Raw genomic sequence first — 568,928 nt, forward strand, 5'->3', positions numbered from 1 at the left:
GTTTTGCTTTGTGCAGCAGCACTGGGCTGTCCAAAGGCCGGATCCTGCCCAGGTCTGTCCTCTGTGACCCCTTGCACGGGGCTGTAAATAATGTAACAGATCCTGATGCTAACATAAACCCGTGCACTACAATCACTGCCCCTTGTTCCACAATAGCTGCTCCTGCTCAGGCCCTGCCAGGACTCACTGAGCTCTGACTGGAAGCGGGGCAGTGACCTTGCACTGATTTCATATTAACCGAGTAAGAAGGTGCTCAGCAGCGCCTTAATTAGAGCATCGTCTTCATTACTCATTAGCAGACCCAGGAAGGTAATTACAATAGGCCCAGCATTGCCACAAGACCTCCACTGCTTCGCACTGCGGTTGCAAGGCACATGTTTTAGCCTTGTGCTCTCTAGGATAAATGGGAGGAAGCCCCAGCACTGCTGCACCGTAGGATCATAGAATGGCCTGGGTTGAAAAGGACCACAGTGATCACCCAGTTCCAACCCCCTGCTGTGTGCAGGGTCACCAACCAGCAGACCAGGCTGCACAGAGCCACATCCAGCCTGGCTTTGCCCCGGCAGCACTGTGTGTGCATCACTCTGTGCATCACTCTGTGCATCACTCTGTGCACCCCTGCTGCTCTTCAGCAGACATCTAGGAAAGGGATGGATGCTGAACTTCGTTCCAATGCAGGGTGAAGGATTTCAGCTGAGGCTCCACACGCTGCAATGCACTGAAACAGAGCTTAAAAGCCCCCCGTCCTGACACCAGCGTAAGAAAAAAGTGTACATTGCAATTATTATCTGGTTGCAGATTAGCAGCCGTGCTGGTGAAATCCTTTATTGCAGACAGCCCCACGTCGGGATTTTATTCCCCCTCAGACTTCTCCCAAGCCGGGCCCTGAGCTGATGATTCATGTATTAATATGTGGTTATTAGATGACTCTTCTACCTCCACGGCTGCTATCTGTCTTTGGCAATGGAGGAAGGAAATGAATTCTTAAAAGCTCAGGAACAAATGGTACACACACGGAGATCAATCCTGCTCCCACTGACGTCAATGGAAAAATTTCCATCGGCCTCAATTGGAGCAGAATTAGCCACATATATCAGAGCTTCGTGTCATTTACAACCCCACAAACATCCAGAGAGCCGAAGGGGGAAAGTTGTGTCTGATAAAAATAGCTTGTGGGAATTAAGTGACAGTCCATGATGTTTCAGTTCCATGGGGACAGAGGGGTGCTGGGCTGGCCATTGGACACACGGCAATGCTGGCCATGGTGATGCTGATGGCACATCTGTGGGTCCAGTGTCCCCTCTGCATGTGGTGGTGGCGTGGCTGGATGGGATCTACTGCTGGAGCCCCTGCATGTAGGTAGGGAGCCCCATAGCACCATGCCCAGGACATGTGGGGCTGAGCTGAGGGGACACACACAGCAGTCACCCCTCCATGCTGCCCAGCCAGCACAAAGTGATGTTGCATCAATGGAACGGGGAGGAAGGAGGAAGAAAAGCCCCGGGTATCCTTTTCTCATGGCAGCACTTAGGCACAGGAGCTGCTGAGAGCCCAGCCCCTGTGCAGCTGTGTGACACCCTGGCCCACAACGTCTCCATCCAACCCCACCAGGAAATGAAACTGAGCACCCACAAATGACCACTGGCCCTGGTTCCACTAATTAGAAGGCACCAGCTAACGAGATGCCATCCGAGCCAAAGATTAGGAGCTGCATAATAATTACATCAGTGAAATCAACAACAATTTAACAGCAAAGGTTAATTGCGTTTGTACAAAAACCTGATAGACAAAACGATGCTCAAACAGTTGGGCAGACTAATTGAAAGCTAATGTTGCTCCTAAATTGAATTTCAAATGTATTTCACATCCATAGCTCATTTTGCTAATTTCATTCCCCGTATCCTGTAATTTGTTGGCAGTGATTGATTACTTAAGTGAATAATATCTATGTACAAGGGCTGCTTGGTGATGGAATGCCGTGGCTGCTGAGAAACCCAGTTCCCTGCTCCAAGGCAGAGCCCAATGGACATCCCCCCATTGCCTGCAATGGAGCCGGCGCCTCGGCGTCTCCGGAGCATCCGCTGCTGCGAGATGAAGGCAATGACATCTCAATAAAAGAATTGAATCTGGGGAATGATGCATTTCTTTGCATCCAACCAACAATTAGTGGTTGCTACGCTACGGCTGGAGCGTAATCGTTGTAATGAAGGCAGCCAAGGGAAGGCATTAATCAGAGCGATGCGATTAGCCCACCTCCAGCCCTACCCGGAGCCTCCTGTTGCTTTTCTGGTACAGATTCTGGGCTCTGGATTTGGGGAACATCCCAAACTATGGGCTCAGCATCACTTGCAAGCATCGGTTTTGGGGTGTGCGTGGCCAGCAGTGTGGAACCCCGCATCCCTCGGCCAGCAGGGCCACGCACACCCCAAAGGATAAAGGATGCTGTCAGCTCCAGCTCCTGCCCATCAAATCCACTCCTAGGCACAGCTGCCAAAGAAGCAGCAGGGCTGGGTTCCTGGGGGCAGCGAGCAGAGTCTCCCCCCTCCCCTCCCTCCCCGGTTACCCAGCTCCTCGCAGCCCGGACCCGGAGGATGTCCGTTCCCGTTACCGGGGCTGCAGTGCCCTCATGTGGCACCGCTCCTCCACCCGCCGCCCCGACAGCAGCACCTCCGGCCGTCCCCAAATGCTCTGAAAAACCACTTCTTACCTCCCAAAAACCCTATAAGGATGCTCCGGGACACCCACCTCCTCTGTCCCATCTCCAAATGCTCCATATCCCACAAAACCCTACAGAGACATGCAGAGGGCTGCAGGACCCCATCCCTTCCCCCCACCCCACCCCATCTCCCCACCCTGACGCCGTACTGCAGTGCCGTGGCACACAGAGGTGGCACAGGAGATGCCACACATCGCAGCAGTGCCACCAGCCCCGAGCTCAGCCCCTTCCCAGCAGGTTGGGTCACCCTGCAGCGAGGATGGTGACAGTCTTTAGAAGTTCTCCTTGAAGAAGCGGAAGCTGAAGCGCTCGCAGTGCGCTCTGACCACTTTGGCCAATGCTGGTGAGCCACAAAAGAACACGTTCACCTTGCCCTTCCTCTCCTCCGCCACCCTGCCCAGCACCTGCATGGTAAGGGGAAGGTGCTGGGTCTGTGCTGCTGCTGCTGGTGCCCAACACGGCCCTGCTCCTCACCTGGCTCCAGTCAGGGTGGCCGGGCTGTGTGCGGGTGCGCAGCCCGGTGATGGAGTCCTTCTGCTCCTTGGCAGCCAGCAGGTCCAGGGCCAGCTGCAGCCCCACTGCCTTCACATCACTCCTGCCCAGCGCTGATGTCATGTACAGGTGCAGCTCCAGGAAGCGCCCTGGGAAAGGCATGGGGATCTGGCTGTGCCTCAGGATGGATTTGGGATGCCCTGGGCTGATTTGGGGTTTGGGATGCTCCACATCCCGCTCACCTCCCGGCTCCTGCTCTTCCTGCTGCAGCTCCAGAGCAGCCAGCAGTTCAAGGAACCACTCAAAGTGCTGCTGGTCCCGGTTGATCCAGATGAAATCAACCTGCGAGGATGCAGCCTCTGTGTCAAGGCAGGCTGGCAGCATGTGGGACACATCCAGCTGCCATGGGATGGGATGGGAGCCTGCATCTCCTGTGGGATGAGATCCTACATCCCCCCCCCCCTGCAAACCCCATGGTCTGCTCCCACCTTTCTGAGTGCCATGTCCTCATCCCGCAGGGTCTCACAGCCAGGACAGCTCTGCTTCCTCTGGCGGTACCTGCATGGGTGGATGCAGCCCTTGTCTGTACCCCTTGCACCCTGAGCAGCCACACAGACCCCAAACCTCCTTTCTCCACCAGCCCCGCAGTGAAAGCCCTGCCTGAAATCCCCTGGTTGAAGGTTAACCCCAAAGGCAACACAGTGTAGGGTCCTGTGACCGCTTGCCCCACGTTTAGCAATAAGGAACAGCAGCCCTGAGCAGGTGGCACAGCCCCAACCTGTACATGATGCTCTGCAGGATGGAGGCGAAGGGTGTGATGCCGATGCCAGCACCGATGAGCACAGCATGCTCTGAGGTGAAGATCCGGCGTGTTGGGGTCCCATAAGGGCCATCAATGTAGCACTAGGAAAGATAAAGGACGAGCACCCAGAAACAGGGCAACAAACCCAACACCAAAGCTCAGCCCTGGGCTGGTTCTCCAGCATGTGAGACAGAGCCCCCTCCCAGCTCCCATCCTGCTGCGCCCACCCTGAGCTCACCTTGATGCTGCACAGCTGCTGGCCCTCACCCAGCCCTGCAGAAACCTGCAGATGAGGAGCATCCATCAGCAGCAGCGGGTGGCCACCTCCTCCCTGATCCCACAGCCCAGCTCCCTGCTGTGCCCATCAGATCCTGGAGCTGAGCCCAGTGGGATCCATGGCTGATGGACTCCAACCTCAATCCCAAAGCCATTGGGGTAGCAAGCACCACACAACAGTGAGGATGGTTTCCCTTCCCCCCGGGGATATCTGAGTGGTTTGGAGGCTGTGCTGGCACCAACCGCCTGCAGGGACGTGTCCCAGTCCCTGTCCCCATCCTCGGTCCCTTGGGTGGTGGTCGGTGCCCCGCTGTGTCGGTACGATGTCAGTTCAATGGCTGCATCCCCAGTGCTGGGCACAGAACCCCCTGATGTGCCTGAATTAGTGCAGGGAGTGACCTGTAAGGGAAGGGAAAATGGGGGAGAGATGAGAAAAGGGGGGAAAAGGGGGAAAGGGAAGAAAGGGAGAAAAAGGGGGAAAATGAGATGGGAAAGAGAGCAAAGGAGGAAAAGGGAAGGGAAGGGGAAAGAAAAGGTGGGGAAAAGGACCATCTGTCACCAATTTTTCTTTCTTTCTTGGAAAAGCCCAGCCTGTGCTGTGTGCTGCTGGAGCGCTGTGACCACAGGCACTGCCCTCACCCTGCTGTGTGGGCAGCACACTGCAGGGTTTAACCTTTGCTCTTGCAGGAAGCAGAGCCCTGCATCACCAACCTGCACCCGCTGCCACCAGCTCTTCCTCTCCAGGTTCCCGTGGAGCTGCAGGGGTTCTGGCTGCCTAAAGAACTCATACAGCCGTGTGGTCCACTGCCCCAGAGAGCGGATGTGCAGCCAGATGGTGTCTGTAGGATGGGGACATCACAGTGGCACAAGGGCTGGAGCACAGCACGGCCCAGGCACCGGCACCCCTGCACCACAGCATGGGGGGGGGATGGTGGCGAGATGCTTGTGGGATGCAGGACATCCTGGTGATGCCAAAGAGGAGCCCCGGTTTGGGGTGCCCCACACACACACCTTGCTGCTCAGGAGCGCTGCTGATGCTGAACGGGTGCCATTCATAGGCAGCAATGGCCGGGATGTTCAGGTAGATGTAGTCCCCAGGCTCATAGTGGAAGGAGCGCGGCCGCTGGATCACCAGGTGGGTGACCTGGGGCAGGAGGAGCAGAAAGCATCCAGGCTGTCGTTTACCAAAGAAATGGAGGTCTCACCTGCTGCTGCAAACATCCACCAAGGTGTTGCCGATCCCTGAATGCTGCCAAGTGACCTCAAAACGCATCTCTGTACAAACAGTTGAATCTGAAGACTTTACCCAACCTTACTGAAGCCAAAGGAAGGAGCAGTGCTGTGATGCAGGGGAGGGGATGTAAAGCCCTGTGCCCCTCGTGCAGGGCTGGAGGAGCACGACTCCAACCCACAGGGCCCTTCATGCACACCACAGTTTGGGACGTGCACCTGGGAGGGCAGCAGGTGGACCTCCACGATGCGCAGCCCCATGGCACGAGACACAGCTGTGCCCACCACCTTCTCCAGCACAAAGAGGCCCCCGGGAACCAAAAACCACTTCCAGAAGTTGGGAGCATGGAAGAAGAGCAGAGCCCAGACAAAGATATAGGAGAGGTGGCTCCAGTAGAAGAGCTGCGGACAGGGGACAAGGGTCAGTAGGGGTGGGTGGTGCAGGGCTCAGTGTGCCCCGTGCCATAGGATGGGGCACTTTTCTGGTGTCCATGTGCATTTATGTACCTCGAAGTGCCCACCACGGCGGACACAGGGGCTGGAGAAGGCGACCATGGCAAACAGCAGCACCTGCAGGGCCAGCCCGGTCTGTGGGGCTGTGCCGCCGAGCCCCCCACCATCAGGACGCGCCATCAGCAGGAACTCGGAGAGGGCACCGTGCCCATTGCACGCCAACCTGCCTGCAGGCAGAGCAACGGTGAGCGGGGCTGAGCGGCTGCGTGTGAAGGTACAGCCCGGGTCTGCTCAGATATATTGAAAATGAAACTTTTGTCCTTGTGCACGATGCCACGCGAGGGCCGTAGGAAACCCCAGACACCCGAACTCCTGCTGTGGGGAAGGGGGGGAAGGAGTGGGAAAGGTCTGCAGGCCCCGCTGCGGTGCTGCGCGCCTGGGAGAGCCACTAGGGGGGGGTAGCGGGAAGCGCACGCAGCGAGCATCCCCAGCCCCAATCCCAGCCCCAACCCCAACCCCAACCCCAACCCCAATCCCAGCCCCAACCCCAATCCCAGCCCCAACCCCAATCCCAGCCCCAACCCCAATCCCAGCCCCAACCCCAATCCCAGCCCCAACCCCAATCCCAGCCCCAACCCCAATCCCAGCCCCAACCCCAATCCCACACCCTGCCCGCTCACCGAAGTTGGCCACGTGCGCTCCGGTGTGCAGCACGGCCAGCGCCAGCACCGCGCTCCCCACCAGCTGGTGTAGGGCCACGCAGTGCTCCAGCGGCAGCGCTCTGCCCGTGGGGGTGGCACGCAGCCGGGTCAGGCACCGCCGCAGCATCGGGACCTGCGGGGCAGGAGCGGTTCGGGGGCTGTAGGGACGCCCAGCAGCAACACCCCGCCGTCTCGTCCCCCCTCCCCACACTCACGGCGATGAAGACGCAGTTGAAGTTGAGGCACTGCCCGCAGCCCCTGGCTACTGCCACCCACCCGCTGCGGCCAACGTGCTGCAAGGCAGCCAGGATGAAAAGCAGCAGGTTGAAGCTGATGTAGCCCCCCAGGAAGGCGAGCTGGCCGCGGTGGTTGTGCCAGTACCACGAAGTCAGGCAGTGAGGCCGCTGGCTCTGCCGTGTCGGTGCTGGGGGCTTCAACCAGCTGGCAGCACTGCCAAGGCAACGCATAGATCCTGCATCCAACCCTGCACCCACCCAGGCACTGACCCTCCATGCAGCCCTGCTGGAGAGCAGCCCTGAGCTGCTCCTGGTGTGAGCCTGAGAGCCTCCACAGAGCACAAAACCCAACAGCACAGCAGGAGGGAAGAGACTCTCATATAGGGAAGAATACCCCACAGTTCGGCCGTCCCTACCTGATGGTCAGGCTCTCCATCAGCCCCGGGAAGGCCTCCAGCTGCTGCTGCAGCTCCTGGAAGGTGATGGAGCCATTTCCATCCTTGTCGGCCGCCTCGAGCAGCACCCTGGCCATGTCGTGCAGGCGCTGTGGTGGCAGTGAGATCTTGCTCTCACGTAGGCAGGCCTGCAGCACCAGGAGCAGCTCGGCCACATCAATGGAGCCACTGCCTGTCGGGAGAGCAGCACCACCTCACAGCCCGGCCTCAAACTCCTCCAGCGCGGTGCCATCCCCTCCTGCCTGAAGGGAAAGCTGTGCCCACCCCCAGCAGTGCCATGGCTTCTCCACCAGCATATTGGCTTTGGGAATTGGAGACAATTCTGGTCTAAAAATCATTCCCATTCCGATGCTGCCACGGGGCTTCTCCCCATGACCAAGGGCAGCAGGGAACACAATGCACGGCTGCCTCTCCACAACCAAAGCTCACAAGACTGGTGCGTTTGCTGCCTTACAGGTGGATGCTACTCCCATCCCAACAGGACAAAAGCACGTTATTCAGAGCTGGGTGCACTGAGCCACCCCCTCTCACCATCGACATCGTAGACCTGGAAGAGGAAGCGCAGCTTGTCAGCAGCAGTGCCGTGCAGCAGCAGTCTCAGGGCGCTGTGCAGCTCCCCCAGGCTGATGGTACCGCTGCCATCCACGTCAAACAGCGCGAAGAAACGCTCAGCAAAGAAGGTCTGTGGAGGAGGGATGTGCTGGGGCGGCTGTGGGATGCAAAGTGAGCTCCCACTGCCAGCAATACTCAGCCCCACAGCTGCCACTGCTGCTTGCTGCAGAGCTTTTGGGTTTCTCTGCCCCCCTCTCATGCTTATATCCCTTTAGATACAGTCACTGCACCACAGAATTGTTGGGCTGGAAAGTGACCCAAGTGCAGATCAGTGCAGGGTCCGGCACTCACCTCCTGTACCTGGAGGGCCGCCTTGAACTCCTCCAGGCTGATCTCCTCATCCTGCCCTGCGATGCTCTGGAACCGCTCCGTCACCCAGCGCAGCCACGCTGCATCCTCAGCTGTGCTCATGGTGCCAGGAGCCTGCGGGGTGAGCAGTGGGATGGGGAGAGCTGGGAGCACTGGGGTCCTTGGGGGCTCCCAGCCATCCTGTTGAGCCTCAGAGCACAGCGGATGGCACCTGGCACTGCCAAGCACTGCAATCCGCCCACCTGTACTGGCTGAGCTGCTTTGCTGTCGACACAGCTGCAGAGCTACAACCCACAGAGGCCCAAACCCACACCGCTCACCTCCGGTCAGATGTTGGCTGCAGTTCTCATGCCCAGCACTCCTCAGCAGCCACTGCTCAGCACAGCGCTCTCCCCGAGGAGCTGCAGACCCTTCACACCCTTTTAAAGGTTTATGTTAATTCGGTCCTGCTGAAGCTTTTCATGTCAAATTAAAACAAAAATGGATTTCAACAGAACCATTAAGGAGCATCTGGCTGTGACATTCCCTTAATTACCTCCTATTTTAGAACTGCTCTGACACCGCCTTATGGATCCCCATCAAAATACTCTGAGAAATAAAAGGGCACGTTTGGCTCACTGAAGGCAGGGATCCAATTGTTGGCACAAGGCACTGCAGACCATTGGTTCTGTATCCAAAATGCATTCACAGTTCCGTGCTTTCCTGTTCTGCAGCCTTGGTGACCCAGTGCAGGAACATGGATTGCTAACTTGCATTGGGAGGAAGGAGAGAAAGGCAACATTTGAACCAACTACACCAAACTTTAAACATAACTACTGTATGAATCCATTCTAATGGGGGAAAAAAGGCTGAGTTTCAAGGAAGAGCAAAAGCTGACAGAAGCTCTCCAGGAGCTGCACTGAAAGCTCCATAAACCTGGCTAATAGCAGCAGGAAAGAATGGCAGCACCAGTAAAAACTTGCTTTCCGATGCTCCAAAACAAAAATACGCCCACCTGAAAGTAAGGAGAACTTGCTGGAGCCAATTTATTATCATCACATTAACACAGAACACTGAGTATAGCTGATAATGCTCCGCATGCGACTGCCTTGGCTGGCCATCTCCTGCACACCCATAGGAACCACTGCAGTTTGGAGAAGCCTGCTGAGCTTTACTGGTGCAACCTCCATCATTTTGCAGTAGGTTTGGAGTTTCGGAGCTTAAATGTGATTTTCAGCACGGCTTCTTCAAGAGCACTTCTTAAAGACGTCGCTGAATCCATTCTTTAACTGATCAAGAACGTCGTTCTCCCTTTTGGCACCCCCAGTGTGGAAGGCTGATGCCAGCTCTGCCATGGCTGCTGCCAGCTGTGCAGACTCAAACCCACACAAAGCAACAGAAACAGCAGGCTGGGGCACAGGGGATGACATTGCTGGCAGAGCAGGTTTCCTCATCACCGTGCCCCTCACCAGTTCCTTTTGCTTTCCAGCACGCCTCCTGCACGCTGCTATCCAAGGAGAAGAGCTGGTATTGCTGGGGGTTGCTGCTCTTGCTGAGTGCTGAGCTCCTCGTGCAGCCTGGTGCAGAACAGTCAGCAGCTTCCCAAGGGTTTCATCCTTTGCTGCTACTCCTGGCCTGGATGGGGATGTCCAAGATGCTGTAAGAGAATTCAACGGCTTTTACATCCTGCAGTTGTGCAAATGGTGTGTGCGTATTTGCTTTGCTCACCCCCAACCAGCACTGCAGGTAACAAACTTCAGTGCAAATGCATTTGTGCAAGAATTACTGTCCCCTTCCCATTCGTAGCAGACACAGCAGTGCTGCCATGCAGGGTGGTACGCTTTCCTGAACGGATGAATAATCCAAGATGCACAAAGGGGAGCACATCAAAGGCAACAGCCATCATACAGTAACTGCTCCACCTAAAACCCTTCACGTTATCTCCTAATTCTGCCTCTTCCTGAGATACCGATGATGGCAGATCACAGAACGGATTGGCTTGAAAGGGACCTTGATGACCACCCAGTTCCGACCCCCTGCTGCAGGCAGGGCCGCCTCCCACCAGACCAGGTTGCTCACAGACCCATCCAGCCTGGCCTCGAATTTGTACAGGAAAGGAGCATCCACAACCTCTGGGCAACCTGTGCCAGCATCTCACTGCCCTCACAGTAAGATTTTCCTCCTGATATCCGGTCTAAACAGACCCTCTTCCAGTTTAAAGCCATTTCCCCTCCTCCTGTCGCTACCTGCCCTCATGAGAAGTCCCTCCCCTGCTGCCCTGCAGGAGCCACAAGCCAGTAACGGAGCTGCAAACAAAACCAAGAGCTCCGACAGCAAACGCTACCCCTAACGAACAGCACTGGGCTGTGTAACACCGCCGCAGCCCCTACAAAAACGGCCCTTCCTCTGCACGGCCGGGCTGCCCCTCACCGCCGGGCGGCAGCAGCGGCAGCAGCAGCAGCAGCATCCGCATCCCCAACGCCATGGCTGGGGGAGGTGCGTTGCGATGCGGGGCGGTGCTGCCCGTTGTGCCACGCACCGGGGAACGGAGCACGCGCACGGCAGCTGCAAGGCACGGCGGTGGGAGGCTCCGTGCGGCTGGGAGTTATCTGCAGTGGGCACTGAGATGTCAGTGGTGTGATGGACCTAAGTTTGGTCCAGAGGAACTGGTATATGTGAGAACGGCCACTGACCAACAACAACAGCTTGCAGAGAATGCCAGGTCTGTGTTGCCTGAGGAAAAACGGCCTGTGAGCATTTATATTTAAAGAACAGTGGGAATAAAATCAGGGAGATGTTAGCAGGAACTGACAGGAAAAGAAAAGCAGCCCGTGGGTGCTGGAAAAAGCAGTCTGTGCTGAAACCCAGCTGTGCAGACACAGCGAGCTAATGCTCTGCTGCTCCCATTGCGTGGCCACTGCTGGGCTCAGGAGGAGATCCTCTAGAGGGAGTCAAAACTGTTTAAAGGATTTTCTTCTCCCTTTCAGTCTGATGGTATCAAAAAGACCAAGAGAGCATGAGGCATTCCACAAAGAAAAACAGTAATTAAAGAACTTCATTAAAGGAGGAATGTTTAAAGCACAGTAGAGAGACCAGGCTCAGAGCAAACAAACACTTGGCAAGGTGGGTGCTGGTGCAGCAAACTGCAGACCAAAGGGGAATCTGCCTCTCTGAGGGACTTCAAAGTAAGCCATCTTCACCTGTCAAGAGACTGTTGGAGATCCAGGCAAGCCAAGGAGATCCAAGGAGCTTTGGGGCTGGAGGCACAGCAGGCAACAGGCCAAGGTCAGCAGCAGCACAGCTGTAGGACTTGCCATGCTGGGCTGCCTGCATCAGCACTTGGGGTTCCTGGGGCAGCCCCAGATATACAGGCACTGTATTTCACTGCACAGCAGTACAGCCCAGTGTAACACCACTAATTGTTTGTGGAAGGATTCCGAGTAATTTCACTTTCCCACTCAAATCGATGCCCCTTAAGAAATGCTCCCACTAAACGTCACAGGGGAAGCATCACACCTTCTTTCCCCAGAAGTTATCAGCCATTTCATTACAACCACAATTCACCACCTGCGCTCTGACTGGATGCTTTTAACCTGTTACAGACTTGCAGCTGTGAGCTCAGTATCACCCTGTGGCTGTTTAACCTCACCTGAGCAGCCCCATGAAAATCAAATGGAAACACCTGCATCAGAACAGGAATTCTGTTCCAGGTGAGTTCCAAGTGGGATCCTGCTACCAGCAAAGCAGCTGGAGGGAAGGTGGCAGAGCAAAGACAGGGCTTTAAAAATGCATTCTTCTTAAGACAAAAGTTGTCTCTGTTGAGAGTTGGTAGCACATGCTTTGGCCTACCTGAACCTTCCCTGTTCAGTTACATTAAAACACAGCTAATTACTCCTTCAGGACAAGCAGCAGAGTTGGATCAGGCCCAACACCACAGCCAGGTGGTAGCAGCACAGCGAGTGCATACAGCTGTACAGCACAGGGTTGATTGGAAAATAGATGCAAAAGGCCAACTTTGACACTTGATGCTGGCAATGCAGCTACAAGGCACACATGAAACAATCTCTGAACAGCTGCCAAGCGCGCTTCTTCCTCAACATCCAGAGCCCTCTGCTCTCCCAGCCCAAACAAGAATATCCAGAGCACCTCAAAACCTCTCTGCTCCCCTTTTCTCCTGTAGTAACTCACACCATCTCTTCAGTTTCCTCTTGGTTAAGGAAAGCAGTGCAACGATACACCTTGCAGAGCACATCCCACCTTCGTAACAGCATACAAGTAACAAAAGGTTTGTGCACGGGCTTTGTACTGGCACAGCTAAGTTCATGTGAAAACAAACCCAGTTCACTCATTAAACTTGCCTGTCTCGGTGTCATTACCTTTGTACGAACACTGGCAGCTCATGAAACCACAACTACTATGCTGAAATGCACAGACAACTGTGCACGTTTTCCTAAATAGCACGTTAGGCCTACAGAAGATTTTGAAATCTTTGGACACCGCAGACAGCCCACAGAACAGACAGCAGACACAAGGAGCTCTGCTCAAAGAAAACATCAGATTCGTTCCTTTATCTTAGGAGGAAGGGATTAAAAGACTCCCAAGTGTGCTACGTACCTGCTTTCCCACCCATAGGTCTTTCCTTGCTCTCCTCCCACTCTGAGATCTGCATCTGAGCCAACCAAAAGCAACGCAGCAGACAATTAGACCCAGAGAAGCGAGGCTATGAGAGCATCTGAAGGGAAATTAGGCAAATAACCACTTTGAATTCAGAAGCCTAGCTCAACTTTAATACTGAAGGACTATGACTTAGTTCCAGTCCCACCAGTTTTCCCAGAACCTCCGCCCCATTAAACCTGCCCAGCAAGGTAACGACTGACAATACACCTCCCCAGTGAAATGCAAGGTAAAAAACCAAAATCACTTTACCATCTGCATATTCATTGGCAGAACATTCTTGAGAGGGATGTCCCAGCCTGCTGAGGAGCCCAGGAGCTGATCAGTGCCTCTCTGGGTCACACAGATGCCTCTTCAGGGGACAAGGAGCCTCTTCAGGACACAAGACAGGCCTGGAGAAACCTCAGCATGCACCAGCACTCAGACTGCTCCTTCTCTTTGCTCCTTCTTTCTGCTCACAGCTGAGTGCTACACCAGGTGCCCCTCAATTCCCAGACCTGGAACGGCAAAGATAGAGAAAGTGGTACTATTGCTACCTATCACTGCCTCTGCAGTCTCTAACTAGAGCTGGTTTCTTGTGCTGAGGAAATGCATGTGCAAATCATGGCGTGCTGCTCAAGAGAAATTGCAGAGCAGAAATCCCAGCAACATAACTTTCAAACATTATTTCATCTAAATGAGACAGACTGAAAAGCCTTTCTTCCATCCAAACTTCACAGCACTCAAATACTTCCTGGTCCAAGCTGGTGCATGCTAAGAATTTCACCTTATTCTCAATCATTCCAACTTGTTAAAATCAAATACAGTAAGCAAAACTTATGCTGTGCTCCAGAGTCCCCAGGGATACAAAATGAAGCCTGTTTGTCAATATATATATTTACTAAATTCATGGAAAACCAACAAATCTGGTTTCTAGAAATTCAGAGATGCAGAATTCCAGAGCCAGAAACAGAAGATAAGATCCTGGAAACAGCAGTGGATATGCTAACAAAGTGCTGCCACAACATGTGTTTGTTGGGCAACAAGTTGAAAGCACTTTAACGTCAGTGACGTTCCCCATACAGTCATCTACACAAAGACGAGAGCATTCTGTTGTTGGTTTTGGACTATCTGACTATGCATGTTAGGCAACAGTTCCATTTCAGGGCTCAGTTGCAGCCACATTAACAGCCGAGTCACACCTACTTACCTTAAAACAGGAATAAATATGGATAAATCACAATGTGACACTTAATGCAGACCAAATACACACTTAGTGTTTGCTATTCTACCTTAAAAGGATAAGACACGTACCCATCCCTATTAGTGACCAAATTAAGTAGCAGGTATGATTATCACTACACCAAAAGAAGAAATGCTCTACAACACAAGGCAGTGCTGGGTTAACCCCAAAGCGGTTCTTCCCATCCGTATCACTAGCCAAACATCCAGCTTGTATCTGCTATTACAAGGCATTGCCTGCTAGTCCAACAATGAAATAAACAGCCAGCAGGTGGTTGGATCTGCCTCCCTTGTTTGACTGTTTGCCCAGCATTTACCTCACAACTGCAGCACGTGTTTTCCTGACCTTGGGTTTGGTTTGAGCAAACAATAGACTGGGGAGGGTGGGCAGCAACACAAGAGGATGACAGGACCCTACTCAGCCCCTCTGGAGCACCACAACTCCATAGGACTACAGTTACACTCAGATGATTTTACTTTGCCTGCTCAGTAGTGCAGGCCTTTCATTGCTGTCAGAGGTTCTGAATAGGATGATGCTCTCGTTAATTCAAATCCTTCTGTATCTCCTTTTATTGACTTTCCTCTTCTTTGTTGGAGTCCATGTAGTCATACAGGATGCTCTATGATTCTAGGATGGATTTGTGATAGAAGCCCATTGCAGAAATGCATGTATTACCCAAGCAGCACCTTGCTTTGCTTAAACTCATTTCCCACTCGTAGCTGTAAGTCGCACTTGTGCTTCCTTTGCAGTCAGAGATCAAGGGAAAGACAAGTATTTACAGAAGGAAGTGGAAGGCTGCCATGAGCTGAAGATGAAATCAAGGGGGAAAAGGTTTTGTTGGCATTTGTGAGAACTATTAGCTGCTGAGCCACTGTCTTCACTGTAGAGGAACAAAAACCCCCTTCAGGTATTCACCCAAGGTAGTAAACATCATATTAGAATCCTTTTTTATCCTAACCTCACAGAATTAAAAGTGATTAATTTCTATCACAATAACAAGTACTTTCCTTGTACCAACTTTCCCCCTACACCAGACCTTACCTTCAGTAACCTGTATGCAGAAAAGCATTTCTTGTTGTTCCTTTTTAAAGCTCATAGACATACTACTGAATACAAATAGAATGCAAACAGTCCAGCCATTTTTCTTCTCCTTTGTATAATCACTTATCCTGAACTTCTGAGCAGGTTCAGACACAGTAAAACAAGGCCAGCACATGCAGCAGCTCCGTTTGCCTGGTCACTGTGAGGACGCACACCGGAATGCAGTCCCACATACCTGCACATGCTAACTCAGCCTTTTTGTATTTCAGAACCTGATCCTGCCCAGGTGAACACCCACCTTCCTTTACAAACACACACTCTCATCCACACTTGCTACACTTTCTAGTTAAGATATCCCAAAGCTGCCAACAGATGATTTTGCATCTACTTCCACTCACATTAACTGTCAGTTTTGAACACCTACTTGACTCCTAAAGCTGCCCTGAGGAAACAGAGTGGCCACAGCACTTGCATACACAGCATTTCAAAACGCAACTCTTACCTGTTTTGCCCATACTGTCCTATTTCCCAGAGCTCTTAACTAGCAGAAGTTGAAGTGTTAATAAACACAAACATTCGCTTCCTATGCGTTTCCATTCATAAGGCCATCTGAGATAGGAAAGCAAATATTTAAGGAACAATGACAGAAACGGAATGTTTTTAAGACGACTGTGAAAAGAGCAGAAAAGGATGTAAGAAAACAAACAAGGTTCCAGCATTTGTGGTTTTCAAGAAAGGAGCCATTCATGAAGTATGGAGGAAAAGAAAAATGCATTTCATTCCCCTCCTTGTGGGGGTTTTAAATACACATCATATATTGCAAGCTCTGGGAATTGTCAGAAAGAGAAACGCAGCACATGAGCAGTAACAACACTGGAAGGCTCTGAATATTTCCCTAGCTCATCTCTCACCATCCATCCCATGTAAAGATCTGTGCTTTGCTCTTCATTCGGAAGACACACAGCATGCTCAGGCACTTCGTATAGCTGCTGCCTGAAACATCTGAGCCCTATAAAAGAAAGCTCAATTATCAAAACTTTATTCCAGCATTGTATGCTCAACAGTGTGAGCAGATCTGACTAAGCAGCCAATTTGCTGCTAGGTAAGCAAAGAATTTCTGATCCTGTTTGTACAGTGCTGAACTCCGGCATGCAAGAGGGTGAACTGTGAATTTTGTGGAACTCCATTGATTCAATCACTGACTGTTATTAGTAATAGCATTTCTGTTAAGAGGAAGTGCTTCCATTTACTACTCGACTGTTTATCTAGCTTAAACTGCAGTGGGAATACAGATACTGCATGGAGAAAAACATACATGGCCCAGCCAGCCTGCTTCTTTTGGAAAGAAGTCTTTTTATGTTTATCCTTTTGCAATATTCAATATTTAATAACTGCTACTTAATCCTAGGCTTGCTTTTGTCATATTTAAAAGGAAAGGAAAATAACATGTCATTTTGCAAGGCCTGGAATAGCAGTACTGCACTCGGCACAGATAGTGATTAATAACAAGAAATTCTTCTATTCAGATCTTTTTCCATTTCCTCCAGTGTTGTTTTTTTATCAGTCTGAGAATCCTGGTGAGGTTTTGCTCGATCTGGTGCTGGCAGAACGTGCTCCCCACCTACCCCAGCACTCACAGTTGTGTGGATGGGAAGGACAGATTTTGAGGCCTGCAGGTTCCTCAATGCATCTGACACAGTTACACTCATCTATGCTGCCCCTAAAATACAAGACTCAGCAATTAACTGGGACCCTCACATCACGAACGAGGCTCAGGATGAGACAGTTAGGACAGATGAGTAAATATCTGATTATTCTTACTAGCAAGGAACAAGAAGAACAAGAAGTTACCTTCATAATGGATGTCATCACACACATCGGTGCTTCACTTTTGCTCAGGTTCACAAAAGTGGAAATTGAAAAAGGACAGAACTCCTCCTCCTACCACCTTCAATACCTGAGGGACAAATGTCAGAGAAGTGAAGGACCTGAGGAATTACAGGTGTGCATGAGTCAGCAGTGGATATCTTTTCAGTTTGACAGCAGCACCACACTCTGTGGGGAATGAAGACGAACATGAGCTAGATCTCACTGCAGTACAGCACCCAGCTTTGAATGCTGTGCCCTAAGTGTGCCTCACACAGGCTACAGCCAGAAAGCCCATCAGAGCAACCGCCTGTTCAGAAAACAACATGCAGGGAGGGAATGGAGAAACAGAGGTGGCCGCCCTGACATGAAAACCTGTACGTGCTTTCAGCTAAATATTATCAATACCAAAAGGAAATGCCTTCCTCCTCCCCCCCCCTTCCCCATTCATTGCCCATACAAAAAGAAATGGAAGATTCAGGTCAGGCGACAGGGACAGCAGGGTAATGGAACACATCATTGAGGAGCAGAAATTCCATTATCAGGTACCTCCAAGAGCAGCCCACACAAACATCTGCTCAGAACACTGTGGCTGACCTGAATGGAATTATAGACTAGCTCACCCTCCACACTTGCCAGTCAAGGTCTGATTTTTTTTTCTCATGTTCCATCATTATTTGTTTCACTATCATATCTATCAAGTCTAACCTCTGACTCACGCCAGGTCCTGGAGCAGAATAAACATGTGAGAGGTATTCCACAAGAGGCACAGAAATGTAACAGAAGAGATAACTGCGGAACAGACAGGTAGGAAGATCCAAGGAAACAGCAAGACAGCACTGAGGGTCCCAGCTGCATGGAAGCAGATAACAAAGGACTTTTGCGATCCTTACAGTACAGGAAGGGTTTCTTAGGAGAAGGGGCTGTTTATGGAATATTCTTCCTCATGTGAAAAGAATGATCTTAAATGCAACAAGCAGACAACAGAGGCTGGCACACTGCAATCCGTGACAAAAAAGGGCTGCAATATCAAACCACTACCCTGCAAAACACCACTCTGAATGGAGTAAACACGTCATGTTAGGGAAAACAATATTGGAAGGAGTGATTAATTAGACAGTGAAGCACTGCAGTTTTACATGTGCAGATGGCCAAGGAACTCATCTCTAAAGTCTCACCTAGAAATATGGAAGTCTAGACAACCCTAGTAAGGATTAGAGAGAATCTCATTTCAGACGATGCCTGATTTGAATTTGCATGATAAGCAAATAAGGCTGTTTCATCTGCTGCGCCTGAGACAGTGATGAGGGAGGACTGGCAGAGGACGATGAGAATCTCTGCTTTAATTGTGTGATGCACGAGCTGATGCTTCATTTACACAGACAACATGACAGAAAGCAGAGCTAGGTAACACCAGACCTGCTGGTTAAGACCATTGGTTTCATGCTCAGGCAAAAATGAGGGACATGAGATGAACAAATCTGGCCTCCCATCACCTATAGAAAACCTCAGGAGGGACAGACATGATGACATGGTCAAAAACGATGTAGGAAGGTGCAGAAAAAAAACCTGGTGGCAACCAGTCACAATACCATTGGAAAGCAGGTCTAAGAACATGGTTACCTGTGGCAGATGCAAGATGACTAAGGAAATTTGTGCATCTTGGCTCTCATACTGAGGAGTAAATTTTTTTCCTTGGCTTTACATTCTATTGTACATTGCAGACCGACAGGTGTAGATTCAAGAAAAGCAGAAGCATAACCCTTCCTGCTTGAGAGGAAGTACATTTTTTGACTTGAATATCACTACAGTCGAGCTGTGAATCACAACCTCAAATGATTCATCAGAAACATCATCTGCAAATGGATATTACAAGATCATCTGCCTCAAGACAGAATAGATGGCCAAACGGATTCACCAAATTCAGCAATACGTTACATGTTAGTGCCCAACATCCAGCAGGCTTGCCCACAGGAAACACACTTCCTTGTATTCCATTGCATTGTGTTCACCTCCCATTTTATAAGGGGCTGAGGCACCACAGAAGCATTAAGTAGAAAATGGGGTGCGTGCCAGTAAGTTTTAAAATGCAACCCATCCTTCTGGAGGGCTGAGGACAAGACAATCCTATCAGCATTTATATATTCCTACACAATTACGGCAAAATCTTTTGTTCAGATTGCAGAACTCAGCTGTGTCAATTGAATCGCTCTGATTGAACTAATTGAATTTCAATTGCTCAAGTCTGGTTTTGAACAGTTTTGTATGACATTCAAAAGACTGAAGACTTCATTTATAAATGGAAGTGCGTGTGGGGAGGGATACCGAATGATTTGGCTGTTACCCAAAAACTAACAAATGTGTAATATACTTCACTGGAGAAGCATACTGAGGTTTAATCTTTCTGTGAAGGCCTCCATTTCAGTGCTGCATGAAGTGCTCCCTGGGTTAGGGTGCCTTCCCACAGGGAAGGAGTTTGGGACCCTCACCCTTACTGAAGTAAAACTGCATGCTACTTGCCCAACCCTGTAGCTAGCACTGTTTTAGCAGACTTGAAACAGCTGAACGACAGCTTTAGAGGACACAGAGTGCCGACTACTTGTAGAACTCCTGCTTTGGCTGATCACAGACCCCACGTGCACCTAGAAAGGAAAATGCCATAGAGCAACCACCAAGAATTCTCCAATATTTCCAGAGAAACATACGTTTAATTAGGCTTTATTTAAATGCCAGCCCAGATCCCATGGCTGCTGTCTACCAGCAGCTTCTGTGCAGATTTGTTCATTGTTCTTTATCCTTACTGCAAAAATGGAACTGTAAATGGCTCACAAGCCAAAAATCAAAGCGTTCATGAAGCCAATAGCAACAATTCCATCAACACAAGCCAGGCCACCACACCTGGTACCTGCTCAGCCACCTCCTCTGCACCAATTTATTCTACTTATTCCAGTACAATACTTCCCTTTAAAAGCATTTGTGGTGCAGATCCATAAGAATCCTGCCCTGTGAGATGCTAAAAATGCCCTTCCACTTGATCTTTAAAATTAACCCAGTTCTGCTAACTTCCAGGCTAAAGAGTTTACTTCCTTCCCTTTCACTCTGCCTTCGAACACAGACAACACCCACATATTCCAGAACAAGCCTTCAATTGGTTCAATTGTCATTTTCTTCCCGAATGTCTTAAGAGCAGCTGCGTCTATTTCCGTAACTGGGCATGAAAATGGCAGAAGGCACACAGCATATGCAAAGACCAGCCTGCACGTCCAAGCAGCACCAAGCGCTTTCAGATGGATAGGAAGTTTGTGGTCTGTTCAGATTGGTTAAGTATTGTGAAGCTTCCCACATGATGTGCAGATCACTTACCTCATCTCCATTTACTCATCTTTAAAGCAGACTCAGTTCTTCCTCCTACTTTGTACATCTCACAGGTGTTACTCAGTTACCAATCCATTGGCTGGATTTCCCTCTCCCTCAACGGCATTTTGAACCAGGATTTGCAGAATCCTGTCTCAGGGAGCCGGATAAAACAAGAGTTTCACATCCCATCACCACCTGTGATTTACCCCGGAGTTTAACCATTGAATTATTTATTTAGCTGGGCAAAAAAAAAAAGCAGTGGGCACACATCACACTACTCAACACATTAGCCAAAAGATACCCAACCAAACACTAAATGACACTCAAAACCTGCCTTCACTTTTGGTCAGCTCCAAGGTGGTCATGCAGGTAGATGTGATTACCTTTGTAGGCTCCTTCCAATTGATCTAGTCTATTTGCTAACCTCCTTTGGAGACTGTGAATACCTAATTGTTAAGGAGAGGGGAAAAAGGTCAGCTCTGAGGTGAACACACCTTTTATAACACCTAAAATAGTATTTTTCATTTTAAAACTAGAGTTACTTTTACTTCATGGGCTTTAAACAGAGATTATTTTAACTTCTACAACATAATCAGTTTTTGCCACGATTACCAAAAAAAAGGCCCAAAGATGCCATGGGAAAAGGACTACCTACCTACCATTTTCAGGTTGGAGGTTTTTGTTATTAAAACCAAAAAACAACCACAACCTTCAAGCAAGCTGAGAATCTTAATATTTAATGGCATTTTCAAAAGTGCCATGTGACTGTCATTCCATAAACTAACAGCCACCTATGACAAAGACAATATGCAATACAACTTCCATACAAGGTGACTTTATTAGGGCTGAGCCCCAGTGTACACATATATACAAGCTGGACATATAAGTCACAGAACTGCACTACTTACTGTCACTCAGGTTGCAGTCAGCAGGTGCTTGGGATGAGCACAGAGCCTCTTGCTGCACAAGGAGAAACTCTGCAGTGTTATTTTAGGACTCATCTTGAGCCTGAATTTAAGCCTGTAGAACTCATATCATCAGTCAACAGGGACAACAATGAGGAATGATTACAGAATGTTTTCATAAATTAGCTAACAATATTCTGCTACCTTTGGATGCAGGAAATCACAATTCCCTCGTTAATCTCTTTCTTGAATCAAGCCGCAAACACCGTTGCTGAGAAATGCCAAACAACCTGAGGGAGGCACATTATTAAGAACAGGAGATGGAAACGACAGAAATGAAATCACAAGTAAATAAAGGGTTGAAATAGAGCAAGATCTGTAAACTTTGAAGAGGATAAGGGAGGCTGAAATTAGGAACGCTGCATGTGTATGCATTTATGGTTTACATTTAGAACAGCTAGGAAGGAAGCCGAATGTTCTCTTAAATAGGACCAAAAGATTATTTCTACTGCACAGGTGAAACGTTATGAGCTGCTCATGCAGATGTTGTGGCTATGCAGTTAAACAGATTGCTCTGACTGAAAGGGGCAGAGTCCTGAATTCTAGGAAATTCTGCAGCCTTTGATGTGAGGCTGATGTAAGACTTTTGGCAATCCACTTCCATTTTAAATGCAAATTGCATTTGTCAAGAGCTAGAGAAGTGACTTTTGATGATGCACATTAGTGACAGAAAATAACATTTTGTGGTTAGTATTTCAAAATTCCCCTCGGTCTCCAGTGAAAGCTTTTCCTCTCTTGGTCTAGCCATTTACATGGGAAAGAAGCCTGGGTCCAGCAGAACACTCCTTCCCACTCTTCTGTCCCAATGCTTCAAGAGCTCCTCGCTCCAAATTCCATTCTGGATCAAGTCTGAGACGTGTCACTTGGCTTAAATGGAAACAAACACCAAACCACAGGTCAGATGCTTCAGATATTACAGAATGACAGTTAGAAAGTTCTATCACAACAAAAAGCTTAGAACCTTATTTAATAGAATACTGAAACAAATGGGTTTATTACAGAAATAAAACTTCACATGCAGAAAATGTTAAAATTGAAGGTGTTCAAGTCTTTGGTTTTCCTTGCCTGAATCTGACAGGTTTTACTCATTATCAGATTAATTAAATCCCTCCGTATCACTGCTCTTTTACTGTTCTTCACAGAAAACACAAAACAAAACTTTGCCACCTCCAATTCCAGAGGAATTTCAGGAAATCCTGTGAAGTTTAACGTCAATTTTAAACCCAGCAGAAACTGCTCCGCTCACACACAGTCTGGAGTTGGCACTGCTGCTGCCATCATTATCACTTACACTGCGACCAGCAGAGCACGGGCCATGACAGGCTTTTTTAGCACTGGCAGAAGTTACTACAGCAGCTGCACTGCTAATTACACCAGTCACTATGCCCCATGAATCACATTCCTCTTCAAGTCCCCTGCCCAAGAACTGTCCTCACTTTCATCTTCACTACTTAAACTGTCAGACTCAAAAGCTCTCACATCCACTGGAGCAAGTTTTGCACAGTACTCTCTTTCTACCGTGGGTGCTTCTTATTTTTACTATAAGAAAGAAATCCGCTATGTTAGTCTGGAATACTTCTGCTAAATTAAACCCTAATCATTCTGTAAAGCATAAAAACTGCAAGTACATTTCCTTTTTTCTTCCCAATGAATAGAGTAGAACTTGCCAAACACTCCTGAAGTTTTCACAGAGCCCCAGCAGAACAGCAGGGCTACTCTAGCACCAATTGCACCCACAGCCTTGGTGTGCAGGCCTCATCAATACCAGCATCGTGATCTTCATGCTTTAGGTTACCCAGACAGCTGTTGTAAAAATATGGAGCAAAAACTTTCTATTTACTCTGAAATACACAGATAAAGTCTTAGGTAAAAAAATGGATCTTCTATTTTCAGTAGAATTCTCCAGGTTTCGTCATCTTCAGGAACTTTCCTGTAAACTCCTTGATAAGCTTCAGTGTATAGTTTCACTTTGTTTTCTACTTAAGTTAAAAATGTATTTTACTTGAATGTTTATACTTCCATTTCTTTAACACTTTGTAACAGGAGTTCCCATTTTTCCCCCACCTCTGATTTTGTTTGATCCCACCACACTACAGCTGAGTTCAATGGGTTTTGAAAAGGAGTTTTGTCACGGTTTTGCAAGAATCTCTGAGGCTCGTTTCCTGCTTCTGTGTTAATCCACACACAGTTCTATGACGGGCTAGAAATAAACATTCTCTATTCCTCCTCACACAGGTCCAACAAGTTACTGCATTTTGACTTTTCACAGGCCTCAGGAGAGCTGCACAGCCTGCTCATTTGACTCAGAGCCGTGCTCCTCCTTCAGTTCATATGCACTTCCTTTACCCTTCCAAATAATTCTGAAAGTCTATCTAACGTTTTTAGTTTACAACATTGACCCGATTCCTGAGATTTTACAAGAGTTGTGAAGTCGGTCACACACAGGACAGCTTTTAAAAGGAAGACCAACAGCTAAACAATGGCTGAATACTTATTAACAAAATCGGTAGCATGTGCACAGAAAGTGGAACCTGTTCTCAACAATTAACTGTTGAACCCTGTTGCACAGGGATCTTTCCCTGTTGCACAGGGATCTTTCTCACAGCAAAGCTAAGCATCAAAGCCATGAACAAAACCACTCATCTGTAACAATATCAGCCTACCTTGGTAACAAAATGTTCACAGCTTCAGAAAATAAATAAACAAAGAATAGCTTGGTCACCTGTCAAGTGCCAAAGGATACACTTAAATCCTCTTAAACACTGTCACAAGGAAAAGGACAGTGTGCGGTAATCTACTGTTAAGTATGCCTCTGAAGCTCAGCTAAGTCCTCTCTTACAAGCACAGCAGTAACAACCAGTTTGTGCAAGAAGAAAAAAAAAAAAACCCACATATTTGGCAACAAGAAACTGGGGACAAACGGCTGCACAAAGTGGTTTTACAAACTAGTGTCAGAGTTACGGAAGGTGGCAGGCTGATGGGTAAATGCTGATCAGGCTATCGCTGCCAACAGCAAAAATGTGCGACTCCTGATTTCTTTCCTCGTTTTGCTAAACATGATGAAGTTCCAGGCTCTGCTGGTATGCCAGATACCGTGCAAATAAATGGGAGATAACGCTCTATGCTGAATGCTTGGGGAACAAAACAAGTCCTGAGACATGCCAGTACTCATTTCTTCTCAGCTGGGCACCTTAAAACAACTGCTTCACATTAAACACATCTTTAAATTATCTTTTAATAGTTTTTCCTATCTTACTTGAAACAATGTTAGAAAACAAAGTTTTGACACAAACATGCAGCACTTGCAAATGTAAGTGCAGAAATCACCAGGAATCACTCACGTGCCACACATGAGGAGTTGCACAGTCACAGAAGTCAGCACTGAAAGATACTTTGCTTTAATGTCATTCTCCTTTGAGTTAGGCAAGCTAGGAAAAAAAAAATAAGGCAAATAAAAGGAGACAAAAACCCTTCTGGGTTTAGGCTTCACTCTGCTTGCACCTCACTAAGGGCTACTAGGAGAGATGTAAATAACTGAGCAAGTAACAGAAGGCACAAAATCAACACCCAAGCCTCTTACAATGGCAGTTAGCTTTGATGTTTCTTCAAACACCTTGAGGTCTTCATTTACTTTTCCTACCTACAGCATCCCCATGCTAAGGGTCTCAAGATATAAATCTGTTCTCAGAACACACAGCTTGTTTTCCACTGCTCAACTTTGCCCTTTTCCCCCCAGAATTCCTCGATACCAGTGATCAATATTGTTCTCACTTCCTGCTCACGACCAACCTTCCAGCTACACTGGAGGGGTGGAGAAGTGAGAGCAGGAAGAGGGACAATTCACAAACAGAATTTTCTCTTTCCAGTTTCTGCATTTACACACACAGAAACGACTGAGGAAGATGTTACACAAAACATGAAGGAACGCATTGTATAGACGCAGCGGGGACAAGCCAGATACCAGGAGATCTACAAAGGAGTATTATAAGACAGAAAACAATCGGCAGCTCATTTCAGCAAATGCTCAACTACCCAGTAAGTTTACAGCCATGGGAAATGCTCCTGCATACTCTTAAAGTATAGCTGCTTTTCATATAAAACTTATGTTAAAGTAAAGCTGTAGCACTTCACATTAAAAAAAGAAAAGGGGGAAGAGATGTGCATAGCAAAATAAAAACTGGGGATGAAATCACCTAACTGCAGTTACAATAAATAGCTTTGCAATGTTAGATTGGAAAATATCTAAAAGACAATCATAAAGAAGCTTGTAAAAACATGACTCAATAAAGCTTCAGCATCTTCCACAGTGAGTGCCTTTAGCATTTCCAATTTGGGCCAAAGATCCTGACACATGATGAGCTTCTACGTGCAAACCTGTACTTAGAATTTGTTGGTCACATAATTAACAACAGATGACTTTCAGCACTGAAGGAACTGGATAAATATGTGAACCACATCCAAAACCAAACATTAACTGCAGTGATTACTTACAACATCAACTTCTTTGTACTCGAACATTAAAAAACAGGAGGTACAGATAAGAACAGAGTATCTTCATCTTCCAACAGGAGACTGACCATGGGTCCAAACGACTACTTCCCATCATGGTGAGCTGAGCTCAGACCACCACTGCGGCTCTCTTCTGTTAAGGACTCTGACAAGACAGGACTCCGTAGGTTTGTCAGTGCACAGCATTTCCAGTCAGTGACACCTACAACAGGTAGAGGCAACCATTTCCATCATTGAAATGCACAATAAAAATTCCCCAATTAAGACTTAGCATTCCTGCACCAAGATAGATCTAACAGATTTCTCCTCTACTGCAAAAACAGCAAACCTGAATCTTTATATTGATATCTAAGCTAGTTAATTTTTCTTATGCCCTAAATGTTAAGTCAAACCAGTTAGCAAGTACTGTTAAACTGTACCCTACACTTACTCAAAATGCATGTACTATTGTGAGAGGACACTTCAATATCTGACCCCCAGAATATTTCCATGTGTTTTTAGTTCTCTCAACAACTTTCGAGTCCTCTAAAATCATTACAACACGTAGCATATCACATAGCATATGCCTGCATGGGGCAGAACCAATATTTAAACTCCCTTGGTTTTGAACTTCAAATTAATTCGCCCCCATCCTGGAGAAGAGCAGATCATAATTTTAAAGAACACATTCTTATTCTGTAAGGAAGCAAAAAAAAAAACCAAACCTCTAGATTTTCAGAAACTGTTTTTTTTTCCCCACGGTGATAGCTGATACCTACTGTTACAATCAGAAAGGTCAGCGTGGTGGATCAGCAATACAGGAGGGAAACAGCAAAGGGATCAGAGCAGACAGAATGGATTCACACAGAAAAAGCGCTCACCAAGATGTAGGCTTGCAGGAAAGACTCCACAAGGGAGGAATCTCCTACCAGAGATCCTTCTTCTGTGGCAGTCAGTCCTTAGTCTAAGAGAGGTGCAGCCAGGCTCCACCCCTTCCGTTTCACAGTTAAACTGCCTTCACCTGTGCTCCCAGGGCTGACCAGTCCTTTCCCCAGGGGATCAATCAATGAGACAGGCCGGGGCTCAATGGTTACCATACACGTATAGATGCTCTACTTTTCCAAAGTTCTTCACCTGTGCTCTTAAACCACATTCCAGACCGAGACATCCTTGGTGAAACTTCAACCTAGGGGTCACCTTCATTCACACCTGTAAAGGAGAATTTAAAACAGAGGTAAAATAAAATTCACCTTGAGCCAGAAGTTAGAAACCTTTGCCAAGTTTACATCCTAAAACACTGCTTTAGCACACTGAAACCAATATTATCAAACAGTAAATAAAACAACTCATCCAATGGCTCTAACAGCTACACTATAGAGAGACTCATAGTGTAAAACCATAGAAAGGCCTAGGTTGAAAAAGCCCACAGTGCTCATCCCATTCCAACCCCCTGCTGTGTGCAGGGTCGGCAACCCACAGACCAGGCTGCCCAGAGCCACATCCAGCCTGGCCTTGAATGCCTGCAGGAATGGGACACACACAACTCTGCTCAACCCGCGCCAGCCTGACCTCAGCACCCTCTGAGAGAATTTCTTCCCAACAACTAACTTAAGCCTCCCCTCTTTGAGTGTAAAGCCGTTTCTCCTTATCCTATCACTGTTTAAATAGTTACACCCCCTCCTGCTTACAAGCTCCCTTCAAGTACTTGAGGGCTGCAATAAAATCTCCCCACAGCCATCATCACAAAAACCTTAAGCTGCTGCAAATAAAAGAGAGCTGTAGAATTAAGGTTATTTATTTGTTTATTTACCTTACACTGGATCCTGTTCCATCTCTGCCAGCCCGCTCACTCCCACTGCACCCACTGCAGCTCATCCAGATGATGCGGGTAAGATATATACCCTATAAATCAAAGTACTACGGTAGGCAGCCTGGCAGCAATTCTCACCTTCTATTAACAAACACCAACGTCTCAAACCGCTCTCACAGCCTTCAGGCTGCCTCCTGTGCCCGCTGAACGCACAGGGAACCCCACCAAGGGCCGCGTGGTGCTCACCTCTGCGTGCTGCCGGCCTCCAGCACCGCAAGAACAGGCCAGCCCTGGTGCAGACAGCGAGCCCTGCCGGGACATTTTTAGCACCTCGTTTCAGCAGCCCCACCTGGCCAAAGATACAGGAGAACGCACCTTATTGGCAACGCGGGCCCGAAAGGCCGCACGGAGCCGGGCTTCAGGTGACACCTCCGTTCACTGCTCAGCACCTCCGCAGCGCCTTTACACGGAGGAAACCGCCGGGCCTTCCCAGCACCGCCGCCTCGACCGGACGTCCCCCTCACCACCCGCACATAACCCGCACCGCACGGAGCCCCCCGCGCTCCCCCCCTCAGCGGCGCCTCCTCCTCCCCCCCCAGGCCGCCCCCTCCCCCGCCGGCCCCGCCCCGCGCTCTTCCCGCCCATTCCCCCCCCACCCTCCGTCGGCCCGCGCGCCATTCCCCTCAGCCGCCCCTCCGCCGCCCCGTTCCGCACCTTTCCCTCCCTCCTGGCTGCTCGCCCCTTCCCCGGGCGGCTCCGGCTGTAAGCGCCGCTCCCCGCCCCTCGGCGCCTCCCCCAGGATCCGGCAGAGCGGCGGGGGGAGAGCGCTGAGAGGGGGAGCACAGCGCGCCCCAGCCCCACCGCGGAGCCGCGCCGCTCCTTCCCCATCAGCCACCAGCACGGAATGATCCTCCGCTCCCAGCCGGGCTGTCCCCCTGGCCGGCTGTGCCGCTCCCCTATTGGCTCCCACCGCGCCTCGCTCTTTCCTATTGGCTGCGGCCGAGCGGCGAGGCGAGGCGATTGGCTGGGCCGTCCGTCCGTCAATCCGGAGCCCCCACCTCCGCAGTTATCAGGTTAGTGTTCGCCGCGGCGCTGGGGCTCGGGATTCCGAGCGGCGCTGGTTGAGCCCTCAAAGTCCCTCATTACCGCGCGGGCTGAGGGGGGGTCTGCGGCGGTGTCACCACACGGAGCGGAGCCGGGGACAGCGAGCGCCTCCCGCCAGCCGCGGCCATGGACATGAAGAAAAGGATCCACTTAGAGCTGCGGAACAGGACGCCCTCAGATGTAAGCAAAAAAAAAAAAAAAAAAAAAAAAAACCGAAAAAAAAAAAAAAAAAAAAAGGCAGCTCATCTATCTATTTTTTTTTTTAATTATTTATTTATTACGATCATTTTATTTATTTATTTATTTTTAAAAAGGGAGGTTGTGGGGGGGGAGCCGCCGCCGCCGCCGCCTTCAAAGCTGTGTGTGCCCGAGATGAGGGCCGCGGGCCGGGCGCTGCCTCCTGCGTGGGGCGGTGAGGGGGGGGGGGGGAAGGGGGTCGGTCCTCACCTCACGCCTCGCACCCCCCCCCCCACCCGGGGGGCGACCCCAGCGCGGGGCCGGAGGGGGGGAACGACCGAGTTGTGGCGCCGGGGGGGTCCGGAGCGCGGCGGGTGTGTGCGCGGCGGGCGGGCGCGGAGGCTGGGGAGCCATATTTGTAACTTTGTGGTGCTCATGAACGCGCCCTTTCTCTCTCCTCCTCTTTCCCTCCCGATGCTGAGGGGGGAGAAAGGGAAAAGGGTTCGGGGGAGCGCTCGCGTGGCGATGGGGGAGCGGGGGATTGAGAAAGGAAGCGATAAGAAAAACAACGATCGCGAGGAAGAGAATGCGCTCCGCACCTCTCCATCCCCGCACGCACAGAAGGGCCGGCTGCGTGTGTGTGTGTGTGTGTATATATGCGTGTTTTCCTCTTTTTTAAGGATTATTTTTAACCCCCATCCCCGCAGCTCGGGGCCGCCGTTCAGCCTCTCCCCGAGCGAAAGCGGCCGAGAAACTTTGTCAGGACGAAAATAGTCGGAGCCCGGGGGGTGCCCCGAGGCGGGCGGGCCCCCACCCCGAGCCCCGCTCCGAGGGTGGCGGCGGCGGCGGGCTTCGAACCCGCGGCCCCGAGCGAGAGGCGCCCCCGCGGAGGCTGAGGGTGGCGGTGGGGTCCGCGCCGAGGGCGGAACGGGGGGAGCGCGGCTGAATGGAACGTACCTCTCGGGGAGGAGGGCGGAGGCGGATGGATGGATGGATGGATGGATGGATGGAAGCTGCTCTTTAAACTTTAAAAAGTCCTGGGCCGGGAGGAGGGCACGCGGCGCGGCCGTCCCGCGGGGCTCATTGTCCCCTCTGCGGGGGCACAAAGCGGGCGGAGAGCCGAACCGCTCCCCGCGCCGCTCCCGGGGCCGTCTCCAGGCGCGGGCAGCGCAAGTAGGACGCGGCGCCATGTTTTTTTCCCCTCCCGAGCTCTGAGGGAGGAGGAGGAGGAGAAGGAGGAGGAGGGCGGTTGGGCCCTCCCCGCCGCTCCGCGCTCCCCTCCGAGCCGGGCGGGGGTTCCCCCTCTGCTTCGGAGCCCTTAACGCTGCTCGGCGGTGGCGGCGGGTTCGTGCGGGGGTCTGGGCGCGCCATAGCGGAGCGCGGCCCTCCCCTCCCCTCGGGGGGCGCGGCGGGGGCGGCCGGGGCGCGGAGGGGCTCCTCCATGACGGACCGCCGCCGCCGTCTGCCATTTTGTCGCCGCTGTCGCCGGGCGGGAGGAGGTTCCTGGCGGCGAGACTCGGCGGCGGGACGAGCGGAGGGTAAAGCGCGGCCTGCTCCTCTCCCACACCCCCTTCCCCTCCGGCCTTACCGTTTGGATCGGTTTTTTTGCCCTCGGTCCCTCTGGGGCAGTGTTGGGGAGGGCGGGGGATGGGCTTTGCGCAGGGCCCGGCTTTGTTGTTGTTACTGTTATTATCGTTATCCTGGAAGTATCTTTTTTTTTTTGTCTTTATTTTGTGGATTTTTTTATTTTTATTTATTTATATTTTTTTTTTTTTCGCGTTTATTTGGTTTAGTTTTTGCCTCTCGTGCTGCTGGAACCCGAGATAAAGCATTCTATGCGGACTCAGCCTCAATCCCAAGTGTGCTGGGTGCAGGCTGGGCTCTCCCCGTCATTCATATCTGGTTCAACTTCTGATCTGACTTAGAGAAAGTTCCCATCGCCCCCATTGAGCGGTGGTTCACTGCTCTGGGAGTCCCGATCTGTTGGTGTTTCACTGCTCTGGGAGCTCAGTGCTGTTTCACTGCTCGGAGAAGCCCCAGTTTGGTGCTGTTTCATTGCATAGAGAACCCCAACTCACTGCTGTATTGTTGCCCCTCGGCAGTTCAGAAATCCACACTGCTGTAAAACAATGCTTGTTTGACCCGACATGTCTTTTTTTTTAACCTCTTAACCTTTAATTCTGTCACTGTGTTCCACTTCCCGAGGTAACAAATGGGATCATAATCCGTTCTGTAGGTAAACAGTTGCGCCTGCATACAAAGGGGAGCTGCCCTTTGGGAGTGCTGCTCTGTTTACAGTCGTTCCTGCAAAACCGTTGCTGACAGCTGCTTCCACCTGCTCTTGTGTTGTGGGGAGCTAAGGGTGCAGTTTGAACTCTGTTGCTCTAAAGTAGCTGTTAGAAGAAAATGCAGCTAAATCCAGCCAGTGCTCCAGAGGAGATGTTTGAAGCTGAGTTTTAGTGTAAATATAATGCCAGGTATCATTGATTGGTGGATTATAGTAAGATGTGGGGCATGAACAAGATGGTTCTGGACACTGTGTTAATCTCTGCCCTGATAGGCAGCTGGTGTTTCTTGTGTTTTCAAAGCATTTTAAATGTAATGCAGGTAAATCTTGGTGAAAACAAGGGCACAAATGGAAGTGTATTCACTTCTTCTTGGGGCTGCTATTGTATGTGTGCTTAAGTTTGCAGTGCCTCTCACATTCGATCTGTTCTGTTATCAGAGCTTGCAGAATCAAAACTTTCTGTAAATCAAGCTTTGATAAGGGAATGCTGATAAGGTGTTTAAGCTCAGGAAGCCCCTATTGCTATCTTATGCTGTGGGCTAATACAGTTGTGTTAGATACTATGTAACACTGTACAGCTAGCTACTTCAGCTGCTCAGTTACATAACCCTGCAAGGTTACATGTTAGCCAATAAAATGTAATATAAATGTCTCAAAGAGGATTGTATAGTAGCTATTTCCTTCTCAGACTCCGCTGCTGTTTTATATGAAGTCAATGCTGGTGAGCAGCCTGGGGTTGCAGTGCCTGAAATTTGGTGGGTTTCGTGTTTGTGTGTTGGTGGGAAATCTATTTGTGGTGCCTGCAATGTGTTCTTCGTACGGCCCGAGCTGAGCTCTGACATCTGCCTTGTAGGTATTGCTGCTTTCTGTAACCCATTATGTTCGATGGTCACTTATGGCAGTGCACGTGCTGTGGCCTTTGATGCTTTGCCGATCTTATCGCTATCATCTTCTATGATATTGCATAAAAGTGCCTACTAGAAATTGGTGTCTGCATGAGGAGCTACGAGATATGGTTTAGTGGCTTCTGCTAGCAACGGTAATGGGAGGACAGCTGGACTGGATGGTCTTGTAGGTCCTTTCCAACCTTGTGATCCTATGACTCTGTGGTGAGATCCAACCGTTTGACATGGGTTTTCTCCAGGCCATCAGTTTGTAGTGATGTAACTACTGACCACAGGGGGCTGGGTGTGTTTGTGGGTGTTGCTGCTCATTCCTATTGTCTGTAACCCAGCTCATCTGCTCACACAGGCTGTGCAGTGAGGTCAGTGTGAAGGGGGACTTCTCAGCCATAGGGCACAGAGGCAGTGTATGGAAGTTATGCACGAAGCTCATCTCTGATGGCATAGTGCCACCATACCGGCTCACTTAGTCTGAGGATTTAGTGCTGCTTTTGAGAGGAGCTTTATCAGCGCAGATTTATGACAGTGATAAAGTGCTGCCTGCAACATTGGGTATCTCTTACAGTTTGTCTGACTTTCTCTTTCACTTTAAAACTTGCTTGGATTGTGATTTCCCTCTAGTTTACTGCAGGTTTTAACGTTGAAGGGAATTACAGTGCGAGCATCTATGTGGAGTGTTCTCTCGTATGAAGAATATAAAAAAAAGAGCTCTTTTCTCTAGTTATTTGGTGTGATGCTCACAATAACAGTAAAGACTTTAAAGTGATACACACCGCTTCAAAGACCTGCATTTGAATAAGTTTGGGTACTGGTATTTGGTAAGTGGGTCAGGATACACACGTTTACTCATCCCCTGCTGAATAGCATACAAATGGAACAGGTGTAGGTTAGCAGCAGTGGGACAAGTTGGTTGCACTGTAATGTGCAGCGGCGTGCAACCAGCGTGAGGAAACTCTGCTAAACGTACAGCTTAGCATGGATTTTTTTGCGGACTCGAATCACTTAACCACTTATGTAGCTGACAGCAGGGTGTGAACGTAACAAAGAAGTAGCTGAGGGTTTTTTTTGCCAGCTTCCTGGGTTTGTATAATAGCTGCTTTTCGGGGCTCTGAATTTTCAGATGCAAACCTCTGAAACCTGGGTGGACGGATGGGTGTTTGTCTTGGAGAAGCACAGAAGTCAGGCTTGCAGGACAGGTGTGATGTGTGTGAGCTGTCCTCACTGAAATGTAGGCTAGCTTCTCAGCTGACAAGTGGCAAATCCTCTTAACATGGACCAAGTTTAAGCGTGTGAGAGGAACTATGAATATAAAATCAAAAAAGCAAACCAAAACAACCACCTGATGGTATATAAACCTGATGGGAAGTTTCTCTGCATCAATCTCCTGTGGTGTAGGTGCTGTGGCCGAGTTAACTGTAACTATTTTATCTGTTCTTGCAGAAAAAAAGTTGTGCATTCTATATCAGTGGATTGAATCAGTGATGTGTTTTATGTTCATTCAAATGGTGTCGTAAATCCAGTCCAGAAGGCTGGTGCTGAGTGCTTCTTCCCATTCTGTTCCTTCTGTGGAGAGCTCTTTCCTCCTCACCATCCTCCTGACCTCAGGGCACGGGTATTGTTCACTCAGAGAAGCCTAAAAAGAACTGAACCTGCAAAATCTGAGTAGGTTCTCTGTACTGAATGTTTTTAAATGAAGGAAAGGTAGAGCAGGGCTGGTGCCCTAAAGAGCCAGGGATGGCAGCGTGGTGTGCTGGGCTGCACTCAGCAGCATCCACAGGCTGACAGCTCATCTGGATGGGCCCAGCACTGCTTCAGCTCTCAGAGGGGAGTGGGGGGCAGTTGTGTTTGTTGTGCTCAGAGTGATGGATGCTTCTCAGCTATTTGTATGACACCACTGGACCTGTGCATGTGATTTTTTTTGTCTCTGCTTGCTCTGCCACCCTTCAGACAAAATAGCTAGTACACACACAGCTTGTGGGTTTTATCACTAGGTTGCCAAAATCAGTCATGGAGCCCTTGTATGTGTAAGGATGATGTTTTGAAATAAAACAGTCCTCAGTGTTTCCCTTCACATCACTGTGTGTGATTTGTGTTCTCTATGGGGGTACTTGTTTGTCCATTAACTTGGTCTGTTGAACACTTCCCCTCTAAAGCCATAAAAATGCTAAGGAAAAGCTTATCTTCTGTAAGTGTGATTTGCTAATGCGTTCTGTAGCAGCTGACATCTTTAGAGACTGCTTTCTGTATAAACTATGCAGCTCTTGAAATTAGTATTAATTTAAATAGAGCGCTTCTTTTTTTATGTACATCAGTCATTTGTTGCTGAGGGCAGTTCGATGCAGCTGAACAAAGTGAAGCAGTTCAGCTAAACGCTTTCAACTTTCTAACTGCAGAGTTCTCAGATTCAGGTTGTGATGTGATCTACCTTTTGGTTCTGCTTTATTTCCTAGTAGCTGGCAGTAACCAAAGAGCACCTTGGATGTGTTGTCAGGCATGGTGGCTCTCATACAGGGAAGCTGGGACATGGAGCTGATGTGCCCCCTGTGAAGTCACCTGCCCCAGCCAGGAGCAGAAAGTGACGTCAGTGTGAATTTTAGAAAGCATTTAACACAAAGATTGAGCAATTTAATCACTTACAGGTTTGAAACAGTCACTGTCTACATAAATACTTGGAGTCTTATTTTTAGAGTTTTGCTGCTTATGCTAGAAATGAAAATGAAAACTAGCTCTGCGCTTCTGAATGAAGCAGCTTTCTGTGTCCCCGACGCGTGTTCTCAGATTATTAATTAGTGTGCTGCTAATGCATATGGCTACACTGACCTTGTAAATGTGTGAAAGTATCTTCATGTGACCTGTGGGGATTCATGCTGGGGTGCTGTTTCTTGAGGAAGGCAGCAGTAGATTATTATCTTTTTTTCTGGAGGTTTTTTGATTCTGGAGTTGCTTCCTAATTAGATACAGAGGTGTCTTACGTATTCCCTCTGCTCCATTAGGTTTCTCTCAGGTGCAGTGTGAAGGGGCTTAAAGTTGGCTGGAGCCAAATGTGTTGCTCTCGGGTCCTCTAACTGTGGTATGTAAAATGTTAGAGGGTAGAAAAAGTAAAGATCTCTGAGCTATGCAAGCAGACTTAGACTGCCTCAGAAAAGAGAGTAGCTTCTATAACAGATACATCAAAAGAGAAAACTAGAGTGTTTTCTTACCTCTCTTCTGCTCCTTCCCTTTTCCTGGTGTAGCAGTGATGCAGAGTCCTGGTACATTCAGTTTCTGAAAAAGAGATGCAGAAGATGAATTCAAATATGAAAGTTTGGGGTTGCATCATTAGGAGGAAGCCTAGATGAATTTCAAAGCCCAGTAGTAGTTTCACATGACCTTGTTGCAAGACTTTGCAGTTCCAGCTCAGCTGAACACATACAAAATGGGCAGAATTAGCAGACGTGGAATGGGTTGCCATTGGACCAGCCTGCACAGGGCACTGTTGTGCTCACCATCTGCAGACTGTGTTGTTTCAGAAGGGCCAGTTGGAGAGTGCTGGTGGAAGGGACAGCTATGATTGGGAGTGCGGAGTTCCCAACAAAACAAGCTGCAGCCTCAGCTGCTCTGGAGCTCCAACATGCACCAAGTGTTTGGCAAGGGTGAGCTCTGCTGTTTGGCAGGGTACCTGCTGTCCACAATGATCCCCGGTGCTCACAGTGACAAGGGCCACACATTAATTCTATCCCATCTCTTCCCAGCTGTCACTCACTGCTCTTCCTGCTGTATGTTCTGCTGCATCTCAGGGGCAGTGGTTTGTGTTCTGTGGCCTTTTTTTGAGCAGTGTTTCTTCTTGCTCCAGGCTTTGCAGATTTCTGCCCAACGCAGTGATGACCAGAGCCTGTGCAAGGTAAATACTTTTCATTGTGTAAGACAATTCAAGCAAGTAAAATCTATTCCTTTATTGCATCTCAGCTGCTCATAGTGAAACTTTGAGGAGATGCATCAAAATCCAGTGTCAGAAGTTGTTCTGGTAGGGGGAAAAACAACTTTGCTACTGTCACCTGCAGTCGATGCCTGTTAGCTCTGTTCTGGCTGTCTTCGTGTGTAAGTTGGCGGGCAGGTTGGAAGCTGTTGACACTGCTAGAATTTTCCCTTCCCTGTTGAATTGATGGTAGGGAAAAAAAGGTACTTGTGGCTCAATCATCGTCCCTGAGCATCCCAAGCACAATCTTTGTCAGACTGGTTACAACAGCCAGCAAAGGTCTCTCTTTGTCTTTATTGCAGAGAGGTGCAGGGCTTTGCACAGACTGTGCATGCTTCTGAGAGCAAAAAGTCCCAAAGACACGAAGCCAAGTGCCTTGAAGAAATGTCTGTGCAACTAGGAGAGAAAAAACTCTCTGCTTTCACAAGTAATTTGTGCACGGCTTCCACTTACCACAGCTGGCTTCCCTTGCTTTCCCCTCCCTACTTTCAACTCTCAGCCCTCTTCCAGATGAAGTTTCCTGTGGGTTAATAGGTGTGAAGGATTTATCTCAATATTCTCCTGGTATTGGGCTGGGAACAGAGCAAGACAGAGTTAACACCCTCATCTTTTCCTGTTTCTGGGGGGTTAAAATGCCACACATTGAGATATCCCTATCCTAGGGGCACTGGAGCAAACACTTCAAAAGCATCTGATCCATTGTGCTGAAAATGAGATGTTACAGTCTTAGTAGTTCTGCTTGTGAAGCCACAGAATGGTACTTGTACTTGTAAATTTGCCTTTTATCTTTTAAAAACTGTATTCACAGCTGTGTCCTTCTGTCGCATTGTTAAGCCTTCAATCACAGACCTGGATTCAGAAGCTTAGTCCCACTTCTGGGTCTCTCTGCCCAGGGGCTGTAGAGAAAGTCTCTACTTCAGAAAGCCTTTTTTACATGCTCTTATGGAAATGCAGATTAAGGGTTAAGGTGATACCTTGTGCTGCGTAGTAGCTGTCTGTAACTATATTGCATTGATTGTGCATTTAGAGTATGGTGACAGGAAAAGGAGTGAGTGAGCTGGGGATCTTCTTGCTAGGGCTGCCATGAAATTCAGTCACTGCTTATGCGTGACTGCCTGTACTTGGCCTAGGAATAGGTTGAAGTCTTGCAGTGTACATAGCTATGTTAAGAATACCATGCAGCTGGGCATACAGCTTAATGTGGTAACCGTACTAGGAAAGAGATAAGACTCCCTGCTTATCAAGAAGGCAGTAGTGCAGAGCGTGATGTCATGAAAGTCCTAAAGAGATACAGAGGATGCTGTAATCTGCAGCCAGCAGCGCAGCGTGTGTTAACAGCAGCATGATGTCATCCTCTGAAAGCCTCTGAGCCGTCACAAATAGACACTGGCATGGCCACAGGAGAAGAGGTCCAAGGCACGCTGTCTCATGATTAGTTGAAGAAGCTGCAGTCTGCTTATGTGCATGCATATGAAAACCATGGACTGGCACCAGCAAACCACAGCGCAGTGCTGCAGTGGTAATGCACAGATGAGCAGGAAGCACCTGCTCGAGCAGCTGGCACCCACTGGACAGAGCTAGGAGGTGCAGGGCTGAATGTGAGCTGAACAAGGAGAAGGCAGAGCAGCTGGCTGGCCAAGGAGCTCTGGGCAGATGAAGCTGTAGAGCATCCCTACTCAAGTAGGTGAAGGTGCCTTACCATGGGTGCTGTTGAAGACATGGTTGTTTGCTTCAGGACCTAACCTAGCTACATGCGTGTTAGCTTTTCTGCTAGACACTCATCTGTGGGTGCCTTCTTGGCTGTTTAGGCAAGTATCACAGTGTCATCTGCAGTTGTTGGTTGCCTATGGCATGTTGCTCTCCTGCTGTTTCTTGCTACATAGCAGGACTCTGGGGAGAGAGAGGAAATGACAAGCAAAGGTCTGTCTTGTGTTAGCACTTCCCAATTGGTCCTCACTCCAATTAGTGAGTTGAGTAGCTTGCACATTGTGATGCCTACAATAATAGGGCTGACCACATGCAACTTCTGCAAGTTGGGTCTTCCTGTCTTTGTGGCTAAACACAAGCTAGCTCAGGGCACTTATTACACTTATTACCTTCTGTCTCTCCAAACAGGTTCATGTTATTGCCCTTAGTTCCAACCGTTCATCTACATCTATGCTATTATGCAGACCGCAGTGTGACACAGCCAGATTGGTTCAGACCAGTTGAAGCCTACTCACCTGGCTCAGGCTTATAGCAAGGCTCAGGAAGGGTGCTTACATCATCAAAGGCTGATTCTGTGTTTTGGTGACACGGTATGAGGAAAGAGACAGGTAAAATTAGTCCTGCTGTGTGCTGGGTGTTCCTGGGAAGTTGGGGAGATGTTTGGAGAGTGACTGGGAGTGGGAATTTTCATTTCAGATTTTGAAGGCTTCTGAAAACAAAGAGAGGTGTAAACTTTCTCTAGTGGAAGTGAGCTGTTCTGTGTGGAATGTACCTTTCCTGAGGTCACCTTTTGCTTCTCTCCTGCATACCAGGTGCAGCAAGGAGAAGAGTGTTGCAGTTCTGAATCAAAACCAAGGTTTTCTGAATGACAGGAAACAGCAGTCCTGCTATGAAAGGGGCTGACTGGAAATAGAATCCAGTTGGCCACCATACTAGAATGGTCACCAGTTTTATGCCACCGTACTGAGGAGTTTTTCTTTTACATACATGACTATTTCCAGCTCCCCTTCCTATCTCTCTATGCTGGAGGAAGCTTTGCCCTGTTTCCCATTTGCCATTTATCCATCCTGCCCTTAGGTGGGATGAAGGGATGTTCATCCTTTACAAGGCGAGGACAAATGGTGCTTTTCCCTTTTGGGGCTCAGGTACTGCTTCACTTCACTTGGTGCTTTGGCGTGCATAGCTTAGAGCTGTGGCTGACACTGAGTGCAGTGCCGTGCTGGCTGCAGCCCTTCATGCACTCCCTCCTGCTTTGCTTCCTTGTTCTCCTTGTGCTCTCAACAACTTCCTCTTCTGGCCTTTTGCAAAGAGGATAAAACACCAAAAAGACCCTGCATGGGCAGCAGCCTCAAAGGGGGAGGGAGGATTGTTGTTCTTGTGCATGGATGAGCGCTGACCCGCAAAGATAGCGGGGCAGGCAAAGGGCTCTGCAGGCTGCTGAGCAAGGACACGGGCAGATAGGCATGGGGTGCAGCTGCTGGGGCTGGGGTGGAGCCTTTCACTTTGCTTTTTTCTTTGGTTCTTTTGGGTGTTTTTAAACTTTTTGGCGGGAGCTCTGTGTGCCTGCGAAACAGATGGCTGAGACAACAGAGCGTGTGTGCACCTGAAACGGTCTCACTGTAGGACCCTGATAGTTACATACTGTTACAGTGAAAAGATACGCATATGTGCCTTTCAAACTGCTTTCCTGCTGTCTGTATTTTAAAGAAAGTGGTTGTTTTCTTTCTTTCTGATTGTTGGTATGTTTTGGTGCAGTGGATGCAGGGAGGATCTGGAGCGTTTGACTTCTTTGTTTAGTTTCTTCTAACCAGCCTAAAATCCTTTTGGAAGAGCTTGATGTGGCCATTCCCTGTCATCATTCTTCTAGGAAAATTGTGGAGTCTTGGAAAACGTATTTCCTGTCTAACTCTGATCCTCCTACTCAATGAATCACTTGTACTCATGTTGCTTTGGGCTCACTTCCCTGTTGACTTCAGTGCCTGGGATTGAATTAGAAATCTAGGGATGTTATTTGGAGCTATAAAACTACATAGGATTCTTCTCTGTGCAGCAGGACTACAGTAATTAAAATATGTATATATATTTGTGTGTTAACTGTCCTCAGTGTGAACTGAATAGCTGCTTTACGTTTCCATGTACGCCCTGTTGGCAAACTTCCCTTTAAACCATCTTCCCAGCAAGCAGCAGCACTCCATCCTTTTACAAAGCTCTAAACAAGCCCCAGAGCTGGAGGCCTCTCTGTCTGCCTGGTGCAGGAGGGCTCTGCAGGGCACACAGAGAGGTGTGCTGATCTGCTGCTCCGGGTGTTTGTGTGTGGGGGCAAAGTAACCCCCAGAAATTCTTGATTGGTATGAAAATGTCTGAATGTTCTCCCAGTGGGTGGGACCTTCCTGTGGTGTTACAGACACAGAGAGCCCAGAAAAGCCCATTTCATGTTTGCTGCTAATGGTCTTGAGTCTTGTAAGGCTGCCCTGGCACTAGGGTGAAAAACAGCAGCCTTGTTCAGGGTGGGGCACGTTCAGCTTCTTTTTTGCACGAATGCTGCTGTTCAGTGTCTGTTGGAGATAGCACCTGCAAAAAGAGCCAGGATCAGTTTTTCAGACAAAAGCAAACAAAACAACCCTTTAGCAGGCAGTCCTGTGCTGCTCAGGACTGTGGGACATTATGTCCACCCCTCCCATTGAGCTACTTGCTGCATCAGGGCAGGGGAGATAAGAGACAAAGAGGCTGCAGGAGCAGCAGTGCTCACTAAACCTCCCCTTCCAGCATCACCTGCAGCATACCTTGCAATTTCCCAGGATTCAGGTGTCACCATGGAGCAGATCTTTCCCCAAAGCAGCCAGAGGGAGAAGGGATGATGGTGAGCTCTGACTGTCTGGGTTCAGATTGCCAGAGCCCACCTTTAGGTTTTCAGAACAGGCACCGAGCTCTCCATGCTTCTTCAATAACCCTTACATGTAGAAAGAAGCTGTTTTAATAAACAATGACACATTATTGTAGCACACTGTATATAGTGTCAGGGTGGTAGGTTTGTTTAAAAATAGTATTGTTTAAAAATATTCATTTATATATGTGTATATATATATACTTACAATGATTATTGCTTACATTTGCCAAAAATAGTTTTAACAACCAAATCTTTCAAGTCAGGATGAATGTTTTTGAACTGGTTATGCTTTATACAGAACAATAGAAAGGTGAACAGTTGAAGCAAAGCTGATTATCTGTGTTTTTGAAACACTGCTTAGCTGGCATGCTAACGAAATGAGGGATCAGGCACAGAAAATAACCTTTTGCATACTTGCCAACCTGATGGAATAACTTTCACTTTTGCCTGAGCTGTGTTGTCCTTTGCTTGTGAGTGAACTCTTAATCCCCCTTACATTGCTTCTTATGTGCATTTTGCATTGCTCTTTTTCCAGGTTAAAGAACTTGTTCTTGACAACTGTAGGTCATACGAAGGCAAAATTGAAGGCCTTACAGATGAGTTTGAAGAGCTGGAGTTCTTGAGTACAATCAACGTAGGCTTAACCTCAGTTGCAAACTTACCAAAGTTAAACAAACTTAAGAAGGTAAATATATCCTTTCTCTTCCTCTTTGCAATATGCTGAGTGTATAATATGCTGATTGTTTGCATAAAAATGTGATTAATGACTGACCAACTTGCTTTGTGATGCATGTTTGAGCTAGAAACTCAAGATGTTTTTGTGCCTTTTAGCTCGAACTAAGTGATAACAGAGTCTCAGGAGGACTGGAAGTGTTGGCAGAGAAGTGTCCAAACCTCACGCATCTAAATCTAAGTGGAAACAAAATAAAAGATCTTGGTACAATAGAACCTCTGGTAAGTCGGTGGGTAGAGCAAAATAGAAACTAATTTTGTGAAGAGGAGGGGCAAAGCAATGGCTTGGCAGAGACAGCGCTCTGGGTTTTGACATTCTGAATCCACTTTCAATTGAATGTCTTTCGCCCCGGTGCTTATCTCTGCAGCCCGGTGGCCCTTGCATGCCGGTGCCATCCGAGCAGCCGGAGCCGGGCGTCCCCGCGGGGAGCGTGAGCCGCTGCCCCCCCCTAGCGGCCAGCGGTCCGCTCGGAGCCGCCCGGGGCCTGTCCCGGCTGCGGGCAGTGTGGGTCAGCCCCACGCCTGGGATGGTTTCACCTACGGGGTGTCTTGTGAAGCAAAGCAGTGCTGCACCGTGATGACTCGAGAGGAAGGGAGTGAGCAAGAGTCAGTTCTTCGGGCTGAATTTCCAGCTCCTTCCTGCTGGTTTCCATCATTGTCTCTTGCTCACTGCTGATATATATGCTCCTTATTTCAGTGCTGTGTTCAGGTTTATGAGGTTGCTATTCCAAAAACCATTCAACTATGAATTCTAATAGTGCTTTCTAAGCCAAAAATTAGGAAGTAGTACTGTGTGCCCTTTATTGTTCAGAAATGAAGGTTTTCAAACTCATGCCCACTTCCCAAATACTTGCTCCTGAATGTCTCCTGAAGAGCATTTTTCAAATGAGTCCTTGGCTCTCCTTCCCTCCAGCAAAAGGGGAAAGCAAAACAGTAAACTCATATAGCAAACAGATGAGAGAAAGGATTGTAACTATTCCCAGTTTCAGACTAAACTCTGGAAGAGGGATATTTCATAAGACTTGATACAAATCCTTAACTGCTTTGCTTGCACTTTTATTGTTGGTACTCTGGAGTGCTGCTGGCAATGCAGACCTCTTATCCAAAACAAAACCAAAAAAAGATCCTTTTTTCATTCTTCCAAAATCAAAGCTACAATCATCCCGATTCTAAAAAATCTCTTCCAGCAAAGTTCTTGTGTCTAAAGAATAGTTTGTTTCCTTTTCCATTGTAAATAGTAGTCGCTCTAGGATAACTCCCTGGTCTGCTAGTTATTCTTAACTTGGTTCCTCACAACACGTGTGATTTTTGTACCATTGGGGTACCTCTTTCCAAATCTCAGTCTTCCACTTGCAAGGTGCTTAACTTAGGAGAGAGTTTTTTCTACTCACAGACACTGCAGCAGCACTGCCCAGATATTGCAGGTTTCTGTTCTGCCCCAATTCGGTAGGCACAGGCTGAAACGACTCCTTTGATCACGAGAAGTTCTTGAACACATTAACCAGCTTTTGTTAAACTGTCTGTCCTGTAGAGGTTTATTGAAACACCAAACTTCAGAGACTTTTCTTTCCTTGCAGAAAAAGTTAGAAAACCTGAAGAGTTTAGATCTTTTCAATTGCGAGGTAACCAACTTGAATGATTATAGAGAAAACGTATTCAAGCTCCTCCCACAACTCACATACCTCGATGGCTACGATCGGGATGACAAAGAAGCACCAGACTCTGATGCAGAGGGCTACGTGGAGGGCTTAGACGATGAGGAGGAAGATGAAGATGGTATGTGAATTGTGCTACTTAGTGTGTGTAAGTTAAAAGAGCAATATGCTGCCTAGTACATATTGCTTCCAGCTCTGACTTGTTGGCAAGAGAAGGGTGTTCTCAGCAGCTTCTTCCTGACTGATGTAAAGGAAAAGTACCTCAGTGTCCTCTGAAGGAGCAAGGGGAAAGGAGGTGGTCAGGGCCTGAAAGAACAACTTTCTCAGTCTTATCTCTAGTGAAAGATCGGGATGACAAAGAAGCACCGGACTCTGATGCAGAGGGCTACGTGGAGGGCTTAGACGACGAGGAGGAAGATGAAGACGGTATGTGAATTGTGCTGCTTGGTATACATAATTGGAAGATTGATATGCTGTGTAGTATGTTTTGCGTCCAGCTCTGGCTTATTGGCAAGAGAAGGGTGTTCTCAGCACCTCCTAGCTGACTGATGTAAAGGAGAAGCACTTCAGTCCTAGCAAGGGGAATGGAGATGGGCAGGGCCTGAAAGAGTTTTTTTCCCTCAAGCTTATTTCGGCTGAAAGATGGGGAGTAAAAGGCCGTACACTAAAGGGGCCAAAAGGAAGAAGACAAACAGTAAGGACACCAGAACAGTTAAGGGAACAGTAAACATCATGGGATGAGTATGTTAGGGTGAAACATAAGAAAGGATGGGATGCACACCCAGCAGTTTTCCTGGAACCATACAATCAGGGAAGTATGTGTGGTTGCGTAGACCCTGACAGAGAAGGGGCAGGGCAGGAAACCAGAGTGCGCCTGGAAAAGAGTAGCTGAGTCAAGGGATCAAGTAGAGAAGTTAAGGCATTGCTGGGAGGTTATAGCTTGTCTTTGAGAACAAACTGAACTGATTGGGATTGGGCAAAAGAGAGGAGAATGTATTTATTGAAGCTTGCCTGGGGCAAGCTCCGTGAAAGGCACTAATGAAGCAGCAAGGAACTTTTTTAATGATAGGAAAATGACCTGTGGGTTCCACTGTGCTGTAGGTGCCATTCTGCCTCCCTGGCAGACTGCACTCGGAGGCATCAGCGTGCCGGTTGGATGAGTATCAGACTGACTTTGGGGAATTTGCTAGACTCTTCAAACCCAGCTGCACAGCAAAAGCAGAATAGCTGGACTTGCACTTTTCCCTTGAGTGCTGAATGTGAGCCCTGGTGAAAGGGGTGAGAGCTGCAGCAATGCCAGGCAGGCTGGTGCATTCATCCAGCAGCACAAAGGTTCAGCAAGGACAGGTTCTCTTCATCAGTGCACAAGTCTGAGCCTGTGTTGAAATGCATGAAAAAGCTCCCAAAGCGCCATTCCTGCAGCATGAGAAACATTCCTGTCTTGTTGCTTGGGCTGGTTGCATTTAAGTACTTTCCTCTCAAAAACAAATTGCAGTTCCGTATGGTGGATTGTGACCCTTTTTGTACTGCTGTTATAGCGTGAAGGCAAATTACTTCCCCTAGGGAGAGGTCCCACTGTATGGTTGGCTTGTAAAAAGTTCAATCTCATTCCTGTTGGAAAAAGATGGACGCTTGCAGTTGAAAAGCTGCAGTGTTCCACAAGCTTTAAAGCATGCTTCAGTAGTGGGAACTGGAACAGCTGAAGCAGTCCTGAGGCTGTCAAAGGTCCTGCAGCCCTGGAGCGGCTCCATCTATGGAGACAGCTGCCACGCTACCCTGTTGCTTGGTGAAAGAGGAACAGAACTGTGCCTTTCCTTGTCAGCAGCAGGAGAGCTGCTTTTGATTCTATATGGCATTTAAGCAATGCTTTGTTTGCTCCTTGTGTCAGTTAGAGGTCCTGTATTTCATGGCAATGTTGAAAAAATTAACTTTAAATGTCTGAGTAACTAATCTTGTTTAACTGTATAGAAGAGGAGTACGACGATGATGCTCAGGTAGTAGAAGATGAAGAGGATGAGGAGGAAGAAGAGGAAGGAGAAGAGGAGGACGTAAGCGGAGAGGAAGAGGTAAGAATTTATGCGCTTAATAGTGGGTATGAAGTGAACATTCCATAACTGGGAATAGCTGGGCAAGAAATGGACAGAAGGTTGCAGGCTTTTTCCATACAGCAATCACGTGCTTTCTGTTTTCACCTGAGAAGCATCGCAGTGAGGGTGTCTTTGAGGACTGCCTGTCTGTGAGCCAGCTGCCATCTAGTGACCGCTGACACAAAATCATTCTGGTTTTGCTGATGTCAAAAGTACTATCAGAAATGTCTGCAGACCTAGCAGCTGGGGCCTCTGAAGGGCTGGGTTCACAGACAGGAGTGGGGCATGAGTTATTGACCCTGTAGTCTTAGTCCGAGGTTCTTCTCTGTATGTGTGCCTTGAGATTCTTGAATTCTTAGCATAGTCCTGCTGCTGTCTGTAGGGTGTGACAAGATGGTCACGTTCTGCTGAGACTTCAGAACAGAACCACTGGGAACGGGGCTGAAATTTGTCTGTGGGAGGCCAGCTACTCAGAACCTGCAGGCGTCTGTCCGTGTTGTAACTCTCCTCACCTACTGAACATGTGCCTTCTCCTACTGAGCGATCATAAGTAGCAGTCATCAAGTTCTACTAAACTCAGGGCATCATAACAAAGTTTGCAGCTACTTATCATCTGAAGTATGAAACCACTTATTTGCTGAAGAGTTGAAGCTAGAAGTGGTTCTATGGTTTTCTGCAATGAAACTTGGGCCAGCGTCCAGTTATGCTGCAGCAAAAAACTTCCAACAACTGCACTTATATAAGTGTGTGGGAGGTGTCTGCCTTTTCTTTGGTTTTTAAGATGCTTCAAGGACTTTCTGTCTGGATATCGCCAGATTGTGAGAGGTTCTGAGCTGAAACCAACTTTCTTACCTATTTTTGCTGTTGTTTTTTCTTTCTTTCTCTAAATCCAGGAGGATGAGGAAGGCTATAACGATGGTGACGTAGATGATGATGAAGATGAAGAAGAACCCGGTACGGCAGTAATCCACTTTTCCCTTGTGATTAAAATATGTATATATGTAAACTTTCTAAAAAGCAGGCTCGTGTTTTCATTCCTGCTCCTTTGACCAATTGCCAGCAGAGCAGAACTTACTGAAGTTGTCCAGCATGTCAGTGAAAGCTCTCTTATCGCTCAAGCTGTGTTTTGTTTTTTAGATGAAGAACGGGGACAGAAGAGGAAACGAGAACCCGAAGACGAAGGGGATGAAGATGACTAAACTGAATAACCTATTTTGAAAATTTCCTATTGTGATTTGACTGTTTTTACCCTGTATTTCCCTCCCCACACCCCCAACCTTTTTTCTTTTTTTTTTTTTTTTTTTTTTTTCCTTTTTTTTTTTCTCCTGATTGTAATGTTGCTGTGGGAATGAGAGGGAGAAGCAGACTGGGTGGGCAAGGGAATAAAATACTATTTTTACTGCCACTCCTCCTCCTATTCATTTAATATATATATATTTTTCTTTTTGTCCCTCTCTTAGTCCCTGTAACTGCAATAGTAAGTATAAACCAAGTGGTAATTTGTTTCTTATTATTGGAGTGGATAGTTTGACATCCCTAAAGGAAAAAAAAAGAAGTTTTAAGATCAGTGGATGATACCCCAAATACACATGCTTTGTTCTGAGACAGCTGAATATATCCTTGGTTGTTGGAGTTTTCCACCTCTGCCGGTCACAAAATACATTTGTAAGCGTTTCTGGGGGGTGCTCCAAATCTAGGCAAAGCATCCCTCCGCAGCAACAGGTGTGAGAATGGCATATTGATAAAGTGATTTCTTTGTTGCCTGTCCGTGAATGACTGCCATTTTCAGCCATTGCTTTCCCTGCTTTTGTAGGTACCTTTTCTTTTGCTGTTTGTAAATAGTGACCAAATGTTTCTGGGGGGGTTTTTTGGGGGTGTTCCTTTGGATCTGGTTTGTGGGGTGGATTTGCAGTCCCCTCCCTCCCCCTGTGTGTTATGTTCCTTTTTTTCCTTTCTGTTTTTCGGTTGGGTTTTGTTGGTTTGTTTTGTTTTCTTTTTTTGGTTTCTTTTTGGCTAGGGTACAGCCAATCCACTGAAAATGGCAGGCATTTAAATATATATATATAAATATATATAAAAAGTGTTCCTAATTCCTGAGTTACTAGTGAAATGACTTTGACAATTGTAATAAAAAACGTTTCAACCCTTTTAAATAAGGCGTGTACTATTTTGGTCTGTAATATATAACACCTGGTCAATTTGAAGTGATGAGAAACTACTTCCACTTGTGCTATATACTTGGCCAATTTTTACAAACCCGAATACAGGAGGCAGTACAGCACGTAGGGTAGAACGTTTCTTTTCATACACTCAAGCACGAGATACTAATACGAAATTGTATTTTCTTACCTAGTGGAAGTCAGTAAAATGACTGAAAATACCTAGTGAATGTACAGTTTTACTTTCATATCCCTCTTTAAAATAGCTTTAGAAGTGACTTGTATTTCCTAGTCAATATTTCATCTGTATAAATACATTTGCAACAGGTTGTTGTTTTTTGTTGGTTTTTTTTTTTGGTTGTATTTTTTTCTCCCCCCTTTCCTCCCCTCCCGGAAGAGCCAAACTTTGAGTTTTATGTCTGTTTGTCATTGATGAATTTCAATAAATCTTTTTATACAATTTTTTTTTTTTTTTCCTTTTCTGTGGCTTATTGAAGTAAAACGTGCCACTGGGAATGAATCGCATACCTTTTTCAACAGGCATTCAGTAGGTTATGCTGGTAAATGCCCTGATATTTTTAGTAGCTTGATGATGTGTTTTGCTCTACAGAACTGTTAGCCACGGTTGGGTGAAACCAAGGGAGAGGTTCTGACTTGACTGTAAATAATAGCGTGCCATTTTTCTTTCAGAACGAGCGGGTTTTTTCAGTGTGAGCAACGTGATTAGTACAGCCCGGCGTGTTCGTTTCTGCTGTCTGTTAATCCTACCCCTGTTTATTCCGGCCCAGAAGAAAGAACTCTTGGTTTCCTTCATCCAAGTGAGGCTCTGTGTGAGCCCCAGGTTAGTGTATCTGGGGCCTGAGGAACATCACTGGTTCTTATCCAGAGCCATCCCACTGTTCCTCACAGCCAGTCCTCAGCTAAGCCTCTGCATTTTGAGTGAGTTGTTTGAGAGGTGAACGACAGAGCAGGCAGAGCAGGCTGTGTGTCTTGAGCTCTTCGACATGCCTTTATGTGCCATGCCAAGAGGAGAGTGAGGAGCTGTGGAAGATCTGCTCTTCCTTCATTGGATCTCTTTGCAAAAATCTTTTCACTGTAATAGGCAGGCTGCTGCTGCTGGTGGTGGTGGTGGTGTGTTGGGTTGGGACTTTGTTTGTGGCCTTTCTTTGGCTGTTTGTTTTTGAGAATCAGGAAGACTTGCTCCCACCCCAGCCGGCGTCTGCTGCTGCAAAGCCAAAGCCATAGCCTGGCCAGGCAGGGTCATAGTCCTGCAAAGCAAACAGCAGAAACCAGTAGCAAAGACAAACTGAAGAGCTCAGACGATCCAACCCAAACAGAGCCTCTGTGTCACTGAACCAGCTTAAAATTCAAAGGTTTCAGGTGAGCTTTGTACTGGCAAGCTTGTCCACTAAGCGGTTTACCCAAAGATGGAAGTTTTCACTCAAGCAATTCAGAGGATTCAGCAGCAGCTGGACCTGACCCTTCCTCCAGAATGAGCCAGAGACTTGGAAATGAGCACACTGCATCCCTGTGCCCCTTTGCATGCAGGAGATGTGGCAACACAGCTTTACGTGGTAGTGCTGAAGTGACATTTGTTTTAACCTTTGTCACCCATGGGCTCCAGCGAGCCACCAACACTGCCTTGCAAAGCAGCTCTTCCTCTCATCTGGGAAACAGTGCTGACACCCCTAAGCTCTTCCCTCTCATAAGCAGTGAATGAGCCAGGTGTCATTTAAGTGATGCTTCTCTTTGTACTGCTGATTGTCTCAGGGCTTACTTTGGAATTAATGAGGCTTCCCAAAGAGAAGTGCAGCGGTGAGCCTGCTGCTACCCAGGGCCGCTGTTTGCCGCCTGCCTGCTGAAGCAGAGCCCCATGCATGGTTTAGCACTGCTGAGACACTGACTGCAGGTAGGAAGCAAGATTTTGGTTGCACCTTTGTGCTGGGAGGAGGATGCTGTGAAGCTTTGCTGCCATCGCTGAGAACAAAACTGAGCTTTGCTTAATGTGGCTGATTTCCTAATTATTTTTCTAAGTGCGGCACTGACATGCTGCGTGCCAAGGGCTTGTTTCCCAAGTGACTAAAGACACCAACTTGCAGCCTCCTCATGGGGGGGAATAAAACTGCCCAGAGGCTGGCATTTGGTACCAGATCAGCAGGAAAGCCCAAGAAAAAAGTAGAAATAAATAACAGACGAGTTCAGCTCATCCAAATGCCTGTTTTCCTCAGCTTGGCTGTTCCCATTTTCTCCTCTGAGTGTTTGGGCCGGAGAATGGTACCGTGCTCCTTTTCTGCTATCAGTTGTTTGTTGACACTGCTGCTTTCGCTCCTTCCCAGAGCCAACAAAAACCTGGTGGAGAATTTCTGGCACGGCTTTAATAATCTTCTGTTTGGAGTTTCTGTTTTTCTGTTATGATTGGATGCTGTAGCAGTGCAAAACGCACACAGAGGATGGAAGCATTGGCAGAGGGAGGACCAGCCAAGCTCTTTGAACCCGAACATCCCTCCAGTGAGAAAACCACCACCTTCACTTCTAACACCTTCCTAGAGCACCTTTGCTATCATAGTAATTCTGCTGTGATGCAGCCCGAGCTGTGCTCAGAAGCTCAGTGCTGCCGGGCAATATTGCAGGGGATGGAATGTTCCCATGCTGAGCCCTGGCCGTGTTTGAAAGCCTCCTCACATGGGATCTTGCTTTGGGTCAAAAAGCAGCAGTGCATCGTTTTAAAAATGTGAGTTTTGTTGGATTATTTATTTTATTTTATTTTATTTTATTTTATTGCTTTTTAGCCATGAGAAACCCGAGCTCCCAAGGGCAGCCCTGAGCGTGTGGCTGAAACCACGGAGCCTCGGGGTGGTGGGGAAGGGAGGGCCAGCAGCACCCTCAGCTCGTTGATGGGAAATTCCACCGAGCTAACTGACAGACAAAAACACAGGGGCTCTTCTTTATTTGCTTGATTTTTGCTTTGAAAAAGCAGTTCTTATATTGTCTATAAGTTAACAGGGTTTCACCACTGGAGATCCTTTCCAGCAGGCGCTCGCTCTGAAGACGCTGGAACCAATAATGCAAAGGATGGGAAGTACCATGTGGCCAAGCCAAGCGTTTGCCTCCGACAGAGCACAACCTCCAGGAAGCAGAAAGTAGGTCAGGGTGATAAGGCTGAACACGGATGGGGAAAGCAGAGCAGGAAAGGAAACATCCCTGGCTAGAGCTGCTCTGGGAGGGGGCTGTCTGCTGCTGCTGCTGCTGGTAGCTGAGATCTGTAATCCTTTCTCCTTCAAACCCACTGTCCCTGAAGCTGTGCCATCAGCAGCGTAAATGAAGGGCGAGCCCTCTGCCTGGATTTGTGCGGGGACAGCCTGGAAAATCCTGCAGCTAAATCAGGTGTTTTGGAATTGCTGATGTTGCAAAAGGTCCTGGAGGTGCTGTGCATCCCAGGAAGTAAGGGAGGCACCTTCAGGCTTTAGGTAGATTGTAATGCTTGCAAAATAAATGGAAAAAGGAATAGCTGGGAGCTTTGTGTCATGGGTCTAATTGAGACCCTGGTAAAACACTGCAGACTGCCCAGAAGCACTGAAACACCCCCCACCCCCCAAAGCAGCACAGAGCAAGCAGCTGGGATACAGCCCAGTGCAGAAGCGGTCTTACGGACCCAAACTGCAGGGACAAGGGGAGATTGGGGTGGTCCTTATGGTGAGCCATAAGGTTGGAGCAGCACAGGGAGCTCGGTGCTAAAACTGGATGGCTTGAGTTCCCCAAAATGGGCCTTTCTGCTTTAAATAGCACCCAGATGGTGCGAGAGGAGATGTCAAGAAGAACTCAAGCTGTTACTGAAAGGAGGGAGATGGAGGAAAAGGTGCAAGCACAGGAGCAGCAATATCCTCACCCAGGGTTTGCCCTAGAAACTGCAGCCCTGGGACTGGGGCTTGTCTGTCTGTGGGGCTTTAATGGGGCTGAGAGGATCAGTGCAGGAGGGGACAGGGTGGGAACCCACATCCCCCTCCTCAGTGCAGGCACCAAACCTGCTGGGTTTGTGCTGATGTATGCGGATATGCTGATGGCCTCATTAATCATCCCCACCTGCAGCCATAATTGGGCTCATTTCACGTGGATTCCAGGGGCTTGGGAGAAACAATCCATCTTCCCATGCAAAAGGTGATTTAAAGAAATACTAGCACAGACATGGATAACCCTGCGCAGAACCAGGAAGGTGCTGGGGAAGGGATGGGTTGAATTTCTCATCCCTACAAAGCAAAGCCCTTAGGGATCCACGCCCAGGGCTTTTGGTCGCTTGTGATTTGAAGAAAGAAACAGCCAGCAAGGTTTTGCTATCTTGAAAACATTTTATTTTGTCACTAGTCTGTGATAGCATAAATAATAGGCAATGACAGCACATGGAACGTAAAGACGGGGAAGCATCGGGTATGGGGCACAACGTAAATTAACAGGAGAAACCATTGCACAGGTAGTGCTAGGCTGCTCAGCGACTTGATGTAGTGAAAAGAGAGAAACTAGCAGTATTTGGTGTCTTTCTGTGCGCTAAAGGCCTAATTCACAACCTGTGATTGTACACGTGTGTGCTGTGCCCTCACACCCCTGCCCGGGCACCTGCACTTGTCTGGGGGCAAAGGAGGAGGTCGGGTCTCTTTGTGGAGGGAGAGGAGCAAAAATCCCTCTCTGGTTAAGACATCCAGCCATGCTGCTCTCAACATCTTTATTTCTTTTAAAGGAAACGCTGCATGGCCACGCGCACAAATACCATTTGCAGCTCCCGCACTGCACTAACCCAGTTCCAGTTTAGCAGCCGTGGGAATCTCTGTCACATTTTGCATAGGAAAAAAAATTAATAGCAAGGAGCCACGGTGTCCTCCTGCCAGCTCCGGGGCAACCGGTGCACCCAGCTCCCCTTTGTGCTGGAGCTGCAGTGCGGCCACGTTGAGCGCAGACGAGGCGACGAGGACGTGTTTCCAGTTAGCAGTGGGCTCTTGGCAGGTCACTTGACTTCTGGCTCGTATTCTGTGTAAGTGGATACAATAAAATTAAAGAGCGAGTATAAACAAAGAGAGTTTATTTATAAAACGTCCCTGGAAGTTAATTGTTCTTCGGGCTGTTGCGTAAATTCTTCAGCTCCAGCTGTAACTGACGGATCCGAATGTCTTTCTGTGAGAGCTCATCCTTCAGCCGCCGGATCTCGTCCTGCTGCCGGAAGAACATCCGAAGGAGCTGCAAGGAGATGGGAGTGGAGCTGCAGCGGGTCTGCTGCATAAGCTCCTGCTTTGCAACCCTTCTGTTTTGCAACACTGCTGCTCCTGCAACGTGACTGCAGCAACGTGCTTCCTCCTTGCTAGGATTGGATTTCCCTACCCTGTGCATGCGCTCTACAAGAAAGCCAGCTTCCTCTATGTTTCCCCGGCATTTCCCAGTGTTGCTCCAGGAGGATTTAATTAAAAGAAAAATGAGGAGCATCACGCTGCTGCTTTGGGTGCACCCAGCAGGTGTAAAGCAGGGTGCTCCAGGCTGCACAGATTGCACGGTTGTTTTGGGACTTGGAGCAGGGAGCCAGAGCACAGCAGCTGGTTGGGCAGCAGACAAATCTTACACCTCAGAATGCCCTGGAAGGACCCAAGGGACCACCCTGGGGCCATGCTAACAGCGCAGTGCTCCCCACCTCGTTCTCAGTGCGGGGTGGCACATTCTCCAGCAGGTCGATGCCATTCACCACCACACTCTTCTTCTCTCTCACCGGCGCCTTGAAGACGATTTTGGATGTTTTCTTGTAGCCCTCCTTCAGCGACATCAGGATGGGATCTGGGGACAAGGCAGGGGCTGAGCAGGAGTTGCCTTTGGGGCTCCCCCCACAGCCAGGACTGAGCCACAGATGCCCGCAGGCCTGTGAGTCATGGCTTTACCTCTGTTCACCCCACTCAGCCACTCGTCTGGTGTGAGGGCCGGCTCCGTGCCCGGGGTCATGGGGTAAATGTCCTCTTGGTACGTCTCTGACTACAGAACAGGGAAATAAAAGCACCGAGCTCCATAAAGGATCCCATCCTTACACTGCAATTGCTCCCTCCCCCTGTCAGCGTGCAATAATGCAGCCACGTGGCAGCATCCAGGAAAAACAACAAACTGACGTTTACTGCGCTGAGTCAAACCAGAAAGAAAGCATCCCAGGGCTGTGCACTGAGCTTGTGCTCTGCAAGGCAGCGATCCCAGGGCTGTGCAGGGCTCTACAGGACTTTCACCTTTGTCCCTGCCCAGTGCCACCCCATGGAGGCCACAGGATGCATTTGATCCACAGCAGGCAGAATAAATAAATGTCACCCATCAGGATGACAGCAGCTGGAAAGTTCCCAAAGGGCTCTGAGCTCTGCTCCAGGCTACAGCACTCTGCTGAGGGCTGATGGATGCTGAGCATCTGCACAGCATAAAGCAGCAGCCAAGGGCAGAAGTGTGCAGAAATGGACCTTCTGAAGTTGCCCATCTTACCCACAGGTCAAAATCCACCCACCAGGAACTGTGTGTGTTGGAAATGTTCCCATTGGAAGGTCTAAGGCTGGACCAAAGGAAACGCACCTGCTAAATGGGATGCCCACCCCCAGGGCACTCACCCTCCTTGGCACAATCATGGAGATGGGCTCGATGAGCCCCTTCAGGGTGACCAGCTTGTAGAAGCGGAAGACCTCACAGGCAGACACGTCCAGCCCATGCTTCGGCATCACCCCTGCAAATGGTGAGTGAAATAACTCCCCCAGTAATAACCCCCAGTGTTATCATCACAAGACCCAAATGTAGCTGAATGCATCCCAATGGGGCAGAGTAGGGTCAGTGAGAAAGAGACAAGCAGCTTTGATTGAGGAGCAAGTGAGTGAGTGGTCCTGGCAGGGACCCAGGCTCAGCATCAGTGGAAGGAGACACAGAGATGGGACACTTTGGATTAACCCTCCAGTGCCATCCAACCCACCCTCATGTCTGCACATCTACCAGCATCACTTCATTAAGCACTCTTGCTGTTGACCTTTGCACATGGAGGCTCAGCAGAGCAGGGCAAGCTGCCATCCTTACCTAGTCCTTTCTGTGGGGCCGGGGAGCGGAACTCCATCAGGTAGCTCAGGTAGGGCTTCTCTGAGCCAATCTCATAGTACCGAATGTTGCCGTCACCCTGGAGTGAGAAAAGTGGGATTAGTGCTGCGCTGAGCACAGACCATGCTAACATCCCCTGGCCCCATCCTGGAGGGGATTTGTTCTGGTGTTTGCAGCACCAGCTCCCTGCATTGCCGTGCCGGCACCAAGCCCACAAACCTTGCCAGCTAAATACAGCATGTGAGTGTCTGCGTCGTAGAAAGGGAAGAGCAGCCCCGAGAGCCCATCAATTTCCTCCTCAATGAGGGGCATGGAGAGATCTTCCTGCACAATGGGAAAAATCGCTTTTAACTGCACAGCGATGGAGATGTCACAGGGTTTGCACTGCCCTGGGATAAGCCCATTGCCTTCCAACATGGTGTTGGAGGTTGGAGGTGCACTGGCTCCCACCCAGGGCTGCAGAGTGGTGTCCCCACTGAGGTTTGCCATGGGCAGGGCTCTCCCAGCCCCCCGATATGGGCATTTTGGGGACACATTTTGCTGTGGTACCCTGAGGAGTCCCAGCCACCGACCTGGTCCCAGAGCGCGATCTGCCGTGTGTTCCAGCGTGAGACCCCAGTGGTGAGCAGCCGCTTCGTGCTGCCCAGGAAGACCACGCGGTTGACACGGTGGTTCTTGCAGCTGGCTTCCTGCAGGACAGGGCAGGAGCTGAGCACCACCAGGAAACCACTGCCTTCCCCCACACCATGCACCTTCCTACCTCCATTCCTATTGCTACCTGCTCTTAGCTTCTATTGCATCCCAAAGGGCTGTGATGTGACTCTGGGGATCCCTGCTGTGCTCTCATTCACAGACCCCTCCCAGACCCCTCACCTGCAGCACCCGGCCGGAGCGTGGCTCCACCACCCGCAGCTTCTTGTCCTTGCAAGAGGTGGCCAGCAGGCTGCCATCTGTGTTGAAGGACATGCAGAGGATGACGTCCGTGTGGCAGTCGATCATCTTGACGGGCTCCCCAATGTCCAAGTTCCAGATGAGGACCTGTGAAGGGGATGAAGCTGCGTTTTGGGCCATCCTAAAATTCATCTGGTGCTGAAACTGTTTGCTCATCACTTCCAGAGCCCTTAGCCCACCTTTATGGAGTCACCACTTGTGCAAAACCAAACTAACACCTACAGGAGGGTGCAGGGTATGTTGCATGGTTGCATGTTGGACACCAAGCTGCCTGCATGCTGTTCCCTGGGCTCACCTTGTAATCGTAACCAGCGCTGAAGAGGATGTTGTTGGTGGTGGGGTGCCACTCAACCAAGCCAACGCGCCGGCTGTGCCCATACAGCTCCAACACCGCCTCCGTCATGTTCCTCTTCAGACCCCCCTCTGGGATTTCCCATATCCGCACCTGCACAGGACACATATTGCATGGTTGTGACCCCAGCAGGAGGGCAATAACCCCATAGCAGTGTATAGAAGTTATCATCCGAGGTGGGAGACAGCTCTCCATGATTCATGGCCATGATCTGCATTTCTTCCCCATTGAAAAACTTCCTTGACCAGCTCTCTGTTACCAGGAAATACCAGTATATGGAGCTGAAGGAGAGGACGAGTCATTGGGTGACAGCATTCAGTGAAATGCAGTGTCTTTGTGAGCTGCCAAAAACTGGGTCACCCCAAAACCCAGCTTCTGCCGTGCAGAATGGGCCATGCTCTGCCCAGATGCCTTGTAGAGCCTTTTTCCTTCCCAATACACTCTTTGGGATGGGCTTGTGTGCATCTAGCAAATAAGGGGGAGGCAGATGTCAGCTGATACAGATGACCTGATTCAGTGTCCCCTCAGTGGCAGAGCTGCCCTTGGCTCACGCTGCTGCATGCACCAGGACACGAGTGCAGCCGCAGCCCTGCGGTCTCCACTAGCAGGAAGGATTAATAATAGCACTGCTGTTGGGCTTGCAAAAAGCCATCACTGTGCACAGCTGTGCAGGGACACAGAAAGAGCAGCACTCAATGCCACATGGCACAGGGGACAGCAGAGGGGCTGATCAACAACAGAAGCCCTTACACCGATGGCACATGAGCTGCAGACGTGCACAGTTTGCCATACAGCTGTGGATTTACAGTTTTCCTATTGCCCACTCTTTGCTTGCTGAACCATCAGTAGGGCAGTGCACCACTCACCGAGGTGTCCTCAGAGCACGAGGCAATGATGTTCTCAATGAAGGGGTTCCACTTGATGTCGAGCACATTGCCCTGGTGGCCGCAGACTTTGGGGTAGTTTGGCTCGATCCGGCCTGTCTGTGATTAAAAACAGGATATAGAGAGATAAAATTGAGTAAAACAGCTCTGTCTTTTTCAGGCTGGAGCTCTAGCAGGAGGCAGCCCCGAGCTCACCAGGATGTTCTTTCCCTGAGGAGGCTCAGCCTGCAGGGTAAGAGGTTTTTGCAAATACAGGGCTGTTCCATATGAGCTCCTGCACCTCCAGCAGGGGGTTTTGGTAAGAAATCTCTGTATGACAACTTGAAACCACAGGCAAATAGCTGGGACTGGAGAGGCAGCAACCTCAACCCTGAGTAGGTCAACCATGGGGAGAATTAGGAAACAGATGGTATTTTTCTCCTAAACTTTGCAAGTAATCTCAACCACGGTCCACGTGTCCATGTGCATATTCCAGTTGTCAAGTCTCCGGTGACTTTAGGAACATGAACTCCCTTGCTTAATGATGCTAATAATGCAACAGCTACCCTGGGCCAGTAGATGTGCTCCTTTCACATGACTGGAAACCCTTCAAGACCTTTTGAATGGTCAACACTCAGCTGAGTGAGGGAAGCTGCAGCAGAAAACAGCACACAGCTCCTGGTACAGCCTGATGCTGGTTCCCATTGCAGGCTGGTCCTACAAACCCCATGCACCATTGCCAGAATCAGTCATAGAACCATAAAGTCAGAGAGCCGAAGTCATAAGACCATAAAATCATAGGGTCATAGTCATAGAACTGTAGAACTATAGAGTTGTAGAACCATTGAGTCAAAGAGTCAGTGAGTCATAGAACTACAGAACCATAGAATCATAGAGCCAAAGAACCATAGAGCCAAATAATCATAGAACCATAGAATCATAGAGTCATAGTCATAGAAACAAAGAATAATAGAGTCTAAGGGAAAATGAGTCATAGAAACATACAATCATAGAGCCCTAGAACTATAGAGCCACAGAATCACTGAGCCAAAGAATCACAGAAACAAAGACTCACAGAACCATAGAATCATAGAGCCAAAGAACGACAGATTCACAGAATCAAGTGCCCCTGAAACTGCACCAGGACCCCACAGTCCCTCCACATCCCATTCTGGCCCTTTCTGCACCCCTGGCACCCAGGAGGTGGTGGTGAGCTTCGCAGTGTGCAGGATAAGTAGGTCAGCACGACACAGCCACTAAATATTTCATAGCCCTCCCAGCTCTGACCTTTCAGAGTATCGAGCTCCTGGCTTCATTTAACAGGAACAAAGGAGCGCAGGCAGGATAACATGCTGCATTTTAAGGACCCACAGCTCGGGGCCATGGCCAGGAGTGCTCTGAGCAGCTGGATCGGGCCCAGCGGCTCACTCTTGCACCGTTGCTGCCAGGAGGATTTATTTGAATTAATTTGCTCTTAGGAAGACACAGCCTGCTAATTGCAAGGCAAAGCAAGGCTGCTCACAGGGCCCAGTGCTTGCTTTCCATCTACTAGTGGTACTGCCTACTTGCAGCACGGTGCTGCAGAAAACCATTGCACACACAGCAGCAACCCACAGGAAAAGCTTCACCTACACATTACAAAGTTCTGTTGTACTCAGTGGTAAAACCAGGCAGCGGGGCACTGCCCACCACGTCAGAACTGCAGGGGGGACCTGGGACCCCCCAGACATCAGGGAACCCCCTGGGCTCTCCGCACCCAGCCAGCAGATGAGTTGGAGCACAGGGGTGGAGGGGATGCAGCCATGGCCGTGCTCCATTAGCACTGAGCCTGCAGCCCCCTCCCTCCTGCCATCTCCTGGGAATTAATGGGATGCACAGCGCTGCTTTATGGGTTCTTACATGGACTGCAACAGCAGACAGCACCTCCCCTCACAGCTCACATTATCCAGCTTCCCCCCATTTCCCTATTTGCAGGACGTGATTAACGCGGTGTCTGGAGCAGGGATGCATGCAGCAGCTGCCGAATTCCAGGACGGAGCTTTTAGTTAATATGCAATCCCTTTAATTCTGAGCAACCAGCTGAGTAATTTCCTTTGCAAAGTAGATTTGATGGGTTTTTGTCAGAGTACATTAAGCTTCCAGGAGGATGGAGCAGGGTTGGTTGCTGCTGATGGTTTCTGTGCAAGGAGTCAGGAGTTTTAATTAAGACCAATTGAATACATGGAGCAGCGATGGGCCGGTTCCCATGCCCAGGGCACCTCAGAGAGGGGAAGGAGCCTGGGGGGGAGTGGAAGCAGCAATAACAGTGACAAAAAGAGAACAATAATTATAAAATCAGGGATTCAGGGCAGAGCTTCCTGGGCAGCCTCTCCTGAAGGCACCTTGTCAGTGCTAAACCACAGTGAATCCTAATCCTGCTCCGAGGCTGCATGGATCCCTGGCCCCACACTGCCCAAAGCTCAGTGACCCAAATAGCAGCTCCTTAATACCGGGCTCTGCCTCCAGGCTTCAGCACTTTGGTGTTTATCGCAGCAGGGGTTGGAAGGAGCCTTGCACGGCTGCTGCGGCAACTGGGCAGGAGCGCATTGCGTGGAGAAGTGTTCATGTGATGCTCATGGAAAGAAGGGGCAATAAACAATTCCTGCTTCCAGGAACGGCTCGGATGGACCAGGGGCACACAGAGCTCTGAGAGGGATGGACACATGGCACCAGGACCAACACAAATGCCCCAAGATGGACACAGAATCCCAGGATGGACACACGACCCCAGGATGGACACACAGCTCCAGGATGGACACACAGCTCCAGGATGGACACACAGCTCCAGGACAGGGATGATCCTGATGAGAAAAATCCTTCCTCCTTGTTGAGGCTCTGCTTCCAGCCCCAGGACAAGGGGAATTTTCCCCTCTCCATTGCCTCCCCCCACACTCCCCGCTCTTGTGCTGCTTTGGGGGATCAGGGAGGGCTGCCTGAGCCACAGGGATTTGCAGGGTTTCCTCGGAAATCCTTGAGTACACATAAGTCTCTAGTGGCTGAGATTAAGAGTAAATACATTTGCTGCTGTCTTCTTTAGAGGAGGTCTCTCCTCCTTGAGAACCAAAGGAGAAAATCACACAGATTTTGCTGACCCGGGGCTGATTTCAGTATGTGTAAAGGTCACTGCAGCTGACCCGAATTTCATTAGGAACCAGTTCCACCTGAGCCAGCACAAGCAAGGCAGAAATGGGACAAATCCTTGGCAGAGACCCAGAACAACCATGGGAAGCAGTGCACTGCCAGCACCAGAGCTGGGGGCTTGGGGAGCTGCAGGCACTGCAGGGCAGCACATCTACAGTGGGGGGTCATCAGGGCAAGGAGAGGACCGGTTGCTGTGCAGCTTGGGCTCTGCTGGTGATGGCACTGCACTGAGAGGCAGTGACTGTGCTGAGCGTTTGCACAGATCATTTCCCCACAGGCCATTCCCATGCACGCATGGAGGGATGGATGCCACTCTCGGAGATGTTTCTGTCCAGCAGCTGGATGAACACAGATGCCTGCAGGCTTTCCCTTCTCCCTTCTGCTGCCTGCGCCTCCAACAGCTGTGCACCAGCAGCCGGGTCCCAGCATGATCATGGCCATGGAAATCAGCACTGCTCAGGGTCCATCCTCCTCCATTTCCCCCCATCCTCACTGCAGGTTCCAGGTGCTCAGCAGCCCTAGAACCACTCAGGGCTGCTGGCTCCTTTTATTTGCAGCCAAGCCTTGCAAAGTGGAGCAGGAAGAGAAACCAGCACTGCTGCTTAGCACTTTTGCCAGGATGAAGGCTGAAATATCAGTCACTCCCCCTCTGTGGATATAAATACTTTTATGGGCTATAAACGTCCATCTCCTGCCCGGTCTCACTGCAGCACATCCATAATCCATATTTTGGGCAACAACTCCTCCAGACACAGCAGACCCAGAGCCCTGTGATCTAAAGGCCAAAGTAGGGCATACAGGAGCTCTGACAGCACTTTGCTGCAGCGGTGTTCACCTGCACCATAAAAGCAGCAGCTGGAATCGAGCTTGTTTAATTAGAGAGGCAAAAGCCCGTATAGTGATCCCTTTAGATGGGATGACGGGCACTAAAACCAGACCCGTGTTTGCTGGGCACCCAGGACGGGGTTTCTGTTTCAACCGGCAGAGGGTGCAGGCAGTTGTGTGCAGGTCGGCTCCCCGCCCCGCTCCCCCCGCCGCTCTCTGGGCAGTGCGCGCAGCAATGCTGGGACGTCGCTGCCACCCTCCCGTGCTACTGCCTTCCTTCCTTTCCCATCTCGAGGTTAGAAGGAGATGCCTCCTTCAGACCAAAATCAGGTCTGGAAAAAATCAACAGAAAACCAACGAATGGTACAAACCAGACGAGAGTTTCAAGTCCTGAGCTTTTAGGTAGAAAAAGCCCTCGGGGAACTGCTTCATGTTGGAAGAGAAATACAGAGAATCATGCATTTTTTTCTCTGCAAAAAAGCCCCAAGGAGCAAGCAGAGCATCCTCGTGCTGAGTATCTCCTTCCCTGCCTGGCCACCATGAGCGGCTGTCCCCACGGCAATGCCATTGGCACGCAGCTGAGCAGATGCCATCAGGTCCCCAAGCCAACAAAGGGCAGAGTGTGGGTGGATGGCTGCCCTGGGCACACTGCCTGCTGCTCTGCTCAACAGCTGCCACTGTGGTTAGGGATAGGATGGGAATGGGATGAGGGATACAGCAGGTCTGCTCCCAGGGGCTGCAGGAATGGTCCACCCACAGAGCTCTTCCTTACAGTTTGGGTTATGGGCGCTGCAGAAGCATCTTGGGGTGCTATGGGGCTATTCAGAGCTCAGCACGAGGGATGGGTGCCCACGGGCAGTGGGGACACAGCTAAAGGCACAGCGCAGACTGCAAGCAGCAGCCCTGCCATGAGCAGCAGCCCTGGATTCTGGCTCCCTGCATGTAAACAAAGCCTCCTCCTATTGTGTGAGCTTCGATTCCAAACCCAGAAGATGCAAAACGGCTCTCAGCTCTTTAAGCCCATCCTCCACCAGATGGAGGAAAAGAAGGAAAAGAAGAAGAAGAGGAAGAAGAGGAAGGAAAAGAGGATGAAGGAGAGGGAAAAGAAGAAGGTAGACACACCACTTCCAGTGTTTCTGGGGTTTTTGTACACCCAAATATCCCATTTATTTTTGCTATGGCTCTGTGGCTCCCTCTCACCCACCAGCCAAGGATCTCATCCCTCTCAGGATGAAGGAGGAAGGTGCTCCCAGAAAAAGACATGGGATGCCTTTCCCAGTTCCTCAACTTCAGCTTCTCTGAGCCCCAGGTCAGGCTTGGGAATGGCCCAGGGCTCTGCACATTGTTTGCTCCCAAGGAGGGTTTGGCTCCCGCTGAGCACCCAAAGGCTTTCAGTTGCAAGGAGCTGAATTTCTGGTGCGCAGAGGAACATATGGCCCAGCGTGTGCAAACACATTGGCGCTCACAGCACAAAGCAGAGCATTTTTCTGAGGAAGATTTCTGGCGAGAACAGAGGGCAGAAATGTAAAAATAAAACTTATTTAAAAGAAGAAGAAGGAAAGATGGCAGCAAATCAGACCCCGAGTAGCTGCGCAGTATCTAGGTTACCTTAATTAAGTTCGGCTAAATATGGATGCCAATTAATTAGATGGCTGCTGATTTCCAAAGAAAATTAGTTTACTCTTAATGAGCTAATCAGCTCCTATTTAAGAAAAATAATGAAATTATTAGGTTGTACAAAGGAGCGTGCAGCCCAGCTGACACCAAGAGCCAAAGGTGCTCCGGTGGGGACCATCCAGCAACAGCAGTGCACCGCGGTGCTGGGTTTCTCTATGGGCCAACCATCCCTTCAGAACAGGTTGGAAATGGCAGCCTGGCACTGTGCTCCGTTTGCCAGGGAAGAAATAAAAGTGAAAAAGAAGGGTAAATTGCTGGTAAATTAGGGCTATGGCTCAGGATTTGGTATGGCCACATGGGCCGTGGATGGGTGAGCTCTGAGCTCAGGGCACAGGCAGGAGGCAGCGATGCAGCTTCACCAAGGCTCCTTGTTTGCAGAATATTAATAAGAGTCAAGCTGTGCGCCGCAATTAAAATGCTGATTATGATTTCTTCCATCTGTAGCCGATGCTACCCGGGAAATTAAATAAAAAGGAAGGAGAGATGTGGATGTTACTTGGGGAAACGTCTGGGAGAGAAGCAGCCGCTGCCTGCAGCTCCGCATCCTGCACTGTGCTCCCAGAAGGCAATTTTGGGGAATCAGCTGAATTCCCAAGGGTTTCAAACTGCGTGAACGGGGGATGTGCAGATTAGTGTGGGCACTCATGCAAGGAGTGGTGGGAAGCTTCAGAAAGCACAGTGCTGCAGGGGGAAGGAGTACGTGCTCCGATTGTGTCCATAGCACAGAAGCGTGTCCTCGCCCCAGTGGCATGGAGAGCCAATGTGAATGGAGGAGTGCTGATGTATTGGTGTATTTTTGTTCCTCCTCATCCTCCCCTAGCTGGCTCTTAACAATGAGATGACGTCAGAAATGGCATTTCTGGAGCTGTCAGGTTGCTGCTGCAGATGAGTCACAGCCAGGACCTGGGCAGACACAGGCTCAGCTCTGCTGTGCCGGCTGAGGGAGCAGAGCTGAGCTCATCTGCAGGCCTTGAATAGGGATTTTGCAGCAGAAAACCTAGGTGCAGAGCTGTGCTCCTCCTGTCTGGCTGCCCATAGCACCAAGCTGGGGGGTGGATCCCATAGGTGTGGAATGGGATGGGATGGGATGGGATGGGATGGGATGGGATGGGATGGGATGGGATGGGATGGGATGGGGTGAATAGAATAGAACAGAGTGGAGTAGGGTAGGGTAGAGTAGAGTAGAGTGGAATGGAATGAAATGGAATGGATAGAATGGAATGGGATGGAATTGAATGGAATGGATGGAATGGAATGGAATGGAATGGAATGGAATGGAATGGAATGGAATGGAATAGAATAGAATAGAATAGAATAGAATAGAATAGAATAGAATAGAATAGAATAGAATAGAATAGAATAGAGTTGAGTAGAGTAGAGTAGAGTAGAGAAGAGTAGAGTAGGGTAGGGTAGAACAGAATAGAATAGAATAGAATATTTTCAGTTGGAAGAGACCTACAAAGAGCATGGAGCCCAAATGCTGCATTTTCTTCCTGAAGAACAAACCCAGTTCCCTCAGGCAACCATAAATTGTGACTTTGCCGCAGAAGAAGCCCCACTAAGGAGATCAGAGCCGGGCACATGCTGCAGGAGGACAGCTGGGATGCCCCGAGCAGGATCAAGGCACTCACCTGCTCGAGTGGGATGACAAGGAAGGAGCCGCCGCCGGCGCTCTCGGTGACGATGGCGAGGAAGCGGGCATTGACAGCGCAGAAATGATTGTCGTGCACGTTCTTGGTGATGGGGATGCCATCGAAGCAGTGCTCCCGGCTCGCCACCTTCCCGTAGACGTTGCGGAACTTGGAGCTGCGGTACTGCGGGCGCCATGACATCTGCGGGGCAAACAGCGCCGTCAGCATCGCTGCCACCAAAGCCCCCCCTGTGCTGCTGTTCTCCAGCCCCTGTTGGGCAGCACAGGCTGCACCAGAGCTGCTGCTCATAGAAGCATGGCTGGGCAGAGCTGCAAGCACAGCACCCCAGAAAAATATTGGGGGTGTCCTCACTGCAAGATGCAACTCCCAAAGGGCATGGAAGTGCTCGGAGCTGCTGCAGAACTGCAGGCGATCGCCTTTACAACATGCACCGCTCATCGAGGAGACAGCACTACCTCTTCATGTGCGTATGACAAAGGAATTAAGGCTTTTAATGCAATGACTTGGAAATGGATTAGGCCGAACCACATGAAAGCATGCATCGGTGCAGAAGGAGAGCACACAGAGGGGAACGAGCAGCAGAGAGCCGTGGGGCTGCACCCCGCTGCCCCACTCCTTTTGCACAGCTCTCCCCTTGCACCCTCACTCGCCCTGCTCCCTGCAGCAAGGTGCACACACAGACAGGAGGGCACTACTGCTTTTGCAGACTGCTTTGCTTTTTGTAGGTAAAAAGAAAGCCGCTTTCAGCTCCATCCAAACACTCGGAGCAGCGTTCTCGTAGCTACTGATAAAGGCATGTGAGCACACATTTAAATGCTGGGTCACCCGCAGCTCTCAGCAAGGGGCAACCCCAGCAAACATCCCAGCCACCGCAGGGGCTTCCCCCAAGCATAGTACTGTGGATGCACAATCCAGAGCATGACGTGCAGGAGCAGAATCTCCCAAACAGGATGGGGAAATGCTTTAAAGTGTAGGCAGTAGTGTTTCCATCTCTAACTCGTACAACAGGCTCGTTACCAGGCTTAATGCACAACAAGAGGCACGGGGCAGTAAATCTCCACCTGCATGCCCTATGCATGGGAGGACCAACAGCAGGAGGGATGCAGCAGTGAATCCTGCACCCATCCATCACACCAGGATCTGTATTTCTCAGCCCTGCAGCACCAGGAGCATCCTTTGGAGGATGCATGGCCAGGGCTGAGCATCAGCTCTGAACCTGTGCAAAGTCAGCACCGGGAGGTGGGCACACAGGTTGGCCGGGTTTGCACCCCGCAGCGTTAGAGGCAGTGCTGCAAGGGAAGGGGATGCAGATCCTCGGGGATTTACCCCACAATGAGAGCAGATGGACTCTTTATTTCAGGATGGAAATGTTTCTGCTGGGGAAAAAAATGCAGACTCACATCCAACAGAGCGCTGTGAATCGGTGCCAGATCTGCCTGAGCGGTCGGAGCACGGCAGGCGAGGAGGAACCCCAGCACAGCCCAGGCTGCTTCTTTCAAGAGTTCCACTACATTTTATCCTTCCCTTTTGCTGAATAGATGAGTTCCCATTTGAAGCTAAAGTTAACGTCTTTATATGTAAAGTTTAAAAAGCACACAAAATGTCTTTTAATAGCTTTCAAACTCTCAGCTCGCTCCCTGGGTGAGGCTTTGCTCCCATTCCTGCCATTCATGCCACTCTATTCCTATTGCAAAAGAATGACAAATCCCACCCAAAAGCCATTTGCTCCTTATTTCTCTGCCCAACACAGCCGACTCTTAACATCTCCCAGTGCGGAAGGATGCCCTGGTTGTGGAAAGAGGGGCTCTCGATCCCCCTGCATCAAGCTCAACTCAACGAGCTGCTGCCAAATGAAGCATCACACCCCTGAGCTCCGAGGTGCAGACCCCTGCCCTCCTGGTACAAACACACCCCACGCCACCCGCCCCCTGCAACAATGCATCTTTCAGGACTTCAGCATTTTTCCTTCGCTCTCATCTCTTTGTTCTTTCGCCCCAATCTGGGCATGCCTCCATCCCACCCTGGGAGGAAGCAATCGGCTCGAGAGCGCTTTGCTGGCCAGATCCCCAGAGCCGTTCCTTTACCCTCAGTATTTCCTGCAAACAGCAGCCAGCAGCCCCGGGGCTGCAGACAGCCCGGAAACAGCAGCAGAATGTCGGGAAATGTCTGGGGGCTGCCCGGTGCCCCGTTTCCTGCACATCCATTGTTCTGGCAGCCAGCGAGGCTTCCCTGCTATAGCAATAGATCTTCATGCTGCGGGGGTGATGCTGAGTTCCCCACGCTGTTGTGCTGTGGGGATGCGGATACAGGAGGGATGCGGTGACTTGGGGTACCCTGGAGCAGCAGGGAATTGCAGCTGGTGGGAGGATCCCATGCCAGTGGAGCCTTATGGATTGGAAAATAAAAATGCCAGCATCTTTTGCCACACTCCAATGGCCTGGGTCAATAGAGGTGCTCCCAGTGGGGACACAAAGCTGTTCCTCATGGGGATGTGGGAGGATTTTCCTGCAAAAATGAGCCACAGAGTTTTTCTGGACAAGAAAAAAGGAGCTTTTTTCCCATTGCCCTTCCTATCTGCTAGGCAGGGAAGCAGCAGCAAGGACAGGGATGAGTGGGTGGACCCACAGTGTGAGACCCCCAGCCAGCACCGAGTCCCTCAAGGCTTTAGGTCACACACCTCTTGCTGGAACATGGCAGCCAAGGGGCTGCAAGCAGGGGTGTATTCCCATCAAAATAGGCACTTGCACAAGAAACATTTTGCTATGGAAAATTGTTGCCAAGTGGTTCGATTTCCCCATCAGGACAAGGACAAACTCCTACCCCACAGTCTGCACAATGGGGAGGAAAGCAGCCCCTGACCCGAAGGGTTTCAACTCAACAGAGACAAAGGGAGAGGAAATGCTGGGAAAACCTCGCAGCCCCTCTGCTTCCTCCCAGGGTGGTGGGAGCTTTGCTCAGCATGGAGCACAGAACGCCTTGTGTCCCACTGGACGTGGGTGCTCCGGCATCAGTACAGCAGTGAGCGCTGGGGAAACCCCCCCAAACTCACACTGAAATACACCCCGCTTCCTTCCTTCCCCTGGACTTTCAGCCCTGGCTTGATGCCATTTTAGGCAGCCGATGCTCAGAGCCAGACAACCCCACTAAATTTAGCTGCCACGTGCAGCATGCCCTGGCCATCACCTGCGCTAAGCCGCAGCGTCCCCAGAGCCCTGCAGCAGCTCCTGGCCCTTCACAGAGCTCTGCAGAGCCAGGAGCACTGCTGGGAGCTGCTACCCAGAGCGGCTGCAACCTGACAATGTATAATCCTTAGGAAACCATCCCTTGGAGTGATTCTATACATTCTGCTGAGGTGAATGGGCTTTTGATTTTTCCATCTCGATAGCAGGGAGGCGTTACAAGAATGCTGCTGGTGTTTTGGAGTCGTTTCCACCCATCTCCCAAATCAGAGCAACGTGCCACCATTCCCAAGGTTTGCTCCAGCTCTGTGTTGTTCTTGGACTCGGATGCTTCCTTTCATTGCAGACTCCCCCCTCCTTTACCCCCCCCCCTCGCTTCAGGTTGAGCAGAACTTCCATGAAAAACACTACGGAGCACTTTGAAGAGAGGCAATGAAATAAACCTCATCCCCATCCACGCTGCTCTGCGTTGCCTTTAAACTTCACGGAAAGTTGGGAATCTCTCCACTCTGCTCCAGCATTTGTCAGATCGTGGCAATGTTTTACTTCTTGAAGTACTTGAGGGGAAGAACACGTCCCAAAATCCCACTCTGGAAGGAGGAAACCTCTTTCACAACAACAGTTAAAGCAGGAACCAGGTGCTGCTGGAGCAGATTTGGGAAGGTTTTGGTGGCTCCCATGGCATTCCCTAAGATAAACCCTGCCTTGTTTGGGGCATTTGGTGGTGCATCATTTTTGTGCCAATCCTCAGGAGCAGAGAGCTGGGAAGCACACCCAGGACCGTATCACAGCTGCCATTAGCATCTCAACCCACCACCGCCCCACTACACAGATCTGTGCAGAGGATGAACAGCAGCACGAAATGTAGGTCAGTCAGGGAGGGATTTTCCATACACAGAAGGGCTGGATGGAGGCACAGACATGGAGGAACCATCAGTAGCAGCAAGCAGGGAAAGGACAGGCAGCTTCCTCTCCCACAGCATCGCCTGGTAGATGCTTTGGGGCTTACAGAGATGCCCCTATCCTGGAGATGCCCCTATCCTGGAGCTGCACCATGTGTTGTGGGGCTGTTGGGAACAAGGAAAGGATGCATCTGTGCAGGAACAAAAAGTGCAGGGAGCATCTCCAGAAGCAGTTGCATTAAAAATAAACCAAAGCAGCACACAAAGAGCCTTTCTGTTTTCCAAGCTTTTCTGTTTTCCAGGATGAAAAGCTCTTCTGGAGATGCTGTGCCAGGCTCCCCTGCAGCCCCACGTCAGCTGGCGGAGCGCAGCACACAAAAGCCCATCGCCCTGGGAACAGCTTGCTGGGTAATGGGAACAAGGAGCAAGGCCCAGCCCCTGCCTGGGCACCCATCTGAGCTCCTGGCAGCCCCAGCCTTTGCCTACCAGCAGCAGCAGGGCCCAGCTCTTGTCTCCATGGGTTTATTTTTAAATGCATCTTTTCAGGCATTGGGAGTCTTGGCAACAGTGACTGAGGAGCAGAGCTCGTGCAAAAGAGCTCGAATGCTGCAGTGGGCAGTCACAAAGCAAAGCCTGCCGTCACCCCTTAGAGAGCTGTGTGTCCTCTGTGCTGCTCGGCCTGCCTGCATGATGAGGGCTCTCAGGGGAAGCAATCAAAGAACCACGGAACCATTAAGGTTGGAAAAGGCCTCTGAGATCCCCAGCCCCATCCCACCATACCCGCTGTGTTCCTCAATGCCACTTCACTGTGGTTCTGGAACACCTGCAGGGATGATGACCCCACCACAACCTGGGCAGCTGTGCCCCAAGTGTACATCCTGGCCATGGATGGAGGCTGGAAAGCCCTAGGATAAGCCAGTGGATTTCTTCCATTTGGAGGGGAAAACACAGGAGAAGGAGGGGCCTGGGTGGGATGGGATGGTGTGTCCACCATGCCCTGAGCTGGCTGCAGAGCTCCATGGTCTTGGAATCCACTCTGTGCAGAAGAGCTCAGAATTACACAGCACTGTGCTGATAAGATCCCAGCGCTGCCTACGTTACTCATCAAATGCTTATTGTTCCTTGCACATTAGATTAGAGCCAAACAAACGCTGATCTTAATCTCTTCAGTTCCCCGATGCTTCTCAATTCAACCTTGAAAACGGCTTTTGTGCACATTAATGGCTTTCATGCTAACGAGGCTCAGCGAGATTTAACATTTCGCCACATCCGCTCCTCATTTTCATGACAATCCCGACACGGAAAGCAGCGCGCATTGCAGGCCTGATGTCAGCCAGCCCCGAGCACACCAATGTCACCCAGCCCGGTGGGGAGAAATGCCAGGAATGGAGCACAAATGGAGCACATCTTCGTGCAAAGGGCCCTTCCGAGCCGCTGGTGCTGCGACCGGGCTGCCCTCGGTGTGCTGCCATTTGGATGCATCTCCGTCACAGCCTTCTCCAAATGCCCCGCGCGGGACACTCACCAGGCTGCCGTGCTTGCTCCCCAGCACGCTAGACTTGTGCAGGTCCCTCATTGACTCGACAAGAGTTCTGTGCAGAGAGGGAAAGCAAAAATCATTCAATTCGCCGTCCCGGGGTGGGGGGAGCTCCTGTCAGCAAACCCCACACAACCCCTGCACGCCCCGGAGGACTGAGAGTGGGCATCCCCTGCTGCTCTGCCCCAGCACACTGTGGGGTCAGTGCCCTCTGCCCTCGGTGAGCTTAGTTTGGGCACCAGACCTGAGCATCCCCGGCGATGCGGCCACAGATGTGGGGATGCTGGAGTAGAAGTGTGCATTGCTACCTACTTTCTGCTAAGGAACAAAGCGACCCCAGCACAGAGGTAGCTTCAGCTCTGCACCCAGCCCTGGAAACACCTGTGAGCTGCAAGAAACACTGCAATGTGTGCACTGAGCAGGGCCCTGAGGCAGCGCACACTGCTATAAAACAGGCTCACAGCAGCAGCTCAGGGTGCAGGCTGCACCTGCAGAGCACATCATGGCTGAAGGTTGCATCCTTATCCATGGCTGGCATCCTTATGGCACCAAGCCCAAAGGTGAGATGAGAGTGCTGGAGGAAAAGTGGCCCGTGCTGGGGTCCCAGCACACAGCTGGGACTGCTCTGCCCTGGCCATACACTTCCATGTGCATCAGCATCCCCATGCATGGCAGCATCCCTGTGCACAACAGCACAGATCACCATCCACCTCCAAGCACACCTCCATCCCTGTGCCCCAGCAAACAAGGGTAGCAATATCAGAGCTGCCCCAAAATGCTGTTTCCAAAGTTGTGCCGCAGAAAGGGATGTGCATGCAGCAGCTGCCGGATCAACCTCACCCAGTGCCCCCAGCACCAGCAGGTACGGCCAGAAAGCCTCCCCAGCAGCGCCCTGAGCCAGCATAGTGCTGTTTGTATGCCATGTTGCAATGATATCAGTGCTGGGGCAGGCAGAGGAGAGTCCGGGGAGATTCATCTTGCAGACATGAAGGATTTATCCCATTAACACAGCCTAAGCAAAGCACAAAATGAACATTTCTGAAGCAGTATTTGCCAGATGAGGTTTTTTTTTCCAGCCTGGAAGGAAGTGCCTGGGATTTCCCTTGAGTTCAACTCGTCAACGAGTTCTTCAATCCAGAGACCACTGCCTGCATGGGAATGGTCTCCACACTGCTGGGAAAGGCTGTCCCCTCCGCCCCCATCCCTCCTCCTGCACTTCCCACGTGGCTCCAGCCTGCGGCCCCACTGGGGCTCCATGAAGTTGATCCATTTGCTACAACCCTGGCACCCCCATGGCGCCCAGCTCAAGATCAGCATCTTGCCAAGGCCCCCGAGCTGCCCATGCTGGGCTGTGTCCCCACATCGTGAGGGTGAGCCCAGGGCCACTGCAGAGGGACAGTGAGGAGGGACAGCTGTGCAATCAAAGGATGCAATGGAGCCAACTCAAAAGCACGCTGACGGCAACGCTGCTACAGACCTCAGGGCACCCCCAGGGGGTCACCCCACATGGCAGACCCCAAAGCATCACAGCGGGGCTGTGCCCCCTCAGGAAGCTCTCTGGGCCCCATGCTGGGAAGGAACAGCAGCCCCACACTCGCTGCTGGTTGATGTAAACAAGCACAGCTTTCCTCCCACTCTGTTTCCCAACTCCTTCCCACCAGGCGAAGGCAGCGGAAATGTTTTGATGCAGAACAAAGGGACGGGGATGAGGGCAGCACCCCGGGTCACTGCTGTCCATGGGACTTTGCCCTCCTCTTCCCAAGCTCACAGCTCCTTGCAGTAGGGAAAACACAGCGTGCTCATTCCCAACCTGAGAGCTTTTAAAGACATCCAAAGAGACAAAAAGCTCTTTCCGTGTAATGAGGACAGCTTTCACATCAGCGCCAGCAAATCATGTCACACATTACCCAACACAGAGCCAGGAGCCTCTGTTACAGCACTTCTTCCATATTCAAGGAGAATGAGTGGGGCCACCGCTGCGCCAAGAGGAACCCTCCAGTGGGAGGGAGCCATAAATCCATCCCCTGCTCCGCTCACTGCTTCTTGGTTAGACAGAGCTGGAAAGTCACATGCATTGGTGGGAAGGTGAGAGAAGGGTGGCTTGGAGGGATTGCTTGGGAAGATGAGGGTGAAAAACTGGGATAAAAGGGAACAGCTGGGAACTCTGACATCAGTACCTTCGTGGCTTCTTGCTGAGCCCCAACTTTGTGAGGGAAATAAGCCCAGAAGGTTATTTATGCTGCAAACGGGGCTTTACTACAGCAGGAAGGTGCAATGGGGTGAGCAGCACAGGCCCAGAGACCCCACTGCACTGATGTCCCCGTACCCCCACCCCGTGGTCCTGGTCAGCTGCGCTGCTTCTTCAGAAGTTTCCCCCAGCAGAGGGGCAACATTTATCCAACACAAACAAACCAACAGGAGGAATAGAAAGAAAGAAAAACAAACTGTATCTTCTGAATGCTTCATGCTGCAGAAATGTCCCGGCCGTGCAGGGAAGTGCCAGCAAGAGCAGGGCTGTGGGAGGCAGCTCAGCCCCCCCCACTGCCAGCCCAGACAATCCCAGCCTTGTGCGTGGGGATGGGGGGGACGTCCCCAGCAGCAGAATGGAGCTGCCTTGCTTGGGGCAAACAAGGAGCCCTCACCACTGAGCTCTCAGCATCCCCACCCTGTGCTTTTTGCTTGCTGTTCCAGAGCCCCAGCTCTCATTCCTGCCATTGAGCAGACGATGCTGCAGCGTTGGGTTTCGCTACAATCAATACAACAGCGGCAGCAGCCAAAGCTCTTTGCTCTCAGGGAATCGATCCGCAGCCGCGCAGCCCCCGAAAGGCGCCGGCATCCATCAGGCTCTGCCCACAGGGATGCTCAGCACACACACCATCCTGCTCCATCAGCAAGACCTTCTGGCTGTTTCCACCCTGTCCGATCCCTTCCCCCCCCCCCCATAGGGCACACAGCTCCTCACCTGAGCTGCTGGGCTCCGTGGGCTCCTGGGGCACCTCCTGCCACCTGGGGCTGGCGCGGGGCTCAGGGGGTCACGGGCACTCCTTGATCCTGGAGGAAGGGAAATATCAGTTATAGCAGCGCCCGCAGCCTGCAGGCCCCTCCCAGCTTCCCATTTGCAATCACTGCAAAGCATGAGACAACCCTGCAGCTTGCAGCCTCTCCCCACCAGAAGGCCAAAGCAAAAGATGCCCATTGACCCTGGAGGTAAAAGCACATGGTTGTCCGCTTGCCTGCATAGGGCAACACTGCACATGGCCTGAGCACAGCAAGGTAGGCCTGGGGAGATCTGAAGAGGTGGACACTGTTAGGTGCCAGTGTTGGGGTGCACCTGCAGGGGTACTCTGTGTGCCTGGAGCAGCACCTGCAGGCATGGAGAGCAGGGAGCAGAGCAGTGCTGCTCCATCCAAACACCCCTAGAGCTGCAGAGGGACATCCCTGCAGCCCAAAGGGCTTGGGGTTTGGTGACCATCCCCATCCTTCACTCCCAGGGTCCAGTTCCCCATCCCATCCAATGGCCATCTGACCTGACAACCAGCCTTCAGATCCAGCCCATCAGCAAACCCTGGCAGCACTCACTCTAATAGGAATATTAATGGGGCTGACAGCCTCAGCTCGGTGCAGGAGGGGCCAGACACCTCCATACGGGCTGACAGCTTGCCTGGGGATTGGCACAGCGGGGTGGCAGGGGGAGAAACCACCCTGTGCCAAGGGGAAAACCCCACAATGGGGGCTGTGGTGGCAGGGACCACATGTCCCAGTGATGGGCAGCCCCCTGCCTCCAAACAGGGGCCCTGCTGTCCTTGTCACCTGCCTGCACGGGACCCAAATCTGGGCTCCCCGCTTTCTGCATTTCAAGCACCACCTCAGGTCCCAGCCACACTCCGTGCTCGGTGACAAACAAAGGAGGGAAGGAGCTGTGGGAGCTGAGCTGCACGCTGGGGCCCTTCCAGGCTGTGAGCGATGCGGTGCAGATTGGTGGGGGCTCCAGCAGCTGGCTGAGGCACGGAGCTCCTGCCTGCTGCCAGATTGCTGTAATTGCACACTGACTCGAGAGATAGGAATCCAGGATCCGGCTACTCCATGCTCTGTGCTCGCTGCGTAATGAATCCAACTATTCATCATTTGATAAAATTGCCATGAAAAGAAGAAGGGGGGGGGGGGAGGTGGGGGCTGTGACCCCGCATTGCGTTCTGCATGGTATGAATTACAGCCCCCAGCGAGCCTGCTGGCTGCAGCCAGGCCATGGCACAGCCCCGGATTAATGCTGCATTGAATCACAATTAAAACTCATTAAGAAGCCATGGGACAGAGGAGTTGCCTTTGATGAAAGTCATGCTTCTAGAAATGGGGAGCTGCCATTTTTAGACTCAAAGCAGTCCCTTATGTGTGCTCCTGGCCCCCAGAAATCCCAGCGGCACCGAAGATGAGTGAACAGGACACTGAGAAAGGAGCGCGTTGTGCTCCATGCAGTACTGCTGCCCGTGCCCCGGCCCCAGCTGGGAGCAATGTCATCCCATCCTTCCTTCCAATGGCCCTACACATGGTGACAGGACTTCCCCCAGTTTCCTCCAGCGCTCCCCAGCACCTGTTCCCTTTGAGATGAGCACTGGTAATGTTACTGGTGCTGTTCCTCAAAGCTCAGATGGTACTGCGTTAAATGTGTCTGCAGAAAACCTCCCGGCTGCTTCTCCAGAAACAACGCCATGCTGTGCTGCCCAAAGCCCATTTCTAACACAGCCGTTCTGCCCCATAGCACAGCCCGGTGCCTGTAATCAAATGCTGCAACAATTGAACCAGCTTCAACTCTGCCACAGGATCAGCATTTGCCCCAGGCACTAAGGCTGCCCTTATTGATGGAGCAGAGGACAGTGCCACTTACCACAAGGGATGGCACTACCATACTCCTGGTCTCCAAATTAAGGCCTTTGTGTTAATTACTGCTTGACCATGTTCAGTCGCATCGCTCACTCACTATCTTGGATCACGACAGATTGTGGATGCAATTTCCTCCCTGGGTTTTTGGTTTTGGCTTCATCTGCTCATGAACTAAGAGGATAAGCTGTTATCTAAGCAGCGTAGCTTGATGACTAATACCAATTAATAGATAATAAAGCCAGAGGAGAGCATAGGATAACTACATCTAATGCATGCCACAGGACCTCCCAGACTGCATCCTATTTAAACGGTGCCCTTTAGAAAAACCTCCAGTCATTTTAAAGCTATCTTTCCCAAATAAACGCTCCCTCGGGCCCTCATTAATTTGTGTTCACGGTTAATTGTACTCCGGCCTTTTGAAACAGCTTCTGACAGAGGGTAGGAGCTGGGAGCATCACACCAAGCCGGCCCCAGCCATGCAGGGTGTGGGGTTACCCAGTTCCAGCTGAGCATGACCGTCCAGCAGTGCCCGACTTACAGCAAAAGCAATGCTCAGCCAGCAAAGTTCTCACTTCTTTTTAGGTGAGCTTTGCTCCTTCATAAGCACAGGGTCACGTCGCTGTGCATCCCCATTATCAGCTCCATCAAGCAAACATGCAGCTGTGGGAAAAACACTGGAGAAGTGTGGCAAAATCTGCGCTCTGCAATTCTTTCTCTCCTTCATCTTTCTGCTGGTGGGTCTGCTTCAAGCAGCCCCATGTCTGATGGATGCTGCTGCCCATGGTATCCACAGGCTGAGTCCTGGGGCACAGCAGGTCTTGGGAAAAGGAGACAGATGTTGGGCTGCAGCTCTGTGTGCTCCTTCTGCAAGCAGACGTGGTTAGCTCTCCAGCAAGGGCCCTGCCCTTCATGCATAATGGATGCAGACTGTTTTTCTGCTTGCACACAACAGATCCCAAACCCAAACCCCAGACTTCCCTTAGGACAGCTGATCTACAGCAGGGATGAATTTGCCCAATTCCTAAAGCACTTCTCACACTGCTGGTTCTTACTGCAGAGCCTGGAGAGAGCAGAGCTGGCCTGAGGGAGCACGGCACAGCATGCAATGCAACACAGTGCAATGCAACACAACAAGACAACACAATGCAATGCAATGCAACACAACGCAAGACAACACAGTGCAACTCAATGCAAGATTCCCGGCATTTGGACAGATCCCCAAGCAGGAGATGTGGGTTCTTCCTACACTTGAATCCATCGTTCTCCATCCTATTTATAACCTGACTAAACTCTCCTGGGTAGAACACTCACATTCCTCACCGTGGGAGGGAAGGGGGTGGCTCAGGATGCAGATGAAACCAGCTCATTCCACATCCTGACAATGCACGCCTCGCCCCCTCCTCGCCTTCCCCTGCCCACCCCCGTGCTCAGAAGGGCCTTTTGTGCCTCTCCGTGCTGGGCTGGCCCTGAGGTCGCTCCACCTGCACAGGGCACCTGGACCTGCTCAGCAAACAGATTTTCCTCTAGACGTGAATTGCAAAGTTTGTCCAACGTTTCTCATTGCCATCATTCCCAGCAGCTCCTGGGAAGCAGCTCCAGCATGGGAGGAGCTGCTGCAGGAAAATCCCCCCAGCACTGGGACTCATCGGACACCTGCACAGGGCAGGATGCAGGGAGCCCTTTGCTTTCCTCCCCACAGGGACACAAACACAATCCCCAATCTCTAAACACTCCTGAGCTGCCCCCACATCACCTTGATGGCAACTCCCTGCAAGCAGCCTGGAGCAAACAAACAGCAGCCTCCTCTCCCACGGGTGCTTGAGTCTTTTGCTTTCCCTCCATCCACACACCCAGGGATGAGCTTCACAAATGGTCCCATTTATCACTGCAGTGCTGGGTCTGTGCCCTGACCTACTGAAAGCTCCTGGCACCAATGGCACGGCAGCTCCACAGCTCTTTGTCTGCATCAGGACCATCCATTCTGCAGGAAGCAACACCCATGGGGTGCACTGGAGCTTCAAGGTGCTTTGGTGGAGGCACACATTGTGCACTCAGTGTGGATCTTCCCAGCATACACCTCTGCTCCCTGCAAACCACCAGCGCATCCCCCGCTGTACTACTGAGCACGCTCTCCTTACAGCCCGGCCTTTCAATGAGTCTGTTTGCACTTTGGAAATCAATGAATTAAAAAACTGTTAACGAGCACTACAACAAATTAATCAGCTCTCCTGGACGTGCCGCTCCTTAACTCAGCACCCACAAGAGCTGGGAACACTTCTTTTCCTTCGGCACAAGTGCTGCTGGTTTTGTCCAGCTGGCAGTGAGCGCAGGACGGCAACAGCGCGGTGTGCATGGCAATGGCCAGCAACAAATGCTGGTGCCAGCCCAACAAAAGCAAAGCAGCGAAACACAAGTTATTTGTTAAAGGCTGAGATGCAGGGTGGGGGGTTTCCTCCCCTGCTGTCTCTTCACCAGCATCAGCTTGGAGCTGCTGCGGGCTCTTTGGCCGTGAGCAATGTCCCCATCACTCTTGTGCCAGCGTGCGTGGCCCCACCACGTCCCCTCCCCACAGGAGGCCCTCACATGGGATGAGAGGTAGCAAGAAGGGCACAGCTGCTGTATCTTCTCCCTGGGTCCATCCCACATGGGGGGTTCATCAGGTGACCCCCACCCTGTTTGCTTCCACTTGCCACGTGAGGTTTCTTAGCTCAGCACTGCACCACTCCTTGTGGCAATGGGTGATGGACGAAGCTTTGTCTGGGCCTGAAACAGAGCCCAGAAACAGGGCCGTAGTGCTGCACAGGGCTGAGAGCCCACAGCCCAGCACTGAGGCTCCAGCCTGGACCCCTTTGCTCCCAACCATGCAACACAGCCCCAATCCCCCAGCACACAAATCACAGCACTGCAGTGGGACGCTGCCCGGACCCCCAGCAGCAGCACCCAGCACAGCTCCCTGAGCCCACCACGGGATGGGCTGAGCAGTGACCACTGCTGCAGGGGCATAGGGAAATCACGGGAAAGAAAGACCTTCCTCCTCTGCAGCAATGTGGGGAAGCACCTGGGGCTGCTGCAGCAGTTAAGGGGCAGATCTGGGGACCGAATCCCCGCATCACTTCCCTGAGCACCGGGAAGCTTTGCTCAGGATGGGTTCCCACCACCATCTCTGAGCCCCCTGCGGCCCGCAGCCCCCCCCAGCCGCTCCCCGACCCCCCCTCAGCCCCCCCTTCAGCCCCTTTCTACCCCCCCTCCCCATCCCGCAGCCACCTGTAGAGATCCGGGCAGCAGCTGCCGAGCAAAGCGGCTTAACGGGGCCGCGTCGGGGGGATGGATGCTGCTCGCTGCCACCCCCGGCCACCGCCTTCCCTCCCTTAAAGGGTTAAAACTGCAGCACCGCCGCCAGGGGCCGAGCGGAGCGACCGGGAACGGCCGGGCCCCGGAGAGCCGAAGTGGGAGAGGGGAGCTGGGGGAGCATCCGCGGGGTGAGGCGGCTGCGGGAAAGGCGGCTCCTTACCTTTGTGACAGTCATGCAGAGCCGAGAGGAAGGGTGAGCGAGCTGTCCGAGGGGGGGGAACGGGGGGGGGAGGGGATAACGAAAAAAGAAATAGAAAAGGGGAAAGCAAAGCAGAAAAAAAAAAGGGGGGGGGGGGGGGGGGGAGGGAGGGGGATAAAGGACGGATAAAGCCCCGGTTGTGTCCGGGCTGCTGCTTGCTTTTTTTTTTTTTTTCGGATTTTTTTTTTTCTTTTTTTTTTTTTTTTTCGGCTTTTTTTTTTCCCTCCCCTGAGCGAAGCGCGGCTGTTTTTCCCCGCAGAGCACTCGGCGTCAGCGGCTGCGGGCGGCGGCCCGGCCAACCCCTCCTCCTCCTCCTCCTTCTCCTCCTCTTCCTCCGCCCGGCCGGGCGATGCGGGCGGCGGTCCCGGGGGCGGCTCCGAGCACCCCGAGCCGGGACACCCCACGGATGGGACACCCCAGCGGCGAGGGGACGGGGCCGTTCTGATATGACGCTTGGATTTAACGCATTGCACGCCGAACCGCCCAGCGCTGCCTGCAGGCACCTGCTGCACACCGTCCCCCTCCCCCCCTCTTCCTCCGCGTACTGAAATACACGCGTGGGGATCGCAGCTCAGCCCCCGGGGGATTAAAGGCAGCGCTGCGTTCTTGCTTACCCACCCGTCGCACAGCGCTGTGCTCTGCGGGTCCCCCCGCATCGTGCCCCGCTTACCGGCAGCGCGCGGTGCCCAGCGGTGTGCATGGGGTGGGATGTGATGGCTTTCCCCTCTCCGAAGCAATAAGAGTAAATGCCGCTCCTCTGAGCGCCGGGCTGCGCTTGGAGCTTCTGCGGGAGGATTTTAAGCACGTCTAGTATCTCACTGTCCGAGCTCTGTTGGAGGAGCAGGGGATGGGCTGCAAGGCTTGCACCGTGCTCCGGGTCACCCCACCCCCACCCCCCTCTCCCTGCTGGTTCCTATAGGGAGAACATCGCTCCTGTGATGGAGCAGAGCAGTGTGAGCGGAGCTGCTTGCTGTGCCAAGCAGCAGCCAGGATTGAGTGCCTGTCCCAACGCCCGCTGCCTCGCACTCATGGCTCTGCAAAGCCAGGCTGCTCCGTGGGACATCGTGGGGCTGCGCTGGGGTGAGCTGTTGGGGTCCTGTACCATCCACAGCTTTGGATGCAAAGCAAAGCCTGCCTGACTGCACTCTTGAGGGCTCAGTGGAACCCCTAAAAGCAGGGCAGCCCCTTCACACTGCTGTGCAGGCTCAAAACAAAGGGAACCTGAGCACGAGTCAATGCCAAAGACTGGTGTTTTGTCCCAGAGCTCTCATTCCCCTTTTCTATGAACATGGCACTTGGATGCACAGGGTCACTCGCGACGCAGGTGTCCCACTGAATCCCACTGGGCTGGGTGCCCTGGGACGTCCCTGGGCTGGGAACACTCCTGCTACAAGGTCACTGCTGTGGGAACAGACCTAAGAAGCACATTTTCTCTCATGTAATGCCTCCAGCACAGAGCAAAGCGAGCTGACCATGCTGAGCCCCACAGCACCCCCAGCACCAGGGCCTCCATTGCCCAGCCTTACACACTTACACACACCATTGCACACGTGGTGAAGCATTGTGCCCCTTTCCTAAAGTTCCCCATCAATGCAGGGGGAGGCATCGTTTGGAAAAGCAGCATTTTAACCACTTTTTAGCTCATTTTTTTTGCATTTCAGCCCTTTGTCTGGTGGCGAGGAGGGAACAAACCCAGCAGGCTGCAAACCAGGCACAGAATTGGCCGGCCATTGGATTAGGCATCACACCCACTTGTTTTGCTGTTGCTGAATTAGAAATACTTGAGAGCAAAAAACAAACGCATTTCCAATTCCCCTTAAAGAAAAGCACTCTGCCAATAAACAAAGGATTTCCTTCTCGTAAGGAGATTATACAGCCAAGAGTCTGATGAAAGATTACTGAGTTTTATTCTCTTGCTGAGCCTCCCCACGAAATATCAGTGGATACCATAACAAGCGAATACCGAGTTGTAAAAACACCCATCCCGCGCCGTTCTTCTAAATAACAACCCTGTTTGCAGAGATAAACCACGAGCTGGGAGCTGGGAACTGTGAGAAAGGTTAATGCAGTTAACGTGGAGCTAATGACATTAGCCAGCAGAACAAGCCCCTAATTCCCGAGCCACCCGGCAGTGACCTCTCCCAACAAAAACCCCATTTTTCCCCATTGGTGACCAAAGCAGGAGGCTCAGGGTGGATGGATGGTGCTTAAAACCAAACAGCATTGGGGATGCGGTTGGGGCAGAAGGCGCCGAGGCCCAAATTGTCCAACTGGGGATCAAATGGGCTCCTGCAAAGCCTTGGAGATGCTGCAGGGAAAACTTGCTGTCTGTGGTGGACATTGGAAAATCCTGATTGAATGTAGTCCTGCTCCTGTGTGGAGCTGTGCTCAGCTGGAGCTGCTGGGATTAATTAGCACCAATTAGCTGATGGATACATGCAGCCCGCATGGTGCTGCAAACTGGGGCGGCTGGGGAAGGGAGGGCAAAAGGAATCAGATCTGATCACGTGGGTCTGGTGGTGCTGCAGGACACGATACATGGTCTGTGGGGGTCTCAGCAGTGACAGCACCAATGGGTGTGCAGAGGGCAGCAATGGGCCGTGGGCTCTGCCCCGTGGCCAGGAAAACAGCAGCTCCAAACCCAAACCATCAGGCTTCAGAGCAAACTGGAAAGGATTTGGTTGCATTCATCCTCCATGTGGGAAGGGCTGCTCAGTCCCAGTGCTGCAGGCACTGCTCACTATGAGGGTGCTGGGGTGCTCATGTAGGGCTGGGCTGGAGCACACTGCACAAACCTGGCCTTTGCTGCTAAGAGTTGTTGAGCAGGGCCATTGCTGAGAGGGACCCTAAATCTTGCACCCAAAAGGACGCTCCCAACTCAGTGTGTCCCCAGGGACATGTGCAGAAATGGGGCAGAATCCTGCAGTGCCACTAAGTCCCCTTGTCCCGGCCCTGATGTTATTTGCAGACTGAGTGTGAAGCAGGATGTAGTCAGGGTCCCGGATGAGATGTGAAGCAGGATGCAGGCACAATCCCACAAGCTGCAGGGCCCCCAGCCCCAGGATGTGTTCACCAGCCCAGCCTCCAGCCCGTTCCTTGCTGGGATAAAGTGCCATTGGGCAATGGCCACACAAGCCCTGAGCCCACTGTAGCAGATGGCATGGGGGTGGAAAGGGGGGCTCACGCAGTCAGGCACCAGGGGACCCTGAGATCACGTTCCTTGTGGGTAGCAAACCCACATCCATTGCTATTGCAAGACACTCCCACCCTGCTGGCACTCGGGAGCTGGGCTAATGAATGGGAGCCCCTATTCCCTCATCTTGCTGCATCTGGAGTCTAACAGAGCACTGCACTTCTGCCCTCCCCACTGCTCTGCTCCCCCTCCCCTCCTTGTATCTGTGGGCTTCATTTGCTGTTGCTGCTGAGTGGTAGGAAGGAGAAGCTGCCTCAGTGCATACAAGCAATTACAGCACGTCGTTGTGGGGATGGGAGCTGCACAGCTTGGGCACGTCATTACATCTGCCTCCAGTGCAATGCATCACTTGCTCAAGGGAAAGTCTGCAGAGAAACACTGTGGAACCCATCCCAACTGTAAGGCTGGAGAGGCTCCACTGTGCCATTACTCAGCGCTTGGCAGGCTCCGTGCTGGGGCCAGCTGTGAGGTTACAGCTCTGCCTTCCAAATGATGACACCCATGGAAGGACACAGCACACAGCACCAGGTTGTGCGTGGGGATGTGTGAGGCAGAGCTGCAAGGACAGATGCACCCAGAGATTCCTTGCCCTGCTGGTAATGAATGACAGCTCGCCCAGGGCGCTGGGCCAGCCAACAGCCAGCGCTGGATAAGGTAGGTTGAAATTAATATAGCACGGATACGACACACAGCCTGAGCATGGCAAATTGTCCCAGATTATCCCTGGAGTTACTGCAGCTGTGGGTGAATTATACGGAGGTTAATGTTTGGGTTTCAGGCCAGATAATTTATGGCGAAGTCCAGGGATGGGCTTTTATCTGCTGCTGAAAGTTCATCTGGAATAACAACACTTGGGAGAACCCAGCGCTTGGATGCACGGAAATCCCAGGCCCTTCTGCCTGAAAGCAAAGATGTTTCCATTTAAAAGCACTGTTAGAAAGAACAAACATCTCCCTATTACTGACTGAGTGCTCCTCTGCTCCGCTGCCCTCATCTGGTTTGGATTAGGGCTGGATAAGGTCCCGCTCTGCCACGGCAGTGAGGAGGGGAGCTCGGAGCTTGTCTACTCACCCCAAGTCTGAAGTGAATGTGGCACACAACTGCAGGCAAAAGGGGCTCCGAGGGGCACAGGGCAATGGGAGACAGGGCAGCTCCTCCCCCTGGGGCCCCCTTCTCACAGCACAGTGCCATCCCAAACCATGGGAAACCACCACGATGGGCAGCAATGACCCTCAGCACAGGGATGCTGTGGGGTTTGGGGGATTCCTGCTACTAGGGAAGCCCGGGAACAGGGAGCCTCTGGATCCAGCTCCAGTGCTGCTTGTGCTTAGTGCTGATGCAGCTCCTGCCATAGCTGCTAATGTGATAACGTGATAAACTGGAAACACTTTGCAGAAGGAGACAGGGGGAAAACCAGAGAACTTGTCCTGTCAGCAGTGACGTTCAAGCAGCGTCTCAAGGAGACAGATTCTGCCAGGAATATTCATCCCCACCTTAGGTGCTGCTTCACCCCACCCCCCTGCCTGCAGGTTCACCTGGCGGCTCATCACAGTCCCACATGCCAGGCAGAGCATCCCTGTGTTTTTCTGCTCCGCTCTCAGACAAAGGGCAAGGATCCCTTCTTGAGATGTCTGCTGGCGTCTTGGAGGGAAGGGGCTGCCAAGTGTTGAGCAGGAAGAGATTGTTGGTAGGAAAGAATCTAATTCAGAAAACTCAAGGCATACAAGCAACAGAGGGAGATCAGGTTAAAGCCACGCACTGAGCTCCAGCCTCTGCCTCCCAGCCCTTGGGTGCGTCTCAAGAGTTTCCTGGGTCTCAGTATTGCCCCCATGAGCTCGTTCTCTGCCGTTCATCTGTCTGCATCCTCCTGGCTGAGCTCAAGCAAATGCCTGATGGTGGTTTGGGTTTGAACTGAGTGTGGATTTAAGGCTGCTCTGAGCCCCCTCCTGTTGGGAAAAAGTGTGTGCTGCATTTGGACAGGCAGAAGATCTGTGTCAGAGAGGAAAGCGGCAGGACTTGGGAGCTCACCCCACAGCAAGGGGTGTGGAAATAGGACTCCATCTTAAGCAGAGAACCCTGGCGTGAGTCCTGCCTGTGGGAAGCCAGCCCAGGCAATGGAAGAAGGGCTTTCCATAGCTCTGTTGTTCAGTGAACTCGTTGGGCAGTTGCATCCAATATGCATTATAAAGGGAAACCCAAAACGCATGGCCCATTTGCACTGCAGCATCCCTACGATCCCTGTGCTGTGGGGCAGGAGGAGGGAGATGGGGACGGCCCATCCTGCCCAGGGCTGTTCAGAGCCGGGGGTGCAGCACTGACAAGCCCTGCCAGGGAGCCCCAGCTGCCCCCCACCCCATGAGCTGAGCATAGCCCTGATTCCAGGTGGTGTTGATGTGTCACCTCCCTACAGCCCTTCGGTGGGGCAGAGCAGCCAATGCGTGCCAGAGTGGGGCTGGACCGGGGCATGCTGCAGCATCTTTGTGGGGCTGAGCAGGAGGAGAAAACAGGAGAACGCGGCATTTTGGATGCGGAGCCCACACACTTCTCATTTTTTGTGTCCCAGCCAGCGGCACCGAAGCACCGTTAGAACCAGAGCCTGAGATGCACCTGAGCATTCTCCAAGGGCTTGAACGTGGGGGACAGCAGCGCTATGGGGAGGGGCTGAGCTCTGCATCCCAGCGCCCAGCCCGAATCCCCGCAGCATCCGCGGCCGCGTTTGCCCCCTAGCGCCGGCGGCCGCCCCGCACAGCCCCGCGCTGCGGAAATGGGCCGGGGCTGGGGCTGAGCCCACAGACACCGCTGTTCGAACGTGCCTCAGTTTACCCGGACAGACAAAAGGAGCTGCTGCCTTCCGGCACTGAATCGGGGCAGACATGGGGTTTCTGCGGTGCTTCGGGCACGTTGCTAAATGAGAGGCAAGGTTTATTGCTGTTATCTGCAGCCCTCAGCAGCAGTCGGTGATGCTGGTACCCAACGCATGGTCAAAATGCATCAGCTGCTGTCTCTACGAGCCGTTTGGAGGCTGCTTGACCCCTCTCCTGCATCAGAGGTGCTCCTATGCGTGGTATGCGTATTTCGTGCAGCTCCAAAGATACGTAGTCACATCATTCTGGAAAAACCCAATGAGATCCTGCTGGAAACGTGGATTTGAGGTGATGGTGCAAAGCACATTGCCGTGGGGTGATTCACGCTCCCCTCTGGCTTAGGGCAGCTCTGTCTCCCCCTGTCCTCATCCCCAAGGCTGTAGAGGGAGCTCCTGGATGCTGGGTGTGACAGCAGTGCGGTGCCAGCTGAGAGAGAAACAGCTCGTTAGGCTGAAGGTGTTAATTGGCAGCTAATTGCTTCTAAAGGGCTGGTGTAAGGGAAGTGCTTTGGTGTTGCGTGGAGCTGTGCTGCCGTGGGGGTGAGTACCTGAGGTCTGCTGTTTGGAAGGTCCTTGGGTGCTGTAGAGGTGACTTCCTTTCTGTACAGCATCTCCCAGCCTTGCGGTCTGTGCTGGGGGGAGGGGTAGGAGCGAACTGCTGGCTCTGGCTGCTCGGGGTTGGAGGGTGCAGCTCGTGGGGCTGCAGATGATGTGATGGTGGGTTCACCCCCATCTCTGCACCACGTGTGTCCTTATGCTCTGCAGGCTCCTTGTGGGGGTGAAAAGGTGCTGCTGGCCCTTATGGTGATGCCAGGCCAATGCAAGTATGCTATCTGTAGGGAATACTTTTTTCATTTTCCTGTGTGGAACCTCTATCCCTCATCCTTTCTGGCTCTGAATTAGCATAAAGCTCTGCTTTTCTGCCCCAGGCACTGCCTGTGAAGCAACCTCAGCCTGATGCTTGTTGTGCTGTGCCCCCACCAGGGTGCCATAGCTGTATGGATGAGTAGGGTTGGGATCTCTGAGCAGGGGCTGTATCCCAACTGTGTTGTGTTCGTGCATCTGCTCCACAACTGGAGGCACTGAATGGCCCAGGGGTTGGCATCCTGTGGTCAGCATCCCCTCCTTTCAGCTGAGTTCTGCTCCAAAGGGTTTTGGGATAGGAAGAGGGGCAGCACTGCTGTGGCCCTGCAGCTGTTTGGAGGGTGGCTCTATGCTGCTTTCCCCCCCCCCCTCCCCCCTGGTGTGCTGGGAAGAGCTGCCTGCAGGCAGCGGGGGGGGGGGGGGGGGGCTGGCATCCTCATTTTTTAAGTCTTATTCACTTTCCTGTGAATAAACTTGGGAGGTTTAATAATGAAGTTGTTTGTGTGAGCCTGTGGATGTGCGCTGCATGCGTAAGGGGAGTGCAGCTGTAATGACGGAGTAAGGAGCAGCCTCCCAAATGTTTGGAACTGCTGTAGAAGAGCTTCTTTTTGGGGGGCTTCCAGCTTTGCTCTCAATTTTCCCTTCAAGGGACTTTGGAAGCTCCTCTCACCCTTGGATCAAAGGTGTTCATAGCTGGGGCCGATTCACTTACTGCTTGGAAGAGTGATGAGGGGGGAGCTGTAAAGGGAAAAATGCTATGAGAGATTCCTCCCTGACTGCACCCCAATGAGATGGGGCCTGGGGTGGGCTGCCAAGTGCTGCTGAGGAGAATCCTTGCTCTGGTTTGATGCTTCTAGCAGGCCCTGGCTGGTATGGCAGCTGCGGGGTAATTGAGAGCTCCCCAGAATAGCTTTCAGGTGTGGGTAGGCAGCGTAACGGGGGCTATAACATGAGATGAAAGGAACAGCTTTGCTTCTGTAAATGGATAACCTGTATGTTGTGCTTAAGGGAAATAAAGACTTAGACACATAAACTGAGATTCCTATATGATAGGATTGTGGAAAAAGTAGCTGATGGAGTAATCTTACACCTGAGCGGTCCTGTGGTGATGGGGATAGCAGGGGTTCAGCATGGAGAGCCCAGAGATTGAGTGGAGCTGGGGCGCTCTGATGTGTGCAGGGTGGGCTGTGGCACTCATGGGCAGTGATTTATTGGCACCTGAGTGTATCAATTTACTACGTCTCCATTCTGGAGTCCTGTGAACCTCTGGTGTTGGGGGAGAGATGACTTCAGAGGGTTGGGTGAGTCCCATTGCCCTTCTCAAGCACTACAAGTACTGTCCAGACATCACCTGATGCCTTTCCTCTTCCCAAACTACAAGCAGAGCTGCATGCCCCTGAGCTGCCCACCTGCTACAGCACATGTGGCACATGTTCTCCCATTGGTGAAGGACAGCTGCAAAATGTTGTGCTCTTCTCTCTGCAGTCTGCAAAACTGTGTTTGCTTCCCTTCCCCCCAAGAGCTAAGTACAGCTAACTGGAGCCAAGAGTGGGATGGGTTCTGTTCAGGGCATGAGGAAAAGGTTCAGGGGGGTCAGCATGTGGCTGTGCTGCTCACGGGGCAGAGAAAAGAGGAACTCTGCTGTAATATGGGGAGTGCTGGCAGGGGCAGAAGTGCCCTTTGCTGGCCTGCAGGTCAGGGCAATTTCTCTATTGGGTTGATACCTCTGCGCACCAATCTGTGGCCCATGTGCTCCTAGGACTCCCAGCAGTCCCAGCGTGATTTTGTAAGTGCTCCATGTACAGCTGCTACAAATGTGGCCCACAGATGGCACGTAAGTGTGCTTCTCTACCAAGAGGAAAACCTTTAAACCTGCTTTGGGGCAGGTCTGCTCACCTTGGGAAGGCGCTTTTGTTATTGCAGTGCTGCACTCGGTGTAAATATCTCTTATGAGTAGAGCTGTCTGTACTTTCCAAGCTGTGATGTGAATAGATACAGTGGGTGATGTGCAGCACCGTCTGCTGGAGGAGAGATGCTGGCGCTTGGGTTCGACTAGCAAAAACAAACCATCCCTGCTCTGCCCTCCCCAGGCAGCACTGATCAGGGCCAGCCCATGCTGGCACAGCCCTGCAGCATGCCGGCCGCGGGCAGCTCGGGCAGCACAACATCTTGTTCTCATTACGCCAGGGCAGGTTTCTTGCTGATGCTGCATCCTCCCCGTGAGCCGGCATTTCCGTGCCACTGAGTCATCCCCGGTGCTGGAATGTGGCCATGTGTGCACCGCCCATCCAGCCCCTGCTCTCCTGGCTGTGCCCTGTGAGGAACGTAGGAAATAAGAAATGTTAATATGGTAATTTCGAAGGTGGTGGCTGAAATCATGTTGGGGGGTTTGGGGGTGAACTGGAATAGAAAGCAGCTCTGGAGCTTCTGTTATCAGTACAATGGGGTGTGAGTACAGACCACGTGGCTGCAGGCACTGTAGCAAACAGGTGACTCTTTACCATCTCAGTTTGCACCGATTGCCATGGGAAAAGGTGAAACCAAAGTAAAGATGAAATCTTCACTCTTCCATGGCTTTAAGCGTGCAGTGGGACTGAATTGAATTCCTGAACAGGAGCAACCAGCTCCAGCTTGGAGTCGTGCTTAGTGGTGTCACAGCAGCCCTGTGCTGGGACGTTGGAGTTTGTATGCTGGGCAGTGGGAAGAGAAGCCACTGGTTCAGCCAGGCATTGAGCACCTCAGCCCCAAATATTCCTTGTCTACCCCCACGATCCACAGTGAGTGTGTTCAGATGTTGAAACAGTGTTTCAATGCGAGCCGGGCAGACGGGCTGTGTTCAGAGCCTTTGCATTTTCCTTCTTCCAGTCTTCCTCTGTTCTCCTAATTGGAGGCCTTGGGCTGGCATTTCCTGCCCTGCAGACCATGCTGCATGGCACAGCTGTGCCAGGGCAGGTGGCCAGGAGATGGCTCAGCACTGCAGTGAGCAGTGGGTCAGCATTCCCTGCTAGAGCTGCCTTCCTGCTGGGTGCATCCAACCTTCCTTCCCTCCCATAAAAACTCAAATAATCTGAGAACATGTTGGCATTCAGCTCTGTAATAAAGTCGTAGATTTCATTAACAAAGAAAGCACCATATTTGGGCTGTTTCTTACTTAAACATTAGGCTTGTGAATTCCTTGGCAGAAGCAGGGAACTTTGCACTAACACAATCTGTGCTGCTTATAGGTGTGACAATAGAGGCTGCCTGCCTGTCTGTGCCTTTCCCTGCTGTGCTTGTGTGCTGCATCTCCACCATCCCCAGCATTGTTAATGTTGAAAATCTGCATTCTCAATATCAGGGCATGTAGGTTCTGTTGATTCCTCTGTTTTCTAATCCATGTTATTCCCAGCAGAGCCCATTGGTTCTCAAAGCAATGGCTGAAGGGTCAGCAAATGCAGCTTAGCTGGCTTGTCTGTGCTTCAGGCTTCTTATGGCAGGAAAAAATGGGGCCACTGGGGTGACCCAAGGTGGATGGGAAAGAGAAAACTTTAAAAGCCTGTAGCAGAGTGTGCGCTGTGATGTTTGCTCTGTACTTATTATCAGCCGTGGAATGGGAAGAGCTGAGCGCCTTGCCCCCAGCTTTTGCTTTCCAAATAGGACACTGGATGCTCTCTCAAAGAGCTGACGGGTTTACACTTTGCTGAGTGCCCTCTGTGTTTGTGTTAATGCAGGTGATGGCCCATGGGGTAACCAGGAGCTGATGCCTCCAGCACAGGGATGTGAGGTCCTGGCCATTGCTGCCTGCAGGGCAGAGATTGAGATGTTTGCATTTCTTCAGCTCTGGGCCAGTAATGGCCTTAGCAGAGCACAGCTGGCAGAGCCCAGAGCTCTCCAGACACCTGGAATGTGTCACATCTTTCTCCAGTGTCTAAAAATGGCTCATCTCCTGATCCTTCACAGAGGGCTGTCTGCAGGGCTCCAGCTCTGCTCTTGGACCCAGGTGAATGGGCAACAGCAGATCCAATCTGTTGGCTTGTCTGGTTTGGAAAAAAGCATTCAAGACAATTGGATGATACACTTTGGGAAAGCATGAGAGCTGGTTGAGCTGATAGAACTGCCTCTTGGGGGCGGGCAATGCGCTTATTTCCTATGGTGAAGTGACTCAGATTCTCCAATCCATCTCTCCAGGTCCATCAGAGCAGTGTGAGGATGCAGTTCCTATTTCACCCACAGTGACTTGCACCCCAGCACTGCTCCTGGCTCCCACTGAGCCTCAGATTGGTTCTATTTCCCTTTGCTGAAGCTCCTGAATCCCCTTAGAGCTCACTTTAAAGGAGGCTGTTGTGTGATTTTTTTCCTTTTGGAGGGGGAAAAAAAAAAAGCACATTTTTTTTTGTTTCAAAGTGGAAAAAATTTACATCTCTTGCTCTTTTTTGTGGCTTTGGGTTGGGAGGAACTGGAGCATCACTCCCCAAAATCTGCCCTGCTCTGCGCTTTGCCAGTGGTTGGTACCCATTGTTCCATCCCTTGGGTGCATCGGGGATGTGCACAGCACCCTTCTGCCTCCTCATTTCACAGCAGCAAAGAGGAAAAAGGTTGGGAGTCTGTTTCTTAATTCCTTCTTTGCAAACAACTCCGTGCCCGGAGTCACTTTCCTGTTGCATATTTTCCCCTCCAGTACGTTCAGCAGCATATTAATCAAGAGCTCCTCATGATGTTGTGATTTTTATGGGCTGCCAACTGCACAAAGCCAGTTTGGCATCCTCTCCAATGAATCAGTTTGAATGGCTTTACCGTTTGGATTTCAGGCTTAACTGTGTGTCACTTCGGTAGAATTAAAGTGGAGGGGAGGGAGGAGAAATGAACTCCAGAACTCGCATTGCACAGCAGCTCTTTCCAGACTGAGAGGAATTGCTGCACTGTGGGCAAATGGAGGCAGCAGAAGTGTGCAGCTGTAAATAGAACTTCTGTGGAGCGGGAGATAATATTAATAATAAATAGTTGAGTGTTATGCAAGAGGGTTTTTTTCCTGCTGTGGAAAACTTCCCAGGGGAAATATTCTGGGTTTATTGGCGAGATGTTTGAATACTTTCAATTAAGTAGATGAGGGACTGATGGAGCATCATCCTCTGTGGAGGGCCGTGGGATGCAGTGCTGTATGCCGGCCCCATGGCTGAGTGCTCGGCTCTGGTCCTGGTTGGGGTGATGGGGTTTACAGTGACTCCATGTAGGTCAGTGCAAAAGTGCAGTGCTTGGCCTTCAGTGGGTTTGTGGTGGATGGAGTGCTTGGGGACTCATTCATCTGGAGTGAGAAATAAGCAGGGAGAGACTAAATAAATGGGGGAAAATAATGCTAGGTAAGCAAACAAAGAAATTCCTCAGTAGCAAACTGTACCTTTTTTTTATTGAGGCTAATGCTCTGTAAATGCAGTGTTGGAACTGCCTGAGCTGTGGAGTCACTGGGACAGCACCTGTGGAGGGTCAGCACAGGCTCCAGCTGGGGTGAGTGGGCTTAACCCATGTCGGGAAGTTGTGCAGCAGTCTGCTGGGAGGTGGATGTTTACAGCTGGGGGCCAAGAGAGCTCTGAAACGCCCAGCAGTGAGCACCCTGGCTGCTGGGGCTCTGCAGGATATATTCCAATCACATTGTTTAGGAGGGGTTTGTGCAGATTGACCTGGCACCCTCCTAAACCCAGGTATGGAAGTGCATCTGAGCTGGGAGAGCCTTGGTGCTCACTGTGGGAGTGCTTGGCTGGAGTGTGAGCCTGGTGGCACAGAGAGGAGCCTTCTGGCCAGGGTTGATAAATACAGCAATGCTGATGGAGTGCTGAGGGCAGAGTTCTTCCAAACACTGCACTGCTTCCAAGCTGCTTTCCAGAGGTGAAGTTATTTCCTTGCATTACACTGAGCCCTGAGAACCAGAAGGATCCTCTCCCCATTCACCCACCCCAGCTGTGCCCAGGGTGCTCACAGCTGTTGTGCTGGGTACCAGAAGCTATGGGATCCCTGTGTTGGGACCCCAAGGTCACTCCCCGAGCTGTGCTGCAGGGAATGCTTTGGTTAGAAAGGCAATGGGGTGAGGAGCTGAGTGCTTGGAGCCCTCCGGATGGCTCCCTGGAGCTTTTAGCCTGTCTGCCTGAGATCTTCCTCCTTGCCTCCTGCTTTCATTTCCAGCCTCGTGCTCTCAGACGACGTAAGGTTTCCTGGCCTCGTGCAGAGCTGCTAATCCCTGGAAGAGCGTGGCTTTGTGTTTACATCAGCCTTTGTTTTGGACAACCAACTCTCCAGGGCTCTGAGCTCAGCAGGCCTCGTGACAGTCAGGCGTGGCAGCACCACGTGCCCCTCATCCCCCCCATCCCCAGGTGACGATTCCCTGCCCACCCCTGAGACCCCCAAGAGGGGAATGGGGGGGGGGGGGGGTGTCTGGCTTTGCACTGAGCACCCCTTGCCCTTATCCCTCCCCAGAGCACAGGGGAGGAGCAGCCTTGGGTACCACATTGCTCTCATCCCAGGGATGGGGCAGCTAACCGTGGAACACGCCATGTGACCCCATCAGCCCTTCCTCTGTTTGGATTTGGGAACTGGGGGGTTTATTTTCATTCCTGACCTCTGTTTACATTCCTTGTATCATAGTTTAGTCCTGCATCTCGTGGAGTGGCTGCGTCCAGTGCATGACACCCTCCTGAAGGTCAGGAGTTGGGGGGGGGAGGAGGCTGAATTTAGGAAAAAACTGAGCATGTGTGGGGAAATGTATTGGGAATGTGTGGGATGAGCTGTAAACACAGGGGAAGTAAGTTCAGGTTGTCAGCATACAAGGCTGTGTTTCTAGCTCTGGAAGCATTGGGGTGGGAGCTTCAGCAGAGACCCAGCTGGGATGCAGGGATGGCAGCTGAAGTTTATTTGCAGGATTTTCCTTGTGAGAGGTGCACAAAGCCTTGCTCGATTCAGGATAGAACCTGGGGTCATCCAGCACTGCCTCCTGGCTCTTAGCAAGGGCACAGTCAGCACAGCTTTCTACTGTCCAGATTTCTTAAGAAGCCCATCCAAGATTGTTAATGTGGAGAAGACATGAGATCTTCCCTTTGGGAACGGCTGAGAAACAGCTCGTGTCACTCCCTGCAGAGCTTTGTAGCCAAGTGAGCTTGCTGCCTGGGTAGAGACTGCCCTGCTTGCTCTATCCTTGCTTCCAACCAGCCCGCAGCAGCAGTGGGTGAGGTCCTGCTCTGTGCAGGAGAGGTTGAAGGAAGCAGAACGCTGCTCAGGTGCAGGTTCAGCTCCAGGGTTTGCTTCCTCTGCTAGAGGGATGGGTTGGTTTAACCACAGGAATGTCTGGATGCAGAACAGTGATGGTCTATAGAGTGCATGGGTCTTGGTTTGGACTTTGTCACGTGTTGGCCCTGCAGATACAGCATGAGACTTTGGGCTGCAATCTTGTGGCACCTGAGCCATGTGTTTTCATGGGGCTGAAGTTGAGAGCTGCCCTCCCCCACCAAAAGCTTTTGCTTTGCTCTGATTTCAAGGGAAATTTTTCCTCTCTCACTTTCTCCATCCATTTGTTCCTGGCTGCTGGTGAGCCCTGAGGACTTCATACCACTCATGTGGGGGTGGGTTTGGTTTTGCAGCACAGTGCAATGCCTGAGCAACCAGCAGGAGAGGTGCTGTGTGCACCTGCAGGTGCAGCATCCCTGCCCAGAGCATCCCCTGCCCCCAGGAGAACCCAAAGTGAAGAACCCCATCGCTGGGGCTTGCTGAGAGCCAGGCACAGATCTCAGCACATCTTTTCCTAGTGCTTTGCCAAGCGGCTGTGCGGGGCTGGGGAGGGCTGTTTGTTTCTAGCCTCACCGGTCTCTATTGGAGATGGCTGCTGTGCCGTCCCCAGAATGCTCCCACTGCTGCTGGGCTCATTGCAGCTGGGGTGGAAAAGATGTCAGAAATAAAACGATAGCTATGAAAAATAACCCCCATCAGCTGCTCGGGGCTGTGCTCTGCCCCAGGGCATTGTGTGGGTCCCCCCTTCTCCTGCAGGCTGGGTTTTTGGAAAGCATTGCCTGGGTTGGATAAACCAGTGCTCAAACTGCACTGGGATCCAAGAAAAAGAAAGGGAGAACAGCATTTAATGTGAGCCCAGCTTTCTGCTTTTTACTTTCTGCAGGATTCGTATCATATGATGAATGGATGAGATTTATCTGCTGTAGGCTTTCTGGATGTTAAAGAGCCCTGCTGCTGAGCTTGCAGCTGGAATATCATGGGATGTCCTGTAATAACTTCGCTTTCCTCAAATAACTTTTTTGCATGGGGGTGAAATGCCATTATTTCCCTGTTTCCTTGTTTGTGTTTTCCCATCTAGGCCTTCCCCAGACAGCTGTTTACATTTTTGGGAGCATGACATCAGTTATAGCACAGCTCCTCTCCTTGAACCCTCCACACTTGTGCTGGGGATGCAGCGCTGAGACACAGTGATGTGCTGCAAATGGCTTCAACTCAAGTTACTGAGAGACCCCAGGAGATGTGCAAGCTGCTGGTGGACAGCTGATGGATCAGAGTAGGGCTGAAGGAGAAAGCTTCCCCAGCTTAATGCAGGTTGGAGGGGAAAATCCTGGGTACAGCTCTGTAGCCATGCTTTGGGGATGAGCAGCAGTGCTGCTGGGTGAGGAGCTGCTGCCGCATTGCAAGTGCTGGGCTGCATATCCTGGGGCATCCATTGTGCTGTGTGAAACATGAGGCTTGTGAGCAGGGAGATGTCCTGTGCTGTTTCTGATGCCCTGGAGAACGACATTTGTGCCTGGGAGAAGCAGGGGTTGCTCCCTCTGTGCTTGTGTTGTAAATCTCTGCTGATTGATGGAGATTTTTAGCTACCTAAGAACTCTTAACTCTCCCCAAACCAAGTCTGCACTCTGCTCCCTTCACCTCTTGCTGCCCCCGAAATTCTGATATATATATATTTTTCCTTTCAGAGTAAGGTATGGGAGGAACAGCTGGCAAGCAGTTGAGAGCTGAAAGCATTTGATTTTGTCCAACAGCATTTTGCTGGGGGAAGGGGAGCAATGCAAACAAACTCCAGAGCATTTGCATCTCTGAGACAGTTTGGATCCCACTGCTGCTCTGATCTCTGTTCCAGACATGTGTCCTCTCCCCCTGGTGTCCCAGAATGTATATATATGTGGGATGGAAGGGGGAGTAGGAAAAGGAACTGCTTCTCCTGTCTGCTCCCTTGCTTCTAGAGGAGTATCTTGAGCAAACTTCTGCAGCCCCTGATCTGCCTGGCAGAGAGTTGGCAGATAGGAATGCTGCTGGTTGGAGCTGTTTTAGGTCTTCTCTATCAGCTGGCTGGGAAGAAGCGCAGCAGTGTTAGGCACACCTTGGTCTGTTGTAGCGTGGTCTGTGCAGGCAGCAACTCCCTTGTGCACAAAGAGATTGAAGGAAAGGTTTGGAAGGGCTACTGAGGTCTGAAATGAAACCTGTAGCAGTGGATGCATCCTCTGCATGTTGCTTCCAGATTTGGGGAGGGAGGAAAAATCATTCTGCAGATGCTGCATAGTATGTTTGGGGCTGTTCAGCCCACCCGGAGGTGACAGGGCTGTCAATGATGATTCTCAGGGAAGTCAACCCAAGGATGGTGCAGAGTCAAAGTATCCCATAGTGCCTGGGAGCAGCCCAGAAGGTGCTCCTTGGTGCGCTACTGCTTTGCTGCTGCTTCCCAGTTTGTGCAGTGCCTGAGCTGAGGTTATATAGCACAGCAGCGGTGACACCACTATCAACAGTGCGGTGCCCTGTGCAGACTTATTGCCACCAGTCCCATTGAGGCACGGGGACCACAGCAGGGTTCCATGGGGATGGAGCTGCATCCCATCCAGTGCAGAGCCGATCCCTAAAGGGTGCCGTGGCCGCGTGCAGGCTGTCCCCTCTCCTGCTGTACCTCCTCCAAGCCTCACTCGTCCCTCCCACTCCCTCCCAATGCTCGCCTGCTGTCAGGGAGCAGGGGAAGGCTGGGGATAAGGAAAGGGCTTTCCGAGCGGGGCTACCACTCTGGCTGTGTGCCTCCGGCAGATGCTCGGGGCCGGGGAGCCCCCGGCGCTCCCATGGACCTTCCCCGCGGGATGCTCCTCGCCTGCTCCCTCTGCCTCCTGCCCGGTAAGCGCCTGCTCACCACTGTACCTAGGAAAGAATATTCCTGCTGGCTTAGGCAGAGGGAGGGAAGGTGTTTGGGAAAGCCCAGGTTTGGTGGGGCTGTTGGAGCAGGAGGGAGGGAGCTGGGCGCCTCGGAGGCAGGCAGAGTTAGTTGAAAAGGATGGAGTGCTTCCCCGTTCAGGCATGAGTGGGGTTAGTTAAGCAGCTTTCTGGAGTATAGAACAGAGGAGAAATAAGTCTTATAAACAACAGGACCGTTAACTTTGGGTTAATTTTTGGATCCTTCATCTAGCTTATAATGTTACTTACCCTGTTGCATGTGAAGTTGCTGTGCAAAAGAGAAGTGCCTGGGGATTCAACAAGTGAGGAAGGTCTTCAGGTCTGTGTCTTGCTTATGGATGTGCTCCTGCAGCCCTGTTCAGCTGGACGGGGCAGAGCTCAGCCCATTGCTGCCTGCTTGCAGGAGGCTCCGTCCCGCTGTGTTTGCAGCTGGCAGCCTCCTGCACAACACAGCTCGGGCTGCTCAGCTTCAAAGTGAAGAAACGAGCTCATTTCCACTACCAGGAGCACCGCCGGCAGCTGCGCATCCCCAGCAGCACCGAGAGCTGATGCCACTATAAACATTTCTAAACATCCCAATGGAAAGCAAGCCAACACTTTCTTTTTTGTTTTCCTTTTGTTTTTTCTCCTTGCTAATAGCGCTGTTGCTGGATGGTTTCAAGCCAGCCGCGGCGGAGCTGCTTTTCTGTGCCTAATGGGGACCATGTGTGCAGGGCTCGCATGGCGGCGGGCGCGGGGCTGCCTGCGTGGAGCTGCGGGGCAGAGCGCTGCGGCCGCCCCGACCATGATTACGTGGGCAACCGAGTCCCCTAGTGAACTCCTCTTAAAGAGCTGCTGCTCGTAGAGCTATTACAGAGTGTGCTCAGGGCTGTGCTAAATCTGTGTTTCTGCTTTGGGCTGAATAAAAATCCTCAGGCTGAGCGTTTCTGCCTGTGGATATCATTGTCTGTATGGTGCCTGAGGGTGATGACAGGGACAAAGAAAGGGTTAACGCTGCTTCCAGCACTATGTGGTGGTCTCAGCCCAGCCAGACCCAGTGCTTTGTGGCTGTATTTCAGTGTATTGTGCAGAGGACTGACTAACTCAAAGCAAGTTTGTGCCGTGTGTAGGCACTGAGCTGGGGTGTGCATTGCTGGGAACTGTCCCTTTGCTGTGCAGGCAACCACTGAGTAGCTTCCTGCTGGTCTGCAAGGCACTCAGCTGGGCTGGGAGTTCCTGAGGCACCACCATGTCCCCAGTGCTGGTGGGCATGGGGCATCCTCCGGGAATTACTGCAGAGGTTACTCAGTACTGGGGACATCGTGGTGCCTGGGGGCTAGCAGTGCTACACAGCCTATGGACAAATGCCTGAAATCCAGGCCAAGGGCTTGCTGCAGTAAACCCCTCCAGGTACTGTGTTGGGTAGTGGATTGCAAGAGAGGTGAACCCTACACCATGGGGACTGGGTGTCTGAACTGAAATGAAGATAGTTTTCTTTGGGAAGTCATTCTTAGATGCAGTAACTTCTGTCATTTCACAGTGTGCATTTGCTTTCTTGTGTTAGTTTCCTTGTTCAGAGAAGACAAATCAGGTCATTCCATCACCAAATGGTCACCCTCGTGCTTGCCTTGTGGGACATGTTTGGGATGGTCCAGGTGGGGTCACAAAGAACCTCCAGCAGTTGTGCCTAAGGTTTTGCTGATGGGAATTAAATGCTGTGTGGATGCAGAATCCAAAGATCAGGGCTGGAATGTCTCACACCTCGAGTCCTCCATTTAACAGCCAAGGTTTGGCCATTGGTGGTCAGTGGGAAACTTGAGTGTAGGAAGTCCACCTCCATCCCAGAGCCTTATGATGAGCCTCCCGTTGCTCCCTTGGCAACTCCCCTGGGAAAGGAGCATTTAGAGAGCAGCTGATATTCATCCCCCATTGCTGGTTGTGTTATTCCTGGTGAACACATTGCAAATGAATAATCAACGCCTTCCTCAATGCTGTTAAACATGGTCTGCTGCAATTAACGTGGTCACGCAGCTCCTCCCCTGCTTTTGGGGGGCCAGAAAGCTGAACTGTGGAAGCACAAGGTACTGCTGTAGCTACTGCCCAAGGCTGTTTGTTAGATGTTTTGTGGGTAACCAGGAATGTTACAACACATGCATCCACGATGACTGATCTTCTGTTCATCTCCAGTATTCCCTGGCTCTCTATCTGCAGCTGTGGCAGCCACCGAGCCCCATTTGTATCCTAATAGCTGATGACAAATGCTGGCTTTGAGATAGTGACCTGGAGAGAAATGTGGTGCTTTCAACGTTTCATTCTGCAGAGTCTGGTAGAGGCTGAGGCTGGAGGGAGGCACAAGAGCATCTGGTCTGCCCTGTTCCTCCTTGGAGCCTGCTAGCTTTTGCCCAAATACTCCATATCAACCTCAAAGGCTTCTCTAAGCCGCTCCTAAACATAAAAGTAAACAGTATGTGTGACAGATGGATTGCAGAGTAGTGTCCAATGCCGCTGAAGCCCTTGTGGCAACGGGGATCCATCATGGGAGCCAGGCTGGCTGCCCTGGATGCACTGGGGTGGTGTGGGTCACAGCAGTGTGGTGGTTCAGTGGCAGTGCTTTGGATGTGCTGTCCCACTCTATGGAGGTTGTCTCTCCTGTGTGGGTTTGAGCAATAAGAAAGCGAATGATGTAAAGACAGCTCTTGGGCTAAAGATGTTGTGTTTCACCCTATGCTTCCACCTTGTCCTAAGCCATAACAGCACTAGCTTTGGGGGTGCCCTCAGTAAGAATGAATTTATCCTAGCATCTCTACTGCCCAGCTCAGATCTCCTCAAATCAACAGTCTGCAGCAAAACAGTGAGCAGAAGCCACCAGCTTCTTAGCTTGGGGCAACATGGCAGAACCTTAACCCACCCCATGAGGACCATAGAGAGATGGGATGATGGTTGGACTCGGTGATCTTGGTGTTCTTTTCCAGTGGTGTTTATGATTCTGTGACTCAGCTGGGGGCACAGGACTGGATTTGGGCAGGAGGAAAACACAGGGACCCTGAGAGCATCCCAGGCGCAGGGGTAGCTTAGGGCTGCGCAGGGAGGACTTACTTTTATTCTTTTTGGCAGTAAAGGTGCCTTTTCATCCCAGTATTGTTCCTCAAATGTGCTTTATTTTTCCCCTTTTCAATATTTGACCTGACAAGAATCAAAAGTTTGGACTCAATGGAAGTTCCAGTTCGGAAAGGAGGTATTTGAGGCTTCCTGCCTTGGCGTGATCACAAGCAAAACATGTGGGTTTTGGTCACATATTTATGACAGTGATGTCACTTCTGACAAGAAAATGAGGCTGAGCTCCCTGGGTTGCTAAATCTCCTTGACAACCTTTCAGAGAAACTTCCATTAATTTAAGCCGGCTTAAAATCTTGACACGTTTATTTTCTTTCTTTCTACCTCGAATGCACCCACATCTGTCTGCTTTCCTAAATTCCTTCCCTCCTGTGTCCACAGACCAGCAGTGTTGCCATCCACTGTCTGGAGGCTTTCTTCCTGACTGCTTTGTTTTTCTGCCTGGTACCTGCTGTAAGCATGGGGTGTGCTGGCCAGCAGAGCCCATGCCCATCTCTCTGTAGCTTTGGGAGTCAGTGGGTTTACACTATGGGATTGGGTCAAGGTTAGCTGCAGCCCCCCATGTCTACACAAGCATTATTTATAGTTTAAAGGAGGAAAAAAAAGAGCTTTTGGGTACTTTTAAAGAGGAGGAGCAGCAGATTGGAGCCCAAGCAGTGCTGCAGAATGGGGGCTTGGGGTCCTTGGGTGGGTGGTGGCTTTTGCAGAGCTCCATTGTTGTGGTCTCTTTCTTTCTGTCCCTGCTGTGGGACTCTGTGGAGGTGTTTGAAGGTGGGGAGAAGACGACCCCAAACCGCTGAGTTGTGATACCTCAATCACTGGGGAGACATCCCAGAAAAATGTGAGCATTTGAGAGCAGCAATGCTGCACCCCTCCCAAGGATTTCAAGGGGATCAGTAAGGAAGGGAGGGAATGTTTTTACCATGCTTCTCCTTTTTTTCCCCTCTTTTCTAACCCTGAATAGAATCTAACCAAGCTCAGCTCCCAGTCTGGCTTTCCCCCTTTGCACTGTGCCTATCCTTTGGGGGAGCAAACCCCATGGGAAACTGCTTTTCACCTTCACACTCTTCACACGTGCATTAATTGGTCCACCTCACGTTTCTCCCTGCTTCTCCCTGTTTAGAGACCTTTGCACTCTGTTAAACGCTTGCACTCTTGGTGTTCTTTTTCTTCTCCAAGCTGCCTCTTGCAAACAGCTCAATTGTTCTTTCTTGCTCCAGGAGCTGCCCAATGCATTAAAGAGCCATAGGATGGGTGTCCCCAATTGTCCCAGCACTCCTGCTCCCCATAGCCATCTGCTTTCATGCTAGCTGCACTGACAGAGGAAAACGCTCCTTCACTGCAAATTTAGAGGACATTCTCACCCCCCCATGCACCCTTCTCTCCCTCTGCCACACTCCATGCCTGCTGCTCGACTCCTCCATGTCTCCATCGGGCAATGGTTAACTCGAAGGAGGTTTGGATTTGTTTTGCAATGTTAAATCAGGTCAAACTACCACAAAATGTGCTGGCTCTCATTCTCCCCGCTCTCCTTTTTTTTTCCTTCCCCTGCTTTCTAGAATTTCTGTTTGTAGGATTATAAAGCTTCTTACCTCAGCTCTCCTTTGGCGAGGCTGCAGTTCTTTGTTTATCAAGCCAATATTGCCAATTTGTCACTATGACTGCAAAAGAAAATCAGGTTCACTCCTAACATTCCTACCTACAAAAGCAGTTTCCATCCTAAATTTTCTGCCAAGGAAGCAGCATTCCCAGCCTCTCCTGTCTACAACCCCTTTGTATCCCTCTGAGTACTGAACATGACCCTTCTGCTGCCTCTAAAGCTGCCTTACGGGCATTGCTGGGATCCTTTATTTGCAGTAGACTGAGCAGCCCAGCAGTTACTTGCTGCCTGCAGGCAAACAAGCTGGGATGTGCTGGATGCCCTACATCCTTTCCTGCAGTGCAGCAACCCCAGCTGTGGAAAGGGGAGGTTTAGATGGGGTATAAGGAAAGGAAAGGTTGCTCAGAGAGGTGATGAATGCCCTGTACCTGCAGACACCCACGGTCAGGCTGGAGGGACTCTGAGCACCTGATGAAGCTGTGGGTGTCCCTGTTCATTGCAGGGGAGAGGGGCCAAATGGGCTTTACAGGTCCTTTCCACCTCAAGTTCCTATAAGGTTGTTCTCCATGGCAATGCCCCATGACACCAGCTTCTGCTTGCATGTGAGATGTGAATCCAACTGTTGACTCTTTGGTGCTGCAAAGCCCCTGGAGAAGGCAGGAGGTGGGCAATGGGGGTGGCTGGGTGCTGGGCTCAAGAATGCAGCTTCACATCTCCTATGTTCTTCAGTGACTGCAGGAAGGGTGGGTGCATTTGGGGTCTCAGCCTCTCCTCCATTGTAGGTTATCGAGGTGGTGCTGTGCCTCTGAGCTGCAGTGATGGGATGAAACCAGCTTTGTGCCATGGTGGACCATGGTGTTGGGGTTGGAGGCAATTCTGGAGAGGATCTGGGCCAGCCCATGTGTTAACTGGGGCGGGCTGTGTGGGATATCTCCATGGATGGGGCTCCACACAGCTCTGGGTGACCTCTTCAGGGTCTGGCCACCCTTGCTGTGACAAGTGCTTTCTCCCTCCATCTCCATATTGTGTTTAATGGGATCCTTCTCTCCACAGAGTTCAGCGACACCTTCAACATCGACACCAAGAGGCCCAAAATCATCGTTGGCTCCAAGGATGCGTATTTTGGCTACACAGTGCAGCAGCATGATATTGGGGGCAAGAAATGGTGAGTGAGCTCTGAGAGGAGGGGTCTACAACACCCTATAGGAATGTGCCCATCTCCTGCTCTTCCCAACCTCCTGGTACGGGGCAGGCATTACCCAGGCTCCGTAGGGTAACAAGGGTGCTGGTAAATGCAAAACTTAAGCAAGTTTTGAGGGTGGAAAATGCAAGGTTTAAGTGAGGTTTGGTGCTGGATCCAAGTTCTGTGCACAGAGCAAGGATTGCAGGTGCTGCAGGGGATCTCGTCCCACTCCAGGCAGGTTCACAGCTCCCCAGGGCTGCTCAGCCTCCAGCACTTGTTGGAAACCCATCTGGGCCATCTGGGTCAGGGCCATCCCATCTATAAAATGTTATAGACTTTCCACTGAAGAAGTGATGTCTGCAGAAATGATCAGAGCTGCCTGCAGCAGTCAGGAGTGTGGGGTGACACGGCAATCAGTTTTGCTCAGGATTTGGCTCAGGTATTGGAGGATGGGGTAGAAAAGGAGATGGTGCAGTCCAGGAGGCCACATCATCCCCATGGCAGAGTTGGGTCCTGAGCACATGTTGTAGTTCCCAGGGAGTTTGTGGCTGGGTCTCCTCCAAAATACAGTCATGCCTACCACTGGAGCATTCCCATTGCTACGCCCCAGTGGTCCATGAGCAGGTTTGCATGTGGCACTGGTGACACTGGAGATGATCCTTTCCATCCTCATTGTCCGTGAACCTAAACCATGGGATGCTTTCCCCACTGTCCAGCTTACACTTAGTAAACCAGAAATTCCTTCACCCTTTCTGTGCTTGGGAACGTGGCTATTTACCCAAAGCAAGGCTTTCTCAGAAGGATGAGGAATTTGGGGTAGCCTGCCAGCAGGGACTACTCATGGCTAAAGCCACCGGAGCAGGGAGTGAACGCAGCCGTGAGGCAGCTCCTATAAACAAAGGATGCTCCAGCAGTTCCTTCTGTGCACAGCCTGGGAGCAACTCACTGCAGCAGTGCTGCTGCTTTGCTGGGAAGATCTCATGCATGAGACCATGCATGAGCTTCACGTGATGCTGGAGCATGTGCCCCTGCAGCGCAGCTGCTCTGAGCCCAAATGGATTGCTCTTTTTGCCCATTTTCTTGCCCCAAACTCTCACAGTCTTTCTGCATTCAGGCTGCAACCCAAGCAGAAGCTTTCCTGGGGTGTGGAGGTGCAGCAGAGGGCTCTCGCCACTCCAGCAGTGCCAGGAAGGAGGCAGAATCTTGCCAAAAATGTGCGGTTGGGGCTAAGCCTGGGAAAGAGCTGCTCAGAGACTGCAGTTCTTTGATGCAGATAAGGAGCAGGAACAAAGTGTCTCTGCCATCACATTCCTACCTCTGCTGCTCTATTTCTATTTTTCCTTTAATCCTTCAAGTGCCAAAACCTCAGTGGGGAGCAGTAACCAGTGAGGATGGTATGTGGGCTCAGGTGCCGCTATGTTCCTCGAGTGACAAAGTGACATCCATTTGTGCAACCTATTGTTGGGGCCCTGCATTGGCATGAGGTTGGACTGGGTGGTCTCCATGGGTCCTTTCCATCCCCTCCAGTTTTGTGAGAGTGGCAGCAGGGAGCCATCCCAGCTCAGATAGTTTTCTCCCCCATCTTCCATGCCAACATCTGCCAGCACTGAGCTGTTGTTTTCATAGAATACAGTATGAGTGTTGGAAGGGACCCATAAGGATCGCTGAGTCCAACTCCTGGCTCCACAAATGACAAAGTTTTTCTCCACCGCATGAAGAAATGGATGTTCTCTGCCCTGAGTAAGCGTAGGCATATACATAAATACAGTGTGTATTAGAATGGGCAATTACATAGTATAAAATGTCTATTAAATGTGTACATCATTAAAAATGAAGCCACCGTGACTCATTCTGGTTAAAGGATAAATGACTGAACAAACAAAAATGTCTATAGTATAAACCAAGGACATAAAGAACCATGTGATAATCATCGTGCAGAGCCTCAGCCAGGCTGGAGAGCTGCCAGGGGCAGAAGGAATGGGATTAATATGGCAGAACTGTGGCTAGTGGAAGACAGGAGCCAGGCAAGCAGCACCCAGGAGCTTGGAGGAGTGAAATGGCTGTGTCTGAAATGTAGCTCCTCCAGGAGCAGCAGTTCTGACAGCGCTCAGCCATACAGCTGCCAAATACTGAGTGTGGAATCTGAGGAGTTTGGCACCTCTGCTCCAGTCTGAACTGTTTTAATGCTGCTTTTGGCCAGAGTGGATGGCTGCAGGAGGATTGCAAAGCAGCTTATATATGTGTGAGTGAGAGTATAGGAATATTTGTGTGTGTACACAAATGTAATTCTGCAGGTGTATTTGGAATCGTGGCACTTTCCCTTGCAGTAGCAGCCAGACAGCTTGCACGTGGGGCTATGATGGCAGCCCTGATAGTGGAAAACCTGGGAGGAAAGAATCCCAGTTATTAAACTCCGGGGGAAGAAAGCAGTTGGAAATACACTGCTCCAGGAGCTCTCTGCTCTGTGGGGTCGTGTTCCCTGCTGGCAGGCAGCAATGCCTCCTAGACCTCCCTCTTGCTGCTTCTCTCCCTTTTTCACCAAGCTGGAGGTGTGAGCTGTGTTCTCTCCATGCGTGCCAATGGAAAAAAATGACAGCAGGTTCCTGAAACTCATCCCAACGTGCACAGACCAAACTCTGCCTGGGGCTGGTAGGTCTGAGCATCACATGGACCTGTGCTGGTGCCACAGGTGGTGCTGTGATGCCTGTGGGGGTCAATGCTTCTCCATCAGACATAGGCAGATATGGGGGTTAAAAGAGATGGAGGTGCTTTAGGGGTTGGGTGATGGCGATGTCCCAAAGAGGTGAGCTGCTCCTCTTGCTCTGCTCCTTGCAGTTTAGGAGTACGTAAGGTGTGGATCGCATGAATCCAGACAGGCTTGTTGCTGTAGATGATTTATTTGGGAAAAATAAGGATGTTCAAGCATGGAAACGGGGAGCTGAGCATTGGCGCAGGCAGTTCAGGACAGTGGTGGAGACATTTTCCCTGGAGGTGTCCAAGAACTGTGGAGATGTGGCACTTGGGGACGTGGTCAGTGGGATGAGTTGGGGTTGGGCTTGCAGATCTGAGAGGTCACTTCTAACCTTTATGATCCTATGAAACCCATCCCCAGCAGGCACATGTATATCAAAGATCAGAACTGTGTGGAGTTCAGAGGGAAATGCTCTTGGAGATCCCTCTCCCAAGTACTTCTCTCAGCTCTCCATCACCTCAGCATCTTTAGAGCAGTAGCTTTCCAAGGCAGCAGGGCCCAGCCCCGCCACCAGATGTTCTGGATTACCCCTAGCTGGCTCTAGCTGGATGGGGGACATGGGGTTGGGTGGGACAAGGGCTGCAGCCACACAAAGCCCACCCTGATGAGATTAGCACCACGCTCCCGAACCAGACGGGACTTTCCATTTCACTACCTGGGAGGGATTTATAGGGAATGGCTGAAGGCAGGTGTCTGCAGCAGTGTGTGTGAGTGGAGAGATGTGAGCGGGCTGGGGGCACTCCGTGTGTCATCTGAGTGCACTCCCAGCCAGAAGCCCCAGCTGCTGCCCTTGGCTTTCCACCACAATATTCCAGACGCCCACATCCTTTTCCCCATCTAAATAAAAACTGTGAGGATGGGAGGAGGTGGCTGTGCCATGGGGCAGCAGGAGCAGCGCTGCTTGCGTGCTGAGCATTCTAACTATCCAAAAAAATGAGGCATGGGTAGAACTGGCTGTAGAAGTGAATAAACATCCATTAGCCTTCTGAAGCCATAACAATAATAAATGCAGCATTTTCAAGTAGGCTGGGAGCAGAGCTTTGCTGATGATGCTGGTGAGGTGGTATTATCCTGAGAGCATCACTGGCTGCTGCAGCTCGTGCTGGCCCAACTACTGCACGACATGCAGTGCTGCAAAGCTCTGCTCTGCTGTGGGGTTTGGCCATACAGCAGCAGAAGGGCTCCTGGGAATGAAGACCCCCCCCCTCAGTGCCCATAGAGCAGCCCCAGAGACAGACGTGACGTTTCCAGTCTGAGCACTCGTGAGGGAAAAAGGAGGAGGGAGAGGAGAGAAAAATCTGCTCAGTGGATTTAAAGCTATAATTGTGCTGATCTGGAAAAACAGTTAAAGGTTTTGCTATTTCCCTACTACTGTGAGGCTTTCTTGGCTGCAACTCTCCTGTGGTTTGGCCAGTGCTCGAGTGCTGGGATTATTTTGGTGAAAGGGTACATAGCTGCAGAGCATTCCTTCGGTGCAGAGAAACGTCTGCTCCCAGCGCTCCCTCCCACCATGCTGGGGATGGGGGGATGCACTGCAGCCCCAGTCTACCCTCCTGTGTTCAGGGCCCATCCCTGGTTCTGTGTAATTTTGTGTGTGATTCAGTGGGCTTTAGCTGTGAGAACCCCAGGGCTCTGTTAGTAGCATCACCTGGCTCCTCAGGGCTGTCTCAGTGCTCTATGGAGGACATGGGACATTAGACATCCTTGGTGAAGATCTTCCAGCTGGTTCTCACCAGCTCCAGGGCTGGATGGCATCAGCCACAAGCTTAGATCCTACCATTTGTATTTCTTAGAATTATTTTTTTTAGAAAGCCTTTGGTTCACTTGGAAAACTGTCCTGTGCTCCTCATGGCAGGTCTTAAAGAAGAGAGGAGCAGGTCCTCCTGCAGAGCTGATGGGTGCATTCTTTCAGCCTACCTCAAATCCGGGAGGAAAATTGAAGCTATAGATACCGTGTAGCAGATCTTTATGAATGGAGATGGTGTTACTCCTTCCTATCCCATATTGCTGGACCATAAAAAGGCCTTTGTGGTCGTTTCTTTGCTATTTAGGGTTGGGTGGTCTCAGAGTACCGCACAGCTGCAGGATGGAGCTGGTGATCTAATGGTGGTATGGGAACCCCCAGGAGCAATATTTTCTGATGATAATGGGCAATTTGGGAAAGCGAGAGGCAGCCAGTGAGAGCCGGTGTCAGAGATCAGGGTTTGCTTTGGAAGCTTCCAGTAGAAATCAGCTCTGGGGTCAGAATGGACGTGGTGCCTGATGCCCCAACCAGCCGCCCAAACATCATGGTGGAAACCCACAGCCCCGGGGCCCTGCCTGTAAACACTCCTGGGTTGCCATAACCCTACGTAAAAGGAAAAAATTACACCAGGAAAAACAAGAAAGTATCATTATTTCTGACCACAGTATTCTGCGAGTTCCTCAGCCGTGTTCTGCAACACACCCGTCATGCACTATTTTAGGGAGAGCTCCAGTCATTTTGCTTCTTGCAATGTCTATGGGATTGTTATGGCAGAAAGGGCAGCTGCATGGCTTGGTCTTTGGTCCCATGTCCTGTTGGAGGCCCCTTCCCATTACAAGGCTGCAATGGGTGGAGGTGGCACAGCCATGGCATGCACACAGAGCAGCACTGTGTAATTAGGAGCACCCCCTCCCGGCTCGACCTGAGCAGCTGGTTGGGCTGCAGATGTGTTTATGTTTCATTTTGCAATGAGAGGGTTTGTTATGCAGTGGGGAAAACACCAATCAACCCTTAGGAAAAGAAGCAGTGAGGGTGTCTGTGCTCATCGAAGGCAGCAGGACAGCTTCCTGTGGGCTGTTCCCTTGCAGATGGGTACTAGGAGGAGACAGGGATGGAGCTTATGCCCAGGAGCACAAGGGCTGAACTCTGCCATGTTTCTCCAACGCCATCTAAAGCAAGGTGGGCAATTCTTCCCTGGGACGGAACATTGGAACAATGCTTCTGGACCCACCGTGATCTCCTTGAAGTCTCCCCCTGATGTTTTTCTCCACCCTTGCCAGCATAGAGAGAAATACCTTGAAGTCCATTCCCCTCCTGTGTCCAGTCCAAGCAGCCACAAACCAACTTAAAGTTTTCCACTGCTCAACTCTCCCTTTCCTGAACCCCCTTAATAACTTCTTCATCCAGTCCCATCTTGAATAAATTAACTCCAAGTGAATTTGCCTTGCAGGAGATTAAGTGTCCCATTGATTGAAAAATCCTGCGAAAAGCATAGTTTCTTCTCCATTCCTCCCTAATCCCTGCATTCCCAGATCACCAGCGAGACATACCTTCTTTTCCCAACTTCTTTCCATTTAATCAAAACATCTTGGGACTCAGAACGAGCTTTGCAACCTCTCCATGGCGTGCAGGGAGCCGCTCCCTTTAGTCAGAAGGTCATAAGGGGCTCCCAGGCATCCTAAATTTGGGGTGCAATGCACCAGCAGTGATCACACCTCTCTTTTGCATGGGGAGAGGGGAAAGGGGTAAGCTCTGCAACACGTTCCTCATTGAAATAATGGGTTCTCCAACTCTCAGCACCTTCAAATCACATCTGGATGGTTTTGGGGAAGGTGTGCTCCAGCCAAGCATCGCTTCCCGGGTTCATTACTGAGATAACCTGCATGAATTAGCAGGGAATTACACCAGATAGTTTGGCTAAGGGGAGAAAAAAGTGAAGTGTTGTTTGGTACCAAGCAGCCAGGATTCCAGCTATTCCAGACACCGCAGTACTGTTGTCTTTCAGGTTTTGTGCTGCCACCCATGTTTCCATGCAGTGAAAGCATTGCAAACAGTGCAAAAATATATACATATACCACCATGAATTCCCAGATTTGCATTGTTTTGTTCAGTGTGGGCCTTGCATAGTCTGCAGCCATGGACGCAGCCATGGCTCATGCAGGATCATGAAGCAGGACAGAGCGTGGGTTTAGTGGTCCAACAGAAGCAAATCCAGCAAGTCGGTTCTTACTGCATCAGGCGAGAAGACACAACGTGGGCATTTCCATCAACATCCCTGTTTTCAGCTTTTTTCCCAGGGAAGAATGTTACAAATATGTCCTCAGTCATGTTGCTCTGAGCAGTCTATGTGCTTCACATTAAATTCCTTTCTTTTCTTTTTTTTTTTTTTTCTTTTGTTTTCCCCATAAGGACCGCATGAAAAGGAAAGCAAGGGAGGGCTTGTTTGGTTCTTATTTGCTCTTAAATCTTCCTTTATTAGCCAAAGCATGATGCAAGGCCACTGCTCTGCGCTTTGCAGGGGACTTTGCTTGCTCTGGACCACTGGGAGTGCAAGGGGAGGATTTGGGGTTACCCAGGATGGCATGGCAAGGGATAGCAGGATGCTCTCATGGGATTTGGGTCATCTGAGATAGGGCATTCTAGGAAGTTTTGTAACAATTTAGAGCATAAGTTTACAAAGCACAAGGAGGGGTTGATAACCCATAAGCTGGCATCGCTGCCTTGGGGGGATGTTCCCCTGATCCCACAGGCTGCACCTTCACCTTCCCAACAGCTGCAAAAGCCTCCTCCTGAGCTGCCAATTTTCCACGGGAATTGGACATCTTCAGCTAATTAATCACTTCTATTTAACCCAAGAGGAAAAACAATACTATTGTCTTTGGAAAGCAAAAAATCCATCTTTGTGAGCTTCTCAACCCCTTCGTGCATTTCCGCTGCATTTATGGCAGTGGCTGTAAATATCTGGACTTTCTTTGAGCCTCCAGGCATGATGTAGGGCTGGGGAATGGGTGGGATGGGCTGTTCTGCTGTCACCACTGTCTCTTGCTTTACACATTGCTGTTGAATGCTGGTAACTATTAATTAATGGATAGCGTGATAATGGTGGTATTGGAGTATTAATTAGTAGGAGATTCCCAGGTTGGATTTTCCCATGGGGTGGGTAATTCCTGAGCTGGGGAGCACGTATCCTGCAGCCCCAGAGGGATCCTGGACACAGTGCGTTGGGGGCCACCAAGGTGAAGGTGCTCCAAGTTCCTGTTAAATCCCATCTGTGTTCCATTCTTGGGGAATGAGGAGGGAACAAATGAGGACATCCTCCTTCGAGATGCCTCAACCTTCATTTCTTCTCATCTCCAAGTTCTTTTTCTGACTTCCACCCCAACATCTTTTCACCTCTCACGTCTGTTGCCTTCTTTTTTTTCTGACCGTAATCATCTGTGTGGTAGAAGCAGAAAGCTGTGAGCAAACTCCTTGTGCACATCCAGAAGAAGGTACCAGAACCTCTGGATGCCATTGAACATGGTTCCAGATGGTTGCTATTTTATCCTAATTAATCTCCTCGTTAGCAGTGAGGCGGTAAGACAGGAAGTATTTCCACGGGAGTCTTTAAATACTTCTTAGGTTTTGAAGGTTTTCTGTTGGTGAGCAATCCCTTTTAGTAGCGATGGGATACAAGAACGAGCGCTTTCTGTCTTTGTAGAAGCAGTGTTTAAAAAAATTACCAATTCTGTCCTAACTGGGAACATCTGTGCTGAAAACAGTGGCTTTGCCAGCTGTTGTGTAGGGCAGCCCAGAACAAAAGAGGTCCTGTGTGTTCAGCAATCCGGATGGGGATGGCTGCATCCACCAATGGGTTCTTAAAGCAAAATGCAGTGGACTAGATTTATTTTGGGCTAACACGTTGGGAGCAGAAGGTGCCAGAAACCCGTGGTTCAGGTTATTTTTGAACAGGCCTGGAAGAAAGGGCCAAATTCCTCAGGTCCTGCTCTTCTCCTCCTTTGGTTTGCTGCTTTGTTCCAGTCTGGTCAAGTCCACAAGAAAGTGAGAAAAATGCTTGCAATGTGCCAGACGCATCCCACAGCCTTTCTGGCTCTACATGCTTCTATCAGCTGATAAACCTCTGATCTTTTCAATGTACAGATGGATGCCCAGCATCCTTGCCTGCCTCTGAGCTGGTTACCACCGGACCACTCTGTGCTGGTCATAAGTGAGTAACCCCAGGGTGGAGCAAATCTCCTGACAATTCATTTATTTATTTTTTTATCTTTTTAGTGAAGAATATTCAGGGCTGATGAAAAGTCAGCCCTGGGACACTGACAGATGCCTTTTCTTTCAGGCTGGTGGTGGGGGCCCCCTATGAGACCAACGGACAGCAGAAGACAGGAGACGTCTACAAGTGCCCGGTGACCAGCGACACTCACAGCAACTGCACCAAGCTCAACCTAGGTACTGCATCCCAGGGCACAGATGGGGCTGGGTCGTTATTTCAGGTGTTTGTGTGATACCTGGAGCTGAGTTTTAAGCATCACTGGGATAAAATGAAGCAAGTCAGGATGGAATTAAAAAGCTATTTAGTTAATAGAGCTGAAATTGCTTGATTCTTTCATTCAGGACAAAGTCAGCAGTGGGTAACGACCGCCTCAATCTCATCACACACCAGCCATGCAAAGAGTGGGATGTCCCAGGCTGGGGGATGAGTTCCCCACATTGTCCCGTGTCAGTGGGAATGTGAGAGCCTGAGACTTTCCCAGGGTCTTGAGAAACATCTCTGTGGCTTAGGGGCAAAGTCTCGGGTGGTTTCACAGCAGAGCAGAAGTTTGCACTTTATTTATCATCATCATTCATCTGAACTGTTATGGGTTCCTACCAGAGATGATAAGAGAGAAGGATCTTTGGCTCATCCACAGCGTTTGATTGATTGGAAGCGAATATGGTTTAGTTTGAAAACACTGTGGTTTCTTCTTATTACTATTATTTGTTTTGTTTTGTTTTATGAGAACTTCAAGATTTTTCCAGTGAATAAACCTCTCATGTAAATTTGAGTTTTGCTAAGAAGTTCTCTTTCTCCATTGGAAACAAGTTTCGAATGAAAAAAGAAAACAAAAAACAAAAACAGTTCAGAGAGCACACTCTGTTTTTACTTTTCTTATCTTGTCTACTTAGCATTGAGGCTACGTGAGTAAAAACAAGCCCAGGGCTGACCTGCAGTGACCCCAGGCATTTCTGCATGGCCAAGGTGTGCAGAGCAGGACAACAGTTGACTGCCACAGGAGCCAGCAAGGCTGGCAGGGACATTGTCCCATTGCCTCCATCATCCCCATCATTCCTGTTGTCTCTATTATCTCCATCAGCCCCATGGGCCCCACCTGGATTCCCAGCCCAGCTCAGTGGGCATCAGTGATGGTTAAATAACCTCAGCTTGAGTGGAGGGAGCTTGGATGCGCTCGTGAAGCTGCACTGGGGGAATGAAAGGGTTAGACAGTGTTTTTGTCAAAGCTAAATGCTATTCATGTTAACCAAAATAAAGGGTTGCCCCATGGGCCGTTCCTGGTTTCTGGACTGTAACATGGGAAATGAAAGAAAGGCACAAATATAAATGCATGCTGGCCCAACATTAAAGGACGACGTGCTAGAGCTGCTCAGAGGGGTTTCTCTCCTAAGGACTTCCTACGTAAGAGTCTGTGACTCACAGTTTCATTCCCAGAAGGCATTTCTCTTTGTTTGTTGTGGCCAAAGAAAAAAAGAAAGAAAGGGGAAAAAAAAAAGCCTTATCTTGAGAATCTGCTTCAAAAACAAAAGGGAAAGCACAAACTGCAGCTCTGTGTGCCCCGGCTCTCGTGGCAGGGATGCCCCATGCAGGCAAGCAGCAGCTAACCGTGTCCTCTCTCCAAAGGAAGAGTCACTCTGTCCAACGTGTCTGAGCGCAAGGACAACATGCGCCTGGGACTGAGCCTGGCCACCAACCCCAAGGACAGCAGCTTCCTGGTGAGAGTGGGGGGACCCTCAGCTCTGCTCGTGTATGAATGCATGCAGACACGCTTGAGCACATATTTTTATTCATGTTTATAAAGATGCACATGTGCAAATGCTTTCCCAGCTCTCAGCATGCCCCATTGGCGGTTCAGGATCTGGGTGGTGGGCAGCTGCCAGCTCTGCATGGTGGTGAAGGTGGTGGTGGTGGTGATGGTGACACTCCAAGCGATGCTTTGAGCTCTTGCTTCCCCACACAATGAAAAGCTGCCATTCCCAGGACCATCCCTGATGCTGTCTCCCATTCCCCCAGGCCTGCAGCCCTCTCTGGTCCCATGAGTGTGGCAGCTCCTACTACACCACCGGGATGTGCTCCCGTGTCAACGCCAACTTCCGATTCGCCAAGACGGTGGCCCCAGCTTTGCAAAGTAGGAGAGACTCTCTCATGCCCTCTAACCCTCACCCTGTGGGGTTGGGACTTGATGTTCTGCACAGGTCCCTTCCAACCCCTACAAGTCTGTGATTCTATGCTTGGAGCTGGCATAAGTTTCTGCTCCCTGAGCACTTCAATACTGTTAAGAAAACAAAGCTCTGTCGGTGCTTGCGAGAAGGAGAGATAGCAAAGGAAATTATTGCAGGGCAGTGATTCAAAGGGGGTTACGAGCACAGACATCTGGTAAACATTTTCCTTCTGACTGACACCCGAGGAAGACAAAAATACCTCATTCTTCCAAAAGCAGAATGAAAAAGCATCCAGAATATTTTATCAGTGCAGCTCAGAAGGCAAAATAGGGAAAGAATTCAGGACTTGGCCACATAAAACAAAGAGCTCATTGACTGGAAGCTAAATATCCTGGCCCCAATTTGTAGATCTGGGGGCACGATTTGATTTTGAGATATTAAACAAGCTTCCTGGCTTTCCTGTGGGTGGTGGGAAATTACAGAGGGCTGTCCCAGGGTCTCAGCTCTGCCAACACTCCTTCTTCTCAGCCTGGCATAGGAAGGAAAGGGGAGGTTTGGGTGGCAGAGGCAGTGGGACAGACCCCAGCACCAAATTTCAGGTGTTGCTTCCCTCGTTATGATCAGATGCCTCTTGCTCTCGTTGCAAATTGATGTTTTATAAAGAGGGCCGTATGAGACAGGATGGAGGGTTGAATCTGAATTAGAAAATCCACTGCAGGGTGCTGTTCTTAGCTATTCAGACTGCTCTTGGCAGGGAGGATGCACGTGGCTTCTTTCTGCCCTGCTGGAGTGAATACACCCAGAAGGGCTTTATGAAGGATTGAAGTAAGATGTTTTTTTTCCAATCAAATCATCAGAGCGAGTACCTGATGGCAAGGAAGGGGGCCATAAATCCCCACTTCTCAAGGGCTGCCAAGGCCTTTCAGTACCGCGCCGCGTATCTTTCGCAGGATGCCAGACATACATGGACATAATCATCGTCCTGGACGGATCAAACAGCATTTATCCCTGGGTTGAAGTTCAGCACTTCCTGATCAACATCTTGAAAAAGTTTTACATCGGGCCCGGCCAGATCCAAGTAAGGCCTCAGGTGCTGCCGTGTGGTGGCTTTGTGCAAGGTCTCTGTTTGGACAGAATGCCGTAATCTGGCACCGTGCGTCCTCAGTGTGAGCATTGGATGCATGTATCGTGATGCTGAGCCCGTGGAAATAATGCTCACATTAATGTCTCTAAATGAGCTATGGGGAGCACAGCAACCCACACCCCGACCACGCATGGGGAGGATGAAATCATATGGAAATGTAGGAGCATTGCCCTGGGCAGACATAATTGTGCACTTATTTGTGCAGGGATTTTGCACGGCTCTGTGATGAGGAAAGGGAGGAGGGAGGTGTTATGGCCACTGCTGATTCCTCAGCACTTTGCACAGATAACCCCCAGTGGGTCCTAAAGGAGGTGGTGCAGTTCTGCACTGGATCACAGCACGGCTGCATCATCCCACACCTATATATCCAGAGTGGGCAATAGCAGGCAGAAAATGGAAACAAAATTGTACATTATCTATGGTCCCACAGAGGGAAAACTGGAGCAAATAGAGATGCTGAGGGTAGCTGCAGGCTGCTGGGGAGGTCGGGTCCCAGCAGGGCTGGGGATGCTCAGGTGCTGCCTCTGCTAATGGAGCACAATGAGCTCTGAATTGCTGTGTCACTGCTCTGAATGGCTTTCTCTTCAGTAGGTGAGCACAGCTCCAGACAGTCTCAGATCCAGCATTTCGGTTGTCACAGCTAGCCCCAAACCCTGGCAAAATACCCCTTGATTTGTCTTTTACTACTTTTCTTTTCCCTTTTGGATTGGCCCAACTTTTGCTTGGGTTGTTGTTCCCAGCCTATACAATACATCCATGCCATAGATCTGCCACTTTGCAGGGCTGGAAAAGCTTCCCTTCCAGTTGGTGTGCCCCACTATGCAGCAGGTTTTGTTGTGACGTGTCTGTGCTCCCTAGGTCGGAGTTGTTCAGTATGGAGAAGACGTGGTCCACGAGTTCCATTTAAATGACTACAGGTCTGTAAAAGACGTGGTAGCAGCTGCCAGCCACATAGAACAAAGAGGAGGGACAGAGACCAGGACTGCCTACGGGATAGAGTTTGCTCGGTAAAAATCCCTCACGTTCACCTTCATCCCCATAAGTTTAAACTCAGTGCCTTCTTCCCTTCTCTCCTTCATCGCACTCCATCCCTCCCTGCAGTCTGCAAAGCGTGGGCACAGGGATGCAGCTGGGATGCAGGGCACCGCCTTGGGGACACATCGGGGTGGCTGTGACCCCTGCGGTGACTCTGAGCAGCCCAGGGCATCTCTTCAATTGCAGCTCGGAAGCGTTTCAGAAAGGTGGCCGGAAAGGGGCAAAGAGAGTAATGATTGTAATCACAGATGGAGAGTCGCACGACAGCCCAGACCTGGAGAAGGTGATTGAGGACAGCGAGAAGGACAACGTCACCAGATACGCGGTGGCAGTGAGTAGCGGGGTGCTTCGGGACAGTTCTGTCCATGGCATGAAAACACCTGACCTCCTCATCCCTTCCTCCACCCCAGGTGTTGGGTTATTATAACAGAAGAGGAATCAATCCCGAAGCCTTTCTGAATGAAATTAAATTCATAGCGAGTGACCCCGATGACAAACATTTCTTCAATGTCACGGATGAAGCGGCACTTAAAGACATCGTGGATGCTCTTGGGGAAAGGATTTTCAGCCTGGAAGGTGAGTAATGCCTTCCCTGCCCTCCCCAGATTCCAACCCAGCCAATGGGAGCTGTGATAGCCACAGAGCACAGATGCCTATGCCTCCATTTGATGCTCACACCCTAGGATGGCCTAGGCTGAGCAAACAGGGGGTGAGCTTTTGGTTTTCACTGCTGAATTATCTCCATTTCGTAAGGAAAGTGCATACTGGGACAAAGCATTGAAACCGAAGATGGAAGGCTTTCACTGAACATAAAAGAAAGAAGATTTGGGGGAATTTTGGTTAATCCAGCTCCTAACCTCCCCATCAGCTACCTCAGCCGGCCCAGTACTTCTCCATGGTACAATATCTCACTGGTTGAGGAATTTCATCCAATGCAATGAAACAAAACCCTTTGAATCCACATTTTTTAAAAATTTTTTTAACGTGACCCTGCAATTTGCAGCTAGGAAACAAGGCAGCTGCGCAGAGGCAGCGCTCACACTATTTAGTCTGTATTTATTCAATGGCTCATTAGCAGCACAAATGTGTGTAATTGTGGTAACTGCGAGGTATTTGTGCCAGCTGACGTCATTTGTGCTCAGCAGGGTGGAGGTGCTCTCATCCCATTCAAACCAATGTCATCCCCTACAGGAGAATTTTGCATTAAATCCCTTCTTATCCTTTTTAAGGAACCAACAAGAATGAAATTTCCTTTGGATTGGAGATGTCCCAGACTGGATTCTCATCACACATTGTGGAGGTAAGAGGGTAAAACTGCTTCGTTCAACCCCAAAGGGGGTGTGAAGTGTGTGCTGCTTTGGCACAAGGAGTGCTGGGGTCACTGTCCCTGGGGGTGTTCCAGAGCTGTGGGGATGTGGGCAGTAGGCATGGTGGGATGGGCTGGGGATCTTGGAGGTCTTTTTCAGCCTTAATGCTTCTATGATAGCCTAGAATCTGGGTGTTTAGGGATCCCACAAAGCCAGCCTCTTAGGCTGTGAGGTCCTCACTCAGGAGTCACCTTCACCCATACAAGCAAAAAGTGGGAGAATCATCTCTGATGAGCAAGAAATAGCAGGAAAAGAAGCTTTAAAAATAAAAGGGAACCAAATGAGATGCAATGTGAATGTCCTGGATGTTGTGCTGACCATGCCATCTCTGCAGGATGGGATCCTGCTGGGCGCTGTGGGTGCCTATGACTGGAATGGGGCTGTGCTGAAGGAGACCAGCAGTGGGAAGGTGATCCCACTACGTGAGTCTTACCTGCAGGAGTTCCCTGAGGAGCTGAAGAATCACGGCGCGTACCTCGGTGAGGCAGCTTGGCTGGGCTCTGCAGCTGGGATTTGGTGCTCAGTAATAGGAAGCACAAAATGCTACCCGAGTTGGGAAGAGCTGCTAATGTCAGGGGTAATGCCCATACTGCTGGTAACCTCAGTGCCAAGGGAGAGCCCCGCAGCAACTGCATCACGCAGCACAAATGTGATTTTGGTGCAGGAGGAGCTTGAGCCCAGGTCATCCCCAATGCTTACTGGAACAGCTTAAAAAACACTGATGAAATTTCATGCCCGGGGAGGAAATACCTGCTGTGCTAATCTGTTCCATGTGTGGGAGTCCTGCAGTGAGGATCCTGGGCTGGTTTGCAAAATGAAGCCTCTACCCAGGCTGTGTGTGCTGAGATTGGGGGCTGCTCACCCACCAGGACACCAAGAGCCCCAGGCTCTCCTCTCCTTACTGGAAGCAGTGGGAAAGACAGAAACAGCAAGAAAGCCCCAGTGTGCCCTGCCCTGGGGTCTGAGTGCTTCAAGGTTGATGCTCTGCTTAGAAATATCCTCCCAGGAGGGGAATATGCAGAGAAGACAGAGACTAAGGCAGGGTCAGTGCCCAAGGAAAAGGGTACTGTGAGCCCCTACAGCCCCTGGGCACTCACAGCTCAGCTCAGTGTGACCCTGGGAGATCTGAGCCAGCCTTGGAGCCAGCTGTGCTTTGAGGCTCTAAAATAATTTGTAGGAACCCAGAGCAGGCTGCAAGTTTGAAAAGTGGGGTTTGTCAGACCCATTGTTATATTTCTGTGTAAGCAATATAACTGCAGCCACCAGCAAAAGCCACAGCCTGGTGTGCAGAAATGCCAGGGTCAGAAATGGGGATCGCTTGGGGTTGTTAGTTTGGCAGGGTTATTCCCATACACATTTCTGAGCAGTGTTTGGGGTGGGTTCATGGCTTTTATTGCACTGTGAATTTTCACTCTGAGCATCAGCAAAATCTTTCGCACAAGCAAATTGCTTTGGACGTGGGTCTGGAAAAGCAATGTAGTGGCTCTGCAGCAAGATCAGCACATGCATCCTTCTAGGGTTTGCTTTCCTTCAAGCAAGCCATGAGATACAAGGCTGTGAAATGGCCTCACTGTCACTGAGAGATGGGTCTTGCACAGGGTTTGCTGGCTGCCTCAATGGATGCCAAAGCCCTGGAGCTGGCTGTGCTCTAAGTGATGTCGGAGAAGCCTTGGTCACAGTTTACCAGCAGGTGGAGGTGACTCTGTGCAGGATACAGGATGGGACAGGCAGGAGGCAGATCTTGCTCATTCCATACCCACCCCGCAGGTTACACTGTCTCCTCTGTTGTGTCCACTGCACGCGAGCGGCTCTACGTTGCAGGAGCACCCAGGTTCAACCACACAGGGAAGGTCATCATCTTCACCATGCACAGCAACCGCAACCTGACCATCCACCAGGCACTGAAAGGAGAGCAGGTAAAGTGAGACATGGCTGCAACGCCACCTTCTGCTCCTTCTCTCCCTGCATGCAGCATGGATTTGCCCGGCTGTTGTGCACTCCCATATTGATGTTCCTCATTCATTTTGTATCATAACATATGAATAGCTGAGGATCTCCAGGCTGTTGCTGCACATGCAGCCCCAGAAGGCGTAGGAGAGGAGGGGACTGGGGCTGTTCTTTCAGGCAGGGTCACCATCCACCTCTTGTCTCCACCAGATCGGCTCCTACTATGGAAGTGAGATCAACTCTCTGGATGTGAATGGCGATGGTGTCACAGACGTTCTGCTGGTGGGAGCCCCCATGTACTTCAGTGAAGGCAGGGAGAGAGGCAAAGTCTACATCTACACCCTGCAAGAGGTACAAGCATGTCAGTGCCACCACAGAGCTCAGCAGCGTGGCTCATTATGGTGCCCATGTGCCACAAACCTGTTATTTTGTAGGACTTACCTCTGTTTCCCCTTTAGGGTTTGTCTGTTTCCCCGTTAGGGTTTCCCAGGCTTTCTGCTGATGCCATTTCCCACTTTCTCCTTGCAGAACCGCTTTGTCTCCAGCGGGGCCCTCGAGGACCTGCAGAGCTACCAGAACTCACGCTTTGGCTCCTGCATTGCTGCTGTGCCTGACCTCAACCAGGACTCCTACAATGACATTGTCATAGGGGCGCCATTGGAAGATGACCACCAAGGAGCCATCTACATCTTCCTTGGCTTCGAGAAGACCATCCTGAAGAAATACAAGCAGGTACAGCACCCAGGGCTTTGGGCTCCATTCTTCATCAACTGTATTCATGGACACTGATGGCCATTGGCTTCACCACACCCAGTCTGAAGTCAACGTCCATCAATGTCCCATTGGGCCCAAGGCAAAACAAATGCATGGTATGGAGAACATGTTCAGAGCATTCAGTGCAGCAGTTTGCTTTAGATAAAATATTAAAAATACTCATGAGGAACAATAAATGTCAGCAGAAATCTTTCAGATTGTGACTCCAAAGGGAAACCTCTCACATCCTCTGACAAACTGAGTTTGATGAATACTTGGAAATAGGCATCCTCAGTAACCTGGGGAGCTGCCGCGGCAAACCTTGGTGCACCCATACTCATGTGAACACCCAAACTTCACAGATGCTGACTTTGCAGGCAGAGGTACAAGCCAGACTCAATCCTTCCCCTCTTGCTTTACAGCGGATAGCAGCTGCAGACCTCAGACCAGGCCTGATGTATTTTGGATGCAGTGTTCATGGACAGCTGGACCTGAATGAGGACGGGCTCATAGACTTGGCTGTCGGCTCCCTGGGGAACGCTGTGGTGCTGTGGTTAGTCCCTCTCATTTGGCACTGTCCTCTGTCCAAAATCCATTGCAGTGTGCTCATGTTTTCAGAGGAAAATAATCTCCTAAAATCCTGACCCATCTTTTCAGAATAACACCCGTTGTCTGGTGGGGCTGTGGGGTTCCAGATGCGTTTGAGTCCTAGTAGAACATCAAGGATGTTTTACATGGAATATCATCATTGTTTCCCTGGGTCTTTCAAAGCAGTGTATTCACCTGTGATATTGCCCAGACTCTTTGTACTCTTATTAAATAAGACAACGATAAGTGTTAATCAATGTTTAAAATTGGGAGGTTCCTTGGGGCTCTTAGGATGCAGGTAGCTGCCTCAGTGGAAATGCTCTACTCCCTGAGGCTGCAGAAGCACTAGTGTGCATGCAAGGCACCAAGTCCTGCTCTCAGCAGTGAGCTTCTCCAGTGTCATAACCAGGGGGCAAATACATAGAGGAGACCCTGTGTTTCCAAAGCTACACAGCTGAGCTGAGAGCAGGTCTGCATGCTGCCTTTGGTCTTCTCCATGTTGAGAAAAAAGTGTGAAAAGGGTGAATCTAGAGATCTGGGGCTTTCTGTAGGATGCTGTGGTCACGAACAGGTGCTCCATGCTGCAGCAATTCGCTCACCCCTCAGGTCCCGCAGCGTTGTCCAGATCAATGCCAGTATCCGCTTCGAGCCACCCAAGATTAACATCTTCACCAAGGACTGTAAGCGCAATGGGAAGGATGCCACTTGCATGACAGCCTTCGTCTGCTTCACTGCCATCTTCCTCTCAGCCCACTTCCAGACAGCCAGTGTGGGTAAGTGGCAGAACCCCCATGTGCTCCTTAGGGGGCTCCCAGCCCTGCAGGTTGCTCACCTCTGCCCCAAGACACAGCTGTCCCAGTGCCTTGCAGCCATCAGGACAACAGGACGTGCACAGTCCCGCAGAGCTCCCCTTGCCCTGTGCTGCAGCAGCAGGATACATCTGCACTCCAGATGTGCACATTTCTGATCAGCTCAGAGCAGCTTTACTGTCAGACTGCTCTGCTTTGAAAGCACTGTGAGCTGCTGCTGTGACCCCACATCCACCCCAGTGCCTGGGACTCAGTGAGGATGAGGGCAGCTCAGCCCCAGTGCTGGCAGCAAATGCTTTCACAGGGTGCTCCAGATGGGGAAAAAGCTGATCCTGAGCAAAGCTCAAGAGCCACCAACCCTTTGCTTCCCCACACACTGGCTGCAAGGTTGTCCTGCTTGGAACCACTTGAGGACCCTCAGTTGCTTTGCTGTAGTGCACCTGGGAGAGCACAGCACACCTGGGGAGCAGCACCTCCAGAGCAGTTACAGGTCAATGTATGAGCTAAATATTTGCATATCCTGCACATAACTCAACATTTTCTTTGCAGCTCTGCAATACGAGGCGGCCATCGATGAGCGGCGGTACGCACCGCGAGCACTGCTGGATGAGAGTGGTGAGAGGCATGCACAACAAGCACTGGTGCTGCCAGCAGGGCAGGAGCACTGCGAGACACTGCGCTTCCATGTGCTGGTGAGTGGGGCTGTGCTGAGATCCCGCTGCTGCAGGACTGCATCTGCAGGAGGGAGGATGCTCTCCCCTTTGTGCAGAGCAGAGATGCAGCAGCTTGCATCCGTAAGGTGATGGCTGAGGGCTGTGTGGCTGGGAAGGAGCCTGGTTGATGAGCATGGATTTATTTGCTCGGGGTTTGATGTTGTCAAGGATGGGCCTCGGTCATGGAGCCGCACTGCATTCCAGCTTGCTCTGTGCACGTCTTGGGGATAGAACTCACTCCGTGCCTGGATCAGGGTGGTTCTTTGACTCTAAAGTCAATGCGAATTCACTTTTTCCCATTGGAAGCCATTCAGCCCCTGCTGCTCCTATCTGCTGCATCCCAAAACTCATGGTCCCCTCCCCAGGCACGGGAGCCGACAATATCCTTGATGTCATGTGTGGGGGAAAGCTGATGCACAAATCTGGCCAAACTCAAACATTCCCAGCAAATGATGAGAATTCTTTGGAGGCCAACGAAGCTGCCAGACTGGCCAGGCCTCAAACCCCAGACTGAACTGCCATGAACTTCTGGGAAATTTTTGGTTCTGAAAATGGAGCTTAGAGATGGAGTTTGGGATTTAGCTCCAGAAGCATCGTGCTTTGAAGCAGCCTCCTGCACATCGTGTGTTTGGGGCATGACAGACATAGAGAATTTCTGGAGCAACGTGTGTGCTATGCTGTTACCACCTGCATGAGCTCCAGGGATGGACCCCAGGGCAGCTCTGGTGTGTAAGGTGCCCAGGAGCAGCCTCCACCTGCACCACTGGATGTGCTCATGTGTGGGTGCTGCTCAGCACCGCAGGGCTTGCAGTGTCCCTGTCCTTTGGTAAAGGTTAGCCAGAGAGGGAGGATGATCACACACAAAGGATACTGCGTTGTAAATTCTTGTTTCATAAAATAACAGCCAGCAGTGGCCCTGTCCTCCCCAACGCTGCTTTCTGCCTGCTGCAGGACACAGCTGACTATGTGAAACCGGTGACTTTCTCCATTGACTACAAGCTGGAGCACCCCGAGAGCGGCCCCGTGCTGGATGATGGCTGGCCCACCTCGCTTCGGGTCTCAGTATGTGAGGCACCCTCACTCAGGGCATCACATAGTGGGGTGGCTGCAATGGTGTGAGCAAGGAATCCCTGCTGTCCTCTGTGACGTGTCCCTGTTTCTTGCAGGGCAGTTGGACTAGATGGCCTTTAAAGGTTCCTTCTAGTTCAAGTGCTTTTATGATTCTATGAGAATTCACCCAGCAGTGGCAACCCAGCAAAGCACCAGATGCTGAGTGTTTCTATTACTTATTCCTAAGGAATTTTGCCATGGGATTTGGGAGTTCTGGCTGGAGATGCTGCACTATGGGGGTGCACATCCACAGTAGCCCAGGTTTTAAGCAGACATTAACCATGGGAGCTTAGCTGCAGACGGGTGGGTGCACACCAGGCATGATTACTGTTGCCCAGCAGTACTGGGAGCTGGGTGGGACCGGTGACTGTCAAGGACAGTTTAGAGATCAGTGTGGTAAGTGGGCTTATCCCCAAAGGAAGCATCTGCTACCTTACCCTGGGGCTGCCACCCCCATCCCTCCTGTAAGCAGCACAGCCTGATGTTCTCCAGGACAAAACCATCACTGCTCTGCTCTTGTTGTCCCCACCAGGTCCCTTTCTGGAACGGTTGCAACGAGGATGAGCACTGTGTCCCTGACCTGGTCCTGGATGCCCGAAGCGATGTGCCCAGTGCTATGTGAGTTGGCTACAACTGGGGCTGGCTCCCCAACTCAACCCCAGCAGCAGTGCAGGTCCCGCACTGAGAACTTGGATGCTCCCATTATGGGTGGCATGGGGCTGGCAGAGCACAGAGCAGTCCTGAGCATCCCCAGTCCCAACTGGGAACGGGTCGGTGTATTTCTAAATGAGTCCTATCCGATGCCGTGGTGCTGGGGCCCCAGAGACAAATCAGAAAATAACAGGGGGATAAACGCCAGGCTTGACTCACACAGCAGAAATAATTATATGCTATGTCTGATCCCTTAAAGAGCTTTGAAAGGTCATCTCAGGGGGCCTGGGCCTCTGCTCGCGTTGGTGGCAGTGGGTTCTGCGCTGAGCTCATGGTGGTAAAGAGGTGACATCTGCTGAGGAAATCACTTCAGAGGTTGTGTGTTGGAACAGACGCGTTCCTTCACGTCCCCCATTGAGGCTGCAGGGCTTTGCTTGCTCCTGGAAAAAAGAAAAGCAACACCCAGGGATGTGACAAACTGATGCCGTGGGATTTTACATCCTGCCCTTGTCCTGCAGGGAGTTCTGCAGCAGAGCCCTGCGCCGTGCGGCACCCGCCTGCTCTGCCTTCAGCCTCTCCTTCGACGCTTCTGTCTTCATCATTGAGAGCACCCGCAGGAGGGTGGCTGTGGAAGCAGTGCTGGAGAACCGCGGCGAGAACGCCTACAGCACTGTGCTCAACATCTCCTTCTCCAGGAACCTGCAGTTCGCCAGCCTCATCCCCAAGGTGCGGTGCTGGGAACCCTGGTGGTTGGGAGAAAGGTGTCCTACACCTTGTGTGTTTAGCTCCTTGCTATCTGCTGCCTCTTCAGCTCCTTATCTTGGAAATACAAGTGTTTTTCATTTCAAGTGAGGTTATCAAATGGTTGCTCTGTTCACGGGCACCTGGCTGCCATGGCTCAGAAGTAGGCAGGTTGCTGACAGAGGTGTGGGGGCTGTTTGAGGCTTGGGGCTTCCCAAATTGCTGGAGGTGTTTGGGCAGCAGGGACCCAATCCTCAAGCTGAGCTAATTAACCATTACTCCTCATCTGGTCAGCGTGCAGAACAGTATCTCCCAATGATCAGAGCTCACGGGGAAGCATAGAAAAATCATCTTGAATAAGGATCCAAGAACAATCAGTTTCATTCGTTCAGTGCTGTAGTTAAGCTTTGAAAGAGGATTTAGATGGGAAAGCTGGAAGGGGCTTGTTGGAAATGCAGCTCTCCGGGAGCTGTGTGGAGGGGCTGCCCCTGCAGTGATACATGGGAAGGGTTTTCTTTGCTTGTTCTTGTGAGGGATGTTTGCCCACCTCATGAGGAGCGTGGCCATAAAGTGGTGCCCACAGCCAAACCCAGTGTCACAGCTGCTCTGCATCCCATTTCAGGATGACACAGACATCAATATTGACTGTGCGACTGAAGAGAAGCACCCCAACAAGAGGGTCTGCAATGTGAGCTACCCCTTCTTCCGTGCCAAAGCCAAGGTAATGCCATCCCCTCAAGAAACCCTTGGTTCATGGGGCCGGGTGTGCCCAACCCCAGAGCCAGCCGTGGGCTCTGCAGCCCAACCACAGTCGAGATTCCATTTCCGAGACAAGGAGCCAACTTTCCCACCTTTACTTTCCACCACACATTTTCCTGACTCAAATTAACCAAGACCAAGCAGCTCCCTGCACACCCCCACAGCAACACCTCGCTGAGCCACCCACCATTTCTAGGCCCCAGATCTGGCCAAAGCTGCACCGTGTCAAAGCCTGGAAGCGATAGGAGAAGCCCAGGCACCCTGACAGCTCCTAAAAGGGCATTTTGGATGGTTGTGGCTGTGAGCGAGTAGGGAGCAGCTCCCCGTGACCTCCAAGGGCTGAGAATGCATCTGCATGGCATCAGGTAGCCCCAGTCCTGCCAAGACAAAGACAAAGCAGGAGATGGAAATTTGGCCGGTGAGCAGCGAGAGCTTTAATATCATAATCAGCTGTGCAGTCCCAGACAGCCTGAGGTCATCGCCACGGCACTCACAGATGTGACACACATCCCTTGTTATTGCCATTGGCCTCCGGCCCCACCAGCTGACCCTGTGCTGCAGGTGTGCACTGCAGCCCTGTGCTGCTCCCCCCAGGAGTGTCCTTTCCTGAGGGGCTGCTTTGTTCTCCAGCCTCGGAGTGAAAAATGCAGCACATCAGGGGACGGGAGCAAAGCCTGCATGTCCCCACATCGGCCTCTTTCCCCACTGAGAAGGCTGGGCTGTGTGGTGCCCTGCAGCATCTCTCCACTGGTGCAGGAGGTTTTTCCCTCATAACGCTTTCTCCCAACCCCCCCACAGGTGGCTTTTCGCCTGGATTTTGAGTTCAGCAAGTCAGTTTTCCTGCAAAGCATGGAGATCTACCTGGTTGCCAACAGGTTAATGCTAGCTGCACCCTCTTGCTGTCTGCAGCATCGCTCCCCCTCTGCCTGCAGCTGTCTGCTGGGGGGGGGGGAGGGGTTGGTGGGGAGGGACCTTGCTGTGCTTTGCTCAGTGCTGTGTTTGCTGTGTCCAGGTGGGGAAGAACCGCATGGAAACACCACCAGTGCTGTGGGTTCCCCTGCTCAGTGCCCATGGGGCCGCTCCACTGCTGTCCGTGCTCAACCTTCCACCAAACACCTCACAGTTATGGCCTCAGGCTGATGAAAGCTCTGCAGTAGAATTGCTTCTCTCTGTGCTCTGGCTGTAAAGCAGAAGTGGACCCTTTCCTATTGCACTCCTGCACCCCCACACTACAACAAAAGTACCTAGGAGCTGCTCATGCTGTACTTTGCTGCTCTTTCAGTGACAGTGAGGAGAAGGAGAGCACCAAGGAGGACAACGTTGCCCACCTCAACTTCCAGCTGAAGTACGAGGCCGACCTGCTGTTCACCAGGTGCGGGGTCACAGAGCAGGGCCTCTGCACTGCTGCTTGGTGCCATGCTTGGAAAATCAGCAGTGAGAAGCATGGAGGGAGCTGTGTCGTGTTAAATGCATGAATGGCAATTACTCATGGGGGAAAAAACAGCTTTCTATAGGTAATAATGTTCCTAGCAGATGTCTGCAGGCAGTGCTGGGGCTGTAAAGCTGCACCTGGACTGGCAGCTGTGTGGCTTGCAGTCACCTCTCCAAGCAGAAGAGTGTGCATGGAGGGCTTTGGACATCTGCTAGAGCAGAGCGTGTCCTTTGTACAAAGTAAGGAGGGAGTGAAGGCACAGCTGATAATTTATTAACCTGATTGCTAGCAGAAATGTGGTCTTGAGCAGCACAGCCCCTGGCACTGCTTGCTGTGATTCCAGGAAGGTTTTCTAGACCTTCAGCCACTCTTTTGTTGTTGTTGGGCTTTTTGTAACACTCGAGGATGTGGGGCAGAGAAAATAAAGCCACATTACCAACAATTTACAGGAGCATTCTGTCCCTCTCTGTCACCACAGGGCATCCAGCCTCGACTACTATGAGATCAGATCCAACAGCTCCCTGGAGAGATACGACAGCATCGGTCCCCCCTTCCACTGCATCTTCAAGGTAAAGAATTGGCTGCATCCCACCCCCACGTCACCGCCCTGTTCTCCTGCCATCCCTCATCCCTGCCCTTTGTCCCTGCAGCTGCAGAACCTGGGCTTCTTCCCCGTGGAGGGAGTAGCCATCAAACTCACCATCCCTGTGGCCACCAGGGCTGGCAACCGCCTCCTGCTCCTCACCGAGTTCCTGGTGGACCAGGTAGGGAGGGATCCATCCTTGGCGTTGGGTTTGGAGGTGGAATGGAGGCGGCCCATCGTGGATGACCCCACATCGTGCATCATATCGTGGTCACTCTGATGTCCCCAGTGCAGGCCGTGGTGTAGCAGTGACAGCTCTGAGAGACAGGGCAGTGTCAGGTCCCCTGTTCACACCTGGATGCAATGAGGTGGCACCAGCACAGCTCCATCCCCATCTGCTTTTCCTACAGGAGAACACAACCTGCAACATCTGGGGGAACACCACCGACTACCGCCACACACCGACGGAGGAGGACCTGTCCCGCACCCCCCTCCTGGTAGGCACTGAGCCCTGCAGGGGAACCCCGTGATGGGGAACCCCATGATGGGGAACCCTGGGGCCTGTCCCTGCTCGGTGACACAGCTGGGGCACAGAGCATATAGAGCTGATGCTCCCAATCCACCAATTCCCCCTTTGCAGAACCACAGCAACTCCGACATCATTTCCATTGACTGCAATGTGAAATTGGCCCCCAATGAGGAGATGAACCTCCACCTGCGTGGCAATCTGTGGATGAAGTCACTGAAAGCAGTAAGTCCTCCAAAAGGCAAAGCTGTGGGGCAGCAGGGGTTGCCCTTGGGGATGCAGTTCCTCATCCCACAGCTGGTGCTGAGCTCCAGCCTCTCTTTGTGCAGCTGAAGTTCAAGTCACTGAAGCTGAGCACCAATGCTGCCCTCCAGCGACACTTTGGGAGCCCCTTTGTCTTCCGTGAGGAGGACCCCAGCCGCCAGGTGAGCCCCGGGCTGAGAAACCCATGGGGGTGGGACAGCCTCATGCAGCCCTATGGCTTTGGGGGTTTTCTGGCCTTGCTGGAATAGTGTGGCTGGTGGCTGGCAGAAGGGCTGGAGCAACCCATGCCAGGCACACAACAGCTCCAGACAACCCATGTTGGGTGCCCAATGGCTCAAGCATCACCTCCATTCTTGGCTCTTGCACCCCAAACCAACACATCTATCTCCATGCTCTTTGCCTTCCAGATAACGTTTGAAATCTCCAAGCCAGAGGAGTCGCAGATCCCCATCTGGATCATCCTGGGCAGCACGCTGGGGGGGCTCCTGCTGCTGGCACTACTGGTGCTGGTGCTCTGGAAGGTGAGCAGTGCCCTGGGGGGGGGGGGACCCCTGTCTGCCCACAGCTCCCACCTCTCACGTGGCTGCTGGGGGAAAATAAACACAGCTTCAGAGCAAGGGGCATCTATTGGGCATCACAACAGCATCTCTCCTTTTTTTCCACATCCGTTGTGTTCACATTTCAGGCTTCAACCGCCTGACGACATCCCTTTAAAAGAGAGGCGTTCCCACGCAGCCAGCCCGAGTGATGCTGGGCTTTTTCTCTTCTCTCTGATCCCTACAGCTCGGCTTTTTTCAGAGCGGCAGCCGCCGGCGGGAGGCGGAGGAGCAGCAGAGCGCAGCTGTGCTGGAGTGATGCTGGCGGATGGGGCCTCTCGCTGCCCCCTGGGCTCACAGCCCACCGTCCCTCTCGGTGCTGGGAGAGCCGGGGATGCATCGGGACGAGGATGCGCGCTGTGGGGAGGGAGGTGGGGGGTGAAATCGCCTCGACAGCTCCAAAAAACCCCAAAGAAAACACAAAGATACGTGGCAGAGAAGCCGTACACCCACCCCCCATTTGGTGGCCCTATGCCACGGGAGCACAGCGAGAGGAACTTAAGACTGCTTTGGGGACAGCTCGGCATTGCAGCAGCAGCAACGGGACAAGCAGGAGCGAACCCAGCACACAACGTGGGGCTGCAGCACCTCCACGGGCGCCACCTCTATCAAATTCCTTCCTTTTATGATCCATATACCTTCTAATCGCCATCACGGAGCCGTGCCAAACCCCAGGGCACACCTGGCCCCATCTCCCTCAAAAAAGGGGCAATAGGACCCAAGTTTGGCTCCGTCCGCAGGGCAGCGCTGGGGCAGACACAGGGTTGGAGTTGCCTTCTCCTTCATGCACTGAACACAAACAGTCACAGAGCGAAGCACCTTAGGGCAGAACGGTGGCTGGCCGTGCTCAGCACCCAGCGGAGGGTCGGAGCTGTTCGACAACAGTCTTTCTTTATGGCGTAGCAGAATTATTTATGCTGATATTAATGTTAGCGGATGGGAAGGAAGCTACGTCCGCCCAACGTGTAACGGCGGTTGGTAAAGTTGGTTTTGGGGTGGGAGGGGGGAGTTTGCTGTTGTTTTTAAAGGATTAAAAGTATGGTATTTGAAAACTGAAGGGCCTCCTGTCCCACTCTGTGCCACTGGGGGGAGGAAGCAGGGGGCTCCTCCACACAGACAGGGGACTCAAATATACATATGCATGCACATATATACATGTATATGTATACACACACTCTCATATACATACACATGAATCCCTATATGTGCACACATACATACACACCCATATATATAAATGTATGCACACACATCCCATGCATATATATGCACACAAATATACACCCCAGATGTATATACACATATACACACACACCCCATATACACACACACCCCATATACACACACACCCCATATACACACACACCCCATATACACATCCCATATATATACACATACACACATATATATACCCTATTTATATATACACACACCCTATATGTCTCTATAAATATACACGCATACATATATATGTATATACACATGTATAACACATATACATACAAGCACAATACTGCCTCACCAAAATAAACAGCAATAACAGCAATAATAAAAAGGATATATGTATACACATACACAAAACAAGGATATATGTAATAAGGAGATATGTAATGTATGTGTGTATACATACGGGTCTGCAGCTATGATGTGAGCAGGTATTTGTGTGTAGGTTAAGGTTGTGCAGGCCTTGTGTACACCCTCCAGCAGAGCAAAGATGGCATTATGAGAAGCCAATGTATTTCTAAAGCACTTCCCTTGGAGGACTCACAACCCCCAATGCCAGTGATATCACCCTCCCTCAGCCCTACTCTTCTTCCTGGTGTGGCACAAAAAAGCCAGCTGCAAACCAATCCCACATTCAGTGTTTATTTATCTGTCATACAAATAGAAACGTGTGCCATAACCTCACCTTGAAGTTCTACCCCGAGAGTTGGTTAAAAAAAAAAACAAAACAAAACCCCAAAACCAACCGACAGAACATTCTTTCATCATCCGAGGGTTAAAAAGCTGCTTTTAAAATGACAGAGTTCCCAAGAGGTGGTGTGAGAGCAGCAACGCAGTGCTGCCACAGCACCTGCAGCTCCCAGCCAGGACAAGCGCTGTCTGGAGCAGCAGTTCCACTGTACAATCAGCTGCTTATCATAGAAGACCTTATGATAGGCCAGTTCTTTGTAAAAATCAGTTTTAAGAGAGATCTCCATCACGAAAGGAGTAAAAATGATGAAAAAAATTCTCACAAAGTCCTATTTGGGGAGGCACAGACTCCAGGCTCGTTGGAGGAAGCAGTTTCAAGCAGAATCACTCTCCGAAGGAAGACTCTCTTTGGCGACGACGACCCCGTTAGGAAGATACAGCATTTGGAATCCGAGAGTGCAGTTCTACACACTTCTTCGAGTCCAAGAAAGGTGCGTGTTGAGCATCGAAACAAGTGGAAAGCGGTTTGAAATGCTGGGACACACACAGACACAAATACCCTATACATTTCCTAGGTATCCATGCATGGTCTTTATATGTGGGGGACTGAGCTACACAAAAGGAAACCATGGCAATGGTTCACTGCAACCAACGGAGCGAGTTCGTTCTTCAGAAGCTACTCAATACTTACCACAGTATTGTCAATGAAGAGCTCGGAACATTAACTGTCATGGGAGGAACAGATCACATCTGAATTTGAACCTGTATTTCCTAACAGGGCATCCCTTATTTCCATAGCTGTTGATAACTGCTGTTCAAAAAGTCATTAAAAATGAATGGAAATTAAAAGCTTTTAAGATGTTACCAACATCTTCAGCATGAACTGAAAGGCATTACAAGACTTGTGAGGTATAAGAGCAACGGGCTGCCCTGTGCTGAGACATTAACCAGGTAACTACTGGGGAATTCCGTTCCCTACCTCACTTGGAGACGTTTTGAAACCTCAGGAGCAGTTTGAACGGGGCATTCGGGTGCCTCTGTACGGAACCACTCCGAGCATTCAACTGCCATCACCAGCGGAGAGATAGATTTGAACCACAATATTCTGCACCACTTCCATGGGGAACCTTTTTTGTTTGTTTGTTTCTGAAAACGAGGGAGGAAACATTATGATCGTTTTTTAATTAAAAACAAAATCTCAAACACCAGATTTGACTACAAGGAAAAATCATGTGGCTTTTATCCCCCCCCCCCCCAGGAGCCGCATGAGAACTGAGGCTGCAGACCGAATCCAAAGGAACCAGAACGAAAGAAGAGAGAAACGCAACTCCATGTACACACACGTTCTGTTGCCTGCAATGGATGGGATAGCACCACCACGAAAGACTTTATGTAGCCTAGTGAAACTTCACAAACTCCTCCAGAGTTCTGGGGATCTGGTTCTGATAGCTGATGTTGTAGATCCGCACCGCACGGGCAGCCAGGCACTTGAGACTCAGCTTCATTTGAGTTTTAAGGAGTATTTCAGACACCCCCGTGGTACTTTTATCCAGAGGAGTTTTCTTCTGCTTATTCGTCATGTCTGTGTGGGCGCCGGCCTCCACCAGGCTGATGATGATGGAATGCAACGTCAAGAAGTCACTGATGGGCCTGTGGTACTGGACAATGAGGTGGAGAGGACTGTTCCCTTCGTTGTCCACGGCGTTCACATCGGCACCGCAGTCCAGCAGCAGCTTTGTGACGAGAGCGTTCGGGAAGCTGCAGACATCGTTCGTGTGGAAGTCGTCCACGGGAGTGCTGGAATTGACGGCGTGATGCAGCAGACTGGAGCCATCCCGCGTCCTGGGGTCCAGATGAATCAGGTTGTAGATCTGCTTGTTGATGCGCGACTGATCCTCCTCGCTGCACTGAGTCTTTGTGGAGATGCAGACTAAGTAAAGGAAGGTAAAAATATTGCATTCGTAGTTGTCCATGGCTGTGTGGATGTCAGCATCCTGGGTGGTTTTGATGCGGGACATGCCTTGTTCTATTTCCAAGACGCTGCACCTCAGAACACTCTCAATGTCCTTGGCTTTAACCGGCTCATTCAAGTGTATCATCTGAGAAAAGACCTGGGCAAACCTCAGGAGATCCTTATGAGTATTCCTGTTGCCTTTTTGCCTCAGATGCAAGGCGTGGAGCCACAGCTTGATACACTGTTCAAACTCCATGTTATCCGCATAAACAGCCCCGCGGTAAATAATGGGGTGAGAGACATCGATATTGTCCGAGCCCAGAATTCTTTCACGCACAATGAGGCCTTCCATGTGAAGGGCATCTCTGTCCTGCCTGATGGACTCTAATTCCTGAGGAGTTCTGCATTCTGTCCTGTTTCCATAAGCTTCGATGGGTGGAAGGACCTCTTTCTCGATTATATTCTCACTGTCTCTGTACCTCTCCAGCATGGCTAAATACAGGTAGTGGTAAGTCTTCATGATATCATAGTTCTCCCTGTCGTTTGCAAACGAGGCACCCAGCAGCTCCAGCGCCTCGATCCGACTTCTCCTGTTGCAGCCGGCGTGTGCCAGCAGCAGCTCCACCACGTCCGCCTTGCAGCTCTCAGCTGCTACTTTCAGAGGAGTCATCCCGTGGCCGTTGACCATCATTGCTGCCTTCCACTTGACCAGCTCCCTCACTATCTCCAAGTGGCCGGCCTCAGCCGCGAAGTGCAAAGCCGTGGCACCGCAGTGGGCCTTGGCATTGGGGTCTGCATGCTGCTCGAGGAGATACCTTACCACATCCGTGTGGCCCTTGTAGGCTGCGATCATAAGGCAAGTATTGTCGTACTTGTTGGCGATGCTGATGTTGGCATTGTTTTCTACCAGGTACTTGACAATGTCCAACCTGCCGTCGAAGCAGGCGGCCCTCAGGGGAGTCGAGTTGGTCACCGTTGTGTGATTCACATTAGCGCCGTGACTGACCAGCAACTTGACCACCTCAAAGTGCCCCGCTCCTGCCGCGCACCACAGGGCTGTGGCCCCATCAATGACAAAGCTGAAAAGAGAAAGCAACAAGCAGTTAAATGGTTGGCTGCTCTTTCAAGGGAGAGCTGGATCTTTTAAAGGCAGCATGAAAAAAAAAACCAACACCACACCTAGCCATCAGAAGACACTTTATAGCCACCTTGTTTCTAAAGGCAGAGAGACTTACCGGGATAGCCAAAGTAAAAGAACAAGAGACCTACCAAGCATGGAGACCTCCTGCAGGAAGAAGCACTGGAAGAGGAAACTTCAAAGCAGCTGAGGGTGGAGCCACGTTTGGCAGCAGCACTTCCTGGACTGCTTTGAAGATCCTACCTGCAAGCTGCAGCCCCGGCCTGCGGAGGTCTCCAGAAGAACAGAGACAGGAATTCCTTCTCCTTTCATCCCTGGTGCCAGAAAATCATTAAAGAAACAGATGAAGTTTTATCTTTAAGTTTACATACTTAAAAGAAAAACAAAAGCAACCCAACTCTCTGAATTCAGACCCGAATGACAGTAACTACAGCATACATTTGGCATACCCTAACCCTGACAGACAGCAGGGCTGCTCTCTGCCACCCCTTCTGCTGTGCCGAATCCTTGAGACCAGAATGCAAAGCAGAACAGCAATCGGGTTAAACAGAAAACGACTTTGAGGAATAGAATAACATTTTTAAAAGAGGAAGCTGTTCTAAGCCAGAGTGCTTCGGAGCTCTGCTTTGCATTACAGCCTTGCAGCCCGCTTGCTGGCACTCGTAAACATGGGGACAGTTAACTCCAGTAAAGCCTCACAGTTCCTTAAGCCATTTTTATTCCTAAATCTTCAGCACTTTCAGCACAAATACAAGGGCTGATGTCCCTTCCATCCCCTCAGATCTCTGAAGCAGCCCTTAAACACAGCTCACCCTGCAGGTAATACACGTTTGAGGCACAGCCCGGATCACAGAGGAGGGACAAACACTGTTTCCATATGGCCACGCAGTCACGTTTTTCAGAATGAAGCCATCAAGAGACAGCGGCTCCTTTCAGCTTCAGCAGCGATTTTCAGCATTTTACAAAGCTCCACAGAAACAGCTGGTTGCCTGTTCGTAAATCCAGCATCTCCAGACAACACTTCAGAGGCCACTTAAGAGCCCTGGCATGCAGAGATGTCTATATAAGAGACGTGGCTACCTTTGTTCCCAGTAAGAAGTTCCTTATTTTGCACATACATAACTACACCAAAGAACTTTTCTATTCAAACAGAAGTAAATCAGGATCTCGGCTCTATGAGTGAACACAAGGTAACTTCCTAATGCACTACAGGTCTATATTTACAAGTCAAGAGCTCGGAGCCCAACCAAGGGGGGTGTCTGGGCCACCTTATCACAGAAATGAAAGTAACGCCAAGCATGATCCGGGATCACATGCTGCCTTTCTTCTCACCAGGCTGCAACTCCTACTGAGGCCAAGGGAGAGGTGATGGCACACTGTGCCCATTGTAAGTCAAACAACACCTCCTTTAATCTGCATCAGGCAGAGGCTCTGGCAAGCAGATCAGCATCCCGTCAATGCACAGCATGAGAGAAAATCCAGCAGCAGAGGGGAGACAACAGCCCTTCTATCACTTTCTGTCAACACAGGCCCTTCTTTTATCTAAAACAAGGGCAGACACACTGGTAGGTATTCTCAACTAGTTTGTACTTGTGAAAAGAGGGCTGAAAGAGGAGTAAAAAAACCACACACACAGGGAAGTCAGTTCCTTCCCTTTCATTCAGCGTGCAAGAAGCAAGTCAGCCTTCCCCTGGGTTAGGTAGAGCTGCACAGACATCATTGCAGCTCATCAGGCAGGAGCCAGATGAGAGATACAGGGGGACCGTGACGATCCCTCTCAGTATCTGATGGGAGCCCTCCTTTCTGTGCCAGCACACAGCCAGCTACCTGCCAAACCCAAAGCTGTTCAAAGGGTAAATGGACCTTCGGGATTAGTCAGCCTTGGCTTTGAGAATGACATATGGGCAAGTACCTGACAAGAGTTGCAAGAGCCTTTAAAAACAAGAGAGGTAACTCAGCTCATGACAGCAAAGCAAAGGAACGTGGCAGCACAACAGCCTGCAGGTTTAACATGAGGACTGGCAGCATCTAACAGAACTGATGTACTGCTCACTTGCTGCTAAGAGAGCCCTAAAAGAGACTAAAACCTATTCAGAAACAGACATTCTGCAGCAGGCTGGCCACGTCTCCCCAGACTGGGAGCAAACCACAAGCGTTCACCCTGCCTGTCACACAGCACCACGAACACCAGCTCCTTGGCAATGCCCACGTTCCTCACCACAGTTCCTGTCCTAAACCATCACGTTTTCCTCTCTGCCACCCCGTACAGCCCCCAGCAGTGAGGAAGCTGCTTCTTTTCCAAGCTGGAATGGAAAAAGCCTCACTTGGAGCAAGCAGGTGGCACCACCCCACTCTCATCCTACTCATGGTCTGTCACAGAATGCCTGATGTCACAGAAAAGCTGCTTTGGTGCAGAACGCATATGGGGTCACCTGCCCACCAGGCTAACAAAATCCTGCCTGCAATCTCAGCTTCAAGTGGTGAAGGTGCATCAAGTGGTGACACCCCTGGGACAGCAGTGCCATGCCCATCAACAGCCCAGCCACCAGCTGAGCAATGCCAAGCAGGCAGCTACAGCCTGGTACACAACATTATAGGCCCCAGACACACCGTGACAAGGCACAGAGCAGGTCCTGCACACAACACGACATGCCCAGGGCAGAACATCACCACAGAATCATAGAATTGGGAGTTGGAAGGAACCTTTAAAGGCCATCTGCTGCTACTCCCCTGTAATGCACAGAGACACCCACAGCCTCCTGGGTGCCTCTCTAGTCTTATTGTAACAAGTTTTTTTTCCTTAGACCCAGCCAAAATCTCCTTTTAGTTTGAAACCATTTCCCCTCGTCCTGTCTCACAGGATGCACAGTCTGCATCCTTCTTTCTCAGATGTCAAAAGGCTGCTCTCAGCTCTCCCTTCTGTTCCCCAGACTGAGCAGCCCCAGCTCTTCTCTCTTAGTGGAGGTGTCCCATCCCTTGGGTCATTTCCGTGGCCCCAAAGTGCTCCAACAGGCACACGTGAGGCCCAGGATACCTTATGACAAAGCCACGGCAGGCCATACACACACCTTACACACACCACACACACACCATACACACACCATAACCGGGCCCAGCACCCAGCCCACATACCCCGTGCCCAGAAGCAGCACAGGCCCCATCACGTACCCGTCGAAGCGCACGGTGCCGGTCTGCTGTGTCTGCACGCGGTAGTGCTCGAGGAGCAGCCGGACCACTTTGGTGTGGCCGTTTCGGGCGGCGATGATGAGCGGCGTGGAGCGCTGCCCGCCGTGCTGGCTGACGTAGCCCAGCAGGTACTTGATGTCGCTCTCGGAGCGGTTGAGGAGCAGCGCGGCCAAGGTCAGCACTCTCCCCTCGCTCGCGGCCTTATAAACGTACCCCGCCAGCCCCTCCATCGCCGCCTCCTCCTCCTCCCGGCTGCGGCCCCGCCGGCCCGGCCGGCCCCGCTCGGACCTGCCCGCGGCCGCCGGGGCCGCTTCTCCGTCCACCTCCCGCTCCGTCCTGCCTCGGGGCCCGGCGGGGGGCACATGCGGCCCTCTCGGGGCCAGCCGCCCCCCGGGCCCGGCGGCGAGGCGGGGCAGCCCCAGCGCCCACCTCCTCCTCCTCCTCCTCCTCCTCGTCACCCGCGGCCCATCCCGGCGCCGCCGCTCCCGGCCGGGACGCGAACCCGCAGGCCCAGCGGCGCGGGTCGGGCTGGGAGGGGGCGCGGGGGGGGCACAGCTACGGGGCGCCGGAAGGGCCGGACGGGGCGAAGAACTCTGGCGGCCGCTCCGCCCCCGATCCCGGAAGCGAAACCGGAAGTGAGCCGTGCGCCTGCCTTTCGCTGCCCCCCGGGAAACAAGGAGCCTCGCGCGAACGTTCCGCGCCCTCAGCAAAGCGCCTCTGAATCCCCCTGTCTCCCCCTGCGGCCTGCGGTCCGCGAGGGGCACGAGCGCGCTGACAGACAGCCCGTGGCAATACGCAGCCCATCTGCTGCTCCCCATTGTGCCGCAGGGGATCCGGTAGCAGCCCAATAAAGAATTAATGGCCAGCCGTGCAACCGGAGCCGTGCTCTGTGCAGCGTGCATTATGCATGGCGGCACGGCACTGCGGGCGGCTATGGAAGGAGCCCCGAGGAGAAGGGTCGGGCTGTGCAGTCAATGGGGATCGGCTGCACGCGGCCCCAGCGGTGCCCGACACGCTGAGTTCACGCCGTGTTTAAGCGCTGTCCTTCTCCGTTACCATCCATCCCCTCTGCCCTGCAGGCTGTTCACATGCCCGAGCAAAGCTGTGCTCCTCAATGCGGGAGCGATGAAGGCGAGACGTCTCACTGTTACACCCTCAGGCCTCGTGCCCCTCAGCTCCTTCCCACCTCCAAATCCCGTTTCCTCGGCCAGGTGGAGGCACACAGCAGCGCGTTGCTGCCGCTTTGGGACCAGCGGGGTTTTATTGCTGAAGAGCACTGAGGGAGTTCAACATCACCTTTCTCTCCTTCCCCTGTTGCAAAAATAGCACGGATTATCCCAGCGCACTTTGGACACGGAAATAAAACAAGCTGAGCGCATTTTCTATGTGGGATACAGGGGACGATCGCGGGCTTGGAGGGTTTTCTGTGTGTCATCTTCCCACTCTGAGAGCTGGAGGAGGCAGCAGAGCAGAGCTGTGCCCACAGAGCGGTGCCTGCTCCCCGTTTTGGGGCTGTATGGGTGGATTTCAGCGCTCATCCTGCAGGGCAGCATCGCGTGCAGAGGCAGCAGCAACGCGCTGGCTGGCTGCTCCCCATAGCAGGGTGCATGAAGGGGGGGGGCCTGGGGGGGGGATCATGGGGTCGGTAACGATCACCGTTTGAAACGGATCATTAAAAACAATCGCGACAAAAGCGATACAAACGACAACGAACGGACCAACAACGCCAATAACCGGGATACAGACACGCAGACCCGCAATAACGAAGCCGGTAACAGCCGCTCCGACGACCCGCAGCCCCGCTTCCCCCCGCCCGCTCCCCCCGCCCGCAGCCGCGCAGCCGCCCGCCCGCCCCCAGCACCTAGGCGGGGCCCGGGCGGAGCAGCACCGCGCCGTGCTGGGCTGAGCCGAGCCGAGCCGAGCCGAGCCGAGCCGAGCCGAGCCGAGCCGAGCCGAGCCGAGCCGAGCCGAGCCGGGCCGAGCCGAGCCGAGCCGAGCCGAGCCGGGCCGGGCCGGGCTGGGCGCATGCAGAGCTCGGCGCGGCGGCGGCCGTTCCCGGCGGCGGCTCCGGGCTCCCCGCAGCCCTCCGGGCCGCTCTACGCGGGCAGGTGAGCGGCGGGGAAGGGTGCGGGGGGGGTGGGCTGGTATTCGGGTACAGGGGCGGCCCGTCGTGCCCACAGCACCCGGCACCATCCCTGGAATCCCCGCAGCGTCGCCCGGAGCGCCCCTGCCCGCATCTAACTGACCCCCCGCCCCAGCTCATTCTGGCTGTATCGGATGCCCGGCTCCACGCAGCTCCCCCCCTGCACACATCATTCTGGCCGCCCCCAGGATCCTTACGGACCCCATCAGCCCCTCGCAGACCCCCTCCCCACTCCTCTCCTCCTGTGCTCCCCGGTTACCACCGCCCCACGCTGCAGTGCCCCGGGGCATCCCGGGCGGTTTGGTGTCCCCGACTTTATGGCAACTTCTGAAGGGAACCACAGCTCTCAGGCTCATCCCAACCCTCCACGGTACCACCGCGCATCCCACAGCTCCGTGCTCAGCTCGGGGCTCTGCTCTCAGCGCCCCAAAAGAGCACGTGGCACCTTGACCCTAAAGCAGCTCTTTCTTTTGCCGTAGGGAGGTGAAGACTGGGGAGGTGGGGGGGCTGCCTGGAGGAATGGGCTCAGTGGGGCGGCTCTGTAGGGGCAGGGCACGGGATGAGCCTGAGAGCAAAGGATAAAGATGATGCCGTGGCCGGGCCATCCGTGTGCTGGAGCATCGCAGGGCAGGGATACTTTCTTGTGTTCGATACTTTTTTACATGGGGTTGAAAACACATAGCATTCTTTTCTTTTTATGAAGCGCTGGAAGCGTGGTGGGAGCTTTGTTTTGTCGCACAGAAGTTAAAAACAGTTGCACTTAATTCAGCATTCGGGCTTTGCATCCTGCTTTTGTGGTCCCACTTCAGCCAGGAAGAGCCTTCAGAAGGGACGTGTGGGTTTTTATTCCTGATGCTTTACCTTTCCGTGCTGCCTCCTCCTTTGCTCAGAGCCCCAGCTCTGTACATACACCACGGATCCCAACCCACCCAGCAGCAAAGCCCATTCTCTGGCTGGGCATGTAGCCCTAGAACCTTCTCCTGCCCTCCCCGTCCCCACGGGGCTGATCTCTCCTTCCATCCCTACCAGGCATGGGGCAGCAAAGAACGAGGACACCTCCAAGACCTCCCCGTTCCACCTCGACCTCTGGTTCTACTTCACACTGCAGAACTGGGTGCTGGACTTCGGCCGTCCCATCGCCATGGTGAGCTGGGGGTGGCAGAGCCGTGCCCAGAGCATCGCCAGCCCCATAGGTTTACTTTTGTATAACACCTGTCATGTTTCTGTTGCTCATCCCTGTTCCTTTGCCTGCATGTCCTGAGCGCGGGGCTCTTGCACACCATATAGCACGTGACAGGAGTTATTTTAGTGCTGGCACCTGAATGGGATGGCACGTTAGCACAGATCTGCTGCTGTTGGGTTCCTCAGTGCTTCCTCAGCACTGCAGGGGTGCACAGCTGAGATTCAACCCCACTGTTCCTTTAGCTCCTGTGTCCCAATGGTGCCAGCAGGGATGCTCCCTGCAAGGAGAGCTCCCCAGTGTCACCATTAACAGCAAGGTGAAGCACCGCAGAGCTGGTGCCATAGCAGCCATAGCCCCAAACCAAGCTCTGCTCTATTCCCATCCCAAAGCAGGTGTGGGGCTGGGAGTGCTCAAAGCAAGGTGTGGTAATGGCAAGCTGGGCCATGGGGGTGCACTGATGCCTCTTTTCCCCCCTCTCCTCAGATAATCCTGCCGCTGGAGTGGTTTCCCCTGAACAAGCCGAGTGCCGGAGATTATTTCCACATGGCTTACAATGTTATAACACCGTTTCTTCTGCTAAAGGTAAACCATTCTTAACGCTGCCAGCTGCAAAAGCAGGGCAAGTGGCACTTCTCCTCAGGTGAAACCACTCACCAACCACCACTGAGCCCTCCTGCAGGAGGGACTGAGGATGCTGGCTGCTCAGGACTGAGGCAGTGCCCACCTCTGTGCAGCCCACGACCACCTCCCCACCTTTCTGCACTCTGGGAGTTATTTTCAGCCTTGCCAGCGATTCCCCAGCTGATGGCTGTAAGCACAGATGGGGCTTTGGAGGCTTTTTCTCCTGCTTTGAGGCAGTTTGGTGGCTGTGAACTCATGGGAGTCAGGCTGCTTTCCTGTCTGTGTGCCATCAGCTGGAACAAACCCGGTCTGACCGCATTCTGTACCCACATGGCTCAGCCTCTGACAGAAGCTGTGATTCAAGGGGAAGGCCGCAGAAGTTGGAGCCTGGGAGGAATTCCTTTGCTTGTTCACGTGCTCCCTGCATGTAAAAGCATGTCGCTTCACCCTTGAGCTCCACGCTCAGAGCCAAAGCTCTTCACCCCAAAGTGCAGTGTTAAGACAAAACCCACCCAGACCTTGTGGGGCAGCTGGAGCTGCAGCAGGTCTCCTAAGTCGTTCAGTGCTGAACTACACTTACTGTTCAGCAGCAGAGTTGCGTCTGTAACTCGAATTTATCCAGCGCCAGCTGCCAGCCACCAGATCCTGCAGCCACGTTTTCAGGTTAAGGACTGCCTTATCACTGGGAATCTTTTCCTATGGAACGCTTGGCAGCCAGGAGACACAGGAAAGCAATTAGAAATATATCTTAACCTTCGTTAGCCAGGAATTGAATTGTGTCCTGAGATGGAAATGGTTCTCTCCTGAGTTTGGGAGTGATTGAACTCCATTGAGGCTGGAAAGGAACACACAGCCCCGGTCCTGAGTGGCACAGGCAGCTTCTGGGAGCTCAGTGCTCCATAGGTCACAGTTTGCTGCTGTGGTCACCCCGTGTCTCCCTGAAGGACATCTCTGCCCTTCTTCCTGCACCAGATGGGAGCTCCCTCTCCCCAAACCTTCTGGCAGCGGCAGTGTTTAGAGAGAGGGAAAGTTAAGCCTCAGAATTAAATACAAATAAGGAGCTTTTCTGTGTGCAGACAAAGGGCTGCAAAGCCGCTTTGGCAGCGCAGGGCTTGCTGGGTCCCAGTGCTGCCATACCATCTCCCACTGGTGGGCTCTGAGACCTTCCCCATCCCCAGGCTATCAGAGACAGCAAGGGCTCCACTTCAGGAGCAGAAAGAGAAGGAGGGATCCACTTCCGTTAGGCAGAAAAGGGACCAAATAACCCAGCAGAGCCTCTGCACAGGGATGGGTGCGCGGCGCAGGGGAGCGGTGCGGGAGGTGGCTCTGACCGCTGGAGGGCACAGAGGGGCTGCTCGAAGCACGAGGGGAGGAGAGCCGGCAGCTGCTACTTTGTGGCTGGTGGACGAAGCTTTCGGTCACGTCTGGGGAAGGAATTGCTGGATGTCCTGACTGGGAGTCTTGGCTGGGAGTCGTGGCTCAGTGTGAGCGGTGACTCGGGTGTGAGTGCCCCAAAATGTGACTTGTTGTCCCCAAAAGGTACAAGAGGGATGAATCTGTCACAGCATCACTTTGTCCCTCCTCACCGCTCAACGTCTCCCTTGTCAGCTCATCGAGCGCTCCCCAAAGACGCTGCCGCGATCCATGGTCTACGTCAGCATCATCACGTTCGTTATGGGCGCCAGCATCCACCTGGTGGGCGACTCTGTCAACCACCGCCTGATCTTCAGCGGGTATCAGCACCACCTGTCCGTCAGGGAGAACCCCATCATCAGGAACCTGAAGCCAGAGACGCTGGTAATGCCATTTCTTTGTACTGAGGCTTAAAAATCATCATCATCACCATCATCGTTGCATGTTGTTATTTGGGAGCGTGCCGTGCCCCCTCTGCCCTTTTAAATCTGTTCCGTTGCATTGCAGATTGATTCCTTTGAGCTGCTGTATTACTACGATGAGTATTTGGGTCACTCGATGTGGTAAGCGGTTTGCAGTGTCAATCTGGAGGGCTCAGAATGATGCACGGAGGGGCAGAGCTGCTCAGTGCACTCCGCTGGGGTGCTTGCAGGGGGATCCCCCTCCAAATGCTGCCCATTCCTGCCAGCTTTTTTTTGATCCCTGGCATTCTGGGGACGTGCAGCCACAGGGAGCAGCAGAGCAGCGCTGCTCAATCCTCCTCTTTGCAGATTCACTGACAGTTCTGCTCCAAAAATGGGAAACAACCACCACCACCACCCCGCTCATTTGTTCAGATGATCACACTAATGAATGGTCACACCGGGGGGGAGGTTGGGGAGGGGGCGACACGGGGCTCTGAGCCCCAAACTCACCCCAGGCTGCCTCTGCCCTCAGGTACATCCCCTTCTTCCTGATCCTCTTCATATACTTCACCGGCTGCTTCACACCCGACGAGGATGAGAGCAGGATGCCAATGTCTGCACTGCTGCTGACAGGGCCGAGCAGCCTCTATTACTGGTGAGTGCCCCACTGGGGCTCTGCTGGTGCCAGGGCAGAGCTGCAGCTCGTGTGCCAGCCTGGGAAATCCAACCCAATCTCCCTTCAATGGGGCCTCTGAGAGCTGCAGCCACTTCAGCACCGTGTGTCCCTGTCCCTGTTTGGGGTGTCTGGTCACCCACTGTGCTGCTCCCCCCACTGGTACAGCTGACCCAGCCCCACTTGGCACCCCGTGCTTTTCCTGCTCCTCCGTTCCTTAGGAATCCCAGCACGGGGTCCACACAGCCGCAGCCTGAGCTCCCAACCCACTGTGTTGTAGGCAGACAGATCTGCATGGCGTTGAGGTGCTCCTGGTGACGCTCTCCCTGCAGCACAGGGATGTACAGCACCACGTCCTGCAGGGCTGAATGGCCTTTTGAGAGAGGTCTTATTTATTTCCCATTTTCATTAGCCTCCTCTTCCCTGACGGCAGCCAAACAACTTCCCATTCATTGGCAGTGACTGTGCCTGTGGCTTTGACCCCCGCTGAGGCTGTTCTCGTACAGTAAATTAATTTTTGATTGTCAAAATCATCAGGATGATTTGGTCAGTTCCCACTTACCCGCTGCTCTGCCTTTAAATACATCAGCTGTGCCCGTGCCATTCCAAGGAAAGCAATTTAAGATGCACTGAGCACAGTTCCACCCACCAGCACCCGACCAATCCTCAGCACGGCTCCCTACAAGGAGGCATCCATGGGTACCCCGACCCCATGGGCTCCTGGGTACCCAAAGCAATATCTGGCCTCTGACACTCCCTGTGAGTTTGCTGCCTCTCTGTGCTCACCCAAACGAGTGCAGCACCCTGATTTACACTCCTGGTTCTGCGTGGTGTGGGAGAAAACAAACAGGTAACAAACTGCGGGTAGCAGCTCCTCAGCTTTCCCACGGGCAGGAGCCAAATCCTCACTATTTACTGACAAGAACCAAATCCTCCCCATTTCCTATAGACAGAAACCAGAGCCAGGGAGGTGCGAGAGCTCTGCTGCCCCCCACCAACCTTTGCTTTAAGCTTTCAGGACTCACCACAGCTATTTATTTGCTCCAAAGCGTGGAGAAATGGATTTCTAGGCTCCCGTATGGAGCCAAGCAGGGAGAACAGCAACCCAAACAGCTGCTTTAATGGGGGAAAAACATTGCAGGGTGCTTGCAATGGGCTCCGACTGTCAGTACAAACCTTCTGGATGACACCAGTGGCTGGGGTGGGTTTTGGGGTGCTTTGCTTTGCAGGTACCTCGTGACCGAGGGGCAGATCTTCATCCTCTACATCTTCACTTTCTTCGCCATGATGGCTTTGGTGATGCACCAGAAGCGTAAAGGTCTGGTGCTGGACAGCAACGGGCTCTTCCTCTTCTACTCGTTCATCATCACGCTGGTGCTGATTGCTGTGTGGGTGGTGTGGCTGTGGAACGACAAAACCCTCAGGAAGAAATACCCCGGGGTGATCTACATCCCCGAGCCGTGGGCTTTTTACACCCTGCACATGAGCAACATCCACACGGCGAAGGAGAGTTTGTAGGTTTTGATATTACGAAGAGGAGAAAAAAAACCAAACAAAAACAAAACCCGACACCCAATAATAATAAAATCTAGTTTTTCTAATGTAGACGTATTTCAAATAAATCCTTTGCCTGACATCGGCTGCTGAATGCTGTCAGCTGGGGGGCTTCGCTGGGAGCCCACTGCAAGATTCAGCTGATGGAGGTGGGGCTGCAGGGGGGGATGCGGCCCTGCTGGAGAGGGGCTGGAGGTGGAGACTTGTTCGGGACCTGTTTCGCTACGTTCCTATGCGGGAATAACGAGTTAGGGTGGAGCTGTAACGGCCCTTCAGTATTTGTATGGAACACCCACAACTCCACCAAAAAGGAAAAGAAAAAGGAAGAGAAGAAAGGGGGGAAAATGAGGGAAAAAGGGGAAAATGAAGGAGGAAAAAGAGGAGGAGAAAAGGAAGGAAAAAGGAGGAAAATGAAAGAGAAAAAAAAAAAGAGAGAAAAATAATAGAGGGAAAAGGGGGGAAGGAGGAAAAAAGGGGGGGGGGGGGAAGGGAGAAAAGGGAAACAAAAAAAAGGAAGAAAAAATAAGGGGGGGAAAAAAAGGAGGAAAAAAGAGAAAGAAAGAAGTGAAAGAAGAGGAAAGAAGAGCAGAAAGCCCGGCACAACCACCCGCCCCCCCCACCCCCCCGCGCCGCTCCGGCTGTTATTTCAGCCCTCCCCGCCCCGCCCGGCGGACTTCGGCCCTTCGGCGCCGCGCGGTGCGACCCGCGGAGCTCCAACATGGTGAGGTTTGGGGGGTTGGAGGGGGGGGCACCGCGAGGCGTCCCGGAACGATGTGCAAGTTTTGGTTCTTTTCTGTTTTTCTCCTCGCCCCCCCCGCAGGCCAAGTTTCTGTCCCAGGATCAAATTAATGGTATGTATTTATTATTGCTATTATTACTGCTTCCCAGCACCAGACCCTCGCAGCAGGAGGTGTTGACCCCTTCTTTTTCTCCGAGCAATCTCCTCTCCCCCCGCAGTACCACGGCTCCCCTTCCCATCCCCCTCCCACGGGGTGTGCAGGGTCTGGGTTGGCCACCATAGGCAGAAAGGTTTCAGCTGCGGTGGGAGCAAAGAGACAAACCCGGCTGCCAAACGTGGAGGGGTAACCGGGGACCCCCTACCCCGCCGAAGGGACCCCGGAGAGGGGGTTGGGGGCGGGGGGAAGGGTGTGCACCGCAGCGCTGCAATGCAATAAGAGTATTATGGCCAATCTGCTCAGCGGGATCGCGGCGGGGGGAGCCGGGGCCGCGGCCCCACCAGGATCCAATGCCTGTGGGAGGGCGGGGAGGGGGGCCGGGGGGGGGGGGATCCCCACCACCCCCACCACCCCATCCCTGACTTCAGTCCTTCCCCTCCCCGCACCGCAGGGTAAGGAGACACCCAGCAGAGCCACCCGATCCCCTCCTTTGCCATAACAGAAACTTCTGGCTTTTAATTAGAGTTCAAGGAGTGCTTTTCACTCTACGACAAGAACCACAAAGGGAAGATCAGGGCTGCAGACCTGTTGGCTGTGATGCGCTGTCTGGGGGTCAGCCCCACTCCGGCCGAGGCGCAGCGGCATCTGCACCTGCACAAGATCGGTGAGCCCCAAACACACCCCCCAAAATCAGTCCTGAACACACGTCCCAAAATGGGTCCGGGGGGGGCACAGGGAGCGCAGCTGGTTGATGCTGGCAGGGGGGGCTGGGGGCACGTTTTGGTCAAAACATCGATATTCTGGGGGTGGGAGATGATGGTGAAGGAGGAGGGGGCTGTGCGTCACCGTGCGCCCCAGGAGCCAACTCATAGTGGGGGGAGCTTCAGGCTGGGCAAGAACAGCTGTATGTGGGCTGTAAGAGCCACCAGCAGTGCTCCCCTGTCAGACAAAAGCCAGGAGGAGCCCCAAGAAGAGAAGATGGGGGACGTGGGAGGTGATAGAGCTGGGATGCAGGAGGTGATAGAGCTGCCCTCGGCCCCAGTGCTGAACCCTTCTTACGTGCTCTCCTTCTGCCAGAGCGCAATGCAGAGCTGGACTTCTCCACCTTCCTCAACATCATGTACAGGCAGATGAAGCAGGAGGAGCCTGAGAAGGAGATCCTGACGGCGCTGGCCATGATCGACCGGGAGAACCGAGGGCTGATCTCCGCCGCTGAGCTGCGGGCAAAGCTGACACGACTGGGGGAGAAACTGTCCGAGGAGGAGGGTACGGCAGCTCCAGGGCTCCACTCCTCCCCTTCCGCATCCCCCTGTCCATAGCCTCATTAGCGTGCTGCCCCCAATTACACACCCATCAGTACAGGCTCACCATGCTGCTGCCACCCCTCGGCCACCAGCACTGGGACCTCGTCCTGGTTTGGAGCCGTTTGCTAAGCAATGGCGTTCCCTGGACAGCAGTTAAAAGCACCTGATGCTGAACTGACCCCATCCCACCTCAGCTGCACTGTAACTCAATGCGCTCTGACCCAACGAGGATGAACCTTTTCTCCCCCTCCCGTATTACTTTGAAGCACTCCGAGAATCATTCATTATTTTTCTGTTAAGGAATTCCTTACACCGGCAGGATATTCTCTTTGAGAGGAGGAGCAGAGGGCTTCAGCCTGCTCACAAGAGCTCACTGAGGTCCAGTAACCACAGACCTGACGGCACCTCCAACAGACCCTGACCACCTCAAAAACCCACATCCCTCGTTCCTCTTCCTTCAGGCAGCACAGCACCACTGATCCGCACCCGATCTCAAATTCAGCCTTGTGTTTCCTTTTGCTTCCTTGCAGTCGATGACCTGCTGAAAGAAGCCAAAATCGGACCAAATGGAACCATCAGATATGAAGAGTTCACCCGCACCATTTGTCTCCCTGCAGTCGATTACTGACAGCAGGCAGGGTTTGTGAGCAGCAAGACCTGCAACTTCACTCCATCTTTCCTCATCGCCTCCTGGACTCAGGAACCATCATTTGCCATTGGGAACCCAGGGGCTGCCTTGGCTGCACTTCTCCAGCACCTCCCACTATCCCCCCAGAGAAATAAACTCTCAAAATGTGAGCTGATATTGAAATAAATGAGGTGTGACGTTCCCTTGTGGCGAAAGCATCGTGCTTCACAACACTTCTCATACAGCAAACCTACAGCCACGTCCTGCTGTGCCCGCACTGCAAGGCCCCGCAGCCTGACCCAGCAGCAGAGCTCCCAGCCAGATGCTGCCATCACAGTGCTGCACATAGAAGGGATGCAGGCTCTGCTGGGCACGATGCCTGTTGGCTGCAGGGGACGTTGCCAGCCTCAAAGAGTGTCAATTCTCCTCCCCTCCTGCAGCACACCACATCCCTGCAGCGCTGCACGCTGCTCAGGTGCAGCAGCACACAGGGTCGGCTCATGGTGCCATTCAGTTGCTCCTGTGTTCAAACAGCACTGCAGACACAGCACAAGGGAAATGGGTCTGCCACCGAGTGCTGGGCTGGCTGCTGGGACACGCTGCTCCTGGAGGTGTAGCAAAAAAACAAAAACCAAACCTAAATACAAAGCCAAGCAAAAACCCAGCTCCAGCCTGCCTAGAGCTGATGTGACCCAGAGCAGTCGGTACTCATCCCACCCACAGCATGGCAGCCATAGCTGAGGACTGAGGGCAGCACGCAGCAGAGCCCTGAAGCCCAAGGAGGGACGGCTCTGTGCACATCTCTGCTGCCCGCTGCAGCAACCAACGCACTCCCTGCTCCATTGGTGAGAGCCAGCAGGGAAACCCTCACAGCAACAGTCGGTGCTGTGACTTTAGACCCTGTAAAGGCACCCAGCGCAGCTCCAACACCATCACGCAACCCCCGAGGTGGGGCAGGAGCTCAACCAGCACACAGCTGGTTAGAAAGCAAAGCGTGAGCACATCCCTTCCACCTGCCAAGCAGCACAGTCAGAGCTGCAAGGCACCAGCATGAAACGCTCCACATGAGCAGCAGCAAAGCATTCCTGCTCACAGGGTCCTGGGCCATCAAAGACCCCCAAGCCCCCCACAGCCCCCCGCCTTGCTGTGTGCGGCTATAGGAAACACAACGTAGCCGAATGCTTTTTATTACATCTAAAGATTTCTACATAAACAGGTAACATTCAATAGGTAAACCATTCGTTTGTTGGTTTGTTTTTTCCAATGCATATAATAAATATTTTCACTTGGTACTTTTATACAAACTGACATCAGTCTACTATACATCTTTAAAAGCCATGTACTGGTTTGGCATGCCGTATGGAAACCATGAGAAAGTTTTAAGGCAATGAATGACAGATCTGAGTTAATGGTCATTTTAATATTCTGCTTATATACATGTTTTGTTTTTGTTTTTCCCTTTGTTAATTAAAACAATTAACAGCAGCACTTCGGGGGACCACCAGCAATTTTCCCTTGTTAGAAATCTAAGCTCTGTTAAAAAATAAAATAAAAATAAAAAGGAGAAAATCCCCCCCAAACAATTACACTGACAAAACAAAACCCTTTCGGAATATATTTAAAATGTGCTTAAAACCCTGAAATGTGAACCTGCAGCGAGGAATTCCCATCCCACTGCTCTCCCCACAGAGCTGTCTATGGGGATGCTCCATCAGCCCTGCGTCCATTCGGGCACCCTGCATGGGGGGCAACGGGCCTGGAGCCGCTACCACCCCTATAACAGAGTTCAGTGTGGTGGCTTATTCCCTTACAATGCAGCAGTAATGCCCACCAGGCCCCAAAGCCACATCCAGCCCACGCTGTGTGCGCACCCTGACCCCATACAGAGCGCCCACCCCCGTCCCTCCCCTGCAGGAACTCAGGGACACGAACCACCACTGAAGGCTGCCCCACATCAGCAGGCACACGCTGCAGTGCGTGGCAGCAGCTCTTCTCATCAGCAACCCGATGGGGGAGACCAGAGTTCCATTTGTAGGGAACTTTGAGAACTCAGACTGAGACTTCTACCAAGTCACGTTAACTGTGGTCAGAGGCACAGAGATTATGGACTATACAGCACATCCCGGCGTGAAACATGAATACTCCAAGCAGATGGGATTCACACCGCAAAGAGTTTCGGGAACGTTTCTCTCCCTTCTTTGCAGAGCAATGAGGTTGGTAGACGGCAGCAGCAAACTGAGCAGCCTTCCTTCCCTTTGGGGCAAGGCGGGAGGAGTGGAAGACATCACCATGCAGCCTCACTCTCCGTGCGCGGGCAGCAAGATGCCAGATCCCGTCTTACCACACGCTTGCCGCGACTGGTTTTATATGTGAATTAGAAAGACTGAAATACCGTGGTGGAAACGGGCTGCTCCTCAGCTCCTCTTCAGTACAGTCAGTGGGAACGCACTGCACGCCTCGCTCAGCTCTGCAAACGTCCCTGGCTGCTCCGCTTTACAAAAGGACACGGCGCGGCTGCTCTGCGGGTACCGGGTCAGTACTCACGACTAAAATGTATGAGACATATTCCTCATGTAGGTTTAATCACTTTGAAATCAGACTGAGTTTAAAAAATAAGTATTTCCCATTTTCTATCCTTTTATTTTATTTTTTTTTTTTAACTGACATTTAATAAATTATAAAATTGGTGTATGGTGAAATATATATATATATATATATCAGCCAGATATGTATGAAATACACATGCATGGGAAAAACTATTTAACTCACTTTTAACTCACACACACAGATCTATAAATACATATATACACACACATATACATATAAACACAAACATTTGTTTCCAAAATTCAAGTCAACTATTTAGTGGCAGAGGGATGCTGTAAAAACACTAGAAACAATTTTGATGCCACATAATCGTGTGAACCTTTCAAAGAACCATACAACTGATCATACAGCAATACCTAATGCTACTTGGATTAACGTGTTTTTGCTTTTTTTTTGTCATTTTTTCTTTTTTTTTTTTCTTTTTTTTTTCTTTTTTTTTTTTTTTTCTTTTTTGTAATTAATGCAATATTTTGAGACAACTTCATAGGCAAAAGGTGGCCCTCGTCAATGCTCAAAGCAACTATAGCTGCAATCAACAGCTTGGGACATTAAAAACTCAGACAAGCATCTGCTAACCTCTGTATTCCTCACTCTCTTTCCTGATAAACCTGTTATCTGCACTTCCAACCAGTTACAAAAATAGCTTTCACACCAGAGGAAATCATTTCTCTCTGACGCGGACTTTGGGACGCAACAGAATCACCTCCTCCCCTCCCCCTGCTCTCACTTTAAAGAATCTCCTGAAAAACTGCATTCCAGCTATTTACACGTTTCTCTGTAACAAGAACGGATCAGCCCAAATGATCCACCAGCTCTTAAAAAAAGGTTTTCCTATGTCACACACAGCTGAAAAAGTGAAGAAAGAAACTAAACGAAACCAGGAAGCAAACGTGGCTCCAAGTGTGATGGAAGGGAACTGAAAGGAACAGGGAATCAAAATAACTGCCAAGCCATAAAGAGAAAACTGAAAGGGAACCCCACAACCCTAAGAGACTTCAACAGGCAGAGATTCATTTAAGTGCAGGGAAGGGTGCTGGGCTTTTTTTTGGCTTAACAGACTCACATTAAACATTTAATACCAACTTAACTTGGGTGAAGAACTCAGAAGACAGCGTACCAAGACCATTATCGGCTGCACCAACCATGCAATAGAGCGTTGGCATTTGTATTTTCTTCCTTTTGCTGACAAGTTCACTTTGAAGCAGAAATTGGATCTACTGCAGCTAAAAGGAGGTTTTCCCAGCCAGAAGACAGGCCCAACCCAGTGGGCCAGTCCTACACGCGTGGCTGATCTTAAAGCACAAGCAGCTCCACACATTTCAAACTGACACATGCTGAATATTGTGATTAGGATCTTAAGTTATCTTAAAAGGATTTCGTAGTAAGTTGTTAGAAACAAAAACCCGCAGTCAGATGTGTCGATGTTTTTCTCTGGGGCTAGATTCTATATGAATTTGGTCTTGTCCCACATAACACAGCCAAACAACTTCTCAGCCTGACATTTTATTGAGTCTGGCCCTCCAGAATAATTGGTGCACTGACAAGCTCGCAACATGCTTGATTAAAGCATGGAATTAAAAAGAAAGTCAGCCAAACAGAGGGTCACATAGAACAAGAAATGACAAATAAACACTCCTGAAAGGCTATGTATTGCAAACAGAGGGAACGGTGCGGAACAGGCTGGGTAGGGTTTATTCCACATCAAGCACAATAAAATCTGCACTAAAATGGGATGGGGGAATTGCATTCCACCACCAAACACAGGTGTCTCCAAGAGGCAAAAGAAAAGAAAAAAAACAACCTAGAAGTTTGAACTTCAGAAGTTCCTTTTCCCATTTCTGTTACTGTGAAGAAAATAATGCCATTTGTGTCCAAACTAAGGGCAAAAAAAAATAAGTAACTCACATGACAAATGCACAGGTGTAGAATCTTCAGCATCCATTAAATCCAAGTTCCTTGTTTTTGTGGGTTTTTGTGTGTGTGTTCTGCTTTGTGTTGTGGTTTGTTGGTTTTTTTTTTTGTTATTTTTTTTTTTAATCAGTGAGGCCATCTTAGGTTTATATACAAAAGTAAAACTGAAAATATAGTTTTGTTCTCTGTACATGTAAATTTTTTTCCCTAAAAAAGGAAAAAAACCTGTCTATGTTTCTAACATAAAGTAAAACCAAGCACAAAGACTTCCTCTGACAAGTTCGTTTTCTCCAAAAATCAGTCCAACGAAATAATGTCTGATATGATACCAAAGATAGACGCCGTGTCCGCGCCGCTCCTACTTGCAACTGGATGACCATGATTCTCTCGCAGGCTGTTGGAGGAAACAAGACTGCTGTTACTGCCACTATTGCTACCGTTTGTGGCTGGCAGAGAACTGCTTCCTCCTGCATTTAGCTGATCGAGAAACATCTGAGATGAAGTGTATGGGAAAAAACGAGAGTGTAAGAGTTCTTGATCATCTGATGCGGAAACTGCCGCAGCTGCAGCGGCAAGAAGGGATGTGTTGTAATGCTGGGGGGGGAAAAACAACATTTGCAAGTTACATTTCAGACACCATTGTTTTGATTCAGACCAGCAAAAAAAAAAAAAAGAATATATTTGTAAGCTACAGCTCTGACAGCTTCTGGGTTTCACACCAGCTCGCCCACTCAACCTTTCTGTAAGGTAAGCGGATTGACGCAGTGATCTTTTACCTCTGCAGCCCCTGACTTCCAGAGCCAAAAGGAATGGGAAATACTGGCAATTAGGAATTAAAAACACTAGAAGGGCAGTGGCATTGCAAGACAGCCAGTGAGAAATGGCGAGCAGAAGCACTTGTACCTCTCCATACAACTCCTTGGTGGAAAAATTCCCCAAAATTCAAAGAATCATTTTGCCACCCCTCCGCTCATTAGTCATCAACTACAGCTGGTAAAACTACGGGCTAATCGCTGCTGGTGGAGTGAGAAACAGTTCTTCCCTGTGAAAAACACATTTAGAAATATGGGAAGTATGTTTAGGCCCATCAGAAGGCAGCAAGGGCCGTCTGAAGTGACACTCTTTGCCCCCAAAAGGCAAGAACTTCAATTACCAAGGTTGGATTTGAAATGCTATTTATCTGTATGGTACTTCTGCTCTTTATATTTGTTTTCACTACAAGGAAACATCCACACAGGCCATTTAGCCTTGTTTCCTGATACTCAAGCACTGGTACAATTATGCCATGCCAGTGCAACGCCAGACATTGGCAATACTCATTTCAGAATTATTCTCATGTCTGTCCTTTTACTGATTATGAAGAAAGCTTCTCTGAATCCAAGTTCTGTTAAGCAGGCTCCGGACTTTGCAATGACATGGAAATCCTCTTGTTTTTAGTCCCGTTCTCCTACCTGAGACTGCTGAACAGGAATGGAGGGAAGAAAGGTGGGTGAACCACCCCAACCCTCTTCTTTGCTTGGAAGCACTGGAGGAGCAGTGACCAAGTGGGAGGGCTCGCTAACCCTTTTTAGTTCCCTGAACTGCAGAAGCCAGCACCAAATCTAGCTCATTTCAGTAAGCACTTACAGGAAAGCAGCAAACAGTGTGAGCAGGCACACAGCCTCAGGGGAAGGGGAAAAAAAAAAGGAGCTGCCCTGACTCACAAAATTGCATAGAGCACTGTCAAGAGACCCACTGGTGGGGCCTAACATGGTCAGATGGAGAAAGATCACACAGACTTAAAGTCTGTAAAAGCTCAGGAGGTGGCTGGTGCATTTTCAGCCACTGCCAAGGGTCATCCCGCAATATACCTGCAGCTAACTAGCTTGAAGCCCTTGGAGAGAAGTCTTTATCTGTTGTTACGCCTTATTATGCATCTGTACTTAGGACAATGCTTATGTTTGGTTACATCCTGTGTGCACAAAAGAGGTACAGTCTGCCTGAACTCACACCTGTGTTACAGATCTGCTCTTTCCTCGCCTATACATCCAAGTCAGCAAGTCCTTCTCAGAAAAGCAATCTGCCAGATGATTTGATTTTCCTTAACTTACCTGATTGTCTCCTGACAGGAAAGGGAAGAAATCTAAACCTGAAAAGAGCCAAAGAAAAAGAGTCAAGCTTCTCAAAACAAAAAAGTACCTCCCAATTTTTCCCACCGAATTTTGAAATGAAATAAATTGAATCAGCATAAAACTAATGACACTTCAGACTCTCATTACCACCAGACCTTGGGAGAAATCAGACTTTTAACACCTTAAGACACTAACCTAAACCTTCTTTCTCTTACAATACCCCCTTGTCTTCCATGGTTGTAAAAATATTATTTTGCACAACTGGATTGTGAAACAACTGTCTGTTTGAATCCTTCTGTAATAGTCACAATAGCTCAGAGAGTTGTACCTACAGCTACAAACAGCCAGAAGCTTACCTTGCAAGTCATAAGGCATAGGTGTCATATGGAATGGATGCCTGTAGTCTTGGATAAGCGATGTGTTGATGTAACTGGTGTCAACAGCAGGAAGGCTTGGTGTTCTTGACACAGGAGATGCTTGATGGGGTAAATTCAAAATGCTAGCAAAAGCAAAAGGTTTAAAGAGTAAAATTTAACCTTAAAGCCAAGACTATAAGTACATCATTTAAAGATCCCTGTGTTTCTACTGATGTCCACGCAGGGTGTGCCTATTCTCAAATTTAACTATCTCAGTACACACCATGACCAACGTGACAGGCATATAACAGCTCCCCTGCTAAGTTTCAGAGCATCACTAGAAAGCACTGAGACGTTGCTATACATCAGCAAGTCTTGCAGGGGAAAGAGGTTGAGCATCACATGCTCCCCAAGCTTTTTTTCTTGCAATTAAGTTTCTAAATCAGAAAACTGGTTCTGTTCCAGACTGCCAACGAGCTGAAGTTCAGCAAAATTACAGCAAAGAAAATCTCAGTCTTAACAGAAGAAACTGACAGGACTAACTCACTACAAATGGTACAGGGATCTCCACTCGAAAGGTTCTACCTATACTCCTAAGCTGGGGCAAGACAACCCTAAGGCATTTTGTATCCTAAAAGGAGGTACAGATCTGCCTAACTGCACAACAGTTGAGCTCTACCAGGCAATTAACAATGGAACACAGCCAAAAAGGCCTTGAAGAGTTTTAAGTGATCACCGAGTGGTTTATATCACTGGAGTAGTAATCAGTTCAACGCAGGATCCCATAGGTTTAGCTTCAGTCTTCATCCCTACATGTTTATGTAAACAGGGTGCTATTAACAGCTTGGCTACTTAGGTGTGATCAGGTTATTCTGGCATTCTTTATTACTACGCTACTGGCAGCAGTTACTGACAAAACCCACATGCTCCCATACCACACCCAAGTATGTTTCTCACTGCTCGCTCTCCATATGTACTGCTTTTATATTTCTCTATGGCAGGAAAGCACTTCCAAAGCCACAAAAACATACCTCTAAGCCAGAACCTCTAACATGATTTTATACTCATTCTCACAAATGCAATTAAAAACCTGCATCGTGTTACACTCTTAACGATGTTAATTTTGCAAAGCTATGAAAGCATGTATATATGCAACTTCATTTATGGGCTGTATATCCTTCACAGTGTTATGTTATATCCTGTTATATAAAACACACATATCTACCATTTCTGTACTCCAATCTTCTCAGGCTTCGTAAGCCAAGATTGAATTCACTTGTGATCAACTGCTAACTTGGGGTATAATTTAGGTACACTTCATCTTCGAATTTGTCAGCATTTTGTTGCAAATACACTCTCCCTGCATTGGCCCGCATTTTTAACTCTCACCCCTTATTATTCATGGGTGATGCCGGAGATATGGAAGGACAGCTTCTCTTTGCAGACGGTTCCTCCTCCTCTTCATCTGACGAGCTATCAATGGTTAAGTCGATCACTTCTACCTTCTTATTTTTGTTTGATTGCTGGTGAGAAGACACCTGATGTTCTAAGGAAGAGCTTATGCATCCTGTACAAGGTAAGACAATGGTAGCTGTAGTTTGCAACACTACAATCATCATAACATCACAGCTTACTATACTGCCTCCAGGACTAACCAAGAGACAGCAAACTGACGTAACATTACTTATTCCTTAAAAAGTACTATTGGCCCCAGGCAGGAATTATTTAAGCAATCTTTCCTGCAGACGTGGACCAAGAGCTACCACATGCAACTATATGTATATCAAATTTAAAGGGGCATTGACTCCACAGTCCAACAGTATGACATTCAGCCCACCCATCCCAAAACATGACTTACCATCAACTCCATTGTAAGATGTGGTTACTTCCTGCACCTCCTTCTTTGATCTCATCGGAGCCCACGAGCCATCCTCCTTGAACTGAATTTCATCACAGTCTGTACAATACTTCAGGATTTCCATGAACAACCTGTCAATCAAAATCTTTTAGTATCCATCCTCAAAAAGAGCTTACCTCATTTCTAACTCAGCATCTTTGTTATCAGTCGGTCTAAGTTTGAAAAGTGTTGCACAAGGACTGGTAACTCCTGCCATTTTATCCTTCCCTCATCCACTGCCTTATTAAAATGGAGTTACAGTTTGTTGTGTTTTTTAAAAGCTACTTAAAATACAGACCTGCACATTCACTTTAAAGATGTGTTTAGAACAGACCACAGATCTCACAACACAGAACTCTGTATTTCCCAAAACAACAGAAGAATGTAAACAAACACGAAAATAAACATGGGTAAGGAAGAGATTTTTCAACAGCATTTAAGTGAGAAATTCATATCTTAAAGCAATCCCTACAGCTGAGTATTTCAGGGCCAGTATTTTCAGAAAGCTCTTTTTGCTTTTTAAGTGAAAGCTTCCTAACAAAGGCTGAGCATGGGAATCTAAACTCACATACTCTTCTCCTATCTGAGTCTCCTAAAGCATTGAAAATCCTGGCACCACATCACTCCCAGTGTGAATTCCAGCTTTTGACCAAGACTATTCATGTGGTTCTGCTTATGAAAGAGCTTTGCTTTAATTAGTGAGAAAGTTTGCCCTTTCCCAGGTTAAAGCATCTCTAGAAATAGCCTTTTCTCTGGGATACTACTGTTTTGTCACCTAATCTCCAACATCTATGCCTGACAACACAAGGGTAATAAGGATGATACACTGTTTTAATTATTTACTAACTCTTGGTCTTCACTGCTAGAGGCTGAAACTGTTAGTCTTTACTGCTGTATAGGAGCAAGAAGCCTCATAGTTCTTCAGTCCAAAGCAGAAGATCCATAAATCCAAGGGTCCCCGATTCCAAAGCTGCCTGTAGAAGACCTGAGGGTCTCCAAAAGGGCTTGAGAGTGGTTTTCTGTAGCTCTAGTTTTGTTTTTACCATAAAGTACGTATTCCTCCAAGAAACTCTACTTGCTGTTCTCCTTTGTCACACTCTGGAAAGATAGCTCCTATCTAAGAAATTAAACTGATAATTCAGGAATTCGTATTTAGCATTTCCTCATGGAGACCAACACTTGCCTTCCTAATGCTCTGTAGGTAGGCAGAGTAGGGAATTGATCTCAGTCACTTTCTATGTACAGCAACTCTCCAAGTGTGAAATCAAACGTGCACGTAAGGGGTGAAGTGGCAGCACTTATTCGACCTGACACAAATGTCTTATCAATTATGCCAGATTTGTGCAGTTGCTCTATTTTGGCGGGGGTGGGGGGGAAGTCAGTACGTGCTATTTTCAACTAGGAATCCATCACTATGGAATATGTGAAAGAACAGAAAACTCTGAGGCACAGGAGTAAAACATTTGTCTGAGACTGGAAGGAATACCTCCCGTTATTATAAGCCTTCAGTCTGATCACCTCAGTTCATCCAGAGCACTGACAGAAGATGCACCTGATAAGTAGCTCTTAACAGTGGGGAAATTCAAAGATGTGGCCACTTAGAACAGCTCATAACCAGATAACCAAGACTGTAACGCAAAGTATTCTGTACTGCACAAACACAGTAACAGAAAGTAGAAGTTACATCCTTCACTTTGAGTCAAGTTGTACTTACCCATCAATAATGAGATGTTCATAGGGAGCCTTCTTGTCACAGACAGGGCAAACCCAAGTTGGTTTCTTTTCATTCATCTGAATGTATAAAGTGGCATCAAAACACTGCAGGTGTGAACAAGTCAGAGCCCTGCATGGTATAGTTAGCCGCATTTTACCAAGCTGTAGGGAAAAGAAGGATTGCATCACCTTGTTATTAGATGAACAGACAGGGCTCTTCTGTCTAAAAATGAGTCTGGGACAGGCTGAATTCTACTCCAGAATACTTCCCCAAATCCAAGCTTCAGTTAACACACATGCCACAATACATTGCTCCCTCCCTTACTCATTTCTAGATTTGAATGGCAACACAATTGTTACCAAGGTCACATTTTCAGCCACATTTGTTCAAGGAAACTGAGGACTACACCTCTCTCTATGCTGGTAACAACATACAGAGCCTACCAACCACCCGCAGCACACCAGTGCCCTGGACAGGTCATGAAAAATAATTCTTCATGCTCATTAGTATTTAAAATCCAATGACTGTGGGTCAGACCTCTCATTCACTCACAGTTGATGAAGTGTGTCTCAAACTGCTGTCCATATTCCAGCCATCAGGGCTTTACTGGAACAACCTGGTTAATTTCCACACTCAGGAGCAAGCACTCAGAAGCACATTTGCAGGGCTTGTTTCCTCAAGATCTTTGTTATTTTCACCACTTTCTCTAAAAAACTGTTAGAAAGTAGCTACTCATGAAATAAACCATACCTATTAACCATTAAGAAACCACAATATACTCATTCTGCTGGACTAAACACCACTGTTATGCACACAGTTGAGTTACCCTGAAACTCTTTTGCCTTCTTAAACAAAATGCAAATAGTTGACCATCCCCTATTATACATTACACCTTTTCAACACCATAAGGGGCTTGCAAGAAAGTAAGTGCTAACATAAGCTTTAAGAGGGGAACAGCCTTTCCTTCCTGCTTGCAGTTTCTGAGGGCAGCGCAAAGCTTCCACATGCTTGGTACAAACAACACAACGTGTGCCTGAGCAGAGCAGGCAGACACAGGGGTGCAGCAGGGGCACAGCCTGAACTTGACAACAGGAACAGCCTGATTTGGATTAGATAGATTAACAATAACTCAAGCCATAAAATATCAGCACGCAGTTACAATGAATGCAACACTGATTGGGCAGTGATGGGCATTTCATATTTGTCTGAGATGAAAAGTTCCTTCAACAGGCAGTTGTTTCTGGAGAAGCTGCACTCTAGGAGGGACTGACTACTCTAAAAAGTAATAAAGTCTAAAGGAGACTCCTCCCAACATGAAAAAACCCACAATGATTTATTGAGAAGCGCTGAAGCCACCTATTTTGAAGATAGATAACTGACTGAAATATATGTTGTGACTTCACTTGAAGCCTCCAGCCGATTCCAGCAGTGGCTGGGAAGAGGAACTGTTTTTAGTACAGCTTAAGCAAGCAATGTGGTCGTGCATACTGATTGCAAGCAATACAAGATGGGTGCCACAGGATGGCACTCAATCTCAGAATATCACAAAAGTAAAAACAATATCAAGAACAAAGGCTCTACTCACAGTCCACTACTTCCTCCATGATGCTTTTTTTTTCCCCTCTCCCTTTCTTTTGGATCCCCACAAGCAAAAATCCCCCCCATCGCAGCAAATTCAGCTCGATTACAGGACCCTGCTCGTTTCTGTCCCCTCTGGCTGTCCGTCATTGTCACAGACCTCACCACCAGATGGATGAAAGCAGGGACCTCCCTGGGGAGCCTGCAGTAATGGTGCTGGAGCTGGGGCAGCAGAAGGTGCTGCATGTGCCATGTGTCTGGCACCCCTCCCTTAAAATCCATGACCAAACACATTATTTCTATACCATAATCAGCCCCCCAACAAAGGAAGGACCCCTGACCCACGTCTATTATGAATCCTTATCTCCCAGATGGCAGTCAATGGCTCATTTGTCTTTTGGGCACAGTGAATCTCCTAGCTCAGCAAGGATCGAGAGAAAGAGTGCTGGAGATGAAACTGGGTGCTTCTACATGATGCCAAAGGAAAACAAGACAGGTCAAACACATGCTGCAGGAAGAACTTAAATACCCCCATGTCCCAAACCACAAAGATTTCAACCAGAAACATTTCTGCAAGCTCTTGGTATAGAAATTGTGCCCGGATCTCTCAGAAGCCATAGGCACGCAGACAAACAGCACACACAGTGTTAACAGGAAAGGTCTCCTTTCCCCATTTTTGGCACCGAATGCCTGGATCAGCTTTGCCACGCAGGCCAAGCTGTGTCAGAACTGACAAAAGGAGAGGTCATAAAAGAAGGGATGCTTCCCAACTTCTGAAAAACTCCCAGCACTGTTACTGGTTCCTGCCTGCTGTCAGCAAAAGAAATGCTGCATTCATTTCTCTCACAGGCTTACAAAACGTGGCTATCTTTTCATGCTAAAAGAACGTACTCAAAACAGGAGTTTTGGACTTGTAAACAAAGCTGCTAAACCTACGGCGAAATGCTAGATATAGAATTTTTCTTCAGCTAAATATTTGGTCCTGCTGCAGAGCCTGAGGATTTATTTTTATTCTGAGGGCGGGAGGAGGGAGGAAAAAAAACCCAAAAAACACAAATTCATGTGCCTTCCTGAAGCACAGATTCAGCCCAGCCTCTGCCTGCTGCATCTGAGGCAGATCCAGCCAATGGTTAAGGGCAGCTTTTTCTCTGTACTGTATGGTCTCCGAGGGAGAGCAGGCCTCTGTGCTAAAAAAAGCTCAGCAGCAATCCAAAACACAGCCACAGTAAGCTGCCTAGCTCCACCTTTTGTTCCCCCTTTTTTAATTATTACTTTTTGAGGGCAAAATAAAGGTTATTAAGTCTAAACCTGCCACCCTTCTCCAGACATGCAATCCCATTTATTTCACTCAAGTACATGCACGATAGAACCACACATAAGGAATGAGACAGGAGGATCAGCATCCTCACATCGACAGACCTGAAGACGCACCGATCTTTCAGGTTTGGTTTTGCTGCTGGAAACTAAATAAGCATTTTCAATGTGTACTCTCAAATCATTCACCTTGCACTCTCGCATTAGAAAGCCAGCACAAAATACAGACAAAAATATCTCCCTAAGCCAAACGTTTACAAATCTGCAAGTAAAAACAAGGAGCTTCCAACAGAATGGCATTCAGAGCCGAGGACAGCCTGAATCCTGCTAGTCACCCTTCTTTCCCCAGGACAGCTTGAGAGGAGCAGTCCTTGTCCTGCAGAGCTTTTGCAATGATGGATTACTCCAAGAGCTACAGTGAGATCAGACAGCACTGAGTGAAGAACATGTTGGAAAAAAGTCTATGTTTCGTAGGCAGTATTAAAATGACACAGATAAATACGTGGCTACAGACTCCATTTTGTATGCTACTCAGAAAAGAACCAAGAGGAAACAGTGAGAAAAGCAAGGCTCCTGATGAGCTCCAACCTAACGTTTAGCTGGTGTCTTGTTTCCATCCCTAACAGAACTATGAGAAAGCTATGTAGAATTTGACATCTTCATGTATTTGTAAAATTGCAATCCTAAAAGCAACCTTGTACCTTCCTGCTCTAACACTAACTCATCCCAATCACTGACAGCAAGAAAAAATACTCTTCAAAATGTCCAAGCTGAAGAACTCTAATCACTAATAGACACAATTAGGACAAACAAGTGTGTCAGAAATCTGTGAAGAAACCCAACTACCCCAAGTGGCAGTTCTGACAAATCAACCATGGCTGAAGCAATAAAATACTTCCAGAAGATGCATGAGGATTAATTCAAGATATGGAAAACATGGGCACTTCTAAACTCCTACTGTCATTTAATTCTACTAACCGATTTATTATTCTTGTCTCTATTGGAAACTAAGAACGTGGTTAAAACATCTTGTCTAAAGAACAACAGAGAAAGCAATAGCATTGTCAGTGTGCTTTCCAGAATAACACAATGCAAGTAGCACAGCACAAGTTCAACTGAAGCACCTCCATGCACAGAGTGATACGTTTCAGCACTCCCAGTCTGCAGCAGTTTCGGTGCAGTGTGCTGGTTATTGTGTTTCTGTGATTACAGGTTATTATTAATTCTGATCTATAAAAATAATCCCTGGATCTTATGTACAAGCAAATCCTATTTGTCTATAAATATGTTATTATTGACAGTTCTCCATCCCAATATCGATGGTGAAACCTTAAGGAAGATTGTGAAAACACCACACAAAGATGCACAATAGTCTTTAAAAAGAACCCAAGAGTGTAACCACTGTGCTTTTAGAGACAAAAGCTTTGCTTTGTAGAAAGTTTCTTGACGTTGATAGTGTTGAAATAGATGTTTAATAACTATTGAAATAAACCTCAACTTCCAAAGAATAAAGTGAACTCTCCTTCCATTTTAAAACCAAGAATTTCATGTCAAGTTCAAGCAGATTGAGCCAAACCCGGAAAACAGACTGATCCTCAATCTTGAGGACAGGTTAAAAAGTTACACTGCAATAAAGATACTGTGTCAACCAAGACAAGGAGCAATCAAGTATTTTGAAGGTGTCTGATATGTGAAAGAAGAGCGCTACATCCCAAAGACTTTAAAAGTACACATAATGTTAATACCGTGCAGTTCAGCCAATGATAACAAAGCCAGGTATGAACTATTGCTAAACCCCACATGTTCTTGGTTAAAAAAACAATAGGTCAAGATACAGCAAGTCTGTTACTTCCACATTCATTGGAACTGTGCTCCCCCACTTCACCTTTGGTACAAGTCTTATTTGAATGTTCTCTAGATCACCGCTTTTTTTTCCTCTAAGACTGAAATATTCAACACATACAAATACATATAATCACCTTCAGAGCTGTTTTTAACAGACAGAACAGCTGCCTTACTGCTGAGAGTGGTGTTACCACAACCAAATGCTAGGAACCCAATTGGCAAACACGTATGACCCAGTGATAGATTTAAATGTACACTTCCATCTAATTCTGAATAGCATCTTCAAGTTAATGGAACACTCACCTGCTTGGGGGCAAGTTACACACTTAATTTCAGTACTGGATCTTACACACATGAAGCTGGCACACAAACCAACCTCTACCAAAAGCTCGGCCCTCAACAGCCACAGGTTTGTTTTCTTTTTTTCAGCCTTTTTTTTTTTTTTAATCACAATAATTTTTAAGGGAGTTAAAAACACTTACCGGACAAAGAAGAGAAACTCTTAAGCTTGTCGTCGCTATTTCACTGTCGGGATCTGCAGTCAGTTTCTCTTTGACTGTTGTTTGAAAGAAAGTAAGTTAGTTTTACAGTTGATTTAAAACAAATTTGTTAAGAGAAGGAAAATAATTCTAAAACAGTGTGCAAGACTTTGCTGTCTCTGTTGGAGGCAAGCAGTAGTAACCATTGCTTCTAACTTGCACAGTGAAGGTGTACTGTAAGCCATCTTTACCACTAGAAAGATCGTAAGTGACAATGCAAGAAAGCTAAAAGCAGGAAAAGATCTTCTTAAACCAAGATACCTAGAAAAAATATTTATATACAAATAGCTTTTTCCCCACGCAAGCAACAGTTCAAAGTTATTTACAAGCCGCCACCACAACGAGCAACAGTAACACTACTGTTAACTTCAACTGTTTTTAAGAGAGGCTTCAGTATCTCTCACATGGAGGGTCTGTGCAAGCCTCTGAAATGTTCGTCAAGAAAACCTCCAATTCAAGACTGAAAATCAAACTGAGAAGTAGGAAATCGCAGCAGAAGTAGCCTGACAAAACTGGAGCTTTAAATAACTGCAGTGAAACATTAACACTAGTGAATACACTAGTTTTCAGTCTCCACCCAGCCTCTATTTTTATCCAGAAGGACTGCTATAAGCAGCCATTGTTTAAGTAACGAGTCAGTTCGATGTTCTTCCTGCTCCATGAACCATACCTACACCCTCACTGCCCTCTTGCACACAAAAAGTGGTAGCCACCTGGGAAAGCCGGATTTCTGTGCACCATAAGCTACTGCTCACTATTATACACCACCAGCTTTGTGGCCCTGCAGTTACTGGTGGGCTGGTTTCCTCCCTTTCCTGTGGACAATACGCATTATCTGAGCACCTCCCAAAGGAGCATGAAGGAGCACAACTGCAACAGCTGGCAGGTGGTGGTCTTTTCATACTTTCCCCTTGAAAAAAAGGTGCATAGCAGATTTTGTTTGCATTTTTCTTCTACCACCGCACACTTGTCAGAAAATTACAAAGCAGTGAAGCTCACACCAAGTTTGCAAAGGAGCGGGGAGGGAGCGGAGGGAATTTTGTGCCAGACTCTCTGGGAGCTCACTCCACAACAGTGAGCCAAAGGAACAAAGAGCGTGTTGATGAAGACCTTCCTCCAGCACTTCAGCATCAAGGTTCAGTCTCTGCCATTTAGTTCAGCTTGCTGAGGTACTGAATTACCAGTTAACTATGTAAATACAGTTGTTGTATTCTGAAGAAACAAAACCAGCATGACTGAACTGAAAGAGATTCTCTTGCATTTTTCTCTTCACTGTGTCAACAGGGTTCCTGGACTGGCTCCTAACACAAACAAAAGCCTCGGAGTCTTTGAATTGGAACTGAATACAAAGAACACCACTATCAGATTCTCGAAACCCAGAGAATTGTAGGAAGTCCAAGCCTCGGTTAGCACGGCCCTGTTTCAAACCTCCATTTACAAAAGCTACTTTTTGTAAAGAGCAGTACATCAGACATACTTAATGCTCTCGAGTGATCGGGGTTCCGTATTCCTTTCGCTCGTAACCTCTGCAGTAGCACCGTAGAGGACAGCTGCTTTACGAGATAGACTGCCATGGAATAGTTCTGGAAAACAGAACAGCAGTTCATTTCTAAAAATGGGATATCATACCATGCAATCGCCAGCAACACCACCACCACCCCCACTGCCCAGGAAAATAACGGAAAGGACAGGACATGCGTCCCATTAAGGCGCATCAATTACTTTTTGATATAGAGCATCCTCCAGACTCGCAGATACACACTTGAAACAGAAAAATGAAAGGCTGACCCCCAGCAATTATCACGTACGTTTCCACTAGCAAAACAAACCAGAACAAGCCAGACAATTGTGACATCTGCCACTCCACGCAGGATGCAACCAGAACCCAGAGAGGGGATTTCAGTAATATATCTTAGCATAAAATTACACAAATTGAAATAGCAGCAGAAGCACGTTTTAAATCTTTCATTCTTACAATGAATGCATCTCACATCGTTAAAAACCACTACTGCTCCAACTTATTTGTTTAACGCCTCAATTAGTATAGGAGTTAGAAAAAAAGCTAATTAACATTGTGAAATTATTTACAGACAGCTTGAATCTACAAAGCTAGGAACTTGCCCAAGGCATCTTGTACAGAAGGCTCTTGAAACAGATTGTGTAAAAATCACAATTACGACTTCAGGAAAGGTAGAGTACACACACTAGTTGAGACGTGCAACTGACACCGGGGAAGGTGGGGAGAGGAATTCAGCTTTCGTACTACGCAGGCACATCTGAAAATAGAGCAGTTCCTCACATTTAACTGTCCAGGGCTCAGTCACATTAGGAAGCATTCTATCTAACGAGAGGGGAAGTTCTGACTGGTACATAACTCCCATGAGGCATGCTAAGAATTTGCCCCTATCTTCAGTTTCATATTGTAAGTTGGAAGTTAGCCAGTATATTCTTTTATAACTGGTATCTACAAAGGCTAAGGAAACTGCCAGGTCACTGAGAAGTAGCTTAGAGGCCACACGCTTGTGACATTTCTTTTCCCTAAATCCTCATTTGTATTCTTCAGAAAAAGCACAGCATTGGATTGAAAGCGGTACCAGCAGCGTGTACGGGCACTTCTGCAACAGAAACCAAACTGGATTTAAAAACAGATGCTTATTTCTGATACCTGTGGTTCTCATTACATAAAAGATGACTTTGAAAAAAAATAAATAAATCATTCAGCCATCATTTATTCTGTAATCTGAATGGAGATTGTTTTACGCTCTGCAAGAAATCCATCATGACAGAGAGGGAATGAAATACCATCGTGATGTTTTACAACTGCCTATTGTGCATGGCTGGGCTGTAAGCATTCTTCCACTTCGGTTCAGGAATCCTGGGCTTTGCACTCAGACAAATGTTTGGACCAAGTTTCCCCCCAGGACAGTTCTCAAGACCTCAAAAAACAGGGTGGTTGCAGTGGCAAAGCCACAGGTTTTTTTTTGAGCTCGTATCAACTCTATAACGCATAACCAGTGGATATTTGTCATCACTGAAAGTAAGGCACTAATTCAGAGACTAACTTATTCAATTATGCTTTTGCACCACGTTCCAGATTTAATTAGTGCAGTGGAACATCAGCAATTTAATAGCACCAATTGTAACATTCTGACACTCCCCCTACAGAGAAGAAAAAGCCATAAAATCATGACTTTTTAAATATTAAATAGAAGGACAGCATTTGTGAGAACAGAAATGTTTGAGAAATTAAACGTGAACCCTACTGAGCTGCTATGCTTTGTGCCTACGTTTACAAGGCTATAAGCCACCATTCTGTACACAAAGCCACATTTGTTTCTCAAGTGCTCCAAACCAGGAAGAGCGTAATGCCTGAAGTTATGAGAAGCAAATTGTCTGGGTCCTGACTCACAGAGACAGCTGGGTGAGAGGTAAGGAGGGACGGCTCACACCAATAAAAAAACTGAGGACTGCTGATCTAAGGGAGCACATCTTACCAGCCCAGCCTGAAGTAACAGAGTAACACAGTCAATATAAGGAAGAATCCACTGAGAAACCATTAAGCATTTCCTGCACAATTAATCTTGCTTTTCTTTCAAATCCTTCATGCAGATGCCAGGGCAGACATTAGTAAGCTTTAGACAACATTATGCACCAAAGTTACTTACTCTTCCAATTTCTGCAGTCCACGAAACAACGATTGTGTTTGGTACCGTCGTAGACAATCTGACGAGTGAGGTAATGTTGATTGGTCTGCTAGGTCGCTTTGGTTCAACACCATTTTTGGTTGGTGGAAGATAGCCCTAGAAATCAAAGGACTTTCTCCCTCAGCAAAAGAGGAGTGATTTTGCCTTCTCCCTCCCCACATCCCCGCCACAAATACCTGCTGGGTCCCACCTGGATCAGGCTTCCTCTTCAGTTCAAGAAGTACGAACATCAGACAACAAAACATCATGTGCTTCCCAAGTCCTCCTTCCATACACCTAGCTTCACACTTTGCAAATCTGAACCCTATCCACCGGAATATTAGAAGGCAGCTCTGACACTTCTTTCCCGGCACTCTCATTGCATGTGCCCAGCTAACACCACCCAGCTCAACCCCATGCTCTGCCCCAGTCCTCCAAGTCTGTGCCTTATTCTTCAGCCCTGTTGGTCAGCAACGCTCCACTCCCAGCACGTGTGAACTCTGAAGCAGAGCCCCACGTTAGCCAGACTCACAGGATGTTTATCAAACAAAAACTTACTGTCAAGCTTTCAGAATATCAGTCTCCTTGATCTGCTGGCTGCTCTCCTGAGAAACAATTTAGTTAACTATCTTTTTCATTCCTCTATCTATCTTCATTCAAATGCTCCAAAATGTGAAAACAAAGGTTAGGATAAACTCTTAGGCAAATTTCTGACAGACAGCTCTTAACAATGCTATCCAATTAGGTATGTCAAAATAACATCTTACTTACTGGAAGGCTGCATGGTTTCCCATTTACTTTCACGCACAGATTGGGTGGGAAGTGATCTTCTTGTGGACAACTGGTTTCTGACAAACAAAACCTAAAAGCAAAGAGCTTCCATCACCTTTCACTAATAAAATGATTTCAAAGCAACCTCTTCCCAGAAGGACTATTTTTCCCCCCACTGAATTGTGAAAACATGCCAAATCTTGCTAAATACAGTCCCCAAACTATCTGTATGGATCATTAAGCAGGAAATCCCCCCCAAATTACAGGTTTAGGTTAAGATGGCAGTAGGTTCCTCCTCAGATTTCTTAAATTCCTCCGGCTGGGTCTGCCTAACAATGGACCCATTCAGATACGCAGGTTCTTGTTACAAAAGATAGATCATCCAAGTTTCTTTCCTACCATTTCTCCAGCCTGACCTCAATAACAGACCAGGGACAGCACTTACAGTCTCTTCCACTGCTCTTACTCCAATTTCAGTAGACACAATCAGACACCATCCTGATGCCCATGACAGGCCCTCTAGTTAAGTTCAGACGGTTTCTGATCGTCCTACATTAAGGGCTTATTTGCAGCTGGAACCCAAACAGAAGAGCGGACCAGAGGCTTCATTAGGGCAGGTCAAGAGGAGCCTCTTCAACCTGATGTAGCACCAGTCAGGGTACGGCTACTAAATGCAGCTGAGCCCAGCAGGCTGCTGGCCTCAGGAAGGAGCCGCCTGCTGTTCCCATCTTCTCCAGACCCAGCACAAGAAAGAATTGAGCATCACCAAGACCATCAGGCAAGGGGCAAGACAGGCATTTTTGAGAATAAGCTGTGAAGTTACCTCTGCCCACAGCCTTGCACACCATTACAAATTAACACCTCTAGAATAACTGACAGGTCAAGACCAAATCTGGTCATTCCCAAAGTCTTGCCTCCTACTCCCTCAAGATCAGTCGCCTTGGTCTGCCATGCCCAGAAAATGCCACATTTGACATTTCTGAGAAAAATAAGAGATTATGAAGGTCCGTGCACCTTGAATCTGGCAGTTGTGAAGTTAAAGAAAGGAGCCTATGCCCAACTGAAAAAAAAAAATAAACTGAAGAAAATGAGCTGGTTACAGCAAAGTACATGCAGTATTTTTGACATGCCAGATATTTGGCCACCAGGAGCTATGGAAATGTTGCATGTAACAGAATCAAGGTTAGGCCTGCCCCTCGCAAAGCAGCCAACAGTAATCTTTTTTCATGAAAACAGCAGGATGAAACGCTTCTCCATATACAGTCCCCTGCTCTCCTTTATACTTGTTTTCAAAAAGGAAGTAATAAAAATAATTTAATAAAAAAAAAAACATCACAGTATTGAGAACAGGCCATACAAATACATACCTTAGCTGGACCTGTACTGTGAAGTCGCATTTGGTCCCAGAAATATCCCTAACAAAGAGAGAAAACGGGTTAAGACACACTGTTTGTACAATAGGTTTGTCAGTGTTTTGTCAGACATTGCTTTAAGTCAGACCTCTGCAAAGCCCTTTACGCACCACACTTCCCCTGTGGTCAGTCAAAACACAACTCCCAAGATACAGACTACTTTTTATTTTACAAAGGAATGAACCAATTACAGCCTCACCTGACCTCTACCATTTCCTTTTCTTTGGTATAGCACTGAGAAAATTCTAATGGTAGCTGTGAGGAACATCTTCATACTGAATAAACATAGAACTCGACAAAGGATCTGACTCGTGATGAAAAAGGGCTGCAAGTAGGAGAGTTCTGTATTTGTACAGCCCTTACTGCAAGAGAAACCACAGCACAGCAGAGGTATTTCATTCCACACCCCTTTCTCCTCCATCAGTTTACACACAACGAAGAAAAGAGTTCCCCACACGAGCACCCTGTGAGCATTATGCACACTGAAGATTGCAATTTAAAAGGCAAACCGTTGTAAGCTGAGCGTGGGGTATTTTCAAGGACTCTGTAATATTTAAATACTGTATTACTGGTCAAACTCACATTGAACTGCTGATTTGCTGCACTTGCTGTGGCGTCAGTGCAAATGCAAAGCAGGTTTCTCGAAATCGCTGACTGTTATCTGATGCTGGAAGAAAACAAGAGATCATTGCCTTAAAGCAGTAAATACAGAATAATTAACAGCAGTCTCCTTTCGTTAAAGCCTGTACGTATATATATACACAACACATTTATAGCCCAATAATCTGATACACATCTGCTTTTGTAAGCAATTTTGGAGCCAAGATAGAATTTGTCATTTAATCCCTCCTGTAAATAAAAACAATAAGCAACTGTTATATTTATATATAAGTATACATTAAAAAAAGCGATGCAGGTAATAGCAAAGCTGAGATAAATCAGCTTAAGGCTTTATCAGCCACAGTAGCAACATTAAGCATTTGATATTAAGTGAAAAAAAATTAAGGAATTCTCAATCACTTCATTTCCTTTAACACACAAGATCATGGGTTACCTCATAAAAGCACACGGAGGGACTGAAAAGGACAACTATGCAACTACTCATGGTTCCATAAGCTATTTTATAGGGTTAGATGCACCAAATATATACGATGCAAGCAATCATGAAACACACAGCAGTGAAGTCAGGCTTTGAAGTCCTCCAGCTCCTCACTACATACTCCACAACAACACAAACAGTGTTTAAGAATTAATGCACCTGCTGAAATAAATCAAAGAAACGTTAAGCATCTCCAAAACAGTGCTTCCAAGGCACTCCCCCCCCGGGGCGGGGGGCACTGATACAAAGCCTGACTGTATTCAAAGAACGACCTGAAACAAACAAACAGGAGCCCACATCACTTCCCTGTAGGAATGTCCAACGGGTTACAGCTTTCATACCAAGGCACAGGCTGTTGAGTCCATTTGGTTCTGCTCTTAATAATGGCATTACGAACAGCTCTGGTTCTGAGCACTCACACGTGTCATTTCCGATTTACTTTTAATAAGTGTCCTGACTCATCCTTGAGTGACAGATGAGTGACAGCTTCAGGACGATACCTCAGATACTTCCTTGAAGCCAGCATGTGGTAGGCTGGGGCCAGCAGCAGAATAGTGGCTAACTTGGTGTAAATACTAACAGCAGCAATATCACTACGTGACATTTGTACTTTCTCTGTACAACAGTGCTGCAAGCCCTATGCATTTTCCTGCACTCCATGCAACAGCCACATCCTGCTCAGGGATCAGTCACTCCAAAGCTGGTGGACAAGTATAGGTAGTACATGCCGCACAAGAATTTTTGTAAAAGTATTAACTGTTTTTATAAGCATTAAGTTATCTGAAGAAGCACTTACATGTAGGGCATTTCTAACATTGCCAACTGAGGCTCACAGCAAAAGAAGGCATTCAGCACCTCCGCCTGGGCTGGCTATCACCCTCACACGCACTCATCTCAATAACTGGAAGCAGAAGTCTATGAGCTGATGGATCGATGGTCCCCAGTGGGCAGAGGTGCACTCCATCACGTGCTGCTCAACCCTCCCCAGCTGTAAAGCAGCGCTAATACCCACTTGCAGTGTTTTCAGGACACTGCTTCTGTGTACAAGCGATCAGACAGGAGCACGGCCAGATTGCCAAGAAGGAAGAAGCAACTTGTTAATTACAGAGACAATGCAAAAACCAACCTTCAAAGGATGCAAAACTCTTGACAGATTGAGCAATGCAAGCAGAGGGAAGACATCCCAGCACTCAAGGTCCAAATCCAGGCCCTGAGCCACAGGACACAGTCCCACCCCAGCTACCAGCTGGGAAAAGGGCAAGATTATACACCCATCGTGTATTTATTTTGGCCGCCTCACATGCCACTGAAAAGCAAAACTAAGATTTGGTGGGGTTTTTTTTTGGTCATTTCTTTGTTAAAGGGGAATGCAGGAGTGTCAAGACTGCAGGGGCAGAAGCAGGGAGGAGGATGGAAGGATGCATTCTCATCCCCTTGCCTAGGAGGAAAGTGGGGGCTGCAAACTGAACTGAAGCATCTTCTGGGAGGGAAATGAGAAACGTTTTTCTTCTTTGTGGTTTTCTCTGATCTCCCATATGTTTTCTCATATCTTTTTATACCCTTATCTATTATTTCTAGATCTACTTATCCTACAAACGATGCATGAAAATTTCAACAAAACAAATCAAAGGGAGCTAATTTAGCAGCCCCACGTCTAAGCGCTAAGGCTCCCAGGCTCATCTGTGACAACACAAACTCCCTCGTTCCTAAGGAGTTCACGTTTCTCGTGGAAGTGATTTTGGAAGCCAGGAAATTAAGAGCACAAAAAAGCCAGCAGCCTCATCCCAGTTCATCCGGCAGATCCGCTGGGTTTAGGAGAGCCAAACAGACCCTGACGAGATAAACATGTTGTTTATTTTCAGGGTTCCGGAGTTCAATTACAACTAGAAATATGCAAATATAGTTTTACATAAGAAAATCATTTTTATGGCAAAAAACATCCAACCACGCCTTGCAAATAGCTATTATTTAACAGAGGGAGGCAGAAAGATCTCCAGCTGACAACCGAGCAGATTAAAATAGAACTTATAATCTGATAAAGCTGGAACACAGCCAAGCCAGTTAATACACAAATTCTAACAAAAGTTGCCAGAAACACATTTTCCCCCCCTCACAATTATAAATTATTAAGCTTTATAACCTTTTCTTTCACACATTTTGAATGGCAGAGCTCTGAGGATTACTTTGTAGGCCATTTTCCTTCACATCTCAGAAAAGAGGTACCAAGCACAAATGCCTACTGGATGTTTTTTGCTCCACATTCACATGATAATGTCAAGGAATGCCACGCATGGCAAGTATTACTGCTAACGGGTCACGTGAATTATTCAGACATTGGAAAAGGTACACGTTTGAACTTGGATAACAAATCTTTCCAAGTAATTAAATGGATGTCAACAAGAAGAGCTTCAGACAAGCCACATGGAAACCCACTTACTTCTCTTCCAGCAATCTGTTTTTGAGGAGGTGTTGGAACCAGCTATTCACTGCCACTTAACTGACCCATATTAAAGTCCAGAGAAGGCAATGAGCAAAATGCAGGTTCTCTTTTGAACACACCTGACACTGACCAGCAATCAGCACACCTGGGCTCTGATGCCTAAAACACTGCAGTGCAGCATTTCTTCTTCAAAGTGGTTCCTCTTAGCAATTCACCACTAGCACAGCCTCCTGAATTATCTCGTGTTCTTCACTCCAGTACTGATCCAAACAGCAGAGGGGATCGGTATGCATTGAGAGTGCCCCGATGATGCCTTCCTTGTTGCATTTTTATTGACTGTTTCACATGAGTAATGAGTTTTCAAAGTTGGAGCAAAAATCATCTTAATACTTTGGAGTACCACTCACGGGACTGAAACACTTAGAATTCTATCTAAATATTTATATTAAAAGGATAACGAGCATAGCTAATCATTATGGCATGTAGAAAACGTTTCCTACCGGATCTAGTCTATTTAGAAAGAAGAAGTCCATAGCATTAGAGTGAAAGAAGGCAGCTCGAGTGGCTGCGTTTTCTACAGCTCTAAAAATATTCTGTTCCACCTCACCAGTACCCAGGGCTAAAAATAGCCACACAGTCTTTCTGCAGTAAAATACCTCTTGCTGCCTCGAGAAAAAGCTGCTCGAAGTTTCCATTCAAAACCAGACACCTTCAAACCTTTAATGAACCTCAGGTCATCACGCTGTCAGCATGGGGATGCTTCCCGATGCAACAGCAGCCGGCCATCGTGCTGTCAGTGTGCTAAGGTTAGTGCTCACCCAGCTGAGTACATAGGGAACACACTATTTGCTAATGCAGAAACATACTCAGACTAAAATTAAGCTTACATTTTATACTCTACCTTAGCTGAAGACAAGAAAAGCCATCAGCAAATTGGCCTTTGACCAGTCATTTGCAATAGTAGTGTGTTTATTGCTGAAAGCAGAATAGTTAAGCAAGAAGATCAGGACTACAGCAAATTTTTGCTCGGTGCTGTAAGCCGAACAAGAGGTGTTAATTGGGCATTCACTAAGCTAATTGTCATCATCTTCATCAGTTACATTTGTCAAAATATTGACCAGTAAAACCTAAACACTACAGAAGATGTCAACCCAACACATAAATATTTATGCGTCTTCCCTAAACACATAAGATACTTCATTTTGTAGCAAGACAGACATTTTGCTGCTTTATTCTTTTCAGCTACAGAAGGCATTGTATCAGTTTATGCTCAATCTCCTCTCAAGTAGCACCACTGGAAATGTAATTCGCCGGCTCCAAGCTAAGATGAAAATTGCTGCATTCAGATTAAGGCACAGAAAACATTTACCTTTTAAAAAGGTAAAATTCAGACAGGCTTTCAATCACACTCATTGCAGTGGAAGCTGGGGAACTTGTAACACACAGCACCCATCTTCCTCATAGCAGAATCTGCCCAAATCCCCTCACACCAATCCAGAAAGGGGCTCATTTACACGTGCAGTGCTTTTAATAAAGCAGAAAGCATGCTGCTGCATGGGACAGGAACCATGAGAGGCTATTCCTTGTCTGGGGGATCCGCAGTATCTCAGGATACATCACTGCCCTTTTAAAAGCACCACAATTTATGAAGCTCCTGGGTAATACAAGCATTTAGACACAAACACTTCCCTTCTATTAACCACAGCCCTTTAGCACCGAGTCCCCGCCACCAGCCAGGGCTGAGCAGCAATGCTGTGAATCCAGCACTCTCCTCAGCTCCTGCTGTCCACTATCCACAGCCATCCTATGCCCAGAGCCACATGCAACCTGGCTCAGCCCACCCGTGGGAATGAGGTGTGCACAGCTTCCCTGGGCAGCCTCCCCCCTATTTCCCCATCCTCACTGAGAAGAGCATCCAACCTAAACCTCCTGCTGATGATCACAGCCAAGTCAACCCCAGCTGAAGAAGGACCCTGGGCCAGACACCAGGGAGCACATCCAAGCCCTTCAGAAGGATGTATTTTTGTAGAGACACAAGTCATTCATCCCCTGACAGCAGTACTCAGCTCCTTGTCCACTCCCACGGGTTACAACTGCACTCGAGAACACGTGGCATTACTGTGAGATGGCAGTACTGAGTTCTTATGCTTACAACCCATGAAAAACTGACCTCAGGTTCTGGTCACTATGCTGCATTTCTCCCTTCAGATCATTTCCAGATTCCACTTGGCTTAAGTCACTGCTTTTAATAGTTAAGCTCTCTTTACTCCCTGCCTTTCCCACTCCCAATGGAGCTACGCCGATTGCTTCTGAGCATTATTTGAAACAGTGCCTAAACATACGTATACAAAAATAGCCTGAAAATACTCCAAAGGCTACAATTAATTCATAAATACCACTTATTTTATAGCACCTCATTATATATTGTATGAAAAGAATAGATCAGCTGGAACCTCCATGCAATTGAACAGATACTGAGACATTATTATTTTTTAATCAGCCATGTATTACAGCATCTCTGAGCAACGCAGACTTCTGCAGACCTTCAAGGCCAATCCAGTGCTGACCACCATCAGAACTCTCCCCTTCCCATCCTACCTCTCACCGCTGCTCTTGCTGGGCCCACAGATCTCCTCTGCAGACCTCTTCCATCATTTTGCTAAAGGGAAGGAACATCACTGGAACCTCCGCACCCTGTTTAAGTCCATTGACTTACACACCTAAATACGGACCCCAGAACTCACCTTCTGCCATTCAGGCTGGAAAAACTTAGCTTCTGCCCCTAAGAGCAGCAGCAGCAGTGGAGCACTCCAAGCAAGCTGCCAGCACTGCCTATCCCAATTCTAATGTATTTTTGGTCTCAGCAAGACAGCATTGAGTTTTATAGTCCTAATAAGAAAGGCAAAAAATAAGTTCAACATTTATGATCAGATAAGAGCCCCTACTAGGTTCTCTCCTACAATTAGAGCAACCCACATCACCTTCTTCAGAAAGTCATCGCAAAGGGAGATTAAAGCATCTCTAAGATTCCAAGTTAACGAAGCTGTTCAAGACACAGAAGCTGGAAATGCTGCTGGGAAGCGACACCCATGTCTTAGCTGCAAGTGGAAATCTGAAAAATACATATGTCAGTAGCACAGCTTCCTCTCACGATACCTGAGCAACACATCCGAGCCTCAAAGCGTCTCAGTGGGATGCCACCCCAAGGTTTATTCACTGAATATTAATGGATTACTCAGACTTTGAATCAACAGTGTGGTTTGCCATAATTCCTTCCACTAAAAGCTTTAATTATCAAAAAGATATCCTAATTTGATCTTGGGAAGTGAAGTAGCTTCCTAGGTCCATCCACATTAGAGCTGTAGCATCGGAAAGCACTCACATCCCGCAGGGTCCTGGGACTGGGGTGATCTCAGCTCCGTGTGTGAGGAGCCGATGCTCACCTGCTGAGGTGAACAGTAAGCAATTACACTCCCCCTCTTGCAGCACAAGAGCCGCACAGCTGTGCAAAAGTTGAAAACTTTAAGAGAAACCACGAGAAGAGTCTTCAGATACGAACCTGAAGAACGCCACATGCAAATAAAACTGGAGCCCAAAAAAGAAACCTCAGTGTGCCGTAGCTCTGGCTCTGCCGCAGCACACAAACAAGAGTTCAGATTCCAGCTCCTCCTTGCGCAACCCAAAGCTGCAGAGCCGGAAGTCGGAGAGCGCAGCCCGGGCTGAGAATGCAGTGTTTTGCTGAACTTCCTCCCACAAAGAACATTTGAAAAAATAACAAACACAGAAGACAGTAAAAGCGTGACTTTCATATAAACCATGATTCTGATTGCACAGAGCAGCAGATCAGCTTGCTGATATATGGAAGGGTGAAACACTTGCCAAACAAAACCCTTCTAGTTTCCAACCTAGATTTCTAGCTGCTTTGATTTGTTTAATTGTTTAATAGCTGTAACTTGAACTACAGCCACAGTAAAGATTTTGGTCAGACCAGATGCGAGCTCTGCCTTCAGGAATGCTCCATGTCCAAATAACCACGGTCAATCACACGTGAAAGAAGTTTCAATGTAAACACAATCTGGGAGTGTGACTGCCAGACAGTGAGCACCAAGTCAGGGCAGGCACCAGGACCTCCCGGAGAAGCCCTGTTATATTGATGAAGAAATTCCACCAGGACCAACACAAACCTAAGCATTGCCACAGAAGCTCTTTCTGCCCAACAGAGACGGCCCCCGGGTGCTGGCAGGCAGGAGATGGTGCTTTGTGGGGGTGATGCCCAGAACACCTCACTGCTGTCTCCTCCTTCCAAAAGGCTGAGTGGGCCAAAACTCCCATTTCCATGGCTCGGTGCTTTAAACATCACTTAGCATGGAAACAGAGCAAACAAATCGCTGGACCGTCACCCACACGGAGGTCAGACAGCTTCATAAAAACAGAATGGCACAGCCCATAGCCTCCTTAATCCTTCAAATTGAAAAGAAAAAGTTAATCTTCCACTACACCACACAGGTAAACAAAGACCCGTAGCCTAGTTACAATGTTTTTTGGAACAACTACATAGCTAAAGCAATTAGGGATGACATATGCTGCAACAAGAAGTATTTTTAAGATGTTGTTTTACAACCTAACATCCCCTCTATAATAAGCTGGCAGAATTTGGGTACTCGTTACTCATCTCATAGTAAACATTTTACCACACAGGAGATCTTATCAGTGTGATACAAGTTACTTTTACAAAAAAGGCCCTATTCTTGAAAAACAACCAATTAGTCGCGTATGTACACCCAGCGAAGGCTGAAAATAAAATGAAGTGAAAGCTGTAGCTTCTCTTCAGAAACTAACAAGCAAGATTCTCGAACTTGAAGGAATTCCTATTAAAAAGTCAGAATAATAAGCAGTTTTCATACATTCATCAAGGCCAAATGGGATCTCCTTCTCCAAAATGTCCTCATATAATCACATGAAATGGCTGTTCAGCACAAGGCAGAGCACTCACACTTCTCATTAGCGCAGCAAAAGCTCAGGGTGCACATCCATCCACCACCATACACCTTCAGAACAAGCAATGAGTATTCTGAATTGGCTCATACACAAAAATATCCAATGCGGGCTCTTTCTCAGTGTTGTGAGGATGATGACTAACAAAAGATGGATAAATTCCACAGCTCTGCTGCCATTTGGAGTGATGTGTTCCTTTCAGCTAAACAAGGCCACAGAAATGCTGTCACCTCCAGCAGCCCAAGCAGCAGAACCACAACCAGCAGCACTAGCCACAAGACTCCAAAAAGCTACATAGGAGTTACGTAGTTGGAACACTCGGAAGCAAAACAAGGCACCGAAGTGAGCAGAGCAGCAGGAGCTGTCCCACCACCACCTGGATCTAGGTGTTACTCTCAGCTGTTCAGAGACAAGCAGGTTGAAGTAGCATGGGCTGTGCTTACACGTTCAACTTGTTAGGCAACTCTGCAAGCATCCTACTCACTGCTGGAGGTTTTATGGGTTGCTGCAAAGAAAACAGAAATAGCCAACTGCCTTCTAACCTTAGCTTGACACAGCCATTTCAGCCAGCCATGCTAAAGATGAGACCCTCAGCACCTGCTGCTGGTGAGGAGGAGGGGAACTGATAAAGCACTGAGTTTTCTTCCCTGTTGTGAATGAATCCTGCCCAGCTAGCTGTCAGCATGCAGACTTCATTGCAGTTCAGAGCCACACTTTAAGGAAGCAAGTATAAGAAGGTAACATCCATTTCCTGCTTTTGTTCTCGACATTAAAAATAATAGTTAGCAAATTTAATTTCCTTATCTGTTATTCACATTAGCTTGCATACTGCCTACCTACACAGAATATTTGGGTACAAAATGCATACTCAGGTGCCCTGCTGTGCGACTCCCTTCCCCCAAGCTTTGTCAAATTATCATTTTCCAAATTAATAATTACTTCTTGCTAGCACCAAAGACTACTACAAGCAATCCTTCAAGCAGCCCCACATTGAATAGGGAAAGACCAGGGGAGAATCAGATCCAAAGATGTGATCCATTGAATTTCTATGTAATGACTTCCTTCAGAAGAATCAAAAAATCCTCGAACCAATGGAGTCTGCACTCAATGCCATGTCCTTTGACCATTCCGACAGGTTTGATTTTAATAACAGACACTCATTCAAAACTCTTCAGCAGCTCATCTCTTAGTCCTCACGGCGCAAGGAAATGAAGAAAAATCAGTTTCTTATAAGCATCCCATAATGAATCTGCCAGGAAAAAGCAAGCAGGAGATCCCAAAATACTGGCCAAATGACAAAGAGAAGTTTTGAAGGTTCACAGCATGCATCCCCCATTTGAAAACAAAACCTGAGAGCCTAGAAATTTGATAGGTGAGGAAAGCCAAGCATTGCCAAAGTGAAAAGAATTTCCAAACCATTTAGGGCAGGGATTAAAAAAAATTTAAAAATCACTTGAAACTCTTTTCCATTTGAGTATTTGTAAATGTACAAATGGAGAAGATGAAACATAGGGGCTCTGAGTTGTTTTGCCCTGGATATGGCCCTGGGCACCCTGATCTGTGTACCCCTACCTGGGTAAGGGTCGGACCAGGAGGACCCAGAGGTCCCTTCCCACCTCAACCATCCCGCAGTTCTCCAATAGTGCACAGAAGTGCACATCCCTGGTTATTAATCCAATCGTTGTTTTTCTCCAATCAACAGACACTAACATATCTACTACTTTAAAACATCCTCAGGACATGTAGAGTTGGCAACCTCACAATCCGCAGAAGCATTGCTTTCCACTACAAAAGGAAACAAACATTTCTCACACGCATCGACACTGAAACGTTCTTCCCAAAAAGCACAGGAAGAAACAGCTTTTTTAACAGCACTGCCTCAGATAAACAGCACAGGATGCACACGCTAAACAAAAGCCCGGAACAAGCCCTTACACCAGCTGAAAGGAGCAGAGATTACTTCAACTGTTTGGTTGGAGCTTCACCCACTCGCATTTTCTTACCCTGGCATTCAGTGTCCGCAAAGGGGAAAAAACATTTTACTGTACATGAACTCCTCAAGCAATAAGAAATGACAGAGCGTGAATTACCATCTCCTAATTCAGGGCTGGCTTGTCAGGCACAGCACTGACAGAAAAGTGTTCTTACCACATCCAGGAATAAAAGCAAACCGTAACTCCTGCATCGGAATGTCTTACTGAAATTACAGTATTATTTTTAAGCATTCACAACGTAGAAGTGATGAGACACATTCTGAGCACCTAATTGTCCTGTACCACCAGCACCGCTGGGAATGCATATCAGTCTATCAGACTTCAGACTAGAGCTAAAAAGATACAGTATACCTTAGAGAAGAATACCTGAACCAGAATCTGAGGTTATCAAAAGCTGTAGATTTTTTCTCGCAAAGTCTCAGATTCAACAGCTAAAACAAAACACACACCAGTGTGCAACGTGCTGCAGAAGTCTGCAGACAACCACCACTCACTCACACAGCAGACTGCTGTCAGCCCTGCGGCAGTGCAGGCTACAAACATGCACTACCTGCTCACTTTTGCTTACAAGGCATCTCTTTGGAAAGGACAATCTTCTCACCCCTCGCCACCTCCCATCTCCCTCCCTCACATCTCCCCCTCCCACTGGTTCTTTTTGCTGTGAGTCTCCACCAGGACTTCAAGACAGCACAAGGTTCCAACACACAAGCAGCCTCTCCAAGAATCAGTAGGTCTGTTGCAATGAAGTAGTATTAAAAGTTAGTCATGTTCACAAATGCAGGGTGGAGTCAGAGCCAGAAAAAACCCACATCATTATATAACACTCTGTAAGCATCATCTGGTGCTCAGCAGCTACCCAACTGATTTATACCTTGGTACAAAAACTGACCAAGAAGCCCCAACAGATGAAGAACCACAAGTCTTCCCAAATGCGGATGTTCAGCCCATAGGGGATCATGGCAAACAGCACAGCATTCCCTCCCAGCAGAGATGAGAAGACCTTTGTTGGCCTTGCGAACTCCAGGATGTTGGAGTATTTCTTTATTAATGTTTTGGAGGGGTGGTTGTTGTTGTTTTTGTTTAAGTTAAACAGTTGTGGAGTTTGTTTGCTTTTTTAAAGTTCCTTTTTCTAAGGTTCAATTGTCTCTTTTCAAACTCACCCCTTAAACATAACGGAACTTTGAACCATATTTAATGGCTCAGCTAAAGCAACTAATGAGCATTACGTAACATGTCTCTCTGCATAGAACAATCTGTTCCCAAAGTTGCCAAAAATAGCAATTCTCTAAACACTGCTGTGATGCAATATTTAACCAGTTACTGCATTAGCAGCTTAATTCGTCCATTACTATTAAAATGTCCATCTTCAACCATTATTACAACACATGCTTTGCAAGCTTACCTAGGCTGGTAGGTTTTATCAGCTCATCCAACAAGTCATAAAAGGGTAACTTCTGAAGTTTGATGTCGGGATGGACAGGGTGGAGCGCAGATGTGAGGTGGGGGAGTTCCAGTTCATGTTTAGGTCCCAGAAGCGAAACGGGGAGCAACGGTGACGTGGCGGGGTGGCCATCGTAACTGAGCTGTGGAATGGTAGATGGAGACAAAGTTGCTGGCATGGAGCTTGAGTGTACGCTGGAGAGAGATAAGTCTGCGGGCGTCATGATTTTCTGGGGGAACCTTCGCCTATAGAGTTCTTTGATTTTCATTTGTACAGCAGGACTGCAGCCAGCCTTTAACAAATGCAGTGCTTTCGTGAGAAGTTCGTGTTTCCGTCCGTGCTTGTTCCTCCCTGCGTAGCCCAGAAGTACTTGCAGCTCAGAAACTCTAAGGCTCATAACCATTTGCTTAAAAGAAACAAAAAACAAGAATTAGTATTCGAGTTTCATCATCTTAAGCACTAACATTAGAACAAAGCTCAATCTTGTTAAGCAGAACATTCTTCAAGGCACATGACCGCTGCTCTTCTCCCATTAATGACCTGAAATATAATGAGAACAAGACTAGATAGGTGCACCTACTTCGAGAGTCTGTAACGAGCAATTTTTAAAGGGATTTCCACTTGCCATAGGCAATTCAGGATAGCAACACTGGGGAAAAACTGAGACAAGGACAGCTTGCCAGAACAAGAAATAATGTTGGGACGCATAACTATTTTCTAATCAGTATTCAGCTAACATCTACAACATTAACAACTTTTCTGACTCGCAGCGAGAGGCATTAGAAGTCACACACTGCCAATATCCAAGTCTCCACTACTTGCACTTGAAAGCTGTGTCAGCTCTTAACTCCAGGGCCCTACTTCACTTTTAAGTCCCGCTCTCACTTTAGCCATGCAGCTTAACTATTCCACGCAGGTTCAAAGGAAAGGAGAGAAATGACTGATGCTTAAAGAAACAGAAAGAGGGCAATTATAATTTGAGTTACCTAGCCCCACACGATCATTACCGAGTTAAAGGAAACTTCTCAAGCTTCAATTTCCTCACTTATCCTCAATCTGTTCTCTCATCAGAGCTGCACGTTCTGTTTTGGTTCACAGAGCCCAGTGTGCCTTCTATCAAACTGCGACTCTATTTAAGCAATTTTTCACCGTCCCCCCAATAGTTAATGAATCAGACCAGCAGGACTTCTAAACTGTTTCACTTCTCCAGGAACTGAGAAATGCACTACGCAAAGCAGAGCAACCAGCAATCGCCTGCACACAACAAGTGCTTCTCCACTTCAGGGAGCAGCCAGAAAGCCAACTTACGGGTCTGCATTCTATTTCAGAACTTCTTTCAGTGCTTGACAATGGCTTATTCACCATAACACAGCCCATGACACAAACTGAAACGATATCCCTGCAGAATGTTGGATTTGCAAGAAATTTCATGAAAGCAAAATGCCTAAAGCCCATCGCTACCAGCAGCTACTTGGATCTCCCATATGAAGAACAGGGGTTTCTTGGAAGAACAAGGCATTTCAGTTACACTCTGAGGCACTGACAGCTGAAAGGAAAGTGAAACAGATCTGAAACGTGAAAAAACACTGTAATGCTCAACAAACGTTTCTTCATCAGAATGAGGAGTCACAGCTGAAGGGCTCTGGCTGTGACCATCACCATTTACAAACACCACTTCCTCAGCAGCGGTCTCTCAGTGTCCCTGTCTTCTTGCTCTGCTAGAAACTTGCAGGCCCAGCTCGCAAATAAATAAATAAAGAATGCAAAGGAGTAAGAACTAATTGAGCTAAATGAGAAACTCCTGCTAAATTTTGGATGCCCTCCATCTCTCAACTTATGGAGAAGTTAGAAATAAGCACACAGACAGCGGGGCCCATCGTGCAGCCAGACTCCTCAACCAAAACAAATAAAATTCCTCAGATTTTCCCCACCCTGAAACATTCCTTAAAAAGAAGGACACAAAAATCACTGTTTGCTACATTAAGGGCGCTAGCAGATGCACCAACTGGAAATAGCTAATGAAGAAATGGTACCAGGAGTTTGGAGCAGGGAGCTGCCCCTACCTCTGGCTCTTTACAAATACAAAGTGCTTGTTTAGTTCTTCCTAACACAGAAGCAAGTAGCAGGTAAAAATATAAATCAAAATGGAGGGAGGTTCAAGTTAAACACAGATATCAAAGACTGGAGACTAGTTTGCAAACTGCAATGACAGGTAACCTGGTGTTCCAGCCTAGAGCACAGGTAAATGCACGTTCCTCCCAACTTCACACTAGTGCACAGAAGCAGCTGCTGTTTAGTTCAGAAGAGGTCAAGCTGCTCACTCGTTGTGGAACTGCAACGTGAGGCACCAACATGACCACAAGCTGCTTCCATGCGTGACGAACCCCACTACCAAACCAACGGGGTGCTCTGATGGTACTGTGTGCTTTGGACCTGTCATACCAAGGTAACAACTAAAGTCCAAGGAAGACAGCAGAATAATTGTTCCAAGTGTAGCAGAGTAAAAAACAGCTCTACAGAAACACGACTTAATCGCAGTCCAACCGAGCTCTCAGTTTTGACTTGCTGTGAAGCACTTGACAGAGCTCAGAAGGTAACTCTAATCTATAAACACCCATCTGACATTTCCTGCTCAACAGCACAACACGAGCACGTGCTCCTGCACGGAAGCTGCGTGAGTCACGAGAGCTGCCTGCCTGGCAGCATGCACTCCACCACCCATGCGCCCTCCCCCAACACTTGGGTGCCACTTCCCTTCCTCACTACAGGTCACCCAACTGCACAGGTTGGGCAGGAGGCCCACAGAAGCACTGCATGAGGCCACCTCTCTCCCACCTCCCAGTTGCTTGTTTCCAAATCTGGGCCGCAGCTCTGGCAGCCAGATGGCAGGAGCGCAGCCATTCGATCCCACTCTCACTGCACCACTGCTGCTGACTGAGGAAACACAAGGACGTGTCTTTCCCAGACCTACTTCAGGTAACCAGTACGGTCTGAAAGAAAACAGCTTAAGGATGCTAAAGCAAACCGTGGGTATCACCCTACGGCACCCACCAACTTCCCTCCTACCTCTGTTGATTAGAAAGGACGTTCTACCCACAGCTCTTTTTCAAGAGCTGCTACATTTCTAAAGGCTGTATCAACGTATCAGATACGAAAACTGTTCAAGTTACCCAAACAAAACATCCGGACACATCTCGGGCAAACAGGAACACTTTTCTCTTCTTTAAACCTGAGACATCCACTGTAGGGCTATGAAACAAAAAGCAATGGGCCGCTTAGTGCACACCGCAGTGTCAGTGCGTGTTCTGCAGCTCCTCACCCACTACAATATCTCCATCAACAAACATGCCACTTAGGAGAAGTGCACCTATGTCACAAAACAGAACCCTTTTATTTCACAAATGCTATTTAGGCAGAATAACCACTTTCCCAGGAACCTTAACTTCTAGGGAACAAATGTGTACGCAACTAACGGAGCCATCAACATGAAGTGCCATTTACTGCGATTTCTGTCCAAAAGAAAACAGCAGAGAGAAGTCTTGACAGAATCTTTGTTTTCTGCTCCCTCCTCTGCTGCGTTGGGGGAAGGACTTACCTAGGAGGAAAGACACCTTGACCTGACAGCTAAAAGCAAGCATCAGTAAGCTGGGTTTTTTTATTACCTTTCTTTTAATTAAATTAAGCAGCATCAGCAGGGAAGCACAACATTGAGAACCAGTTGCAAACAGCTGTTGAAAGATACTGTCTACAAAGCAGAGCCCAACCACCCTCAGCAGCAGCACGAGGAGCCCCAACAAGCATACAGTGCCTTCTACAAAGGGTTACTGCTCCACTAATCAGCCCAGGATCTATCTGGAGAATTTAACAGGTTATTTCCGGATGCCTGTGATAACTAGAAGCTGTGAACAAGCTCCAAAACACATCCAAGAGATCTGCCAGGACAACAGGCAGCGTTTGGCTGGGTACCACACCACACGGCATGCCTTGAGCTATGCAACAGGTCCTCCTCAGCTCCCTAACCATCAACATGAATGCTGAAAGGGGGGGGGGGGGGGGAGTGGAAATAGAACACATCACCCTAGTCTAATGATGAGAGAAGAAGAAAGATTCCGATTCTTTTTCCCTGAATAAAAGCAACTAGGAAGCATTAGATTAGTATGGAAATGGTCTTGGAATTAATCTCAGTATGCCTCCGACATCCAGCTGTAAAAATAGAGGAGAGTTCCTGCGTGCTACAAGCGGCCTGTTTAACCCCATATAAATCTTCTTGAAAAGAAAGAGCTACACAAGCCCTCAGCACAGACTGAGCTCTTGGGTTTCTACACACCTACAGTTTGCGAAAATGACAGATCCTGAAAGATAGGCATACTTTTACCCCTGTGAAGGCACGTTCCTGGATCCTAAATTCTATCTGCAAGACGTACACAAGGAAACTAACAGGACTCAACTGCATCAAATGAAACCAGTCTACCGAAAACCTACAGGAGGGAGTGAAATGGCCAATTCATGGGAGCTGAAGCCTCCACGACAGGCTGTAACTTCCTGCATTTGTCCAACGCAACCAAAATACTAAAAGGTTGAAGTCACAGTAATTCAAAAGGGAAGGGAGGCAAAAGCACAGAAGAATGGTCATAAATATGCAACATGCTGCAACCTTTAAGGAGGCAATTGGTTTTCATAATGAGAAACTCAGCTGTCTCCCGGTGTGATACGTACACTGTTTTGGCAAGTAGGGCAGCTCTAAAAGAATAGGTACAAACCAATGGCAGGTACACTATTATTTGCCTTTTATTGCACACACAAGGGGATTGGGTTTCTTTGGATTAAGAGATACTCTATGTTTGCTCAGTTTATCCGTGCTGATAAAGAACATTTCACAGCCGTATGACCAGAACTACATAATCACCTCCCTGGCAATTAAAAACAATTCCAGTCTACAAAAAAAAATGCATCAAAATGGCACTGACTGCAAAGGCCAAAAGCAGCCTGGGTTGACCTACTGTTAGCATCTCTGTGGCTGTGGGCTTAAGGTCAGACACTGAATTCATGATTCTCCCATGCTAGCAGAGAAAGCACCCTGCCAAGCTGAAGTCACCCGGTGTTACTTATTTCAGTGTGCTGATAAACAATGTGCTTCCCTGCTACTAATGTTATGGCTGAGTATCTTTTAACATAAACATTCCAACCCTTGAAAGAACCCACCTCAGCTCCAAGCACCTTCCAAGAGCAGGAACCCTTTCCGGTATGGAAGAGATCACCTGAAAGTGTGTTACTTTGCAAGAGCTTCCGGCCAGCAGGTCCTGCAATTTGCTGCTGTACTTCTGCTTTCAGCTCATGTGAAAGCTGAGTGCACCAAACCGTTCAGCTCTGCTCCAAACTCCGCAGACCAAGCAGTGCAAAGAACACCAGCAGAATCACCCAGGTTGGAAGGATGTTCCACAAGGTCAAGCTCAACCACCAACTTGCCCAACCCAATGCCATCACTAAGTGTCACATTTACACACCTAAAAGCCTACAGGGACTCCACCAGTCCTGGGCTGCCCACATCAGTGCCTGCCCACTCTCTCCAGGAGGGAATTCTTCCTGGAATCCAATCCGATCCTCCCCTGGTGCAACCTGAGACCATTTCCTCACATCCTATCACTTGTCACCTGAGAAGAGAGACAGACACCTCCTCAGCTGTAGCCTCCTGGCTGCCAGTAACAACAAGCAATCCAAGCAGACAATTTTTAGTATAATACCCTCATATTAAAAGTTCTGTTTTGTTGTTTGTTTGTTTTTTTACTTCGACTTTGGAGTTTTGGAGTGTTTGTATTTTGCATGAATGCTCCCTCAGTGGAGGAAAGGCAAGAACCTGCTAGTGCAGCAAAGGGGAGATTTGCTGCAAGAAGGCAGCCACAGCCCTCCATCATGTCTATGCTGGGTTTGATTTAAAGGCACTCACATTTTTATCTTAATCCATAACAAAAGTTTTACTGCTCTCAAGAGATCGTACCCACTAGGTGAGCTATATTAGGACTTCTGCTATTAAATAAGGCTGCTGACAATAGTAATCTTCATTCCAGTTCTTGGAGACTTGAGGGTTTTTTTCAGCCACACTCAGACTTAATTGTCCCCGGTGTATTTATCCTTGCAGTTGGGAATTACTTTTACAGAGCTACGCACTAGCATAATTTTCATGACAAGTAATTGCAGAAATACTAGTTTAGACGATCCCTGGATACAAAACAATATGCCTCAAGACTAACAGCTTACACCTAGGGCTAAAAAGGAAGACAATTACTTTCAGCTATTTGGGAGAGGGTCACTGCCAGACAAATTTCCTTTTTATTAACAGCGTTCTTATCCTTAACTAAAGCCTTTCAGCTGGCAGACAAGAGAGAATTCCTATTCCATACACTTCACTGGAGCCCACGCCGGCTGCAAACACAGCTGTCCCAAGAGCTGGTAAACACACCATGTCCTATTACAGTCCCTAGCTGGTTACAGCACAAGGCTACATCAGTAAAAATCAAAACATAACTTGTACAGCATTCAGTAATAGTCTGAAAGATTGTCTGTTGGTTTCAAAAGCATCGAGACATCACAACTTTTGGAAGCATCATCACTGAGCAATCATTTATTCCTACGCCCAGCAATCTTCAGTTTAGAAAAAAGAAAAGAACACATGCATTTTTACATTTGCAATTAAAACACAAAAGCAATGGTGACATAAACAATGTGACTGATTTGAGATTTACAGACAGGGAGTCCGCTAAACAAGAGCATTTAACCCTCATTTTTCAGCTGAACACCAGAGAATACAGCTCTGGTTACTTTCTTAATATCTTCATTATCTGCCTGAAGCACACGTAGTTTTGGCAAGTCACTCCAGAAGGGCGGCTGGAGAAGAATGTACCTGGAATTCAATGAATGTACTCACACTGCAGTGAGGATGAAGAGGCGGCTTCCATGAGAAGCTTAGAGAAGCTCTGAGCAGCAAAGCACACAACAATTCCAAGACTTACATTCTCACTTTTAGTTCTGATGTTTGCTTGCAGCAGTTATTTAAATCTCTACTGCATCAGCAGATGTCGGTTCTTCACATGCGATAGCTAACTTAAGCATCACTTGATTAAAACAAATTAATGCCATAATACATGCCTGCTTTCCTCCAAGGTTTGTAAAAAAAAAAACAACCAACTTTCCTATTCCTTTACATTACAAAACTGCAAAGTGCTCTATTCTGCTCTATTCTGCACATGCTGTAAATTAGCACCAAGTACAGACAAGTTAGTTGTCCACTGTGAATAAATGAAGTTTTTCTACTTAGCTTGCTTGATATAAAACTTCAGGATATGAAATTATACAAACAGATGCTCAAAACGTTCTCCAATAGACTGCTGTTTTGTTTGAGTCTATTTCCCCTCAATGTGCTCATTTTCCTAGGATGCAATGCAAGATACAGGCTGAGTCATCGCTGGCATCACTGACATCCAGAAAAGTCTTAACGATCATATTAAACTTGGGTAACAATTTGACAGCTATGGAACAGCAGGCTGAAGCCAGCATCTAATTGATCCTCCCTTCCCTTGGAAGTAACCAATTATGCCCTCAGAGAAGGAAAACTGAACAGCTGGAATAATCTGTCCACAATTCTCATTAACGTAAAAAACAAAGAAAAAAGCTAAGATAGCATCTTCTGTTAGACTTTACAGCAGCCCTCCTTAGGAAGCTCCATCCTGAAAAACACATTGTGAACGGCACTGAGGAAGAGCTGCAGGACCCGCACACAGCTATGGGCAGCAGCTGCAAGTCTTGCTCAGGTGGGGCCACAGCCACCCCAGCCCTGGCATTGTGAACCACACACCAGTATCACCAGTAGCTCTCCGGATGCATGGAAGCGTTTGGTACTGCTTTCATCTGTAACCACCTGAGTATAAAAAACGACAACAGTCAATAAATCCAACTAGAGGAAAAAGTAGAAAGGAAGGAAGTGCTGCAGGAAGGAAGAATGGAGGGAAGGGTGAAGAACAGGAAAATTAAGAGATCAGATTAAACATTACGTATGGGAAACACTTGTGATTTATCATTAGAATATCACCCTTGCCCAAAGGGGAAATAGAACCCAAATGAAATAAATCTCCTCACAACAAATACCTATGAAATACGCAGGCCAAATACTCTATTCCCTTGTAATAGTGGTCCACTGAGAATAATGATTTATCACTGCTAACAAGTATTCTTAATTGTTATGGCAGAAATGAGCATGTGTCAATAAGCAGAAAAGCAAACAGTCCATCAAGCCATCACACTGCCATCCTTGTCGTTTGGGGTTGGTTTTTTCCTCCCTTTCACATCACCATTCCTCCAAGCACCAGGTAAGATGCATCACACAACAGGAACCATCCCACCAGACCTGCAGAGTCCACCTCACACAGCAGGAAGCCTCCAGTTTATACATCAGCGTTCTCAGAGCACAGATTAATGTAAATTCACCTCTACTTTAACAAAGCGCTGATTTCAAGCACGTCTGACTGAGGGGAAGAAGGCAGAAATTGGGGAACAGTTCAGTGGGATGCGACTACTTATGCTCACCATAGGAACACACAGGGCTATGCAAGAAACTAAATCGGTAAGACCCTGAGTAAAACCTCTCTTACCTATCCTAGCTCATTTTTTTGTTGAGACAAGAGATCTAGAATAATGATAAACAACATACCGACAAAGTGCCAGCAAGAAAGCCATGCCTGAACCAGGTGTGGGTACCCAGTAAGCCAAGAGAAGAGAATTTACCAAACTCTGGTGAGGTATTGACTGACCAACACAGCACAGCGTGGAATACAAATCACGGGTCTGACTACTTAACTGTACTCTAAAATCTAATGCATTCCTAAATGCACAGGTGCATTACATAAGGAATTATTTATAACATGCAACAACATGATATGGAATTTATATTTACATCAGATATTGAGACACCTCTATTTTAAAGTGTCATTTATTATTGGAGATGAGAAGTCAGTACCTGGGTAAAAAATACCAATGTGAAAGGTGGGTCAACATGCAGCCAACAGCCACAAGGAGAGGAAGCAGACCTTCCTGCTTTTCTTCAGCACTCAAAAGCAGATAAAGACATCAGTTCCAATGACACCAGCAGGTGACAGCATATAGAGATGTATCCAGGCTGCCACAAAGTGATCCTAAAACCACATTCCTGCTACACCCCTGAGACTTAGGACTGCTTGGTTTTCCCAACCCTTCCAGTGTTGCCTACAATGGACAAACATATTTTCACATCTATTAACTGCATCATGCTACCTGCAGGCTCAAAGACAAGCAGGCAGTGCTTAAGAACGCATTAGTTAGCAATGATTAATCCCAGGACAAAACACTCAGCAATGTTAGAAAGCTAAGAATACATCCTCTATGCAATATTTTCCTGGCCCACATACAGCACAGACAGAAACACCCTTTCCAAAGCCAGCCTAAGGATACACACTGAGGAACCTTACTTGGTGCAAAGGGACATTTCATGCCATGTGCCACCAGCACCCTCCGCTGCCACCGGATTCTTCTCAGAGTCAAAATAATGCTGGATTAGTTTAATCTATTCACACAATAACCCCCTGCCCCGCATGGAAACAAACTGCCTGATGGAATGAAGGGTTTTTTTTTGTTGTTTTTTTCTTTCTTTCCTTTTTTTTTTTTTTTTTAAACAAGCCAAATTTTAGCCACACCTATGATTTAAAATACATTGTAACTCTGCAAGTAAACTCCAGAAACATACTGCGTTTGACTTGGCTTTCTCCATAAAAGAGCTGCCTAAGAAAACTTCGATAGCACAGTTCAAACTTCCATGGAAACCCTGACCAAGTGAGAACAGAGACACTGCCTTTCTGCAGCAGTGCCCACAGACAGCTCTCCTTGCTCCCCATGGAGCACAGGGGGCAATGCTGCAGCCACTGCCCCATTTATTTAATCTTCGGTGGCCGAACCACTGCCCCACCTCATTAACAGCACTCATCCAAATCCCGCTCTCAAGAGGAATTTGCATATATACAAGCCTTCTGTAGCTCATTAATGTCATCCGCATGACTCTCACTTGCTCATGAATTTATACTCTGTTTGTCCCTTTTCACATACACAGACCAAAGGCATTAAGGGAAAAAAAGATTTAGGATCTCCTGACAAAGGCAGGATTTTCTGGGTTTCAGCCCAGCACTTTACAATGAAGTGTCTTCATCTCTCTGTCTCCTGGTAGGCTCACTAAATAACACGTAGCTTCTTCCCAGGTAAGGATGCTGTAAGCTGCACATTATTTCCCCAACCTGGCTCAGTCTGGATCCCAAAAGCACCAAAAGCCCTCTTTCAAGAAAAAAGAAATACAACCAGGGGCACTGAGGAGCAAAGCAGCCCATGCAGTTAATCCACTAACGCAGAGCTCAAGTCCTTTACTAAGCTATGAGAATGTAGGCTGAAAAACAAAGCTGCCTTAAAAAAAAAAAAAAAAAAAAAAAAAAAAAGCTGTTCTAATTAACTGAACATAGGCAACAAGTTTCAACACATCTCTGCTTCCCCTTCAAACAGCTGGGCACCTCCTCCGTTGTACGTATGGTTAAAAACAACTGAGTAGCACAGGTCGAAAGAAACCCTGAAAACCCAGTCCACACACACAAGCTGGGTATTCTTACAGCTTTTTCGTGTTTTTAAACAGGCCAGAGATTCCTAGCTTGCTATTCAAAGTTCTATTACGATCCCATCCAAGTTAAAACAATAGAGGAAGGTCATGCATGGAGTTCTGCAGGGGCCCACACTGGCACACACAGCTTAACCTGCCTGTTAGTGACCTAGAAAACAAAGTGATCAGCTGTGACAAAGTTGCTGACAATAGGACTTGGTCTTAAGGAAGAAGGCACACTGAGGAAACACCAAAAGACCTCAGGAGACTGAGTGCCAGAGCAATTCAACGCATGTAAACGTAAGGTGATGCCTATGGAGACAGATGGACTGAGCTCGGCATAAGCAGCAATAGGCTCTGAACGACCTTTCCCACCCCCAGAGCTGCTTCTGGCCCCTCGATAAACAGACACGTGGAAACATCGGCTCAGTTGCAGTCAAACATGAAATTATTTAAAAAGAAATAGAGAATATGATAAACCATGACTTGCTACATTAATCCCTGGTTCACCCAGATATCAAAGTGTAGATGGCTTCGGTTGTCTCATCTTCAAAACACACAAACGTTAGAAGTGACAAGGTTCACAAAAGGGTGACAGAAGTCATTTGGCAAAAGCTAAGACTTTTCAGCCTTGAAAACAGAGAATGGACACAACAGCAGCCCATAGAACCATACACAGCATGAGCAGAGTGGACAGGGATCAGCTGTTCAGTGTCTTTAGTGACACAGAAGAGCGACCAGTGCATGAAGCTGGACAGAACCAGACTCCAAACAAAATGAGAAGGGCCTCCGTGCAGCAAGCAGCAGAACAACAGAAATTCCCATCACAACGCTGGGAGCAGAAGCACAACAGGCATGCTCAGGAGCAACCTGCGTGAGCACTTGGAAGGACTCATTCCAGCTCACCCAGCAGGGTCAGAGGGCTGAGCTGAAAAGAGCTCTGCAGGGAGGTGGGACTTATCTCTCATATCTGCCCCCTTGTTGGTCTTCCCCATACATTCACTTCTGGAAGCTGGAAGGAAACGCAACTGAGCTAAACGTACCCTCAGTCTCATGCTCTTCAACACGCGTTTGGAGCACATCTCTATTTTTAGCCATTTCCTCAGAACTCCAAGTGACATTGTCAAGAGCTCTCATAAAAACGTTACCTCTCAACTGAAAGGGTCGGACCCTAACAGCAAAGAGGGAAAAGTGGAAATTACGGACTGCATGAAAACCTGGGCGCACTCCCTTTAGAAAAACATTATCTGAAGCACTTGTAATTCAAACTGACAACGGTTCTGATTCTTGATTAAAAAAATTTGAAGCCCTGCCATCAAGTGGCCTCGGCAGATTCCCTGCTGAGATACTGCTAAGTCAACATGGAACCTAAGGAAAAGAACAGCTTTGTTTCCGTACCGCTGCTGAAGTTCCTACATGTTGCATTTCGGGGCGATGTATTTATAGGTGTGCCAACAACTCCATAGATAGTCTGAGCACAGCCGCCCCTCACTGATTTTTCAATAAGCTGAAAACCTACACAAATACTTGGCCTCTTTGAAAGGCTCTTATTTTGCACCAGGGAAACAAGATACAACATCTGCACAGAAGTGAGATCATTTTGTCAAGGGAGTCTCAAGAAACAGCATAAGGAATGGATGTACCAGAAACCATTCCCATCCACGCAGCATTTTTACAACCCACTTTTGCAGCTCAGATTCCAGATCTTTACCTGTACCAAAGGCATTCTATCACTACCGGATCTCACTTCTGCTTAGGTGTTTAAAAACAAACAAATAAAGAGCTGCACCCCTGCTGAATTGCCAAGCAAGATCAGGTTTGCTGCTGTTCCCATCCTACCTTCTACTCTGCCTGCTAACTGGTGATGTTTCCAGTTGAAAAGCTGAACGGCTGCCTTATTAAGCACAAACTCTGGTGTACCTGCCTATGAATACCATCCCTCTGTCGTCACCTATGCCTGCAGTCTGTGACTCAGCTCCAGCCCAGCATGGATTCTGAGACCATTTACCATGTGTCTGCACATTTGGGTTACAGCCATAAGGGATGCACCTCCGTAAAGTGAGGGAGCAGTAAGGAGAAGGTGCTCAGCTTTCAGCCAGCTTTATAACCATGTATTTAATTGGAGTGGGTTTGGTGGAAAGAGCGGGGGAGCTTCATATAGCAACTTTCACAATAGACAAGAACCTTCCTGAGCCTGCTGGTGAAGAGATGCCCAGCTCCTGCCAGCCACCTGCCACCACCTGCAACAGAAGACTGGCTGCTTTTGAAGTCCAGCTCTTTGAAGCAACTCTCATCTTTTCCACAAGTACCAATGGACGGTCTCAGCATTCAGCTGTGCATGTTTCTGAGGCTGGTAATGATCCGGTCCTACATTTCCACTACACGCACAAGAGGACAGGGCCAGGCTCGTCAAAGGGGTGCACAGCAGGGTGCAAGACAAAGAGAACAAGCTGAGACAAAAGGTTAGGACTGGATATTAAGAAAAACTGTTTCCACCACAGGATGGTTAAGCAGTGAAAGAGACTGCCCACAGAGGTTACACATCTCCATCTCCAAGGGTTTAAAGGCTAGATGGGATAAAGCACTACCTAACCTGTTCTGACCTCACAGCTGAACACACTCTGAGCAGGAGATGGACTGGGGACTTCTGGGCAGCCACTCAACCTGAAGTACCATACAACCTACAGCTGGGATCAAGGAAGCAAGTAAGTGTCAAACTGAAAGAAACACTTAAGAAAAGCTAACAGGAGAATCCTTCTGAACTCCCAACTTGATGAATTTAGTATGACAGATCAGACCCACGCTGGAAACTAGGAATGAGCACTCTTTGTGTACACTAAAAACATGTAAAACATGGTGAAGGAAACATCTACAAAGATAAAGAGCTGCTTCACGGCTTACTGCTCTGGAAAAGCAGCTGGTTGCGTATCAGCCCCAAAGCAGGGTAAAGACTAAAACTCTCCTTTTCTTACTCTGTCTTGCTGTTAAAACAGACCTGTAGGATGCAATCTGGCAACTGAAGCACTGCCTGCAGTCTGTGTAGCTCAGGTGGAAGTAGAACTCATACACACTAATAGCATACATCCAAGAAGCTCATTACCATTTCCTAAACAAAACCAGGGAACTTCGCTACAGAGCAACCTTCAGTGATGCGCATAAATGAGTAACACCATCTCTGCATGCTAAGCAAACTCTAGCATATCCACAGAGTCTTTGCCACAGAGCTTCATGCTCTATCTGCGTCAAGTAGGGGTTTTAAGATGCTCCTTTTCTATTACTTATCATGTCACTTCCTGTATAAGCCTCTCATATATTGTTTCCTATAAAGGTCAAGCTTAGGATGACTCTTGGGTAGTTACATACTAGCATTCCACTTCACTCATGCTAGACAAGCCCTGCAATACTCGCCTTCTGCTAGTTCCCACTCTCCTTTAATTCTGGGATACAGCACTTGCCTATGGAGTGCTCTGGTATCCTTTCAGTACATGCTAACATAACAGCAGGGAAGCAGCAACCCTATACATCAGGAGACTAAGATTAAGCAAAAAGCTGAGACATTCCTAAATCAGAAATCATCAAAAGAAGAAGAGAAATGACAACAGAAAGCCCTGTACCACAGTGCACAAACAACAGCATAGCCTTACCTGCTAGGGAACATTCTGCAAGATTACAATAAAGCTGGCTAAGTCGGTATGGCCCATCCTATGCATCCCTAACTCCATATACCCTCATCTTCAAAGGCTCAAGATCCTTTACTTTCTGTTGTAGCCCTAAAGTTTCTCATTTACTCCAAAACAGCCATATTTTTGGCAATGACTTACAGCTGTTCAAAATAGCTTTGACAGCACCAAGTTAAGTTACAGAAATAAACACCCTTCTGTAAGCTACTAGAGGTTCCTTTCTTCTCCTCACACCCCCCACCATTTTTACTAGCAAAAGAATCTGCTCTTAAGAAGCGCATTTAATTTCACTAACAGACAACCACTGAAGGTACTACCTGCAATTTTTGCGTCGTAAAATCTCCAATTACTCTCATTTCAAAAAGCCCAAACCAACACTCTGAGCGCGTCCTACCTTACACAGAGCTGGAATAGCGACACAGCAACGGGACAAGCAGTACCTGGGCTGGACTGAGAGGACTCCAAAGCTGCCAAGCACGTGCCCCAGCAGTCACCCAAACAATGTTTTCCTTTTTCACTCCCACTAAGAACAGGACAAACTTTCCTCCTTTCTATGCTACCCAGAGGTGAAGTTCCTGCTTACCAAGGACAGAATGAGCTAACAGCAGAACGCACACAGTACGTATCGACAGCTTTTTAAATACAGAACCACATTTGCATTCTTCGCTCCTGGCTTTCTAAAGATTCTAATTTACTTTTACTGAAGGCCATAAAGCCGGGTCTCCCACTAGAAAGAAGCACCTGTAGCATCTCACATCTAAGCAGAATTTTCTCAAGTGGAAGCACAACAGCAAAAGTAAACAGTCAGTGCTGAGACAACTCAATGCTGCAAGCAGAAAGAGGCCAAAGGGCCAAACACCAACATCACCCTGTAAGAGAAAAGCTGCAAGTGGTCCATCCATTTCCCAGCCACGAACCCTTTGGGACAACAGATAATACAAAAGTTCATAAGCTGCCTGTTGAAAACACTGAGTCACAGCAAGGCAGGGACAGTTACCCCAAATTCAGCTGTTTCAGATGAGACCTCTGTGCCAATGGAGCCCACAGCCCTGGGGCTCAGCCCCCACCCGAGCATCCCCACCAGCACAAGGTTACAAACGTGGCTCCAGGGCCATGCAGCAGCAAGGTGCTGGCAGCCATGCAGAGGGCTGGGTACCTCCAAACAGTTACAGGCAGCACTCGAGCCTCAAGTATTTACAAGTTCTGTTTTGTTTTCCACTGTAACAGTACTAAAGAGAAAAATTATTAGATGCCGACTTCTACAGGAACAGATTACAGCAAATAAAACCCACCATGCCAAACACATTAGTGACAAGTCCGCACTTATCTCAGCGCTCTGCATAAGCACAGGTCAGACTATAAACCATATCCATCATCTCCATCCCCATAAATAATTTTGCTATCTGAAGAAATCTTAACTGCTCCAATCCAGCTCCAAGGGATGCTTTTAAGTATCCCTCGTGCACCTGATCCATAGTTGTTCCCATCAGCCGCCCTGAGCGCTCCCCTGCCCAGCTGATGCTTGGCTTGATGCTCCTGGAGAATACAGCTACATTAGGTGCTTCTGCCCCCACCCATCTCTTCCCATCTGAGTTTTTTAACTGCAATTGCTAAATCTCTAGTAACCAAAACAGAGATACTTGGAGCAACTGGCCGTTATCCTCTCCCCCTTCGCACAAGTGGCAATAAATACAAACTTCATTTGCACAGCCCACAAACACTTCCAGGATGGCCCCTGGCGTCTGGGAGGGGTTTTTACTGGAAATGTGCTGACACTGTATTTACGTGTACACAACAAGCAGCCTGTCCTTATCGGCAATAAAGAAGTGCTACGGATTGGGATTCTGACAGCTCAACAGTGATGCTCAGCTGCCAATTCTATCCATCTGATGTCTGCAATGCCAATGCTGGAGAGAAAAGGCTGAGCAGTGATACCTAGACCAGAGTACAGTTAAAAAGACAGCGATACTGACACACACCAATTTATTGGCATGAAAATAACGTAATCCAGGACTCACTTCACAATGAAAAGTGGATTATATTGCCTTTAATCACAGAAACACGCAACCCCAGCAACTTATAAAAGGATTAAGCAAAAATAGCTCATAATACAGAGGAGTAAAATTCTAATTGAATACCAGAATAGGTAGCTTATGCTTATTAGCATCGACAACGCAACTTAACAACCGCATTTCCACACCAGAGATCCATTTGTCACTGATAGCACCGCCACCTGAAAGCCGTGCTGCCAGCCTCTCCCCCCCCCCTCAGAAATCTGCCTCCCCGTATTTAGGGGAGGGGTATTTCCCCACTGCGTGCTTTTTAATGGCTTGTTTTCATCACCATTGTGTGGAAATGCTATTATGAATTTTCATTCAAACTCTTGGCTCACTTTTTTTTTTTTTTTTATAATGGTATAAATTGTGTCTAACAAGAAACACACCAGGGATCTCTTCAATCCCCAAAGGCACTTTCTTAAAAGGAGAGAGAACAAAGGAGAAAACCTCCCAGCATGTGCTTACCAAACCAGCTTCTTAGGACAGTATCAAGAATGACAATACTAGAACATAAGCTTTTCTTTTTCATTCTTTGATCCATGTATAATTGAATTGATTATTGCAAATTGTGTAATGATTTCCAAAAGGCCCGAGTAGAAGGCAAAGATCACAACAATCTAATAACCAATTTCAAGAGATGTAAGAAATATTGAAGGAAAGATTTAATCACTCAAGTATACTCCTTCCAATTAGAAAGAGCTTTAAATAGCTTACCTTGAGATAAATTACAGTCTGTATGCAATTATACAGGAATAGTAATTAAGATGGGGAAAATTCACGTATGTCTCAACCTCCAGAGTTAGGGAGGTAATCTGCCAAGCAGACTTCCCAGTTACCTTGTTTCACCAACAGAAATGAAAACATATTGCTTCAATTCATCCAGAACTCGGAGAGTACCAAAGAATTCAGTAACCTTACAAGGCTACGATCTGCAAAGTAAGTTTGATCTTATCTGATTATTTTTCTTTCAATAGGACAAACATTCTCTAATGGGGCACAAGACTGAAATACTCTTGATGGTGGTAAGAAAATACATCACAGGAAACGTTATTTCATGACTTAACATTAAGTGAAAAATTACAGCAAGCAAGATCCGTTGTTTCTCTTAAGGAAGCGAGACCTTTTATTTTACCTGGGGCATCTGGCAATACCCCACACTGTATCACATTCCCCAGTTTAAATGCATGTATGTTCCCCATATATAACCCCACGGTTCTTTGCACAGGAAGGCAAAAAAGATTTAGAGCAAGAAAAACTCTGACAAACTTTGCCGTGCACGGGCAAGCCAGATAGTGCGAATTATTACATTTGATTTTAGCATTAAAGGTCACTAGATCTGAAATCAATGACACTTCCTAATTAATCAGAGGAGAAACGTGAAAAAATTCCACCTAAGAAAAATAAAATAATGAAAAGAACTCTGTGTTCATTCCCCAAATAGCAGAGTCTCGGTCACAAACCCTGCCTTAGTTTCCTTTGAACTTTACAAAACCAGCAAACAGAAAAGCTTGCTTTCTGGGGGTGTGCATCCACATGAAAACATTCCCTGCGCCAAACCTGGCAGAGCCTCTTTCTGTTCACCTCCCTTTTTCATGGACCACTCACCTTGTCCAATACCCAACAACAGAGCCAGACTGCTCCTGGAAAGCCCAGGATGTGACAGACATGACCCTGAGCAGAACTTTCATGCTTCTGAGTTTCCCTCTCCCTCCCAGAGAGGGGCATCCACCCACCCCTTATTTCTGTATGGCCTAGAGGAAAAAAAGCAGTCAAGCCTCTCCATCTCAAAGCATGAACGTATGGAGTTACTGGGTTTTTCTTCCACAAACTGCCAAAACCTCACAGCACCCCCAGCCAGCTTCTCACAGCCGGCAGAGTTTCCATCTCACGGTCCCATCCTACAAGTACCACTAAATATCCCTGTATGGGAGATTGGTAATCACAGCCTGAACCTCTGATTAATCAGCTGAGGCAAGTATGGGGTCAGCTGTGGGAGCACAGGTGAGAGTGATGTAGCTGTGCTCCCGGGAGGGGTGGAGCTTGACTCCATCCCCTCTGAGACCTCATTTAAGGGCTGACTCCCACTGGAGCAGTATCTCTTGGAGATCGCTCACCAGGGAGGACTGCCTCAGCTGCTTCAGTCAAGGCACCACCATTGGTGAGTTTTTCCTTTACTTATTCACTTATATACCTTCTGTACATTTTGTTTCCATCTGTACATTTAAAACCAATACAATCCCGAGCAGAAAAGTGAAATGAAAAATAAACCAGTCGGATTGACATTTACCCTTCAGGTCCCTGAGGTAGCAACAGTGCTTTAAAGAAAAAGGAAAAAAAATAATCATAATTTCTCAGCACTGGTTCTCAAGGAGCAGCTTGCAGACAGAGATCGATGAAGAAGTCAGGGATGACAAGTGGGCACAAATACAGTTCCGTATGAGCTGAGGCTGTAACACTGCAGGCACCAGGACAGGGTGTTCGGCGGGCAGATCTCAAAGCTCTCGGGATCAACACATGGCCAGTTTTCATAGGGAAAACACACCTTTCAGTGCTGTCTCTAGACCACCGCCCTGCCATCTCAATACACATCATACACACCTTAACTCCCTCCCTGCACTCAATCAGATGCTTATGAAGGCATCACCACGTGCACCCAGCCCAGCACCAACAGATCCAGAGCCAAGTGCCAGCACGCACTTGCCACACCGAGATTAACAAAAGTTTTCACACTGGAATCAAACCTCAATCCTTCAACTCACTGCATGGAAAGATAATTTGGGGGGAAATAAACAACCTTGAGGGCAACACAGCTCAAGCAAGACGGCTCGAAAACAAAGGAGAGTGGGGGAACTGAAGGGAATGGGGGTCTGGCAGGCACAGAGCCCAGACTGTGGGGCACACACACAGTGCTGGCACTGTCGGCCCCTAAAAATGAAAGCACAGGAAACTGCTGTGTGCAGAGAACTGAGGGCTGCTCGGAAAGACGAGTTTCCCTGGTCACGCTCTGTAATTCTCAAGTTTATGTCATATTGGATGCACTTCTGATTCGTGCGGCTCTCGTGATGTGAAGTGCAAAGCGTGGAAGTGAAGCCCTCCTGCTAAGCGCCCTGTGACAGCCGCAGCCAAACTCTCAAACTTTCCAGCTCGCTGCCACACACAGCCCGCACCCCCAGCTCGACAACGCGAAACGATCACAAAGTGCCGTCGCTTTTTTGCTTTAATTTCTCAGCATGGACTCCCTGACACCCCCCTCCCCCCCCCCCAGCCACTGACGGCCGCATCCCGCTGGGCCTCAGCTCAGCACCACACCGCAGCCCGGCGAGGTCCCTGAGGAGTTAAGGGAGAAATAACTTCGTTGACAGGGGGGAGGGCCGGGGCTGGGGGGGGTCGTGGGGGGGCTGCCAACGCCTCGCAACGGCCCCCGTGGCCGAGCGGGGGGGGGCCCGGCCGCCTGTCAGCCCCGGACAGAGCCGTGTCACCGGGCTCGGCCCCGGCCCCGAGCCGAGCGCTCCGTCCCCGCCCCGAAGATCTCAGGGCGGCTCGACCGCTGCCCCCACCCCCCCTCCCTCCCCGTGCTGCTCCCTACGCCTGGGGGGGCACTGCCCGGCGGGGAGAGCTCCGCTCCGCTGCCCGCCCCGCTCCGTCCCCCAGCCCCCAGAGGAAGGCGGCCCCGCGGAGTCACCGCGCAGCGCCTCGCTTCGCCCCGTAGCGCCGAGCGGAGCGCGGCCCCGAGCGGCGTCGCGGAGGGAATTGGAGCTGCGCTTTACCTTTAGTTCCGCACTGTCCGCCATCTTGCAACTCCGGGCGCAGGCGCAGTGAACCCCGCCGGGACACCGCCCCCCCCGCCGCCCCCTCCCGCCCGCACGCAGCGCGCAGCGTTTGAATCGCGGCGCCATTTTGTCCCTCCCCTGCGCTCCCTCGGGGCCGTCTCTCCCTCCGCTCGCAGGGCTGGGGGATCCCGCACTTCTTTCTCCGCCCGCACGCAGAGCTGCGGGATCGTTCCCGAGCCCTGAGCACGAAAAGTTTCCCGCTGTGACGACGCGGCCCGCTCCCATCGCTCCGCAAAGGGAACGGGGCGCTGGGGGAGCCGTTCTGCTCGGCGGGGCTGTGAGGGGGGGAACGCGGGGCCCTCCCGGGGGGCAGCGCCGGGGGAAGCTGCGGACACGCATTGCTGCAGCAATAAGTTGGTTAAAAGCTGGAATTTGTGACTCTGCTTCTTATTCTTAATAATCACCGATCACTGTCACACTTCTTTTTCCACTTGGCCTTTACCTCCTGCGCGCGGGGTGGAAAAATGGTCTTGGGCAGAAGGTCAATGCTGTACATCCTTTTAAGTGAGACCAAATCTGCCCGTTTTCCGCAGCTTCCATAAAATTAATCATCATACATTCAGAAAGCACTTGCATTATCTGTGTTGCGAGATATAAAAGCATTAATGCCTCCACTCTGCAGATGGAGGAAAGCATGCTTGAGGCCACGCGGGGAATCGATGGTAAAGAGATTACTACTCGTGATTATTTCTGAATGATAATTTATGTCTCCCATCTGACCTGGATAGTTAGCCACAATTTAAAATTAGGCACTTTCCATTGAGGGGAAAATGTGACAGCGGTATCAAATATCTCCTACTAAGTAGCATTTTGATACCATCCTGTTAGCGGTGAGAATATACATGAAGCCCTGTTTTCTGAACGATGGAAAGCAACCCCCGTCCTTTACACGCATTTTGTTTCCAGGTGTTTCAGCCAGAAGCATTCCCCAGCTCGGTCTCAAGACCAGCATGGCAGATAACCTGAGGAGCATCTTTTGACTCCCCTGCGGCACCTCGCTCCATCCTCCAGCTCATGGGCACATCCCGTTTCTCCTGCAGGTACACCAAACGTCCGCTGCTCTCATTGATTTCTCTTACCATTTGGCACCGGCGTATCAGAAAATGAGCAATTAAAGAAGGCTGATAAGTAGCAGGTACTCTGGCTTAATACTGCGTGCAGTGAAGAGTCTGAAGGCTGGTTTGGGGAGGGGGCAGGGTGCTAGGCAAGATGTCTAAAAAAGCAAAAGTCAGATGACTACCCCGTACACCCACACGTACCATAATTAGCCGATCTATTTCAGCCGTCTGTACCAGCCCATGTTAGAATATTTCATTTTGACTGATTGAATGTGTTTAATAAACATAATCTTCACGTGATCTATTGGTTTGTGTCTCACGTAAAGAATTTGACAAAAAGATGGATGATCACATGAAGGCAAATCCTCATTTGCTTCCCCCCCCCCCCGAAAGAAGCTTGCTGCGCAGCAAACAGTTTTTCCTCTACTTCTTCACTTCCTACCAAATTCAGTGGGATGTGGACATGTGCTTAAGTGCTTTGCTAAATCATGCTGTAGTGCTATCAAACCTGACACGTGGCCATAAACCACAGTGTCCTCTTTCAAAACTTGCTCTAAATAAAATAGACTGGGTATGTCTTCGGATACATTAAAATAAAGAAGTGAGCTAAATGAAAGGATACTGACAATTCCATTCAACGCGGTTCTCCCTAAGCACTATTTTTTACAGTTCTAACACAGACCCTCCATTTTTCAGCTTAGACTTTTGATAATCACTTTGTGTTTCTTTTTAACGTGCTATATACTTTAGCTTGAGGGAGGAACTTAACACGAAAAACAATCTGTGCTTCTATTTTTAGCCAATTATTTACATGTAATGAAATTTTGCTCCTCTCTGCTCCTGAGCCTTAAATGAGGGTTTCTTTGCCAAGAAATGACTTTGTCGACAGGCAGCAATTTTGGGAGCTGCTCCCAGTTGCTCCAGTCCTGCTGCAGTTCTGTGGGTGATAGCAGCGCTCAGATCCCTCACAGTCCTGTGGCCTCAGAAGGGCTCAGCCCCCTAGCAGTGCACCTGGGCTGTGCCAGAGCAGGCGAGAGCACCTCCAGAACAGCCTCCCAGCTGTCAGTAAGCTCTTTGGCTAAGCAAAACACTGCACTATTTTTGTTTCTCTTAACCCTTCCCCCAAACAAAGGAGGAGAAGAGATTAAAAATGAAGATCGAGGGTTTTCCTTAAACTTTCAAAGCTTTGGTATTTTCAATTCCCTCTTTTTTTGGCCAGATTGCAATAAAGTCAATGACTGCCAGAATCCACCTTATACCCCAATTTCTTCCCTTTTCCTGTAACCTCCCACAAAACTTACCATATCAAATCACTCACTTTCTGAGCACCGTGTTCCAGCGCAATAACGTTTTTATACTGATCGGCAGTTTTTCTCCGGACATGTTGTTTTCATTAGCCTGAGTCTCCAAGACCTTCCTCTTTTTCTAACAGTGCAAGCTTGCTCTCTGCTCCAAGTCGTGGAGGTTGCATTTTTGTCCTGAATTTTTAGTCACTGAAAGAGAGTCGTCTAAATGTCTCTCTTTCTTGATATTAAAAGATGATCAGAGCATTAAAAACATCTTTTATTCCCAAGGTCGTTGGAGGTGGAGGAACCACTTCGATGTGTCACTGCAATGGACGTTTCCAACAGAAGGAAAAAAAATAGCAGAAATACAACTTAGTGGAAATTACTCGATTACATGCAGAGAACACTTTGGAATGGAGTAGCCGGCACAGCGAATGATGAATTCTTTCAGTTCTTTCTCTGCAATGTACATGGAACCACTCCACATGCTGTACAGTAAGTTCAGCAATGGAAAGTAAAATCTGAACCGTTCTGTGAAGGTTAACCTGTTTTACGTCCTTAGGCCTGCTGATAGAACAATGTTATTGCAGGATGGAAAGCACATGTAAATGAGTTACTATCATCTTTAATTACATATGCAGCGTTACAGTGTGACACATACAAGCCTCATCTGCATATTTCCTGTTTTTTCAGTTCCTAAATATCAACTTGCCTTCTTACTGTACTCATACAAGTGCGTTTTACAACGCTGAGCCCTCAAAGTCTGCCATGGCCACTACGCAAACTCTTTTTTTCCTTTGCAATGTTGTGTTTAATCTTTCAAAATTTCCAATTGTCCTCTCTGATACTTGCATGCCCTGTATATTGTCTTCCCAGGCTGGAGTTACGGATGCCAAGCCAAGCTTGGCTCCCGGTGTGCTTTGCTGCCATACAAAGCACTGCAGCTGCAGGACAATGGCAATAGGCACACAATTAGCCCATTCTTTAAAACTATTTGCTTAACCTTTTCCACCCTACCATCAATGGGCAATATCTGCTGGCTCATAGCGCCCTGCTCACGTTCGTAAGGCCTGCCCTTTGGAATTAAGCTAGTCTGTATATGGACTGTGTCAAAATTAAGCATTGGTGATGCCAAATAGAGGTGGTTTCCAGTGAGGATGGACAGGACAAGGCCTTCCTACAGTTCCCCAGGAGAGGAGGATCCTTCCTGCCCCAACCCTTTAGGTCTGACACCTTCACAAAGCAAGGTGTGTGAAGAAAAATAGAGGCTGGATGACCACTGCTGCAGTGTTCACATGAAAACACGTTTGTCCAGCCTTGCTGATACTTTAGAACAGGCTGCCCAGGGAGCTGGTGGGTTCATCATCCCTGGAGGTGTTCAAGAACTGTGTGGACGTGGCACTGTGGGACGTGGTTAGCAGGCACGGTGGGGATGAGCTGACAGCTGGACTACGTGATCTTAGAGGTATTTTCCAACCTTACTGATTCTGTGATTCAAAACTCGATGGCACTGGATGATGATGTGCCATAGGAGAACTGTTTCCTGTATGAGATGAAGTGCACACATTACTTGCTGTCCTAGCTAAGGAGGCAGCTGCATCCTACTTTCCTACCAAATCCTGCCAGCAGTGCTTTAACGTACCCGAAGGTAACTCCTGTGAGCTTCATCTCAGAAACAACTGTCCCCAAGGAATGAATCTGTTTCTGTGTGTACGTTCACTCACCTTTCCCTGGTGAGAAAAAGTACGTGAATGTTCATCTTCTTTTTTCCTTTCTTCCCTTTGCCTTTTGCTCTTCTTTTTTTCCCCAAGAAAGCTAGAAGAAATGGTCAGTCTTGAGATATTCATCTACACTTGCAAAAGCATTTCCTTTGGCTGAGCTGAATTCAGATTTTGTCAACAAAATTCCACCTCGCTGAGTCACAATTGTGATTTTTTTTCCCCATTAGCACCCATTTTCACAGCAGGCAGATGAGGAACAAGGAGCAGAAAGCACTGCGGCCAGTTCACCTTGAGCGTGCAGTGCTGTGCCACAGCCAAGTCCTCCCCAGGCCAAGGGCAACCCAAGCCCAAAGACAGGAAGCTGCAGAAAGTTACTTCTGCTTCCAAATACCTTCAGAGAGGTGAGGCAGCTTTGTAATAAACCACGTGGACTTACAACACCAACAAAACCAAGTCATTCATGTTGGACAAACTCTTCCATTTTGATTGCAAGTGATTTGAAGTCAGACTGCAAGGCCTCATCACTCGAGAGGTTGTGTTCTACAGATACCAAATAATTCCTAATAAGGAAAGTTCTGGGGCAGAGGAAAAAAAAATGAATAAGTTCAAGGTAATACATTTTCCAGAACCGCACGTGTGAATGCAGCACTTCCACACCGTCCTGTTTTGTAGCAATTTTGCACAGGGCATCGGTCACAGGCAGCGATCTGGAACAAGATAGAGGCGTGCTGCAGTCTGAGCTTCTTTGCTCCCCGCATCACACCACTTTCCAGTTCTATTGCCCCCATAAGACCACGCAGGGAACTAACACAGATAGCACAGGAGCAGATTTTGCTCCTTCACCGCAGTCCTTCAGCTCTGATGCCGTCTAATGAGGCTGGGGCAGAGCTGGATGAAATGCTGACGGAGACGCCAGCAGCCAGCCTCCACCCACAGCACGGAGATGCTATCTCATACCAAGCACTCGTGTCTTTACTTTTTTACCTCATCTCGATTATTTAAAGGATCGCTTCAGCCCTGGGAACACTGTAAATAAAGCTGAGCTCGAGCAGCAAGCACAGTCCATTTCAGCTGGCTCTTAGGAAAACAAGAGGGCTAATTATACTATAGTAATTACCTGAAAATTATATGTATGTTGTTTTTCCACCAGTCGATACTGCTATTTTTGAACTTTGCATTGTTCTCATGGATTGCTGGAGTCATGCTGTCTCTAAACGGTCTTCATGTCTCATCATTAGCTTAGCCTCTGGTTTGGAGAGGGTTTTAAGGAGTTCAGCAGCAGCACATGCTCTTTTGCCCAGGTCTTTTGTGCTCTCCCCCTCAGCACATCCTCAGCTGTGTTATATCTGAGAAAACATTTCCATTTTAACAGCCTTTTGAGAATGGATTCTGAGATTCTGCCTCCACAGTAAGGTTTCAGTTTGCTTCATCTCCTGCCCTGGGTGTGGCACCTTATTGTTGTCTATTTTTTGTTTCAAGGGCAGCCCATAAAAGCACCTGATGAGCGAAGGCACCGCACAGGTGAGTGTCACACCACACTCCCACAAAGGGAATGCTGTCGAGCAGCAAGGAGAGGAGAATGGGAATCTGGAATTCTTGGATCATTCCCAAATAGATTCCTGCCATACTGCCTGTCTTCGACCACGTCATGGAGTAAAAGGCTCTGCTTTATGCAATGGGGATGATGATAATAGGAGATATCTCCCCAGACTGCTGGAAGGAAATTTATTAGTGTTTGGAAAGTACTTTGAGATTCTCGGATGAAAGATGGTGGAGCTGGAATGCTGGCAACACTAAAATAAGTTGGAGTCATCTTAATATTTATTGCATCCAGTGCTTTCATCTTCAAAGCTCTTTACTAGCGTCAGTGAATTAACAAAGAAAAATATTAATGAAGATCATATTTACCCATAAAATTATTCTCCCAAAGCATATATAAATAGAAAAATTTAAGCATCGGCTCCAGTATAGCGCATTAAATCCCCACTGGTGCTGTCCATAGCAAGCCTACTTAGAACCGTGAATTATTGGTCTGTGCTTTTAATGAGCATAATTGGACCCTAGGCCTAATCCAGCAGCACTGGAGTCACTGGGAGTTTATCACTGATTTCCAGGGGCCAAAATCGAGGCCGCTAAAGAAGAGGGAGAGCTGTGGATAGAGAACAGCTCTGCTGTGCTGGGGTGTGCGTGTAGGGCTGCAGTGAGCGAGGGGTGGCATCTCATGCTGCCCGACATAGTTTGTGTTAAAATAGGGTTTGTTGGGCCTTCAGAATGGGCTGCAGAGAGCTCAGAAGCACGTTGTACCGCCAGGAGCGAGACACAGCAGCCCTAGATATGCACTCCTTGGTATATAAAACTGAGGGCATCCCAGACTAAACTACCCAAATTTGGCTTGCAAGGAATCATGGACTTTTCTTTTCCCCCAGGTATATTCTTACTGGCAAAGACATCACCATCACATCACTGTGAAACACAGCCCGGCAGTTGACTGAAAACCAATAAACAAGGCAGTCCTTCCAAGTGCATTATCTACATTGATTTCAATCCAGTGCTCAAAGAACAGCCAGGGCCGTTCCCCCTGCGTTTACATTTCCCAGCCACCTTCCCCACCTCAGCTTCTTCAGCTGTAGAGACAAATAAAACCAGAGAAGTGTTCTGCTCTTACTCTGTCCCTGTCTCGTTTGAGTCGAGCACATTTCCACGGGTCTCCTTCAGGAAGCACAGAGTCCCTGCGATGATGAACTCGGATCCAGCCCAGAACATAATGGGCTATCATTGATCTTTTATAAATCCATGGTGCTCTCCGTAGGCTCTGGAGGTCATTTTAGGCAGCCCATCAGCGTTCAATAGCAATCTTTCTGTTCGGAGTGTTTTCTGCACGCCGATAAGAAATACGCAGTTGCCAGATGTGCTTCCCACAAAACCAAAGCAGTTCTGTTCTCTCCCCGTTTAGTGTGAAAAATCCACATGATGTGTGAAGTGTTCTGCAGCCCAGCCACCTCCAGGCTCTACTGCTGTTCCTTCAGAGCTGGCTGAAGGCTTCACAGCCATTCACAGATTGTATTGTCCCAGTTAATCTGCTACACAACGACTTACAGGCAAAGCTTCAAATATGTCCAGCTCTGGATAGAAATCAAATGCTACCTTTGGGAAATATGCTTATTATTAGCGTCAGGCACAGCTCTTGGTTTACCTCCAATAACTCTGCTGAATTATCTGGGGTTTGTTACCATTGCTTTGTGTGTGTGTCCATGTAAGCACGGACACTTTTTCAGCAGTTACTGTTTCTGACACTGCCAGAAGAATCTATAAGAACTCATTATTTCGCACAGCACCTAACACGCAGCTAAGGGCCAGCTAAAGGCCTCTCCTGCTGTGAGCCAGCGAGGTCACACACAGGTAGCAGTGTCTGCAGGACAGAAAGACACCGGTGCAGGAGGCAGGATTTCTATGCACAAACTGCATTTTAATGACAGGTAGGACTGACACCCAGACAAACAGCCGAGGCCTTTTCCTTACCATGTGATCTTTCCATAATCTTCAGTTTCTCTTTTAGATCAGCAGGTTCCTCTTTATTTGTCATTGTCAGCCCCAGCACAAAGGGCCTTTTGTCTACAGCTCTGACCCAAACACAGGACGTTTTGTCCGTTCTTGGCCATACGCTTTCTGATGGACTGATGGGTTTCCAAGCTACAGAGCAGAACCTTGACCCCAGAATGGGAGATGCCTGTATTCTGACATCGTAACTTATCCCATGCAGCCCTACTGACACCAAAGCACTCCAAGCAGGAACAACCCAAAACAGCTAAAACACGTAGCACCAGCACCCCTGTGACAAAGGCAGCACACACTGCATTAGGAACCGGGCAAGCCACAAAGCTCAGAGTCCCACCACAGCTCTGCTCCCTCTGCCTTGGCACAGACAGACTGCAGTAGAACGCCATGTTGTGGCCATGCATGAAGGGCACCGCTGAGAAACAAGCAGCATTAAAGCAAAAGGTAGTTTTCTCAGTTTGCTGCAGCACATCCCCATGTTGCTCCCAGCCCACCTGATGAAGCAGGGTGAGGGATGAATCTTGCTGCTAACATTCTGCAGCTGAACGCAGGATGAAAGGAGCCCGTGCCTTTTGGCTGGCACTTGCTCCAACTGTCACAGAAACCCTTTTGTTTTCCACTGAGAGCAATGTGGAGCCACATTCCTACCTGTCTCCCTCAGGGTGTGCCTGTGCCCACTCCTCTGCATCAATAATATGGGTTTTGCTCAAGGTAAAGCTATTCCAAAGCTCTAAGGGCATCCTCTTGAGAGACACAGTGGGTGCTGGTTGAAGGGATCCCACCCTCTTCTAAGTATGCTTTAATTCTTTTCCCCATATCATTTTTTCCCCCAGACATTTGTACATGGATGCCCACCCCAGACGGGTGCATGAGACCCGTTCCATCTGGGAGCCACTTCTCCACACACTTAGCAGAGCTCATGGGGTTCTGAGAGCTGAGCCTTAGCATGTAGGAGCAGCAGGGCAGGGAGGGGTGGCTGAGAGCCCCTTATCTCCCCATCCCTTATCAGAGCCCCCAGCTGTGCCACTACAGCAGCAGAGACGAGGGGAGGAGGGGAGACAGAACTCAAAAGCAGACAAATATCAGGATGTGACCCTGCGAGGCGCTGTGTGCTTCCAGCCACAACAGAGATGGGTCTTTTTCCTAGCATTCCTCAGTGATTTCCCTACGGTAAGGAACGAACGCATGGATTTAGCATGAGACCTAAAAAGCAGAGTTGCACAAGATCCTTTCAGTTTGATCCTCCACCCGAACTCTTTCAAAACAGTCACTTCCCTCTTCCTGTTGAAATTTCCTTTTTTCAGGTCAGAAGCCTTTAGCTGGAAGCCCCTTTTGTCTATTAAAAAAATAAATCAGCTGCTTCTACCATTTTTTTTCCTATTTTCACACAAAACATCCTGCTTTCTTCCACCCAAGAACAAAAATTCTTCAGACAATACCAAGAGCTAATGGCACATCTCAGCCAGCCGGAGTTAAGGGCCATCCCAGAGCAGAGCTGGGAATTGGGAAGCATGGATATTATGGAGCTGTTGTCTCAATGGACCCAAATCGTGAGCTGGTGTAGAAAACCAACTATATGCAATGCTAATAGCCAAAAAGCAGAAAGAGGGTTACAGAAAATATAACAAGCAACCAACCCCCAGCCACAACCATGGTCTTCTTGCTTGTTGTATTGGTTGTGAATATACAGATGGTAGCAGATGTACAGAAGGAATAAGCAAAGGGAAACTCACCAGTGGTGGTGCCTTGGCTGAAGAAGCTGGGGCAGTCCTCACTGGGGAGCCATCTCCAAGAGATGCTGCCTCAGTGGGATCAGCCCTTAAATGAGGTCTCAGAGGGGATGGAGTCGAGCTCCACCCCTTCCGGGAGCACAGCTACATCACTCTCACCTGTGCTCCCACAGCTGACCCCACACTTGCCTCAGCTGATTAATCAGAGGTTCAGGCTGTGATTACCAATCTCCCATACACTTGTGCAGCAGCAACAGAGCATTGCTTTGCTGTCCAAAGCTCTGGGCCTGGTTTTAGCAGTAGCTTGCCCATATTCAGGGCACAGCAAACTGGAGTCCATCATTTGAGCCTGCTGCTTTTATCAGGAGCCACAGTGTACACAGATGCAGCTCTGATTAGAGCCTGCAGCCCCACAGCCCGGGACCTTGTGGGAAACCCACGGGGCTGGCAATAGGTTGGAGATCAGGAGCTGGGCTCCACTCAACACTGGTGCTGTGGGGACACCAAGTCTTGCCTTGTGATGCTTCAGGGCTTCACACAAACAGCAGCTCAGTGAGGGACCATCCATTCCCAAAAAATACAGAGACCTGGGCAAGCTCAGACTCACTGAGCTGCTCTGTCACCAGGGACACAGCTCAGGGTCGTGCCCCACACAGCAGCACAGCCCCACAGGCAGGGCTGGGCCCCCCATTTCCCTCACCCCTCGCTGGAGCTCACAGCTCTCCATACAAGCCTCCATTTGCTCTTGGAGCTTGTTTGCTTTTCTTTCAAATACTTCCCTGCCTGTGGACATTTTGAAGAAAGAAAATTAAATAAGATGAATTTAAATCAACTCCATTGTTTTCACTAAACCCAACTACAGAAAGGGATCAGACCGGGGCTGCAATTTGCCACATCTGTTCTTTTTATGCATTGTTTTATCGCCAAGAATTTCATAAAAGGTGTTACGTAACTTCACATTGTATCACATACTTGGTGTGTTTCCACAATTAGGAGCCCATGTGAGCACTTTGGCCGTGATCTTGCTCTGAGTTTTCCCATCCATCTTTTGGCCCAGTCACAAAGATGGGCTGTGGTCGGGTTTTCCTCCCTTCTCCTACAACACTTAATGGCCAGCCTCCACTGTGACCTGTGCAGCACGGATCACTTCTGCATTTGCTCTCAGAGCAAGCGTTGTTTGTTTGCATCCTCCACACTGTTCAGCAGGACAAGGAGGTTATATGGATGGCCATCGTTATGTATAACCAGACCATCTGAACTCAAGACAATAATGGATCCATTGTCTGCAAAACACTGCAAGACGAGCATTAAAAAACACATTTGCATTGAAAGCTGATGATGGACGGTTGGATCCAGGGGCGGAAATAATGCTAGAAAGCAATTTCAGTGCTTATAAAGTGATTATAAAGCTGCCTTACAACACTCCTCCAGCACAGAGTGTGACCCATCCACCTGCGAGCAGGAGCTCAGGGCTGGAAGAGCTGTGCACGGAGGGGACGTGGTCTGCACTGCAGTGCAGGTGAACCACTGAGCACATAGGAAATTTCCAGCCTGGCACTGCTTCCCATGCACAGCTCCATCCCGTCCTCCTGGGTCGGATATTCTGCACGCAGATCCTAATTTGGACCACGGCTCTGGAAAACTTGATTAGAGCTGTGAAAATGGAATTTTTATTAGGGAGAGCTGAGCTTTCGCCAAGGTTTATTTTTCAAGGGAGTAGGACCTAATCCTCGAAGTCGTTCCAGGGCTGTGCTATTCTGGATGCCCTCGTGATGGTTTATGGCAATTACGCAGCCAGACCTGGCCCGACGGGTAATGTTTGCTTTGGACAAGTTGCTGCAGATGGCAAGCGACTGCAAATGTACTTTTCAGCCCAGCTCGGGCATCACCGAAAATGCAATTTTTCCTGAGCTGTTTCTTTTTCTCTTCATTTTACACATTACAGCTGCGTTGCCAAATCCACACTACCTGAAAAGCATTTAAAGAGAACACAGAGCAACGGATGGGTGCTGGGACAGAAGCCCGCTGGGTGCAATCATTGCATAGATAAGCGATGCCAGGAGAGAAATTTCTGCCCAATCAAACCTGAACCCCTGTTTAGGTGATGCTTTTCAGGGAACCCACAAGGCTCAGAGCAGCCCTCCAGAGGGGCTTCACCCCTCCCAGCGAGCAGCAGCCAGACGATACCAAGCTGTAAATCCAGGAATGCATGGGAAAGGAGCAAATTAAGACGTGCTATACTTGGCAGGCTGCTTTGTGAGCATAGCACTTGGGAAAGGTGACATTAACGGCCCCAGCTGCTGAAGGCTGCCTGCTTCCAGAGCCAGGGCAGCAGAAGCAAAGGATTCCCAGAAAGCATTCCTTCCTCTCCTTACTCCTCAGGTGTAGGAGCTGCGGTGGTGCAGCCCATTGCTCACTGGTAGCAACTAGCACTGATTCATAGCAATGGCAGAGGGGCAGCTCTGGGCAGTCGGACTGCAGACAGACGCATCGCTGCTGCCCCAGCACTGAGGCTGCAGAGCATCTCTCTGCCAAACGCCCGCACGGTGGCAACAGTGGCTCAGTTCCGCAGGAAAATAATGAGAGTTCATTTGTTAGTGTCAAATTCCACCACTGGATGTGCGTGCCCAGCTCATAAGGCCCCAGTGAGAGCCCTGCTTTGAAGCGGGGCCGGTGGCACCAGGTGCAAAATATTCAGGAGGAGAGCTCACGTGCATGCAGAGCTGGGGCCACAGCTTCATTAGGAGCCGGGAGGAGATCAAAGGAAGGAGTTTGGAGCATAAAAAAAGATGATAGTGAAGGGGGAGAGGATGGGAGATGAAAGCTGCAGCGTTCACTTCGCTACACGAGTGTAAATGCAGGATTTATGCAACTGCACACCGTCCTCTCAGCCATGCCATACAGAAAGCCTCGTTAGCACCCAGACCTCCATCAGCCTAATTAAAGCCAGAGCTGACTGCATACAGACACTGCAGCTGCCCACCTTCAGCTCGCTGCCTTCCCTGACCCACCTGAGTGAACCCTGAACAGAGCAGCCCCACATTGCACCGCACCAATAACCCAAACACTCAGGGTGAGGGCAGCAGGGCCTCCTTTCTCACTCTTCACAGCCAGGCAACAATCACATTTGGGGAATTTCCCTCCCCCCCCACCAAAAAAAAAGGCTGTTGAGGTGCAAAGGAAGGGCTGGGCTGTCTCACTGCTGCTGCTCATACCACATGGGATGCACAGAAAGGAAGGAGCCCACAGCAGCACCCAGAGCCAGGCAAATTTTGGGGCCCCTCCCAACCCAAAGGCTCTCTGCAGCTTGTCCTACAGCTCTCCCCCGCAGCCAAACACAGCTGTGACCCAACAGACAGAAGAGGGGCTTATTTTTCCTCCTTGTCACCGACAGCAAATAGAAGCTGAAAATCCAAGAGCCAGATAAAATGAAAATGGCTACTTTTTAGGCACTTAGGGGTGAGTTGTGGGTACATAATGCTCTGACCTTCTGACAAACGTGTCCTCTGCTTGTTGGGGAAACCTAAATAATGCTCAGAGAGCATTTCCTCACTTCTAACTCGACTTAGAGAGCAGCGCTGCTTCTCAGACACCGCTCCATCAGTCTGATGATGCCCAAGACGTTTGCTAAAGCAGATCCTGTCCTTGCATTAGGACAGAGCATCTCTAATTATCTGTAACGCTGCCACCGGGGAGCCCCCAGCACAGGGTCAGCAACCTGCTCCCACCTGACATCACCATTTCAAGGCAAACTATTCCAACTCATTCAGCTCCCTCTGCTCAGAGCTGTGGGATCAGAGGACACAGGACAGTGAGCCCCCACATCCCCCATTGCTCTCCTGCCCCCAAATCTCAAACATCAGCACAGACAAGGCATGTTGGTGCCCCAAACTGCGTCCCTGAGGGGTAATTTGGGAGTTTCCATGGGGGTTGCACAGCTGAAGCCCGTCTGGGCACGGGGACGCCATCTCCTGGCATCCTGCAGAGCTGACCCCACTGCGCTCAGGAGCTGCACGCTGCTGCTGCAGATCCACGTGCCATTGCATCCAACTTCAGCACGACACCTTGGAGCACATCTCAGGGCCAGCAGCAGAGCTCCAACCAGCCGCTGCCGTTTTGAGGTGTTCTGGGGGTGTCTGACGATTGCATTCCAACAAAAGCAGCTTCACAAAACAACTTCCAACCAAGAGGTGACACAGCAGCAAAGCCCAGAGCAGACAGCGCGCCATCACCACCCCAAACAAGGCCTGCAAGCAGCCCTATGTGCAAGAGGAAGCAGCATATGGGGAGAAGCACTGGCCATGCTGGAGGTCTGCTGCTCAGCTCCTCGGAGCTGCTCTGCCACTGGCCTGAAAGAACAACTCCATCAGCTGCAGCACGCAGACCTTCTGCTTCTCCCCATTCAAATTCATCACAGGCTCAAGTACAGGCACTCCAGGCTTTTTCCTGCTTTAATTATTTAAAAATCCTCACTCTGCCCGTTTATTTTGGTGGCCTATTACTGCTTTCAACTATTTTAAGACTAGGGGGAAAAAAAATAATAATAAAAATGTGAAGCCTCTCCCTCATTGTGCTGCTGCTGAAGTTTAATTCACTCTAATTATTTCATATTACTTGGACTATAATAGTTTCATAATTTCTAGTATATTAAGCACTTAATACGTTGTGTCATTTGATGTCGCATATTAAATTCAGCAAAGTACATTTTAATGAGAGCTAAGTAGTGTGCAAATATTAATACAAGACAAGGAGTGGGTTTTGCGCCCACGCTGCTGGGAGACGTGTGGGGCAGGTGAGCACTGGTGCAGTCCCCAGCCTGCTATGGGGAGAGCAGAGGCTGGGAGGGGTGGGCACAGTGATGGGGTGGCAGTTGGGTCCCCTCTGGGTTGTAGGAGCTCTTTGGGGTGCGATGGCACTGCACAGAGTGCTGCCAGCAATGCCCTGTGCTTCCCCACAGAGGCAGAGGCCCGGGTCAGGTTCCTCCATAGGGTCACTTTGTGCCACATCCCAAGTGACCCACAGCAACCCAGCCAGAGAGAGGAGAAAGAAAGTGTGCCATGCAAGATGCTGCAATCTGCAGAGAGGCCCAACTGCTTCACCCCCACAAACTGACAGCCTGCAAAGCCCCATCCTGACTTCTTACCTGTTTCTCTTTCAAAGTTCCTCTAATCTCTGCATCCCTTCCGTGTCCCAGCAAGAAAACCCCTCCCCAATAGTCTCACCTGCACACATGAGATGCGATTAAGGTCAAGCACTGCAACTCAACTGCTGTCCCCAAAGAAACCACGGGAGATCTCCGCAGAGCAAAAGCAAAGCTCCAAGGACAGAGGGGAGCCCAGGGAAGGGGCTGTTCTGCCACCTGTTGGTTTTAACGCCCTTTCCCTGCCCCAGGTGCTGGCGATCAGCTCCCGCTGCCCAACCCGCACAGCTGAGCCCAACCCCGGGGTGCCGAACCCACCTGGAGCCGTGCGGGGCTCGGGCCGCTCCGCCCCGATGGGTAGTTGGGGGTAGAGCTGCACCTCCGGCTGCGCCCACGCGGTGGCGGCCGAGGCCGCGGAACTGCCCCGCTTCTCGCACTGATGTGCGCCGCAGTCAGCGCGGCCGCTCCGCGCTCGGGGGTGCGCGCCCCGCCGGGACGGGCATTACGCGGCTCCCCCCGGGCCGTCGGGGCATCCCCCGTGCCCAGCGCTGTACCCGCAGCCCGGAGATCCCTCTGTCCGAGGCGCGGCCCCGTCCCAAACTCTCCTGCCCTGCTCCAGCTCCGCAGCTCCCCCGGGCCGCCCCCGCCGCGCTGCAGTCGGGTGTCCCGCAGAGGTGCGGCGCTGGGGATGGGAGCTGGAATTTCGGGCTATAAGGTGCGCAAACCCCCTCCCAGCCCGCTCCCGGAGCTCATTAATGTGATACTTTCATGTGTGAAACGAGCATATAAATGGGCATTAATGAGCTCCCGGCTGCGGTGCGGGGGAGGAGAAGGGAGCGGGGAACTGCGCGGGGTGCGAGCGGCTGCAGCGAGGGCACTTCGGGCTGTGCGCCCCGAGGGGGCGGCCCGCAGCGACCAACCCCCCCTACCCCCACCCCCTTCCTTTCCCGCATGGAGCAGGCGGTGCTTAAAGTCGGCTTTTATTAAAGAACCAAAATCCCGTACAGAGGTGGTGCCCCCCCGGAGTCGCGAACCGCCCGTTAAAGTGCTGTCACATCCAGAAATGTACGGGGGGGGGGGGGGGGGGGGGGGGAGGGTGAGGCAGGATGGGACCCGAGGGAAGAGGGGGGGGGGGGAAATAAATATACATCATAAATAAATAAAAATCCAACAAATACTGTACCAAGAGAATCACAGTACATTTATATCCATTGCACATAGCCACGTTTGTTTCCAGTCTGGACGAGGGCGGAAGAAGCGGACACACAGGGAGGGGGGGAAGGGGAGGACGCGGAGCGGGGTGGGGGGCCCGGGGGGGTCCCGCCCTATTGCCAGTCCGAGAGGGCCGAGCTCCGAGTCCCCTTATATGTACACGTGGCTCCTCGTGGAAATGGCTTTGCGTGGGCTCTGCCCTGGGCTGCGGCGCGCCGCGGGGCTCATGGCTTCGGGGAGGGAATGGGGAGGGTCCGGGGGGGTCACTGGGGCAGCAGAGGCGGTTTGAAGGAGCAGTTTCCCGTGCAGTGCCGCGGGGTCAGCATCTTGCAGGAGAAGTGGTGCAGCGCGTCGTGAGCCTCTGCAAAACGACACCGGCGTCAGCCCCGGCCCCACCGACGGGGAGTTGGGGGGGGGGAGGTTGGTCCTGACCCCGCGTTAGACGGCCGAGCCCCCCCAACCCTCCTGCTTCGGTACCTTTCAGTTTCTGTTGGATGGCGTAGCGCGCTTTGCGCTCCTGGTCCAGCTCGTTGCACAGCGTGTCTGGAGAGGAAGGGGGAGCAACAAAATGAGTCGGGGCGAGGGGGGAGCGGGGAGCGGGTAAAGGGGAAGGGGGGGACTGGGGAGGAACGTCACTCCTCGGCCGGGGGTTTAACGGGGTGGAAGGGGCAGCGCCTGCGGGTGGCTCGGGGTGCCCAGCGGGAAGGAGCCAGAGTATGGAGTAAAAGTACAATGAAATAATGCGAGGAAATAATAAAACGCGATCAGACCAATAAAAGAATAAAAAGAATAAGAGAATAAAAAAAGAATAAAAGAAAAAAAAAGAATTAAAGAATCAAAAATAATGAAATAATAATAATAATAAAACCAGTGGGGATAAAAATAATAATAAAAGACGTTAAAAGAAATAAACCAGTGAAATGAAACGGGACGCGGCGGGGTCGCACCTCGGACGATCTGCAGCTGCTGCACCATCTCCTCGCGGTACGCCAGCTCCCTCTTCATCTGGTCCTGGAAGTTATCTGCGGGCACAGCGCAGTCAGTGCCGCCCCCCCGGCCCCGGCCGCAGGGAGGGGCTCCCCCGGTACCTTTCAGGCTCTGGAAGTCCCTCTCCAATTTCTTCCTCAGCTCCATTTGCTCCAGGACGAGTTTTTGCAGTTCGTCTGTTGAAAAACACGCGGCGGGGTTTTGGGGGGAAGCGCGAGCTTTTCCATATGGAGCGGCTCAGCGCGGCGCTAATCGCATTACATTGCATTAATCACAGGAGTTAATCACTCCTGCGGAAAGCACGAAGACCTCGAGCCGCGATGAGGGGCCGGGTTGGGGGGGGGGGGTGGTCCCTTTCCGTCGGGTCCCGCAGCGGCCGCCCGCTCCACCCCACGGGGCCGCCCCTTCTCACCTCGGGCCAAGTTCTCGATGTCCTTTTCCACCAACTGCGTCGCCGCCACCTCCATGCCGAGCTCTTCTCCTGCGTTGGTTTATTGTTGGTGGTTTTATTTCGGAGAGGGGCGCAGAGCTTCGTCCGCGCCGTCGGGGAAAAGGGGGGGGGGGAGGGTGGAAGGGTGTTGGGTGGCCGCGCAGCGCCCCGCGGTGAGGACTTACCTCTGTCAGTATTTACAGGGCTGGGATGCGAGACGCTCCTTTGGTCCTGATAGGATTTTCTGGTCTCTAAATCCTCTGCTGTCGAGTGATTGTCTTCTTTATCTTGCTCTTAAAGTTAATAAACCGATTTTCAACCGTAAGCAATGAAAGTATGGTCCTGATATATCCTTAATTACATAATTAAGGACAAAGCCCTCGTTAAAACCTTCTTAGAGGACATCCTAATCGCTTTGCCGTTGGAAAGTAGCTTGCTGGCAGCTTTGCCCCTTCGGGCGGCCCCCTCCCGCTCCCCGAGCCCTCCCGACGGCCGCTCCGGGGGCATCCCCGGGCCCTGCGGGATCCTCGTCCCGTTCCCTCTCCAAAATCCGTTCGCTGTCTTTTTTTCTCCCGAAAGCCGCCAAACGAAAGCGGAGCTCCGGAGGCCCCGCCGGGTCTGTGCGGTGCCCGATCCTCACCCCCCTCACCCCCGCGGTGCGATTTACCCTTCGCTTCGGGGGTGCAGAGGAAAGCGGCTCCCAGGGACGCGGCGGCTTTCAGCGGCTGCAGGTGCTCCCCCCGCTCCGGCGCGTACACCTACAAAACAGCGGGTCAGGGCTCGGGTCCGATCCCGAGGCTTTCCCCGGCTCCGGCCCCGCACCTCGTAGGCTCCGCCGCTGCTGCTCCGCTCGGGGCTGCCGTCGGGGCCGCGGCTCCCCTCCTCCGCCGACACCTCGACCCCTTTCTCCTCCGGCCCCTCCGCAGCGGGGAGCGGCTCCTCGGGCGCGGGCAGCAGTCGGGGCGGCGGCGGCTCCCGCTCCTCCGCGGGGGCGGCGGTCTCTTCCTCGTCGTCCTCGGGGAAACGGTTGGACTCCACGTCCACCTCGGGCTCCTCGGCCGTGTCACCCCCGGGGGACAGAGAGCGGTAGCTGGAGCTGCCCTCGCTGAGAAAGTCCGGCGAGAGGTAGCCGGGCGCTCGGGCCGCAGCCCCGCCGTACGCCTCGCGGGTGCCATAGAGCTTGGCGATGCTCTCGGTGTCCTTCACCACCGGGCGGAAGGCGGACAGGTAGCTGCCCTTCCTGGGCAGGGGCAGCGGGCCCAGCAGGGCCTCGTCCCCGGAGCGCTCCTCCTCGCCGGCCGCCCTGGACAGCGCGCTGGGACAGCGCTCTCCGTCCGCCCCGGAGCCTTCTTGGGGCGTCGCGCTGCTCCGCCCGCTGCCTGACGGTTCCGAGCCCTCCAGCTCGCCGTGCCGCCCCGACGGCTCCGCCGCCGCCGCCGCCGCCGCCGCCGCCGCCGCCACCACCACGGCCGTGGCCGCCGCTTTGGCCTGGCTCTGCGCCGGGTAGGGCGGCACGGGGAGGCTGCCGGCCGCCGGCCAGAACATGGGGAACGAGGGGTACACGGCCGCGTCCTTGGCGGCGCCGGGCTGGTGGGGCGGCTGGGCCGGCTGCGGGGGGTGCGGGTGCGGGGGTCCCCAGAACATCCCCGACGGCAGCGCGCCGCCTTTCCCCGCCTCGCCGCCCCCCGCCCCGCCCAGCGCGTCCTCCTGCTTCTTGGGGCAGAGTCCGAAGGCCGCGGCCGGGAAGCCGTAGGGATGCGGGAAGAGCGGCGGCGGCAGCTTCTGCAGCATCCCGAAGCCTTTGCTGGGCACCGGGATCACCGGGTAGCTCCGCACCGCGCCGGCCCCGCCGTGCCCCCCCGCGGCCCCGCCGTGCCCCGACGGCAGCCCCAGCGCTCCCCGCTCCCCCGGCGCCTCCTGCCCGCCGCAGCGGAGGCTCTTGTGCGCGGGGGGCAGCTCGGGGCCGGCGGGAGGCGGGGGGTGCAGCGGGGCCTTGGCGGCCGGAGAGCCCCCCCCGGGGCCGCCCCCGGCCGCGCCCTGCAGGGAGAAGGTCCGCTTGCGGGTGCCGCCGTTGAACATGGCCTTGACATCCTCCCAGGCGTGCGACAGCTCCTCGGTGGCCGTCTTGTCGCTGAGCTTGAGGTGGCGGCGCCACGAGTTGAAGTTGGCGGCGTCGGGCTGCGTGTATTTGGAGTCCGGGGTGCGGTGCGAGTGGAAGATGAACTTGTTGGGGGAGAAGTACATGCTGCAGTAGCTGCACTTGATGCACTTGGCGCGGGAGCTGTTGTAGCGGGCGGGGATGAAGCTGCCCCGCGAGCCCCAGGCGCACTCGTGCACGACGTCGAAGGCGAAGTTCTCGGGCAGCTTGGGCGGCTTGTGCTCGCCCAGGAAGGACTTGCAGAGCCGCTCGGCCTCCCGCTTGGTGATCATGCCGCAGCGGCGCGACGAGATGGGCATGGCGCCGGCCCTCCGCAGGATCTCCAGCTGCACGGGCGTGCACTGCACGCAGGTGATGCCCAGGGCCACGCGCCGGTTGTGGATCTCATTGTAGCTGTAGTTCTTGAGCAGAGTGTTGGAGATCTGCGCCAGGCACAGCCGCTCCTGCCCGTCGATGACCAGGGACACGATGGGCACTCCGTACAGAGAGGTCTCACCCACTTGGTTGGGCTTCAGGGTATTGGAGCCCTGGTACGGCTGCAGCTCTTGCTTTGAATTTGGGGAGGAGCTTGCATCTCTCCCGTTTCCCAGCTGACTGCCGATCGCCTCCATTCCCCCCGAAAACGCCCCTGCAAAACAAAATAGCGGCGAAAGGCGTCGGTGAGGAGCGCTCCGGGGGCCGCTCCGGTCCTCCCCCCGCTCCCCGGCCCTCAGCGCCGAGCGCAGCCGCGGGGACGTTCCCGGCTGCGGCCCCGGAGGGCTCCGCGCAGCCCCGCACCGCCGCTCCGCAGCTGCGGCCAAGGGCGTCCGAACCGGAGATGGGATGGGGATCAGGGGCGGGGATGGGGATGGAGATGGGGACGGGGAGGGGGCGCACCGGTCTCTTTGTGCCATACCCCAACGCACCGCACCGCAGGGAGCGCGGAGCGGCTCCGGCCGGGCCGAAACTTGGAGCCGGGGCCCTGCAGCCGCGAGTCCCCGGGAGGCGATTAGGGGCGGGGAGGGGGATTATAGGGGCCGGGGAGGGCAGCCCCCGCCGCACGTAGCAGCAGGGAGGAGAGGGAGGCAAATTGGCTTAGCGAGGAGGGCTGTAAGCGGCTTCCGCGCTCGGCGCACGAAAGAACGGGGGAACCGCTCCCCGAATCGCTCCCCGCACCGCCCCGCGCCGCCCCGCACCGTCATCACTTACCGCGGCGCGGAGCCGGGATGGACGTGCGAGCGGCCCGCGCTCCTCGGGGTTAAGGGCCGCCGCTCATCCGCCGCCCCGGGGCCGCTCATCCGCCGCCGGGAGCGGTGCGGGCCCCCCCGGCCCCCTCCTCCCTGCGGGGACGGGCGGTGCGGTGCGGGCGTTCAGCGGTGCTGCGGGGCGGCCGCTTCCTCCGTGTCCGCCCGGGCGCGATGCAACAAGAGCGAGTGGGCAACCGCGCCGCCGAGGGAGGATCCGGATCCGTACTTGGAGCCGCCGCACATTGATCCGGTGACAGCTAAAATAACGGGAAGACACACCCACTTAGCACCAGCATATTTACATTAACTGCCTCCGGGACCCCGCGGCCGTCAATCACCGACGCGCTCCGCTCAATCACGGCGCGGCTTTAAGGCACGGCGGAGCGGGGCGGGGGGGCTCGGGGGGCCGCCAGCGAGCGGGGACCCGCCCGGGTCTGCCCGAGGTAAGAGCGGGGATCCGCAGCTCTCCGCGCATCTCTTCGCCCCTCCGCGCATTTCCGAGCGTCCCTCCGCGTTTCGGCCCGCGCCGCCCCCCGGGGTTCGTTGTAACGTACCGGTGGGAGCGGGATGCAACGAAAACCCTCCTTCCCGGGGGGGTCGCCGATAGGGCCCCAACGAATCTTCCCCTTCCTTCTCACCGCCGTTCCCCCCTTTTCCTCCGTAGCCGGGATGAGAGCTCCGCCCGGGGGGGGTGAGGATGCGCGGATGGGGGACAGAGGGGCGGTAACGAAATCGCCGGGAGGAGGCGGAGGGGGGGGCGACGGCCGCGGTTTTTCGTTGGCTCCGGGGGTCCCCTCCACGGCGGCGGGACCGGAGGCCGTAGGAATGGGGTAGGAATGGGGGGTACCGCTCCGGTGGCCTTCGGTCCCGCCGGCGTGGAAGGCCCCCACCCCCCCCGGATCCTCACCCCCGCCCTGGGTGGGTTGGTCACGGCCACGTTAATTAAACTGTAATTAATCATCATGTCCGGCCGCGATCGGCGCAATTACACTGATCAAACAGAAGTTAATAACGGCGCGCATCGCCCCCGGCTATGGCTTTTCTAGATATATATTTATCTCTCTATATTGTTGTTTATTATTTATGATTATTTTATCCCGCTGCCGAGGGGATGCGGTGCGGAGAGAAACGCGGCCCTGGAGCCGATCCCGGCGCTGTGTCCCCGCTCTGGGGCCGCTCCGCACAGCCCGAAGGCGGCTGCGAGTCCCCGCAATTCGGGTGCGGGACGCCCCGTCGGGGCGGGGAGGGGAGAGAAGCCAAAGGCTGGGAGCTGCGGGCTCGGCCTTCCCGCAATGACCGCAACCCGAGCCGCTAATTATCCCTCTATTTCTTTTCTTTTTTTACATTATTTATCTCCGCTCCTCCTCCAGCCGGCGGTGAGTTGAAACCCTTCGGAGCTGCCGCATCTCTCACCGCTTATTTTCGTGTTTGCGGGGTGGACCCACGGGTGGGGGGTTAAACACTCGGGGTACCCGCGGAGCCGCTCCGCTTCGCTGTGCCACGGCCGGCCGCAGCCCGGCGCCCCATCCCCACCGGGGAGAGCTCACGTCGGGGGGTCCCGAGGGGCTCAAAGCCGCGGCTCCACCTCGTCCCCCTCCGCCGTCCCCGCTCCCGCTTCCCGCAGCACCGCACCGCCCCGACAGCGCGGAACGGCCGCGGCCCCTCCGCTCCTCGCCGCCTCCGTTATCTTCGAACAGTTGAATTGACTGCAGTTTTTGTCAGTTAATTAGGTTTAATTTACATAATTAGTACAGTATAAAGAGTATTGGGGATAATCAGGAGGTACGTCTCGCTTACTGTGTAAACACGGATTCGGAATTAAAAATCAGATGTAATTAAGGCGTGTGCGCGCGGCTTTTAATTGTAATGAATTTCTAATTAACGCTCAACGATCGCCGCACGCGGGAGCGGGGAAGTTTGCGGGGCTCCCCCGACCCCCCTCCCATCCCAACCCCCGGGGCTGCGCGGTGCGGGGCGGTGCGGGGCGCCCCGACGGGACCCGCGGGCCGTTCCGCTCCCGGCTGAGCCCGGCGGATAATTTCGGTTAAAACTTATGGAGCCGTGGCGGGGGGGGGGGATAAATAAATAACCGCCCGGAGACGGCCGCGGAAGGGCCCTCTCTGCCTCTCCCTTTCCCTCCTGGAGGGCTGTGCCGAGATTGCCACATAAATCACGGCGGTCTAATTCAGTGGAAGTTTAATAAACGCCTCCTATTGGAAATGAATGTTCCCCATTTAACAGTTGTATCAGCACCATATAAAACCATGACCCCAATAAATTTAATTTTAGAGGCCGATCAATCCGGGCTTCTCTCCATCGATCCGCAGCGGCTCTGCGTTTACGGCCCCTTCCGCGGCCCTTCGCGGGGAGCGGGGGGGCCGGGGAGGGGGGGGGAAGGAGCGCTTCGATCACACTCTTTATTAGGAAAAGATTGCTCCGAGAGGCCTGAAAATTAAACGGTGACATTTTAATTACTGGACATTGACAAAGGAAGCGGGCGGCGGCTCCCTGCGGGCCGGCAGAGCTGCGCCCGCCCCGACGTGCGGAGCGCCCGCGGGTGCGCAGAGCTACGCAGAGGGGTGAACGGAGCTCCGAGGCCTTTTCCCGGTGCCTGTCTGTGCCCCCCCCCCCCTCCCCGGCTGTGTCTCCCGGATGCCCCTTCTGTGCTCCCAAGCGCCCGTTCCATGTATCCCCACTCTGTTCCTCCCTTCTCATCCCACCTATCACCCCTCCACCCTCGTTACCTCCCAGCCCAATTCAGCCCCATCCCGCCCGGCCTGGGGTAGGAGGTGCGGGGACTGCGGAGGAACGCAGCGCTCACGATCGATGTCCACAATTTATCGATGGGGTTAAAGCAGCGCCGTGCGCCCGGGGCAGCAATTAGAGGCTCTTCGGCCCCGAGCAAGGCCGAGCCGAACCGAGCCGTGCCGAACCTGCAGCACCGCAACTGCGCGGGGCCCGACCCGCAGCTCTGCCCCCACCGCGAGTCGATCTCCTCCCGCCATCCATTGCCCGTAACATCTCCCGGGCCGACAAACCTCGACCTCCCCGCAGGACGAGGCTTCGGCGGAGCGGCAGCGCTGCGGGAGCGGGGAAAGCGGAGCCCGTCCGTCCGTTCCCAGCTGCGGGTCAGCGCAGCTCCGCGCACTGCGGCTTTCGGCGGGGATCGGCGCTCACCTTCGAGCTTTTTATTTGTGCTTTGTTTCTATTTCCGCGCGCCCAAAATATCTGACCGCATCGAGCGGCTTTTTCTATTTCTGTGTTTATTTAGTTCTTATCAGTTCGATTTTTTTCTGTTCCCCAGACCTCGCTCCCTGCAGCCCAGAACCGCAGCACCGCCAGCAGCGCTCGGCTCAGCCCACTGAGTTGGTGCCCCGCGGGGGCCGCGGTCCCGGGCTGAGGGTCCCCACCGAAGGAGGAGGATGGGGGTCCCCAGAACAACCGCTGTGACTCCGGACCCCTCTGTGACGGGGTGCAGCACTGCTGCTCTGCGGGCGCTGTGCTGTTTGGGGTTCAGGTCGGTCCTGCCCGAGGGGGAGCTGTGTGGGATGGAAGGACAAGGAGGAGCGGGCAGAAGTTAGCTGTAGGGATGTGGATGGCGGTCGCGAGCCGCCTGCAAACAGCCCCGCACAGCTTAAGAAGCTTCTGAGCGCCTTCCTAAAAAGGGGGTCCTTGAGCGCCTTACTTTGCAGCTCCCAGATTGCTGGGGCAGCTCGCGGGGTTGGCATCACCCCCAGTACCACCTCCCTGCATCAGAGCCAGAGAGAGCTCCCCGTGCCCAGCCCCCTCCCTTGGCAGCCCTCAGTCCCACCTTCCCTGCGGGACCGCAGAGCTCCCGCGCTGCTCGCAGGGTCGGTGCCGGCTCCCGGATGGCGGAGCAGCACACGGAGCCCGTCGGAGCCGCTCCACGACTCGGTGGGGCCGTGCGGTCGGTGGCCGCTCTCTGTCCCTGTCCGGCAGAGGGGACACGTTGGGACCGAGCAGCCCTCCAAGCCGCCTCCTGCTGCAGGTCCCACTTTCTGCTTTGATTTTTTGCCAGATGTCTGCACACACACACACACACACACACACACACACACACACACACACACACATACACACACACACACACACGCACACACACACACAGAGCTTTCCAGGCTGTTAGCCAGAAAACAAAGAGTGACACTTCGCCTTTGGAAAGCTGACAGCGGGATGCACACGGACACGGGACGCGAGAAACTCAAGGCGTTCTGCGTTGTCCCGGGCTCGTGGGACGAGCAAAGGTCACGGGCCGAGGAAAGCCGAACGCATTCCGAGTCCTGCGCAGGCTTCACACAGCTCCTGTGCGTTACCCACATCCACGCGGGGCGTTAACCCGCACTCAGGTGTTCATCACGCACCGCTCCACGCTGCGGGCTGAGCGGGACGCGGCCGCAGGGTGTAACAGCGCCGCGTTTTCTTCCAGCATTCCGGCCGAGGAACGCCCCGATTCCGGCAGCAGAAAGCTGCGGCAGGGAGGAGCAGCCCCAGCCCCTGGAGCACGGATGCACCCCATCCCTGCGGTGCGCTTCGGGGAGCAGCGATCTCAATCGGATCCCAGCCATGCCATGGCTCCCCCCCAGGGCACAGCATTGCTTCTACCGACTTCTTACCTGAACCCGAGGGAGAGGCTTTTTATCTAGAGAAAGCCGATACGAACCGCAGGAGATGAACAAACAGGCGAGCTGCCCGCGGTCCGCATGGCTCCAAGGGAAGAAATTTGTCTCACTTTAGAAAAAGGACCTGAAGCCACGGCTGCTGTTGACTCATTCATTGCTCTGTTATCTGCCGGGGAGGCGGTGACATCAGAGCAATTAAGATAAACTTTTAGTCTATAAGTTCATGCCTGCAACCCCTATGCTTCAAAAGAAGACGAATGATCCCTCCAAGGAAGGAAACAAAGTCTTTTCCGAAGGACCATTTACGATTTGCAGGGACTGGGGAGGAATTTTTCACTGCTTTTTTTCCTTAAAGCTGCCGGTATAGAATCCAATACCTGAGCTTTTCTTTTAGCAAAAGTTTATTTCTAATGCAAAAAATGAGCAAACAAAACGCCCACCCTCCCTCCCTGCCCAAGCCGCAGCGGTGCCCAGTTTGCTGAGCAGACCCTCAGCTCCCACTCTGCCTTCTGCCCTCCGCTCCTCTGCTTTGGCAGTGCCTTAACATAAGGACTGATTGTGCACCAACCCGTTGTGAGAACCGTACACAGTGACGGCAGGGACAGCAAAAACACACTGCAGATGCTGGAAGTGCTCCTGCTCCATTGGGAGCACAGCCAGGTGCTCTGCATGATGGCAGTGAGTGGTGTGCCCCATCTCTCCCCATCCATGGGGATTGGGGCAGGGACACCTTGGTGCAGCGCTTCCCCCTGTCTCACACCATGCCCCATGTCAGTGGCACTGCTGCTGTGTGCAAGGGGCTGCTGTGTGCTCCCAGCCATGGGGAGATGAGCGAGGGAGGCAGAGAGGAGGGAGCCACAAACTGTGACTATCAGTGCAACCCACAGCCTGAGGGCAAGCAGCACTGCAGCACTGTCCCTCAGCACAGGCTCTGTCCCTGCAATGGGATGCACCCTGGTATGGCAGCAGCACTGTGACACCACTTGCCATCCAAGGACACCACAGCCAATGCCCCTGGAATGCTTGTATTGCAGAGGGGCAATCTTGTCTTCCCATGACAAGAAACTCCACACTCTTCCTTCCTCTTCTTCTTTTTTTTCCTTACAAATCCCAAACCCATTTCAAACAGGCATTCGTGGATGTCCACACTCCCCAGGCAGCCAACAGCTCCTCCTCCAGCCCTCAGAACAGTCTGCTGGTCAGCTGTACAATAGCAAAACTAACAGTTCAAAAATACTCTGGAGCCACGAAATATACAATACATTCAATAACACAAAAATAGAGATATAAAATACTCGCTTTAAGGCTGTGTACAGTTTAACTGAAGATTAATTTGAGGACGTTAAACGAGAGAAACGTGTGAAGGGAATTCCTTAACGTGTCTGCGTGGGAGGGAGGAAGGTAACAACAAACATCCCAAAAGATTTGGTTGATTTTTAGCACAATATGACCCAGATGGGTGGGAGCCCAAAGCTCTGTCCCACGACCCAGCAGCTCACGGTGCGCCCTGGGCTGAGCGCCGCTCCTCCAACGTCCTGCACACCCACATGGACACCACCTCTGCATGGCCGTCGTCGTACTGCACGATGAAGGGGTGGCCCTGCAAATGGGACAGGAAGGGTTAGCCAACAGACACAGCTCTCCCTGCAGGAACTGAGAGAGTTTATCTCATTTGTGTTTTAGAAGAAACTCACTGGAACATTCTGTGGTTGCAATGAAAAAGGGATTCCAATCAGTGAACTTTCAGTTGGTTGCATATTATCCATGTTCACCATTTAAATAGAAAGGAGGAGGTTGGGGGGACACAAAACTCTTCACTGAGGCCACTGACCCACAGGTTTGTAAAGGTCCACAAACAGCTCCTCAACATAACATCACAACCCAACCCAACACATCCCAATCCAACATCATACAACCCAACAAAACCCAACCCAACACCACCCAACCCAACCCAATCCTACAAAACCCAATGTAACCCAACATAATCCAACATAATCCAACCTAACCCAATCCCATCCAACCCAACGTCATCCGACTGAACCCTCTGTCCAAAGGAAATTGTCCAACTGGGTCACACTCCAAATTGCTTCCCCTGCAGAGTAGAGCCTGAATCATGCCACCATGAACACACACATAGCAAGGCCACGTTCACATACATTTGCACCCTTGACATGAGTCAGTACAAACCCCACACTGTACCCTGTGTGCACCCTTCGCTCTCAGGGTTGTCTGAATCACACAGAAGGTGCCACATCCCTCAAGTGTTACACTGCAGCTGCAGCAGGACTGGGTGCAGCCTGCAGTGGAGGCACACATGAGCTGGATGTGGCCTTTGGAGACATCACTTGTCAAAGAAACGGAAATCTCACCTATACGTAACCCCAATGGGCCTTCAAGAGAAGCCACAGTGGGAACTGATGTACGATGGAAAGAAGGATGGCCGTGCAACACGCTGCCCCATGGAATGGTAGGGCTGTTACAGGCTGAGACACCTCAGAAAATCGGAACAGGAATTCAGCGTGCGGTTTCGGCAGCCAGCTTAGGCAGCTCAATCTGGCCCCATTCCTAGAGATGGGAACATGCCATCTTCGGATGAATCTCAAATGAAGTATAAAAATCCACAGGAAACCAAGTACCGCAATTACATAAATGGCTGAAAGAAAGCAATCGCCAGGAGAAACCATCACAGATGATGAAAACCTCTCCTCCAAATCACTCAAAAGCAGCTCGGTTTTTGCAACACTAAACTTCATAGCTCTTGCAAACAGTGCCTTAAAGTAACCAGTGTTGATGTAAGGACCCTCTGGGACAATGATGCAGTGCTGGCACTGCAGTGCAGGGCACACCGTGCCTGTGATGCTGGGGTCAGCAGGGCAGGATGGCACTGAGTGGAGCCATGAGGCAGCACCGGGCTGAACACAGCACCATAAATCCTCACAGTGCCAGCACAAAGCAGTAAAACGCCCTGCAGTCCAGGGACAGAGAACAGAAGAGCTGCAGGAATAAAATATGTCATGATCTACACCATGGAGGGAGGAAGTGCGAGATGTTTCAACCCTCTGGGATGGCTGCATTCATGGGATGCCTTTCCATGGGCTTTGGGCAAAGGCAGTGCAAGGAACGGGCAACGCACAAGGTGTGACCTCAGCACACACACAAAACAGCAGAGCCCAGCCCAAATCCTTCCTCCATCTCAGCTCTCTGGAGCCCTGGCCCAGAGCTGCTTGGGTTAGAGGAGGTGCTGCAGGGCTCAGTGCCTTGCAGAAGGACACCAGGATTGCTCTGTGCAATCCCTGCACGCAAGCAGGGCTGGTGTGTCACTTGGCCTTTAACTATTCTCACATCACAGCCTCTCCTGTACCATTCCAGTGGTACAAATGGGACTCCTCCACTGTGTGAATGGAGAAATAGCACAGTAAGATGCAAGACCTTCCTTGCTAACCAACACATAAAGGTGAATGCAGTGACTGCTGGGAGCCAGTTGTTCCCTTCACCTTCAGGAACTCATTCCCACAATGCTGCACAGAACAAACATGGAGATGCAAGAGCTTCCAAAAGCAAAGTCAGCTCCAGGAACTCGCTCTCCATGCTCAGATAGTCAGTGCTTCCCACCAGGCTCAAGCCACAAACCCTGACCTTTATCTCAGGCCTCTGGAACTGAGCATCGCTCTCTGCCACCGCCATCGATCTTTCTAAATTTGCTCCTTGTAACTGCTCCAGAAATGGGTATTTTCTCCCCCCAGTATTCAATCTTTTATTATTATTTTTGGGGAAGCAAATCGGTTCCTTTCAGCCATTCTGGACTGCAGAGAACAACTTCACATTTGTCAGAGCTTTGAATTTTGCACCCATGTGGACACACGTGAGCTCTGCTTGGGAAATGGCCACCGAGGAGCACTCCCACGGGTACCACAGCCCATCTGAGAGTCTGACGATGGCAGCAGCCAGCTCGATGCTACAGCAGAAGATGGATGAGCTTAAAATGATGCATTTGAGTACACAGATGCTCGCGGCACTGAGCATATGGACAACGTCTCTTCCCTCCCAACACCTGGCTATCAGAAATCTTTAGCTTTGGTCCTGAATGTCTAACATCAGGAACAATGCTACAGAAAGGCCACAACTTATTTTTTACCCTTTCCTGCATGCACCCTATGGGTTTAGTAAACAAATGCATTGCGAAATACTGCTGTCCCCTGAGAAGGGAAACCATTTGGAGGGAGCACAACCTGCCCCCAGGGACAGGATCCTGCAGATATTCCACGTACTTTCCAGTGTGACCTTCACAAAGCTGCAGAATCTCCCCCAGCATATGGACAAAAAGGGAATACGTGGCTTCTGCTGCCTCGCTGAGTGCTGAAAGAATCAGCGTGAGTGTGTTTTGCACAACACCGTGGTATGGTGGGTGCAAAAGTGCATAGTAAAGTAAAGGCTTATTCTAAGCAACACAGCCTAGAGGTACCCGTCTGGCCTCTTAAACAAAAAAGCAGCCAAGGACACCAACGAGAACTAAGGAGAAACAACGGAGCCCACAGACAAGGAAGAGCAGATGCATTGGGGCAATTAAAAAAAAGCTATTAAAGACAGTCCGCTTCTCCAATGAATCTCCTTTACGATGGAGAGACTCCCTGCAGAGGAAGGCATCTCACGCCTGGTATATCCATGCAGTTCAGCTACTCCCAACACACAGGGGAAGAATGCAGACTATGAAGAGTTTAAGATGTCAGCGAGCCGTGCTGCTCACACCCTCTGCTTTGTTTTGTGGGGTTACTCCATGGAAAACCCCACGTTTTACACACTTTTCTTCCTAGAAATAAGTTTAATTTGAAACCACTGTTTGAGTTTCTCTCATCTTCCACTGCTCCAGAAAGGAATTTCCACAGACTATATTGCCAGTGGGACCTGTACTGGTGTGCAGCCCCCCAGTGAGCTCAGGTCAGGCACTGAGCTCTGGGAGGGTGCACCAGGTCCATGCACAGACTCATACCAGTGCTGCTCCTGATACCCAGCCTCGCTCAGCAGCACCTTGCTGCTGCAGTCACAGCTGCAACAAATGCACACAAAGAGCAGTACAGAACTGTGGACAATGCATCAGCCCATCAGACCTGCCCTAGGCCCATTTGCAGCAACATTTCATTGCATCACAGAATCACTAAGGTTGGAAATGACCTCTCAGAACACCAAGCCCAACCCAACCCCACTCACCATGTCCCCGAGTGTCTCTGTGGTTCTGGAGCAGCCCCAGGGATGGGGACCCACCACTCTCTGGGCAGCCGTGCTGTTGCAGCACTGCTCTTTCTGAGAACACATTTTTCCTAACATCCAACCTGAAATGATCAGCACGTTTTTATTGGCACACCGTGCTTGTGCTCAGTCCTCTCCCCACACTTTACACAAATGCCCATTTGAAGCAGGGTGGTCAGAACAAGATGATCATGGAGGTCTCCCACCCAACCTATCCTACGATTCTATAAACCCTCAGCACTGAACCCACATGGCAATCAGCACAGCCAGGAGACCCATGCAGAAGAAAACACACTGAAAAGCCCCCAGCATGCCATCACCCCCCCAACCCTGGCTGGAGTCTGGCATGGCGTGCAGCCACTGCTGTGGGAGGGGAAGCAAAGGAGCAGGAAAGGTCAGGCAGGACGGGGCTGCAGTGAGTGTCAGCCCGCTTAATTTTGTGTGTCAACGCTGAAAATTAGATAAACAATGACAAACCAGCCTTTTTAAATGAACTTGTCTCATCTCGTTCCTTTGATAAAGGGTACGTTCCCCGCGCTGCAGTGTCCCACCAGACAGGTTAACTCTTTCCAAGGGAAGCGCCGCGCAAAGGGGGAGAGAAAGGATTTAAATATCTGACATGAAATTAAAAGGGCAGTGCCCCCCTGAGCACACAGCCCTGGTAATTCCAACCCGTTGCCCACGCACCATCAATCATTTAGCCCAGTCAATTAAATGGCCATTATTCAAGGGGAAAAGTTCTGTGGTTTAAGCCACCCTTGGTGCTCCCAAAGCGCGGCTCCTCTGCTACACGACGTGTTTGGATGGCAAAAGGATGGGCACATCGCCACGGCCCTCCAGCCATCCCAGAGGACTTCCTAAGCACAAAGCACACAGCGCAATCCTCTTAGTGCCCTCTTTTAAAGGACCCCCCCCAGACTGTGCAGTGAAAGGACTGTGCCCCTTTTATTACAAAGAAGCACCGACAATTTACGCATTTCCTTTAGAAAACTGAATTGGGCATCACACACACACACAGACACAATAAAAAGATCCCAACTGTTGCAGACACGGACTATCGAGACGATGGCAGTGCCCTCAGACAGCATTTCAAATACAGTTTATTAGCGTGTGATATGAAAAGGGTATTTTTATTGCATGATATAATGCAATGGGACCTTGGGCGCTCTGCAGAAGGACCTTGCACTCAGAAGTGTAATGAACCCATAGTCCAAAAAACATTATACTGTACATTAACCTATCATTAATGGCACATTAGGGCTAGGGGCACTGCACGCTTGCTGGTCAGGGCTCCATCAGGACAGTATGGAGGAAACCACAGTCTTCACAGGCTTAAAACAAATAGAGAAAATAAATATTACTGATGGCTACAGGCTGCTTTAAGGGAAGCTCACTCTCTGCTTAACATGCGACTCGGATGCCATTTTACAAGGGGGAGGGAGAAGACAATGCAGCAGTTTATTAGGCAATATTAGGAACAGCATGGCACTGCTTTGCAGCACTGGGTGTCTCTTGCAGTGCATCAGATGCCTCAACACAGGGTATATTTCTGCACACAGCACAGGAACTGGGGTGTCTTTCAAGAATAAAATGGAACCTGGACACCTCTGCCCTTCCTGCCATCCTCTCATCCCCAACAACGCACTGTTAAACATGACCCAAACACAGCACTGCTTCTGCTCCCAAGGCAGCTGGGATGGTCAGACCGTCACAGTGCAGTGTTAAATCCAAGGAACAACTCATCCCTGGCTGTCTGACGGAGTGCAAGCCCTGCAGGTTTGGAAAACAAGAACTCGGCTGCAAAGAGTGCACCACAGTTATCACCCCAGCTCCTTCTCCCATTGCTACCACTGTTTGTACGCTGTTTGCAATTAACTGAGGGCATGTGATCGAGAGGAAATTCTGCTCATTCACACGTTTAATGGGAACACAAGTCAAACCTCCAAAACAACCAACACAAACCCCAGCTCTGGAGCTCCTTCCCAGGACACATGGAGAGACAAAGCACTCGAGTAACACAAAGCACCTCACACCAACCTGTGCTCCCACCTCTGCTGTCCTCAGCACATGCAGGATGTCATTGCTCCGCCACCTTCTCCAGCAGAGCAGAATTTCACATCTAGAGCTTCTGCCCCCAAGGACAAGCCAAACTAGACGCTGCTCTAATTATCTGTGCTAGCTCTCCACGAGGCCGATTTCTGCTCCCACAGCCAGGAATAGCAGCGAGGAATCCTCAGGCCAATACTCTGCTGCTGACTCCCAGAATATTGTTAATTCTCAGGCACAGTGGTGTCAGAAACCCTCCCCAGGCTGCTCCGCACAGCCGCCTTCCCTCCATCGCTCACCTCTAAGGTTTGAGCAGGGCACAAAAATCAGAGGGCTTCAAACTGACCCGTGGAGACACGGGATGTATGCATGGGTGGAAAGACCCTGTAAGACACTATTTGTGATCCGCCTGTTACATCCCTTGCTGTACTTTTGCAATGTCAGCACATGTCCTGGCCATGATGGGTGACCCCCCCTTAGGGAACAGGACGGGTGCTTGTGAAAGCAGTGGCTGGGAGTCAGGAAAACATGTCTGAGTTTCCCAAGTTCCAGCAAGGTCAACCGTTCCCTTAGTAGACAGTTCCCCAGAAATGACAGCTCCTTGCCTCTCCTGTGCTATTCCTGCAGTGACGGGACTGCATGTGCCAAATGACAGCAAGTTTAGCTGTTCTTATGTACTTGCACAGCTGTGTTTGATGTGGTACCAAGCGTTTCGCAGCCCAGATCTCTCCTCTCATTCAAATCATCAACTATTCAGGGCAAGGATGACCTCTCACTGCGCTTGATGAAGATCCCAGCACCTCCACAAGCCTGTTCTCAGCTGGTGTTAGACTGAAATCCCCCACAGTGAGAGCCAAAGACACACGTCCTCAGGTCTGCAGAGCTCGGGGTGGCAGAGAGACCCCAGGGTCACCAAACAGAAACACCCAGAAGATAAAGTTTGCTCCACATCTCCCACCCTGCAGGGATACCACCTGCAGCTTCTGCCTGTTTGCACAGAGAACAGCAGGGGCAGCAAAGAGGGTCAGGTACTGTTATCTCCTCCAAGCTCTTCCCTCATCCCTTATGCTGAGCAGTCGCAGCACAGCCTCAGCCTGCTAAAAGTGTCGGAGTGGGGAGTTCTGTTTGTTGCGTGGCCTCCCGAACATACACTGTAATTAAAATGCTGATTACTAAACAGTTTAAATATATGACAGACAGTGCAGTTAAAGCCTACAGTTAGGTCAATATGTGATTTAGATTTGCCATTTAAAAACTCTCATTTAAATTTTGCATACATTAATCACTACCATACTTCAGTGTTCTGATATCCACCTGACTACACTATTAAAATAAAACTTGCTGCCCCAGGGAAATCCTACTTATTCTTAATTGTTTCGAGGCTTTGATGGGCTTTTAATCTAAGATTAATTTATGCAATTTTAAATAACTCTTCTTATGATTAATAAGCTTGAAAATTAAAAGGAGTCTAAAGCAATTATAATGAGCATTTGGTCATAACCTCATTAGGAGAAGGAGTGAAGGATACAGCTCTGGAATTCTTACAAGACTACAATTTAAGGTTACTTTCAGAGGAGTCAAACATACTTCTTGAAATTGCAAAGGCAGATTAGCCTAGGTCAGTGGTAGAACCATGGCTGTCTAGATTAGCACGCCAATGGTTTTATCCCTCCAATGATATATAAGATAGTGATAGAAAACGTATCAGGCACCACAGAGAGACCAAGAAGAACTGCTTAAACCTAAAACCTGTACCTACAGAGGAGCTGCCTGCACAGCACACCCGAATTTCCATTTCCAAATGGTAACGCACATCCTCCATGATGATTAAAGCCCATTTTTCCACCTTCCTCTGAAGCTCTGGCCATCAGCCATAGCCCTCCAGGCAGTCCCCATAAACCTGACCCCTGTGTCCAGACTCAGAGTCAAGAGAACATTTGTTTTGCAGCTCTGCTCAGCAAGAACCAGTGGAGCTCACCCGGCATCCGTAGCACAGACCTGACTGCATGCAACTCAGCTCCTCCACACCGTGTGCAGGGTGGGTCTGATTTGTGCTATGCTCTCTCTGTGGTGCATACCGGCCTAAAATTTACATAGAGCTTTGGTTTTGGCCGTGGCACAGTGGAATCCATTCGCCCATCTGTAGATCGTTCTTCCCACAGCAGCTCTGCTTTTTGGCCATTTGCCGTGGAGCCGATAACGGTGCTTGGCATGCCTCGTGGTGCTCAGCTAACACAACAAGCTCACTCCTAGCAAAGGTATTTTACATGATGACTCCTGGGAAAAAAAAAAACAACAAAGGCAACCAAAGTATAATTGGAGAGTGCTTCTGCAAGTGTTGTCGAGGTTAAGAAGAGCTGCAAAAGAGGAACAGAGAGAGTGGCCCAAGGCTGATAGACTATGTCAACATTAGCAAGCTGTCGACAGCAGAAGCAGATCTGCAGAGTGAAATGGTTGGTGCAGCGTTTTGGGGATGGAGGAGCTTTTGCTTTTGACCAGCTCTGGTCTGCTGTGCAGATGCAGCACCCGCCTGTAGCCAGAGCACGAGGTTGCATGCCTGGAGCACATCCTCTGCTTTGGTTCTGTTTGAAACCGATCTGATTCCTCAGCTTTGAGAGCTGTCCGTGATGGCAATGAAGGTGTGGTTGGCAGCTCTGAAAGGTCTGGAGATTCAGACCAAGAATGCACACCTGAACTGAACTAATACTGATACAGACGCCTACTGAGCAGTGTGCTCCAACTCACGGCTCCCTGCAAGCACACTACGCTCATGGCTAGCGAGCAGAGCGAGTCAAACACCAAAAACTGAGGAAGAAGTATTTCCTTCCAACACATTTCCCAGAGAGGAAGAAAAGGAAGGAAAAAACAGCTCTGAGTAAATGGTTTCTACCAACACAGAAAATTAGTTAGATGGACAGAATTCAAACAGCATCCTCAGTGTTTTCAACCTTGTGGTGGAAGATGCCATGAGGTTGGTTTTAGAAGCACTCTGTGATCGCATCCCATCACACGGCTGAACGCCACCCTGTGCAAAGAAACACCCCGATGTTGGCTGACAGATGAAACGGAACAGGCGCTGAACTCAGAAGCACACAGATACCGTCGGGCCGTGCTGTGTCACAGCCATAGAGCCCTATGGAAAACATGGAGAGCACAAAGCACACCACCACCAGTTGGCCTGGGAGGAAGGGAAACCCTTCGAGTCTGGCACGAGGACCACGGCCACCATGACGGTGTGCCCATATTCCCACCAGACCTTCCCCCTCCCCAGGCTCTGCCCTTGTTGAGCAGCCCACACCGCTGGGATGGGGTGCATCTCGGGGCCGTGCCCGTCGTGCTCCGCTGCTGCGGCCTCCATAAGGCGCCGCATTGCCGCTCTGCGGCAGCCACAGGCAGAGGAGAGGCCGCGGCTTCAAAAACCATCTTTAATTTAAAAATTAGAAAGTGGAGCAGGCTGCGAGCGCGGAGGTTGATTGAAACGAAATTTAAATTCCTGTCAAGCCCATTTAAACACAGGGGCCCTTCATAGACAATTAGCTGCTCCCTGTGAACGCGGAATAAACTCAGGCCTGGTCACTGTTAGACGAGCGCAGACCCACTGTGAGGAGCTGGAAAAAAATTAACTAAAATCAGGCGGTATGAAATATTTAGCCTCCCGGTTTATCGCAGGGGTTTGGAAGTGTAAACAAGACAAAAATCGATTCCTCGGTGCCCTCCAATCAATCCCCCAAAATGGTTAGGGCATCTGTTTCTGCTAAATTTTGTTTACTCTGGCAGATTTGCCTTAATTGCAGTTGTTTATCTCCCATTGTCCCCGGGGCCCTAATCTCCCGATTACTAATACTTAACACTCATTTCACATCTAAAGCTACTTCTAATCCTCAACAGGTTTCTGGGGCTCTTAAAATTATCGAAGCCGTGGGGACTGGAGATGCAACCTCTTTGTGAGAGGGACATTTTCCTCTCTGCTACCAGCTGGGCCCAATCATCACCAGGGATGGCTGCAACAAAGGTGCTAAAAGGCTCTTTCACAGCCACCGCAGCTCCGCCGGGAATTCAGCGGATGAAAAGGAGCTTTGATGGAAGAAATCCCAACAAGAGGGCTCTAACAGTCCAGCCAAATAAAGTTACTGTCATAATCGAGTGCTGTCAATCACAATGAAAATCCAATTAAAAATCTTTCAGTGCGGCCCTCTTAAGTAGAAAAATGTCCCCTATTTATATGCATTTTTGTCGACCGCACAAATTAGAAAGTCGTATTAATTGATTTTTTACTACTTCAGGCCCTGATCCTCCAGCTGAATTTCTGTGGATGCAAGAATCAACCGGCACAAATCTGATTAAGGGATTTGTAGCACAATGCGCACAGGTCAGAGGAAGCCCTATCTGTACCCCTGCTCCGTGCTCTCCTCATTCATAGGCAATTACTGCTCTTATTTAATACTGCAGGATAGTCCTGAGGAGCTGCAGCCCACCGCTGCTGGCACCATACAAACGCCAGCAATTTGAATGCACCCGGTGGCTTCGAATCAATGGAAGATTCCAGTTTTATTACACAAATAAATACTGCATAGAGATTTCCAGAACTGCCCATTACAGCACATTCTGCGATGAATTTGGAACAAAAGGAAAGGACGGTGCTCTTAACATCATAAATATGCTTCGCTTTGGAATTATTCACAGATCTATTTATTTTTAATAAATATCATAGAATCGTAAGGGCTGGAAAGACCACCCAGATCATCTAGTCCAGCCAATACGTAGGCAAGGGAACAGAGACAGAAGTATCAGTAACACAAAAGCACAGCGTCTCAAGATATTTAACTGAAAGACTTGCAATTGTGCTACCAAGATGAGTGAGATGTAAATATTTGCCTGAGTGTCTGGAGAAATACAGAAGCACCAGAAGTGCCAAATGAAACATTTGCTCAAATTAAACTGCAAAGCCCAGGAGACTCAAGTCACCAAAAATATTAACTATCATCTGAGCTGCATCACTCGAAGCTGTTGCCAATTTGCCTTTGTCCCGTTCCCTTACAATTTCAATGCTTCTTCACGTCAGCTCAAGTTCCCTTTTTCACATCTCACCGGAAAATGCCACTTTGTCGTGCAGCTTTAGGGCATGTTAGTAAGAGAAAGACTTTCACATTTTCTGTACAAAGTCAGTGGCATGTTGAGCAGTGGGACTGCAGAAGACAGAGAATGAATGTAACACCTTAAAACCCTATTGCTCAGAAGTTAACCTTGTCACCATCTTAGTCTGCTGTAGTTGCTGGATTTAGTGACACCGTTAGAACGTATTTCTCCATTTCAATAGCTGATTTCTCAAGTGACAAAGAAGAGCAAATCACATCCCTAAGGACAGAAACGGTGGAGAAAGACGGAAAAAGAAAGAGCAGAAGATCCATAATCCACCTTCCTCTATTTCAGCAGAGGGGAATAGGTTGAGCAGTGCAGCCACCTGAAATAACACATCTATTTTTCCTTCAGCTTAAGCTATCCTGACCAAGAAGGATGACAAGACACAGAAACAGGAACACCCTGAGTCCCACTGAAATTCCAGCATCAGTGAAGTCAATATAAAATCTTCACTGACTCCGGCTTAGCCAGGATTTCATCCAGGACTTCTCCACCATTTGTCTGAATTGGTCGACTGAAGATGCAGTTTAATATTAATCATGTTTACAGCAGCTGAAGTACCTGGCTTCACGCTTGTTTCCTTAGGAAATCAGAGAAGAGCCCTCTCCTTCCCATCTGGCACATGTTTCAGTGTCTGTCAGAATTTCTCCCTGTCATGGGGTGAATGAACTGGGATCACTGCGACAGAGGAGAGCCTGAATGTTTGCAAACAAAGCTATCCATCACAGGTGCAAGAACTGACAATTCTTCTCTGGGCAAATCACCTCTGATGGGTGATCCTGCACTGGCTCAGGAAAACAAATGTTTGCAAGCAGCTAAAGAGTGAAAATTCTGGGCTCAGTGTGATCCAAGAATGACACAAAAACATCCAGACAGACTGTGACAGAAAACATTTATCTGTAAGCTGCCTTCAAAAGATTTACCAAATGCCTCTATGAAAAGCCAAGCGCAGACAGCCCTCTGCTCCCTCTCAGAAGTTAAGGTCACAAAAACCTCAATCTGTTCAGCAACCTCAGCTACTCAGTGATGCCACCACCGCAATGCCAAATTAGCTGCTGGGGAAAACCCTCTGTTGGAAACACAAGTGGCAGGATATTATTGGCTTTACTCTGAAGGCTTACGTGAAGATTCAGGTAGGATTATGCTGATCTTTTGCTTGCTTGCTGAAAGCACAAAGTATTTCCTACCAGCTGCTCACAATAGGCTAACACAACAAGCTGCACACAGGTTTAGCTCTACCTGGCAAGCAATGCTACTGGCCAGACCCTAGTAAATAGCACCACTTAAAATATTGCTGCTTAAAAGCTTCTCATCTCCAATTTCCTACATTTGTTATGGATAAGGGAACATCCGGACAGAGCCCATTTTTGAAAATCTATATATCTTAGGTTTAAGAAAAAAACTGACATGTTTAAATATAAAAACACGCATCTACCTGAAAAAATGCCTACTGTAGCTTCTAAGACCTAAATGCCACTCCTGAAGTGTAAAGAAGCATCGCTGAAGGCACAGGGACAGGGAACTTCAGCACTGCATGAGGCAGCAGCCAACCAGCCAGTTAGCCAACCAGCCAGCCAACCAACCAACTAGTTTCAACACAATAGCTTTTCTGAGGCAGAGGAGGTACAACCTATCACTCAATGCTGAACTGATAGAACACCAACATAAGAAGCGTCGATAATCTACATTTTTAAAAGGAGAAAAGCCAGAAGCCGTGATGCAGGTTTGGAGACCTAAACAAAAATGAGAAGATTGGTGCAAGAGGAATTCAAGGTGGATGCTGGCTGGATCCTTGGCCTTGGGCCCAGGTTCGAATCCCCCCCCTGTGGCGCAGGGGTAGAAGTGCCGCTTCGCTACACAGGGGGCTCGAAACCCGGGAGTTGGACTCGATGATCTCTAAGGTCCCTTCCAACTCGCACAATACTATGATACTATGATACTAAGCATAGCTTCTCCCCACCCAAAACCTCCCTTCAAAAGCCCAAACAGCATCTTGACTGTACTTCTATGCATTCACGTGAAAGCATAAAGGAATGACTTCCACATGCTTGACTTCTGGTATTTCTAATACAATTTCTTTAAGCAAATCGCTTTCATTTATACAGCCAGATGCAGCACGGTAGAGTTCAATGCTGTACTAACAAAAACCGAGAGACATCAACAAATCTGCTGGCTTTCTGAGGAGCACGTACAATCTGCAAAATAAAAGGCCAAGTTTCCAGCTAAAGGAGAGATTTTAAACAATTACCAAAGCAGATAGTGATATCATAAAGGCAATTTCTGCGCTAGCTTGTTTTCTGAAACTCTCTTTGCCTCTGAACAGCTAGAACAGATAATAACTATTAGTAAATCAAACTCCTGCAATATCCAGCTGTGTCTCACACATTTACATACAGATAGAATGGGTATATGTTTTTAATATGTATGCGATACGTACTTTTACCACAGCTGAAGTGCACGCTACAAAGGAGGAGGAGAATGGGAATGGAATCAGCATGAGATAATAAAGTGGCCTAGATAAAGTATTAGCCAGCGATTGATCTCAAACAGGGGATGTTGCTTCTCTCTGACCTGATTACTTACTATGCATAGATTCCATTAAATAGAGCTTAGAATGGAAAGCTGCTGAAAAATACCGTAAATGCAGTCAGATCTACGGCTTCCTGAGCTGCACCAGCGCGCGGATGCCTACCCATACGCTCGGCATAGGGAGATGGAACCTTCCCTGTGCTGCCCCATCACACACCCTCAATGCAGGCACCCTGCCCAGCATGCTACATTTCCCTGGGGACAGTTCTGCAGCGTACGTGGAAACAGGAACTTCACAGAACAACTAAAAAGAATTGCTGAGATCTTCCTTCTAATGGAGGAAAGCGAGAGAAGAAGGGCAGGAATATGCTATGATGCTGCAACACAAGCGAGTTCCATTGACTCTATGCCTTCCTGTTCTTCAGAAGAAATTGGAGACACAAGAGCAGGCAGAGTAACAAGGCTCAGAATAACCACCAGTGAATTCCAAAGATCACCCCATTCTGGAACAGACCACCTGCCAACTGCGGGGTGAACTCCCTCATTTGTACTCCTGTGGAAGAAGTCTGCTAACTGGAAACACTGCACAACAATTATATCACTGATTATGCATACAGAGACACCAGCATTACGCATCTTCTGTGTGGATGGGTACGGCTGAGTGTAGACATAGGAAGTTGATTTCTATCGGCTGTTGTGGAAATCAGGTGTTTGCTTCCACAGGAATATCCACGGTACCAGGAAACCTGACTTTATACAGGAATTTCATACAGCCTTGGCTTTGGCCCTGTTTTCTATGACGATGTGCACAGAGCCCTTCCTAACACGACAGGCGGACTAAATGCATCCCTGCTGCAACCCTACAACTTCACTGGAGTCGCCAATGTGGCACTCCAGGTATTGTGAGCCAGCTCTTAAAATGCCTTTAACAATCCACCGATTATCAGGAGAGCAGAACAAGATTGATGCTCTGCTCCCTTCATTTTGCTTCCAGTCTTTAATTATACTAAATTGGTTACAAAATAGTGACTTTCAGTACGGTTAATGTCCATAGGGGAGAAAACCTGCACTCTGCTGTTTTGTCTGAAGCTAACGATGATCATGTGTTACACCTTTCATCCTTGCCAGTACATTTCCTTTAAATCAAAACAATGAACAACACAAAGTCCTGCTTTCACTGAAATCAATGGTAAGCTGACCTTGAGAGCTCCAGGATTTCACTGATAGTATCTGTATCACTCTACCCACCGCTTGTTAACACAGAGATATACATCAGAATTACAAGGGGAGGTTTAGGAAACGGAGGAGGGGAAACTAAAAAGACTCTTTTGGTCTTTAACTTAAGGATTTGGAGGATATTTAACAGCTTTTGGTTTGGCAACCAACCAAGCATGTTTTCCAACCAAGCATGGAAACGTATATAAACATGTAAATATGCACGTTCAGATATGCTTGTGTTGGTGGGGATGGGCCAATCATGATCTGAGAGGTCTTTTCCAGCCTCAATGATTCCATGTTTCTATAGATATCCGTATATAGATACAGAAATACATATGTATATTTACAAATAAAGTGCTCCTTGTCAAGGCCAGCTAAGCATAGGAATGCAAAGAACTTGTCTGGAGAGCAACCACTGAGCTCCCATTGCTTTGGCTGCAGGAGCATGCCGTGCCCCGGGAGCCCATCCCACTGCAGGAGGGAACTGAGAGCAGCTGCAGGGGCTCAGCCACACCACAGGCAGCGGAGGGGTCACTCCTTCCTTCCAGCAGCAGTCTGCTTTCACAGCATCAGTATTTGCTGCTGCAACTTCATTTATAATTGACTAGGAAGCATCATAAGGGAAAAAATGTGTTAAACAAAAGATTTTGTTTAACAAGTGGGAAGGCTTTTTGTTGTTGTTTTTTTCCTGAGCAGCTATCATTTTAAAATTATTTTACAAAACACCTCCTTAAAAGGGGCCCAGCACACTCCAGGGCATGTAGTTGTAAAGATAAATCTGTGCACTTCCCTGGTACTGCAGGCACTCACCCTTTGGCCTCATCTTTATGACTCTACACCCTGGAGTGGTGTTATTGCTTACAAACATACATATATACTTATGGGGGTCCGTGCGATCTGCAGATGTTTTATTTATAAGTGGCAGGCCTATTGCATCACTGAAACATGCATTTACAAACAGATATAGGTTTTATGAAACCCTATTCCGTTGTTTTAATAGCTAAGCTATCCAGCCATAGCATAATAGTGTACAAGGTAAATGTGTCTACATTTCTGGAACCTGTTCCAAGTTTTCTCAGATGTGACTAACTGCAAGAATTTCCCAACCATCAAAAGTTAATAAAAAAGACAAAATAAGGCAGCAGAAGCCTTCTGTATGAGATGCACACCACCACGGAGTGGAGGGGCTCCGAGAAACTTCAGGGCCTCGCTCTGCTGATGTGTTGCAGTGGGTGCCTTACTCCACATGTAAACCTATTGAAGTTCATATCCTTAGAATGAAATTCAGAGCTAAACACTTTACTAACCAGGGTCTAAACTGAGGCTAGCCTGGATTGTGCACTACCTGCTCCAGGGCACCTTTGGAGACTGGCCTTTAACTAGAGAATGGCTGCAATAGAAACACTGGGGTTTCCTCTTTCCTTGTAGTTTGCAGAATGCAAACAAGACAGGAAAGGATGCAAACACATTCCATATCTTGCTGAAGTCTGCTGAAATTATTCCTACGTACTCAGTGCAGAGAAAACAAATGGAGATGACTTTACTCCAATCTCCAAGTGACAGGAAATGCAGCACATAAAGAGAGCAACAAAAAATCAGAGCCATCTGATGTGAGTCAGAGCAGGCTGCAACTCCTGCCCGCAACAGAAAGTACTGCAAACATTCCATCCCCACCTTCCTGAAACAACAACAGTCACAAGGAAGGGAAAGTGGTCTCTGAGCTCAGATTCCAGCGCTGAGAGCCCTTCCATGGGAAGACCAAAGCTACATATTAACTCAACCTGCTGTAGCCAACCTAATCCCATTTCACGTGAATATAAGTGAAAACAGGAGCTCGCCATTAAAAATACACTGCTTTGCCCACATCTCCCATTTTCAATCTTCAGACTTCGAAAGGTTAAGGCTGGCAAATAGTGACAAGTCGTGACCTACATCAAGCTGTAATCCCCACATACACAAACTGAAAGAACGGCGTATTGAGCATCAAAATGGTTCGGACTGGAAACTGATACTGCCTGTGAAAGTTCTGTATGGAGTGCCCAACGAACAAGTGCAGCTTTGGCCACAGCAAAGGGAGCAGCGAAATATCCATTAAGTGCACTGGGATCAGAATTCCACCCTGTGTGTGCCCTCTGTAATGGTGTAATTGCTTCACGAGCCCCAAATAGTTTATATTTGTACATGCTGAAAAATGCAAAAAATAACCCAAGCCCCACAAAATTAATGTTAATAATAATTAAACAAAATGCAGCAATGAAACAACAAGAAAACCCCAAAACTCTGTATACATCAATAAAAAGCATTCAGAGAAAAATCGTCAGTTTCACTTACCATTAAATCTTCAGGTGCTGGTCTTTCCTTTGGTTGCTTTTTCATGCTACATATCATAAAAGAAAACATTCATACGTAAACAAATGTTTATTTATTCCATTTGCTTAAGTACTGAAGCCATCCTCTTTTAATGCAGACAGACCGTGCCCTGAATCTCCATGTATTTCCTCACTTGGCTGACAGAAGACTCAGTTCCCAATGATGGCCAAGACGTGACCCAACCTCCTCCCCTCTCTCATGGTCAGTGTTTCTCCACTCTGAGTGTTCTGTTGACTGCTGCACAACTCTTTTCTCTGCACATCTTTGAAGTCCCCTACACACATACGGGTTCCTTTGAGCACCCACTTACTCGAGCAAGAGACGCAGTGACAACAGCTTCCCTTCTATTTCATGGCCTGCACTGCTCGTAACCATGAACATGTGTAAATATGAAGATCGCTGCAATGCAATCAGCTGGGAAGGCACAGGAAGATGATTCTCGTTTTGCTGTGGATTATTACACAGCTCGGCACAACATATTATCCAAACAGGTGGGAAATTTAACTCCAACCCTCAACAGCTTCAGGAGAACACACAATACCCCAGGGTTCCTACCTTAATTTTTTCCCATTCATTTCCATTACACTGCAGGGTGATAGTTCATTACACAGCATTAAGCTGTTTATAAGATCATGTTTCTCATCCAAATAGTCCTAGTTTTCCGTGCAACAGGTGCAATTAGCTATTGAAAACTGTGCTTAGCTGCATGAAGGAACACAATAACATGGCACAGAGGTGACCATCAGGAGCTGCCTACTGACTAATTGGATTACATCCAAGCAGCAGTGTTTATGGCGGAACTGGCATCAAGTCCTGTGCGCTGCTCACTTGACATTTCTAATACTTATTAGAAATTGATTGCTTAAATAGTCCACAGTGTAATTTCTTTCTTGCATCGTGCATTTTTAAACAGCAATGCCCCCTCCTGAAAAGAGCTGCCTGCCGTACAGCCAATAGATCAGCAATCCTGGACGGACTGTGTTGCACTTAGGAGGAGTTAAGGCACGATTCACCCTCCCGACAGATAAGGAAATAACCAAACATCCCCCACAAATAACTGGAGCAATGCAGGTAACAGCGAGCGCCGATGCAGGTTGGGAGCAGCTCTAATCTGACAGCCCAAAGTAGCTGCGTCCTCGGGGAAAACCAGGCTATTAGCCACCATCAGTTATGCCTCACTTTGACATCTGTGGAAATCTGAACACGGGTTATCCCTCCCCCTGCCTCTATGAGGACTGTTCTTTTTTCAAGAGGTCCGTCGTTACCCTCGGAAGGAATTAAAGATGCACAGCCCCACGCGCAGCAGTGGTGCTGCAGGAGCTCTCTCTGTAAGCTGAAACGATTGGAAAAAGGAAGCCTACGTTATCCAACCTTTAATTATTCAGGAACTTTAATTAACCGATAATCAGACTGCCTTTGGTTTCTGCTATGTTTGTGGCATCCCATCTCAGCCTTGCATTACGTACACATACACAAATCCCTGGGGCAGCAGAGAATGTGAATGTGCCATGAACCTGACAGGCAGGAGGGTGTGGAGTTGAGGGCTCCACCTGCTTACTTCAGTGGAGAGAACCCCAAAAGGAGTCCCCCCATCTGTGCAGCCCTCGGTGGCACCCCCCCATGTCCCCTTCCAGGTGAGCACCCCATAAAGGAGCGTTCAGTGCGAGGGATGCTCCTCCATCCCACACACTGTGCCTGTGCAGAATTCGAGCTCATTCATTCTGCCATACGGAAGAAAAATAAAAGGATTTTCCCTTTGCTTTGTTTCTGTAGGAGTTGACCATTAAGATTCCTACCCTCCTGCCTCTGGTCACTACTAACTGGCCAGAGGGTCATTTAGACCCTGCTGTCACCCCACACACTACAGAGGTGCATTCTTTACTCCACAAATCCCTCCTTGCCCGTTCTCCTCCCATTTCCGAGGTTTTCAACCAACGATGCAGTTTGAAGGAAAGAAAATACACCCAATGGTGCGTTTTGAAGGACAACTCTCAGTAAAAATTACTTACTGGGAAGCCAAGGAATTAATCAGGGCCGCCTGCCTCTCCAAACACCGCGGTGATTTTATCCGTAATACCGCAAAAAGCCCTAAATAATGATATGACACATCTGGGGCTCCGTGGCCCCTTTCCCCCAGGTGAATCTTTTGGTCCCATTGCCAGCACTGCACCCACATCAGGGTGGGTTTATTAAAGAGGGGAAAACCCACGTAAGTACTTTTACGACCCTTTGTGTAAATAACGTTTACATAATTTAAACAGTTTGCTTAGCTTTGCTGCCCCATCTGCCCAAGGCCCCCAAGTCCCTCTCCTCTCGGAGCGGATGCAAGGAAAGCCATAAGGTCTCGCCGAGCCGCGGAGTTAATGGCATGTATCATTTACATCGAGGGCATGGCATGTTTGCAAACGGAGCTTACCATTGAGTGATGAAGTGTACAAATGGCTCCGAGAACTCCCCGGCTGGAAGGACGGGCGACTCCTGGGTTGGATTGGAACAAGGAACAGCATCAGAAGAGCATTTTTTAGAAGGAGAGCAATATAGCAACGATGACAAAAAGGGGGGGGGGGGGGGAGGAAGGGGGAAGGGAAAGGGAAGTGACAAAGATCTCTTTTCACGCAGAGAACTGGAGAGAGAAAGGTACAAATCTTTCTGAGAACGTGTTATAAAAACACTGAATTTCGACTAATGAGTATTACACAATGGGTAAAAACATGTGGAAAGACACTGAGGGGAGGTGAAAAAAGGACAATGATAGCCACGGGGTAAAAAGGAAGGTAGGGAAAGTGTAAATGAGAAATTAATGATTATTTAAGTAACACACAAATGGTCTTGTAATTAACAAAGAGCTGTGAAATTATTCTTGTGTTGACCTTTCTTTCTTTCACCGCTTTCGCTATTTATTTACACTCATGTTTATTTACACTTATTCATTTCAGAGGCTGTCCTAACAGGAAGGCTGCTCCACAGCTTAAAATCATCTTTTAAATCAAATCATTTTTAAGGGGAAAACGGGCAAAATTTACCAGGCTGGTGAAAAAAAAAGCAAAAACAAACCAACCACCCGGTATTCAGGGGAAAAGAATGAAAAGGGAGAAAATGAAATGAAGAGCAGAAGGAACAAAAAAATACCCACCCAAACGGGGAACAAACAACGTCCCCATTTACAGAAACAGGCTTTACGAATTTAGGAGTTTTTCCAAGAATGACAGAGAGCTCCACTGTGTTTATAGTGTAACAGCTCAGGATGTAATGAAATTACACTGCAGAGTACTTTAACAGTGTCATCTCATTAGACCTACAGTTGGAACAAGAGAGCCACATAAAACAGGCAGCTGCAAATGACTCCATTCTCATCTATTCTCATTTGCTATTAAAAATACCTTTCGGCGGCTTTTTTCCTCCCTGACATCCCTACACAAAGTACCCTGCAAAGTATGATACATGCACCTATTTAAATTAACAAAGGAATGACTTATTTTAATCTCACTGTGCTTTGGAGTGCTTTGGCCATTTGGATGAGCAATATATCATTACATACAACCTTCCAGCGCTGCAGGCAAGAAACTCAGAGCGTGCAGCATTTGGTGGGAGCCAAACAATTTCTCTAGCACACAACTGTGTCAAATGCATGCATGTATTCATTATTGAGAATGCGAGGAAATAGCTTTGATGTAGTGGAAAAAAGAAGATGATAAAAGCACCTCTGCAATGTGTGTGCCATTATCAATGGTGGCAGATAGACACAACTGCAGAGCCTCCTATGTGATTAGTAAATATACATATAATTGCTGTGGCCAATTATCAGAAAAATGAGATCGGTAATTACAAGACAGAAAATTAACTAGAACTCTTATTAAGGCTTTGTTTCCAATTCAAACAATCGGAAACTGCTGGAAAATACAATTAAATCAAAAGTAACTGAAGAGTAGAAGGAGAAGGCAAAATTGCTTGACGATTTTCAAAGAGTTCTATTAACCACGAGCAGCGTTTGATACAACATGCCCAAATTCCCTTTGAACTTAGGCCGGGAGAAGAAGAGGTTATTGTTTCCCAACTTAAAAATGACAGCAATATAGGGAGCTTTGCACCCAGAGTGGAAGGAACGCAGGGAAACAAACAGCGCAATTAAACTTCCTCCACTTCAAAGAGCTGTACATGAAAATTACTCTTATTAATAGGGAAAATGCAGAGCCAAGTGGTGGAGCACAGAGTGCTGTTGCCCAGCAGGTTGAGCTCACCCATCGTTTGCTCCTGTCCAGCTTGTAGCCAAACTGTCCCACGGTTGTAGGTGCAATGAGAGCAAAGCAGCACATGTTGGGGCACCAGGGTGAGCATGGCGCAATGCACAGCCATCGGGTGGGAGATTTCTGCCATTTCCAAGAGATGGTGGACCAGTAATAGAGGGAAGCTTCACGATGAGAGGCTGAAAGAGAGCTCTGAAGCCACTCTTCTTTCAAGCGCAGACTGTGAATGGTGGGATAAACACTGACTGGATCTCAGTAGGAAAAGGAGATGCTTTAATACAGTCTGCCCATGGATTTTAGGCTGGACGTCCTGCATATTTGCCAGTCATTTGCAGGACAAATTGCAACTAACTCTTTGGGGACAGCAGTACATCAGTCTCAAAAAAATGCTCACTAGGAAGCCTGTCCGAAGGCTAACAGATCAGTAGAAATAAGTAATCTCACTCCTGTAAATATGAGCCAATTCTTACTATACAGCGAGGGTAAGACAGGAGAAGGAAGCTCTGGTTTTAGCTGAACCAGCAAAGCACGGATGGACCTCAGCTGCTTCCAAAGGCAGATGCTGGAGAGCTGCCTCCAGTGTTTCATTTTTAAATGACCTCAGCAACAGAAATCGCCCCTTCAGTTGATAGCCAGCCATGGAAACCAGCAATGGTGCCATTTCTATTTTTGCCATGGTTCCACTGAAGAACATTTGAGTAGTAGAAAGGTGAGAGAATTTTGTTCTTAGGAGTTATTTCAGTGAAAGTATTCCTATTGCTGCCTGTGGGACATGAGCAATCACAATGCACCCGGTACAGAGCAAAAGCATCCCAAACCACACAGAAGCAGCACAGCCTATATGTACCCTGAAGTTTCCCAGCCTGTGACTGGCTGACTCTCAAAGGGATGGGAAAGGGGAAATAAAAACAAAGCTACAGCCTCTGCCACGTCTGTGTGACACAATATGGTCATATTGGATGGATCAGTGGGGAATGGTCCAGCTGCACTCCGATGCTCTGCCTTATTTTACCCACCTGCACTCTGAACAATGTACCCATTGCCTCCTACATCCCCCAGCAGCTTGATCCCAAGGCCAGCTGCTGTCCCCAAAACATCTCTGCAATGGGACCGGCTGCAGGAGAAGCCTCTGCAATTGCTCTGTGCTAAGAACCAGCCACGCTGCGCACATACGGAGGGCAACAGGAAAAAGTTTGAGTGATGCCTTTGCCTTGTGAATAATGAACAGTTCAAGGAGGTCAACCCATTACAACTGAAACCGTTTAATTATTAATTATGCACAATCTATGAGCAAAAGGACAGGTTCAGAATGTTTAATGCGTGGTTACTCCGACTGGACCCTCTCTTGGCATTTTATTATTAGCACTTGTCAGCAAGGTGCTCAGGCATAAAGAAAACAGCACAGCAGCAGAAAATCAGAGCTAGCAGGAGGAGGGAGGGCTTTGAACTTCAAACACGGCTCCTAATATTTAATTCTTAGAATGCCAGTGCTCTGGAATAGACCTTACTGACTTCCACAGGGTTAGGGGAAGCTGTGTTACTTAGGTGAAGGCAGGCAAAGAAGCACAGCACAGTCCCTTTAAAAACAGGGCATCTGAAGGCACTGATGGCATTACTGCCCGCATTCCTACCTCCTTCTCAGATCTCTTATCTGAAACCTCTCTTGATCTCTTTTGCTGCCATAAAGCAGAGCAGCAGCAAGCAGTGACTCTACTGAGGCACAGAGAATAAACACTGTCCAGCAAACTCACAAATGATGGGAAGAAACATAAACAAGGATGAGGCTCCTTCCCCTCATTTCTGTCCTCCCTGGAAGTTCATCTGGACAAATCCAAGAAGCAAATTCAACAGATGCAGCCGATTGGCCTTGGAAACACTCTTATGTCAATGGAATTTGGAAGTCATCTTGACTGATAACGTACACTAAAACCAGGCTGTGTTGTGTACAGCTCACCCAAACAGAACATTTCTTGAGTGGCGTATTTTCATCCCATCATCCTTTCAGAAGAAAGAAAAAGCCCACCATCCCCCTACAACAGGAACATCAGCAAACACAGAGTTCTACTGAAACCTCCCAAAAGACGATGGCAAAGCCCTTGGTTATGCGTTCGGGCTCCCCTGCCATCAGCACATCTCCAGGTGCCCCCAAGCAGAGTTGAGCTGTACCTTCTGAGCAGAGGTTGGTGCTCTCAGCACCCGTAAGTTTTACCTTCTCATCTGCTCAGCACCTCTCCCTGAAGGGTTAAAATTCCCGTTTCCCACAGCTTCAGAGCTGCTATTTTGCAGCGCTCTCTCGGCAGCACGCAGGCTTGTGCAGAAGGAAATGCCATGGTCCTATGGCTCGATGGCCACAAGAGGGAAGTTAGCAGAGCCGAGCAAACCAAACTTCAGTTACTCTGTCCTCTGGGCCTCCCCAGCACACCCTGCCTCTGAAATTATCATCTCCTCTGGGCAGATACTCCTATTCTGCGACTCGCCCATTGATGCTGAAATGGCAGTATTTAATAAATAATGTGTGCGCTTTACGAAGCATTTTTGGCTCATCACTTCAGCCCCCACCAATCTCTTGGACTGAAGAGTATCTGTGCGCTCTCGTTTTTGCCAAGGCTTTCAAACAATTCACCTATATCTGCTGTTTACTTTTTGGCCAAATAGCGACTTTTGTTTTCAGAAACTTCAGCTTTAGCTGCACCACAAATGCTGCCAGTTGCAATTAGGTGTAATAAATGCACTGCAGTTACGGAGCTGTTCCAACGAGAGCAGCAAATCACAATATCACACAAGTTCAGATTCACTCCTTCAAGGTCAACTTCCCTTCACAGCACTCCTAAACAAAATCCCATCGCTGACTTTTAGCCAATCTACTTCAAAAGCCCTGCAGAAGCCTAATGGCAGGTGAGCCCTTACAAGTAACGAGTGTGCACAAGCAATGATGTCTGGAGGTGGCTCAGAGGCCCCGGCTTGAAAGAATTTCTGGATTGTCCCCATTACGCTCCCACCTCTAGCAGGAAGGTGAAAGATGATTACATCTCCGCGCCAGGTCGCTTCTTGCTCTTTTCTTAGTAGCAGGTGCCAAATGTGACAAATTACACGCGGGGCCATTTCGGTGTGAAGTTCTGTCTGCTGGGATTGAAGTGTCAGCACTGAACTCATTTATTTCCAGATCTCGGGCTGGACTGGAACCAAGGTCGAGAGGCCAGTGTTTTATCCAGCAAACCCCTCTGCCTGCCTCCCACACCTCAACCCGCGGGACAGCCCGCTGTTCTCCCAGGCAGCACTACTAGTTCCCAACCTATAGACAACATGGCATCCACAGAACCTGCATCCATACGGGACACACACAGACGCCTGCAGTGTGAAGCCAGAAGGCACCTGGAGCTCTCTGGCAGCACTTGCTGCTGTGGGATGTTTTTTAGAGGCCAAGGAAAGAAGCTGGAGAGTGTAATTAACATTAGGAATAATCTAGGGTGTCCAACACGACATTCCATACCCCTTGCCAAGCTCTGCACTTGTTAGTGAGGCTCTCCAAAGGGCCGTGCAGACAGTGTACAGGAAACTGGAAAACAGGTTAATCCTTTAACCGTAACTGTAATTGCTTTCTCTCTAAAACAAACATAAGAATTTTTTTCTTCTCCTTGCTGGTCTCTTGTCGATCATAAGCCAGCAGAGCACAGCAGTGCTTTGGGTAGATACACACACACATGCACATTTCAGATAGCTAAGGCACAGCAGCATGAAACGCAGCCTCTACCTGTTCACACCGAAGGGACCCAATTGAAAAACTAAAACCATTTATTGTTCCCTTTTTCCTCTGAACACTCCCAATGCATTTTTATTGCTTTTTCATAAAACACTGCTGCAAATAATCAAGCATGACCATTGACATCCACAAGATTGAGTTTTAGGAACCATTAAATGAGCTTGCCCTCTTGGGAAGGTTCTTGCTCAGGTTGGTCTAAAGGTAATTATTCAGCAATTCCTACCTGTGGTTTTACCTTGCTCCTATATAACTCCCTGAATCTCAAACACTCGTAAGGTCACAGCTTTTGCCTCAATAAAAGGATACCCCAAACCAGGGCAGATTCTTGTGGCTGTGTGTACAAACGCACACTCGTGTCTTCTCACACCTGCACAGAAATCTTCAAGAACCCAACACCTTTCTGGGGTTAAATACAGCTGTCCATACATTTGAATCGATACACGAGAATCTAAGGCAAAAACTCCCAAAGAAAAAAATACAAAGCCTTCTTCCTTCCCGAGCCTTTCAAGGTTCCAGCTTCATTTACAACACCAGCCAAACGCAGCACTGATGTGTTAAAACATCCTGCACTCGGGGGGCAATGGACTTCATTGCGCTATTTGATCAAGCTGAACATACTGTGCATTTTTAAGGCCGTAGCAATAAATAGAGGGATATATTTAACAAAGAGGAGAAAAAAAAAAATAGGAAAAATGACATAGGATATGTGTATTCAGTCCTAGTTATTTCTTCCATTGAAAATTTATTAACATTGACACGCTTCGTAGCTCAGCATTAACACCACGCTTGCATTAACTGATCTGTTAAATGCTTCCAGAGGATGGATTTAAACAGGAAAAAAAAAAAAAATAAGGGCTTTGATTTGCAAAGTTTGTGAAGTCCTTGAGCTGGATTAAACTGCAGCCTTGTGAGACCGAGTAGCTCTGTGGGGGCACTTAACAGAACCGTTCAAGGAACTCACGGAAAGCTCCTCACCACTCACTCATGAAGCTGTCACAGTAAGGATTCACGAGCACAACTAATTAATTTTTCCTTTAAAAGTCTGCCTGACTCACCAAAATATGCAGATTTGTCAGTGCTGCCTCCTGTTTGCAAAAACAGGGCTTGCTCTTCAAAGTCTTCACTCCTGAAGCTTCTAATTCAATTGATTTGGATGTCCACTTAATTCCGGGGTTTTAATCAAAACTGATGGACAAAAATCCGGTTCCTTTTCTATCTTTTTCAATACGGTTTTCAAAAATACATTGAAAAAAAAAGCTAAAACCATCTCAGCTAAACTGAGAGCTGCAATATTAAGGGATCCTCAGACCACAAACAGCAGCAGACTGCCTTTATTGCTGGCTGTACTGCAGGACAAACGGCCTCAGTGTGAGCCTATCCTCATCCCTGGGCCAGAAGCAGGAGCCTCACCATTGCAGAAGAGGCTGCAATGATGGGGACTGTTGCTTAAATGAGCGTGTCTTATTTGTAGCTGGATCAGATTTCAGTGTACGTTACCACATGTTAAAAAATAAAGGTCCTGGCAGACGTGCAACCTATTCACACAATGCTTCTCGCTCATCTTGGCATTAGCGCAATCATCCCACAACCAATGCCATTAAGAGCCCACTAACATAACTCAACAAAAAACATGCCAGGCACAGCTTACAACACTTCCCAAATCCCTTGCTCTTTCTGCAGAATTTATGCAAAGTAAATTTAAGTCCCTGGAAAAGAACAAACAGACTCCTTAAACTACCAAAGTGACTTGCTGTGTCTCATGTAATCCAAAACAGCATTTCCAGCAGGTACCCTGAGTCAATTCTCTGCCTTTGATAACCATCCTGTCTGCTGCAAGACTTCCACACCTGTCCCAGTTACTGCAGCTACCTCCCAGCTCTCCAGATAAGCCTGGAGCCAACCTGGGGCACCGGGGTCTGGTTCCTTCCTGGACACACATGGCTCAGCTCCAAGCTAGATGAAGGGACGAAGCAGCTGTGCAACGAGAAATTTGGTCCAGGAACAACAGGATAAGAACTTCCAGGTCCTCCCCATATCATGCAGAACCACACTGCTGTGGTTGCAGCCCCTCTCTGCTCACTGCTGTCGTCATTAAGTGAGGCTGGGAATTCTGCACCAAGGCTTGGGTTCCTCTGGGGACAGGCTCTGCTCTGCCTCTTGTGAGTTTTAGGACCTCCTTGCAGCCAAGGGGAACATTTGGCCCCAAGCAATCAGTCTTACAACACTGAGCACTTCTAATCTTTAATACTCATGGTAGCAACAACAGCTGTAGGGCTCCAGGGAGTACTGAGCCTCTGTCTCTCAAAAAGGTCCTTGTGCAGAGGAGGAGCACACATGAGGCAAACAGGCAGGTCCTGCTGTTATTCCCCACAATGGGCAAAAAGACAAAGTGAGGTCTCTGCGTGCCAGACAGGGCCGAGTGGCACTGATTTGGGCACTCTTAATTAAGAGTAATTTGTCTAGCAATTAGTCCACCAGTAGCAAAACACATGTGAAAATACAAGCAACATCAGCTTTACCTCTTTAGGACAGAGATGGCCTTTTTGTTACAGGTAGATACAGCACTGGTGGCTTGGAGTTCTCACTCGTGCCCAAGGACATACTTAACAGGTGTAACAGTGGGTGAAAGAGATGGAAGAAGCAAATTGCCTAAGAACCACTTAAGGAACCAGAGCGCCTCGGCAGCCAGGCAGCAGGGTTGGCACTGCTGGAGGCACACCAGGACCAGGAGAACTCCCTTCCCCTACTTCACAAGAAGGACACACGTTCATTTTAATTCATGATCCTGTGTCCAGCTGAACGAACACTGAAAGGGACATAGTGAACACCTAATGGGATGCCACCACCCAGCAACCACGACCCGATGAGGCAGCATGGATGTTCTGCCAGAGGCTGAGGCGAGTCTCCAGAAAGTTACAGCTTCTTTGCCTTGCTCAACCTTCCTAATTCTCATCACCCCTTTATTAAGGCTTAAAAAACCAAAGCAAACTCACAGCAGTCAGCCCTGAGGAAGTACCTGGATGTTTTTGCTACCAAAAGCTGTGGACCCTCCTTACAGCTCAGTTCAGGTACGGAGTCTCCTGTTCACACCTGGGTCTTCTACACCTTACCTTACGTTACCTTTCTGATGAAGTACAAAAAAAGATGTGACAATATTTAGGTACCTTCCTGCTCACGCTCCAGTCTTTTTTTTCCAACACCCTCCGCATTCCATATGCTGCAAACAAAGCACCCTGCCACTCCAGCACCTCTGTCCCCACTCATCTGGCACACGCACAAGACAGGCCAACACAGCGAGGCTGGGGCTTGGGGTCTGAAGAGCCCCAGAGATTAACCTCCGAGACCATCCAGTTTTAAAAAGACTCGACGTTTAGAGCAGCAGAACAGCATACAGTGGGACCAAGCCAGTTCACGTTCGACAGCTCCAAGCTGTACCAGGCAGCTCGTGCTCTGAGGATGTTGGGCATTGTGCTTCATTAGGAAACAAAATATAAGCTTTCCACTCCATTAGGAATGACTTTAGGAGTGAAAGCACATAAGACGACGACTCACCTCATCAACAATGCACTGCAATAACTGGAGAGGCTGCAATGGAAAGGAGAGAGGGAAAAAGTATTAGCCTATATGCAATATCTTTACAGTGGAGTGGAAAGAAAAAATCATTAATGCAATAAAATATAGCAAGATTAATCAACAGCAGCAAACTCTTATAAAAACATTGATGCTCAGGATGTTCTATTATTTCTAATGGTACCTAATCTAATACAGGCAGTTAAAGGTTTGCATTTTCTTCAAAATGCAATTTGCTAAGTTTAAAACAAGGCATTCAAGCATGCAGAGGAAGCAGCCATCAGGAAAAAGAAAAGTGAATTTTTTTCTGAACTCATAAAGCTTACCATTAAAGATCCCTGGTTTTTCTGAATCTGAAAAAAGGCAATATGTAATTAGCATGTCATAATCAAAATGACTCACTTGGACACATTATGATCACTGAGAGAAAATTATTGCATCGCTGGTGGCAATTTGTGGGCATGTGTTAACACAATTTACATAATGAAAATACACAAATGTTAATAGCTCGCTTCTCATTTATAGGCGAAAGTCAGCAGAATGTTAATTTCACACAACACTTTTTAGTACCCTCCAGGTTGTATTAGAATAGGAAGAAAAACCATAATCCATTTCAAAAGGCTGTTTACGATTCAGATATAAATAATGTTTTATATTGCTAGATTGTGAACACTGGGCTTAATGTTGCAATCATCGCTAATGTTATGAAGCTCACTCTTTTTAAATTAAAAACCGATTTATTTAAAATTGAAATTAAATCATAGTCAGAAATTAGAATTCTGGATTAGTGCCAGGCCCGGCTCGCAATCCCTTTTTTGTGAAGAAAACTTTAATTATGTGGTTGAAGTCTCTGCCGTTACTCAGGAAAGCCCCTCGCACTCCACTTCCACCCCAAGTTTCCTGCACATCCCAGCCCGGTTTGCCTCTGATCGTAAGCAGAGCGTCGCCAGCCAAAGGGTGGAAAGTCTGAGCAACTTGGTGCTGCTCTGAATGGCAAAGGAAAGAGTTGCTGCCCGTTGTCTCTGAGCCTTCCCACATTTCGTACCATCGGTCCGGCTGGGAAATTAATTAACAGCTGGTAGGAACGGAGCACTCCGTCACCTACAGAGCACGATGAATGGATCCGGCCCATCCTATCAAAGCACCTTCTGATTACAAAAAGGAACAAAGGCAGAACTACAACTGAACGCAATGCACAGGGCAGGTACTTCACATGAACCATTCACACACGCTGGCTTTCTGATAACAGGCACACGTCTATCATTTCTAATGGGCGTAGATAATTAATCACATACTCTTCCTATGCACACACCGAGTTGCATCCCAACACAACGACAATGCAAACAGAATGCAGTCTTTAGTGAAAACGTATCAGAGTTTTTGCTTGGCTCACCCCTTCCATCTCACACTCTCCGCTGTATCACACTACAGTGATGAGTGTGGCAGAAATGACTGGCTCTGCACACCTTCACCCCTGCACCCAGCCCTCCAGCAGGGCTCTACGGGCAGGAGAATGCCATAGAGGAGAGGCTGGAAATTAGCACCAAGGAAACACTTTGTGCTTACTCCATATGGAGTAAGGAAACAAACACGCACATAAACTTTCTGCATATAATTCTATTACTTTTTTTTTTTTTTTTTTCTGGGACAGAAAAGAAAAATAAATAGATGAATATAACTGGCTATATTCTCTAATGGTGTATGTCAATCCATCATAACCCAACAGAATAAAGTGGCTGTTTTGCATTATTGCTAATAAGCAAGAGGTGTTGTGGAAATAAAAGTCTTCATGCTTCACTTTCAGATGCTAAATGACAAAATAGGCTCCGCTTATTCAACAGGGGCGATTCTCAGCTCCTTACGAACAGGTGACGCAGCTTTACATCAAAACAGAGCATCACTCGTTTCTATACGGGAAAAATGGATCTTGTCATGGAGAGGACCGGGGGTGAGACCATAAACAGGAGCCTCAACACAGACACAATCAAAGCCAATTTCTGTATAAGGTTTAAAATCTTATTTCTAATAGGAATAATGAACGTAATGGCCACACATACCCCAGTATTGCAGAGCCCTTCCCATGCTGAGCACCCATGGGAGCAGCGGATCCGGCTCTCAAGGGAGGGAGATGATGTGTGCTTATCACACACGCGTTGTTACCAGCTTTTATTACACAATTGTGATGGCAACACATTATTTTGAGATCATCTTCATAAATTTTACATTAAGGTATCTGTGCCAGTACCTGGAATTGATTCAAAATGCTTAAGACACTCAATTACTTTTTAACACTGTTACCCCCATGTAATGACATATCTGCTATTTCCCTTGCATTTGATGATGCAACGTCATTGTAATTGATTCATTTTCTCAATTAAATAGAGCTACTGCGCTTTTCTCCCTGAGAAAGCCACAGAGACTCCCACGTCAGATGCATTACCTATTTGCTCTGTCTCAGATATATACTGCTCATACGGCTGCACTGCGCTCCTCTGCTAACTCCACTGGAAAACACAATGCTGCAACAGTATTTTTCAAGTTCTGAGCAGCAATGAACTCCGCTGTATTTATATTAGGCATATTTTTCACTGCTAAAACTACATTGTTTACCTTTCCTGAGACCACATTACTGGGCAGCCCCTGCAACGATAAAACAAACCCAACCGACGACAACTTTACAGCCGGCGCTTCTGCTCTTGTGCACAGTTCATGAGAAAGCGCAGCATACAGTTTTATTGCACATTAAGAACAGTGTTAAAAGTACTCAACATAAAATGTTTTATCTCCCCACTTGCCCAGCTCTGCTCTCCCCTTCCCCGGCAGCCTGGGTTTGTGCACTATGGGGGATGAGAAGGGTAGGAGGCAGCAGAGCTGAGCAATTGGTGTCTGTGTAGCAGAAAAATCAGACTAGGAAAAAAAATCTCGGATCAGGCAGGAGATTGCAACTGCGATGGCTCTGTGCCTGCCATGAAGAATTTCAAAGGGACACAATGGAAAACTAAAGGATGACCCAGTAGGTACTGGCTGCATTTCATAACTATTGAGGATCACGTTGAGGTGCTCCTGAAAGCGTTATTTCCAACCTGGAGAACTCACACCCATCCTCTCACCATCCAAGAGTCCCCTCGGCCACAGCCTGGGTGCAGCTGGGAATCCCATGGCCAGGGCTGGGACCTCCCGCTGGTCAGAAGGTGTTTGGAGCCTCCCAGGTGCGACCACAACTGTTTGTACTTGCAGAAGTAAATAATCCCTTTGATATTTTGCATTTCATTTGCTGCGGTTCTTTCAGTACCCAACGATAAATGAATCCATCACATTCACGGTCTGTTTCTCAGGACACAAAATATCAGCAGCACTGAACTCAACAACACGCGTTCTCCAAACGGCCTTTTTGTAGGTTGGTTAAAAATGCAAAAGTTTCCCTCCTGCTTCATCTACTATTTAATGAATGCCTGCGGTTACGAGAAGCAACTTTTGACAAACCATCAGGTTCCATCTCTGTCTCCATGGAGATGCTTTGGACGGGAAGTGGCTGAGAAGACCTCTACCATCTCTCTCCCATGACATTCAGAAGCACAATCAACAGAACTCAAATGAATGCACCCCGGGTACCTCGGAGGAGTCACCAGCTACAGCTTTAATTTTCGCTTTCCCTCTCTGGAATTAGGACTTGCCCTGGAGCTCTTGTTTGAGAGATTTGCAGGTGACCCAGGGTTAGATCTTCCTATAGCAGTTAGCAAATTTTCTTTTAATATATATACTGCTTTTCAACTCAGAGATATTTTTTTCTTTTTTCTTTTTTTACTTAAAAGAATTAAAATTAATTGAAGAATACATAAACCAACAACTCATGCAGTACTGCTTTTAAAGGAGGCTGCACCATAGAGCATTTATTTTCCTAACTCACAGAACTGCCTATTCCAGAAGTACATGCAGCTTATTTTTAACCTTTGGGAAGGAAGGTTATATTTTGCCGAACAGCAGAAAGCACATTCTTATTCCCTACTAACAAATGACCAATGCACACTTGTTTCATCCCTGCACTGGCAGGACTGGAAGAGGACTTTGCAAGAGTACTGCGCTTCCTTTTGGTCTTCACCACCACCGATTCTACCCTTCCTCTGGATCTGCAGCTATAAAACACCTCCATAAAATGCGCTTGTACTTTTACTAGGGTTTTGCAAAATTGCAGCTGGTTAAGCCTCTGGAGGAGGTGGAGGCACCAAACCAAGTCAGAGCAGCCCCAAATCTCCAAACAACCCCATCCCAACATGAGGGTTCCGCAAATGGCGATTTCCAATCGCTGTCACAAAACAAAGGGCGGAAAAAAATGAAGAGAAACAATTTTGAAATAATAATAATAATAATAATAATAATAATAATAAAAGGCGATTCACAACAACCTTAATATTAAATATATTCTTACAATTATATTACGCTGGTTTTCCCAGAGGTCTGAAAGCAAATTTATATAAAGAGATTATTTCATCCACCACTGAACTGCAGCCACTTCTCAGAGAAATCTGTTTACCAGAGTTTAGTAACACAATTCAACAAACCGGGCATGAAAAACTGTTGGAATTATGGAGGGAGCATAAAAAGCCAACGACAGCCACAGCTGGAGTGGGACCAGGATGCTGCTAACATCGCTCCTGATCAGCAGGAATGGGGGAGGAGCCCCATCAGGATCACCGAGCCCAACTGTAACGTTTAAGATGTCTTATTTAGCAATGAGATGCCAAAGAGAAGTGCTGAAGGCCAGCAGATGGACATCCATCAGGATGGTCCCTCCTCATTACTGCACGTCCCTTCTTGCTTGGAAGGAAACAGGTAAGAAGTCACTGGTTAAGACTTGCTCACCTAGAGAAGTCCTGAGCTTCCGCTGACAAGCTGTAAAACCAACTATGATCATACATGATCAGAAATGACACAATTCTAGGGATACCTGAAAAGAAATAACCCACAGAGGCCAAAATGCAAGTATGTGGGTGGGCTTTTCTATACAAACCGAAGCAATGAGGGTTTGGACAATGACAGGCATCCTATCCTACATCACTCCATTGCTCACCACAGCCAGCACTGCAATTCATCGTGAGTTACACACGTGGCTTGCACCTCTAAGCTTGGACCTCCAAATGACAGAGCACAACCAATGGAATCACTGAGGTTGGAAGAGACCTCTACAATCCTTGAGCCCAGCCAGCTCTTCTCTGAGCTCCTGTGGCTGCGAATGGAGATGCTGCACCCCCACCTCTGCTCATCCCCAGGTCCTGGATAACTGGGAAGAAACACACCTCCTCCTCCTCCCAGCCAAGAGAGCCTGCTGAGAGCATGGAGGAGATGAACGCTTTCAGTCACTCCAATACATGCTGACGCTTCCTAAGCAGCCACCTACACAACCAGCCAACCCACTGCTCACCCCTTCCTAGGGAGAGCCCACCACACAGGGACAAGCTCAAGAAACTTGTGCCATACAGAAAAGTGACTCCATGGCTCCCGCTGCAGGCTGTGGAGCTGGGAGGGAGGACAGCACATCTCCCACCCCATGGAAGCACCACCTTGTGCTGGGGATGTTGCATGCTTGGAAAAATCTCCCAAAGAAGGAGCACTGTTCCTTCCTGGATGCTGCTCTCATTCCTGGTACAAAGCTCTCAGAGCAAACATCGTTCCAGTGCAGTCAGAAAGGCCTCAGCTGTGCTGTGAAGGCGAGAAAGAACCGCATGGGACAAGAGAAGAGCTGCTTCCATTAAGCTTTCTTAAGTAAAACATAGAATAAAAGAGCGATGATGCCATAACCAACTGGAAAACACAAACTTACATCCTGACCCAAAGACAAAGCGGTGGGGATCCCCTCTGCGAGCTCATCTGCCCCCTCAGAAAGACAAATGCCAATTAGCTTTTACTTGTTCCCTGCATCTCCACGCAGAGCACGCTGTTCAAGCAAGGATTTCCTTTTCTTCTGTTTAAAAAAATCTGGTAGGAAGATTAAAATAGAAAAAATAGATAAATGCATCTCGGTATGTGAGACAGAAATAAAACGAGTGCCAACATCTGTGCGCTTTCCACAAAGCAAATCCAAAGCCCCATTCAAATGGGGCAGCAAGTTTCACAAATGGATCACATTGAAGCAGTCTATTGCTGGTAAGGGACAAAAACCGACTAAGGTAAAATGTATGCAAAGTACATTATCTAAAAGATGAGGTATCCGATGAAACTTGTAATTGTCAGCAGCTCAAAATGACAGCAGAGGACCTGCAATATTTCCAGTGATTTCTGGAACGTATCATAAAAGCAAAAACATTTGCACAAATCTGTGATATTTAAAGACACAACCCAAATTTAACTGGGAGAAAAATCACTGTTTTGGCACTAGCATTTGAGCAGTGTTTAATGCCATTTAAATGGCTCTCTATCATGATGTATGTGGAAGAGGAGATTTCTTTCACTGGGAGACGTGCTGCAACCAACCCTCCATTCATCCCCACAAAATAAATGAATGCTTAAAGGATGTTTCTGTCAATCGAAAAAACAACAGCAGAGCGGCTATTTTGCATGCCAAGTTAAACTAAGTATTTTTTTCCTTGACAACCTGCTTACATTTCAATGAAACCAGGCCAAATTTGGTCAATACTATGGATTGCATACAACAAAAAGCATCTCAGGCCGTGCTCACGGAGGGCTCAGAAAGCTGCAGCTCCACTTAAAGCCACGCAATTATTTTGCGAGCTGAGATGCAGCAAACAAACGAATCTGTTTGAAATGGGAGCGCTCGCAGGCGCTCGGCTGGGTTCTTTTTTTTTGACCTACAATTAAATCCTATTGCAGAAATCACAGCGAGGGCGGAACGCAAGATCTTGAAAAAAAAAAAACACAACAAAAAAAGAAGAAAAAGAACCACCTTCCCCCCAACCCCCTTAAAAAACAACACCAGCAATGAAACAGCTCTGCTAACAGGGATGGGAGATCTCTCGCTGCTGGAAGCCCGGAGTGGGGCTGTGCTGTGGCCCAGAGCCGTCCGTGTGCCGGGCACTGGAAAAGTACAGAGCTCTCCCCAACGGGAGGAGCACAAAGATGGCACGCACTGAGCGCTTTCAGCCTCCTATTTTCTTATAAAGGCACGGGCTATAAAACCTCCTATTATCCACTTAGGTCTGTTTGCAGTGGGAATTAAGGGCGGCTCTCAGTCCTCACCCACCGGCTGTGATCGGGGCTACGGCTCCGTGCTGACGTGCGGCACAGCAGAGCTGGGAGACAGAAAACAGAGGGGAAAAACCCGAGCGCGGCTCAGCACCTTCCTCAGGCACCGCTGCTCCGCATCGCGCTGCACAACTCCGCATCTCAGACAATAATTCAGGGAAGGCTCGTGTGACTTTCGGAGCGTTTTGAGGGAAGTGATTTGGATGCCGGGATGATAGATTTTAAGGAACGCCATCTCCCGCATCCATCATCCCTCGTGTCTTTCTGAGCTTTTTTTTTTTTTTTTTTCCTACTTATCGCGTGCTTTATTTGAAACAGATTTTTAACAGATAATCTTGATCGTTATAACAATATCTCGCTCGCATTTTATTCAAATAATTCTTAAAAACAGCTTAAAAAGCCGTTTGGAATAACATCAAGCTCTCCATCAATCACACGAAAAAATTCCGCTGGCGGTTGTATAAACATCAGATCAACTCTGATGTCTTCAAGGATTTCAGAGTGAACCATAAAAAACTCCATTAACTTCTGACAAAGAATGCAAATTAATCACAACATGGGGTGAAATGAAATTAAAGCCTCTTTTCTAATCAATGACAAGGCGGGATGAAATATTTGCTCCTCTCCGTCTCCCCGCGCTCGGGCGATGCTGGACGCGCGGCTCCGCGCTCCGCACCCCAATCTCAGGTGCATCCAATTTGTTATCCGTGCTCTCCGGTGCCAGCGAAAAGCCTGGCGTAGACAGATGCACCGGGAACCTTAAATGACAGTTTTGGCCTCCGGAAGTGCGATCGCTACAGCAAAATCTAGTACAGCCTCCAGGTGAAATGTCTGGAGCTCCATATGGAGCAGGGAAAATTAACAACAAGATGAAAATCGCTGCAGCAGCGGGGAGCCGGGGTTTTTTGTTGTTGTTGGGTCTTTTTTTAAGGGGAAAAAAAAAAAAGGAGGGGGGGGGGGGAAATAAATTTAAAGATGAGGAAAGAGGAGTAATAAATTAATGGAGTGTGAAAACGTTCAAAGCTTTACAATACCGGGGGCACTGTTTGCTCAGATTTGGGGTGGGGGAGAAGTGGGGCAGGAGGTGTGCATGGGAGCGGGGGCAGGTTTATAAACTTTGGGTCATTTTCCTGTCATTTATTTACCCAGACCCGGAACAGTGGCTGGAGGAGGCAGAACGTCCCTCTGAACGCAGCACATCTGACACCCAGCGCCGACAGCAGCGCCTGCCCGTTCCTCCAAAGCATTTCCCTGCTGGATGCAGTCCTCCTGCACCCTGCTTTGTGCAGAGCTGGACTACAAGCCGGGAATATTTTGCGGGCAATTCTTTTCATTTCTCCTAAATTACATTATCATTAAACAAGCCATTGCCCCCATCATGTTTTATACGCCACACTGACGCTGAAGCTGCGACGAAGCGCACTCAGCCACTGCGCATCTTTGGGGTTCCAGCTCCCAATTTACCTCCATTTGCTCTGAGGTCCTGTGGCCTTTTTCTGCTTTTATAGATATATATCTGAATATATATATTTTTACAGCTCTGTCTGTGGAAATGAATAAGCTGCTGCCAACATCCGAGGAATTCAGATTCAACTTCCACAAGACATTTGGAACTTATTTCTTATACGCGCTCCTTTCACTGCTCTAAAAGCCTGCACTGATGGTACCAGCAGCTGGCTGCAGGGAAAAGGCTCTCCCTGCAGTTTTCAATGCTTCCATAAGAAATAACTTTATTCTAAAGAGTTCTTCATGCTGGTGTATGTGTGTGTGCACCACTCCTCTTATTTAAATGGAGCTGCACATCAGGGGAAGAATACACCCCTACATGTGTACCTGCAGAGAGTCCTGTGAGCCTCATACACTACCTCTTCCAAAAGGAGTTTTACACCATGCCAGGAAAACAAATAACAAAACGTGACAACCACTCACCGTGTTTGTCGTGTCTCCTCATTTTAAGGATCTGAGTTCCCTTTGTGGAGTTCTCAGAGTGGGAAAGTCGGTTCTAACCGCTGCTGTTCCTCATTTCCCTACTCAGATCACCACTGTTGAAAGTTACTGACAGATTATGAAATTAACTGCATATTGTGACCAAAAATTACAGTAACTCCATAACTAAAATCTGATGATTACAATGAACTCTAAACCCACAAGCAGCTTCCCTTACGTATGCAGTTGGTTGCACACTGAAGTGCTTCCCAGACACGACTTCAACAGAAGATTAAATAATGACAACGTGACAAATCAGTGTTAGCAAAATTGTTGCTTATAAAACACGTGGAAAATGAGAAGTGCTGACTTTTATCCTTAAAAGATTCTACTAAAGGCCACCAAAAAAATCATCCTCTAATTGTGCCTGCATATGGCAGAAGTCCTAAATCTCCGCACTACGGTGAATCTCCCTATACATCTTATTCACTTAACCCAAGTTTGTTCACAGCATTTGTCTGCATCTTAGAAGTAGAGGAAAAGGGGAAAAAATCCTGTTTTGTTCAGCTACAGCTGGAGGCAAAGACTCCTCTGTGGGCAGTTCCTGGTGCTCCCCTGCAAGGACCCATTGGCAGAGGGAAGTCAGCCCAAGCTGATGGAGGACAAACACTGAGCACATCTACCACAAGCTTCAATCACCTCAAGAAACACAACAAAGTGATGAGGATCTGCTCACTTATGTATGAGTCCGTTATATGTTGACAAAGACACTGAATAAACCCAACACTTTACAACTGTCCACCAGGTCAGAGCGAGGTGCTGAGGGTTCTGGCGACCAGCTATGTGCACTTGCATCCAAAAGGCAGATATTTCACATAAAGTCCTTACAAAAAGCAGTTGCCTGAAAACCTTAATAGCTACATTTTGAAGTTTCACCTCTTCAACCGTTTTGCATTAAAAAATATACACAATTTCATGGCCTACTGAATTTGCCAAATATTTTTTTTTACAAACACGATCTGTTTTTTAATTAGAATAGCAAAGAAAAAAAGATCTTAAACAAGCAACTGTGTTCTGCTCCCAGTTCAGAAAAGCAGTTTTGGTCTGGAGCCATCTACAATGCGTGCACCCCAACCTCCTTCCCCAGCTCCAACATCTCTGTGCACAGAGGGCAGCACGAGCCGCATCCCCCCAGTGCCCAGGTTTCACACTGCTCCATGCACAAAGGGCACTGCGATGCCCAACGAGCACCAGTGGCTGTGCCAACACATGGAGGGCACTTCAGCACAAGAGCTGCTTTTTCAGCCCACCCTCAAAGGAGAGAGGGTTCATTTCACAGCACGGAGAAAATACGGACAAAATCTGCTGGGTACCCAATGACAGCTCTCCTTTGGTCAGTGAATGTTTTCCACAGGAGGGGAAGTGAAAAATCAGCGTATTTCCACGTACACAAAATCTTTACAAGTCCATAAAACTGTCAGGAGAATTTGCTTAAAACAGCTTATAAAAATGGGAGAGAATGAGTCCCAGCCTATTATTCAATAACCATGTTTGTGAGGCATCTGCATAATCTAACCATGCATAAATTAGTATGTGTATTACAACAGTTATTTGCATAATAATAGCAAGTTAATAGATGCTTAAAGAGCACAGACCAACACCACCTTTAAATCAGACATGCCTCCAGGCACTCTGATCTGTATAGACCAAGATGCAGAAAGCAGCGCTCATAAAACACAAGAAAACATAAAAACCACATTCAAATAATTCATTTTAGTCCCTGGACGCTTCACTTTTTCCCCTCTCCCAGGAAAGACCGATTAGAAGAACTACAGAATAGTTTGTGCTTATGAATTCTAACGCCCACCTCGCAACAGGAATTTAAAGGAAGCACCAAACAAACCTATTTGTGCACTGACTGTTTTGTTCAGAGCTTTGTGTTTTTTTCAAGCACGCAAAGCCAAAGTGGTAACACAGAGCATTGGCCATGGCCAAGTTGGAAACAGCTTTACGAGTTAGGAAATGTCAGAATATAAACACAAACAGCAGTTCATGTTAGCATATCTCCCCTTGAAAGGGAGAATCCGGAATCCTTTCACATATTCCATTCACATTTTAGTTTTGATTTGAGATGATTTCAGGCGGTTGTAACACCACTTAAAATTGGAACTGAAAAATGAATAGAGAAACAAGGAGTAGATGCATCTTCCTGGCATCAAAAGCACTGCTGTACATATGGGATTATTTTTTAATCTCCCAACGAAACAATCATTAACATCACCATAATTTTCCTTCTCTCCAGGGAAGAGAAAATCACGAGTTTGGGGGGAAAAAGGAAAAAAAAAAAATCAATACAGACTTCTAAATGACTCCTTCAAGATAGTACTTTTCAATTTAACAGGACAGATTTATTTGTATGTGGCTCAAATGTTCACAATTGCTCTCTGCACCTTCATACATAGGAATGAATGTCACAGTGGCAAACAGCAGTAATGAACAATCTTACCTGAGGATATGGAAACCTCCCAAGAGCAAGCTGGGAAAGGAAATAATATTTGTCTAGTTACACAGATTTGCATGGAGGGCACATTTTCTTAAAGAGAGAAAAGTACTCAACTCTTACCATTGTATAAATGGGGAAATGCCAGCAGAAGTACACAAAGAGCTGCATTTAGAATGGAGTCGTTCACAACAATTAGCCCTTGTTTTACATTTCTGCATATTTCTGTATTTCTCGAGCTTTTGTCTGTACCACTCAGCGACACTGTTTGATGCCCAAGTTCCTGAGGACTCTCTAAATTAAACCAGTTCAGCCTCAGCAGCGAGGCCACCGACACTGACCTTCCTGCTAATTATCTGCAACGAGCAGGTATTGTAGAGCATGCACTGAACTCCCTAAGTCCTTCCCTAACCAGCTCAGAGTAAAATCTGGGTTATATGGCTCAGGTTTGTTTCCTTATTGGTGTCAAACCCAGCTAGGAACCCGTGCGCGAGATCTGGAGAGAGATCGTGGCACCTGCAATCCAACACATGGGCTTTCCTTCAAGCCCACTTTCAATCGCATGCCATATGAGCAGCATGCATTGCATCATCCCTCACTTGATGCCTTGCTGATGTATCTGTTAGTACTGTTATTCGACCCAGCACCAACATTAACACTGCCACAATGCCACAGCTAATCATCAGCCTATGAGAAATCCTTTGTTCGGTACAATAGTTAAGGTTTCTCCCATCACATCTGAGCCTTCGAAACACGGAGGTGTGGCACTGAGGGCTGTGGTCAGTGGGCATGGTGGAGGTGGGCTGGGGTTGAACTTGGGGATCTTTTCCAACACTAACAATTCTGTAACTCTGTGATCTTCAGGATGTGATCTACTCAGAGGTTATGGCTGCAATGCTATCATGCATGACAAACTATACTCACTTCAGACCGAGAAGCAGCATCAATGCCAAAGGTCTCAGCCGCTCTGTGTACTGCCAGCATTGGGTGAAAGCACCCCACTGCACCTGTACTGCTGCTGTCATTCGAGCTCTTTAGTGCCTGGGTTATTTGACCTAGGCAGACTGCAGCTGAGGCAGCTGTGCCCATATAACCTATGATGAAATTTCAGCCCAGTTGGCAGCACAGAACCTTCTGAAGTACAAACAAGGCAGAGGCAGAGCTGCAGCAAGGTGGGGAAGCGGTGGGGCAAAGTGCAGCAGCCATCACTCAGTCTCACCTGGTGAGATACAGCGTGATGTGGAGGCCATACAGAACAATTCCCTCTCCTGGGAGGACCATCCTCAACTTACAAGAAGCTGCTCGAGGTCCTACGAAGCACTGCTGCTGCGGTACCCTACAAGTGTCGAAGAATAAACCTACAAATGCCAAATAAACAACAAACAAAACCAGAAGAAAACTTCATTTTCCCAATGACTACTCACTTAAGAACAGTTGTGACAACAGCTACAGACTTGTAGGCACATCATATTTACCCACGGCATAAAAACAAGATAATTACGGCTCTTCTCATAGGGTATCATTCTGCAGACCTTCTTTAAGCAAAAAACCCACCATCACCTCAATGCTGGATTCAGACTAAGCATTCCTGCCCTCAGGGACGATTCCTTTCCCTGACCACCACCTGTTACAGTAGGGCTTTGCCTGTGTGACTCCAAAAGCCGCTGAACAACAGGGGAAAAGAGCAGTTCTCTGCCAGATTTAGGTATGCAGCGTACAAATGAGCCCCCAGGAATCCAAAATGCACTGGGCATGAGTTCTCTGGGGGCTGTTAACAAACACAGACTGTGCTTGGTGAAGCTGCTCCCTGAGAATTGCAGAGCAGGGCAGCCCCAGATGGGTCGAGCAGCAGTTCTGCGCTCCCAGAACCATCACTCAGTTCATCCAGTCAGACTTGTTTCCCTCCTGCAAGATTGTCAAGGTATTATAAATTAAGAAACTTAGCAAAGAGTATGTAATCTTCCCTGAAATAGCCTGCAGATATGTCACTGTACTAAATGTGTTTCAGATTTAATGAAGCTTTAATGTCCTTTTTAATTTTGCCTGTTTCTATATCACCAGGGGTCGAGCAAGGCAATCAGCACTCAAGAGGGTGGTTTGGTTTAAAACTAGGAAAAACTCATTTGCTTATGAGTTGCACTGTATTTTCTTAATTAAATTTACTAAGTAAAATGGTTTAAGTTCAGCCAACCAATGACCTCTGTACATAGATTTAGATTTATAAATAGTGTCACAGTAAAAGCAAAAGGAAAAAAAAAACCAACAAAAAACCCCCAAAACAAACAGATTAGAGCTTTACTAAAGGGATTTCTGTGCCCTCCATCATCCTGACTCCAGGAAGGCATTTAAACGTGTGCAACTCAGCGCAGAACCCAGCAAATGTAAACTACGAAGTTAAAACAGCGTCAAAAGCTTCTCTGCGTTTCCATGAGGCAACTCGGGAACTTCTCATTTTGTTTTTAAGGCATCGTAGCCAAAATATAACAGTTCAGCTTTCAGAAGGCAGGGACAGGAACTGACCACCGCTTTACGTGGCTCTGGATATTACAGAGGAGAGAAGGGAACGCTCAGACTCCGAGGTGCTGCTTCTCATTTCCCTGTGGGCCCCTTCACACTGCACAAAGACTGTAAAAAACCTCATTTTAAAAAGGCACAGTGAATTGCACTGCCAGCGTGGTACAGGAGTATAAATGGGAATCCAACCATACCAGCAAGAAATACGTCAGAGTAGCATTTCCCTTCACTATTTCACTTCAGACCAACCGCATGCCTCTACATTTTTTTTTCCTTTTAACTATTAACTTGCTTAGACATAAAGTAGCCCATCAGAATGGGAGCACTTCAAACACTCATCTTCATGGGGATCAGTGAAGTCGCATCCTAAAATGTGACTTGTGCTTTGCAATCCCTGATAGGAGCATTCACTGAGACTCGGAGCAGTACAGAGGGATGCACAGAGAGCACCATCATAATTTAAAACAGCAACAGACAAACTGAGACAGAAACACCTCAAAGCGAGCCAATAAAACACAAAGGTACAGTTTGTCAGATTGGGTCAAAATATGCTAAGAACAAAGAAGGAACAGCAAAAAGCACAAGGCAGCCAGTGTTTGGTAGGGTTAGGGCAGCCAGTGTTGTGGTCAGGGCCCCCAGCTTAGGGTTAGGGCACCCAGCATCAGGGTGCCTTTGTGCTGAGCAGCTGTAAGAAGAGCTGGAAAACAGCTCCAACCAGGCTCAACCTGTTCGCAATTAAAAACATACACTTAACGTGCAGAAAAGTGAAGACAAAATCAAAGCGACTCATTGAAAAAACATAATTAACCGATTCTGGAGCTGACAGTGGAAATCTAGAAATCCCTGCTAACAAACCATTACATTACAGCATTACAGCAGCAGTCCTGGTCCTGTTCAGAAAGGGACCGAGGGAAAGAAGCCCCAAATGCATTTTTAGGGCTCTCGGGCAATAAAGTCTCCCACTTAGATGAGTATCTGCGCTGTGCGAGTTGCTTTTTAATTTACAGTGAGGCTGAGAAGCACGGGATGTTTTTATTCTTCATTTAGACACGTTCCACGTTTCTCGGCGTAAGTGCAAATTGAAAATAAGCACTGGCAATATCGCCCGGGATCCAGCGGAAGGAGGACTTTATGGTCTGAAATGTTCTCAAATTTGTTCTTAATTACCTCGTGCGCATTTCACACAATTAAATTTCCATCTGAGGATTTTGCATTGAGATTCTGCACCGCGGTTAAACCCTCCCTTCATGGAGGAGCTGCCGTCGCTTCGGAACCTTCAGACACAGGGAAACTTTAAAATCAGACTTAACTACTGGATAACATCAAATTCCCTGGGTGAAATGTCCTTCCAAGACCAATTTATACATTCCTAGATAGGCGGCTTAAAATCACCTGAAACTCTGCAGGGTACGGACCTTCATAAATATTAAACACCTCAAAAACTGCTCCAAGATTTTTCTTCCCTTCTATTATCAATTTTACCGTCCTCTTATTGCTCAGTTTAAGGAAAAAAAAAAAGAGAGAAAATCCAAAAGGATATAACAGCAATTTACCAGCGTTAAAGTGCTGCTGAGGTTAAACTGACAACAAAGACGAACAGAAGCACAAAGCATCTTGAAGTAGGGTTTCAATTAAATGTGCGGGATTTAGCAATGCAGGACGGAAAAAAAAAAAGGGAAAAAAAAAAAAAAAAAGAGTTACAAATTAATTTAATCTTCTGCCTATAGTTTGCAGCTGCACTCCAAAGTGTCTGGGGCTTAAGAACAAAGCCTTGAAAGGCCTCGGAGTGAGGAAAGCTTCAATTTTTAATGTATAACGCCATTAGCTGATAACTTGTGGAATCTGCGACCCCCGCGGAGGGGCATAAGTGTGGTAACAGAGACTGATGAAGTGACATATTTGTTCGTGTCGGGAACCATGAGAAAGGAGGTTATTACTGACACCGCCAGGCCCACCAGAAATATGCCCTAATAACCTTTGGGACGCTCCTTGGCGTGAGCAGATGAGTTTCGAGGATCTCTCTACATAAAATATATTAAAAATCAAAGCCTAATTCACCTTAATTAAAGATAATTAGTTTCACTTTGACTTCTTTTAAATATGAGCTATAGCAAACGCGCCGCGTACCGAAGGCTGCGTGCAATCATGATTAAATGGCACATTTCCTCTCCACGGCCCTGTGGATGAGCAGGCTTTCACCGGCGGTGCTTCAAAGGTGCTGCCAAAGGGAGAGGAACAAACAGAGCCTCTGAAAGGAGAAGGGGAAATGGTCTCTAACTGAAAGAGGGGGGATTCAGAGCAGATATGAGGAAGACTTTGCAGTGAGGGCGGCGAGGCACTGCACAGGCTGCCCGGAGAGGCGGTGGACCCCATCCCTGCAGACAGCCAAGGTCAGGTTGGATGGGCTCTGAGCACCTGGTGGAGCTGTGGGTGTCCCTGTGCACTGCAGGGGAGTGGGACCAGATGGCCTTTAAGGGGCCCTTCCAACTCCAACCGTTCTACGATCCCCTCCATCCATCCACTCACTCCACGTTATTTATTTCGCTGCTGCACACGCTGCCCGCAGTGGCCTAAGAGCAATTGCTGGGAAACATGATACATGGAGGTCTCAACCCACGCAAACTGTACCTAAACTTACACTTTATTGCAGCTTAGTTCACAATCTTCACCTAATATAGGGTTACATCCCAGTGCAGCAAGCGGATAAATCATCCTGGAATATTACTGGGCTAAGTTTAGCTGTGAGTGGAGCATATGTGCTTCCGAGTCACTGAAGCAAAGGCCCATAAAATACACTAATTACTGGAAGTTATGGTCACTGAGTGATTGATAGCGCTCTGCAAGGCAACTTCCCCGTTTTCAGCTATTCTGACGGGCCTCCTCCACCACAGAGCAATTATTAATTCATGACCCAGCCCTCGGGCGCTGCTACCTTCTACTTCTCGTTCCGCTGCCACAAGAATGGTGATGTAGCTGGACACTGCCTTCCTTCTTCCCAACGGCTGCATGAAGTCTGCAGGCGTGGAAACTGAGCTAAGGGCCACTGCTTGGAGAAAGGCTCAAGACTGCTCTGCAGGGGGAGTGTTACAGCTACTCCCAGGAACTGAATGAAGTGTGTAAGGATTTACCTATCAGAAACGCTGCGCCGTGCACAACCAAAACGCTGCAGAGTAATCTCCATTCATAAGAGAAACCTTGTGGAAGGCCAAATCATGGTCTGCAGGACTTACTGCTCACCATCAGCTCACAGTCTTGATCCTTCACCACCACCACCTCCATGCTGATGACATGAGGCTTATCACTCATCTCAGACTCTAGGAACAATCCCCCTGAAACCTCTGCTCCTTGACCAGATTACTTACACACGCACCTTTACACCAGTTTCCTGCAGTCCAACATCTTGAAGATTGAAGGGCTTTAAAAGAACCATCGTAAAGCAGAGCTGCTTCCCTTCTAGCACCCTCTTCAAGCATGTTCCCCACTCTGTGTCCTCATGGACTGTGTGCTCCTCTTGCACCTCCACCTGTGCTCCCTGCCCAAGTGTGCTGCAGGCCCCAGGAGCCTGTTGGCGTTGTAGGCAAGCAGTGCCTTCCCCACTCCAAAGCTACACGTGTACCTGAAGTACATGATGCATGTTTGCTGGATGTGTATCAGTGTTCCTACCTAAGGGAATGCCGAGATGCCATAAATCTGTAATATGACTGCTTGAAATATTGCTTAAAACAGCATATTAACACAAATGTCACAAATAAGCAGCAGCCCCTGAAAGCTCTTACAAGGCACCGTCAGTCAAACACAGGTTTGTATTCTACTTCCAAAACCTGCTTGACCTGTGGCATAAACAAAACACTTATTTCCTGCACTTAAATATAATTCTGGCTGTATTTGTAGTGAAAAGGAGCCCCGGATCATCGGACAAAGACCTGCAAGCCCACACTTTGCCTCAGCAAACAGCTTGGATCACAACCCCACTCCCTCCCCCAAGCTCCCTTCTACCACAGAGTCTCACACTGACCTATATAAGACCGATCCTCTGTGCCCAGGGTCCAGCTAAGCCCTCCTCACCAACTCTGTCCCCACACACAAGCACTGGGGGGCATGATGAAGGCTTATTAAAAGGATAAGGATTCACCAGACAGCAGCCATGTAAGGCAGGATTAGGGTAATACTGCTGAGCAACAAGAAATACGAAGCAACTTCATCCACCTTACTGTACAGGGCATCTTTTTTGGAAGGAGGCTCAATCAGTCACAGAACAAAAACAACACTCAGGTTCAGCCTGGAGTGTATTTTATGGCTGAGTTATAAACCCTGTGAAACACAGCTTTTATAATGAAAATGCTGACGCAGTCCTCAGTGCAGTGACAGCAATGTCACTGGCTTAAATTGAACTTGCTTTGTCAATCCCAGAACACTTAAGTACAACTAATGTAAAAACCTCACGGGAGCACATCAACCATTGGTGACGAAACGTTTTTAAAGAGATCCGCGGATCGGGCATGAAATTTAATTCTCTTTAAAGCAGTACTGAAGAAAGAAATGCAAAGTGAAAATAAAAAGCTGCACGTGTTTGGACATCTTTTACTTCCAAAGCAACACAGATGCTCACTGCCTCCCAGACCTTTGGTCCTACCCACACTCCTGCTTCTCTGCTCCTGGGTTTTCTGGACCTTCAGAAGTAACAGTTTGGTTTCTCATTACGCACAGCATCGCAGCAAAGAAATTCAAGGCATTTCAAGGCTCAGAGGACAATTAAAGAAAATAAGCAGATTTAGTTCGCTGCTATTTTATACTGTCATATGTTTTAAAAAGCAGAAGAAAAAGAAGCAAACTCACAACCTTGCTGCCTTGGTTCCACATGTCACTTCATCCCAATTAACGTGCTCTAACTGCACTAACTTGAAGCTGTAGAGATTGGAGCACCACACTACCAAGCGGAGATGATTTTATAACCCTAGAGCAAATGCTAACTTCCCATTTTAACAGCTCCATCAACAAGAGCCCAAGCGCCTCCACTGCCAATCCCCATGTCAATACAGTGCTACTTTAATGACAGTGACCTTGTGTGGCTCTTGGAGCATCTTCTTCACCTTTTTTGAGACATTTTTCTAAGCCACTGTCCTTGCTTTCATCATTTAACACATCACTCAAACCACTTCAATAAAAGAGCAGTGGCGCTGAGGAGAGGTCCCAGAGGATCAGGCCACATACCAATTAACAAAGCACACAGAACCAAATTGTTTGGTACATCTGGTTCGGGACATGGAAAATGAGAGGGGGAAAAAAAAGTTGGGAAGGTTTGAAAGAGGAGAAAAATGTAAATGCAACGCGTTTCCCTAATGCTGCATAAGATGATGTGAAATTCACCCTTTACATCAATCTCACGGCCATTAAAGCTGCCCAATAATAATCCCTAACTAAGCTCCAAAGTCTTGGTCTTTGTGGAAGACCTTCGGATTGCTGCTGCATGTGGAAATACATTCAGCAATACACTCAGCAAAGGAACCAGTGAAACCTGCTGCACATCACCCGTGCATTTATATCACTCTATTCCGCTGGGACTCAAAATGAACACCACAGTCAAGTATTAATGTAATACAATCTCATTTTAGCCCTTTGTTGCACAGATTCATTTACAGACAGTGTGAGTATGTTCTGCAGCTCTCCAAAATTGTGAGGACTCTCCAGTATCACAACCCATTGAAATCCGCAGTAAAGCAAATTAACAGCGCCGCATCCCCTGTGACACCTTCAAGCATGTCATTATCATATATTCAGAGTTAACTTCAATCAGACTCGGAAGATCTACAAGACCTGAATGCAGTGATTCAGCATTAAATATTTTCATTTTGGTTAAACCAAGCGGTAAGGAATGTACTGTTTGGCAACATGACAGCAGCCAGAGAGAACAACTGGGCTACAAGGTACGCTGTTTGTCCAGATGCCATGGCATTGGTCAGCACCAACACAAATTCTGTCTCATCTTCTGCTGCAAACAACCGCTGCACTTCGCCCTATTGATGCTACGTTTAGCAGAAGGGAATGGCACCTGTGTTTTGCAGTAACTGTACAGCACACTGTTGTCAGGCTGTACAACAGACAGCACAAAGCCATCAGTGGTCAGAAGGAGCAAACAGAAGGATCTGCGCAGCCAGCCAGTAACAGCCATCATCCCAATGCTTCATTCTGATAAGACCTTTTCCAGTTTGAAACTATCTTTGTAAGAAATCCTTCTAAAAGCTCTCATGAACGCTTTAATTACAGATAAAACATTTTGCATGGGCATCAACCAGTTCAAACCCTGAATCTGCATAACCCCATTTAAACCCTAATGGTGGGCCCCTCTATCCTGCTTGATGGAGCTGAAATACAGAAATACTGTCATTGCTGGCTGAAAGGCCACTTGTACCCGGCCTGCTTTCCACTCTCAAATGGAGAGTTGATAGAGGGCTCTGTGTTGCACAGAGGCTCTCCCTCTGAACTCAGCAGGAACAAATCCATTCTAAATACAGACAGGCATCTTAGCAAGTGTTAAAAGCATACATATATAAAAGAGCATACAAGGAACATATTAAACCAGTTTGATGTTAATTTTCATTTGGTTCTTCCAAAGTGCATGGTAAAATGACAGACATTTGCATACCTCCATGAAGGAGATCCCTAAACTCCAAACGTCCGAATGAATCCCGTATTGTTCTCCTGAAATCCGTTCCGGCTGCAAAGAGATGGAAAGGAACATCATGAGTACACACCTATCTGTGAGCCTGGACGCAGCAGTTAAATAGGCTTACAGCAGGAAAACAGACTTCTCACGCTGGGTTGGGCGATAAGTACGGCTTAAAAGGCAAAGTTATTGAAGTCAAAGTAATAAACGAAGTCACGTGGCAGGCATTTCATTTTATAGATATTTAACTAACTTCATTTTTGATCTGAGGGAAAAAAAAGACTTCACTCAACGCTATTAATAACAGATTTAATGCCTCATGAAATAGAAGGCTGCAAGACGTAACTGCTAGTTTTTACTTGAAAGCTACAATTTCAGCATTTCCAAGGTCAAGTGCAGCAGGAAATGTAACAATAAAAGGCTCCATGAGACTTCTTTCCCCACTGTGCTGCTAATGCACCTGTCTAGCCCCACCATCCACAAAGCACCGGCTGTATTTTCAGTCCTTAATAATCCAGAGACCTGTTTTTAGAAAACCAACTCCCAAATTAGTGCCAGGCCAATGTGTTTTCTGATGTTTGCTCTGCACCACTAATCCCAGGTCAAGAGCTTTTACTGCAATGTGAACATGAACTGAAACGCAGCGTTGCCCGCGCTGCCTTCAAGGGGAGCCTTCCAAAACTGCCATCATCTGAAAATAAAGAGAAACTACAACGAAAGGCTTTGGATTGAGCCACCAAAAAACATCCTTTTTGCTTGTCTGTTTGTTTTGGGTGGCTTTAATTTGTTTGCTTCTTTCTTTCTTTTGAGGGGAAAAGTTTTATTTAAGTTTATCTACCTCTGGTTACCTTTTCTTCACCCAAAAGGTTTGTTGTTGGTTTTGTTCCCTGTGCACAATAGGTGATAAAATTATTAATTATAATTATTTATACAGAAAGTGTGTTTTTATTTTAAGTACAGAGTTTAATTTTGGATGGTTTCCAATTCATCCCTGATGAGCACGCTGTGAATTTGATGACGAAAAATTTGTTAGCAAAGCAACTTTAACAGGGGCAGTCAGACCAAACACATTTGAGCCCAAACTTCTTCCTCAATCAACACAAGAACTCATCACGGTCGTGCAGAAAGAAGAAGCAAAAACTATTCAGTGCACGCCCGGAAAAGAGAACAGTAATCTCGATTAGTACACTAAAAGCATAATACAATTTAATTATTAGATCTGCTGAAGCCCACTCTAAAAGCAAGAGCCAAGTTGGAGAAGTTAATTACTTTGATGCTGTTGGCTTGTTTGAATCACAATGGTGCGGTTGTTTCAGAGAACAGAGGCACGGGCAGCAGCAGGCTGACTGTAATATATTTGACCAGATTCTTTATTTAAAAAGATTCTGATGCACGTAATATTCCCGTGACAAAGGACAGCCCAAGTCCTTCCAGGATGGTGCCACGAGTGTTTCAGAAGCCACATAATGACTACACCTTGACTAGAAAAGCACTTAGCAAATAAACGGGCACCCAGGGCTGCTTTCTCCTTGCAAGAAAGTAAGGAAAAATACCTGAAAGCGATGAAAGGTCATGGATTTCTCTCTCCACTTTTCCGAGGTTTGAAAAACAAGAATCAACCATTTTGTGCTGCTGTCTGCACTTTGGTGCTGCGGGCTTTTTTGTTTGCTTGCTGTTAAACAAGCTGAACGCTGATTTTTTTCCCCTACCGATACCATGATGGAAGTGGCTGGCAAACAAGAAATTGCAATGACCAAACATAAAAGACAGCAGTTACTGCAGTCCTAAACTGAAGCATTTAAGTTCTCATTTGTTAAACGAAGAGCGCTGATGAACAGAAAATATGCTCGTGTTTGTGCATGGAGCATGCTCTGGACTAAAATGCTTATAGAGAAGCGAAAGGCCCTGATGTCTTCTGACACATGGCAGGCACACCACCCAGCACACAGGGTAGCGGCCTGGTATTATCAGCCCAGATTTGCAAACTTCAGATTTGCACGTGGCAGCTCCCCATGGGAAACACCACACAGGTGTGCAGGTATCAGAGATGCCCACGAGACTCATACACATCTTGAGTGCTCAGTGGGTCCCATTCTCTGTAACACCGCCAGGGCTCTGCAAGGACCTACAGGCTCCCGAGGGAAAGCTGCATGTATTTATTTTTCAGTGTTGGACTGGCTCTCCTCTTTGTTCCCAGCTGTTGCAGAGCATGAAAGACAACTGGAAGGCACACGCAGAGCAGAACGCTCTTCTGATGCTATTCTCCATATCACCAAGGCCTGCCTGTCAATGAGCTGCTGTGTGAGCATAGAGATGTTCTGTGACACCATCACACTGAGGGTAGGGGGAGAGGAGGTCTGAGAGCTGATTTAGAATGATATCCTCACCACGTAGAATGGGACCGCGAACAAATACTCGTATTTAAATGTTATTCCTACATAAATCCACTTACCGCCATGTAAGCATTTGTTCCGACATACGTCTTGGCTATGGAATTCACCAGCTATCAGACAAAACAGTCTGTTAGAACAATATAAAGATAATGTGGAAATAAAATGGGCAATTATTCCTCATTTAACCTACAATCATCATTCCTATAAATCAACTAAAAATTATGTAAAAGGGAACAAATTTATCTGCAAAGGCATTAAAAATGATTAAATCTCTCTTTTGTTTGGAGCGAGAGCTCCCATTTAAACAAGTGCTGCATTACCGTTTATGGCAGATAACCTTAAACAATTCTGTTAAACAGGATACTTATCGCTTTAGTACCCCACACCAGTCTGATATAAAAAGTCAATTTGACGTAGGATTGAAGGCGCTCGTTTTTCAGTCAGCTGGCTCAAGATGCGAATAGAGCCACATTCATCACTTGAATGCAACCAGCACTAAATGCGCTCGGAGGGACAACAGACCCTGACAACTTATCATACCGGGCTGACCTTCTCTTTGGTCCCGGCGCTTGGCTGAGAGTAAAGGTGCTGAAATTCAAATCACCAGCACGGCAAGCTCGTGGGTCACTAGCAGAGAAGTCCTCCAGGGAGGCCCAAAATGGAAATTAATTAAAATTTGTGCTGCACATTGTAAAAGCCCACCACTATTGTTACTCCCAATATTAATTTTTATTGTGGGCCAGTTGGGCTCCCCAGACACATCTCTCGTTCTGCCCTCCCTTTTGTCTGGCCAAAAAGCTTTCATATCAAAGCTGCATATCAATGAAGTTTGCTATTCGTAAGTAGTAATTACAATATCAGCAGTTTTTACTGTCATTAAACAATGAACAATCATATTCAGATGGAGAAAAGTCGCCCGGAGATTCGAGCTGAATGGCTGGCTCCCAGCAGAGGGGGGCTGCCCACCCAGCAGCCAGGTGACTGCAGCACGAGATGTGCGATGGATTACCTGGGTGCTCACCCCGAAGTCACACAGCTTCACCTGCCCTCGCGTGTTCACCAGCATGTTGGACGGCTTCACGTCTGCCAAACAAAAGCAGAGGTCACCTGGGTTATCCTGGAGGCGTGCAGAGATCGTTAGGATTCTCATACAAGCGTTGGTGTGACGATCACCGGCCTGAGGGGTTTCAATAGGAAACGTTCCAAAGCTACGTTTTGATCACAACCTCTGGTTCATAGCTGTTGTCAGCACAGGTAACATCACACCTGTCTCCCAAAGACCAGCAATCCGTGCTACTGAAGCTGCAGGTGACACCAGCTGGAGAGGGGCCACCAGAGCTCTGCAGGACGGGACCTGGAATTCAAAGCAATCCTGGCCAATGAGACTGAAAAAATACACTGAAATTCAATAGGGACAAGAGGAAGCACTATGTTTAGATGACACTGCCTGGTCTGGGATTGGGGCTGCAGGGAAGGAGCTGCAGGAGAAGATGATGCAGAGGAGAAAACCAACTGCTAAAAATCCCATCGAGATGTACAGGAACAGACGTGCGCCATAAAACCGGGCTGTAAACACAATGCTCCCATCACTGACCCCCTCTGATGTACAAGAAGTTCTGTTGCACGCTGTAAAATCAGCGTGCAAATAAAGCACTAAACACCCAGCCAAGCTGCACCACGAGAACAGCAGCGTGCGTGGCATGGCCAGGCTTACACTTGGGAAGATGAGAGCTCAGCCTAATCGCTGCCTTCTTCTGTCATTATGGGTTAAATGCAGCCACTCGTCTCCCTGCCTTCTTTAAAAGGGAGCACTAGTTGGGTGCAGATGGATGAAACCCAACTAGGAAAGAACCTAATTTGGTTTATCATTAAGTTTGCCTTATCTTTAGCAGATGTCTTCTGGTACCACAGTAGCTCGCTTAATTTGTCCCCGTAATGTAAAAATGTATAACCTCAATTAGCAAGCTGATTAAACGCTTCCCTATATTTGAGCTAAAAAAACACTTGAGGAAGGGGGAGCGTTCAATAGCACTTCACACAGCTTCACAGGATCTGCACGTTCAATTTCAGCATCAATTCTCGTAGCGCGTTCTGCAATTCCCTCCCAGAGCCAAAAGGAAATATCGGTCCTGGGTGCCTCCACTGCATGACAGCATGCACAGCTTTGGCTGTGCTGACCTCTGCTTTGGCTGCAGCACTGCCACACATGCACCAAGTCTTTGCCAGGTAGTTACCTGTCCTCCAGCTGCAGGCAATAATGCAAAGTACCACTACAGAGCAATCTGCGGCCCCAAACCGCTGCACACATAGCAAAGCTTTAGGATTATTCTTTCTAACCGAAGCTTCAAGAAGACTCTTGTATTTGCTCATGGCAACCTCCAGGCAATGTGCTTGCTGAGAGGCTCTGCTGAGTGCCAGGGGATGGGCACAGCACAGCAGTGGGCCCTGCAAGGTGTGCAGCCATGCCACCCGACCTTCCCAAGGACACTGCATCGCTTTCTGACAGCACAGCAATCCTCTTGCTCTGCTCAGCACGGCTCTGGGCAGACTGAAGGATGCTTTGAGCACAAAATGCACGATCCCACTGAAGCTTTGCTTCTATCAGGGCTCAGCTGGGTGTGAGGAGGAGGCAGAGTGATCTCCTGGTTCTCATTCCCTTAACATGACCTGCCACCTCTGAGCACGTGCGTCCCCCGCCCCAGTGCCAGCACCTCGTGCCATGGGGGATCAGCAGATCCCACCTCCCCACCCCCGACACGTGGCACCTGACAGTAAGTCGATATCATTTTAATTGAATGGCCATCTGTCATCCATTAAGCATCGCTTGATCTGAAAATCCTCCCACTCACTAAAAATAAATAAACAAGCCAAAATAACGACGACAAAATCCTAAACAAGAAAGAAAGCAACAGGAGATTGGTCCGTATGGGGCGGATGAAGGCAGCGCAGGTCGGGACCTGCAAAGCAATCCACAGCCAAACAAGCACTGCTGAGAACAAACCCCGTTGGTGTTTGCAGCACAGTTTACGTAGCAACACAGAGGGGGAATGTGAGCAAATACGGGCTTCAAATTCCAATGGCTGTGTCGGTTTCTTTGAGAGAAGAGAAAAAGGAAATGACAACCCGAGACAAAAATGACACTTTGCAAAGTATCTCACACTGAAGGGGAGGAGGAAGAATAATCACCCCAGCAGTAAATCGCCCTTCATGTTCATAAACCACTTCAGCTAATGGGTTAAATATTTTTTGGTTTTGGAAAACAAATGTGCATAAATAATGTTCTGCACCATCTGCTTGTGATTAATATTACTGTTTAGAAGTGAAAGAATTTAAACAAGAGCCAAAAGGGGTCATTATGCTGCCATTACCAGTGCTTGCTTCATACAAATGACTTCTATGAAGCATCATTATAGAGGATGAACAAGTTCTCTTTGTGATCTAAGTCGTTTCACCTCTGCAGATAAATGGGACCTCCAAGCTCTTACTTACCAGTAAACACACACGTCAGAGGTTCAGCTTTCCCAGCGCCCGACATTTCACTCATCTTGGTTCATTGAAAAGCAAACGGGTTTATGATTGTAGGAAAAAAACAAACCCCACAGGTTTCTAAAAGCTGTCTCTTGACTTCCAGCGTTTTCCACACGTCAGGCTGCAATATGCCAGGTTCAAGGGAGACCAGATACAAAAGCCATTTTAGCCGAGGACAGCTCACAGACATTACTGAGAACAAAGTGGAGCTGCTGGAAGAATGGAAATATTTCCAATATTTTCTTGCCCAAATGACCTCCCCAGCACTTTTTTTTGCTGCGATTTTTATTTCACTGAACTCAGCCCAAGCCATCTGTAAGCATGCAGTCCGGGTGCAGCCACATGCGCACACGGTCTGTACATGCACATACTAGTGCCCTATTACCTCTGTTTGCACCTCACTATATGCAGTGCTAAAGCTGCTTAGCTTTCACCAGTGTGAGAAGCTGGCTCAACCCCACGCATCACAAACCAGAACACACTCCCCACTACTCTGACACAGGCTTAGGACACACGCAGAGGCTGCAGTCCCAAGACAGTGCAATATACACCAGTCCGCATACGTGCGTACAAACGCCTGTTGGTACAATTAAACACAAGTGGGTAACATTTATTTCAAACATTTCTTTTAATAAGAAGGTGAGAGAAAAACGCACCAGATAAAATGCAGGCAGCCTATACTTATTCTTGAACTTAACAGATTTTGGTTTGTCTTTATGCAAACTTTGACTTTGTACGTGATTAGACTTGTTTAATTGCTAATTCTGTTTTAAATCTAAGTTAATTTCTCATTACCCTTCCATTTCTACTTCTTATCCTCTGGGGAAAAGAGCACACTTATCATTGGGACATTCTCACATCTTCCAAAGAAGCAGTGTAGGTGTTAATCTCCCACTTACGTTTGATGTGGGTGCGATGGCTACGACTACAGCTCTGCGTTTATTAATACGCACGGCTATCACCTCATTAGTTGCAAGGTACGTTTTGAAGTTAAGCTGTAATATTTGCTGAGATGTCTGATCTGGAATAAAAGACTCGCTCATTGTGTTTCCTTCACTTTAATCCATGCTCTGGTCACAAACCATCGTTTGCCACCCTGCACTGCACAGCTCCCTCGCAATGACTGCTCCTGCACCTCAGTTACCACCAGCATGGAATTCCAGACCACTTACCCCACCTGAGCATCCTGCCCACCTGCCTGATACGTGACAGCAAGGAAGAATGAGTTCTATTTTCCCCTAGTTTACCTCTGATGCATTAAAACCAATAAAGAGCTGAAGGGGATTACCACGACAGACTGGTGTTTTCCTTGCATAGCATTGCATGCAGTGACTCTCTGGTAAGACAGGAAAGCACGGGTTATGTGTGTGCACTGAAAGAAACAGGCCCCTCAGTAAACACTGTTGGGCCCTTCTGTGCATTCTGCATATTGTTCTCACCTCAGTGAACCCAGAAACAGACCAAGGCCAGAAAAATCTCAATTGTGATGGAAGACCCATTTCTGCACTTTTCTTTAGACCACAGCGAGGATCATACATAATTCATTAAAAACTCAGCACTGCTCCCTATCAAGGCAACGAAAGCCATACACAGAAGGGGAAACTTGAGGAGCAAAAATCAGGCTCAAAATCTAAACTTCCAAAAGAAACAATAAGATGTGACAGTGACAGTGCTTCTGCTTGACCACAATGCTCCTCCAAATCACACTCAGCAGGTGGCCATAGCCCTTAATGAAAAAGATTCAAGCAAAAGAAATAAAAATAAATAAATAGATTCAAACCAGCTTTTCCTTTTCAGGTGCTGTAGAAGTGTGGCAAAGGACTGTGCTGCCCAGCCTGCATGATACCCATCCACAGGTGTTCCAGCTCCTCTTTCAGTTCTTCTCATTCTGACATTTGCCGTGGCATCTAGAATGGATGTCCCCCTGCCTGGAGTAGATGGAGCTGTTAAACCTCAGCTTCTGGCAACAGGCAGGCTAATAGAGCCAGTGTTCAAACCAGCACCAGAAACTGCCTGCACCCAGCTGGCCACGGTCTCTGGGTTATTCCTGTTCTTTTAATCCAGGGACAGCCTGAGGTTAAATGCAGAAACAGCCAAAGCTTCGAGGTGGGGCAGAAACCCAATGCCTGGTGGTAATTAGGGTTTCCTATTAACTTCTTAGGCACTGCAGAACCAGACACCCCCAGAGGAAATGGTCCTCCTCACCTGTTTGGTTCCCAACCTGAACTGTTGTGCTCGTCTCCCTGCTTTACACTTCTCCTTCAATCACAACTGATGTCGGTTACTGCACGCTCCAACTGTGCACGCGGGCTGAGTGAGCAGATGGGTTAAATTAAACAGTATTGTTAGCGGCATTAGGAGCTGGAGCTGTTACTTTCAGACACTTTAGAAACATTATAAATGTAATGAGTTTCTCTTTTCCTTTTTTATTTGGGGAGAGGAGTGGGGGAGAAAGGGCTTCTTTGTTCTTTAAACAGCACTTTGCACTCTTTGTAGAGCACACTTCTTTGTTGAAAAGTTCTACTCCACCTCGGACCCTTATTATTATTATTATTTTAAATAAAATCAAGAGCAAGGAATAACCTGGGTTGTAAAAAAATAAGTTAGCTTCAGGAAGCAGAACAGGCATCAAACGGCTCGTTACGCCCAAGCAGGATTCTGTGATTATACACAACCACTGCAGAGGACAGCAGGTGACAATCTTAGAGGTGTGACACCCCATCAATGCTGGTGGATGCCATGCAAGATTTCTGAAGCATGGAAGAAGAAAACTCGACACCTATCTTCTGGTTTCACCAGTCAAGCATTTGGTGATCACTGGTGATCCTGAGAATTCCACCTGGCACCTGTTTGTAACCACAACCATTTCAGTCTCCACAAAACTCCCTTCTCCCCTTCAGGCTATTGAGAAGATGAAGGAAAACAGAAGAGAATAGCAGTAAAAATATTCAATCAGTGAGTCTGTAAGGCTAATGAATGAGATTCACTTTGTGTAACCCCACTGCAATCAGATCGGACGTCAGTTTGGTCCACTGCTCCTGTGGAAAGTGCTGTTAAAACAGGAGGGCGTTTCATCCAGAAACAGGAAATATGTTACTCACCTCTGTGCAAAATCTTCAGACTCCATAAATACGTAAGGCCTTTCACGACCTGGATTGAAGAAACAGCGACACATATTAGAGACTTTTCCCTGACTTCCCATGTTGTTTGCTCCTTTAATGCAAATGTTGAACATTTCTTCTTCAACTACACAAACTGCCTTATTTTCTTACCATTCACTGGACCAAACACGAGTCCCACTGCACCCCACAGCCCCGGAGAACACAACTGGGCCCCCTGAAGGGCGAGGAGCAGCGCAGTGCTCGGCCCTCCTCCCTTCCATCAGGGGAAGCATCAGAATGAAACGTGAAAAGCTGTTCCTCCATTACCACATCGGAGTGCCAGGAGGTGCGTTTTAATGGACATTTGTAGCACATGCATTTCAACTACAAAAGCACACATATTTCCCAAAACAACTACCCACGGTATTTCCACGGGCAGAACATCCCCATAGGTTGGGCACTGCAGGGTGCTCCCTCCGCAGGCTTTATTTCTGTCATGTAACTAACCCCCAAAGTTGCATTTTTAACATCATTCCGCGTCTCAGATTTATGTTCTGCAGGAGCCCCGAGGACTCACCAGATCCAACCAACACATTCCTGCTTGCCTTTGCTTCTAACCTGCACCACCTCAGCTCTGCCAGCCAGCCCCAGCCACAGAGCAAACCCCTTCCATAAAGTTTCTATCCACGAAATGACACCCCATCCATTTTCCCAAGACGCTCCTCCCTGTGCACCTCCAGAGCAATAAAGCATCTCTGACATTTGTGAAGTTGCAGGAGCTTTTTCAGACCGAACAACCGCATTCTTTTTGCTGTCCAAGTAAGTTGAAATGAAATCACTTCTGTTAGAGTGACCAAGCAGAAGCACTGCAGATACTGTACCGTGTGAGAGCCATTTTCAGCCCTCCTATTGGATTAAAAACCTGTCTTAAAATTCATTCTGTAACCAAGAACAATGCAAGTGGAATCTGAACCAGCCAAATAAAGATCCTGAATCTCTGGCAAAAAGCTCTAGATGGCAATTCCTCAGCGCTGTGCTCACGCCATGCCGGCTATCTCGTGGCCTCAGATGGTAATTACCTGCAACAAAAGGCCTCAGTCCAATTCTGCATGCCCCGCGGTGTGGCCTTGCTCACTTTATCCTTTCAAAAAGCAGAACGGGGGAATTCTACTCACACAGCTTTTTGACAGAAGGAGGAAAAAAGCAGCGATACAAAAAAGGTATGCAACATTCCGGGTTTCCTCCAAAGGTGAAAGAGATTTTAAGTACATCAAGCTTCTCTGATTATTAAACATATGTTTAGACTATTTAACACCCCTGGAATAATCATAACATTATTTAAAGTACGTATTCATAGGAAAAAAAAAAAACAGGAAACGTTCTGGAGGAGATGGGGGAAATCAACAGCTGTGAGTTATTATACATCTCTACAATGGAACACGCACTGAACAAGCAGTTATAAAGGCATTGCTAACCAAACTCACATTCAGACCGTCTCAGTGTTGTACAGAGGAACGAAAAGGAGGGTTTTTTTCCCTTCAAGCGAGGCTGCAAATACGCAGAAAAACCCCAAACAGGCCCCAGTGCAAAGCACCGGCATTCACCCAGCTTACGGCTGCCCACATAAGGGAAGGGCTCTACGTGTCAGACATGATTCTAAAATGGTGCTGGAACTGAGTATCTTTTGATGGAACATCCAGCAGGAATTATTGGTATTCAGCAAAGTGGGTTTTACAACAATGACTTGACAAAGCCTTGACACAAAAAGTACTTCCACCCGCTGTCAATCACTCACTCTCGTGACAGTTCAAGTGCACATCCTTTCAGGGAGAACTTCAATCAACATTAGCACTCAAAATACAGTGCACAATGTCACTGCTTCAGAAATTGAAGTGAAAATAAATGCATGAAGTGGCAAGCAAAGGTAGAAGAGATTTTACATCGGCAGACCCAAATAAATACACGGCACAAAACCAGGAGCCTGCACATCGCTTTGGGATTCCCAAGATATGCTTTTCCCATAAAAAAAACACCACAACCCAACTCCCCCCCCCGGCCCTCTGCACAAATAAGGAGCATGAAAAGACAGATTTCCCCTGCGTGCTGACACTGCCTCACTGAGACAGCCAGGATGGAGTCGGTGATGGAGTCAGATGGCTCTCCAGCATCCTGGGGAGCCAGGTCTGTTCTGCCCCTGTTGCTGTGCTATCCTGCCTCTGGAACCACAGAGCATCACCCCGAGCTCCAGCAATGCTTCCTCGCTGCAGGCTCTCCTTGCATTATTTCCAGCATTCTCACTGTCAGCTTCGGCACTCTCCCCCCAAAATAATAATTGAGAGGAGTGCATCGCACTCGACAATACATTCCTACTGCTTCAGCCTGAAAGCTGACTGTCCACCACAATTAACGTGATCACTTCTGCTGTGTGAATCAGATAACAAGAATGGAAAGCAGGCTGTGCTGTACCAACTGCATGTATGCTACATTGCATGTTCATGCCCTCTGCCAGACACTTGCAATTCACAGCGTGAGTATTTACAGCAGCACTGCACAGAAACGGGGGAGAAAGAAGGAACTGAATGCTCTCTGGGCTATGGGAAGCTGGGGCTGTCACGAAAGGGATGCATCCTGCTCAGCCCCAGCCTGTACAGATCAGGGAGGACAGAACAACCCTGAAGAGGGCTCGGGATTTAGCTGAGCACAGTGGCACGGTGCTGGCTTTGCTGTGCTGAGCAGACATGGATCTCATCCTGAACCAGCTCGTTGCTGTGAGCAGAACAACCACTTATAGGGTTATCAGCCCCGTGCTTTTCATGGAGGTTAAATCCATGTACTGAGAAAGGAAGCAAGAAAAGCATCAAATCAGAAGGGGGAATGCTGGGACACTGCTAAATGTCTCCCCATCGCTTTCCTTTGGAAATGGCTTAGCTTAGAAACTTCTACAGGTATAACAAAAAGGCAGTCTAATTAACAGATGTGCAGGTCGCACATATTATTAAGCAGCTCCAACAGACTACTGCACTGCGCGTGTCTCAGGAGAATGAAAGACAAATGACTCTGTGTAGATGGTGCAAGGAAGGTAAAAAGAAAATGCACAGGCTGAAAGAAAAATAACGCGGAAGCTCCAGATTCTGTCCACAGAACCGAGCTCCAGCTTTTGTTTGACATCCTCCTTCCCATCAGTACGTGAGCAGAAATCCTTCAGGCTCGGGGTAATCTTCACAACCTGTTCGGGGTGGGATTGTGGTACGCACACGCTATGCTTGGCAAAAGGTGCCACAACCTACGCGCCGGGCTGCTGGGCTCTGCTGAAATGTCAGGCACCAAGATGAAGGGCACTCATTTGTGGCAACGGAACGGCGCCGTTCCCGCTGCTCCTGATAAATGATGGAGCAAACAACAGCTCTCAGTGCCTCCTTCCAATAAGTCTACTATGCCAATTGAGCAAGAATTCAGCACCAGAGCAGAGGGAGCTGCCAGTGCTGGTTCAGCCTCAGTGCACACCTTCTGTTACTGGGAAGCAGGAGGAAGGGGCGAGCTCCTCTTCGGAAGCACCTGGTCCTTTGTTCACCTCTTTGCTGACCCTGTGCACTGCAGCAGCCACGGTATAGATTGCTAAAGCAGCAAATGAGAGAAGCCAAGTGTCAGCTCCCCACCTGTGTCTGGGAGCCACACTTACCAACTACCAGCTCTGTAAAGAGATGACCCTGCAAATGAACAAGTATACTTCTATACACATATATATTTCTACTCATATTTATGTATTTACTGAAGACATAAAAGATGGGGCTGAAGCACCACTGCTAGGGAGAAGTGAAGAACAGGAAGAGAACATCTGCAGCACACCAAGCTGGGTGGGCTGGGGAGACGGGAGGGAGACAAAAATCATTAAAGAAATGACAAAGTACGTTAGTGTGGATGTATTAATTACACAGTATGAAGTGAGATAAGGAAAAGGATTTGAATAAATGCTCGAAGGCCCATCCCAGCATTATTACACAATAGTACACATGCTACTCGGCATCAGGAATATGATACCATGAGCAACTCACCATCCGTCGCTTCATGGGGAAGAAAAGATGAAACGTTTTTACTCTGAACTAAAGGTGAAAAGCATTCAAATTCCATAAGAAACTGCTAGGCTATCTAATGAGCAGATTTGAAGCTACTTAGAGGAAACAGCATCAGAGAAGGATGTTCATCACTCTGGGCAGGCCACACAAATTAAGAGAAAGTAGAGCTGTGAATTACAATGAACAGAGACTAAATAGCTGCCTGTGTTGGATTAAAGGATTTAAATTGTCAGCTTGATGTATAATGAATGTGAAAACCCAGCACTTAATTAAATGGCACACGATAGAATAACTTTGTTATGCTTTAAACTGCTTAAGTTATCAAAGTATTCCTTATATTTAGCAATTGTTTAGCAGCATCTCTCCCTTGTGAGATCCACTAAGACAGTGGTCAATTACACACTGTTCAGCCTTGGTTAAAAAAAAAGAAAAAAGAAAAAAGAAAAAAGACTTCTTATTTTCCTTTCCCTTTTTTTGTTCCATAATCCCCATTTTCAGTCACAGCTGGTGAGTTTCTAGCAACACAAAGTCACAGGATGCTACTGAGACACAATGGTGGCATGCCAGTGGTGCAAGGAGCTCACCAACAGCCCCTTGCTACCAAACAGGCACGTGGGGCTGATGGATCCCAGGCAGATCCTTGCTCAGCCCAAAACAGCAGCGGAGCAACCGCAGAATCCCTGCTGCCTTATTGCCATAAGCAGTTCAGCCACCACAGTGGGAAGACAGAAAACACACTCTACCACTGCACCCTGGTATCAGGAACTGGTGCCATTTTTCAACCCCAAATCTCACTGTTTTCAACCAAAACTCATGGTGTTACTTGGTGCAGAGTGGGGATGGACAGAATGGGAATGGCACACACGGTCTGCAGAAGTGGCCAAAAGGGATCAATGCCTGGCTGAGGGCAGGGCTGCAGAATTGATTTTTTTTAGGAAGCCGCACAGCCCAGAAGGACACAAAAAGGTAAATTAAAGGAGGATAAGAGGACTGCTCCATCCCAGAAAGGTGATATCAAGAAGCAGAGCCACACAGATCTCCAGTAAAACATGTTTTCTTTTCCTCATCCCATTCGATTTATCACATCCTCTTACATTCCCTGAGCCTTCAGCAACACGGGCACTGGTCACACAATGGGATGATTTCCTTCACGCCACTTTGGCCCATCAAAACCTTTACAGCAGCAAATTAGCTCCATCTGTGTGTGCCTATGACCTCAACTCCAGAGGCAGCAGAGCTCTCTGCCCTCAGGGCTGCATCCTTGGGTATGGGTAGGGTGGGTAGGAGGAGTGACAGAGGATGGATCCCTCCCTTTGCATAGGGGCAACAAGGATGAAGGTTAAGGAGATAACTCAGCGTCCCCAAGGAGATCAGGGTGTGTTACACGCACAACCAAAAACAGAGAGAAAAATAAGCAAAGGATACTTACAGCTACTGCTATTCTTCCCAGTACGTGCTCTGGAATTTTTCTATAAACATCCAAAGAACCCCCTGCAGGGACAAACAAAATGCACTTAGGTAATACAAAATGAAATACTGCCCTAGATTTGAAGTCACAAGGGCTTTCTGCGCCTTGGTTATTAATAAAAACACCACCAATGATATAACAATAACTGTGTCAGAAATAACTGACCTTAAAAATCTGCCAAACTCTGGATAATCACATGAAACACCATTCGGTTCTCTGTTCACCCATGTTACTCATCTCTGTACGTAGCATTAATGCTAAAACACCTTTTGGAAAACCTCCCAGCCAGAGGATACGATATTGAAACTGGAGAACTCAAAACCACTGTGTAGGTTCTCAGGGACTGACAAAGCCACAGTAACAAGCCAAAGTGGATTTCAGAGCCAAAAGTATTCTGCCTGTCCTCAAAACCAGATGCCAGTATAACTCAGTGCAAAGCTTAAATCCATACTTAAAGTCAGCTTCTTTGTGGTGATCAGAGCAGTGAGTTGGGCTGAGCCTTGCAAACTGTCTTCACTGATGTCTAAAACATGAGGAACTCCTGGGCAAGCAAATAAGTTTTGCCAGAAAGCTCCAGTATGGGATACAACTTCTTATTTGGCACAGAAACATCCATCAGCATCAGATTCTTGTGGAGAAAGCAAGAAATCCAAGTCATGGTCCCAACGACACCCCCCAAAACTGAGAAAGATTGTTTCCTCATCTTCCACATAAGAAATACAAGACCAAACTAGAGTTAAAAATTGTCCCTGGGATGAAATACAAATTCTTAGCTAAAGGAGCAAATCTAAAATTGAGAATTAAAAACACGCAAGTAGAACAGGGACAAGCAAATTACATGCAGAATGTATGACACTTAGCTTGCAAGAATGTCTAGGCTTACTCCAGGCTAAAGGTTCTCAGAAGTGCTTAGCACTGATCCAACTGCTCTCAGCGTACACTATGGATTGCACTGATGTCACCAATGGGAAAAGAGTTGGGCCAGTACTCAGCAGTCAGGAAAGCTGCACCTTGCACTTTGCTTATGGTTCCGTTTTTAGAAGTTAAACCCATTTAATTCCGAAACGCTGCAATGCAAAGAAGTCACAAGGCCCTTATTCCAGCCTTTACTCTTAACACTTTTTAATTCTAATGATCCTTTTCCCTTTTTACAAGTAAATGTAGATAGAATAAACAGAATGAAGAGGCAGCAGCACCACCACACAGCTGCTGTTGATTATGAGAGCCAAACAGAAGGCCATGCTCAGCATTAACAGCAACCACCTAACCTTCTGACTTATCCTTCTGTTCTGGATTAAAAGACCTGCTCTCACACACCAAGCTGCTAGGTGCTGCTGTTAGGGCTGCTGTTAAGGGTGGTGCAGTACAACAAGTTTGCAAGCAGCTGGGGAAATGTGCCAACTTCTCTGTGGAGAAAAAAATAACTTAGAGGGAATAAACAGTGTGGACCAGATTTCCAAACCCAAATCTACGCACAGGTATCCGTGCAGGCTGACAGCCTGCAGGTCCCTCTGCTTCTACAGGGACTTTAGTGGGTGCTCAGCAGTTTGAAGGTAAAGAGGCAGTGGCATAGGTAAAAGACAATGGCGCGTTTCAGCACCTTCATTTACAAGAACATCGGCTCTATTGCAGACAGGAAGATCAAGAAACCTCATTTCATGTCTCTATTGATCTTTAGGATCACTTGGCAGGTGGAAGGGCAATCCGGGCCAGTTCAGCCTCTTGTCTTCACCTGCATCCTCACCCATCACAATCGAAGGCCTGGGAAAGGAAAACAATTGGCAAGACCCCTTTATTTGCATTTTGCTCTTCCTTTAAATGATTGCTGTTGCTTTCTGCCAGAAGGGGTGCACAACACGAGGCAGATCAGAGGTCATCTCCAGTATAATTCCAAATAATTTCTGTGCGGTCAGTAAACACCGCCGTCGTGCAACATCACAAGGGATGCATGCCCTAAAGGCTTAAATATTTCCAAACAAGAATTCGGAACTGCAAGCATTTATGTCCATCATATTTAAGAGTCTCTGAATTAGCAGCACACGCGCTCCAGGCAGACACATGCTTTGGCACGAGCAGCTGCTTCCTTCCTGCATGTGATACTGCGTGCAAATCTTGCAGTTGCAAGAACAGAAAAGAGAAGTGGTGAATGGTCACTGAGAACACCCACAGATCTAAGTTGTAGGCTTTGCTGAATGAATATAATACTTTTTTCATCAAGTCTTGCAAATAGGGAAAATCTAAGAGAATAAAATGTTTGGGAAGGGGACACAACACCCACTGGAACAGAGGCTGTAAGTGCAAAGAGGGAAATAACAGTAGTAAGAGATCATTTTAACAGGAAGGAAACAAAATGCAGCATAAAACCCTACAGGGCCTTATCTGAGCTCCCCATCAGAAAGACAGTAACTGCTTAACAGTACTTAATGGCACACACTTGGCTTGGGAATTTTTTTTTCCTGTCAGACAGCCCTTCCTCTGTAGTAAATCATGGGCGAGATCCTCGCTTCTTCATATGAAGCTTAACTGAACCTTCGTGCATAGCCTGGGTAGGGCAGCAAATGCCAGCTCAGGGGGAAGGTCTGCAGTTACACACATAGGAACACACAGCTGGGAGCAAAGCAGTGCTGCTGCACCACACACCATGGCTGTGTCTGCCATGAGACACTCTCAGGATTGGTACACAGAGGGCAGCAATGATTGCAAGCTGCCATCAGCAGCGTGCTTCTGCCTTTGGTGCAAGAATGCAACCTTCCAAAGCACACGAGGTTGCAGGGGCAAACTGCAGGGACGGGGATGGGAGAGATGAGAGCACGCTCAGAAACAAACTTGGTGCAGCGCTGCTCAACAGCTGCGTTGGAAAATAATTCCTTGCTTTGCAATTAAGAACCGATTTCCACTGGCAACGCACAGGACATTGGGTTAATAGATTTCTTTAAAAGAAAATCTGTTTTGGCTATCAAAACATTAAAAGTGAGGAACAGCTGTTTCGTCAGCGAGGACAGATTGTATGGAAGACTCGAATATCAAACCACAAATTAAGCCAGCATTTATTTCTCTTCTATTTACATTTTCAATAAAAGTAAGTGAAATTGCATTCAGGAAAATACAGCACAGCACCGAGCAGAACACACAGCCCACAAGAACCCATTTAAAAACAAAACTAGCTGCAAAGTTCTCAATATTTTACTCGATGTTTCAAAGTCGTAACACTGCACCTTGCTCCATTTGGGAAAGCACATCTACCTTTATGTGCTTTGTCACATTTATATGCTTAGTAATTAAAAGCACGCTAAATAGATTAAAAAAACCCAACAGGACAACTCACCATCCATGAACTCTGTACACAAAGAAATCCGGTTTTCTACGAAAAAAGCACCATAAAATCCTATGATATACGACGAGTCACACTAGAAAAAGAAAGGCAAAAAGAAGCTTGTTGGAACACTTTCTATAGGACGATGATAAGCAAGAGTAATTAAAAGGAGTAAAAAATCTGCACCTTATAGAGAATCTCCAACTCTGACATGATCTGTTTCTGGAGCTCCAGCGTGATATCCAAGGGTATGACCTGAAACACAAACATCAAACACATGTTTAGCTCTGCCGTGGAAGCGAAGGACTCAACACAAAACAGAAGGTGTTTATTAATGAACCACATGTGAGAAAAGGAATGGTCTTGTAAGTAAATTCTGGAATGCTGTGACCTCAATGAGGTGCTGATTTTAAGCAAGGGCCAAACAAGCACTGCAGTATCAAAGGCAGATCTGAATGATGCAACAGTGCCCTAAAGGGATGTTCAGAGCCACCTCCTGCTGCCACTCCTACAGTTACAGGCTTGCATTTTTCCCTCTTTCTAACATAAATTATCATCATTGTACATTTATTCTTCTATTTTATGAAACATTAAAAAAAAAATTAAATATACAGAATAAATGCAGATGGCAGCAGATGGCACAGATGCTTCCAGGTGAGCATCGCTAAAGCACTCCTCAGAATGACTACAAACAGCCCAACTAAGCAGATCAAAGCAGGCATTCATTGCCAGAGTCATCCGCTCCTCCCATCCATGCCCTCACTTCTCATTGCTTCGAGGCTGACAGCAGGACCTTCCCAAACATGCACGCTCACTGCAGAGCATTGATAACCCATAAACCATAACTCTGTTATGACCTCATTTCTTCAATCTTTTCACCTGAATTTTTAAGAGAACAGGAAATATCAAAATTCAGACCACAAAACTTCCTCCCACCTTCTCCAGAAGCCATCAGAGAAGACCAGCCCAGCCTTGGAAGTACTGAAAAGTTGACTTTTAAAACCAATCTATTTCATGATTACTGGAGACTTTCAGGCTTAATTCTCAAGTGCTACCATATAAATCAAAAGGACCCCGAATGCATTCAGCCAGGCTCAGCCTCCTACCACAGGATATTCCACAGCTACAAATATTAAGCTCAAGGAAAACCAATAGAGTCCACTTGCAGAATTAACAGACACAGGCTGCACGTACCGCTGACGAAACCAAATGCGTAGAGAGCAATTCCAAACACATTCTACTGCATTCTGTCTAACAGAACAAACAATACTCTGCTTCTATCAGGAGTTTGCTTTAGGGTTATTTATACAAGCTGTCACTAAACTAAATTGTAAGTGTAATACAGGGCTGCCGAGAAATGTTTAACACACTTGTCTAGATCAATAATCATTTGCCAACAATATTCACTTACATTTTTCTAGCGTGAAAAACTTAGAATAATTTGCTGGTATCCCACTAGTTTTACCCACTGAATACTAACAGAACTTAATCTGTCAACTGGATAAACACAAATTTTATCTCACTGAATTGCACTCAATGAGAGATTTCCCAGGCTCATTCACCACCCCATGTGATGGCTGGTTACCGTCACCAGCGTCAAACACACCACTGGAATACAACAAACCAAGAGCTGGCACGAAGGAAAGCCTCTGGCTGGTTGCGTTAATCATAACTGCACCCAGAACCTGCGTTCCAATAGCGGTGCTAATTTGGAGGAGTGGAGCTCCCAGCTTACAGTGCGATGGATACCGTAGGGTAGAGCCCACAAAAACCCACTGCACTAATCTGGTGTTAACATTCCCACGGAGTACACTGGGGAGTCCACCTAAACACATGTGGTTTGCATGACTTACAAAAGCAGAGACATCCACCTGGTGGCAAGGTTGGAGGAACCTTAAATTATTTGTGGCACTGAAATGGGGGCAGAAAGAAGGAACAAAGTTCACACAGCACTGCTTTAACCTACACTTGCAAACTTCACTGCCATCCTCTTTCTGCATCATTTCCTAGCATGCCTAGAAAAGGAAAAAAGGCTCCTCAAACCCATCACTGCTGAGAAAGAAGCCTTAAATACAGATCTGGTTACAACTCCCACCATCATAGCACTGGTAAGCAAATGAGATGCGGCACTAAGCAAATCTCCAAAAGGCACCTGCAGAAATAACCCTTCAGCAAAAAGGTGACTTTGTGGTTTTCTCTGGATTACCAAGAGAAGCTGAGCTCACACAGAACCTCTTACAGTGGGAGGAGCTGGGTTGGATGGGCCCTAACATGAGGGAACCCAACACAGCCACCATTCCAATTGAAAAGGGTTAACTCCTGCAGGAGAAATACCTGAACATATTTCCTCTGGTCGCCACTACACCTCCAGGACAAATAAGGATGAGTTGTCAAGTTAAATACAAGCAGCCAAGTGACTGAATTATAATTTACTCTGTGCTCAATTTAAATTAGTGTGAGGCTATTAAAATATACAGTATAAATACGGCAATTCATCACAAGCTGTCATGGATGACTTCATCTATTTGCTGGAGTGGCATACGTTCCACTAAAGGGAACGAGAGCAAAATCACAGGTCAAATTAAGCTGCTATTCTGTTTTAATTCACTTATTTAATCTGTGGCGACATAATTGTCTTTTACAGTATGTACAACTCCAAGGAAATTTGGGAGTATTGTAGTCAGTATACAGATGATTAATCAAATGGTCCATTTAAATGCTAGCTTAAGAGCAGGAGAAGCTAAAAGCAGGTGAAGAACAGCACTCAGCCCACACACGCTCACATTTCTCCTTTGGATTTTTCCTTCTTGCTAGAAAAAAAGCTATGTTTGAAAATCTATGAAATCTTTTGCACGCTGCCTACCTGTAGAGCGTATACAAAATATGCAACGGCAAAGATGGCTTTGGCTAAAATATAGATATTACCATTATTTTGGTCTATAATACAGACATTGGCATCACTCTGTTTGCCTGTTCCAATATATTTGCAAGATTAACCAGCAGCTGACAGCATTTCCATCAACAGGTTTCCAGGATGATGCCGTGTCCTATCAGACCTGCGTTGATCCTGGCACAGCTCCCCTCTTGTTGCTGGCTGTGCTGAGCCATGGATGTACTCACCAAGTTTATTAATAGAGCAAAGCAGCATGATCACTGCCATAGCAGGTTTCCTGACCTCCAGCCCGCGAGCATCTTGTTTTAACTATAAGAATACACACACGCTGCTGCAGTATCATCTCCAAAACACAACCGACAGTGATGGGACCACCTCGGGCAGTACCTGCACGCAGAATTCCACTTCCCAAATCTTCACGATGCTAATTAACCAGGAGGACCAACCCAACCCTTGGACTCAAAGGGAAACAAGAAGGTGAAATTGCGGGGGAAAGGCTTTTTTTTTTTTTTTTTGCCACAGGGAGGTGATTTCAATTAACCTTGCAAAGGTTGAACTCATTTCCCCTCCTGCCGGCACCATTTTGCTCCCACTCCTCCACCTCCCTGCAGCTGCCTCCGGGGCAGCCCCAGCACGGCCCACAGTGGGCAGCGGGGGCACAGGGGGACACCAGGGAAACACAGCATCCGGAGGGAGAGCTTCCTTAGTTCTGCATTGGAATTTGTAACAAAAGTACATTTTCTGCATTTTTGTGCTTATTGCCGTTTGCAGGACTCCTGCTCGTGATAACAGATACCACTTGGAAAGACTTTTTCAAGTGATATTTGCATTCCGTGCAACCAAAAGTTATTCAAATTGCAATAGCTGTATTTTCAACATGCAGAGTACGAGCTCAGACCTGGTAGTAAGTGCTTGCTTTTACTCAACTCATAGCAAAGTTGAAAGCAACTCTGCTTTCAGAGCAAAAGGTCTGATGTGATCCTCAGGACAAAGCAGCACTGATAGTACCTCTGCAAGGACTGACATCAATCCTTTTTTCTATAGTTTAATTGCATTAACAGTCCAACCTTAAGTCACATAGAGGTTGGCAGGCTGCAGTCATTGGAGCATTACTGGTTTGCCACAGCTTTAACTGAACTTCAGAGAGGTCTGCTACTCACCCGACCAAACAATACCACCACAGTACACAGCTTTGCTGCTAAGAGCACTAACAGAAAAAATAGTTAAGGTAAATACACACATTCAGCTGTATGAAAGGAGCTGCAGGGGAGAGGAAGAACGTGACCATAAGTAAACCTGCTAAAGCCACAGAATCTCGCAGGAACACAGAGCACAATCCTTAAGAAAACAGACATCCTCTTCATTTAAAAATGAGGTTGCAGAGAACGCTCAAGAAAACAGCCCTGGGGACACCGTGGCATTAGCAGAGCCACAGTGCTGACACTCAGTGACCTCTGCATCCCTTTCTGTTACACCTGACCTGAGAAGATCCCTCCTTGCTGTGCCCACACTTCATGCAGCTGATGGTACCCCCAAGGTGCCAGGGCAGCTCTGCAGTCCCTACAGGGCAAGAGTGGGAGAGTTCTGTGCCCATCAGGGTTCTTGTACTGCAGTCTGCCTGCGTAAACAATGGGGACGTGAATGCTACAAAGCAAACAATCTACAAAGTGCAAAGCAAACCAAGTGCAAATGGTAAGGGATGGAAACCCAGGTCAAGAAATAATGGAGAGAAAAAGAGAGAAAGAAAATTACGGTAATATCTTACCTTTACTGCCAGGATTTTTCCACTAGGGACATGGTAGGCCCTGCGCGAGGGAAAACATTAAATAACTCAAGATGACATAAAATTATCTCCATACATATGTGCAACATGTATACACTAACTTCACAGAAAGAAGACTTGCTGCCACTACTTTTCACTTCAAACCAATTTCCATAGAGTATTTCTCAAGGCAGACAGCACTGAAAGCAATTGCTCTGCAGAACGTACCTACAATGAAACTGCTGAGTAGCTGTGTTTTGTTTCATATCTGCACGCTTTACATGCAATCTATACATGGCAGACTTTGGCACAGAGTAACAGCAAGCTTCAACTGCCAATTTATTCAGTGAGATGCACAGCTGCATCAGTGAGATGCACAGTTGCATCACCACACTGATGCAAAACAAGGGGTGTCCAACTCTTCACCACAACCTAAGGACCTGCAGAAGATATGTGTGAAAGGAACTTTCTGCACTCACAGTTATCAGCACTAGTGACTCACGTATTCCTTACCTAAGAGAAAGGTACAAGGGGAAAAAAAAGGCCACTGAAAATCCAATGGAACTTTGCATACAAGCTAAACTGATTAAGCTTTTCCCCTTCACTGGCTTTAATGCCTCATACCATTTTCATGGCGCTCTAAATCTGTGTCATATCTGTGGCTCTAACATGGACCAATGACAATATTTGAGCACTGTATGCCTCCAGCAATGACTGCTCCATACAAAGTCATACGTGGTACAGAGTGCTGGATCCCATTTATGACCCAGTGCTTCCAGAATTACCATTAATAGCTCAGAAGTTTCTGAAAACTTCCCCTCTGATTTGGAACTCCTGGATAAACGCTGGTGGAAGCGAGTGCCATCAGCTTGTAGGAACACACGTGGTTCATAAAGAGCATCAGAAATCAGTGTTACCAAATGTCAGCGTAAGCACAAACAGCAAAACCCTGGGTGAAGCTCTGGGAGCGGCGGCTGAGCGCATAATCGATGCATCAAGGGGAGGAATCAACAGCAGCAAAACATTACGGACTTCAGATCAGCAGAAATGATAAGAAAATGAACAGGTTGAGATGGTGTGCTTAGCGTCTGCTGGCTTCATACGCACTGCGCCGGGCAGTTTGGCAACTTAATTAGCTTGTCAAGAAAGCCGATCTTTTTTCCATGAGAGAGATCTCCTGTTTCCAAGTGAATTAAAAGGGAAGACTTGATTATTTAATTATGATGCACGCTAATTCATCCGTGGAAGTTTGGGTTAAATTTCCAGCAGAGGGCAGATACCTGGTTTGGTTTACAGAGCATTGACAGTACCAATTTAACATTTAATTATCACTGAGAATTGGATCACAAAGGAGATGCCATGCCCATGGGTACAGCGTGTCCGTTGGCTCTGAGAATGGCATGCTACCTGGGAGGAAGGGAATTTGTTTACTCCGGGCTGATATGGCATCTCAATTGTCCTGACCTTCCCCAACACAATAACTGCAAAGTGATTAATGGACTCTGAATGGGAGCTTTGGTTACACCAAAAGACAACCGTACACCTCTGTAGTGTTTTAATTAACAGCTAGCACTTCAAATTAGTCTGTAGTTGCTGCAGTAATTACCTGTTCCAATGAGTGTGTAGGGAAAACGCTTTTGTTAGATATTATGTAGAACCGTACATTGGAATTGATCATTTTGGTTATAGTTGGAACAGCTGAAACCTGAAGACTGAGCATATCCGCGGCTTCAGAAGGATAAAACATAAAATCCCTCAGAATAATGCACACAGCATGAAGAGAATCACGCTCTTTGTGCACACTGGACCCATCAAAAATCCTATGACTGTCTATTATGAGAGTAAACTAACATTCGTACTCTATAAATAACATGAAGTCTCATCTCAAGGGTCAACTCTTCCTGATTTCAGTGTCACCTCCAGAGGTATGTAAACAAGCTCATCATTGTAGAGCCAGATCATTAGACAAAGCAAAACAGCACAGTGCAGAGGTTTCCCAGCAGTAGTGCACATCTCAGTGAACACACTTAAAACCTTCCAGGATGGAAGGCAAATGATGTCACCTAATAAACAGCTACAACAACTCCTCTTGCTAGGAATGCACCTGAGCGGTGCCTGACAGCCAAGACAAGTGGGAGACAGAGATGAGGGAAAACAGTTGCTAAATAACTGCTGAATAACTTCAAGGCAAAAATAAAGAACAGAAATTAAATGCATTGAATGCTTTGCAAACTATTGGTTCCTCATGTTTGGAAGTATGTTTTGGTTTTTGTCCTGTACAGAAATGGGACAAAAACTGCACATGATTGAGTATTGCCAAGTGAGAGAAGTGATGGGCAACATGGTGGAAAGGAGGAAATGCGGGTGCATCCCTCTATGTGTTAGCAGCTGGAGCTGCAACCAAGCTGTGAGATCGCTGTTTCACTAAGGGTGAACCTGTAAAAACTCAGCCCAATAATTTCAGGTTGGATATTAGTGAAAATGTCTCTTCAAAAGAGTGGCTGGGCACTGGCATAGGCTGCCCAGGGAAGGGGGGGTGTCACTATCCCTGGAGGTGATCCGGAGTTGTGGGGATGTGGCACTGAGGGTCAGTGGGCACAGTGGGGTGGGCTGGGATTGGACTTGAGGATCTTTTCTAACCACCATGATTCTATGAGCCCAATTCCTTCAAAACTCCCTCCTGCCCCATTACAACAAACAGCTTCTAAGCATGACTGGTACAGTTGCACCAAATGTTCTACTAACCGTGACTATTAACCGCATCCCTAAGCATTCAAAGCCTTGTATGGACGCACACAAGCCAGGTCCTTTAGCATACCTTCGTCTCCACTACTCCAAAAAAAATCATGAGTTGCCCTCAGGGAGCTCAGCCCATTGGCAAAAGCTGGGATTCTGGGAGAAGGAAAGAGATGGTGTGAGCACCCACAAGCTCCTCTTGAGCCAACAAAGCCCTCCAGAAATGTCAAGAAACTTGTGACGTTCTGCATGGTACCACCTGTGCATCCTCTGTGCTCCACAGAACAAAAATCAATGCCATGCAAAGCTAAAGGAGGGCTTTGGGGGAACTGCCAGCTCCTCCACATCTCAACCCTCCTTGGAAAAGGAGGATTTCTGTAGGAAAGCAAATTAAAAAATGAAAGCGTCAGGAGCAGCTGCTGTTTTTAAAGAATAAAGGGGGAAAAAAAAGGAGTAGCTGAATTTCATATTGCTTGCTTTGTTCTTCCTGAAGTATATGGCAAAGAAAGCCAAAGGAGATCGTAAGATGCTTTGGCTCCATCTTCTTTATGAAATAAATCACAGCCTCTCCTCATGTTAACGCTGAAAGATTCACACACCAAACAGAGATGGTATATAAAAGCGCTGCGGAAACTCACTACGCTTCAAAAGTAGAACAAACCCACCAAACAGAACATGCACAAGCTTCTCTATGAACAGCTTAGATGGCAAACAAAGACCATCACCCTGCAAACCTGCTAAGACAAACAACGTGCCCTTCTTCCTACGAGGAGTTTCACCTAATAGCACCATGGGGAGCTGCATTCCTTGCTGTGACTGCAGTGGAATTTCTTGCAGGGCAAAGAACTGACTCCAGCTTTCAGCACTGCACGCGCTCCAGAGAAACGGCCATTTTCAATTTGCTTTCTCACTTTTAATTGCAAAGCATTCACCCATACCTGTGTGACTTCAGGACGGTCACCTTAAAAGCGCAGACTGATAACACAGAGATCCTTCAGCTTCCTCATCAGCTTGTCCTAAAATATGCACTTCAAGCATGCAATGTTATCTAGAAACTCAGAACGAATACAGCCTCTTAGAAGCAAAAACGGTACTAATTATTACATCATGATGCAAAACAGCTCTGCAGAAGCCCTCAGCAGCCCACCATGCAGCCCTGCTCTCCCCATCTGCTCATGTGGCCACCAGGATATATTCTCCTATTTTTTCCCCCAGTAGCCACGGAAGCAATCTCTAATCAATAAGATACTCCTTGCCAAGACCAAATGATTCAAGGGGAAGCCATGACCTGTCTGCTACACCAATGAGTCAGTCCCTTCCTTTCCTAGAAATATAACTAACATCAGCAAATATGACAAAATGATGTACTGACAGCGCTGTCACGTTAGCGATGTGAGGGTGGGAAGCTGGGAAGCAGCACAACCATCCAGCCAAAGCACAAAGAAACTTACAGCTCGTGCCACAACGCAGAGCTGCTCTTACCCTACTGCCCCACAAAAAGCCAGCAGTGTGCCCCTCACCGTTGTGCTGCACTCTGCTTTAACATGCACACTGCTTCCAGCAGAAGTGCTGGGTGCTGCACCCCACCTGTACTGACGTCTCAAGGATGGGGATGTCCTGCCTTTCTTGTGCCTCATTCAGTCATCTTTGGGAAGGAGATTTGGGGAGGGCATTTTCTCCCAGAAATGACCACGTAGAGAGAAGCCCTTATTTGAGCTAAAGTGTTATCACAGAAAGCGATGGCTGTTGACAAGCAACACCTTCAGATGTAGGGAAGCAGACCAACACTTTCCTGCCCTATGAGACATAACCTAGAGCGAAATCCCTGTGTCAGTGTCACACGAGATGAGCGTACTCCTCTAAGTGTTATGCACTGCAGAACGACACGCCAGCCACCAGCTGCAAACTATACGCAGCAAATCACCCGCAGATTTGCTTTCCTGTTAATTTTTCCTTTTTTCCCCTCCATTTTCCTAGCACTGTCACCGCCTGTAGTGCTCCTGGTCAGGCCCTGGCAGCCTAATGATGGGATTGTCACGTACTCAATGGCCATCTAAAGAAACAGATTCAAATTGTTTCTAGGAAATAAACACTCTGACAGTTGTTGCCTCCTGCAATAGACAAACACATTAGCCTGACTCTCTGGCTGTTAAAACAGGAAATCCAAAGTGCACAGCAGTTGTAAAAAGGAGCTTTTATGGGGACTGTGCTAGTACGAACAGCAATCTATGCCAACCTCCCCTCTATCTAAAATCCCATTACAGATGCTTGAGCACTGATTGCAAAATGATTTGTTGTTAAACCAGAAAACAAATCGAAAACGCTGGTATCTAAATTCTGAACTTTTTAAAAGAGCAAAACTGGAGCTAACAGCTGCAGAAAGAAAATGCAGAAAGTAGTGAAATGTTTCACTTAAACCATCTCTGGGAGAAGGAGAAGGCGCTGGCATCCCTGCTGGAGAGCAACAGAATGAACCCCTCACCTCTCTCACTCACTCACAACCTCCTATTACCTCCATCTGTTACCACTTCCACCCATCCACCTTCTCTGTTGCAACCACTCAGGGCCATCAGTTCAGCGTGAACCCAATGCAGTTTTTGGGAGACATCTGAAGCAACAGAGAGGGCCAAGAAGTGCATCGCATCCTACAGTGATGGTAACTGAGGTGTCTGCCTTTCACCTACAGCTGGATGGTCTGCAGCACCACATCACGTGTTCATGACGTAATCACAGCAAAACAACCCTTCAGGAAACACAAAGCAGATCATAACAACCAGCGTGGGAGGAGAGAACTGTGACAAGGAGCCAAAGTTTTCCAGGTATGCCCAAAGAGCTGCAGATTCCCCATTCCTGGAGATGTTCAAGGTCAGGCTGGATGGCAACCCCATCCGGTGTCTGATTTAGCTGTGCCCGCAGCAGGGGTTGGAACTGGATGACCTTTGAGGTCCCTTCCAGCCCAAGCCGTTCCATGACTCCACGATTCATAGTAATGCCTGAAATAGCTTTTAGTTCGCACCATAGATCACTTTCAGGTAGGAAGGCTGCACGGAAGTGTTAATTACAACAACAGACCAACATTTCCGGGAAATTGTTGCCCTTCCATTCTGCTCTTTAGGACCCAGAGCAATTGAGTATGGAACAAAGTATCCAGAAAAAACACCATCACCTCCACCACAATTCACAGCATCACAAAAAGACCCCAAGCAGGGGCTACAGCCCTACCCCAGGAAGGTCTCAGCTGTGTCCCAGGAGCAGATGGCCATTTGTAACCAAGAAACAACCGGTATTGCCTAAGTGAAGGCTAGCTGCGATGAGAATCGCACTGCACTCACCCATTGCCTCCTGCAGCACCACTGAGGGCAAACTTGGGGGTTACTCTTTGCCTTCTCTTCCAAGCTACGGCCACACAATGCAAACAAACCGACTTTAATTTAAGAATCATCCAGTTTCTAATTAAACAGCCATAGGCAGCTGGCTGGATACATTTTAATCAGTTTCAATAACCTATTGATTGCATACTGAAGCTTAAAAAATTAAAAGTAAAAAGATGATCGGGGAATTGTCCCATCTCAGAACAACAGTAGAACCCTCTGTAAATAACTCCTCTTTTAACCATCAGCTAAATGAACACTTCAATACCACAGCACAAAGTCTTCTGCAAAATTACTTTAACTAACAAGCAGAAATTTATCAGCTTCAGCCAAAATCAATGCTGAAATCAATTTGAACACTGGTTGTGTCTAAAGGGGCTCATTGGCAATTTAGGGAAATTACACCATGTAAATGCCTGTGCTTTAATTGAACAGTTTCATCAACTAGGCTGTGATTGCTGTCCATTCATTTATTTACTTTCACTGCAGCTACCATTCTGCAAAGGAATGGTTTTTGTCAGGCTTGAAGGAGGCACTTTATCTTCATTTTACGCACTTTTGTGCATAACAGATTTTATGAGGCAGGCAAGTGGTGGCCGGGGTCAGGAGAAACAAGTGCCCAGCAATCGCTGGTCAGTCTTGTTTAAACTGCAGTGACAACATGCAGAAATGCCACGGAGTATTTCTAACTCAGCTCAGCTATGATCGCCACAGTGCTAAAAATAAAACGAAATAACCACGAGGAGCAGCAAATGAATGTAATTTGGGGGAGGAACTAAATGAAAATGCCTCCGCAGCTGTAGCACAGGACTGCAGGGAGCTGTGAGGTGCAGACAGATGTGCTGAGCACAAATGAGGACGTTTTACCTTTCCATCCTTCCCCTTGCAGAGCAGCGCTGCGCAGGGCAAAGCTGGCGGCACACAGCCAGAGCCCAATGCTTTGGGCACGGCTGCAGAGGTGGGTTTGGTCACTGCTCTGCTACCCGGGGAAACATCAGCTGGAGTCTCTGCTGACCTCGCTGGATGCAGACAATGAGGTCCTCTCTGCAAACAGCACTGAAAGATCGGAGAATTAAAGTGTCTTAAGATGGGGCAAAGGATGAGAGGGAACGGCCTCAAGTTGTGCCAGGGGAGATTCAGGTTGGACGTCAAGAAAAACAACTTCTCTGAAAGAGTGGTCAGGTGCAGGAATGGGCTGCCCAGGGAGGTGGTGGAGTCGCTGACCCTGGAGACGTGCAAGGAACATTTTGATGCTGTATGAGGGACACGGGTTAGTGGGAAACATCGGTGATGGGTGGATGGTTGGACTGGATGACCTCAGAGGTCTTTTCCAACCTCAGTGATTCTATGACATTATCACAGCATCGAGGCTTGCAACAGAAAACCAGAAGTGAATGGAAGCTGGGAAGAACAAGAGGGAGCTACAAGAAGACAAGGGCTCTGCTGAGGTTTGAGCCGTACTGCAGCGAGCCTCTGGCAGGAGCTCCTTCATGGCAGCCTTGTGCACTGGAAGCCCTGGGACAAACCAGCAAACCCCACAGAGCCACGGCTCCTCGAGACGACAATAAATCCCAGCCGTCCCAGCACACAGAGCTGCTCCTCACTCACGGCTCTGCCGTGCTCAAGCAGCACCGCTTGCAAGGCTGTCAGGCAGGAGATCCACATCCCAGCTGTCTCGCCACTCGCAATCTTTAACGTGCTAATGGGGCACCCCGAGGTTGGCTGAGATAGAATGAAGACACGGGCATATGTTGGAATGCACAACTCAACCTAGCAGCAGAAGCACTCAAGTAAATGACTCGAACAAATTAAGTTCCCCATCTATCTGCTCTTTCCCTGGCTATGCCACTCTTTCAGGCTGCACATCAGCAGCAGCCGCTTCTCCTCCAATCACTCAGCTTAAAGTGAAGCCGTCTGGTTTAAGAGCATTCTGCTAAGATGAGAAGTCATTCTCTCCTCTTCTTCCCTCTCTTCCAGATTCTAGATAACCTCAAATTAATTACAGCATCATTGGGACTTTACGTTTATTACAGTACAAGAGCTTGCTGCTCTTTAAGACTCCACTAACAGAGCCCAGAATACTTACATACCATTCCTACATACCATACACAATACGTCTTTAAAAAGCAATCCTAGGTGCACAAACCTCTACGCTATTATCTAGGAATATCTTCTTTCTCATTACCTACAATTAAAAAGCAAACACTTGAAAATGAGATAAGAAAAATATTCCTCTTGCTTGTTTATAAACAGTGATGCTCTGGAAGTCTCTAACATGGCAGATCCAACCGTAACTATCTGCTCATGATCTACTGCCTAACACTTGGGTGCAAAACACACACAGCTACCTACTTTTTCTTCTGAGCAATTTGACGTAGCACACGTAGAACATCAGAAACATTCTTTCATTGAAGTAAAGGAAGAATCTTACCAAAAAAAGGAGTCTCTCAGAGCTCTGCAGCCAACAGTGGATCTGAAGGATGCTGCTGAGAAGTACAGACTTCAAATGCCTTTTGGTATGCTCGTTAATTATTTTCTCTAAAGAAGCAATTTAATACCCCAAGTGCGCTGGTATGGGACTTGTGCTGTGAGGCAGCCCAGAACATACATTCTCCATCCCACCAATTTCTAGGAATCAGCTGATGATAAATTGGAAGGTCTGCTGCAAAGCTGTCAGGTTGTGTGAACCCACAGCACCGGACCTACAGCGCTCCAGAGAAACTGCAAATCCCAGTGCCAATAAACTGCAATCATGGGAAGCAGTGGAGAAAGGTTCCGGGGTGCTTCCTGCCTTTGCTGCAGCAGATTTCACCACTTTCTTGATAGGGTACATGCCTCTACTGCACACCAGTGGAAGAATTCCTGCTTTCTGACCGCGTATTCAAAGACAGTTTTTGAATATATAGCTTTGGATCTGCTGCACGTCCACACATTCCTGAACATACACAAACAAACAAAAACACGAATTATTAAACAACTTTGCCATATCTAACACTACAGCTGTTGGGTATCAGGAACAATTTACTCTCCCGAAGAGCAGCGCTGCGCTGCACAGCAACCCAAGGAGTGTGGGGGGTCACCGTATCTGGGGGTGCTCCAGAACTTTGGGGATGTGGGCAGTGGGCACGGTGGGGCGGGCTGGGGACCTCAGAGGGCTTTTCCAACCTTCATGATTCCGTGATTCTGTCATCATTCCTCAATTAAGATAATACTGTACCAAAATCTTGGGGAAAAACAGGAGGTCAAAGAACTATGAGAATCCCTTCTCCTTTCAGGAAAGGAAAAACATTCAGATTCAGCAAGTTCTCACTAGAAATATTGCTATAAAGTATTGATTTTTTACCAGGCTCAATTGACTGAAAAGTTGTTTGTATAGCAATATCGGCTGAGCCAATATACTGGAACAATTTCGCTACACACAGTAATCAAGTGTATTTCTAAAGTATAATTATGCTGTCATAAAAATAAAGCTAAGACACCTCTTCTCCAAGCAATAAAACAGTCGCAGCTGTAAAGAACCCAAACAAATGAAACAAATTTTCTAACTAAACATTGCGTCTTCGAAAGAGAACAGAAATACCTCTCCTCTCCCCACTTAAGCCAAGGTTGGCACGAAAAGTGATCAATACTTCAATCTCAATAAACTATTTCAATAGTAGTTAATTCATGTGGAAAGAGAGGCTGAAAATTTTTGCTCAGCAACCTGCGACACGCTATCTTGTTTGCTGAATGCGGATAATACATCATTGCCATAATGGATATGACTTAGTATAAAGAGCTGGGAAGAAAGAAAGGGGAGAAAGAAAAAGATGCTACATGCACACAGCCATTCTTTAGGCTCCAATCAATACTACACGCAGCCTCTTCTGAAACAAACCGACAGCAAGGAACGCTGGAAGAGGAAAACAGCCAAACGTTTGCAATTAATTTTATTTGACAAATGTTCATTGATTTACTGGAATAAAATATAAGCGGGCTGCTCTCTATGACTGGTGCAATCCAGCTACCTGTATATATTCCATTTTGCAATTTCCTATTGGCTTGTGCAGCACGGCCGCTCCTTCAGCTAGGAAAATGGGCTCCCCATTCCAAGGGGGGATTGCTACGGTGGGAGGTGCTCTACCTGCTTTTTCACACAGTGTGGGGAATGGCAGCTCCCTGCAGCAATGGCAACTGCCAGCTCTTCCGGGATATAAGAGTCACCTGGTGCAACTCTTCAACACAGCAAGAAACAAATGTGAGAAGGCACGAGAGGAACACAAAGCTTTGGAGCAGCCCAGCTTGGGGAGGAAACGGGAGAATGCAAATATTTCATATTATTTGCATTGCAAAGAAAAGTTCAGGCTTTGGGAACGTGATTCAAATGATTCACACAAAAATGGTGCCCATTCCCTGGAGCTATGAAGGATGGTACCTACACTGGAGAGAACACTGCAAAGTCACTGCAATCACCAGTTTAAAATGTGAATACGGTAAAAAGAGAAAGACTGAAGGGCTCGTGTTTTTACAGGTCTGACTTCTGGCTTTCCCCAAATTGCAACCAACTTGACACTCACAAACAATCTTGCACTCCCTCCTATGCTATTATCCTCTGCACCTTCAATGCTCACACCCCTGGTGCTTCCCCACTGCTGCAGACTGTTACCAGCAGAGTCACTGAATGAGGAAACCATTCGTGTAAGAACACGAAACAAAGAGCTGGCAGGTAACTATCCTGCCCCACAGAAATACAACGCCTAGAGGTGCACGTCTGGCTCTACAGAGCGTTTCAACCAAACCTCTCATACAAATTTTGTAAAAGGTGGAGTACACACGATGCATGTGGCAGTGCTATGGAGGAAGAGGTATTTTTATATCAATTTCTGTACCCAGAGGCACCATGCTGTTTGGTAGGCCGTTACACACAGCAAGGAAGGAGCAGAGCAGCTCTGTGGGTGCAAGGCACAATAAGCTTACCGAGAGATCCCAAGTTCAGGAGATCTTAATGCAAAAAGACCAGCAAAGCACACATTCATTTGCCTTACTTTACATTCCTTAGACTTTGGCTGCCATCAGATGCAGGATGAAGGAGAGTTTTGCTACAAGCTGGTAGGGCCATCCTTATGCTGCTGTTTCACATTGCTAACTCCTATTTCAGCTAAGTAGCTACAGAAAGTCATACAAAATTTGGCAACAATGATGTAAGAGGGGTCCCCCCTTTGTGGGCTATTTCTTTTCCCTACCTTGGCCTCAGGTGCCTCCCCCAACAAACAGTCCCCCTGGGCCATGCTTCTTCCACTCCCACCCACAGCAGGAGCTGCAGCAGTGTATGGGGATGGGGAGGAACCTTCCCCAAGCCAGAAAACATCAAGGCATCACTGGCTGAGCTGTTCAGTTCAATGCTCTCTCTCACAGTCACGAAACCACAGAATATTCCAAGTTGGAAGGGACCCATAAGGATCACCGAGTCCAACTCCAAATGTTATCATAAAGAAAAGAAGCCTGTTTGTGCTAGTTGCTTGTTCTAGGAATATCCTTCCCCAAGAGAAGGTGAATGAGCTTCAAGCCTAACCTAATTTCTAAAGAGTCCCTTCAAACACTCCTGCTGTCCCTTTGAGGTTAACAAAGTCCACTTCTGCTAGAAGTTCTGCAGGCAGACCCAGGCGGATTGTTTATTATGCTGGCAGCCCATCACAAATTAAGCTAAATGCACCGTAGCTTTTAAAACATTTTTTAGAAGACGTTAATATCAAAGTTAGAATGTATAAGGTATAAACAAAATCCTAATGGGATGCTGGGTTACTGTATATGGTAAATAGCTCTCCGGAGGAAACCTTTATTACTCCCTCAGGGCTTTCATACAAAGTATGGATTTCTTAATTCCTAGCGGAATATTTTTCATACACCACTGCAGACTATTAAGTACCAGATATTACATTATGTAGTTTAAACTTTGCACTATGCATGAGAAAGACTTTCCTGTCGAGAAAACTCTCTCTCTGCTATTATAATCTTTACAATATTAAAATTAATACTGGCTGCAGGGTATAAGCTTCACCACCAAAATTTGGGGGAGCTGATCATTTAATGTATTCATCAGCCTGCGTGTGAAGCTTCTCAAAGGGGAGAGAAGTCACTGCAACAGCGAGAGGGGTATTTACTAATTTAGAACTGCTGGAAAGAGGCACAGCCATAGTGTCACCACGTCCCACTGGTGTCACTCAGCGCCGGGCTGCACAGGGCGTGGTGAGCCAGCAAGAGTAATGGCACTGCAAATACCAAAGGCAATTCATTATGCTTCAGGACATTTCAAGTTCCACTTGTGAACCATTAACTTGTTACCCAGGAGGGATTCCAAGCTAAGCATTAAAAAGATAATAAAAATGCACCAGCCCTCACGGCACCCAAAAGCAGATACCTTGTAAATATGTAAAGAGAATTCTTAAGAAGTTTATATTAAGAATTTCTTTTATAATCTTTTCTGCACAGCAGTAATGGCCCACCTACATCTCGCTGCATACATGAATGGGGTGGGGGGAAAGAAACGGGGAAAAGAAAAGCACTTACATTTTATTTTCAAACACGTTAAATGAAATTGAACACTCACTTGTAGACCGTGCCTCCATTGCCATGACCGAGGATGTCTCGATACCGTATGTCTTGTTCATTCATCTCCACAAGAAAGAAAGAAAAACAAAAGAGATGTCATGCTGTGGATGGAAATGTCAAGGAAAAGCAACTCTAGGCCATAAACAACAAGCAGTCTGGGTCATTTCAAGTTCAGCTGCAAGAACGAGAAGATCAATACAACATTTGCTGTCCAATTTATAAAAGACGATACCAAGGGACAAAGTGATGGAAAGTTTAATGACAATTTGTTTGCCTGGGTCATTTCATTAAAGTTTGATAAAAGGTGTCAAAATGGAATGATATAATATAGCTGAAGAGGGTCAGGTCACAGATAACTGATAGGAAAAGGGTCTCCAGAACAGCACATAACCAAAGCCAAAGTTGGAGGTGAATGGAAACAATCCAACAGAAAAACTGTCATCTCAAGCATGGCTAGAAAAGTTCCTGATTTATTCTGGAATCAGCATAATTGATACTAACTGAAGGACAGTTCTGCCATCAGGATTACTTTGCAGTGCTTAATTTACATTACAACTGACTCACCTAACTAACGCAAATATGAGGAAGCAAGAACAGTCTTTAAATACTAGCCAATAAAAAGCAATTTTCCTTGAGATATAAAACAAACCACTTGCTTTGGTCTCTGCTCACTGGGATGCCTTTCCAGGTACGGCAGTGTCCTCAGTTCTTCAAGCAATAGCCAGGTATAAGCACCGTACATTGGAAATTCTGGAATGTGTGACTTTTCTGCTATGTATTTTCACAGAAGCTTACCGACACCACCTGGATGGCTGAGAGATTCAGATGAAGATCCAAGTTCGACCTCATCACACACAAATAGAGCTATACTGATTCTCAGGCTAAATCGCCTTACAAAACAATCACTGAAGACGTTTCTGTAATGCAGATGCCTACTAAAAAGAGACCCTTAAAGCAGAATAAATTCTGTGCTACATACGTTCTCTGTTCCAAAAAGATCTCCTCTATGTCTTCTCACTGCAGATAACTGAGCACTGCCCATTTTTAATTGGTATTTCCGCTGCAATCTGTGACCAAATCATTAATTTGCTTGCTTAAGTCGTGCTTTTCAGGATACCGAGTTAAACGTTGGCAAGGCTGCTTGAAGAATTCCTGCAGTTTACGGGTGGTTAAAAGACACCCAACAGAAAACCCAATGATACAACTCCCATACGATGTCAGTGAGATAAGAGGAACTTTGCCCTGGCTTCAGATGGAACAAATAAGTGGTGGCACTGAGCTGAAATGCCCCAGTTGGTACTCATAGAAATGGAATATTGAGTTGATTTAAAACAGCATCTTTTAAGGACAGGAAAGCTGAGCTTCAAAACCTGTATTCTATTTGTTCAGTCCCAGAACAGAACCTGCTTGTTTCCCACAAGAAACACTTTCTGTAATGCATTTCTTCCAGTGAGGCAAAACCTCTGAGTTCTGAGAGAATAGAAATAGCTCACAGCTGAAGTAAACCCTGCATTATTACCTACCCGTGGTTAAGCATGGGCCAGGTACCTTCAGACTGTCTGAACCTGCCCACTGAAATGTCAAGGTTAAGATACTTCAGAACAAACAGTAATTCACGAATGGAGTTTGAAATACGTGAAGAATACATACCGGGGTCCCTTGTTCTAATAATAACTTCTCTCAGGCTGCTATACCTATTAATTTAAAGCACGTTTTGGTGTTTAAGGCTTTCTTAATCCTCCAGTCTTGGAAGTAGCAACAAAGATTTCTCCTATATTCCTGGCTATGTTCTCACAAACAAAACTTGTAGGAGAATCAAATGAATCCACCACGCTACGAGCACACCTGGATCTTTGCTTCTTGGGGGAAAAAGAAGCATTTTTTTCTGTAGCCACACAAGTTACAAGCAATAAATTGAGCAGAACGAGAGACATAAAGTGTGTTCTTGTTTCTCCTCCTTCTTGCTGAATGGGAAGAAAAAGCGTTTCCTTCTGGGGCTCTGCACAAAGAATAGGGCAATGGGGAAGGTGCTGTGAGCCCCCAGCAGCACAAGGAGCAGAGAGAAACTGTGATTTACTGGCTCAAATAAAGGTGCCAAAAACGTGCCATGATTTATTTATTTGACTGGGAAAACCGGACTCTCAATCACAAAATGATAACATAACAGCAATGAACTCGACGGCATGGGATGGAATATTAAAGCTGCAAAATCAAGTTTGATTGGATGCCAATATTAATGGAATTAATGGAAAAGCAAACCAGACTCCAATTACGGATCAGCAACAAAACGCCCCTCGTTTATGCCTGATGTTTTTGAAAGAAATCAGCGTCAGTCTCTTGTAAATCATTAAAAGCAAAATGCTCAATTAATCCTTATTTTACATGTAGAGGCCGACAGAGGCAAAGTCCTGTAGCCATACCTTCGCTTTAGGAATCGAAGCAATAATGGTTTCAGAAAGCAGTCACACTCTATGAGCAGACAATTGAAGAGATTTAGTAAATCCCACTTTATAGAGCAGAGACTAATCGGAAAACACGAGCCAGTCAAATGTTTCTTATGAACTGTTGACACTATATCAATGCTGAATCAATTGGTGGCATTTACTCTGAGTGACAGAAAAGAAATAAATATTTATATCACATCACCTATATCAATGAACCTGGGCAGAAAGCTATTTCTAACCTGTCAATATTTGATTATCTTGAAGAATCATGTCCCCTTCTTTTAATGATTAATATGAATTCCTTATTAAACCTAAATGGAAACTACGAGAGGGACAGCATTATGAATGCCTGAAAGCATAAACTGACAAAAAATAATAAAAAATAACAGCCCAGCCCATATTTAAGTAACGATAAACGTGACGTAATCCCCCAAAGGAGGAAAAGTTAAGGTTATAACTAGAAACCTATTCCCACTTACAGATCGGTGACCAAATTCTGCAGAACATAATGCAATCTCTCATGTGTGCAGAGCAGGCTAAATAAAAGATGAAGACTTGCTCCGAATTTTCTTTGGGTTTAAGCAACTTCTTATGTAAGATTTTTGGTTCCTTTCTATCTTTCTCAAATTCTACTGCACAGGAAAGAAATCTGTAACAGTCTATTGCAGGGCACAAAACACACTCATCTCTGTTGCTCGGAGCGAGTTAAACACCAAATTCAGCTCATGGACACAAGCACAAGAAAACAGCTTTTACTCATGTTCAGTATTTCTACTTCTGAATAATATCCCAGGCAGGAGATATGATACAGGAGTAACCACCACATCCCATTTTAAAAGCTCAGAAGCACACTAGTACCTGCATCACTTTAAGTTAGTCACAGAATTATGTTCTTCATCTATAGTTTAAGAACATTAATAAATCCACCCAGCAAAAAAATTAAAAAAAGAATGTGAATATTAAACCGTGTCTGCACACATAAGGAACACTGACAGGCTTGAAAATGCACTTCTGAGCTGTACTCAAAGGATGCAGCGCCAAACAGGCAAGGCTGCAATTCGGGGCTGTTAGACTCACATTTTAAAGGGGCACTCTCATCTATTAGACCACAATGTTACAGGTGATACTGAAGGACAAGCGTGAAGACCAGCCTTTATCTTCTTGACACGCTCAACTACAACTACTTGATTCATGAAATGCCAATGAGGCTTGGAGAGGTCATTGTGTGAAGGCACTGAATACGCATCTGAGATAATTAAGATTTCAGCCTTCGAAACATGGAGGGGAAGTGAACAGCAGTTAAGAAAATCAATAAGAGTCTTTTATTTGCAGTGACACAGATGTCTCAGTCAATAGAGCCTAATAGGCAAGCTTGATCGCAACGGACAGGTGCCTGCCTCCAAGGCTATCAAAGGGCTTTCACTATGACAAACATTAAAACATATTTATGTTGCTACTGAAGAATCTGGGATTCTTCAAAGGTAGTTTAATTTAATGGTGTATATTTAAAGTCACTGCACTATGTGACCCTGTCCAGGCACTCGGTTCAAAATGAGTAAGAAACGATGCTCCGTTTGCCCAAGACATTCCCCTGCCCATCAACTTTTACATTAAACCTTTCACTTCTAACTGCCAGCACCCGAACGCCTGGAGCAGGATGAGAAAGTAACAAGGCAGCATTCTACAGCTTCGGTTTTGTTGTTGTTCTTAGACTCGTGTGCTTGTTTGTCGCTTTTAAAGAAGCCGCAGAATAAAAGGATTGCAAATAGGGCAGAACAGCTTCCTTGCAAGAACCCATATTTAAGTGTCTACTGCTCTAAAAACACGAAGGTCACTCCAGCAGTTGACTTAGTTATTCAAAATTGATTAACTTTCCTCCCTGAAATTGTGGCAGCAGCGCAACATGTATGAGGAGCTTCAATCTATTCGGAGCTAAATCTGATTAGCACATTTTGAGAAATGGGAAGCAAATTGCTATGCCAATCAAAGTAAACCAGGACACGTAACTCATTCATATCGTGAAGGTTTTCATGGTCTCTCCAGTTCTGTATTAAAAGAAGGCATTACAGCTAAGTGAGCAGTAAGCATCCCTCCATCTATCTGTGGGGTGTCAGTCACCATAGCATTAGGCAGCAATGAGATGTGATGCAGCCAAGATCCAGCACACTGCACCTACCTGGCCGTTAGCAAGGATCTTCTTCAGCTCCGCAGAAGACTTTTTTAAGCTTCAAAAAAGAAAAAGGGCAGCAGTTAATTGTAATGAGTATGTCATTTCACTCTACAAGATGAAGCAACACCGCACTGCAAAGAAGGCATCAGCTTAAGCCCACGGTTGTGGATTCTGAGCATATTTAACTAGTAGTGCTGAGTGATGCTGCACATGTAGAAATGGAAGAGCACTAATAGTTGAGAGAATCAATATATTTTTCACCTTAACAAACAAGTGCTTTTAGATACATGGCAACAGCGGCCATTGAGGTAGAACTCATTGTCTGTCAGCTCAAAACAAAATGAAGAGAAAAAAGGAAGATATGCTCATAAAACCAACAACAAACACGGGGCTCAGCCACGGCCTCCAGGTACCTTACCTTGTTTCAGAACCTCACTAATTTCAGTCCCTAAACAAAGGGGGTCAGTCCCCACTGCCGCATGCATCCAGCCCAGCTCTCGTGGCTACTGCAGACCCCTCTATTTTTCAAGGGAAGCTGCCTTAAATTAGGCAAAATGACCTGTATTTATTTTCTAGTGAGAGACCTCTAACAAACCCCAGGGAAATGCCACGCTGCTGGCTGCAAAAATTACCCATGGCTTCAAATGGCTTCTGCTCACCCCAGAGCATCACTCTGCTCCTATCTCCACTCCTTGTGCATTCGACACACCAAGCTGCCTGTGAGCAGCGCCTCTGCAAAGCTTCTCTCAAAGAGGCATTCTGCTCTTACTACTGAAGTATATATAAAAAAAAGTACAAAATAATATATTCTTGAAAGGCACACACACACGTCTTGATCACAGATCATTATTAACAAGAACACTGAAAACACAGATTTCGTATTTGGTGGCTTTGTTCTTTAATAGGCCTCTTGTTCCCACGACTGCTTTAAAGAAAAATTAAGTTTCCCAAGGAAACATAAGTTGATCTTGTCATCTTTCATGACTAACAATTTGTGAACATGAAACAAAGAGAGACTTTCAATTACTTCAAAAACAAAACTCATAGTGCAGAAGGTTTGAGAAAAGGAATGGCAATTAACCACCAAATAAGGTGACAAGAACCTTCTAGAAGCCTCGTTTTCAATGCACTTTAAGAACAAGCTCAAAGTACAGGAAGAGCTGAAAGCAAAAGCACCGCAGCTTTATTTAGTGCAGCAGCATGATGGGCTGGGACAAGGACTGCGGTCCAGAACAACGCTCCTATAGACACTATTTGCTTTCCTCGGGAAGCAACACATAGCATCTAAGCCACCAAACAGCACCAGGGCTGGTCTGAGACAGGGCCATGTGCCATGTCCCAGCTCCAGCACAGCCCCCAGCCCCACGGGCAGCATGGCCCCCTCTCTGCACTCCATCACAGCTGGGAGCAGCACCTCCCAGCCCAGCAGTGGGCCTGTGTCTGAGCTCCCTCCTCTTGGTCACTTCTTTCCAAAATAGTCTCAGAGATAAAAGCTGTGCTGGAGCTCAGCTCAGTGCAGTAGCACCCTGTGTGTGCTTATTAGAATCAAAGGATAATTTAGGTTGGAAGGGACCTCTGGAGGTTTCTATCCCCATGTTGCAGATATGCTCTCATGTGAAGAAGACAGAGGCGGCAGATTTTTTCTTATTCCCTTTTAAAAACACACATTTTTTTTCTTTTTTAATTATATGTGTGTGTGTATAAATATAAAATTATATATCATAAAAATCAATATTGAGTGTAACACGTTTCTGTAACAATTCATGCAATAACAGTGAGTTCATGCTCCAGTATTTAAAGACAGACCCATAGAAAGGGGAAATTATTTTCTTGCATTTCAAGACCTTAACATGGGTTTTGAAATCAGGGCTCAAATCAGAGATGGAAGAAAGAAAGACCTGAAAGCTTTGCTTTCTCACCAAGTCTGATCCCACAATTCCAAGTTTACCCAACTGGGTGTCAAATTTGTACACCAAAGAATCCTAATGAGATAAGCAACGAAGACCAGAACATACAGACTTTGCTACACACAGCAACAACTGCACCAGTTAAAGTAGCTCACCCATAAACAGCATCTCAGCACCTTATATAAAGGACAAACCCACCCAGAACACCCAGCACAGACGTGTTTCTTTGGCAGAAACCCCTCCTAACAACCAGCAGTGTGAGCCCAGCAAGGTCTATGAGTCCCAGTTAATTCTGCCCTCCCCACTGCGCTTCGGTGTGCCCACTTGTCACACTGACAAAGTTGCCCGACACCAAGCCTAAGGCTGGTGAGAGCTGTGCATAGGTTCCATTTTGTTTTAATAAAAGAAAACAAAACACACGCTCCCATTCTTGACTCTTACCTATTGCTTGGAAGGGAATCCGAGACTGAGGAACTGCTATTATTAGCAGACCCTGCTCGCGTATTTACCTGCAGGCAGGAAAAGAATCTTTATCAGTCGTTTGTGTTCAGAGGACACTATTCTAATTAACCTGTAATTTGCCATGAATTTCTCATTTCACTGCGAAGGTTAATTAGCTTGTTGCTAGGCATGCCGATGGTTGAGGTCTTGCCTGTATGTAGGTTAGCAGGCTGTACAACCCACGGACCACAAAACACAATCCTGCTCTCCTACACAGTCAGATAAAGCAGAAGGAGATGGGATGCCCACCATTTATTCTTAAAAACGGAGGGATCCATTGATACGTTGGCAGTGCTCTGAATTCCAGGAGCAGTCGGCATGGAGCTGAAACAACCCCAAAGCTGGCCCTGCAGTGGGCCCCACGTTCCCTTACGTCACTGACAACAAATGAACGTGCTATTTTTGCTCCAAACTCTTTGAAGTAGCAGCAGCCAGCAGTTAATAAACTGAATATTAAAATATAAGAACCTTACAAACAGTGCTTTAAAGAAAAAAAAAAAAGCAAGCAACAATTCCATCTTTATTAAAACTGCATATATGGACACTGCAGCCAACACCCAGCAGACGAATCGCTCGCCCACCCTCACACAAAAAAATCTGCTTGTCAGAGCTCAAGAAAGTGCAGTTTTATTTGACATTTCAATAAGTGGAACACAGCATTACAAATCCATCTAACTTTACTGAAACAATTATTGAAATTCGTACCTTCAGGCCATGTATGTTCCGTTTCCCAGGAGGCTTGCAGGCTGAAACAGTAATTGACTAAATTGTAGAACACATCAGGGCCATTTACAAATTTGCTCAAAATGAATCTTTTAAAAAGAAATGAGGGTGACACCAAAATTAGCAGAGAGAAATGATTGAAAAGTGCCTCCCAAGACCCAGAGTGGGAATTACGAACCAGGATTTTTAACTTGCAGGAGTGAGCATTTATAAATGCTAAGAGCTTTCTGACACCATGTAATATAAATTCTAATTTCTGCTTAAAACACATCAAAATTCAGAGAACCGTTGGAGTAAATTATCAGATTCTTTTTGTAATTCAAATTAAAATCAATATCTTATGTCATTATATTTTTACGCGCTGTATTTTTCTGACATTTAACAGCACTATTTGCAAGAAGTGTTTTAAAGGAACCAAGCTGCCATGTGTCATAAATCAGTCATGTTGTCAAACACAGCTTGTTCTAAACGCGGAAGAAACACACTGGGGCAAGAGCAGCAAGCCTCAAGAAACCAAATACTGGATGCAAGCTGCACAAAATGCCACATTTTGGCCACAGACGTACAAACGTGGCACCTTACTGTGACATCTGGGCTGCGAGTGGAAAGTGCTGCTGGAGGAGAAGGGATTTCCTTCGGGTCTCCGGAACCGCACGCTGCCTTGTTTCCCCTTTTGGTGGATGTGCCTTTGTCAAACGTGAAAGCCACGGAGGCTCCTGGCTGCATGTTACAGACAGTTCCCATTTCCAAACTGCAGTGCCCTACAAATGGCATGTTAAAGGGCCTGTCACTTTTGATTGATTGTCTGAGGAGGGACGGATTTGATTTTTCTCTTTCTCCGATGCAGATGCCTTTCACTTCCATTTTTGACAGCAGGAAACAGAACTATTTATTAGTCAGAAGGACACAGATGATAGTTATTAAACACATCAGTTAGGGCCAAGCTGGGCCACGTGCCTTTCAATGACATTAGAAATTACCACGTGTGCCTTAAAGAAGGAAAACAGTACAGAACTATGGGCAGAAAAAAAACCCAGATGGCAACTGGGAAACAATGAGCTATTCTAAAACACACAGAAGGATATTGCCATATTTTTCCCCCAAGAGACGAAAATCAACATCTTGAGCTAAATTTTAGGATGCTGGTATCTTTCTGACTTACATCTGAATTATATATATCTTATATGCTATTATATGTAGATATACGTACAGAGTTCTATATCCCTTCCACGGAACACAAAGTGAGAGTGTGTATATACACATACATATATGTACGTGTACATAACATAGACATGATTTGTGTGTGCATACTCATATATCTATTTAAATATACAAAATAAAGAACTTGGAACTATTAGCTGAAAAGAGCGCAGCCAAGACAAGACAGAACAGCAGGTGGGAAATGGCTGATGGCTGACTGGAGTTTTTGGAGCTACTGGAGGCTTCCCCACAGGCCAGAGGAAGGCTGAAAGGGCAGAGAGGGCTTGGGAAGAAAGCTCTTAGAAAGGGAGGGCCTTCAGTTACAGGCAGAAAGGCTGCGTGTAACTGATGAGGCGTCAAGGTGAAGCAGCAACTCTGCTCTGAAGCAATTTAGAGAAGTAATGGCAAGCCATCTGCAGGGAGATGTGCGTGGTTGAGCCAATGGTGGCTAAGGGCCATCACCAGCATGCCAATGAATGCTGGATCTGTATAGTCAAAGATCACCACCTTTGGATGGAAAGCAAACAAAAAAGGAGCCAGCAGAAGGATTAGGAATGCATTGGGCTGGTTCTTCAGAAACGACCCAGTTACCCCCAAAGGAGAATGTGAAAGGTTAAGCCTGATTTGTAACCTCACGATGGCCCCTTTTCACACACAGCCGTGCCAACCAGTGAGCTTCTCCTGCAAAATATCCTTAAGGAGACACTCCACTGCCATGCATTCCCAGGAAGGGTTCCTACATACTTGGGTCATCTGCTGTAACACTAAGAGGTGTCCCTCAGCCAGACCCTGTGATACTGAGTTGTACCCCCTTTGCATTCCCCTTGCATCCAGACTTCTTTTTGCTCGGAAGCCCAGCCTCCTTGGGAGACCTTGTTAGCACGTGCTTGAGAGGAGTGTTGGTTAATTGCCCAATTCAAACTTCAGAGAGTTGTAAGTAATGGAAGTCTAGAACGTTTAATTGGGAAACTCATGGTATGATTATTTGTATAATATCAGTTAAATGAGAGTAGTTTAATTTTTAATTATTTCAATTAATTTATTGCTGGGAGATTTACTTGGAGAATTTAAAGCTTATCTGTTTCATCAATTAAGAGCCAGATTCAAAGACTGGATACTGAGAAAATCTGAATGAATCAGTGGAATTATGTAATGGATTCGTCCCTGTTTTTAAACCATTACTTGAGTTCAGAGAGTGCGGCACGTTCCCAAAACCCTGGCCAGCTGCCTATGGATTTTTATTCAGGATGAAGTGACCTATTTTTCAACTGCCTCAGCCCTCAGAACTGACTGCATCTTTCTCTGTTCTAGAGAACTATCAAAGCACTTGTGATCACGATGGCACTGCACTAACCGCTGTAATACATGCCATCAAACATGCCATTCACAGAGCTTCTGTGATAGACAGGATCCCATTTAATAGTGACACGTCACACTCCCCAAGTCTGCTGGGATGACTAATCATATTAAAATATATAACAAAATCGTAAAAAAAAAAACACAAAAACCCAATCTTTCTACGCACCCCAAAATTAAATTATTCATCTGCTTTGGTTTGAATACAAGCAGAACCATCGTCAATGAGTTTCTTAAATGTACGTAAATATGTACTATGCAAACGGAATCTTGTTAGTCTAATTTACTCCAGTAAATTAGCTATTTTATATGCAATAAATGTAGTTTTCACTACACTCCCCACAATAATGAATTCTTGTATCCAAATTAAGAGGTAAACATCATGTTATGTGCATTTAAACCTCTCGAAAACATAACTGTTGATGAAACAGTTTACTGATATAATCATTGTTGATTAGAATTTGTTAAGCATTACCTCTTGGATATATCTGGAGAGGCTCTATTAACTGTCCATTTACTTGCTGTTCCATTACAGTGGAGTAATACTGCAAAGAGATTAAAAAAAAAGAGATTACTCAGTAATGTAGGAACAGTAGTAAGTGCACTTACTGATTGTTTAATTCACTGTACATTTTTTTACTGCCGTTATAGATATCAGCCTCTGCAATGCTTCCTCACCACTTGTAGTGCTCCCACAGCAGAGTGGGATGAAAGGAACACAACCAAGGGGTGGCAAGAAGCAGCACAGGAATCTGCTCCTCATTCAACGATGCACGTCTCAGGCTCACCTGAAACCTGGGAATGCTGCAGCAGACAGAGCAAACACAACATTTACAGCAAGCACAGCAGCTGCCATGCCTGGAGAAGGTGGGAAAACCAGTCAAATGAGGAAGCAAATACAGTCCAAGAAAAAAGCGACATTAAGGAAAGTCCAAGGGAAAAAGAATCTGGGAGCCATCCTAGAATCTGCAGTGCTGAAGCATGGCCAGGGCAACTGGGGCCACGTGCCACAAAGGCAGAGAAGTCATGTGTTCCCTTATTGTTTTCATTTAAAGCACAGTAAGGTATGGAAAAGCCACTGCAGCCATCAGGAGACCTTGGACTACTGCACTTGTGCTCTACTGGGAGCACTAAGAGCAATCTGCAGGGTAAACACGTTGCTAAAGGAAGGCTAAGCATGGACAAGAGCGATGCAAAAGCATCTGAGAACATCAATATTTAGGAAAATAGAAAATACCTAATGTGGCATGAGGATGAACAGCGGCATTAAGCAATGAGATGAATAGTTGGATCGAATAAAGTCTTTTCTCAAGGAGACCTTCCTCACAAAGCAGCGAGCACCAACCAAACAGAACACAGAACCTTGTGACTGGTGACAAAGCAAAGCAGCCCTGACACAGCAGACAAACCTTTCCCCAGGCAGTGCCTGCAAACCACACACCTCTCACCGTGATGTGTTAAATATCGAGAGCACATCACAAAGCACATTTCTTCGCCAATCCCCGTGCATCTTTGAACACGCTGGCGGTGGTCCAGATCTCCATGGCATAAATCAGTGTGGCTCCACTGACTTTCATGCTAATTCTCACCAGCTGAGTGTGGTCTAAGACTTCAGAATGTCACTGTTCCCACTTTGTGTGATACTATTACTCAAATTGGTAAGACTGGATGTCAACAGGGAAAAAAATTCTAAGTCTGGATGAAATACGAGTATTTTGCTCACACCAAGGATCTACTACAAGGCAAGCGTTCTTTACTTAGAGCACTTAAAAAATGCAAGATGTTGACTGGCTACTGAAATGTTTCACTCTTTGATGATGGGATTGAACATGCGAACTGTGCTAAGTAGATTTATAGATGGGCACCGCAGTCGATTGATGCGCAGAACCTCATTCTGTTTCCTTTACAATGCAAAGACCATGACCTGCTGCAACAGACCAGAAGCTTTGCACAGATACATATTGCAGTACTCCTCTTTTCCTTATATATATATATATATTTAATTTTTTATTAATTCACACTAAGAAACAGGAAGAAATTTCCTCTTGTAACAAAAAAACGTTATGAAGAAAATCGCTGTGGGCATGAGTATCCGTCCAGCCCCACCTCCTGTGTGTACATTTAGCACAATGCCTGCTGCTAAAAGCATTTCCCTCATTAAAGTCTCACCACAAGATTTCTGAGGAGGGTATCTTGTTCATAGTAGTATGTAAACATATAAATCCACAGCTTAAACAACCCCACGATGCATGCTTTCACTGTGTTTATACAGAACAAAGCTATTCATTAGAGAAGCCCATTGCTTTGAAATAATGAGTGGGGTTTTTCTGGGAGTCAGGACTACCTGCAACCTCATTTTGCATTGTGGGGGGCCATGAATAACGAGCCAGACCCACTCCCATTCCCATCTATAAAAAGACACTGCCTGAACCTAATGGTTATGTTACCTGAACCCAACAGTTATGCCGTAACTGCTCAAGAAAAGGCAAAGTTGGTTTCTTGTGCTGTTTTTTAACTACTACTTTCCTGGTGCCACTCCATGACCTCGAGACATATACATACAGTATAAACAGATATTACATACCCTCCAGAATAATAAACTAAAATGAACATACACAAAACTACATTTCTTACAGGAAAAAAAAAAAGGGGGGGGGAGGGGGAAAAAGGAAAGCATGGCTGTCTGCATTACTCAACCGGTGATGACAAGTAAATGAAATATCAATCATGTAAGCTGTCAACCTTTTGGGACAGCAATAACTGTTAACAAGTAGTCTGGAAAAATTGTCTGAAAATGACTTGTCCTCCACATATGAGCATTTGAGGTTTCCATGGAAAATTAAGATGCCAGTGGCTATTTGGAACATTGTTCAGGTATTCTTTTTAATGGAAAATTTGCCAGTTATTGATCCAGAGCATGTACCCCTTGCTTTCAGAAAGCTGCAAGCAACTTTCCAATCAGAGGCTGTCAAAAAAATTACTGCCTTTTTATAGCGATACAAGACAACAGCTAAAGTGCAGCCCCACCACTGCTCAGTGCCTGTCTTTAATTAACTGCAACGTGCAACTGAAGATCAGCTGTATTCACCATTCCACAACATCTGCATGGGCGCAATGCAAAGCATTTCTGGGTACTCTGAAGCAATTCCAGAACTGTCCAAAAGCATTCCTGCTGTCAAATGCTAAAACCAAAAGCCCAAAGATGAAGGGTTCAGCATAGCTCAGAACAGCTCTGGCAACGATAACATCACGTCTACACGGGACAGGTCTGTAATTTCAGAGAATTATGCATTCATTCTTAATCTGAAAGAAAACCTCCCACTGCAAAACAAAGTGGCCAACCAGTTAAAAACAAACATTTCCAGAAAAGGAAAGCTGCTGAAATGGAAAGGAGTCATTTAAAGACATCCCATCATTTGTAGGGGAAAGCAGAGTTGAGCAATGATAACTGTAATGTACTGAAACTTTACCTGTGCGCTTGGAAACACAGGAAAGAAGCGACCTTACAAAAGGCATAATTAAATGTAAGGCTGTGCCAGGAAGGTGTGAGTTTTCCAGTTTAACAGCAAAGCAACAGACACCTTGGGAGGAACAGTGATAAATGCAGAGAACTCCACTGTGGAAGCGCTGCAGTGATCTACTCGTAGCAAACAATACCAAACCCAACAAACAAACATAACATCCTTTCCCTTTCTTTCCCAAAGCTGTTTTAGCGCTCTTCAATACCCAACCAGTAATGCAATGGTCCCACCTCCTCTGCAAACAAAGTCACACAAGCGGTTCTAGAGCGCAGCCCCAGGATGCTGCCCTTCTTCCACCCCACAATGAAGTTGGGACAATGCTCCAAATCTCTCTAATCAGAGCCCTCCATCAGAGCTGCACTCACTGGCTCCAACCAAAGCAGTCACGGCTGGCACTGATTTGTTTGACGTTAGTGCCATTCACGTAACCAGAATTGCACTTTGCAAGGAACTGCCATTCCATTTGACTTAGAGAAGACCCATTTCTTATTTGTTTGTTATTTTCTTGCTGTCCATTTCATTTGAAAGAATAGGTTAAATGATTTTTTTCACTTCCATCTGCAACCTGAAACATACACCTGAGCTCTGTTGAAATTACTCTGTTTCAATAAGTAACCAAACGCATTGTTTCTGTAGTCTGATTTGATATTTATAGGTATCCTGACAGACTTTACAGATATCTACGTGCATAAAGATACAGACAGGCACATTTCTCATCCTAAAAAACAAGAAAGTGTGTCTTTAAATCCTCTATGAATACTGAGCCTGCAGCTACAATGAAACTCCTCGGTGAGGAGGGGTGAAACAGTCTCCAGATGAAAGTAGATTTTGAAAAATTTTTAGAGCCCAGGGGTTCATTTTTAATGAGCCGTTACTTTAAGTACTGCATAAAAAATACAAGAAATTGATAGTCCATTTAGCCTGCACTATACCTAATGCAAAAGTCATTAAGATGCATTATTCTTAATGTTTATGATATGATCAGTAAGTGTACGAGTCTTTTTTTTTTTTTAAAAGTCAAGCATGACCATACATCTCACATGACAGAGTTTTTAAACACCTACCCTTAGTATTACACTGTGAATGCTGCAGCTCACGTTAATGACCTGATATGTGCAAAAACACAGGGACAGAAGCTGATAAACAGGGAAAGCGCCTACATTTATCATACTGTACCTACATAGGACAGCATGGCCTTCATTTCTTCATCACTTCTGACAGTAATCCGATCACCGTCCTCATCTTCATCTAACAAAGAAATGCATTACATCGTGAACAACACAATAGGGAGATCGACATATTTAAATCCAAGGGTGGCTGTTTTTTGTGCCTGGACACTTTCAAGTCAATGAGAATAAGAACATAAGCCAACCACACAGGCAACTAAGCACTCAGGGAATAATAACACACAGTGATTTCAAATATTAATTAACAAAGATAACAATTAGATATAAAAGGGAAGCACAAATGAAACACTCAGAACATTGCAAGAATTCTTCTACTGCCAGAACCTCTCCAGAAGCTAAGAATCCCACACCAAACCCCTTTGAGCAGCTATTCCAACACAGCAAACACAAAGCAAGGCTTCAAGTGTTCTGATTCACCCAGAAGGACTCAAGTTCAGGCAGAAGTTAATTATTATCATGCTGAAATTTATAGCGATCTGTTTTCCTTCCAGAGAAGCTCTCTGCTCTCACTGCTGTCCTCAACAACCTCAGCCCCCCCTGCCCGATGCTAAGGCCCTCTCACCCATATTACCCCTACAACACTGAGATTGACTTAAACTGTAGCTTAGAAGCGGGCACAGGTCTACACATTTATAGAGGGAAATACAATTACAGCAGTTGGTGTTTTTGACCATGGGGCAACCACAGCTCCATGGTGAGAGCTCTTGACACAGGGACAAAGCACTTATGGCCTCGAGGCTCTGCTGCACGGACAGAATCAGAGCAAAGGTTGGAGAGGCTCCAACAGAGCAAAGTGTTTAGAAAGAGTAGTAAATATGAAGGTGTAGAGGAAGAGCCATCCCAAAGACTGGCAGGATCCAGCAGGTGCAGGTGCACCAAGGGGATAAATCCCCCCTACCAGCACCAGCTGGAACAGCAGCGTGCTCTGGCAGCACACACTGTGCTTGCTGCAGCAACCAGCCCCTGTCCTCTCCTCCAGCCCCAGAGAACAGCTCAGTTTGCACACACTCAGCACCAGGAGAGCTGCACGAGGCACCGGCTGTGGGCACAGACCCCTCCCTTCCAAACCCATAACAAGACGTTCATTTCTTTTTATTGCTCCAGCTTTGGGGAGAAAGGAGGGCTTAATGATCTGTCTCCAATTTTTGCTGCAATCTAAATATCTGCCTTAGATACTTATAAAAAAGCAATGCGTGTTGGTGCACACCCCTGTTTTACAGTCATTTTTTTCCCCTTGGACCGTAGGCCTTTTTGGTTAGAAAGCATCTGTTGTAACGAATCTCAGACCCACCTGAGTTGGGAGACCTGAAGTATTACAAACCCCTACTGAACACCAAAAGGTGAGGATACAGAGTGAATGAATTATACCTGTTTGGCAGGGGGTTGGACTCAGTGATCTCTTGAGGTCCCTTCCAATTGCTGTGATCCCGTGACATGGATTTGGGACTGGAGCAGATATGCTCCTGCTCACTCTGGGACATGAGCAGAGGCTGAAGTCTGTCTGCAGCTCTGCTACATGTGCTGCCTGCAAATGGCCCTCACACACCTCATGAAAGGTGACTCTGCCCCCCTGGATGAGAGCTCACTCCTGCATGAGAATCTGGGAACAGACCTATGTCAACAAATTAAGATTCCCCTGAGGAAAAGAGTTTGTTCATTCTGGCTCTGAAAACCAAGCAGCTCATTCTGAGGATGCAGAGAAATGCAAAAACAACGCAGAGGAGAAAATACAAGAGACAAATAAGAGAGAAAATAAAAGTAGCATAAAAAACCCTCAGAATTGCATTTTTAAAACATACCAGGAAAGAGCTATGGGCCACTGGAACACGAAAGCTGGATGAAGAACTAGATGGCACAGCCGTGTCCTACAAGAGCCTTGTGGAACTTTAACTGATGGATTGCCAGCTTGCTACAACTACTTGCTGAGGTTACCAGCCTGCAGCGAGCCATGACTGATGAAAAGATTAAGAAGAGTTAGCGAGTTGAAACGCAATGCTTCCTCGCCTGGAAACATTTTAGGCAGAGGGGAGGAGGAGCTGCAGAACTGCTCACTGGCCAAAGCCCAAAGCACAGCCGTGCTGCAGGAGCAGAACTGAAGGAGCTGCTGTACAGCGAGCGCAGCCACTGCATCAACAAAGAGGAACTGGAGTAAAAAACAAAAGAGGAAAACATATGTCAGAGATAAATGCCTCTAGACAGGCTTGTTTTGAGGCAACAAACTGAGCCGGGACCACCGAAAAGAAAAAATAAAAGCTGGAAAACTCATAGAGCACAACTGCAAAGCATTTCTAAACATCACATATTACTCCTTTCAAATGAGAAGAAATTAACTGCAGAGTTCTCTGAGTTATACAAGTCTTGATAACAGCACAAAGAGAATAAACCTAATGTAAAACGTGTGGATGAAAAAGCAGGAGCTGTAACCTGGCATTAGAAAAGCAAACTCTAAAGTAGTCAGGCAACGTTTGAAAAGAGCAAAACCAGATGAGAACGTATTCCTGTCTTCTGTGCAGAATCCCTTGCTGCCCTACCATAGCAGGCGCAGCCCCAAACTAGCCAGACAGAATGCACCGGTTCACAAAGATTTCCAGGCTTCTCTACTTGCCTAGAGCACAGCAATGTGATTTTCCAGCACATTAGGGAAGCAAAAGTAGAACCAAAAAATCCCACGTACTGGCTGGATTTTGCTAATGTCACTTAAAATGGAGGAAGAAATCCTAGCAAGATACCGAATAGCGTGCAGCAGATGGTAAACAAATATTATGAAGCAATCTTCACAAAATCTGCAGCGTGTCACAAATGCACAAAATGGCAGAGTTTGGATAAAAGGATCATAACAGGCCATATGTTGTTAGCGATTTTATTTGTAGCAATGTGTGATACGGTGCTGAAATCCACATAAAGGTCCAATAGCAGGAGAAGCACAGCCCCAGGTACGAGCCGCAATGGGCGATGCACTGTAGATAACAATAACCAAACAAACAGCTGAGGAGGCTACACGGGATGGCAATTATCCACATCTGAGGAAGCAATGAAGCAGGTGAGAATGAAGCTTAAGCTGGAAAAATCCAGGCATCCGATATGGATAAAGTAACCAGAAAAATCAGGCATCAATATACATAACATATTTTAGATGCCAGTTAAATGGCAGGGGGAATGGTTTTGTGCAGATGTAAATGACAGACTAGAGACATGAACTGAAAGCACAGAAGCAGATGTTGGAAGACACGATGAAATAAGTATTTCCAGGAAAGTTCTACACATGGTACCATTAATATGGGCTACTGCCCTGATGGCACTGGCTGCTACTGGTGCATGAAGTTCAAAGAGAGCTAATGGGCGATGGGGGAGGGATGTTCAGCAAAATAATACAATAACAAATCATATTAAGAAAATTGAAAAAGGCAAGGGCTGGAGACATGGACAGTTTCCATTCTTAGGTCTCTGGTATTTTAGGAGAGCAAAACACAAAGGTGAAGACAACAACGGAGAGCACTAAGTAGTACTTGAAGGCTCACAGAACAATTTCCTTTGATTATCCACGCTCGGAGTTCACCTTAAGGCCCTGAAAAAGGGAGAAATGGTAACAAGAATGCCAGGCCCTATGCTGTCCTGTCTGCCTTCACCTTCAGCATCGCTACCTGTCTCCCCTTGGCACCTTATTACTCTTCAGACAGGACCATCCTCCAGGGGATCCAGTCAAAAATAGGAAGAGTGCTGAGAGCAGAGCTGAAATGGTGCTGATTGAGTATGTCAGCATTGGACTAAATTCACACTAACACAGCCACTGAGAGCTCTTCTAGCTCAACAAAAGCACAACACAGCTCCATACACCAGGTATAAGTGCCAGCAGGGACAACCCCAACCTTCAGCTTGCTCTGAGCCCACACACAAGCTGTTCTGCTCAACCAGACCCAAGGGGCCCTTCAGAAGTTCTCCCCTCTCCCAGGTCTGACCAGCTGGCACATCCTGCAGCTCTCGTACCTCCTTCAGGAGCCGAAGCTCAGTAGCAGAGACACCATTAGCAGGCACTGTGGCAACGGGTTGATGGTTGGACCTGATGATCTTACAGGACTTCTTCAACCTTACTGATTCTATTCTATGCATCCACACCTCCTACTCTCGCACACGAGGGAGGTAACAGGGAGATGGCATATAGAGCCTGCACCCAGCAGAAGGAAAAAGTGAAACAATTCCCCCTTACTAGCAGAAATGTTTAGTACAAATACAGCCGTGCTGCCATATTGGATAATAAAATTCTATGTTGTGCCATATTTCTGTAAAAACTACCACTCCTTTGATTTCTTCCACGAGATGATGAAATTTGCAACTCAGACCCACAGGTACTTTATACTTTTCATTTAATTCAAGCAATATAATTGCAGTGAGGAATAAGAGCATGGGAAGGTCATGCTGGTAATTAAAGCTGTATTGTGGAAATATGCTCACTCAAGTTGTGATTAAATAATAAAATATTACTTAGTCAAGTATCGTCATTAAATTTGCATTACTGCATAAATATTTAACTGTAACATATAATGAACATAAACATTATTTATTTAAAAAATGACAACCCTACAATGCAACCAAGAAGCCCGTTTATACAAGTCATACTTACACTCAAATGCTGTTGTCGTTGCATCTGGCAGAACTTGACCGATGACATCCTAAAATGGAAAGAAGAATTAGCTACATAGCAAAGGGGAAACGCCTGAGACGACTCAGAGTAAATCATCCTAACTGCTCCCCAGCTGCAGGCAGGAGACCTGGAGCCCTGTGCCTCACCACCGCCCCAAAACCACCGACTGATCAGTGCACACCACAAATCAGTGCAAATCACTGCTCTCTCCCCCCTCCGCTCCACGTTACCTCCAGGAACACCTTTTTCTTTTTAAATAACTCAATCATAATTGCAAACAAACCAGTTGTCATCCGCTGCTGCAGTTCAACGGATCAATTTTTACCCGTGGGTTATGGAAAAAACGTACATCTAACTCATGGATGTCATAAAAACAGAGCTTTATGAATAGCTTTTAAAGTGAGAAAGCAGTTTTTCTATCTCAGTCCTCCTGCACTGCCCTGAGTGCTGCAAGGAGAGCTCTCCACACGCTCTGGCCCTGCAGGGTGACCTCACTGCACACCTCAATCCCCCATACCATAGCTCAGAAACATGGGGCGGCATCCACAGTCCTGCTTTGGACCAAACACAAACCCTTTCTCTACAGCTGAAGTTGCATATTGCAAACTGCTCTCCCCCCCCTCTCTTTTTTCCTTCCCTGAAGTCTTCACCCCCAGCACTCACTCAGAATACAGTGAAACATTCTGCTGGGACTGAAGTCATCCCGGCCTCCCAGTGCATGTGCCGTTGTCAGCTCGGCGCGGCTGCAATATGTCATGTCGGGGCATGGCAGAAATGCACAGCATGGTTTTCTCCTTCCTGCTGCCTGATTTCTCATGTCAGGCAGCCTCTCTGCTGACAGCGTCACAAAGTGATTAGAAATTAATGCACAGCAATATTTATTGCGGTACGTGCACTGTGAGCTTCTCGGGGTGCTAAGCACTCCCCGTGTCAAAGCCTTAGCAATCACTGTCCTGTCACTTCTGTTTTCTCCATATCCTTCATCTGAATGCAGGAAATTAAACATTCCGTGCAATGTTAAAGAGACACAATTAATATAATGAGAAGCAACAAAGATTTCCACAGAGCTAACTGAAGCAAACAATATTTCTCAAAACTTTCTCCTGCCTCCCCGTTTCAGATGCTAAAATGAACGAGCTGTCATTTAAGCTATTAATTTGATGCAAAAAGACAAAAGCTGTGCAGTACAGCTTACCCAGTGATTCCAGCCACAGAGACTGGAAATCCAGCAGACCACAGCAAAACCCCAAATGCTGCCACATTAACCCAAATCCTTCTGGCTAAATGGATGGACAGCTCTATAGGTACTCGGCCAAAAGCCGGATGAGCTGCATCCCTTCGTCCCTAACAAGAAATTAGAGAAGACTGTGATGTTAACTAATTATTTCTAAATCTGTTTAGTTAAACACTGAAAATTCCTCGGCAAACACTCTTTAATTGCATTAGGCTTAAGCCACTTGTAAAACATCAGTGGGGGAGCACACGGAGAGTTGCATTACAGGGAGGTAAAATTGGGTATGAGAAAAGCAGCCGGCTGGGGATGGTTGCAGATTGAGAGGTGTGTAAATATGGCACGGGGGGGGACAGGCCCCCAAGGTCTGCCAGGAGAGCTCTGCAACTCCCTCAGCTGCGATGGCACTGCGACAGTGACGGTAAATTCTTTTATAATGTCCCTTCCTTTATTCAGAGACTTCTTTAAAACGAGTAACGACAGCGTATCGCTCCAGAGCTGCTCACAGCCTTACACCAACAGTGGAAAAGACCCCACCACCAACCACACAGCAATTGCAATGGTTTTCTACGATCACAACAGAGATAGCAAGGAATAAAACACCGTGGCTCGCAAGCAATTGCTCCAATAGGATCACATGTGACAGCTTCTGTTCCACCCTACAAAATGAAAAGCCTCCAACAATGAGCAGAAATATCAGGGAAAGGGCAGCCAAAAGGAATTCCGTCAAATCCGCCCTCCAGCAGAACTGCTTATCTTGGGGAGCAGCAAGTGCGAAAGCACGGCCTTTAGGAACAGCACAAACACTGAGACCATGGACTCCGTTCTCTGATCAGTTAGAGCTCATCTCGTCTCACTGTGACACCATGAAGTTATCCTGAATTAACACCAAGCACTTAAATGCTCTGCTGACGGCTCAGGCAAATGAACCCAGACAGTCTGATGAGAAAAATCAGCTCATTGTAATTCATTTAGTGGTGCCTTTAAAATAAATCTGTTTACTGGTAACTCACAGGTCTGCAAAGCTGATACACGCCGAACATATTTAAAGTGACATCATGAAGAACAAGTTCTTAGCACCCACTTCAGGGAAGTAATCAAGCAAATGCCCAACCTGAATACAGCAGCAGTGGCACCGCAAGGCACAGCCCTGCTGCAGCCAGGCCAGGGAGCAGCACCCACCTACAGCTAATAGGTGTGCATACAGGCTGCATGCTTTACTACCAGACATGGGAGACACAGGGAGCAGTGGGGCCTGACCAGAGTGTTGCTACTCCATAATTTAACAGGGAACATCTCTATTCTCTGCACTATCCTCAGTTGGCCCTCCATAAGCCCTCAGTGATAGTCTGTGAGGGGAAATCTTGACAAAGGTAGGAGGACAACAAAAGGTTTGTCCCACTTTAGCCCTCATCAACATCCGAGATTGCAACGCATCATCATCTGCTGACCCACTGGGACACAGCAGCACCACACATCCCCTCCTGCCAGCAGGATGTCACAGCTCCCCACTGTGTCCAGCTCTGACCACTGAGAATCAACAACACCAATGAATCTGTCCTCTTTCCTTGGCACATTTCAAACCAGGAACAACTCACTGGCTGCAAAGTGGGAAGCTCAGCTTGCTCAGAAGGGGAGAAACAGGTTTTCAAGATATCCAACAGATCTGCTATCTGGATGCAAGCAAATACCTAAGATGAGCATCAAAATCACATGTGGAAAGGGGAAGCATCAGAAGCCACCTGCTCACACAACTTCAGCAGTGCTGCAGAACAAAACCAGCAGTGCATTCATCACGTGCACCTGCAGATTTTGGCTTCAGAATGTGGATTTGTGTAACTGAAGCTTGCTGACCACAGGAACTGCCCTCAGCAGGAGGAAGAACACCCTGCATAACCCCCGGTATGGCACAGTCCCTCAGCATTGATTTGCCATGCACATTCAGTGACAGACCCCTGCGTAACTAAATAAATCAGCAGTGAAAGGAGTCAGCCCTGAGCAGGGATGCACCGAGCTGAAGAGCTGCTGACACACCCACCCTGACCTGCTCATTTTCCACACCACCGCCCTCAGGAAGCATCACCTCCATGTGGTTGCAGAGTGCTGACGGCGTGGATGGCTCCAGAGGCCGCACCAGGTCTGTACGTCCATCAGTTGCAGTGCCCAATTACACTTCAGGTGCTGAGGACACTGCTGGGCACCTTCAGGTCACTTGCCCAGCCACCAAATCACAGCTGTAACACCTGAACACCTCTCTAGGCTCACAAATTCCCCAGTAAATCACAGAATGGCTGGGGTTGGAAAGGACCTCCCAGATCACCAAAGCCAACCCATCCCCACCACACGCAGCAACCACATCCCCAATTAGGAGCTCTGGCTCCTGCTGCTTTAGCTCCAACAGCACTTGCTGTCATCCCACTTGATGAGCAGCTCCAGCATAAGGCCCACAAACCTCCGGCTGCTTTGTTGCCAAAGTGACACAATTCAGACTAAAAAAGATAACAGTTCCACTGAGCCGTGCCCACCACAGCGGTAGGGGCAGGGGGCTCACGGGCTTCAGCAACTCGAGAACAGGAAGAGCTTTCGCAGAGCCTCAGAGCAGCTCAGGGTTGAGGATTCAACCAGCCCATATTGCAGCGAGCAGTGCCAGCACCAAACCCAGCTCGACTTGGTGAGTATTTCCCCGTTTCGGTGGGCAGAAGGCGGCCGGCAGCCCACCCTCGGCGGCACCCACTCACCAGCACGTCCCTGAAGAGCAGCTGGGGCGCCGAATGCACGGTCCAGTCCACGGCCCCGCCGTCGGGGATCTTGATGCGGATCACCAGCACCTGGTGGGTCTCCATGGCGCGGGAGGGGCCGCAGAGCAGCCAGAGCATCCCCGCCCCGCCGGGCTCACATGCTGCGGGGCCGCGGGCCGGGGGTTGCCCTGCGGGGCCGGGGCTGCACCGCCTCCGCCCCTCCCCGCCCGCAGGAAGGACTCGCGGCCGCCCCGCTGCCCCGGAACCAAAACGGACGAGCGGGGAGGAGGAAAACGGGAAAAAAATGAGGAGGAAGGAAGGAAGGCGGCGCCATGTTGGGGGAGGCGCCATGTTAGGGGCGGCGCCATGTTGGGGGCGGTGTCTCCTGTCTGAGCGTTTTTGTCCCTATACTGTGCAGTTTGAGGACGAAAAGCGTTGTTGTCACGGCATTTCAGATTAGCGGATCTGCGCTAAATATAAAAAAAGCGTGGAAAACGCGTGGTACCGCCAGGCGCTCATAGTGACGGAGCCACCCCATGTGGTGGATCTCCCATAGAGCCTCCCAGGGCCTTTGCCCTCACAGTTTAAATGCACGACAGCCCCAAACCTGCTTCAGTGTGAGCAGAGCCTTACCCTGTGCATTTTATCATCATATCGCACATTATCTTGTGACAAACTGAAGCGTTTGGCTCACGTTACCAACTTCGAGGGGTAAAAAATGTACTGCCTGTTTAACTTCTGAAACACCTTCCTCACATTAGAAATCTATGCTGAGCTTTAGGGAAAAACAAACACCCAAACACCATAACCCTTCAATGGACATTCACCCAGCTGCATTCTCTCTGCTCAGTAACTCTAATTTAGTTCTGACACTGGAAACTAATAGAGCCCAGCTCCCAAACACCTGAGGAATCCGGGCTGCCCATTCAGACTTCCCTCTGTTCAGAAGGGCCTTTCACCTGTGCTCCCTCTGTGCCCTTCAATCACATTCATTTCAATCACATTCATTTCAATCACATTCATTTCGCAAAAAGTTCAAGGATTCCAGAAAGCCCCAGGAAAATAATAATAATAAAATAACAAAGCAGTCTGGTTTCCCCACTAAATCCAGATGTCACGCTGTCAGTGAGACATACGCATGGGTTTCCTATTTGTAATTATGTATTGGATGTTACTGTCTGCACACAATGACATAACATTCAAAACCTGCAAAGGAGCAATATATCAGGTCTTTAATTACAGGAGGATCACGCAGCCCAGGACTTCAGTAAATTCCATGTTTATCTGTGCAGGGGAAGAATCCTCCGTCAGTGCCACAGCTCCCAGGCTGGCGGTGTGCTACAGGCGCAGGAGCAACCATCTCAGAGCAGTCTGCTGCTGCTCTCTGCTGCTTCCCGTTGCCGGTGGAAAGGACAGCAGAGATGTGGAGATGGTGACATGAAGAAAATGCATCTCTGTTTTCAAGGAAAAGCAAAATGCTGACACAGAAGAATACTAAAATCGCTAACATTGCCATGCTGCGGGATCTCAGAGAAGCATCAGTGAGTGGTATGGCAATAATGCTGTACCCACTGATTCCCTGCAACGTGGTTATCACAGTAACTTGCGAGGTCCTCAAGAAGTAGGGCACTAAGTTATTACTTGTTTCCCTTCCTGATTCCCACTGTGAAGGAAGTTATCTAACACACTCATTTTCCATCTTTTCCCTACCACAGGCACAACATAATGAAGTTTCAAGTCCCAATACCAAAACTCCATAGAAAAAAGAGGAGGGTAAGAACGATCTGACTGCTGGCCCAACTCTTGCATATTGCTGTTCTAGCAGGTTTTTTCTCCCTGTTTTCCTTGCTGTTGGTTTAGGGATGGATGAGCTGAATCTCTGGAGTGAATCAGGCCAATGCAGACATAACACAGTGCTCAGAGCTCACCCAGTCCTCCCTACGCTGCATTTCCTTGCCTACACACTGCATGCTGGCTTTGCACTGACCCTTACAATGCCCCCACTGCAGATCTCCAGCGATGATGAAAGCAGGTGGATTCTGCCAGTTGCAATGTACAGTATGTATGAGGCTGTATGAGGAGCTGAAGAACATTAGAACAGGGATTAGAATCCCCAAATAATTCCTATGTGTGACCACTGGGGAGAAGGAAACGAGGCTCAGGAAGGAAGCGGAGCATGAGGCAGAGCCAGGAAGTCCTGTGTGCTCATTAGAGCTCCCACAGAGCATCGGGGGAATTCTAACCTTCATGCTGCTAAGATTTCCTGCACCAGCTTCGACATAGCTATTAAACATAAGACAGCATCAGCCCTTCATCTCTTAAAGAAAACCGGCACCTGGTCAATGGCTTAGTACTTTTTTATATTGTTTCTTAAATTCTTACAGGATTAATACATAACTTTCTATGTCAGTAAACATACCACAGTGAAATTCACTCTCTCCTTCACACATCTTCAGACTGCTAGCGCATGCAGCAAGCGCAATTCCCTTAGGCTTATGAAAAAAGTAGGTCAAGTGTCCAGCCTTTCCAAACACGTCTTTCTTCTCTAAAAATGCATCTCCCAGGAGAGAATCACCCAAGTGTACCAGCCTGATAGCTACAAGTATAAACGGGCATCCCTTAAAGCCTGCTCTCCAAAGTTGCACAAAAGCAGCTGCTTTCCTTCCAGGCTCTCTCAATGCCCTTTATGTTCATTTTGCAAGGGCTTAAACAGGCAGAAGCCCACTGCACACTGCAGACACAAAGCAGCGCAGCTAAGAGGCAAACAGCTGCTTGCAAACCAAAACTGTGTACATGAATTCACCTTACTTTCAACTCAGCGGGAGCAGAATCTGGCCTCACAGAGATCTCTGAAAACTCTCATTGTAAATTCCTCTTGAGTTGAAAAAGAAACCCAAAGCTATGAAGCTGGTGTTTAGAGCCCTTGCTTGAAATTATAAACATACTCTAAAATAAAGAACACAGACATGCTTTATGCAAAATAAAATTAATACTCTGTAAGGGCCACATATGATGCACAATTACTGAAAAATTACAGCACAGACCAGTTGGAGGGAGTCAAAGTGGCTGTGTATCATTAAGGGTATTGCTGTACCCACCAAACCAGCTTCAGGGGCTGCATAATTGTTTCCGTCAACCTATAAATTCTTGAGTAACAACAAAATTATTGTGATTTTTCTTGCTAAATAATTCATACATCACAAAGCATATCTACAACCAGGCCCATGAATCACTAAGCATAGAACCATCAGACGTAACGGCATTTCTTCCTTTGAGAAGCAGATCTGACTCTGTAATATATATTTCTAATTTTGCTTACCATTTTCCAGTGTTCTTTAGAAGCTGTCTATTCTGAAACTGGCATTTCAAAATTGAAAGTTTCCCTGATCAGACTTTTTGTCTGAAGGACTGCTCTGAACCATCTTTTACACTTAGAATTCTATTAGCATTATTAACATCATTGAAAGTAAGACATTGGTTTTATAACTGACTAGTACAAGGCTTATAAACCGTGCTATTAAAGTCTAAGCCGCACACAATCTACCTTACCAAGCAAGTAGCAACCATGACACTTCCAAAGTAACTGAGGCATAATACAAAGTACTGCATCGCTTCGAAGCTCAGTGGCTTTGACTCCATTTTTTAAACGCTGAATTGATTTATGTTTGGGTTTCCTATAAAACTGCCCCATGAAACTGCTAATAATGTGGATGGGTTCTGAGTGGGACTCAGACAAAAACCACCACCTCTTACAGTGCGGCAGAATGCGCCCATTATGTGGACTTCATTTCTTCCTCAAAACATATTGCAGTGCCTTTAGTAGAATATTATGATGTATTAGCATAAATAATTAAGGTTAAACTACAGTCATCTAGGAGTCATAAATATTTTGAGTAATAAATATACGAGCCTTCTTTATTGCAGCTGCGTTTATTCACTTACTAATTCACAAAGGTCAATAATTTACACTGACTTTCCTAATCATTAATGCATATTTTGGTGTCCTGCTGCACACATGCTTTATTTAAAAGACTTAATTGCAAGCGCAGCATTATTATTCTTTTCTAGAAATAGAAAAAAAAAATCTTTTAAATAAACCTGGAATATATGAGTGACAGTTTCTACTTTAAACCCCCCTTCCTCCATCTTTGCTTTTGCCACTTTTGCTTTGGCACATTAAAGCTGAAGGCATATCCCAGCAGCGCGTACCTGACATCCACCTCTCTAACTGTGTATTTCTCAGGAAAAAAAATTAAGGCAACTTACTCTTCCACAGTGAACATGATTAAGGAGTTACAGCAAAAGCCAATTTAATTTGAATGGCCAAAGTAAATAATACATGAAGCAGAATCTCCTTTGTTTCTGGCAAAGCTGGTGTAAATCAGAAGCCTAAAGGGCATTCAACTATAAAGAAATAAGCAAGTTTCATTCAATAATATCAAGGGTGTCTACAGTTATGGTTTGCAAAGAGATTGTGACAGTAACGATCTCTATGTTGGAGTTCCGTTCTCTAAGGTCACTACTTAGTCCATTCCACTTTTTGTTGTTGTTTTTTGACTATGGAATGATTCCAATAAATCCTATTTCCTCAATTTTAAGTTGCCACCAACTACGAGGACTGTGGCAAAACGCAGCAGCACTTCTCTATTGAGTGTGGGAAGAAAGCATTAGCGGTGGAAGAAACTTCAGCAGGTTTGAGAACACTTAAAACTCAACAGTACCAGGCTAAGGCAAGCAGCTTCTTAGAACCTACCAACTTCAGAGCGAGGACAAGCATACAAAAACAAAGCAACAAACCCAAAGGATTCCACCTGATGCTGCTATGTGCTCAGAACTGCAGCATTTCAGCCACAAAGCAAGCTATGGGTGGATGCACGTTCTGCTCAGCTGGATGACAGCTCCAGGTGGCTTCAGGCTCCTCAAAGACTGGAAAAAGAGCTGTAGGAAAAGACGGGCAATTCAGAGGAAGGGAACACCACTTCTACTTGAAACAACGTCAGAGAGCTGACAACAACTGGGAACATCACCCTGATGTGGATGCATCTAAGTTCAGCATTAATTCAGAGTGGAAAACAGCTAGGAACTTCAAGCTGAAAACGCATCCACTGGAAGATTATCAAGCACATCCTGTGAGAAAAGGAATGCCATTATACATAGCGAAAGATATTTAAGCACAATGAACTGCCTAGAGCCAGGTTTGCATTAGTAGTCACAAAACATTGTTAAAAAAAACATGAAAACACATCTTATTCCCCAATATCAGAAAACAGTATTTCTTGGGGTACTATCATTAGTGCTACGCAGTCTCTAGTGAAACATTTGTCAAACATACAAAAAGGTATAAAAGTGAAATATAGTAATTAAGACCCGGGCTTTATCGATTGTGTGGCTTAAGTAATTTTTCACTACAAACATAAGATTTAATAAGTATAAGTAGTTAAAGATCCTGAGTTGGCCGTAGTCATTAGCATGTAATTGAACTGGTAAAAAAGATCAGTTAAACCTATGTTGATTACCACCTTATCTTTGAAAGGCAATTAAGGACCTCAATCATTGCAACAAGATTTGATTGTGCAGCCTTTATTGGACATTGATCTTTCAGCAAAGCACAGTTACATTTTCCATTAATTTACAGTAGCGCAGTTTAACTCGGATACCTGAAACCACTGACCTAGGTAAGATGTAATGCTAAGCGCTCGTTTAGGTTAAGGTGCCCCCAGTAGTCATTACTGTTTCAAAGGACTGCTACAAGAAGCAGCTACCTGATCCTCCGGGCTTAGAGTAAGGTTTCATTTATCTGAAGTAGTTGTTAAGTGCGGTGAAACAAAGCTCTCTGCCTTTTTCTGTCATCTCTCACTCATTTAAACATCATCCTTGAGTACAGCAGAGATAATTAAGGCAAGAGTTACAAGATAAACTACACTTTGTTTCAAATGGAAAAGGAGCAGATCAAATTCACATAAAGTCATAAGGGTCACTTTGTAGTTCAATCATCTACACAAAAAAACATTGTAGTGTATGTTGCAAACACAATATATGCATAATACACAGAAAAAGAAGCCTGTTAAACAAGAAGAAAACTAGCCTGGATGGGAGGAATTCACAAAGCCTGGCTCCCTACAAGTTGGCCTCTTGAAGCCTTGTGGTTCCAAGACAACCCCAAAGGGCCTCAGAGGCAAGACAGAGCAGTTGGGTGTTACATGCACAAATCAATCAGCCTCTGAACAATCAAGCTGCTCATCTTTAAAGCCCTCTTCAAGGACACTCGGACTTCTCCACAAGGCGAGGCCTTGTCCCTCTCATCCAGGACTGTCCCTAAAGGAGCTGACAGCTACCAGGAGTTCCTGGCAACGAGGGTCAGAAAGATGAAAGAGAAAGGGCTCGGCTGAGCACTGAGCCATCCACCGCAGCATGCCAGCACTTCTGTCCTTGCTTGCCATTCCTGTGTTCCCCAGAGCCTAGCAGAGACTTTAGACAAGATGGTACCAGTCCAGGCCATTCATGTTTCTGCCTGGCATTCAGGCCAGAGCTCAAGATAAGTAACAAGAAAAGATACTAAGAAGCAGCCAGTCATAGCAAAAGGAGATCACATGGCAGACCATCCTTTCACCTTTGGTTGAACACAATGAAGCAGATATACGTTCATATTTGACAGCTATTCTGTTGTGGTTTAGTAATTTCTGTTATCCCTTCTAGCATGTTTTCCCTTTCAGGTACTGCAGCAAGTCACACGCAAGCCTCAGCAAAACGAATGAACGATGCTATGTTTGCACTCTGCCCTCAGACATCTTCTAGTTCATCCTTTAGCATGATCAGCTTCATAAGAGCAAGAGGTCTATTGATTTTCATGTAATACAAGAAAATATTACATTTGCTTAATTGTTACACGGTGAGATCATTGAACAAGAAATCAAGTCTCTATTTAATGCTGCAAGCAGCACAGAATTGCAGTAATCAATAGGGTAGTTTGTCAAAGACGTTCTCCAAGGAGACTCGCCCATCACCGTATGGACAAGGAGTCACGTTGCCTGCAGTTATTGAAAAACAGGTAAGCAAAGTCAGCAGTGCACATTATCAGAAATCAAACAAGCTGCAGTGAGTGGAGGTGCAACTCCAATAAAGAGCTGTATTTATAGTCTGGTAATTAAAAACCATTTTATCAACCTCGTGTTGAGACTAAACCTTTACAGCAGGATATTGACGAGATCCGCAGCAATGAATGAGCAGTATTTGACTCTAAACTTACGAGCTGCAGTTATTTAACTTTCTCCAATACAGCAAAAAGCAGTTCTAGAACAGCACTAACAGTCATTTTTATTATTAATGAGGTTTCTTATAATACTGTTTCTTCATCACCGAGACCCATTTAACTCGTGTCAAGAGTATTCACCAAGATTAAATACAACAGTGTGAGCTGCTCTGATTAAAGCATTACTTAGTGTTGCTTTTAGAAAACTGTACTGCTTCATTAAGTGGGGAACAGTTCCATTATCTGGAATTAAGTAAAAAAGTGTTTAAACTACATTATAGTGTAGCCATGGCTTGGCAATTATTTATTTAGGAATAGCGATTACCCTCCAAAAGCAGCACCTACTCACTTTGTATTTATCTTCCTACTTATGAAAGCCAAAATCGTAACTTCCATCACCGGACTCAGGATTTGGAATAGGCAGCATTACCCACCGGCATTAAAGCCAGTAATACCATCTGTACAGGTGCTTCTCTTCAAACTTTTAATCCATTAATTCCATATTTTCCAGTCCTTTAATAAGTCCATATAAGCTTTTAGGTTTTTTTTTTGGCCCATGTTTCCAGCTGAATTCAAGTCTTCCCACCTTTACCTTTGCCTGTTCTCACCTACAGCTGGAGAAATCATTTGCCTTCAACAGTACTGAGGGTCACGTTCTTATCATTCTTCTGCATTGATTAAAACCATCAGCAGTTTGTAAGGCAGTGCTGGGGACCATATTGTGACATTACTTTAGTTCTGTTACTTGCCCACAAACCAACCACAAGACGAGAAATACAATGTGCGTACCTGGAATTGAAATACTACCGAACAAAAAACCAGACCAGCCACAAAGCGTATTTGAGATACTTTATTTAAGCAGCACTCAAAGAAACGTGGTACCAAAGCCTTAAAACCTTCTCGGGGTACCTTTTCCAGAAGGGCTTCTGGCAGTGTTAGCAGCCAGTGCCATGGGCTCATTCCAGCCCTCTCACAACTGCAACCACTCTGACATTTCAAACCATCTGCCCAGTTGAGATTTAAGCAGCTCGGTGTTTTCAGAGGCAGCCTGAGAAGTCTCATGGACTCACAGCTTCCTTGCTCACATTGGTATCATTACCTTTTTAAATAATCAGAAGCTTCTTCAACAGCTCCGGTCACTGACTCACGTAAATTCTGACTCCCTTACAGATACCAGTTCTTCTCCCAAAGCTTCTACTTTTTCAACTTTACTATCCTCTCCAAAAACAAGCCTGTGACCAAAAAATTCCATGAAGCTTCTTGAGAACACAGTGTTAAGTCAAAGAACGCACCATGTAAAGACACAGAGCTGCCTTCAGTTCTGTTTAGGCAGCGAGAGCAGACGCCTGCAGCAGCTGTAACACGGAAACCCACCAACCGACAGTACTTGAGGGCACCATTTCAGTACATTGCACCTTCGTCTTCTTTATTTAGAAAATAAATAGTAACCGGGCCGTGACTGGTGTGAACAGTCTCTGTGACACTGACAAAGAACCAGGAGCCAATTCCATACAGTAAGGTTGGGATGCCTATGAAAAGACAAAAACACGTTACATACGAAGACAGCAAGCCAGGAAAATCAAGCCTGATGATTAACAGTAAAGAATTCAGATATGAAATAGAGGAAAAGCATTCCTGTAAAGCTGTCCTAATAACATTCTGCCCTTACTGAAATGCTTACAAGAGGTGTGCACACCTTGTGTGCGAAAGGAACAAGGCTCAGAAAGCAGCGTCAGAAGAGCAGCACACAGCAGATGAAAATGGGATGGAAGCGGTGAAATGTGACATGCACCAAGTCTGAAAAATCCAACCACACACCCACAGAAACGCAGCAGATACCAGCTGGGTCCTGCTGGGTGCGAGGGGGGGTGAAAGCAGGAAGAACCGGCGCTGAATGCACAGATCAATGAGAAGCTGCTTTGAGGAAAAATGAGATGAGCAGCCACAACTACAAACAGTGCCATCATTTTTAACACTGCTGAATTACCACCTGCTGCAGACAATATTTCACCTAATACGGGATTAAAACATGGAGATGGATTTAGGCCTCCAATGCAGTACGACAGAGCACTGACTTTAATGTACTCTGAGTTACTGAAATGCTTCAACTAGATTCTCAATAGAGACGGGCTGACATTCCAGCCGTGCTCAGCCATCATTTCAATGGCCCACACAGCAGCTGCAAAGAGAAAGGTCTGACTGTAGGGGGGGGATAAAATCAGATGAAAAGTTGTTAGAGGAAAAGAAAATACTCAACCTCTGTAGTTCTGTTTTGTCACTAAGCCTGGTAGAGAGCGTAGAAGAGCAGGAGCAGGGAATTACTGAGGGCGGGCAAAGCGAAGGAGGATCTCTCTTTAAACTGAATATAAGAACGCAGAACTGATGGAGCCGGCTATTGAAATGCAGGCAGCGTTGTCTCTGCAGACAAAGTTCTGCTACGTACCCGCACACCTCAGGACATTCACTTTAAAGCAATGCTGTCGGTGTGTTTTCAAAGACCTGGCGGTACCGATTCAGCTTCTTTATTTACAAGCGCGGGCGCTGCCGGGCTCATCCCGCACGGCCCACGGCACGCGGCCATCAGCGCGGGTCCCTCCTCAGAAACGAAGCGCCGCGCTCCAGCGCACCGCCCGCTCACGGGGCGGCCGTTCACCGCGGGGACAGCGCGGCTTTCCGGGCGGCGAGATGAGCGACACCGCGGGACGGCAGAGCGACAGGCGGCCCCGCGGGGAGCAGCACACGGCAGCTCAGGCAGCCCGGCACCGCTCGGGGCCGTCACGGAGCGGCAGCGCCGGGGGAGGGCGGGCCGCGGGGCCGGGCGTCGCGCACTCACCGGCGTTGAGCACCTTGAGGGCGGTGAAGGCGGCGTTCTGCAGCGCCAGGTCCTGCGGGGCGGCCCGAGAGCAGTGGTACTTGACGAAGGGGAAGCAGCCGGTGCGCAGGACGTGGTAGTTGGCGCCGTCCACGGGCCAGTTGAAGTGCGAGAGGCCGAACTGGTCGTTGCGCACCGCGCTGTACTTAACGCAGTACGACGTCCAGTGGGGCAGGCCGCGCTGCCGCAGGTGTTGGCTCAGCACCTCCGAGGCGTCGGGGCGGGCCGAGGCGGCCTTCCCGCACAGCAGCAGCCCCACGGCCGCCTCGTGCAGCCGCCGCGCCGCCTGCATCCCGCGGGCCGCTCCGCCCCCCCCGGCGGGCACGGCCGGCGCGCGTGCGCGAGGACGGCGCGCTTCCCGCGCATGCGCCGGCGGCGCTTCGGCGTTGGGCGGGAAAAGGCGGCGAGCGGCGGCGCGATGCTGCGGCGTGAGGAGATGCGTGTGGAGCCGGGGGTTGAAGTGCCGTCCGGTACAGCCAAAACACGGCCTGCTTAGTTACTGCAGCGCAATGCGTGTCTGTGAGACCGGTGATTATTAACCATCACACTCACCTCCCATCACTGATAGAGCACAGAGCTCTCTGGGGGATCTTTATTAGTGAGGACGGCAGAGCTGTGTGACATTGTGAGAGGGACCTCAGGGTTACCCCGGTGAGCCCGCACTGCATCCTGCCCTGCAGGCACTGGGGGTTTCTAACGGCGTTCCTTCAAGATGTTTTGCTGTTAAGGAACGAAGGAAGGCAGGATTGTTCAGCTCCAGCTGTATCCTTGCTGAGCCAACATGCCCCACATGGGCTGAAGGACCACCTGCGTTTCCCAGAGCACAGCAGAACGGTTCCTGCTTAGCGATACTCCAGAATCAGGACCAAAATTCCCATCTCTTAGAGGTGAAGCCGGTTTGCTTTCAGCAGACTTCCATTAACACTTACCTTCACAATTAAGGTCTCTATCCATGTTGGATTCTGGTGCAGTCCAGCAGTTCAGGTGGTGCCATTTTTACGTCTTACATTTCCAAGGGTTTGTTACTTTAACTGAGATTTTAGGTGGCAAATTCTCCTAATCTCACTTTTTAAAGACCAGCTTTCTTAAAGGAAACGGGACGTTAGGAAAGATCTCCCATCTGTTGCATTGCTCTGCTGCTGAGGTGCACTCTCCAGCTCCAGATGTTTGTGTAGTCAGTGCAGAGACACAGAGCTTCTACAGAGAGGAATATCCCCAAGCAAACTACAAAGTGGCCCACAGCAGCCGTGCTGTATGTACCATCAAAGCCAGCAGCAAGAGCCACAGGAACGCAGGATGGCCATGACATGCACTGCCTCAGTGACTGAGGTCAGAGGGACGCCCTGCAGGACAGGAACAACAGCCCTCTGCGTGGAGGTGACGGGACTTCACACGGCTGTGAGATAGTAAGGTTGGTGCTGGGTGTGTTTTGCATAGTGCTGGGGAGTCCATAGGGGTGGGGAGTCCATAGGCTGCAGTTCTTGCACAGCCGTGATTAACACAGATGCAATTTTAAAATGCCATTGAGGTCCATGAAATACTGTCGGCTGAATGCATGCCTCCATTTGCAGCCCTCGCCCAATGAAAGCACGATGCCTTTATTTTAATTGTCTGTCTTCTGCAGCTGATGCACAGCCCCACTGCCCCTGCTGTTCTTCCACAGGCATTCCTCCACACCTTGCAGCTGGGGAACCAGCCTGGGCTTTTGCTGTCATTAGCTGCAGAATTCTTTGGCAATTGCTGATGAGCAGCTACGCCTGGGTCATCTTTTATCTCCTGATTCCCACATTTCCCCCTTGCTGTTTCTTCCTAATCTAGATCATGTTCTAAATACTGCTACAGTTCCTGTTACGGTTCAGGAACTCTGTCATTCCTTTAAGGCGTGGAAATAAGTATTTCCATAGTCAGAACAGGAGAACCATAGCTGTAGTTCTGACTTCCTTTTGGAAGATGATCATTTCAGTTTGTAGCTGTTGTATTACTAAAAAGAAAAAATACATTTTTGGCACCAGCAGCATGGGAGATGAATGTGAGAGACTGTGAAGCATTTTCAATCCATCCATCAGCTCAACGCTCAGAAGTGTTAATAGTAATTAAAAACTTTTTTTTCCTGGAAATACATTTCACACTTTGCACATGCTGAGAAATCTCTCTCACCACGGGAACTTTCAGATCACTTGTCCTCTGCAAAAACAGGTACAGTTGTCTTTTGTCAGAAGAGAACAAAGACATAAGGGAGTGCAGGTTTCATTTACTCCTAGGACACTGCAGTCTATTAAGTGCCAGTGAACTAATGAGCCTCTCAGACCTTATGTTGTTCTGGCTTGGATCAAAGCTTAATTTTCCTTAACCCTTAAGAAGCTAACTGACTCCTAGGCTGATACTGATGTGTTCTTCCATACCTCCTACCTCAGGTTTCTACTTTTTTCTTTCTTTCCTTTTTTTTAGTTTTTATTTTATTTTAATTGACCACTATTCTGCAGTCTAATTTAGAATGCGTTTTCTTTTGCGATGGGGATCTGATGGACAAAGGTAATTGTACAAATGTAGCAGTTGCTCTCAATATAACAACACAATAATTCTGATGAAAAAGTCAGCAGTGTCTGAAATACGGAATATATCTGATGAAGAGGTCTGCCAAAGTCACAGTATACTGGGAATTACAATACAAACGTGGTTCTCAGGAGCTACTGTTGCACCAGCGTTATTACTATTATTTTTCATAATTTGAAACTGAGCATGAAAGAACTGCAACAAAAGCTTGTAGATAATAAAATACAGGAATGGTAACAATAAAGGTGCTAGAGAGGAACCTGAGATGCTGGACTTCTGGATAAGATGGCAATGAAGTACATTATTTGCAGGTAGAAGAACCCAGGACTTACTCCCATGTTGGAAGCCTGTATTTCAGTGGACAGTAGGTTCAAAAGGGAGTTTGGGATCCCAGGACTGTTTTCAATCAGGAGCGATCTGGTGATCTGATCTAGTGACAAACACAGGATGGCATCTCTACGTACACACGGGGAAGTGTTAAAATGTGGAGAATGGCGTTTTCATTTGATAACACCAGAGGCAGAATTACTGGAATGCTTCATGAGCTGTGGGTGCTCCGCTTCTGCAGGGATGTTAGCAAAGCAAATCTCACTTAGGATTTTAGATTCAAGGAACAGAAAGGTTTGTTCCACAGAAATGTGTCATTTTATGCCAAACGGTTCTTCATTTTCTCAGACAGGAGCATAATGAGATCCAGTCCTGGAAGCTGAAGTCAAACAAAGTCAGGCTACGTGTGAGGCAATGGCTTTAAGACTAAGAACAGTTCACCAATGGGGGAATTAGCCAGGGATGCAGCGGACTGCCTGTCTTCATGAGCTTATCTTTGAAGCTATCTCGTAAAGACACAATAAGATCATTTTTAAGTTGTAGGCTTGGTAAAAGTATAAGTATATATGCAGCCTGCAGGTCAAAGTAGATCGTCTCCTCTCCTTTAGAGCCCACGATTCTATTAATATGGTTTTAAAAACAAATACTTCAGGACTCACCATTTGAATACTAGGGACATTTACTATGATTCTCTGTTTCCGAATAGTTTATTTAGTGAAATAAGGACTATTTCTGTAATTACTGCATTTAAAAATCATGGGTACTTATTGTCCCAGGTAATAGTCACATGCCAGTGCAGAGGGAAAAACCCAACCTGTTCTTACAGATGAGAAAGCATTTCCAGAAGCATAAAGAGTACGGCACTAAAACATCTTCTGTTAACTATTCTCTCAGAGCAGCTGCTTTTGAAGGATGCTCTTCCAATTTCAGTTTGTTTTCTGCTGTAACTCGTAGAATTGCTTCAATATCCTGAATTGCCGTCTGTAACAGATTCAAGGAATACAAGTTATTTAATGGACATTGTAATGAAATCTAGCAGCCAAAACGCACAGCTGGTTGTGCTTGTTTCCACAAGGTAAGAAGTGTTACGAAGGAGAGGATGCAGCAAGTAAATTTACTATTGCTCTCAGTCTGCTGCAATAATATTAAGTATGTACAAAACTTTGAGGAATAAAAATGTTATTCCTTGCACTTGGTATTTCTGATCAGCTAACAGGAGCTTTGTTTCACAGATGTAAATCACTGTTAACTCACTGTGAAGATTTCCCTGTGGTATTTTTTGTCAGCGGTTGCTTTTGACTCCCTCAGATTGAAAACATATATATTTTGTTTTTCTGTAACAGGATGAAATTTAATCATATCTTCTCTAAAACTCTCATTTCACAGTCTGCTTATCAGGGGAAAATACTGTCAGAGGAAACACTGGGAAGAGGCTGACAAATTATGTGATGTGACTTAGGTGTGAATCCATAACAGGGTGCTCCCCTCCACCTTTCTACAGAATGCTTACAGGCAAAATCTCAGAAGCTTTGTGAGGTTGGAGGTCATACAGCTTAGTAAAAGAACTGCCTCTGGAAGCCTCTTTTTGGCAGCCAGGTTGTCACAGAGGAGCTTCAAGGCAAACAGAGGTGCTGCTGGGGCCTCAGCACTTTGTCCTGCCTCCATGGGCAGCAGCTGAGCGCATCCTCTGGGTGGGCATTGCGGGCAGACCGAAGGAGCAGAGAAAGGGGGGAACAAAACCGATGGCAAAAATGAATGGAACCAAAGTTGAGGGATGTGAAGTAACAAACAGTGCTCTGAGTCTGCCCGCTTAAACCAGTGTTAATAATCTAAGGAGCTATTAAAAATGGGAAGCTTGTTTCTAATTTAAAATCCCTACCTTGATGATGATGTTTCCTTAAGATAAAATAGACAGTCGTGACAGAACTGTGTGAAGCAGCACCGGTAACTCCTTTGCTTCTTGCAAGGGAAAATCAGGAGCGCTGCATTATAAATGACTTCAAGCTGGAGTATGTCTCTTCTCAAAGAAAAAGTTTCAAACTTAAATTTAACTAACAGGTTCCTTGGGAGACTTACTGTACTGACCTAGACACTGTAAAATACATACTGCGAGCAATAAGAAAGGGATGGTTTAGCACTTGTTTATGGTACAGCATGAGGTATTTTCAGCCCTTGTGCAGAAATTAACCGGGATCGTTAGTTAATTAACACCTCACCTTAAAATTGGTCTCGCCTTGCATATTAGGTGCTGATATTTCTTGATGGATGATGAAGAGATTGCGAGCAAAGGTCATGAGGACCCCCTGGAGATCCTCTCCGATTGTTCTGTTAATGATATCCAAACAAATGAGTTTACCAATGATTCCCTTCACATGCTTAAAAACAATCGCCCTCTCATTTGTGCCTGTCTGGTGATGGAATTTAATGAGGATTTTCAATCTCACAAGGTGGCAATCTTCAGGGAGATATGAAGGATGAGGCTCCATTTTAACTTGTCAGCAGAAAGGATTTGTGTAATAAATAATTTTTATTAATCAACGGCAGAAGTAAGCAGTAAGGTTATACTTACTCAGTTATTCCATGCAAAAGACAGTCATTGAGTTAGGAGTGAGACACCGGGACACTTGAAACACCTGGATTAGTTTCGAACAACTGTTAATTCTGCCTACAATTTGTGAAAGACATCCAATAGCAATTTCAGCAGTGTCAGCACTTCTTAGATTGCTGCAGCTTTCTTAGAAGTCTCAGCATTACCTTCTGAGGGTTTGGTTTCCCGGTGCTACATACAGACTCTCAGTACACACTGTCATGGAATAGGATATTGTTCTAAGGGCAGTGTCCCTGGTTTGCTAACTGGAGCTGACATCAGATCTCTAGTGTAGCAAAATGGATCATACAGATGCTTTAGGTATGTTAGCGACTTTATAACAAGCAATTATATCCTTGAAAATACCACATTAAGATAATGAAATTGCACTGGAAAGCTAGTGGAAGACAATCTAGGATCAGAATATACGACAAATATGTGACAGTGTTCTTACTAATTTATTAATACAACAGGCAACCCCAGCTGGTGATCCAGGAGGTGGTGGTGTTGCTGACCAAGGGGAGCAACTTCTGAGGTATTATCCTAAAGGAGTCAGAAAGAATGTAGGTAGGATGCAGCACCTTTAACTTAGGGCTCTGTTTTCCAAGGCACACGGCTAATAATCAACGTGAAATCGCACAGGTGGGGACAGGCCACTCCATCAGCTCGCAGACTCCTAAAAGGACAGTTTACCAGGGATCTTATCTTCAGTTTCCCCACATATATCTTGCGTAACTCCCATGCTTGCTATATACCTGTCTCTGCACTCATTCTGTTTTAGCCTCGAGGAAAATTAATCCAATGAAAGACAGCTTTCAGCTGAATTGTTGAGCCACACCAACTCCCAGAGGTGTGAAAGTACCGAAGTCACTACGCTTGTTTGTTTCCTGCACAACCCAAGCCAGCACACACTGCGATGCCCCTCTTTTCAGATCAGTTGTGTTCCCAGCTGGTTATGGGTCTGTGTGAATGACAGTGTTTACTTACATCATTCCCAATCTGTATCGCTTCTGATCGTCATACAGTATAAACACCGTTCCCTGTTTTTGCTGTGAAATAGAAAGACAAACCTGCTTTAATTATTCCTAAAATAGTGATAATTATAGCAAATATATTGGACAGTAAGTAGATCGTCATATTTAAGAAATGGTAGCTTAAAATTGTGTTGTTTAGTGAAGTCGATTAATGCTCTGATTATTGTAGAGAATACAATATATTAACTTCATCTACAAAGAATACACTCAGCAACAGAACTCTGTTTTCTAGATGCGCTGGCAACAGTGATCACCTGGTGCTGTGAGGGGGCTCATGAGCAGGTCCTCTTGAACATAACTCCAGTCTAAACACAGAACATGGAGCTAGCTCCAGTGGAACACTTGATATTATGCTCAACCATATACTTTCACCTTGTACTAAATGGGTTCACAATATGAGAAGTTACATGCAAAAATTATGCAGAATGAATATCATGTTTATACCTGGAGGTCAAATCCAATGCCGTGAGCTTTACACATCTGGAGGAGAACACTGTAGTAGATGACTGAAAGACTGGAGTGCCTCAGCTGACTGCTTGCTACTGCACAGCGGCCGCTTCCTAGAGAAGGCTGGAGAAAACAATACAAGTTTCTCTTGTATATTTAAATCAGATATGATATCATATATCATATTTAAAGCATATTTAAATCCTCACCCTACACTGCACACAAACCTGTATATCACAGCTGTAAACTACAGAATTAGAGAGTCAGTGACATTTCCAGTGGGTTTCTTCAAGACTGAGCATGCAATCTTTTCCCTATAAGTCTTTGCCTAAGCTCAGTGACTCAGTGACTGTTCAGCTGGTACCAGTGGGTCCATGCTATGGATGGAAGTCAGTACAGCGTTTGAGTTCAAGCTCAATCAGTGCTTAAGCCAGGAGAATACAAATGTTGCATTGCATAGAATTTGATAGAGATGTTCTCCTAAACCGAAGCTTTTCTGCAGTGTTCTTTTGAGTGCTGGACTCAGTTTGGAGTGGGGATGCTGCGCATTGAAGCGTGTAATTTACAGTATTTTCTCCAAAATAATATTTGCCTTGACAGTGACTCATTTAAGTTGACGTAGTTGAAATCCTTATATAATGCATCTCTGCCTGAAAATTAATCATGTTTATAATATTCTGAGAATTAATAACACCCATTGCTCAAGTCATTAACTTAAAAAAGGAGCTTCCAAAATCTGTTCCCTGCAGTAGGGGACCACAAATAAATGAATGCTTGATAAAATAATCCAAGTAGCAGTTTAACAAGCGTAAACTTGAATGTGGCTGCAATAACACAGAACTATTGTTTAAGGGTTGGCATCAGGTTGATGAGGTGCTTATTTCAGCTACAAAGCATGCATACACATGCATAATGAACTGCAGTATGAATTATTAATGTGTTGCTTATTTAGCCTCATCTGTCTAGAAGATAATGTATCCTAACTATAATGAGTGATTGGTTTTGTACATAATTACAGTAGCAGCAGTATCTAGGAAATTTGTTCTTTCAAAGAAGGATTTCTAAAAATAATATCATCACACAAACTGAGTTGCTGCTCCATTTTATCAAAATCAAACCTACTAGGATCGAGAATATACAATAAATTAAAAGGGACAGAATCATTATTAACATCATAATTTTACACAAAGCGTTTTACTTAATCATTCATTACAGATCATGTGCTGGAAAAGCATTTGTCTCTTTGTTTGTTTGTTTTTTTCCCTAAAGATGCTTTTCAGAGAGAGCACTTTTTTAACTCTTAAGGAGATAAAAGCCTCAGAAGGAGGCAGAAAAATAAAGAATACAGTGACGATTTATGTTAATTCTGACAGAATTTTAATTAAAAAAGTTGCTACTTGATTACTTTTCATTTCTAAAACTTGTACTACTGGGACTAATCATATCTAATTTACTTCTCTCCAACTAGAAGTGGTTACTTGACAAGAACAATAGATCAAGAGCTCATTAACCTCTGAATTGCAGATCCATGGCATTTTTGGAATGGTGCATTTGCGTTCCTCCTCCTTGTCAGGAAAGGGGGAGTTTCGACTCTTCAGTCAAAACGTGTAAAAGCAGCATGCGCCTTTCTTACATATACCTATACACATACATGTTTAATCTCTGACTTTCCTAAAGGTCTTTCTGCCTTCTCAGAGGGACGGTCTCCACGTTGAGAAGTCTTATTAACTTCTCCACCAATAACAACATTTTAATCTAACAGGCCACCATAGTGAAAGATAGTTGTGTTATTGAGTACAAAGGATAAATAATCAATTATCTATAGGCATTCAGAACCTTTATTTTAATTTCCAGTGCAACAGCGTCCCATTTATTTTATTAGCATTCTAAAATCTAAAAGCAGCACTTTTGCTATTCAGCTCCTTCAGAGCAGTGATCCAGGGCACGTTTTTAACTTTTGAGTAACTTATATTAATAACTTTATTTGTGAACAAATTGCTGCTTACCGTTTCTGTCTCCTTGCGCTGAGCACGTTGGCTTTTCAGTTTCCTCGAACCAAGAGATACTTCAGAAAGGCCAGAGCAACAATCCAGGTTTCCATCTGACACATACAACGTGAGCTGAGTCAAGGCCAGCTGGTCACTGTAGCAAAGGTCAAGGTCTGTTGCCCATACCTAATCAAACACAAACAGGTGCATTTAAAAAAGAACAGGAAAGGTGAGATTCAGCAATTGTCACCTATTCCTCCGTATGTGCTGAAAATGTCTACTTATGGGCCCCTTGTGCTGGTGTGTTACCGGCCCCAGTAAACCACTTCAAAATGCAGCGGTCAGAACTCCCAAGAAACTTCTAAAATAATTCCTTGGTGAGAACTGGAACCTGTGCTACCGAGTTTCTAGTAAGGATTAGAAGAAGTAATGGATCAACTCAACGGCTCTGAAACCTGCATCATATTAATTGGCTTATATATATTGGCTTGGAGCAGATGCACCCAGAAGTGCCTCTGACCTCAGGCATGCTCTGGTTTGGCAGGCTGCACCAACTCCGTACTAATGGTGGTAGATTCTCAGTGCAAGAAACTGTGATATAAGCAACACGGCGTGGGTTTGTGTCTTACTGGCCACAAAGAAGCTCCTTGTCAAGTGGGGAGCATCTGCTCCCCCTTGGGTTTATTGGAGCCTGTTGGTTAGCAAAGATAGGTGGGAGAGAAGCCCACCCCCACCTACATGCAGGACACACTTGCAGGCAATGGCAGAAATCTCACAGAACCCCCAAGAGGCCTATAGAAGCCTGCAAGATTAGTGGGGAGTATGAGAAGGGAGCACCACAAATTGTTTCTGTGGCTCTCCTCTGCCCCAACAACCTGAGCATGGCTTTACTCAAGAGTTTTTCCCTTTTAAAAAACACTCGTGCCTGCTGCGCCAATGAGAAATGTTAACACACACAAATATCTGCCCTACAGTGGACCCTTTTAAAACAAATCCAGCAGTGAATGACTTGAATAAGCCTTTGAATGTTAAATGGCATCATTATAAGGATATTAAGAGGTCAGGCAGTCAAAGCCTCTTGGTAAACTGGAGTTAATTTCTGAATCATATTCACATAGTAATGCCCTTTTTATAATGCTGAATAAATCACATCAGTAACAGTTGTTAATAACTAACTGCCAAGTATCTGGTGCTGTATTAAATATCCTATTTGTCAACTTAAATATTTCTTGCTACACGGTATAAAATGCAAATCGGATGCTAATAGCTGGCTTTACTGAGTAAAAGGGGAATTTTCACCAATTACAATGCTTAATTTTCTTCAATAATTTATTCTTTATCATCACTTCTGCAAGACAGGAAGGAGCTTTCCTATCAATTTGTACTTTTCCAGTATGTGCTGACATTTCCAATGAGCTAACACTTTCAATAAGTGGTAACTGTAAACTATGCATACAGTAAACATGTTCCATTCATTTCCATAAATATTATCAACAGATCAGTAGCAGCAAACATGCCACAAACCTTGTCTGAGTTGGGTTTTGGATTCTCGGTTAAAGTTTTGCCCCCAAAAGAGTTGGCTAGGCTCTGTGAGAAGAGCAGGGATTATTGCTGTCCAAGGGTTGCTCATCAGCACAGAGAAAAATGATCTAGCCACCTTGAATCCAGACCTGATACCACACCTGTGCTTCCCAAGCTCAAAGTCAATGGCAGCATGATCTGGAACCTTTGCTGATGCACAGAGTGGCAGAAGACAGATTAGACTGAAGGTGGGCCATAAAGTGGCTGAGATGGAAGCACACAGAAGCGAAGACATAGTGCAACCATAGCACATCTGCATGGGTGAGAACAAAGCTTGTGTTATGACATAGAGAATGGGCTGGGCATTTAACAGCAGATAAAGCAAACATAAGCAGTCATTGTCACAGGACAAATTCATTACACCCTGGTAGATTCAGACAAACAATACAGCACATGGGATGGCTTGTTTGTTCGGCAAAAGTTACTCAACAAATCTTGTGCTGTCACTAACATGGACATCGAGTACCTGAACGTGGACATCTCAGCTTTATACCCTTGCCTGCAAAACTAATGGCTCTCATCAGCTGAGTAGTCTGGCAGCCCTAATGTGAAATAAAAGAAGATGCTCTTTCCCTCCCCCCTCCCCCCCCCACCTGATTCTCTCCTTCAACTGTAAAGGAGGATAGCTATTAATACCTACTTCAGAATCCAGCCCAAACCCTTCTATGGTTATATGATCAGTCACAGCTGCATTTTACGATGATGACATCATTGCATGTTTTGCTTTCTTAAAATCAGGGGTAGTTCTCCACAGCCCTGAGCATGAGGGGGAGGCAGGCAAACATGGCTACAACCCACCTGTCCACCTCCTTTCATTCTGGGCCTGAGCCTGAGGCTGAACCAGCCCTAATACAAGTTAAAGCAGCCAAATGGTCATTAACGCATGCCAGCTGGGATCACCCCCAAGGATTCTTTTGCTGGCTCAGGAGTATTGTAGAACACTGTATTGTAGCCATGGCCTTTCTGTCCTGGATATGTCCCAGACCATCTCTAATAAAGAAAGAAAGAAAGGAAGGAGGATCAGATGGCATGAGATTCCAGCTTTTTCCTAGCAGGGGATTCCCTTTTGCCACAGAAATCCAGAAGCACCCTTCAAACTGCCTTTGTACAGCTACAGAAAACGTGGGCCACAGGGCCTGGGCAACTTTACGTTCACAAGATTGGAACAAGATATTTTTTTTTCCATTTTATTAGTTCAAATGCAAGCCAGATCATTAATAGCCAGCTGATCAAATTCTTCAGTGAAACAATTTCTAAGTCCGTCTCCAGTATGTGAAGGTCATAAGTGCTCTTTGCAGAATTACAGCAATTAATAACAGGCAGTGTTTCTGGTAATCTCAAGCAAGGATGGAAGACCTGAGTCTGGCTGGTGGAGCCGTGTGAAGACAAGAGCTATACAGCTGCTTTATAGTGCTCTTATTCTGGAACTAGCAGTGGACATCTGTTTGCTGGCTCCATCGGTCTGGCATCTTTAACCAATAATAGATCAATATACATTCCCAAATGGAAAGAGGTAGCTCATTATATCATACTAAGCACGTGTTGGCCATATTGAAGTTAGCAGGTGTCCCTTGAGTGTAATGACCTAAAATTAATTGTAATAAACAAAGAAAAAAGCACCAGAATCCTTTGTATCCGTGTCCAAAGGATTCTAATTAGGTAGACCCCACAGTTGATGACTTCTCATTTTCTGTGAAGAAGTTACCAGCCTCATGCCAAAATCACATATAGCCACTGCTTTGCAAGTGCTCTTTGGCATGCAGAACATTAACCGAAATCAGTACAACCAGAGCTGCCATCAGCAGCAGATGTGGAGGCAAACTGAGGAGAACCTCCTGTGTTAGAGTAGGGATGGGGTAGAGCAGTGCTGTGGAACAAGCAGGATGAGACATTGCTATCTGTAACAGAGAACTGACAAATCTGCTAATAAGGACGTGCAAAACCAACAAAAACCATTCCTTAGAAACATCAGCATCTCCCCCTTTGTGGCACGTAGTTTTCAGAGCGGTCCAAAAGCTCCACAGAGCTAGCACAGGCAGGACAGACATAGCAGAAGTGCTCTGGGCTGCTCTCTGAGCAGAGCAGGCAGAAAGTTCATTTAGGTTCAACTCTAACACCACCTACTGCATTACAGCACCTTTTTCTTCAAAGCAACACAAAGCAAGTGCCAAAAGTGACAGTCTGAGCTGGGGTTTGCTGCCTGTTGGATTGTTGTTGCTTTATGAATATATCTCCGTAGTTTAGAAAGTGATGTCTGTGAGGTCAGGCAGTTAATGACCAGCTGAATTATCATCTCCTCCAGGAAATCTGGAGCCATTAGTAGAAGGCCTGTGCAGGGGTCAAGTATAAGTAAAGCTAAAACTGTGATGCAGTCTCACAGCTCAACAAATATCTAATACTTGGGTCTGCCATCCATAGTTCAGGATATACACAACAAGGGCGTCCTTACAAGGCTGCATGGCAAGTTAGCATAACTTACACAGCTTTAACTTGAGATGTGAGGACACCTTCATGATCAGAAATGAAACTGAACCAGAGCTCGCTTGTGAAGTCCACAAGTGCTATTTGATTTTTCAAACAAGTGGGAGTTGAGAGGTAACCAGATTAGTGCTTTTATACTGACTTTTATACTCAGGGCACGGGTTAAGACTTTAGATCTCAAAAATGGTTTTAGGTAAAGCTGTGCTAAGAAGAGCAGTTAAAAGCACATCCTACACATCCTACAGGACTTAGTGGTTCCGTTATGCAGACTGCACTCATGGTTAAGACATCTCCAGTGACTAAAGTCACAGTGACAGTGTCATTCTTTACAACCGCCATGAAAACGCTTTGGCTTTAAAACATAAACTTGAGAAAGAAAGGAAACATAAATTCTTAAACAGTTGCTAAATTATAGCTTTTCTTTACCTGGTATAATTGTTTTTATCTGCATCGGGTATCGATGTCTGCGTTATTGTAAAGAGCACACCTGCTATTTTTAAAGAAGAGGTTGAATGACGCTGTAAAAATGTCAATTAGTAAAATATTAACTCTACGGGGGTGTTGAAAACAGAGCTCCTTTAGCGACTTCTATAACGCACGGTACGATTGCTCTGAGCAGCAGCGGTGGCGGGCAGGATCCCAGGCGAACGCCATCTGGTGGCTGCTGCAGGGATGGAGCGGTGCTGCCCGAGAGAACTTCAGCTCTTGGGCCCCAGAACCAAAGTGCCTAAACTCTGCTCTGCTCAGTTCAGGACTCGAAGGCAGTTAAGGAGCAAACCGCGGCTCTTGTTTGAAAATAACACCGCAGAATTCTGCGAGGAAAGAAATAAAAACAGCGGGAGTAATTTTAGGATGCGTGTGTGAATACAGAAGAGTGCATCCCTCAAAGCATGAATTAAATGCTAGCGCCAGAGCTGACTGATGAGCCACAGACAGCACAGCTCATCTCTAACAGAATGCCAGGAGATCTTCTTCCCCACAGTTTCACTGGAGTTACTTCCACTTCGTAGTATCCTTTCAAGACTTCTCTTCTGTGCGCATCTGGGACGGTGCTATCCCTTTGCTCCTTGAGAAGCAACGTAACTCAGTGCTCTTTTGCTATTGCTGCAAAAGGTACAGGGCTGTGTAATAGGTCAGACCGCTACAAAAGGTGACTCAAGACCACACTTCTCCAAATTATCTGCCCACACACCTACGGGTGTAAGTTTGTGCATTCAAGCAGTCCTGCTCAATGAAACTGACTTATTCAGGTGCAGCTCCGTGACAAGCTGGTTGCAGAGAAGCTTCCAGTCAATACCATGCAGGACTTTACTGCAAAGAGTCAAGGCCGCGCTCTTAAAGATCAGTCCAAGAGAATGGAGTGGCAGGCAGAAGTGACTCGATCTGAGTCACACATCTCATGCTTTTCCTCAGACACCAGAAATGCCGCAGATCCGTGTCCCTTCCCCTGGGGAACACAGCAACATAACAGCAACGTGCAGAAGGAAACGACACACTGAGGGAATGTGCTAACAGTAGCAATCTTTTAAAATGTTATAAGCAATGCCTTGTTGCTCAGACCAAATTTATGCTACACGGCGTACAGATTTTTAAAGACTTTCAGAGTGAAGAGCCTGAAACTGAAATACATGCTAATCTGCCTTCTGCTCCAGAGTCCCCTTTGCGGGGGCACGCAGGGTGAGCATGTGTGAGGACAGGTACTGCAGCGTGCAGCTGCTCAGCCTGCAGAGGCAGAAAGATGGTTTCACTTATCTGGCCCTTCACGTTCCTTAAAGAGTTGTATATTTATGTGGCATGTAAATTTACGAAGGATTCGGGGAATTTTAAGTATTTAAGTACTCAGACTGTACTGGTAACAGATGTTCAATGATATATTTAATTTTTAGCTTTACGGAAAATATCATGTATCAGTTGATGTTTTCCATAAAACATAACTTTGAAAGAATGCCTAAGTATACTACACATACACAAATGCATCTGAGCCTTTCAGCTACTGCATTAAAATGGGCACTTCTGAAATTAGTGAGCCAATGTTCTAAGAGTCTAATAGGATTCCTTGTTTGCCAAAAAAAATAAATAAATAGTGCTTTCAGGAGCACAATCTTTTGTGTATTCTCCCTCTCACAAGACAGATGGCATCATTAATTGCCTCTGTAACTAGTTAAATTTAAAAACCTGTGCTTAAATAATGTTAAAGTTGTGGTACATGCTGACAAACAGGAAACATTAAGGTAGAATCAATCAGAAACAAGGGGAGAAAGCCAAGGCAGAACAGAAAGGAATAGTAAAAGACCACAATAAACACTGATTGATTTAATATGTCCTTGGTCATGCCAGGAAATGTCACAACTTCGGTGATCTAGGAAGCATTTCTGCATTCTGGTGAACTCCTGGCTTGAGGAAAGCAATTGGCAGAACTCCCACTGACTTCAGTAGGAGAGGATGCCACCTCTTGATCTTTATAAAGCAACTTTACGTGGAAGTGATATGATATGGCTCACCCACAGTTCTAATTGCAATGCCTATGTAAATACGTTTTGGCATTCAAACTTTACTGCAATCTGTATTTCAAAGCTAACATTATTCTGCTTCTCTGGTTTACCACAGTCACCCTACAGCAGAATCAGTTACCAAAAGCCCCATTTTAAGCCTTCTCTGTGTTTAAAACGGAATACAATTATCATAGCACTGCCAAAGAGCCAGCTTTTGCCAGTGGATACCATATGCTAACTCTTGGGTTTTAAAAGCAAGCCCTGTGTTTAAAGCCTTTTCTCACACCGTACAAGCCATGATTTTCAGATGTCCGGGAGAAACAGACACCCAAATGGATTGGAGTGCATACAGACATGCCACCTTTTTGAAGTCCAGCCATACAGCATTGCTTGCCCCATGAAGAAGAGGCACATTCCCTGTTACAGTTACACAGTTTTTCTAACAGTAAAGGTCCTAACTGAAGATTGTAGAAGACAACAGACTTGTTCAGATAAGTAGGCGAGTGCACAAACAATATCAGAAGACATAAAAACCAAGGAGGTGCTTTGGGAATAAAATAAGTAACCGAGACTTGATGCAGAGGTCTGAAATAAGCACCTTCATGCAAGTGCCAATTTTGAATTTGTAAACACTACCATCCATCAATAACAGAAAACACTTGATTTAAAAATCATCTCACTTTCTTTAGTCTTCAAACACAAGGCCCCTACGCAAATGCTGAAAGCTCAGCCTCCTCACCCAGATCTTCCTTTACTTTTAGTCTGGCACGATGCTTTACATTTGTACACCTGTCTTAACGTTCAGCCCTTTTGGCCGGTAACAACTAAATTTGCTAGAAAGCAGCAATTTCAAATGTATTCATCTCCTATGAGATTGCTAAAACAGGCAGCTGGGCAGGAGAAAAAAAACCTTACTGGTGAGCTTGCAATGGGAAAGGCTGTGGGGTGACTTCAGCCAGATAACATGTAGGAACTTAATTTAAGGTATGAATCTATGGGAAACCTGGCTTCACTGTTCTTCAGTTCATTCTGTTTAAGAATAAAACCACTTGAAGTATTCGAATATGCCCTTTATTTGCTTTTCCCAGCATCTGACTTGTGAAAGAACTTAATAGATCACATTATGGCAAGAAAATCTGACCTTATAAATAAAACAAATGCCAGGTTACTGTAGCATAGAAACATGCAAGATGAATATTTTGTACAAACTGTGATCAAAACTGATCATCAGCATTCAGGCCAGAGGTTACATTACAGTCAGACTGGATGATCCTCGTTTTCCAACCATAATGACTCTTTAAAGTTATAAAATAAAGTTATTTCTTTACATCCATTTTTTTACCTATTTGTTCTGCAGCACCGAAAGCAGAGTGTGCTGGGACAGTGGCCACCACTCCTCTGCTTCCCTGCCATCCACCACAGGCAGCAGCAAGTTCTGGAGTCAATACCCTTCTGCTGTCTTGATTTATTACATTATTTTTTATGTTGTCAAAAGTTGTGATACAGCTGACTGTGAGGTTTTGCTGATGGGCTTGTAAATGCTGGCAGGAGGTACTAGGGTCACTTGAATGGTTCTGATTCTGCTATTTAAAAGCACCCATTACTCATCCACACAGAACACTCTCCTGGGCAGGATTCCATGAGAAAGCATTAACTTAATCCTTTCCATTTTGCATAGTTATGCCTGTTATAAGTCACATAGTTCACCACTCCAAAACTGCGCTGCTTTCCCAGTAGCATTTTGCTTTCTAGGAAACTTGAGGTGCTAACCTTGAAATATCATAATTTAAGATGCTATATTGTTCAGTCCAGACCTCTCAGAACCCATCTCTTCCCACATCAGTGCAACACGTGCCCATGGTGATAAGCTTTCAGGACTGGAGAAACCGTGATATGCTGTCAGACACTACCAGAAAACTGACTTTCCTGTCACATCACACAGTATCTGGATTTGCTGATCTTCTACAAAAGTATTCTGAAATACTCTAAAGCAAGCAAACTGCTAACTGCACGCACATTGGCACTGCAGCAGAAAGTGGTGCGCGGCCTCAGGCTGGAATGAAATCACGCTCTGCTGTGCTGAGGGCTCCCAATACTATGTGTACAAAGGCTTCACAGCTTCACGAGGGTGAAGATAAAAAATATCATTTCTTTAGATTCATCCTCAAACTGTGTCTGTATTCTTATAGAGACACGGGCTTATTCAGAATGTACAATCCCTACAATTATTCTTTTGCAGAGCAAAGTACAAGAGATTAGGGACATTTTGAAACTAAGATACTCTGTGTGTTCTTAGCCATGAATTATCAGCTTAATGCAGGAGGACATTATTTTTGGAGAGAACACACACTGAAAGAAATATAAATATAATTTTCTTATCATTCAGCCTTGCAAGAAGCCCTTCAAGCTTTGCCAGGTTCTCTTTGAACAAAACATTTAAAAGGTTCCTCAGGTCCAACGGGCAGAGCAGGTCTAAATTTTTATGTTGTTAAAATAAGCACAGGCCCTACTTCCCTCCACGTGCCTCACTGCTTAGAAATAAAGTGCTTAGAAGGACAACGTTTTTTCTGGGTAACAGTTTGGAGTTGAGTAGGAAAGCAGATGTTTCTCCATCTCAGAGGGACATTACAACACATCGCATCTGATCCACTCACCTGCTGCTCCATTGTTTGTGGATGGATGAAAGTCACAAAATCAACTGAGAAGTAACCAAGCACTCCTTTAGATTTACAGGCTTCTCCAATTTTTAAGCAGAGTGAATTAAGAACTGCTGGATCAACAGATCTTTGTGGAATGGTGGTGCCAGATGATCGCAGAGGTCCGTCAGCATGGAGCTGGTCTCCTGACGACACTACTTTTATCTCTCCCGTTGGCTCTATCAGCATATCCACCGTAAGGTTTGTGACATTTTCTGAGAGTGGGAAGGCTTCTATCACACCACCTAGTAAGAAATGAATTAGCAGTTAAGCTAGTAATCAAATTCACATGTGATGCTCTTCAGAGTGCACAGAATGAAACCATCCAGCTCCTATTGCGCTCAGACACTGCAGGGAAGACTGCTATGGAGATACAGAAAGTAAATAAATGTAATGGGAGCAGCATAGCTAGGACCCATGAATCTCTGAGAAGAGAAAGATCTCCTGTAGCACTGACCAGTTCAACCAGTGGCTTTTGATCTACAGATCCTTTGCAAGTAGTTCCAAACTTGAACTATATCACATATCTGACAGGAAGAATATGCTCTTGGGTAACATGAATGACCTTTGGGCTGTCTGACAGCACATCCAGAAGAGCAGTGAAATGATGTTACTGGGATGTTTGGTGAGCAGTATCACCTGCTAGGAAGTAATCTTGGAGATTGCCATCATACAGTGATCTGAGATGCATCATCTGCCTTTCAGTATTCATCCACAAGAGGAACTTGGTATGTAGAAAAGCAGACAACTTCTAGCATGGGTGTCTGTAGGAAAATCACAAGTGTTCTGGCGTGGCGTTCTGGATTTGCCTCTACTGAATGCAATGCCACAAACTTAGGATAAACTTGTATCTAGTGAAAACTGCTTTTATGTTATTTGGCACCATTTTCCTCCCAAGTATGTTCAAAGCTTTGCCTCACAGTTGTCTCTTCCACAGGTAAAGTGCATATACATGCTTTGTATGTCCCAATATACAAAACAGTGGCATATCAGGGCAGAATTACCATAGAAACTTACCACCCTAAACACAAACACTGCATTTCTTCAGTCTAGAATTCAGCATAAAAACATAGACACAAAACCACGTTAACATAGGATGCTAACATATCTCCGACACATTGATTTGCAGAGTCCAAGCCATAGTTTTGTTTGCACTGCCTGTAATAGACAAACCTGGGTTCCCTTCTGGGCTCCTCATCAGCTGGATACTGCAAAGGTGCCATGACAGAGTTAACGCAGGAAGCGCCAATGAGGTCTCAGCACCACGCAAATGAAGCTTTCAGCTCTCAGACTGGTATTAAACCAGGATTAAGAAGATGATTCTTATTGAGTCAGAATTGTGTGAGAAAGGTAAGCCAGGATTAAAATAGGTTAAATTCTTCAATGAGACATATGACTGATAGAATAGTTGGCTACAACTCATTCACAAATGAACATTTGAAGCGCAATGGAGAAATAAAAGGAGATAAATATTTAAATGGGCCCAAGATTAACAAGAATATGGCATACAATATGGTATAATTACTCCTTATAACACTTAACAGTGACTTTGCAGTCTTATTTACCTTGACTAAGAAATGTTTGGAGGAATTTTTCCCATGTAGGGAATCGTTTCTCATTGACTGGCTGTACGTGCTGTGCTAAAAGGCCCGGCAGCTCCTGGGAGATCTTCACCAAAGCTGGCTCCTGCAGAAACAAATTAAATAGAACCACAAGCAATTTTACTACAGAAATGAAAACTGCTTGTGGGGTGATTAAAAACCAGGCCTCCAACAGGCAAAAAAAAAAAAAAAAACCCAACAAAAAAAAATGTGGTTACTGTTTACCCACAGTCAGGAAGCCTTTTTTTTTTTTTAATTTTTCTACTTACTACTCTTCCCTCCTATTGCAAATTGTTCTTCTCTGAAAGACAGTTCCAGCCCCTGCCTTCAGCGTAGCATCTATTTCGTTATAATTTATATCAATAATTTGATCTGGCAACTGAAAATGCTAAGCACTTGGTAACTGCTTAGTGATCAATACCAGCAGTCAATAACTTTACACTGTTTATATTTCGAAACTGAGCATATTGAAATAGTCACACATGCCAGACATAGTGCTACTGGCTCTCTTTATGTTTAAGCTGTTATATAAGTGCAAACACCCTCTAGTTACAATAAATAAATACACAAATAAATAAATGAGGGAATAATCAAGCACAAGATTTTTAAATGCTGCATTCTCCAGCCTGTAACAAATTCAGAAGTGTATTTGTGCCTTTATCTATGGTAGAATTTGGTCAGTCACATTAGAGGTGATAAACTAGCTTTTTCCTTGTATCAAGTTCTTCGCTATGTTATCGCACAAGCAAACCAACCCCATTAAATACAGAAACTAACTGCATTGCTTTTACTGCTCAAAACCGTCCCAGAAGTACACAAGCGTATAAAGTGCAAGGACCCTGACTCTATTGCTTCGGGCTCCTTTCCTTGCTGCTTCATAAACATTCTCCTTCTTCCCTTGGGTCTCTTTGCTTCTATTTGACATCTTCTCTCCAGCATCCTGTGCTTCAGAAGATGACCAACTGTCCTCTGATCGTGGCACCATCCTAAGCCACAGTCATGCTATCAGGAGCTCCGGAAGGACATGATAAAACCTTATGGCTAACATCTTGGAACTAAGAACAAGAAACATTCTCTTTTTACACATCAGTGAATTTAAAGAGATCGGCTTCGTCATGAAACACATGACGTAAAGCAACCAAAAATACAAACTGATAATCATCTTGCTGCAATTTCTCTAACAGAATGCGAAGGATGTGCCAATGGCGAAGGTATAGACTCTTATGAATAGCAGACCTAGATACATCCTGTTCCTGAGCTCAGTCTGCCTTTGAGACTTTGGAAGGTGACTTTCTTATGGGCTGTCCAGCCACAAAAAGGGAGATGGGGTTTCTGTGCCCTCAGTGAGGAACTGATGGTGATCTATGTGGGCTCCTATCATACACTACAGACAAAGTAAATTGTTGACTTTAAATACCTCACAGGAAAATGTTAATAAATGGCTAAAGTCAGTATACCAATATACTAAGCATATTTAGGTTTATAGCAAAGACAAAGGACCACATAAAGAGCAAGAACCAAGTTCAAAATTTACCCAGATTCAGGTCTTACAGCAATAGTTTCCTTACAAAAACAAATCTGTAACAAGCAATTTAGGGGTTTGCTACCTCAGCTGACTGAAATAACAGAAAAGTGAGCAAGCACCAGCAGGCCTTGTCTTGTTTTGTATTCATGCTGAAATACTGCTAAGCCAAGAAGTTGCAAGATCAGGTGGTTTGTTGCACAATGAAGATAAATACAGCTTCAGAGAAAGGATTTGAGCCATGGTGAATGACATGGAGCTGCTGACCTACACATCAGTTGGCACTGATGTGCGTACAACAATACCTCTGTCACACCAAGTCTCATCCTTGAGCCCTAATACCTTTGGGTATTGTGCAATGAATTTTACTGGTTCATACGTCGAGGCTGCTGGCAAGACAGTGACCATTCACTTCATCTGTATGTACAGGAACATCAAATGCCACTACTGTCTGTCCATGTGATTAACCTCAGACAAGACTCCTACAGTCCAGCTTCACGAACCTCAGTCATTGAGGTCAAATAGCACTGAGGGTCACCAGCTGAGGATGAGCTCAGAGCCTGACAGGGCCACATGGTTGCCCATGGCCCCAGCTCAGCAGCACCCTGTAGCTGCAAGCGCCATCAGGACAAGCTGACAGCAAAAGGAGCCAAACCAGCCACCTCACTGTTTCCTCTTTTACAGAAATAACTAATCCAAGGAAATCTGAGAAACGTTCTGGCAAGATCAAACCCATTGTGGCAGTGCTTTTAACAAGGCATGCCTGGATAATCAAGGTATTCACAGAAGGGAGGCAGGCAGCCGCTTCATAAGGATCAGCACCTGGAGTTCCAGCTGAAGGGTTTTTTTTGCAATGGTAAGCTCTAAAAAGGCAATAATCCTGATTATAGGGAGTTTTAGTAGGCAAACACCAGCCCAGATCCAGCATTCCCTCACGAAGGCAAACCTTTTAAAAGGATCAGCGCTCTGTAGGCTAATTTCATTTAAATGGGACGGTATCTCCAGCAGAGCTTACCGATGTTTTATTTCTCGATGTGGCCCCAAACAATTCAGAATCATAGGCTGGATGTAAACAGGGAGCATTTGTTTGAATCTTTCAGCTGATATTTCTTAGGAAAACACAAAGCAGCCCAGTACTGTTTACATCCTTTGGAAACCTTTAAATCCATCCATATGTTTTGCACCTTTTTATAATGATGCGTAAGCATGAAAAATTGACACCTTTTTCCCCTCTAAACACAAAATAATTTCTCACCCTTCTGCGTGCTGAATTTTGAAAGGCTTTTTTTCAGAGCAGCAGTTGCAACAAAAACATGGGACCAAATGTGGCATATGTTGGAGGCACCGATTGGAAATCTTCTTGAGAAAGATCAGTCAACAAAGAAAAGCCTGTTGAGAAGATAAGTAAATAAACAGAAAGAAGAAATAAAGTTAGACCTAGGAAGAAAGACCTAGGGACATAAAGAGGCTGCCGAGCAGAATGCATGAGAAAAACCTGGGGCTTTTTAGCTAAAAATCAGATGGAAAGGAAATTATTTAGACCTTGCGAGCAAATAGAGTGAAGAAAGTGACTCCAAATAAGTAAAGCTGACTGGGCCAAAGAAGAACAAAATGACAGATCCTCAGCAATACAAAGTGCCCGATCTTTGTTGAAGTCAATGAAGCTATGGCAATTTATGCCACTCCAACGGCGCTATGACAATTCACACCATTTATACAGCATATCCTTTATACTGTGATCAGTGGAGCTGTGATAACTTATTCCGGCTGCCTTGATGTGAACTGCTGCAGCCCAGCTTATCCTTATGATCTCAGCAACACCGGCAAACACGGCAATATTAGAAAGGTCCAGTAATTGCTTTTGAACTGCATCCCAAACACATGTAATTATTTTCTGTTTTGCAAACTGAACCAAACTGGCATGTTTTCTAATTGGTATACAGGTACCTGCTGACCAGAACCGCCATCTGCCCTGCTGAACAAAACTATTTGAAATGCTTACTGCAACGGAAACGTTTTCAGATGTGACATACTGACTACCCCACCTACTTAAAAGTTTGCAACCTGGTTTAATGCCCGAGTGTTTAATTCTGAACTGCAAATTTTAAAATTAAAAAGTGCCATTTTTGCCTTCCATGAGCTGGAAAAGCACGTTCTGATAGAAGGTAACATCATGTAAAACAGCCATCATTACCAAGTAACACAAATGTTTTTCGTATGTAAAATTGCTTTGTAAAATATTTGCTCCATCTGCTGAAAGTAGCAAAGACAATTTTCCCTGATAGCTAATGGCCCATTTCAGCTGTATGGCAAGCGATTCGCCGTGCCTGCGACTTGCATTAAGTAGAATGGCGAAAACAGCGCACAGAATTCTCCACTTATGCAGTATTATCTACTCACTGCTTCCTGAGAGCCCGTCCCTCATTACCACGGCCTTCGCTTTGGATCAGCACACAGGACTAGGGTTGCTTTGACTCAAGAGGCTTTTTGTCAAACCGAGGCACATATGCTACGCTTCAATCTAAAAGCACAAAACAGCCACTTTCCTTGACGACGAGAACAAGAAGGTTAGTTCTCTTTCAACTTTCCAGCACTTAAACTGCTGTTCCTTTTTTCACACCACATGGGGCCATGGTTTTCTCTTCTGGCTCATGCTGTCACTCTGCACGCTGAGGATTTCAATATATAAAGATCAAGCACTTCTTTTAATTCTAAATTCAGTTACACACGCGTGCACACAAAGCAACAAACGCTGGCCAAGTCCAAAACATCCCTCCCAATTGCTTCAGGTTCATTGTATACTCTGCTACTTACCATACCTCTATTGAAAAGCACATGTTTACATTGTGCCCCAAACTACTTCAACATCTGCTAACAGACCAATAAAAGATAAATAAACCAGGATTGTTTAGAAGGAGAGATCCTTTCTATTTCCTCTGAACGCTCCTGAACTGGCAGCAGCAATATGCTGCCGAGATCCCCTTTTGTAGATGTCATCTCAGAGAACAATGTATGCAGGGAAATCAAAGACAAAACCACCGCAGCAAGAATCGGGCAGAAGAAGGATCCTGAAAGCTCCGTCAAACAGTTCTGCAGGTTTATGCACAGCACGTTAATTGGAGACAAAGACTATTCCATTCAATTGGGTTTTTTCCCCTACTCCAAAAAATACCCTGTATGCATTGCTATTTTATGCGCAAAGGTGTCTATTTGGCAAGAAAGCGGCCTCCATCAGGAAAAGGTGACACAATTGTCCTAAAAGCCCTTAAAAATAAATCTCATGTTTATGTCAAACACAGCATTTGTAAAATCGGGAGTCCGGGTTGCCTGCCCTCAGACACAGTGAGATAACCAACGCTTGGGTGCGTCCTTCCCAAATTTCAGTCGATCTCTGCAAACGCACCATCAATTCAGGTACCCTCAAATTAATAACATTTTCAGAATTAGCTTCTTCTCGTATGTGCTGAACTCCAAAAAATTTGCTCACTTTCTTTTTCTGTCTCTCTTCTCTAAAGAAAGGATTCAAATGAATTCCAAACAATGCCATTTCGGGAAGAAAAAGCACCGTACAGATTACCCACAGTCACTCGCCAGGAATGTTCTCTAAATTGCGGAGCCTTAATGCAGAAGGAATTGTCAGACAAAACCTGTGCTGCATTTTGCAAACAAAACACACTTAAACTTTCTTAGAGCTGCCTCTGTGCTCCTCGTTGGATTTCAGCAAAACAAACATTTTTAAAATAATCCAAGCAGGCATTTTATTGCACGAGAGAACATAAACGGATTTCAGATTTCTTTAGTGCTCTTGCTTTATCCTCTCCCTTCCACGCTGTTATTGCTAAAAACTGGCAGTTAAATTCAATTGATTCAAAATATTCGGGATCCATATGGCCTCAAACCCTGGAGCTGAAGTTCTGATATTGCCTCACTGCTGTTTTCCAGCATTTGCCTCTACTCTAGTCCCCAGATGGTGGAAGTAACATTTAAACCTCCTTTCCTCTGCCTTGTACAATAGACCTTGGCACCATTTCAACTGTTTACTCCGGTAATTAACAGCACTGATACCACAACAATTACAACTCCTACAATCTTAACACAATAATGCTATGAATTAGTGAGAGCTAATGGCTGGAAGGTATAGTGGTTCCAGACTGCGAGATCTGTGCATTTTTAGAATAAAATAAAAGGTACAAACAGCACGCTTGCGGTAGACAATGATTACCTAGTAATTAGTTTACACAAAGCTTCCTATTTAATGGCAAAACGCTGTAATTAACGCGTGACAGAAAATCAAAGGGTACTTTGTAAGCATATGAAAAATTAACACTGCAGGCCTATAGCTTTATGTACTGATTAGAAGCATATTAAATCAATAGGACATACACACCAACAGCTTGCATATCTGATTATTCCCACTCTCAGGAATGGATGTCGCGGCTTCCATTTAAGCAAGGACTACAATGGTCATGCTTTGGTTTGCTTAGGATTTAGGGATCATCCAAAACATCGCTTCGGCAGCTGCAAAGAGATACTAATAAACTGAGTAAGAAGAGCACTGCAGATAGCTTAAATATTCACTGTCCACAAATGATTTAGGATATGTCGCTGGCAGAGCACTGTCCATAGCAGGAAAGAACCTGCAACTGCTCAGCTTCACCAACAATCAAGTTCTCCTTGAAGTCTTAGGGAATCTTTCTCTTTTTCTATTGAATATCATGTTGGGCAGAAGAGATTTTAAAAGCTTGTCAGAAATCTGCAGGTGTATCTTTTGTGTCGCTGCCACAGCTCCTGGCCCTCTTCAGGCTGGAAAAGTCTGCACACCTACAGCTGTGTGCAAACAAGGGCAGCATGGCAGAGCCCTGCTTCAGAGCCCCTCCGCTCCACATGGTTCAAAACCAGTCTGAAATCAGTGCGCTGACAGTGCCACTTTTCTGTGTCTCTTTGACAATACTATTGGTGGTTTGATTTTGAGCTGTTTATAAACACTCTCTTTTTCTAAATTCTTGCTTCAGAAAAGAAAGAGAATATGGGACATAAGCCTGAGGTTTCTTACAATGAATGCAGCTCATTCAACCAGCTAAAAGCTTCTTCAACGCTATTTCTGATTTCCAGGCAACTGCAGAGTTTACCTAATCACTTATTACAAGGCTTTTGAATGTTGACCAAAACCACTTAAATTTAAAGAAAAGCCCAAAATTTCATAGCATTTTATCTTGGTCTTTCAAACTGTGATTTTTCAGAAGCAATCCAAGCTCAATCCTGAAACCAGCATCTGAGTATCGCTTTGCGCAACTCGGATCACAAGTTAGATTTTCTGGATTTATTGCCTTTTGAAAAGATTTGGATTCTCTGTTGTGCATTTTGGTGAGTTAACCAAGATCTGGTCTATAGGGAAAAGAAACCGTGACAAAATAGGGTGACACAAATGGAGACAACGAGATTCAAACACTCGAACATTTAAAACAGGAGGCTGCCCAAGCACATTAAATAGCTTTTCCTCTTCTACAACAGATACTTAATGGAGACTTTTGAAATGGCTGCGTAGCTACGGCCAATTACAATGGCTCATTCAAGAGATATTTGTTGCCTGTTTTTGTGTTCTATTTTTGTACTTAAGTTCTTTTCCTCTTCATCCCCCCCCACATCTCTCCTTTTGTTTTCAGTCTGATTTTACTCATCTTAGGGCTTCTGCTAAGTAAACTCACAACACATTGCTGATCCTGCTGGTTAATTAGGAGATGCAGAGTGATAAAAGTTAATTCTGAAATCAATTTGACTATTAATCTAATCTTGTGCTTTAGCTACTATTTAGACATGTGTAATCATACAGCGTGGTGGGATCTCTGCATAGTCCTGCATTGTTTTCTATAGAATCATGGACTGGTTTGGGTTGGAAGGGACTCTTAAGATCATCCAGCTCCAAGCCCCTGGCAGTAGGCACGAACACCTCCCTCTAGTTCAGGTTGCACACAGCCCTACCCAGCCTGGCTTTCAGTGCTTCCAAGGAGGGAGCATCCACAACCTCTGGACAACCTGTGCCTGTGTCTCACTGCCCTCACAGTAGGAAGGACTGCTGGAAGAGCAGGAGAGCCAACAGGAAGGCATCCAAAAGGCCAGGGGACTGCAAGTGATTGAAGTTGAGTTATGGAGGCACTGCAGACACTGACAGCCTGCTGCCTATTCCAAAACAAGACAAACACCTCTAACAACACATATGGTATGCTATTTCTCCACTATTCTTCAGCTCGAGCTCTGAGTGGGCATCTGGGCATCCTTCCTCATACTCACGTGAGTGGCCACAAGTGGGTGCCCAGGTAATAGCATAAGAGCAAAGCAGGCATGTCTTTGAGTTTGAAAGCAGCATGACTTTGCAGCATGCTTTGGAATACTATCTTCTAGTAAGCGTTAGGGCCATCTTCCAATTGTCCTAAATACCTTCTCTACTGCTACTTTACCTAGGAGCAGAACCGCTATTTCTGCTATGAACAGACTAACTGAAGCTTGAATTGCTACAGAAAATAGGTTGGAAAATCATTACATAATGGCATAAGAGCATCTCACAGCACAGATATCTTACATACATTTATTATATGGTTACAAAGCTGAATTTATTTGCCTCCTCCAAGAATGGTTCACATTGCAAGATATCCCTCAAACAGATGAGGTTTTTCACTACTTTCTGACCTTTTTTGGATGTAACCTGGGTCAGATTCTGATTTTCATGCTGACAAATACCTTTCAATATGGCCCCCAACTGCCAAATGAGCAGACATGGTGGCAGCAGTTCTCTTGATATTGAATACCGTTCAAAGCTGGGCCTCAGGATGACATTTTTGATCAGCTGGCAGACTTACGCCAGCCTTCAGAAGGATGAGGGCCTTGCAAAGACATTCAGCATAGTTTGTGAGTTCCATTCCTTATGCAACTGCAAAATAATTAATCGCTCAGATAACTCAGCTGCTGCGATGCGTTAACAAGGTAAAATACGTCAATAATCTCGCCCCACATTTTTGCTTGGCCAGTATTTGAAATGAGGAACCTAAAGTCAGTCTCATTTTCAGACAGAATCGATTTTTACACAATTCAAACTCAAAAACTACATTATTTTTTTAATACCTTGCCTACTACATACCAATGAGGAAAATTTGGGTACAGTGTCTTAAACTGCTATGCAAACGATCCTATTTGTAAGTATTAACATAATTTAGTGCTTACAGTCATATCCTCATTTCTAATAATTCTACCAGAATGGAGAGTCTTTTCACTGTACTCTTAGCCTGCAGGATAGTCTTTCATCAAAAAGCTGAATTTTTTAATAACCTGCCAGCATATGTTTTGTACGTGGCAGCCTATGCCGATGACACAATGTCTTCATTATCCAAAGAAGCAAGTCTACATGCTGCAATAGGACGTTAAAGGATGCCTGCGCTCATAAACTAACGCTTTGATGTTTAAACGTGTATCATCACAATGGTATTCCTTAACAAAGGATGATTTTAATCCCCTGCTCTCAGTGGTAATACTCAACAGAGACTGCAGTTCATTATATATGAAAAGGGTCTCCCATTTTAGAAAAGGGGGCTAATCTCAGAAGGCAGAAACACTTGAACGTGCGCATTCAAACAAGACACTTTAAATTGCAGCAAGTTTCACTCCACCAAAGCTCACTTGAAAATGGGCCTGGACGTATGGAAGCTTTCCTGCTGACACTAGAAAATTAGATCAATGCATCGTTCCATTTAGAGTTACCAACATACGACAAATTATTATATTTAAGGGCTTCTAAAGGATTGGCTCCCAGCTGTATCAAATCCTAACATAAACACCATATGAAAGAGAAAGCAGAGAAAGCTGGTTATCACTGCATCCCTTTATTCAGATTCACTTAGCCATGGAAAAATTAGGAATGCTAATACAACTCTAGGTAATAATGCTTGCAAAGGGAATTGATACCAGCAAAGAACTAGGCTTTGTGAAACTGCATTTCATCATATCCTCTCCCTCCAGTTCTAACAGTGGGAGCAGGATGAGGCCATGATCTGGTAATAAGCTTCATGTTCCAGATTGCTCAGTGCCACGCTGTTCTTCCACCAGGGCAGCACTCCAGCGCTCTGCTTTGTATTGCCTGCCTTGCACAGAGTGAAGGATCCTTAGCACACCGGAGAAATTAGCGCTTCATTTTTACAGGATAAGCTCTGTTCTGTGATGTGGAATTATTCTGTAGCTGTCAAATGCAACAGAGCTGTAAGCAGCCCAATTTGAAATTTTAATATACGATGTAATTCAATCAAAAATTTCAAAACAGTTTTGATTGAATTAAAAAAAGAAAAGATCAAGAGAGCCGTAATGAGTAGTTTATGTAAATTAAACAATTCTTTCTGTACACATTCCTTCTGGCTTTAAAACCATTACGTGAGGCATAAATCTGGCACTGCATACACCAATATTAAATGCTTACTAAAATTAACACATTTAAATACCAATGAATATTTAAAGTACAAATAGTTCTCCGAATACCAGAACTAATGAATTCTAATTTCAGATCAATGACTCTGTGGTTGAGATGCATCGTCTTACAGACTCTATTCCAGCATGTGGATTCTTACCCACCTCGCAGTTCGTGAGTTCGTGCTATACTGTTTCCCTCAGTGATGTATTTATATACTCTCTCTCCTTACCTGAGCGCCTGCTGTAATGAAACACACGGGAGCCTAATGTTCTCTGATACCTCGAGTGCTCTGTTTTATACAGATGAAAATTGCTAGTAGGCTTAAAAGTTATTGGTGAGGAAAGATGTATGAAAGTAATAATTCTTAGCAAAACAGAACAGAAGTTACCACTTTGTGGTTTCAAAGTCACAAGTATTGTTCATCATGTTAGTTCAGTGCTTTCGTTCCAATACTTCCAATCTCCCTATGTAACTGTAAGACTCCACCACCTATATAAGCTAAATGCTTTGTGCTGAACTCGTTCCACATTTGTTTGTATTTGGGGCTATATCTTTGCTTTAATTTGAATTACTGGCACCTACTAGTTCATACAATCTACTCTGAACTCTGCAACATCAACTCTTACTTGTGTCTTAAAACAAAAGCTTAGACTAAAGAGTTATGGCGAGACAACCCCAGCAGGCTAGTAAGAAGCCAGGACACTGAACAAGATTCCTTTATTACTTACATGTGCCCACTTCTTACTCCATGTCTCAGGGCTGTGCTTCTGACGCTCCTTTAGAACCCAGTGGTAGCACTCCAAGTGCAAGATAACATCACAGAAGGCAGTGCCATTTCCTCCCGATTCATCATTCATTTTGAACAGCCAGCGCCGCACTTCCATGTTGTCCACAATCAGCTGGCTGAGAGCACCGATCAGCTGTGGAGCACACAGCAGCACAAAGAACTTCTGTACTGTGACAGTGCCACACTGCTCCTTGCTTTAGACAACCCGTTCCCCAACATTTGGAACATTATTTCCTAACTGTAGTTCCTGTTTCTTAGAGCTACTCATATTGCTCTTAACTGAGATAATTAGCAAAAGCCGAATTCTTCTTTGATTAAGAATTTATGGTCTTCATGCTGCATTGAGCCCACTTGGGCAGAGTAACCGCAAGCAACAGAATACATCCTGTAGCTCATAGAGGGAGGTATTCTGCAGAGAGATCTGCCTGTCCAGGCTGTTTTGCCACATCAGAATCTCAAGAAATGTCTCTGACAGGGAATAGCTTGGAGCGGGCGACACTGTCTGCAGAATCAGAGAAACAGTTGTGCCAGATTCCAACACCAGCCGAACATCTGTGAAATCTTCCTGCTGGAGAGTACATTACATGGCTATAAATATATGAAGCAGATACAAGGCGGGCTTTATTAAAATGCTAATTATTTATTTGTATATGTACACAGATTTAAATGGCTTTAAAATGCCTTCTGCCCAGCTGGTGTAGGATGCAATTAGCTTCTTTGGAATGGCAGATGCCTTTGAACCCACAAAAAGTATTACCAGATCTTTTTGATTGGCTAGAAGGTATTTTTCATAGCAATTTTGGGGACTTCTGTTGTGTGATTGGGGTTTTGTTGTTTTTGCTTTGTCTGTTAGTTTTCGGTAACCTCAGATACCATTACATCTGTGTTTCAGGACCCATTATTTGTGGCTTTTGAGAATCCCATAGATGTGTTTTTCTTGATGACTCCCCTACAGTAATGAAAAGGATCGATAATACTGTAAGGACTGCAGCAATCATAAAGAATTATGTGCTGTGTTTAAGTGAAAATTGAATTGTGTTTTAACATAGTGTCACCTCACTTTGATTATTTAACCTAAAATATCAATATTTCATACAAGCAAACAGCTGCAGAACTTCCCTAACACCGTACTGTGAATCCAAAGCATTGGATTCATGTAAGTTAGTTATTTAACAATGAATCAAACAGTTGTTTTACAGATCATTGATCATATATTTATTTTATCTACTATAGAAGTTGCAATGTATTTGAGTACCCTAGGCAGCTTTCAGCGTTAAAGGTGATTAATAAAAGCAATGTGAAAAACCTCTCAAAGAAGTAAGAATATCTATTGATTATTTCCCTGGGTTCTATCAACACAACAAAAACGTTTTGAATAGAATCATTACAAAGCATACTTAAATACATAATTACTAATTATGAATGTTCAGTGTCAACTGAACACACTATAGGAAAGTCCCATGCCTTGTAATCTTAGTTCGCATTTTGTTCTCTTTCTTGTTATGCTGGCAGGACAGTTGAATCTATCAATGCTAACTTCAGCTGCAGATACGCTCAGTAAAACCCAAATTGAACAGGCTGACTTCTTAAGTGGAAGAAATTTTCCCTTCATCAAATACTTAGTTTTCTATGCTATTTTCAGTCACTGGTAAAACTCCTGTTAATTTCATTAGGGCCGTGACTTCATCCACAGAGCTCCAACACAAGCTGTTTGAAATAACCGAACCAAAGGCTTAATATATTCTCAAGAAAGAACGTGAAGAATATCAGAACATTTGTACTGCTTCCTGACTAGGATGCGAATTGCATTTATTTGGTTAGACATGGCCAAAAAGAGCCCAATCTCATACACAATTTAATCAAACCTACTTAGGCTCTAATCAATACAGTCATGGCAATTGCACAAAGCTTGCATCCCATCAAGTGAAAATAGTCGCCTGCACACTGACACAACCCAGAGCACGTCCTGCTTACCTGCTCGTGGCTGTAGATGTCAGATTCTCCAGGAGGGGTTGGCACACAAGCACTGGCAAAAATTCGTTTACTTCCAGACTTGGTACTATAGAGATGAGCCACTTCTGGCACTGAGCCCAATATTGGCACATTTAACATGTCAGCCACTGCTAAATCATCTTTGTGGGGAACCCCTCCGATAATGTAGGCATCTCTGCTCTGGATGAGGATCTTTATTCTTTGGATTGTCTTGGGACTGTACTTCAGCTGGGTGGCCAGGCACATGTGATGCTTCTGTATAAAGATAACATTATTCTTGTTAAAAGGTGTTCTTTTCAATTCCATGGACCTAATTTATAATGTTACACACAATAAATACATTATTAATAGCAGGCTGGGTTATGACCTATCCTGTAGCTTAGCAGTTTAAATTGATAAAAGCTGTTGGGGTGAGGCTCCATAATCGTGCACATCTTTAGTGTGCTGGAAATGGGCTCACTGGGAATAGAACTAATTACTACACATCTGTATTTATTTGATCCATGCGGAATTATCCTTCTGTCAGTCGGCAGAGAGGCTGGTGGCCTTTGGATAATAGTGATTCATCTCAGCAACACTGCTGGCATCGTTTAACTCTAAAGCGCCTAAAAATCAATACAAAAATGAAGAAAAACCCCTATAGCAGAGAACGTCTTTCACCATACAGTTCTGCGGTATTTTAAGCAACTCTCTGAGAGTAAAACATTTTGATTTACTAAAGCTTTCGCTGATCACATTAAATTATTACCAGGGATACACGTTCACGTTATACAGTAGTTCCGATAGCTACTGTAAATGCAACCGCAGGGCGCTCAAAGGGAGAGAAGTATTTTTTGTTGTTTAAAGCAGAAGAGCTTCAACTTTTGGGGAGGAATTTAAAAAAGAAGAACTTCTTTGACCTAATTGAGGCCCTTGTCAGGAAAACATCCCCCGTCAGAACAGCCTTGCAAGGGATTGCTGGGACTGAGAAACCCAGTTTATGTTCCTTCAGAGTCCGAGGTGTTCTTTTAAATGGACTAGAGAAGAAATACTGATTCCACTACTTAAGTGGGGCTGGTGGTGGGAAAGGAGACACGGGAGCCCTCAGAAGTGGACAAGAGGAGAGCTCTTTTGGCAATTGACCAGCACCTTCTTGTACCAAACACAGAGCTCCACGAAATGTCCAAGTCTGCCTGTAAAGGCACCAAACCAACTGCAAGGAGAGCGGGGATACACCTCTAGGTCAGAGAAATGATGGACTTTCCAAAACTCTATTAGGAAAAGGGGAGTCACAATTATAAGGGCAAGGAGAGAGACCCTTAATGCTCTGATTCAGTTTCTTTTCTCTCGAGCACCGCTACAAAAGCATGGAGGTGGCCCTTTCTGCTGGTCCCGTGGCAGCTCTGCCACACAGAGAACAGGATCAATATCCATCCCCGGTCACTCGCTCCCTGGGGCAGAAGCAGTGATGTACGGACGAGATTTGCTTTGTGTCTCTCAATAATGGATTTTACAGTTAATTAAGGAGTGCAGGAAACAGGCTGTAAAACCTGGTTCATTTCTGTTTTGAGAGGGGTATGGCTGCCGTGATACAGTGTGAGTAAAAGCAGGAAAAAGCAGGAGAGCTGAGTATTGCCCAGAATTCCAGCACAACGCTGCATGGAACAACGGTTAGTGGACTAACCAAAGCATAGCTCTTTAAACTTTTAAACTTCTCAAGCCCCAAGAAGCTGAACTTGGCATCTGCTTCACCAAGACAGCAAAACTGCCTCTCCCCCATTTTGAATCTGCAGCTAGCCGAGCAGCAGCAGAGCATATCACACTGCTCCTGGCTGCAGAGTCCCACGAGATCAGCTTAATGGCCAGCATCTGCACAAGGATGCAGGTGTAGGGACACTCCTTTCTCCCAGTCTCCTTCCTGAACACATCATGGTCACTAAGACCAATGGATGACTAGCAGCAGTTACAAGTACAGATTCTTCCACACGTAAGAGATACATTTGTAGGACACATTAGGCAGCGGATGGAAAGAAACATATGCTTGGTGAAAATAAGGTAGTTTGAGGGCTTTGCATATAAAGACGTGTACTGTGCTCAACAGCCACGGGTATACCTCAACCTGCGATTGCCCATTGTTACCAATGGCAGTAATTTACTTTTCAGCATCCAGGACCCGGGTGAGGAGCACAGTCCGTATCCGTGAAAGAGCCACACAGCACTTGAAACTAAGGCTAGCTCCCCATATCAACGCATGCAAACATTTCCCAGTAAATCATAGCTGCGTGCTAACAGAGTTGTTTGCTCTTTATCTGGAAAATAAGATTGTCTGGGATATGTCAGCAGAAATTTGGAAGAGTAACTGCTATACAGAAGAGATGCGTGCTTGAAAATGATCTGCCTTTATACTGGGGCTACTTCAGTCTAATCACCGTGACCAAAAGTGGTCATTAAACCCATTTTTCATTCCTGTCAGCACATCCATGTTGAGCGGCACATTGTTTGTCCATAATATGATGTGCTTTAGATAATACTTTTAGCATGTTTCACATCGAAGGTTCTTTTAAAGCTTCCAGCATTTTGTAACTAGTACTGGAAAAATAGCCCAGTGTCCAGAGGGGAAAATAAAATAGAAAGGTACAATAGCCAAAGTGCAATTGAAAGAGAACAAAACATACCACTGGTATTTATCAAGGATTTACCATCCAAACAATATTACTTCTCAAGGTGAAGGGTCAAATTCTGGCCCAGCACATTACAGATTGCAGATCACAGCAGCATTCAGATGACAGATGAGTACTAAAGGAAAGCCCTGCTCCTTAAAACACAAATGGCAACTTAATGCTTTCCTCCAGCTTCAGAGAAAACAAAACAAATCCGTACCTACAGAACTTACTTTAACTGCTGCAAAAGCAGCCAGCAGCTCTGACCCAACGCTCCCTTGTTATACCATGAAAGTAACAAGCACCGTTTTCCAGGGTGGTTTCAAACTAGTTCGGCAGAAGTTGGTTCAGACATACATGTGTTATGCTACTACATTGGAAAAGCTCACACATTAACTATGTGTAGAAAGCTTATTTATGTTCTGATTAATCTTGATCTAAATATGGGACAAACAGTATTTGTTCAACAAAATAACTAGAAAAGGGTTATTAATATGTATACATATTGAAACCAGGAACAGGACTCAGAGCACAGATATGGGAGACACACAGGTATCTAAATTTTCTAGATATCAAACATTAGCAATCACGCTGTATCATTAATATTTACAACATGGAATTCCTTTCCACTGTAGTGGAGGATCACTGCAGTGCAGTACCATCAGAAATGCGCTATGGAGCACAAAATAGCTAAGGTCTGTTTTTTCATCATGGCCCAGCGCATGAGTTTAAAAATGACTTGCCAGGTGTGAGAGTAATACCTGTATTATCCGAACTCAACAACTCTAAGTCCCATTCTTTCCAAAGTGGATTTAATTGCAAGAAATGCTACTAACGCATGAGTGATTGGATGCTGGGCTACCCAGGAAGAAGGTTTGAGCAATAAGAATAGTTTATTGCTCTGATTTGCTTACAGATATAAATCTATCAAGTTCACAGTCCCAAGCATATGGTAAGAATGGACAGTGGTCTGCAAATAGCCAATATAGGGCGATCTCCACTAAGTCTATAAACTAAACCGGGATATTTATTTCCAGTGCTCTAACTAGTCGTCTAATCAGTAAAGCCCTTAAACTTGCAATAATATTTCACTGATGTGTACCAGAGCGTTACAAGTTATAAAATTTCCAATTTAATTTTACTGCATCCCTCAAGCTGTAGTAATTAGAAGACAAACTCACAGGGAAGCTGTTTATAGCTTCAGGGGTGAGAATTTTGAACCTGTCCTGCAGGTCACTCATGTCCTCAGGGTTCCCAGATCTAACAGCTGCCTGCAGACCCAGGAGTTTATTGTAATACTGCAGTAACTCCTCACTCAGATGAAGGGGGCAGATGTAGATGACGTCCACGTTGGCATCTAAAACAAAGGGGCACAGTGCTCATTACTGGGAGAAAGGTAGGCTCTATTCAGAACTGCAATCTGATGATTCCTGATCATTTGCTAACAAACAGCCTGGCTAAAAAAGCGCTGAAAATAAACCCGAGATTTTTTTAATTCCCCAGTCTTAGCGGTTTAACTGCTTTTTCTGTGCTTCAGCATTTCTCTGAAGACAGGTCAGCAACCCAAAGAAATAGCGAGTTTCCAGAATTCAATCTGCAGAACATATTGGGGGCAGAATTTTGAAGGAGTGGCGGGGGGATTTGTCTGCACAGCTCACATTAACATCAATGGGAATTGTGCACCGCTTTAAAAATATATCCCATTAACTTCAGTAAATTATAAAACTGAGCTATTAAGTTTAGCAAGCTGATGAAATCACAATTTCATACACTGCCTGGATTTTGCACAGCCTGTTCCTTTACTTGTCCTGTCCACATAAAAGCTCGTGGTGGGATACCATTAATAACTATTGCTGAGCAGGTGAGTGTGTTGATTAGCTACTTAAGTACCACAGTGCAGAAATCTGCTTTTTTGCACATAAAACAACTCGATCTGAAAGACACCGAGTGCACAGAAAGTGAAAGTCTTAAATATATGCCATTTTGGAGGAAGATTTTAACTACTGTGCTCTTCTGAAACATTAATAGATGGCTTAATGGATTAATTGCCTTGTAAAACTAATGGAATATACTGCCAAAAAGCACTCCTAGATTTTGTTCCAACTCCTGCTGAAATCAGCAGGAATTCTTTCATTGTCTTTGCTGGGCACAGAAACAAGAGCCCTGAAAGTGCCAGGGACAACTGCCACCACATGGGACTGAACCAGAAGCAATGCGAGGATCAGAGTAAGCAAACTCTGAACCTTATGTTGTGAAGGAATACGGTATCCCCCTTATTCACCTTGAATTTGGTGAATAACATGCTGTGAGACGTTTTACCACTCTTTATGCTACCCCATAAAGAGATATCCAAGTCTGCTTTGGATGCAGTTGGGCTCCAGAGACAGATTAGCTAACAGAGGTCACACCAAGCAGAGATCCTCTGGTATTGTAAGGAAAAAACAACAACACCATGTCAACGCTCTTTTGCAAGGCACAGGTAAAGCACTGAGATAGTTAATAATTTACTTAATAATTAGCTAGTTTGCATCTTACTCGTGGTCTGTCTTACGTTTTACAGTGGAAACAATTTTCCTGTTTGCAGATTTTTAGTTAAGACAGCCCATATAGCACATTGACTTTGTACCTTTAGGTTCCTAATTTTAGAGACAAAAAAAAAAACCTATGTTAAAGAATTGAAAAAATAAAACTGTACTGTGGAAAAACAATATTAGTGTCTAGATAATATATAAAAGCAATTATATTATTATTTTCGGCAACTGTAAATTTCTGGATCTAATGTATTTTTGTTACCAACTTATTAAATGGCATTTATAAAATAATAATGATACTGAAATATATATGAATCAAGTGAAGTATGTCATTGCAGGGAGCCAATGGAGTTGGTCACTGACAAATAATACTCTACATTTGCTTTGCTTAAGAGAGGACCGTCGTTCTAGGGGAAAACTTTTAATGTATGTCTCTTGACTCATTTGCTAATTAAAAGAAATTTGGTTTAAATAAGATCTTGCTCTTTTTTAGCACATCTTTCTCTCCATGTGAGCCTGAATGAACTCTAGCAGGATCAGCTACCTAATTCTGTAGAACACTGAGCACTTTGGATCGTTGGTGGTGCTCAGCATGCCTTGTGGGATGAGGTTGTTTTACATTGTCACAGTCATAAAAAAGATCAGTTTGATGTTCTTACGGATTACTTGGACAGGAGCAAACAGCACAATTGCTTCTAAGCTGGCACGTTCTCTACATTTAATATTAATACAAGAGGAAATTCCTCACCCCGCATTCTTTAGCACACAAGTATGGTCAGATAATCGCAACAAAGGCAGCCGACAGCTTTTAACATACCCAGGATGTCACACAGCCTTCCCAGCTGCAAGTTCTGTTGAAGAGCGAGATCAGGAATACGCTGACGGATGTACTGGGAATACCCTGGAAAACAAGTACAAAGTCACCCCCACTGGAACGTATGAAAAAAAACCACACACAACCCCCCCGACACCTATTTATGAGATATCAGCTACTCTAGATGTATATTTTAAAAGCTGCAATATAAGCATTTCAAATCCTAAACACAGTGATGCATAAATTGCATCATGGTTGGTCTGAATGATCTTGGAGGTCTTCTCCAACCTTGGTAACTCTGTGATTCCGTGATGGAACATCATGTTTTTGTGGGATGAGATCGTAAGTAAATAGCAAAATGCTGCAGACTATAGCTTTATCATTTAAACGTGCAGCCACATCTGACTATTTTGCTCAAATCTTCTGCGTTGTTGGATTTATTTTTTTTTAAATGCTGTGAAAACAAAAACTGACACCATCATTAAGCAAAAATCCCGGCAGAGCCGCACGTTTTGTATTTCACACAGATAAAAGGCAACAAAAACACTTCATTAAGGAGGTGTCTCACTGGTACCTGATCACTTTGTTGCAGAGGATGAATGAGAAGCAGCCTGTCTGAGCTAGGATTACCTATCTGGAGGTCAGACTTCCAACTGATTGCATATTTGCATTCAAAAGGACTGCTGCAAATGACATGACCACTGTGACTATAATCTCTAATCCTGTAATTTAAAAATTAAGTTGATTCTGAGTGAATCGGTACGAGTATACAAACACACAACCACACAATATGAGTCGCTGGTTGGAATAGCTGTGATTAAATCAATAAGGACGTTCAGCCCAGCGCTCAGTATTCGCTGTACAGCACTGACTGGATCCTTCAACAAGACCCTTACAACATTGCTACATATCTGCTCACAATCAGCCACAAAAAGCTTCGTTGGACAAAAATCTGCCAAATATTTCATTGCTTTCCCTTTTTTTTTTACTGCAAGGACAATTAATGTAAGTAATGGACATTCTGGAGTGAGGTGACGATGCCACTTTGCACAGAGCATCAGAGCACCTTGGCACCCCACCAAGGGAGGGTCAGCCTCGCAAAGCACGAACCAGGAACTTTCATTTCTCAGTTCAGTGTCACCCAAAGGACAAGGAGGGCCTCCCTCCTCTGCGTGAGTTTTATGATAGTGAATGTGCAACGATTTCACTGACTGCTCCCAATTTACGCAGAGCTAAGTTGTGCGGAGAGTTATAGAAGTACTAAATGAATGGGTGTAGGAATTAATGGCGAGGGGCCTGCTGTCACCTCCCCTTCCAACCTCAGCCATGACCTCACACCCTTAACTGCCATTTTCTTGATAAATCTCACTTGTCTTTAAGTGCCTTCCTTAGCAAAGGATTCACAGCACTTTTCAAACTCCACCTTTGGAAAGAGAAGGAGCAGTGTGGAGGAGGGGACAGTTTGAGGCACCACTGGGTGATGGCTGAAGGGGAAGGAGGAGAAGGAGCGACCCAGGGCTCAGCCCCACGTGCTTCCAAGAGCCTGGAATGGGTGTAATAAATAACATTTAACTTTCCTCCCTATGCTCAGGGCACTAAGAGCTGAAACTGCTTAAAGAAACTATTCCTGGATCACATGGGAAAGCTCTGCTGCACGTACTGCAGGCTGTATGAAGCGCTGCTATTTGGGTACAAAAAAAACCATCAATCATTTAAAAATAGTTAAAAGAGAAAAAGTACTTGAATCCCAAATATTGCAGAAGTGTATTCATCCGTTAGAGTGTGGGAGTAAATCTGATTAGGAGCCCACAGCTCATTTTTCATTACGCTAGCTGACAAGAGTGCTAACCAATCTTTACACAAGGAAATTGATATTCTGTTTTCAGCCGCACTAAAGTCAGAAGTTTTTGTTTTGGGGAAATAAATGGAAACATTTGTTCCTCACAGCAGTGTAATTTAAGCCCTTTGCTGTCCCTGTTCCTGGATTATTTCCAGAAATGGAAGTCTGAAACTGTTCTTAAAATGAAAACTGCTGAGAAATTCAGCTAGGACTCTGTGTCTATTGGAATTCCACTTGCATGATGAGAAAAATCAGATTCTAACTTGACCCAAACACTGAAGTTGGGGAAACGTGCGTGGAGAGTTTGGGGCTCTTTTTGTTCTACCGGGTTGAAGACAGGAAACCATCAACAGCAGCATATGGTCAAACAATGCCTCTTGGTGTCTGTCTGTAACTCAGACACCATTTTGTGATTATTCAGATTCAGCAGTAGAAACTAAAAACAACAACAGAGAAAGCCCAGCTGAAGTCAGCTGCCATTCAGTCCTAAAGCTGAAACAAACATTCCTTGTTTCAATTGCCCGGCTTCCCAGAAGCTTACCCAGGCAGCCTTCCTAATGGGAATGCAAAGAAAAGAATGGTTGCTGAGGGTATTTGTCACTTCTGTTTCCAAATAAACACAACAAGATATGGCTGAGCACAAGCATCACCGGAAAAGAGTAGAAAACAAACAACAGGGCTGGTAGCTGGGCTCAACATTTTATAGAGCTTGAAGAAACAACAAACATGTCCATTAACTTAGCATAAAGAAGCACGAATCACTCTTTCGAACAATACCTTCAAATCCCTCCATTGGACAACCTAATTTTTCCAAGCTTGCCTTTAAGAGGTTTCCTAATTTTCTAAGAAAACATCCGCACTCGTGTTACCTTTGCTGCTGACTTTGTCACTAAGGGGAAGGTTCCACTTGTACCCTACTGCCTCAATCCCAGATTCACAGAAGACTGCAGCTCATTACGGAGTCAAGGCCGTGCTCCAGACCAGTGCTAAACAGGGTGGGCTTTACCCACATCTCTGGAATTTACTTAAGAGGTTGAAATACTTTCAAAGCTTTCGTAATTCCACAGGATGATACGGTTTGGCGTAACATGGGCACTCTGATTCATGTTTCAGTTTAACCCGTTTTGATTATACCGAGATTCTTTTAATATAACTTTTGACAGCATCTGCCATGCGACAGAACTGCTACTTCTGAATTCAGGCACCTAAATTAATACTTGCTTTTTCATGTGTTAATGCACACCTTCATGTTTTTACCCAGTTCAGAGCACTGGAATATACAAACTAATCTTAAATGGTCCCGCTCTCAGAAAGGACCCAGAGATATCCTGGCATATTCACGCGAGACTTTAAGACAAAGGTGTAATTAAAGACAATTGTTCATCGAATGTATGTTTACGTTAAACGCAGTCGGCAGAATCATCGAATTAAAGCCTACCTGGGCTCCAAAAAACAAGAGCTTCACACTTATTTACAGCCTGCATTCATCCCAGCCGTAACCAACTCACTTTACGAAACCCTGAATCTCTCAGGTCGATTAACTTGCGACGTAAATACAAAACACAAATCAAATCTCAAGCATTTCGACACGATGCCGTGTCTGAAGAGATGATCCGTGCCTTTTAGAAATCCCCAAGAAATCGTATTCTTTAATTTCTAAACACCTACACTTCGCCATTGCTTAGCAGAAAACAGCTTTTAAGCTCCCCAATTCATAAATGTAATTAAATAATTACATTAGTGCTAATTAACATGAAACTGCAGATTATTTAAGCGCAAAAAACACTATTCAACTTCTTAATTATTCTTGTTCACACAGCATTTCCTTTTGCTCAGGCGCCCTAGGTGCAAATAAAGCATCCCATCTGCTCGTAATTAGAACTAAATAATTTCAGAGAATGTAGCTTATCATTTTGACTGCACATTTGATTAAAAACAGTGTACAAGCAATATCCTGGCTTATTGCTGCAACAGCAACAACGCGCGCAGGCCCGCGTTTTCCTATCATTAAAGGAGGCTGGAAACATTATCTGTTATTTCAGGGGGAAAAATACAACTTTTTAGTTCATTTCATACAGATGAAAGCAAATTACAGCAAATCACCTCTCCGCTGAATAGAGGCCCCCACATAATGACTTTATTTGCTTAATCCCCAAATTAAACGCCGTTTCGAGCGAAGGCCCTGTGTTATTACTCTCATCATGTCGAGAACATTTTCCTGCCGAGACCAATTTGAATAAAACAAGGGGCCTTCCTTGAACTCAATCAAGGAGTCATAATGTGGTGGGTAATAGAGGTTGCTGATAGATTTGCAGGCAAAAGTGTTATACCTAATGATGGGATATGGATAATAGTCCTCCTGGAGGTCCTGATGCGATTCCAGTTGGCTGCCAGATGCTAAAAATCAAGAAGAGCATTGATCAGTGACAGGAAGCTGTAGTGGATTCATCTAGTCAAACTTCAGCTGTTTTTCCACTGTACAGTTAAGCCAGGCATAAATTATATTAATTGATTTAATTACATACTTAAAACATCTTCCCCAATTAATTTAATTAGGTGGCTACATGAAGCTACTGGCAGGGGAAGATTAGAGGCTGCTCACTTAATTAACAGAATATGAATGAAAAAAAAAAAAAAAAAGAAAGAAAGCAAACATAAATGAAATTGTGAGCACTAATTAAGAGGCTGTCTGCAAACTTAAATACTTTCTGACAAAGTGGTGACAGGAACGTAGACAAGAGAGGGATTTTTTTTCCAGCAAATTAAGTGCCACAAGGTATATATAGGGAGCTAAGGTAATGCAGTTAAAACATTGATTTTCTGACAGAACTGCTGAAGTCAAAGCGAAGGGACATTTCCAATAGAAACACTGCAACAGATTTTACAGCCACAAAGGCTGAATCGCTGATGAAGGATGAAATATGATGCTCGGACAAGTGTATGGTTAAAGGGGAAAAAAAAATGGAAACAGCTTATTGCGATCACTGAAGCAAGAGATGTTTAGAAAAGAAGAGCTGCCGTAACAGCTGGTAGCACCGCACACCTTGGCCCTGATGTAAAAATTCTCCAGGTGTCTCTGACGTGATTCCTTCAGGGTCTTTTTCACACGTGCCATGTGATTACGCAGGAGCCAAGAAATGGCAATCACACCTGATGCCCACTGCTGCCGCCTGTATCGGACGTAGGCTCTCCTGGCCTGGTAACATCTCCAAGTCGCCTGGATCTTTATAGCCGCCATTTCAGGACCCCATTGGCCTTTGTATCTTTGGCCAGGTCGATTTAAAATCTCTTCCACAGCCGATCGATTCTGTATCACTGACAGGATGTCACCTTTGGTGGGATTCTCGTTGAGCGCAAAGTCCGATGCCGCTTCTACCAACTTCTGACAGTTTATTGTGGCCAGTGGCACAGCGTAGTCCTTGAGAAGCTTCTCTGCGCGTTCCAAAAAATAGACAATGCTCCCCCAGGACAAACAATAACGCTGTTTGAATGCCAGAAAGCCTGGGGCTGTCTGGTCTATAGCGCCGTGGTAAACAGCAATGTGGCAGTCAGGGGATGGATCCTGTAAGGAGAGACGTGGGAGGCATTTGTGGGAGCTGCAGAAAGAGAACAGCCACAAACTGAGAGTAACTGCCATTGATTGCAAACGTGTGGTCACCTCATACGACTGCATTACCAGCCATCATTTAACTGTGGGAATTTATGCATCTGAAATAACACTCCTTGCATTGATTTATACATCACGGCTGCAGAGTTTATCCCGTCTTTACCATAAAAACCACCGTCATACCAAGACCTCAAGTGTCATGAAAGGGTATCAGCATTTTTATTGAAATACATTAATTGCAAATGGGAACCACGCTTCATTTATCAAATATAAAAACGAAGCTCTACAGCACTTCACTGGACTACATCAGATGGTAATTGCAATAGCAATTCTCAACAGTGAATCAGATTACCTCCACTTATCTCAGGAGAATGGGTAATATTCCAGCCTGTAAATTCAGCCCGGGTAAAACTTGAGACAGAGATGTTCTTGCATCTTAACAGAACTGTATTTTATGGCAACTTCAACCAGAAACTCATTAGTTGAGATTTTCAATCTAATGCACTATTTTCAAACTGTATTTAGAGATTTCTTTTTATTTACATTAATAACATTAACTTGCATTTCTCAACTTTGCTTGCCAATAAAGACCTCCTTAATAGGACAAATGTCCAAAACGCCAGACAGTGCGCTATGGAACACAATCATTAGGCTTAAAGAGACAAAATGGAAAAAAAAAAAGAAAGAAAAATGTTTCTTTTGCATGGGGATTAAGAACAGCCAGCAAACATGAAGCAGTCAAGGTCAAATTCCCATATAGTTCCCTCTATATATAAAGGGTAACACTACATTTGCTTAACTGCAGTGAGGTAGATTTAGATGAGACATTAAAAAAACTCCTTTTGTAACAGTAAAGATAGTTAGTTAAGCACTGGAACAGATGGCCTAGGGAGACTGTGGAGCTGCTATCACTGGAAGTTTTCAGAACAGGTTAGGAGAACATCTGTCCGCAGCATTACAAGCACAGGTAACTCTGCCTGGAGGTCTAGGTAACCTCATCAGGTCTTTTCTAGACTGATCTTCTAAATTTCAATGAATGCACAGGCAAACTCGAGAAAATAGAAACTGGCAATATCGGAAGCATTTCCTACTTACTTCAATATTTGTTATTTACCAGGTTTGGTTCAAAGCCTCCTGTACTAATTGAGTAACTCACAGTCGCTTGCTAAACCGTCCCTGCAGAAGACAATGTCACAACCATGGATAACAAATTCATTTACCTCACTGTCTAAATACCTGTGTCTGTGGAGCCTGCAGCTCACACTGCAGCTGTTGAGCCAGGTTTCCATGTGCTGGCTTTGATTTTCTGGTCGAATCCAGGGAGCTGCTGGGTAGCAGTGGTGCAGTATTACCTTTGCTAGAGGAGTATGAGCTGCCAGCTGCTTCCTTTGAGCTTGGAAAGGTGGAAGTGTCTGTACTCCCAGGTTCCACCTTACTACTAATCTCTCCTGTACCAAACAAATAAATCATCATGGGTTTCATTGCTAAATAAGTGCAACAATATTATGAAATCAATATTCCACCATTAGGTACTGGCATGCTCCAGTTTGCTCCCATGTCCAAGTGGGCTGCAATATGCAGGACATAGCACCAAAGCCCACTTAGGAATGTCACTGGCTATCCTTAAGTTTCACCGTGCTAAAACAAGTTGTAATTACAAAAACTGAGATCATGTTAAGGAAAACATATCACAGTTTTAATTTATAAGAGCTCCTAAAATGCCAGCATGCAGCATACCCAGGCGTGTAACATCAAAATACTAGCACTTGCACTCCATATGGTATTTTAGCTTTTCAACTACTCCCTTTCACTAGGAGAACTTCCAGCTTTATAGGGGCAGCTTCTAAGCACACTCTTCATTTTGTTCATGCTCCTTTTCTTATCGCTGATAGGTTTGTCATATGCAACAAGCAGCTGCAGCAACAACAGCTTAGAGGACATAGGTTAGAATTTCATCACCCAGAGCATGGAATGAGGAGCCATTCTGACAAAATAGAGGCTTGGTCAGATGCTCTAAGGCATGCTTACAGTGATTTACACTATCGTTGGCTTTAACTCTGATAGTCACATCTTGGATTCAGGTACTTAGAATCTGAAACATGAATGTAAGAACCTACAAGGAATTCCAGAAATGAGCAGGGACCAAATCCTCACAGGGCTTAAGAAATCCGACTCCCATTCAATTGAAAGACAGGGGATGCTCCTCATGTGCATCCTTATGCAAATAGTATTTTTAAGAATTTGACTGAGCTCATTAGACAGCAGCTTCCTTCAGAAGCAAAACAAGGGCCTGAACGTGAAGTTGGAGATGCAAGTGCTGGTTGTCATCAATCATCTGTACTCACCTACAGCTGACTTCTTGCGCTGCCTGTGGAATTCATGGAGAGGAGCTGCTTTGGATACCACAGGAGGTATCTGGAGAGTTATCTTTGCTGCTGGAGGGATAAGCCTTCGTTCAGTTAGGCTCAGAATATCTACAAGAATATAACATCACTGAGCAATTCGTACATGTTCCAGTTATGAAAGAAAAATTAGTAAACATAAACAATTAAACAACTGCACTGCTATGTCCTTTCAATTCCAAATAAAAACTAGAAAAGTGGTAGGTAATCTTTTAATAAGGACATCCAAGGAATGTAAGCTTTGCCTATGAAATTTGACAAAGACACGGAACATATTATAGTGGTGCTGATTCTGGGAAGGAGTTACACACTTGCACAATGGCAATTCAATACGCAGAATGGATGAGAATTAACTTTTATATAACTTTTATAAGTTTAACTACCACACAGAGCAAGTAGTCTGAAGTTAATCCGCACCCTTTGCAATGTTTGAGGAGAAAATTCCTACAAGATTAGAGGTGCCAGAAAATTTGATTGCCAGGTAGCTGCTGCTGCTTCAAACAGAAAACCACATGGCTTGCGTGGCATACAGCTGGTGCCCAGCAGCAGTGCCCAGGTGGGCTTCTGTGACTCACCTTTCTTCATATCTCCTCCCAACAGGGGTAGGGGATAGTCCACACGATGAGAGGCAGGCAAAAGGCAAAGTTGGTTGGTGGTGTCACCCTTCCCTGCCTTCTGACTACGTGTCTGGGAAGAGACAGAATCTTCTTTCAGCAAAGTGAAGTCCTGGATTTGCAAAGCTGTTTTTCTACCCAACATAATAATAAATATAATTTTTGCTATGAATAAGATCTAATAACAGAACAGTGCAAGCACTGCTTTTACTTCTTATGCTACAGTAATGTTTTCTGTCGTTACTACAGCAACTTAAAATGAAGTTAATAAAATTCAATTGCTGCCTTGTGATTTCTGCTGTGCAAAAATCAGTGTACTAGTTCAGAAACGGATTGCAAGAAGCTTTCTCAGCTTTAATGAGTTCATTGTGCTTCCTGATAGAACGGTCTTTGCAATACAAAATGTGTACACCAGTATCACACCAGAAAGAAAGAGAAGTACCTCAAAATATGGAAAAAAATTGCACTGGGAAGAATAGTAATGGAATTCAAATAGGTGAAACTATTCAGAAAACAGGGAACAAGAAGGATCTTGGAGTTCTGAGGTTTCAAGGTTCTTTAACTACAGCAGGGAATGACACAGCCTAATAATGTGATGTGGAAGCATGTGCCACGCTGGCTGTGCTAATGTGGGGATTAGAGCTCCCTTACTTCCCCAAACAACCTGTACTTGCCAGAAAAAATGTAACCTGCTGGTTCTAAGTGCCAGAAAGTCAAGCAGTGACACACATCACTCTGGGACAGCGATACCTCGTGTCTCACTGTTACAATCATTAGCGCGCATATCAAGCATTGCATGGGGAAAAGAGCATATTGCCACTTTAGTACAACAAATACAAGAACTCTGCATTATCACATTATCAGCTCACACTTTTTTTTTTCTCCTGTTCTCTGCCATTTTTAGTATCCTCACTTCCTGCCTGGATTACAAGTTGTGCCCAACTCCTAAAGAGAAGGAGAGCCAGAGCTTCAGCACATACAACTTCCAGACAGGTAAGTAACATCACCGAGAACTCTCACTTAAAGACAGTGAAATACTACCAGCAGAAAATGATATTGCTTGCTCTTGTCAGACTGACACTAGACAATGGAGACAAAGATAAATGTATGGAGACGTGAAGGGTTCACCTGAAATAAATTAAAGAGCTGGCTGCTCCTAAATATCACTGTTATGTTACAGTGTGGGCAGACCCCAAACATCCTGGAACAAAAGGTCCCACCCCCTGGAACCCTCAGCTGTAGGCACTTCACCTGCTTTCTCTGTGTCAGAACCTGAGCACAGAAGAGCTGAAATGCACCCACGGTGCTACAAAGCAACCAGAATCTCAGACATCTTCCCGTGTGAATAATGTCTTCTAGGGAAATGTGGAATGAAGGTTATGATTCAGCAAGTACATTTTTCTCAAGTCAGCACAAAGCCTGCCCGTTCATCACGGGTACTTTTAAAATACAGTTTTATAGGGCTGGAAGGGAGCACTTCATCTGTACTGCAGAGTAAAGCTTACGCTATATAATATGCTTAGAGCGTGCTGAAAAACTATGTTTTCATTTCAAGCACTTCTGAGTGTAATTAACCTGGGACATGAGAAAAACAATTCCATTACCCTTTCTAAAGCGTTTTTCTCCTGTGGATAAACCTCTCCCACTTGATTTTTTCTTTTGGCTTTATTGTAAATGGGGCACTTGTTGTCACACCGTAGGGATTTTCTGATTAGTTCCCTATTTGTTTTCTTTTTTTCTCTTTTTTTTACCTAGACAGCAATATTTAACCAGAACAACTGTTTTTGAGAATACCTGTATGTCTTTCCCCTAGAAAAGAATATTGTCTATTACTAAATACAGAGGAATGGTGATTAGTAGCATGCCTCAAAACTATAGTTTATCAACCAGGAAGATTAGGTAAATGAGATTTTCTAAGTAAATCTTAGAGAACCCCACAACTTGATAGCAATGGTGGGAAAGGTATGTAACAACAATCAATCATTACATGATTATCTGCTCCAAATTGCCACCTATCTTCACTTTTTTGATTAAGAAGAGCCTACTGAGATTTGATGTACACAGTTAGTAATACCCACAAAGAGAAGGATGAAACAGTAAAATAAAATCAATGGCACTAAAGCCAGTTTTCAGTATGCTCAGAAAGCTGGCAGGTAAAAGCCTGGAGAAGGCACATCTATTCCAGTGCAAAAGAGAAGAGGTCTCAGGCACCAAACAGATCAGGTAGACAAGGCTCAGAGGTTTTCAGATTGGTGGATCCTGATGAAATACACTCCAGGATACTTGAAGAACTCTAAAGTAACCTCAGAACTGCTGGTTGGTCTCTTGTAGAATGTCAGCTCTGCTAGAAGGCCAGAAAAGAGCACGGTTCCTAGCTTTAGAAAGGGGTGTGGACATGTTGAGGGTCTCTGACCCTGTTCTTTTAACCACTGTTTTTGGGAAGGAAAACCTTAAGCAACTGAATGAGATAATTACAAATATATGAAAAGTAAGCACCTCATGCTGATGATCAAGCCAAATAATCCTCATAATACACAGTAAATAAAGTGCTTAATTCTGGTTTTGAATGACCTACTTTTGGTCCCCTGAGACTAAGAACCAGCATATGGAATTCAGTGCAGAAATACCCAATGGTAATAACGGACTTCATGGTAAGTAAAGGACACATTCTCACCAGTGATAGCAGAGCCATTCTAACATCAGATGAGTCCAATTTGTAGCAGCCTCTGTAGAAGACCTAAAATATGAACCATCTTTAAAGCCTTCTGACGTATTATTCAAGAAAACTTCTGAGTGGGAGAATCACGCAGGAAATCCAGGTTTGTTTTTCTCATTCCAGCTTATGTAGCCCTGCCTTTTACCTACCTGATGATTAATACAGTTTCCATGAGATAACACTGTGGTATCAATAAGTATTTCTCTCACATTTTATCTAAATAGAATAAACTCCAATTTAAATGGAAGGCCCAACCTATAACCTTCAATATGCGGTAAGTGGGCACATTCAGCAACAGGTTTTACATATTATTCTTTCCTATTTTAAGCTCTTAAACTAATTAGAGATGTCTCTGAATCATTAATTTTCCACGCTATTGGAAAAATCAAGCTTTGCTCCTTTGATGGCCTACTGCTAGCTCTCCCAGAAATACACCTCCATCAAAATCCTGCCTTAGCAGGTGCAAGAGAGAATAGATGGAGAACTTTGATGCATCTCACATCTGTTTTTTGAAAAAGGGAACAGAAGCAGCACAGAAGGAAGTAAGAAAGATAATTGCTGGCTTGAACTACGATACATTTTACTTACGGGCAAAGGGCCAGCTTACACCAGGCAGAATATGCAGGACCATCTTATTGGAATTCAGGGGTGGCCCTCCATTCTTGTCCGGAGACAGCTGTAAACCAGCAGCCCATAGCATCACAATCAGGCACTGAGTTTTGTCGAGGAATGCTGATATGTACAGAAGCAGCTTCAGCAGCTTCGGCCGCACCCCTACCTACCAAAATGACAGTCAATCTCCAGCTCCAGATGACAAGAACTGGAGAAAACCTTAAAACAAATGGTGACCTTTCGAAAGATTAATTTGTTTACCAACAAAACATTCTACATTTGTCATCTGAGATGGGGCTGACCTTCACATTCCCATTTCTAGGTTGAAGGGATGCTGACTTTACTCATCTGTTAAGTTAACTCCATCTCACCAATTATTTCCTTTTTAATTTTAGTGACAAGACAATTTTATTAATCCGCTGTGCTGCTTATTGTGATTACACACCATAATACAAATGCAACAAAGCCTATTTTGAATTACTGTCATGTAGCATCCATTTATTTAGGTCTCATTCTGCTACCAACACTAAACCGTGCTCTGACTGCAATTATCGCCAGATAGATGAGTTTAAAACAATCCAAGTTTGAGGACCAAGAGACCTGGTCTTCTCCTACAACTTCTATTAACCTAAAAGGAAAAGAAATGCTGAGCTATGCCTTAATTTATAGTTCTGGAAACGACCAGACCCTCATTGAGGAGCCTTACTGATTAGCACAATGCAAAGAGCTGAGGATATAACCAGTGGTTTCATTCAAATAAGTTAGCTAAAAAAAAACCCCACCGACAAAACAGAATCACTGCCATCACCATTACAGCCACACTATATAAGATGCAACTTATAAAGGCTAGAAATCATCACCATATTAAATTCTAACTCATGAATAAACTAAGAGGTTCCTAAGTTTACAGTATAATATATATTTATATGAAAACAGGGACCAAAAAGTGCCAGTATAATTCTATAAAAGAACAGCAGTCCTATGGAAATGAAACATATCGCTGTGAATCTTTTCTACATTGCAGCAGTTAGCCAGAATTATTTTTGCTGCAGTTCGGATTACTGCTTGTTTTGCTGGATCCTCATGGGAAGAGCGCATACTTAATTATTGCCTACTCGTCTTTTTTCATTTGTTATCCATATATAGCCTACAAAATAAAGCAATGCCCAGTCTGACCACGGTGTTTCCAACAGAATTACATTGCTCATTTTAAGATAACTACAGATGATGAAGCATTAGTGCTTATCTATCCAAAAAAGTACAGAAGGGCAATAGCAATGGCACAATTCATCGCTTGTAGTTTCTGTCAGAACATTCTACATCGCTATACAACAAAAGACAAAGAAATTTTTCAAGCTACTCAAATGGCAAGACAGTAAAAAGCCTGTGTGCTCCATGTGGATCTATTCAGTTACAGCAAAGCCAGCGTGCCTGCCACTGTAAATGTAAAAATGCTCAGGTCTGCTTGAAAACTCAGATGCTGAGAACTCTTGGAGAAAAAAGTGAACGCAGTTAATGAAGCGATTTGTTTCTCATTCACGTTGCTGGGAGTCCTTCTGCCACTGATTTTTGGGGGGTGATAATCACTGAATTCATGTACATACGTAGAGCAGGTACATGGGTACGCTCACGTGTCTGCACGTGTGTGTGATCCTGTGCGTGTGTACAAATATTGCCCTCTAATGGCTGATTAGCAAAACGAAGGTAGGTAGTACCTAACTTCATTCTTTGTGATGTTTTTTGCTTCTCTAAACTAAAGGCCATCTTAGTTTTAGACCTGCAACTACACACAGATTTATTTCAGATACCACTGGTGATCTCCAGCTATCATTGTGCTGAGTGCTTGTGCACATCACACTTAACTAAAATGCCTTTGTTCACAATCCTGGTAATAGACTTTGCAAATCTAACTGCAAAATTGTACCCCCAGTGAAGGCAGAACATTTCAGAACACAGATCGTGTCACACAGTGAAAAAACATCTAAAAGCTTCTACTTCAGGAAAGCTATAGAATGAATACGTGACAGACAGGAAATACCTCCTTGCTTTTGTCAGCAAATCTCCCTACCACAAACAGCAACTGTCAGAGAGTCTGACTCATTTACACTGTAATTTCAGTCAACATGAAGAAGTTTTCTCTGATATGTTTCAGTGAGAGCAGTAAAACACACAGCACTCAGCAGCAGCATAACATTCCTCTCTGTGAGGGCTTTAGAGTGGTTCTAAAAAGCTATTAGCCATGATGCTTTTCTCTAATTAACTGTATATCACAGGGTTAGATTAATCACCCCTTAGTCTGGGCAATAGCTTTCAAAAATCCTTTTTTATAAGTGGCAGCTTACAACTGTGCCATTCACCACAGATTGCTTCTGGTCCCTAAAACCAAGCACCCTGGAATCACATGGCATTGGACTTGCTGCATAATGCTTCCATTGTCGAAGTGAATTCTAGGAGAGCACTCCTGTACAAGAATGTTCTTTCACGTGGACCACAGTGCTGCACTAAATTTGAGAACAAAACTGAGCTCTTCTTATGTTTATTTCTGCAGTTGCAGAACAGAAATTTGGAGGAATCAAAACGTAATGTAACACAACTTAAACACTGTAAGAGCAGAGAGAAGGGTGGTTACATGGCCACCAGTCAGGGTACTCTTAGAGGCGTGAGAGTTGCTCAGTCTCAGCTTTGAGAGGTGTTCTGTACCAAGGGAACAGCTTTACTGATCCAAATGGAACACTGTGCTTCAGAGTCCCTCATAGCTCAGCTGTGAGGACACTACATTCATAGATTTGCTCAAGGATTCTGATTCAGTGTAATCTCTAACATCCTGCTGCAGTGACACTGATTTCTGATGCTTTAGCCCTACAGCAGGATTGCTTCTTTTATTAAAGTCATTTGAACCTAGCATCAAAGCAAAGCACAAGTGTTTTAGGTTCATTCACAACTATCCTATTGGCATTTGAAATCAGGATGTGCTCCCGTCTTGTAAAGAAACAGCTGTGGGATAAACAACCAGAAGTCCACCCTTCCTTGATCTTTGGATCACAGCCTGAACTCCACAAGCTTCTCTTCACTTCCTAACCTTACCATGGTTACTCATCACACACATTCCCACACACATTTACCCTTTCACTGGGCTAGGGTTTTGCTACCCATAACTGTTATGCTGCACATTTGTATTCCCTGGTATCGTCACTCAGAGTGCTTTGTTACATATGAATGTTAACAAATAGAAAACTATGATACTTTCCCTTACAACGTATATTGTTTTCTAGTTAGGTCCGATAGGTATTAACTTTACTGATGAACAGCCAGCATGTGCAAGTCCACAAGACAACAAAAGTTACTTACAGGAGCAGGTTTTTTCTTAGTTATACGTGGCAGCCTGGTCTCACAGCTCTGTTGTTTCGAAACAGCTTTCTTATTGATGTTTTCTGGGTCAAGCACAATCTTCATATCCACTTCCAGCTGCTTCTGAAACATGCAATGGAAACATGGAACGCGCATGGTCTTAAAACAGTTGGCCATAAGTATTTACAAACAGGAATTGACTGATGTTACAAAATGATGCAAATTTGCAAAACGATGCCTAAAAAATTGCTGTTATCTCACTTATCCCCACAGGGCTGGGCTGAAGGTGGAGAAGTGCGTGTTGATCAGACCAGCAACTTAGAGAGGCATCGAGCCACTATTTGCACATACCCCAAATTTGTTCAGTTGATTTCACTGTAGTGTTCTGAAAGTCCCAGATTTGCCCATCTTTGGGTAACATTTTAAGTGCAAAAGGCAATCATGTTTCACTGACTTGGTTAGCACGGGTCAGTTCTTGATTCCATTTAGCTGTGCTGTAATGACTGATTTATTGCTTACAAGTTAGGAAACGTGAACAAAGCAAATAACATTTTTAGGGGAAAAATCCCAACATGCTATTTATGAATATTAATACAACTTATCCTGTTAGAGAGGAAGAGTTTGAGTCACGTTCCACATTATGTTGATACGGACATTTCTTTCCCTGGATGATGTCTCAGGTAAATCTCAGATTACATTCCTTATTGATTTGCATCTCAGCCTTACAAAACTACCTGGTGAACTCGTCAAGGGTGTGCAAAACATCAAACCAGAAATGCACGGAGACATACCCAACACACAGTCCTTACCTGAAGCACTTATCCTATAAAAGCCAGAGGTGGTGCCGTATATTTTTCTACTCTAAAAGTATCTAAAGGTGAAAACATCTCAGTTCACAATAACACATGTGCTTTCGCTTACACCTGTACCAATTGCAGTGAAATCTCCCAGTGCTTTTATTGCTGAGCAGTCTCTGCACCCAGCAGGGTTTATTTACTGACCAGTGCCAAAGAGGGAAGAGTCCTGAGGTGGCAGAAAGCCCTCTTACTGTGTGAAATCCAACTAAATATATTTATGGCTGAGAACTCTCTACTGCTACTTCTACTTGTACTTCCTGGCAAGCAAAAAATGCCATAAAAAGTGCAAGAGTCATTGGAGGTATATTTGAACTACAAAGGAACTGCATGACTTTGTGTAAGCACTAAAACCTGGCGAATTTATTTATCTGCACAATATATTCCTTTATTTTGATAGTGATTACAAGCAGATGTATCAATGAGACACTCATTTAGATCTGGGTTTGTAAGAACAAAAGTTATTATCCAAGCCAATTACTCTTTTACCCACATGGCTGCACAGAGACAGAAAGTTCAATTTGCACCTCATCAGTGATTTTGTGGTATTTATTTTATTACTATAACACACAACTGTACGGAAAGGAAACTGCTTGTGCTATTAAACAAGAATTGGGAAAATCTGAGTATCTTCTCAATTAAAGCAGGAGGTGATTCACGATGCAAATTCCCCAGTCAGACAGCGGCTGATTCCGCTCAGTGTAACAAGAATGGAAACAATTTAAACAACAAAACTCAAACAAAATAACAGTAACACACCCAGTAAAGGTCTCAGCATAGACTGGTACCTATGGCAAGCTGCAGGACGGTGTCACAGCTCCTTCTGTCTACCTTCCCCAATGTCTTACACTTTAGCTACCTTGAGCCATCGTGTTGTGTGAAACAGATGAGAACAGCAGTGCAAAGCACGTTATTATGCTGTTACAGTGCCCCATGAGAATGAGAATTATTGAGCTCCATTATTAGCACGGAGTACACAGGAATATGCAGAACAAGAGGATGTTATCAGTGCACTTAAAGATTCACATCCTGTTATACTTCAACACAGAACACGATTCAGAGCTGAGGGCATTTTGCTGTGCAAACCCATGCACAAGTGGTGCATGGTTTCAAAGAGCCTAAACTCCTTACGAATGAATTACATTATATCTTTGAAATGGCATACGTTATCAGTAACCACACCGCTTTTCAGGTCCATTGGTGGCACTTCCATATTCCAGAGCCTTCTAGAAACAACATTTCATGTACATCTTTAATTCTATTAGAGATGAGAGAATATTCACCTGGAGTCTTTTCAATGACTGCAGAAGGAAAACACCGTTTATGGTTCTCAGGCATCATCATCATCATCATCAGAAACCCAATTACATCACATAGTGAGCAAAAAAAAGGGACAGGGCTTCCCAACTCCCCTGTGAGTCTGGTTCATCCATCCTCACCCAGCTGCTGCTATGACTCAGAGATACCATCCGTGTGACTGAGCAGTAATTTTAAGCCCATCCTGACACCTGTGGACAAGCTATTTTGCTCACAACAAGTATTCCGTGTGAAAATTGCATCTGTGCTCATGTGGCTCCAACCTTATTTTATCCTGACTGCCACAAACACAACTTGAGCTCCATTTCTCCTCTCACACGGCCTACTGCGGATTGCAAAGCACAAAACATCACCGTGTGAGTGATCCATTTCTCTCAGAACCTCTGCGAGTTGAGAAGTTGATTTCCTCAAGCCTACGTAACCTGAAATACTGCCTGCAAATGGGAATCTATTCGTTCACAAACCTTTCTTCTGAGTGGAACGCTATTTGGAAAAAAACAGGAAAGTACACTGAAATAAAACCAAAAATGGTTCATAGTTGCTAGTGAGGCAAAGACAGGAAGTGAGGAACTGCAGGTGGTAATTTCCCAGCTGGATTTCACAACTATCTGACAATGAAAGCTTTTTATGTTGGCATGGCGGGCACGTAGAACAGCTGGTACAACAGCACTGTTTGCCCCTTTCTTTATCGCGGCAAATGAGGGCTGGCTTGTGTGTCACTGCATGTGCAGCTCTAAGCAGATGCCCTGGATATCAGACGTGAAAAGAGAAAGGCAGGGCAGCATACAGCACGAGTTCCCTGTAATTTAAGCTCACTGGTGCACACGAAGAGCTGGAAAACCATTGATAATGGGGGCTGTTCAGAGTAGCTGAACTCTGTTGATTTGTTTCAAACAGAAGTGTGCTCACACGGGACGGGGTTGGGATTCTCTCTGGCAAACTGCACTCTGCTTTCAAAACAGCTCCGGGCACCATTCTTCTCCATTCAAAACTGAGAAAGCCAGGAGTACGTCAGTCAGCAAACACCAAAATCCACGTTCTTTGTCAGTCACAAATGAAAATACTTCAAGGCAGTAACAGCAACACCTTATACAAAGAGGTTAAACAGAAATAAAACGATGCCTGACTTTTTCACCACAGTCTCACAGAACCTCATTGCCATAGTTCTACCAGATAAAGTTCAATAAAAATCAGCTCTCGCTGCACCTTTCCATCACTTCAAAAGCAGGTAATATTGAATTATTACTTCATGGGGAGGCTTCTTTTACAAAGAAAATCGCAATAGGAGTGGCAGGCTGCTCATTCTGGCCATGCAATTCCATCTCATTCCTGGTAACAGCCTGACTGAACGCCATTCCCACAGCCCCGCACCTCTCTTACACAAAGCCAAACCAGAGAACCGGTTTTATTCTCACACAACACCAACTCATGCTATTCCAGTATGCAGTCCCTTTTATTTCAAAGGCATCGCTTGCAGAATAGCAGCTATGTATTCAGTATTTGCTAGGCTGGGACCTTACAACAGAATAAACATCTGGTTTCAGGATTCTTTATCAACATACATGGGAAACAGACGCATCACAACCATACTGAAGTCCTTCCTAGCCTTGATGCTACCCTGAAGCAGGGAGAGAAGGCTCCTACCCCTCAGCTCCTTCATTCTACTGAGTGAGTAACACACTCACTCACCAGATGGTGCATCAACAAACACTGAGCTCACACAGAACCAGGACACAAGGTCATGGGGTCAACCAGTACCCACGAGATGCCAGTCCACCCATTTAATGCGGTCTCTGGTAAAACAAGTGATGTGTTATTTCAGACCTGTGAGCCTGGAGAAAGGCGCCGTGTCACTTTGCTGCATGCCTGGGCAGTCGCGGGCTCTACAGGCACCGGTGGTAAAACCAGCTGCTTCTCAGAAGCACCACATTGAAGCCCCCTGAGTTAGAAAGAAACAAGCAGTGAGGTTTGTAAGACTTACCTTGGTATCACCTATTAAATGCACGCCGCTCCCATGTGGTTGCATGTAAAAAAACTGCATTCTTGTTTAAACCTGTGTTAAGCCAAAAATCACAAGTGCTAACAGTAAGTTGCTGCAGCTGCTTAAGACAGCATTTCCTTTTGTATCGCTTTCAAGCGATACAAAACCCCAAGTAACCTAACTGGGAACAACGTTTCCCATTTGCCTCACAAGATCCTGATGCTGCAGTTTCTCTGTTCCACTCACCATTCAGGGGGCTGTTTGGAACGTACTTCTTCACTGCCAGTAGCAGAAATAGTTAACACTTCTCTGCTTGGAGCACTTAAACAGTTCTCAGCGTGTTTCTGCCAGAGGGGAAAAAAAGAGTAGTCAATTAGAAAGGAATGAAGGACCCACTAACTTAAACTGCATCTTCCTTTGACTGAGAAGTTGTGCTTCTGTTGGGTTCAATCTGATTTTGGCCAAAGCTAAGGAACGCAAACGTAATTAATTCCAAGCACACCAACAGAGGGAAGCCACTGTACTGAACCACAGTGTGATCAACCCTATCGGTCACTGACTGGGATGGGACCGTGTATTGGTTGTTAATATACAGATGGCAGCAAATGTACAGAAGGAATAAGCAAAGGGAAACTCACCAATGGTGGTGCCTTGGCTGAAGAAGCTGGGGCAGTCCTCACTGGGGAGCGATCTCCAAGAGATGCTGCCTCAGTGGGAGTCAGCCCTTAAATGAGGTCTCAGAGGGGATGGAGTCGAGCTCCACCCCTCCCGGGAGCACAGCTCCATCACTCTCACCTGTGCTCCCACAGCTGACCCCATACTTGCCTCAGCTGATTAATCAGAGGTTCAGGCTGTGATTACCAATCTCCCATACAGACCTACAGGACAGCCAGCACACGGCTGGTACTCCAAGAGCTGATCCCAAAGATGAGCTGTCTGCTGGACCTGCCCTGTATTACTTACTCTCAGCCCAAATTCGGTTCTTTTAGTTGCTGTTTCCAGGTCGTTAATATCCTCAGCTTCCACGTTTCCTTTCAAGCTGATATTTTTCACTTTGCCTTTAATCCTGTGCAGATCTTCCTGGACCTGAGAAGCAAGTCACGGCAGAGGTCACTCCCATCGCCACAACCCGTGCGGTTACCTGGCGGTGCTCAGCCCAAATAAACACCTCCCAGACGAAGCAAAGAAACACGCGCAGCGACAGAAATACAAACACAGCGCGTCTAAAGCTGCCCGTCAGGAGCAGACCTGGAAAAAACAGACCAGTGAATCGGATCTCACGACTCGATGTCAGTAAGCACCGGCACGGCGGCGGCTCGGCACCCACCCACAGCATCTCGGCACCCACCCACAGCATCTCGGCACCCACCCACAGCATCTCGGCACCCACCCGCAGCATCTCGGCACCCACCCGCAGCATCTCGGCACCCACCCGCAGCAGCTCGGCACCCACCCGCAGCAGCTCGGCACCCCCCCGCAGCAGCCCGGCTCCCACCCGCTCTCCGTGCCCCGCACTGCCGGCCATGCCCGCCGCCCGCTCCCATGGCAACGCGACGCGCGGGCCGGGCCGCACCACCCGCCTCACCGCGGGGGGACGACGGGGAGAAGCAAGCGGGCGGCCCGGCCGGTCTGTCGGTGCCGAGCGCGGCTCCCGCTCCCTCTCCCGGCGGCCATCCGCTCTCCTCTCGCCGTGTCCCCGCTCCCCCCTTAGCGGCTCTCAGCCGTCACTCCCCGCTCCGTCCCCGCCCGCCCCGCGCGGTGGTAGCGGCGGGCGGAAGGGGCGCGGCGGGCGGCGGGCGCCATGGCGGCGGCGGGGCCTTACGCGCTGCTGAGCAGCTGTGATGGCGGCTTCGCGGCCGAGGAGCTCGTCAGGCGTGAGTGGGCGGCGGGGAACGCGGGCGGGATCGGCGGGGGAACCTCCGTAAGGATTCAGCGGTGGTGGGAGGTGCGGGTCGGCTGCGTCCTGTGCGCCGGGAACGGCCCCGCAGCCGGCAGGGCGGAAAGAAGGAGCAGGGAAGGTCCCGGCTCTGAGGGAGCAGCGCACGGATGGAGCTGCGGGGCGGCACGGCGGCTTCGTTCTCATCGTCACCGTTTGCTGGGGCGGGGAGGTTGAACCGACCTTCCTGCGGCTGTGGTTGCTGCGGCTCGTGCTTCCCGTGCGGCGCTTTGCATTCGTTCGTCCAGTAGGAAGCAGATCTCCTGGGACGCGGCTTCCCTTTGTACGGCTTGAGAGAGGGAATGCGAGCAAAATCTGGTGGAGAAAAGTGTTTGTTAGCAGCAACATGAGGGAGGTTGCAGGGAGAAGGGGGGACCTGGCAGAGGCCTCTCAGTAACCTGATGTAAAAAACCCTGTTCTTTGGGCTCGTCAGACTGAGCGACCTTTACGGGTCCCTTCCCACTCGAACGAGGATCCGGTGGCAGCGGCTGGCTGCAGCAGGTTGGGCTGAAAGCTGCTGGTGAGCTGGGACAAAACGCTGCTGCGGTTCTCAGCACGTGTGCTGTTGCAGTGTGCAACCAGAAACAGCAGCTTAAAGACGTTCCTTGGCAGTGGCTTAGCTTGGTGCTGAGGATGGGAGCCTTACATTAACACCTCTGAAGCAGCGTGATGTTTGACGTGCAATATTTATGTCTAAATACACTCTTAAATACAGCACCGCATGGTAGGATCCATATAACAACTGTGGGTTTGGAATCTATTGCATGAAACAAATAACTTACCTTTGTTGTTGCTGCTTTCAGCACCGTGCTCCTGCATTTCCCTGGTAGGTACTTGCTGTGGGCAGACCTGTTCTATACATACAGGGCAGCTGCTCGGAGGCTTCTCTGCTAGAAGTCTGCCAAACCTGCACTCTGCTGCTTCCCAGGCTGATTGCAAGGCTCCTTGCAGCCTGCACGTTTGAGTTCTCTTTAGTCTGTAGGAGTATTTCTTATGTTGTGTTCCACCAGGTGGCTCTCAAGGCACAGAATGGGAGCGCTGTGGTGCACCCACCAGCTGGCAGGACAGGGAGCACTCAGCCATAGTTGAAAACTGAGTTGTGCTCCTGCATGCATTCAATCCCAAGCAAGCTAGGAAGAGCAATCAGTACTTAAATCTCTTTGGAAGTAGATGAGAAATTGCAAGGCTTTTGCAGTTGCATTGTCCTCTCCCTTGTAAATTAAACCACTGCTTGGAAGACCAAGTCTGTATGCAAGCCCATGAAATCAGAAGTGTGAGTCCAGAGCCTGGAGTGACTCACCCCACCCAGGGAAGCACCTGCTGCTCCAAACAGCTTTTAAACACAAATGTGGGGCACAGCTGTGCTCTGTCCTAATCAGTATTCAGCAGTTACTGATGGGATGGTGAAAGTTTCAATAGGTAACAGCAGTGAAATAAACGTCCAGCATTAGTTGTTCAAGATCCTCTACAAAATACTTCAGTTTTAAGTCATGGCTTTGAATAATGCTAAGTCACGTCCTTTTGCAATGCAAGCTTTTCTGTGCATGTCTTTAGTTCCTTAATAGTGATGCAGCTGGAGCCTGCCTGCATTCCTGTCGGCCAAGGAAGCTGTTTGTGCTCCATGGAGGCATGATATGATGGGGCAGCCCCATGAGCCTGGCTGCACTGCTGTGGTTTTCCAGGTCCTTTGGATGGCAAAACGCTGCTGCTTGCAATGGCTGGGAAGCCTGAAATGAAAACAGAGTAAACTCAGTGGAGATAAGTTTGACAAGCCACCTCCCTTTGCCATATTAGTTTTCTGGAAGTTTGTTCCATATCCAAATAAAACATAATAGAGCTCATTCTGATGAATGTTCTCTAAAATTAGATGGGAAACTATTCTGGCTGCATTTACTTTTTTCCATTGAAGTGCAGGCCACATTGAGAAGAGACTCCTGGAATCCCAGCACAGCCAACATGATCTTAGGATTCATTCTAGCATGAAACGTGTCCCTGTGAACTCAGCCTGGCTGCAAGGTGTAGGATGTGGCAGTCTCCAGAGCCCCTGCAGTGGGAGAGGAGCAATACCCACTGACAATTAACTCTGGCCTAGCAGCAGTTGGCACGTAGTGCATACAATCCTGTTTACCAAAGGCACCAAACTAAATTATGCAGAGTACGGCACTTAATTGGCTCATGTCAAAGTGCCTCTTATTGCACTGGAGCCTGTATGTTAAAGCTGTGCACTGTAAGGTGATGTGCCAGAGCTCAGGCACTGCTTAGCCTGCCCAGGCTGGGCAGTTAGCTGCCAAAATAACAGTAATAATAATAATAAATACTGAACCTGTGACCACCCTGACAGCAGGCTTTTAGCTGGTAAGACTCAGATCACTCCAGTTCAGACTATCTGTGGAGCAGCACACACTGGCATCTTCAAGGAATTGTCTCAGTACCTTTAAGGTGCAACCCTTAAGATGTTTGGAAATGCCTTTACCCTTTAAACTCTTCTGCTCCCCAGCTGACTCCAGTGATTATATGATTTACTCATGAGATATCCATGACTCTGTTCATCTGGAACAAGATGTTCTGTCCTTTCCAGCAAGGTACAGATGGGTTGCTCTGCTGCTACCAATAATTCAGCTCCACCAGGTGGCCGTCACGCTACGAGAGTGTTCTGCAAAGGTTGCTGCCAGCACACGAGGGGCAGGCAGTGCAGAGATTGCATTATCCAAGCACTGCCCTGGATTTTAATTGTTGAACTCCTACCTGGAATTTAATGGGCATTACAACCGAATTCCAGTAAATCGCTTTATTTTCTCATTAGTTACCTTGAGATTCTGGTCACAGTCAAACAGGCTTTTTTACATCTGAATGAACATGCAGGGTTTGCTGGAATGAAGTGTAGTTATTTGCTCCATCCATCCTGCTTGTGGGTAATGAGTTTGGGGCTCTCACTTGAAAAGATGTCTCAAGGAGAAAACAACAAAACGCACCTTACCTGAAAACAGCTTCTGTACCACATTTCTTTCTGAGAGCTAGAACCCATCTGGGAGTCATAAATAACATGGTAAAAGAAACCGAGTTTGATTTATATGTTTTAAATAAGCAGCAGCTTATTTTGTTGCAGCGAGAGAAGACGGCTCTGTATTGGCATCATACCAAGCTTTGGTACGATTTCCTGTTGGATTTTTCTTGATGCTGGTTTGTTTTGCTCATCTCACTCAATTTCTTTTCCACAGGCATCACAGGAAGAGAGGACCTCACTGTGGGTGCTACAACAACGGGAGGAGTGAGCTTCTACCCCTGGACAATAGATAACAAGTATTACTCGGCAGATATTCACCTCTGTGTGGTGCCCAACACAGCTCTGGTTACAGGAGCAATTGCTGAATCTGTGCAGGCGTTTGTGGTGTACTTCGACAGCTCAATAGTAAGACTTCTGCACTGTGTTGCCTTATCTGCAAGATATAGCTGCCTTATTGTGATAACCATGTTTGCATTCCCTCAGTCTGGTGACCTCCATTGCTTCTAGGCTGTCCTGTTAATGGTCAGGAGACCGAAGGTCAGTTATTCCCACTAACAGTGGCAGCAGGGACATTTCCTTCCCTTCTGCCATTTTACTCCAGCCAGAAACAAGGCTTTGCAGGATGTAAATAGGCCACTAAGTTAGGCCAGCCCCCCTCCAGCTTTACCCTTAACCAATGGTAGTTTAGAAAGGCTGCTTGAAAGTAGCCAAGAATGAGGAAGCCAGTTCTAAGTTTCGGTGCTATCATTTTACCTGACATTGTTTCTCCAAGGCTGGTTGCAGTGAAAACAGTGCTTTAGCAAAAGCCTGAGAGATTGAGACAGAAACCGATCTAAATAAGGAATGTTTTTAACTACGGATGGGAGAGGATGCATACCACACGTCCTGCAGAGGTACCCAAAGTGACTCGCTCAGCACCACCTCACAGTAAACCAGAGCAGAATGTAGTTCAATGGCTGTCATAACAGCTTTAGCGTGGAAGCTGGAATAGCTAAACATTAACCCTGAGAGCTGCTTACAATGAGATACGAGTGATTGACGTGGAGTAGAAGTCCTTCCTGATGTAAATTAAGGTTGTGTAAGGAACACTAAACATGAAGGGGAGGTCCAAGGAAGTAGGTTTAACTCATCTGTGAAGTAAATCAAGAACCAGAGGGCTGCTTTATATAACCAGTTTCCTTATCTTATTGGAGTACAATTGAAGATTAGAAACAAATGTAAGAAATGAAGTATTTGAGGATGTATTCCAAAGAACTTATTTTTCCCCTTTAGAAATCTGGACTCGATGGTGTCTCTGAATGGCTTCCCCTGACAGAAGAGTGGCTACCAGAAGTCATGATCCTGGTCTGTAACAGAGTATCTGAACATGGTACGTTACCTTGAGGCCCCAAACTGACTTCAGATCATTAAGCTTGCAGCACAGTCATTCCTTAAAATATCTGAGTGAGAATGGACTTTGATTTTGATTCAGAAGAGCTTGGTTGTGCTCATGACTAAAAAAGTCTCCATCTAGAAATAATTAAAACTGAATCAGAATTTTACGAGGTAGCTTAAAATGAACTTTGCACATCCCACTCCTTGTATACCAGCACGCAGTGCAAGGTAACTTAACAGGGCAGTCTTGCACTTCCATGGAAGTGTCTACTGCAAAGCCATTTGATTGTACCATGTTTAAAACAAATTAAAGGAGTTTAATTCTGGGCTTTTGGAATCCAATTGGAAGCGGTTGGGGGACCCAAACCACCTGCTACAGATTTCCTCCTCAATCCAGAACAAGCAAACAATTCTGAGGGAATAAAATGTGGCTGGAAGTTCAACTGCTGGTCTTAATCTCAGACGTGTACATTTAGGAGACATTTTGTTTCCCAATCTTAGGTGTTAACAGACAGAAAGCTCAAGAATGGTGCATCAAGCATGGCTTTGAACTGGTGGAACTTAACCCTGAGGAGCTACCAGATGAAGATGGTAGGATTGCTACTTGTGTTAATTCCTATAACAAAAAGACACCACTGCAAGGGGGCACTGCATTGTTTCTGTGCTACGTGGTAACAGCATGGAACTCCCAGCTGGTGAGGCCGACTCTCAGCTGTGTAAGGTCAGGAGGAAAAGGTGGTTATTTCCTCTAAGACATTCTTCTGGTCTCCTCCCAAATACAGCTGCTGTTTATGTGGCACCTACATAAATATATCAGATCCCTTCTCAGGCACTAAGCCTAGGGCTGTATTGATACATAAAAAGCATTTGTACTCCATTGTAAAATCAGTCTCAAAAGTAGAACCACATAGGTGCCCAAGGGCAGGAAAATCCTCTGTCTTTTTGAATAACACTTAAATCACCGTACATGCCAAGAATAGACATTATTCAGCAACATGATGGGCTGAAAGGGGTTTGAGCGCTGCAACAGCTTAGAGCTGCATTCACTGTTACACAGGAAGTAAGCCAGTTTCAAAATCACTTGCCTGGCCATGTAATTAAGAGTCAGAGGTGTGATGTTCCGCTCTTGAAAAGTGACTGTGCACTTCCTGACAGCCTTATCAGCATCGGCCTTATCTCATCTCAGTGATACACAGGTGTTTACATCTTACCACTACAGAGCTGTAAATGAGATAACCAACTCCATTTCCATACAGGAGTGGAATAACCCACTCACATTTTCTCCATTTCAAGCTCAACAAGAATGTGGCTATTTCAGTCTAACATGTTTTGAAAGGAAACATTAGTAACATTAAGTTATTTTCCTGCTGAATAATTGTTGTAAAGAACAGGCTATTTACCACTGAGGTAATAAATAATGGGAATAACAACTCAGGATGTTAATCTTTGGATCACTAAGATACATTCTCTCTCCTGGACTTTTTAACACGGCAGTTGGTTCGCTGTGACTCATCAGAGGAAATTCATTGTACTGAGTAACATATTTACCCTGTAAACGTGCTGTATGAATTACAGAAGATAAAACAGATGTAATAAACATTCTGGGCCAATATCTGCGCAGGAATTATGGCATTAATGGCAGCTCACTGCAAATGAACAGGAGCTCTTGCTATGACTACGCTATTATTTGTGTACCAAGGACAGGAACTCTTAGCTGAGACTCCCAATAATGACCAAGATAAAACTAAACAGCGCTATCATAGAGGACAGTATTTGATCTAAGGGGTTAGACAGCTTAACATTAATATCTAGAGGCAGTTTCAGTTAGTACACCTGTCCCTGAGTCACCCTAGACAGGTTTGATTTTTAAGCAATCACATTTTCCTCTCCAAAGGGCTTTTCTTCCTACTTGCTTTGTGAGACTTGCACAAACATGGGAAGCTGACTAAGCTGAGGAAGTGGGAAAACTGACTTTGTGTCAAACAGTGTCAGTTCTATTCACTGAGTAAGCTGGAGTCCAAATAATGCCTTCCCAAGTCTTTGAAGTCCCTGTGAACTTACAGGATTACTGGAACACTTTGCATTAGATGTTACAAAGATAGCTTCAATACAATCATTGTGTTTTTTGTGAAGCACTGCCCCTTTTCCAATGGTTATCTGAAGTTCTTCACTTTCTGAAGGAAGGAAAAGTAATTGTAGCATCTGTTTGTGCTGTGCAGCATTCTGAAAGATCGTGGGCTAAAAGAGCTGACAGTGACTTAAAGTCATTATTATTTAAATCCTCGTGTTATTACCAGTGTAGCTAAATACTGACAGCCCTACTTAGAATTTAGACCTTTCTACAGAAGGATGAGTGCTCACACTTCATAAAAAGCCCAGACCAAGAGGCATCAGTCTAAATTTGTTTGGCCTTTCGTGAAGCAAAGGCCAGCAATGTGTCCTTCCTAGTAAGACAAGGCATTACTTCCATTCCTGTCAGATAGGACAGACATTCAGTCACACTTCACCTTATATTGAAGCACATAATGGTTTTTGGTCTTATGGTTAGGAACCAAAAGTCTTTATGTTTTTATTTAGATGACTTCCCAGAATCCACAGGAGTGAAACGAATTGTCCAGGCCTTGAATGCCAACGTTTGGTCCAACGTGGTCATGAAGAACGGTATGTAAAACACATCCTCCCTGCATTAATTCTGAAGGCTGTGAGCCCGAGAAGGCTCAATATTTTTGGCAAAACTTTAAATGAAGCAGCTACAATGGAGCTGCATCAGCACACAGGGAGCTACAGTGCTCCTCCCGTGTTCACATGGAACAGAGGCTGCTCAGTTACCACTTTTACTGTCCCTCGATACACAGAGAAACTCAGAGGCAGTGGTTAATGTGTAATCCCACTTCAGTATTAGTTTCCTCTAGACCTGCTCTCTCATTAGCTCTTATATCTGCAAGATGGTTACTGGCATTCAGGGCAACTGTGAGCTACTAAACTTGTGCCTTCTCAGTATATCTCATACTATATCAAAATGAGGCTAGGATCAGTTCTAGTTTAATATGACTGTCATAGAGAAGTATTCATTTGAGAGGGCACGAAGTTAGTCTAGCAGCACAGGAATGGTTTTCTTAACATTTGACAGATGTCACATGATAGAAGCACAGAACTCAGTCACACGTTGAGGGAAATTCCTGCACATCAGTGGTGCGTTCTGTAAAGGCCGAGCTCTGTGAAAATCCAGCTTTTATCTCCACTGTGCAGAAACCTCCCCGTGCTGATGTGTGGTGCTACGAACCCCTCAGGAAGTGAGCTATTTTTGGATGCTGTTGCAACCAATCTGTGATTTCAAAGGGAAATGGTTGAGCTCATTTTTGCTTAAAATAAACCTTTTTACAACCTGTAATATATCTTTTGTTTTCAGCTTCCTCCTGGTCCTGGAAGCTGGCCACTATGTAAATAACAGCTCAGCTTTTCTGCTGAGTTACCTCTAACTGCTCCCTGTTTGGAATCATACTTCACATGAGATCTTCTCACACTAAGTGTGAGACATTTGTAGTAGCAAAGGCTTGTTAGCATTGTTGAGCGTCACCATCCAGAGAGTCAACACTACAGCATTGCCTTACTTGAGCTGCTTACATTAAACTTCAAATTAATAGACTGCAAAGAAGCGACTCCTTGGAACTACGAGCATTAAAGCCATGTCATTTTAAAGCATGCTACCCTGCACCTGCACCTAAGTTTTCCAAAGTTGTGAAGCTGTGTCTGCACACCAGTTAGGAAAGGTCTTGACCTTCTCAGGTTGTCTCTACCCATTAAGGATGTTCTTGCTCACACTGATTCATAAGGTATTAAGTACAATTAACTATAAACACTTTTGCATCATGTAATAAATAGCGCATACTTGGTAGGTACATAAAGCAGTATGGTCTTGTAGACAAGGAAAACCAGTAGCCTTACCTGAAAGGCAGTTTGCTTTCTGGTGGGTATGCAGTTGTTTGTTCTCCAGTTCTCAGAGCTCTCTTCAGATAAGAATGTCACTTTCTTGTGCAGAAGAACATAAATCTTGCTTCAATTCACAGCTCTCCAACTCCTAAATCTGAAAAGCTGGTGCACTGTTCTGTCCTTAGTTATCCCTACAAAAGGAAGTCTGGCTGACTACAGTGGAAGGAACAGAAACAACTTACTGCCTTCTGAGAGGGGTTGCTTGCCTGCTTCCTGCCTAAATATGTGCTGCAGTGATCCCAGGTGAAGCCAGTTACCCAGGGTGGGGCCACTCATTAGCCTGGCTTCCTTTACAAAGAATTAGCCCGGTTTACTGGGACCACATGAACTTAAAGTCTCAACCTTTTAACTCTGCTGTTTGTATCAAAGTCACGGTAGCTTCAGACAAACTGTGGAAGGATGTTAGATAAGGACAGTGGAAAACATTTTGCTGCAAAAGCAGCAGTGTGGATTTCCAAGCCCTGCTCAGAGCACAGCTCTCTGCGGCTTTGCCATATTGATGACACCTGTAAGCCCGCAAAGCCTGCATCAGCATGGAGCCACCCGCTGTTACAATAATTTGAGTGAGGTCATTTTTGGCTTTGATTCTGTAGGGACGCTCTGTGAGACGTCACCCACTTCCTGAATTGCACCCAGAAGTTGAAATAACTTCTACGTCCCATAAAAGAAGTTTATAGGAAGGTTTCTTTCAAGGGTGTGACTGGAACCAAGAGCTGTGCCTGCCGCCTCCCTCACCGCCGATCCAGAAACCAGCAGCTGCTCTTTGCAGATCCTCACTGTAGGCGCTGGTGTTTTCTGGTCAGACGGTGTTTTGTAGTTCCACAGGCTGAGGTTACCTGTGGCAGTGGTGGGGACGGACTGTTGTCCCTTATCTGTATGGGATGAGCTCAAATCAGAGATATGAAAGAGGCACACGATTAGGTCACCGAATCCGCCCCTCTGCCAATGTGGGAATGTTCTCTCTCAAGCACATTCTGGGCTGCAGAGGCCGGTCTGGCTTCAGATGACTCAGAAATTGGCTGAAGATCGATCCTTCCTTTTTCCCCCAGGACAGCTTTGCTTTTCTTTGCTCAGCTTGCTGAAACTTTGGGAAGCTGCTTTGTTTTGGGTTGCAGGTCCCAACCTTTTATCACTCAATTGCCTGTTAATAGAGCTGGCAGACTTACGGGCTTTCATATTTCTTGCAACTGAACGTTTTTAAGGTGATTCATTCGGCTAGACTGATTCACTTCTCCCCAAACCTCTGGCAGGTGATCTGTAAGGGCAGTAAAACTGTACAGCGCAGCGCCAATGGAAACAAATACCTGCAGGGGGGGAGAGGGGCACGAGGGGAGACGAGGGCTGGCACAGGACACGTGTGAGCCAAAGTGCACAGCGTAGATGATTGAGCAGGAAATGAGGTCTCAGTAATTGTCCAACTGAGACGTGTTTACACGCATTCTCCACAGCTGATGGCTTCAGTTACACATTCGGCTCCTTAAGATTTTGTATAAATGGCAAGAAAATTTGGCCCGTGTCTAAAAATTACATCATCTCAAGGTTTGAATCTAGAGCTTAGTCATTACTGTAATGTTAATTCAGAATGCATTAGAAAAAAAGTAACATTCATCTTTCTTCTGGCACAGGTCGTTGTTTCCTGGCTGTTTGCAGCACGATAACTTGATGCTGTTTCTTTTTAAGTTGACTAAAATGCTGATAGTTTAGGAACAATCTCCTGAGCCCCAACAGAACTGCAGATATTTGCTGCTTGAGGCTAAGCCAGAAGAAAACACGGCTTAGCAAAAACCACTAACAACACCTATTGCACCTACACCCATTGCACCTACACCCATTGCACCTACACCTATTGCACCTACACCCATTGCACTGACACCCATTGCACCTACACCCATTGCACTGACACCCATTGCACTGACACCCATTGCACCTACACCCATTGCACTGACACCCATTGCACCTACACCCATTGCACTGACACCCATTGCACCTACACCCATTGCTCATCCATTTTTGTTCAAAGGTAACATTCTAAAAACAGAGTTTAATTTAACAGTGCTGTGCTGTGTTGCTGTGTCTTCCCTAAGAAATGGCCTGTTGTCGGTTGCAGCTGTTTGCTGTCACACTAACAGCTGTTTTGTTTCCAGACAGGACCCAGGGCTTCGGCCTTCTCAGTACGTTAGCAGGTGCGAACTGTAGCATTGGGTCAGAAGAGAACCAAGATAGAGAAGTAAACAGTAATTCCTATTTCTTGTTCTTTGCTCATTCTGTGTCCCCCGTGGCTTTCCCCTGTGTCACACTTGGTGTAGTGGCGGTGCAGGGGAGAGTCTTTCATCCTTTTCTCCCCTCTTGAAGGCTGCTGCACAAGCTGTCAGAGTGGGTTTGCAGGGGAGTCTCTGATGGCTGAGACCTCGTTTGGTGTTGTTTCTGAAGGCCGTACTGAGAGCTGTCCCAGGAGCTGCCAGCTCACGGCTGGGAGCTCAGGACATTCCCCCGTGTCAATGGGATGTCTGGCGCTGTGCTTTCCCATTCAAATCCAAGAACAGCGTTGTGCAAAACAGAAAGATAGAGCTTGTGAGTTTTGTTACAGAAATGAACAGAGCTGTCCCAGCACACAGCTGCGTATGGTGTTGCAGAAGTGCCTTTTTGTCATACGTGTGGTGCAGCTTTTGCAGTAACACTTCATGATAAAGATTTTAGTGTTAAAAAAAAGAAAGAGCTTGATCTGCTGCTGCTGCTTTGCAGGGTGCATCACTTCATACTGTTAATATCTTTTTGTTTCCTGGCAGTCCAATCCAGCAGCAGCAGACAGAGAAGAACCCCATTTAGATGACAGAGGAGATGCAGCCAGCACAAACGACCCGCAGATCGATGGTGTTGTAGGTAAGCTCGTTCTCTGCTTGGCAGATGTGCTGGAGTGGGCAGCTCAGACTGGAACGGGCCCAGAAAGCCACTGGCTTTCTCTCAGCGGAAGGGCAGAGCCAGGAGAGGCCAATTGTGTAGCATCAGGGGTTCTCTGTGAGTAAATGGGCCCAACTTTAGAAAGGAGAGGATCCCTGCAGGTCAGATCTGCCAGCAGTGCTGCCAGTTGGAAAGAGGGCAATGCATTGAGCAGGTACTGTTTTTAACCAGCAGATTGTCACCGTGGCTGTTACAACAGAATAACTTAACCTAAAGCAAACCTGTGTGCCTTTGTTTTAGATCCTGTGTTAGACACAGATATCCAAGAGCTGGCCAGCCTGACCACGAGAGACGGCGACCTGGAGAACTTTGAAAGGCTGTTTTCAAAGCTGAAAGAAATGAAAGGTACCGTGCTGGGGAGGGAGGCACTGAGCTGCACCACGAAGGCCTGGAGCCCAGTGTGAGAGTGGGCAGAGTTGTACAAATCCCCACTCTGCTGCCTGAGGTTCTGTACAGGCAGCCGATATTTACACTAACTTGGCCTTCATCTGAACAACGCTCTTGAAAGCAGTAGATGCTGCTCAGCTGATGGCAATTGTGTTGTTTTGGTCCACCATGGATTAACATCACCATTCTCTATCTGCAAACCTATGACCAGAGTTCTTTTTTTCTCCAAGTTGGGTGTGCTCGGGGGCACTGGGTTTCTGTGGGAATTACAACAGCACTTAGTAAATAGGCTTCCTTTTTGCAATCCTGAGCAAGTTTCTCACTAGTCCCCTGCAAACAGCTGCAGGAGGTTGTCGATCTGCCTGTCTCCCTTCGTGCTCCTGAGCCAGACTAAGTTGTGTTTTCTTCCACAGAAAAAGCCGCAACGTTGCCCCATGAACAAAGAAAACTACATGCAGAAAAGGTGAGGTTTTGAAACGAGCACCAGAGTGATGAAAGATCCGTCTTTCCTTTCTGAGCTGCAGTAGCTCTCCTGCAGCGCAGCTCCCATCTTCGGGCAGTGAGAACAAGCTGCAGTCCTGACAAGGCTGACCCAGATCTCCCAAGAACTGAATAACAAACCCGGAATTCCAGAACTCCAGAGGAGGCTTTTCCTTCCAGAATTCCTGAAAAGGCCCCGCAGTCCCTTCCCGCATTGGGGTTAATCCGGCTCTCACTGAAGTCAATAGAAAAGCTTTGGTGTGGAGGAAGATTTAATTATGACTTAATTAGCCCAAGTTTTCTGTCACTTTTATGCCTACAATGAATTCTCAGAGTGCCTGAATTACTGCAGCACGGTGTGAGTGACATTGATGAAGGTCAGAGAGGATGAGCACGGAGGCCAGGAACGTTGCCAGGCTTAGCTGCAGCTCGGTTTCGTTACTCACGTGCTGAATGCTTTGGTCATAGGAGGAGAATTGTTCTTATTTTTGCATCCTTTTTTCTCCTGTTAGGTGGCCAAAGCGTTCTGGATGGCGATTGGAGGAGACAGAGATGAAATTGAAGGTCTCTCCTCGGATGAAGAAAACTGAGGTCTTCTGTAGCTGTAAGCAACAGAGCGATCCTAAGAGTGATCCTTTCCTGCAGCGAGTGTTAATTGCAGAAGGCCCCATTTAGCTTTAGTTGCTCTCTTTGGTTACAAGGACTCACCGTGTCGTTGTAATGAGAAGCACATCCACAACACCTTATGGTTAGAGTGGTTTTGTCTGACTGTTCGTTCTCCCTCAGAGAGTTTTGGATGCCACTGTGTGCATTTAGAGGATATAATAGGTTAGTTTACATTTTTCAAATTAACATTTTTATAGTTTCCTCTTTGGAGTTTAAGCAAACAATTTTACTACCAGTTCTCTTTCTACATATGGCTGGTGGTTGTTAAACAACTACTTAACTCTAAACTCAACATTTAGATGTAGGCCTGCGTGATGTTTTTCTGTAGCTTAATAGCTGACTTACAAAACAAACCAAATTTCTATGAGGCATGAAGAGAAACTTGGTGTGCCGTGCCCTATTTGAGATGCTGCGCCAGGGCTGCAGGGTTAAAATCCCACTGAGTGCCAGAGCTATTAAAAATGGCCCACAGGCTTTGAGTTCTGCTCGTGTTTGTAAGCATGTGGTCCTTCCCTGAGAGCTCCGGAGCTGTGCCACACTCCCCAGGTTTCCATGAGAGAGTTGGGATTAAACGCAAGGCAGGTTTCTGCTGCTGTTCTAGGTTTGCATTTCCCTGCTCAAACCTCCTGCAGGATAAAAGTTTGGATGCTTTTCCTGCTCATGGGGTCGGAGCAGATGAACTCCCACAGCTGATGTGTTATCCCAGGGCTCAGGGACCGGACTGGGCACACCCAGCGTGCCACACAATTCCACGTGACAGACAGAACAAGAGTGTGAAAGCACAGAGCAAGTGTGGGCAGCAACAGCAGGATTTAAGCTGAGAAGCGGCGCAGCGGGGGGGAGGGACCCACATTGCTGCTAAGACTGGAAAACAATTGTCCACATTTTCATGCAGGTCTTACCAGGACATGGCACAGTGCGTATGTGTCCTGATAGCAGATACATCGCCTCATCGAGGGAGGAAGCGTGGCTGAGGGATACTGGGAAGCAGTTTTAATGATCCTTTAAGATTATTTGTATTGTGTTTTTCAATCTGAGTTTACTTTGCTGGTGCTGGGGTGTTTTTTGTTTCCTGGAGAGCCTTCCTTCTTTTTGGCTGCATCATTTCTTCACGCAACAGCAGTTATGACAATGAATAAAAGGGGCATTAGTGGAATTGCAAACCTGAAAGTTCTTTCAGTTCCTCTTTGTGTTCTGCAGCATTGTTAGCAACAAAGGAATTCCTGCCTCTTTACATGCTGTGTGTGCACAGGGTGCTCCCGGTCACACAGCGCTGCTGGATGAGCCAGGCTGCTCACCTCCACGCAGTGCTGACACTGTTGGTTTTGTTTCATTTATTATCAGACTTAGATTTTGCTTCAGCTTCCTGGTATCGGTGCAAACAAGAAGCCCCTGATTGTGAAATCTGTGACGTATTCAGGTGACGGCAGAACTCACGGCTCAGCTCTGCTTTCCTACCTCGCACTTGCATTTTGGCAACCCTGATGTAAAACTTGGACAAAACCCTTTTATTACCACATTGTTGGAAAACGGGGTGGAAAAAGTATTCTCGTAAATCCTGTTAGCAAAAACAACAACAACAAAATATCTGAATTTCAGTGAAACCTGAGGAGGAACGTTAGGATTCACTGCCTGAGATCACAGCGTGCCTTGGCTGCATGAGTGATGCTATTAGGAGAATGCCCCCCTCCGAGGCCAGCTGAACGCCAGCACATTCAGAGCCTTCGCTTCCAGCATGGCACGTGGCACCGCTACCTGCCTGCTGCTGTAATGGCTGCTCAGCGCCATTCTCACCTTCAAAACCCGTTAGTTAAAAGATCTGGTTGCATTTTTAAAGAGATGCTACTTGTGGCTTCAAATCCATTACCACATTGCCCAGAGCACGATGGTCCGTTGGGTACCTGCAGACTGCAGGCACTGCTGTACCTGTGGCTGGAGAACTCCAAATGCCTTCAGTTTGTGTCCTTTTACACTATCAGTGTTTGCTCACGAGCCTCTGTTTTCAAATCAAAGTTTATTAAAATGTCAAAAATAGAACTTACAGTTTCACATATGAAAGAAGAGGGCATACATAGTACAGGCCTGTAGTAACAACAGAGGCGAATAATGCTCAACAAGCTAAAGCACGTAGGTGACACCGCCGCTCGTTAACGTACAACCTCAGGTTAAGAAAACCTAAACACTACTGCATACAATGCTCATACGTATCTATCAGAGGGGAACGGTTCCATCAGAGTGAGGGAAGTTGGCTGCCTCTGTGGGGAGAGGGCCAGACGCACCCCAGCAGCAGCGGTGCAGACTCCTCTCGTATCCACGAACCGGAGGAAACGTGAGGATGAACCAAAGCATTTACAGAACGGTCTGTTGTTTCTTTTTGAAGCCTCATAAATCTGAACAGACTGAGGAGAACAACCGAAGGGGCCACCTGGGAACCTGACTCATTGCTAAGAAGTAAGACGACAGCTCAGGTACAGCTCAGGTACAGACTCCTGCTGGAGACGTCCTCGTTTTGCTCTCTCTGCCAGCACTCGCTGCTCAGCTCTGAGATGCAGCTCTTGTTCTCACTCAGTAACTGCCTCGTTAGCCGTCACCAGAGATGGACACGGGAAAGATTTAACGCTCAGAATCCTGAACTGCCCTTTCTGCTACAAGTTATGCATTTGATTCATCTGGATATTCAAGAAAGACAACATAAATACAAGCATGTACATAATAAAAAACATATACTGAATTTCTTAGCCATACCACTCCATCAGCTACGGTAGAGCAACTAATTATTTCTCCTCCTGGCTTCCCAGCTTATTTGTGATATCCCACCCCTCCTACCTACCCAGTGCCCTGGAGAACCAGGAAGGCTCACAGTGCTTTGTGACGGGCTGAAGCCCCTCGCTGCGCTGTGTTCTTCTCGCTCCCTGGGCTTTTTCTCCTTAGCAAGCACACAAGGTGTGGATGCTCACACTGAATATCCTTCAACCTGTACGGTTCAAGGTTGCCCATCCTGCAGGAGAGGGGAAACAGTTATTTCCCACCGTCTGAAAGGCCGCCTCCAGCCTTTCTGCACCGGAGCTTTCAGGACATTGGATGAATCAGATTCCTCTGTCTTTGTGCCGATTCTGGCTTCCGCACCACATGGATAGCACTGGATTACTTCTAAGACAAGCTTAACACAAACTACACACTGCAACTCAGTTCAATACATTAATAATAATAATAAAGAGAACCTCCACAGTCACATAAAACCACAGGGCCATCAGTGTCATCTGCCAGCAGCCAGGCCCCTGTGTACGGCTACACGAATTAAAGAGAGTCCAAGTTCCTGCTAGTGACTCTGCTGGTAAGGAGAATGTCTGAAATGCTGGTGAAACAAGCCAAGGCCACCATCAGTGAGGAGCGTCATCTCACCAGGGCAGGCTGACGGCGTACACCCCTGCTACATATCAAAGCTACTTTCATCGAGTTTTAGAACAGAATGGAAAAGCAACACTAAGCTCCGTGTACCTGGGGGCAACAACGCCGCCTGCAGCCTCTTCCCTTCCGTGCTGGGACCCAGAGCTCGTCTCAGAGTTCACTTTCGCCCATCCCAACTCACTGCTGCTGTGTGAGACAGGAGGATCACAGCCCCTCCTCGCCTGCTGCGTGGCACAGGGCTTCCCGTTTGGCTTAATAAGCTAACGCTGGAAGCCGTAAGGCTTTTATGTGTAAGTGAGGAGGCAAACAAAGGGGAGGAGAGGACATGACTCCTTTAGAGAAGTTAATCTCTCCATTTTATCTAATCGCATCACTAGAGCAGCTCTGTGCTTTCCTCTGGAAGTCATACACTGAAGGGATGACGAGGTGGAATTAACAGAGCTGTTATGTATCATCCAAATCCCGTTTCTAAAGTGGCATCTATCAATAGCAATCAGGAACTCGCTGTCCTTCATCAAAGTAAACACGCAGAGGGAACCCAGGGCCAATTCGTGGTTTGGCTGAGGCGATTCCATGCAGACAGTGTATGAAGGCAGGGTTTACTCCTGCCTGTGCCCCGGGCCGGGCTGGGTCCTGCACACAGCAGGGGAACGAGCTGTCTGACACCTGACTTGAAGGTGCCGTTTTGGTTGCTGGTGCACCAGACACAACAGAGCCCAGCATTCTCATGGATATACAGATGAAGAAAATGGTAAAAAGCAAACGTGACTTAAAGACACTCGAATAGGAAACCTGGCACGAGTTTACAATTTTTCCTCTCTGACTAAAACAGAAATTCAGGTATTTCCACAGAAGTCTGAATAAATTACTGTTAGAAAGCTGTACCTGAAAGCACGTGCTTCGTCAGCCCACGACGACAGACATCCCTACCTAAGCAGCTCAAAAACACTCCCTTACACAGATGCTCTTATTGCACAAGTCCGTGCAATCAGAGATTTAACTACAATCAGACACACAGCAAAAATGAGACGTAAAAAAGTCCTAGAAAACCTCCAGTGCTACGATAGGAGCCGTGCTGTGCAGGGAAAGCTGCCCCCGAGTCCTGCCAGCTGTACCACCACAGCTCAGAGATCAGAAACAAAACTCTCCTCCAGAGCATCGCTTTGTGTGTCCGGTTCAGCAGATCTCTGCTCTGCATCCTCCTCGGGTGCTGTTGATGCCTTGGGTCCAAGTGGTGGAGCTGAGGGACAGAGTGGACGAGCGCATCCAAAGAGCCTCCCTGCAGCCAGGTGGGCACGTGGCTGATCCTGGGCAGTGTTTAAAAGCTATTACAGGGCACGGAGCCTGGGGTTGCTCGTGTTCGTGTCCGGGAGCACAAAGCTCTGCGGGGCTGAAGCCTTCACACACAGTGTCCATCGCAGCCTGTCCATCCCAGAGCCACAGGTGGGGAAAAAATACAATCCCATAAGAAATTCTGATTCCCATTTTCTCCCCTTCTGATATTTTGGCACAAACGCGTATGGTGTTCAACACAGGCATAAAGAAGCAAATGGCCAGATAGTGCTGACAAAGTTAGGAGACCTATTTGGCAAACAGGAGCCATAAAAACAAGTGCTAGGGTGTTTGTTTTTCCAGTTGTGGAAGTTGTTTGCCACGACATTTGCTGCAGGGAAACAAATATCAGACAGTCTGGAGCACGTATATTGAAAAGGAACGTTTTCTAACACGTTAACACGCTCCCTCCCTTTCTCCGGGTGAGAATGAACACATCTCCGAGCATTTCCATCAGATGAAATACGTTTTTAACCAAGTGCTGTTGGTGCCTCTGAGATGTGCTGGTTCTGGTGTGAGCTGGGAGGAACCTGCAGAATTGGGTGTTCTGCAAATGGCAGCAGGAGCCGTTCCAGAGCAGACCTGGGCACCGAGTTCATTAAGCCCCTACGGCTTCAGAAGTGGCAGATACCAATCAACGCAATGAGAAAATAGAATACAAACTTTCTTTAGTTAATGCACAATAATGAAGGCTTAACTTATCCAGCAAGAGCTCCTCACATTCCCAATGTCTGTTCGTGAGCGGCTCTAGTCAAAAGTTTCTGCAGCACTGTCAGAAAGAGGCTTTGGCCTCATGTACATCCAGACTGAGGCAAGCAGGGCACAGTGGCAGCTCGGGCACAAAGCAAGGTGCTGCCTCTGGGTGAGCTGCACGGCGTGGAAATCTGTTCCCTTCGGGAGCAATACCGGGCAGTCAGTCCTTGCGTGTGCTTTACATGCTTGACATGATTTCTTTTCCACCTGCTGCTGTAATCCCAGAAGACTGGGTCTTCAGGTGGATGGAGATAGCAATGCATGAGCAAGAGTCATCCCAAAGACCTGCAGTGTCAGTCGGAGATGCTGGGGCTGCACGGGGCGGATGGGACGTGCCATGGCCGGAGGCACAGCACTGCCTTCTCTCCGTGGAAACAAAGTCATCTTTTATCATGATCAACTTCAGCTTCATTCTGACTGCAAGGGCCCACAGCCGTGTAACCAAAGTGCTAACAGCTTCAGTGGAAGTGGCTTCAATGGGTCTTTAAGTTTTAAAAAAAAAAGAAAGAAAGAAACAAAACCAAGAAAAGCCACTATTTTCGCAGATCTGTTTCTCCTTATCGCTTCAGTAACTGGGAATCTCTTCTCTGTGTGTTTTGCTAAGGGTTCAGCCAATTCCATTCACCAGTCTCTGCTCCCCCGCCCGCCCCCAGGAGGTGCTTCCTTAGGAGACGCTGGAACAGCGGATGCTCGGGGAGCCCATCTGTGTGAGGACCTTGTCCAGCCACTGCAGGGGGCCGTTGAGGTGCAGCTCAATCCAGCAGGGAGTGCTGGTCACCGTCTGCCGCCTGCGAGGAAAAGGGGTTGGGGAGGGAGGGAAGAAACAGAACGTTTAAATGGGACTTGCAAAAAACTTTACAGATCTGAGGCTTTGCAGCTACCGAAGCATTCTTTCCTGCTTAGACAACAGTCCTGCACGTGGGGCCGGAGGAATGTCTCCTCTGTAACACACTTCTGGCCAATGCTGCCAACTCCCTGAAAGCCCCCATCTTTCCCCTTTACATCCCCTGCCATCCCAGATGTATCATGTATTTGCTACTGAGACTTCTGGAATAAGGTGCTTATCTGAGCAACACTCTCCAGTTTAATTCTGCAGACCTCGTGTCTCCTGATTAGTGAGCAGGCACAGCATGTTGGATTGCTGTGCGTGAGGCCAGGAGGTTTCTCTTTTCACCCCATCTTTGGGTGTAGAGGTGACGGAAGTGATCCCCTCTCTCCCTGTGCTGGAGGTCTGGACCCAAGTCTACAGCCGCATCTACAGCCAGCATCCCCCCTTTGCTGCCCTGTTATTCCCGAGGGCCAGAGCCCACAGAGTGCCTCCGGATGGCAGAGCAGGGCAGCAAGGGGAGGACAGGGAGGGATGCGGGACCAAGGCACAGGACAGGGGCTGTGCCCAGGGACAGAGGGATTCTCGATCCAGGCAGAGGGGCAGGGACAGCTGCTGTGGAGGAGGAGGATTACGATGAGAGAGAAATAGCCTGGAAACAGCCTTGGTTTACAGCCTCGTTTCCCACAGAAGCTGTCCTTGGTATCTGCCTGTGGGAGGGAGACCAAAATCTGTGGGGCCGGGGCAAAAACTGCTGCTGCAATGGGGCTGTGCCCCCTGCGGCTGCCCAGCACTCCCAGCACCATCCCCGTCCCTTTGCAGCAGGGCAGGGGCACAGGGCTCTGTGTACGGCTATGCGAGGCTTTGGCTGAGGGCTGGAGCACATCCCAGCAACACACTGCATCCCCTGACCTTGAGCTGAGAAAGGAAGCAGCTCCCGAAGGCACCGCACCCATTCCCGAGCAGCGCTGGCAGGGATGCAGTGCCCCAGAGTGTGGGCAGGGCTCAGAGCTGATGGCAGTGCAGGCAGTGCAGGCAGTGCAGGCAGTGCAGGCAGTGCAGAGCATCTCGGTGAGCGCTGGCACTGTGCGCTGTTCGGGCAGCGGGATGCACTGATGCTGGTTAATAGACTGAGGTCCCATAAAATTCAGTCTCCCTTAACACAGAGCATTCCTGTTTGCTGCCCTCAACTGGGTCAGCATTGAGCAGTCCAACTACTGTCCAGCAATAATGTGCAGAGACCCAACGCCCGAGGGGCTGCTGTACTGCCCTCCTGGCACAGCTCACTGCCTTCCCACCTGCAGGCTGACTGCAGCCTGACTAAAGGCAAACTCACACAGCTGGCTCTTGCAGGACAGAGAACCTCCATCCTGCATGTGCAATTGGCTTCTCCCTCCCTGAGCCCCCATCTGAGCAGAGCACCAAACACCCCACAGTCAGAGTGCTCCAACAGCAACACAGCCCAACCAGAATCACTGGAGCAGCACTCTGGATGCAGCTCCCACAGCTACACAGCCCCATACCCACCAGATCAACTAACCAGTGTGCTCTGACAAAGGTGAAGGGATGGAGCACTTTGTGGCAAGGAAATGAAGGAGCAGGAGAGCAGCTTCAGCGTGAGCGTAGGGTTTCACTGCCTACAATACTCTAATGAGATAGTTGACTTTCCGTAAGTCACGCTCATCTGGATCTCATTACGAGTGGTGGCTGAGATCCAGGGCTGAAATGCTCTGGCCCGAGTGCAGGACAATTTCAAAACAAAATGGACTCCAAACATCTGGAGAAATGAAGAAAGTGGGAGCGTACCGAGCAGGACTCGGGCTGCAGCTGAGCCGTGGCACCTCCCTGTCGGCCAGCAGCTGCACGCAGGGTGCGTCGGCACAGCCGTGCTGCTCTGGGAGGCAGAGGCTGCCCTGCACTTCCAAATGAGGCTGACTGAAAGGGTGCGCAGTCAAGCAAGTATTTCAAAATCGTATTTGGCTGCAGTCTGCGCCAGCTTTTTTTCTCTCATAAAATGACATTCATTTTCTGACAGATTTCACCTCCCCTGCTCTTACTACCAGCACCACTTTTACTCCCTTTGCTGCTCTTAGGGATGTTTGTTTGTTCATGCAGTGGGGCAACAGTGACACGAATTACAGAGTTCTGTGTCCTCACACCCTGTGCTGTCAGAACAACCACATCGTCCATCCCAGACTCCATCTCCTTTATCACATCTAATAGGAATCCTGCTTCTCCCACCGCCTTCACTCACCTTGAAGTAGCCACGCAATGACAAGCACTAAGAGCAGGATGAGGGGATGTAACAGCAGCAACTCTTTAACAGTTTTCCATATGTGCATTTTCATGCCGAGTTGTTTTGACTTTAATCTCTATTAGTCACCGATAAAAGAAAACACCAAACCTAACCCGTATCTGTGAGGAAGCACTCACACTGATCCTGTCCTGATAACAGTGTCATACCACAGCCATCCGAAACCTATCAAATACACACCCGAGTTTAAGAAAAAACAGGTACTATTTGCCACACAGAATCACACAGATGTGTCTGCTGTGCTTCAGGTACGGCTGGCCTGCAAAGCACTGTGACCAAACACACGTGGGTTTCCAATACATCCCATGAGAGGATATATCTGATATATCACAGAGAGGATGGGAAAAATAAGATATGAGGTCAGCACATTCTTAGCAAATACAAGGCGTGCATTGCCGAAGAGATACACCATTAGGCCTCCCAATCTCAAGGCCAAATAAGAAAGCTGTGCAGGACACTGTTGGGCCATGCATGAGCACACCACACACCACGGAACATGGGCTGACCTGTATTCTGCTCCCCAGCCCTTGACGAAGCTCATCCGAATCGTGCACATCCTGGTCAGCTGGTACACAGCTTCGAAGCCCTGGTTTACAGACTGAGCCAAGAGAGCTGCGAATTCCTGGTTGTTAAAGATCTTCAAGTTACATCCTGCGCATAAAGAACACAACCAAAACAAGGTGTTAGCCACATGAAGAAATCTGTTTCTTTATGAGAATGGAAAGAAACTCAATGCTGCTTTCCCATGTCCCCAGACCACGTGACACCATTCACAGACAGCTCAATGACAGCACTGCAAAGAGCCTGCTAAGGTTTTCCACAGCCCATGGGCTGAAAACCACATTATGGGACAGAGATCACTCACACATCAAGCTGCCACCTGCATGACCGGACCCGGGACCCTCAGATGAAACCTCACTTATACTAATTTCCATTGTGTATTCATTGAAAAGCCCACCGTAACACTTCCTGATAGCTACTGCTACAGAGCCTGAAACAAAGGAATGCATGGGTTAAAAATCACTGGTGCTGGATTTATGTGGTGCCTGTCAGCAGAATGAATGTTCTGAAGTGAAACAGCTCTGGGCAGCCAGAGCCCAGATAGCAGGGTTCAGGGGCTGGCAGCAGAGCTGTAACCTCTGTACATTTAAATCTGATGTGCCAAAGAATTTTCCTTTAGAAGTGATGTGCTCCCTGCAGTGTTTACTCACAGCTGAAAGACGGAAAACAACCTGTTCAGCTGTCCTAGGTGATACAGGTGAAAAGCAATCACGTTATCCGTGGTTAAAATAAGTAAATAAATACCTAACTTTCACACTTGCTTTCTCCCTGATAACCAGAAACGAGTTAAACCCTGAAACTTGGCATGCCGCTGGTGCTCATCTGGGATTACATATGGGCCGAGTCTGAAAAACAACCCGTTGGACTGTGATGAATTGTATTTTTCTAAGATCCCTTCAGAGCCTGCTCTCTTGGGCTGGGCCCACACTGCCATCTGTTTTGGGCCGAACCGCACACAGCAAAGCATAACCGCATTCAATGGCTCAGCAGCTGCAAAAAAAATACTGCTCGGTTTTGTGGCCATAAGAGAGCCCAGCCCAAGAACCACAGGCCTCATGGAGCACTAAGGGGTGCCGTGCCGGGCACACTGCAGCCTAAGAGGGGAAAATAAGATGGGAGAGAGCACAGGGAACGAGCTATGGCAAGGAAAGGAAACAGTCTGATCAGACTGCAAGCTGCTCAGGCCTCAGGAGCGCTGTGAGCAGGTCTCCCTGTGACCAGGCCTGGCAGGAAGTGGTACAACCCGGCCTCATCAACAGCGGAATGAAGAAACCGCTTCAAAACCAACAAGAAATTGAAGACGAATCTGAGAAGGCAGCGGGGCTGTGGCAATAGCAGGGAGAGCCGGCGTCCAAGAAATGTGCCTGAGATGGATCTACAGCGGAAATGTGGGCTGTTTATGTTTTCAGATGTTGACTCCAGCCCGGGTGGACTCCTGTGATGTGGCTGGAGAATTAAGTCATGTTTGTAGCACTGGCAGCTGCTCCCTAAGCGTCTGAGAAAGGAAACCCATTTAGATGGGCCAGGACTTGCAGTGTATGGATCTCTCTTCTAAAAAAAAAGAGGATCTTTATTCAAGTATTTCTAAATGAAAAAGTTACTTTTTAAACATATAAGGACTTTTCAATGTTTTTTAAAAAAAAGACGTAGGTTTGGAAGCCTAACTAAACAGCCTTTTGAAAAGCATCTTCTCATCCCAGCTCATGTGTGTATCTAACAGAAATAGCTGGTTTTCCCAAATACACACAATGATGCCTCCTCTAACATTTCGGCATACCTCACAAGTGACATTTCTCTAGAATAAAGCTCACAGAAAAAAGGCTGTACTACAGAACAGAAACCAGCAACAGTTTATTACAGACCAATCTAAACTGAGTAAAAAAACCCTAAGTTATCTTCTTTCATAGGAAATTACAAGCAGGACTATTAGACAATTCCAACACGGACACACCGTGCTGAACACACGGCAGATCCTGCTTGAACTGTGCAGCACTGTTTCTTCCTACCCGTGTGTGTCCTTACCCGGTGGGATCTTGCAGACCGTTGCAGGGTGCCAGCCGTAGCGCTGGTTGCAGTTGGGAGACTGGACAAAAATGGCACTGTCACTAAGGCACTCGGCAAACACCTCGCCACCGATGTAGTACAGCCTCACTCCTCTTCCTGAGAAACACAGAGCACAGCTGAGGGTTAGTTCAGAACGGACATCTGCAAAACCTGGGAGCTGAGTGGGAAGAGGCACAGCCAGGTCCACACCTGACAGCTCAGAAGGCAGTTGAACCATGAATGATGGCAATGAAAACCAGCTCAGACCTGCGCTCAAGCCGCACTTGGCCGCACAGTCTCACCACCTCCCAGCCTGCTACTCCAAACAGCAACGACCACGATACCTTCATATGAATGTACTACTAATTAACACAGTTTTCAACCTTTTCTGAATCACCACGGCTGCATACAACTGCTTGTTTATTTACTTCATTACTGACTTGGAATTAAAACATCCAGTGTTTCCAAAGAGCTGCCTTTTCCTTTAGACTGTATTTGTACACAAGGACAAACACACCCTTCGTATAAGAGTTTGCACATATTATCAAAACCTCAGTTAATAAATTCAGGAATTCGTTTCTGTCACACAAATAAATATTAGCTGTGGTCTTACACGGCTGTTTGAAAGTGCTGCTTTCGTTCTTCCATGCTGCACAAGGAGCCTGCTGAATTAGGGGCTGGTTTCTGAATCCTGGCTCGTGTTTGCTGTGTGAGTGCATTGCTGTTCTCTTTCTATTTAGTTTTCAGTGCTACAAATCAGTTTACAAGGAAGGAAAGATCCTCCCGTAAGAACCTTTACTGTGCAGAAAAAGATATATAGGGGAATATAAGGAATACACACAATGATCTCTAACATCCACCCAAATGAAGTTCTTTACACTGCGTGCAAGAATACAAACTCCACCTCTGTTAAATGCAGTTACTGGAGTGTTTCTCGGTGCCTCTTTAATTGTATTTTCATAAAAGAATACAATTAGTGTTCCCTTATGGTGGATTAACCCAAATCACCATGGATACTGCAACCCCACAGCGTCCTAAAATGGACAGAGCTGCATGCCATTAGGTAACTAAAAGGCTCTGCGGGCAGATCCCCACCTTCTGCCCTGAAAAACACCAAGGAAAATAAGGAGACAGAAGTTACCGATGTGCCGCCTGGTGAGCTCCACTGCTGCATTTCTGTTCACATTAGAGAGCAGACCAAGGCAGAAGCGTTCAGAATTCGACGGGTCGGTGAAACCATCCACAGTCATGGAGGGCTGCGAGGCGTGGAACGTCTCCCCCACACGCTGGTTGAGTTCATAGTAGGATATGGAGCACCAGAACGCCGGCTCGCAGTAGGTAACGGGCTGCAGATCTGCACACAAATAAAAAGCAAAATGAGTCACAGGCCCTTAGGAGAAGGGGGGGATGAGGAAAGCGCCTGTTCTGAAATATTGTTCTGCTTCATTCCTCGGGCTCGCTGCAACCACCGAGCTTTAATTACTTGACAGATTTCAATGGAGTGCAGTGAGGAAGTTACATCACCCCTGAAGCTTTTGGCACGTGGAACAATCAAAATAGTCAAAGATATAAGTCATGGAGTAAGCGGGGTGTCACTCCACTATCTTGGAGAAAATCCTCAAAGTGAAGTTAGCTTTTCTACGAAGCACGGGACCGGTTCTAGGTAGGCAGCACCCCAACAACAGAAGAGCAGAGAAAAAGAAGAAAAACTTGGAAAGACCACAAACCTGCCTGCAGTGCCACCGCTCTCCAGAATCCTGATGCTGTGCACTTAGAGCAAAGCAGCCAGCAAGCACCACTGCTCCTCTGACTGCAAGGATCTCTGCAGCTATTTTAACACTGACACGTTGTATGTAACTGCCTTCACAAGAATCAAAACATTCTTTCTTCCAGCCCAACTCATTTCACGTTTTCAAAAGAAAAACCATTTCCCCCATAGGTGGAAACGTTTCTTTTATGGGGTTACAGACCGAGGCAGCCAAGTGAAAGGTGGGGCATTCAGATGGCTTTGGGTGATGTAACTGCTCCCCTGAATCCAAGGAGTTATGCTTATATTGTTGGAAATGCTGCACTAGATGGTGGTCAGTCCTACTATAAGCCATGGATCTACTGAGCTGAAACAGTGGAAAGCAGCACGAGCTAATTGATAAGAGCCGCATTTCCCAAATTCAATGTAAGAAATAAAAGCAAGAGAAGATTTCTTCCATTTCTTTCATGGAGCTCAACCCCAGCCGTTCTCACAGCTTCCCCATCGGCTGCTCTGGAAAGGCTGTGGTGAACCTGGGGCTGAGGAGATGGGCTCCATCCCAGCCTGCTCTCACCAAGGAGAGGCTGTGGAGCTTTGAGAGCCATTTCTCATCTGCTACTGCTTTCCTCTGTAACCTTCAGTAAGAGGCTGCAGCAGCCTGGCCTCAGCCACAAGACATGATGGATTCCTCACTGAAGGACAGACAGACAGTTTATTTCCAGCTTATCTGCAACTTGAGAGACACAAACCAACAAACGGTTTTAAGAAAAGCTCATCTCTGAACAAATGCAGCTGAGGTTTACTGGTGCTGCTTTCTGCTGTCATTTGTAGTCTTAGGTTTTGGCATAAGCTGCCACAGAGCTGTGTTAGAACTGCCCTGAGTACTCAATTCCTGGGTCTACTGTTTGGGAAAATATAACAGCAAGCAGTTCGGCTAAAAGCAAAGAATCTCGAGGGGACACACAGAGGTCAAAATCATGATGCATTACAACCAAGTAGATCCTACCTGAATCATTACCATACATTTCCAAACCTGACTTCTTACAGCTTTGCTTTCCCAGGTGTCCGTTGAGCACTGCCATGCTATCCACACCCATCCTGCATTGCCTCCATAAGACCAAAGTTCTATCTGTCCAGATGCAGAACTAAAAGCTTGCCAGGTGCTCTGCGCTCTCTACGATGTGCTCTAAGAACAGTTCTAATCCCAGCTGTGGTCAGGGTGTTTGCTAAACTCTGCTCATCAGAAGTCACTGATTTATGTTATCTAACTGCACTAATTGCAGTTACTCCTAACTCCCTCAGAAGCAACAAGATAAATAAGTGCGCTCACTTCCTTTCCCTCTGTGCTGTCTTTGCACTGCTTAGAAAAATAGTGTTTCAACACGGAGTCATAGAGGCTTATGTTACTGATGGATTTGCCCACAGGGCATGTGCTTATTTCACTTACTGCTTTTGCGTCAAGTCATTTGCAGAGCAAGCACTGACAATGGATTTCCTGTGCACCAAGGGACTGCCTTGCTCCCAAATAACATGCATGCAACCTCAGGCCTGGCCCTCGGCCAGCATAAACTCCCTGACTTCATTCTGAGCGTCCAAACAGTGCTGGCAGCTCTGCTTTCATTGGGGCTTTCTGTATTCTTTCCAGTTCAAACTTCATCGATACAGAAGAGATCACCGGGTACCTACAACTTCTAGTTACATCTTATGTTTGACAACTGAAGGGTCCAAATCAAAACCTGAATGTTTGCAAAGCCACCGCACAAGCAGAAAGGAGACAAAAGGTCCCAAATGGTTACCATGCAACACCTTGTTTTGTCCGTGGATGAAAAGATGAACTGAAAGTCCCTCGGTTCCATCAATTACAGCTTGGTATCAAAATACACACAATTGCAGCTCAAACCAACCTTGCTCCTATTGTTCTAGCCAGCTTGCCTCATGCTAGTTTATGGTCTTTGTAATTCTTTGGAATATGGCCATGGGATGAAGTCCAAAGTTCAGCTGACACAAAGTAAACTGCCTTAAAAGCTTCAGGCAGTTCTGTTCAAATAAACCGTCAGTTGTAATGCTGGGACATTACTTCCTTAGCAGTAAAACTTCAAAAAATACACGCTATATTCTTTAGATTTTACATTTTATTTTCTTAGCAAACAGAGAGAGAAATCCCCCCTTCAACTTCTGCAGATGAAAGTGCAGCCCTGGACACTGCAGCGTCCCACTCATCCACACAATTACACAGCACAGCAAAAGCAACACACCACTGCAGGCCACCAACCAGCTTCTGTCTGACTGGGGGGAGAATCTGCAAAGCTGAGGGAAAGCTCAGCCCACACAGCCCCTCTCTGGCCTGCAGGGCTGAAGGAGCGAAGGGCTGCTGCTGTGAGCAGCTCCTTATCTCAGACGTGCCGCCTGTGAGGCAGCAGATGATGACAGATTCTTCATTCGACAGTTGCTGAGAGTTGCTCAGTATGTACCATTTTATTTGTCGCTTTGCAGCTTTCTCACAGCAAAAAATTATTATAAAACCCTAAAATGAGACAAAAGGTTCCTACATTTGTGGGAACTTCTGCCTAAGAGCAGTAAGGACTTGGTTTGAAAAACTCAAAGATATCTTTTAATGCTGCTGAGTTCAATGCTCTTCTGATGTCTGTTCCCTAGACTACAAAGAGATTCCTCGTGGTTAACCAGCCTCACCTGCTCCTATTTAGTTCTCTGTCACCAGACTGCACGTTAGGCGTCCTGCAGGCACATCAGCTGAGCAGCATGTGTTAGGAGCCCTGTCCTGGTTAGAAAGGATATGTGCTGGGGCCTCTTTCCTAGAAACTACTTTTCTCCTTATGTAAGGCAGATGCCACAGTCAGCTTGCCAGGTTGGTTTTGTTACGTATAGTTTGGCTTTTTATTTTTAGGTTGACAAAAAATGCAAGAAATTCACATCAGCTCTTCAGCTGCACACTTGAGCATAACAGATTCGGACAGGGGGGGAAAAGAAAACCAAAGAGCTAGCGATGTATTCCTCTCTGAGGTTCTAAGAGTTAAAATGAGTAAAAGTCTAGTGGCATTGTGGCAATATATTCCATGCGTTCAAATAAATAAGTAAATAGAGAGGAGAGAAAAGAAATCCCCTTCAACAGCCCCAAGATATCCACAAGTCAGCCAATGGCTGACAAATTTTGGAGCAGAGTCAAAGTACCCTCTGCCAGGATTAAAAGCATATGCAAACTTTATGGCTATGGTTATTCAAGAGTAATCTCTAGTGGCCTGTGTCTGCTGGCTTAACGAACATGCGGAGAAGTGATCCTGCAGCTAGCCAGAGCTATGAGCGTGTTTTATGAGAAACTGTTGAGAGCAATTTCAAATACAGTGAGAGCTCAGACTGATGAAGATCAGACCTTCCCTGCCTGTAGGTATGAAAATGAAGAGCAGAAACTCTGGGAAATAACAGAGGTTCAGGGAGAGCCACAGGACACCTCCAGCAGGATCTCAAAGGCAAAGGTCCCGTTCAACAGCTTTCTACTTCTCCATGAGAGAAGCAGAAAGGAAGGATCCCCAGGCTCCTACAAGCATAAGGCCCGTGAAACCTCTAATGCTCAAAGAGGTCTGTGACATCTGTGCATCTCCATATGCTAGTGTTCTTGCCCTCTCTCCACTTATTAGAACTCTCCAATCACACACCAACCAGACAGCCTCCTCCATTTGCTCAGTTGTTAGCAGAAAGAAGCACCAGTTGTGCTCAAAACCTAACCAACCTCAAGAAATAACCTCGTCGTTAAAAGGTCATACTCTTGGCTGTAATTACACACAGTTCTCAAGATCACACACTTACCCAGATTATTGTGTGCCGGAGACATAGGATTTGGTGATAAGTTTGGAGAACCTGAAAATCAAGACATTGTAATTATTAGTATGGCATCTGCACAAAGAAAAACACTCACACAAAATCTTCTGTGCTGCCCAGGCTTGTTGGGAGGGAAATCCCACTTCTTAGCAAAGTCTCATTTTGTGACATCAGCAACTTCTCTGATGTTGATTACCACTTAAATGAGCTTCCAAATGCTATTACCTACTATATCAACTTGCTCCATCTGCAATACTGTTGAACATCTTCACAAGAGTTTAATTCACTTAAACTCTTCCCATTAATTTTCAGAACTGTGCATGCAGTTGCCTGCTTTACTTTCACATGCAGCTATCAAAACTCCAGGCACCATCATGACAGCTACACTCAAACCCAGTTAGATGAGCATTTCAGAGCTCTACTATTCATTGCTAATCACTGTTAACAGTACAAAACACACCACTGGTGCTGGGACAATGGAGTATTGCATCAACCTACACAGTTCTGACCAAATAATTGTGGAAATTTTACCCCATCGTTCCAATTCTGCCCACAAATTTTGTGCACGTATTTCAAATATCTGCACTCTGATGTCGAGAGCAAGTTCCAGTTTCTGGATGCCACATGGAAGCGAGCAGGTGGTACAGCCCATCCATTCTTCCCTCTCACACTGAGTTCAGCTGGTTTCTTCAGAATTTGTTTTTTATAACAAATGAACTCCATGACATCTGAAGGAAGGGATCTCGCATTCGAACACGAACTGAGAGTATTTATAGCATCTTCCAGGCCAATCCACTCTCCCCAAAAGCCATACATACATTCCGAATGTCAACCGCATTACCAATGATTATATGCACTGAAATGCATTGTGTCATCAGGCTTATGTTTGATGTAGACAAGTAAACCCACACTCCTTTCTGCCATCTGTACAACTGTGGTGCAAGACTGCAAATCAATCATCTCTCTTTTGGAATCCCATGTATGCTCTGTGGCTGAAGTCATACAGAGAAGCCAGGATAATTGCATGCAGTATGCACTGAGAAAGTTCTGCATGCCTGTTTTTATGCAAGTGCCATGTAAGGCTGCTCAGTCTAAATCTGCTCTAACACTACTTGTTTTTTTGGCAACGTGACAGAACCTCGCCTGATAACCTTTGCTGGGATACATCCACTAAATAATAAGCCCATTTAAAAATAAATCTACCAGTGGTCATTTCAAATGTAGTTAACTGGACGTTTCAGTATGTACAGCAGACAGAAAAATGCCTCTTTGGAAAATGGCAACTACTTGCACCATATTCCTGTGCATACAGATGCATGAACACGCCACAGTGTAAGCTATTGTTAGGTATGTCTCTGCTGTTCCAGGCTCCTGCTTAGCAGCATCTAATGACGGATGTTAGGGAGAACAGGAACATGCTGTACCTTTCAGCAGCTCTAAAACACACTGTCCTGTGCTTTACATGAGATGTCAGGCTACATTTGCACTCCTACAGGGATAAAATAACTCTCACCACCATCTGATCTTCAGAGCTCCGATGAAAAGCTTTAGAAGTTTAGATATGACCTAGAAAGCTATACATGGCAAAAAATGATTTACCTGCATCCATGCTGGGGTTCATCTGGTGGTCACTGGTTTCTCCATCCTCACTCAAATAGCCCGGAGGAGGTGTCTCTAGAATCATAAAATGATCAAAGTCATTGCAACTGGATGAAAGGTCTGGATTTGACAGCAAAAACATTTACTTTGTTATTTGCAACAAGCTTTTTCGTTTAATTATTTTTCTTCCTCCAACTGTTAAGGGCAAGAGCAGAGCATACTGATCAATAACAGAGGAGGGAAAAAACAACATCAGGATTTTCGGTTCCATAAAACTTTAAGCCACGTAGACAGTTTTCTGTCCAGAGATTGCCCCTTTCCTGCTGTGCAGCTGCACCGTTTGCCCATACAAATAAGGTGTAAATTGCTTGTGAAAAAAGATGCATAAATAGAAAGGCTCGATTCCATCAGAAATCTACACTTTTACTCAAATTAAACTGGCTGAACGTCAGTCAAATCTAAGGGAACATTCAGCTTTAGATTACACAATAAACTGAGTATGCCCTACCGAAGGGAAGAAGTGAGTTTGAAGGAAACAAAACTTCAAACAGCACTGCCATCATTCTACATTCACAGCTGTCATCTGCTTCTGTACACTTTCCCATTTCTTTGCTTCATGGCAACGACAGAAATAAAGACTTGCCACTCATTCAGCTCAGCACACGCAGACACGACTGACTGTGCAGTGTGACCCTTCTCCCTCCGCTCGCTAGATGGAGAGATGCCATACCTGGGATGTAGTTGCTCTGCGGCTCAATGCCTGCTGGGAAGTTAGTGTTCTCTGGAATAGAGTGACTGTAATCGTCCAGTGGTGGGAACTCAGCTGGGATCTCCGTGTGCCGAGGCACCAGCACTGGGGGTAACACTGCACAAATGGGAAAGAGAGAGACCAGGATTAGCAGCTTTAAAATAAAATGACTGAAACCCCAGATAATGAAAAGTAACCAGTCTGGAGTACCACCCTTGCATACACACAACATCAGAGTCACTAATTAACGGGCACAATTTGATAGTTGCTTCTGAAATAACAGCAGCAGTTAAAGATGCTATTAACGCATCTCAGCTGGGGATGGGATGTGTGCTTAGTTGAACACACCCAGGCTGTTTGCCTCCTCTAAGGCAAAGAAACAAGTCTTCTTATTAAAAAAGATAATAAATACACCACACGATTCAAAAATGAAGAAATTCCACCTAAAATGAAATGGCAAGGTAGGATTAGCATCAACATTCAGCCTGGCTCTGCAGGTTTGTACCAACATGCAGCAGAACTATCTGCAGTTCCAGATGAAAGTCTCTCTCAGAGGCAGGAGTGCTCAGAACAGGAAGCTCAGGCGTGCTGGAAGCTATTCTTAAAGCTACTTCAACTTAACAGTAACCCTTTATCCTTTATACCAACAAGAGCAGCAGTGAGGGATGCGCAGAACACTGCCACAGTCCTCACTTGTAACTACTGTGTGTGTGAGTTGGTTCTGGGCACACAGGGACACATTAGGAAGCTGGCAACAAGGCAGCCTGCTCAACTTGTTTTTCATCGATTTTAAATGATATTTTCCCCCTGAGCACAGACTCATAAATTATTCTGCTGCACGCAGTAAGAGACTGTCATCAATAATACATACGCTTTGGTTTTAAAACCCTACGCCTGCTGCTTTCTTCAATTCTGAAATGCACGTATACGTCCCTCAGAAGGGACACACGGGGTCAGCAGTACCTGGGGTCTCCACTCGTTGGTAATGATAGGGGTTCACGCAGACTTCGTCCTTCTTCATGTTGAAGGCGTACTCGCACATCTCCATGGCCCGCAGCTCATGGTGGCTATGCAGGTCTGGCCACCGCCACAGCCGGCAGTAGATCACATGGGGAAGGCCCTTGCGGTGGGACACTTGCAGCCGGCCATCCAGAGACCTGCAGGAGGAACAAGAGAGGAGAGTTACGTGGGCTGGCACTGAAACACATCACTGACCTCATCCCACCAAGGAAGCCAATGTGAACGCTGCAGGCTCAGCGCATGGCTGGCCCACCAGGCTCCGCATTGTAGCACAATCCCCAGAGCCACCCAAACCCACTGAGATGCTGCTGCAGGATCCGGGCTGTCACACACAGCACGTCTCTGAAAAATGCAAAAATGTCTGTTTTACGTAACAGTCTTGCTTCAGATTCATTAATTTTCTGAAAAGACCTCAATTTGGAGGCATGAAGAAAGGTACCCCAGGTTAGAACGCATTAATTTAAAGACACTCTTTTAACATACACGCAGACAAGCACTCCTATTTCTACTCCCTGAAGTCCAGCCCTCCGCTTCCCTCGCTTTTCATTGTGACTGACATTAAACACTTCCGGGTTTTGGTGAAACACACTATTTTGGTCAAGGAAAGAGAGAATTTGAATTTCATTTGGAATTATTTGCCTCGGTTCTTTGTGTTGGCAGCCAATCCAGAAAAACCAACCCAACCCAACCCACACAAACAACTATTCAAGCAGTGGTTGTGCTGGTCTTGGCTGCCCTGGGAGACTCTTCCCAAAAACAGAGCTTGATAACACGCACACCTCTTGTAAACACTGCTGCAACAGCAAGGAAGGAGAAACAGCGTGGATCCCAGCTGCACCTGACGCAGGGAGCAGGGAAACACGTCACACGGTTGTGCATGGGAGGTATACACAACATCTATGCCATCACTCAGGGAACTGCTGGTACAGAGCACGAAACACTGAAATGCACAATTACATCTCAGCTCCAAAATATGCTCAACATCCACCTCTAAGCCCACTATCGGCTCTGATTCCCAGGTGTGCTCTCATGCCAAGCTCCTGAGCTCAGCCAAGATGAAAGCAGGCCTTCCAGGCGCACGACTCACAAGGACCTGGTTGGGAAGGTGGGAAAACTGGAACTGTTGCGTGCTCAGCCCCGCAGCCTGAACAGCTACAAACAGTTACCTAAGCCAAAACCAGCCTGAAAGCTGAGCGCAGCTCCCAAGTGTTGCTATCAGAGCTTTGCGTAAGGAAAAAAGAGATGCACTTTATGATCTTAACTAAAAAGACCTTCGAAATGAAAGAGCCATATGCTTTGTTTTCAATCACAATAACCTCCCCGTCTCCCCTCTCCCCTCAATAAGGAGATACAGTAAAAGAAATGACATTCCCCCAAAGCCCCGGAGGCCAATTACATTTTTATGATTGTGAAATCCCTCCTTGGTCCCTCTGCTGAGATGTGGGACAAAACAACGCTGTCTGCATTCATTGGAAGAGAACAGCTGAGCATCAGCGTGGTTTATTTCCTCCTGCTGTCCTGCCTCAGCCCTCCAGCAGTATTTTCTCCAAAGGATCCTGGGGCTGAGATGGGACAGGCTAACACTGTGCTCAGCACTGGAGCACTTCAGCATTTCTCAAGCCCAGAGCCCTTAGAAATGACCCACACACAGTCTGCCTCTCCCATCTTCATGCAGAGCAATCAGATAACAGAAGATGCCACAGCGCACAACCTTCAGCTCTCCTCAGCCATGGTCTGATGCACAGCCTGGCCCTGAGGGCTGAGTGGAGCGTACCCAAAACCACTTGAGAGCTCTGCACATCCAGCCTTCATTAAAACTTACAGAATCTAAGAGTCAAAGTTTCCATGAGGTTAGGGATGTGTTCCTTCCTCTGACCTTTCTTTCAGCCTGTGCTGAGCAGATCCCCATGTACAGCTGACTTTATTATGCCATCCTACCTAACGGGATTTCTTCTCAAAATACCAAAGCTTCTCTGCCCAACAATTCAGTGCTGGCTGGATCTCCAAAAGCAGCCACTTCTGGGACAGTGTCTCTTCCTTCCCAGTCAGCTGCAGTTGAACACATCAAGTGTCCCCATGCTGCACTATGGGATTAGGTAGCTAAGGCTGTGAAGAGCTCTTAATTTCAGTGTCCACGTTCAGACCTGAGTGGGTGATGCAGCCTCTCACCACGTTCCCAACCAGCACATATTCTGAGACTGCAGGACAGAACGAGAAAATGGTGCAATCCACAGCCTGTAGTCAGCACTGCCTGCCAGTGATGGAGCATGTAGGCTAGGAGACCCTGCAAGGAAATGCAGAAACAAAGCCAGAACGGAGCCAGGCTGTCGAGCTGATACCAGTTCACAATGACTTATAACAGAACTAAATTCAGAAACAACTCACACAAAGCCCTGATGTGAGCAGGTGTCCTTCCAGCACCAGGGGTGTCAGCAGCGAAGGCCGGGTCTGTGCACCCACAGCCATGCTCAGCTGTGCTTGGTGAGAAGCTGGCCTAACATGGAGGGCTGTAGCATGGTGTGTTCAAACACAACCAAGGAGCAGCCAGTGGGGTTACCCCAGCGTTACCAGCAGCAGTGATAAATACCCAGTGAGGAAAGTGCCAAGACTCCAGGAGTGCAATCAGGGAATTTCATTGCTTGCACAACAGCCTGAGGCACAGGCAGAACAGCACTGCAGTACCATGAGAAGCCAACAGAAACCCCTTGAGCCAAACACTTTAGGACTGATCCATCCCTATATGCTGCTACAAGCCACTTGCTAGGGAACTCAAACACCCCCAGCTGCTGCTCCAAAGCACCCAGACTACTGCAGCTCAGAGAACAACAGCCTGCAATGGCTCCTAATAGCAAAACCAGAGGAGGGAAGGAAAAGAATGACAAAAACACTGAAGCTTTTTCTTTTCAAACAGTCCACTGTAACTGTTTGAAAAAGAGTGAGGAGTAAAGAGGAAAGCATTACACTGCACAACAGGAATTTCATTTCTAGGCCTGATTATCTTGTTTTCTTTTCTCTTTTTTGAACCTGTGATTGAATTTGTGAGATCCTGAATCAGAAAAGAAAAACCAATCACTACCACCACCACCACTTACTCTCCTCACCGGGCGTTTTGCAGCTATTGTCCTTCAGATGGGTAACGAACCTCTTTCCCTGTACTTCTTCTCCTTTGAAAGTGAAGCTCAAATCACTGGAAGGCAGTAGTACAAATCAAGTAAAGTGATACGAGCCATAAGATACTGGAGGGAATTCAGTCAGCACAGGAGATTTCCAAATGTACTTCAACAGAGATCCAGTCCCCTGTCTCCCTTTCCCTTGCTGTTCACATATACATATGCTGCTGTTTGCAAAAGCCATCAGTTTTATATCACCATCATTAATCTTCCAAGAGAGCAAAACGCCTCCATGCTCACATAGCACCACGTGCAAAACGGGGTTAAGAGAAAAACAACCAGGAATAAAAAGTTTCAGTTACGCATTTCCATGGGGTTCTTATTAAAAACCACGAGCAGAAGCTGGTTTTTAAAGCTGTGACAAATAAGTTAGCAGTACGCTCTAAAAGGCACCAGGAATTATGGCCACAGGCTGTGATTTTCTCTCAAGCACAAAACATGATAAGTAGTTCCTTACTGGTCCTGCATCTGGTCTACACCAGGAAAGCAAGCGTTTATTCTTGTAGCAGAATCTGGCTTTTGTGCATACAGCACTGAAATATCCACAGGGCTTCGCTGAAAACTTGGATAAAACCTCAGCTTTCCCTGAATACTGGCCAAATGAAAAACACTGAATAAAAAAATGACCCATGCAGCACATTCGTAATTCAAAAGCTGATCCCTTGCCATCTCTTTCCCCTCAATTTGCTCAGCATCACTAGCTTTTCCAATTTCTGGAGCAGTTTTAACAATGCTGTCATTCACGCTCTAGAAATAGAAGTTAACTGCATCCAACTGAGACTTGCAACGCACCTTATCACACCACCATAGAACAAACTAGCCATGAGTACTCAGCACTTACATCTGTAGAAATTGAGAAGGATTAGCAAACACCCAGCGAGCCTGCAACACATCTCCATAGAAAGGATACATTTCGCTCTGGTCTCTCCCACCTGGAGTGCTTTACTCTTCCCTCTCTTGGACTTGGAAGGAAACACATCTCCTCTGTGCCTATAGATCCATCTCTACTGAGATGGATGCTCCTGGCCCTCACAGGATCCACAGCAGTGGAGCAAAAGGCACAAAGGATGAAGCGATGGACAGAGCTGGGAGGCCATGCAAAGGCTTTAGGTGAGCATTGCAGGTGTACTTACGGGCACAGGACCACAGGCAGTGAGCAGAACAGCTCCATGCATCTGCAGCCCATCAGGTCTTGAGCAGAGACCGCCACAGCCTAAAGCATCAGGTGGAGGGCTTACAGGTAGACAGTAAATCCCATTTCTCCTGACACTGCATAATTTTTCTACTCTGCTCTCATTTGTTCTGGGCTTGCAAAGCAGCTGACAGTACAGAAATGACCAGTACTCCCATGTGTGCTTCCTACCGCCTATTTACAGCTCTTGGTCTGTCCCAGGGCTTTGCAGATTTCCCCTTCCCCCCACCTGAAAGCTGAAGAAATGCAGCACAGAGAGTTGATGTCAGGATCAGATTATGACAGCATGAGTCATTTATTAAGATTCCAGTAATGCTAAGCTCTTTAGCAGGTGCCTTGAGACCATATTTTGCAGAGTCTAATTTCAGATTCAGACATAAGTACGCTTTATTGGTTTACCATAAACTGTCTGCCCATTGTTGCTCCTTCAGAGCCGCCTGCTGCTGGTCCTGCACCACTCAGCTCTCTCCTCTGCGCTCCACCACTTCTGTGATGGCACACAGATCAAAGCCCTGTTTCATTTACATTTCTTCAAAGATACATCTTGTTTTGTCACGCGATATCACAATCCGACTATTTTTTTCTTTTGTGCTTCTTATTAACCTCTAATTTACACCACTTCTGCTTATTCCGCAGCCACAGGACATTGGCTGCTGGCTGTCAAACCCAGCTCCCTTTCTTCTACTTAAGCCATTCTGTCATTAGATGCCCCTGCACCTTTCACCTCCTCATTCTGACCACCAGCAGCTCAGAAGATGGCTCATTCACTGACCCAATGCTTTGCCACTCACTGCGAGAGTCAAATGGGAAAAGCTTTACTTTGCTAAGAATGTAATAATTCACCAATACTAACTACTGCCAGCAGAAACTGGTAGAGAATAAGAGCTGTAGGCAGCATCTGCAGCCACCAGCGTTTCTGACATTCACATCCGAGCCCTGGTTCTTTTATTTATTCTAGCAAAGCCTGCCCAAATCTGTGTCAGATGCATCAGAGTTTATTTGTGCTTGAGCCTGGAGGGGCCTGGGGCAGAGGAAGCACGCACATGGGAAGCCTGGCCTCTCCAAAGGAGTGTGCCTTTTTGGAAACTCATTTATCACACCAGCTTGTCACTGCTTCCCAGAACCCTGTGTCTGACTCCAGTCATGAAATCCAAAGAGCAACGCACTCCTGCCCAGCCCAAGCAGCAGCTTTTCTGCGAGGAGATTCCAGGCATTCTCGTGGCTCTGTGTATTCGTACGTTCAGAGCAGTTTCGTAACGTGAAAATAGATGGAAATGCCAAAGAGATTCAGATTATCTTCCACAAGACAGAGCACATTAAAAACAAAAGTAATTCCAAAAAGAGAGAATAACTGAGGGGCAGGGTTCTGCCATCAATCTAGCAACCAAAAAAGCCGCTGTAAAACTCAGTTACTGCATTAACTTTCATAGCAACTCTACTGATTTACATTTAATATTTAGCTTCAAAATGCATCTTCTTGATGCTCAAAGGGAAAAAAAAAAATCTTCATAGCTTCACTGAAGCCAGGAGAGCTTTGCAAATTAGCATCAGCTGTGGATCCAGCCCAACTCAAACCAGAGGAAAAGAACCACGGGCCGGATGTGCTTCTTGATTGCCGAAAGCAAAAAGAAATGAAGGCACTGCACAGTGCTCCCGCAGAAGCCTCACACTGAGAACTTCTGCCCCACATAGACTGGCTGCTAACAAAAGCAAGAATGATTATTGTCAGGAGTGCTGAGAAATGACAGTTTTAAGAGCTTGGACTCTCCCTCACAACATACGCAATTGCCAGTGCCGTCCACAGGAACTTCATATAAATACCAGGAGTCGGAACTGACTTTCCAGATAAATGTTTGTGCATTCTATCAAGTTGGGTCAAAGCCAACATTTCTTATGGAAACATTTTTGGTGGTCTTGGGCAAAGAACATGTTTACTTTATAGCAGATACAGCTAAAAATATTGCGTGACAGCCTCCAATTATCTTGCTTGGAATAGTCTGAGGCTACTTGAGGTCCGTTGCTGTTATTTTCTTTATTATATAGTGAAAATGCTGCTGCTTTTCCTGCAATTTAAAAAGCTGCTATTTCAAGACGTGACATCTGTGTTGGTACCTCCCCCACACGGATAACAGGATCCAGGGCGAAGTTGTCCAGAGTGCCCATCTCCCATTTTCAAAAGCATCTCAGGTGTTTATCACACAGACTGATAGTCCCTTGGATCACATGGGCCCTCAAAGCCTCCCATTAATCCTCCTGGCTCTCCGCTATATTGCTTTCTGAGCTGCTTTAACAACAACTTGGCTCTGTAATTATTTGCACAACCAGTACTAATTAACAGCACACCACAAATAAGGGCCCCGGTCCCACAAACGCTTCCGCCCCAACCCCTCCGTGGGGCCATCCTTCGGGATCTGCTACAAAGCAGAGCTACACACAGGCTCTGCGGTGAGGACCTGGTCTTCATTAAAGCCAAGCGACTTGAAAAGAAATGCAGATTTTGAAAAGACAATGAAAACAACCTTCAGTCTGGGTTACTCCGTCTGCAGCCTCCGCCGTGCTCCCCTGCGATTAGCCACCTCTCTTCTCCAATCTTTCCCAGCCTCCGACCCGCGCTGGCATCCTGCGAGCTGCTAATGAATCAGTTGCAGATGAATCACTTCCCATGTGCAGACGGCGCGTTTCATCACAGAGCAGATTCTCACAGACTTTCCTCTTTGCTCACATAAACCCAGTGACAAAGAGCTGCCTCCGCTATACCCAAACAAGCCTTCAAGTTTCCACAAGATGCTGAGGGAAGGTGTGCGCCGTGCGAGAGGTGAAAAGGGTAGTGGAAGAGGCCGTGTTAATTTTACAACTCTGACTTCCTTAATCATGAGTCACAGCAAAGCAGGAGAAATCCAGCTTAAAAAGCACACTTAAGGAGTGTGATGTCTTAGGGGAACGGCGCAGATTTAAGATGGGACGCCTCATTAAAAGCCCACAAAAGTTAACATTTTACAGTCTCCTATGTCTGTAATTACGACTGAAATCAGAGGCTCATGACTCTGCAAGAGTCCAGGTATATGTGGGGGAAACAGCCTTGTGAACTTCTCCCTCTCATAATCAGGTTTTACAGCACAGCTGAGGAGGGCAGGGACAAGAGAAGGGGATGCTACAGGCTCCGGGGTTGTTAGTTTTATTTTGTGGGATGTTTTGGTGCAATAAGAGAAGATGGTTATTTGTGCCAGAGGGACGGAAAACGCTTCAGCTGAAATATTTATTTTTTCCCACCAAAAGCACTTAACAGCAAAAAGAGGAAGTTGTGGACGTGGCCTACCTGAGAGCTTCCTTTCTTCTAGTAAATCTGCACATCAGTGACAGGCTTTGCTCAGGCTGCCACTTGCAGCTCAACAGCGCAGCATTTATGCCATGCAGCAAGAAAACATCACTGCCCTGACCACCCGCGGCCCACACAGCCATCCTGCCCATGGAAGCCCAGTTCTATGTCCTTACATTACAGGTTATTTTTAATAAATAAATAAATGCAATAATAACCCTCAATCTTAGTATTTCCTTCAATGCTGCAAGGCACCAGGAATTCCTTTGCTCACCCAAGCCTGACTTGTGCAAAGTGCTGCTCCCTCTAGCCAGGACACACCATTTTCCCCATGAGACATCTGCTTCACTCTATCTGAAGCAAAGCAGCGCAAGCACAGATGTTTTCCCTCCACCCCTCATGCTGCCTGAAGCTGCACCAGCCCTGCATGGTGGGAACAGGGATGTATAATTTCAGTGCTTAGCTCTGACTAATGCAGGATGTGTGGGAGCGCAGCAGAGGGGCATGAATAACAGCTCGGCAGAGCACGTCTCCGTATCATGCTACGTCAGCTTTATCATCCAAACAGGATCTCCAGCATGTGCGTGCACAGTACCTTTCCTGTAAAGGTTCAGTTGTTACTATTCCTTACGTGGAAATCCAGCTGGTATGACACAGAAAGGAGCAGGAAAAGGCAAGCGGCCAGAACAGCCGCATTCAACATAAACAAATACCTTATTTTTATGTAAATGTCAGTAGTAATAAAAACTTGAGGCGAGTGATTAAAGAACAGTCCAGGAAAAAGAAAACAACAACCAACACAAAAACAAGTCCCCATTCAACCACCACAGCAGACAGAGCGGTTCCTAAATGAGATGTTTTCCAAAAGCTTTCCATGAGGTGTCCATCACGAACTGCTGAAAATACCGATTGCATCAAAACTCACCTTTAGGCAACACAGCGACATTTCAATCAGCCTTCCTGTTGTCATCCACCTCCCCCCTCTCTCCAAAATAAAAAGAATATTTTATATTCACACCCTGGGAACCTCATTGGATACATACTTAAGAGTGAAACTTAGAACAGAAACAGCCCCAGAGCTTGCCAAGGAGAGGGAACAAGGAGGGAAGTAGACTCGCAGGTAAATATTAGTTTGTACTTGAAAAAGCCAGAGTACATTTTGAAGCCGCTTTTGATTTTCATGCCAACTCTACATCGCCTCCGTCAGACACAGGCAGGGCTTGGCTGTGCAGGCAATGAGTGCCTGGGGCACAGCAGCTGGCTCACAGGGATGGTGACATTATCAGCCAAACTATGGAAACCCACCAGCAGCATTTTCATCCCTGTTTTCTTTTCGCCCCCCCCTCCCTCCAGGTCAGTTCATTCAGGAGCAGCCACCCAAGCATTGGCTGGGCTGTTGCATGCACCAACCTCTGTGAGTGCTGAGTAATAATGCCAGACCAAGTCTGGAAGCTCCTTAAACTACTGGAGAGATCACCCCTGGCCTCTGCTGTGACCCCACATGAGAATCCACAGAAGACAAAATATTCAGTTCCTCAAGTGCTTTCAAAATTACACGGATACACAGATGGATCCGTCCATCTCCGCATAGCCAAGAGGAGAGTAACACCCACACCCTGCTCAGCAGCTCACACCGACATACAGTGCTTCTATGGTCAGTGCAAAGACCACCCCACGCTCCAAACCAAAGCTCGAGGGAAGCTGGAAAAGTAAGCCATAGTAACTGCTCAGGGGGAAATGCACACATGGGAACACCACCCCATCTCTCTGAAACAACATGACAAGGCACGTAGAACAGCAGGCAATTATGGACCGTCTTCTTTTTATGTCTCCTCTGCAGCAGCACGGTGCACTTGCTGGGTCCCTGGGTCAGAAGTGACTCACAGAGGGCCTTCCACCAGTGAATCATGCACACATTTTTAAGCACCCTGCAGGTTTTGTTGGGTAGGAGATGTCTCACGACCTACACCTTCCCTAAATACTTCCAGGGCTGCCCAAGGCGGGAGTGTGTGAGGGCACACGGGCAAGGGTGCAAACCAGCAGTGATCGTCTGCGGCCACCTGAATGGTGCAAAGAGGGGCACCAACACAGATCTAACAGCACAGCTCAGCCCTACAGCAAGAAGTGACTATGGACATAAGCTACACAAAGACGGGAAAACAATGGACTAAGTCACAAATATTTGATTTCACAAGTCAAGACAGTTTTCTTTCCCTGCCCTTGTGACTAAGCCTTTGGTCCACACACCCACTCCATCCTCAAAAAACAGCTCCGTGAAACAAATGTGATTGCTCTAAAATACACACAGACAATGACTGGGCACACCTCCTCCTCACAGCACTCTGTCTATTTACCAGGAGTCTGTACTGACTGTCTGCCTGGGATGCTCCCCCGTTAAATGCTGGCAAGCCCAGCACCTCTCCATTTGCCTAATCCCATTCGCAAGCCTCCATCTCTGCAAACAGCATCATTCCTTCAGATGACCTTTCCGGGATCATTCCTAGGTCATAAAATCATAAAATGGCTGTGTTGGAAGGGCCCTTAAAGCCCACCCAGCCCCAGCCCCCACCATAGGCTGGCTGCCTCCCTTCAGACCAGGCTGCCCAGGGCCCCATCCAGCCCAGCCTTGTGCACCTCCAGGGATGGGGCACCCACAGCTGCCTGGGCAGCCTATGCCAGCGCCTCACCACCTCCTGCATAAAGAATTTCCACCTAACATCTAATCTAAATCTCTAAAATAAATAAATACATGAGGATCTACCTCTTCTTTTTTCCTCTTTGTGATCCACACAACCTACCTTATGGTGAAGGCTATCTAGGCTCTCCGTCCTCCCTGGCACAACAGTTTCATGACTCGTTCCTTCAACCCACGCAAAGAAACCAGCTTCTAAAATGATTCTTCTGAACCATCAACCACACTCCTCTCTTAACCTGTTTGCTGTCTCCTACAAGGTATTCAGTTCGAACAGCCTACAGCCCTGTCCTCAAGGCACTCCAGCACTTCTTATACCCCACAGCTGAGTGCTCTCCACAGCTCCATCCCCAGCCAAGCTGTATGCCCATACTGGATCCCCACCACACGCTTCCCCTTTGCTTCTCCTTCCCTCCTCACCTCACCCCTTCTCTCTGCCTCATGCAGCTTCCATTTCCAGCCCTGATGGGATGGAAGGATCACCCATACTGACTCATTTCTTAGGGAAAAACAGTCCAATTGAGCGTGCCACACACTATCAACATGATGCAAGCAGAGAAAAGAAGGCTTATAGGGAAGGGATGGTGCAAAATATTAAAGTAATTAATACAGTCAATGGTTAGAGTTTTCTCCGGATAGTCCCATGAGTACTGCCTCACATCTTTTAGACTGCCAGCTATTCAGCGCAGGGATAGTCTGTATTTTTTCCCTCTTCTAAAGTAATAAACGCATTCTTGGCAGCTAAATTATTAATAAGGAACAAATGGTAATTGATTTATAGATGAGCCTGAAAGAGAGGATTTGTCTTCCTTCGTTCCAAGCTATTGTGCCCACATGGCTCCATCCTGGTCCTGTCCTGCCAAAATCTCAGCCTCCAGCACAGCATATCCAGCCCCAAATTATCTATGTTTGCATGGCCTCTTCACCTCTGCCATATCTGACCACTGACCAGATATTGCAAAAGAGAAACAAAGCGGTTCTTGTTCTTTCTGTCTCTTTTTCTTCTCAGCCAGCAAGAAAAAGCTTCACTGGATTAGTTCTTAAGGTTCTCTTTTTATTCATTCTGTGCTTGTAAAAAAAAAAAAAAAATACTCAAGGAAAAGATGAGTTTCACATTCAGACTTTGAATATGCTGAGCTTGGGGAATTAGCTCTGTGCTGGTGGAAAGTTCCACAGCTCTGGCCCAGCTCTTCACACCAGAAGCATCTGTCCTCCCCCCGAGCTCGGCTTTCTCACATTTCAGCTGCAGGGCCTGCACCAACAGCTCTGCCTGTGCTCTACTAAAGGAGCTGAGGATGCTGCAGGGCTTTCCCTGCTCCCCCTGGGCTGACCTGCAGCATCTACTTCACAACCTGTGTGCTCATTGTAACTAACAGCACTGCACACACACCCTATGGTATTCACAACATAATGCTGGCATGCAGAAATCAGCGGTCAGCTCACCACAAACTCAAACGCTGTAAAGCAGGACCTGGGGCTTTGCTGAAAGCAATGCAGTCCTCATTTCTAGAAGCACTATGAAGACAGCACAGAGAACGCAGCAGTGCTGCTCCAGTGCTGGCTCAACCCAAACAATAGCAACTCGCACAAGAGGCAAACCCAGACCTTCAAAGGCGTCTAAGCAAATGCACTGTCACTGAGCATTTTGTCACAGAAGCAAGAGCCTAAAAATACAACAGGAGCAGATAATGCCCTGCTACAGGCCAGCATGCATCCTGTTGTTACCCTGCAAAAACCACGATGCGAATCAAAATGCAGCACAAGAGGCAACGTTGTCCACCTGAGGAAAGATTTCTTGTTCTGGGCCACACAGCTTCCTTTGTTTTGGGTGAATCAGACCCACATCCTCAAAGACTTCAGATACCCCTTAGACTTCTTACTTAATCCTGCTGATCTTCATGCTTTTCTATGTAATGCAAGCAACAGGTCCCCTCCTGCGGGAGCACATAAGGACACTGGAAACCTCATGCAGAGCTTCATACCACAAGAACGGACATCAGGCTTTACACATAACTGCACTGAATGCCTGGAACAGCCACTAAACTAAAAAGCCATAAACAATCCTGGGATATAACAACACATGTCATTCAATGGGCTGCCCAGAGCTACGTAAAGGAAAGCTCTGTTGCATTAAGGACATTCAAATAAAAGCAGGTTCCCCAAACCTGAAGGGCTGGTGGTTACCTCTTGGGAAGGGAATGAGCAGAGCCACTCATTTCCACATGGAATGAATCCAGTAAATTCCATTCCAGACCTCTACATCACTGGCTTTGGAAAACACGAATTGCTTTATGGCACTGCCCACTAATCCCCAATGCATTATCAAGGCTAACACATAACTGGAAAATAATAAAAAAAGAGAAAGTCCCTGACCCCCAAGAGAGTGTGATTTCCATTTACAACAGGATGCCACAGGTAAATGGAATGGACAAACAGGATGGAGCAGCTGCTGCATGCCTCAAGTGTGAAAAGAAATTAGAAGCATCTCCACCACGTTGCTCTTCCAGCAATTAATCAGATTTTACTTTCAAAACGCGTGCTCAAGTCCAGGTGGAGAAATCTGGAAAGCATTTTCATTCTCGTTTTTACATTTGGGGGAAGAAGAGACATGCACAGCACTAAAAATATACGTTTTTCTCAAAACCAGAGAGCAGTATCAGGAAGAGGAGGCTGCGGGGAAACGAGTGCATCAGCCAAGCAAAGAGCACCAGTCCTTTTTGCTTTCCTCCACAGATGACCCTTGATAAATTATCACGTCTCTCTGAGGGATTTTTTAAATCTGCTTTTTATTATTACTCCTTTTCTTAAGGAAGATAAGGTTGTCTCTGGTTTCAAAACTCCAACGAGGGCTGCGTACTCCCACATAGAAGAACTCTGCGGCTGCAGAAGCTCTGGCTCGCTCAGGCAGCTACTGCTGAGGGATGCAATCAAGCAGCAGCACAGCCAGCTCCAAGAGGCACTAAACCCCCATAGCATCCTTGGATGCATGCTGCAGATAACTGAAAGTCGTAACTCACAGATAACAAAATGCCTGCACATGCTGGTTGTAAAAATCCTCCGCGAGGAGCAGGAGAGCTGTGGGCAGGACAGCACTTAAGACTCAGCAGCACTGCAAGCACAGTTTATGCCGGTTTATGTATGACTGCATCTATCACTCTGAGGCATTTATTTCTCAAACGATACTGGGCAAACCACATACACAAAGGCTGTGTTGGCTTTTCCTGAGCTGAATCCCTCAGATGTCACAAAATAAAACAAAAGGAACAGGCCAGAGGAGGGCCAGGGCATCCCAGCAGCAGGAATCCTTGCAAGGCCATGGCTGCGGCGCTGCATTCCTGACTCATAGGCTGAGGTGCATCCGGTGGCTGCGTCAGGTGTTGGACTGGTGAAAGAATTCCCACATAATGACCTCTTAATTGTTTTCTGACAGCCACGACACATTCTCCAGAGTGAAGCCAGAGCTTTGAAGGCAGTGTGCCATTTGTCACGAGTGGGCACAGAGCAGGGCAGCCACCTGCTTCCCATCTGCACTGCTGCTACTCTCACCTGCTGATACCTTTGGAAAGCTTCAAGTATGGCTCCTAGCAAACATCCTCACCCAGACGGCTGCTCCAACACTCCATCAGGGTTATGTTTAAGCATTTGCTAGACCTCCTGCTTCAGCTCCATTAATTTAACTCTGGACTAAAATCTAAGCATATACTTAGAGGGCTTTGAAAAAAGGGGATGGACTGAGGAAGCACTTATATGATTCTTAGTTAGGATGCAAGAGACTTGGAAAGCTTAAAACACTGCTGTTATCTTTGATATATAAAAAAATAAATAAATAAAAAACACCAAACAACCTTTAATATTTTGATTTGTGAGCATTTAGTACCTCAGCTGCAGCAGGCAGTACTAATAGCCCATGTACTAACACAATGACGTGTATTTATTTACAAATAGTACTCACCCCCTTTGTGTGCTCCTACCTGAATAACAGCCAACATATTTAGCAGTTTGCTTCCTGCTGCAAAGATCTGACAACTGGAGGCCTTGTCTGCGAGATAAAGACAAACATTGTGGCACATCGTGTCACTCACTTCACATTGCTGCAAACCAAGGACAAGCAGCCAGCAGCTAAAGGCACTCTCCTTTTACCTAAGCTTTTGCACACAATAAAGCCAGCCTTTACTCAAAATGACTTTTGTTCAAAGCTTCATATTTATCACGTTCCTTTAGGGAAAAAAAAAAAAACAAACCAAAAAGTCATCTGAATGCATTTAATTTTACTCTGTGACTGATAATAGCTAAGTGTATTGCATCATCTTCACTAGAACAGTAATGCCTTTTGAGTTGCTTTTTCATAGCTGCCTCAGACATGCCTTAGATAATTTTATTGGCCAACTGAGGACCAATGCAAGACATATTCTATGAATAAATGCATTTCCAGAGCCTCAGACTCAGAAGGTGATTTTGCACATGGCCAATGAGAAGTGCCTGCTTTGAAGTGTTCCTGGAATCAGTTACAGTTGCTTAGACCACTGATCAAATTCTACCAAAAAAGGCTTAGAGAAATGTTACTTCAGACTAGGTTTATCTTTCCTATAAAAGCAAACTATCGCATTAAAAACAGAACTTTCCCGTATGAAATAAGCACTTTCACAGTTTCTGAGTATTTAACTGAGGTGCATAAATCAGCGTTTCGTTTTCTTTTTTGGAACGGATGAAAAAGATTCAAGCCAAACTTCACTGAATGGAAAAGGCAACATCGAACGCCCTTCTGTTAAACATAAATGCTGAAGCTACCCCAGCCTATGGGAGAGACCAGTTCTGTTGCTCAGTCATACAGGTTAACAGCACTCCAACCCACTGTGCTCTCTAAAGCATTTCTTAGCCAGCAGCCTCCTGGTTCTTCCTTCATCCAGAATGCTCACTGTGTTTGGGACAAACCCAAAAATGTTGAGTTAGTGGCAGCTCGCTTGGCTCTGTGCTGCCCAGCCCATGTGCAGCCAGCACACAGACAGGAGATGCTCAGCCCCATGCTGGGCTTCTGCACAGCACAGTCAATACTGATGCAAAGCAAACCCAGGAAGGTAGAGCCTGGTGCTTCCCAAGGAAGGACGCAGCCCCACACCAATCCCCAAACACAACTAAGAGGAAATGCAGTGGTAAGAGAAAATGCCTTGTGGGACTTGCTGGGTGCTTGAGAGTCAGGCCACTTATTCTTAAGCTTCAATAGGATCAATGTGACTGCACGCTCCTTTAAAGCCCAAGTTTCTCAAACCCACCTGAATTCATACTTTGGCTTGACTGAAAATGAAGTGAAATCTCTGCCTGAAATTCAGCACAACAAGATGCAGGACATGGACAAAGTCACTGCTGTTCCATCATCCTAAAAATGGTCTGCCTGGTGTTTTGGGGAGGGAAAAGCAGAACAGAGACTGCTACATAGAAGTGCTTATTACATTTCTTCTGTAAGATTTTTTTGTTCTAATTTGTTGCAACACTAAACCACGCTGACTTGCCTTTTGCACAGAATGTTTACAACGTGTGGGCAAATTCACCAATGTATATTTTTTAAACTCGATTGCTTTCCCACACACACAGCGTGACTTACTCTGTACCTACAGTTCTTTTCACAGTAACAATGTCAGGACTTTCCGTATTCATCACTACCCAAGAACAGCACCCCTGCAGGTCTTAATGCATGCAAAGTAATCACATCAAGCTTCCAGCCTGCTGCAAATCTTACCTGAAAGAAGACAAGCACCTGGAAATAAAAGCAATGGAAGCAAATAAAGAAAACATCCTGAAGCTCACAGACAGGGCATATCAGAACGGCCTCGCTTGAGGTCAGTGCACATTTCAAAGAAAGCACACCATGGTGCTGCCAGCTTGCCCTTGGTGGAACATTTTGTTTTACAAGGCTGCTTTACAACAAGGCTGTTTTCTTGTCAGGATCACAGGAATCCTCACCATGCCCTTCCTGAAAAGTGTCAGCAGAGCACAAATGGCCTTCAAGGCGAAGGGGAGATTTAAGACATCTCCTTAGAGAAAGCCCTGGGCCCTTTCCAGTCCTGTGTGAGGGTGGTGTTACTCGCCTGCATTGGCATTACTCCTTGGGCACACGCCTTTGCCTCTCTCATTTTTCTGTGGTTTTCTTAACATTACACTTTTATAGGAGAGTTTTGCAGCAAGTTTGAGGGAAATGACATCACCAGTCTTCAATCAGCTTCATACTGAGTGCTGCCTTCAAAGAAGCTTTTAAAAATACATTTTCAGTGGTTCTTTAGCATTTAAAAAAAAAAAAAAAAAAAAAAAAAGCCAGTGCACACAAGCCTATAGAGTCACACAAAGAGCTTCCAATTCAAACATCTGAACACTGATCCATATTCATTCTCTGTGCTGCTAATTAACCACAAGCTGATTTCCTTCAGCAGTGTGTTTATCTTAGCACTACGGTTGTCCAGAATCTACCTTCCAGAACACAGCCATCATCAGGCTTCAGAAAACAAACAGCAGTGTTTGCTACTGAACCGAAAAAAGCCCCACTGAATCACTGCTTTGCCTTCTATCACGAGCACAGAAGTGACACGCTGGCCACCCAGAAGAAGGTCGTCTTTCTCAAGAAGCTGGTAACAACCAATTGCACCTCTCAGTAGATTAACTAGGCCAAGAGGGCAAAGCTAAACACCAAATACTTGATTGGTAGCCACAGATTCCTATCTCTAGCATGCTCTGGTTTCTGAGTACAGAGCAGTACCAGAAGAAACCGACTGAGATAAGGCACTGTGTGGGCAGCCAGGAGGGGCTGCACTCCCAAAGGACAAGCCCTCCCTCACACGGGGTGTTACTGTTTGAAACAAGTGAGGAAAACACTTTCTTTCTCCTTGTTCTTTCTACCAGCAGCCGTTGCCCATGTTCTGTTTCTGTCTATGCAGTCAAATCCTTTCACTCTTAGCCATGCTCTAACTACAGCTACAACCAACACATGGGCTTATGTCAAGTGCCAGCAGGCAAGCAAGCACAAGACTGCATTTCATAGTGGCACTACTCTCACACAGGATTTGGTGACTTTCCTTTTCCCCCAGGAAGGCATTTCTGCTGACCTGGCACACCGACACGTTTCAGCTCTGCACGTGGCACCACATCTCCTTGTTCACAGCTCTGTTTTGCTCCAGCCTGGTTCTGCATGGCTGTAGCACCTGATGAACGCTTTCATGATGTGAAACCTCAGCTGCTCTATCTTTCGTTTTTAGCAAGCTAGGCCTGAGATCTTGATTGGTACAATAAGGTGACTTAAAAAGCATGATTCTTGTAATCACGTTTCCATTAAAAGTCCTCTTGTTGATGCAGTTCTATCAGGAAGAGCTATCTTTTCTTACCATTATAAATTAATTAGCATTTATAACTGATATAAAATTCCACAGTCAGACTGCTTATCTATCTCAGAACATGTTACCAAGGCCCACTGCAGTAAAACTGAGCTCTTTCTGTGCGAGGCCTGATATTCAGCCTGGGTTACATTTCTAAGGCTGGCAGGATTGCTGTGCTGCCCAGAAGCAGGAGTTACACAGGACCCAAGAACAGCCCTGCAGTGAACATCCTTGCTTCCAACAATCTCCTTCCACTGCCTTCTGCTGTCACAGTGTGCTCCTATCCAAATTTTCCTCTCAGAAAATGTAATGGCAAGTCGGGATACACACCAATATAAGAGCTGCTGTGCCGAGAGGGGACCCTCCCATGACACAGAGATGCACAAAATAATTGACTGCAATTAAGTGAATGAAATCACTGTGAGACCAAATGTTTCACCAATAAAACTCTTAAAAATATTTGTGACTCCAAAATATAACTCATGGACCATAATTTACGTGCTTTAAAATTACACTGCCCAATGGACATGTTTACTTATTGCTCCTTTCCTTCTACTAATCTGCTCATGACTTTTGCCAAGTCAACTTCTGATTGCGTTTTCCCTGACAACTGGCATTAGATTCTTTTAAGAAACAGTTAAGTCACTGAGAGGCTTAATTTGAAAACTGCATTCACGTGCAGCCCATGAGGAACACAATGCTTTTCTAAACCGTAACATCCCTCCTGGCACACACTGATCTACGACAATTCCATATGACATCAGGTGTTGTGCACCAATCAACCCTAACAGAGCTACTTTGGGAACCACTTCAAGTTCTTGGCTTTCTCTATGGCCCATGCAGTTTATCCCCCACTGTGCCAGGCTGAGGCATTTTGTAGTTCCCCAGGAGGAGGCAGGAAAGGACAGGTGGACGACTTTCAAGAGTGCTTTACCCCATTCACAGAAGCACACATCAAGAAGAACCACTGTCAAGTAAGAAGTTAGACTTGCCCACATCTGCATCTTCTCTAACCATAAAAAAGCAAAGATAAGGAAAGAGAAACAGTGAAGACAAACATACTGCCCTGCAGAGCTCAAAAGCCCTCAGGAATGGCTATCCGAGCACAGCAGTGCTGGCACAGCAGTGTCACTGGTAGCCTGGTTCTCCTTCCTGGCTGTGGTCACATAGCAGGCAGGGGTTACGTGAAGTCACACTTCTGCTCACCTACTACAGAGGCACCTGTGCTCCCTGCAGCACTGGGGCCAAACCTGCAGACTGTCTTTATTTATTAATAAAAACATGCTGCAATGCAAACTTTGTGCCGCACTCTATCTTCAAGTGTAAGCACTTGCTCATGATGCTAAAATTCTATAGATGTTGACAAGCACTACGATTTCCCTCTGTACATCATCACACATCTAGGTGTCTATCATAACATGAAAAAGAAATCTGCATTCTCCATGCAATTAAACAATTACATGGTCCCCATTACTGTGGCATCCAAGTGCCTGCTGGCACTTCACATACTTGACACAGTGCCCCCAGATAATTTCTCGCTGCATTTTCAAGCAAGGAAACAGAAGCAAAGAGAGACCAACTGACTGAAGTCACGAAGGAAACAGGAGCACAAGTCTGCCAGCAAGCTAAGTCTAATGCTTAACACCATTTCCAAATCATGTACATGTTCTTTGGAGAAAGTAACAGCTACAAGGAAAGTGAGATTTCTCATAGCTCACAGCGGTGAGGCAGGACATCCCTCATAACAGTGGAGAGCAACATTTACTATTTATATTTGCCATTCTAAAATAGACATTTACGACAGCTTCCCTACTTGCAGCAGTGCTCCTACCTAAACACTGCAGAAAGTGCATGCTTAGAGGGAGGGATGTGAGCACGCCATGCTGCTCGCTGCCTCTTGCACAGCCCCACTCTCACCAGAGCCCAGTTCCACGGGGTCAGGTACATGCCGTCCCAATGAGCAACTCCCCCATCCTCCTCAGAGACTTGGGACTTAATCCAGAGCTCAGCCAGGGTTTGTGAATGCAGATGGGCTTTGGAGCTGGTCACTCATGTCTGTGTACATGTTTGCTTAGTATAACTTAATAAAAGGGAAAAAAAAAAACCTTCTCACAGTCCAGGGCTTCCTCGTCATTAATTCTTCTTCAGCGTGAGTCCCACGGATTGCCCTTCAGCAGTTGGCCTCTCTGGGTCCCTCAGAGGTCACGGTAAGAATGAAATACCAAACCCCCACTGCAAATTGCAATGTTCTTCTGCCATCTACACTCTGCAGCTTGGTAGAATCAAATGCATTCTGAATGAGTAAGGGGTGAGTGCATGCAGCGGCAGTCCTTTATTAAGTGGCGGTTATTAAAAAAAATAAGATCTGGAGCGTCTGTTGTGGGAATTCCATTTGCTCAGTCTGTGCAGGAGGCCTCTGCAGTTACTCAGACAAGAGTTTCACTGGAGTTTCTCCAAAAAAGTAAACACAAAACCGAGCACATGTACCCAGGCTACAGCCTTCACGCCTCACCGAAAAGCCTCCCCCTTGCACTGAGAAACTGCAGAACGTACCCCCTAAGGAATCCCTACAACACACACACCGAAACCACAGGGTCTGACAACCCACCCTGAACCGCACTCCCGAAACTGAGTTCACAGCTCTGCACAGCAGCACTGAAGCAGACAGGACAGGGAAAACCCACTGCTTGCAGCCTTATCACCCCCAGGCAGTGCCTTGCACAGAGGTTGTTTGCACCACAATGTGTCACACAGGTTCACTGAATCTTCGAATGCAGCACAGCGCAGTGAGGCTCTGCACCTTTTCTCACCATGGTTTTGGTGATCATCTGGGGACACCCCCCCCCTCCAGCCTGGGTTACTCCATTGCCCAAATATGATACCAAGGGTCCGCAGGAGCAGCTGCTTTACCTCATTACTCACCTGCAAATCACATCCCAAGCCACAAACACCTCTACATCTTTTGTGCTGCTCTGGTTTGGGGTTTTTTGATCAGTCAAACGCATGCGGCTGTATACACAACTTGCTAGCCCTTCCCTTAACAAGTATTTGGCTGTGATGCTGTTACTTCTAAGAGCATTAGTGAGACCGTGTTCCTGATGGAACCAGAACTCCCACTGAGAGAGGAGATACAAAATTAGAAGGTATCCTATCCGAAATTTAAACCAGACCAATAGCAATTGGCAGAGCACAGTGCGAGCTGACAGCAAACCAACATCCACAGGTCTGTGTGGGTCCAGTACATCACAGCCTCAAAGTGAAGAGAAAAAGCAAGAGCATACAGTACTGATGCTGAAAGAAATAGAAACAAAGACATGAGGATGCTTTGCTGAGCACCTGGTAAATGGCAGTGTGAAACAGAACAGGGTTGGATTCACCAGTGCGGGGATCAACAATGGACATGGGCATATATGGAAAGGTGGTAGCAGGGAATTGCATAGAGCTCCAGAGGGGGACAGAGTGGAGATGATTACCACAGGGATTAAGGGAATGAGACACGAGGCTTTGGGCAGATGAGGGACACACAAACCCCATAGCACAGAGCTGCTGGCATAGACGCACCGCCCCACTCAGGGATCAGGCCGAGAATCAAAAGCGATCCCCTACCATGAGCTCAGTTTCATTCTTATTAGAAGGCTGTAAAACTGAAGTTATGGCCTGAAGTTAACCTCTCCTCTGCACTAACAGTTTGTACCAGCATGCTGAGGAGAAGGGAGCTGGCCTGCATCTACTGTAGGTTGCCAAGGCACAAGCAAACACTCAAGAGCTCTGATTAAAAACCTCTCCTGAAGCCAAAAGTGAAACAGCTGCCACACCTGCAAAAAAGGCAGCACTAATTAACTCAAGAATTTCCCAGCTTGTTAAGTGTTAATTTCTTGACAGCATTTCAAGCGCTGGGCCAAAAAATACCAACATCTGTAACAAAACTCCCAGTGAGCAAGAAGCAATTAAAAGTGCCCCCCACACAAATGCCAAGATTTCAGAAGCAGAACAAGAGAAAAAAGAAAGAGTCAGGGAGATTCATAGTTAGCTACCAGCAGAAAAGTTAATATTCGTTAATAAGAAGCAGAGATATCAAGTGAAATGATTTACAAGTTAAAAGGCCAAAAGTTGAGAGGAAGAGATACTGACCCCAAGGGAAAGACATTCTGCTCATATACCATCTCTGGGGGGAAAATCAGCAAAGCAAAACACTAGTATGTTTAAAGAGATTTCTTCTTTTCTGATAAATATCATAAATCCACATTCGATAGCTCGGATGTATTGGGTTGCAACTTTAAATCCTTTCTTTTTCATGTCCTACAAACTGCACAGAGAACAACTTCAAGTTTAAATAGGGTGCCACTGACCTCCTTCTTCCTGCCCTGTAAAAGGCTCCCTAAAAAAAATGGATAATATTACATAGAAACTGTGTTGCAACTCCTAGGCACAGCAGGGTCAGCTGAAGTTCAGTCTTCCCTTTGAACTTCTTTGCCTCTGTGGGCTACAGTCAAATCTTTAGTGTTATTTTAACATGGCTTTTAAAGTTTAATTTCCTTTTTGTGGCTTTGTATGATTAACGTTATTGACGTTAGAAGTGATATGCAGCCCCCTTTTCATCTGTCAGAAAGCACGGAAATATTTGTGGATTCCCCAACCCGATTAATTAAAACCTCGCCTTCAGTTGCTGCAGCAAAACCAGCAGGAGGAATCCCACTTCCTCCACTCAAAGCAGGATTTCTGCCCTTCACCTTCCCAGGAAGGGTTGTGCAGGTTGGCAGAGCAAGAAACCAATGCTCAGCTTCATCAAGTGACTGCAATCGATTCTTCTGGGTCCAAGGCCTAGTGCTGGATGCACAGTAACTTCAAATCCTCTTCTTCACATTACTTGATATAAGCTTTGCACAAGTCTTTGTATTAGCCCAGCAGCAGAGCAGAGACAAACCAGAATACCAGAGATTTGTAATATTCTGCTTTACATCAACACGATCTGTACCAACCTAAACCACTTCATAGCCTTCTGGGAGCTGCTACAATAACAGAGTTTGTTTTGAACCTGCTTTTCCGTAAAGGCAAGGGCCCTTGGAGTCCACATCCCAGCATCTGCTGCCTGGTGTCACTTTGGGGCTGTGACACCAAGTTGAGGCAGGCACCTCAGCTGGCACACCTGTGCCCCTGGCTGTGAGCAGAGACAGAAGGGAGGAATGGAAAAAGGGATCCCCAAGGTCAATCCCCAGGAAGCACCAGTGAGGCCCTGCACTGAGATTAACCCCAGCCAGATGCTGAGCTCTGAGCTTTGCTTCTTCAAATAAGCAATAATTGCAAATGATCAATAGGACAATAAAGTGCTGGAAAAACAAACTAGCCCTCACATGTTCTTTCACATCTAGTCCTATCCTCACTCTGCACTAAAGCAACCTGAAAAGATTGTCAGCAAAGTGTGACTACAAGAGAGGCAACAGCACTGAAGGAGGTCAAAGATAAGTAAGGGCTGCTTGGCCAGAGGTACTTGGGTATAAATCCAGCAATGCAGCTCCAGGAGTCTAGTTTACCAGAATCTTTGATTCTAGAATAAAACAAGAACAAGCCCCAGCAACCATGTAAACCCAGCTAAGATCACACAGGTTTGGCTGCAGCAGGCAGTACTTGCCATAGGAAAAGCAGAAATGACTCATCTAATGCAGCAGCTCTGTAAAAAAGGCACTGAACAGAAACAAGCCAGCAAGGACAGTTTGCTGACAGTTCTTCTGTGATGACAGGCTTCTAAAAGATATGCCAGTTGCAATAAATTCTTCCAGTTTAGCTATCTGGCATTAAGTTGGGGGAGCCAAAGGCTTAAAGATGTCACATAACATAAATGCAACTCTTTCATTTTGCAGGTTCTGAAGCAGTGACACCCTGGGCTTACTTTTTTTTTCCCCCCACCTCTCCTTTCTTTGATATGCCAAATCCATGACCAGCACAAGAAGCATCTTTGCTCCGATCTGACTAACATTTATCATTTGTATACAAAGTAGTCATTATTCAACCGAATGCGAATTCAGCAAGTGCTCTTAAAAATCACCCACCCCCCCAGCAAGAACCACAAACCAAACAGCCGCCCACACCCCGGCTGGAGCATGCTTCTGCATTCCTGAGCGCTGAATAACAGGAGGCTCTTTGAGCCCGCGCTGCTTTCCTCCTGCTCCTCTGAGCCCTTGCCGTGGTGCTCACTCACTGCTGGAGTGACAACACTGGGATCACCTTCTGTTTTCAGCAAAGCTCCCTGCTAAGTGCTGCTCCAAACCGAGATGCTCCTGGTACTGTCCTCTCTGTTCTTACTTAAATCCAGAAAATTGAATTAAAAAGAAAAAAGAAAAAAAAAAAAAAAAGTATAAACGAGCAAGTCCCTCAGCTGAGCTGTCTCAGCATCACTGACAGCGAGAGCTCTGAGGTGCAGCTCTGGGTGACAGTCACCTGCACACATGCCTCTGACTCGGGCATGAAAGCAAGATATGCAACCAATTTGGCCAAGCAGGGAAAGGACTCTTCATAACTCTCCTTCACTCAGCAGCAAAAAGGGATGTGATTACAAGGCACTGCAAGCCCGAGGCAGGCTGGCTTCAGCCCCCAGCCAGAAGGAAGGCCAGCACACCACACCAGGCTTGGGATGAGACCTCTGGAGCTACCTCACACTACAGATCCCACTTCTCACTGCCTTGCTGAGGCCTCCCCGCACTGCTGGATATATGTAGCTCCAGGGAAAGTGGGCAGCTGCTCAGGGCTAAAAGTGGAGAGGGATCCTGAGAAAGGAACAGCATCTCTGGCTGCACAGCATGGAAGTCTTGCAGCCTCCAGCAGCTGCAAAAGCAATTTGGGATGGTGAAAGCAAAGCTTCCCTCCCCAGGACAGAAATATTTCCAAACCAAGATATCAGGCCACAAATAAATTCTCAACAACATACAAATTACTTATATTTAAAAGTACTTCTTTACTGAGCACAAAGCTCAGGGTCAGCTCTCAGCTTGCATTTGCTGTGTTCACTCAGCAGTGGGTGAGCACTTGGCCACAACCCACACTGGGGATGGCAGCAGGAGCCTCACAGCAGTGTCGTGTGTACTCCGCACAATGCTCACCCTCCTCACATCCCAGGGCTGAAGCAGGAAGATCTGTCAGTTCTGCACCACCCAACTAATTCCCAGGTTGGCCTCTGATCCTGCAGCAGCTGGCTTTGAAGGAAGCTCTGTTGAACTTAAATCCCCTATTTTCCTTTTGACCAGTGTTAATGTAACATTTCCATGCTAGGGGAGAGTCATGCAGTAAAGTATCATCATCCAAACACTGCTACACCACAGGCTGCATGCCTATTTATTTATTAGGTTAGGGAAAGTGTCCAGAGCTCTGGGTTTGCTGCTTCACTCACTGCCTTCATGTTATGCCTTACCTGGATCAGATTTTTCTAGGCCTTGGATGCAAAAAAATGCTAACAAATCAAACATGAAAAACAGACTTAAAATTGGAATCGCTGAGTAAGTCAATCATCTCATGCTGAGTGCCGTATCAAGGCACAGAGACTTTGCTTCCCTTTGCTAAGAGCTTTGCAAAGATCTTTATGGGAGGGACTCCTATGAGACACCATGCACCAGCTCTGATCCAAAGCAGGTACCCAAGCAGCTGCTCCTCTGCCAAACCCTGCATCACATTTAGCACTGTGCTGGCCAGGGATGCTGGATGTTCCTCTTCAAAACCTGTCACTGCCGCTCCCAAGGCAGCGAGGAATCACTGAGAGATACAAAGATTCCCCTGGGCTCTTCCACTCACCCTCCTTCCTCTCCTCACCTTCGTGTGCTGAATGGGAACAGTCCAGGAAATGGGGGAAAGATATTAAAACAAAACAAGCAACATCATAACTTTGCTCCTCTGAACCCTCTGAATTTCTACCTATGAAGAATCAGATTCCAAGCATTGAAGTGAGTTATTTTGGGAAAATAAACAAACCAAAACTAACAAAAAAGAACCCACACCAAAATAGTATAGTAGTGTAATTGGAAAGAAGAACTCTTGATGGGTTAATTTAATGAAATGATTCCAAGTACATTCTATTCCATCCTTATTGACTGAGTAACCAGCATTTATCCCCATATAATGGTATCAACACAATCAATAGCTCCCCAAGTAATGTCAGCTGCTAGCTAATTTACACTTCCATAGTTGCCATCTGCCATTCAACCCATTGTAACACAAGCCATGAGCTTAGGATTCTAAACTAACATGGCAAAACAAAACTATTGAGAGGCAGGAATTTTACCCGTATTCCCAACGGGTAAAGCAATACATTTAATCCAATTATGGTTTCATCACTCTGAGTTTTTCAAGTTTCATTACACAGCCAGGAAATTGTGTTACAGTATCTGTTTATTTAAATTCAGCCATCAGTCCTGCATTTCAGAGAGAAATGAAAGACACTCATTGAGACCTTAGGTAAATTAATGAAAACATGAGACTTCCAAATAGAAAAAGTGAAATGATTCTCATCTGCGCGCTTCCTGCTCCTCAAACTACCATTCTGTCTAGCCTCTATCAAAGGAAAAAAGATACTTATTATTTCCCTTTAGAGTTGCTGCAGGTTAAGTACATGAGCAACTCAGACAGAAACACATCCAACTAAAGCAACACTCACACCCAGCAGTCCAGCACCCAAGAGATGTGCAATGACAGAATTTGCTCTCTGGGAACTGCTCCACAAACCACACAGTTCCTTCAGCACTGGATGAAAATTCCACATTTGATCAGAAAAGAAGTGATCAAAGATGGAATGAAACCCATGACAAATGTTCGGCTCTGAGTCACTACAAACACAATCAGCATGATAACGCTGAACTCTGTGGCCAGGATCATACCCAAGATGGAAACAATGGGACATATGGGCAAAAGCAATACTTTTCCTTCTTTAAAACTGTCTATTGTTCAAGAACAAAGCAAACCACATCCAAACACATCTGGCATCAACATCTAATATTTTGCAAGCTGATCATCTTGCTTTCAAAAACCAAAAGGACCTGAACAACAGAGTAGCCCATAAATTTTGCTACAGAACATAAAGAGCCTGGAGAATCACTTGAGGAAGGCAGCATGCCTGGTGCTGCCCACCTAAGCAGCTGGGCAAACTAGATCCCCAGCACCCTCCTTTTCTTTCATGCTACCAAATTTCTCCAAGGGTGACCAAGACAGTGGCTGGAAATGGCCTGTTCCTACCACAAAGGCATCCAGTTTGCATCTCATCCCCTGCTTAGATCTGAAGAGTGGCTGGGAAAGAGGGCAGCTGGGAGCTGGCTGAATGCTGCCCTGGAATGCGATGGCAGGCTGCTTTGAAACCACAGCTCTTCCCTGCAGGGAGCAGGCTGCTGGCAGGAAGCAGGCTCATGTGCTGTACAGAGCATTAATAGCAAGCAGTGCACTCCCACAAAGCACTGGAGCTACCACAAGCTACTGCATGTGTACAACCAGGAAACCCCGAGCTCCAGAAAATGCCTGAGCTCATCCTCATCGTGCTGTGTTACACCCTGGGTGAGCTCTTACCTCAGGCTGAGGGACCCTGAACAAGGATAAGATGTTTCCCCAGAAAACATGAGGCTACAAGTTTACCTAGGAACAGCCCTCGCAGTCCTGCCACCATCAAGAGACAGCACAGGGCTCAGTCAGCAGAAGCTGGGCACCAAAGTCCATTTGTATATGCTGTGTTGAGCAGAAACAAAAGGCATGCAAGCAATCCCCTTTCTTCTTGCCTGCATTTGAATGTTTGATTCCCAGACTGAAACTCTTGTCCAAGTATTGACTCCAGCTGAAGAAATGAAGTGAAAATTAATCATGTTACCATTTTAAGCAGCTTTCTTACAGCTTTCCAGGTTTCCCCAGGCATCTCTTTTCCATATGAAAAAAAAAAAGAGCTGAGGCAGAGCTTGAAGACTTTCTTATTTCTTCATGCTTTCCAGACCTGCTGAAGCCTGGTCAAAGCTACAGAAGGCCCCAAAAGCCCATATGCATCCATGGCACATGCACAGAAACAACTGCAAACATGCACGCAGCAAGCCTCACATCTTCAGGAAGAATCTCAGTCCCTACCTCTTTGCAGAGCCCGCTCACATGCAGTTAAGAACATCTGGGCAGCCCACATCTAACAGGTCTACCACCCTGCCGACACTGCAAACTTGCTGAGCATGTGCAGAGCTCCAGATGTGGGATTTCTCAGGCAGAGAAACATGCAAACAGAAATATGACAGCTTTAAGCTTTCCCTGAAGAGCTTGCAACACAACAATTAAAAATGCAGCTCTGCTTTGGAGACTGCCCACACAATAAAAAGTACAAGCTTCTAGTATTAATCACCTTCTGACAACTCCCACTGCAATTCCTAATAATCCTACCTACTTTAATTCCTCCAAAGTGTCAAAGTTCACTCTGAACTGGCTTAAAACCAAGACTGGTACAAAGAAAAAACTCCACAAAATGAAAAAGCATCTTTCTTCCTGCACTTCTAACAGTAAAAGCCCTTTTCCCATTACCAAATGGATGCCACTGGAAAGGAACCCTCTAGGTTTAAGGAAGGTAAAGAAGTAATGGGCACAGCAGGTTTCTTCTGGACCTCAAAACAGCTCAAGTGGTGCTGAGTTACTCATCCTTTTGCCCACAGATGAACAGCCCTGCTGCCTCAAGCAGGTCTCCCAGCTTTGCAAGAACATCATACCATCAGCCACGTGCATCTTTCTGTTCTGTGGAATTTCCGTGTTCCAGGTGCAGGGAACACCAGTCCCAGTGCAATATTTCTCTGGCAACTAGATGCTCCATTGGCCTTCAGCAGCTTTGGAATCCCTAAGTTACCTGAAACATCTGCCACGACAGCCCCAGCCCAGGCAAGTATTTAAATGTCTTTCAATCCTATTGCAAAGAGCCCTACAAAGGCACTGCACAGCCCCTGCAGAGCAGCTGAGTGCCAGAAGAGAGGCAGATGTCTTCAATCACATGGGATGAAGGCCTTGCATCTCCTCTGAGCGCATGCTCCTGGCTGAGCCTTCAAACTAGTTTGCTTTGCTAAGCACCTGTAAAGCATAATTCAAATAATTATAATCTTGAGGTCCTCTGTAACACTACCACAATGTATATTTATTACGTTAAAAGCATGCAAGCTGCTACCAAACAGTTATTCAACATCCATTACAACTTGTCCAGGCAAGCCTTATATGCTACGTAATCATATTTTTCCCCTCAGGGCAGAAATGCTAAGCATGGCTTGAAACAACAAGATAATACTTTTCCCTGGGCTTACCCATAAAAGAAATACTTGAAGCATCGTATCCGCCTTTCCCAGAGCCCTCCTGAAACTGTAAAAATGCACTGGCATCCTAATTGAAAACAATTACAAATTGAAAAGAACACACAAGATCTTTTTTCAATAGCTCACAGTCTCACTTCATAAGGAAAATCAAGAACAGGTAAGAAAATAAACAGTGGAATCTCTTTAAATGAAGACAGGATGCCTTTCTAGAAGATGCAGGCACACAAGTTACCAATTTCAATGCAGAGGTCACCTCTCCGCCCACAAATGCGACTGAAAAACGCACGACTTCCAGGATATCACAGAGTGTGATCTTGTTGCTGTGAAGACACAGCGCAGCTCAGAGCAGCACAGAGCCCCACACAAGCAAGCAGCAGCCTTGGGCAGAGATGGCCAGAAATAAGATGAAGTCCTCTCAATCAGAGAACATGGAGCTGCATGCTTACTCAGTCCCCAAATGCTCTCTTTCGTTTCATACTTACTTGCCAGTGGAATTCATGTTTCTAGAAGCAAGTACCTAAACTAAGTACGAGATGCCCCACTTTACAAACTCAAAGAATACCACTGAACACATATTTAGGAAGCAGACTGCTGCAGCCACTGCAAGCTAAAAATCATTTCACAGGCAATCCTTGCCAAAACGTTTTAATTTTTAAGCGGCAGCAACCTGGCTGTTAAGCAGATCTGCTATGAAAGGTCAAAAGTCAAATTAAAGAAATATTACTGCAGGCAAAGCAGCTCCCTCAGAAACACACACATCTGACAACACCTCAAGCAATACCACTGCCATATGCAAGCAGCTGCAGATTTTAGGAAGGGAAATGTGAACTGTTCCACTGACTTTATGAGGCTCAGACAAGCAGGACTCCTCGGAACACGTCTGCCTTAAGCACATGTGGGTTTGGTGGGTCTGCTGCTATTCTTCCCAGTGCTCACAGGGCAGAAGGGCTTCCTGCTGCTCCACACACACACAGGGCTGCCTGCAGAACGCTCACCGGAGGCCTGAGATCACGGAAAGCTGGATTTGAAGAAAGCAATTCCTAAAGGAGGTGATGGTGGGAAAAGAAAACAAGCAAGCAACAACAGCATGCACTGGCCCCAAGACAATTCTGTGTTTCAAGAGAAGTTTTCCCCTTCACTCCCTTCCCCCATATTAAAAATAAAGACAAAAAAATAAACCATGGAGGGAAGGAAGGAAAAACCTCACCAAATTTGCTGTTTGTTTTAGGCCTATTGCAACAACTGCTTTACTTAACTTTCATCTGCCTTTGCGGTGTTTCCTAGCCTCAACTGTAAAAAGAAGAGCATTCTATACACAAACAGCAAAGGGTTTTATACAGCAGGCAATGTCCATTGCTGGGAGCAGAAATTAGAGACAGGTGTTGATTGCAAAATGGACGGTAATTGCTGTGCACAGGGAAGCCACAATACCGAAGTGCCCAAAGCAGAGAGAGCTGCAAGGCTCTCCCCCCTGGCAGTCACTGGGCCAGCTCGTGAGAAAGTCAGCTCTGGTGACGGCTTATGGTTCACACACACTGTAATAAAGACTTCCAGATTTCATGTCTCACAGCATATTGTTACTCATTATTCACTAAGAGATGACTAAGAGAGAAGGATAATAGACAAAAGGACGTAAAACTGTGCAGCTCCCATCAAAGAAAACAGAGTGGGTTTGCATAGCATCCCTTTGGGGTGCAAGCCAGTCGAGGCTGTTTTCCCCCTCTGCCTTTCCAACAGAATAAATGAACAAGTAGAACAGCTTGTGATATTTACATGATGGGGAGAGATCACCTGAACTGTCTGAGCAGACAAAGTCTAAATAGATTGCAAGTTGTAAAATACGGTGAGAAAGTCCACTGAAGACCCCTCACCTTCCTCATTAGTGCGCTGGAAGTTTCTGCAAGTGGTATGAAATGAACTGGTAACAACAAGCAAACCCTCTAACTTCCACAGTAGTCTCCTTCTCCTTATTCCCAGCTTAGAGATAATCCTGCTTTTATTAGGTGCTGATCTATTGCTTTAAGCACTGCCAGTGCAATGCAGAGGATGAGACCAAATGCCAGAGAAAGAGAGGGTTTAGCTGGAATAATCTCATGAAGGGCTTCAAAAAAGGCAAACAAGGGAAGTACGTTAGAGATGCGTTTGAACACCATCAACTGAGGCTAAGAAATAGGTTAAAAGATTCTTTTTAAGTTAAAGAATAAAGCATCATAAGATCTATTTCCATTCAGTACACTCAGACTCTATTTCTGACAGTGACAGGGACATACCCACATTCTGGAATATGTTCACCTCTGACAAAACGCACAGTGGAGATCTAGCTCAGTTTCAGTAAGAAAACTCCCATGAAGTTATAATGCTTCACATCTGCATTATCCAACATACCCAGCGGCCAATTATTGCACACGGAAAGATGAGGCAATTACAAGGTAATGTTACCTTTTGTATAATTAACTTATCTGTGTGCTAACAAACGCTCAAATTGCAGAGAGCCAGACTTGGTTGAGGAATGGAGGAATATTGCAAGTGCTGCTCATGTACAAGTTGCACAAGGGTCAGACAGACGGCTGCTCACGTTCTGCACGGAGAACACCAAACCCCTGCAGTCTGGCAACACCCAGCCAGCTCTACCCACACTTCTCCTTGCAGGAACACCTTGTTCCAGCACACAAACACTCACAACTCATGAAAAGTGCTAGGCTAAGGATGGCACGTGTTCTTCATTAGGGGACATGACCTCTAACAGGTTGCTTACCTTGCACAGTGAGGAATCGCTAGTTGTTTTCTTTGAAGGGGGCATCAAAAGGAGCAGGGGAGTCTGAATCTCCAGTGCTTTTCACTTCAGAAGTACCTTGCAAGGACAGTCAGCAAATGGCCAACTGGAAAGGCTTTACATGGGATGAGATGGCTGGTCATCAGGGAATCACCTATTTGCTGGCAAAGCCACAAACCTGTACTGAATAGTCCTCGGTACTGAAAGAGACAAGAAACTACCAGTCACTGGCAGAGGACGCTGAGAAAATAAAACCCTTCTTGCAGTCACATTCTTCAAAGTCAAGTGGTTCCCTCAGTGAGTAATATTCCTCCAGCGGTTTGTAGCTAACAGGAACTACGCTTGGAGAAGTGGAAATTATAAGCAAAATTACGTCACTGTTGTCATTATAGGTAGAGATACAACAGCAAAAATAGCATGTGGAAACAAGATAACTTGGGATTGTCGTTTTTGTTGAAATGAACTTGGCTTAGCAAACTATGCTAATGAGACACAGAAACACAGCCCAAGATGTCTCTTCTGTCCAAATCTGCTCTGCCACTTACTGGCACAGTAACAAAATATTTAGGGTTAAAGTGTGAGATAAAAATACATTGTCTAAGCGTGGGTTGTACAATACATACAGTGTTGCTGGTCACCTCTTCCTCAGTCCCCAGGAACTACTGCAATGGGTACAAACATATGTAGACCGTAAAGCCTTCTCTTGCTTCCCTCACTTCAGCCTGCTGTGCCAGGAGAAAACCTCAGAAAAATGAAACTCAGTCCCTGTAGCAGTAAAGCAAACTACATCTATCAGTTCTTACCAATTATTCTAAGAAATACTTTTGAGCAACAGCTTCACTTGCTTTAAAAGAAATAAAACCCTACAAGTTAGTGCTAGATTCAAGTCAACATGAGGTGCAATCTATAACTGACCAAAATAAGTTACCAAACTGCTGTTAGAAATGTTATGGCCTATGTTTTGAAATAATCCTGGTCACCTAAAAATAATTCTTCAGTGATTGAAGTTGTAGCAATACACGGCATGTGCATTTACACTGCAGCAGCCTTCAGACAGCGTTTGACAACAAACCACCCCCAAATGAACCTAGAAAAATATTCTTCATAGCTGCAGTCAGCACAGTGATGTAAACCACAGTTAAGGATGAAATACAACATGACGTGTAAAATTAAGATGCAGCTCTTCTCATAGTGATGTAAACTCAGAGCTGCTCTGCACGTGCAAAAGTGATGGCCCAGAAATCACAGAGAGGAAAACACAACTTACTGAGCTCACAACAAACATCAAATCCTACTCACACCACAAAACCATTTTTGGCCTGTCTTAGGCTTTGTCACATTAAGCAACACCTCTTGCTCTCACAAGCACAGAACACTCCTGTTCTTCTCCAAGCAGCCACCCTTCCCTGTGCTTTAAGATTCTGAGGCAAAGCACAGGAAGAAAAATAGTATTCACCCTAAAACATACCCTAACCCCTAAACAAAGTAAAGCAAGGTACAAAGGCACAGATCACAATGGCATACATTAGCAGAGCCCATTAATAAATCATGCAACAGCTTTAGCAGGGCCACACAGCATCACAGGCCCGGCACCAGAAAGGTCAGAGGAATTCTGCACCCGTGAGCATTCCCTGCTCCATCTGCACAGAATTCCCTTTCCCTGCCCTCACAATCTTGAAGGAACTTCAATCTCTGTGAAGCATTACAGCTGGCTGCTAAAGCATTATCACACAATTTCATTTACAAAAGCACATGCATATACAGCAAGCAAGGGTTACTCAGTTTTTGTTCAGACCTTAACAGTTTATTTTTATATACGTCTTTTAATTTGGTCCCAGTGTTTTCTCTTTTTCTTCCTTCACTCAAAGGTTAACTAAACACCACCTTCTACCTGGACACAAAGAATTGTTCTAAAACTTCCAGCAGCCTCCCTGCAGTCCTAAACCTCCTACTTTCTCTCTCTTCTGCTGAAGTGCACAAAGACTGTCAGGATGCACGTAAATCAGCGGCTCTGAGCGCAAGCAGATCTTTCATCCCCTATCAGATAAACTGGAAACATACCAACTCTGAACATTAACACTCAAGAACCAAATTAATAACAGTTATTAGCTCTACCTCCCACCTTTCTTCTTTCTTTTTCTTCTGGCATAGCTGGCCTGCCAGTACGGCAGAAACTCTGAAATGCCATCCTAAAAATAGAAAGCAAGAAAAGAGGAAAAAAGAAAAAAAAAAAAAAGGAGAGGAGGAAAGAACGGGAACTGAGAGAATAAGCAGAGTGAGAAGCTCTGTAACATAAAACTGTCTCCAGCTTCAAAGTCATCAGCCAATCATAATCCAATAAATGCCTGTATTTTTTTTTCTTCTAAGATCAGAGCACTCAAATGTCTATTTTTATTCCTGTTTAGAAGCAGCTACCTCAACAGGGCTTTCAAACCAGTGGAGCCTGGCATGCAAAGCAGTGACTTACAAAACCCAATTTCAAGCCATAATTTCCATGGCCTACACTCACTTGTATGTGTTCATTTGTGTCTGGCATAGCAATATTTTAAGGCATAGTCACACGTACGCAACGCTGCTTTAAGAATGTAATTCTGAATGCTACATCATGACCGTGTTACGATTTATTAGCACTACTCAGGAAGAACAGCTTTTAAACTATTCCTGTTTCCATCCAGAACACGGGGAGATGTTCTCTCCAAATCAACATCACTTCAACCTTGTGTAAGTAGTGCTGCAACCTGCACCCAACCTGTTGCTTTGCCTCTGCCCCCGCTCACCTTAGTGCAAGTCAGCCCAGTCCTCATGCCCTCATTATCCCAGCCTGCAAAAGGGAACTGAAATCTTCCCGCTGCAAAGGATTCTGAGGCCCAAGTAATACAACAGAGGTCACCAGCACCCTCCAGCAAGCACAAGCCCTTCAACAGGCTGTGAAAAGACCATGATGGAAAAGGTGGTTAGAAGGGCTTGATAAGTAGAAAAGATTTTTTTTTATCTTTGAATGGGAGCTGTTAATAGTTTTTGAGCTTGATGGTTGTCTTTCACATAAAGTAGCTGTTTAAAACACATAAGGACTAATCTGGAGGTTGTTTTGCTCTTCAGAAATCTAAATAACCATTATCTCGAGCATTACTTCTTGATTCTTAACTTTAGTGAAGGGAGGCATTAAACACACTGCTTCCCACAGCAAGAATTCAAATCCAACTTGCTTCAATACCCTTGAAAAGAGCATTTATTTCAAACATGTAAATGATTTAAAAGAAAAAGAGAAAGCTTAATTAATAATGTTGTTTCCAGCCAGATGGCCAGCTATTAGCTTTCAGTCATCTCTTTCAGAACAACTCACCAGAAGTCTTCAGATGCAAAGGAGTTTTAAAGCAAATAGGTGCTCACAATTGCCCGGCACTCAGCAGCTGCCAAACTGCTCAGTGAAAGAGCACAGTTAAAGGTGCACAAGTGATCCCTTTTTCCAACACGTGTTGCTGTGAGTCGTGGCTTTAAAGGTCTACCAACAACAGCACAATCACTGCACGAACACATTTCTTTCATTTAGCATTTTGTGTTTGGATGGCATTACGCTCACATATGGTTATATAATATTACTTAAATGAAAACATGAGGCTGCGTGTATAGTGTTTCCCCTGGACTCGTGCTAACACTTTCAGCCTAAGCTCAGAAGCAGACCACTGTGGTATGATGTGCATCAACCAGTCAAAATATTCCATGTGCACAGGAGGTTCGGCACAGTGATGAACAGATAAATGTTATGCAAACCCACTAAAAGCTGACCACTAAACATCTACGGAATCCTAATATTCCCACTGACGTAGCACCTACATTTTTTCAAAGAAAGCTTCCAAAAAAAACTAGAACTGCTTTCTTAGTGTGAAAAGAGATGCCGAGCAGCAACAGAAAGCCTTTTAAAGTAGCAAGGTACAGAGTTTTGCAACCCTGTCTACCTCTCAAAACGCTAAGAGCTTTTCACAACTGTTATTACATTCTCTGACATCTTTGTGAGGCAAGTGCTGTATTTTCTAGGTAGGGAAGAGTGAGGTACAAGTAGGTTAAGTATTTTGCTTAATGGTACACAGCCGTGTGGAACAAAACGTGATGTTTTCAGTCTTCCCTAACCACAGCGTACGCTCATTAGGCAGTAATTCACAACAGAAAACCTGTCTTAACTCAGTTACAGCTGGAAAAAAAACGAAGATGCAACTGCAGCCCTCCATGTGAACTTTCAGCCTTGTGTTCTACCAAACAAACAACATGAGACTTGGGAAAAAGGGATCAGCTGCCTACCTACACACAAGTTATTTACGGTATCTAATTCAGAGCAGTGCTCCCAACAGCCTACAGACTGCATGCAGACTTCTACTGGCAAAAGACACCAGTCACGGAGAAAGGCTGGCTTTGATGATCAGTGATTATTGACTTCTTTTTAATTTACATTCAGCTATTTTGTAAAGCCTCCCTCTAATGCAGTAGTTTCAAATGAGCTTATTTCCACTTCCCATTGCTCTAACTCATCTCTGCTAAGACTGCCGGGCATTGGAAAAGGGAAAAAAAGCGACAACGCAAGGCAAATTTGAAAAGAAAACAGCACTTAAACAGGCAAAAAAAGCAAGTGTGAAGATAGATTCAACTTTGTAAAGCTTATGGTCAATAAATGAGTTAAATTCAGGCCCAAGAAGGAGGTATGGAGGAACATGAGCCAAACTGTATGAGCATTTCAGTGTGTCAAGCCTGTGAAACTCACAATGTAATCAATCCGGGCTCCCAAGAGCAGAGCCTTGCATTCAGGCTCCAGGTCAACAGCAACAGTGATCCCCGGCCTTCCTTCCAACAAGCCGGCCATGGGGGAAGAGAGAAAGGATGGATGTTATCAGCAGACCTTGTGCTCCTCGAAGTTCAAGGCCTGGAATTGTGGTTGGGCTTTATCTAGGCCATGCACAAGGAAACCCCTACCCTTTTTCCACTGTCTGCAAGGCTTATAGCAGGGAAGGTGTGAGGGTGCTGCAGGAGAAGCACATTACAATGGCTTCACCATCAGTATGTGAGCTGGCTGAAAACAGAAAAACGGCAAGAAAAAAAAACCACAATAAAACAAAAAGACAAAGCACGGTGAGCACAGCCAAATCCTTCTTTATTCAGGAGGCAGTGCCAACACCAACTCTCATCCAGGGCCATCTCAGCCACAAAATGGAGGCTCTCTGCCAAAACACAATATTGCCCAATGGAAAATCGTCACTGAAACATGAGCAAGAACTCCTTCAAAAATGAAATGCTCTGCAGAGAAGTTCCATTTGTACCAAACTTCCAGCTAAATCCTTCCTGATGGATCTCCAGCCCAGGGCTGAAACACACCAGCTTTGAGCAACCATCACACACTGCATCACACAGGGTGCCCTCGGGCCCAGGCAGGCACCCAGCCCAGCAGAGAAGAACACACAGTGGCTCCAAGAGCCATGAATGTAAGGGGAAAATCTTACAATACTCAGCCTATGAACACCTCTGCACTCCATTTTCAGTCTGCTGCTTTCTTCTGCTGGCCTGATTCTCCTTTCACGTGCATGTAAATCAAGCAAATTTACTGAAATCCACATAATTACACAAATGCAAATAGAGTGGGAAAAGACTCAGGCTCCAGCTGCTTGTCAGCACCACTTTTAGACATTGAGTGCTTTGTAAACACCAGCATAGTTGTTCAGATACCTTTACACACGTGCTACAGATTGGCTGTGCATCAGACTCAAGAGGAACGGCAATTTGTTCGACAAATAGTAAGAAAAGGACATTCCTGTACAATTCCACATGTGTAGAAACCACAGACCTCGTATCTCTATGAAAACAAAACCCAACATATTTGGTGTTTTTGTGTATAATGTGTATAAAATTAAAGATGCTTGTAGTTGGGTCTTTTGTCGCCCCACACAACAACCAGTTATGAAGGGAAAGGAAAATCTGGAAGAAGTGTTCACTCACCACTAAGTAGATAAAGTAATAATAGCAGTTGCACAGGCAACACAGACACAAAGATGCAGTCACATGCATGCAGATGCCCAATGTTTTTGTGAATGCCAACAGCTTTACATCTGGGAAGTAAATCAGACCAGGCAAATTTCTCTTTTCACATTAAAGAAACTAGAACAGGAAGGACAAAGTTTTTCCTCTTTTATCGTCAGAAAAGAACATCAGTATCAGCATCCACCATTCATCCACTGCTGGTTGCAGCCTCACCACAAAGGAGGAAATTTCTGTTCTGACTTCCTTTTCTAAAGAGATTGTGTTATGGTTAATAAACATCACCAAACCTAAGAAAACCTTCAACCTTTTCTATGACACAATGTGTAAGCAAAAGTTTACTAAGTTTCCAGATTAGATAACAACAAGTTATGCAGTGAGCTAAGGGTGGTCCACCTGATACCCTGAAACCAAGACTCTCCTTTCCGAGAATCCCAAAGCTTGGAAGAAGTGAGGGTTCTGGGCAGCCAGACTGACCTTCCTTGTACCCTGCAGCCTTCTCCCCAGGATTTGCAGGCTCACCATTGTAAGCTGACACAGCACATTCCTTTGGATACCCCAAGCAGATGCTCCTGGTCATGGGGTCAGGCACACACAGAGCCTGGTCACACGACTCCCTGAAACGTGCCACTTGTTTGCTGTCATAACCTCAGTGCTGACCAGTAAGTGGGCTGAAAAGGTACCTCTAGGGACAAATACAAGTTATCATGATCATCTATTCACTTCTCCTAGATTACAGAAGTTTTAATCACGCAATCATGTAGGCTACTGCAACCTACCTTGCCTCTAAATGAGCAAATCTGGATAACCACACCAGCACTGCTACAACAGTTACTGTTTATGTTACATTTTAGTTGTCAGTGAAGATTTTTTGTTCTGGAGCTCATACGACTCTTCTGTAATTCTCTACAAAACAGGATATTGTTTTTTAGTACCTGGCTTAGCTCTTTTGAAAATAGGGGCTACTTCTTTATATCTCCATTATTACTCCAATCATATCTAACAGTTCATTCATGCGTGTTTCTGAACCATCAGGCCCTTAAAAGTGGAAGAGAGAGATCTGCTCCTCATTCTGCTCCTGCAGAGCCACAGCAGCAGCAGTAACCCAAACTCATGCTTGCTTCAGTCCCACCTTCTGACAGGGACAGCAAGGACACGGGGGAGAAAATGAGGGTCAAGCTACAGAACGGCTTTAAATCAGTATAAACTGCACCTTATTGTCTCTTCAGCAACAAGCAAAAGAGCCCAGTTATTAACAGCTTCCCTGTCTCTGTGTTTGGACTCAAGTCCCATGTAACAAAATGTAATTAACAAACATTTGCTAAGTGCAGTGGAGCAGGCCGACTAGAAGCAGAGAGTCTGGACAAGAACCTCTGCCCTGTCCTTATTCCCCTCACCCCTGCTGCCAATCTGCACAATCAGCTTTGGACTGGACGAAGCCTTTTGCACAGCACATCAAGGCAAGCAAGGACAAAAGTTAATTAGTACTGTTCATAAGCCTTACTGGAAGAGAGTGCTGCAGCCCATCCCTGAAAATTTAATTGCACTGCATAGAGGACAGCTAGAAAAAAATAATCATAATCATAATAATAGTAAAAAAAAAAAAAACAGAAACGGATAATTTGAGAATAAAATCTGATTTCAATTTAATTCAAGCACCGTTTGGCCCTATTTATTTCATAAAGCACTTCATGCAGGATAATAGCATTATTGTGCATCTAACAGCGTTAGAAGCTCCTAATAAATTAACAAGTGAAAATTAATGGCTGCTCAGTCCATTAAATCTTGTTAATTTTATTTTTGCTGCAATAATAAAGTGATCACAAGTTTATATTATTAAACTAATATTTATTAGAAGAGCTCATTTTAATTGGATCCCTGATGTGATAATCCCATACAGTGTGCATTTCTTGATTTCATCAATTTTTTGCATTTATTTCTCATTATATTTAAATGACTGCAATGTTCAGGGTCTTTTCCTAACACTATAAAAGTTAAGCAACCATCTTAAACATTTTATTTCACAAAGATTCAACACTTACTACACAATATAATGAGAATCTTACGAGTCCTTCCAGAAGCTATTTTAAATATTTCAGTCCCAAGAAAAAAGGGAAAAGAAGAAAAGGCAGAGAGATGAACATAGAACAAATGATAGAAGACTCCCCACTGGCCCATCTATATCTTACACAGACACTGCCCTGTGGTCTTCCAAGTCGAGAGGAGTTTCAGCACCACCCTGCATCTTTGGTGAGTGAGGGAGGAGGGCACTGAAGGATAAGTGTGACTGCAGGTAGAAAGTACACTCGACTGAAGGCTGAGTCCATGTACTTGTTGTATTTTCACCTTTATACCTGATCTGCAAAGTCACACTAACAGCACAAAAGCCAGCCACAAACAAACCAGGAGGCCACGTCCACCCTGCAGCTACTACCACCACAGCCAAAGGAACTCACATGGCAGCAGTGAGGCAGTGACAGCATAAAGGTTAGGGCAGGGCCACAACAACCTGCCCATAAAGCTAGCTCAGTACAGAGGTTAGCAGAGTGATGTGCCAGTAAAATTACCTGCAACTGGGAGCCAGCGAACGTCAAGGCAGCTAGACTGCATGCACACAGGACTGAGCTGCAGCCAACGTGCCACTGCAAGCCAAGCTCACCTTGACAGGAGGCAGCCTGAAAGCAGTCTGTGCAATAGTAAAGCTACGTATACATGTCCTACGTACACTGACAGGCTATACTGAAAATGAGACAGTTCAAATTTGGCATAGAAAATAGAGATGTGAGCACAAACACACAAAATTGGCCAGTATTTTGTTTGGTGCTGAAACTTGACAGATGCCAGCCTCAAAAGAAAAGCAGAGCTCACAGTCCTGAAATGTGCCACTGCCACTTACCCTATCTGCAGTTTTCCTATTTTCTTGGTATTAAGGCAGTCCTAAGACCACGGTCAAGCCTTGTAAATAATGTGCAGTCAGCATTCAACACAACAACGTTCACACCAGAGATCTTCCTAAAATCACTTCTTTATCCTTCCTGGTTTTCCCACCAAAATGCAGATTATTTAAGGAACACTCTGTTCAGCTTTTCTTTCTTTCTTTCTTTTTTTTTAAAGCAAATGTGCCATATTTCCATTTCACTTGGTACATTCTATCCTTATCAGATGACTTCCACAAGAAATAACACCCACCTCTCTTCAAAAACTGCTTTCTAAAATAAAAAGCACCACTTAAACGAGGGTATTTCTTACATACAAGAATGCTGGCTCCTATAAAACTGCTGGTGATATCAAAAAATAAATACAGTAATAGGCTTAATAGAAAACTATATGAAAAATATATTACAGAATGTCATGAGCCTATGTCTTAATGTACAGTACCACTAATGCTCTTGAAACAAAGTGTCTGCTACCTCCTGTCACATTTGCAAGACTACGTATACCACACAGCTCTCAGAAATTAGTAATAGCTCACCACATGTTTCTGACTTCCACAGTTCAGACCCCTTTGCAGGTTGTTAAACACTCACAGTTCAGGCTAATGCACTATTTCTATGGAAAAATGCTCATGGTTTGCCAAGAGCACAGCATGGCCTCTCTTCAGGTCAGAAATAGCACCACAAACTCACTGCTCTTCACCCAGGCACGAAGTCCACAGGGATGCATTCATGTTCTGCAGGTAATGCCAGCTGTCAGGTTTGCTGCCAGCAAATTCCCAGCTTACCACTATCTGGTCTCAGAAGCAGAGAGAGCTATCAAAACTTCAAAACATCTGATAGCAGCTGGAATAGATCTAAGCTTGCTCACAGAGCAAAGCAGAGAGGCCATAAACTCAAACACCTGGCTGTGCTGGGGTACGCACTAACAGAACTCCATCCTCAGCCTTGTCCAAAAAGCAGTTAAAATGGCCATCCTGAGAGCCGGGCTTTCAAGATCAATGCAACTACTACAAAGGGTATATTTTAATAGTCAAAACAATGTGTGACTTTATCACCATATACAGTACTATGAAGAGTTACCTTGCTGACACAGCTGACCATACAGACACAGCTTGCTACACCTCACTAGGTCAGCTCCCAGCACCAAAGCTCAGCACACGCAGGTTTACAGGCAGCTCCCATGTGCAGCAGCAGGGACAGCAGAGCAGCAGTGTTCCAGAACACAGCCCTCTAACAAACCCTTTTGCCAGGCACTGGCAACATGAAGCAAGCCGGTGGTCTGAGGTTTTTCAGGTGGAAACTGCTTCCTGCTCCAGCAGGAAAAAAAAGGAAAAAGGAAATAATCCTGCCAACACCTCTGCTAAGATCCATGAGGGCCTCTCCAGCCTTCTGCTGTATGCCACACGTCCTTCCAACTGGAACCTGGGGTGGGAGGTGTGTCTACCAATTCATCTACGAACTAATTCATCACATAAACTACTAGGAGATTGCATATTGAGAAATACGTCTATTTCAAGTTCCGAGCTGATGAAAGTGACAACAGGAACAAATTTGGCCTTCTAATTCCACAGTCCTACAACACAAATTCATGTATTCATTTTCCTTGTTCTTTCTTAAAACGTGCATTCAACCTCACCTTGTCGCTACAGGAACCTGAAGCTGCCAGCTCATTTGCTGCACAGCCCTTAGTCCCACAAGCAATGTTCCTGCAAAGCTTGAGCACTTTCACATCTGAAACTTGCTCTGTCTCATGGATACAATAGCTAATTTTGGACTTACCCTACTCCTGCTGGGCCGGAGTCATCGCTGGCATGGCTCCACTGTAATTCAGCCTACTGATGCATTACAGACAATGCACAACATGATCTAATCCTTAATGATGTTTTTTTCCCTTTTCGCCTCCCTTCAACATTCTTATTTACCTAACTAGTAAAACAAGATATGAAGCATTAATTTAAAAGAAAATACTGTAACCACACTAGAATTGTCCTGCAAATGCTAATTTGGAGTGACAGGGTAACCAGATCTGTAGATGCGTTAGGACAAACAGCACAGCCCAGAGGAGAGGACACGGCCCAAAGTCACAGGTCTTGCTCCAGCTTTGCCACCACCCCCAAACTGCTGGGTGACACTCCCCAGTCTCTGATACCTAAGTATCAACCCCTCATTGTGCTGCTGCCGGGGACCCAGAACAAAGTAACTTAACCACCACTTACACCTTTGTAATGCTGGCATTAAACAATAACAAATGTACACAGGAAGCATTACACTAAAAAACTAGCACTAAGACCAAAGGAGCTCATGTCAAAATATGCTGATACTCCCCCAGCAGCGAGGTTTAAGACATACAGGATCCGGGCTCTGCGTTACAAGTGGGTATGAAATGTTACAATTCCTGCACGGATTTCTTATAGCTGAGCACAGTCTATGAGAAGCATTAGCTTCTGCACAGCAGGCTCTTCCAGGACCATCTCTGGAGGTGATAATATTTACGACTTGTGACATCTGCTTGCATTGTTACTTATTTTACAGCTTCACAATTATTTTTCTCAACTGAAGCATCCTATTCCACCCATCTCTTTGCTTCCTTTGAATCACAAAATACCAAACTCTCCCTCCCTTATGCTACTACACCTTGTTGCTAGTAAAAGAATCATCCACAGGCTTCATGCTCTGCTCATCAGCAACGAGGCACAGTACCAGAGTCACATCAGCAGGGCTGCTCAAGTCATTTTCTTCTTCCGAAGAGGTATTTAAGGGAAGTGGTTTAGATAGGGCATTATCTGTGAGGGATGCACACTGCTTACCAAGAAATTCAAAATAGAGGTTATATTACATTTGTTACCAGGGGCAGCTCTGCACACGTAGCTCCCTTCCTCGGCTAGGAGAGGAAGCCAGAATAACTCTGACTTATAAAGGTGAAGGTCTGGTTGTATCAGTGTAAAAACTCAGCCACAGTCATTCAGCACCAGAATATCAGGAGAATTCTTTTTTGATGTTGACAAAAACCAAAAGCCAGAACAACAGAAAAAAAAACAAAAAACCCAAGCCCTATGGTTGATGGAAGAAAAATTTCAGAGTTCCAAATGTCCGTAGTAGTAGTTCTAAGCTACTTGCTTCACTTTTTCATGCAACAGATGCTGCTTTGTATTAGCTACTGCATATTAAATCATTCTGACAACCAAGAAAGCATACATTTGTTTGCGCGAGAGAGGAGCATGAATACACACACACAGCTATCTTCTCACGCAGAAGCACACAATTATGCGGCATTCAAATATTTGGAATGAACTTTGGCCTGTGTTTCAAACAACAACCAAAAAGTACCCCTCAAACAACGACCAATACCAGCCCCAGCAGTCATCTGGCCCCGCACACTGAAATCAACAAACCCTCAGCCATAAAGCACCGCCTGCGGCCAGCGAGCTGAAAGTTACGTGCAGGCTTTTTCTTTGATGGGATACTTACACACACATCCTTCATGATTTACAATGGTCTCAAAGAGCTCAAAATGAAGGCTAAAAATAAAATCTATGTTAACACAACATTTAGTATGTACACGCATTGGTTATATTCACCCTGTGGCACTCCAAACAATCCCCTTCAGCAATGCCACTTGTGTTCCCAATCTAAAAAGCGATTGGAAAACACACACACAGCAGGGCTCTCAATCACCTCTTCGAGCAACGTCTGTCTAGCTAACATGGAAACAAGCAAGCAACCCAAACAAACCATTTTCCTGATAGTTTATCAAAAATAAACAAATCTTCCCCTAACAACGCCGGAGAACAACGCTGAAACTTCTGACCACGAGTACCCACAATACGCAGAGCTGCTATCCACAGCGCTCTCAACTTTTCCTGTTAATCTCAGTTGCAGACCTATTTTCTGCCCCCATCCCCTCGCACTTTCTCCCTCTCCCGTTATTACACAGCGCTCCCACCCCGCCGCCACTTTCTCCTCCCTGTAACCGCACTCGCACGGAGGGGCGCAGCGCAGCGCCGCACAGCACCGCCCGCGGGGCGCCCAGGCCTGCCGGCCCCGCCGCTACCTGGGGATGGTGATGCACTTGGTGTTGATGTTCTGCGTGGTGATCGCCTTCTCCAGCTCGTCCAGCTGCCCCGTCTTCTTCAGCTTCTTCACCAGGCTCTTCACCGCCTTCTCGCACCATTTCTCCTCCTGCCCGTTCTGCTCCCCTTTCTTCCAGCCCAGGAGCCGCTTGACGATGGGAGGGGTGAACGGCAGGATGGAGGACATGCTGGCTCTGCCGGCAGCGCCCCGCCGCCCCCTGCTCCGCTCCGCGCCGCGCAGGCCCCGCGGGCAGCACAAAGCCCGGCCCCAGCGGCCCCGCTCCGCTCCGCCGCTTCAGCGCCTCGGGCCCGCGGCACCAAACTTTGCCCGGAGTTCGCCGCCTCTCTCCGGCGGCGGCGGCGGCAGCTCCCTCCTCCTCCCCCTCCTGCCCCGCTCTGTGTGCGCGGAGAGGCGCCCACTCCAGCTCATTCCCAGTCTGTCTCTCATGCAAATTGCCTGCTGGCCGCCCCGGCCCGGCTTCCACCCCCTCCTTCCCTCCCAAACACGCTCACTCACGCCGCCGGGGGAGGGCGGGGAGGCGGCCGGCCCGCCGGGAACTCCGCTCCCCCCTCCTCGCTCGGGGCAGGGGCCCCTCGGCTCTCCTCTCAGCCCCGCTACGGCGCCGCGGAAAGGCGTCCCCTGAGCGGCGCGGGGCCGCGCGGCCTTCCCACCTCGAAGCCCCTCAGAGCGCGGGGCGGGGAGCGCCCCTCAGGGCCCCCCTCGGAGCGGAGACCCTCAGCCGTGGCAGCGGGGCCGCGGCTCTGGTGGCGGCTGTTTTCTGTGGAAAAAGAGAAAAATAAACAAGTGCCGCACGTCTTTCCACGCAGCTGAGCACCGCTCAGTCAGGCTTGGACAATCAGCAGTTTCAACCCCTTCAATTTACTGTTCTCTTCCTTCATCCTCCCACTCTGCAGACTGGGGACCCGAATAATTTTCGCCCTGTATCATCTCCAGAGTGTCGTTTGAGCCTGTTTACCGCCAGACCTGGTCAGAAATTCTCAGACGGAACATTTTTGTCAGAGAGCTGCTGTGCGTTCAGCTCTAGGTGCTTTGCAGAGAGCCTCTTGTTTTGGACTAACTCAGGACAGCATCCAGGTGAATGGTCGGCAACTCCTTTTCCACTGCTGGGCAGACAGGACGCAGACAGGGCCACTGCCCGGCCTCCAGCATTGCCCCCTCATGCTGAAAGGGAGCCCACCCAAATATGAACAGTAGCTCCTCAGTACTCTGATCCTATGGTAAATCGCCCCAAAACGATGCTGAGCAGCGCACGGCAGCCTGGGGCCACCTGCAGAGCCACCGGGTGCCTCCACCGAGGCCAGTTCGCTTTTCTGCGCTCCAGCTGCACGCAACAGCCATCCAGGAACGGGGGTGAAAGTTTCAGGGGCCCGGCTCCCAAATTCTGAGGTTTTGAGTTGAGAAATGCTTCCCAGCTTCCTCCATCCTCCCAGACGGGATGATGGGGAGCGGAATCTGGGAAGCCTCCGGGGCTGCTCGGCAGCTCCCAGACACCTAAGGCACTTGCCAACCCATGTTCTCCAGTTCCAGGTTCCAGTACAACCCAGTGGGAAGACTCCTCAAAAGCCAGCATCCAAAATTCCCTGTGTGTACAGATTCAAAGCAGCCAGCTATACGGATTGCCTTGTGGCAAGTTAGGAACCTATGGGTTCAGACATTGTCTGATGCTCAGAGGCAACTGGCCTGACTTTCACAAGGGGTTTAAAAACAGACAGTGCGCTTTGTTCCAAACTGACAGTACCAACTTCTGAAATATCAGTATTTGGTACAAATTAAACACTCCTTCTCCATCATTTTTTCCCCCCATTGCTCTTATATTATTCCCAACACACATTCCCCGAGTTTCTTGAATTTTGGAGGCTCACCACTAAAATTTTGGAGCATTGCCTTGACCCAGTTTTTGGCTGCTTCAATTGGGATGCCTGAAGTACAGAGACGTGGAGCCCCCATAGAGGATCCCAACATCGCTTGGGGAAATAGTTCCTCAGCACCTCTAAAACAACGCAACAAAATGTTGACACTAAGAACTCTAAGATGCCCAGTTTACTTACTGACTGTGGCTGGTGACGTTGCTTTGCTGTGCATTTATGTTTTTTCTGGGACCTAGTAACAGATAGCTGGAGGTTAGTTAACAAACTGAGCTTTCATTGTATATATATGTATACATATATATGTATATAAAACAAGAGTTTTGTCACAAACTTAGAGAATAACCTGAACATGTGAACCAAGTAAAACACAGATGGAGGTATTAAAACAAAAAGAAAAGAAAAGCATTTGAAGTCTAAATCCTTACTGTGATTTTAGGTGTGGTGAAATTTAAAGCCATCATTTTCTGTTTTCCTACTTCTGGCCCAGCACGTTTTGCAACTGAAAGAAGCCCAGAAGACAGCTGAGCCTGAAGGAGCTGTCAAGTCCATGCCGTGTCAGGGTAACCTCAGCTCACACTTCTGCTGGGGATCATATCTGTTTCTTTCTAGCTGCTCCAGCCAGAAGACTTGTCCATAGACAAGACATAGGGACTTGTCCATACTTTTTTTTATAGCCAGAAAGCTTGACAGCAACACTCAGTTCTCATCTCCGCACTCAGAATTCCTGCTGTGACCACAGTTCAGCAGAGCTTCCAGAATTTTCTGTACATATTCATGGGCTAATCTTCATCACAGTCATATTGCAAGTGATCAACGGGGTTAATTTGAATAAGGGGAAGGAGAGGAAGAGCCGAGTGGTTTGCTCACACTTGTGCAGTGATTTAGCAGCAAAAGAGCGAATAGAATTACCTACACGCTAAACTAAACCAGGTCTCCTTTGTTTACAGCATTGTAAAGCAGGCGTAGGCAGCTCAATAACTGATCTAAACCCTGGGATACTGTGAACACTGGGAAAAAAAGAAAAACTAAACAGATGTTTTCAAGAGGCTGAATTATGTTTTGAGATTGGGGACGTCACATTGCATGGAACAACCTGTGTACTTGCTGGGGTTACCTGTCAGAATAAACCATGCTTTGAAAATAGAGCTTTCTGAACCCCTGGACAGTAATCCTTTCTTTCAGAGAGTTTTGGACACTCTCAGAGTGGAAAAATTAACAGACAGGAAAAGACGGGATCGTCCCAATTTTGCATGGCCTGGATGTGTTCTCTAGTTTACAAAACGTCTGATGTCTTGGAAGTCACCTCTGGGCAGGATAAGTTTGTGTTAGTCTTTTTTTCTTTAAACTTTGCTTTTTAGAAATTGCTATCTTTATATGTCTGTGGTGTAGCACACGTTTGGGGGCTTCACTTATTGCACTTAACTCTTACTGAAAAATAAGGTTATAGCCTGCAATAATGTGAGAAAACCCAGCCCAGCTCTCTGTGGTTCATACACTTAAAGAATGTACCCTTAATGACTTTCTGACATTTCTTAACCCTTTAGTAATACGCAGACACCTTAACTATTACTAAAAAAAAATCATCTCCACATGTCATGCTTGTTAAGAAAATTAGTTGTTGAATAGGAACAGGATTTAAATCTCACTTTAACTAAGAGGAAAGTGGGGCTTTGAGCAGGGATTCTATAAAATTAGCCGGAGAAACAATGTGTCTTTTAAAGCATATTTACCCTTATTAGAGACACATTTCGACAGTGTCCGAGACTGAAGAGTAAAGCACAGATGCTATTCCACCTTACCTCTATAAGCCTTGAGCAGCAAGAAGGGGGTGAGGGATCTGGAGCAGACAACACTAGTCCCCTCAGTGCTCACCACCACCCAGCACCCCCTGTACAGGGACAGGCTGGGTCAGGCAGGCTGGGGCTGGCATAGCCATGGCACAGTGTTCTCTGGCGATGAGCAGCCAGCTCTTTGGTGAGCCCGGTGCCTGCTGTAACAGCTCCCAGGCTGCCTAAACTTGTAATTGTGGCTAGCTTGTGAATCAGGGAGTGGTTGAGAACCAGCTTCCGCTGTACTGCCCCCATCTCTTTCACTCACTCAAACATGAAGCTTAATTTCCTAAGTGGACGCTATCAGTTCGTGGAAGGACAGTTTACACTCACCAGTCGAGAGGCAGGGGGGCCAACCCATGAAGGTCACAGCAGACAGATTTCATGGAGCAGCTACAAGGGCCATGATCCCAGCTCCATTCGTTCCATAAGATATAGGTAGCGGCCATACTGAAGGGTAGGACAGCCAGCTGAGAAAGTGAGGAAATAGTCATGAATTAGATTATATTCACATGTTGTACAAAAGTGCTATGACACTTAACTTTCATTCTATGTCACATATAGTATGCATAAACAAGAGAAAATGTGAGAGCTTGCCTTGGTCAAGGTAACACATACATACGTAGATCAGCATTTGTATGCAAACAAGCCTATCTTAATCACTGAAAATGATCTGAAGGCATCCAGTAAAAATAAACTGCCTGTAAGATGTCTTTGTTATTTTCTTTACCAACTGAAAAATACCTTCACTACCTGGACGTGGTTCTGGGCAACCTGCTCTGGGTGTCCCTGTTTGTGTAAGGACATGGACCCAGAGATCCCTTCCAGCCTTAGCCATTCTGTGACATTTGGTGACTGTAACAGAAGTTTCAGAGAAGAGAAAAGACAGGAGAACATTCTGGAAAACCAGAAGCCAGGACCAACATCCCTGTGCAGTAAGGGAAGACTTGAGGCAAAGCTGTGTATGTTTATCACAAGGCCCGGTGGGTCCCCCGGGGGGGCTCAGCCAGCACACAGCTGCACGGGAAGCTGCTGAGAGCTCTGCTCCAGTAAAGCGGGACGTCCTGGCAATCGGGGCCCTCACAAACCTCCTCCAAAACACACGCCTAGCAGAATCTGTAAAGCAGGCAGGGTCCAAGTCCTCACAGGGTTTAAAAACCCAAGTCACACTGAAATCAGCCTGCGGCAACGTACAGGAGAATGGGTGCCCATGTGAGGAAAAATGCTGTGCTAAGGGGCATAGACGGGGAGCACACAAAGGCACCATGAGATGCTTCAATTCTGATTTTCCCTGTCCATTGGAGGCTTGGCTTTGAAATCTTAAATACCTTGTAGAGTAACCTTCAGGAGCTGGAGTCAACAGTCTTTGTCGGTCCCTTCCAGCTGCAGGTATTCTATGATTCTGTGGTTCTTAGCATGGTTTACATGTGCCCAGTATGGGATGGGAGATGGCAGTTGATAATATGGATGATAGTACTTTGGTTTGTGTTTTATTTCACCAGAGACAGAAAGACATCCTGCTGGGACACTGCAGCATCTTCTCCTGATGGGAGAGGTACAGGCAAGGAGACAGCAGCCTTCCGAGGCCAAGCTCTCATCCGAACCTCAATCACTGGGATAAAACCTGACCTAATCTTTACAAATGTGCCAACAGCCTCAAATTAATATGCTTTCAATTAACTGGGCGATAAAACTGTCTGCTAGAATAGACATCCACTCAGCTGTGCAGATATCCTGACAGCGCTGAGTGGGGTATTTTCAACACCTGCTGTGCAAGGAGCCAGCACCTGCAAATGCTCAGAACCACCAAGACTTTGCATACAGCTAGCAGGTCCTCTGTTAGAAGAAAGTTGATCCTTGTAAGACGTTTCCCTTTTCTGGTTGCTGGAGTGATGGGGTTACATAGAAAACAGTGTAAAAAGCACCAGTAAAAAAGCTGCAACCAGAATGAAAGAAAAGCATGGCCCAGGCCCCATAGCCCCAAGCACAGAGGCTGGCTGCAGGTAACAAGAAACTCTAGCTCCCAGCCACAAGCATTTTATTTGGGATTCTTTTCCTATGTCCATATATGACTGTCTGTCCCTCCTGAATTCCTTGCTGTGTCTACACCCTTTTCTTTGCCAAGGCACATCTGTTAAAGCCTTCATTTTGGCTTTTGAAGTGGGCATTTTGTATCCAGCTCAACTTTAAAAAGATCCAGAGCGAAGGCTTTTAACAAGTAAATATAAATATATTATTTTTATGAATAGGCCCCTGTTTTCACATGTTCCACTTGTAATGGCCCTTTGTCCACAACTGCTGGCATGTCAAATCCTCCATGGGCAGAGCACACTGCCTATACACTTTTCCTTGCTGTGCACAAAGGAAATTCTAAAGGAACATTTTAATTATAAAAATACATACATAGATATATCAGTCATACTGCTGGGGTGGTTTGGGGAGGAGGGAAACACCACTGAGCTGCAGGCTTGGGGAGCTGAAACCACCCAAGCCAATGAGATGGAACTGACCACCTACACTGCAGGAAGACCCCCACCTGGTTCAGACAGCAGAGCTCACACACCATCTGCCTGCTGCAGCGTTTGTGCTGAACCCAGGCAGAGCTGGAGGCTGCTGGTGGCATATACATCCACACATACATCCATTCACACGCACATTAGAGAACAAATGCCTTGGATGTCAGCCCTGCCTCACCAAAGTCAAGTGGGAGTTTACTTACTTCAATTACCACAGGGTTTAGCCAGTGGTTTTTATGTGATGGCTCCTCTACATTTAACCAGCAGTTAAAGGCTGCTTGCTTCTTCAATTTTGAGGTTTGCTTAATTAAGAAGTGCCATTACCCTCTTTTTTGTTTTAATTCTTTTGACCCAAAATGCAGTTGAGGCCCCACAGGGAACTATCATTCCCAGCTGAATCAAGGATCCTCTCTGAGGCAGCAGCAGAAAGGAGTGGCATAGAGTTATTTGCTCATGAATAATAAGTTAATATTTATACATAGCTTACTTAGATAAGAAAAACAACTTGCAGATTTATGGGAGAGACTTTGCATGGCCATGCTTTGGGGAATAACTTCTCAAGCTCTGTGTAGAAACCCAAGTGTTGATTTTACCTCCTGACAGTTTAATGCGTAACCAGAGAAAGTGCATTATTCAGGATCAAATAAATAATACATCTCAGACCACTTTATCTGCCTGCTTTTCTCTTCTGCTGGGGATTTCCTTAGCTTTTGGAGGGAGCACCATCACATTAATGTGGGGATCTGAACTGGAGAGAGAGCACAAGCTGTGCATGCATGCGAACAAAAGCCTTTGGGTTTAGCTTTCTTCGGTCTCATGGGTGCTCGCTATTGCAAGACAGTGCAGCTTGGCCTGTTTCATAACATTTTCACAAAGCCCACCTCCTACTTTGGCAATCCGAATAGCACAGAAGGGGAAGGGAATCGTGCTCCTGGTCTGTATGAGGAGGGATGTTTACTCCTTGTTTATTTGTTCCGGGGAAAACGAAGCACTTCGTGTGAGGGCCCTGTGCTGGTGAGGCTGTAACGCTCTCAGGGCTCTGCTAAAGCATTGCCAAGTCTGTCAGGAGAGAGGAAAGCAACGCAGGCAAACTGACCTAAATTAAAACTAACCGAATCAAATTCAGTTTAAGCACGCAGCATAGTACTTCACATGGATGCTAAAGGCAGAATTACCAACTCAAACATTCTAAACTCCCAAGTCAAGACCTGAAATATCAGGAAATGGGCTTAAAATTACAGCAATTAAATGAGAAGTGCTGCTTCTTTCTTTCTGCTTTCTATGCACCTCAAAGCATTCAGGCTTCTTACCTTTTCTCAGTCCACACGAAGCATGAAATGGAATGAGGGCTGAGGTTCTGATGCAATTACCTGTTTTAAGGAGCTAAGGGCAATGAGAAACGTCACCTGTGTGAGGCAGAAACACTGCCAGGGAAGCCAGAGCCACGGAGCAAGTGCAATTAATTAGGCATTTACCTGAGATACCAAACAAATTAAGGAAACGTCAAATGCTGCTTCATCACAACACTTTGAGGTCCTTCCTACACTGTTTATTCTTTCATTTAGAATGAGCTAACCAACAAAATTTGGATCAAGACTTCAAATCAAAGCTCCAAGCTGCCCATGTAAGGCAGATTGTTGGTTTTGATACAAAAATTGGGCATATATGTGTATGTATTTAAAGGGAAAAGCTGCATTGCTGAGTTATAAGGCTTTTTGTATTGAATCAAAGAGCAATTTTTTCAATATTGACAGTGTTCCACCCCCAAGGAGTTGGGAGTAGCATTGAAAATCACAAGCTTCAGCACTCAGAGTGTTCCTGTGAAGATAATGGAAGTTAATGAAAGTGAATGCAGCCTCGACAGAGATTTTAAAAGGCGTGTGATTTTGATGACCTGACTACTATTTGTTGCCTTTAGAAATCTCTTTCATAGTTAAACTTCAAACAACTTGTCATGGAAATTCCATCCTCTCCTTACCTAGAAGCACTTATATCTCTTGCAGATAAACTTATGTCCATTATAACATGTCTATTTAAAGTCAGCAGAACAAGTGCTGCGGGTACTGGAGAGGAGAATAAAAAGTAACTAAGCTTAATTTCAGTTACCTAACACTTATTTGACTTAGTCACGCGGGTCTGGATCTGTGCAGCTGATATGGAGCGATGATTAAGCTGAATATATATTCCCATGTGATCACCCTCATTATTTCTGCTATCAGGGGTGATCTGACAAGTAGTTTTTATTTAGGATCAGCCATACTTTTTCTCCCCGCCTATCCCAAAGGCAGCGGAGTTGTTTGCAGCTCCCCATTTAGAAAAAGTAAAGTGTCATTTATGCCTACAGTGCAAAGAAGAAGCTGAAAAAGAGAACTATTTATTTATTTTTGGAGGCCTGATCCAAAAACCCAGTCTGGGCAAGAAATCAAGGGTTGATTTCTGAAGAGCTGTGGATTCTTCATAGCTCTTATCTGAAGTCCATCTTTTCCTTGGTTTCTCATATACTTTCACACAGGACAATGCATGTACCTTTCAGTACCACTTGTAATATTGCATTATTTATTTCTATTTTTTGTGGTCTAAGTCCGGATTGCTGTATAGCAAAAAAGTCCAGCAGATATCAGTAACAATACCTTCAGGTGGAAGCGTTACTTGGTGAAGTGGAGGTCCGCTTGAAATCAGCCTGCTCATTTTTGTTGACAAAGCTGAGAGTTTGGCCTTTGCTTTGCATTTGCTTAGCGCTCAGTAAGCCGAGTGACTGTGCTACATAGCAGTTTGTTTTGATATTCTGGGACCTTTATTTTGTGAAATAGTCGCTTCATTTTAAAAAATACCTCTGAGGCAAGAACGGAAACCAAGCAAGTTGCAAAATAATTCTCTGATCAGCCTCTCAAAGCCCCATGAGATCTGTTATTCTGACAGTAAATTTCCCCACAAAGCACGCAAAGTCAATTCCCACTTTTGCACTGTCATGTCAAAACTTGCATCCATCACACTCCCGCTGCCTGCTTCAGGCCTTTGCTGCTTTTGGTGCTACCTGAGGTGTGTGAAACAACGGTATTTCTCCTGCTGCTCCAACACAGAGAGGCCTCAAGTAGGGGAAGAAGTTTGGAGTCAGCCATCCAGATGCTGCTGTGGCAGTGTGGGAGACTGACTGAGCCTTTTGTCTTTGCTGTCACTGAAGCTAGAGAGCAATGAATCTGATTTGTACATGGAGCAACATTATGTGTCCTTCCACTGTGTGTGAGCAGTCTTCTTGCTTAGAATGTTACACTTAGTGGAGCAGCTAGTCCTTAAAGCTGCAATATTTGTGTGTGTGTGTGTTTTTTTTCTTCAATATAATTAAATCTGGAAAAGACCAACTCAACACTTTGTCAGTATAGGGAATTAGACTTCCTGTTGCTACTTGTATGGCTTGACAGATTATGTACAGTGCTTTGCACAAATACAGTAAGACCTAAATACCTTCCCACCTATTCATCTCTATCAGATACAACTCCCTTCTCTGCCTAAATAATTCATAGATGCTGCCTGAGTCATTAACGCACTAGAACTGACAGGCGCTGCGCAGCTTGGAGATAAGCTTAGGGAGCAGAAAGTTGACAGCGAGCTGTCTCATTGCCATCCACTCATTTTACCCAACTGGAAAAGAAAAAAAAAAAAAAAGAAGACGACAATTGTTCAAATGACAATGGAGTGAGGACAAAAGCATAAAGCTAATTGAAAGAGACGTGAAAAAATGCACCGTGAATAGACTAGTAAACTGGAATTCTGAAAGGGAAGAAGGGCAGGGCAGAGATGCTACGTGACATGTTGGAGGAGAAGGGGGGGAGGATGAGGGAAGGAAGGGCTCAGTGCTAGCAGGGAGGCACGGGGAGGGCTAAGCAACACTCGGAGTATGACATTAACCTGGGGAAGGAGTGGGAAAGGATGCTGATGCAGAGGAGATGGATGAAATCAATGGAGTGACCTGGTGGAGCAAGGCAGGAAAAGGTCCTCAGGGAGCAAAATGGAATGGTGTATGTGGATGTGGAAAAGAGATGCTATATGAAGAGGTCTTGGGGTTTTTCCAGGACTGCTGTGTGTAAGGGATCTTCTCTGGCCTGGGGGAAAGAGGATGATGGTCTGAGATGGATGTATGGGGCAGGTGGAAACTAAGAGTTGATCAGCACAAACAGACCACTCTCAATGTGCTTGTTTGTAGAAGGGTGGATGGCAGGGCTGCAAGGAAGAGGGCATGGAAGGGTAAAGGTGAGGCTGAGGAGGGGCTGGATATCTTTGCCTTTAAGAGACTTTACAGCCAAGGCTATGTTAGTTTAGTGCAGTGCCAAGGACAATATAAATTGCAGAGCAAATCAGGTCTTCAGTGGTCGAGGATGTAGAGGAACAGCGGATTGTATATTTAACAGGAAGTCAAAGAGATCAAAGGGTTTTCAAAATGGTTTTGTTTTTAAATGATGCCCTGGCTTTATTTTGTTAAGATTGAGCTGGGGGCCTCTCTGAAGAGGATAAAAGGAGAACAGAAATGTGTAACAAAGACATTTCCCCTCTCCTTAATAGTCAAGGAACTTGACATCCCTGTCAAGAAGTAGCACCATTATTTGTACCCTTGCAAGCAAGGAAGCTATTTTATCCTTGGAAGGAAAGAGAGATGTTATCTTCTAGAAAAGAGGTAACATTCTGCAGAAGCTCAGTGCTGTTAATAGTCTGTTATGACAGAGTGCAATTTCATTTCCAGTGAACAGTGCATATCAAAGGCTTGAATGCTACAGCACTTCACACAGATAAAATAGAAAACAAGCACTGCAGAACCTCCACTCTCTGGTAACATATACTTCCAAATGTTCTTTTCATAGCAAGAGTTCAGTTCCATTCTTTACTTTTAGCTGTTTTCTGCTCGACATGAAGGGCTGGTTTTGTATGGATGGAAGTAGCAAAGTGTAGCCTGCCATGAATGAAGACAGAATGATGGCATTCAACCCTGCAAAGAGACTTCTCAGAAAGATCTTCTGTGAAAAGGAACATCACACAAGACTCCTGCAGCAGGCCTTGGACACGCAGTTTGCAAATAAATTGCGTGCTTCAATCTGGTTTTGTTCATCAAGACACTGAAATATCTTTGTATTTTACTTTTTCCTGAATAAGGAAGGATTCGAGTGAATAATTCACAAGCATTTGTTATGCTGGGCTTTGAGCTTAATAGGCGGTCAGTGCTGTGCTTCAGTTCTGCACTCTTGGTATGAGAGGCAGCATTACGAAGCTAAAGTCTTAGCTTCCAGCTAAAACAGGATATCAAGAATTACAAATGGGCGGATACAAGAGGAAGAAGGGGTTCTCCACAGGAGGCACATAATGCCCTCTGTGCATCAGAATGAGGAACAAACAAGAGGCTGTTTCCCATTTCTGCAGCCATGGCTGATTAGCATCGGAGCTGCAGATAAGGCAGTGCCAGTACGGCCAAAAGAAATCCTATAGACATAAATAAATATGGACATAAGTGTCCACAGATATTTGCTTCACACTGAGACTTGGCATCAAAAACGATTAGTTGTTCAGTAGTTCTGAAGACATTTCCCTCCACCTTAGTCCTGGGATTTCCATAAGTTCTTCATGCAGAGTATCTTCCACTTATAAAGATTCCTTTGGGGTATGCCAGTGCATTAAAATGATTTCGTACCTCTGAAGTGTGACACCTTTCTGCCATTAGAGCAGGGGAAAGCTCCATTTCTTAGTTAAACTTAGAGTGCACAGAGCATGACATATTAATCATTAATGCATGAATGATGGCTGTCAGGTATCTTTTAAATACATGAACATTTATGCTTTCCTTCTGCTGTATCCAACATGTGAAGACCTCAGAGTGGTTTTCCAGCCCCGTGGGCTCTCTGTGCACCACATTTACCATCTCAGGCCCAGCTTTTATCTCCCTGCTCTCACCATCAGTAAGACCTGTAGTCCCACGACTACCCCCAGTGTGTCCTTACTGCCTGGTTTCCATTTAACATAACCACATGAAGGATGCAGGAGGCAGCTACACCTTGGCATCTCTCTCTGCTGGCAGGGCTCTTTGTCCCTGCACCAGATCACACACCCAAGGCCAGCAATCGTAGTGGGATGGGGGAATCACACTGTGAAGCTTCAGAGCCCTACAGCACGCAGCCCTGCAAGGGGAGGGAGCCTGTGAAACCCCATCTTCCCTTCTCTCGCCGCAGCTGTGGTTGAGTGGATGAGTTTTAGTTCCCTTTTTGGTTCAGGCTCCTGCTTCAGCTTCACTCTTGAGATAAGGCCTCGCTCCAGCACTCCGCTCTCACCCCACGGAGCTGTGAGTCAGGCAGCCGAACCCGCAGGCAGCTCCCTGCTGGGCTTGTGGTCTGCGCTGGCATAACGCAAGGAGCCTTCCTTTCACTAACCCTAACACAAGGCTCCCACTGTTCTCTGCTTGGCGGAGCTGTCTTCTGTCCATCCTTTGGTTTTCAAACACTACGGGTTTGGGGATTCCTCTTGCCTCTAGCAGCAGCCACAGCTAACCTAGGGATCTCCCTCTATCCTCCTCCACTGCCAGCTCCATGGATATTTCAGGTTCAGACGCAGACAGCATGCCCAGACGAGAGGGCAGAGCGTGGGGCAGGGAGCCAGCAGGAGAATTTCTCCGCTGCAGGAAAGAGACAGTTCCATCTGATGAGTCAGGGCCCCGCACCTGTGGAGATGGCTGTGGCAGAGCACCCATCCCTGCCAAAAAGGGCTTCTGTTTGAGACGAGTGCTCAGTGCTCAGCAAATGTCTTATCTGCCCTGACATTTGGGAAGTGCAGCTCATTCAGAGCATGCTAAGCACAGCAGTGGGAAACAAGGCAATGGTGGAAATCCCGCTGAAGCAGAGATGCTGAAAAGACAAAGCCGCCCTCAGAAAGTTTAACCTTTTTCATTGTTTTTCTCTGTGTAAAGGAAATCTATTTGCACTCAACAGAGAGGAAGAAATTACATTGCCTGTAGTAATGCTGCCCTGAAGGAGGAACTAAGCTGGTTTGCTGCTGGTGTTACAGAGAGCAGAAAGCTGCTGAGGTGCGGAGGACACGTGCTGCTTACACTGGGTCTTCTAAAGCTTCGTCCACTACAGTAGCCCAGAGAAACACCCAACCACTAACCCAGGCTAACAAGGATGCAGCCTGACACCTCCCGAAGATGTGCAGTGCTCACTAATTCAATGGGTGTTGAGTTGCTACAAAGGAATAAACTGGTAGATTGGGCCCCTGGGACACCTATCTCTCTATAGGACACCTCTGAGAGACCATGAAGCAGCAATCCTTGCTGCCTGTTGCCTTCTTTCCCTCCTTCTCCCTTTTCTCCCCAGCATGAAGCTACCTGGGTGGGATTTCCCAGGTACCCACACTTGGCAGCCGTGTTGAAGCCCGGGACTCCCTGAAAGCTGGGGAGATGTTGCACGCAGGTCCCACCCTGTGCATGATGCACCAACATGTGTTGGGTTTTCCAGACCTCCTGCAGGATCTTCAGCAGGGAGCCCTGTGGTTCCTTCCAGCCCAGCATCCAAGCCCACAGTTTGCAGGGACTGTGTGGCTGTGGAACAGGCAGGCTGAACGAACCAGGTTGGCGCTGCTGTCAGACCCGAGTGAAAGTCACAAGTGGTGAATAAAGGCTGTGATCAGGCTCGGGGTTTATGCAGGGCAAAAGGAGATGGCAATCAGGTACACTCAGTAGATTATCACTTCTGAAACAGCACCTTGCTCTATCAGTTCCTCCCTTTGTTATCAGAGCAGAACTCACACTTTCCTAGCTGAAAGTTCAGTCGAAACACAAATGTCACTGAAAACCCAGAGAGACCTTTGCTTTTCGAGTTTCACTCTCCTGAGCCCGGGGAAGATTATGCAACAGGAACCCTGGGTGAATCATCTTCTGGCACTGCAGTAAATTAGGAAATGTTTGCTGCTATGTTGTATGGGTTTCTACCATCTATTTTTTTGTTGTTTGTTTTCCAGTGGATCTTGGAGTCTTCAGATTTCATAAGGCTGTTGCTCTCGTCTGAGCTAGGAGAAGGGTAGCAGTAGCTGCTGTAATGCAGCTCTAGAGAGGAGCTGCTGTAAGGAAGTGATGCTAAAGCAATGCTGAATGTCCTTGCTCAGCATTTTTAGGGTTTGTTAGGGAGCTACTTGTTTGGGTTTTTTTGTTGTTGTTGTTTGTTTGTTTGTTTTAAGATTTTCTGTGAATATTTCTTGCAATTCTTCTCATTGCCTGCTTTGTTTCTCTCCTGTGGCCCCTAACATAGAAACCCATCAGGTAACACAGCACTGAGTGGGGTCAAAGAGATGTTCCTCAAATACATGAAAATTCACACTCTCAGTCTTCCCTTTCTGAATGTAAGGATCAAAATAATTTTGGGGATGAAACTGAAGGGTTAAGAGAAATATCAGTATTGTGAGATTCAGAGTAAAGCCATGAGGACTGCAAGGACAGCAGGGGACATGTACCAGGCACTTGGCTAAGACGTGTGATGCCATAAATACCCTCTCTGTAAAGATGTGAGCCTCGGTTGCGATTTCATTTCTGGTTATTCCTTGTACCACTATATATTTTTATAGCAAGAAGGTGGGAATTCCTGCAAGCAGCTGAAGCTGGATCAGAAATGACATGAACGAACCCCCTTGTTGATAAACCGAGCGAAGGCGTTGCTGAGCCACACGATCTGTTATGCTGCATATAAGCCGAGACTCCAGGCAAATAAAAAGGGGCTTGAGCTTGTTAGCTTGCTCTGTTTGGCACTTCACATTCATTTCTTCCAAACAAGAAAATATGAACTTATTTTGCTGTGGAAATCAAATACGGCATCAAAGCCCAATTTCCTGAAGAGAATCTATCAGTCTGTTGAAGCAGACGTTTTTATGACTAGCTGTGTTAACAAATCCAAACTAAGTATCCAATCTGTCAAGGAGAAAAATAAGTTTAGAATGAAAGTAAGTATTGCTCGTTAAACTTTAATGACAAGGCATTTAAAAGAAGAGAACCATCCATTACAACGTTGGTGGAATGGTGCGTTGTCAGATTCTCCACAGAGGGTTTTTGTCATGAGGTTTAAATATATTACATTAAGGAATGGCTGTTGCTCTCTTCTCTAAACAGACTTTTTAAAGGAAAAGTTTATGAGCAATATATATCCTCTTGTGAAAGTTTCCTTAAGAGCGCAGCAATTAAAAGCAGTGGCTGGACACCAGTGCTCCTTGTCCAAAGGAGTGCGTGTGGGGGAAAGTGTGCACTAATGCTGATTTCACACCAGTGTGGTGCCCACCGCTACTTCTGTACCCAGAAGAAAGGAAAGGAGGGAGCTGGAGAGGCTCCATATGGGACAGAGCTCCATGCTGGGGGATGCCCAAGCTAATGCGTGCAGCCTTATCTTCAGGCATCTCTCTTGGGCAGTGCAAAAGTTTGCAAACTCTTTGAACCAAAGATTAACATCTCTGCAATCTTTAATGTTTTAACACCTTTAATGTCATTGTCTTGGCTCACTTTCTTTTGTTGCAAAACAGTGTGGGGTCACTATATATTACTGTGGATGTAGTAGCTCTGCCTTAATGCAAAGGGCTACTGAAAGATTTGCCAGACTTTCCTCACTTGGGCTGAAGATTTTCATGTCAAAGGCCCTTCTGCTGCCTGGTTGGCCTTCGGGTTTTGCTTGCAATTTTGATTCGAATTAAATCAACTGCAACCTTTAGTCTACTTCTGGAGGGAGGACAGACAAAAATAGGTTATTTGCCACTTTTACATCAACACTGTTAGCCTTTCCTCTGAGTAACATCCTTCTTCAGAATAGAAACCTGAATTTTGGCAAGAGAAGAGGAGTTAACCCCTAAAGAACTATTTGGAAAAACCACTCGCGTTTGCCCAAGGGATAAAACTACCAAGAAGCGCAGCTTGGAAGTGCTCAGCAGGATGCTGTGTGCTCACGTTCTCCATGCAGGGCCTGATCCTGCAGAGCAGGAGATTCTTGCAGAAGGAAAGTGGGGAGAGAGACCAGAAATGGCAAGGAGTGGGAGTTGTGAGAGGAACCAGAGGAGACAGAGACCTGATGACCTGTTTGTGCATCCCACTGTAACCCCACCAACCCAATTATTACAAATTATATAACTAGTTTTCCTCTCAGTTTCTATCAGCATTCAGGCGGGACCCATTTTAGGGCTGAGTTAGGACTGTGAGATGAAGGAGATATGGCCTAATGGGCTCCAAGGCCCAGACACATCGCCTCCAGAACCAGAACTAGTGAACAGATTTGAACTCGATTTCTTTCTGCCTCAAATGTCACCTATAAACCAAGAATAATACCACCTCCACGTCTCAGAGGGGAACAGTGAAAAAATATATTTGCTAATGCTTGTCATCAGTGCCCTAGGAGAGATTGTAAGGAAATGAATAATTCTGTCTTCGTAGCAGGATTTGAATAGCATGCAGTAAATAAGGCATGGGGCACACATTGCACAACAAGGAAGAACAAGAGGTTGAATAATGGTTCACTAAGCAAGTTTGTACACGGAAAGAGACAGGACTCCTACCAGGAAAATTATGTGCAGTCACAAGATAGCAGGTAGCATCGTAGCACAAAGGCACGTATACGTTCACATATACTCACTGAGCATCCTTCTTTCTTAGTGGCACTACCTACCTTGCAGGCACTTTTCTCCATTATCACTTGAGCACTTGGTTTGGACAAAGTAAGTTTTCCTGTGAAGAAACAACAGAACAAGAAGTCAAAGAGAAGGCAGACACTTGGTGCACAACAAAAAGGGTTAGGGGTCACTTTGGGATGGAAAAGGTTTCTTATATTTCAGTCTCTGCCCACCAGTAATTCCAACCCACACCTCCCTGAACAATTGTCTAGCGAGTTTCCTGCTGTCAGAGCTAGCACAGACCCAGCAGAAGCTGTTTGTTCTTGTGCCCCCATTGCTGGGACACAGGAGCTCTGGGAACACAAGAGCCTGCTAAAAACCATTCCCTGAACCCTTCCATCATGGCCCCATGGCTGTGGCTTGGACTTTGCAACATGGTGCTGCAGTTTGTCTCCCACACCATGGACTATGTGTTGAGGACAGCAGCTGGTGTGTTGGCTTGTGTGGCATGAGATGAGTAACAGCCTTGCACAGACAGTGAGGATACAGATCTGTACTCAGCATAAACAAGTATGGCTTTGGCCATGGCTTCTCCATCAGCAACACTGCAGTACCACTTGGAGTTCACTAACAGCCCATTTATTTTCTTGTACTTGAGATCTGAGCAGCTCTGGTCCACCTCCATCAACAACAACCTCAACTGTGCTCTTGTGAAATGGCAGACGCCCCATTCACTGCAGCAGGAGCAGTTTGGAAGCACTGGCTTTGTTTTCAGCTGGTTTATACAGACCTTTTTTTTAAATTTTTTTCTTTCTGTGAGGCTCAGCAAAATAATCGCGGCATCATTTAGGATGGAAAAAACATCCAGGGTTATGAAGCACAAAGATCAGCGTGACTTACTGAGTCCTGTCACTAAGCCAGGTCCCTTAGTGTCACATTGAAGCTAAAAAAGTATTGGGGATATACAGTCTTATGCATCAGACCACAGCCAGGCTGCTTAAGAGCATGCAAGGAGTCTCCTGCTCCATCCCACTGTGAGAGTATGTTTTTCTGCCCTCCTTTTCCTGAATGTGTCTGCAACAACTGCCAGCCACTTAGACATGAAACTGTTCATTGTGGAAATAAATAATTTACAAAACAAGTGACCTTAATCTGAGAAGACGCACCAGCCTTGGGTCTATCTCAAGTTCCCCTCCTGTAGCTTCTGCAGTAATCTCCAGCTTACAAAGCTGAAGGCTGCAGGGCCCAGGGAGACGTGTGGTCCTTGTGCGTGGCCTCCATGAGGCTGCAGAGCTGACTGCTCCCTCCCGCATCAGTCTTCATCAGGACTTTGTCAAGGCTGATGAACCTAAAACTGGACTCAGCAGCCCCGTGAGGAGGAGCAGAGTGTATCTCCCTTCCTCTCCTCTGTCTCATGGCTGCATCTCTGTTCAGCTGGGGGTAGCTGGAAACCAGAATCCTTGCCTTTTTGGGTGCTGTGGGGATAGTTGCGTGGAAGGGGAGTGTGACAAATGTCTTGGTTTGTGCTGTGACGTTTCCACTGACTCCACAGGGTTTTGGATGAAATAGGAGTGAGGATAGTGGGAGTCAGCCTTATTAGCCCCAAAAACATCATTATGCTTACAGTGACTGCCAGTAAATGATAATTTCCTGTCCTCTGCAACTCTGTGTGTCTCCTCTGCTGGCGAATCCCGTGGGGAAGGGAGTGTCTCCTATTCCATGTTTGCTTAGTGCCTCGTACAATGCAGCTGCCTTCCAGTTGGAGCCACTTGATGCGACCGCAATACAAATAATAAGGGCTCTAATAATAAAATGCAGACTTCAATGGGATGTGGGTCAAGCAGCTCAGAAGTGTTGGCCTTTCTTGCTGACTTGCTTCCTCCCACTTCCTCGCTTCCTCCTCCGGTAGAAGAGCCCTTCTACATCATCAATTCCCAAAGGTGGCTGTCCTCGCTGTTGTTTGGCTCTGCAGGAAGCACCATTGCTTAAGACACTTGGCCTTCAGCAGACTTTTTCCACTGACGTGTTGCAGAAGTTCTCTTTCCACACCCTTCTCTTCCCAGGAACAACTGCTGCTCCCATCCTCCCCAGCCTCTCCCCCAGTGCTTTGGGGATGCTGTGGCCTCCAGCTTACCTTTGGGACCGGGGCTGCTTTCAATTTTGCTTTTCACAGCACACTTCATTGACAAAAAGTCTCGAGGCTAAAATACTTCTTTGTTTCGGTTGGAATTTTCTGAGTTTTCAGACAAAAATGCACACGAGGGTTTTACGTTTATTCTGTCATTTAAACTGTTCCTCTATTGGAAAACCAGAACCTGAGGGAAAATGCTGTGAACTAAATATCTGTGACGTCTCAGCAGAAGACACAACCATCAAAGAAATCTGTGAACATTCTGAACGGAACGACCATTTTTTTTTTCAGCGAATATATATAACATTTTCCAAGCAGCTTTACCAGTGACCTGTAATTAAAGTGGAGTCCAAGCCACAATGTTCCGAACCAGACTTTCCCAGAATTTATGGGTGTCCCTTGTCTGGGTTTGATTCAGCCCAGTATGAAGCAGGCCAAGTACTGAGCTGAGATCCAACTCCTCATTGAAGGGAAGGGAGGGGAAGAAGGAAAGGAAGGGAAGAAGGAGAGGAGGGGAAGGGAAGTTAACAAAAGGAAGAGAAGAAGGAAAGGAAGAGAAGGAAGAAAAGAAGTGAAGGAAGAAAGGAAGGAGGAAAAGGAAGAGGTACAGAAAGAAAGCAAAAAGAAAGGAACTGTACATATTTTATTTGAGAAATGGCATTTGTTGCTTTCAAGCCACAGCCTGTCAGAAACCCCAAAATTTCTCCTCCAAATGGCAGCAGAAGAGGTAGTCAGTACTGCTGGGCTGTGTGCAGGGGCCTGGAGAGAGGTCCCAGGTCTCCTTACATTCAAGGCAGTGAGGGAACACTTGTGACACCCTCAAGGTATGGATTTGCTCCATGGTAAGGGACGGGTTTTCAAGTCAGCTCCATATCTTGGATGGTGACCTTAGAAAATCTGGCCCCGCGAGCTGGTGCCAAGTTCCTGAAACACTGAAGGGTGGCCCGGGGCGATTCTGAAAACACAGTCACACCTGTCCTCACTTCACATCGCTATCGACACCAGAAAATCTTAGATTGGCACGATGTCAGCATTGTGTTTAATTCCCTCTGCCAGGTGTTGTTTGTGGAAACACGCTGTTCTTGCCACAGCGCATTATGTCTTAGAACAACTTAATCTCGTGTTTTGGACCCAAACCAACGTGCTGTTCCTACAGGCTAATAAAAATCGCTTATTCTGTTTTACTGTCGTGGATATGCTGGGGTGGTTTGAAAGGGATTCCAGGCCTGATGAAGGCAGGCAGGCAGGCAGGCTACCTGTCTTGCTCCTTGTTGAGGCTGGCTGGGGCAGGCTGCCAGCAAGAGCTGCTTCTTAACTGCATCAACACTTATCTTGTTCTGACACCATGTGCAAACATTAATGTTTTTCTAAAATAGGACTTTGGAGATTGGCTCTGTAGGCTTTCAGAAGACACGGCTAATTTGCAGTGCAGCAGAAGAGGTGGATGGACAGGCAAAGCCTTAGGGACACACTGGAGCAGATATGTGACCCCAGCAGAGAATGGTGTTACTGTTACATTTAGCTAGCAATAACAATCATCCTGTAGCACCAGACATTATCAAGCAGGTGTGACAAAGGCCAGAAGCCAAAGCAATATACAATTTAAATCTTAGTTATACAAATACATCTCTAATTTAGTTCTCAATCTGCCACTCAAACCTCTGAAACTCCAGCTGCATTTTGCATAGGGGCAGATCAGTGATCTAGGATTGATAGTTAAGGTTAAAGAATCCAGTGTGTTCAGCAGTGTGAAATGAAACTGGGCATTGGAAAGCATTCAGATAGGACATTTTAAGTCATGAAAGAAGAGGGAATAAGCAGAATGGTGAGCACTCCAAGCAGGGCCACCAAGCAGGCATGATTCACACCAGCTAATCAGAGACTTCATTAGACTCTTTCCATTCTTAAACCCCTTCAGTAAAGAGCACAATCAGACCGTATGCCTTTAAGAACTAGGAGGACAGGCTGGGAACCAGGGCTGGGTATGATGCGTCTCCACCAGAGTTACTATGATTTATCATTTAGGTTTCTCTGGGGAAGACGTGAGATCACTGCAAGAGCAGACCCTGAAATATCTCTGTCTCTTGTTCAAGGCGTGACGTTTAGGATTGCTCCCACTGAAGGAGTCCTTGAACAGAAAACAGCAGCTGGGAGAGTCAGCGTGGGCCATAGGCTGGCTGCCTGCTGCACTCATCCCCAATCCCATGGGAAATCCTATGGAATTTAATGGGCTGAAACAATACTTTCCTGAATGATTAAATTAAGCCATGGCTCCAAAGAACCCCCCTACAATGCACAACAGTGATCTTTCTAAAACTTCCCTTCTAAACTCGGCAGCAGGTTAGTCCTTCTGCATTGCTTCAAACACTCAATGTTTGGGGCATGAAGAGGATACAGAGCAGCTCAGCATTGTGTTGGCCTATTCCTGTGCAACACACCACTGTTGGATCTGATGGAGCAGTCGATCTGCCCATCCTCCTCCTGCATTCCCAGCATCACACAGACACAGGCTATATGGCTTACTGGAATCAGCTCGCCCAAAAGTTTTTCATTAACATTTTCCCGTGAAAAAAATATACACACCAAGCCACACGAGCATGTGGTTTCAATCCATTAAAACACTGATTCATAAAGTGTTTAGCAAACATTCTCTCCTGCATCTGCAAACAATAGCTACTCCCAGACTTTCACTGGCCCACGATTGCTGCTGCTGCTGCTAGAAGTGTTGGCCTCTCCAGAATGAAAAGGTGAAGCTGCTGTTGGAGCAAAAGGCACCACTTGGAGCAGCTTTCTTCTCTTAAAGAGTGGTAATGCACCGTGGTGCACAGGCAGTAAAGCCTTCAGGTGGGTGCCACCCCTGGAGGAGTTGCAGCGTGTGGGGATGTGGCACTGAGGGACACGGCCAGGGGGCACAGTGGGGCGGGTGGGCGATCTCAGAGGTCTGTTCCAACCTGAATGCTTCTGTGGTTCTATGACTGTACGATTCGATCCCTGAGCAGCTCTGCCTTCCGCCCTTGGCACCCTGTGCTGCCCTACACTTGTCCTTGGTGGTGGCGGTGACTCACCGGCAGTGGCTCGCTACCAGGTGAAATACCATCTCCCAATGAACAGCTCACGACAGCTGTTAAAATAACCCCAGACAAACAGAGCTCTGAAAAACACCATTGTCTGGCCCAGGGCTGGCTCCCTGCAAAATGGGGACACTCAGGTCACACTGCTGCTGGCACGGGGACCGGGGCACCCCTGAGCCTGGTGGCATGGGAGCACCCAGAGACAGCCATGCAGATTCCCACACCAAAGCAGATTTCTCTTGCTACTCCGAGGAGGTGGAATTACTCACAGGTGGCTCTATTCAAAAATACATATGGGCTGAGGTGGAGAACATATGGTCTGATGGCGTATTAATAACAGAGGAAAGGTTCCCTGTTACTCACACGGCAGTGAAGCAGATTGAGGGAAAGGCACCGCTCCGAGGAAATGCCTGATGTGGCAGCGTGCACGAATCACCCTAAGCAGGTCACCCTGCTCCCACAGCCTGCCCATAGCACCGTCCATTTGTGGCTGCATGGATACAGGGTTTCTCCCCGTGCTTAAGTGCTGAGTAATGCAGCCAAAGAGCTTCTCCCTGGTTCTCCAGCATTTGAGCATATTTTTGTGGGATGCATGTGATGAATCCCATTCTACATCCAGAGAAGGAGTATTAGTCCTTGTTTTCCGTCCCTAACACTTATGCTTACAGGCATGGAGGTCTGCTGGGCTCAGCCCCACAACCCCACTCAGCTACATCCCTATGAGGTTTGCAGACCAGTGGGGCCTGCAGCCCTGGGGGATCAGCTCTGCCTCTCTCACTGCTTTCTGACAGCCAGTTGGGCTGACCCCAACAGACAGGGCAGGATTTCTGCCCTTTCAGCACAGAGATGCTCCATACAACACAAGCCCAGGGACACACTGAGACCAGCAACATCGCCTGGACTTTGCTGTTTGAAGTGCAAAAAACACAAACCAGAGACCCACTGATGAAACTGAACCAGAAAGGAGAGGGCCTACAGCCTGGAACCAGGGTCAGAAATGAGAGGGGACCCCACTGTGTCCTCCACTTTTCCTCCCAAGATCTAAGCATAGCACTGCTGCAGCATGAGACCACCAGGGCCCACCGTGTCACAGCATCCCTGTGTGGTAACTGATTAGCCTAAAGTTAAAGTCAGACTGAGCTGAGAGCTCCCCGTGTTATTGGGGTGAATCCCAGGCAGACCTCAGCTCCCACTTTCATCCATTCCTTTGGCTCTGTGCTAATAGGACCAGTGTGAGGAATGCCCATGTATGCTCCAGCCCAGCTCCCTACACCAGGAATAGAGCACCAGGGCTCTAATACCTTTCAAAGGACAGCTCCATTCTTTAAAACCCCAGGCCCCTTAATTCCTCTGTTTCTCCTTCACCAGGAGCCCCACTTTTAGGTTGCATTTGTTGCAAAGAACGGGCTGGAGGAAGGTGATGGCTGGAAAGGAGCTGAGCTGACATACCTGTGACCACATGAACCCAAAACGGGCGGCCTGCAGCTGCACCTCCGGCATCTAAAGAATAGCTGATAGGAGCGCACACAAAAGCAGAGGAGCAGCAGAGGACCCGCAGCAGTCGGGCCGAGGCCGTGCTCGGTATGCGGGCTCTCTCTGGTGGTTGCAGGCAGCAGCGCACAGCACTCAGTGCACAGCGCAGAGCGGGCAGCACGCAGCGCTCTTTGCGCAGCACCTGGCGCACTGCACGTGTTGCTCAGCACAAAGGGTACAGCGCGCCACGCACGGAGCGGAGCACAAAGTACACAGCACAGAACACACGGCACACAGAACAAGGTATATACAGCATACACGGCGCAGAGCACAATGCACGCTGCATGGTATGCAGCATCAAATATATAGCACATGGTGCATAGTGCACAGCACACAGCCCTTTGGCACATGCTCCAGACCCTAAAGCCATGATATAACGCCTCCAGCCTGATGTGTGCACTTCAAAGCCTTGCCCTTTGCTATGTTCCCCTCTGCAGAAGCCCTGTAAGATTCCAGGCAGCACCTCCTGCTCCCCGGTTTTCCAGTGGCCTCCATCCCCTCCCAGCCCTGAGCAATGTCTCTGCTTCTCCAGCACACACAGCTGATGACCCTCAGTGCTGAGGCACCCCCAGCCCAGCAAGAAGAGGGGCTTCAGCCCCAGAAAGGCTGAATGACAGGGAAAGGTGTCCATCTGCTCCAATGATTGCATTCTCTCCTATTGCATCACATAGGTCATGCTTTTTGCACCTAATAGATTTCTAAGTTAGCTTTTTCTATCTGAACAGTCCCCTTTAAAGGCTTCCCTATCACCTATTTTCTGACAATTAGGGCTTCAGTTTCTCCATTCTCTACCCCAATACATCACATTGAGGGGTTTGGGCACCGGGAGCAACTCCATCCCAAGGGACATGGTGTCATCATACAGTGATAAGGGAGGACAGACCAGAGTGATCCCTTTTGAGGGGCTTCAGTGCACTGAGCAAAGGGGATGAGAGGGGCTGCAGAAAAATGAATAGGAATAGCAACACTTCTTGAGGCTTTGCATCCTGGCCCCCCGTGGCGATGTGGTGTGTGGGGCTGCTATAACTTTCACCCACGTCAAGGGCAGATCTTACAGAATTTGTCCCTGAAGTGTAATTTCTTGCAATAAAATGAATAATGCCATCCAACAGCAGTGAGCTGGAGTGGGGATTGTTCTGAGCCAGGGGAGGGTCAGGTTGGTTACCAGGAACAGTTTATTCTCAAGAAGAGCTGTTGTACACTGGCACAGCTGCCCAGGGTGTGCTGGCACTGAGGGACACGGTCAGCAGGGACAGTGGGGTGGATTGAGGATCTCAGAGGTCTTCTCCAACCTGAATGGTTCAATGAATTCTGGCCCAACTGGGAGGATGAATTAATCCTCAATCCACCAGAAAGAAGAGCTTGCAATAAGCTGACAGTGCATCTTTTAGAGGAGCAGGCGGTGGGTAATGTGGTGGTGCAGTGACAGCCCCTGAATCCATACTGCACATGATGGAGTGGGCAATGAGTATCTACTGCAGGCCTGAGAGCACTTATTAGCAGCGCTGCTTTATTAAGTGCTTAACCTGGAGAAGGGCTCATTTGGCTGCAGACATCTGCCAATACCTGAGCCAAGCAGACACACACAGCTGATCCATGAGCCCCTCCCAGAGACCTCCAGCTTCGGGGCTGCAGAATCACACGGGCTTGGGCAGTACCAGATCAATTCTGAGTTATCATCTTCCCATCTATTAGCACACCAAATGACTGCCCTGCCCCAGTGCATCTGTATGCCTTACAACACTGCCCACACACTCCTTATTGATTTTTCTCCACAAGCTTTTCCCCTTTGATTGATTCCAGGGGAAAGGTGCAAATGAGGAGTCAAGCATCTTTATGACTTGAGAGCTTATCAAAAGCCTTCACTGCTCTTAACAACCCTTCTCACACCACTGGGTAGGTGCTTAAAGGCTGATAGCTAGGTCAGGAGATGCAGGTTGGCCATCCAGAATAATGAGATACCACCTACTTTTGTCCCATCCCGCTATCAATGGGATCTGAAGGAGGTGATGTAATCTACCTGGACTTCTACCAAGTCTTTTACATAGTCCCACACCACATTCTTATCTCTAAATTGGAGTGATAAGGGTCTGAAGGGTGGACTGTTTGGCAGATAAGCAGTTGGTTGGAAGGTGACAGCCAACAGGCTGTTGTCAATGGCCGACCATGTGGTTGGCAGTGGCTGGGGGTTTGGAACTGGATGATCTTTCATATCTCCCAGCCCAAGCCATTCTATGCAGGTACCTTCTCTGAAGATTTCCTGCCCCTTAATAACTTCTTTTTCTGGCACTTTCCCAGCTCAGGTGGGTACACAGCATCCAACCCACAGCAGCTCTGCTGTGGTGTAATGCTGGAAGCAATGCTGCTTTGAGTGCAGCAGAAAGCATCTGGGACAAGATGCTGAAAGGAGAGGGAAAACCTCCACAGCTGTGGATCAGTGCGTGCTGATCCAGTAGCACCTGCACAGAGCACTACTGCTGAGTGCCGTGGTGGGTTTCCAGCTATACTTTGCCAAAAAAATCACATTCTTAAAGGATTTAGAAACAATCACAGCTAATAATGCACACTTAAATAGAGATGGATGCATAATGCTACTGGAATTTTGACGGAGGCAGAAATCTATCAATTAAATCTCAAAACCAAGATGAAACTATGCAAAGCAGCCATGGGAGCAGCTTTACAATGGGCCAAGTCACGTTACATACAAAGCTTTCTGCACCAAGAGCCCTTCTGCTGCAGCACTGACCCCATTTTCTTATCCACAGTGGGGAGAAAGTTGGGAAACTTCCCTCTGGACATCAACCCCCCTCCACTGGCAGAAAGCTCTCAACCCTCAGACTGCTCCGGAATCAACTTTAATTGGCAATATGGCTTCCGAACCCATGCTGATGTTAGGCCGTTGGGCACTGCTGGCTTTAGGAAGGAGTCCCCAAGGATTCCCTACTTAAAATAAACCAGACACTGTGACCCACAGTTTCCTTCCCAGCCTCCAAAAATGGCAGTCACCAACCTGACGTCCCCTCCCATCACGTCCCCTTGGGAACTGCAGGAAGGTGGTACCTGAACTGCTGGGATTTTCCTTGGCTTATTAATGTTAAATACATGTTGGATGCTCTTTGCAGTTCCAGCTGGAGCTGGAGACTTTCGGAAGGAATCTGCTGAAAATGAGTTTTATGTACTGACTGGCTGAATGGATAATTAAACAAATAACAAAAGTGAAATGCAATTTTGTTTTACCTCCTGGGAACATTAGTGTGAGTTTATTCTTTTTATCAAAAGACTTAAGGAAAAAAAAAAACCAAACAACCTCTGTGCAATTTAACAATATTGCTTTTGTAAACAATCTGAAAATCCAATAACTGTAAAACTTATGACATGTTATTAAAATGTCTTATTTTTTCTTCTCCCTACAAGTGAAAAAGCAATTCCAATCTCAGATGCTATAATTTAATTATACACTTTAGGTTCTAAAGATACCATAATTCTTAGCACTGAATACGTTCAATTTAAAGTCCTTCTGGCACATGTAAAAGCTCAGATGTTGCTGAGCACATGGGTCTGGTCCCACAAAAACCTTTGGCATGGGAAAGGGGAGGAAGAAAGTGGTGGCCTGGCACATGGGGACTTTGATGGGAATAGGCTGGCAAGGGAAAATGGGACACGTCCATTGCCAAGCAGCGACAAGGGATGTACCTGGGCAGTTGCATCATGGTGCCTACACTCCCTGCTCCAAAGTGCAGCATTTGGGTGGGGGACTTCATGGGGACATGGCTGGCCAGCTGCCACCTCGTGGGTCTTCACCCATCTACTGATTAGAACAACATCTAAATGCTCACAAATAAACAAAGGCAAGTAATAGCAAGCTAATAATAATAATAATATACCTTTGGGTGTTCATCACGCTGGATTTCCAGACAGTTAAGTAGCTTCATGCACTTCCCTTTGTGCCTTGCATATCAATCTCCTGAGCTGACGGAAGTTATCTGCCATCCTCCCGCTGCACAGTGCTGTGAGATGCTCGGTGGCAGCGCCTTCCCCCCCAGGTAGGGGCTGGGATTTGCTGACAGGCACCGCACGCGGGTGACGGATGGCGAGGGGTTGTCAGCAGGCGATGATTATCTCTTCGGGTTGTCTGCAAAACAATTAATGGCAATGAAAAGGATTTATTTAATTAATCACCTCCTGCAAACAAATGATTCAGAATCAGATAAATCACGGTGTCGTTTCTGAAAATGGGTTCTGTTGGAAGGCTGCCGGGCATCGATGTGCTGTTGCTGCTGGGTGGAAGAGGCAGCATGGAGGCTTCCTCCGAACTTAGGGAACTCCCAAAACCTGATGCTCCCTGTCCTTTTGGGGCCGTGCCATAGAAGCTTTCAGGTGGAACCATGACACAACTTTGAAATCTGCCCATCTGACAACATGAACATGTCCACAACTTCCTTCAAACGTCCTGGGTTGAATCCGAGGTTCACCATGAAACCCCAAATAAAGCAAAACTCCTGAGCCCCAGTGGAACAGCAAAGCTTAACCACAGACCTTTTACTCTTTGGCAGCTGCTACGGGGTGCAAACCAGGCAGAGTTTGACCTTGGGAGGAAGCAATGGGAGGCAGAAAGAGAAAACAGGTAGATGCTACAGATAATAACGAATAGAGGTTCTCCAAAACCTACAAATAACCCCAACCAGAAGAGCACAGAAGACGTGTCACACACAGAGCATATTTTAAGAATGCTGAAAGTTCCTAAAATTAATTTTCTTCATTTTACTTTATTAAAATTGCGTTCATTTATCTCCCGTGTTAAATATTTTATTTTTCCATATTAATGGCTGCAATTTCTACTGCAGCTTGTTTCTGTCATTAACACTGTACAAACTTAATATCATTAGTAGTTTTTTCCCTTAATTATGTGAGTGGGGAAGAAAAACATCAAAGTTTCCGTGAAATTGGAATAGTATATCTAAATTGCCTCATGTTTATTTTAACATTAACAGTAAATGAAGCTAATGGGCTTTTATATTATTAAAAGCAGCCATTTGTGTCCTGCCTGCTGTAAAATATAGCGAAGCTTTAAAAGATGTTAAATAATTAGTTATTTAATAGGGATGCACAAAATAGATCAAACAAAAGGCAGACTCCTGGGAGCAGAAGCTTTGGGTCAAACCGGGTCCCCTTTGTGATGTCCAAGCGTTGGGTTTTATCCCCACACAACTCGTGTCCCACTGCTACCTGATTGTTTTAGCTTACAGCTGCCCACAGCACTCCATGTACCCAGGAGTGAGCATCCCCTGCATGGGACCCTCTCCTGCTTTGAGCTCCCTTCCCTGCAAGGACCTTTGGCAGGCTGCTCCATGAGTTTGCCTATGCCCAGCGGGAGGGATGACAAGAGTAAAAATCCCATAGAACAAGAGCGGCACCCTCATGCTTTGCAGAAAATCCCATTAAATACCAAATAGCTTAGCATCTTTGCATCCTGCTGCCCACGCTCCCAATTCCTTGAATCCTGCTCAAATCCAGACCAACGTTTTGAAGCTGAGACACACACAGCACTGATGAGGACCAGGGGCTGAGCTGCCCCATCTGGGGTTTAGCTGGGGGTCTCAGCTGCAATGGGTTTCTGTGGGGTATGGTTGCCCAGGGAAGCTGTGGAGGTACCAGCCCTGGAAGCATTCAAGAAGCGTGTAGGTGTGGCACTGAGGGACGTGGTCAGTGGGCAGAGTGGGGCTCGGCTTGGTGATCTTAGAAAGATTTTCCAACCTTAATTTAACTGCCAGCCTTAATGCAGTGGGAGACAAAGCTTTGGTGGCGACAAAGGCAGCAGGGACCTGGAGAACAAAGCAGGGCAGCCTTGTGCTTATTTATGCCAGAATTCACAGCAATGCAATCATGTTCTCCCTTCCTAGGGAAATACTTAATATTGAGACAGCAACGAGAGTTGAGTGGTGAGATACAGAACAGTAACACTCTCCATTACATACCCAAACTTGCTGGAAAGCTGCTGCCTTTTGGCCACACTGCAGCACTTCCCTTTAGGTAGCACTGCAGGGATGCATGCATTGAGATGGGCTCAGTGAGCTTAATGGAAGCATCTGCAACAAGAGCTTCGCTCTGTTGAGACCCATCACTGCTATCAAAACCATGCATGGAGTTAATACTAATAAGAAACAGCTGTGGAGTAAGGAGGATCAATACCAAATGGCAGATTTGCAGAAGACCCTGGGAGAAAGCTGGGAAAGGGGGACATGGGGAGGGATGATCATGAGTGTGGTGCTGGGGTGACAGCAAGCACTGAGATGGGGACATAGGAAACTTAAGCAGGACATGGACAGGGTGTAACAAACAGGTTATGTCTTCCTCCACAGCAGATTTCAGGGCTTGCTTTTTTATTTTAGCAGTATGCTCCCCCAGCACCAGCCTCCGGCGTAAACGTACGCCTTGGCCGGCAAAGAGATGCTATTTCCTGTGCCTCGCAGAAATGGAAACATGTTGGGAGAAAGATCATTCTGCCTTGCTGCAGCATGGGCTGCACATGGAGGGCTGGAAGAAATAAACAAACTGGCCCAACACTGCAAGCCGCAGGAATTCATCATTGGAGGCGCAGTGGAGAGGGGAGGAATCGTGGTGTGGTTGTCACTGTTGTCCTGGAGGACTGGTTCCCACGATGCAAGCGTGCACATCCACTTTAGGGTTTAGGGTTACTCCAAAAAATAAAGCCCAGAAGCCCAGAGGAACGTGTTGGGGATCTCAGTGTGAACATAGGTGATGAATGATGGCAGGTAGCTCTGCTTTAGCCTTTGTGTTTGCCGACAGAAGTGGAAGTACAGGGAGTGAAGAAGAGAACTGCTAAGGGAGATGTGGGGTTTCCCTAAGACATCCAGACCACAGACCTGGAGATGGACCCAGGCTCAGACCATGCAAATCAGAGAATTACCTGACCCCAGCACCAGCTCTGCACCCCATTGGGACCACAGAGGTGCAGAGATGCCACTATCAGCCCTGATAGCAGGTCACACTAGCTAAGGTCCATCTGTCAACCCCACAGACCTCCAGAAGAAAACATGCCATGGACAACTGTAGGGACCAAGGTATGGCAGGTGTCCACTCCCACCCGTATGCAATGTGGGGAAGTTTCAGTTCTTCTGGACTTATTTACAGCCTCCAACCTCATGGGATGTCCATCTCAATCTCATTGGAGCCCATCCACCACCTCCATTGGACGTGGGGAACACGCAGCGCCGTCGTGGTCCCAACGAGGGGGAATAATTACAGGAAAGTGGCAGCTTTCCTTCTGCTTAACTTGCTTTGGAAGGAACAGTTGGGGGTACTACAGAAACTAATGTAAGGTAATGTAATCATTTACAGAAGATTTGTGGTAAATGAACGCTTGGCTGCTGTCCAGGCGCGCAGCCAGGGCTCATTACAGCGGAGGGGATGGCAGGGAGAGCTTTCAATGGCCACTGTTTGTCTTTCATTTCAGCTCATGTCTGACCCTCCCGACCTCACCAAAGCCTTCAGGACTCCTATTTCCACTGGCCAGCTCTCGGCAGCGGTAAATGTGATTTCCACCTCAGTAAAGCCAGGGCCCCTTGCACAGCAACACTGTGGCTCCTCCAAACTCCAACATTTCAGTGAAGAAATGATTTTTTTTTTCTTTTTTTTTTTTTTTTTTTTTTTTCCACATGAAAAAAAGCAGCGCTGGGCCCTGGGATAGGGTAACTTAGCAACTCCACCGCAGGGATTAGGAAAATTGACTCCAGACCAAACTAAAACAGCAGAGTTTCCTGTTTTGAGCCACTCTGTACTATATTAAAATTATTTATGAAAAGGGGAGTGAGGAAGGGAGGATGGGGGCTCAGGGCTGCTGTCGGGGGAGGGAAGAAGCGTGGATATTTCTGCATCACGCTACCGAGCATGAAGCTGGGGCTCAGCATCCTTATATAGAACTTCCACAGACAAAGAGGACACCCCAAATCTACCAGCGTTCCCATTGGATTTGTTATCTTAGAGAAGATGCGCCTCAGAAGAGCAGGAAGAAAACTGGAAAGGCGCAGAAAAAGTACCTCGTCAGAGCCCGGTTCTGCTGCCATCCATCTTCTAGTCCTTAAGACATATTAAAATAGATTTTAAAAGATGCTTCAAGTTTTTGCTCTTTAAGGAACACATTAGTGCTGCATAGGCTTTTGTTTTAATTAAAATAGGTATTGAAATCCTCCATGAAGCTTCAATGGAATTGTTACAGACTGCAGTTTGCTTGTGTGCAGAGCAGCCCAAATATACTATGGCAGTTATTTTGCAACAAGGCAGGAGTCTTATTAATTTAGCTCAATCAAATCAAAGCCGCTTTAATTTACAAAGCAATAAAATCTGCAAGCATCACTTTAGATCAAAGAACTAAAAACAGCCTAAACACAAGTGGAATGTTTATTTTGTACAATGGTCCATAACTGCATTTATGTGATTTAAAAGCTTTTTGAAGCATGTGATGATATTACATGCATATAGAATTGTGTCCTTGTTGTGGATCATTACTCCCCACAGAGACCAAAAAGCATTTGCTATTCAACTCCTACCTAAAATATTTCTCTTTACATATATTTTTCCCCCCTTGCTTTAAATGGGATTTGTATGGTAATTCTTTTTTTTTTTTTTTTTTTTTTTTCCAGGGTTGTGATGCAAAATCCTTTACTAAAAGGGATGGTAATGGCATAGAGCAAAGAAAGCTCAGCTGGTTTTTCAACCCAAGGTGAAAAGGAAGTTTGCAGTGTCCCGGTGCCAGCAAGAATGCTCTGTTCAGTGGGCGCCTGCAAGGGGCAATGCAGCACCCAAGAGAAGGCGACCCCCCACCACTGGATGAGGCCATACATGGCAGAAGCAAAAACCTCAGTTTCTTCCCTTAACAGGGGGAGCAGGGCAGCCCCATCCTGCTCAGATGGCTTTGGGATGCTGCAAGCTTCCTAAGTGGAAAGTATGTCTGATTTAGACAGAAGCCCACTACCAAAAAGTCCAGGAAGAGCCCTGTACTTTCAGGTTTCAGCTCTGTCTGCAAATAATTTGGTGCACCGGTGCTTGCTCTACTGTACTTTGGAAGGAATGGAAACTATTTGCACGTTAACAAAGGAATTTAATGGGTTGGAAAGCAGCTGAGCTTTGAGCACCGGCTTTACACCGTGTCTGAGAAGCTGCACCAAGTGCTGAAAAACAGGAGGCTGGTTCACACCTAACCTAACAAAAGGAATCTCAGTTAAACTGCATCCCTCATCCCAGCAAAGGGCCAGATCCTTCAGCCTGCTATGGGAGCTCAGCATTGGAGCTGTGTTTTGTGTTTCTGTGGACCTGGGATTCTCTCTGCTGCTGCATTCTTTTATTTATTTATTTTTTTCTAGATGGCGTTGAAGATTTGGGGCTAAAAAAAAAACAAGAAACAAAACCAAACCAATGTTTTTCCTTCTTCTCTTTCTTTCATTAGCTTCTCTCTCTGGCTGAGGGGCGGTGGAAAAAGAAAAACAACAACAAAACCCTGACAGTGAAATCCAGAACCAGCGCTTGGACAGAAACTTCACAGTGAGACAAATCAATTGTAGTCAGGCAGTGGAAAATGCACAAAACTGCCACGGCTTTCTAGGAAAAGAAAACCTCAGCCCCAGCTCAGCCAGGCTGTCCTGTGCCATGGCTGGCGCTGCGCTGCACACTGCGACTCATTCAATCACCAGCACGAAGTTGCTATAAAGGCAATGTGCAACTGGAGCTGTGTTTTAGCACTGAGCCCATGTTGAATGTTCCTATGCCTAGCTGCCGTGCACCCCTGTTGGCTGCACACCTCTGCAGGACCTGGCTGCCACCTCCCAGCAGTCTCAAAGCATCACGAGCAGCAGGGAATGCAATGAAGCCAAAGGGATTGTTTAAATTTTAGAGTCCCTGTAAATAATATGGAGCATGAGTTACGCCATGAAGGCGATGCCAATTGCTGGCTTCTTCACTTTTTATTGCTGCCGGCATGCTGGGAGCTGTTTTATTGGCCCATTTGGCTGTGTAACAGCACTGCTGGGCTACCTCTGCCCCCCCTAAATATGCTGCTGGGGCTCAGCACCCCAGAGGCTCCTGAGGGCTGTGTGCACCTGGGGTGCATCCCCCACTACTGCCAAGGTTGAGCTGAGCCCTGCTGGGGCCACCAGAGCCTATTTCCACAGTACTACTTGTGAACATACTTGCTTGGCTAGAGATCTTTTGAGTTGGAAGCAGACACTTAAAAGTCGCCTAGCCCAACTCTCCTGCAGCAAACAGGGACACCTACAGCTAGATCTCTGAGTATTTGTATCCCTGTTGCTCTGATGGATCAAAATCCAAGCTGTTTCTTCCTATTATCCACACTGCCACTAGAACACCCACAGGATTTTGTCCGGCAGGATCTGAGGCAGCACTCAAAAACCTGTTCAAAGTTGTCTGTGCTCCCAAGCCAGCATCTGTTCAAACCAAAACCTTTCATTCAGTGCTCCAACAGCACTCAGGAGCAAACAAAGCCATCAGCACATCCTTCTTCCATTCACCCCAGTACCAACAGCATCCTCACTGCCTGCACACATCTGGTGCATCCATTCCCCTCTACCACGTGCCCACATTCTCTCAAGTAGCAGCTCTTCTTACTGCAATGGCCAGGATGCAAACAGTGCACTGCACAGAAGTACCCGCTCGTTTGCAGCACCCACCCCTCGTCCTGGTCTGCTACCTATTAATAAAAAGCAGAGAATGTTTTTCCTCCCCACTTGTCCTTGAATCAGGCACTTTCCTCGTTGCCGTTTCAGATGCCTCCATAATGAAGAGGAAACTTCAATGGCAGCAGATGGCAGATAAGTAGGAATGGTAAATAGTTTTAATTACTGCATAATGTAAGTGAGACAATAAAGGGGAGAGAGCAGGAACAAGCTGCTGCCATGGCAGCCCTGGAACTGTTGCGGGACCCAATTTGTCTGGAAGGCAGCATGTGTTGCTCTTAGTCTTAGGAGGGCTTTAAAAGAGAATGCCGAAAAATATTAATTGCATGGCTCATCTGCCCATCCATCTTCACAACCGAGTAACACGCTTCCTTAATTTCAGGGGAATCGTTTTCAAATGGGAATCATGCAAATGAGTATTTTAGCTATTCATTTGTTTTACTGCAAGCGCTTTGTGAGCAAATGGCCTACAGCTTGCAATGAATTAAAAGACACGGGCACTGGAGACCGATTTTTAATACAAAGTCTTGACACAGAGACGACCCCGACCGACAACACAGAAAATGTTGGCATAGCAACTTTGGGCATTTTCATGCAAATTGGCTCCTATATAGATGATACGAATGCAATGTTTTCCTTCAACTAATCATCATAAAATTAGTTTCACTATATTTAAATGCTTCTACTTAATGCATTATATCCATATGCATGAAATTGCCTCAGCTAATGCAGTACATAAAATGCCAAAGATACAATGAATAGCCAAATTGCAAACAGTTATGTTATCTCCCATAAAAACTCCTTTTTTGTTATTGAACGTGGGGGCCCCAAAGGCATCTATCACAAATTGCTATTAGTGCACATCCACACATCTGCGCGTGTACCCACACACAAAACACCTACATTTAAGTAAAGATGAAGTTGTTACGCAACCTAAACTCAAGCCAAGCTCTTTGCTCATTGCCACCTCCGCTGGATGTATAGATGCACTACTGAATGTGCTACTCTGTGGCTTTGCACGGGAGCTAGACCTGGTGTCACGTTGTTGCATATACAGACTGCTGAGCTACAAAGAAATACTATTTCGCATGAGTCTGCCCACTTGCCAGGGACCTGGGACCTCATCCCACTGCTTCTTGTAATGCTCTGGCCTGCCAAGAGGAGTGGGAGGAAAGGCTGCTGCCCCTCTGAGTTTCCTTGCTTCAGATGGCTTTGTGCCAAATCCAGCTCCTGCTGGTTTTCTGTTTGAAGATTTAATGATATTGGAAACATTGGAAAATAATGGTCTGTAAAATGCAAATATTCCTCGTGAACTTTCTCTTCCACTGGAGGCAGGATACCTCTTATGCCTCTGACTGCACACCAAGTTCCCTGAGCATGCCTTGATGGCAAAACACCTCAGTTTGCATTAAAAGCCTCAGCCAGCAAATTGTCAAAGTCAAGGAAGTGGAGTTTTTGGACTCTGAACTAACTCCATTGTCCAGAAACAGATTGAGGCAGTTCTCATGTACAAAACCCCTCCTGGCTTAGGTGTAAATAACACACTCTGGGAGCACGTGGGAGTTGGTGCTGAGTTGCACAAAGAACAATATGCACTGAGACCAACGGCTCAAGAAATTCACATTTGCTTCCCAAGAGCTTTTTTGGGGTCTTCAAACAAGGCACGCTTCCCTCTTGGATGGCTCAGTGTGCCAGCCCAGCTTCCTGGTGTCAGCCAGGACAAACCGCAAGCACATTTTTGTCTGTCCAATACATGGGGGACAATAAATCATTTACAAAACATCACACCCTGCTAAATACCATCTGGGGAGTCACATATTTGGAAGTGTTCAGCCATTCATCTTCTCCTCCAGCAAAGGGCTAGAAGTGAGATGAATGCTGAAGTTGGACATGCTGGTGCCCTCATCTCTGACTTCTCTGTATGTATATGTAGTCATGGAAAGAAAAAGAGCCCCCTGACACTTCATTAATGTGTTTTACTTTTTAATAACACAGTTGGTCAAAAGGGCAATTTTGGGTCCCATGCAATCAGGAAGTGTCACCCACAAAGAGCTAGATGACTGCTTTTAACAAATCTCCCCTTGTTAACCGACTCATCAGGTTGTAATTCCCAACCCCAGAACTTCCTCACTGTGCACCTCCAAGGTGGGTAGATATCACATGCAGATAAAACACCTTCCCCATCACTCAAGGACTAAGTGCAAGATAATTTGATTAAAGCATGCCTCTCCTTCCCCCAAGTCAGCTGTATTCCATATTGCTCTAGTAGGAGCAATCTGCCAAAATGAAGCATTGCAATGCCGTCGGAACGGTACAGGTGCAATGAAAGAAAAAACTTCATGCAGCAGCAGGCAGTGCCACCAGAGCTCAGTGAAATATCTGTAATGAGCCATTAATCCAACAAATGCTTCACTTTGCAGCAAACATTCAAATTATCCACAAAGAGGCAGATTTTAAAACTTGTAGGTTAATCATAATTGCTTAATGAATGCTTAAGGCAAATCTATTTTGGCCTATTGAGCAGACTGTTTGCTTTGAATATTTGCTGCATAACACATGAATAGCCCCAGGGAATTTATTACATCATCTTATCTTCAAGGCTAGAAGCATAGGGTAGGACGGCAGCAGAGAGAATGAGAGCATTGAGCACTCTTTTTGAGACCAGATGAGCACAGGACCAGGATAAACCTGCAAGGTTTGGTCAGATGGTTGGGGATGGATTGGGAAAGAAGTCATTTATGGGTAGAAAACCATTGTGGTTGCCATCTCTCGCATGATGGCATAGAGGGACATGATTGGACATGGTATGGCTGGTTAATGATTGGACTTGATGATCTTAGTGGTCTTTTCCAGCCTTAATGATTCTATCAATCTATGACCCACCATCATAGGTCTGGGATGAAACTTGAAAACCAGGAATAGGAATGATTTTGAGACAAAGAAAGATCCGCTCAAGAGAAATCCTTTCCTAGGCCCTACAGCCATGGCTATAAACACATCAATCACTTTGTACGCACACCCCGATGTAAAACGAACCCACAGCAGTTCCCAGAAAAGTAATGGGGGAAAATAAGGTACAGGCACCATGAAAACAGACTTACACACTCTGCAAATAGCAAGTCCACATGTGCCATTCATTATCCATCCAAAAGAACTCCCAGCCAGAGACTTGCACTCCTTTTCCAGGACTAACTACGGTATTTCACCAGTATCTGGGTTAAAACCATCAAAGTATCAGCTGCGGGGTGTTATGTCAGCATGAGTTACCTGCTGATGAGCCCAGATTTGCTGGGAGCTCATCATTCCTACATTGGGAACCTTGATGTTTTGGGAGATTCACCTTTTTTCTCCCCCATTTTGCTGCGGCATAGAGCTGTGAATGAAGGGAAGTCATTTCTTGTCCAGGAACGTCCCTGCTGACAGCAGTGTCACAGGGGAAATAATCCCAAAATTTGCAGCTCTGCTTTCTACCAGGGCCAACAATTTTTCAAGCTGTTAATTCGCTTCATCTTACGCTTGGCAAGTGCGTGCCTCCCAGATATTGGCAATCATAATTTTTATTACTACTTATTGTAACAGTGAAGTCAGATTTGTCTCCATTTCACCCCAGAGAGTCACGCAGAAGCAAATTAACACGGTAAGCAAAGCGAGACAGGATCTACGGAGGTGTCACCTCCTGCACACTGAGCACGGGCAGCACTGGGGACATGGTTGGGAGCCAAATCCCCATCCAGCATCTAGGGAAGGCAAAGGGATGGCTGCTCAGGGCTGACACAGCACACATTCCCTTCTCTCTTGCTCACATGGGATCGTGTGTATTTAAAAATAACAAAAATTAGAGCCAAGTTTTGAAAACAGGGTATTTCTTTGACTTGATAGAAAACACACTTTGGTCTGGTGACACGCACTAAGGCTTGGCAGGCACAATCCAGGGACACCAAATCTCAGCACAGGGTTGCTTGCAAAGCAGCAGATCCCTTCTGCCTCCATCCTGCTCCCCCTTCAATAATCATGGACTTGCCCAGCAAACCCTGCTCTGGATGTTTCTTACTACAGAAAGAAGGAGGCAGCTGCATTCCTAAAGAGTTGCTGTATGGATTGAAGAAGATTTCACAGCATTATTTTGTAGCATTTGGGAATATGCAGATTTCCAGACCCCACTGCATTAGATGGCACTGCCCTTGTAAGCAGGTAACTCGTGGAGCACCTTCCTTTTAAGTCAGGCAGAAATCACTCTTCTAGCAAAATTGGACCAAACAGGGACGCTTCATGTATTCTCCTATAGGCCAGTACTTTCCCTGAGCTTTTCCAGAGTTTGGCATTGTCACTATGGAAGAGAATGAGAATCAGAGCCTCTGCGTTGGCCAGGCTCCACCTTGGAAGGTGATATAGAAAAGGATGGATGACATCTGTGAGAAAAGGAAAAACAGGAGTGACTGGGAAGGGATGGCACTGCCCTGCATGGCACAGCACCACGTTGTGTCTGTGATGCTGAGAACTGCCCCACAGTCACTAAAAAAAAAATAAAGAAATGAGGATTGGAAGCATTTCCACCTCTTAAAAATTCAAAATGGGTCATTTGGCTGTCCTACCTTGGGGATATAGGGACAACCACTCTTCTGACCCTCTGGCCTATCTGCATGCTGGTTCCTCCTATCTATGTGGAAGCAATGAGATGGACCTCAGAGAATGAGGAAAGGGCTGCACGAGGGGCTGCTTCCCACTCCCCCTCCCCATGATGGGGCACCCAATTGCTGCTGGCTACTTCCCAACTTAAAGACAGGATGGGATGCTTTCTACCTTGCCATCCTCATTTTTGGTTGGTAGAAACAGGGAAGAATAACCCAAGTTCCTCCCTCCGTGCTTGAGCTGGTCCAGCCCAGGTGAGGGCAGAGAGGCAGCTCCCAGAGAGGTCTCTGTCCATTAGTTAAGGCATAATTTGATATCTAGTAGCTCATTAATTTTTTTCTTCCATTTCCTCTCTTCCCTCCCCAAGATGGGGAGCACTAATGCTTATCTTCAGCTAAATAACTCAGGTCATAAAAGGTAATACCATGGGTAGCAGAATGTAAACAAACGCATTCTACCTCAATAAACATGCTAATTTCCAGCTATAATATTCACAAGTAAAATATCCATCACACAGACCCTATTTGGCGAAGGCAGCAGCCCTCATCAGTCAATGAAGTAGGCTCCTGCCAGTTCACCGCGGGAGGCAAATAGTACAACTTAACTCACTTGATGATGCCCTTGGGGGGAAAACATGAGCCTCATAAATGAGTCTGGAAATGTGATAAAAGGATAATCTTGCATAAATGAGTCCATATCATCATTACCTGCACAAACAGAGGAGCGTGGAGATTGTTTGAGTGATGCGGCCGCATTTAATATAAATTACGGCGCAGGGTAACCATGCGTGGGCAGCACTCACAGCCCCACTTGTGCTGGAGGGTGCTGAGGTGGAGGAGCTCGGGTGCTCCCCTCGTGCCCCTTCATTCCCAGGGACTGGATCCACAGGACCAGAAGCAAATCCATGCTTCTTCTGCACAGCTCCGGATGTTCTGCGTTTGTGTTGTGCTTGAACCAGAGCAAAACCAGCTATCTCACAAAATGACAGGAACCCAAGAGCACCTCGCTAAGTGGCCATTTGCCCTTAGAACAAGAAACAACACCAAGCAGCCTAAACAAATATCACAATACTGAGCAGCCTGACACCTCCCTGAACTCAGTGAGGACATCCCAAGGTGGGAACACTGTTTCTGGGAAAAACAACAGCACTTCTATTGACAGAACCCACACATTTGCTTGGGATAGGTTTTGCTCTTGCACAGGCAACCAGTACTTCCCTACAGGTTGAGCACATGCACAGGTAGAGGCAGCACAATAGCTCCTGCTGCACCCATGCTCTGTAGGCAGCTCCAAGCAGCTCTCTACTGCCCATACCAGCCCATGCATACGGCTGTTTGCAGCTGCAGGACACAGCCATCTGCAGGATGTGTTCCTGTACTGCTCTGCCTCAGTTTATGAAGATAAAAAGCCAAGATAAAGGCCAAAACCTTGAGAAGGATCAAACCAATTCCGCTCTCCTTTGGGTAAACGTGTGGCACAAGCCGTTCACACTGTGATGGCTTGCAGTGACCCACTGCCCCAGATCCTCTCTCAGATGCAAAGCAACATTCACCTTTCTCCTCTGCATCAGTCTCTTTGTAGTTTCAAAGCGTCTCTCCAAAGGAGATATATTTGTCACACTCAGTCTCTATATCAACAACCAGACAGCCAATTCAAAGAACATTTGAAATACTTGTTGAAAAGTCACAATTAAAAACACGATTCTTAATTATGTGGACTATATATTGATCTTATGGTTCCATCTGCTGCCAAGTTCTACGCAGTGTAAATGAAAACCCCTGCCCCCATCAGACCTGTCAGACTGCATCAGCCTGGGAAGCGCGGGCAGCTGTCAGCACTGGGATGGAGGAGGGGGGGTGGGTCTGCATGCCAAGGACCCTGCTGCAGGCAAAGATACCAATTGCTCTGTCAGCCTGAGGATTCAGACCTTCCCATCTAAGAAACCTGCTCCTCCAAAACCCCTGTGCTGCAGAAGGACAGCTCAGGGGGAGCTGCTTTTGGTGCCAGGTGAAGGTCCTTGTGCCAAAAAACACTGCAGGTGAGCACATGGAAACCCATAGCAGCAGAGGCAATGGCTGCCAAAGGGTTAACTTAACTTCTTTTGTTAAGTGGTTATTTGTGCACTTGAAATACTAAAAAGAAAAAAAAGTCAATAAAACAGAGGAGCAGAGAGGTTGGTTGCAAGGCTTGGCTGTGAAACGCATCGCCTGTGCCAAGGAGTGACACATCGAAGCTGGGGTGCAACTTTACATGTTTAAAATACTTTTCTCCATTTTGTAAACCTAGACTGCCCTTTCCTACCTACAAGCATTACTTTTTTCAATGCAACTACACAACAACAAGACGATGCTCACTGGGGTCACTTCCAACTGGAGAAAAGGAGGCTTTCCTTACCAGTCCTGTGTGCAGCAGGGATGCCCTGCCCCATCCCATGTTCAGATCAGTGAATTCAGACCCTAATCCTTCCTCCCCTTCCATTGGATGCCGACAATTTGCTCCCACTTCTTGGATCCTTTCCTTCTGCAACTTTTAATACACCCAATTTTCACCATCTACCCCTTCTGATGGCCCTACGTGCTGCTTTACCCAACCAGGATTCACCCCAACTTCTGGAGACCTGCACATCTGTGCTGTCTGTACGATGGGATGCGGATTAGCAGACACAGACCATGCCCAGACCGTACTGTCTGGATTGGGATCCCAACCTGCACTGTGCCACTTGGGCCCATCTCTAGTTTTATTATTTCCGTTGAAATAAATGATGGACTTAATTGGAATTTCTGATTTGATCTATCTGCTCCCCATGCTGTATAAATATCCCTCAGCATTTATTTTTCCCCTTGCCCATAGCTCATTATATTTTCCTCCCTTGGGATTCCTTTCTCTTTTAATAGCAATTTCACCACATCTGTTGGGGAAAGTCCTGAAGGAAATGAAGTTATTTGGGGGCTCTGCTTCCTTCCCTGCTCTGAGGGCACAAGCTCCCCATGAACACGCTGGGACACAGCAGATCCTTGGGGACCCTCCCATCCTTGCTCCTCCACATGCCAAAAAATATGCGCAGACGCTATTAATTACCATGCAAATGACTCTGCACAAAGCCTCAGCCCATCCTTGCCACTCTGGGAAGCTGGCACTCCACAGCTGCATCTCTGAGCTCATGCTTCATGTGCTGATCTGAAGGGAGAGGGATAGCTGGAGCTCTCAGATACCACCGTGCTCACCTGCTGTGCCTTCACTGCAGGGACCTCAGGCCATCCAAATGGTGTTCAGCTCTGCACCTCTGCTATCAAATCCCATTGAGTTGGCTCTGTAACTGAATTCTTTGTGTTTTAGGAAGTGGACAAAACAAGGCAGAATGTGGCAGGGGCATAGGTATATACATATAGATAGATATAAGTTCTTGTGGGACTTTGGAGAAGACATAAATAGAAGCTTCAGGATCCACCACCCTCAGCTTCAACTTTCAGAACACACCACCCACAAGGCAAGGACCACAACTGATGCTCTGCATCCCTTCCAAGCTGTCCGGGTACCTTATGGATCCACCCCAATATGTTCTGGGACTGAGATCCCGGTACTGGCTTGTCCTGTGCTGCCCAGTGCCCCAAGCCCTTTGTTTAGGTTGGAACCTCTTCCTGCTATCACAATCGTAATTGTCCCACGCCAACCACCGGCAGCACCCAGAGCCAGCAAGCAGCAGATTTTGGCTGAACAGGAGTGTAACAACTCCGGCTAGCCAGCAGATTTGCCTTGAACAAACTATCCATTACAACCTATCATGCTATGTTTTACAGAGGCAAAATTCCAGCTATCAAAGCAAGAATGGGTCAGGAGACTTTCTCTTTCTACAGATGCATTCAAATAATGGAGACAAAGCAATTCCAGCAGACCCCCACTTCTCAGCCTTTAATCTCAGTGCACAGCTATCATAGGGACCTTACTGGGTGTCTGGTGTTACTGTCATTTTTCTTAATGAAAAATTAGCGAGCATAAGGAATAACTTGTCAAGCTATAGGGGAGCATTTCATGCATGACATATTTTTGCAGACGCTGTAACAGCAAGAGAAGCCAAAACAAATAGCAAGAAGTATTTTCATTGCCTAAAGTTGAATATGATTAGGATAAAGTGCAGCCACATTTCTAGGGGAAATTTATGTGCTGGCAATAATCAGACAATTTCAGCTCTCAGATCACCGCCCCTTTTCCCAATGAAAATCAAATTAATTAGTGCATTTTCCCCTTAAGAACAATTTTTATGCAAAGCTGAGCGCCAGCCCCTTTGCTTGCAGATGAGGTGAGCTCCCTGACAGCAACACTGGGCATTTCCCCCCTACCCTGGCTGCCTTTCTCTTTTTCCAATGGCTTTTCTTGGAGCCAGACCAAACTGTGGTGAACATCAACCCAAAAACGCTCAGCGCAGGACAGCATCAGGGGGTTCTGCAGGCTGGAGAAGCAAGCAGAAGCAGGAGGACGAGGCTGCTCATGCCTTGTTGCAGCCACCTGCCTACAGTGATGATTCCCCGAGGAGAAGATCTCAGCAGGAGCAGGGCAGCTCTAACACATGGCTGGGATCATTGCTCACACCTCTGCCTTCATGACAGTGATTTGATGCCCATGCTCTGAAGAGCCCACACGTAAACCGTTCCCTAAGTTATTCAAGCTAGGGATAATTAGAGCTATTTGATGACACGCTGCAGCATCACCATACTGTTTTTACCATCCTATTACTTCCCTTCACTGAGCACCAAGAAGAAAATCTCAACACTTGTTGCATTGCCTGGGCAGAACTTGGGCAGGCCAATTAGCAAGTGCTTTTACTCTCTTTTTCTTACTAATATTGTTTCTTCTTAGAATTAAGGCTGGAAAAGAGCTCTGAGATCCCCAAGCTCATAATGTCCCTCAGTGCCACATCTCCACAGTTGTGGAACACCTCCATAGGTGGAGATCCAGCACTCCCTGGGCAGCTGTGCTGGTGCATCACTGCTCTTATGGAGATTAAAGTCTTCCTAATATTCAACATTAACTCTCTTTGTGCAATATGAAAGCCAGTTAACACAGACAAACACAGCACAGTCCAGCTACTTGAACACAATGCCTGATGCTGCTCTTTGCAAGGGGTGGATGCCTGCACAGTTGGCTCCATCAGCAGCTGCCCCAGCTCCTCTATCCCCCTTTGAAGGCTGTCACTCCTTTTTGGTGACTTTAACAGCCCCAGCGGTCACTGAGCCACTTTATGAGCTCAAGATTTCTGCTGGGGCTGAAGGCAGGAGAGCAAAGGCTGGAGATAAAACATCCCGGCAGAAAGATTGATGGTAATTGTGTAAGCTAGCCCTTAGCTCACCCATGATTATAATTACGTTAAATTGCTATTTAATGGTTTTCACATCATCTTAGACAGTAAGTTATTTTTGTAATCTTTATTTAAAATAAACTTGTCTTTTTTTTTTTGTCTTGTGGCTGAAACCCCTCTCCCTTCCCTTCCACGCTCAGTGTGTTTGGAGATCTGTTCATTCTCATTACCCAGCACTCCAGTATCACACTTATTACCATAAGATGAGAAAATGAGTAGCTCCCCCAAAAGGGCTTCTGGGTGAACAGTCTGTCTGCATGGAGTAAAGGGAAGCACAGCTTCCCCTCATTTGTCCATACAATCAATAAGGTTTGAAAAGATGACCAAGGTCACATAATTCAACCATTAACTTATCACCACCACGCTTTAGTTTAAGACAAAACCAATCAAGGAGCATTTATGGGTCAAGGAGTTTCACCCTCAGTTATTTCAAAATAAAAAGCTAGAGTTAAGTAATAATTCACTTAAAACAAAAATTGCAAAAAGGCCATTCGAGCATCTTTTTGCCTCAGTTCCACGGTAAAAAGCATCTGTGCACTCAGCACGTGGTAATTTGTGAGAGCTGAGCACCTGGAACGACAGTTAAAAACAAGACCCAGGTGCCCGTTTCCTGAATCCTAATGGAGAAACGTGCTGAATTCAGTGAGCCCTGGGATGGATCATCCCAGTTTCACCCCCAGAACCCTCCCATGCAGAGGACAGCACCGATGTCCCCCTCTGGAGCATCCCAGAGGGCTGCAGGAGGAAGGCACAGGAAGGCTGATGGGTGGCTCTGGTGGGGTTTGCCAGGAGCCCAGGAAGTCACCTACTGAAGCACAGTGACCCATCCTACACTGTCACATGGGGACGGCCGCCCCAGTGCCGGAGCACCGCGCTGGGACAGAAGTGACCTCACAGCAACTGACTGCTGGAGCAGCCGGGCAGCCTCTGCAATTAGCAGCCCCATTCCCAGCCGCAGACAAAGCCGGAGCTCCACGCGCCAGGCAGGCACAATGCAGCAAACCCGGTCACACTCATCACCCTCACTTTGGGCTGTATCAACAAAGCCACCGGCCTAATGAGCCGAGCTTTGGCAGAAAATGACCTCATGGGGACGGGACCCCGCCGTGAATCCGCTCTTTGTTGCTGCAGGGGCTCAACACGCGGCTGTGCCGAGTTGAAGCTGCTGGCCTAATCTGCTCAAACAGCTTATCCACCCAGACGGGGAAAAAAGCCTTCCCCACCTGCATGGAAATACATGAAGGATGGCTTCCTAACCCAACCTCGCAATATTTCTCTGTGCCCATTTATCAAGATCGTGGAAATAATACATAGACAACAGGAGAACGCAGTGAGAAAAAGATCACTAAATGGTGACCTTTCTCCTCCTTCTGAGTCTCAAAACAAACAAACAAACAAAGCCAAAACTGCTTCCAGGTTGGATACTAGGAACAATTTCTTCTCTGAAAGAGCAGTCATGCACTGGCACAGCTGCCCAGGGTGGTGGTGTGGTCACTGTATCAAGAGGTGCTCAGAAACTATGGAGATGTGGCACTGAGGGACATGGTCAGCAGATGCAGTGGGATGGCTCAGGGATCTCAGAGCTCTTCTCCAACCTTCTGGCCCAAAGTATCCCCAGTATCACATTGGACCACACTGTTGGATCCAACATCCCAGCCCCTTTGTGAGCAAACAACACAACAGCGCAGTGAAGAGAGGGGAGCAGGGAGCACTGTGGCTCTGCACCAGCCCTGAGCACCAATGGCCATCAGACCCTCCATGCAATGCTTGGAAATACCACAGCGCTCAGTTCTGAAGCACAAGGAAGGCAGGGCCCCTTAGGAACTCACAGTTCAACAAAAGTTCACCAAAACAGCTGAGTCCCCACGCAATACACGCTTCGGGTAATTAACATCTGACATAATTGTGCTGGGTTGGAATGCCCAACCAGCAAACAAAGCCCACGGTTCGTTTGTGTTTTGTACCCACACGGTGCTGGAACATTGTGTGCTGCTGCACCGTGCCTCTGGCAGCTGCAAAGCCATCACTGCTCAGACACCACTTGCAGCTTCCTACCTTTGCACTATTAAAATCATTTGAATAATGCAAGTGAAGCTTTTAGTCAATGTGTTTGTGCTCAGGTCCAATGAAAGCATGGTGGTAGAGCATTTTCCAGAAAATGCAGTCTTCAGTGCAACAAGAAACCTTATCTGCAATCTAGAACACAGAGGGGGAAGAAAACCCACTGAGACATCAGCTTCCCCTTAGTTGCGGTCCATGATGGATGATTCCCTATGGGCCACTCTACAAAGCTGGTGACAGCAAACTATGGCATTTTTCACTGACCTCCTTCCTTTAAGAGAAACTATTTGCCAGCTCTACCAGATGGGAGTGGGGCAGCATGGAGCATCCTTGGGATCTTCCCATGTCATCCCCAGCTGCACTACTCCAGAGGCCTGAAAAAGGGGAGATCAGGGTGAGAAAAATGAAAGAAAACATTGCAACTAATACTTGTTGCAGCAAGCTGTGACAAAGCACAGAAACCTGGGCTGGGTATTTGAACAAAGCCATTTTCCCATGCTTCACCACATCCCTAGGAGTGCCTGGGGAGAAGGCAGATCCCAGAGGTGGTCAGCATCCATTCCTGCATCAGGAGTTTCATGCACACAGGGCACAATTGCTCCATTTCCTCCAACAAACGTTATTCAGCCCAGTGTCAATGTGAAGTTTTGTGTTCCCCTTGCACTTCCTGCATTCATAATCATCACTGGATAGAAATCCAGGGACAACCTGGGTGCATTTTCCCGTGATAGGTGGCACTGATGGATCACGGCTCTCCCTGATCCATGCAGTCAACCCAGCACAGTGTTTCCTTCTACTGGCCCCTCCTCTGCCTCTGGGTCCACTTTTCACTGCTAGAAACACCACAAGCTCCATCCTTTCTCCAGCAGGCTTGCTTTAAATCAGATTTAGAAGCCACTAGAGAGGACTGTATGGACACACATGGTCACCAGTCACCCATTTCCTCATGATGAAGTGCATACAAGAAAAGCCCAGTATTTATTTCCAACTACTCATGAGCTGCACTGGGCCATGTGAGGATGCTGGGAGACATCACCGCTGCCTGTCAGCAGGGCTGAGCTGAGAGGCATTTGGGGGGTGAGCACAGCAACCTACACAGCACTGGAGATGCTGTAAAGCATTGGCTGGGGGTGGGCTGCTTCCCAACGGATAAAGAAATAGCAACACGGATCCACTCACATTATCACTAATTACAGGGCTGAGTGCAGGGCTCATGTCAGCTTCATCAGTTGGGACTGTGATTACGGCACAAATGTTTGGCTGGAAACATTTCTTTCCAATAACTTTAATTAACTTTAATACTGTGTTAGTCACTCTTCCTTTTTTAACATCAGTATCAAGGAGGGAGCTTTCCAACATGCTGGTGGTGATGCCAGTTCACAAAGCATAGTGAGAAAGCCAGCCAAACGCCCAAAAGGGACCTCTGCCATTTTGACAACAGAACCTTTTGCTGCATGAAATAAAACAGTGGAAAAGGACACCAGGTCTGGTGCCTGGCCTGGGTGATTAGAATAAATGGAGTACTCCAGAGGAACACTGCCCTGAGAATTTAATACAAATTTAGAACATTCAGGCAACAGAAAACCCTATCAGACCCTAGTGGTGGGGTCCTGGGCTCAACAAAACCCAACCCAGACTCTCCAGTAATACCAGCAACACAGCACCAGCTTCCATAGCCATTCCAGTTGACCTAGAAGTCATCTTATGACAGAATGCAGCTACATCACAGCACACATACACTGTCATAGGACATCAGCAACGTTGGGTACACCAACAGGACCCGAGGTCAGGTGCAAAACCAACACTGCAGTCCAACATGGGATAATCCACCGCCTTTCATCCTGCCCCCTAAGACAGACAGACTGGCTTACACCCAGCAACCCGAGATCAAATGTCATTTAATAGTTAGCCTGGTTTTTCTTTACTGACAGATCCCTGTATCGGTGCCAGGGCATTTTCCATTTCTATTTCAGGGTCACCACGTAACAACCCACTGTTTGATTTTTTGGGAAACCTGGCAGTTTTGGTGTGAAGGATGGAAGAAATGTTTGCTTGCCGGAGTCTGGTGGGTTACACTGTGGGCTTTAACTGGGATAAAAATAGGAACTGGTTACTTTCCAAAGGGAAAAATAAACTGCTAAGTTTCCACTGACTTGGGGTTGCAAAAATGCATCTTGGATTCTGGAGCACTTGGTAAAATATTGTGGTTTCAGCTTGGTAAATAGCAGAGAGCATTAGTTTAGAAATAGCAGTGTAAATACACAGCTTAATGACATAGTTTGCTCCAGGTTCCTTTCTTCTTTGGTCGCAGGCTCATCAACCTGCTTTAGTTCCAGTGTGAGTTGGCTCTCAGCTTTCAGGGCTGGCTGTGCACTTTAGCTGCTCACCTGCCATCCAAAAATGAGCTCAACTGCACCTTAGCAAAATGTGTCACAGAACTGTCTGAGTTGGAAGGGACAATTAAAGGCCATCTGGTCCCATTCTGCTGCAGTGAACAGGGACGCCCACATCTCCATCAGGTGCTCAGAGCCCATCCAACCTGACCTTGGGTATCCGCAGGAGGTATTCCTTAGAGCACCAGGGCAAGCAGAGAGAAAATCCCATCCTGGTCCAACATTCTGAGCGCACGAACCGGCTGCCCTGCTGGCTCCAGCCCTGCTTTGCCACTAGATGGCACAGGCCATTGAGAAATGCTTTATTTTATCGTCTTAACCCCAGCAGAACCTGGAGGGATACCCGATGCCTGTATCAACTGTCACAGCTGAGCCTGTGCTGTCGATTTCCTTGCTACCACTCTGGATTTTTTTTTGTCCCCATCCTCCTCATCAGGTTTTAGCAGCAGGAACGGTTTGGGAAAAAGGATTTCAAAGCCACATGGAGTTGTGGAAAATTCATTTGGAAGCAGATACCTGTGTACGGCACACATCCAAGTATCCATCAGAGCAGAGGATGGGGATTCCTCAATGCTCACACCAAGCCAAGTACTGTTTGCTCACCAAAACATCATCAAGGTGGCTTCACAATACAACAGCACCCAGGTCACAGTAATCAGAGGGCTGAAAGATGGTTAAAAATCACTACACATCAGCTGCCTAGCAGTGTGCTCTCAGAGACCACGGACACCTCAGACAGCCTCCACCTACAGCAGGTATATAGGGCTGATGCTACTTCAACACACAGAAGATGTGCAGCAGTGCTGATGTTGTGGGACTAAAGCTTATAAAAACAGCAATGGAGTGAGAAGTTTTTTTCTTTTCCTTGTTTTCCACAAGGAGCAAAGAAGGATTTTGCTGCTGTGGCACTGAGCTTGGCAAATGGAAAAGGAGAATACTAAAGCTGCAAATGCTTCTGGGGAACACTCTGCCTTTTTACAAGCACAAACGCATGCAAACAGCAAGTCCCAGCAGCAGGAAGGTTTGCAAATCCCCATGGCAGACAGGAGAGCATCCCTGGTCAGCTGCAGGCAATGGGTCCAAGGCCAAGCCTGTGCCCCAGGCTCCTCTGCCCCATCCACCTCAAACTGTTCACCTTTTCTTCCCCAACTCCAGTTCATCCTCTGAGCAAAACCTTCTGGACAGAAGGAGCTCTTCAGGCCTAGCAGAATTATGTCTGCCTGTTCTTCCCAGCTCCAGTAGCCCAACTGCATCAGCCTTAGCAAAGCATCTCCCCCAGCACGTCCTGCCTCTCACAGAAACTAGGAGCACCACAGGGTCCTTAGAGTCAGAGAAGACCACTGGGATCATCTAGTCCAGCCATGCTTTGGATCCTGCCATGGATTCAGCCTTGCATTTAAAAGCTGTTTTATGCATACGTATCCATGAATTATTTATGCATAACATTTCAGTGAGCACAAGAATTGGCTCATTTGAGCTTAGTAAACAAATATTGAGTAATGTGAATTCCTAACAAGTCTGCTATTCAGCTCAATTTAAAAATCAGTAAAGCAAGTCATAGTGACACAGCCAACAAAACACACTGTCCATCAGTGCTGGTCTCAAAGTCACTCATCAGGAAATTAGTTTAACAAAATAATGCAATAATTCTGGTATGTGCTACAAATCCTCATCCTTTACAAATGGTTTTAGCAATCGGTTTCTTAGAGCAAGGATGTGCAGAAACAAGTCAGGCTCCAGCTCCTACCTGGAAGTGACAAAGCACCACCCCAATCTCTGCACTCATGCACACACCATGGGATGGATGGACAGACAGAGGAACCAGAAGCAACCCTTCCAGATGTCCTCACAGATCTGAGGACACCAGGTGGGCTACAGGCACCCAAAGAAAGGGGTGTTCAGATGTTCTGGACCCATAACCAGAAACTCAAAGTGCAAAACCTCCTTATTATAACATAATTTGGATCAAATAGATCAAGTTACAGATGGCCTTGGGGTTGGTTTTGCCTCTTAACAGCCCTCCTGCCAATAACATCTAGTGCTCCACAAGACACGTTAGTGGCATTAATTACAGAAAAAAAATTGTGTAAAAAAAGTGAGCCAGCAATGCAAACCAAAGTCTGCCTGGAAAAGCTTTAAAGGACAAAATAAGTGTTTCACAGGCTGAACAAGTTCCACTGGGTCTGCACATGGAAAGACTGCAGCAGGCTCCTGAATGCACCCAGCAGCATCACCATCAGGGCATGACAGGGTGCCATTCTGCAGAAGCCAGAATGAACATGAAGTACAGATGAGAGAAGTATTCACACTACAGGAGGTGTGTGATAGGCATTCAGATAATGGCAAACTACTTTTCTCATAGGCAAAATGGGCTTGAATTGTGAACCCATCAAGCAAACATAATCTCCATGTTGTAAAAGATAAAGTCATCCTCTTGCCACAGCAGAGGAAGCCCAGTCAACAGCTTCATTTTCAGTTCAGTTTGAGAGCTCTCAGGTAGAGACTGGAGCCCAGTTAACAAATGGGTGTGACTTAAATGAACTACAGCTGTAGAACCTAAAGCATAAGTGCCAGAGAAACCCATGGGTGTACAGGTCTGCACAGGTTTAACAATTCAACACAAAAAGCTCAGAATAGGGAATCATTATGACTGGAAAAGGCCATAAAGACCATCAAGTCCAACCACCAACCCAACAGCACCATGAGCAGCTTGTGCTGCAGAGCTCAGCTCCAAGCCAAATAAAACCAGGGCAATTCCCAGCCAGAGCTGCCCCAATGCAAAGAAAACATCCTGATCCTTTAGTGCAGAAGAGTCATAAAAGGGTCTTTTATCACATCCTTCCACCTGAATCAGCGTATCTGGAAGAGTCTTAGAGGGGCACACACCAACATCTCCAAAGAGGATGAACCAGCAGGAAGGCTTTCATGCAAGGCTCACAAAGAGCTGGGCAAAGCATTCTGTGCAACAGCATTTCCCACAGTCAGTATTGAGAAATCTTCTTCCAAATGCCCTTAAACCACAGAGTTTGCTTTTTCTATGGGGATTCTCAGGGATAATTGTGGGGACACAAGGATCTGCCCTCCCAGCCAGACTTCTGCCCCTAAGGCTGGTTGCCTTTTGGACAACTTGGCTATGACCCTCTCAATCATACATCTTCCAATCCAATCCAGGTAAGGCTGGCTGGCAAATTTTGAGCTGCTCTTTCCTGCAGCCTCCTCCAATGCAACACAACACTCATAGCAACTACAAGTCCATCCATACCAAGGCACAGGCAGCGCACTGGCACATGACAGCTCCTTTACCATCAACTCCCAGCATGGGAGAGCCAAGCGGTCCCCCCAGCCACAAACAGAGGTGAACCCACTAAGAGCAACCCCAGCACCTCACCCACAGCTGAGCTCTAATTGTTAAGAGGCTTAATAAGTTGTAACTTAAAGCTAGTTTACGGCTGTACACAGCAAAGAAAAAAAAAAGTCCTGTCATAAAGAATTTATTACACTTCCTTTGGAAACGATGACAGTCCTCCAGTGAATGTTTTTATTGTTATTCATCATCTTTCGAGAGGGTTAGACAGCTCTGAAATACAGCTTTAATATGAGAGCCAAATGAGAAAGTGCAGATTTAAGGGGAACCTCGGCAGCTCAGGTTTCACTCGGTGCCTGCGGCGCTTACAGCATGTGGTTCTGATCTGCAGCTCAACTTTGTTGTACCCAAACTTCAACTGCACTAAATCCTTTTTGCAGCCACTGCAGAGGGATGGGAAGTGCACCCAACAGAGGCACCCTGCACTGGGATCCCTCAATTGGACACGGGATCTCTTGCTTCTCCAAAAGAGCAGCGCTGCACCAGCACAGCTGCCCGTGGAGCACTGGGGTCACCATCTTTGGGGGTGTTCCAGAGCCACAAGGATGTGGCACTGAGGATACAGGCAGCAGGTTAGGCTTGGTGATCTCAAAAGCCTTTCCCAATCCTAAGTAGGATCACTCTCTGCACCAAGACACAGAGAGGCGGGAGCACAGCTCCCCCATGCTTTGCTCCCATCACAGATTTGATTCAATCACAGAGCTTTACAGCCCCTAGGAACACACAGACACCTCTGCACCTGCCTGGTCGAGGAGCCAGCTTGCTTGCAAGGAGCCCTGCAGCACACAGGGCAGCAGGTGCTGCTGTTCTCACTTTGTCCAACAGCAACCTTTGCATCACACTGCTTGCAGGTGCTGAACTTTTCCCCACCCTGCTTGTGTTTAAACAGCCCTAGGAAGGCTGAAAATCTGTGCATCAACACAGAGATAATCCCAGCTCCCCTCCTTGCCAAGGGAAGTGAGCAGCCAAGGGTTAACAAAAGTAACCCTCCTCCCCTAAAGAGCATAGAGTCACACAAATCCACTTAGCACAACAGGGCAGGTCAGCAACATCCCCATCAAGCCCTGATTTCATCCCTCTGTGCTCCGTGCTGCAGAACTACACTGCCTTACAGCCTGCTCCCTCCCACATCAAGTAGAACTAGATGCAGCATTGTTGAATGCAATAGAGTTGCAAGAAGGGATTTATTTTTCTGGCCAGAAACCAAATTACAGCCAGAACCCACCCCCAAAACTGCCTTCCCCCATCGGCACCATGCAGTCCCAGAAGGGTCTCAGTGCCAAGCCAGAGCCTCATGGAACCAGAATCCCCCAAATCCCAAAGCAGCCCCGTTGTGGGGGATGGAGCCATAGGAGCTCTGTAGCATGCAGCTCAGCACGCCTGCCAGCTGCTCCATGGATGCTCTCACTTCTTGTACAATTCCGTGTCTTTGCACTGTTTTGTAAAGGAGGCAGAAGGAACAAGCATTGGGAATGCAGGAAGCTTGCAGAACTGATGTATTTACAGTGAGCAGCACTGTGCAACCCCACCGTGTGTACACCCCTCAATTAAAAGTTGGTTGTAATATTAACTGGGGCAGGTGGGAAAGCAGGGAGGAGGGAAATCCATCTTTGTTTCCAGGACCTCACCAACACCACTTCCCTGCATGCATATTTATGCCCTTCAAAGCATTCCCCCTTAACTTGGTGCAAAGTCATTGCCTCAGTATTTTCTTTCCCTCCTTAAACAAACAGGGCATCACACACAATAATTACACTCTGAGCACAGAGACAACCAAACACAGGCTTTGGGGTACTTCCATGAGAGATCAGCAACAGAACAGCTTAAAATCTCACATGCATCAGCCATAACAAAAAAAGTTAATTAAAGAAACTATGAAGAAAAGACAGAGCAACGATCCTGCATGTGGCTTCAGGGCACAAACCCAGCCCTTCTCCCCAGCAGACACAGCCCCAGGAGGGCCCCCACCTGCCCATGCCACTTGCTGGGGGTAGATGCCCCAACATTCTGTATTGCCATTCAGATCAGTGCCACTGCCTGCATCTGTGCACTCCCCAGCCTCGTTAGCATCTACAACAGGAACACCTCTGGATGCAGCTGTGATACAGGGCAGTACCTGCTGACAGCAGCTGGCCGCACTCCAGCCTGCAGTGCTGGAATGGAGGGAGGACAGACAATGGCAGGAAGTTGTTGATGGCCAACTCAGCACTCGCTAACAACATTTGCTTCCTCTATTTCCCACCTTTCGCTACCCACAGCCTCTGTCACGCACAGATCCTTTCTGTGCAATGAAAGGATCGCAGCACAGCCCTCATGGGAACATTCTGAGCAGCTCCTGGGGCCCTTCCATGACTGGAAATGCCCTCACTGCTAAGCAGGAGTCACTCCTCTAAGTGACATTGAACTAGAGGGCAAAGATATAAAGAATAGGTTGGCAGAGGGCTCCTCTTGTGAACAGCAGCGAGGCAAAGGCAGTAGTGGAAAGAATATGAGAACCCCAAAAATGGTATTTCTAGGTATAATTTTCTTTTGTTTTCATCTCGTTCACTGCAAGATATGGCATTATGTTGTCAAAGAAGTGCACAAAGCTTGTTTCTAACACTAAGAAACAATAATGCAAATGCAATTAAGCTGATGGAAGGGATTCATCCCACCCAAGGCTAAGGCTGCTGCTTCATCAGGCACTGACATCTGATGAAATTTTCCTGTACAAGAAAGATTTCCCAAACCTAATGATTTCAATAGACCTTTGGGTTGATTTACCATGATCAAAGTGGGAGAGGGTGGAAGCAGGGATGTGTGAATATGGGCAGATGAGAGCTTTGAACAGCTCCCTTGCATGTGGACCCACCCTTACTGAAGGCAACCCGTTGCTCCCCAGGTGCATCCTGTGGTCACAGAGCAGACTTGACAAATTCCCTTCCTCAGTGGATCTCTCCTTCATCACTTTCAATCCTCCAGCAATACTGGGCAACTACATGAGGCTGAGCACACCACTAGGGAACCACAGTAGTGATGAACCCTTGGCTGGATGCTTCCCTATCTCATTTGAAAGTTCACAGCCACTACCTACAAAGAAGTAGAAAACACCATTTTTGTATCCAAGATGCCATCACTACTGAAAAGCTCTGAATGAGAAACTAAAACTGGGACTGCTGCTCTGCATCTTCACCTACTGCATCGTGCCCCTGGTCTGCATCTCCTGGAGGACCTGGAGCTTCAAAACCCAGATTGGAAGGAAAACAATTACGATGAGCTTAATTCATCTCAAGTCTTCTGAGGTCTTTCCAGCTGTTGGGAGACTTGGAACTGGCTTTTTGCATATTTTGGATGACCTATTTATCCCACTGTTGGCAGGGCTGGGGAACCATTTTCCTCACCAGGCAGGTCTGGGTCATGGGGAGTTGGTAGGAAGGAAGGAAGGAGGTGGAAACTTTGCATAAATAACAGCCCTCGCCCCTTTCAGCGCCGCCTCATTGATCGTGCCCATTCCTTGGCTGGGAGGAGGTGGGATATTGGGGTTTGGTTTTGAAAAAAGTAAATCCCTTTTTGAACTGAATTACATAGTCAGAGCCTCAGATCTCTCGCCAGAGGCATGATCTTGCTGTAACAGACTTTAAAAAATAAATATGCCCCATGGCTGCCAGTAATGGGTCTTCTCTAATTAACCAAACATTCTGACTGCCTTCGCTCAATAACGTTGAGTCCCTGTTAGCTAACCTATAGGAACTGCTCTCTGTTCCATTGGGCACAGCTGAACTCTGCTCCACCTATCCCAAATTCAGCCCCTCCACGAGCATTGCCCAGTTTCCACAAGAGATGGGCTGGGGGGGGGGGATGAGGAGCTGCCACTAATGTGTTAATTGGGTGGCAGTGAGGCAAAAAGGGTACAACCTGAGGTCTGAATTCAGGTATAGAGAGAACCACAGCTCCCAGGAGTCTCAGATGTACACATGGCACTACATGCTGACTGCCTGCAGCATCTCAGGGTCTTTTCCACACTCACATGTGTTGTTAGATACCATGCGCTCTGCTATTCTTGTAAGGACCCCGAAGATTAATTACTAGGAGCAATTAGGCTTTCCAGACTTCTCCAAGTGAGGTGTTTACCAGCCTAGATGGATTTGCAACAGAGCACAGTGGGGAGATGTGGTCACACTGGATCACACCCAACACACATGCACCTCTCAACCTCATCCTCAGAGCCATCCCAAAGGAATACAAGGCAAAAAAAACCCAAACTACCAACAAAGAGTTCTTGCTGACCTCCCCACCATTCCCAAACCTGTCCAAGGCTGCAGCAGAAGCCATGGGCACTGCCCTACCCTGCTCCCAGAATTGGTACTGAGGTTTAAAGGAGCTGGTGGAGAGCAGAACCCTGCAGCACTGCTCCTCTCCAGCACTACCCAGACCACATTCCTGCTGGTTTTATATTCTTATTTAACGTGTCTTTTCCTCACTTGAAGCCTTCAAGGCCACGATTTTGGAAAAGGACACTGAATTTTCCCTACATGATGGGAAGCTCAGCTTCCTCCATCACCAAGCTCTTCCCCACATGCCAAAGGGCAATGGATGCAGAATGCCCACAAGACAGCAAGAACTGGCAGCAAGAACCAAAAACAAATGAGCACCTTATACCCTAAATAAAGCAAAATGATAACCCCAAAGAGAAGAAGTAGCCTTATTCCAGCAGTCAAGCTGCCCCCACTCCTTGCCCGCCCCCCACCCCCCGAGAACACCTTTTGGGGCCTCATACTTGTAGGTGATGATATTTTATTATAGCTCAAAACGAAAAGAAAAAAAAACACACCCCGAGGAATGCAGTTTCATTGGCAGTTTCCTGAAACCCGAGCAGAAAGTTTATGAAAACCTTGGGTCATGTTTGGAGTTAGGAAACAGAATGAGCAATAGCTCTCCTTTCCCTCTTGCTGTTTGCTGAGCAGCACCACCAATCCCACAGTGTTCCCACTGCTTCTTTCCCTCCAGAAGTATCATGGTTCCAAGCCCTGCACCGTTGGCTTGGACATGAATTGGAAAGAAGGGTCTGAACAAGATCCTTCTTGCAGTTCACACACCCTCATATGAAAAACAAAGGATTAAGAAAGCAATTCGATCCCTACTTCCTACGGCTGAGTTGTCTGGAGCTGCTGTTATATGAGGTCAAAGGAAAAGCAGAAAAAACCCAAGCTGACTGTCAAAACAGAAAATGAAATTGTGTTTTCCCTAAAAACTAGGAGGTTATGTTGGAAATTAGCTCCAGAGCCAGCCTGGTCTGTACTGCTGTGCTTTCCTCTCCTTTCACCCTTGGAGAGCATAGCAGATCTGCTCTGGGCACACACATGCTACCAACAAGAAGAGCAAAGGGAAGGGGCTGCTGATGAGATTTGGGTAACTGTATACTGACTGTGTGAATGCAGGTGCAAAGCTGGGCTTGTGGTCACAGGCAGCCTACCCCAAACTGCCACAGGGAGGCTTGACCCATTGTGCCCATTGGGAAGGTACCCAAGCTCACACATCAAGCACCTCCCAGCCCTGCCCATTCCTGCACCCACATCATCACCACATGTGCTACAACAACCTCAGGATGCCACTTAGGGCAGATGCACACCAGCTGTAGGGCTCAGAGCTTACAGACTTTAAGGACTCATGTTCACTCGGTCCACAGCCCTATCCTCATGGTTTAAAACCAAAAAAATAAATAAGCCTGGAAAAAAGTATCAAAACATACCCTGGGAAGGCTGCACTTGGAGAGTGCTGTGCCACAGCCATCTCACCCAAAAAACTTAATGATACTTGTAAGAAAAAGGTATTTTCACCTCTTTTCTCCACAGGCAGGCCCATCTACCTGGCTGCAGGACCTGCTCTTTGGCATGTGGCCCACCAAGCTCACTATTGCTCTCTTCATTCATCAAGTTACATCCAAGTGCCACATCCACTTTGCCACCTGGCCATGAGAATAGCCCAGTGCCACGCTTAGGTTTCAGAAGACAGCAGAAGTTTCCTCCCAAAGTCCCATCACACCTCCAGAAGCTGACGGTACAAACAGCCACGGCATCTCTCAGAAGAGCTGGGAAGCTCTAAGAAAGCCACGTTCCCCACCACCCACTGAGATGCTTCAGCATACCCACATTTGGAGGGCATGTGGGATCCAACATGAAGGTATCTTGGAGCTATTTACATGCAGCCTTCTTTCACAGACAATGAAAATCTGTCGGGTTTCAATATGACCCACCAAAAGCAGGCATTCATACACGAAACACAGCACCTGCTCCTCTTGAAGTCCACTTTTTATTGCCACCTCAAACATCCAACATCCCAATGCAATCAACTGCAGAGACAAAGCCCCTCTCCCCAAGGGAAGTCTTACCCACTGGCCCATCTTACATGCTAGAGTTCCCCAACCCTTTGACTGCATAGGGTTGGAAGTGAACCCAACCAGGCATGCAGCCTTGGGTTGCTGCTTTTAAATACAGCACAGGAAACAGATAAAAAAAAAAACAGTATCTTCAGAAGTGTTCCTGACATTACAGTACATTTTGCTTTTAATTCATTTTTCATCTCAGATCATTAGCTGTCAGAAGTTTTGCCATCTGAACAGGTCCAACCAGCTTTCACTGCATACCTCTACTGAAACCAGCTCTAAATGCCAATGGTAATTATGCACTGAGGGCAGAGGAGATCATTAAAATAAATTACCTGGATTCTGAAGCCTATATACTGCCCTCCTCCACAATTAAAGTAATCTCATATTTCAGCTCACTTTGTCACCTTGTCTATCTCTCCCCAAGAAGTAAATTAAACCCAGGAATGTATATTAGAAGTCTGTGAAGTTGTGTCTAGTAAATAGGGCTGCAGAGCTGGCAGGAGGAGCACACAGCACACAAGTCACATTCCCTGGGCTGCAGGCCTCCTGGTACAGCTTGCACAAGCGCTGCTGTAGAGTTAGAGTGAGATAAAAATGTCTCTGTATCACATGCATAACCATACTGAAGACCAACCTGGGCTGCTGCACTGACATCATGGGAACCTCCATGCACACAGCACAGCTTTCTGCCCTTGCCCAGCTCTTCATCCCTACCAGAACTTACAGGTACACAACCATTAAAGTCAGAAAAGACCTCTTGGATCACCACGCCAATCCCCAACCCCAACCAGCCCACCCCCCCCCCCCCCCCATGCCCACTGACCATGTCCTTCAGTGTTACATCCTCATGTTTCCAGACTACATCCAGGTATGGTGACCCCACTGCTCTCTGAGCAGCCTGTGCCAGTGCAGCACCACTCTTTCTGAGAAGAAGTAGCTCCTAATATTTAACCTGACCCTCCCTGGCACAACCTGAGGCCATCACTTCTTGCCCCATCACTGTCACCTGGGAGCAGAGGCTGACCCCCACCTCACTACAGTCTCTTTCCAGGCAGTTGTAGAGAGCAATGAGGCATCCCCTGGGGAATCTTCAACATGTTGGATACACACTAGAACCAATCACAGCTGTTTGTACTGGTTATTTGAAGCCCAAGAGAGGATTTGAACAGGGCAATGGGTTTTTAGGGCACTGGATAGTGCCACATTCCTTTTCCCATTAGCTATACTGGCTTTGTGCCCCTGAAGGTGACAGAAGGAGAAGAATCAGGACAGCCCCAGCGCATTGGGATGCTCCTACAGAGGCATCCAAAGCTTGGATGGGGATCTGGGCCACCAGTCCTCATCTGACCGCCCAGTGGAAACCTAGAGTAAACATTTGGCATCCACTCGACCAGCTCATTCATCCCACAACAACACACTGCTTATTGTCTGCTGGACAAGCACTGCTGTTTCCTTACCCTGACCTTTCCCTCAGGCCCTGTTCCCCCGGCAACATCTCATTGCCCTTTATTTGCCATGTTGGCGAGACGCACCGTCATCGCGTGGCCAAACACTGGACCCCACAGCCCCACGTGGGCAGCGACCCCAGCAGCCCCGGGAAAGGAATGCCCACGGGTCTGAGCACGATCAGCATCCCCAGAGGCTGGCAGCACATCCACAGCATTTATTGTTCCAGGGCACAAGGGCTCTTTAGGGAGAAAAGTCTCATGAGTGCCTCTGCAGAGATTAGACCCTTTCCCTTCATTGCTATTATACTCCGAGATAAAAACTGGCGACGGCAGCTGAGGGAGTGTCTGACACTGCCTGTGTGCTCCTCTGTTTAAGCCATCCCCAGCAGGGAAACTGACCCAGGACTGACAAAAAGGGACATTTTCCACATTGTTCTCTGCCTCCCACCACTGTCCCTGAGTAGTCAGACTGGAGCCACAGGATGCTCTCAGGGCTCAGCATTCAGCAAGTCCACCCATTTTGGAAAGCCCCCCCCAACCAAGGAGCGATATTAGGAGCAATTTCTCTGGAAGAGTGGTCAGGCACAGGCAAAGGCTGCTGGAGGTGGTGGGGTCACTGTCTCCACATGTCTTCCAGAACCGTGGGGATGTGGCATAGAGGGACATGTTGGTGGGCACAGTGGAGACGGATTGGGGTTGGATCTATGGATCTCAGAGGTCTTCTCCATAACGATGCTATGGAGGCATTGCCACATTGCACAAGGGACACCAGCAGCACCCCCAGGCCTACAGAGAACTTCCATTACCCAACAACCCAACCCTGCCGCTCTCCACGCTCTATCTCCAGGCATTTACCATGACCACCTAACCCAGCATTCTTACTGAAGGCACCAGGGGGAAGCACTGTTGGATGAGATGTGCAAGAAAGCTGTGATTTGGTTACTTAAGGTTGCCAAGAGTTGGACTTGATGACCCTTAAGGCTCCCTTCCAACTTGGGATATTCTATGTTTGAGGAAAGGTGATGGAGCTCAGTAGCTCCAATTCTGTACATCCAAATGTTTCTCTTAATTTTGCCACTAGCACGATGATGACTTGGGATACATCACCTCACCTGCTTCTGAGGAGTACCATGAGCACATCCTTACTTCAATTCATCCAGATCTACTGTGGATTCCCTGGGTTTTTTTTGGCTATGATATCACCTTTTTGCATACACTAGTGAGGAAAAAGCAAACCTTGCCTCAGAGACATTTGCTCCCCAGCACAAGATCAGTCTCAAAGCTCCACTGTGACACAGGAGGACACAACATGAAACCCAGAGGAGCTCCCAAGGAGAGCAGAGACCTGCCAGGAGCCACTGCACAGACAGCCCTGGTCTGCCAGCATCATGCAAGCCCCATCTTGCTGCTACCCACCCCACCTCACCTCTAATTTTCTCTTTTCATGGTTTAAAGATTACAAGCAATTACAGTCTAGCCATGCTCACAGATTCACAGGTCTCAGAGGATGAATGCACCAAAAACAGTGATATTACATACAGCAGCCCCCAGCTCTAAGCCACAGCACTTCCAGGCAGAGATCTTGCTTGCCCAGCATCACACTGATGTGGGGTTTGGACATCGGGACAACAAGAACAGCAGAGCAGTGATATTCCTGCTCCACTTGACTCACAGCCCTGCCTGCTGATACAGTCTCAATGCAGTAATTACTGCTGGCTTTGAAGCCAAACGTGTGCAGAGTGCTCTCCCCACAGCTCTTTCACCCAAAGGACATCGCCCTCACCCCATACCTGCGTTGCGCCCTTTGTAGTGCTGCCAGGGCAGCTCTCTGCTGCTCCCAACACTGCTTCTGGAAAAGACAGGATCTTTATGCAGAAGAGAATGCTAAATTAAAAGACAGAGCTCTTCTCTGCATAAAGCTCCTAAATACAAAAGGTGTCCTGAATTGCAGCTCGCATTATCATGAAAAAGCCTTCTATTGTTAATATTTTGACCCACTTGATGAGGGCACATTAAAGGATTAAGCTCCCGAATGGATTTGTATTGCACACCTCTCCGCGCCTGCCCTGTCCCTGAACTGCCACCCCAAGAACACCCCATGCCCAGCCCTTCCATCCCACCCAGAGCCAAATGCAGCACAAAGCCCCTTGCTGGGCATGGAGGCTTCCTGCTCAAGTGCTACAAAACCAAGGCAAACTTTCCTAATGCGAGCCATTAACATTTTGGGAACAGAGCTGGGCTATCCAAAGCCACCTTCCCTCTCTAAGCCCCAGACCTCCTGAAGTCAGCCCTAACCCACGTCAACTGAAAAAAGCCTCTGTGTGTCTGCCATTACTATTTCAGCCTCAATTACAGAACCCCATTAAGTAACACCACTGCTCCCCTAAAAGTCCTGTTGAGTTCTTTATTAGGAAAAGGTTTTGCAGGCAGAGCCAAGCCTCCAACAAGCCAAAATATCATTTTCCCCATGATTTCAATGAAACAGATCTTTCCCCCCCCCCCCATATGCTTTGAAAATCTGAAGTTGGAGTGGTTGTCACAAAGCGATGACAACATGGGACTAATTTTAAGGCTACCAACTTCTCAGCAGCCAACATCAATGCTCAGATCTCTTTCCACTCAGACACTACAGCCCAAACTGGACCCAGTTTGAACCAGCAGCAGAGTGGTTGGAGACCAATCCCCACTCCAGTGCTACTTAAGTGGAGACAGTTTCCCAGCAACTTGTTTCCTCAGGACGCACAGCCATAAGTGACAACCCATCTTCCAGACCATTGCATTTGTAATCACATCCTCTCATTGCTACAGGAACCTGGTGCTTGCTGCTATCATCACTGCACACCTCCATGACCCAGAGCTGACACTTGGGGCTGATCAAGCCAACAGCCCACTATGAATCTTCAAGGAACTGTCAGGAGATAAGTGCTAATGGACGGCTCTCCCTCCCTGCTCCTTGTGGTGGGGACAGCATTGACCCCGATGGGCTTCCTCTGTTTCCATACAAGGAGCTGCTTCTCGCTGCCAACAGCTAATTCCTAAGTAAATTCTTTTCAAATGTTAATTACAGTAGAACACGGTTGAATTTTACTGACCCCATCAAATCTGACAGGCAACTTCTCATCTTACCCAGAGCCACTTAAAAGAAAAGTAAAGTTGAATACTTCTTCAGGCTAAAATATTTGTTAGTCTAAAAGCCTGCAAGCTTCAACCATAACCTTGCAATTTCCCTTGTATGTATTTACGCTGATAACAGGTTCGGGATAGTAATTACTGGGCTTGTAAATACAAGCAAATATCAGGTCTCAGGGCCAAAGGCCAAAACCAAAGCATGTCTAGTGCTCAGGAAGACTGGTAACACATTGTAGCTCAATGACACGCAGACAAAAGAGGTTTGACTCCTAGATCAAGGCAAAGTGCGAGACAAGAAGGTGCTTGAAGATCAGGCTGTAAAACGTCTGGAGTGTGATCCTGGAGTTGATCCCTCCCACTTGGCCTCACCTCAGAGCAGCAGAACTACAGGTTCCCCTCCATCACGGGACACCCACATCCTGCACCAGCAGAGGACAGACCCAGGGGTGCTTCTGACAAGAAAACCCATAGAACATCCCCAGGAGCAGCCCAGAACCCAAACACTTCTTTGTATTTACATCTGTCAGCTGCTTGATCTTCCATCTGGGAGGACAAACCAGGGCACTGAAGGGAAGGCCCTGGTTACACACTCACAGCGGAGGAAAGGTGGACCCTCTGGTGCATTTTTCCTGTCTGATAGGGATGAATCCAGGGGCAGTTTTTCTGGTACACAATGCAAATGTGCTCTGTTTCTGTCAGAAGGCAACGTCACGGTGCTTTTTGGCATGGCAGCCTCAGCACAAATCAGCCTGGGCTTAAGCAGTGCTGAAGTACTTCATAAGCAGCTTCCAAGGGAGGCAGCGTGCTCTCAGAGCCGGTTGTAACCGAGCTGCTGTTGTGTGTGAGCATGATCCCTAGAGCTGCAGGGATTGGCGCCCTAAAACAGCCCATGTTTTCCCCACCAGCCCCACTCAGGTTATACTCCAGGGCTGACTTTGACCCAGGAACAAACATTTTAAAGAGGCTCAGAGCCACCAGTAAGGAGATCCCCCAAACCATTGTGCAGAGATTCTTGACCCAAAGAACGTTTCCCCAGCACCGTGCTGAACTCCAACCACGTTCACATGCTGATAGATCAATTTTAGGCCAGACTGGAAACAAGCAGCACTATCACCACACAGACATCTTTGGCTGTGGGGCTGGACAGTCCCCTCACCCCAAACCCAGATGCAGCCAGAGCCAGGATATGGGCTCTGCCCAGCACCCACACACCAACTCACAGTGCTGCACTGGGTGAGAAACCGCTGCTGTTCTATATTCTGTGCCAGACTCAACACAAGCCCCAGCCTGCAGCAAGCTCATAGGAGAGCAGAAACATGGGGAAAGTGCTCACGGTTACTCAGAGCTTGTGGTCAAGGGCTGGTTTCAGCAGGGAGACTTCACCACCTTGGTCTGTAGTACTGATGCATCTGCTGAACAAACCCAGCCATTCCAACAGTACCTGGGTGGGCAGCTTTGGCCCAATTTTTTTTCGTTGTGATTTTTCATCACTTCTGCAGAGCCTCTGCTTTCTCACAGCAAGAGAAAGGATGGAACTGACATCAGGCACTTTGCTTTTGGGTACCACTCCATGTGCATCTGTGATGGTAGGTTACCCCAGCAGGCTGCAGCAAGGAGCTCATGTCTCATCACAGTGCACAGAGATCCCCTCCAGGACAGGGAAACAAGCAGAATGTTTCCAAACTTTCTCACCTCCAGTCTACCATTGCCATGAATAGCCTTCAGTTTTTTAATGGGTATAGGCTAAAATGGAGCCAAGCAACTCTCCCTCTGGGCTGCCAGCTGATATTTGTGATATTAACTCACATTTCCCATGGGAAATCCAGCCTGCTAAGCCATCATGTCAGTCCCACACTGGGTTTTGCAAACCATTCAGATGGGATTCTCACCTCACCACCTGTCCAGCAGTGGTTGTACCAATATAAAGCAGAGCACTGTGTTGACTAAACACTCTCAGAGTTGGGGCTCATTACAAGTAATGCATTTATCTTGCATGAGTCCATTAAAAAAAAAAGAAATCTTACAAGGGAATCCATAAAAGATGTTTCCTACCTAGCTCAGAGACTCGCTAGGCTTTAAAAGCACACAGAGCTGTGAACTGTTATCAGCATATTGGGGTTTCCAGCTGAGCCACAGAAGCTGGGATGTTCAGAGCCATTTGTGCCTGCAGAGCAGTCATTCCACTCAGCTCATGGCTCAGACTGCAAAACTGCAATGAAGAGCCCAAAAGGTCAGAACCACAGTTCAGCATGGGCCAGATAAGCACTCTCTCAAGCTCTGCTTTGAAAGCCCTTGTGAAATGGGAATGCTCTCCAGTCTCCAAGCTATCCGTATTTACCTCGTGTGCTAAGTCACCGCATCCTGTTTGCAAAGAGGAAGAGTGGAGGATTCCCAGCAACGGCTGCTGCTCAGGAGCAAGATCAGAGCACCGCTCCCCACGTCTGAGCCTTAAAAGCCCCGTGTAATGCTTTAAATGATTGAAGTAGTACAACACTGCATGGAGGATGGCTGGAAAAAACAGGCCCAACCCGTCCCGTGGCATTTTTCTGCTGGGCACGCCTCTGGAAAATCCCCACACAGTCCCCAGCACAGAGTGAGCTGCTCTCCATCTCCATCCCACATCTTTGCTAAGGGTGAGGAGAATTACTGCCCAATGGTCCACTGACGATACAAAGACCAGCACCATCCACTCCAGGAGCACAGCCAGCCACCCTCATGGCTCCCCATGCATAGAGGAAGGATTTGGGGATGAACCCACCACAGTGCATTTTGCTCTGTGATTGTCATAACAATTTCTGTATGTTGCATTAGAGCAAAGGGCCCTATATACCATGTGAGTCACATCAGCAGAGAGCTGGAATGTCCTCTACATAGAAACTCATCTTTAAAGGATAAAAGGCATCTCAATGGATTCTCAAGACTAAATGAAGAAGGAGACTTCTTTGGAGAAAAAGGCAATATCAGTGAATGGAGAATTCAGAACCTGTGACACCATTTGGTCCTGGACATGGAGTGGAGCTGTGTTGGTTCACATGGAGCAGGGCTGCTAACCAGTTGATAACCAGCCCAGCACAGGGGATACCCAAAATGAATATTGCCAGTGCCAGATACTCATTGCACCGCACATCTCGGGGCTAACCCAAGGCAATGCTCCCATATCGGGTATTTATTTTTACCTGCAAATCCAGATCAAACTGGCCAACCTGAATGTAGCCATTATTTTTGGAGATAAGCATGGCATGGGTAAGGTCACGAGGAGACTCAGGGTGGTAGCACCGGCTGATACCAATGTGATCACATGGCATCTGCTGCGCTCACACCGAGGAAGAGCTGCAATATTTACTGGTCCCTAGGGGCATGGGGAAAGCTAGTTAACTGATCTTGTGAAATCTGCTAATTAATGTTTGTAAAGATCCGGAGATGAGAGCGGCTGTGTCATTATTTTCTAGCACACCCAGTTGCTTATCAGAGATCTGCAGCCCAGGCAGACGCCAGGCTGTATCCTGCTCTTTTCAGCTCGATTTAGCAGCAGCCAGGCAGGGTGGCAGTGCAGGACATGACTCACTGAGCCCTAAGAGTACAAGTTGGGCTTTCAGAGCCCAGCCTAGACAGTGAAGATGAAACCAACATTAAAATGCAAGAGACACTCTATGAAGAAGGCTGAGACTGCGTAGCATCCTAAATACCATCTAAAAACCACCAAACCCTTGCACAGTCCTTTTATTCCCAGCCAAGCATAACTTGGCATGGATCAAAAGCAGTTCCATGGAGGTGACCGTGGTGGCACTCGCCACTCCTGGTAGAGGCAGAGACCTGAGCAACTCAGCACCAAAGCATTTAATTGACCAAAGAAGCCATGCACATCCCATCCCCTGGGGGTGTCCAAGTCCAGGCTGGATGGGCTCTGGGCAGCTCAGTTTGGTGGGCGAAAATCCAGCAGCAGCAGGTTGGAACTCCACTTCCATCTTTGAGGACCTTTCCAACCCAGCCATTCAATGACTGGGCAGGGCACAAAGCTCAGCCTTGCCTGGCACCTGCTGAACCACTCACCAAGCCCTTCACTGCCACAGCATAAAGTCACATGTACCATTGGTCCCCTCTGTGCAATGGTGAGGGATAAGCATCCTAGGAAGCAACACACAGCAAGCTTGATGCACATGGCATGCACCACACACAGGCAGCTCTGGGAACAGGGGTTTCTTAATAGCCAATTCGGTTTCTTTGCACATGGCTCCCAATATCCCTCCCTCTGCTTTTGGAAAAGTAGCAGCATCACATTTTCCAGCAGGAAAAGCTTTCTGCATAACAAACGTTTCATTTCAGCAGCGTGCTAAATAAGTGCAAGGGGTCACAGGAGCTTTGAGATGACATCAGCCTCTTTACTATTAATCCCATGTTGAATATTATCCAGGAGAGAGTAATTTTTAATGGGGCCCTGGTTCGTCTTGTTTAAACTTGCACATACCTGAGCTACTTTTAGTCCTAAACCCACAGAAAAGAAAATAACATGACTTGGCTTTGGTGCAGGCAAGAGAAGTGCTAATTCCACCTTCTTTTATCTCTGCGTTTACTCAGTAGTAGAGAGTCAATACAAGAAAATGGAGATTGCTACATTAAGGCACACCTAATAATGCTATACCATTCCTAATGCCAATTAACTCCAGGGCCTTTCAACATTTCAATCACTCCGAGCTCACTTGAGATAATCGAGCTGATAGGGGAACAGAAAAAAATGGAAAGCATGGGGTGATCAACAGTGGTTGATGAGGCTGAGCTTCAGTCAGGGGGGAAGGAGAGCAGTGATTGCAGCAGAACCTTTGTTCTGTGGGTCTCTTGGTGCTTTATCAGTAGCTCAGAGGTTGGACATCCCTGTGCCATTAAATATTACACTTTCTATTTGCAAGAAATTTAAAAACTCCATTTCAGCATTAAATTTTTGGCTTATCCAAGCTCTAAACATGGGCATAAGGGAATGGAGCAGCTGGGTTAGGCTTGCCCGCAGAGCCAGGGTGATGGGCAGCCCATGCATCCACACTGCTCAGGGCTTCGTGGCTCCACATGAACAGGAACTGCAGCTTTGGTGTGAGCAAAGGACCCAAAGGAAGCTACTGAAAGAGGGTTTGCCTTGCTGGGATGTGAGTTAGACAGGTTTTTATCTAACTTCTTGTAGCAGACAGACATAACTCTTATGGTACCCCCAAGAAAAGCCCACAGAAAACGCAGTGTTAAACTATGACGTAACGGATGCTCTGTGACCACCTCTGCCAGCAACAAAGCCTCCAACGAGACTGAGTGCCCCCAGCCCTCTTGATGCAGAGATGCCAACGTGCAATAGGCAGCTGGACACCCAAAAGTCACAGCTCCATGCTCCAACTCCTGGCTCCATGGAGCCTGGGAGGCCCAAAGACAGCAGAAACCTATGGTCAAACAGGAAACCCACAACTGATGGGCAAGCAGCAGGAGCTCAGGAGGAAGCTTTGAGCTTTCATCCTCTGAATTAAGTCATCAGGTTGGTTATTTCTGGGATGGAAGGTATGATCATCCTTTCTAAATATACGTATGGAAGGATGCCAGGGGAATGTGGGCCTCCAAAACCAACAGGCAACTTTGCTTTCAGGAGAGAAGAAGCCCTCCAAAACCTCCAAGCTCTTTGAAAGGTCTCTTTTCAATGGCATGGATGGGAGCCTTGGTAGGCTCTGCAGACCAGGAGAGCCTGTGCTTCTGATGCAAACTGGAAACCAACAGAGCTTCCAGACGTGTGCAAGCAGAGCAGCCCTGTAGATCAAACAAGCCACAGCACTCTGCACCAGGCTCCCATCCTGTGAGCAGGACACTGCCCAGGGGCAAAGCAAGCACAGTGCTGGCGATACTCCATGTTAGGAGCATTCAGACATCCTGCTGGATTCGCCTGGCTTGTTTTAAACCTGTTTAGAGTAAGACCACAATACTTTGCATTGTCACCGGCTACCCCAGGGCTCAGAACCTGCCCAGCAGGCGCTCCTGGCAGCAACAAAACCCTACAGTACTTGGATGGAGGCTGGAGGGATGTGTTGGGAGCAGCTACAGGCATCCACAGCACATTGCCCATGTCCTGGGCATCACAGGAAGCCCCACATAGCATAGCCCCAACCATTTCCTATTAGCCCCAACAATGGGCAGCAAAGTATTCCAGACCTCATCTAGCTGGTCCTTCACATTCAGTTTAAGTGTGGGCTACGGGGTGGGAAGCTGCCTTACAGAGCACTTTGAGAAATGGTTCGCGTGGTATGTGAGATTTCAGCTCTAAAAAGCATTGATACACCATTTTTTGTCCTAAAATTTTGATGTATGACTTGTAAATACTGAATAAGCCAAAATTTTCCAATGGGGATCAAAAAAGCATTTGGAAGAAGGGAGAAAAACTATTCTAAGCTGTCACTTACAGGGAGGATTTATTTCAAAATACAAAAGCAACCGGACAAACTTGTGCTAAGTGCTCTATTTCTCATCTGCACTGCTCGTTCTGTGGCATGGAGCAGGAAAACCAGACTTCAGGCAGTTCTGGGGCCCCTGGATGGTTTGAGCATAGTACATGGGGTGAGCACGTTGTGTGCACCCAGAGTGGCCACCTGTCGTGGGTTAGCCTAAAATCTACCTGCACCCATGACAGGGGGGCAGTCGGCCCGCAGGCCGCTGGCCCAGAAGGAAAAGAAAACAGGGAAAATGAAATAAATACAGCGGCAGCGATCTAAGGAGGCACACTTATTTACTAAATACTATATCGAAATACAGAATAGCACAATATAATACAATATAATTGGAATTAAGGCTAACGAATCAAGTAAAATAAGAGAGAGTGAGTCCCAAAACCGAAAGGCCTACTGTAACTCTAGGCGAAACGGCTGGAACGCTCCCACACGGCTCTCCCCCTGGCTGGCAGGATCCAAGAGAGCGAGTCCAGCACTGGAGTGAGATTATATAGTCCTGGTCATATGGCTGACCGTGGTGCTCCCTGGGACATGTAGTCTTCTTTCTGTGAGCAGCAGATTCGTCAAAATTATCTGTGCTTAACATGATGTTATGATGTGGAATACTGATAGCAAAATTACAACATTGCAAAACCATGACATTCCACCCCTTATTCTACATCATTACATTATGCTTATTATACACACACACACATATATATAGTCGTGAGCAATCAGCAACCTTATTTTCTTAACAATTTATATCTATTTTCATGCAAATCCTTAGGCTGAAAATAAAACTTTATATCTTAACACCCTATTATTTACTAAGTTGAGGAAATGGCAAAACTGCCGGAAAAGGAATATGACAGCGGTGAAAGGGAAAAGCAGCGCTAGTGGGGCGTCCCCCACATCAAGGTGCACCCATCCTTTCCCAACCACCACAAATTCCCTTTGAATTAAACTTCTTTCCACGTGTGCTCTACACATGCATGGCCAGTACATGATATAGAGCCCAGATGGAAAAACTTACTTATAGGATGCCTAGCTTACGTATACGGAAAATGTTTTCTTAACATTAATCCATCTATCTTAAGTCCTGCACCATAATTGGACATTCGTCATATATCTTTAAAGCTCTACTTATATATATACAAGAAATTATTGGCTGCACTCCCCCAGCATCAAATTCCCTTGTGGAACACATTGAACATCCCCATTTTTGTGCATCACCCACCAAGTACATCCAGGTCCCTGGGCAAAAACAGTACCTCGGAGAGGTTTCCCCTTTCCAGATGCTGGAAGGACCCAAACCGCTTTTCCTAACACGCTCTTTACGTGTACTACAGGAACCTTATCTCCTTCTACGGTACGTATGGAGCTGGATTGGTTGGGACCACCACGATTACCAGATCCTCGAGTGTTGACCAACCAGGTGGCTTCTGCTAAATGGTTTTCCCAATTTTTGTATGTTCCGCCGCCCATTGCTTTCAACATAGTTTTTAACAATCCATTGAATCGTTCAATTTTACCAGACGCCGGTGCATGATAGGGAATATGGTAAATCCACTCGATGCCATGATTTTTGGCCCAAGTATTTACAAGGGAATTTTTGAAATGAGTTCCATTATCTGATTCAATTCTTTCTGGAGTGCCATGCCGCCACAGGACTTGCTTTTCCAATCCTAATATGGTGTTTCGGGCGGTAGCATGGGGTACTGCGTATGTTTCAAGCCACCCAGTGGTCGCCTCGACCATGGTGAGTACATACCGTTTACCATTTCGGGATCGTGGCAAGGTGATATAATCAACCTGCCATGCCTCCCCATATTTATACTTTTGCCATCGCCCTTCCCCCCAAAAAGGTTTCATCCTTTTGGCTTGTTTAATTATAGCGCATGTTTCACAGTCATGAATGACTTGAGCAATAGCATCCATAGTTAAGTCCACCCCTCGGTCTCTGGCCCACTTGTATGTTGCATCTCTTCCTTGATGACCCGACGTCTCATGGGCCCACCGAGCTAGGAATAATTCACCTTTGTTCTGCCAGTCCAAGTCTATCTGAGCCACCTCAATCTTGGCAGCTCGATCAACCTGATGGTTGTTTTGATGTTCTTCAGTGGCCTTACTTTTAGGCACATGCGCATCTACATGGCGCACTTTTACAACAATATTCCTTATTCGGGCAGCAATATCTTTCCACAGTTCAGCAGCCCAAACAGGTTTACCCTTTCGTTGCCAGTTGTCTTGTTCCCACTGCTGCAACCACCCCCATAAGGCATTTGCCACCATCCATGAGTCAGTATAAAGATGAAGCATCGGCCACCTCTCTCGTTCAGCCACTTCTAAGGCTAGCTGAACAGCCTTTACCTCTGCAAATTGGCTTGACTCTCCTTTACCTTCAGTGGCCTCTGCAACTTGTCGTGTGGGACTCCATACAGCAGCTTTCCATCTGCGATGTTTCCCTACAATACGACATGATCCGTCTGTGAATAGGGCAAATTTCTTTTCATTTTCTGGTAGCTCGTTGTATGGTGGGGCCTCTTTAGCACGTGACACCTCCTCTGCGGGCGATGTCGCAAACTTTTTACCCTCAGGCCAGTCCATGATCACCTCTAGGATTCCAGGACGGCTGAGTTTCCCCATCCGAGCTCGTTGTGTGATTAATGAAATCCACTTACTCCAAGTGGCATCAGTAGCATGATGGGTGGAGGGAACCTGTCCTTTAAACATCCAATTTATTACTGGCAAGCGAGGTGCTAGAAGGAGCTGTACTTCGGTACCAACTACTTCAGAAGCAGCCCGAACCCCCTCATACACGGCTAAGATCTCCTTCTCAGTTGGAGTGTAGCGCTCTTCAGATCCCTTATAGGCTCGACTCCAAAATCCTAGGGGTCGACCTCGGGTCTCTCCTGAGGCTCTCTGCCACAAACTCCAAGTGGGACCTTTTTCTCCAGCAGCAGTGTAGAGGATGTTCTTTACATCCTGTCCCGTCCGTACTGGCCCCAAGGCCACGGCACGGGCTATCTCTTGCTTTATCTGCTCGAAAGCTTGCTGCTGTTCAGGACCCCATGAGAAATTATTCTTCTTCCGTGTCACCTGATAGAGGGGGCTCACAATATGGCTGTAGTTTGGGACATGCATTCTCCAAAAACCCACTACTCCCAAGAAAGATTGGGTCTCTGTCTTGTTGGTGGGCGGAGACATAGCAATGATTTTGTCAATCACATCTGCCGGGATGTGACGACGCCCATCTTGCCATTTTATACCTAAGAATTGAATTTCTTGGGCAGGCCCCTTCACTTTGCTGCGCTTAATAGCAAAACCAGCTTGCAAAAGAATTTGGATTATTTGTTTTCCTTTCTTGAAAACTTCTGCTGCTGTATCACCCCACACGACAATATCATCAATATACTGCAAGTGCTCGGGAGCATTACCCTGCTCCAAAACAGCTTGGATCAAACCATGGCAAATGGTTGGGCTGTGTTTCCACCCCTGGGGTAGACGGTTCCAGGTGTACTGAACACCTCTCCAGGTAAAAGCAAACTGTGGCCTACATTCTGCAGCCAATGGGATGGAAAAGAAGGCATTAGCAATGTCAATGGTGGCATACCACTTGGCTTCTTTTGACTCCAGTTCATACTGGAGTTCTAGCATGTCTGGTACAGCAGCACTCAATGGTGGTGTGACTTCATTCAGACCGCGGTAATCCACCGTCAGCCTCCATTCTCCACTGGCTTTACGCACTGGCCATATGGGACTGTTAAAAGGCGAGTGAGTTTTGCTAATCACTCCCTGTTTTTCTAATTGACGAATTAACTTCTGAATGGGAAGTAATGAGTCCCTATTGGTGCGGTACTGCCGTCTGTGCACCACTTTGGTGGCAATTGGTACCTCTTGGTCTTTTACCTGGAGCAACCCCACAGCAGAAGGATCATCTGACAGATCAGGTAAAACTGACAGCTGCTTAACACCGTTTGTGTTAACAGCAGCTATTCCAAAGGCCCATCGATACCCCTTGGGATCCTTAAAATATCCCATCCTGAGGTAATCGATACCCAATATACATGGAGCCTCTGGACCAGTCACTATAGGGTGTTTTTGCCAGTCTTTACCAGTGAGGCTTATTTCGGCCTCCAATAGAGTCAATTCTTGGGAACCCCCAGTCACTCCATGGATATGTATTGATTGTGTCCCTTGGTGACTGGAGGGCATTAGGGTGCACTGTGCACCAGTGTCCACCAGGGCCTTATATTTCTGTGGTTGAGATGTGCCAGGCCACCTAATCCACACAGTCCAGTATACTCTATTATCCCTTTCCCCCCCCTGGCTGGGGGCAGGGCCCCTCTATTGGTTACCTCGGCGGCTTGCGGCAACTGGAGCCTTCCCCCTTCTGGAAGGGTCCGCCTTGATGACTGACTTGCGTTGTAATTCTTTCACTCGTGCCTGGAGTGCAGAAGTGGATGAATTACTCCACTTCTTTATATCCTCCCCTTGACTACGCAGGAAAAACAACAAGGCAAAACGTATGACCTTACTGTTGTCATTTGCTCCAACATGAAGACGTCTCTTTTTTATGGTTGAGATCTTCAATGGTACAGGATGGGAGGATCTTGCTTTGTTTAGTTTTCCCAATAGGCCATCGTGGGAATCCTGGTCCCCATCATCTGGTACCACCATGGATCCATCAACATCGGGCACGGTAGTCAATATATCTATAATATCATTCTGTGTGTCTTCCATTTTATCTAACCTTTTAATTACGGTTGAGATGCAAACTCCTATAGTATTTATAAATAACTCAATTCCATGAATTTTATCAATCAGTTCACTCACAGGGGGTTCCCTTGCCCCTGTGCCATATATTATTGCTAGTGCACTAGCATGCTCTTTTGGTGCAGTCCTTGTAAATGCACGCCACATAAGGCGTGAAACACGGACTGTCTCAGGATCATGTAATTGGTTGGGATCATCATGTCTGAAGTTAGGGCTGTATAGCATTTCCACCACAGCACGTTCTCTCAAATGTCGAATACCTGTCTCTATATCAGTCCATTTCTTTTCCTCAGGTGTCAGATCCTGTTTAAGGGGAAATCTTTCTTTTACTGCTAACAGCATCCTCGTCCAAAGGGTGTAGGACTCATCTTGGCATGTGCCAATACCTCTATCCACACGTGAGTCCCTGGAAACGCTACCCAGTTGGCGAGCTTCATTGCCATCGAGCCACACACTGTTGGCCCCATTGTCCCAACATCGAAGTAACCAAGCAGCTATAGATTCTTTTGGCTGGCGTGCATAGTCCTTTCTTAGATCCCGAATTTCACTCAGTTTTAAAGATCGATCAGTAAGAGTTGTGATTTTTTCCTCACCTTTTGCTCTTCCAGGAGTCCTTGGTGTTGATGGCGGCAACTGCATTGATGAGGACCCCCCATTTGAAGTTCTGGGGGCAAGAAATTCTTGCATAGAAAATCTAATTCTTGGCTCCTCCTCTCCTATTTCCTCTATTTCCTCCAGTTCACCCCCCCTTTCTTTTCTCTTTTCTTCTGCCTCCTCCTGCTCTTCTATCACCCTCTGCTCTTCTACCTCCTCTGGTTGTTCTAACTGAGTTGAAACTCGTTTCGTTTTTCGTCCTCTTACAGGGGCAACCAACATTGTATCTGGTGCCCCCTGTGGTTGATCAGGTTGGCTGATTTTAATGCCCTCCAATTTAACTTGGAGTCCATCTCTGAGGGCGTTCAGTTCAGATTCGAGGATGTCCCTCTCGGACTGGAGGGTATCATACATGGACTGGAGGGCACTTATGTCCTTCCGGAGGGAGTTACGATCGAACAGGATGGTACCGTACTCAGTCCGGAGGTTGTCGCGCTCGAACCGGAGGGTGATGTGCTCAGACTGGAGGGCATCTCGCTCGGATTGAAGAGCGTTATACTTTGAAAAGAGGGCGTTGTGCTCAGACTGGAGGGTGTCATACTCGGACCGGAGGGCGTCTCGCTCGGATCGGAGAGTATTACGCTCGGACTGGAGGGCGTTGTGCTCGAAATGGAGGGCATTGTGCTCGAACCGGAGGGCATTGTGCTCGGACCGGAAAGTGTCACATTCGGACTGGAGGGCGTCACGCTCAGACTGGAGAATGTTGAGTTTGGACTGGAGAGTGTCACGCTCGAACTGGAGAGTGTCGAGTTTGGACTGGGGAGTGTTACGCTCGGACTGGAGGGTGTCTCGCTCAGACCGGAGGGCGTCACGTTCGGACTGGAGGGCGTCACGCTCAGACTGGAGAGTGTCACGCTCGGACTGGAGGGCGTCACGCTCAGACTGGAGAGTGTCACGCTCAGACTGGAGGGTGTCACGCTCAGACTGGAGGGCGTCACGTTCGGACTGGAGGGTGTCACGCTCGGACTGGAGGGTGTCACGCTCGGACTGGAGGGTGTCACGCTCGGACTGGAGGGTGTCACGCTCGGACTGGAGGGTGTCACGCTCGGACTGGAGGGTGTCACGCTCGGACTGGAGGGTGTCACGCTCGGACTGGAGGGTGTCACGCTCGGACTGGAGGGTGTCACGCTCGGACCGGAGGGCGTCACGCTCGGACTGGAGAGTATTGAGTTTGGATTGCAGGGAGCCTTTCTCATTTCGGAGAGCCTCTCCCTCATACCAATATGTGTCTCTTTGATGTAAGAGATTTCTTCCCTTGACTCTGAGACTCTCATTCTCACACCAGAGTGCCTCTCGTTGTCGTAGGAGGTTATTTCTCTCAGCTAGGAGACTCTCCTTCTCAGTCCAGAGGCTCTTCTGCTTGGCCTGGAAACTCTCTCGCTCCTTTCGTACTGTCTCCCTGAGACTCCTTCTCTCAGCCCTTAGACTCTCTTTCTCAGCTTCCCAAACTTTTTCCCTCTCTGCCTTTTCAGCTCTGAGACTCTCTCTCTCAGTTTCCAAAACTTCTTCCCTCTCTGGAATGGTATTGAATAAGGCCCGATAAGCATTAGCCAGGCCAAAAATCATTTGTGCCTCCTGAGATCTGCCTGAGCCACAACATTCCTGTCTCAAATATGCAATCAAACTTTCGGGATTCTTCAAGTGTTCAGGAGTAAAGCTCCATGACACTGAAGATGTCTTTCCCTTAAAAATCTCTCCAAAACCTCTCCACACTCCCTGCCATTCAGTATTCTCTGGTTTTGGGGAAGATTTCCTCAGAATGTAATAAATCCAGATACTGATAAGTAAAAGAATCAACAGCAGGTTCAGGGAGATTGACACGAGAAACTCAATTGACAATGTGGTCAACTGGGCTTTCAAAAACTGCATAAAAGATTCAAAAAAGGAACGAGGAGCATGCTCGAAAACCACAATTTCTGTAATATTAGTTGCTCCTTCTGGAGCTTCTGGAGCTGTATGCAAGTACCAAGTAAGCATTTCTAAAAATGTTTTCAATCGATTGTATATGCCTATAGCCCCATAGATAAAAGTGGCGAGCTTAATTATTGCCCAATAGGTTTGGATCATTACAAAGGAAGAACCAATAGCATGCAATCCTTTGTAAAATAATTTAATTAGAGGCCACATTTTTATTTATTTATTTATTTATTTTCTTCAAGAGTGGGGAAAAAAAAGTAGAGCTCAAGTTTACAAAATAGAGCTTAAGGTTTACAAAATATACCGGGCTGTTGGCAGTCTGCCTGGATTTCAAGACCTCAAAGTATGTAAACTATTCCGGGGTATTGGCGGCCCGCCCGGACTTTCAAGGTCAAGCTCCCAGGTGCAGAAACGTAAACTTAGATAACTCCTTAACGAGAAAAAAAACTGTAAAAACTCTGCAGCTCTGTAAGAAGCTAAAAGAACAGCAGAAAAAAAAAACGGCAACTTGCCACAGCAGAAAAACAAACGGCAACTTGCCCGATTCTCCACCAAAATCCTGTCGTGGGTTAGCCTAAAATCTACCTGCACCCATGACAGGGGGGCAGTCGGCCCGCAGGCCGCTGGCCCAGAAGGAAAAGAAAACAGGGAAAATGAAATAAATACAGCGGCAGCGATCTAAGGAGGCACACTTATTTACTAAATACTATATCGAAATACAGAATAGCACAATATAATACAATATAATTGGAATTAAGGCTAACGAATCAAGTAAAATAAGAGAGAGTGAGTCCCAAAACCGAAAGGCCTACTGTAACTCTAGGCGAAACGGCTGGAACGCTCCCACACGGCTCTCCCCCTGGCTGGCAGGATCCAAGAGAGCGAGTCCAGCACTGGAGTGAGATTATATAGTCCTGGTCATATGGCTGACCGTGGTGCTCCCTGGGACATGTAGTCTTCTTTCTGTGAGCAGCAGATTCGTCAAAATTATCTGTGCTTAACATGATGTTATGATGTGGAATACTGATAGCAAAATTACAACATTGCAAAACCATGACACCACCAAACCCCAACATCGTGCTTCAGACCAGTTCTGAGTGCAGTGACACCTCAATAGACAGCCCCATGGCTCCCACTGCACTGGTGGGAGGGGACTTGGACAGAGCACAGCCCAGCCAGACCCAGCAGAAGGTGAGACCAAGGCTTTTCCCTGCAGCCTCCCCGCTGTCAACCAGCAGCATCCCTACATAACACCAAGACCCAAACCAGTTCCCTCTGCTGCTAAACTGAAGGAAAACTCTCCACAGCTGGTTTCCAGTCAACTTTTGCCTTTCCTATCAGGCTGGATCTAATTAAGAGAGGAACAGCATCACCAGAAAGGCTAAAATTAAACTGCCTCTTCAATTAACAGAGCAGGGCTGGCAGGAAGGCAGGACCTCATGCCTGCCTTCAGCTCAGCTCCCCAGAAGAGGGGCTCTCCAGCCCCAAGACCCCACTAGATGCTGACAGAACGAAATCAAGTTTCCAGCAACAAAGTCTCTCTATGAAAACTGCACTAGCAGGGATGGGCTGACTGGCCTCATCCTAAAATCAGAGCTGCTCCTTATCCAAGGGCTGCAGGGAGGACCTGGTCACTGGCTGTGCTGGTGCTCCAGCAGTCTGAACTTCCATTGGGTTTGCAGAAGGGCCAACCCTCACTCACTTCTGCCTCACCTAGGGCATGCTCTCCCACTCAGTGCAACATCATACACAGCTCAGCTGAGTCCATCTCCAAGCGTGCATATGCTCATAAAGATCAAAAGCTTGGAGATGCTGCTCAGATCAGGAAACCAGGTATTCTGATGCAAATGGATCCAGTCCCATCACCCAGAGCAAGGCTCAGCCAGAAATACAGCTTCCATAGAGCAGGAGCCCTGGCAGCAGCCTGTCTTTCCTGCTTCTAATGAGATCTGAATTGCTCTGAAAGAGCTTTTGTGAGGATGCTGCAGAAGACCTGTCTTTGGATTGCACTCTTCCTGACAGCAAAGCATCTGGTGACACTGGACATGAGGGGAGGACAGCTACATCACTGACACCATCACCTCCAGATGACTCTCCCACCTTTACTGGCTGTCTAATCTCTGAAGGCATCCAAGGCCAGGCTGGATGTGGTCCTGGGCAGCCTCACCTAGTGGATGGCAACCGCACCCATGGAACAAAAATGGCATTTAAGGTCCCCTCCAACCTAAGTTGTTCTATGTTACTTTGATTGGGATTAAAAGGACATCAACAGAACCACGCAGGGATCAGAAGTCAAAGCATCATCCTCATTTGACACTCCCTTGCAAAGAAACCTGAAATGGGATTAGGGACCTCAGCCCCCTGAGTTCCCAGTTAAGCTGGGACGTGGCTGACTCCAGGTTTCCCATTGCAAATAAATAGTGGCAAAGAAACTTCTGCTCAAAGCTCAAAAATAAGTGACTCCAATGAGGAAAACACTCATTTTCCACTAAATAAATATCCCAAGTGACTGCAAGAGTTATTAAACAAATGAACCCAAAAAGCAGTAAGAAGAGGCCCGTGCTCTGGTAGAGGGGTGTTAAATTATCCCAATTACATGCGCTGCAATACTACATACTTAGCTCTGTAGCAAGCACTAAAATCTTAGCATCACTTTTAGCCAAAGGCAATTGCTTATCAAATGCAGAATGCAGCACCAAAGAAAAATGATAACCATTTCCTAATGCATTAACGGAGTCTTGCACTGGATGCAGAGCTTCATTACCAGACAAACACACTGGGACTTTGTGGCTCTCATCAAAGCAGTCTGAGCCACTTCTGCCATGGGAAGGACATAGCAAGAATTGGCTGGAGATGGGCACCTCCAGCCAAACCCTGCACTGAGCAAGCACAGGTCTCCCTAATGAACACCACTCCCAACTGTAAGGGAGGGAATCACACCCAACACCTCTGCTGAGCAGCACTGCATCCTTACTGGATACACGTTTTGCATTCATCCTCCTTGGAGAATCAGCACCTCTGCAATATGGGGCTTGCTCTAAGAGTTCACGTTCAGGAGATGGCTCTAAATTACACAGGCATGCTCATGTTTAGGTTCCCAGCCTCTTCCAGCCTGCTTTAGAAATCCTGCCATGACAGGACAGCATCCCCAGCCAAACCCTGCTGGAACCTGGATGAGAAGAGCCTGCACAACCGGGAAAAATAACAGGGGGGAAGGAGAAAGTGAGCTGAACTTTCTTTAACCTCAGAAACAGTGCAAAGGGATTTCTTACTTTCCTCCCTCTGGTTTGTCCATCCCTAATTAGTATCTCAGAAAGCCATGCCGGCATTTCACAACCCCTCTCGCACAGCCAGGACTGCTTGGTGTTGCAGAAATTTACGGTTCCTTGCAGCGCTCCTCCCAGGCCAGACCACAGGGTGCTCCAGGGGCTGCACTGCTAGACGTGAAAGCACTGCTTGATCCAGAGAATCCTAAAAAGGCGACTGCAGGAGCCAGAGTGCCCTGGCCTGGAGCCAGCACTGGGGTGTGCTGGGTCACATCGGCCACGGAGCTGTATGGAGTCCATCCCAGGGTTGGTTTGCAAAGGACACGGAGCATAACACCCTCAGCTGGGGGCACGTGGGGACAATTCTCCCCACTTCCATCCATGTAAGCCCAAGGGTGAGGAGTTCACCATAGGAGGTGGCATCCAGCCAAAGGACGGACCATTCCAATGCAGAAGGCCAGGGTGGTGCAGGAAGGATGCAACCCGCTCCCTGCTCAGCTGCTTCAGGTTTTGGGAATTGTTTATGGGAAAGGGGCACGTGCCAGGATTAGTTATTCATAACAGCTCATTTAAACCCCAAACACAAGCAACTATAAACGTATCCCTAAACATTCCCAATGAGATCTAAGAGCTATGCTCACCCAGGCCAAGCACGAAGGCAGTGCTCAACGATGCATTACCCCATCAAGAGAGTTAAATGAGAGCACTGGGACTTACTAAGGAGCTCCAACACAAGATGGCTCTTACAGAAATGGTTTCAAACACTTTGATCTAAGGGAACAGCAGAGGACTCACTTCACCAAGCCCTCTCAGCTCATGGGCTACCAATGCCTGCCCATGATGTACCTCTGTGGGTGGCATAAGCTCTTCATCCACAGGGTTCATCTCCAGAACAGCCACACGGCTTTACAGCCCACTGCAACTCAGCTCATGGGGATTTCCCACTGACCAGAAGGCTTCAGAGCTGTGCTTGATACGCATCACACAGCCCAGAGCACACCCACCTCCCTGATGGCTCCTGGAGAAGTGCAGCCATTAGCAGTTCAAGGAGGGGTCTCTATGGGAGGGATTTACTCCACAGACTTCCTGATGTATTCCAGTTTCCTTTTCCCTACTAACATCTGGGGTGTGTTTATAGGTAGCCAGTTCAGCTCAGCCATCCCACATATGCTGCAGCATCACTGCCTGCAAGCTCCGGCATTCACCAGCGTGCAGAGAAGTTCTCCTTTTGGAAACCAGTGGGAAACCATCCCCAGCTATTTGGGAAGCTGAACAAGACAAAGCTAACGCGTGCAAAGACAGGAGAAAAGGAATCTAGCTTTGGACAAAGCGGTGCAACAGATCTGGAAAAACAAGTGAAAATCATCCAGTTTGTATAAGATATCCCAAAAGCTGGTGTCAGCCCATCGTGTTTTGTATTAAGCCCAGATGTATATCGTCTTCCCATCAAAGAGAAGTGCCTGTAGCTGTTGCCATCAGCCAGCTGGTTTTAAGCTCCCCTTTTCCCCACAGTGTAATATATCCCAGGCTCATTGGAGCTCACGTCCCATGGAATATCTTTGCAATTTGTAACCGGTGCACAATGTGGCTCAGCTGCAATTTCATAAATCACCCCAGAGCCCCCGTTTAATAATAAATCTTCTGATAGACCTGGATTGCAAGGGACCAAGCAAAGGTCTGAAAGGGGAGATTTTGCCTTTCAAAGAGAAAAATAGATGAAAAGACGTTTGCAGAATCCACCAGGGGTCAGTGTCTTGGCAGAAATCCTCCTCCAGCACTGACAGCACAGGCAGCCTCAGCTCCAGGATGTTTGTAACGCGGCAAGACAACGGTGGGAATCGTGGGGGCAGGGGGGTCAATACGATGCTCCCCTCCCTCTCTCTTCTAATGAGAAAGCAACACGAGCAGCTCTCTTTGCTGCACCCATGACCCCATTGGGGTGGGAGCACCCTGGGGTGATGCAGGCCCAGGACCCACACTGCCCAGCTCAGCACTGCGTTGCACATGGGATCTTCATGGCACTCAGAACATCACCATGCAGCAAAGGGACAGTGGGATCACAGCCCCTGGGCTCACCCAGTCACTAAATATTGCTCTTACACCACATGCAGCACCGCGCCTGGATCGGCACAGCTCTACCCAAACTGTGAAGGAACATTTTGGTCAGTATCCCTGCAGGCATTTTCATTTGCAACCATATGAGAAGTAAGGTGAGCTCTGAAAGTTCACCTCCTCCTCTTCCCCACACCACTTGCCTGCAGAAAGATTCAATGACCAGTGCCCTACAAGGTGACATCCAGTAGCTCTGCTTTGCTCTTTTGATGCACACTACTTAAGACATGAGAGGAAGAGTCTAAGAGCAGGAGAGGAAGGGCTGCTCACATCTCATCTCCTACCTCCTCCTCATCACAGCATCACACAAGAACACTGCCTCACAGCTTTCTTCTAGTTTTTAAGAACACGAACTCTATGCAATGCTATGCTGATGCTCTTATAAACCTTCTGGAAGCTTCTTCTCCCTTGCCTGGTTTCAGAGTAAAGCACAACCCTCACAGCCAACTCTGAAATCATCACGTGGCCCCTTCTGCATCTTGCTTGATGCATAAGCTTTTTCCTGAGATGTTTACTAATGGAAGAATTCAAGGACATGGCTATCGAGTTTTACTAGAAAGGAAAATAAATATTGAGGTCAGTTCCCATCAGGACACTGCACACTCAGAGTCACCTCAGACAGAGACTTCCTACCCAAGTTACTACACACTGCTGCAACTTAAGGGGTTACTTACATCAACAGCAACACACCCTGCATATATAAATATACCAGAAGCAATACAAAGCCTGGGCATTCAGCTGCATGTATCAGCAATACAACTCAGTGGGGACTTCCCTGCTAAGGATGCATTTTGAGCAAGGCAAAAAGAACCTTTTTGACCATCTACATGCAGCTTTTCCAGAACCAGCTGCAAATGAAACAGCCAAAAAAAAAAAAGAAAAATCAGACAAGGAGAGGAAGAGGAGCAAAATGTTCATAGTTTTTTTTCCCCCCTTTTCTTTAAGGTGCATGCAGAGAGCAGGGCCACTGAGGCTCCCAACTGCTTTCCCCCTCCCCCCCCCAACAAGGCCATGAGATGAGGTTTTTAACTACAGAACCACAGTATCCTTTGGTTGGAAGAGACCTCCAAGTTCACAGAGTCCAACCGCCCACCTACCACCAACACTGCCCACTTCTCCTTTAGATGCAGCACCGAACCATCACAGCCACAAGTCCCCACGCCTGGAAGTTTTAGGGAATTACAAGGAGTTAAAGACTCAGTTATTTTTAAACAACTTCAGCCCTCCTGTCGCTGCAGAAGTCTTTACAGCATGAGACTGATGGGAGTGCTCAGTCCCCACCATGCAACCAGGACTATGGACTGCCGCACCAAGTCCTCGGAAGAAAGAAAAACACACTGAATTCCCCAGCATTTGAATCACTTCAACTTTTGCCAAGAACGGGCCTCCCTCGTTACAGTTTCATAATTCTTCAGTCCTTTCAGACTCGCTCAGACACCATTTGGGTAATCATTAACCATTCCAAGCACTCGGCGCCTGCTCAGTGAGGCTCTGCGTGTTGGAGCTTGGCACACAAAACCTTCCAAACTAACAGCTCTGCAATGTTTCTTTCTGTTAATTATGCTATTTTGGAAGGAGAAGAGGAAGGAAAGCAATTTCCAGAGGTTAAGATGGGATTTTCTACTCGCCCTTCCCCTCAGGCATCCTTTGAGAGTTAGAACATTACAGTCATCACGGATGTTCCCCCAGGAATTGGTCATAGTCCCAGGGGCATCCCCAAGCCCAACACAGCAGCACCCCATGTCCCTGCTGCCATGGAGGGGGCACAACCCCCCAGAAAGTGGTGTTAATCATCATTGGGGTTCAGTAAGAGACCACAGCCCTACTCAGAGCAGCATGGGATGGAACATCATCAAGCTTAAGGAAACATGACTCAAACTGGAAGACGCTAGGAGTCAAAGATGTAGGATGAATGACCCAGACAACTGGGGATGAGGTGAAAGAACAGGCCAAAAAAAGCGTCCTTCCCACCCGCAGCCATAGCACAAGGGAAGTCTAGAAGTCTCTTTAGAAAGGAATCTCATGACCCGCCTGCATCAGGCCACACTATCTGCTTTCCGCAGCTCCTGGGGGGGATGCAGGCAGACCACTGCACGTACCACAGAGCTGCCACTCAACCTGGCCCCAACATGCAGACGGGGAAGCTCTGAGCAAGCACTTGATGGCAGACGTAAAGCAGTGGTGAAACCATCAGACCCAAGGACCCTTCACCAGGATCACAGGCTGGATGCTGCCAGCCCACGGCCTCTGAGCAGCAGCTCCCCCCAGCGCTAACCCCCTCCCACAGATGCAGTCATGCCAAACAATTCCTTAAACAACATCAGATGTTATTTGGGAGGTTGAATAATAGTTCTTGATCTTATGACAATAGTGCCCAGAAGGACTTGGAAAACTCAAAGAGCTTTGAAGCTTTGTGCAATGCACTTAGGACAGCTTCTTCCACAGTGACAGCTTGAAGCGCTCCATGTCCCCATCTGACCAAGCTCCCCACACCGAGGTGATGCTGAACCATCCACACACCCAACTGAGTACAAAAATACACAAAACAAAGCTAGAGCTGAGCAAACACCCCACATTTTGGTGTTTTACTGGGACTGCAAGAAGGTGTGGAGATGGAAAACCCCACTGGGACATCCTCAAGGACATGCTTTTTGTTCCTGTCTTGCTTATGTGAGCCATTGGACATCCTACACAGGGGACTGCTCTGTAAGGAAGCATCAGCTTAAAAGCTGCAGAGCTCTGATGCTGTGCATTATGGAAGGCTGGGTGGTGGTTATCCTGGACTCACCGGTCCCAAAGTCACACTGATGTCACCCAAGGAAGACCTCATTTGGGACATTTCCTCTGTTTGTGGTGTTTGTGGTTTGTGTTCCCACCAAGCCTCCTAAGGAAATGTGGGAGTGAGCCACCCCATCCCCCGCCGTTTTTGAGCCATTTCTTCCATTTTAACAAAGTCCAACACAAGGATGAGAGACCACACCAGACCCTCCATGGGCTGTGGCACATCGCCCTGCACGTGCCTCGCTGCCCCCACACAGGGGAAGGCTGCAGCAAAAACCAACCTCTTATTAAACAGCATCTCTAAGAGACGTCCCAACCTTAAAACCAGAGCCTGCATCCTTCCAAACCAACAGAAGAATCTCACCCCATGTCAGCTGGGGCACCACCAGCCCCTCGTTCCTTAAGAAACACCATTATTCCCCCCAAATCTTGGTCTCTGCAGCAGCTTCCACACTAAGGAGCCGGGTCCTCCTCCAGCCCAGCACCCCCCCCCCCCCCAGAGCTCTGTGCCCCAAAGCTGACTGCAAGAGTCACATTTTCCCCAGAAATTCCGGGAAATGGGCTCCTGCTTTTAACGAGAAGATTTTTCTGCTGACTTCCACAGCCAAGCTAATAAAAATGGGCAGAAATAAGAAACTCCTGCAGGAGGGAGGCGTGGGGGAGGAGGAAGGGGAAGATAGCACTTGTTTGAGCCGCTCCTAAATAGGAGCAGATAATTAGCCACATATATCCCAGAAAGAATAGCAACACTATATGCAGTTGTTGGGAATGCACGCTTTAAGAGTTTTTGCCAAAAATGCCTGCTTTTATTAAAAAGGAATGGCTTCACAAAGGCCCAACTGTAAGAAAGGTTGTAATTTGCCCAAATAAAACTTAATTTGATCCATGAAATAGCTGTGGTTTATTGTGTAATATATGTGCTATGTGTTTTAATTTAATAGAATCCAATATAATTGTAAGCCAGCCGAGTTTCAGAGCAATTTCGGGTTGTTCCCACAGTGCGTATAGCACAGATGCCACTTTGTGCATTGCACCACCACGATGATAAATTAGGCATATAGGAAGGATTATCTACCAAGCAGTGCTCCATCACACACCAAACGGAACACGGGACCTCCAAGAACAGCCAAGGAGTTATTTACAGGAAATCATTTTGGATGCTCTGCAGTTCACTGCTGCACCCCCGGCTCTCCTGCAGCCAATCCTATTGCACAGATGGCACTGGGATCAGCCCTACAATGCTGCACCTCCCAACCTAACAGCTGGACATATCCTGTTCTTTACAGAGACCACAAATTCAAGCAGCATCACCTTCAGCCCGCCCCTCTGCACCAACAGCAATCCATTCTCTCCCCTTGCCAGCTCCTACACAAGGAGGAAACACTCAGCTTTTAATTACGCATTGAAGACATGCATCCTCCATGTTTCTACTGCAGAGATAAAACCCAGAGGAGGAGGAGGATGGTCTAAAGGCTGATAGAGCCTGGAGGACAGCAGCAAACAAG

General features: G+C 47.1%; 14 protein-coding genes and 3 long non-coding RNA genes across 49 annotated transcripts; 6 read left to right on the plus strand and 11 right to left on the minus strand.

The window, feature by feature from the left end:
• Nucleotides 1–820: 820 nt before the first annotated feature.
• Nucleotides 821–8,967, minus strand: NOX5 (NADPH oxidase 5). Of its 3 annotated transcripts, none has more exons than XM_072345577.1 (17): nucleotides 8,603–8,967; nucleotides 8,265–8,396; nucleotides 7,893–8,043; nucleotides 7,323–7,533; nucleotides 6,886–7,120; nucleotides 6,650–6,803; nucleotides 6,024–6,196; nucleotides 5,736–5,918; nucleotides 5,298–5,430; nucleotides 4,998–5,125; nucleotides 4,530–4,685; nucleotides 4,249–4,293; nucleotides 3,987–4,111; nucleotides 3,697–3,766; nucleotides 3,451–3,550; nucleotides 3,191–3,357; nucleotides 821–1,349 (listed from the first exon to the last, which is right to left on the minus strand). In XM_072345577.1, exons 2-17 carry the CDS (start codon nucleotides 8,382–8,384, stop codon nucleotides 1,335–1,337), a joined length of 2,166 nt encoding a protein of 721 aa, XP_072201678.1. In that variant the 5' UTR covers nucleotides 8,385–8,396; nucleotides 8,603–8,967; the 3' UTR covers nucleotides 821–1,334. The 3 variants fall into 3 exon arrangements, with proteins under 3 accessions (XP_072201678.1, XP_072201676.1, XP_072201677.1); XM_072345575.1 differs by lacking the exon at nucleotides 821–1,349 and adding an exon at nucleotides 2,864–3,109; XM_072345576.1 differs by lacking the exon at nucleotides 821–1,349 and adding an exon at nucleotides 2,864–3,120.
• A 297-nt stretch (nucleotides 8,968–9,264) lies between these two features.
• On the minus strand, nucleotides 9,265–28,575 carry LOC140257032 (uncharacterized). Of its 15 annotated transcripts, none has more exons than XR_011904925.1 (12): nucleotides 28,399–28,575; nucleotides 27,931–28,033; nucleotides 27,685–27,776; nucleotides 27,009–27,083; nucleotides 25,878–26,097; nucleotides 24,728–24,814; nucleotides 22,139–22,253; nucleotides 21,531–21,616; nucleotides 15,701–21,441; nucleotides 13,188–13,432; nucleotides 12,876–12,993; nucleotides 9,265–9,918 (listed from the first exon to the last, which is right to left on the minus strand). It is a non-coding gene; the product is annotated as an uncharacterized lncRNA (long non-coding RNA). The 15 variants fall into 15 exon arrangements; XR_011904916.1 differs by having other exon boundaries at nucleotides 15,701–15,807; nucleotides 16,110–16,207; nucleotides 16,836–22,253; XR_011904923.1 differs by having other exon boundaries at nucleotides 15,701–21,616.
• Nucleotides 28,576–28,724: 149 nt separating this feature from the next.
• On the plus strand, nucleotides 28,725–47,800 carry ANP32A (acidic nuclear phosphoprotein 32 family member A). 3 transcript variants are annotated; one of them, XM_072346023.1, is made up of 8 exons: nucleotides 28,725–28,968; nucleotides 41,239–41,388; nucleotides 41,535–41,657; nucleotides 43,013–43,211; nucleotides 43,418–43,516; nucleotides 45,059–45,156; nucleotides 46,071–46,131; nucleotides 46,315–47,800. In XM_072346023.1, the coding sequence occupies exons 1-8, from the start codon at nucleotides 28,915–28,917 to the stop codon at nucleotides 46,374–46,376; spliced, it is 846 nt and encodes a 281-aa protein (XP_072202124.1). In that variant the 5' UTR covers nucleotides 28,725–28,914; the 3' UTR covers nucleotides 46,377–47,800. The 3 variants fall into 3 exon arrangements, with proteins under 3 accessions (XP_072202124.1, XP_072202125.1, XP_072202128.1); XM_072346024.1 differs by having other exon boundaries at nucleotides 43,430–43,516; XM_072346027.1 differs by lacking the exon at nucleotides 28,725–28,968 and adding an exon at nucleotides 29,386–29,601.
• A 4,235-nt stretch (nucleotides 47,801–52,035) lies between these two features.
• On the minus strand, nucleotides 52,036–78,998 carry CORO2B (coronin 2B). 7 transcript variants are annotated; one of them, XM_072345249.1, is made up of 14 exons: nucleotides 78,633–78,804; nucleotides 72,497–72,585; nucleotides 69,523–69,589; nucleotides 63,896–64,096; nucleotides 56,586–56,702; nucleotides 55,663–55,812; nucleotides 55,290–55,454; nucleotides 54,989–55,105; nucleotides 54,636–54,740; nucleotides 54,399–54,495; nucleotides 53,945–54,057; nucleotides 53,246–53,336; nucleotides 53,005–53,144; nucleotides 52,036–52,559 (listed from the first exon to the last, which is right to left on the minus strand). In XM_072345249.1, exons 3-14 carry the CDS (start codon nucleotides 69,571–69,573, stop codon nucleotides 52,428–52,430), a joined length of 1,479 nt encoding a protein of 492 aa, XP_072201350.1. In that variant the 5' UTR covers nucleotides 69,574–69,589; nucleotides 72,497–72,585; nucleotides 78,633–78,804; the 3' UTR covers nucleotides 52,036–52,427. The 7 variants fall into 7 exon arrangements, with proteins under 7 accessions (XP_072201350.1, XP_072201347.1, XP_072201349.1 ...); XM_072345246.1 differs by lacking the exon at nucleotides 78,633–78,804 and adding an exon at nucleotides 77,924–78,285; XM_072345248.1 differs by lacking the exon at nucleotides 78,633–78,804 and adding an exon at nucleotides 77,677–77,929.
• Nucleotides 78,999–94,810: 15,812 nt separating this feature from the next.
• Nucleotides 94,811–127,926, plus strand: ITGA11 (integrin subunit alpha 11). 3 transcript variants are annotated; one of them, XM_072345891.1, is made up of 30 exons: nucleotides 94,811–94,992; nucleotides 100,796–100,907; nucleotides 109,758–109,867; nucleotides 111,315–111,406; nucleotides 111,705–111,819; nucleotides 112,804–112,931; nucleotides 113,856–114,004; nucleotides 114,219–114,363; nucleotides 114,443–114,608; nucleotides 115,262–115,332; nucleotides 115,734–115,878; nucleotides 117,167–117,315; nucleotides 117,557–117,697; nucleotides 117,875–118,078; nucleotides 118,522–118,652; nucleotides 119,294–119,460; nucleotides 120,046–120,188; nucleotides 121,161–121,271; nucleotides 121,852–121,937; nucleotides 122,489–122,696; nucleotides 123,334–123,432; nucleotides 124,269–124,345; nucleotides 124,753–124,842; nucleotides 125,381–125,471; nucleotides 125,553–125,666; nucleotides 125,896–125,982; nucleotides 126,126–126,236; nucleotides 126,341–126,436; nucleotides 126,683–126,796; nucleotides 127,059–127,926. In XM_072345891.1, exons 1-30 carry the CDS (start codon nucleotides 94,941–94,943, stop codon nucleotides 127,128–127,130), a joined length of 3,576 nt encoding a protein of 1,191 aa, XP_072201992.1. In that variant the 5' UTR covers nucleotides 94,811–94,940; the 3' UTR covers nucleotides 127,131–127,926. The 3 variants fall into 3 exon arrangements, with proteins under 3 accessions (XP_072201992.1, XP_072201993.1, XP_072201994.1); XM_072345892.1 differs by having other exon boundaries at nucleotides 94,825–94,992; nucleotides 127,074–127,262; XM_072345893.1 differs by having other exon boundaries at nucleotides 94,825–94,992; nucleotides 126,961–127,091.
• A 795-nt stretch (nucleotides 127,927–128,721) lies between these two features.
• On the minus strand, nucleotides 128,722–135,757 carry FEM1B (fem-1 homolog B). The gene is made up of 2 exons (XM_072345795.1): nucleotides 135,046–135,757; nucleotides 128,722–131,818 (listed from the first exon to the last, which is right to left on the minus strand). The coding sequence occupies exons 1-2, from the start codon at nucleotides 135,291–135,293 to the stop codon at nucleotides 130,183–130,185; spliced, it is 1,884 nt and encodes a 627-aa protein (XP_072201896.1). The 5' UTR covers nucleotides 135,294–135,757; the 3' UTR covers nucleotides 128,722–130,182.
• A 1,165-nt stretch (nucleotides 135,758–136,922) lies between these two features.
• CLN6 (CLN6 transmembrane ER protein) lies at nucleotides 136,923–143,128 on the plus strand. Its single transcript, XM_072345796.1, has 7 exons — nucleotides 136,923–137,171; nucleotides 138,236–138,350; nucleotides 138,873–138,971; nucleotides 140,619–140,807; nucleotides 140,931–140,986; nucleotides 141,360–141,482; nucleotides 142,730–143,128. The coding sequence occupies exons 1-7, from the start codon at nucleotides 137,089–137,091 to the stop codon at nucleotides 143,016–143,018; spliced, it is 954 nt and encodes a 317-aa protein (XP_072201897.1). The 5' UTR covers nucleotides 136,923–137,088; the 3' UTR covers nucleotides 143,019–143,128.
• Nucleotides 143,129–143,684: 556 nt separating this feature from the next.
• CALML4 (calmodulin like 4) lies at nucleotides 143,685–146,084 on the plus strand. The gene is made up of 5 exons (XM_072345763.1): nucleotides 143,685–143,775; nucleotides 143,875–143,905; nucleotides 144,474–144,614; nucleotides 145,028–145,216; nucleotides 145,785–146,084. The coding sequence occupies exons 1-5, from the start codon at nucleotides 143,773–143,775 to the stop codon at nucleotides 145,880–145,882; spliced, it is 462 nt and encodes a 153-aa protein (XP_072201864.1). The 5' UTR covers nucleotides 143,685–143,772; the 3' UTR covers nucleotides 145,883–146,084.
• Nucleotides 146,085–147,060: 976 nt separating this feature from the next.
• On the minus strand, nucleotides 147,061–199,882 carry PIAS1 (protein inhibitor of activated STAT 1). 3 transcript variants are annotated; one of them, XR_011904825.1, is made up of 15 exons: nucleotides 199,754–199,882; nucleotides 179,551–179,995; nucleotides 168,203–168,287; nucleotides 167,576–167,623; nucleotides 166,209–166,299; nucleotides 165,420–165,554; nucleotides 163,232–163,337; nucleotides 161,698–161,771; nucleotides 156,479–156,639; nucleotides 154,726–154,856; nucleotides 154,257–154,434; nucleotides 152,868–153,010; nucleotides 152,491–152,528; nucleotides 150,395–150,994; nucleotides 147,061–148,428 (listed from the first exon to the last, which is right to left on the minus strand). XR_011904825.1 is itself a non-coding variant. In XM_072345376.1 (14 exons), the coding sequence occupies exons 1-14, from the start codon at nucleotides 199,880–199,882 to the stop codon at nucleotides 150,698–150,700; spliced, it is 2,061 nt and encodes a 686-aa protein (XP_072201477.1). In that variant the 3' UTR covers nucleotides 147,061–150,697. The 3 variants fall into 3 exon arrangements, 2 of the variants coding, with proteins under 2 accessions (XP_072201477.1, XP_072201478.1); XM_072345376.1 differs by having other exon boundaries at nucleotides 147,061–150,994; XM_072345377.1 differs by having other exon boundaries at nucleotides 147,061–150,794; nucleotides 199,754–199,820.
• Nucleotides 199,883–200,784: 902 nt separating this feature from the next.
• On the plus strand, nucleotides 200,785–206,521 carry LOC140256666 (uncharacterized). Its single transcript, XR_011904826.1, has 4 exons — nucleotides 200,785–200,856; nucleotides 202,449–202,655; nucleotides 205,361–205,402; nucleotides 206,308–206,521. It is a non-coding gene; the product is annotated as an uncharacterized lncRNA (long non-coding RNA).
• Nucleotides 206,522–215,444: 8,923 nt separating this feature from the next.
• Nucleotides 215,445–220,392, minus strand: SKOR1 (SKI family transcriptional corepressor 1). The gene is made up of 9 exons (XM_072345741.1): nucleotides 220,282–220,392; nucleotides 217,758–219,721; nucleotides 217,603–217,693; nucleotides 217,121–217,228; nucleotides 216,918–216,986; nucleotides 216,607–216,681; nucleotides 216,466–216,540; nucleotides 215,996–216,061; nucleotides 215,445–215,879 (listed from the first exon to the last, which is right to left on the minus strand). Exons 2-9 carry the CDS (start codon nucleotides 219,702–219,704, stop codon nucleotides 215,782–215,784), a joined length of 2,529 nt encoding a protein of 842 aa, XP_072201842.1. The 5' UTR covers nucleotides 219,705–219,721; nucleotides 220,282–220,392; the 3' UTR covers nucleotides 215,445–215,781.
• Nucleotides 220,393–226,238: 5,846 nt separating this feature from the next.
• Nucleotides 226,239–334,925, minus strand: MAP2K5 (mitogen-activated protein kinase kinase 5). Its single transcript, XM_072345419.1, has 22 exons — nucleotides 334,724–334,925; nucleotides 330,734–330,782; nucleotides 326,109–326,176; nucleotides 321,883–321,952; nucleotides 318,834–318,874; nucleotides 318,069–318,136; nucleotides 315,727–315,775; nucleotides 311,105–311,169; nucleotides 298,415–298,454; nucleotides 293,943–294,011; nucleotides 293,769–293,850; nucleotides 290,405–290,466; nucleotides 284,903–284,951; nucleotides 279,283–279,356; nucleotides 278,333–278,383; nucleotides 275,860–275,931; nucleotides 266,709–266,738; nucleotides 255,406–255,432; nucleotides 255,062–255,094; nucleotides 245,922–245,983; nucleotides 243,467–243,512; nucleotides 226,239–226,559 (listed from the first exon to the last, which is right to left on the minus strand). Exons 1-22 carry the CDS (start codon nucleotides 334,859–334,861, stop codon nucleotides 226,455–226,457), a joined length of 1,350 nt encoding a protein of 449 aa, XP_072201520.1. The 5' UTR covers nucleotides 334,862–334,925; the 3' UTR covers nucleotides 226,239–226,454.
• Nucleotides 334,926–342,804: 7,879 nt separating this feature from the next.
• On the minus strand, nucleotides 342,805–345,156 carry C10H15orf61 (chromosome 10 C15orf61 homolog). Its single transcript, XM_072345420.1, has 2 exons — nucleotides 344,806–345,156; nucleotides 342,805–343,501 (listed from the first exon to the last, which is right to left on the minus strand). The coding sequence occupies exons 1-2, from the start codon at nucleotides 345,134–345,136 to the stop codon at nucleotides 343,374–343,376; spliced, it is 459 nt and encodes a 152-aa protein (XP_072201521.1). The 5' UTR covers nucleotides 345,137–345,156; the 3' UTR covers nucleotides 342,805–343,373.
• A 3,266-nt stretch (nucleotides 345,157–348,422) lies between these two features.
• IQCH (IQ motif containing H) lies at nucleotides 348,423–404,459 on the minus strand. Its single transcript, XM_072345703.1, has 22 exons — nucleotides 404,407–404,459; nucleotides 404,242–404,362; nucleotides 403,620–403,742; nucleotides 402,903–403,000; nucleotides 402,500–402,614; nucleotides 398,505–398,627; nucleotides 391,790–391,901; nucleotides 391,158–391,286; nucleotides 390,049–390,260; nucleotides 388,249–388,767; nucleotides 387,536–387,602; nucleotides 383,369–383,452; nucleotides 381,202–381,377; nucleotides 377,364–377,636; nucleotides 375,331–375,522; nucleotides 364,596–364,716; nucleotides 362,989–363,275; nucleotides 353,799–353,966; nucleotides 351,790–351,915; nucleotides 351,299–351,360; nucleotides 349,941–350,049; nucleotides 348,423–348,705 (listed from the first exon to the last, which is right to left on the minus strand). Exons 1-22 carry the CDS (start codon nucleotides 404,457–404,459, stop codon nucleotides 348,607–348,609), a joined length of 3,369 nt encoding a protein of 1,122 aa, XP_072201804.1. The 3' UTR covers nucleotides 348,423–348,606.
• AAGAB (alpha and gamma adaptin binding protein) lies at nucleotides 404,406–418,613 on the plus strand. 2 transcript variants are annotated; one of them, XM_072346045.1, is made up of 11 exons: nucleotides 404,406–404,530; nucleotides 407,811–408,001; nucleotides 408,869–408,965; nucleotides 409,472–409,561; nucleotides 411,548–411,631; nucleotides 415,105–415,187; nucleotides 415,747–415,840; nucleotides 416,159–416,263; nucleotides 416,719–416,768; nucleotides 417,298–417,389; nucleotides 418,347–418,613. In XM_072346045.1, the coding sequence occupies exons 1-10, from the start codon at nucleotides 404,458–404,460 to the stop codon at nucleotides 417,373–417,375; spliced, it is 945 nt and encodes a 314-aa protein (XP_072202146.1). In that variant the 5' UTR covers nucleotides 404,406–404,457; the 3' UTR covers nucleotides 417,376–417,389; nucleotides 418,347–418,613. The 2 variants fall into 2 exon arrangements, with proteins under 2 accessions (XP_072202146.1, XP_072202145.1); XM_072346044.1 differs by having other exon boundaries at nucleotides 417,298–418,613.
• Nucleotides 405,027–415,086, minus strand: LOC140257046 (uncharacterized). The gene is made up of 3 exons (XR_011904934.1): nucleotides 414,918–415,086; nucleotides 412,916–414,812; nucleotides 405,027–406,319 (listed from the first exon to the last, which is right to left on the minus strand). It is a non-coding gene; the product is annotated as an uncharacterized lncRNA (long non-coding RNA).
• Nucleotides 418,614–419,456: 843 nt separating the features above from the next.
• On the minus strand, nucleotides 419,457–483,202 carry SMAD3 (SMAD family member 3). 4 transcript variants are annotated; one of them, XM_072346040.1, is made up of 9 exons: nucleotides 482,431–483,202; nucleotides 437,580–437,773; nucleotides 436,599–436,733; nucleotides 435,869–435,943; nucleotides 434,258–434,308; nucleotides 429,830–430,042; nucleotides 428,668–428,805; nucleotides 426,591–426,735; nucleotides 419,457–423,732 (listed from the first exon to the last, which is right to left on the minus strand). In XM_072346040.1, exons 1-9 carry the CDS (start codon nucleotides 482,634–482,636, stop codon nucleotides 423,609–423,611), a joined length of 1,281 nt encoding a protein of 426 aa, XP_072202141.1. In that variant the 5' UTR covers nucleotides 482,637–483,202; the 3' UTR covers nucleotides 419,457–423,608. The 4 variants fall into 4 exon arrangements, with proteins under 4 accessions (XP_072202141.1, XP_072202143.1, XP_072202144.1 ...); XM_072346042.1 differs by lacking the exon at nucleotides 482,431–483,202 and adding an exon at nucleotides 482,201–482,231; XM_072346043.1 differs by lacking the exon at nucleotides 482,431–483,202 and adding an exon at nucleotides 472,769–472,806.
• Nucleotides 483,203–568,928: the final 85,726 nt, after the last annotated feature.

The sequence above is a fragment of the Excalfactoria chinensis genome, chromosome 10 (assembly GCF_039878825.1).
Source record: "Excalfactoria chinensis isolate bCotChi1 chromosome 10, bCotChi1.hap2, whole genome shotgun sequence".
Taxonomy (NCBI): Eukaryota; Metazoa; Chordata; class Aves; order Galliformes; family Phasianidae; genus Excalfactoria; species Excalfactoria chinensis.

Coding starts and splice junctions, on each gene's coding strand:
- NOX5 (XM_072345575.1), bottom strand. CDS start 8,384: ATGAGCACAGCTGAGGATGCAGCGTGGCTGCGCTGGGTGACGGAGCGG. Junction 4,112..4,248: donor AGCAGCTGTGCAGCATCAAG/GTGAGCTCAGGG, acceptor TATCTTTCCTAG/TGCTACATTGATGGCCCTTA. Junction 3,358..3,450: donor GGAAGAGCAGGAGCCGGGAG/GTGAGCGGGATG, acceptor TGCCTTTCCCAG/GGCGCTTCCTGGAGCTGCAC.
- CORO2B (XM_072345244.1), bottom strand. CDS start 78,662: ATGCACACCGCTGGGCACCGCGCGCTGCCGGTAAGCGGGGCACGATGC. Junction 64,097..72,496: donor CACGGAGCCCAGCAGCTCAG/GTGAGGAGCTGT, acceptor TTTGCCCCGCAG/ATGTCATGGCGCCCGCAGTA. Junction 56,703..63,895: donor TTGTCATCCCACTCGAGCAG/GTGAGTGCCTTG, acceptor TTTTAATCACAG/ACAGGCCGGATCGAGCCAAA.
- MAP2K5 (XM_072345419.1), bottom strand. CDS start 334,861: ATGCTCTGGCTGCTCTGCGGCCCCTCCCGCGCCATGGAGACCCACCAG. Junction 315,776..318,068: donor GATTCCCTTCCAAGCAATAG/GTAAGAGTCAAG, acceptor TCTTTTTTGAAG/CTTAAAAAAGTCTTCTGCGG. Junction 293,851..293,942: donor AGTTGGAGATTCTCTATAAG/GTGCAGATTTTT, acceptor TTCTTTTTCTAG/TGTGACTCGTCGTATATCAT.
- PIAS1 (XM_072345376.1), bottom strand. CDS start 199,882: ATGGCGCCGCGATTCAAACGCTGCGCGCTGCGTGCGGGCGGGAGGGGG. Junction 168,288..179,550: donor GATAAAACCTACCAGCCTAG/GTAAGCTTGCAA, acceptor GTTTTCTTCCAG/CATCAGATAACAGTCAGCGA. Junction 165,555..166,208: donor GGAAACCATGCAGCCTTCCA/GTAAGTAAGATG, acceptor TTTGATTTCTAG/GGCTATCTTCCACCAACCAA.
- AAGAB (XM_072346044.1), top strand. CDS start 404,458: ATGGCGGCGGCGGGGCCTTACGCGCTGCTGAGCAGCTGTGATGGCGGC. Junction 408,966..409,471: donor TAACAGAGTATCTGAACATG/GTACGTTACCTT, acceptor TCCCAATCTTAG/GTGTTAACAGACAGAAAGCT. Junction 416,264..416,718: donor AAAGCTGAAAGAAATGAAAG/GTACCGTGCTGG, acceptor TTTCTTCCACAG/AAAAAGCCGCAACGTTGCCC.
- CALML4 (XM_072345763.1), top strand. Junction 143,906..144,473: donor GTCCCAGGATCAAATTAATG/GTATGTATTTAT, acceptor GCTTTTAATTAG/AGTTCAAGGAGTGCTTTTCA. Junction 144,615..145,027: donor TCTGCACCTGCACAAGATCG/GTGAGCCCCAAA, acceptor TCCTTCTGCCAG/AGCGCAATGCAGAGCTGGAC.
- SKOR1 (XM_072345741.1), bottom strand. CDS start 219,704: ATGGAGGCGATCGGCAGTCAGCTGGGAAACGGGAGAGATGCAAGCTCC. Junction 217,694..217,757: donor GCAGCGGCGGAGCCTACGAG/GTGCGGGGCCGG, acceptor GCTGTTTTGTAG/GTGTACGCGCCGGAGCGGGG. Junction 216,062..216,465: donor GCAGCTGCAGATCGTCCGAG/GTGCGACCCCGC, acceptor CTTCCTCTCCAG/ACACGCTGTGCAACGAGCTG.
- SMAD3 (XM_072346040.1), bottom strand. CDS start 482,636: ATGTCCTCCATCCTGCCGTTCACCCCTCCCATCGTCAAGCGGCTCCTG. Junction 435,944..436,598: donor GCAGAGCAACTACATCCCAG/GTATGGCATCTC, acceptor TTATGATTCTAG/AGACACCTCCTCCGGGCTAT. Junction 434,309..435,868: donor GAACCCCAGCATGGATGCAG/GTAAATCATTTT, acceptor CTTGATTTTCAG/GTTCTCCAAACTTATCACCA.
- ANP32A (XM_072346027.1), top strand. CDS start 29,401: ATGAACGCGCCCTTTCTCTCTCCTCCTCTTTCCCTCCCGATGCTGAGG. Junction 41,389..41,534: donor AGTTAAACAAACTTAAGAAG/GTAAATATATCC, acceptor TGTGCCTTTTAG/CTCGAACTAAGTGATAACAG. Junction 41,658..43,012: donor TTGGTACAATAGAACCTCTG/GTAAGTCGGTGG, acceptor CTTTCCTTGCAG/AAAAAGTTAGAAAACCTGAA.
- C10H15orf61 (XM_072345420.1), bottom strand. CDS start 345,136: ATGCAGGCGGCGCGGCGGCTGCACGAGGCGGCCGTGGGGCTGCTGCTG. Junction 343,502..344,805: donor CCTCAAGGTGCTCAACGCCG/GTGAGTGCGCGA, acceptor GTCTTTTCATAG/GCATCCCAACCTTACTGTAT.
- FEM1B (XM_072345795.1), bottom strand. CDS start 135,293: ATGGAGGGGCTGGCGGGGTACGTTTATAAGGCCGCGAGCGAGGGGAGA. Junction 131,819..135,045: donor GGCACCGTGCGCTTCGACGG/GTACGTGATGGG, acceptor TTCTCTTTTCAG/CTTTGTCATTGATGGGGCCA.
- ITGA11 (XM_072345891.1), top strand. CDS start 94,941: ATGGACCTTCCCCGCGGGATGCTCCTCGCCTGCTCCCTCTGCCTCCTG. Junction 94,993..100,795: donor CTCCCTCTGCCTCCTGCCCG/GTAAGCGCCTGC, acceptor TTCTCTCCACAG/AGTTCAGCGACACCTTCAAC. Junction 112,932..113,855: donor TCGGGCCCGGCCAGATCCAA/GTAAGGCCTCAG, acceptor TGTGCTCCCTAG/GTCGGAGTTGTTCAGTATGG.
- IQCH (XM_072345703.1), bottom strand. CDS start 404,459: ATGGCGCCCGCCGCCCGCCGCGCCCCTTCCGCCCGCCGCTACCACCGC. Junction 398,628..402,499: donor GCCTTTCTCCAGGCTCACAG/GTCTGAAATAAC, acceptor TGCATGTTTCAG/AAGCAGCTGGAAGTGGATAT. Junction 388,768..390,048: donor TGCAGGCTCCACAGACACAG/GTATTTAGACAG, acceptor CTCTCCTTACAG/GATCCATCCCCTGACTGCCA.
- CLN6 (XM_072345796.1), top strand. CDS start 137,089: ATGCAGAGCTCGGCGCGGCGGCGGCCGTTCCCGGCGGCGGCTCCGGGC. Junction 140,987..141,359: donor TATTTGGGTCACTCGATGTG/GTAAGCGGTTTG, acceptor CTCTGCCCTCAG/GTACATCCCCTTCTTCCTGA. Junction 141,483..142,729: donor CCGAGCAGCCTCTATTACTG/GTGAGTGCCCCA, acceptor TTTGCTTTGCAG/GTACCTCGTGACCGAGGGGC.